Source organism: Scyliorhinus canicula, chromosome 4 (assembly GCF_902713615.1).
Source record: "Scyliorhinus canicula chromosome 4, sScyCan1.1, whole genome shotgun sequence".
Taxonomy (NCBI): Eukaryota; Metazoa; Chordata; class Chondrichthyes; order Carcharhiniformes; family Scyliorhinidae; genus Scyliorhinus; species Scyliorhinus canicula.
The window spans coordinates 95,989,549-96,566,264 of NC_052149.1; the positions used below are offsets into that span (position 1 = coordinate 95,989,549).

Consider the following 576,716-nt stretch of genomic DNA (forward strand, 5'->3'; position numbering starts at 1 on the left):
ATTCATCAAGCTGGATTTGCCAGAATCTTTTTGAGGCGTCGAGTTTGGTAAAGAGCTTGGCGTGAGCCATTTCACATGTGAGCTCTTCGTGCTTGGGAATTGGATAGTGCTCTCTCATAATATTGCAATTAAGATCTTTGGGATCGATGCTGTGTATCGGTAGAGGCTGGATTCTGTGCTTCGGGGACACCCTGTTTTTTGTTATGATGCCGACTTGAAAAGGCGCCTTCGGGTCCTCGGTGTCAAAATCAGGTGACAGGTCTGAATCGGGCTTGGTGACTGTGGGTTGAATGGCCTGGACATCCCTGCGAGGCTGGCTGGAGCGACAAAAGCTGGCAGGTTGCGTTGATCTGCATAAGGCAGCATAGTGGCCAAGTTTGCCACATTGCAGGCATCGTCGGGATTTGGCAGGACACTGCCGCTTTAAATGGGCGGAGCCACAGTTGCTGCACGCTGTTGCGTCAGTGCGTTCGTTGTGCCACCGTGTATGCGCGGTGCGATCATGCGTGGTGCGCACTTGCGCAGTACGTTTGTCGACGTTGCCGTCCCCTCGTTCAGTGCGCCCAAGCGCGGGAGTCCACGAAAACCGCAAAATGGCCGCCCTCATCCAGGCTGAGGCCCTGGAGTTGTTGGATTGCTTGGACCCGTTCTGCCTCGTGGGAAGCTTGCCGCGCCGTTTCAGCCGCTTGGATGTGGGAATACCGACTAGTGGCGTGTTCATGGAGCACGCAGGTCTCGATGGGAATCTCTAGGGTGAGCTGCTCTACCTTGAGGAGCTGCTGGCGAAGGGGGTCCGACTGAACACCGAAAACGATCTCGTCGCGTATCATGGAGTCGGAGGTGGACCCGTAGTTACAGGACTGCGCAAGGATGCGGAGGTGGGTGAGAAAGGACTGCAAAGGTTCATCCTTACCCTGCAAATGCTGTTGGTAGCGCTCGAAACTTTCATTCACCTCGATGTCGCAGTGACTGCCAAACTTGAGGAGGACCGTCTTGAATTTAGATTTATCTTCACCATTGGCAAAAGTGAGAGAATTGAAGATGTGGATGGCATGGTCCCTGGCTGTGGGGAGAAAGAGAGCAATCTTCTTGGCGTCTGAAGCAGCTTCCAGGTCTGTGGCTTCAAGGTAGAGCTGGCAGCGTTGTTTGAAGATCTTCCAGTTGGACCCTAGGTTACCGGTGATGCGGAGCGGCGGCGGCAGGCGGACGCTGTCCATGTTGCAGGATGGCTGTATGCTGGTGGAAGGCAGATCACTTGCAGGTAGGTCTAAGAAGTTCTAACATCCCTCAACTACTGGTACCATGATGTGTTGGGTGCTCTGGATCCGTGGAACACATACAGGCCACCAACACTTAAAATAGTACAACACTATTTTATTAAACTATAAACTGTTGAACATACTCTTACTGTGGGTTAACACGATGTTAGATTAACTAAAGACCTGTGCCTATCCTAACCAGTCTAATCACTCAGCACATGGTGAGGATCTGTGCTGTAAGCTGTAAGCTCTGTACTTCTGAAAGGCTGCATCCCGAATGAGCGGGAAAACTGATGCCCTCTGTCTTTATAGTGAGTGTGCTCTAACTGGTGATTGGCTGCGGTGTTATGTATGTTGATTGGTCCTACTGTATGTCCATCAGAGTGTGTGTCTGCACCATGATATACTGTGTATATTATGACAACTGGAACATGGATTGTCTGGCTCTGATGGTCCACTGGCTGATAAATTGTAAAGCCATGATTAAATCTAAATTAACTTAAACCATTGGCCCAACAAGTTTAAGCCAGCGTTTATACTCTGCTATCCTTCCAGATCTAGTTTTATCTGCATAGCCCTCTTCCCCTCTGCATGCTTTTCTGGCTTCCCATTGAATAATCCTCATTTATCCAAAAGTAGGTTCGGAAATTCAACTCCATATTTCACCTTGGAAAAGATAAATCCCTCCGTGCCCTGAATATCATGGTTAAGGTAGTAAAAGTTGGAATGGAAGCTTAACCAACAGCTGTAACATTGTTTCCATATAGTGCTTCAGAATACATCATTGGAATAATGGAGAATGGAGGGATTTGATGAAAGATATAGTAAAAGACACCCAATAAACAACCACAGAAATTAATGGAGCAGAAAGAATTTTGCTACCACTAGAATTTTGCTTTTCTTTAAACATGAGCTTGCACATACCATTTAATACTTTGCCCCAACTCAATGGTTTTTCATGGGGAAGCAATAACATGCATTCGCAGAAGAATATGGATGCAATTTTGAGCCCAAACTTGGTGTCGCGGGATCGATCGCGTGGGCAGGAAATCCCGTGAGAATTTAAAAATTAGAATCACACCGGGTAAATCGCATTTCCCGGTTTTCCCCGCCCCTCGCCAGCGACATCATGGGAAGGGCATGAACCTCATTTTAATGTATGTGCATTGATTAAAATATTATTTATGACCCATCCTGAGCTGCCAAATGATCCCACCCCTCCTCACTAAATACTCATACCTCGCCGACATGATGTCACTCCAGTGAAGTTTACAAGAGGTTTGGCCAGATGTGTGGCAGTCGAGAGGATCCCTCCAGGGGGCACAGAGACAGGTATAGCCCCGGAGGGCGGGAGAGGAACATGCCTGGACAGTGCCCTGGGCCAGCTTGGCACAGTGCTAACCTGAGCTTGGCAGTGCTGGGGTGGGTCCTAGTGGCAGCCCCCATGGAGGGAAGGTGTGTGTGGTGCAGGGGGAGTGCTGGCTACACTCCCACTGTCTTTGTTGGGGGATGGGTGTGAAATGCCAGTGATGTTGGCGGGGGAGGCCCTGTGATGGGGAATGGGGGCCATTAGGCAGTAGTGTTGATCGGGGTCCATTTAACGATGGCTGAGTAGCCGCCCCACCTGAGTGATGGCGTAAACCGCACCTTGTTCAAGTGGCTGGATAGTTACATGCCAGTTTTCTGTCCAAGTTTGACCTTTTGCCAAATTCTGTTAGGATTCCGCCCTTTGTTTAGCATAAAGTAAATACTAATTAAATAAAATAGTTTCACAATTTAAGGTTTTTCCTGAAAACTAAACTGCGATTTTGGCACTTATTCACTTGTAGCATGAAACTAATAACATGTGAACCAGTTAGTTCAATCAGTTCCTCTTTAAGATTATTGCAAGCATATCAATAAGCACTACAAGATCATTCACCAAATGAAGTTTATTTTGCTCCACGTTATATTTACATTGATATTAATTGTTCTAAACAAAGGTAGACTTGATTTCTAAAATCATGTACAAAGTTGAAAGATCATTCCATAATGTATAATATACAGACAATTTTTTGGCACAATTGTTACAGACACATTGCAAAATAGTGTGTTGAGAACTGGCACTCTTAAAAATCTGAGTACCCTTTTTGTGTCAGTTGTTCGCACTGTACATAAAGGTTTTCAATCAACTATCAATTCACTTTCATCATTTAGATATTTACAGGCTCCCCATTACAATAGCACAAAATAGTTGAAAACAACCGATCGATATACTTATTAATGTTTCAAGAACTGAAGAACGTTAAAATGCGAAAACAATTGATTTTTATTTTACTCTGGGAGTAATAAGATGTGTTTTAGTTGTACCCTGTCCATCTCATGTTACTTCATAATCATGTTGCAGAACATGCAGAATCAAGATTGGGAAGTGGGCAAATTGAAAGCTTCAATTCTTGTCCAGTTCATAGAGTTAGAATTGTACAATTATAGTTTTGACTATTATGTGACTCTTATTTCAGAACAGAAAGCGCGACTCCCAATTGTAAAATAATAAGGTTTATATTTAATGTGCGTGATGATCTAAATGTATTGTTAGATAAATTATTTATTCAGAAGTTCTTTTAAGTCACATTCTGAATTACTAGCAGAGTACAAGAAGGTATTTTATGAGGGAGAGGAATTGGAATGATGCATGCTTGAAGAAACATGTTGGGAAAAAATGTGATTCCCGATGTCAAGATTGTTTATTTCTGAATCCTCTCAGGCTATATTAAGAATTTACATTAGATGCTCAAGTTTCTTTTTTGGTAAAATTTTAAAATTAGTGTGTCGGCTCTGGAGAATACTTGTAATTTTGATGATCCGAAGTGAACTTTCACTTATATTAATAACAGCATTGATGTTTAAATTGAAACATTAAAGTTACATCATGAAAATCCTCCCTGGACTTTAATTTACGTTGTCAGTGAAATTTCTGATTTACGCATTTAGGCTACTAATGAGGAATGTTTAATCACAAACAAAATGAGTCCCAAAAGAAGATTTCCGACTAAAGACTAGAAAAAGATGAAATAATAGATTTATATCTCCTCTAAAATTGATTAAACCTACTTAACTAGTACATTAAACATTTATACACATGCATCCCAGTTTTATTTCAGTGCTTTTTTTTCCATCCAATGCATTTTTAAAAATCAGAGTGAAAATAAATGCTTTTCCATTCACAATCAGCTAACAAATAGAGTAATAGAGCTCTGCAACACAGGAAAAGCCCTTCAGCTCATCATGTCTGTGCCAGTTAAATATTAAGCTCACATGGTGCAATCATTAATCCAAATCGAGGTGATTTAGCTCATCTTTGGAACTGCTTCAATTCATTGCTTACACTACCTTGACCAGAACTAGTCACAGGCAACTGCTGACTTTCTCTGTAATACTAACAAGTAAAATGTAGGACAATTATGAAACATAGACTAAGCACAATCATCTACTTTTCTTTTTCACTTTAAATATTGCAAACTTTTGGCTCACAACATTAAACAAAAAAAAACTTTTAGTGACATTCCAGTAAGTCTGGTACATTTATTTAAACATTTAACACTTTGAACCAGAATCTAATCAGGTTTGCCATTTTTTAGTTTTATAATACACTTGGAAAGCTTCAGTAATGAGAATTGTGCCCTGGTGCTAGGATAGCGAATTAAACAACTTGGACATATTTTAAAGTAATTTGCAGCCCCTGATTATTTCTCTTCAATAAGTAAACCCGTTAATTTAATGAAACATTTTAACTGTTTAATCTTAAATAAAACTCAGAGATGTTTGTTGAAAAAATATCTGTCCACAGATGCTGCCTCACCTGTGAAGAATTTGAAACATTTTCTGTTTTTATTTAAACTATCTTTATTAAAGCATTTGCAAATATTTTTTCTTTCATAGAAGCTAAATGGTCAAAACGTTGTGTGCCATTTTCTCAGAATGTGACTCAAATGATGTGAAGGTGCATTTCAACACAATTTTGATACATAAGGTTTACCAAGCATTTTGCCAAGAGCATGTTCCCCTCCAAAAATCTGGTATAACCCTACAAATTTGTTCACAGGATTATATAAGATTATACAACTTTTTAATTTCACTCATTTATATCTGCAGAACAACGTCTTGTGACAAACTAGATAGGATCATTCCAGTTTGAGGTTATGGTCATTGCGAGTTCCCTCATCCAGAATGAAGACTTGTCCAATTGCTTACTTAATTTTCTTTTGGGCCCATGCAACATTTATTTTTGGAGCACACTAGATCATTTGTGTTCAGGTCAAAAAAATATTTCTATGATTTTTTTCAAATTCTGTTTGTTAAAAGTATTCCGATTTCCTAAGTTTTATCTCCTAATGTCCACTTCCAGCTCACATAGAGAAAGATTAGATGCTCTGCTCTGGCCCAAATTCTACCCCAACCTCATTCCCATTTACAAACCAGCAATGTGTGACATCTCTTTGAGTGTGATTATCAATTTATCTGAACGGCAATAACTATCAGAAAAGACTTGGCAGTCAGGGACTTCTCTGGAAAACAGAAGACTAAGAGATAACCTAATAGAAATCTTTAAAATTATGAAGGGATTAGATAGAGCAGACAAAGAAATGTTCTACTTGGTTTTTTTTGGGAGGGGGAGGGGGCGACATCCAAAAATGGGAGCCACTAATATACTGGATGGGAAATTCAGAAGTAACTCCTTTAGTTTGGAATTCACTGCCATATGGCATAGCTGAGATAGCTAGCCAAGACTCATTTAAGGAAAAGTTAATTAAGTAAAGGAGGGAGAAAGAATCAGAAGGATATGTTGATAGGGTGAGGTGAAGACTGGTGGGAGGTTTGTGTGAAGCATAAACTCTGACATCGACCTGTTGGGTTGAATGCCTAGTAAAATTCTATGTAATTTGCATGAATTGGATCAGTTTGGAGTAAATATAAATTTATTTGTGGTTAGCATTAAAGTGCATGTATATTCGACTGCAGTACATTGTAAAATTGGTTTTGCCCTGTTGTCTATTTTAATAGCTCCATAGGGCAGCATGGTAGCACTGCTGCCTCATGGCGCTAAGGACAAGGGTTTGATCCCACCCCCGGGTCACTGTCCGTGTGGAGTTTGCACATTCCCCCAGTATCTGTGTGGGTCTCACCCCACAACCCAAAGATGTGCAGTGTAGGTGAACTGGCCACGCTAACTTGCCCCTTAATTGGAAAAAGAAATTAATAGCTCTGTTATAACATTGGTCCTTCTCACTGAAGAATGGTAATCAATCTTTAACATATATGCACCTTAATTCTAAGTACCAATATATTTATGTGTACTCCAAATTGATCTGACATTGGTTCTCCAGGTACATTGGTTCTTTGCATTTACTATCACCTCTTGGGGCTGCTGAAAAGAATCTCTGTTAACCTACCCAGAGAGAACAATAATTACATTTGGTGTAACAGTAGAAAATAAGTATTTTAAAAATCAAAACTATAAAGTATTTGGAATTGATACTCTTCAGTTGATATTTTAACTTGTGTTATATAATGCCTTAATTGAGTATCAAAAGTTTTTTTTTGTTATACGATGAATATATGTTTAATTTGAAATGTGTAATCCCTACAGAAACTGATACAAATGGTGTGAGAATCTTTAGAAAATGCATGTTTAAAAGTTCAAAATTGCCCTCCCCCATTCTTAAGACATCCATGTCTCATCTTCCCGATTATCTTAAGATTTATACCAATAAATGCTGAAAGTTGTATCTGAAATAATTCAGAGGTATAAAGAATAAGTAATGACAAATCAGAAATGAATATACTGGAAATAAAAAGGATGTAAAATTAGAAAAAATACGGATCAACATCAGGACCTTTAATTGGACGAATGATTTCTCTCCAGACTCTTTACCCAGCGTTGATTTCTTTGAAGAATTAGTTTGAAACTGGCATATTAGTTTCCATAACTATAACATCAGTTTGTTTCACTTTGATGCAAAAATATTTTCTCTGGGTATAGTTATTTTGTAATATTGTTCATTAAAAAAAGTTAAACAAAAGTTTTCTCAATGCTTTTAAGAGATTGGTGATTTTAATGTAAGACGTCTAATCAGAAATGGGTGGGCTCTGGTTGGATGTGCGTTTGAAACTCTGCCCAAGTTGGATTTTTTCTTGTTGGATGGTTTGGATTAAATCTTCCCTGAGTTTCACCTCTGCCTAGAGTAGAAAAGGAAGAATTTGACTGTTGTTTTGGTGAGCAAAGTCTCCCAAAGAATGAAAGTGTGGGCACTCTAGTCCAGTGGCAGCCACAATTGTGTTAGAAACCTTGTAACCTTGTGACATAATTGAATAATTAGGAAATACATAACTGATATGTTCTCCATTTTGTCCAGTTAAAATATGTTGTTTAAGGCATGTTTTGTTCAGATAATGAGTTAAAAATGCTATTTGCTTAAATCTAGACTCAGCCATTTACAAAACCGAAAGTTAGAATTGTACTGAAATTAAAATGCTGGGATTGGGTAGGGGGTTGCATCTGTAGGGGTCAAATTCACAAGTTGGGGGAGGGAGCCATGTTGAGGAGGTGGTCAGGTCAGGGAGAGGCTGCGGGCCCATGAGGAATCCTTGGAGGTAGGGGTGTGTGGGTTGGAGGGGGGGGGGGGGGGGCGTGTCAGGGCAGTTCTGTAGGGATCAGCTGGGTGTTTACAGTAGTTACCCAAAAGTTAGAAGAAAATTCAATTCTTCTCACTTTTTCCGAGGAACTATTGACATGACATTTTCACAGCATAGGGAGATAGCACTTTTGGGCAGTTGCTATGCAAACGTTTACTTGTAAAATTCGGAGAATTCCCCAGCTCATCTTTGGTGTAACCCCCAAATCTGATGCTGGGAAACTTGGTAATTAAGGCCCAGTATTTGTTTAACTCAAAAGATTTTGGAAAGTGGAGTCCCTCAAGACAATGGCAAAATCTTCCATTCGGCGCCAGGACTCTTATTTCCAAACTCGATCAGACAGAAAAATACACTCTTGCTTTCCTCCAGTTTTTCAGGAATTCTTCAGATGGAGGATTCTGCCAAACTCAGTCAGTGCAGGAAACTTCAGAGGGCGCAGGAGAGGCGATCATGGGAACCATACCCACTTTTCATGACACTAGCTGCCATTTTCTGGTAAGCAAACACTTTAAATGTCTCAAAAGCTTATTTGAAAAACTACATGGAGAAGATAATTGGGTAAGGGGTGAGGGTGGATGACAGGGTAGTGTGGGTAAGGTAAAGTGGACAAAAGGGTAAGGTAAGTGGGAAAGGGGGTAGGCTGGTGAGGTTGAGACGGGGCAAGTCGGGGTTGAGATGGGATTCGGGTGGTCGGAGTTGGTCACATCGGGTCAGGGGAGTAGTTTGAAGGGTTAGGGTTGGTCAGGACAATCAGAGGGCCATGACGGGGGTTCGGGGAGTAATAGGGTATTGGGTAGAGTCAGGTGGGTAGGGGGTGTTTGTGGGTGTGTCGGGTAAAACCGAGGATGGGTTGGGGAAGTTGGGGGTCAGGGTCTGGAGTCCTGGAGGGATCAGTTTGAGTGATTAGGGTTCAATTCTGTAGTTACTCAGATGTTTAGACTAAGTTTTACCTGAGTAACCGGTAAATGAAAGGGAAAATGCTGGAAAATCTCAGCAAGTCTGGCAGCATCTGTAGGGAGAGAAAAGAACTAACGTTTTGAGTCCGATGAGCGGTAAATGTATTGGAACAGATCCAAAGTCTCTGAATCTAACTCGGAGTTGGAAACACTTTCGGAATTCAAACATCCAAAATTCCCACAGGGTCAATGGGCTGGGACCTCCAATGATCCCATAGTGCACGCAGGGCTGCGGGGGGGGGGGGGGGGGGGGGGGGGGGTGGAGGAGGAGGAGGAGGAAGAGTATAACAGGTCTCTGCTGATCCAGAGACTGGGAAATCTGAGTCTTTGAAATTTTGCAATTCTTTACTTTAGTTTGGGTGATTTTGGGTGAATTGCATTGAAAACAAAACCCCTCAGCCTCGCAGAGCCTCCAGGCCACTATCACAGACTGAAGGCTAAGAGTGACTGGCACCATTCCTATGTTTTATAAACCTTTTGTTTTATTCTCTTATGTCACAAGCAGGAGTTCAAAGCTCCATTTCCAAAGATTTTTTAAATGGATAAATCCTCCCTAAATAAAGAGGAGTTTGTTTTCCCATGGTCAATTTATCTTTTCTGAAGCATCCAAGCTAGGACGATCTAGATCATTACATTTTACTAGTTATCTTCTTTCACTATTTGTGTGTATTCAAGCACAGTGGGATAAACAACTGGCTTTTAATGCAGAACTAGGCCAGTAGCACGGTTCAATTCCCGTACCGGCCTCCCCGAACAGGCACCGAAATGTGGCGACCAGGGGCTTTTCACAGTAACTTAATTGAAGACTACTTGTGACAGTAAGTGATTATTATTATTATTTAACATGTCAATCACACACTTTCATTGTGAACCATTTTCCATTGGCAGTTATGTGGAAAGGGAGAATTAAACTTTAACAATGTTTAATGGTAGGTAGGAGTGTTCAAGCCAGGACTTGGCAACTCAGTTGGGTTAAACTGCACTTATAGGAACTTTGAATCACAGTTAAAGCATTCTTCCTGGCAAAGCTGAATTGGATGGCACCTTCAGCCTGTACATACAGCAATGATACATTGGAAACAATTTATCAAGCTCCACGTTTATTCAGATAAGCCTCTCTGCTTGCGGTGGGTGCACCATGTTCCACATCTCGACCCGCGAGCCTTCCTTCTCCTGTCGACTAGGGCTGTACGCCCCGTGCGTTGCTCTTTTATTCAAGGTCACAATGGTGGCAGTGAGAACTAGGAAGAAAATTAACAACAACACCACCGTGACCAATACAACATACAGGAGAATCTCTGAGGTCCAGGCTTCCGCATCCTGCTGACAAAGAGTCAAGAAAGGTTAAACGGTTTAAGGACAATCCTGTAGGGTGAGCTTTGAAACTGCCGTGGTTTCAGGAAAACACACACACTTTTTGCTGGACAGCTCTGTAACATTTCTCCTTTTCCTAACTCTTTGAGTAGCACGGGGAATACCTGGGATCTGTGGACTTCTCCTACTCCTTCCACCATAAAACCTCAAGTCTTGTGCATCACATAGCCTGAACATATCAGATAAGGCGCTCTTCTGGCGGTAGTTTAAGCGTATTGTTCATCTCCATCCGAGATCCCGTCTGCTCCTGGTTGCTCGGGCTGTAGTTCCCTTCAGTCTGACGTTTCTCGCGCAGTTTCACAATGAGAAAAGTCAGAATGATAGCTAGAACGATCACCCCACCAATGACACATGGAGCCACAATGGCTGCTATGTTTACTTTGTTAGGTGGCGGAGTTGTCTGCAAAAATAATTCACATTTTTATTATTAGAAGGCTTCCCTCAAATGGGTCATAGTTCAATCTAACCAGTGCATGTGACTCAAAAGCCCAACTTGACTCATTATTTTAGTTTATCCTTACATCGTGAATTGTGATCTGAAATGCACTCTCCGAAAGCAGATACAATCATATCTTTCAAAATGGAATTGAATAAATGCTCAAAAAGAGAAGAAAATGCAGGGCCAGAGGAAAAGAGCAAGGGAGTGGAACTAATTGGACAGCTCTTTGTCAGCACAGCTACAATGGGCCGAATAGCCAGTTTCTGTGCAATATGATTCTCTGACTACAGTGGCACCAGGTCATCTATTCCCATTACCCTCACTGACATGTGTGGTCCTTTAAACCAAACCAATGGAGTCCACTATTTTATCACCAAAACTATTGGATTATTGCAACTCCGACTTTTACATTTACATTGTACTAGCCTCACTTCCCTTATCTGACACAGGCCTCTGTGGTTATGTAACACTGATCACACAATGGACTAGTTCTAGATGAAAGCCAAATGTAATATTTCATGCATAATGAATTATCAGATTTTCTATCAAATTTAATACTTATTATGAAAACTATGGCCTTCCATATCAAAAACATTTCCACAACAAAAGCACGAAAGGTTTTGAAACTGCAGTTGGGTTCTTTCAAGTGGTACTTCCGCGTGGATGCATTACCAGGATAATGCATTTAATTGCACTAATTTGTCTTCATTTTAATTGAAAAGGAATCTTAATAGCTGCAGCGTTGATCATGGTATTAATCTAACAGTGTCCTGTTAGTGATAATTGGAAGATCAATTGAGATTTCAAAGATAAACGTGTATGGTCTTACAGAAGCAGTTTTTTATTAATCCTTTGTGAATTGTACCTTAGAAGCTGAGTGAGACTGAAACCATAGTCTATCTTAACATTAGGTCAAGTTAAATCTATTAACTTACAGATGGTGTGCTAGCAGCATTTGTTGATTGTGTAGAATCTGTTATATTCTCCGCTGTAAAGGAACCAACACTAATATGAAGACGGTACTATAATGTTGAAAATGTGTAACTTGTTAAAAATCTATCAAATACTAAGCAGAAATGACCAATTATTCTGTCAAAATGACTGCAGCTTGTGTGTGTGTAATGTATTTTCATTGCAGTTTTTTATTTCAAGGTGAAGGATTGGCCAGTTAATAATTCAAAATGCTTGAGTCAGCGAACAGATGTTAAACCTGTTAAACAAATTTTACTAATGTTGCAGATAGCTGTATTTTCAATGGAAGTGTCTGAATCAGTAAGACAACCCGACTGAACCCTGCCTTCCATTCACACAAAGCTGCCCTCTATGCATTTGTACCAAACACACAGCTCTCTTCATTGATAACCGGCTGCTGCTGAGATTCCAATAAAGAAATAAAGTCTGCCGACTTTTCACCAATATTAGAAACCTGAATATGGTCTCGTGGGCTAAGTGGTAACATTTCAAACGTGGTAACGTCGGATCCCAGCTGAAGCATCGAAGGAGCAGTGCAGCCTCATAGGGGAAGATGGTCGGTCGTCAGAAGAGACAGAAGAACACAGGACACACACCCTTTTCAAAGTAGCTACCCATTTCAGATAAGTTTTGACAGGATTGTGTGTTTCAGTAAAAAAAATTTAAATAATCTTTATTGGCACAAGTAGGCTTACATTAACACTGCAATGAAGTTACTGTGAAAAGCCCACCATCGCCACATTCCGCCGCCTGTTCGGGTAAACTAAGGGAGAATTCAGAATGTCCAAATTACCTAACAGCACGTCTTTCAGGACTTGAGGGAGGAAACCGGAACATCCGGAGGAAACCCACACAGACACTGGGAGAACGTGCAGACTCCACACAAGCAGTAACCCAAGCCGGGAATCGAACCTGGGACCCTGGAGCTGTGAAGCAACAGCGCTACCCACTGTGCTACTGTGCTGCCCATAAGTGAGTGAGTTAGTGAGTGATGAGAAAGTAACCACAAAGTTAGATTAAATATCAAATCCTGAGTAAGTAAATATGCAACTAGGTCCCGCACATCTGGTTCAAGTCTCTGCCTTGAACTCGGTGTCAGAGACCTTTGTGGAGGGCCTTGGTCAGCAGAAATCCACCCATCTAAGGTTTAGGCTTCCCAGGCAATTTCCACGTTAGTCTAGGAAGGACTTCCATGGGGTCCTGATGCACATCTCTCAGCATAAGTCCCATCTCTCAGCGCAAGTCCCACCACTCAATGCAAGTCCCACCTCTCAGCGCAAGTCCCACCACTCAATGCAAGTCCCACCTCTCAGCGCAAGTCCCACCACTCAATGCAAGTCCCACCTCTCAGCGCAAGTCCCACCACTCAATGCAAGTCCCACCTCTCAGCGCAAGTCCCACCACTCAATGCAAGTCCCACCTCTCAGCGCAAGTCCCACCACTCAATGCAAGTCCCACCTCTCAGCGCATGTCCCACCACTCAATGCAAGTCCCACCTCTCAGCGCAAGTCCCACCACTCAATGCAAGTCCCACCTCTCAGCGTAAGTCCCACCACTCAATGCAAGTCCCACCTCTCAGCGCAAGTCCCACCACTCAATGCAAGTCCTATATCTGACAATCTGAAGACAGGAAGGTTTGGGTCATGGTTTATCATGCTGGGCTGACATCACTCACAGGATAACCACAGCCAATGAGAAAGTCAATAGATGTGAACATTGCGCCAGTTGGTCTAACAGCTGTGACAAAAAGTTGAATTGGCACTATTCTTGTCATTGTGAGAGCACAAGCAGAACTGGCATACAGTTAGGGTATAACAGCTCTCAGACAGCAGAGGTTGAGATGCAGAACAAAGATCTATGTCTGTATGAAGTAAAGTAACCAATACTTATAAGTATATTAATGATGCCTTTAATACAAAACAGTTGAGTGTAGACATAGTTTAAACTTTAAAGTTAATCAGATCAATGCCACGATCTAATCCTGAATCACGATCTACAGAAACCAGCTACCACCTTTCTGAACCCGTCAAGGAATATAATTTTTGCATTTAAAAAAACTGGCAAATGTGTTCAGTTTTTTGATTGAAAACACACGATGCAAGAATGACAGAATATGTCATTGCATTAGGTACACACAACAGTAGCGGAATGATACATGGTTCTTTTGGCTTGTCTTTTCCAATAAAAAAGGGGAAAAGCTTTCCAAACACTCTTTCCTTTTAAAGACAGTATACCTTAAAATTAATTGCATCCCACTGTAGACAGATGTATTGGCCCTCTCTGCCTGCCTGAGTGAAGGTGCAGCCAAAGGCTGCCCTGTAGAGGGATCTTCATCTCTCATCCCTGCCCCCTACTCTCCCACAGTAGTGGCCTGCTGTCTTTTTCTGTTTCTTTTATTTAAAGATTTTAGAGTTGGTGGGAGGGCACTTACACGTTAAAGTGCCCTCTTAGTTACTTGCCCTCTAATGCAGGCTTCTGTTCTTCTCAAACTGAAAGGCCTCTGATTGGTTATCCAGCTTTGAGAATCTGCCTGCTGTCCTTAATTGGACAGGGAACTTGTCTGCTTTTAAATACGGTGGGGGTTGGGAAGGGCACTGCCTCCGTGAGGATCACAATGAGTGAGTGTTTCTCCTTGGGCTGGGTTCAGGAGCCAGAAACAGTCCTAGCTCCTGTTTCTGCATCGGCCCCACAAAGAGGGAAAATTCAGCTCGGGGGTGTCTGTCAGAATACCAATTAGACAACGTACTACCCTAATAATCAATGAAAATTAAATCCTCTTTGCAAATATTTTAGGTCTGCAAAGTAATTTTCTTTTTTAAGCATATATCACCAAAGTGGCGGCTGATTGTGTAAATCCAGGTTAAGTGGGACAAATAAATTGTGAAGATTTTATTTCCTGAAATTTTTTTTGATTTGTTTAATCACAAAGGAATTTCATTTAATTATTTTGCCTGTTTCCACATATTGCTTGGGTGGATGTTGCACAACATTGAGATGAATGAATGATTAATTTCCTTCTAACTTGCAGTGAATTCTCCCACTTGGCACTCCTTTTTCCTAGATTTGCTTTGATATGAAATGATATTAATGTTTTAAATCTCTATTATAACTTACTTAAGGGCCTTTTTCATACATTTTTACTCATGGTGGGTAAAGGGGCTGGTTTAGCTCACTCAGCTAAATCGCTGGATTTTAAAGCAGACCAAGCAGGCCAGCAGCACGGTTCGATTCCCGTACCAGCCTCCCCGGACAGGCGCCGGAATGTGGCGACTAGGGGCTTTTCACAGTAACTTCATTGAAGTCTACTTGTGACAATAAGCGATTTTCATTTCATTTTTTCATTTCATCCTTTACATTGGGTGACCAATCTCCCTCATGTCAATGGGAGATCAGTAAGTAACACAGAGCCTTGTCTTTCTGTTTCCTGAAAGCTTCAATGGGTGCATAGAAGTGCCTCAGAATAGTGTTGGTCCTTTATGAAGAAAATATATTAGAAACTGATGGCTAGATCGCTTGTGAGTTTTGTTGTTGCAAGTGAGTGACTTACTTTCAATTAACCACCAGTTCCCAATGTGTTGATATTCGTATAATAATCTAGCAGTATTTAATGTATTTTCGTTCTTCGGCCCATCATTTAGTTTTTTTATTACATTATTTTAATAATTGTTGATGCATTTAATAAACATGGCAGTTTTAAAGATGATTTTGTCATCCATTATATTTAAAAAGGTAGGCTATTCTAAAGTTTGACAAAGTAAGAATAGCTTAGCAATGGAAAGCATTGATATGTTGTTTTAAGCTTGTAAGAAGGAGCAAAACAGTAGAGAGCATAACATAAGGACATAAGGAAAGCATTATAGCCCTGGATACAGAAATGGCAAACCCTAAAGCTAAATGGAATGTTGGACATTACATTATGTAATGTCCAACATGAATGGTGTAATCCACCTTTGATTTGGAATAGTGCACACGAAATTCATGCCTCGTTCTAGCTCAAAAATGCTGAGCTCAAAGGCTGGCTTGTTAGAATCTGCAGCATAGGATAATTGGAGTGAGGTGTTAGACATTCCGCCAAGTGCTATTGATGGAAGGGGCCGTCCATTTAATCATGATGACTGGTCATCATGAATTATATATTCCTTCCTGGGATCCAAGGCAGGGAAAGCTCCACAAAAATGGGGAGAAAAAAGTCCAGAAAATTAGAGAAAACAACTGGAAATCAAATTTTATATTGCAGTCAGAGGAGAGAGGATGAGATTCTTGAAGGTGAACTCGAGGAGTGAAGTACAATATTTAAGGCAGAGACATCAAGGGTAATAATCTCAGAAGTACTGCTGAAATTATGCCCAGAGTGAAAAAAGATGAGATATTGTGACTTGAAATGGGGTAGAAGGGAGGGTTTCAAGTGCAGAGGGCACAAAGCCAAGTTCCGGAGCAAGGGAAGCCTGTTCAAAGGAGTATGAGACTGGTATTGATGACCTTGCAGCAAGAGTCCATTGGGAGTGAGGAGGAGTACTGTGATGGGAGGGACATGGTGGTTAACAGGCCAAAGAAAAATGTATCACTGTGAATGTTGCAACTCAAAAAAAGACAGCTAAACCAGAATTTGTGAGAGGATGAGTACATGGTGATACGAGAAGATTATAAAGGAAATTATTGCAGGGGGAAGTATGGAATTACTAGGCTACATGGAAATGAATTGCAAAAATACAAACTCCAAAGAGATAGAAAAGATAAGTTGATGGGAGGTGGGTGTTTTTTTTATATATGAGAAAGAAGACAATAATTAATAGAGATGGATAAATCTTGACCGGGTTCAATTAAAGTTAAATGACTGTGGATTGATGCAAGTATCATAAAATAAAAAATATTCACTCATAGTATAATCCATCATACCAAGTAGAAATACTAGACTGGGAACTTAATATTCAGATATGAGGAGTTCATGTGCAAATGTAAATGTTTAATATTTGAATTCGAACAAGTATCGATAATGAGTATGAAATTATATTCCTGTACGTCTTAAATGATATGGAACCAGATGTTTATGGCTGAAATTCTACTTGATTTAAGAGCGTGAGCTTTTTAGAAACAGCAGTGTTGCGCATAGAGTGATGTTTGCAATTGACTAGAGAAAGGTGAGAGTATATCTGAGAGCCTCCAGTTTAAGGAGTGCATTTTGCAGGTGAGGTGAGCACTATAACCACACACGTGGAGGTACACAGAGGATACATCCGTACAAAATACATTGCAGAGACGACAAAAGAATAATATCCAAATGGGAAATTGAAGTGAAGCAACTAGTGACATAAATTAGGAAGTGATGGGAAAATGAACCTTTCCTCAAGCATAATTCCACAAGTGGATTAGAGTGTAGTGAGTGGAAGGGGTGAGGATAAACAAAAGTATGATAAATCAATTGGTATGACCACAAGTTCATTAAAGGAGCAAAGGATGGGAGGTAAATGGGCAAGTTAGAATTTAATACTTTACTTGGGTGGCATTGGGAGAGCATTGCCAGCCTCAGGGTGATAATACAGGCAGATTCCACAGGGAGATGCACAGATATTTTTGTGAATGATGCAATGGTATTTCTTTCAACATTGGTTCTGGCCAATATCTCTTCTGATCCTGTATGTTCCTATATTTCTGTGTTTTCTGGACATATTTGGTGGCTACATCTTGTAACTGGAATGAGCAGACCTTCTGATGGCTCCTATAGTGTATAAGCAACCAGTAAATGCAAATCAGTGCCCTAGTGACATATTATTGCGACAATTGTCTTTAGAATTCTATTTGGCATAGTTAGACCATTAATTTTTTCGTGAGTGTGTTTGTGCAAACAATGCAGCAGCACCCATAATTGAAATCAATTCTGGATTAGTTCATTCTTCAACTACATTGTTCTATCTGCAGACACATTTGGTGCAGCACCAAACAACATTCTTAACAGATGTAAGACCCAGTATAATTTTAATTCTTGCGTGTCTTACAATGGTCTGACAGCTGTGATGCAGTCAGCTTTCTACACTCCACTGCCACAGCAATTAATTTCAACAGCTTTATAGGAAAAAGGGTGCTTGCACATATCTGACATGTTTTTAAATATATCCAAATCATTATTTTCCCATAGGAATTTCCACTTGCAATTATTATGGTACTTCACATTTTCTCTTATTCATCCCGGTTTTATTCTTATAGTTTTTACATTTTCTTTTGAACAACATTGGCATTTTAAACATAAAATCAATACTTTTTTGCCTCAGTAATTGACTGATAAGTTTATGATTTAGTGCAAGTTTCTCTTCAGAAAATGACAGTAATTTAATTTGAACAATGAAATAACACTGACTGTTCCCTCTTGCAAATGTCGACCAGTACAACTACTGATCTTTTCCTATTTTTCTGCTCTTCTTTAATTTTAATCCCGTTGACTATTACATTTTGCACCAATATAGCCACGTCCATTTACAGTAAATGCATCACCTCAGTCCAACCTTTAAGCATATAAAACACTTCCGTCATAAAAACAAACTGTCCTTGTTCCAAATCTTGTCTCATTGTGTCATTGTATATTTAGATTTGTGAGATTTCACATATCATTATCCATTCTAAAAATAGCAAAAACATTAGATGTGGGCTAGCTTTATCCAGCACATTCCGAAAAGGTACACTTCTACTTCTGACCCTTTCTTACAGTTTTAGCAAGCGTATGGTTTACCTTGTGCGAACAAAGATCCTCCTTTTAGTGAAAGTACTGTAATCCATAGGCGGCATAAGCTGAGGAGCGGTCGTTTTTCCATTCTAACAGTGCATTGCTGTACAACTTGAAAAGCAACTCCAAAATTTCAAGAGATATCCTTGAAGAAATCGGCCCTGGGAACTTAACAGCCTTTAACCATGAACCACTCAGTACTGCACAATTAGTTGCCTGTACTTGGGGCTAATGTAAAAAGCTGCTTCACCTTGGAACTCCATGATACTAGGTATCTCTTTTCTAACTAATTATCCTGGATGCCTTTGCTGTTAATACACAAATTTTAAAAAGCGTGAGATAAGTTGCAAAGAGATCCACCTTCCTTGCAGTTAGCCTGATTTCCTGTTTCACTGGTCGTTTCTGTCTGAAGCTTTGAAAAAACTAGCAATTTCTGTAAGGCGCTGTGCGATACCTGGCTCGAGTGTCAGGTTACAGCCACACCTGAACCCTGCAGCTAATACCTTAACCCGTGATGTGATCGACAGTTAGGCCCCCATTGCTGTCTTTGGCTGGCCTTAAAAAGTTGTTTTAATATTTTAATTAAAAATATCATCGTGTTTTTTTCCCCAGAATAGCAGTGTTGTTGTATATTAAAAATACTCTCTGTCTATATATTATTGAATTATATATGTCAAAGTGACAATAAACGGATTCTAAATAAAAGTTCATTGCTCTGCCTTTAGTGGCTTTTTCAATCCATACATTATGGTACCCTGGGATGGAATTTGTAGCTCTGTAATTCCATAAAGGTGTTGCTAAATATACAAATTGTTATAAATAGATAAACCCATCTGAAAGCACGATAGCAGCTCCCACAAAGCAGGAGCAATGGAAAAATAATAGAACATAGAACAGTACAGCACAGAACAGGCCCTTCGGCCCTCGATGTTGTGCCGAGCAATGATAACCCTACTCAAACCCACGTATCCACCCGTAACCCAACAACCCCCCCCTTAACCTTACTTTTTAGGACACTACGGGCAATTTAGCATGGCCAATCCACCTAACCCGCACATCTTTGGACTGTGGGAGGAAACCGGAGCACCCGGAGGAAACCCACGCACACACGGGGAGGATGTGCAGACTCCGCACAGACAGTGACCCAGCCGGGAACCGAACCTAGGACCCTGGAGCTGTGAAGCATTTATGCTAACCACCATGCTACCGTGCTGAATAAGAGATGATCAAATAGGTTTTGGAATTCCAGCTATTTTCCCTAATTTTGTCCAGCTATATTAGAGAAAACCAAATATGTTCTTTATTCATCATTTGTGTGAATGCCAGTGCTATTCATCCACAATTTCTATATGCTGAAATCTCACTTTTTAAAATTTTAATATTGACAAATTGAGCAACTGACAATCTTGTTGCCAATCACACAATTTCCCAGGGCATTTTTAATCTGTTTTTCCACAAACCGGTTCAGATCCATTGTGACATAATTTGTTATTTCAATGGTGGTAAAACAGAAAATTGATGAAATATTGTTAACATTTTGAGTACAGATAATTGACACAACTTTAACTTTGTTCAAGTGAATTGTTTTGAATGGGTTAAAATTGGGTGCAATATTTATTGAAATTAATATATACACACTTTAACAATATTCTCTTTTCCCATGTACATTTTAGTACCATTTTTCATGCTGCCCATATTTGCACACACACATTAAAGAGGTTACCAAACTAATAGCCTCTGACCTTGCCACAGTAAATATACAGCTGGTCCAATTCAATTTCTGGTCAATGGTAAACCCTAGCATGTTGATAGCTTGCACCAAGTCAAATGGCACACCGTGGTTGCACAGATAGGTCAGCCTATGAAGGCAGAAAGGAAACTGAATTGAGGCTGTGGTGTAGAGTTTTAGTTGGGATCTGAGGAGAAGGGCCAATGTTAATTCAGATAAATTTCTACCTAATCTAGGATTTGAAGTCGGGCCAGCAGCCAAAGAGAGCAGTGGTCATGAAGTTCATGAGATTTGTCAAGAGGTCAAGCTGGGGCTCAAGCTTGATGTTCATAATGTACTTCAGTCCTGCGCTGTAATGTTCTATGTTCTATATTACAATTGTTCTCTGATCAGTTGATAATAAAGCTCTCTCACTATGCAAATACAACAGCAACTACTTCATTGAAGCACACAGCACAAATGGGAGTTATTCAGTCTATCATTCCCATGTCAACACTTTGAAGGAACCACCTATTAATCTCACTTTCCTGTTTACACTCGTCAAAGAATCTCAGAGCTAGTGCAGTGTAGAACAGGGTTTTTCAAAGTCAGGGTCACAACCTGCTGGAGACTCACGGAGCAATCAGTCCCGCCATTCATGCGGTGGTACCGATTGCGGGAGAAGCGCCAAACAGCCGCCACCCCGGCTTTTACATTTAGAATTGCAGCCGCTGCAGCCTTCAAAATGGAGATACAGAATCTGCAGGAGAGAGCTGCTCAGGAAAGTCCAGGGCAGGACAAGAGCCATGGTAGTGTTAAGAGCTTCAGGTGTCCGGTTAATGGCCCTAGAAAAAGAAACTTAACTCGGAACAAAGAAGTTTAAAGATGATTTCTTGATGTATGGTTTTCTCGGTTGTGACAATGCAAATAAGGAAGCAAAGCCTATGGGCGGAATTCTCCGCTCCCGGGAAAAATCGGGAAGGCCGTCATGAACTCGGCCGAGTTTCACGACGGCCTCGGAGGCCGCTCCTCTCACCTTATTCACCCCCACCCGGGGGGCGATGAGCGGCGCTCCGTTATTCTCGGCCGCCGGGCCTTGATGCTTGCGTGAAGGCGGCGCGCCGAGAATGACGCGGCCGGCGCGCCTAAGTGACGTCAGCCGCGCATGTGCAGGTTGGCCGGCTCCAACCCACGCATGTGTGGCTGACGTCACAACGGCTGACGGCTCAAACCCGCGCATGCACGGTGGCCGTCTTCCCCTCCGCTGCCCCGCAAGACGTGGCGGCTTGATCTTGCAGGGCGGCAGAGGGGAAAGAGTGCATCGCTTTGAGATGCCGGCCCGACGATCGGTGGGCACCGATCACGGGACAATCCCCTCCTGAGCACGGCCGTGGTGCTCACTCCCCTCTCCGCCCCCCCACAAGCTTCAAACGGGCCTTTGGCACCCATGTTCACGATGGCAGCGACCAGGTGTGGTTGCCGATGTTGTGACCCGGTCGTGAATGGCAGGCACTCGGCCCATCCGAGCCAAGAATTGCCGGTCGCCGTGAAAAACGGCAAACGGCGATTCTTCCGGAGCGGGGGGTGGGAGAATCGCAGGGGGGTGCCAGGTGTGTGTGAAATGAGTCACCCAGCCCTCCCACAATTCTCCCACCCGGCGTGGGGAGCGGAGAATTGCGCCCTATGTGTGTAACATGCAGGGAAGTACTGGCAAATGAGAGAAGTTTCAGAATTTGAAACAGGAGTGGTGTGTGAAAAATTCCTTTGAGGTTGAGACCCAGAGTCAGTTATTAACTTAGAGCTGATTCGAAATTAAAAGAATGCGCTGCTGCAGCTTCCTTGTGATGCCACATTAAAAAACTGCCAAAGGCCCATGAGGCTGAGAGCATTCTGGTGTGGCATCTCCCAGGAATATTCAACGTTGAGTAAAACATGCATTTTGTTGCAATTGCCCTTCATGATGACCTACATGTGGTTGGATTTCCCATTTTCATGAAGATGAAGCAGCAAAAAGAAATTGGCTGAAATCTGCACCTGATATTCTCATTGCCTTCTGCTCCTTATCTCCAGCAATGACTAATCAGACTACAGGAGGGAGATAAATCACTTGGTTGCATGGTGTACCGAAAACAACCTCTCTCTAAATGTCAGAAAGACCAAGGAACTGATCATCGACTTCAGGAAGGGTAACACGACACACACACTCGCCTGCATCAATGGCTCCGAAGTGGAGATGGTCGATAGCTTTAAGTTCCTGGGGGTCACCATCACCAACAGACTGTCCTGGTCCACTCATGTTGATGCAACAGTCAAGAAAGCCCAACAACGTCTCTACTTCCTACGAAAGCTAAAGAAATTTGGCATTTCTGCATCGACTCTCACAAACTTCTACAGATGTGCAATAGGGAGCATCCTATCCGGCTGCATCACAGCCTGGTATGGCAAATGCTCGGTCCGAGATCGCAAGAAACTGCAGGGAGTGATGAACTCAGCCCAACGTATCACACAAGCTTGCCACCCCCACATTGATTCAGTATACACTCCCGCTGCCTCGGGAAGGCTGACAGCATTATCAGGACCCCTCCCACCCAGACATTGTCTACTTCCAAAGCCTTCCCTGAGGCAGAAGGTACAGAAGTCTGAAGACTTGCACATCCAGACATAGGAAAAGCTTCTTCTCCACAGTTACAAGACTCCTTAACGACTCCCCCTCGGACTGATCTGTTCCCTATAAGGACACTATTTAAGACACCCTATGTTGCTCTTGCTCATGCATTTGCTTTGTTTGGCCCCTTCTTCCGCACTGCAACCAATCACTGTTTGTCAATGTACCATTTGTCAATGTTCTCTGTTGATTATTCTGTTGTCTACTATGTACGTATTGTGTACGTTCTTTTGGCCGCAGAAAAATGCTTTTCACAGTACTTCGGTGCATGTGACAATAAATTAAATCAAATCAGATCCTTTGAACCAGATGCAAGTGAGATTGTGAGGACAAAGCAGTATCTTGAAGAACATGGGAGTACTTCCCAGTGACCTAACCAATGTTTATCCCTTTTTAGTGCTGCTTACAGCACTAAAACTGGTTATCAGGTCCTGGCTGTTTATGTTGTGAAAGGTGCAAGAGAAAAGCTGCTTTCTTCTATGACTGAATTGTATTATGTGTGAGGTGACCGAGCTGCAGAACTTATATAAAAAAACACACGCTGGCCTTACTATTACCTTGCTGGAGGAAAATAATCACTGATGACACTGGACACAGCAGTTCACACAGTTGAAGCATGGGGACTACCCTACTAATGATTGTTCTCTGGTCACTCTGGATGATGTTCTTAAGAGCTAATCTTCCGTTAATACAATTAATATATTGTCAGCCTACACTGTATTTTGGCAAATCAAGCAACATCGTCTTGTGGCAGTCTCAGGCATTCCATACTGACAACGCTGGTTTATTGATAATTATATGTGAAAGAAGAACTGATTCTGGTTTCACAAGTATCTTTGGACATTACATGGAATCATCCAATCACAACTACAGAAAGTAACAGCATTTCATTTTCAAACTTTGCAACTATTCCCAATTATAAACTTCCTGTAACGAAAATTGACTTCTCCTTTGTTAAATTTCACCTCCTCACTCATGCATCTGCCAGGGATTTCTGGACTAATCAACATTCTGGGGTTTACTATTGATCAGAAACTGAACTGGACGAATCATTAATCTTTAATAATCTTTATTGTCACAAGTAGGCTTACATTAACACTGCAATGAAGTTACCGTGAAAAGCCCCCAGGTGCCACATTTCGGCGTTTGTTCGGGTACACTGAGGGAGAATTCAGAATGTCTAAATTACCTAACAGCACGTCTTTCAGGACTTGTGGGAAGGAACCGGAGGACCCAGAGGAAAGCCACACAGCCATGGGGAGAATGTGCAGACTCCACACAGTGACCCAAGGTGGGAATCGAACCTGGGGCCCTGGCGCTGTGAAGCCATAGTGCCAACCACTGTGCTATTGTGCTGCCCACATTAATACTGTGGCTACCAGGGCAGGTCAAAGGCTAGGAATCCTACAGAGTAACTCACCTCTTGACCCCCAAAGCATGTCCACCATCTACAAGGTGCAAGTCAGAAGTGCAATGGAATACTCTCCACTTGCCTGGTTGAGTGCAGCTCCAACAGCACTCAAGAAGCTCAACACCATCCAGGACAAAGCAGCCACTTGATTGCTCCCCTTCCACAAACATTCAAACCTTCCACCACCGATGAACAGTGGCAGCCGTGTGCACCATTTACAAGATGCACTGCAGTAACTCAACAAAGTTCCTTAGACAACACCTTCCACTTCCATCTAGAAGGACAAGAGCAGCAGATACCTGGGAACCCCATCACCTGGCGGTTCCCCTCCAAGTCATTCACCATCCTGACTTGGAAATGTATTGCCGCTCCCTCACTATCGCAGGGGCACCATCCTAGGTCTCCCTTCCTCACAGCATAGTGAGTGTGCCTACACATGAAGGACTGCAACGGTTCAAGAAGGCAACTCGCCACAACCTTCTGAAGGGCAACTAGGGATGGGCAATAAATGCTGGCCTAACCAGTGAGGCCCACATGTCGTAAATGAATTTCAAAAAACTAAAGTGCATCAGTGGAAGGAAAAACTAAATGGAGCTAACATTGGCCTGTGATCTTGCTCTAATGTGAGAATGGATAGGTTTTTGGAGGTGTGAATATCTTGAGTGCATACACAGTACAAAAAAGGGGAACTAATTCCAAACACGTTCAGGAATGCTCACCTATACTTTACATTTTCTGAAAGCATTTGTGTGTTAAGAAACTCAACAGAAGAATCATAACAAATTCAGTGACTGCCTACTGATATTGCTGCTGCTCAAATGTGATTCACTGCATGTTGTTTTACTGAGAGCTATTGGGATCGCTTGGTGGCATAATGAGCCACTTTTGAAGTGGTTAACCCATATCACTATCATCAAATTTGTTTCTAACCAGATACAAGTCTCTACGATAAAACACCCTCTGAAATGTGTATTCACCCGCTTCAAGATTTGTTTGTGGTCACAAACTGTGTGGATGTTAATTAGTTGCATTCCTTTATCTTACATGCCATAGAATATTCCACATATTGGTGAACAGTGGGTTTACTCAATGCATTCTTGTAACTCGAGAATGCACTTCTTTTGGAACAGCCTGTTGGTCTCTCCTCCCCTGCTGCTGCTGTTGTTGCTGCTGGTTACTGATGCTAATGTTAATATCTTCATCAGCTGATCATATATCAGCTGGGTGCACCTGGAAAGAGCCTATTTTTACTTGTTGATGATAGTACTCTGCAGGTTTTGATTTAATCCAGCTCCAGGATATAGAACAATACATCTACACCCTGCTTGCTGAAGCACAGCCCCTTCATCTATTGTTTCACTGTGAAATTGAGGTTGATCTGTTGAACAGTAGACATTTTGCCTGGAATAACATTGAATCCTGGAGGTCCTCAAATAGCCATTGGTCTCCCTAGTTATCATCTTCCTCTTGCTCCCGAACATATTCAGTGAAGTCCAGCCCGCTGTAATACACCATTGTTGCTGTCTGAATTGAAACTGTTGAGCCCCTCTTAAAATGATCTCCCCCACTTTTCCATGCTAGACCTATGTTGACCATCCCATTGCCGTAACAACATATTTATGGTGGCTGTTATAAGTGAGATATAAGATGAAAGGCATGCATGAATAATACTGTTGCATCCCCTTTAATCAGTATCCACAAACCTCTTCCTGAGCCAAAAAATAACAATGGTCCTGGATTTCTGAATTATGGAGTCACAGAAATTTAGTGTGAGATAGGCCTTGTTGCTGTTTTCCTTGTACCCTAAACAATCATAGAAATAGTGGAATGAGTTAAAGCAGTTAGGTCCATTAAGACGTTTTGAAAGTGTGGGAAAAGAAATATACTGATGCTTCAATGACACAACCACAATAAACACAATATGTGTGCACAGAGTAACTTTGTATGCTTTTTTTACATATACACATTTACCATTAAACAAAAGCAGAAGGACAGAGACAGAAATGCAGCAATGATGATTGTGTTTATTAAGTCTTCTTATGATAGCAGTGGGCATATGCCCCAAAGGTATGGATTCTAGTACATACAGAAAAAAGCAGAACACAATCATGTGTATTAGGAACGCGGGGAGTTGTTAATCTTATGGAATCATGTCAAATGATAATGTGGTTTAGTCAAGAAAACACAGACAGAGAAATAAAGTAATGAGATATGGAATGTTAGAAAGGATTGATAAAAGTTAACAATAAACAATAAATGGTAAGCTACAAGAAATCAAGTCAGTGCACACTCTTACTTTCTAGATTTTGTGGCTATGAAGGAATGTTATAGTTTCGGGTTGCTGAAAATATATTAAGTAAATCTCTGTACAAACTGTGGGATAAGGACAAGCGCAACTTGAGTGACCCAGGTATTCCCGTGTCTTTTATTCTGTTTCAGTAAACCAGTGATCATAGTTAATTTTGTGTGGGACTTCATAATTTCCTTGGTCTGTGTTTTCTGACCAGGGCAGCTCCATTACATATAGGAACATAAGAAGTAGGTACAGGAGCCATGCTGTAGAACCCATTGAACTTGCTCCAGCATTACATGAAAATCATGCTTTCTTTATTTTGCCTTTTTATAATTCACCTTTAGTCAAAAATATAACGTACAAAACAGGAAAAAATATAAAATATTTCTAGCACAAGCATATATAAAATGCATCTATGAAATAAACATTGGTCAGAACATTTCAAACCTTAAATATAAATAGTTAACGAGGTAGTGCTTAACATAACCACTGTGCTTAGATTTATAAAATTGTTCAAATCTTGTTCAAAAACAAAGCAGCAACAAGAACTGGTATATAATTTACAAGAATTGTAAATCACTTATTGATCAGTTTTAACCCACTGGCAAAATAGTGAAGTGGAAATCAAGAAGGTTTTGGTAAGTTAGATGGACATTTTAGATACTTTGCGGACTTATTGCAACCACCATCAAAGGAATGCATGCTCTTACTCGTAGATGATTATTGCAAATTGTAGGCAGTGTTTCCATATTTCATAGGACTGAGATACTTATGGTGTGCTTAGTTAACAATGATTGTATCTTTTGCCTGTAAATGCAGTCTGAATGTGACATCAGTGCTCGACCTGAGACCATAATCAAATGGAGTGGGACTCCTTCAAGGAGATAGTTTCATTCCATTTAATCTTGGAGTGAGTTTGATAATCCCGATTTACAGTGAAACCACTTTGCACCAATGCTAGGCTTATTCTCTGAATGAATACTGAAAGCAAAATCGTTTCAGCCTACTTTGAGAATAAAATGTAGCCTTGTACAAACTCTCCTGAAAGCATTAAAATGTTCTGCAGCAGTCACTATTTGTGATGCAGTTGAAACTTGATAAAATATTTTGGTGTGAGTCAGCATTCCCTATGTATAATTTAATTTTCTGTATTCCTCGAGTTAGTTCCCCTTTGTTAGCTACCATCTGTACTTAAAGCACAAATCATACCACAATGCAACAGAGAAGGAGGCCATTCATTCCATTGTGCTTGTGCTGGCATTTTGAAAGAGTTACCCAATTAGTCTTACGACCCTGTACTTCTCACAGCCCTGCCTGCTTTGGGCATCCAGCAATTCTGAAAAATATCCATATCCCAAAGTCCTGTACCTGAGTACAGGTACAAGCAGATATTGGGAGATCACTTCATGACGTTTGAGCACGCTGCACCACCACACTACCTTTTGTAATTCAATGTATTCTTATTAAACATCAGAAAAAGATTGAACAATCTGGGACTCTCTTCCCTTGAAAAAAGAAGACAGAGATTATCATAGAATTTACATTGCTGAAGGAGGCCATTTGACCCATCGAGTCTGCACCGGCTCTTGGAAAAAGCATCCTATTTAAGCCCACACCTCCACCCTATCCCCGTAACCCAGCAACCCCATCTAACTTGAGGGCAATTTAGCATGGCCAATCCACTTAACCTGCACATCTTTGGACTGTGGTTGGAAACCAGATCACCCGGAGGAAACCCACGCAGACATGGGGAGAACATGCAGACTCCGCACAGACAATGACCCAAGCGGGAATCAAACCTGAACCCTGGCGCTGTGAAGCCATAGTGCTAACCACTATGCTACCGTGTTGTCCCAGATGACCTGGCTGTTAAAATTATGCAGGCACTGGTCCAAAACTGGGGATCATAAACATAAAATAGTCACAAATACATCAAATTCAGGGGAAACTATTTAAACTTGAGAGGCAGTGAGAATAAAGGAATAGGATAGTCTGAATGGGTGAGGTGAAGTAAAGTGGGAGAGGGTTACTGTGGAGCATTAACATTGACCAATTAGGGTAAGTGGCCTATTTCTATGCTGCAATATTTTATTGTAATTTTATTTGTTCTAATAAACAAAAAGATGCCTTTATATATAAGCATCAAATCTTTGGAAATGTCACAAAAACAGCTTGAGCTCTACTCCACATTTTACAAGCTTGCAAAATCTGATCAGCTTGGAGTTAATTCTGCACCATTAAATTTAAAAAATTTTTTTTTCTTAAAGTGGACCTAAATAGATCCAAGAAAAATGGGTTTTGTGTACTCAAGATCTGAACCTTTTTAAAAATTTAGAGTACCCTATTCATTTTTTTCCAATTAAGGGGCAATTTAGCGTGGCCAATCCACCTACTCTGCACATCTTTGGGTTGTGGGGGCGAAACCCACGCAGACACGGGCAGAACGTGCAAACTCCATGTGGACAGTGACCCAGAGCCGGGATCGAACCTGGGACCTCGGCGCCATGAGGCAGCAGGGCTAACCTACTGTGCTGCCCTCTCAAGATATTAACCTGCTAAAACAGGATTGCACCATAGTGTTCAACTACGGAGTAAAAGTGCATTTTTTAAATTGAACCATAATACATAAGTTTTAATGAGCTAATTCATCCATTTTTAATTGTTAATCAGTTTTAGCTGAAAGAGAACTGTTGAACCTAATAATTAAAACTGTTAAACATGAAGAAAAGATAAATAGTTGATCATTCCATGCAGTGATGTGTATCATGGGAATGCCAAGAATTTTAAACTTCCTGTAATTCTTCCTTTTTCTTAAACCTGCAGCGGAAACTAAATTTTAATCAAGTAATCCCTATATTTATGTATTTCTAAACTGCAGCAAGGTAAGCAATCTTTTAGTTTAAAACCATCAAATGCTGGATATACTCAACAGGGTCGGTAGCATCTCTGGAGAGAGGAACAGAGTTAATGGGCGGAATTTAAAAGCCACAGTGAAGGCCCCATCCACCAGCCAGAAAGCCAGAGGCAACCATGCCGCAGCCATTCCCGGGAACCTCAGTGGCCAGTTACCAGCATGCTTTAGGGCTCGGGAGGCCTCCAAGAGAAGGATTTCACCTCCGAAAGCTACCAGCTAATTGGAGGTCTGATAGCTCTTCTTTCTCTCCAGCGGCACTAGGGCATGGCCACTGCTGGGGCTGCAGTACATCAGGACAAGAAATAGCAATGGAGTCCATGGAGGACAGGTAAGTGGGGTGGCCTGGTTTGGGTGAGCCATACAGCTTGCGGTGAGGCATTGGTATGGAAGACAAGGGGCGTCTTGCTGTGGCGATGACCCTTGCCATTGATGGGCCTTCTGTGGCCCACAGGTCACCAGAGTATAACTGGTATGAGGCTCTTGATTAGATACCGAAGGATAGGGAGGTTAGCATCAACCATCCCCACCCCCAACTTAAGCAGGGTTCGTGGGGAAGGCGATGGACTCTCCATGTTGCCAAGCCCTACCTGATTAAATGGTCCTCCAGCTCCCAGCTTATTTTGGGCAATGGGGTGTAACTTAAATTCTGCTCCATTTTTTCAGATGGTGATCTTTCATCAGAACCGGAAAAAGCTTTTAAGCAAATAAAACCGGGGAGGGTGGGAACAGGAACACAGTAAAAGGTCTGCCCGAGGGAGAGAAAACAGCAGAGATTAAATGACCAGAGCCTTGGTGGTTCAAGGACAAAGGGAGGGTATTGAAGATGCGTCTATGGAGGAGGCTATGAATGGCAGATTTTTGAACAGCTGCCATTCAAAAGCATAAACAACAAAAAACAAGATTGTAAAACTAAAACCTGCAAAGAGGAAAGAAAAATAATGGCGTGGGGGTGGTGGAGGGGCGGGGGGGGGGGGGGGGGGGAGGGGGGGGGGGGGGTGGAGGATACAGTGGTTACAGCTTGCAGACCGTTATCTGAGACATGTACACTCTTCACAAATGCTACCTAACCGGCTGAGTGTTTTCAGCATTTTTCAATTTTAATTTCAGATTTCCAATATCTGCAGTATTTTGTTTCATTCTTTTCTGTTTTAAAATATCTAATGCAAAATGTTCACAAAAAAAAACTTCCCCCAGATAATCTGGAGGAAATACATGTTATGTATTTTGAAAGCCAAAAGGGACTTTGCGTTTTCCCGAGGTAAATAAAAACTTTCTTCACAAGTTGTTTCTAAACAGTGTGAAATATCAAGAGCAATACTGGCATATCATAACTGTGCCATCCTTTTTTTAGATTAACTGAACCATTGATTTGGTTATTCAAAAGCTTCAACCCCACTCCATTGCTGGTTCGTCATCCATTCGTATAATGAGGTAGGAAAGAAGCTGAAAAAGATGCTGCCAGAGTAATAAAGAGATGAAAAAGGAGAGATCGCTTACATCAAATTCACAACGGTCACCAGCAAAGCTTATGTCGCAAATGCAATGGAATGCGTTGGGTAGGTTTTGGCAGTAACCTCCATTAAGACAAGGGCCCGATTCACATTCATTAATGTCGACTTCACACCTGCAGGATGTTCAGAAGGAGATTTGAAATAAAACATTAATAAAAACCAAGAAACGTTGGAAATACATAATCGGTCAGACAGCATCTGAGGAGAGAGAAAGTGTTGGTGTTTCAGGTTGATGACCTTGCATCAGGACGTAGACTCTGTTTTTCCACAGATGTTGTCTGACCTGCTGATTGTTTCTAACATTTTATTCATTTATTTCAAATAAAACATTTGAAGTGGATTTGTTTATTCTGGTGTTTATGGAATACTGCCCTTTTGGGTTTTATTCAGTCAGCACTCTGAGCCAAAAGTAACCTAAATGAAAGTGATCTCTAAAATAGAACATAGAGTGTAGAAGGAGGCCATTCGGCCCATCAAGTCTGCACCGACCCACATAAGCCCTCACTTCCACCCTATCCCTGTAACTCAATAACCCAGCCTACCCTTTTTGGACACTAAGGGCAATTTAGCATGGCCAATCCACCTACCTTGCATGCTTTTGGACTGTGGGAGGAAACCGGAGCACCCGAAGGAAACCCACACAGATACGGGGGGAACGTGCAAACTCCACACACACAGTGACCCAGCAGGGAATCGAACCTGGGACCCTGGCGCTGTGAAGCCACAGTGCCATCCATTTTTGCTACCGTGCTGCAGTTGGCAGGGATAGGTAACTCTGGCTACCCTAAGTTTTTGCTTGAATAAGATCTCTATGGATTGGCACTGAGTACATAAGGCTAGATGATCAGATAAACATAGTTACTTCTTAACAGAATGAACTGGTGAAATTCGACCTAAAGATCTAATACTCTTCTATTTGTTGCTTTTTATTTAATTCTCAAACCATTGTCTACCAATGTATTATGGAGTGTTACAAATTAGAATCTTTAGAGTACAGGAGTGCTGGTCATTTCTCTATGTGCTTTCAGTATCTTATAATTTGGGGTCTCAGTATCTTTGGGGTATGCCCACATTATCTATCTAACTGTAAAACTACTTTGGTATCCGTTTGGAGATTCATGCCTTTCATGTGTACCAGTGAGCGTTTTCTTAATTCTTTCAAAGATTGACTGAGAAAACACTTGTTAAGAAAAAGCTTGATATGAATCATGTGGCTGCTTCATTTCACAGCAAGTGAATGTACAGAGTAAGTTATCATCAGACTCACTTGGATCTGTACAATTTGTCTTCATGCTATAATATAAATAATGAACACATTATGCTTCCTCCACATCAGCGAGTCATCTGGCTTGAGTTGAACAAAATAACCTTTAACCACCTCCTGCACCTTGACCTTCAGAGTCAGGTGGAAGCTTGTTCCTGCAGCTTTCCCTTTCAAAACCTGACTGCCAGTGAGCGTTTCTGGCTCGACTGTTGTCCCTCAGTGTTCACAACCTGAACGGAGAGTTCGATGGCAGAGAACTCCTGCTGACGGGAGAAAGGCCAACAAATTCCTTATTGTTTGCAGTCTCTTGAGAAGCAACTTGAGCACCTAGCTAGTAGCTAGTTAACAGGTTTTGCCTCAATGTTTTAAAACGGAACTTGTGTGAATACACTTTGCTTTAAATGTAACTATCTGTTACATTCCTTTCTATGGCAAAATGGTCAGAAGTCCTGAAAGATGACTTTGAGATTGTCCAGAGCTGTACCCATTCAGCAGTGGAAAATGGTAACAATCGCAAAACATGATGTGAATTGAAACCTGCGTCCTAACAATGCTGCACATGCCTCCTCCACATATGCAGCATGTTAATACTGAGAAAGCTATTATTTAAAAGGATTAGCTGCCAAAATTCGAGAAACAAAATCAAACTTTTGATCAAATATATTGTTCTGTGTATTTTTTTAAAATTAGAACATTAAGAAGATTCTAGATTTTCCTCTAAAAATAGTCATCAGAAAATATATAGAATATAGAGAAGTCATGAATATGTGCACATTATCATATTCTTTTAATATTCCTATTTTAACGTTAATTTTAAAGGATTATTCCTTTGAAAACTATTCATAATTCGGTGAACACTTTACTCCCTGTTCATGACTACTGAACATATGAGCATTCGTGAACAGCGGGTTCACCAATTTACAGGACTAGACAGGGTAGATGCAGGAAGAGTTTTCCCGATGGCAGGGGGCGTCCAGAACCAGAGGTTACAGTCTAAGGGATACAGAGTAAATCATTTAGGACTGAGATGAGGAGAAATTTCTTCACCCAGAGAGTGGTGAGCCTGTGGAATTCGCTACCACAGAATGTAGTTGAGGCCAAAACATTATGGGCTGGATTCTCCATCAGCAGGATTCTCCGTTTCGCCGGCACTACACTCATGCCCGTGGATTTCCCGATGGCGTGGGGGTTTCCACAATGGGAAACCCCATTGGCCGGCTGCCGGGATGGAGAATCCAGTCGCCCGTAGGGGGCGCACCGGAAATTGGGGCCGGCGAGACGGAGAATCCCACCCTGTATGTTTTCAAGAAGGAGTTAGATATAGCCCTTGGGGCTAACTGGGCTAAAGGATATGGGGGAAAATGGGAACAGGTTACTGAGTTGGATGATTAGCCATGATCATAATGAATGGCACAGGTTCAAAGATTGAAAGGCCTGATCCTCCTATTTTCTCTGATGCACACATTAATGAATAAATTGAGATTTACTAGGCTTTGTGTCTCCCCCAGATGACAGATATTTCTCTTTAATTGTATTACTCAGATGTGATTTACCTGTCTTTGTGTCCAGTACTGAATGGCTGTGTAGGTGAGCTACATTCAGTGAATGGCTGTGCAGGTGAGCTACATTCAGGTTCCTGCCTATACTAATTTCGATTTAGTTGCTAGGAGCTACCTGCAACAAGAGCAGCTCCAGAGACTCATGCTCTGTAGGTTTGTTTTCCTCCTTCCCCAATCTGCCTTTCAGAAAGTGATTCAGCTACAAATATCACTTTCCCTTTAGTGCTGACTGGCCCTGAGCACTTTCAACTTGTGTTTCACTTACTGGCTTCCAGTGATTCCTATTGGACAGATACACCTTGTATTCTTCCCATCAGTGCAATTTCCCCTGTTATAACAGGTCCAATTTTTCTTCTCATCAATACAGAATGCAGTAGATAATCTAGGATATCTATGACAAAAGAAAATTTGAATGAATTAATTCCATTTTGATTACTAATTATAATTACACAATCCAAACATCTCGGTGTAGTCACGTGTTTAACTGTTTTATTTCTGTGTTTGTGTTCACAAAGGCTAGGAATGTTGGTATCACAGAATTCAACATAATTTTTTCTATCTTTTCAGTAATGATCATCGCAAAGCACCCTGATATTAGATATAATAATCAGCATGTGAGAGGGAGATGCATCACTTTTGCATTTCATTCTTGGTAGTTGTGCAAGAAATGGATATTATTTTTAAGATGGTTAAATCTATTTTGATTACTTGTCCAACTAGCAAGCTTTATGTGAATTGGTTCAACTTCATGCATTGCTATTCCAATCTCCATTTCTCAAACTCTGAGAAATTAGTAAGATATTCCACTTTGGATGTCTGCCTTCTGTTCGTATAACGTAAAGTCAGAGAATGTAGGACAAAGAAGCAGAGCATTTTCTGTATTTAGTACCCAGTCTCAACACTGACTATTCCTCAACTAGACACTTCATGAGTAATTGACAAGCCAAATGTTCTTCTGTGGCGTATGATTCTATGATTCACAGATATATACCCTTGGCTCTGTCGCTCAGTAATGTGCTTTAACCCCAACAAAATTCAAAAATCTTCTTTACTGAACCCTTGTTGGATTCTATTTTTCAGTCCTTTACTGAGTTATTTTTACTTTATTCGTTCATGGGATGTGGGTGTCACTGGCTGTGCCAGCATTTATTGCCCATCCCTGAGGGCATTTAAGAGTCAACCACATTGCTGTGGGTCTGGAGTCACATGTAGGCCAGACCAGGTAAGGATGACAGAGTTTAGAACATAAAACATAGAACATACAGTGCAGAAGGAGGCCTTTCGGCCCATCGAGTCTGCACTGACCCACTTATGCCCTCACTTCCACCCTATCCCCGTAACTCTATAACCCCTCCTAAACTTTTTGGTCACTAAGGGCAATTTATCATGGCCAATCCACCTAACCTTGCATGCCTTTGGACTGTGGGAGGAAACCGGAGCACCCGGAGGAAACCCACGCAAACACGGGGAGAATGTGCAGACTCCCCACAGACAGTGACCCAGCAGGGAATCAAACCTGGGACCCTGATGCTGTGAAGCCACAGTGATAGCCACTTGTGCTACCATGCTTCCCTGAAGCACATCAGTTCAACCAGATGGATATTTATGACAATTGGCAATGGTTTCATGGCTGTCGTTAGACTTTTTTTTAAATTCCAGATTATATAGAGCTCTGTCTGTCTTAGATTTGCATCCAACCATTTGATGTGAGATTCGGTTTGGTAATTCACTGTGCCACTCAGTATTAAGATATGTATGTTTTTTAAAAAACGCATAACATTTATTTTCTCAAAGCAGTTTTTGCAGCTGAAAAGTTAATTTGGTTCTGTGTGCAGTATTTTTCTGAAGGTGCTTTAATGCAATGCACCCGACCACAGTTTATTATTAGTCACAATGTTCCACTGACAGAGCATTACTGAAGCTATTTTTCAAACCATCTCCATCACATGAATTGTAACCAGAAGTCAATTATAATTTTAAATTAAAAAACTGTCAACAAACATTACGGGGGAATTATTTACTAGTGGAATTTTTTTGACCTTGGCCTGGATTCTCTGCCACCTGCCGCCAGTAGCAGAGTTCCCGGTAGTAGGACAATTGGCCGAAAGACAATTGGCCGAAAGACAATTAGCCGACAGACAATTGACAGGCAGGACAATTCACAGACAGGACAATTCACAGACAGGACAATTGGCCGATAGGACAATTAGTCGACAGGGAACCCGCTTAAAATAGTTATACTAAATTACGTACTTCAACAATTGTTATATTTAATTACTTATTTCTAAAATTGTTATACTAAACTATTTATTGTTAGGGTCGTTTTACTAAACTACTTAGGCTATTTGTAAATGAATTTCAAGACCAAATTCTCAAACTGCTTTTTTTATTCAAAGCCCTTCAGTATCTATCATGGAGTTTGTCAAAACGGAGCGAGGAGGCAAAAAGCTTCTGTTCGAGGGATACGCCTATATTATTGACAAAACCAGGGAATCAAAGACTTATTGGAGATCGCAAATCGTAAAGTCTGCAACGCAAGAATGACAACGATCGATGACGTAATTAGCAGAACGTCTTCTGAACACTCGCATCCGCCAACACCTATTGAAAATCGATAGCTTTCGTACCACCTGATGATGTTGCTGTTTTGTTTGAACAATTTCTTCATTCTTTAGATGCACAAACAGATGAAATTTTGGAGCAGTTCCTGTCTTATTTCGAGTGTACATGGGTAGGAATCATGCAACGCGGTAGACGTCGACGCCCAATATTTGACATTTATTTATGGTTGTGTCACTCCAGAGTTCTCAGTGATCTCCCAAAAACTAACAACTCGCTAGAAGGGTGGCACCACGCCTTCAGTAGAAGAGTCAATGTCCATCACTCTAATTTATCCAAATTAATTCAGAAGCTTAGGATTGAACAGTCAAGCACTGAAATTATAATAGAACAGGCATTATCAGGGGCTGATGCGGCAAGGGAAAACAAAAAATACATTCGCCTCAAGGAAAGACTCCAAAAACTTGTACTCAACTATAATGCTGAAGATGGGTTGCAATTTTTACGTGCATGTGCACATAATTGTATGTAAGAGTTTTTAATAGACTGTTCCTGTCTTTTTTTATATAAATGAGTAGTTTTTTTAATAATCCTTAATAAATAATATTTTTTATTCTTTTATTTTTAATAAGTGTCGGCCAATTGTCCTGTCTGTGAATTGTCCTGTCTGTGAATTGTCCTGTCTGTCAATTGTCTGTCGGCCAACTGTCTGTCGGCTAACTGTCTTTCGGCGAATTGTCCGCACACGGAGTTCCCGATGCAGCGGAGATTCCGGCATCATCCAAAAACTGGGATCGGCGCCCGTGCTCCGGTCTCTCACTCGAGGTGACATTGAGGATGACGCCCCGCACCTGTGGGGGGATGCAAATCGATCGGATTTACCCATTTGCATCCGATTAACGGGCTGGGCACCGGATTCTCCAAACCTACATGAATCTCCGGTCCTCTGGGCAAGAATTGGTGAAGGTATTTCCCAGCGTGGCTCTGGCATGGTGGACCTTGTGGTGGGCGAAGGGGGTAACTCTTTTAGGAAACTGCCCCCATTGTCCATCAGAGGGCCCCCTCCTCCCACAATGCAAATCCTCTCTGCCCCACCCCAAGACCCCTCCACCAGAACCCCCCTTAAAAAGAGACCCCCACCAGAAACCCCTCCCCATAAGAGAGACCCAAGCCTGCAAGCTAGATAGCAGTCCAGACAGAAAAGGTGAAAAGAAATCTGGAAAATCCCGTGGTGAGGGGGGGGGGACAGAATTGCATTGTGAGGGGAGGGTCCCAGCTGCCGGATCTCACTCTTGGGCCGCTTGCTCAAATTGGTGGCCCAGTAGCGGGATTTGAAGGGGAATCCCTTTCAATCATTGCCATGCATACATTTATATGGCAAGGGATAGTGAATCACCTCATGATTTCCACTCCCAGCATGAAGGTTATCCAGCCTAATCCCACTTTCCAACTCCTGGTCTGTAGCTCTGTAGGTTACAGCACTGAAGTGCATATCCAAACACTTGTTAAACATAATGACAGGGTTTCTGCCTCTGCCACTATTTCAGGCAATGAATTCCAGACCCCCCACCATTCTCTTTTTGAAACAAATTCTTCTCAACTCCTCTTTGATTCTGCTATCAATTACTTTCAATCTATATTCATTTGATAACCATTTGCAAATGGACATATGTCCTTCCTTTCCATTCTATCTACATGACATTATATGCCTCAATTAAATCTCCCTTCAGCCTCCACTGTTCCAAAGAAAACAAACAGCTAACATTTAGGGCAGCACGGTAGCACAAGTGGATAGCACCTTGGCTTCACAGCGCCAGGGTCCCAGGTTCAATTCCCTACTGGGTTACTGTCTGTGTGGAGTCTGCACGTTCTCCCAATGTCTGCGTGGGTTTCCTCCAGGCTCTCCGGTTTCCTCCCACAGTCCAAAGACGTGCAGGTTAGGTGGATTGGCCATGTTAAATTGCCCTTAGTGACCAAAAAGGTTAGGAGGGGTTATTGGGTTACGGGGATAGGGTGGAAGTGGGGGCTTAAGTGGATCGATGCAGACTCGAATTGCCGAATGGCTTCCTTCTGCACTGTATGTTCTATGTATTTTCGACTTATGGCAACATCCTGGGAAATCTCTGTTCACATGATTCCTGTAATGTAGTGATGTTGCTGCTCTTTTGAAAGTTTAGAATGAAAGGATGGTAAAGATGAAACTTTGTTGCTTTTGGCTAAATATTATCAATATGTTGTGTTGCTTTCAAAACCAAGTAGTAAGAACATGTGAAGGGGAACAAAAAGAACTTTCCATCGCAAAAGGCCTTGGTCAATATAATATTGTCAAAATAAATTCATTGCCCTGTGGGTTTGGACATGGAAACTACAGCTCACAACAGCTGGTTAAGTTAGGAAAAATAGTTTGACACATTTACTAGAATTTTTTGAGGATGTAACCAGCAGTGGAGTTAAAGGGGATCCAGTGGATGTAATATATTTGGGATTTTATAAAGTCATTCAATAAGTTTCCATACAAAAGGTCAATAAGGTGGTTAGCACTATTGCTTCACAGTGCCAGGGTCCCAGGTTCAATTCCCGACTTGGGTCACTGTGCGGAGTCTGCACTTTCTCCCCGTGTCTGCGTGGGTTTCCTCCAGTTTCTTCCCACAAGTCCCAAAAGACGTGCTTGTTTGGTGAATTGGACATTCTGAATTCTCCTTCGGTGTCCCAAACAGGCGCCGGAGTGTTGCGACTAGGGGATTTTCACAGTAACTTCATTGCAGTGCTAATATAATCCTACTTCTTACACTAATAAAGATTACTAAAGGCTCATTGAGTATGGGGTTAAAAGAATTTGCATAAATGGAAGATGGTGGAGAAACAGGAAGCAGAGGTGATGGGTAAATGGGTACTTTCAAGTTGGCAGACGAGACCAAGCGTAATCTCCCTAAGTTTGCAGATGAAATGAAGTTAGTTGGGAACGTGAGCTGTGAGGACACAAAGAGGTTGTAAAAAGATAGAAACAGATCAGATGAGTGAGCTACAAGATGGCAGATGGCGCATACAATGTGAGATTTGGTCGTAAAATAAAAAAAATGAATATTTTTTAAAAGGAAGAGTGCTTTCAAATGTTGATATCAAAGAGACTCTAGTGTACTCATATAGGAACACAAAAAGTTAGCATGTAGGTATAGCAAACAATTAGAAAGGCAAAAGGAATTTTGACTTTATTGCAAGGGGTGGGTCAACGGAGTCTTTAAGGAGTTCTTTAGTAAGCTATACAAGTCGGAGCCCCCGACGGGAGCAGAAGGGATGAGGCAATTTTTGGACCAGTTGAGGTTTCCAATGGTGGAAGAGGACCTGGTGGAGGGGCTGGGGGCCCCGATTGAATTGGAGGAGATTGTCAAGGATATAGAGGGCATGCAATCGGGTAAAGCCCCGGGGCCGGATGGTTGCCAGGTAGAATTCTATAAGAAATTTTCGGAAATATGATGAGGACCTTCAATGAGGCATAAGTAAACGTGGATGCCAAATCGCTAGCTAAGATTCTGGACACAAGAATTGAGGATTGCGTCCTGGGGTGATAGAGGAAGACCAGACTGGGTTTCTTAAAGGCAAACTACTCAATACCAATGTCCGGATACTTTTGAATATTATTATGATGCCCTCAGAGGGAGGGGAGGTAGAGGTGGTAACAGCATTGGACGCAGAGAAAGCTTTTGACCGGGTGGAGTGGGAGTACCTATGGGAAACGCTGGGGAGGTCCGGGTTTGGTGAGGGCTTTATTGGCTGGGTGAAATTGCTGTACCAGGCACCTGTAGCAAGTGTATGTACAAACCGGCTGAGGTCGGGGTACTTTGAGCTTCACCGGGGAATGAGGTAGGGATGTCCCCTGTCCCCGTTACTATTTGCCCTAGCTATAGAACCACTAGCTATGGTGCTGAGAGCCTCGAGGAACTGGCGGGGACTGGCTCCGGGGGGGGGGGGGGGGGGGGGGGGGGGGGGGGGGGGGGGTGGAACATCGGGTCTCGCTATACGCGGATGATTTGCTCCTGTACATTTCGGACCCTGTGGAGGGGATGGGGGAGGTTCTGCGGATCCTGAGGGATTTTGGTAGTTTTTCAGGGTACAAACTGAACATGGGAGAGAGCGAGTTGTTTGTGATCCAGGCCTAGGGGCAGGAGGAGAGACTGAAAGAGCTGCTGCTCAGGATGGTAGAGAAAAGTTTTCGTTACCTGGGTATACAGGTGGCAAGGAAATGGGATGCCCTGCATAAGCTCAACCTGACCCGGTTGGTGCAGCAAATGGAAGGGGACTTTAAAAGGTGGGACATGCTCCCGCTGTCACTGGCAGGGAGGGTGCAGACCATGAAAATGACTGTTCTCCCCAGATTTTTGTTTGTCTTTCAGTGCCTCCCCATCTTCATCCCGAAGGCCTTTTATAAGCGGATGAGTAGGATCATTACGGGATTTGTGTGGGCGAATAAGACCCCACGAGTAAGGAGATCGCTGTTGGAGCGCAGTCGGGGGGAGTTGGTGCTGCCAAACGTTCGCAACTACTACTGGGCGGCCAATATAGCTATGATTGGGAAGTGGGCGATTGGGGGGGGGGGGAGCAGCTGGAGGCAGCGTCATGTAAAGGTACTAGTCTAGGAGCTTTGATAACGGCTCCTTTGCTGTTCTCGCCGACTCGTTACTCCACAGGTCCGGTGGTGGTGGCGACACTGCGGATCTGGGGACAGTGGAGGAGGTACAAGAAGGTGGAGGGAGCGTCGGTCTGGACCCCGATATGCAACAACCACAGGTTTGTCCCGGGTAAGATGGATGGTGGGTTCCAGAGCTGGCAGAGGGCAGGCATCAGAATGAGCAAGTTTTTTTGGGGTAGAAGACAGTTGTATGAGGTGCAAGCGCAGCTCTGCAAACCATGTCCACATCTTTTAGGAGCTTAGAGAGTTCTGGCAAGGGTTCGCGAGGGCAATGTCCAAGGTGCTTAACACACGGGTGGTGCCAAGTCCAGAGATAGCTATCTTTGGAGTGTCAGAAGACCCAGGAGTTCAGGGGGCGAAAGAGGCCGATGTCTTGGCCTTTGCCTCCCTAGTAGCCCGGAGACGGATTTTATTAATGTGGAGGGACTCGAAGCCCCCGAGTGTAGAGACTTGGGTTAACGATATGGCTGGGTTTCTCAGCCTCGAGAAAATAAAATTTGCCTTAAGAGGGTCTACGCTAGGGTTCTCTCGGAGGTGGTAGCAGTTCGTCGACTTTCTTGGGGAAAATTAAAATGTCAGCAGCAATCCGTGGGGGGGGGGGGGGGGGGGGGGGGGGGGCGGCGGGTGAGCGCTTCATTGTGATGGTGTAGGAAGACTGGGTCGCGTGGGGTAATGTCTATTTAATTGTTATTGTATATTCTCTTTTTGCACTATGTTAATGTTCACTCTAGTTTGTTTTGTTATTATTGTTACTACTGATTTATTAGGAATAATTCTGCAAAACCTTAATAAAAATACTTTTTTTAAAAATGAGGATAGGTGGGATGAGGCTCGAGTAGAGCAGTAATGCAGCATGCATTTGGGTCAAACGGCCTGTTTCTTTGTCACATATCGTATGTAATCTTATGTAATAATGGCGCCATGGTGGCACAGTGATTAGCACTGCTACCTCACAGCGCCAGGGACCCGGGTTCAATTCCAGCCTCAGGCGACTGTGTGCAGTTTGTACATTAATCACAGCAGTTACAGTGCAGAAGGAGGCCATTCGGCCCATCAAGTCTGCACCGGCTCTTGGAAAGAGCACCCTACCCAAGCCCACACCTCCACCCTATCCCTATAACCCCATAACCCAGTAACCACACCCAACACTAAGGGCAGTTTTGGACACTATGGGCAATTTAGCATGGCCAATTCACCTAACCTGCACATCTTTGGACTGTGGGAGGAAACCGGAGCACCCGGAGGAAACCCATGCACACACGGGGAGAATGTTCAGACTCCGCACAGACAGTGACCCAAGCCGGGAATCGAACATGGGACCCTGGAGCTGTGAAGCAATCGTGCTAACCACTATTCTACCGTGCTGTCTGTAATAATAATCACTTATTGTCACAAGTAGGCTTCAATGAAGTTACTGTGAAAAGCCCCTATTTGCCACATTCCGGCGCCTGTTCGGGTAGGCCGGGACGGGAATTGAACCCGTGCTGCTGCCTTGTTCTGCATTACAAGCCAGCTATTTAGCTCACTGATTTCCTACAGCACGTTCTCGCCCTGTCTGTGTGGATTTCCTCCGGGTGCTCCGGTTTCCTCCCACAATCCAAAGATGTGCAAGATATGTGGATTGGCCAAGTTAAATTGACCATAGTGTCCAAAAGATTAGGTGGGGCTTTGGGATTACAGGGATAGGGTGGTAAAGTGGGCCTTGGTAGGGTGCTCGTTCAGAGGGTCAGTGTAAATTTGATGAGGCGAATGGCCTCCTTCTGCACCTTAGGAATTCTATGATTCAATGAATATTGCGAAGTGAGTGAGACTAGCTGGATTAACCTTCAAGGGAATCAGCCTGGACACGAGTATTAGAAATGCCCTCCATTTATGTTATATTAACCCAATTATTGGATGTTTGTAACTGCAAATTCATTTTGACAAAGTGAATCAAGCACTTACTACTTTTCACTCTCCAGTCTAAATTCAATGGGAGACCAGTATAAACATCACCCCATTACTACCTGATGGGACAATTATTAGGATTAGAGCTGGGCCATATGAACAATGGCTGCCACGGCTATGACAACTCAGAAGGAGACACAGTGAGAGGTACAGATTTCAAGTTACGGCGTGGTCATTGTCAGGCTGTTTACACAGGAAAACATTCTTGGAAAAAGCTTGAATTGAAAAAGAATATTCATCAAATATCTGAGACAAAACTAACTGAAATTTAATCCCTTGCAAAGAATTGTGAGGAATTCTGAAACAGCGTCTTATACCAATGGTATTACAGCAATATTATTTTTTCACTTTCCAATCTGATTACCATCAATTCTATTTCAGATGGGAGTTTAAAAACAAGAGTAAACCTTCTGAAATAGGTCACAAATATTTCCTGCATGCGTGGGGGAAGATTCTTCAGGGGTTTTAAACTGGTCAAATCTGTAACATTTTATAGCAGCAGCTAAGATTATTTAATGATCTCCGAGCTTATCAATATCATGACAACAAATTACCAAATAAAAATATTAGAATCCAAATATTAACCTGTTATAACCTGGCCGGATCCTATTGGCTGGGGACTATTGGTTACCCCATGTTCCTTGGGAACTGTGAGCTCCCCCAATGAGGGGGATGGGCAATCATTAGCAGTGCAACTGTATAAATAGAGCTGGACAGTGTGGGATCGGCTGGAGAGGGAACCAGTAGTGAATTTCTGGTACTGTGCACATATTGTTGTAAGTAAAGTTACTTTCTGTTTGACTCTACATACTCCTGCTGGATTCTTTATGGCCCTCACAAAAGTAGTTTTTTGAAATATAGCTTCAGTCCAAATGGTCATTCTTAAAGCTTGAGATGAGTGACTGCAATGAAAAGGTAGAACTGATTTCAGGGGCATGTGAATTCAGTTTATATGGACGCCTTTTACTTTCACATTTTCTTTTACTGTGAGTGAAATAGAACTGATGGTAGTTATCGGCACAAAAATCTTTCAGTACTTGTTCTGTCAGGAAGCCCATTGTTCACCTGGCCCAGCTCCAAGAACAACTTGGTTTCCCAGGAGAGGGTTTGCACTTAAATGTATGAGTACAACTCCCAGCAGTTAAACTGTATTGAGAACATAGGGTGGGGCAGGGGGAAATGAGATGAGGGTGTGTGGGGTGGGAAGAGGATTATGTGAGTGAATCTGCTCTTTCTAAACATTTACATCAACCCTGGGTAGACTGTGAAACTTGTTAATCCAGGTTTGCTCACCCAAAACTCTGCTGCTTGCATCCTAACTCACACCAATAAATGTGAGGTAGTACATTTTGGTAAGAAGAATAGGGAGGTCACTTGGAAGGTGCAAGTCTAGGTGGGGTAGAGGAGCAAAATGTTCTCAGGAGTACAGATCCATCAATCATTAAGTGTTGCACCACAGGATAGCAATGCCAAGAAGGAAGTAAACCAAGTACCATCCCAATATGAGATAGAATTGAAAATAAGAGCAGTTGTGCTAAACCTATCTACATAAAACATACAGTGCAGAATCATAGAATTTACAGTGCAGAAGGAGGCCATTCGGCCCATCGACTCTGCACCGACCCACTTAAGCCCTCACTTCCACCCTATCCCCGTAACTCAATAGGCCCTCCCACCCTTTTTGGACACTAAGGGCAAGTTAGCATGGCCAATCCACCTAACCTGCACGTCTTTAGACTGTGGGAGGAAACCGGAGCACCCGGAGGAAACTCACGCAGACACGGGGAGAACGTGCAGACTCCGTACAGACAGTGGCCCAGCGGGGAATCGAACCTGGGACCGTGGCGCTGTGAAGCCACAGTGCTATCCACTGGTGCTACCGTGCTGCCCAACCTGTATCAGACTTTGGTTAGACCACACGACTGCATGCTGTTCTGGTGTCATATTATAAAAAAGGATGTAGAGGCACTGGAGAGGGTGAAAAGAATTACAAGGATGATAGTGGAACTGTGTGGGAAAAGATTGACAGACTGGATATCTTTTCCCTTGAGAAAAGATGGCCAAGGAGTCACCTGATAAGGTTTTAAAAATTATTAAAGTTTTTTTTTAAAAGTCCTCTTATTGGAGCTTTCAAGTTTTTACAGGAATCATATCAAGCAAAACAAAATAAAAATGATAGCTATAGGTAACAATGTACAACCGGTACAGTGCACAACAATAGCCATTGCAGGAGTGGGAACAAGTAAGACCAGATAAATCGGGGACGAAATCCCCGACATATTCCCTTCAGGGATATAGGGCCTGCCTGCACCAGAACAGAAGCAACATCACAGACCTACATCGTACGCAGAGCTACAAAACAAAATGACAGAAGGAACAAAACAATGTCCCGACAACCCAGAGCTAAAGGGGAAATTGATGAACACTCACAGCATAAATTGCAATCTTCTCCAGATCCAGGCCAAAACAGGCAGCAATGATATAAGCACAGCCTCAAATCTCAGCCCATGTCTTCCATAGGAAAAAAAGAGTGCACCCATCCAAGGAGCAGCAGGATACTGATCCCAGAGCCGAGCTTGGCCAAATCCAGCACCGTGACCTCAGGAAAACTAAGCCCCAAGGATTACCATCATGTTCCGCAGTCAAAGAGGAAGACCCATATCAGGAGAAATTACTGACTCATCGCTAAATGAGAGCCACAAAAGTCCCAGTCCTCAACAGGATAACACCTTCTGCTTGGGTCTGAAATAGGAAAGGCATTGAACAAAAATAGGATGCTAACTCACACTGGCGGGGGGGAGGGGGGGAGGGGGGGGGGGGGGGGACCTTCCTCGAACACAGTGAGGACAGGACTAAACCCACCAATACCTCCCCTTCACCCCTCATCCAGCTCCAGCTCTGCTCATCCTCCCACCAAGGATATATGAGGATAAAGAAACTGCACACATTCTGAACTCAACATTCAGCATAACATGATATAAACTTATTAGGGTAACCAACGGTGCAGGATATCACACTCAAATTATTCATTTCCCTGAAAGAAAATATATTAACAGCATCAACAGACAATCACATAATTATCAGGAAACAAAGTCCAGGATAACAACTGAGATGCAAGGTCATTATCAGGATAAAGGCTTCTCCATCGGCCCACAAAGAAAGTAGAATCAACAATAAGCAGGATCATAAATGGTGAGCAATCTTCAGGACCTTCCATAGATTCCAACAACCGAGGCATGAAATCTCATTGATTCCAACATGCCGGCTCAAACAGCCAACAACCCAGGCTCCGGAGATGGGGGGGGGGGGGAGATATGGCCCAGCCATCTCAGCCACCTCCAACCCCTCTCAACCGACATCAGGAAGAGGACCACACAGGACCAGAGGTCAGGAGGCCAATCCTACCCTTGGATATGAAGACAGGATTAAAGGTGCTCCATCGACAGTGTTCTCTCTACAAAAAGGACCACCTTGTGCGCTTCCAACGCCTCCATAAATACACTTTGCAACTCATGAAATTCGCTTTGACAACCTGCACCGCAGAGCTGAGACATTCAGATAGATTAATATAATCATAAGCAGCCATCAGCTGTCGGTATACACCATACCATCAGGGTGGGAGGCCTTCCAAAAGTAGCTGCGCCACTAAACACCAGGCCCCACTACAACTCCTTCCAGCCACCACAGATCAACGAGGATTTAAACGTTTCGTCCTGGCTCAATAGTGCTGAGCCACTGACTGAATCTTGGAACATAGTAAAAACGTTGTTAACCAAGAAAAGACAAAAGGAATGTGTACCCAAATAAAATAAAAGGCTAAAAGATGAGTAGAGCCACCCGAGCTAGCTAACTAAAGTCAGCTAGTGAACGGAGGTGAGGTGAGAGGAGGGCTGCGGACGTTGGAGCCTGGTTAGCAGGCTTCAATGGGCCTACAAGGTGAGCGAGAGGGGGGGAAGGGATTGATGCTGGGAGATGTTTTTTCAAGGGGAAACGTAGGAGGGGGTTCTTGCGAGGGGGGGAAGGGGTTTGATGCTAACAATGGACAGGGGCGGGTCAGGCTTATGGGGCAGGGCCCGGTGGTATGATGATGGTGGATAAGAAGGGGGGGGGGGGTGAGAGACCCCCAGTTAGGATAGTCACATGGAACGTGAGAGGGCTAGTAGATCCGGTCAAGAGGTCAAGGGTGCTTGCGCATCTTAAAAGTTTAAAAGCTAATGTGGCAATGCTGCAGGAGACTCACTTGAGGGTGAAGGACCAGGTGAGACTTAAAAAGGGCTGGGTTAGTCAAGTATTTCACTCTGGATTTAACGGAAGGGCTCGAGGGGTAGCGGTTCTAGTCAGCAAAAGGGTACGCTTCCAGATGGAGAAGGTGGTGGCAGATCAGGGGGGTAGATATGTGATTGTGACAGGGGTGTTGGAGGGGAGATTAGTGGCGCTGTTAAGTGTATTCTGTCCCAATTGGGACGATGTGGGATTCGTGAAGAAGGTGTTTGGGGCCATTCCCGACTTGGACACACACGAGCTGATTGTGGGGGGGGACAGGAACCTGGTGCCGGAGCCAAGGTTCGACAGATCACGGCCGCGCTCGCTGGTCCCATCGGGGGGGTGAAGGCATTGGCTGGGCTAATGGTGGAAATGGGAGGAGTGGACCCTTGGGGGTTCCTGCACCCAAGGGAACAGGAGTACTCATTTTTCTCAGCCGTCCATAAGGTATACTCGAGGATCGACTTCTTTGTGGTGGGGAAGGCTTTGCTGGATGGGGTTAAGGAGCCGGAATACTCGGCAATTGCAGTGTCAGACCATGCTCCGCATTGAGTGGATATGGTACTGGAGAAGGGGGTAGCGCAGAGTCTGGGGTGGAAACTGGATGTGGGGCTTTTGGGGAACCAAGTGTTCTGTCAGAAAATTGAAAAGGTAATTAAGGAATATGGAGGTTTCAACTGTACAGGTGAGGTGTCGAAGGCAGTGGTCTGGGAGGCTCTAAAGGCGGTGGTGAGGGGGGAGGTAATTTTTTTTAAGGCCAGGGTGGACAAAGAGGAGAGGTTGAAGCGGCAGAGGATAATAGACGAGATTTTGTAGGTAGATAGGAGTTATGCAGAAGATGCGGACCCAGCGAAGCTGGAAAAGAGGAAAGAACTACAGACGAGCTTCAACCGACTGTCTACCAGGAAGGCGGTGCGCCAACTGAGACGAGCAAGGGGTGCAGTTTATGAACATGGAGATAAGGCTGTTATGTAAGGTATGTTAGCAGGTCAGCTCCAAAGGGAAATAGCGACAAGGGAAATTCTTCAGGTGAGGGATAGGGCAGGGAAGTTAGTGATTGCTCCAGAGCTGATTAACAAGGTTTTTGAGGAGTTTTATGAGAGGTTGTACATTTCAGAGCCACCCGGGGGAGACCATGAGATGCAGGAATTTCTCGATGGATTGGAGTACCCGAGGCTAGGGGAGGGGGACAGGGCTACATCAGAAGGAGTAATAGTGGAGCAGGAGATAAAGGATGCGATTGGGAGGATGCAGTCGGGGAAGGTGGCAGGGCCGGATGGGTTTCCGGTGGAATATTATAAAAAATTCAAGGATCAGCTGGCGATGGTGGGGATGTTTGAAGAGGTGATAGGGAAGGGGGTATTGCCACAAACCTTGGGGCATGCATCGATTTCACTGTTGCTAAAAAAAGATAAGGATCCGGCGGAATGTGGGTCGTATAGGCCCATATCACTTCTGAATTTGTGATGCAAAAGTATTGCCGAAGGTACTGGCGGGTAGGCTGGAGGAGTGCCTCCCGAAGGGGATTGGTGAGGATCAGATGGGGTTCGTGAGAGGGAGGCAGCTGTTTTCGAGCATTAGGAGGGTTTTGAACGTCATTATGGCACCGGCGGAAGGGAAGGAAACAGGGGTGGTTGTGGCATTGGACGCCGAGAAGGTGTTTGACTGGGTAGAATGGAGGTACTTGATGGCAATTCTGGAGCAGTTTGGGATTGGACCAAGATTTGTGAACTGGGTAAAGCTATAATATAAGGAGCCGAAGGCGAGTGTCCGCACAAACAACATCAGCTCGAGATACTTTTCTCTCCACCGTGGGACGAGGCAGGGATGTCCTATGTCCCCCCTGCTGTTTGCACTTGTGATTGAGCCTTTGGCCATCGCATTAAGAAGTTCGGGAGGATGGAAAGGAATAATGCGGGGGGGGGGGGGGGGGGGGGGGGTGGTGGATAGAGCATAGGGTGTCCTTATATGCCGACGACTTGCTGCTGTATGTGTCGGAACCAAGTGCGTCGATAGCGGGAATATTGGAGCTCCTGAGAGTATTTGGGTCGTTCTCGGGGTACAAGCTGAACCTGGATAAGAGTGAGTATTTTGTGGTGTCTCGGCCGGGGGTGGGGGCAGGGGTGGGGGGAGCTGCCATTCCGTAGGGCAGGGACTCACTTTAGGTATCTGGGGGTGCAGGTTGCCCGGGAGTGGGGGAGGCTTCACAGGTACAACATCACGAGTTTGGTAGGGAGAGTGAAAGCCGATCTGGCAAGGTGGGATGGTCTCCCTCTGTCACAAGCGGGTCAGGTACAGGCAGTTAAAATGAATTTGTTGCCGCGATTTCTGTTTATTTTTCAATGCCTACCAATTTACCTGCCAAATGCTTTTTTCAGGGAGATTGAGGGAAGGATTACCTCATTCATATGGGGAGGGAAGGTGGCCAGAGTGAGGAAGGTGCTGCTACAGAGAGGAAGGCAGGCAGGGGGTTTGGGTCTCCCGAACCTGATGTACTACTACTGGACGGCGAATGTGGAGAAGGTGCGGAGCTGGATCAGAGGGGTTGATTCCCAGTGGGTCAGAATGGAGGAGAGTTTGTACAGGGGGTCGGGACTGAAAGCACGAGCAACAGTGCCGCTCCCGATAGCTCCGGGGAAATACTCAGGGAGTCCGGTAATAATAGCTTCATTGAAAATCTGGAGGCAGTTTCGCCAACACTTCGGGTTGGGGGCAGGGTCAAGGGAAATGCCGATTCGGGGGAACCACAGATTTGAGCCAGGGAAGTGGAATGGAAATTTTCGGAAATGGGAAGAGAAGGGGATTAAGACGCTAAAAGATTTGTTTCTTAGGGGTCGGTGTGCAGGATTGAGGGAGCTGGAAGCGAAGTATGGGTTGGAGCAGGGAGAAATGTTTCGATACATGCAGGTTCGCGATTTTGCCAGGAAGGAGATACAGAGCTTCCCAGAGGAACCGGCCTCCACATTGCTGGAGGAGGTGCTGACGACAAGGGGACTGGAGAAGGAGGTAGTGCCAGCAGTGTACGGAGCTATTTTGGAAGAGGATAAGGCACCACTGGAAGGGATCAAAGCAAAGTGGGAGGAAGAGTTGGGAGAGGTTATAGAGGAGGGGGTCTGGTGTGAAGTACTCCGGAGAGTAAATGCCTCCACCTCATGTGCGAGGTTGGGGCTTATTCAGCTGAAGGTGATATACAGAGCACACCTCACGAGGGCGAGGATGTGCCGATTCTTTGAAGGAGAAGAAGATGTGTGTGAGCGTTGCGGGGGGGAGGGGGGGGGGGGGGCGTTAATCACATTTCATATGTTTTGGTCCTGTCCAAAGCTAGAGGATTACTGGAAGGAGGTTTTTCGGGTAATTTCCAAGGTGGTGCATGTGGAACTGGACCCGGGTCCCCGGGAGACCATATTCGGGGTGTCGGACCAGCCAGGGTTGGAAACGGGTGCGGAGGCAGATATCATAGCCTTCGCCTCGTTGATCGCCCGAAGGCGGTGTGGTGATATAACCACTGTAGTTATGCGTACTTGCAGTAGGGGGATGTATGCCTGTACCTGTAATACAGGTTCCTCCGGTAGGCCCCTGCCGGCTAGCTCCGCCCACAGGGAGCTTGTGTATAAATATGCGTGTGAGTCACTCAGACCTTTAGTCTACAGTTGCAGATGGAGGGACAGCATCGTACAACAATAAAGCCTCTATTGTACTAGTCTCTCGGCTTTGAGTATAATTGTTAGCGCTACAATTGCTGGAGGAGGTGCTGACGACAAGGGGACTGGAGAAGGAGGTAGTGCCAGCAGTGTACGGAGCTATTTTGGAAGAGGATAAGGCACCACTGGAAGGGATCAAAGCAAAGTGGGAGGATCCCCACCTTGTGCCCTGGCGTGGCGAGGGGACCTGTTGGAATACTTGACCCTTGAGAAGGTTAAGTTTGAACTGAGGGGAAGGACAGAGGGGTTCTACAAGTCATGGGCATTATTCATTATGCACTTTCAAGAACTGGATACCATCGAACATTAGTTGGGGGTGATGGTGGGAGGGTTGGGGAGGAGGGGGGCTGTGAGTATTAAGGGTTACTATGGGTAATCCCGGATTCCTTTTTGTCATTTGTTTATGTAAACATGCGGGCTAATGTTTGGGGGTTGGTGGGAGGATAGGATCGTTGTCATTGGGATTGACATATTTGTTGCTGATTATTGTTTATTGTTGGTGGGTGTAAATTTGGGAGAAAATGAAAAAGGAGAATAAAAATATTTTAAAAAAAAGATGAGTACAGCCAGAGCTCGTGAAAATGCAACTGCTTCCACGCTCACATCAGGTGATGCCTCTGATCAAAGGTTTTTGATGGAATGGAGACAGAGAACGGATTTTGTGCCCACGTTCACCACCAACACAGGCTCAAAACCTGTTGAGAACTGGAAGACTCACCAAGATTTCATTTTCAGATTTTCCGTGTGAATCCCCCCCCCCCCAACCTCCACCAGAGGTGTAAAGAGGTTCCCACCGAGGAAAGTTGGGAACCTTCTTTCCATACGTTCAAATCTAATTAGCAGGCGTCCCCGCCGTATTGTCCCCCGACATTAGAAATTCCCCCTTGTCGACGTGACGTATCCTGGTGAGGTTTACAACTTTATTTTTAAAAACATGAATCAGGCGCTGGGTACCCGCCAGGGTGCACAGAAGTGTAGTCCCTGGAGGGAGAGGAACATGGCAGGGTAGTACCCTGGCACTGCCCTTTGGCACTACACCCAGCACCTTGGCATTACAAAGGAGCAGTGTCGAGGCCCTTATGGGGAGCTCCATGGGGAGGTGGTTTCCCTTTATTCATTGGAGAGGTGTTCCCCATATCTGTCGGGAAGGGGGCCCCCGTGTTTGGGAGAGAGGGGCCGCCCTTGGGGGAATGAGTTGCCTGTGAACGTTTGGGCGTGGCGGCGGGGGGGGGGGGGGGGGGGGTGGTTCTGTGTGCATGTGGGGGAGTTTCTTGTTGTTATTAATCAGAGCTTTTTCCAGCCCAGCCCTGCCAGCCTGACAGCATAGGCCATGCTTCCATTTCTTGTTGCACAGAAAGCTGCACAATGTGGCAGAGAAAAGCTGGCTGTGCAACTGGCGAGCTGCATGCCTGTTTCCACACCTCAGTCAGCACCCCGTGCAAAAAAGAAAACATTCCGCCCAAAGAGAATGTTTCCTCTTATGGAGAGGAGTCAACAATATCAGATAGGCATCAGGAAATCCAGTAAGTAAGTCAGAAGAAACGCCTTTCCCAAACAGTAGTGATAATGAGAACGATGCTGTCACAAGGAATGGTTGAAACAGACAACGTATATGCATTTAAAGGGAAAGCAAGAGGTGTTCATGAGGGAGAAGGGAATAGAGCGCTTTCAAAGGGTCGGTGCAGACCCAAAGGGCTGAATTGCCTCCTCCTGCACTGTAGTAATTCTATGATTCTATGGTTACAAAGATGAGGAGGTTAGATGGAGCATTAACACTGGCAGGGACTGTTAGACCAAATGGCCTGTTTCTGTGCCATAAATCCCATGTAATTCTCTTGCCAGATCCAATTCACCCATCATGCTACATTGGTTCTGGGTCCAATAATGGAATATTTTTTATTCTTATTTATGCTAACCAATCTCTCCAGAGGTCCACTGCTCCCTATTCTCTGTAACCTCCTCCAGCCCTATAACTCTCATAGATCCCTGTTCCTCCAGCTGTGGCTTCTTGTGCAACTCTTACCTCCCTGTGGGTAACATCCCTACACCTCAGTGTGGTGATATGAGTGGGATCACTGCCATTGGTGCAGAGCATTGGTTTCCCATTGGCTCTGGCTGGTCATGTTCCTCTCGTCTGATTGGCTTGATTAGTCATGTGACTACTCACCAATTGGTCGAGAGGCAAGTAGACCCCGCCTCCGAGGCGAGGTATAAGTACCCAGGTCTCCCGGTGGTCGGCCTTTCTCTGTAGTCGACCACCGGGCTAACAACTAGCTGATTAAAGCCACAGTTTGGATCTTCATCGTGTCTTGTGTTCATCAATTTAATCAGCTAGAATTTTGGAATGGAGCTACGCATCAAGCCTGACTGCCTCCGTACCAGCCCGCATGCCTCAAATGCGCCTGCAATCTTTAAACATTGGCAGGCGTGTTTCAACAGTTACCTGACAACTGCAGCCAGCAAGCCCACCAAGGAGCAGAAACTCCACATCCTCCACTCGTGTGTGGGCACGGTGGTATATTCAATGATTGAGGACGAAAGTGATTATGACGCGGCCATGGATATCCTGAAAGGACACTTTTCTCCGGCCGGTCAACGAAGTAAATGCACGGCATCTCCTGACGACTAGACAGCAGTTCCCTGGTGAGTCGCTCGACGAATTCTATCAGGCCCTCACAGCTCTAGGGAGAATGTGCGCCTGTCCCCACGTTTCTGCGACTGAGCACATGGAACTTTTAATTAGAGACGCTGATGTTGCCGGCATGCAACCCTCCTCTATCCGCCAACGATTGCTGGAGAAGAACACCCTCAGCCTAGCTGAGGCATGGACCCTTGCAACCTCCCTGGAGGTCGCCGACATAAACGCCCGCGCATACGCTCCTGGCTGCGCAGCAACCCCCTGGACCTCGTGGCACGCGCCACCCCGTCCTCCGCTAACCCCGACCCCCCCCCAGGCCTGCGCTGCGGGACGCTCCGACAAGCTATCGGGGCCCCGCTGCTATTTTTGTGGCCTCTCTAAACACCCCCTCCCGCGCTGACTGCTCCGCTCTGTGTAAGAGCTGCGGGAAGAAGGGCCACTACGCGGTGGTCTGCCAGACCAAGTCGGTCGCTGTGCTCCGCGCAGCGACCGCGGATTGCCCCCCCCCCCCCCCCCCCCCCCCCAGGGCCCTGCGCCGCGCACCGACCTCTCCGGCCCGCCTCCCGGCCCCCGCAACAGGCCCACGGTCCTCCCGACCCCCGCTCCCGGCTGCCCTGACCAGCCCGCAGATGCCACTGACACTGCCCCCAGCTGCCACGAGGTTCCCACGGGCGCCACCATCTTGGGGCCCCGGCTCCACATGCGGGTCCTGGGCGCCGCCAACTTGGGACCCCGATTCCACATGCGGGTCCTGGGCGGCGCCATCTTGAGCCAACACGGAAGGCCCTGCCAGCGATTACTCTACCACCGAGGATGACCTGGAACTCTCGCCACGACTTGCTTCCATCACACTCGACCAGTCGCGACCACGCTCGCTCGCCAAGACTACGACAACGATCCAGCTCAACGGACACAAGACGAAATGCCTACTGGACTCCGGGAGCACGGAAAGTTTGTCCACCCCGACACGGTAAGACGCTGCGCGCTCCCCATCCACCCAGTTAAGCATAAAATCGAATTGGCCTCGGGTTCGCACTCCGTCCAAATCACCGGCTGCTGCATAGCGGACCTCACGGTCCAGGGGAGGGTTTTCAAAAACTTCAAACTCCTCATTCTCCCCCGTCTATGCGCTCCGGCACTCTTGGGCCTGGATTTCCAGTGCAACCTGCAGAGCTTAACCTTCCTATTCCCCCCCTTACTGTCTGCAGCCTCGCATCCCTCAAAGTGGACCCCCCTTCCTTGTTTGCTAATCTCACCCCAGATTGTAAACCTGTCGCCACTCGGAGCAGATGATACAGTGCCCAGGACCAGACCTTCATCGGGTCCGAGGTCCAGAGGCTCCTTAAGGAAGGAGTTATCGAGGCCAGCAACAGTCCCTGGTGAGCCCAAGTGCTGGTAGTTCGGACTGGGGAGAAATACTGAATGGTCATTTATTACAGTCAGACCATCAACAGGTTTACGCAGCTGGACGCATACCCTCTCCCCCGTATTTCTGACCTGGTTAACAGGATCGCAAAATACAAAGCCTTTTCCACGGCGGATCTTAGGTCCGCCTACCACCAGCTCCCCATCCGCGCGAGTGACCACAAGTACACCGCGTTTGAGGCAGATGGGCGCCTCTACCACTTCCTCAGGGTTCCATTCGGTGTCACAAATGGGGTCTCGGTCTTCCAACGGGAGATGGACTGAATGGTCGACAAGCATGGGTTACAGGCTACCTTCCTGTAACCTCGATAACGTCACCATCTGCGGCCACAAACAGCAGGACCATGACATCAACCTTCAAAAATTCCTCCGAACCGCGAAACTCCTTAATTTAACCTACAATAAGGATAAGTGCGTGTTTAGCACCGACCGTCTCGCCATCTTCGGCTACGTAGTGCGTAACGGAGTGATAGGCCCCGATCCCGAACGCATGCGCCCCCTGATGGAACTCCCTCTCCCCAACTCCCTCAAAGCCCTCAAACGCTGCCTGGGCTTCTTCTCCTATTACACCCAGTGAGTCCCCAACTACGCCGACAAAGCCCGCCCCCTCATCCAGTCCACCTCCTTTCCCCTGTCAATGGAGGCCCGCCAGGCCTTTAGCCGCATCAAAGCGGATATCGCAAAGGCCACGATGCATGCTATCGACGAGTCCCTCCCATTCCAGGTCGAGAGCGACGCGTCTGACGTAGCTCTGGCAGCCACCCTGAACCAAGCGGGCAGCCCCGTGGCCTTCTTCTCACGAACCCTCCACGCTTCCGAAATCTGCCACTCCTCGGTGGAAAAGGAGGCACAGACCATAGTCGAAGCTGTGCGATATTAGAGGTACTATCTGGCCGGCAGGAGGTTTACCCTCCTCACAGACCAACGGTCAGTGGCTTTCATGTTCGATAATTCACAGAGGGGCAAGATTAAGAACGACAAGATCTTGCGGTGGCAGATCGAGTTATCCACGTACAACTACGATATCTTGTATCGTCCTGGTAAGCTCACGAGCCTCCCGATTCCCTATCCCTCGGTACCTGCGCCAGCGCGCAGATTTACCACCTCCGCTCCCTCCACACGGACCTCTGCCATCCAGGGGTCACCCATTTTTACCACTTTATTAAGACCCACAACCTGCCCTACTCCGTTGAGGAAGTCATGACCGTCACCAGGGACTGCCACGTCTGCGCCGAGTGCAAACCGCACTTCTACCGCCCCGAACGAGCGCATCTGATCAAGGCATCCCGCCCCTTTGAACGTCTCAGTGTAGACTTCAAGGGTCCCCTCCCCTCCAACAACCGTAACACATATTTCTTGAGTGTTATTGACGAATACTCCCGCTTCCCTTTCGCCATTCCCTGTCCCGACATGACCACAACAACCATCATAAAGGCCCTCCTATCCATCTTCTCCCTCTTCGGTTACTCCGCGTACATGCACAGCGACCGGGGATCCTCCTTTATGAGTGACGAACTGCGTCAGTTCCTGCTCAGCAGGGTCATAGCCTCTAGCAGGACGACCAGTTATAACCCCTGGGGCAACGGTGAGGTCAAGCGGGAGAATGGCACCATTTGGAAGACCATCCTGCTGGCCCTATGGTCCAGAGATCTCCCTATCCCCCGTTGGCAAGAGGTCATCCCCGACGCCCTGCATTCAATCCAGTCTCTCCTCTGTACTACCACTAATCAAACACCCCATGAACGTTTTCTTGTTTTCCCTAGGAAGTCGTCCTCAGGATCCCCTCTCCCGACCTGGCTGGCCACTCCCGGGCCCATCCTGCTCCGGAAGCATGTGCGGGTACACAAGTCCGGCCTGTTGGTTGAGCGCGTCCAGTTACTCAACGCCAACCCGCAGTATGCGTACGTGGAATATCCCGACCGTCGGCAGGATACGGTCTCGCTTCGGGACCTGGCACCCGCCGGCGTGCGGCCTTCTCCTCTTCCATCAACACCCCCCCAACCCCAATTCCCCCCAGCACCCCCGTGCCCCCACGACCCCGCGCATATACCCCCGCTTCCCCGATTACAGTGTCTCCGCCACCGGCCCGGGGTACGGAGACACATCTATGACCGACGCTCCCGGAGGCAAGGACGACCATCGGCCTGACGTCACCGGCTCCACTACGAAGGTCCACCAGAACACCATGGGCACCTGACAGGCTGAATGTGTCCATCTGATGCAACCATGGGACTTTATTGGACTCTATTGTAATTTTTTGCATCCTAATGTAGTATGTAGTATTGTTTATTTTACCATGAGCCAGTGGGGAGCCCATATCCTCTCGATTATCTCGACTCATACCACCTGTCCTCGGACCCCCCCCCCTCTCTTCCCCTCACAGTCCCCCCCCCGCCTTCTTTCTCCACAAGGGGTGAATGTGGTGATATAAGTGGGAGCACTGCCATTGGTGCAGAGCATTGGTTTCCCATTGACTCTGGCTGGTCATGTGCCTCTCGTCTGATTGGCTTGACTAGTCATGTGACTGCTCACCAATTGGTCGAGAGGCAAGTAGACCCCGCCTCCGAAGCAGGGTATAAGTACCCAGGTTTCCCGGCGGTCGGCCTTTCTCTGTAGTCGACCACCAGGCTAACAGCTAGCTGATTAAAGCCACAGTTTGGATCTTCATCATGTCTCGCGTCCAATTGATGGTTCATCACTCAGCAAGTAGCTCCAGGTTTGAGGCCCACCCCAGGGAAGGTGCATTCATAATGTGGCCAACAGGTTGGGCAACAACCTGCAAAATCCTTCCTCCATACTAATGTCAGGCAGTAAGAGCGGTAAAGACTCCTGGTCACCTATGCTTGATGTGGAGTGGTGCCCCTCAAGCTATAAGCCTCTGGCAACTGTCTAGGAGTGTCTTAAAGGAAGGAAGTGTGTTTGAGAAGCTTTTGTAGGGAATTCCAGAGCTTGGAACCAGGCAATTGAAGGCATGGCCAATAGTGGTGGAGAAAATAAAATTGGAGGTTCAGAAGAGACTAGAATTAGAGGAGCACAGATACCTCAGAGGTTTGTTGGACTCAAGGTTACAGAGATGGGGAGGGGCAAGGCCATGGAGACTTTGAAAACAGGGATGAAAATAAAGACATTGCTTGAGGTCAATGAGCATAGGGATGATAGAAAAATGGAACTTGTGGTGAGGTAAGACACAAGTAGCAGACTTCTGAATAACCTCCAATTTAGAGATGGTAAGCAAATCAATTGCCAGTACTATTTCAGTACTATCTTGCGAGTACTTTCCTGAATAAGAAATAGCACTTATTTTTTTTTAACGAAGTATGCCAAAACAACAGTATAGCTATGGATAAAACAATATCAGTATCACAGCAGTAATCCTTGCCTGAAGCAAAGTTGATGGAAGCACTGTGCATGCTTAATGTCACTTGTTTCCCTACTGCGTTACAGTGGATCATGTGACATACATCATGCCTGCAATTGCCCCAAAATACTACATAGGTACAAATGTGTTCATAAAGTCAAAACATCTTGCAAGAAGGCCAACAGTCAGATTGAATAGAATGTTTTTGTGAATCCTTACATCGATGCAAACCGATAAGAAACTAGATAGTTCTGAACAAAACTGGGACAGTTGTTTTTTCACTGGACTAGTAATCCAGAGACCCAGGGTAATGATTTGGGGACGGACCATTCAAATCCCCCCCGCGGCAAATGGTGAAATATGAATTCAATAAAAGAATCTGGAATTAGAAGGTGAATGGTAACCATGAAACCATTTTTGATTGTCATAAAAACCCATCTGGTTCACTGATGTCCTTTAGGGAAGAAAATCTGATGTCCTTACCTGCTCTGGCCCACATGTGACTCCAGATCCACAGAAATGTGGTTGACTCTTTAGTCCACATCCCATGAACGAAAAAAAATGTTTATTTTTATACTAGTTCATAGACATGTGCTGCAAAGTAAAGAAAAGGTTAGCTTCAACATTGTTAATTTTTACAATTGATTTCTACTTACTCACAAAATCTTCCAGTGAAGTTATTAGGACAACGACATGAATAACTGTTAATGGCATCAGTGCACGTAGCTCCATTTCTACACTTGTGCTTTTTACAGTTGTCTATGTTCACTTCGCAATTAGTGCCCTTGAAGCCAGATGTACATGTACATTTGTATGCTGCCACTTTGTCAGTGCAGTTGCCGTGAATACAAGGACTTGACTGACACTCATTGATGTTTTCCTCACAGTTGAGGCCTGTCCAACCTGAAGGACAGCTACATTGATAGTAACTAACCATGTCCTCACAGCTCCCATTGTTTTTGCAAGGATTGGATACGCAGATATTCTTCATCGGGCATCCCAATAGTACAGGATTGGAAGATACTTTGATAAATTGATCTCGTTGTGGCTTGATAATGTACATATTATCATTTGCAAAGTATGGTAAGGAGATGCCACCAAGTTTCATTGTGTCCAGGCATCCTGTGAGGCTTCCTCCTTTTCTAGGACCTCCAGTCCCGAGATAAATGTTTGTTCCTTCTGACAGGAAGTTCAGGTTTCCACTGACAACTGTACTTGTCACCATCTCTGCTTTCTTGTCTATCACCATCTGCCACTTGGAATACTGAAGCCAGGGATCCATCATGTAAAAGGTAACTTCATGCCAGAGACCATCGCTAATTGCTCTTGAACTGAGTATACTCAGGTTGCCCAGGCTGTTTCCACTTTGTATCATAAATATTAAATGACACTGCTGGATAGCAACTGTGATGAAGTCTTGCTCCTTTTCAGCATGAAGTACAACAGCATTGGAGTCCCTCGTTCGAAGACTGAATGTAACGTTCGTGAGCTCTCGCTTGATCTTGCCATTGCCTCTGAAAGACAGGTCGCTTTTCTGTCCTTTGAAAGTTGCATTAGCTAGACCTGCATTTAAAACAAGAGGAAACAAAGTCAGAAGGCCAGTACTGAATGTCTCAGCTGTGGTTCAAATTCCACATGAATCCCTGTGCATTATTGGCCAATGGTAACATTGGCCCTTACAGCCAATAATAAAGCAATTTCACAAATTGAAGACTTTCATTGTTTTGGTTTGAATAATTAGCAAGTAGTGTAATTAGTACTTCTGATTTTCACACTCAAATTCATTTTCTAAATCCCAGAATCGGAGGAGGCACTTTTGTCATTCCAACAAACTGAAATAATAACAACTGGTAAAGACTGAACCAGACTCATTAGTACTGTGCATATGTTGAAATGTGTGAGTACAGGAGCAGCCAATGCTGAGAAAAGTCATTTAGACCAGCAGAGTAGACTTGACTAATTGCAGAAAGTACGAGCCCAAGGAAAGTCAAGAAAAGTCAACCACTTTTTGGGCCAATTCTCGCCACAACTCCTATTCCCATGCAAGTTCAAGTAATATTTGGCCCAAGTCCAATTTAGAAATTTATGAAGGATCCCACCTTCAGAGGTCCTCATCTTGCCTGCTCAAGAAAGCAAGGTCGCAGCTGATGATTCACACTGGCAATTGTATTTGCCTGTCCTGTCTGATTTCCTTTTGCCAGCAGACAGATTGATGTAAATTTCCCTTGAGTTGCAGTTTAGTGAAATACAGATATGTTTTTGTTTAATTAGGTTTGTAAAAAATTTCCTTCCTGAAAATATTAACTGCAAATGACTGTGATGGTTGGAATTGTTTGAACACAAAATTGGAAAATCTCCTGTAGCATTGCACATGGGGAATGAAGATCAAGCAGGATCCTCAGATACACTGGGATTAGAGGCCTGTAGATAATTGAACCTCAGCATGCAAGTGTAATTCAGTCTATGTATTAAAGTCTTTCCAGTTATATTTGCATTATGAATTCCTATGGTCACGTTATGGTAGCTTGTCACATTGTAATTATATCCTCCTGACAGTACAATGCCACGATTATACAGAATCGCAGCTTGACGGGTTAAAAAAGAACTTTCCCTTATAATAATATAATAATAAACTTTATTGTCACAAATAGGCTTACAATAGCACTGCAATGAAGTTACTGTAAAAAGCCCCTAGTCACCACACTCCAGCGCTTGTTCGGGTACACAGAAGGAGAATTCAGAATGTCTAAATTACCTAACAGCACGTCTTTTGGGACTTGTGGGAAGAAACCAGAGCACCCAGAGGAAACCCATGCAGACACGGGAGAACAAGTCAGGAATCAAAACTGGGACCCTGGTGCTGTGAAGCAACGGTGCTAACCACTGTGCTACTCTGGATGGTGGCAATTTATAACAGAAAAATTGACAGGAAGTGCATGCAGATGCAAATATTTTCAATACGTAAATACTTGTGAACATTTTGTCAATATTCAGTTGATCAAGTTGAATTAATCAAATGGCAAGCAGAATCAAGGAAAAAGTGTTCATGGGCACAAAAAGGACGTAAGAAGGAACTGGATTCATAGTTCGAAGATGAACTGCCATTAGATGTACTAACTATTGCTGGTGCAACAAATCAATATTGAGTCACTGCATTATTGGGCAGTCAGCCGGTAAAGATGAAGGTGGACACTGGGGCAGCCAACTCGGTGCCAGAGCCTGTTTATCAAGACATATTGCTCTGTAACCCTTGAACATAAGTGTTAAAAACCTACATTGGCGAAGTAGTTCCGTTGAGGGACCGTATTAATGTAACAGTGCAATTAAATGGACAAACAGATTTGACCTTGCACATCGTCATGGAAATTATTCGGCACTAATGGGAAGAATTTGCCACCAACGATCTGGGGCGAGATTCTCCGCCCCACCGTGCCACATTTCTGTTTCACCCCGCCAGCGGGATGCTCCGTTTCGCAGGCTGGTCATTGGGGGTTTCCCATTGTGGGGCAGCCCCACGACGTCGGGAAACCTCGGGCTGCTGGCAAAATGGAGCATCCCGCCGGTGGAGAGTCCAGCCCCAGATTAAATTGGGCCAAGGTCAATCTCATGACAGAGTTCGAATCAAACCTACCAAAATCTTTACGAAACATGCTATTGTCTTCAATGGTGAATTGGAAAGCATGAAGGATATCTCAAGGATATCTTCAAGGAAGATGAGAGTCGAGTGCTTAAAGTCTAGGTCAGTGCCCTACGCAATCAGACCTAAGGTAGAAGCAGAATTAGAATGGCTGGTCAGAACAGAAGTCCTTGAACCTATGAACGTGAGTGATTGGGCTACACCGGTTGTACCCGTGATGAAAAAAGATGGACTGTACCTATTATTGGTGATTTTAAAGTGACTATTAATCCTGTACAATGTGCAGGACAGCATGTCTATCGCTGATTGATGACCTATTCGCTGGCTTGGCTGGAGGCCAACACTTCAGCAAAATCAGCCTCGGTCAACCATATCTTTTTGACGATTGTGACACACAGAGGATTATTTCAGTACAAAAGATTACAATTTGGCATCACTCTTTGTTCCAACGAGCTATGGACCAAATCTTAAACAGATTAGACAGAGTCCAGTGTTACCTGGATGGTGTCTTGGTTACTGGGAAGAATGAGGAAGAACAGCTCCACAATTTAGATGCCAGACTCCAGAGATTAGAATATTAAGGATTAAGAGTCCGAAAAGACAAATGTGAATTTTTCCAGTCTTGAACTGAATATCTGGGTCATGTCATCGACGCCAAAGGACTGCATCAGTCACCTTCATAACTCAAAGGCAACAGCACCTCAAAATGACATCCAACTTTGATCGACCTTAGATTTACTGAATTACTACAGAAGACTTGTTTCTAATCTGTTGAGTATTCAAAAATGCTTGCACAATCTACTGTGTCAAAATAAAAAGTGATAATGGGGGGGATTAATGTGAGAAAGCATTCATGCAAGCCAAAGAGGTGCCAAGTCAGAAATCCTGACACATTTTGATCCAAATTTACTCCTGCAACTGCCATGTAATGCATCACCAGGTGGAGTTGGGGCAGTGGCTTCCCACATAATGTCTGCAGGTGAAGAGAAGCCGATAGCTTTCACGTCGAGGACCTTGAATTAAATCAAAAGCAATTATGTGTAGATAGAGAGAAAAGCCAGAGGAATCATTTTGGAATAAAATGCATCTATCAATTCCTGTACAGGACGAAATCCATGTTATTGACAGACCATCATCCACTTACAGCAATATTTGGACCTCATACCAGCATTCCATCACTGGCGGCGAGCAGAAAGCAGAGGTGGGTATTTCTCTTGTAAGCACACACACACAACTGGTGAGCGATAATTGACTGCAGATCGTATCTCAAGAGTTCATAAGCTACTTGAAAGAGAGCGGAATTCACCACATGTACGATCAAGTATCGTCAGTCAATCCTTCATGGGAATGCAGATGGAATCCCCCGACGACCCTTACAAATAGTTAATCGATAAGCAGTTTGTGTGGAAATATTTACTATTTCGAGCACGTAGATAATACTTCTGTAACAGCAGAAGAAGCAAAAGCATACCAGAAGTGATCCAGTACTGTCAGAGATTATGGACATGGTGCTTCGAGGCTAGACTTCAGGAGCAATCCTTGAGTAAAAGCCATATTCCATCCGAAGACTTGAGCATCCATACAGGCAGGTTGTCTCTCCTGGGCAATGAGAGTCATCATTCCACCATTATTAAGAAAATGTGTATTAAACCAATTGAATGAAGACCATTGTGGCATTGTGAGGATGCAGTAGGTAGCCAGGAGCTATTTCAGCTGGACGGGCTAGATGTGAAAATCAAGGAGAAGGCAGGAATATGTTTATTTTGTGCAACAATGTGGAACCTGCTGCCATTAGCCCTATTGCACTCATGGGAATGGGCTGAAGAGACCTGCCACTGGGTAGATGGCAGTGAAGGATGCATTTTCTTATTCGAGCCGCTGCTCACTCAAAATGGACTGGAGTTGCCACCATGAAGTTAAAGTCATCAAAGAAAACAATTGAGCGAGTGGGTGAAATCTTAGCTATATTTGGTTACCCTAAACAACTGGTGAGCAATAATTGACTGCAGATCATATCTCAAAAATTCATAAACCACTTGACGGAGAACAGAATTCAACACATCCGATCTGCCCCTGATTACCCTGCCACAAATGGCTGGCAGAACATTTTGTACAGACGATTAAACATTTGTCAAAGGTAACCAGAGAACAAGTTTCATTGTCTAAATGTTTGAGTCAATTCTGTTCATGTACAGCAATACTGCACACTCAACAACCCAAGTTCCTCGGGCATTGCCAATGTTAAATGCCAACTATGCACAGCATTTGATTTGCTAAAATCACTTAACGAAAGAAATTGTGGAGGAAAAGCAGCAGGATCGGGTCATATGGCAGGATAACAAGGTGAAATGTCATGCTTTTCATGAGGGGCATTACGTTCTGGCAAGAAATTCAACCATAAATGTAAAGTGGATTCCTGCCACCACCATAGTGTAGACAGGGCCGGTCTCCTGTACCGTACAATCCCGAGACAATGTAATATGGTGAAGGCATACAGATCATCTTTGGCGACAAGAACTCTAAATCCAGTTGTGCCAATGGACAACCTGAACTTCCCGAGAACCTGACACTAACCAAACCAACTGGTGACAGCCCCTCAACTCCGAATCAAATACTGAGTCAACCTGAGGTCACTACATTGATTCTAGTTCAGATAACTACTGATGATGCTCGCACCAAGTTAAACACTTGAGTTGCTGCAAGTACGATGAAGCAGATGCCTTCGATTCGCTGACAACCACACAGGGAACGACGACCTCTGAATTGTCTGATGTATTGACTGTTGTTGATTTATTGATTGATTGTTCATGTTGCTAATTGATTGTTAAAGTTATACTGCTTATTGTGTCAGGAACCCTTGATTTAAAGGGGAGGAAATGATGTGCATTCATTGAGGGTAACACTGCTGCTTCACAGCGGCAGGGTTCGATTCCAGCCTAGGGTGACTGTGGAGTTTGCATGTTCTCCCCGTATCGGTGTGGGTTTCCTCTGAGAGCTCTCGTTTCCTCCCACAGTCCAAAGATGTGCAGATTAGGTGGATTAGCATGCTAAATTTCCCTCAAGTGTCTAGGGATGTGCAGGTTAGGTTACGGAGTTATAGGGAGAGGGCAGGGTGGGTGGGGTAGTGGACCTGCGTAGAACGCATTTCGGAGGGTTGGTGCAGACTCGATGGGCTGAATGGTCTCCTGCACTTTAGAGATTACATGATTCTATTGATTCATAGTGTTTATACTGTTTCCTCACAAATAGCTTTGTTGCTGAACAGGGGCACTTTAAGGGAACGATTGTGCGATGCTGGGGACTCAGGAGGAGACAGATGGATCATCCACTCGGCACTGCCGGCTGAAGATTCTTGCAAATGCCTCACCCTTGCCTTTTGCACGTATTTGCTGGGTTCCTCCATCACTGAGGATGGGAATTTTGTGGAACCTCCTCCTCCAGTGAGTTGTTTAATTGTCCACCATGTTATGGGCCAGGGTTTAAAGAACCCCAAAGTGTATCATGCAGTTCACCTGACCCACAACATTTACCAGATTGTGGTATGGGGAGCACACGGCCCACTCTACAGGTGTGGTACAGCAGAAATGGAAAACTATTTTTAAAGCGCAACAATGTTTATTCTATGAACTCAAGTTAACCATTTTAAAACATACAGTGAACATCTTAGCAACCATCTACTCAAATACAACCCGCAAAGAATATAATACTAAGTATCCTTTAAGCTTTTATTTTAACATCCATACGACTTAAAACATCTTTTACCAGTGTAGCCACCTGGGGTGGCCACTGCCCAACACAAAATGGAAGATTGCAAGGAATGCAGGGAAAATGGACATGTTGGAAAGCAAGCAGCTTGAAGGCGATTGTATACTGGGACGACTGCAGAAACCAGTTTTGACTGTTGCAGAAACCAGACAGCACTGTGAAAAGAAACCAGTTAACATACTAATGAGGCAATACCGGGCGAGTCCCGGATACAATGGACACAAGTTAAGCACAAATCGATACATTCTATGGAAGGCCAGACCCTGTGGCGCCAGAGAAGCCCAAAACAATAGGTCCCAAGAACCGCCCCAGTGACCGAGGAACTGCCCTATGATTGGAGGGTTCAGACATATCGATTGGGAAGAGACCCAATCGATTCCAAGCAGGTAAGGGAGTCCGCCCAAAGGGGTGCGGACCCCCTGGGACCTATAAAAGAAAGGTCCCACACATGGTTCAGTCTCCTGTCTCCTGTCTCCTACTCCAGCCGTCGAGCAGCAGCCACCAACAAGTAAATGCCTAACGATGACCGCTACCAGAAATAGGCACTCCTGACCCCCTTTTCAATTGATAACAATCTGAAGTCTGCAGACCAGAGCAGAGCAAGAGGCCTTGTTCCCTGACCCAGCAGTTCCTTCGAGATAAGTGTTAGTTGTTTAGCGGTAGGAGTAAGTTTAATCCTTTAGTGTGTGCATGGGTAGTTATTATAATTGTATTATAATAAACTCTAGTTGTTTGGACTGACTAATTGGTGTACGGTTTTATTGCTTTGAACTTCACCTTGAAGCTTGTGGCGGTGTCTTAACGGCACCTGGCGACTCCAGAGCTTAGAACAAGAAACAGAGTCAAATTGAGTGTTAAGCACACTCACCCAGAACGAGCAACACCAGAAGCACACCAGGTTAAAGTCACGACTGTTATTAGTTTTAAATCATCAGGATTGATTTACAGTCTTTAGATTACAGAGAGAGGTTCATACACCTTCTGGCTGTGACTGCAACTATTCAGCTCTGAAAACGAAACTAAAACACACAGTGCAGCCTGCTCAAAAACAAAAGTAGAAAGCTGACAGACAGCCCAGCTCCACCCACTCTCTGACATCACTGCAGTAGTAAACACCCATTTCTAAAAGGTACTCTCACTACAGATATTTATATACACACCCATTTATAGACACTAATTTCTTAAAGGTACTCTCACATGACACCCCTCCCGAAGAAACAGAAATAAACCATCAACTTCAAGATGGTTTCATTTTTCACCTTTTCACTATCCTTTAAGAAATGCACACAGTAAATGCACTTTTTCGTTTCAAAAACACACGCAAACAGGTATAATAATATAGTTCATTTTCTTTTTGTTTTCTTCCTCCAACTGAAATCCTTCTTGATTGATAGTCTCTTTGAACAAGAGCATTCGTTATCACAGTTTTCAGGCAGTCAAATGCCTGTTGAAAGTCCACTGTCCATTGACATTTTCAACGTTTCTTCAGCAAGTCCATCAGTGGAGCAATCACACGACACAACTTTTGCACAAATGTTCGATCAAATCCACTCATGCCAAGAAATCGCATTATTTCCCTTTGTCTCGAGGGTATCAAAAACTCCTCAAGGAAAGTGACTTAGGCTTTTCCGAATTCACTTTTGGCTAGGTTTATCACCAAACCTGCCTCCTGAAGTTGATCAAATAACTCCATCAGATGTTTCACATGTTCTTTCCATGTTTGGCTGAAAATTACCAGATCGTCGATGCATTCCACACAATTGGGTAATCCTGAAACGACTTTGTTACTTAACCGTTGAAATGTGGCTGGTGCGTTTTTCATGCCAAATGGCATAACTTTGAATTAGTATGTACCATTTGGAGTCACAAAAGCTGAAATCTCCTTCGCTCTTTCGGATAAAGGTATCTGTCAGTAACCTTTAAGTAAGTCCAGTTTGGAAATAAAAGCTGACAGTCCCACTTTCTCAACGCAATCCTCCAAACGTTGGATAGGATAAGAGTCCGTTGTTGTAACTGCATTAACCTTTCTATAGTCCACACACAACCGTTGGGTTCCGTCTGGTTTTGGTACCATCACTATGGGTGAGCTCCATTGGCTGCAACCCACTTCAATTGTGCCATTTTGAAGCATTCTCTCAATCTCTTTGTTAACCTGTGCCAATTTTAAACGGTTAAGTCTGTATGGATGTTGTTTGATTGGAACAGCATTTCCAACATCTACATCATGTATAGCCATTTTAGTACTTCCCAATTTATCTCCACAAACTTGCCCATGTAATATCAATAACTCTTTCAGGTCAGTCCATTTTTCCTCTGGAAGGTAACTCAACAATTTTTCCCAATTTTTATGAACATCCTCGTTTTACAATTTAATTTGAGATATACCAAATTCACAGTCACCTAGATTTGGTTCATCACTCTGAGTTAGAATCATTAAAACCTCCTCCTTTTTCTCTCCTTCCCTTTCAAAGTACCTTTTAAGCATATTCACATGACGCACTCGGTGACTCTTCCTTCTATCTGGTGTTTTTGCCACATAATTCACTTCACTTAATTTCCTTTCAATCTTATAAGGTCCACAAAACCAAGCATTTAAAGGCTCACCTACCACTGGTAACAACATTAAAATTTTGGGGGCGATTCTCCAAGCCCCGCACCCGGCTGGAGAATCGCCGCAACCGTGCCATGACGCTCTGACCCAGCACGCGATTCTCCGTGGTGCTGAGAATCGGCACCATTTGCGCTGGCGCGATGCCACTGGAATCGGTGGGGCCCCGGATGGTCCGAGCAGCCGCACGTATACGACAGGGTCCCGCCGGCGCCATTCATCCCTGGTCACTGCCGGCGGGAACTCTGCGCGAACGGTCGGGGGGGCGGCCTGTTGGAGGGGGGGAGGGGGGCTTCTCCGATAGAGTCTGGCCCGCAATCGGGGCCCACCAATCGGAGGGCCGGCCTCTCCCCCCCAGCGGGTCTACTTTCCTGCGCAACCGGCCCCTGAACACCAACGCCATGTTGAGTAGGGGCCGGCGCGCTAAAGAAGTCCCCCGGGCATGTGCAAATTGGCGCGGCCCAACTGCTCACGCGCAGGTCGGTGCGGCGCCCTTTTGGCGCCGGGAAAGGAGGCTGGAGTGGCGTGAACCTGGGTCCGGTTCGCGCCGTCGTGAAATGCGACGGCGTTCACGACGGCGCGAACACTTGGGCTCCATTTGGGAGAATCGCCCCCTTTATCTCCACTGGCAAAACTACGAACTTTGGATTTCTTGTCCGCTACCCGTTTCATCACATTTTGTGCAACTTTTAAATGTTGTCAAGCCTATTCACCTGCTCTATTTAATCGTTTCCTAAAATTTTGCACGTAATCCAATGATGTAATTTCAGATTTCTCACTCACCAATTTTTCCTTAATCAATTTAAGTGGTCCTCTTACCTCATGACCAAAAATTAGTTCAAAAGGACTAAATTTGGTTGACTCATTAGGTGCACCCCTAATTGCAAACAGTACGAATGGAATTCCTTTGTCCCAATCCTCTGGATAATCGTGACAACAAGCCCTCAACTTTGTCTTTCATGTCTGATGCCACCTTTCTAACACTCCCTGCGATTCTGGATGGTACGCAGTTGATTTAAATTGTTTTATTCCCACGCTATCCATAACTTTTTTGAATAACCTTGAGGTAAAATTTGATCCTTGATCCGATTGTATTTCTGTGGGTAGTCCATATCTAGTAAAGAATTTAAGTAACTCCTCAACAATCTTTTTAGCTGTAATATTACGTACTGGAATGGCCTCTGGAAACCAAGTAGACACATTCATTATAGTCAAAAGATAGTGATTCCCACTTTTCGTTTTAGGAAGCGGTCCTACTCAATCAATTAGGACCCTTGTAAAAGGTTCCTCAAATGCTCGAATGGGTATTAAGGGCGCTGGTTTTACCACTGCTTGAGGTTTCCCTATCACTTGACATGTCTGACATGATTGACAAAATTTAACTACATCTTTATGTAGTCCAGGCCAATAAAAATGTTTCTGGATTTTAGCTTGAGTTTTCCTTATTCCCAAATGGCCTCCCACTGGTACCTCATGGGCAACTCGCAACACCTCCTTTCTATACCCTACTGGCAATACCACTTGATGAACTTCTGCCCACTTTTCATCCGCCTGCATATGTAAAGGTCTCCATTTTCTCACCAAGACATCACTTTTACGGTAATAACACTCTGATATACACTCAGATTCTGATACATCTGTTTTATTTCTACATCTTTTTGTTGTTACTCTGCCAATTTTCCTGAACTAATAATATCTGCCTCATCCTCCACCTGTTCTTGTTCTTCTTCAACCATCTGATCAAAAATCGTTTCTGATAATTGCACTTCAACTTCATCTTCACCCTTTGATTTCTCCTCTTGTCTTAACCTGTGACTTTGCGACCTTGTTACTACACAATCCGGAAAATTCCCAGGATATTCGTCCTTCAACACTTCAGTTGCCTGATTTTACCATCGATTTTCCTGCACAGTTTACAAATCATGACATGTACATACGAATGACAAGGCTGAGGGATAGTTGCTAGTCAGTATAACAATAAGAAGGATATAAATCCTAAGGGTAACACGGTAGCATTGAGGATGGCTATCTATCTAGTCGGATTCAGCTCAGGGTTATCTCTCATAGCTTGGTCATGGGGTTTTACCTGATGCATGGATTGATAATACTTGTGATTATAATTGTATACTGCATAATCATTGGATGCCTTAAAATGTGTTGTACGCTGGCTAGGGCTCGGATGCTGCCGATAGGCTTGGCCCATCATTATTCACCAAAGATGACATCTCGTTACTGGTGACCATCACACCAGACGGACGAGGACGGAGAGCCAGAGGCTGTAAAAATGTGATGAGGTGTTTATGTACGGAATACCGGCTCAGTTAAGTTCTGATAACGGGCCTCATTTTATTGGACAGATTAACAAGGAGTTCTGCTCCCAGTTGGGCATACGCCAGCAGTTACACTGTGCGTACAGCGTAGGCGGCCGGGTTGGTTGAGAGACACAATCAGACCCTCAAAACTAAATTGGCTAAATTAAGAACGGACACGGGACTGACATGGCTTAAGTTGCTCCCCGTTGCCCTCATTCAGCTGTAGGTCACACCTGCAGGATCGGCCTGGCTCTCTCCTGCCGAGATCTTTTATGGCAGGCCCATTAGAACACCTTGCAACCTGCCTGTTCCCAGATTGGTCCAGTTTCACCATCTGACTAAAGAAAGGACTAACTATGTTCTAGCCCTCACTAACGCCCTCAAGGAGCTCCACGGCCAGGTCCGCGCAGCTCACTCGTCACCGTCCCTATCACATAGCTTGCTCTCAGTGCAGCCTGGTAGTTATGTCATGGTCAAAAATTGGACTCGGAAAGGGTCAGAGCCACGATGGGAGGGGCCCTTCCAAGTTCTCCTTACCACCCCCACTGCAGTTAAAGTGGAGGGGCGGAGTGCTTGGGTCCACCTCCACCACTGTAAAAAGGTCGGTCACTAACCTGCCTCCCTTCCCCAGCGCTATTTTACAGGTGTGAAGCATGATGGGGTGGCTACACACCACCTGTGTGATCTTCGGCATCGCCTCGCTTGGAGTGACATCGGCGGCGGAAATGGAACAGGGGAATATCATCTACATCTGTAACCCCAACCGAAGTACCTCTGCAGAGGTGACGTTCTTCGCTGCCCCCATATACGTGGACGTGGCATGGACTCATGGAAGGTCATCCGGCTAACGGACCGTGCAAGACTTATGAAGCAATTGCACCGGTCCCAACGTTGGGAAGGGAAGACTGCATGGACATTGACTTGCTTTTGGAGTATATGTAAATTTGATTTTGGATGTGTTAACCTTGGTGCCTTACAGGTAAAAGCAGACTGTGAGGAGGGGGTAGGAAGAGGTTGTGAGAGAGAGAGAGAGGGACTAGACAGAGGAAGGGCTGTGTAAGGAGGGAGGTACAACTAGAACGTAGGTTATCAGGAGATGTACTTAATTCATTTAGGACCCGGAATGAGGGAAACCTGGGCAGCATGAATCTCTTCTACTAGATCTACCACCGCTTGTATGGCCAGGGACGGGTTGTCTGCTACCCAAACCCCGCATCGGTGTCTAGGTTATTTTCTGTTTCACCGCTTTGGGGCACTCCCCAAACTGTGGTCATTGTCATAGTTCCGAGCCACTGCCCGAGCAAGTTACTCTTCCTTACGATCCGGGTTCGGCCCCACCAGCTATTATTCCCACTCACAGTATGATAAGCTTCGACGGTGGAGGGCGTATGTACCTAGCCCCTTCACTCCCAATAGTGACTCCCGGTCGTGCGAGAATAGTTTCAGCAGTGAGGGGTACGGCTGTTTGCTGGTAGAGATGAAAATGAATATAACATGTCTGTTCTCCACTTGTACTGATCCAAAGTGTTGCATAACCCTGACATCAGGTCAATGCGCTCGGTTACAATGACCATTGTGTCCCGCTGACGCCAGCATCCAGCTCCTTGTGGCTGGGCGGAATGTCTCTCATATCACGGTTGGAACTAGGAGCTTCCGCATTGCTAGGAGGCTGAATGGGCGTTCCGAAGCTGGATGAACTGGGCTACTGGGAATTCCTACTTCACCAATATAATGATTGTGATGCTAGCCTGCACAACAAGAGCGGGACCAATGTTTTGTCAGCCCCATTTCCCCACCAACTTGCTATCGGGACTCTAGTCCCTATTACAGTCCCCTTGCCCCTCTGCGTGGATACTGCACCACCAGTTTGGCACGCTGGGCAGGTTCAGTTATTTGTGGCCTTACCATCCTGGGCAACGAAACCTTGCGGGCCCTCGGGGCAATAACCAAGGAATTATCTCAACTCGGGTTGTTTGCCATGCAGAACCGGTATGCTCTTGACTATCTCGCCTGCATCTTTGTGGGCCTGGCAATCCTCAAATGCGTGATGGGTAAAATGCAGGGTGCGCTGGAACGGATAACCACCCTAGAGTCTTGACTGTAGGGTCCACGAGGGTGCAGCGGCCGATGGGTGCTGCAATAGGATTTAGAAATGCAGCAACGAGTTTTCTTAGCTGAGGGGCCATAACTACAGCTAGGAATGATGGGTTATCATGAAATTGATAAAGGAGGGAATGAGGAACTGAGCAAACGAATCTGATGGACAGTAGGACCCTGAGGGTAATGTGTTCACAGACAGAGAACAAAGGGATGAGCACAGCATGGCTAGGAAGGAGGAGGGGAGCTTTGCCTCGTGGCGAGAATAGTGAAAAGGATGCTGGGTAAAAAAGAGGCCAAGGATAAGTGAGCCAATTAGGATATATGACCAGGTCAGGAGGTGTGTAAAATGACCAATGGGAAGTTTGTATGCGAATCTTGATGTAATTTGAAGTATATCTCCAGTGTTCCTTTGTCCTGAGGTTCTCTTTATCCTGGGCTCTCAGAAGACAGTGTGTGTGTCCTGAGGTCCTATGGATTGAGTCAGCCTTGCAAGTTAGTTATTATTAAATGATATGATACCTGCAAATCCATCTCAGATTTTATTGAATCTAGACTGACAGCAAAATAATCAGGGATTAACATCATTACCCAAGATAAACTGTATTCCTGGACAAGATAGTTTATCTATTACTCCTACTACCACTTCACCACTCTTCACTGGATTTTCCAACCTTACCTTATATAACTGAACACTGCTCCTCTAGCCCTGAATTTCACATATTACCACCTTTTCTGGCAATATTCTTCCCAAACTCCTCCTCTCTTACCATTAAAGATTGACTAGCTCCCGTATCTCTTAAAATTGTGACTTCTTTACCTGCTCCTCCTGATACACATGAGTAAACTTTACCCACACAAGTAAACTCTTTAAAGAGATCTGGCATCTTCTTATCAATCACCTCTTGATCAGGCTGTGCAATATTTTACACCTCCTTCGCTTCACTTGGGCTTTCCTTTACCCTTTAACAAACCCCACTGTCTTATCCTGTTTTACCACATCAGCCTTCCCAGTGCTTTTCTTCAACCACCAACACTGTGACTTTACATGGCCTAGTTTATTACAGTGAAAACATTTAAAATTTTTCATTTCTTTTCCACCCTCCTGGATTTCTTTTTTAATCTGAGGTACACTCTCCTTATTATCTTCCAGCAGATCACTTTTACCTTTATCACTTGAGTATTTCTCATGTCCTCAGTTTCTATTCCTCACGGGCTGAAACTGATGTCGGAACCAAACTTTGATTTATGAACTAATTCATAATCATCTGCCATTTCTGCTGCTAATCTCACAGTTTTAACCCTCTGTTCTTCCACATGAGTTCTCACTACATCAGGAATTGAATTTTTTAACTCCTCCAAAAGTATAATTTCTCTGAGAAATTCATACGTTTGGTCTATTTTCAAAGCCCTTATCCACCTATCAAAATTACTCTGTTTGAGCCTTTCAAACTCCATGTATGTTTGACCAAATGCTTTCCTTAAATTTCTAAACCTTTGTCTGTAGGCTACAGGCACTGGTTCATATGCAGCTAAGATGGATTTTTTTCACCTCCTCATATATCTCAGATACCTCCTCCAGTGGTGATGCAAACACTTCACTAGCCCTACCTACCAGCTTTGTTTGAATCAGTAATACACACATGTCCTGTGGCCATTTCATTTGTTTAGCTACCTTCTCAAATGAAATGAAAAAGGCTTCTACCTCCTTCTCGTCAAACCTTGGCAATGCTTGGACATATTTAAATAGATTCCCACCAAGCCTTCGACTTTGACGCTCTTTCTCATTATCCTCATCACTAACACTCAACTGTACGTTTCCCTTTACGTCTGCCAATTTTAACTGACTGTCATGTTTCATGGCCATTTCCTGAAGATCATACTCTCTCTCTTTATCCTTTTTCCCTGATCTGTATCTCCCTTTCTCTTTCTTTTTGTTCTGGTAGGGCTATTCTTTCTTTTTTCCTTTCTTCTCTCTACTTTTTCTTTTTTTTCTCTCTCTCTCTTTCTCTTTCTATTACCGCTCTATCTCTTTCTCTTTCTTTTTTCGCCCTCTCTCTCTCTCTCTTTCTTTTTCCTCTCTTTCGTATTCAAGCTGCTTTAATTCTTTCTCATGTTCCATTTGTTTAATTTGCAACTGAATTTTCGCCATTTCCAATAAGTCAAACTGGATCTCAGGCAACTTTAAATGCTTAGCCACCACCATAATTACCTCATCTTTTCTCATTTTGTCAGGTAATGCTTTTTCATGCCCCCTTCTAGCTCTCCTCAGTCCATTTTTGAGTTCCTTCCTGGATACCTTGCAACCCTCTAGAGCCATGCCAGATCTTTGCTTCCTCAACCTTACGTAAGCTTCCTTCTTCCTCTTGACGAGAAGCTCCACTTCTCTTGTAATCTAAGGCTCCTTCACCTTACTGTTCCTTTCTTGGCTCTATGGGACAAAACTATCCAGCACTCGCAGCAAGTGCTGCTTAAACAATCCCCACATTACTCCTGTCTAATAGCAGTATAATTTCCCCTCCCCCAATTAAATACCTTCCATACTATCTGTTCCTGTCCCTCTCCATGATTATGGTAAAGGTCAAGGAGTTGTGGTCACTGTTACTGAAATGGTCTCCAACCAAGACATCTAACACCTGGCCTGATTCATTGCCAAGCACCAAGTCCAATATTGCCTTCCCCCCAGTCGGCCTATCTATATATTGAGTCAGGAATCCTTCCTGGAAATACCTGACAAAATCTGCTCCATCCAAACCATTTGCACTGAGGAGATTCCAGTCACTATTAGGGAAGTTGAAGTCACCTATGACAACAACTCTGTAACTTCTGCACCTTTCCAAGATCTGCCACCCAATCTGTTGCTCCATCTCTCTGCTGCTATTGGGGGATCTATTGAAAACTCCCAATAAAGTGACTGCTCTTTTCTTGTTTCTGACCTCTACCCATACTGACTCAGTAGACAAACCCTCTTCGAGTACCACTTCTTCTGCAGCTGTGATGAACTTCCTAATTAACAGTACCACTCCCCCTCCACTTTTACCTCCCTCCCTATTCTTCTTAAAACATCTAAACCCCAGAACATCTAACAACCATTCCTGCACCTGTGAAATCTATGTCTCCGTAATGGCCACAATATCGTAGTTACAAGTACTGATCCATGCTCTAAGTTCATCTCCCTTATTCCTGACACTCCTTGCATCGAAACAGACACACTTTGACCCATCCCACTGAGTACAACTTTGCAACTGTTTATCCTTCCTCACAGACTCGCTGCATACCATTTCTGCCTGTTCAACAGCTACCCTATCCTCTGATCCGTAGCTCTGGTTCCCATCCCCCTGCCAAACTCGTTTAAACCCTCCCGAAGATCTCTAGCAAACCTCCCGCCCAGAATATTGGGGCCCCCCAGTTTAGGTGCAACCCATCCTTCATGTACAGATCCCACCTTTCCCAGAAAGTATCCCAATGATCCACATATCTGAAAAACAAATACAAATCTCAGGAGAATGTTCATCTTCATGGTCTGCACCCACCCGCTAAGGGCAGTGGTAGGGCATCTCACCTCTTCAAATCCCTTTTACCCACTCTATCAAGTGACCCATGACTGGCCCATCATGGGTCACCTGAATTCCCAGACACCGAAACCTTTTTTTTGGCCAGCTTAAATGGCATGCCTCCCAAAGTACCACTTCTTCCGTGGACATTCACCTGGGAATACCTCACTCTTTGCCACATTCAATTAATACCCAGAAAAGGTGCTAAACTTCCCTAATAGCTCCATTATTTTCCCCATACGCTCCAGCAGATTTGAAACATACAATAACAGATCATCGGCATACAATGATACCCTATGCTCCCTACCTCCCCTTTCTCTCTCTCAATGCCTAGAGTGCAATAGCCAAAGGCTCAATAACAACACAAACAACAGCGGAGACAAGCAGTGGACATTCCCGACTCCGCCATGCTCTCAGTTACTGTGCCACTTGCATCCTCCACCTCTTGAGCCAAGGCTTTACTTTACTTTTGCCAAGGCTTTACTTCACCTGCCGACATGAATGAATGGCTTGCAGTTAACGGATCAAAGGGGTTCAAACACAGGTTACTGCTTTTCTTTTTCCAGAAATGAACCCCAAGGTGCTATGGGCACTGACCGGGAGGAGGGGGAGCTGGGTGCCAACCAGACCTGTCCAATGGTGTGGCCACGAGCTCCGCCTCTGACGACGCCACGCCTTGCAGCCAGCTCAAGGGACAGGGCGGCACGGCTGTGCGTGCCACCAACAAGTGCACCGGGGCCTTCCGGCCCCAGAGGACACCCACCAAGTGGCACTGAAGGCCACAAGACTTGGTAAGCAGCTGGCCGTCTCCATCTCTGATGTGCCCAGACGTAACAGTAGAACAAGGAAGGCTAAGCACATTGAGGATCACTGAGGGCACTGGGTGGGGGGGGGGGGGGGGGGGGGGGGGGGGGGCATAGTTGAGTAGATAGGGGGTTGGGTGGGCTGAGGGGTGGTGGGGAGAGTGGGGTGGCATCATCGGGTGAGTAGGGGCATTGTTGAACACTTGTGAAATATTAAAAACCCTTCTCCATTACCAATATGATGCTTCTGTCACTTTCTGATGGGTGTGAGCCAGCACTCAGCAGACAGGCAGGAATCAGACTATGGCATAGATTGAGGAGCACCAGCGCTGAGCTCTCTGCGGGTTATCATCATCTCCATGCCCGCAACAGTGACCCGCTGATAGTGTCGCCACAGTCCCAGCACCCTGGAGTGACGTAACAACTGGGTGGGTGGAAAATGGGGCGATGGGGAAGGGGGGTGAAGGCAGCAATAACAGACCAGGCCACATCCTATGTGAATCAGGCGAGTATGAGGGCCTTCCTGGCCCTCCGGGCTTGCCTTACCCTTGCCACTACCGCCTGCCATGCACCTCTGACTGGTACTCCGGTTCCTCCTTGGGACCGTCCTCCAGCCTTGCTGGTCCAGTGCCTCCTTATCATCCTTGTACTCTTCCTCGGAGGTGGTCACATGTTCCTCATTCCCCACCTCCAGCACGTCACCCTGCTGCTGTGCCATGTTGTGGAGGACACAGCAGGCCACCACAATGCAGGCGACCCTCAGGGGGGTGTACTGCAGGCACTACCGGAGTGATCGAGGCATCAAAATGGCATTTTGAGGAGCCCGATGCACTGCTCAATGCCAGCTCAGGTGGCCACATTGGTCTCGTTGTAACGAGTCTCTGCATTGGTCTCCAGCCTTCGTACAAGCGTCATTAGCCAGATCCTCAGTGGCTACAACAAGAGCCAACCGGCCATTCTAGGCAGGGCCGGCTCAAGGCACCGGCAACTCGGGCAGTCGCCCGGGGCAACATATGCTAGGGGGCGCCAGAGACTCAGGTCCCGCGCATGCGCAGTTGGGCCGGTGCCAACCAGCGCATGCGCGGTGGCCGCCCTCCCCCGCGGTCCACCCCCTCGGTCCGCCCCCCCCCTCGGTCCGCCCCCCCCCTCGGTCCGCCCCCCCCCTTCGGTCCGCCCCCCCCCCTCGTTCCGCCCCGCCACCCTCGGTCCGCCCCCCCCCCCTCGGTCCGCCCCCCTCCCCCCTCGGTCCCCCCCCCCTCGGTCCCGCCCCCCCTCGGTCCGCCCCCCCCCCTCGGTCTGCTCCCCCCCGCCCCCCCCTCGGTTCCCCCCCGCGGGTCCGCCCCCCCCCCCCGCGGTCCCCCGCCACCCCCCCTCGGGTCCGCCCCCCTCGGGTCCCCCGCCCCCCCCTCTCGGGTCCGCCCCCCCGCACCCCCCTCGGATCCGCCCCCCCGCCTCGGCCCCCGCCCCCCCCCGTCGCCCCCCCCCCCCCCCCCCCCCCCCCCAAGGGCGCCGAAGTTCAGCTTGCCCGGGGCGCCAGCAACCCTAGGGCCGGCGCTGATCCTAGGGTGGTCCTCGAAGAGGCGGGGTTGTCTGACTGCCCAAGGATCTAGCTGTCGTGTATACTCTGGGTGTGGTGGTCGCACACGAGCTGGATATTCAGAGAGTGGAACCCCTTCCTGTTAATGTAAAGCACTCTCAGCTGGTCTGGTGCACGCAAGCTGACATGCGTGCAGTTTATCAGCCCCTGCACCTGGGTCTCACTCTGGCCAGATGGGCGGCCAGGTCCTTGGGGGGAAGGGTGTTGCACATGGCATTCTGCCTCGAGCCTCTGTAGACACTGCTGCTGCCACCGTATCCAGCATCTGGCCACTCGGCCTACCAGCAGCACCACTAGGGCCTGTTTTGTGGAGTACAAAATACCGTCCAGCCCGTTCAATGACTGTAAGGAATTGGGAGAGGGGTTTAGACTGACAAACAGTGGTAGCTCCCACCCCGGTACCTTCCATTCTTCCATTGATTTTTCCCCCCCTCCCGGAATGCCCTGTTTACACACTCCAGGCTGCAGGGGCTCCTCCCCAACCATATCCTTGCACATTATGTTACCTGGACCGGCGCTGGTCCCTTCCCCATTGCACTCACCCACCATCCAGCCCCGGTGCTGAGGCCCATCACCTAAGTGTTATGATTTTGACTGTTACGTGTGTGGTGTTGTCTCCTGCAGTGTCCAGACACCATGGTCTGATTGAGATGCTGAGAAATGACTACCACATGCTGCATGGCTCGCCCACCCATGGGAATGCACTCAGGATATGTGAAGTGCTCACTTAACGATGTTTGCCAATTCAGCAACTGCCTTCAGCTGCATGACCAGAGGCATTGGCAGTCAATGGGGTTGACGGGTGGTCGATGGGGTAGATGGGCAAGGACTGGAATGGGCACACATGATCCAGGGGTTGCCATGGTGGACGATTGCCCCCCCCCCAGCGGCTCTCACCACCCTCAATGGCCGCCCACCCAACCAAGGTTGCAGTACCAGCAGCTCCCCTCTTCTTATGGTGGCCCGCCCCAGCTGAGGGAGCCCCGCCCCCGCCCCCAGCCAAGAGTGTCCCTCCTACCCACGCCAAGCACTGGGGCAGAAAGCCCAGTGCCCCGGGCTCTTTGCCTGTGAGCAAAGATGACGACTCACCTCCTTGGCTCCTCACAGAAGCCCTTCCGCAAGTTTCACGCTTTTAAAAAGGAGTATTGATCGACCAGCATGACCACTTGTTGGAGAGGCCGATGAATCATGGGAGCCCGTTGGATGTGGGATGGCTCCGTTAATTGTATGGAAATTCACATCGAGTCAGCACCAACCCTCTGAATGAGCATCCTACCTTGGCACACTACCCCGCCCTATCCTCATAACCCAGTAACCCTACCTAACCTGCACATTTTTGGACTGTGGGAAGAAACCGGAGCACCCAGAGGAAACCCACGCAGACACGGGGAGAACGTGCAAACTCTACCTAGAAAGTCACCCAAGGCCAGATTTGAAACCAGGTCCCTGGCGCTGTGAGGCAGCAGTGCTAACAACTGCCACCTTGCCGCCCAAATGAAATGCTTCTTGATGGCACTGTGCATATATATTTAAAATAAATTGAGGTATTTTTAAAGAACAGAAAATAAATTTTATCTACATTATAATGGACAGCAAACACTTAAGGGTCATGGCTTTTACAAAGGGTGCTTTTATGACAGACTGAATCACCAGCATCTAATTATGAGACTAATTAGCTGGTGGCAAAGTGGCAAAGGACATTTCACATGAAAGCACATCAGAAGGCTCAAGGGTTTCGCTGTTAATGTAAACAGCATAACACTGTCCATGTGCAGTGCATTTAGAGGGCACAAGAAAACGGAGGTCGATATTTTAGAAGCCGAGCACTAAGTGTGACAAATGGTGATATATTAAAGTAAATGCTGATTATTTTAAACCTTAGTCGTTTTGAATGAAAATACTGAAAAAAAATGAAACTAATAGTGTATCTATATACGTACACACACACACACTCAACTTTTCCTTGAACATCTGGAGAGATAACCTGAATCTGTTTCCATATTTTGATGTGATATAATGGACGCAATTTTCCGGCCATTCCCGCCGGTAGGATCCTCCAGTCCCGCTGACGGCAACACCCTGCTGCGGGTTCCCCGACGAACGACGGGAAACCCCATTAACAGTGGTGGGACCGGACGATCCCGCCATCAGCCAATGGCACACCGCCTCTGCTGCCACAAAACACATTTGCAGAGGGGGGGAGGAAGAGAGGAAATTCCCAGCCAATACAGATTCCTAAAATAGTCCAGTGTAGAATGAAGCTATTCAGTGCACCCACTCTGTTTGGGCTCTTTCAAAGAGTATTCAATAAGCTCTACCCACCATGTCTGCATTTCTTTCTCCTTGGAAAGTACATAGGAACATGCAAATTAGGAGCAGGAATAGGCCACTTGCCCCTTGAGCTTGCTAAGCGATTCAATAGGATCATAGCCAATCTTATTGTAACCTCACTTCCACATTTCATTTCTGGAGACGGATCTTTTAGATCCAAAATGTTAACTCTGTTTCTCTCCACAGATGCTGCCAGACCTGCTGCGTTCATCCAGCATTTTCTGTTTTTATTCCATACTTCTGCCTACCCTTATGTCCTTGCATTTCCTGGTTATTCAAGAATCTATCTATCTCTGCCTTAAAAATATTTTTAAAATCTGTTTCCATTGCCTTTTCAGGAAGAGCATTCCAAAGACTTTCAACCCTCCTCATTTCTGTCTTAAACGCGGGGGCAGCACGGTGGCGCAGTGGGATGGCACTGCGGCCTCACAGTGCCGAGGTCCCAGGTTTGATCCCAGCTCTGGGTCACTGTCCGTGTGTAGTTTGCACATTCTCCCTGTGTTTGCGTGGGTTTTGCCCCCACAACCCAAAGATGTGCAGAGTAGTTGAATTGGCCATGCTAAATTGCCCCTTAATTGGAAAAAATGAATTGGGTACTCGAAAAAAAAATTTTTTTAAAAATCTGTCTTAAATGCAACCCTTTATTTTTAAACAGTCACCACTAGTTCTAAATTCTTCATCAAGAGGAAACATCCTTTCTACATCCACCCTGTCACGACCCCTCAGGATCTCAATTGTTTCAATCAAGTTGCCTCTTACTCGTCTAAACACCTAGCCTGTCCAACCTTTCATCATAAAACAACTTGCCCATTCCAGGTATTTGTCTCGTAAACCTTTTCTGAAAAGCTTCCAATGCATTTACACCTTTCCTTAAATAAGGAGGCCAGTACTGCACACAGTACTCCAAATGTGGTATAACTGACACACAACCTCCCTAATTTTGTATTCAAAAGCATTTGTCTAATTCCCTCTTGAAGGCTACTGTTGAATTTGTATTCACCCTGCTATCAGGTGGTGTATTCCAAGTCTTAACCACTTAATCCCTAAGAAGCTTTTTCCTCACATTGTCCCTGCTTCTTTTGCCAATCACATTAAATATTGTGTCCTTTAGTTATCAACCCTTTAGCTATTGGAAACAACTTTATTTTGCACAAATACTCAGTCTCACCCTCTTCTTGCACCTTCATTTAAAATAACAGAATACGTGATACTTCAATGTCAGAAAAGGGCACAACATTCAAATGTGGAAAGCACTCTGAATGGGAGTAAATTAGGATTTTATAAATTGGACAATATTTGATAAAGGAATGTCAGGCTTATTCTCATGCATATTTTGAGAGAATGGCAATAAGACGAGTATTGGAGGGGGTTGATGAAATGAAAATCGCTTATTGTCACGAGTAGGCTTCAATGAAGCTACTGTGAAAAGCCCCTAGTCTCCACATTCCAGAGCCTGTCTGGGGAGGCTGGTACGGGAATCGAACCGTGCTGATGGCCTGCTTGGTCTGCTTTAAAAGCCAGCGATTTAGCTCAGTGAGCTAAACCAGCTCCTAGGAGCAGACTAGGAGTATGCCAAGCTGATTTGGGACGAGACGTAGTTCCGCTTGATTGGGCCTTTTGCCCCATCGTCAAAAATTCAATATGCTGGGGGATAGATACTTCTTGCACTCATACGGAATAGAGTATTGCAGAATGGGTGTGGTCATGATGACTTTTCCTAACCACCAATGCTGCCATTTCTTTTTTTACTGCATTACAAATCTGGATCTGCCATAGATCTCTCCTCTGCTTTAGTCCAATCAGTTGCTCCTATAAGCAGTTTATGGCAGTTGACATTTGGAATTAGAATTGAAACCCTCCCCTTTGCCAAACTAGACAGTCATGTCCATTGACGTTTGTATGTACATCTCCTGAATATCTCCTATGGTGGACTGAGCTACCACTAGTGGAAGGAAAGTTTAGTTCAATTTGGAAACTGTTTTATTCCATGGTCAGGCGAAACATATAGAATAACAATTATGCTCAAAATATCTTATTTCAACTGGTAAGATTTGCATCTGCTTGGCGATGCAATATGCAAAAAAAACACAATGCTATTCCATTTAGGTGAGCTATCTCACTTAAATTAAGCAAATATCTTTTCTGCGTTCTGTTCTGCAGTCCCAGGATAGAACCGCTCTCACTTTGCAGCCCCTTGCTGTCTAACTTCCTCTGCAGCCTTGTTACCAAAAAAAAACAGACTGAAATGGTAATGTCTTTGTTCTGATTATTAAAAACCTTTCTCAAAGGATTTTCCAATACCCTGATGTGAGGTGTCCTTCTGAATACCCAGACACGCTAATGAATCAACTATTATTCAGCCTCTGGGAAAAGCATCTTCCTATTTAGCATATTAACCACCACTCATCTGATGGCTGCTTTGTTGTTAAAAATGGCATGAATGTGCTTTGCTTTTGAAACTGCCAGCATTAGGAATAAATCAATTTCCAAACTCTTTCTTTGGGGAACAAAAATGGCCCAACAAAATTCAGAAACATGTCAAGCTGGAATGAACAACTAGTGAATAAGTCTTTCCCACTATCTGCACCCTACTCTCTCCCCATTCCCAATATAATCCTGCCGAGAAGCAAAATGCCACTCCGACATTCTTAGTCTTCCACGGCGATGAGGATTAGCCCCAGGAGCTGGCGTAAAGGATTTGAGCAACCACCTCCTTTATGCAAATGACCTCTAACCCTGACATTTGGGATCAGGCCAACAACCAGGCAGACTAGCAGCTGCAGGTCCTGTATTGGCTCCCTTCGGGTGTTGGAAAGAGCTCAAGAGATCTCAGGTCCAATGAGTTTCAGCTGATGATATGCTCAATATAAACAGCTTATTCGACTTGTCCTTTTTGTTCAGAATTCTTTGTTAAGAAGAGAGAGCAGGATGTACGATTCATAAAATTGCTCATGAGCATGTTATTTTTGCAATTGACAAACCTTGTGTAAACACAGAATTTCGATGACTTTCGTCCGTATTTTGTGCACTTGTTGCTTTTGCTTCACCGAGGTAAATGTTTTCCAAGAAATAGCTGTTGAAATACAAAAATGTTTGACAACTGTCCACTTACAATCAAATCCGTCGCTGAGCAGTTGGCATTCAGAATACGGCGGGCATGGGTTGAGCTGGCACCACTTGACTTGATTGCAAGTTTTTCCTGAAGTACTTGGAGGGCACGTGCACAGAAAGTCGTCCCAGATGGAGGAACAGGTTCCACCATTCAGACATGGGTTTGACTAGATTTTAAAAAAACACAAAGAGGCTAAGTATTGTAGAATGGAAAATAATGTTTGACAGACTAAATCTTAGACATTGAATCTAAGAGTTTTTAAAAAATGTATCATGTACTTTGTACCTTGTTCTTTGTCCAATTTTATTCCATGCAAGTGCATGGTTTTTGTGCAAGTTAAAATCTTGCTGGTAATGTCTACTCCTGCACAAAAATATGTCTGTATTTTGTGGATTTGATGAACAGGGTGATCACAGAAAACACTAGATGCAATAATTTGCGTTTAAATTTATATTATTTTTTGGATTCAATTAGCTAACACGTCTTGAAAACTGAATATATAATGAGGCAATGATAATCCATATCCCATTGATAGAATGAACCATACCTTACAGTCAGCCCAGTTGTACAATGTGAATTTGTACCATACTGTTACATATCATCTATCGCTATTTGGATATATAGGAATAGCATATCGTAAGCAGAATAATAATTATAGGAACATATGAAGTGAGCAAAGGTCTACAATTAATTGTTTACCTGTCCTGAGAGCTAACAACACAGCAGTAACTACTGCTCATCCATAATTAAGCAACTCTCTTACTAGCATTTCACCCCATCACATCAGCTAGACCACTCTTCTGCAACTGCCTTTTGTTACAGCTATGAGGGAGCTCAGCCATGTGTAGTTTTTGGAGTTCAACCAGTGTTGCCTTGCTGCTACAACAAAAGCAGCAACTTAAATGGTGGTGTTGTCATTCCTTGATAATATCATAGGGTGCATCATGTTGAAACTTGCAAAGTTTCCCTGTATGAAGCAGACTGCAATTTCTCTCCAGCAAGTCCACAATGCAACAAAAATGAACACGGCAGAGGTATTCAAATGCAGTGATTCCCAATATAATTTTCATTTTTCACCAATATTTCTGCCCTCCTTTCCTGAGTAATGACCCTTTGATGATTTAATGTCAATGTGTAGGTTTACTTTTCATTCTTTCCACTGCTAGATTGATCATGAACCCTACATGACATTTTGCTCCTTAATTTGAAGCAGTGGAAGGCAGCGTCATAAATGTTGCCTGAACACTGGGCTGGTTTAGCACACTGGGCTAAATCGCTGGCTTTTAAAGCAGACCAAGGCAGGCCAGCAGCACGGTTCAATTCCCGTACCAGCCTCCCCGAACAGGCGCCGGAATGTGGCGACTCGGGGCTTTTCACAGTAACTTCATTGAAGCCTACTCGTGACAATAAGCGATTTTCATTTTCATTTCATTTTCACAGGTAAGGTCATAAAGGCCAGATTGGAAATTGTCCAGGACATGGTATTTTTAAAATTGATTCAACTCTCCTGAGCTACCAAGGAGTGTGTTGTTTTAATAAAAGTGCACTCTACTGTGTACAGTTTTAGTCTCCTTATTTGAAAAAGGATATAATTGCATTAATAGTATGTTCACAGAAGGTTTGTTCAATTTATTCCTGGGATGAAGGGCTTCTCTTATGAAGAAAGTTTGAACAGGTTGGGTCTATACCCATTGAAGTTTAGAAGAATGAGAGGTGATCTTTTTATAACATATAAGATCCTGAAGGGATTTAATTGGATGTACAGCAGGACGCTGTTTCCTCTTGTAGGGGAGACCAGAACGAGGGGACACAGTTGAAAAATAAGAGGTCTCCCTTTAAGATGGAAATTAGGAAAATTTCTTTCTCTCAGAGTGTCCTTAGTCTGTGGAATTCAGTTCCCTAGAAAATAGCGGAGGCGGGGTCATTGACATTCAAGACTGAATTAGATAGATTTTTGAGAGACAAGGAGATCAAGGATTACGGGTGCCAGACAAGAAAGTGGAATTGAGATCACAATCGGAGCAACCATGACTTTATTAAATGGTAGAGCAGGTTTTGAAGTGCCGAATTGCCTACTCCTGCTCCTAAGTTCTGTGTTCCTTTTTTTGCCCGTTTTTCCCTATCATGGTCCCAAATAAAAGTTTGGATAATGCATTCTTTTCAAAAGTACCCGGATGATGTAAAATTGCATAACTTTGTTGGAAGACTGTTTCGCAGTCGGGAAAGTTATAAAATAATATAATAATAGCTTATTGTCACAAGTAGGCTTCAATGAAGTTACTGTGGAAAGCCCCTACTCGCCACATTCCGGCGCCGGTTCGGGGAGGCTGGAACTCGAATTGCACCCACACTGCTGGCCTTGTTTTGCAGTACAAGCCAGCTGTTTATCCCACTGTGCTAAACCAGCCCCTTATAATAATTGTTTATTGTCACAAGTAGGCTTCAATGAAGTTAATGTGAAAAGCCTCTCGTCGCTACATTCCGGCGCCTGTTCGGCGAGGCTGGAACAGGAATTGAACCCGCGCTGCTGGTCTTGTTCTGCAATACAAGACAGCTGTCATAGCCCACTGTGCTAAACCAGACCCCTCGCCATTCAACCTTTCTGCTGTTCCCCCTAATGAGCCATTTTTTGCAGCTAAAATATGGATTTGCCTGTAAACATAGACCTGAGTATGACTCTTAAACAAGACTTAATTCAAACTGGAGCCTCAAAATTGAGGGTGCGATTCTCCGATCGGGGGACAGTGTGTCCGTGCCGTCGTGAACGCCGTCGCGTTTCACGACGGCGTGAAATGGGCGCGGGCACTAGCAAACGGGCTGGAGTGGTTCACGCTGCTCCAGCCTCACTTCCTGGCACACACTGGGGGCGGCACCAACACGCGCATGCGCAGTGCCTGCACATGCGCGGTGGCTTTATGGAACGCACCGGCCTCGACGCAACATGGCGTGGGGGTTCTGGGGCTGGATGTACAATAAAGTAGGCCCGGGGGGGAGAGGCCGGCCCGCTGATCAGTTGGCCCCGATCGTGGGCCAGTCCCCATTGGAGGCCCCACCTGGGGAAGGAGCCCCCCCCCCCCCCCCAATCCTTCGCGCAGAGTTCCCGCCGGCAACGACCAGGTGTGGACGGCACCGGAGGGACTTAGATTTTTCCGTGCGGCCGCTCGGCCCATCTGGAGAATCGGTGGCCTGGCCTCATAGAGTGGCCTGCGACCGACACCGCGCCTAACGCGCCGGCGCAAATGGTACCAATTCTCCGCACCTCGGAGAATCGCATGCTAGCGTCGGGGTGGCGTGGTGCGGTTGAGGCGATTCTCCGGCCCCGCGCAGGGCTGGGAGAATCGCGCCCTGAGTGTCCAGCACTTCTTGCAAGGTATTATGTCAGTATTTAACACAGGTTGTCACCACAACATTTTAGAAAAATAAGCATCTAGGGGCATGATCCAATGGTCACGCTGCGCCTGAAAAGTAGCTTGCAGGTGTCAGCATGGCCAATAGACGCCTGGAGATCCCACTCCCGGGATCTACCCAGCTCGCAATGCCGTACGAGATCCGCGATCTCGCGAGACGTTCAATGCAAATCCCGCCCATTATGAACCAGGTGTGGCGGCTGCGGACTCAGTCCAGCACCGTCACAGTCGGAGGAGGAGGGCCGATCCGTGGGCGGAGGGGACATTATTTGGGGCTGGGGGCACTGTGGGGGGATGGTCCGGGGTGCGCGAGCCGGTAAAAGTGGGTGGCACTATTTCGCGGTCCGGGTTCACGAGCACCTCCGCCATGCAGCATGCGCGACCGTTGAAGGCCGCCGCCATGCGCATGCGTGGCAACAGACTCGGCAATTTTCTAGGGCAGCTAGAACCGGGTGCACTACGCTGCCGGCATGCGAGCCCCCAGCAAAACGGGGAATCGGTGGCCATTTTACGCCATCTTTTCTGGTGTAAAACGCCACCATTCCCAAGCCAGCGTGGGGACATAGCCCCGGAATGGGAGAATCCAGCCCAAGGAAACTAACTTCTTAAAAAACATTGTGATTATTTTACAAAACTCCAAGCATCCCATTCACAAACCCCTTGTATTCCCATGGTTTTACTTGCATAAAGAGCTTTGCTTGGAAGCAATTAAATAAAACAATGGGAGGGATTCTCCATCCCCAGATGCCCAGAATATGTTCCCAATGGGACGGAGAATCGGGCGTCTGGGCATAACCGGGATCGGTGCCGGGCGTCAAACCGAACGCCATGCTCAGACCCCTCCCCGCCAGGGTGAACAGGTTCCACACCGCATGCCAGCGGAAACATGTAAATAAATCCAAATGGGTCGTAATGACCTTTGGCATCTATTTAGTGGGCCCGGCGCCCTATGCTCCGCCGTCTGGTGATTCTCCAGTCTTGGGAAGCAAGTGATTCTTCCAGCTGAGAAGCACGTGGGCGAGGTTCACTTCTGGTTTCTACAACATGAACCTGATGTGGTGGACCTCACGGTCGGCCAAGGGGACAACCTTTGACCCACCATGCCAGGGCCACATGGTACAGACCACCCGAGCCACCCTCCCTACCCCCAGGACCAGGGATGTACTTCTGAGGCTGTATAAAGCTCTGGTCAGACCCCATTTGGAGTATTGTTCCCTTATTCAGGGAGTTCCTGAGGGCCCCCCAAACGTCAGTGGTCCCTGTGGGGGGTCTCCCCATTACAGGGGTCCCTGTAGGATTACCCCTATCACAGGGGTCCCTGTGGGGGATCTCCCTATCACAGGGGTCCTGTGGAGGATTTCCTTATTACAGTGGTCACGGGGCAGAGGGCGTGGGGCACGGGTCAATGGGTGGTTTGGGTCACCTCCATGCTTGGGTGCGGTGGGGGAAGGGGGCACCCAGAGAATCTGAGGGTTGGGGGCTGTGTGTAATGTGGTGGGGCGGAGGGGTTGCGGCCGATCTGCAGTGAAGGGGGTCGGGGCTAATTTGTGGTGCAGGGTGTGAGGGATACCTGCTACTCTATTGGACCGCCTGCTCAAGATGACAGCCAGACATCGGGATTCCCCTCGTACTCCACACCATGCATAAATTTGCATGGCCTCGAACACTGAATTGCATCCTGCTTTATGACTGCAAGCTCCAGTGGGACAACATAGTCTCCCAAACTGAGGATCCAGCCCAATAATATTGCAGGTAGATCAGAAGAACTTTCTGGTGAATCTTTAGGTTTACTGATGAAAAGAAAAAATCTGAAACATTTCCCAAGTGATAAATGCATCAAACATTGAAGATCAAAGGCAACCAAAGGCTATTTTTGACTTGAGATTAATTTCTGATTTATGGCATTTAGGTGGCACGCTCAGAGTGTTTCGGGTAAATAAATGTAACCTGGAGGTCCCAGAGAATGCTCTGGGGGACCTCTTAGAAGTCCCAATGCGAGGACTCAGCGGGAATTATCTGGGAAGTTTCAATTTCATTTGTGTAGTTACCCTGCCTCTGGAACCCTCAAAAACTCTGATTATGAGCCCGATTCGACAGATATTTCCAAGTCACTTACCAGAATAGTTATCAAGGAAAAAGGATTAAGACCAGTTTAACTCCTGTGCAACCAAACTACTGGCTCTCTGATTGCTCATTGGACCTCCACTTTAGCTTCCCCACACAACACAACCCCCGATTACCCTCACGGCCCCGACTATCCTCCGCCCCACTCCCCCGACTTCTCCACCATTCCCCCAACTAACCCCCCCTCCCCCATCACCAACTAACCCCCCTACCCCCAACCACCTACACATCTGCACCCCACCTCCGACTACCTCCCTAACCACCCGACCATGCTTGCGACCCCTCCTCCACCCCCCTCAATCTCAACATCCCCATCCTACCTTCTCACCCACCTACCTTTCTTCTGCATCTTCTCAAAGTGGCTGAGACATTTAAACTTACTGGTATACAGCAGCTACTTCTGTAAAAAGAAGGCTGCGTTTCCCAGGAGGCTTGGCTTGGAAGTCTCAGCGAGAAGTGCAGAGCTCTGGTGCAAGATAAGCAAATATGAGCGGAGTTGGCAATCCACTGGTGATTGCCACTCCATGAAAGATTCGGCCCAGTATGTTTTAATATCGAAGAAATTCCTCTATTTGCAATCAATCCACTTTTCCTCTTTATTTTGTGTCCCCCTGTCTGCTTCCTTTTGGAGGAGAGAGCAGTCTGAATGGTGGATTCAGTCAGTTCCACCTTCATGACAACTGCCTGTTTTGTATATGAGGTTATGGCATTTTACTGATTTCCATTACGATCCTTTGTCCTCTTACTGAACACACGTGTGATCACACAAATGAAGTGTGTTGAAAACCGTATACTGTACCTGACATGCATTGTCATCAATGCAGCCACTTGTTACATTTACAAGTGTTCGGTTGCTGTAGGAATCCTCAGAGACACCGTTGGGATAAAACTCCAGTCTTTTATTGTTGATTTTTAAATCCTGGATACACCCTTTAAAATGTCTTCCACCATTAGCTGGTTCTTGCTGATCTGGCAGGCCTCCGATATACGCTCTGTCACCAGCTTGAACACGAATTGGATGAATATGAGTTTGACCAACCACCTCTCCAGAATGAACAAGTTCCAATTTATTTTTCTTTATCTTCACTGCTATCAATTGAAAAGGACTGTCAGTGGTGTAGTGACCACCCACGAGGGGTTTGGACAAGTGAGATTGGACAACGATTCTGCCAGTGTCCAATCTTATCTGAAGATACTGTGCATGACTGTTCCTCAGGACAAATAACAGACCATCTGGCTCTTGTGTGCGAATGAACATTGAAACTTCCACCTCTTCACCTGGATCATCATCAATGATAAACATAGCATAGCCTTTAGAATTTTCATGGCCAAACCTGCCTGGTGTTAATTCTATAAAAGGCAAAGAAATGTGATTAGTAGCCTTGTTAAAAAAAACATTACTTCTAAAGTAGTATAAGAACTATTGAAACATCTCAATATATTGAAGAAATGTTTAGTTCATTTAACAGTATGATTAATTTGCCTGATTATTGTAACTGGTTTTGTATAAACAAACTTTCAAGTCATTTTTGAAAATCTCTCAATAATTCCCACAAAATGGAAGTGAAGATTTTGATAGCCTATCAAAATGAATTTAGCTATCTCTACATTACCTCATACCTCAGTATGTATTTTAAGAAAACTGGTTCACCCACCAGCTGAACCGGTAATTCCCTCAAAACAACTCCTGCTCCACTATCATAACCTTGCTGAAAGAGTGATGGGAAATGAAAAGAACACAAAGAAAAGTACAGCACAGGAACAGGCCCTTCGTCCTTCAAGCCTGTCCCGATCATGATGCCCTAACTAAAAAAAAACCTTCTGCTCTTACTCGTATCCCTCTATTCCTTCACTATTCATGTTGCTAATGTGCCTGCTTCCGCCACATCCTCTGGCAACGCGTTCCAGGCACCGACCACTCTCTGTGTGAAAACCTTACCCTGCACATCTCTCTTAAACTTTCCCTCTCACCTTGAACCTGTGCCCCCTTCTAATTGACACTTCCACCCTGTCTATGCCTCTCATAATTTTATAGACCTCTATCAGGTCCCAACTCAGCCTCTGTCTTTCCAGTGAAAACAATCCTATTTTATTCAACCTCTCCTCATAGCCAACACCCTCAAGACCAGGCAACATCCTGATGAACCTTCTTTGCACTCTCTCCAAAGCTTCCACGTCCTTCTGATGATGTGGTCACTAGAACTGCACGCAATACTCCAAATGCAGCCTAACCAAGGTTTTATACAGCTGCAACATGATTTCCCAACTCTTGTACTCAATGCCCCGGCTGATGAATACAAGCATGCCATATGCCTTCTTAATCACTTGGCCACCTGTGTTGCCACTGTTCGGGAATTGTGGATGGAACTGTGGACCTGCACACCCATATCCTTCTGTATGTTAATGTTCCTAAGGGTTCTGCCATTTACAGTACAATTCATACCTAGATTTGATCCTCCAAAATGTATCATCTCGCATTTGTCTGAATTAAACGTCACTTGCCATTTCTTTGCGCAAGTCTCCAACCTATCTATATCCTGTTGTATCCTCTGACAATCCTTGACATTATCAGCAACTCCGCCAATCTTCATGTCATCCGCAAACTTACTAATCAGACCACCCACATTTTCCTCCAGATCATTTATGTGTACAAACAACAGTGGTCCCAACACTGATCCCTGCAGAACACCACTAGCTAAGGATCTCCATTCAGAAAAACACCCTTCCACCGCTACTCTCTATCTTCTATAACCAATCAGGTCTGTATCCATCTAGCCAGCCCACCCAAATCACATGTGATTTTAGTTTTTGTACCAGTCTGCCATGTGAGACCTTGTCAAACACCTTACTAAAGTCCATGTAAAATACATCCACAGCCCTTCCCTCATTAAGTTTCTTTGTCATCTCTTCAAAAACCTCAATCAAGTTGGTGAGACATGACCTTCCCCGTACAAAACCATGCTGCCTGTCACTAACTAGTCCATTTTCCTCCAAATGTGCGTACACCCTATCCCTCAGTATCTTTTCCAAAAGCTTTCCCACCACTGATGTCAGGCTCACCGACCTATAAATTGCTGGATTGTCCCTCCTTCCTTTCTTAAACAAGGGAATAACATTGGCTATTCTCCAGTCCTCTAGAACCTCGCCTGTGGTCAAAGAGGATGTTAAAATATCAGTTAAGGCACCAGCTATTTCTCCTTTTGCCTCCCGCAGTGACCTGGGATAGATCCCATCCAGCCCCGGGGACTTGTCTACCTTAATGCAATTTAGGATACTCAACACTTCCTCTTTTGATATATTGACATTCTCAAGAGATTTCACACACCTATCCCTGGCCTCAACATCCGTCATGTCCTTTGCCCTGGTGAATACCGATACAAAGTACTCATTAAGTATCCCAGTAGGAGTTTAACTCTGAGATGATAGTGGGTGGGTGCAAGTGGCATCAAAACCACCAATGTCATCAGTTTGAGGCCTGGGCTGTTTTAACCCCCGTGCCTTATTTGCAATCAGTTATCCAGCTGCCTGTCCAAAATGGGTGGAAAGAGATAGCCGCAGCTTTGAGCAAATCAAAAATGGTGATGATGGTGGTGGGGTGGACGTAATGGTTATTTAAGCAGGGATTGGTGCGGGTGGAAATTGGGCCTCTGGTGATAGGAGTAGCCTAGAGAATCAAGGACCTAGACTTTCGTTTTAGAGCCCAGAAGAACATTCCTGCAACCAAGATAAGGTACTGGCTTTTTTGAAGGATGTTATCTTTGATTTCCCAACAGAATTCACTTAGTGGAACATCCACAAAACGTTCCTACTCAGTAATTCCTTAAAATGTCACCGGGTCCCAGTGATGTTTCTGTTCACAGTGCCTATCAATGGTTTGGACACAGCTCTAGAAGATGTGGTGTCAAAATTTGTCTGCAAAACCAAAATAGGTGGCATATTTAATATTTCAAAGACCGAAGGAAACTATAATGGGATATTGATAAGATGGGAATGAGCTAAGGAGTGGCAGATGAAATTTCATATAAGCATGATATGTTACATTTTGGTTAAGACAGTAGCAATTATCCATTGAATGGAAGTAGCTCAATGCTGTGGAAGCACAAGGGGACTTAGGCATATAGGACCACAGAATATTATCAGGTTGCTAATGCTGTAAAGAAGCTAATAAATTCACGGATTCATCTCAAGAGGTTTAGAATATAAAAACCAATAGCTAATGATGAGCCATATAAAAGCTAAATAAGGCTTCAGTTGCAGTACTTCATGCAGTATAGGGCTCCACAATATAGGAAGAATATTAAGGTTTTGATGAGGTTACAATACAGATTTCCATGGACACCCCCCATGAGGAAGTACAAATAAAAACTTAAAAATGTATCTTTAATTAGAAAAAATAGGGTGATGTAATAGAATCTTTTAAAGGATGGGACAGGTTGGATAACATAACTGTTGCCATAGTTGGGAAGTCATAAAAACCAAACCATAGGTACAAGATTAAATGAAATAGATTTAGAAGAAAGCAATGGAAACATCTTTACACAGAGTTATGGGACCTGGAAGTAACTTCCACTGTTAATGATTGAAGCTGAACTTGACAACATTTGAGGTTAGAAAGGGGGTTGTAGGAACATATGGAACATGATGAATAAACAGAAGTGTAGTGGGTAGCATCTACATGAGCTCATTTGGCCAAATGTCTTCTATCCCTGAATAATCTCTATGTATTTCCTAGCAGAGCCCCCAATTTACATCTGTTGATGAGGCCCCTGCTTGAATTCCATGGGCACCTCGCCTTCAAAAAGAAAGGCAAATTAAAATGATGGCAGGAGGAAGTTGAATTAGATTAGAATATTAAGTCTTTGCACAGGTATTTTAACTGTGCACTTGTCCCATTCCCGCAATGGATGGTAGGTTAAAACCCCCATTCATATTCAGCAAAGGAGCAGGAGCAGGTCTGAGAAATTTCTCAGCCAGCTGGTCTGATAGCATCTGTGGTGACAGGAACACTTTGAGTCCATATGACTCTTTTTTTCTCACATTTCCTGTTTTTATTTCAGATGTCCAGCATCCATGGTATTTTGCTTTTATCATAAATGTTTGGATCTTCTTCACACCTTTAAAATCTATCCACAATTTATTTAAATATTTAGACAGCTCTGCTGGTATTACCAGCGCTCACTGACTATTTACATTTTAATTGCTGGGAGCAGTGCTGTGTAATGAATGGTTACACACACGTGCAGAGCCCACGCCGGCAGGAGAATGGCAGTATAAACCTGGGTACCGAGCTGCAGATCAGGTGAATCAACAAAGGCCTCAAGTGTGGAAGCACTGTGCAGGGATATGAACACAGTAAGAAGTCTGACAACACCAGGTTAACATCCAACAGGTTTCTTTCAAATCACTAGCTTTCGGAGCACTGCTCCTTCCTCAGGTGAATGAAGAGGTAGATTCCAGAAACATACATATAGACAAAGTCAAAAATGCAAGACAATGCTTTGAATGCGAGCATTTGCAGGTAATTAAGTCTTTACAGATCCAAAGAGAGGGGTAATCCCAGGTTAAAGAGGTGTGAATTGTCTCAAGACAGGACAGTTGGTAGGATTTCGCAAGCCCAGGCCAGATGGTGGGGGGTGAATGTAATGCGACATTAATCCAAGGTCCCGATTGAGGCCATATTCATGTGTGCGGAACTTGGCTATAAGTTTCTGTTCGCCGATTCTGCGTTATCGCGCGTCCTGAAAGCTGCCTTGGAGAACGCTTACCCGGAGGTCAGAGGCTGAATGCCCTTGACTGCTCGCATTCAAAGCATTGTCTTGCTTGTAACAGTAAATACAATTACTGCAAAGGTGGTAAAGAGAAGGGGCCTGATTCTGCAGATCAGGTTAATACAGTGTCAATCCAGCCAAGGCTTAGTGTGGAAGCACTATGTAGGGATATGGAGAACGCTTTATATTTCTCTCATGAATGGAGCAGAGCAGGGATGTTCTCACTAACCTAATTCTTAGAAGCCAGCCTACGTACACTAGACGGGTGAATCAAGCACCAAGCCCAAATTGGGCTCCGAGCTGGCCGTTGGGCTGATCACGAATCACCTAGTTTGCTCCGCCCAGTGCAATTTGGATTCTTGCCCTCGTTGGGCGAGATCCAGATCTGAATATTTAAATAACCTCACCAGGGAGGCGTTCAGTGCTGGTCCACTTAACTGCAAGAACCTGGCGGGTTCTCCCAGGCCATTGGAGACTCCAGAGTCGTGGGGGACAGGGCAGGGTGGCGGCCTGGGTGGCACTGCCAGGGGCCAGTGGCAGTGCCATGGTGCACAGGTGCTGGGTTGACACTGCCAACTGGTCGGGCCCGGGGGTGAGGAGCCTTGCCATGTAGAGGGTGTTCCTGGGGGCCTCCGGGGGGGGGGGGGGGGGGGGGGGGGGGGGTGAAGTCAAAAGACCATGTGGGGGCCTGAAAGGGTGGGGGGGAGTGGAAGAGATCAGGGCTGCCAGACAAAATGGTGCCCTGATCTGCGAAGAGCCTTTCCTGCTGCCGATCTTCACTTTATCAGCAGGAAATCCCTCAAAGAGCAGCATCCGTGGGGAGAATCCTCCTGAGGCCAAACAAAAAATAGCAAAGTGCTGTTGGATAGCGGGGTGTTTCTCAGCGCTGCAGCCCCTGGAAAAACACCCCGTTAAACGCGGCATTCAGTGAACGTTAACTTGAGTCACTGAATCTTGCCCAAGATTTTATAACCCAAACTCTACATTCAGTCGCAATTCATTCAGATGCAATATTTAAATATAAATTTGAAACATTCTTAGTCATGACTTTGTGAGCCAATTTATTGCTGGTATTGTGCAGTTTTGCAATAGTTTTAACCTAAAACGATCAAGGAAATATTAAAATATTATGTTGAAATGAGAATGTTTAATGTTGCTTTATGATTTTTTTTTAGTATTTCCAATTTTCTTTCCATACCTAGTGATGCACTAAGGCAGACTGTCTGTTTCCAAAGCGAGTAATTCCCAGAACAGGTTGCAACTCTGTCGTGTGGGCTTAGCTTGAGGGGCACCACTCCACATCAAGCATGGTTGACCAGGCATCTCTCTCCCGCACTTACCTCCAGCCATTGATCTGTTTGGAAGGATTTGCAGGTTGACATTCAACCTGTTTGTCCGTATTATGAACGCACCTTCCTTGGCCATCAAGTCATGGTGTGGAACTAGAACCCAGAGCTTGTGGCTCAGGGGCAGGGACGCTACCCACTGCTCGTCAATACCTTCATTTCCGTAATTACTGAACATGAAACCATACAATTAAATCTCAGTATTTAAATAACAGTTAAACAACATTTCCAGTGAAAACGTTTCACATCAAAACAACCAGAAAGGAGTGATTGCAAATCGCGAAATATTATTTGGACTAATTACCTTCTGAACAGTTAAATCCTGTATATGGTCTGAAACATTTACATTGGTAGCTTAGCCACAAGTCAATGCATTGCCCCTTGCTCTGACATGGGTTCCTCTGGCACCATTCATTCTTGCTGCACCCTGGTTTGACGTTCAGTGCTGAGTCAACTGAAAGATTTTCTACATCAATTCTTTGAGAATCCACCTCCACATCCTGGAGGCAACCAATAAAATAAGGCCGAGGCTGGAGGACATTGGTGCCTTCCGAAAAGTGTCCGTACTCCTTTTCTGTGCTGCCAAAGAATGTGTTTACAAATGCAGAAGCAAATTGGCCAATCTCCAGCCCAACAAACTTTTTCAGCTCACATTCTCCTGTGCACGAATTGTCCAGGAGTTTGACAGAAAAGTCACTGCTTAGTATCACTTCCACAGTGTGCCAGTGACTATCATTCACATTCTTAAAAATCTCAAGACCTGCAGCTAGCTGGTTTCTCAGCTGCAGAGAGGCAAATAAATTCCCATTGAACACTTCCAATTTCATAAATGTATCTTTGTTCCCTCTGTGAAATATAATTGCACCAGACAGTACAGTTCTGCACCTTAGGAATACACGGTAGACAGGTTTCTCCATTGATTCTTCATGCTTCCTGGCACTTGCTGTTTTAATGCGAAGATATCCACCAATTGGAAAAGAGAAGGTTGTTGATAATTGGCAGTTCAATTTAGTGTAACCATTAGCACAGAGGCAATAGTGCCTATGTTGTGCATCCTTTAGGTATGGGATACATGTCGCTCCGTTCTGGCATTCATGGTTCTCACAGCCAGTCAGGATATCTGTACAGTTCTTGCCTCCATAAAAGATTTCTTGTTCGTTTCGTGCTGGGCAGTGACAGATGTAACTCTCCATGGTATTCTGACACGTTCCACCATTTTGACAAGGAGTTGAGTCACACTCGTTAACGTCCATCTCACAGCGCAAACCTTGAAAAGAAAGCACATTTTTTCCCCATCTATTATTTAGTAAAACTTTTGTACATTGTGTGCACTTCCTGCAGGTACCTTTCTTATTCTTCCATGGGATGTGGCAAGGCCAGTATTTGTTTCCCATCACTAATTCCCTTGAACTGAGAGGCTTGCTAGGCCGCATCAGAGGGCAGTTAAGAGTCAATCATATTGTTGTGGGTCTGGAGTTATATATAGGTTAGGCCAGGTGAGGATGGCAAATTTCCTTCCCTAAAGGACATAAGTAAAGAGATGGGTTTTTACCAAAAGCAATAATAGCTGGCATGGTCACCATTACTAATGCAAGCTTTATATTCCATATTTATGGTTGAATTAAAATTCCACCAGCTGCCATGGTGGGATTTGAACCCATGTCCCCCAGCAGGGACTTGTGGATTATTAGGCCAGTAACATTACCAGCCTGCCACCATCTTCCCTTTTCTCTCAGTTGTTTCTTTTCACACTTTAATTGTCACGTGTGCAATGTCACAGTTCAGCACATCTCTGACTCTTGTATTGTTCTATTGTATATGTTCGAAATGCACATTTTGTAACAATAATACGACTCAGTATACGTTTCATAACATCTATAGAGGCTGTACAATGTTTTCTCCTTGTAGGATTTTACATTTCTCTGTGCACAATATAAAACATTGGAGTAAGAATAGTTCCTCTGTAATGAGGAAAAACAGGCTGCTCACTTTATTTAAAGAATATATTCAGAAAAAGGCAAGCTATTCTGCAAACACAAAATGATTGAACTATTTTTTCCCCTGCAGTCAAAATTTTACATTTTATCATCACCTGAATTGAAGTGCTGAAGTGTATTTTTTTTTAATCTTCTGCAGTGCATGCACCAGCTCTGTAAAATCTTTAATGGCTTTTCCAAAAAAATGATCAACATGAGATTAACACAAGATGTATCTAAAGTGTCTAATATTTATGCAATAACAGGTCCCTGATCTATATTTACCTCCTGATTGGCAGGAAGTTTATTGCTGGAGTAAATCGGCCCATTTGCTGTGATAATTCATTTCCTCCGTAATTTCCTTAGCTGTAGCATAGTTCCTTCAAGCACACATAGAAGATTGCATATTCCAGGGATATCTTGTTTACTGCAGCCTGGAATTTGTGTCAATATTTTTGACCTTGTGTGGCTACCAGTGCTAGGAGGGCCCAATTTCTTTCTCTGAGCAGGTGGGTGGGTTTTGAAAGAGTTAAAGTCTCCCATGGTGTCGTTATCTTTAAATGCGATTACATCACAGATTAAAATACTCTCTTTGAAATGATTATCCCGTAAGTCTATGGAAAACCAGTTGGGGATATGTGCACAAGGTAATTTATTTACAATTTATTTTCCTATTCTCTGTGTAAAAGTGATGTTTTAAAGAAATAGGAATAGTTTTAATGAACAAAAGTGAATAAATGACATTTTGCAGGGGAAATCTGCACATAGGAAGTGACGCATTTGATAGATTCTACTCTAAAGAAGTAGCAGCTCAGTGGATAATGGCGATTAGTCTATTATTAGTTACAGTGCATAAAACACAAATATCTTGGTGACTCTTGATTATGAACTGAACATAGTTGTTTGAAAAACTAACTGAAGCTAATGTCAAGCAAAATAGTTCCAGTTCAAACAAACAGCACAATAATTAACATCAGCCATCTGCAAAATTTCTATAACTGGTAAATATTTTTTGAGACTCGAACTGTACCAACCGGCTGTGATTAAGAATTGTGTAGATCCAAAGAATACTAACCAGAGTCAAAAGATGGTTTTCCAGCAAGTATAAATGGTGTCTCATTTCTTTAACACAATGCATTAAAATTTAATATCGACAGAAGTAACCTACAATAGGCATGTATAATGCAACAACTCTTAAAAGGTCATCTTTCTATATATGATGGTATCAGCTATGCTCCCACCCCCCCCCCCCCCCCCCCCCCCCGCCCTCCTCCCAAGTTTTAAAATCCCACCACTGGTCTCCACTCCTGTGCTTTTAAATGAATGGAATATTTTTAGCAAAATTTACCTGCGATGACAATCATAAAAATGAAGGAAGCCGTAAGCACTGATGAGACCATTGCTCTCAGCGTGATTAAAATACAAATATCTGCATCCAAACTCTTTGAAAACAAGATGCAAAAAATCCCCAGTCCTGCGTCGATTCAACACCCGTCGATCGTAGTTCATTTCTCATTGTTAACTTGTATCTTAACTGCTCATACTGTTCCTTTGTCTGCCATGCCTGCTGACTCAGCTCAGTGTGAAATGTTCTGAAAGCCAGATCAGCAAGGCTTAGTTTAAGAATCAGTAAATTCCTTGCTTACACAATAGTTTGCGCAGTCAATCTCTGTGACCCATATAGGTTGCTCCCCTCAATTACAACAAAACTCACAGTATTTGAAAAATAGCGCATAAAAACACTTTAAACAGCCAAATGATGATTCAGTATTGTCTCGCATATACCTTTCATAGAAATAAACTGCAATGAGCAATCCAAATAAAATCTGACTCCTTCAGCCCGATTTCTCTTCAGGCTCGAAGCATATGTCGCTGAGAAAAGATCAGGAATAAAGAGTTTTACAAAGCATTTCGATCATTAGATGGATTGGCCATGCTAAATTGGCCCTTAGTGCCATAAAATGTGCAGTTTAGGTGGATTAGTCTTGACCAATGACTAATCCTACGGGGTTAGGGTGGGGGATTGGGCCGAGGTAGAGTGCTCTTTCAGAGGGTTGGTGCATTCCCGATGGGCCAAACGGTCTCCTTTTGTACTGTAGGGATCATGGATTAGCACAGGCCATTCTGCCCAAGTCAATGGGATGTTTATGTTCCATACAAACCTCTTCCAACCTATCCTCATCTATCCCCAACATATCCTTCTACTCTCATGTTTGTTTAGCTTTCCCTTCAATAATATTTGTTGCAAATCCTCTTGGGGGGAGATTGTTCCACATTCTAACCAATCTGGGTAATCAAATTACTTCTGAATTCCATGTTTGATTTTTAGTGACTATCTTATATTAATGGTTCTGTTGTCTGCAAGTGGAAACATTTTGTTTATATCTACTCTATTCAGATGCATCACAGCCTGATATGGCAACTGCTCGGTCCAAGATCGCAAGAAACTGCAGACTGTTGTAAACTCAGCCCAGTGCATCACACAAACTTGCCACCCCCACATAAGATTCTGTATACACTTCTCGCTGCCTCAGGAAGGAAGACAGCATTATCAGAGACCCCTCCCACCCAGGCATTGCCTTCTTCCAGACCCTCCCATCAGGCAGAAGGTACAGAAGTCTGAAGACTAGTACATCCAGACACAGGAACAGCTTCTTCCCCACAGCTACAAGACTCCTCAACGACTCCCCCTCGGACTGATCTGTTCCCTGGAAGAACACTATTCACGACGCCCTATGCTGCTCTTGCTCATGTATTTGCTTTGTTTGCTTTGTTTGGCCCCTTGTTCCGCACTGTAATCAATCACTGTTTTGTCGATGTACCATTTGTCAATGTTCCCTGTTGATTATTCTTGTGTCTACTATGTACATACTGTGTATGTTCCTCGGCCGCAGAAAAATACTTTTCACTGTACTTGGGTACATGTGACAATAAATCAAATCAAAATCAAAATCCATCAAACCCTTTCACAATCTTGAAAACCTCCATCAGGTCATCCCTTAGTCTTCTCTCTTTTAGATATAAGATCCTCAATATATTTAATCTTTACTGATGGATAGTCTTGGCATCACTCTACATTGGCAGTAATAGAAATAAATTATGATATGCTGTCTTTAACAACACACTGTGCATATGGATATAACTTGACAATTCACCAACCTGATATTTTTATATACGCAAGCTTGAAAGTTCACATTTATTACTGTAAATATTGTAAACCATTCTCCACATATCGGAGTGCTGCATTTCTTCTGGTCGTACACTGCTAATGTGCTTGCACGCACAAAATTACTTTGTGTGCAATTTGAATTCAGTCACTGCCTTTTTTAATAAATGAGTGAATCATTTCATTAAAACAGCAAACTACCAAGTGTCTGCCTCAAAATGAACTTCCAACTGCATATCCGTGGCGTCAGTAAAATGCATATTTCCACCCCGGTAATATTACCCAGTACCCCACCCATCCCCCCCACTTCAATGCATTTGTTGACACCCTAATCCAACCCTTTGATACTTCTACAGTTGTTTATTCCTACTTGATCTCCTGCTTTCATCCCTCTGTGATCTTGTGGTAAAGTAAAGCTCAGCTGCCATTTCCCGAATTCACACCAAGTCCTGTTCACCCATCATCCCCGTGCACACTGACCTGCTTTGGCTTCTGGTTGAGCAATAAAATTGTGACTGTTGTTTTCAAATCTCTCCATGGCTTCATGCCTCCCTATCTCTTTAAACTCCGCCAACTCCACAGCCCTCGAGATATCTCTGTCCGCCAATTAATCTGGAGCATCCCCAATTAAATGACTCTGCCATTGATTTTTTATTTTAAATAATTTTTATTGTTCTCCTTTTTCACATTTTCTCCCAAATTTACACCCAACAGTAAACAATAATCAGTAACGAATGTAATGTCAATCCCCATATCAATAACAACGATCCCATCCTCCCACCAAATCCCAGACATTAGCCCGCATGTTAACATAAACAAATGACAAAAAGGAATCAGGAATCACCCACAGTCACCATTAACACATACAGTCCCTCTCCCCCCAACCCTCCCAGTGCCCCCCCCCCCCCAATGTTCGATGTGATCCAATTCTCGAAAGTGCATAATGAATAACACCCATGAATTGTAGAACCCCTCCATCCTTCCCCTCAGTTCAAATTTGACCTTTTCAACCGCCAAGAATTCCAACAGGTCCCCCACGCACAGGGCACAGGGTGGAGAGGTTGATTTCCACCCTATCAGGATCCGCCTTCGGGCGATCAACGAGGCGAAGGCTGCAACATCTGCCTCCATGCCCGTTTCCAACCCCAGCTGGTCTGACACCCCGAATATGACCTCCCGAGGGCCCGGGTCCAGTTTCACGTGCACCACTTTAGAGATTACCCAAAAAACCTCCTTCCAGTAATCCTCCAGCTTTGTACAAGACCAAAACATGGGAACGTGGTTTGCGGGGCCCCTGCCCACAACGTTCACACACATCTTCTACCCCTCAAAGAGCAGGCTCATCCTCGCCCTTGTAAGGTGCGCTCTATACACCACCTTCAGCTATATCAGCTCTAACCTCGCACACAAGGTGGAGGCATTCACCCTCCGGAGCACCTCACATCAGAACCTCTCCTCTATACCCTATCCCAGCTCTTCCTCCCACTTTGCCTTGATCTCTTCTAGCGGCACTTTCTCCTCCAAAATAGCCTCGTAAACTGCCAATACTACCCCTTTCTCCAATCTCATTGTCGTCAGCACCTTCTCCACCAATGTGGAAGCCGGCTCTACTGGGAAGCTCTGTATCTCCTTTCTGGCAAAATCTCGAACCTGCACGTATCTAAATATTTCCCCTTGCTCCAGCCCATACTTCGCTCCCAGCAACTTCAATTCCACAAAACAACCCCCAAGAAACATATCTTTTAGTGTCCTAATTCCTTTCTCCTCCCATCTCCGAAAATGTCCATCCCACTTCCCTGGCTCAAATCTATGGTTCCCCTGAATTGGCATTTCCCTTGACCTTGCCCCCAACCCGAAGTGTTGTCGAAACTGCCTCCAAATTCTCAACAAAGCTATTACTACGGACTCCCTGAGTATCTCCCTGTGGCAGTCGGGAGCGGTGCTGTCGCTAGCGCCTTCAATCCCGACCCCCTACCCAAACTCTCCTCCATTCTGTCTCATTGGGAGTCAACCCCTTTGACCCAGCTCAGTACCTTCTCCACATTCGCCGCTCAGTAATAATACATCAGGGTCGGAAGACCCATCCCCCTGCCTGCCTTCCTCTCTGGAGTAGCACCTTTTTAATTCTGGCCACCTTCCCTCCCCATATGGAATGAGGTAATCATCCCTTCAATCTCTCTAAAAAATGCTTTTTGCAGGAAAATCGGCAGGCATTGAAAGATGAACAGGAATCACGGCAGCACATTCATTTTAACTGCCTGTACCCAACCCACTAGTGACAGAGGGAGACCATCCCACCTTGCCAGATCAGCTTTCACCCACCCCACGAAACTAGAGATGTTGTACCTATGGAGCCCCCTCCAATTTTGAGCAACCTGCACCCCCAGTTATCTAAAGTGAGTCCCTGCATTACGGAATGGCAGCCCCCCCCCCCCCCCCCACCCTTTCCCCCCCACCCCTGGCCGAGACCCGAGACACCACAAAATATTCACTCTTGTCTCGATTTATTTTGTACCCCGAGAAAGACCCAAACACCCACGCAGCTCCAATATTCCCCTTATAGACACACTCGTCGACTAAGCCATTGATAACCTAACCTTTAGTTGACAAGCCCCTAAGCTCTGGAATTATCTATCTAAATCGCTCAGCTCTCTACCTCTCTTTGTTTTACTTTTATTTGCTCCTTGAAATGATCCTTAAAACCTATCTCTTGGCCAAGTTTTAGGTCAACTGTTTTAATATCTCTTTATGTGCTGCAGTGTCATGTTTTGTTTGATTACCCTCATATGTAGCACCTTGGGGTATATGTACCTCTTTTAACATAGTAATCAGTGCCAGTCATTGTTGTTGTGCACTGTTTAACATGTTTGCAGATATCAAAAGAATCTTGGAAATGACTTGAGAAGAAAATGTATTTTTGTTTGAAAAATTATTGTGAGGATGCGGTGGAAAGAGTGCAAAATGCAGGTTTGATCCACTGCTCTGTTGAGCTGCTTGTCTCAAATCAAAGGTGTAAAGAGAATCTGGCCTCCGGGAGGATGCAAAGTTAGAGAATGGTTTTGTGGCTGTTCTTGTATACCTTTTCGGAGCTGATTCAAAGTTACATTGCCAAAGGCTTACCCCCAGGCTATATGTTTTAATCTATATTGGGTGCAGATGCCCATTGCTTAGGGTTGGTGGGACACTGAAGCAAAAAAATAGGCCAAAAGTTCAAAACTCATTTGGCCTTAAAGGATTTGAGCTACAGATTTTGAGTACTTCATCTTTCGCGAAAGACATTTGTCAAATTAAAGATTTTGGCTCCACCCTCCTCTACAATTTTCTTTCCCTCAGAAGTAAAATGTCTTAAACTCAGTGTTTAATTTAACTGCAAATCTGACTTCCACAATGTTGGCCATGCTGTTCTTCAAAGGTTGTTATACATATTGCTGTTAGGTATCAGCTGGGGTTCAATGACCAGCACTCCTACCTCTGAGTCAGAAGTAGTGGGTTCAGGTTCCAGGTCTCACTCCAGGGACCTGAGCAATTATCTAGCCTCAGTGTAGTAGTAAGAGTATTGTCATTTGGATGAAATGTTAAACCCAGGCCGTCATAAGTCCTTGCAAATACTTATCTCTCAACAGATATTTGAAAAAGAGATTACCTGGTCATTATCACATTGCTATTTGCAGGTCCTTGCCATGGACAGACTGATTGCCAGTGACTACTGGTTGAATTTTCCAGTCCTTCCTACCGGTGGGATCTTCTGGTCCTGTCGAATGCAACTGCCCCCCTGCAGGGATTCCCCAGCTGTGGGAAAGACGAGCCACGCAAAACGGCATAGATAGCGGCGGGAGTGGAAGATCTCATTGACGGTCATTGGCGGGCCACCTCCAGTGCCGGAAAACACCACCATGGAAGGAAGGGGGGGGGGGCTGGAAAATGTCACCCTGAACTTCAAATTTGCTTCATTGGCTCTAAAGTGCTTTGGGACAGTTTGAAATGGTGAACGGTGTGAGATAAATGTATTTCTTCCTTTATGGGTGAAATAGGTGCAAGAAAAATCCAAACTGAATAAGGGCCTCATTTGTCAATTTGAAGGCACTACGGCTGGGGTTTTCCAGTGGACTCTCCCACCCCTCTCCCCCCTCCCTCTTCCAGCAATAGGAATTGTCGTGGGCAGGAAGGAACATTCAATAGGCCAGTTCTGCTGACTTTGGGCAGGAATTTCCGGGACTGGTAAATCTATACCTTTTTAAGCCGAGTAATTTTTCAAAGAATTTTATAATATATAATATATATATACACATAGTAAAATGGAACCTTGCCCTTTAATACAAAGGTGCTATTTATTAAATCACCAGATTGAATGTTCAGGATATATTGGCATTGATGCTTTGAAAGTATTAGAACTGCATTTTGTGACTGGAGAAATTAATTGCATACAAGTTTGCACACTTGAACTTCAGAGAGCCATTTATTATTGACCGAAAATATCTATTTCTCTTTGTAACAACAATGTATATGCAATAATATTTGCATTAAAAAATAAAGCATTTATACCCACTCAATTTCAAACTTTGGCCTTAGATATTGGAAAATTATTGAGGTGAGCACTAGAAAAGACTGCACCCAAACAATTTAAATAAAAAAATATTCAGGCAGCTCACTGCACTGTCAGTGCTACGATTTGCCTGAAGCTTTATAACGAAACGAAGATGATGGCTTTCTGACTTCCCTTTCAGCTTCTCCACTTTGTACAAAGATCATCATAAGATTCAGCTTGCTTGTTACATGCCCTTTCAAAAGTGTCACGATCTTCAAATTTAATACTGTGATTTTTCTGTACAAGCAGATAACACGCCTGAATTTAATAATATACATTCAGTCCCCTTCCACTCAATACGAAACCCATCCCAGTGCTCTGCTTGTGTAACCAAGTCTTTGAAAAATTCAGTTTCTTACAAAAGTAATTTGTTGTTCATCTGTCAAAACCACAAGATAATTATGCATGATTACAGCCATTCAGCCCCTTTAGTTCATTCATCCAGAATTTGGTTCCAGTGTTTTCACCTTTCGCCCTTCATTCATTATTTGACCTGGAGGTCTATTCCATTTTTTAACCATTCTTTTAAATCCTTTTGACGTCAGATCTAAACATGCCTTTCACTAATTTGAATCCGTGCCCCATTATATTTGTCTTGCAAAGCAAATTAACATACTCTTCTGGATTTCCCTTTTCAGTACTCTTTTTTTTAATATACATTTTATTGAGGTATTTTTGGTATTACAACAACAACACAATAAACAATATACATGAAACTAAAAACATAGTGCAAAAGCCGTCTCCCTCCCTTACAGGTCCCACCTTTATTAACCCCCTACTCTAAACTAAACTAACCCCCCCCCCCCATTCTGCTGACGATTAATTTTCCGCAAAGAAGTCGACGAACCGTTGCCACCTCCAGGCGAACGCTAACATTGACCCTCTCAAGGCGAACTTAATTTTCTCCAGACAGAGAAAGCTAGCCATGTCAGGTAGCTAGGCCTCCGGCTTCGGGGGCTTTGAGTCCCTCCAAGCTAATAGTATCCGTCTCTGGGCTACCAGGGAAGCAAAGGCCAGAACGTCTGCCTCTTTCTCTTCCTGGATTCCCGGGTCTTCCGACACCCCAAAAATCGCCACCTCTGGACGCAGCGCCACCCTTGTTTTTAACACCATGGACATGACATCTGCAAACCCGTGCCAAAATCCCCTAAGCTTCGGACATGCCCAGAACATGTGGACATGGTTCGCTGGTCCTCCCGCACACTTTGCACACCTGTCTTCCACCCCAAAGAATCTGCTCATCCAGGCCACTGTCATGTGAGCCCGGTGAACAACCTTAAATCGTATCAGGCTGAGCCTGGCACATGTTGTGGACGAGTTGACCATCCGCCCAGAGGCCATCCTCTATCTCTCCTCCCAGCTCCTCCTCCCACTTGCGCTTCAGCTCCTCAGTCTCCTCTGACCCCGTAAGTTCTTTGTAAATGTCAGAGACACTCCCCTCTCCTACCCAACCTCTGGAAACTACCCAGTCCTGAATCCCCCTTGGTGGCAGCAGCCGGAAGGTTGAAACCTGGCTACGTAGGAGGTCCCGCATCTGCAGGTACCTGAATTTGTTTCCCCTCGCCAACCCAAACTTCTCCTCCAGCGCCCTCATACTCAGAATGCTCCCCTCTATAAACATATCCCCCATCCTCTCAATCCCTGCTTTCCTCCACCTCTGGAACCCCCCATCCATAATTCCCGGGGCAAACTGGTGATTATTACAGATTGGAGACCAGACCAATGCTCCCTCTGCTCCCACATGTCTCCTCCATTGCACCCAGACTCTCAGGGCTGCCACCACCATGGGGCTGGTGGAGTACTGTGCCGGCAGGAACAGCAGAGGCGCAGTTACCAACGCCCCCAGACTGGTGCCCTTGCATGAAGCCGCCTCCATACGCTCCCATGTCGACCCTCCCCCCACCACCCACCTCCTGATCATGGCTATATTTGCCGCCCAGTAATAGTTACTAAAATTTGGCAGCGCCAGCCCGCCCTCTCCCCGACTCCGCTCAAGCATTACCTTCCTTACTCGCGGGGTCTTGCCCGTCCAAATGAATCCAGTGATCACTTTGTTGACCCATTTAAAATAGGACCGCGGAATAAAGATGGGAAGACACTGAAATACAAACAGGAATCTTGGAAGGACCGTCATCTTAACCGTCTGCACCGTCCTAGCTAGTGACAACGGAAGCGCGTCCCATCTCCGAAAATCGGCCTTCATTTGGTCTACTAGTCGGCCAGATTTAATTTATCCAGCCGGTCCCATTCCCGTGCTACTAGGAGCCTGATACAGCAACCTGATCCAGTCAATAAAGCCCCGCCCAAATCCAAACCATCCCAATACCTCCCACAGATATTCCCATTCTACCCGTTCTCTGCGTCCATTGCGACCACCACCACCACCTCCCTACCTTCATGATCACGTTTAATAGCCTTCTTATATTGGCCACCAACTGCCTACCCTTAACAAACCCCGTCTGGTTCTCCCCAATAACGTCCAGAATACATTCCTCAATCCTGGAGGACAAAGTTTTAGCCAGCAGTTTGGCGTCCACATTCAAAAAGGATATCAGCCTGTAGGACCCACACAGCTCCTGTCAGTAAAGCCCTGCTCAGAATAAAGAAATCGATCCGGGAGTACACTTTATGCATGTGTGAGTAGAAGGAGAACTCCTTCACCGTCGGCTGCCCAAACCTCCATGGGTCTGCCCCCCGTCTGCCCCATGAACCCTTTAAGTTCCTTTGCCATTGCTGGCACCGTTTCTGAGCTTGACTGGTCTAGGCCAGGGTCAATAACTGTGTTAAAGTCCCCTCCCATGGCCAACTTGTGCGAGTCCAGGCTCGGTATCTTCCCCAGCATCCTCTTTATGAACTCCACATCATCCCAATTTGGCGCATACACATTTACACATACCACCTGCACCCCCTCCAGTTTCCCTTTCCTGTGCTCTTTTATGTCCTTGCGTACCTTTATAATGTGTAGAAGGAAAGGGCACATCAGATCAGTCACAAAAAAAAATGTTTGTACTCATTACGTTCTGACTATCTAGAGCTTCTGGGCAATGACTCATGTCAAACTCAGCAGATGTACAAAATAATCTGCTGGTGGTCCCTTCATAATCTAACAGAAAGTAGGCGCCGCTCTTCAGCTCCCTCTGCCATTTACTGAGAGAACTGCAATACATTGCCAGGCCACCGAGCTGGGAGCTCCTTCACCTTCAGTGTTTATGATCAGCTTTGTGACATCAGTGACTATCACACTGTTTAACTGACTTGGATATCGTTCTAAAACTTGTCGAATAATACCTAAAAATGTTTATGAGGCGAGATTGTATAAACTCAGCTTGCATTAACTTGAATATAAAAGAATAATTGAAGTTTTTAAGATGGTTCAATGAATGTACAGGGTAGACAGAGAGAAGCTGTTCCATCTGGTGAGGCAATTCAGGAGACGAGTACATCAATCCTAAAATTCAAGTTAGGGCTTTCAGGGCGATCATTCCCAATTAGGATAGGGGAAATCTGGAATTCCCTCCCCCCCCCCCCCCCCACAACTGCTGAGGCCAGGTCAATGAGAATTTCAAAACTGAGATTGAAAGATTTTTGTTGCGAAGTGAATTGAAGGTTCTGAGAACCAAGGTGGTTGTTGGGAGTTAAGATACAAACGTACCACAATCTAATTGAACGATACCATATTTTAAGAGGCTGGATGGCCCACTCCCGTTCTTGTAGTTTTTCAAGTCGAAAAATTGATGCACGCTTGTGGGGATGAAAAGAAAAGTGAATGTAAATGTTAGCGATATTGCTTCACTCTCACAGCAGCCTTTCCAAGGAAAACTATAACTTTTAAAATGTTCTCTTTCATGAGATGTGGGCATCACTGGCTAGGCCAGTATATAGTGCCCATTCCTAGTTTCCCTTGCGAACGTGGTGCCAGCTGCTTCCTTGAACTGCTGCAGCCCATGTGGTGGGGGCACTATCTGACAGGCCTGGTCCACACGTGGCCGGTGCCATGTTTTACGGACCTGGCTGTTCTGCGTCCGTATTTGCAGATACAGCCGGGGGCTTTACATGGCGCGGCTGCTAACCCCCTACTGGGTGGAGCATTGGTACGGGAGCAGCACCGACGTTTTGGTCATAAGACCAGATGCTTCCTCCTAACATAGCGGCAAAATCAGAGAATCAGCCCCATGCCTCTTGACTGCCTCAAGAACATTGGATGGGATTCTCCGTTTCTGAGACTAAGTGTTGACACCAGTGCAGAATTCATGGACTTTCATGGCAGCAAAACTTCCGTCACACCGGGACGATTCTCATACTGTTAAGGGGCTAGCACTGGCGCCATGTGGAACACAATTGATTCCAATGAGAAACGGTGCTGGATTCGTGAATGGCACTCAGGAGGCTAACAAGCTACAGCCGCGAATACACATTTCACTCCCACACACACCATCCCAGCCAACAAGATGGTAGTCAGATGCGCGGCCCCACGTTTCACGGACACAGAGCTTTAGACCCTCCTGGACGCCATGGAAGAGAGGAGGATAACCTTGTGCCCTGGCCCAGGAAGAAGGCTGCCCGCCACCGCCGTTCGGCGTTCCTGTGCACATATGGCAGAGGCAGTCAGCGCCTTGGGTAATGTGGTCTGCACCGACCAGCACTTCCATAACAAAACTGCACGACCACCTCAGGGCAGCCAGGGTGAGAAGGTAACACTGTGCCCATAAGTCCATAAGACATAGGAGCAGAATTAGGCCATTCGGCCCATCGGGTCTTCTACATCATTCAATCATGGCTGATATTTTCCTGCATTCTCCTGCCTTCTCCCCATAACCTCTGATCCCTTTATTAGTCAAGAACCTATCTGTCTCTGTCTTAAGACAAAGAGCACTCAAGGGAAACTAGGAATGGGCACTCAGTGCTTTGGACTCCACAGCCTTCTGCGGCAAAGAGTTCCACAGATTCACCACCCTCTGGCTGAAGAAATTCCTCCACATCTCTGTTTTAAAGGATCGTCCCTTTGTGTCTTCTGCTTCTAGATTTGCCCACAAGTGGAAATATCTTCTCCATGTTCACTCTATCCAGGCCTTGCAGTATCTTGTAAGTTTCAATAAGATCCCCTCTCATCCCTCTAAACTCCGAGTACAGATCCCAAGTCCTCAACCGCTCCTCATACGATAAGCTCTTCATTCCAGGGATCATTCTTGTGAACCTCCTCTGGACCCTTTCCAAGGCCAGCACATCCTTCCTTAGTGCCCAAAACTGCTCACAATACTCCAAATGTGGTCTGACCAGAACCTTATATAGCTTCAAAAGTACATCACTGCTTTTGTATTCTTGCCCTCTTGACATGAATGCTAACATTGCATTTGCCTTCCTAACTGCCGACTGAAACTGTAAGTTAACCTTAAAAGAATCTTGAACAAGGACTCCCAAGTCCCTTTGTGCTTCTGATTTCCTAAGCATTTCCCCATTTAGAAAATAGTCTATGCCTCCATTCATTTCTCCTTCCAAAGTGCATAACCTCACACTTTTCCACATTGTATTCCATCTGCCATTTCTTTGCCCACTCTCCTAGCTATCATATGCATCATTAATGTATATTGTGAAAAGTTGTGACCTCACCACTGACCCCTGAGGCACACCACTAGTCACCGGCTGCCATCCTGAAAAAGACCCCTTTATCTCCACTCTCTGCCTTCTGCCAGTCAGCCAGTCCTCTATCCATGCCAGGCTCTTAACTTATTTAACAGTCTCCTATGCGGCACCTTGTCAAATGCCTTCTGGAAATCTAAATAAATCACGTCCACTGGTTCTCCTTTGTCTAACTTCCTTGTTACCTCCTCAAAGAACTCTAACAGATTTGTCAGACATGGCCCACCTTGATGAAGTCGTGCTGACTCAGTCCTATTTTATTGTACACTTCCAAGTACTCTGCGATCTCATCTTTAATAATGAAGTCTAAAATCTTACCAATGACCAAAGTCAGGCTAACCGGCCTGATAATTTCCTGCCTTCTGCCTCCGTCCCTTCTTAAACAGCGGTGTGACATTAGCCACTTTTCAGTCTACTGGGACCCTCCCTGCCTCCAGTGATTCCTGAAAGATTACCACCAGTTCCACAGCTATCTCCTTTAGAATCCTGGGGTGTAGTCCATCTAGTCCAGGTGAACTATCACCTTCAGACCTTTCAGTTTCCCCAGAACCTTCTCCTTTGTAATGGGCACTACACTCACCTCTGCCCCCTGATTCTCCTGGAACTCTGGCATCCAACTGGTGTCTTCCACCGTGAAGACTGATGCAAAGTAACTATTCAGTTCCTCTGACATCATGCCATTGAGGGGATGGGCCAATGGGAATCCCCCTACGTGGGAGGGGATGATATAGTGGGGAAGGCCGCTGAGTAGATGTAAATGTATGCTAATCAGATTTCTGACCTTTCATGGCGAAACCACATTGTGTCATTGGCAGGGTCAGGAACAATCTCAACAGGAAATCCTACTTGCATATAAGCTTTTTGGGACTCACAATGGATTCTCCATCACTCCGCAATTATTGCCTGTCTAAAAAGTAGCGCAAAATCTCCCCCTTAGTATCTCAGTAGTAATGGACTGGATTATATATCAAGGACAGACTCCCAACACCCCAGAATAAATGTTGGGAGCAAGCCTGCTTTCAGTTCGCTACCTGCTCCACTTCAATTCTGTGTCTGAAAAATTAATTATGAGGTGAAACCTCCATGGCTCTGCAGGTGGAAGCCCTGCCTCATAGAGTTTCCAGCCACTTGCTGGCTGGTAGCTTTGCAGGATCAGCTATGCCAGCACTCCAAGAGGCTCAAGAGGAAAAGTAACCATAATGCCGAGCAACCCAGGTTCAGTCCAGCATCTAGCCAGAGCCAGGTTGGCAGGCCCTGGCGAGTGGAGTGGGGTATGGCGAGATATATTGGACAGGGCAGGGGCGGGGGTTAGGCATGTGGAGGATAAACTCTGGTGGGGGCCTCTGATTGACACTAGGGTAACAGAAAGGATGGAAAACCCACCTCAGCTTTCATTGGCCGGCAGCCTGCAGAAACAAATCTATTGGGCTGCGCGTTGGGGGATAGGTCTCTCCAGATGACCATTAAATCTGAGTGATGAATGGATTAAGATACTAATTGCCCACTTAAGGGCCTCAATTGATTCACAGGTGGGCTGCCCACCTGACTCCTTCCCCACTGCTCATACAAATGTGGCAGAGGGGTGGGTTTCATTGCTATGGCACAGTGCATTGTTTTACAGGTCCATATGTAGCCATTTCCTTTCTTGCCCATGGGTGGCCCACAAAATGCATCCCAACAATTTATTGTTTCATTCTGTAACACTTTTCCATTAGAATTAGTGCACAACTTGAAATATTTCCGCTAAATGGCTCAGTATTACTTTATTGAAGTATATTTTAGTGAAATTTACATTAATAACTAAGTGCCCTGTGACTATAAAAGCTTCCAGCAGTCATCATAAAATGATACCATTTGTATTTGCTTAACATTTCACTTTTAGTCTTTATGGGTTATTTGACATTGGACGTGTATTGGGCGAGATTCTGTATCCAGTGACGTTGGAATCACGATTCGTGATCAGGCGGAGAATACGACATCAGCCGAAAATCAAGGTCAGCACCAGGCACCCTACGGAATGTTGTGCTCCGGTGCCTCAATAGCAGCGTGAATGCGATCCACATTGCGCACCCGTGTGGGCATGCAAAATGTACAGTAGCGTGCATTAACACCTCATTAATGCGTAGTCCCCAGCCTCCCGCAATACTCCATTCCCGTCAGGTGGACGTGATGATGACGTGGTTCACTTGTGGTATTACAAATCAGGAACTAGGCGCCATGGCTGCTGAGCGAGGAAGTAGATAATGACCCCAAAAGTACAATGGTGGACTGACAGTTGTGCGGCTGGTTTGGGGGGGGGTGTCTGTCAGGGACGGAGGTAGTAGCAGCACTCCCCCCCCCCTCCCCCCACTGACTGCCCACTGTGCCCCTGCACAAGTAGATACAACTTGTGCGTCACACAAAGGTCCATAGCGCACCCCAGCTACAGTCCCAACAGGTACTCATCGCCCTGGCTGAGAACCACCCATGGGCCTGCCTGCACACATGCCATCAAGCCTGGCATCTGTCAGTGACACATTGGGTCCACCACCAGCTCCCCACAACCTGGTGCCACCCAGCTGGCGAAGTATTACATGGCCCACTAAAGGAGGACCCCCCCCTGGTAAAACCCACAGGAACGTGCAGGACAGGGGCCGTAGAGTGTACTGATGGCATAAGTAGCGCTAGCCGCTGGTACCCCTGGTGGCGGGGTTAGAGGACCCCTGCTGCCAGGCACCAATGGGACCAGGACTGCGGAGAGCAAAGAGTCGGAGGGAATGGCTGGGGGATGGCAATAGTGGTGGTGGTGGTGGGGGGGGGGGGGGGGGGGGGGGGGGGGGGACTTGTGGGGGGTAAGGGCTACAGTGCAATCTGAGGCCACCAGGCAGGCCCTTTTACCTGCCGGTCACAGGAGTACTCACCATGCTAACATGTCTGCACTTCACCTTCTGCAGATAATGGAGTTCATTATCCAACCAGGAGTTGTTGGCATCTGCCTGGCTGCCGGACCCATGATGGACGCAATGTGGCTTCACAAGCAGGAGCTACTCAGGGAGGGCCCAGAGGAGCAGGAGCCAGCCAGTGAGGATGGAGAGTTGGCCCTCCAACAGGCCGGGGAGGAGGTGGGACGGAACCTTGTGTATACCAGCAGCACCTGTCATTCGAGGACCTGCCGGACCGAGCGTATTGCCAGAGTCTGGCTGCCCAGGTAGACCGTATGGCATATCTGCTGGATCATGGCACATCTGGAGCTGCGGGGGTATGAGGGAAGACACCCGCTCCTGGTGGCCGTCAATATGACGGTCAACCTGAACTTTTATGTCACGGGATCCTTCCAGACACAGAGTAGGGACTGTTGTATTCTCTATTCTGCTTTACCTGAATGGCTCGGATGTGTAGTGTTGAATAAAGAATACAGAGCTTTGTTAACAAACAAATTATAAATTTATTACACTACTAAGATCTGTTCACATTCGTAAAGTAGAAGGTTATTATATAAAACTGTGCTACCTCCAATTTACAGAACTCTCAAGTATACAACTGCTCGCTATGCCTGACATTCTTCCAACTCTCTCCTAACTCTCAATCATCTAATCATCTTCTAATCCCAGAATTCTCTTGTCAGATGATATAAAATGACTGTTCTATGGTTCCCTCTAGTGGTAAGAAGCATTATCATTAACTTGTTAACTCTTTACATCCCAGTTAATACACATATCATTCCAGGGACCTGTCGTAACGCAGGCCCTGTATGCCAGGGCAGCACAATACATCCAGCTGAACATGGACCAGGCCTACTTGGTTTCCCAGGCAGCAAGATTCGCTGGCAACACTGGGATGCCCTAGATCCAGGGGTTGATCGATGGGACACATATCCCCTACATATCCGTCACATATCCCTCCCACCCAGCGACAACCCAAGGTCCCACCAAAAAATTCATGACTTACTTGCTCCAGGTTAACTGCATCCTACCCCAGTGTAGGCCTGACTAGGCCCTCACCGGAGTCCGACCATGTGGCTGCTTCCTCCAGTCTCCGACCACGTGACCTGGCCCGACCACGTGGTTTTCAGCCTGTTCATCATCCTGAAGTACCACCACCATCAAGGCCAATTGCGTGATTAGACGGCGGAGGGCGCGAGGCCTCGCCAGCAAAACGGGAATGCCCGAGCCAACCCCGAAGTGACAGGTACCCGCCTGACCACACCGAAAGGTAAACCCGACCTCGCCGCCCCATGTGACCAGACCAACCCACGTACAACCCCTTCCAGTGAGCCTGCTACCGCCACCATTATCCACGACCCCTCTGAATGTAACCACCTACCTTACAGAAATCCAGCCCTCCCATCTAAGGGCAGCCGCCGACCCAGGAAGCGGGGAAAGGGCGCTAGTCTGAAGGTGAGACTTAAATTAGGTGGCTTCAAGGCCCCTCTCCCCAGCATACTCCTGGCAAATGTTCAAGCGATTGAGAACAAGCTGGATGACCTCAACGCTAGACTTACCTCCCAGTGGGAAGTGAGGAACTGCTATGTGCTCTGCTTCATTGAAACATGGCTCACTCCAGCCACACCAGATTGCGCCATCTAATCCGAAGGCTTCTCGGGCAAGTCGAAAGGCAGGGATGTTTGCCTCCTCATCAACACCTTCTGGTGCTCGGATGTGATGTCCCTGGCGTGCCACTGCTCCCAGATCTAGAATACCTGACTGTGAAGTGTCGCCCTTTCTAGCTTCCATGGGATTTCATCACAGCAGTCTACATCCCACACCAGGCGGAAGCGAAGAAAGCACTTGACGAACTACACCACCATCAACAACCAAGAAACAAATCTCCCTGAAGCCCTGACAATCGTGGCTGGAAACGTCAACCAGGCCAACCTCAGGAAGGTTCTACCCAAACTCCATCAACATACCTCCTGCCCACCAGATGTGCAAACACTCTGGACCACTGCTACAAGAGCATCAAAGGTGCCTACCGCTCCATTCCTTGACCACACTTTGGCAAATCCGACCACAAGTCGGTACTCCTACTTCCGGCCTACAAACAGCAACTCAAGCGTGCTGAACCAGTCAAGACAACCGTGCAGTTCTGGTCCAAGGCATCAGAGGACACTCACCGCGATTGCTTGGAGTCTGTAGACTGGTCTATATTCAAGGCCCTGACAGCTAACCTGGACAAGTACGCAGCCATCGTCACAGATTTGATCAGTAAGTCGAGTACTGTGTACCAAAGAAGACAATATGGGTGTTTCCCAATCGGAAACCCTGGCTCAACCAAAAGGTCCACTCCCTGCTAAAGTCCCGGATGGAGGCGTTCAAGTCTGACGACCCTGACCTATATAAGAAATCCAAGTACGATGTACGGAAAGCCATCAGGGATGCCAAAAGACAATACCGCATCAAACTAGAGTCCCAGTCCAACGACACTAACCCAAGACGTCTATGGCAGGGCTTATATGAGATCACAGGCTACAAAGCAAGGCCAGGCGGAATCTCTGGAGCTGGAGCATCCCTCCCTGATGAACTGGACAAGTTCTATGCCCGCTTTGAATAATCAGCCAATACATCAGTGCTACCCACCACAACAGCCTTGGACACACCCTTACCCACTATTACAGCCTCAGAGGTAAGAGCTGCCTCTTGAAAGTAAACCCGCGGAAAGCAACGGGCCCCGACGGAGTCCCTAGGCGAGCACTCAGAGCCTGCGCTGACCAGCTGGCGAGTGTATTCGCAGATATCTTCAACACCTCCCGCCTCCGCTCCGGGGTCCCTACCAGTACCAAAGAGGAACATGGTAGCATGACTCAATGACCAACGACCTGTGGCCCTGACATATGGTATCATGAAATGCTTCGAGCGGCTAGTCATGAGACAGATCAACGCCAGCCTCCCAGATCCATTGCAGCTCGCCTACTGCGGCAACCGATCCACAGCAGATTCTATCTCTCTGGCTCTCGAACATCTTGACAACAAGGACACCTACCTCAGGCTGCTGATCATAGACTACAGCTCGTCCTTCAACACCATTATCCCAACAAGACCAATAACCAAGCTTTGCAACCTTGGAATTGACCCCTTCCTGTACAGCTGGATCCTGGACTTCCTCACCAACTGACCGCAATCTGTCAGGGTAGGCAACAGCACCTCCACCACAATAGTCCTCAACACCGGGGCCCTGCAAGGTTGTGTGCTCAGCCCTCTACTGTACTCCCTATACACACATGACTGTGTGGCGAGATTCAACTCCAATTCAATCTTTGAGTTTACGACTGTGGTATCTCAAACAATGACGAATTAGACTACAGAAGGGGGATAGATCATTTGGTTGCATGGTGTACCGAAAACAACCTCTCTCTAAATGCTGGAAAGACCAAGGAACTGATCATCGACTTCAGGAAGCGTAGCACAACACACACCCCTGTCTACATCAATGGCTCCGAAGTAGAGATGGTCGATAGCTTTAAGTTCCTGGGGGGTCACCATCACCAACAGTCTGTCCTGGTCCACTCACGTTGATGCAACAGTCAAGAAAGCCCAACAACATCCCTACTTCCTACGGAAGCTAAAGAAATTCGGCATGTCTGCATCGCCTCCCACAAACTTCTACAGGTGTGCCATGGAGAGCACCCTATCCAGCTGCATTACAGCCTGGTATGGCAACTGCTCGGCCCAAGATCGCAAGAAACTGCAGAGTGTGGTGAACTCAGCCCGACGCATCGCACAAGCTTGCCACCCTCACATTCATTCTGTATGCACCTCTCGCTGCCTCAGGGAGGCAGACAGCATTATCAGAGACCCCTCACACCCAGGGTTTTCCCTATTCTAGACCCTTCCATCAGGCAAATATACAGAAGTCTGAAGACCCGCACATCCAAACATAGGAACATCTTCCCCACGGTTACTTGACTCCTCAACGACTCGCTCTCGGATTGATCAGTTCCCTGTAAGAACACTATTCATGACGCCCTATGCTGCTCTTGTTTGGCCTTGTTCCACACTGTAACCAATCACTATTTGTTGATGCACCACTGTCAATGTATTCTGTTGATTATTCTTTTGTCTACCATGTACGTACTGTGTACGTTTCCTTGGCCGCAGAAACATACTTTTCACTGTACTTCAGTACATGTGACAATAAATATCAATCAATCAATCAATCAATACATGAGGGGGTGCCCTTCACAAACTGGAAGGGATTCCACTCCATCAATGTGCAGTTGGTTTGTGACCACCAGCTGCACATCATGCACACCTGCACCCGATACCCAGGCAGCGTGCAGACCCCTTCATGTTGACACACTCGATGATGCCCGACATCTTCGAGGCCCTCCCTCGGATGAGGGAATGGCTCTTGGGCGATGAGCTATCTACTGCTGTTGTGGCTGATGATGCCTACCCGGAGACCTCAGACGGACTTGGAGAACCGTGAGAACAATGCCCATGCAGTGACCAGGAGCGCTAGCGAGCAATGCGCTGGCATCCTGAAGAAGCGGTTCAGGTGCCTGTAACACTCTGGAGGGACCCTCCAATACTGCCCATGGAGGGTTTCCCATATCATGGTGGCCTGTTGCATCATCCACAACATCCCGCAGAAGAGGAGCGACATGCTGGAGGAGGAGGTTGAATGGCAGGCTTTGTCCGATGAGAAGGATGCAGAGGAGGGCCAGGATGGGCAGGGCATGAGGCCTGGGCAGCCTCAACAGGCCGCAATACACATGCTCAGGGCCGCCACACACAGGACAATCTAATCACCTCCAGGTTCACCAACTAGGCGGCCGGACCACCGGCAGGCCGAACTCCTGCCCCTCCCCCCCTCCCATACTTCCCACCAGCTTCACTTCAGCCTGGCACTGTGTTGCCAGTAGCAGTGGGTCTGGTGCATGGGATGGAGGATGATGACCATTATAATTGATAATATGGAAAGATGTGACATTTGAAACATGGAAGTCTAGCAATACCTGATTTAAGAAAATGAGAGGATACAGGGAAAGATCCCACGAAGGGTTAACAGCAGCTGCAAAGAGCAGAATTATAAAATGCAGATTCTTTCTCCCAAACATGTCTGCATCGACTCTCACAAACTTCTACAGGTGTGCCATGGAGAGCATCCTATCCAGCTGCATTACAGCCTGGTATGGCAATTGCTCGGCCCAAACAGGCTTAGCAAACAAACAGGATTCTTGCATGAAGCTAAAAACAATGGTTCACACGTTCATTGAAATTAACCATCTTAGTAAGCATCTGGAAACACATGGATGAGGGTTTCAGTTGAGCTAGGTGATAAATGTAAACCTTTCAAGTTATAACCAAGTGGATTTTAGTATACAGCTAAAAGCAATGTTTCACACCTTCATTGAAGTAAAATCAGCAGATAGAAAAGAATGACTAGGGAGACAAATATATAGATGTGAAATTCTGCTAACACCAGGTAAATTAAAGAAAATTGGAGACTATCAGTCTGCGAGAAATATAATTTAAAGCTGAAATCAAAGTCAAAATTACGAGCTGGGGACACAATTGGAAAATAAAACTATATCCGTGACAGGAACCAAAATTCATGCCCCTATTGAAACCAAAGCATTTTTGAATATCACAAAGAAACTTTGAACATCACAAAGGAAACAATGTAATCAGATCTATGAGCTGAAGTCATGTCAAAATGAATACTTAGTTGTATTAGAATGTTTAGATCAAAGATACATTTTATAATCCAAGTGAAATAAAAGTTACTTTACAATAAAGTCATAAAAATGTAATAACTGTTAGAAGGAGAATATAAACACAGAGACCAGATCAGGAACTACCAGAACCAGAGGGGGATAGAGAGAGAGAAGGAACAAGAGAAGCAGCTCAGAGTCAGCTTACAGTTAGCTCGGTCATGGGAAAGGGACAGAGCCAAGTAGCCGAGCTAAAACAGCAAATACATCTAAGGAAGACCAGAATTTAAAGAGGAGGCAGAGTCAGATCAGAGTCAGCTCTCACAGCTCGGTACATGGGATTGACAGGCCATAGCAACCAAGCTAACCAGCGAATACATCTAAAGAAGACCAGCCTTCAAAGAAGATTGATTGTCAAGGTGGGCCTGAAGGTCCCTTCAACCAACCAGAAGGATCCAGAAGCAAGATATTTTTACTTTTCTGTAAAGACAGTGATTGCAGCTTTTAAAAGAAAAAATATAATAATAAAGTAACTGAAAAGTTTTAACCTGAAACAGTGGTTATTCCAAAGTCTACTTTACTTACTTAGCAATGCGGGACCCAGGATCGATGCTACTAAGTGGTAAGTAGATGAAATCTTCTGTGAAGGTATAGGTTATACCGGGGGATAACCTGAAAACATAGTTTGACCTGAATAGCACCCACCGAAGCCTGCATAGGAGTCGGGGAATGAGAATCCCTGTTCATCATTTAGAATGTCGGCCCTTTTTGGTATAGGGGGAATTCTGAGAATAATGGTGCGTTTTCAACAACACCATCTGCTCTGCAATGAGCTCTGGTGCTCCACATCGTTTTACGAAGCCCTCAGAAGCACATTCCACTGTCCGCCCAGGGGATCCCTGCATGCATGGAGCTGGTGACTCACCCTGGTCGCCCTGAGGAGTTTGTGCAACTTCTTCCTGCACTGCTGTCGGTCCTGGCAGTGGGGCTCATGGCCTCTGCCACCTGCGCCCAGGCCCGGTTGAGGTTGGCAGGTGGTGGCCTCCTTCCCACCCCAGGGAGCAGGGTGCCCTGCCTCTCCTCCGCAGCATCCAGCAGTGTCTCCAGTTCTGCGCCAACGAACCTCGGGGCCTGTCTTCCGGGTGGCACCTTGGTGGCTGGAATGAGACTGTGTAGGGAGTGGAGTGCTTACATGCGGCTGGAGCTTGTCAGGCCCTCGAGTGCCAATCTATCTCGGCGAATCACATGCTGGTGTGTGTTGGATCACAGTCGTTCCACGTGGCACTGTTGCTGGACCATTTGCATGTCCTGAATGGCTCTGGGACCAGTGCTCCCATTGGGACTGTAGAACACCCACAATTCAGTCCCAGCATCAGCACTTAGTCTATGAAATATCCAGAGTCTGGCTGTTATAAGCTGCCCGGATCCTATCGGCTGGGGATAATTGGTTATCCATGTTCCTTGAGGAATATGAGCTTCCCCAATTTGTGTGTATGTGTGTGTGTGTGTGTGTGTGTGGGGGGGGGGGGGGGGGGGGGTCAGTTGTTTGACTCCACAAACTTGTGCTGGATTCTTTGTGACCCTCACAAAACTTGCCATTATCTTTTAAACTGAATGTGAACCTCTTTAATATAATTAACAATAATAATGCCAAATTACTATTTCACACACACAAACTATTCCAGTCTTCAAGGGTTATTTTGGGTTACTGGACCATCTCAGGAGGCAATGGCTTGGATTTTATGGTTGTCATAATGGCGAAACACCCCCATGAAAATTGGCAGCAGCTTCTGCTGTCCACATACGGGCACTGCCACATGGACATTCAGAAGCAAATTTCAGTGATTCCCTGCACCTCCATGAGGTGCGTTATTGAATTCCCTGCAAATGGCAGTCTTTGGAAACCACTGACCTGCCATGGATCTGCCATTATATTGTTGCAATATCACTTCTAAAAACTTCCAAAAAGCATTGTGCATTGTTAACAAAATATAACTAGGTTTTTAACTAATCATAACTATAGATGAGCAACTGCTTTGGGTTAGGAAAACAATATAATATTTGAGGGCTGTCATTATTTTATATTTTGATAATTCCATAGTTTATTTATATATCATAAACATCTAAAATTATTCTTCTGATCGTTCAGCTTCTAATTTGTATGTCCCGATCCTTTATTTTGCTCTCTAAAATTCGTAAGTGAAGGATTATCAGTGCATTTCAACTTCCTTGTTCACTGTCATTGGGAATTCTTCAATGTGATTTGTTGCTTATCTAGCTTGATGACATCACTGCTGGGAGTCCTGAGAAAGCCTTGGCTTGGTGTCAGATTCAAGCTGACACTGGAAAGGGTGAAAACCACACAAAGAGCTCACTGGAAGATCTAGTTCTTTAAATGCACTGTCTCTTCCAAACATCCACCTGTAGGTAACATTGAGGAAAGTTCAATGTCAGCAAACTGTTGCAAATGAATCCCATAATTGATCCAAATGCCCCCGATATTTATTTATATCAACAGAGTTTGAAGCCAATCAGTTTAGTGATGTCTGTTGAGATTGATTTGTGGGCAGGCACCATGGCACAGAGGTTAGCACTGCTGCCTCACAGTGTTTGGGACTTGGGTTCAATTCTAGCCTTGGGTGCCTGTCTGTGCGGAGTTTGCACTTTCTCCCTGTGTCTGCGCAGGATCCTCTAAGTGCTCCCGTTTCCTCCCACAGTCCAAAGATGTGCAGGTTAGGTGGACAGACATGCTAAATTGCCCTTTAGGTTGAGGTTACAGGACAGGGGATTGGGCCTAGATAGGGTGGCCTTTCAAAGGGTCAGTGCAGAGTCGATGGGCCAAAAAGCTTCTTTCTGCACTATAGGAATTCTATGATTACTTCTGAATCAGCCCTTCAGGTGTGTCAGCATATCATCCCAGGAGTAAATGACGAATAAATTTTACTGCGCACGTTGAGTGGTTTTGTCTTGGCTCAGTTTGTTGCTCCTCTGCCTGTGGTGAGGGTTTTAAAAAAATCAACTTGGGGGTAAGTAACTTGTTCCAACATCATGTGCGGGCAGCACGGTAGCACAGTGATTAGCACTGTGGCTTCACAGCGGTAGGGTCCCAGGTTCGATTCCTGGCTGGATCACGGTGTGTGTGGAGTCTGCACGTTCTCCCGTGTCTGCGTGGGTTTCCTCCGGGTTCTCCGGTTTCCTCCCACTGGTGCCGAAAGACGAGCTGTTAGGTAATTTGCACATTCTGAATTCTCGTTCTGTGACCGGAATGTGGCAACTAGGGTCTTTTCACAGTAACTTCATTGCAATGTAAGCATGCTTGTGACAATAAAGATTATTATTATGTGCTACAAACTGCTTCTCTGGAAGATCATTGGAGAAAACTTGAGCTTTTGATAGCTTTTTCACAGGTGAAAATGCTTTTGGCTGTTTTCAGTGACATAAATGGGATTCTGTTTCCTCATAATATTGACACATTCTAAAAAAGGCTTTACTTTGTTATAGAACCTATTGCGTGTATTGCACTGATTTAAATCTATTGAAACAGCACAATGCACATGGATATAGAGACTTTCTGATAGTTAACGATCCTAAAGTGATCGGCACCAGACAATTCCTGTAACCGTAGGGATTCCCAATGTATTTGTTTCTCATCCAGTTTCTACTTTGGGATCATTTTCTCACGTAAAAAACTCTATGCAAATATTTACTGTAAATCTAATCTGACTGCTGATATAACAATTGAATGCTAGTTTTCATCAGGCAGATAAGCAAATGAATTATTGTGTTTGCATGTAGGATAGGCCAACATGGTTAGTTTCTCTGTGGCTGCAGGCTTTAGGTTTGTTAGACTGTCTATTGAAGGGATTGTTGTCACATTTTGCACCTGCCTTTGGCTCTAAATGTCATTGCAAAATTGTAAGAGCTGTATGCATGTCCATTTGTTTATATATCCAAGACAGATTATGGCAGCAGTGCTTTGGAAAATGATGAGTCACAATCCATTGTGTAATTAATATGTGAATAAATAAACCCTGATGATTCCTATACATTATAAAATCAACAGGAGAGGATTCTTTGTCTGGAAATAACGTTAATAGTACAATTTTGTAATGCAAACCTACCTGTAAATCCGTGCTGACATTTACAAATGTAGCCAGCAGCATGCTCGTAGCTGAACACTGCAGGCAGTTCTGATATGTTTCCAAACATATTCGTCCAGGAGAGCTCAACACACTCCCCTCCGTGTAGACAGGGATTACTGAAGCATTCGCGGATATCGATTTCACAGTAAGTCCCCGTGAAACCTGCATAAATCACAAAATTCATATCTATAACAAATATTCCCACTGATGGACCAATCGGTACCACAGGGGCAGGGAATAGTTCTCATCTTGTAACAGTGGAATGCAACACAGCGGGTGAGGGGCCAAGCAATTTAACTGAATTCTAACTTCTTTAAAACGCTTGACTGTTAATTGCAGAAATAAAAGGATGAAGTGGAGAAAGAAATATTGTGGTTGCTCTTCTAATATTTTTTACCACCTCTTCTTCTGACCCGTACTTTGCTTTTTTTGGAGTGCCCTGTTTTTCTTTCATTCATATTGCCCTCATTTCCTTTCTACAACCATGCTTCCTCCTTTCAAACTCCCTTTCTTGTGGTTGTCCCTGTCTCTCTTGCGTCTCCATTTTCAGGATTGACGCCAACGGGATGCGCAGAACCCCAGCTTATGGCATGACCGAGCTCCATGATGCACACTGGCGAGGAGGTTGTAAATAAATGCAAATGGGTCTTAACTATCCTCCCTAAGGTGTAAAGGTGTGGTACCCAGAACTTCTCGCGATAGGACGGATGGAGTCTAACCAGGGTTTTGTATAGCTGCAAAGAGTCCTTGTGTCTTTATACTCCAATCCTCTGGATATAAAGACTAGCATTCCATTAGTCTTTTTAATCATTTTCTGCAATGTCTACAGTGCCAGCTAATTTTGTATCATCAGCAAATTTGGATATTTGGCGTTCTTTGCCATCATCCAAGTCATGAATGAATAATGTAAATAATTGAGGTCCCAACACTGATCCCTGTGGTACATCACTGGTCACATAAGACCATAAGATATAGGAACATAATTAGGCCATTCAGCCCATCGAGTCTGCTCCGCCATTCAATCATGGCTCATGTAAGTTCCTCATCCCTATTCTCCTGCCTTTTCCTATAACCCCTGACCCCCTTATTAATCAACGATACCCTTATTAATCAAGAACACCAGATTTGTGATTGAGGTGCTATTACCTACAGAGCAAGAGGTGGAAGGTGAAATTAGACAGAACAGTTCTTTCGCAGAACATAAAAACATAGGAACTAGGAGCAGAAGTAGGCAACTAGGCCTCTCGAGCCTGCTCCACCGTTCAATACGATAGTGGCTGATTTCAACATGGCCTCAACTCCACCATCCTGCCCATTCTCCCTAGCCTTTCAACCTATTATTAATTAAAAATCTGTCTAACTCCTCCTTCACTGCCCCTGCATTCACCGCACTCAGAGGTAGCAAATTCCATAGATTCATGACCCTTTGGGGAGAAATTTCTTCTCCTCTGTTTTAAATGTGCGACCCCTTATCCTGAGATTATGACCTCTCGTTCCAGAATGCCCCATAAGCGGAAGCATCGACTCCACGGCTACTTTATCCATAACGTTTATCATGTTATATACCTCAATCTCTCTCCATAAGACAAACCCCTCATCTCTGGAATCAACCTAATGAATCTCCTCTGAACTGCCTCCAATTGCCACAACATCGTTTCTCACTTCTGCATGTCCATATAAATAACATCCATAGACATTCCCTTGTCCCCTCCTTGGTCACCTCTTCAAAATTTTCAAAAAGATTAGTCAGGCATGACTTCCCTTCACAAATCCACTCTGGCTCTCCCTGATTGAAATTTTTCGAGGTGTTCAGTGTTTTGAGATTGTTATTACGGTGACTATGGACTTTATTCGCCAGCTTGGGTTGTCGGACTGTGCAGGGCCCCAAGTTAATTTAAATGAGGAATTACAAAGCCTACATTATTGTAGTGGAAATTTATTGCAAAATGATACAATGAAGATTGTAAGAAGTTGCTGAAAAGAAGCAAGACTGCACATACTATGCACTTTCCCTTCCATCTTGACCGCCTTTCTGTTTTGGGGTTCCCTTGGTTTGTCCCAACACAATCCCACCCCTCCCCCACAGGGCCACCTGTCACTTGTTCACTTTTGCATTCACTGAACACTGATCTTTGTTCTCCTATTAACAAATTTTGGTTTCTTACCTTGTTGCCATCATTAGCACTTGTTCAGTCCTTAATGCCACCATTAACTTCCTCTGTCTTATATATTTGACAATCTTTCCCTAGCTCCGACCTTTCCCTGACCTTCCATTGTGCCCCAGCCCCTCTCCAATTATATAATTGATTACATTTCTATCCCTCTTCAATTCTGTAGAATGTTCATATGGACTCAAAACCTTAATTATGTTTCACTGTCCACAGATGCAGCATGGCCTGCTGAGTTTATGCAGTATATTCTGTTTCTATTTCAGATTTTCAGCATTTGCAGTACTTTGCTTTTATTTAATTGCAAGTAACTTGGTTGTCACACTGATGTCAATTCTAACACCAAGGCACACTTAAATTACTTCATTCCAGCCAAGTGCCACTGAAAGTAATTGTGTCCCCCTGACCTCCCCTCAGCAGTCAATTCAACATAGGCCAAGGATCAAACTGTCCCAGTCTGTGCGGCTGAGCTAATCACTGTGATGTTGTGATCTCTGTTTTGCTTTACCTGGATGGCTCGGATGCGTAGTGTTGAATAAAGAACACAAAGCTTTGTTAACAAACCAAACTATAAATTTATTACACTACTAACTAAGATTCGATCACATCCGTAAAGTAGAAGGTTTCTCTATTAAACTATGCTATCTCTAACTAGCAGACTTTCTCAAGTACAACTGCTCTCTAGTTCATGCCTCGCCATCATATCTAACTCTCTCCTAATTCGTGACTCCCTGAATCCCCAAAGTCACATGATATATATATGAATGTTCTGTGGTTCCCTCCAGTGGCAAGAAGCATTATCATTAACTTGTTGACTCTTTACATCCTAGTCAATATACATATCATTACATGTGGGAGCCGTAATATAGGTGTGGTCACTTTGTGTGGGTCAGATACATTCGACTTGCCATTCCCTCTGACAGCGCATCGACAAATGGTACATGGAGCTCCCATATGTTTGCATGCGGAGAGTTGTGTGTGTGATTAGAACAATCTGGTCTGCATGAGGGAAGTAAAACATTTACACCATATGTAAATCTGCACAAAGGTAATCCAAGACATAAGTCACATATATTTTCAGAGATTGCAAAAATATCATCATCGACTTTTGGCTTCTCCCATTTATTTGGAGTCTCCACAGTGCTGGTGGATCACCCTTCTTCATCTCTTCCTGTCAGCTACCCATTCCTCTTCCAATAATGCTGCAATTAAAGTATTTTGCCATCGAATCCTTCCATCTGATTTTAGACTTTCCTCGTCTCCTTATTCCTGGCAGACCCATGCCTATCACTCACCTAAACACATTTCCTCTCTCCCTGTTACTTTTCCCGGGATAGATGACTGTGACATAGCATGCAAAAATATAAGACTATAATTTCCACAAATCAGCTTATTTTATATTCATATTTATAATATGCATGTAACAAGTGTTTCCGTTATAAATATAATGGTGCTGAAATATTTAATCACAACATTAGAAGTTTCATATATAAAAATACATACCAGGCCAACAGTGGCAAGTGTAATTTCCAATATTCTCCTGGCAGGTGGCGCCATTGAGGCAGGGATGTGAAAGGCAAGCTGGGACATAGTTTTCACAGTGTGGACCTGCGAATCTGATGTTTGCGCAGTCACAGCTATATCTGCAATATGAACATAAAAATTGGTCTGTTCAGATGTTGCAAAGAATCAGTACCCAGGGCGTAAAGCGACCAGGCCAGAAGTGTTATTAATAGTTATTAGTTTCTTTGATTTAATAAGTGCACAACCAAGACGGAAACATTTTCAATCTTTTCTCATTAATTCTTCAATCGTTCTTCTCAAGTTTTGACTTAAAACCCATTTGAATTCCATGACCAGATAGTGAAATCAACCACTTTTCCATTACTCACGTAATTACTTGTGGAATTACACATGCTTTATTTACCAAATTAAACAATGCACAGCTTGAGGAATGAACGTTTAGATGTAAAGACATGCAGGAAAGTCAAAAGGTGCGCTGCTGTAATTCCGTATTCCTAGTCACTCAAGAGTTAATCTGAGATGAGATAGGTAATTTTTAAAGACAAGTTTTGTAATCGATGATAACCTGGTACGTGACAGCCAAACGGTAAGTAAAATGATCATTTATTGACTTCCTAATTATTCTTTTCCCTCTGCTCATGCCAAACTGTCCCTGACTGGCAGTCATCCCGTTCATTCTCTGTTCTCTTTCAGAAGCTTATCGCATTAGACAGGCACCTTTTGAAAGGGGACAAATGTACAGCAACCCAAAGGGTTGCTATCATCATGGACAAGGTGCTTGCCAACCTCCTTCAGTCTGATTGCACGCCCATGATGCAACAATATAAATCAAATACAGACATTGCTGTGTCACTTGCAGTTGGCATTGTGAACATTCTGATGAATGGCTTTCATTTGTCTTTAATATAAAAAGCAGTTTGCCAAATACGGTGTGGCACGATGGCACAGTGGTTAGCACAGTTGCCTCGCGACACCGAGGGCCCGGGTTCGATCACGGCCCCGGGTCACTGTACGTGTGGAGTTTGCACATTCTCCCTGTGTCTAATCATAAATCATAGAATTTACAGTGCAGAAGGAGGCCATTCGGCCCATCGAGTCTGCACCGTCTGTGTGGGTCTCGCCCCCAAAACTCAATGATGTGCAGGGTAGGTGGATTTGCCATGCTAAATTGCTCCTTAATTGGAAACAAAAATGAACTGGGTACATTAAATTTGGAAAAAAAGTTTGCCAAATACATTCTACTTGCCACTTTAAATGTTTGACATTTTTGAGTTCATGCAACTGTATGTATTTAAAGTATCACAACTTCACCCTCAAAGAACCAAGATGTTTTTCATACAATCTTTGTGTGACTACAAAATCAGCATTACAGTCTCTTCCCAATACTTCAACTCCGTAAGGTAGTTGAAACTGAAGTTTAGAAAAGGATATATTCCAAACATCCACGTTTTTGGTCTTGGAGCAGTTTATCCCCTTAAATTTTGCATTTTGGAAATACAAGATGATCACAGAAGTTCTGAAATTTTTGCTTTCATAGAAACATACAAAGAAAATAGAAGCAGGAGGAGGCCATTTCGCCCTTCGAGTCTGGTCCGCCATTCATTATCATCCTGGCTGATCATCAAATTCAATACCCTGATCCTGCCTTCCCCCACCCCACCCTCCCACCCCCCCTCCCCCCATATCCATTGATCCCTTTAGCCCCCAAGAGCTATACCTAATTCCTTTTTGAAATTACACAACATTTTGGCCTCAACCACTTTCTGTGGTGGTGAATTCCACAGATTCACCAATCTCTGGGTGAAAAAAGTTCTCCTCACCTCAGTTCTAAAAGATTGAGCTCTTATCCTCAACCTATGACCCCGAGTTCTGGACTCCCCCACCATCGGGAACATTCTTTTTTAATCTACCCTGACTAATCCTGTTAGAATCCTGGTACCCGACTAGTCACAGCCTGTCAATCGGAAAAAGACCCATTTATTCCAACTTTGTACGTCCTGTCTACTAACCAGCTTTCTATCCATCTCAAGACACTACCCACGATCCCATGTTCTTCAACTTTACATAGTAATTTGCTATGTGAGACCTTGTCAAAAGCCTTCTGAAAGTCTAAATAAACCATATCCACCAGTTCTCCCTGGTCAACTCTACTAGTTACATCAAAGAATTCTGGTAGATTTGTCAAGCATGATTTTCCTTTTCGTACATCCATGCTGACTTTGTCTGATTATACCACTGCTTTCCAATTCCTTGATAATGGACCCCCAACAACTTCCCTACTACCGACGTTAGGCTCATTGGTCTACAGTTCCCTGTTTTCTCTCTCCCTCCCTTTTTGAAAGCAGGAATATAGGGTTGGAACCATTCCAGAGTCCAAAGAAGAGCGTATTGAACTTGGCACCCTTTTATTTATTTCTGTCTGTACCACTCTCTCTCCATAAATTCCCAACAGAATTCTCCTTTGGCGGGATGCCCCGCTTCACCAGCAGCACACCCACACCCACGTGTTTCCTCACGACATGTGGGTGGCCACAATGGGAAATCTCATTGGCTGGCTGCGGGAATCCTGATGCCGGCGGGAGCGTGCCGCATCAGAAAATAGGGCTGTCTTTATTTTGCTTTCTCTACGTGATTTGCATTGAATTAAATATTATACCTTACACTAGCTGTTTTAGATGGATGCCTTAGTTAGGATTGTTCAAACTGGTTGAGAAGATACACAGTTGCTTGCCCTGTTCACACAGGCCCAGATACCCTTCATGTCGTTTTTCTTTTTGATGCCCAGCAAATTCCAGCGCAAATGCCCATAGAAAGTCTGTGGGAAAGTGTAAATATATTGCCTTTGTTGGCTGCTGACTGCAAGATCCAGGTCAACGTATACCTAATGTTGCCTTTATTATATAGCTTACCCATTTGCTTTGTCTATGCACTGCCCTCCATTGTGACACGGTTGACTAGCACATTCATCAAGGTTTATTTCGCAGTTGGTGCCTTTGAACCCTGATGCACATCTGCATGAGTAAGTGGCAAGGTGGTCCTGGCAGGTTGCACCATTCAGGCATGGCTGTGACAAGCATTCATTGATTTCCAGTTCGCAATGAGTTCCTACAACACATAATCCAATAAATTGATCCACTGTTGCAACATAAAGAAAAATCAACAATTTAAACGTCCTTTTTTAATTTAACTGAGGTTGATACTTGTCAGCAATCTAGAAGCTACACGATCAACAGATCATCCAAGATGGTTTAAATCCCACTTGGGATTCACTTTTACTGAGTTTTTCTCAACTGTCTAAAAAGGGAAGGAAAACTGCAGGAACATGGAGGAAGTCATTCTTCCATCAATAATGTATGTTAAAGATGTGAAGAGCTGCACTATTGGCTGATTTCACTGAGAATACAATCCAGGAAATCAATGAACATTAAGATCAGGAGAGGTGCATAACGAGAGGCTGATCCAATATCATCTATTTTATGCTCCTACCCAAACTTAAAATTACTCCCAATAAACTGATGCTTGACAGGACAGAGTTAGAGATACTGGGATGATAATCTTGATACATCACAGAAAAATATTAGCGTCATGTTAAAATAATCTAGTCTATTCCTGAAAACTCTGTATAATCCCCTCCCTTCCTTTTTTTTTCAGTCTTTTTATTTATTTATTTATTTATTAAATTTAGAGTACCCAATTATTTTTTCCAATTAAGGGGCAATTTAAAGTTGCCAATCCACCTATCCTGCACATCTTTGGGTTGTGGGGGTGAAACCCACGCAGACACGGGGAGAATGTGCAAACTCCACACGGAAAGTGACCCAGGGCCGGGATTCGAACCCAGGTCCTCAGCGCCGTAGGCAGCAATGCTAACCACTGTGCCACCGTGCTGCCCTATTCAACCTTTTTATTGGCATTTCTCACATTTATAAACAGTTGTGTATATACAATATTTTTCTTGCCCGCGCTAATTTGCTTTATTGTACAGAGAGGTTTATTTTGTTCTTCATTTAACTGACTCTGTGTACATTTCATTGCCCTCCGGATCAGTCTATAGTTCCCCCCCTTCCCTGTCGCCCCCCCCCCCCCCCACCCTCCCCTCCCCCCCACCCCCCTCACCCCCATTTGGCTTTAGCACTCCTCCTCTTCTCTTGTGGTTTTCCCACCTTCGTTCCCTTCCTGTGTTTTATGGAAAGGTAGATATGTGTGTTTGTTTCTATGCCCTCTTTAACATGTGGCCACTTTTAAAAAAAACTACAGCTGCCTTTTGTGGGTTTAAATAAAGACCGTTATTTATTCACACAATCACCCCAGAAGTCTCATCACGACATCATTCACTCTCACACTAACACTTGACAAAGATACTGTTCGTAAGAGCAGTGCTCTTTTACAAATGGTAAATGAAAGAATAATGCATAGTCACAAATCTGGCTCGATGTAGGAGAATTGTTGCTGTGGGTCCGGTAAAGAAAGGTGTCTTTTGCACTCTTGAATTGTAATTAGGATTATTGCAGCATTCCCTCGAAGAGTTGGCCATTCACAGATCATGAAGCCGGTTCCTTGTAGCTGCCTTACCAGAATTTAAGTTCTGTATGGGTGGACCTTTGAGAGAAAGGAATCAGGCTGGGAGACTTTTATGGAGCCTCCTGTGCGTAAAGGTAAAGATGACACCGCGCCTTTCTGCAGTTACTGTTTTTCTTGTTTTCTGCAGACTGTCAGTTTGAACGAAAAGGGACAGCCCAAAAACATGGCTGCCTTGCCATGTAGCTGCTTATAGCTCCCTTCCAAATATAGTATTGCCTTATTTTGATTTGCCACATCCTGGACTTTTGCTTTCATCCGTTCCTCCTCGGGGCTTGCGGCCATTACCGTCTTTGTTTCTGAAATGACACATTCAAACCAGGGATGCAGTTTTGGATGGTTTCAAGGAATGAGTGTTGGCACGTTATAATTTGAAATTGGTCCCATTATCTTTCCAAGACACTGTGGACTGGATTCTCCAAACCTTCGCGCCGAAATCGCGATCAGTCCGCGGAGAATCACTCGGGGGGTCTCTTGCGCGCAAACCATTGACAGAGGCCCCCCCCCGCGCGCGATTCTCCGAGGAAAACTGGACAAGTTCCCGGCGGCGTGGTTCTAACCACCTATCGGCGGTCGGGAATGGCCGCCCTGGTGGGGGGGGGGGGGGGGCGGAATCGATCACAGGGGAGGGACTCATGGACGGCCAGGGGGGACGATCAGGCATCACGGACCCGCAGGCGCGCGCGAGGGGGGTCCTACATTTCTGGTGCCGCTCCGCAGTCCAAGTCCGCCATGTCCCATGGGGTGGCCGCTGCAGTGTGCATGCGCGGACTCCCGACCGGAACTGTGGGGCCCCGTATCCACAGCCAGAGCTGCGAGAAGCACTCCTACACCCTGCAGGTAGGAGAATCACTCAGGACCTTCTTAAGGAAAGTCCAGAATGATTCGCCAGCATTTTTACGCTGGCATGGGGTCATAGCCACATTATTGGAGAATCCCACCCTGTGATTTTCACAGAGGTGTGCTGCCCGGGCAGATCCAGTAAAGTGTGTGTGTGTGGAGGTGGGGGTCAGGTGGTGGGGGAGAGGTCGGCGGGGTGGGGGGGGGGGGGGCTCGGGAGAGGCCCCTCTCCCCAGGGCCTTTTAATTAGGACATTTCTGGAAGCTTGAAATAGTCTACTGAAGTTGCAAATGTCATCTGACACTTGGTGGTCACTTTCACAGGTCATCACTGGCCATTTCAAACAAAAGACAGGTTCAGACACCTCTGTATGAATAGAGTCCATATTTGAAGTTAGACACATGACATGCTTTTACTGACCATAACAACATGCTTAAAAATTGGTTTAGCAAATAATTTACATTAAAAAAAGTCTAAATGAAGAGATCCTGCATTTTCATGTTTCAATCCATTAAGACCCATGGTTAGGTGCAACCATGGTAATAGCTGCAATTTATTTTTGTGCTTGTTTAAAATTATTACAATATAAGGGGAAAAGATCAGTCACAGCTTCCTGGACATAACCATGTCCAATAAACACCAGGGGCAGAATTTTATGCTTCCCCCTAGGTGGAAGATGGGGGGTACAATTGGATGGATGAGATTCCCTCAGGCACCTGCCACCTACCCGCTCAAACCCCAGATGCAATTTCACGCTTGGGCAGGCAGGAAACCCACCTATTCACCTAATAAGGCACTTATGTGGCCACTAAATGTCCACTTAAGAATCTTATCCTGCACAGCCTCAATGTTTAGGCTGGCGGGAGCGGGTAGGGTGGGAAAGTGACAAAGAAAATCTTTTCTCCATCTTGGGCGGGAAGGAGGACGGGTGACACCTCAATCTGAAGGCCCCCATCAAGGGTTGGGACGCTCTCTTCCCCCCCCCCCCCCCCCCCCCCCCCCCCCCACAACCCAGACATTGGAACTCCAGGTCTGACCCCCCCCCCCCAACACTGCGATCGCCCATCCTGACCCTTGGGTATCTCCTACATCCTGCCCCTGGGACTTACCTTTTCAAAAGTCCTGGGATTTAGTTCAATTCAAAATGCTGCAGCTCCCACCACCAAGCATTCCCCACCGCCACAACTGCTCCATGCCACCATATCCGACCCCATTCAGACAAATGTTGATTAATGCACGTATGCGTTATTTATAATCTCAATAGATTTTATATTATTTTTCTGATTTGTAAAATAAAATAACCTTTTCAGAGTTTCACAAGTTTAATTTGTACCTTATGCAAACGTATATGTAACCACAGTGGAGGTATAAAGCATGCCAAAAGAGGGACAGCAGTATTTCACAGTTCACAAATATAGCCATTGTATATTGAAAATAACAAGTGATCTCTGGATTCCAACGGTAAATTTACTAACAGTTAGTATTGCAAATCCAATCCTGATAAATTTAAAGTAATGATGCTATTATACCAGGATGCGTAAATGCAAAACTTAAAATAAAAATTGAGTTATGTTATTTTCATTTTTGGAAACAGTTGTAACATGAACAGGGTCACATTAATGAAAATATTCAGAAGTTGCAAGTGACTTCCGCCATTTAATAGGAGGATCATGACTGATCTGATAGCCTCAAATTTGCATCCTGCCTACCCCCAATAACTTGTGCTGATAACCTTGATAATCTGATAACCTTGTTTACCAAGAATCTATCCACCTCTGCCTTAAAACCCCTGCTCCACCGCCTTCTCGGGAAGAGAGTTCCAACGACTCATGACTCCCTTGAGAAAGAAATGTAAACTCACCTCAGTTTTAACTGGGCAACCCTTTATTTTTAAACAGTGACCCCTAGCTCTAGATTTTCACACCAGATGAAACATCCTTGGCGGGATTATCCATGAGCCGTCGCCCCAATCACGATACGCGATTGGGCGGAGAACCGGTTCCGATGCCAAAATCGTGGCAGGCGGCGATTTGATGCCAAATCGCAATTCTCCATCACCTCGGCAGCGGCGTCAGTGCGTTCCGGAATGCATCTACAGTAGACACCGTTTGCGTATCATTAGTGGGCCTGACCCGGTATTCTCCTGGGCCTTCGCTATTCTCTGCCTCCGATGTGTCGAGTTCCCGACAGCGTGGTTCACTTGGGCTTTTAAAAATCGGGAAACCGACGTGGCGGCTGGTGAGGGAGAGAGTGGGGGTACAGAAAGTGTCCAACATCGCCACAATGTGCTGACAGATGTGCCGCTGGCCAGGGGGGCTTCTGCCAGGGCCGGGGGGAATAGTAGGGGGTGGCCAGGAGGTGGGCTGTGGGGTCGGGGTGGCCAGGCACAGAACACCATTGCCACTGCCGGCAAGGTAGCCATGCAGCTGCACACATCGCTAGCAGCCCACTTTGAACTTAGTGCCACGGGTCATACAGTTGTTCCCCCAAGGCACCCCTCCTGGATGCCCTCTGGCCCCAGCCGACCTATCAGCTGTATGGGGGTGCTCCAGCACAACCTCAGTGCCGTCTTGTTGGCTGGGATAAGTGTGTGTGGGGAGTGTAATGTGTATGTGCGACTGCAGCTTGAGAGCCTCGCAAATGTCAATCACAGACCCGGTGAATCCCGCATCATTTTTCATTGGAATCGATTGTGTTCCATGCGGCACCAGTGCTAGCCCCTTAATAGTAGCAGAATCGGTCCAGCTGTGGCGCTAGTTTTTCTATCGTGAAAGTCCACGAATTCTGCATTGGCGTCAACACTTTGTCTAAGAAACGGAGAATCCCGCCCACTATCTAATTCCAGTCACCTCTTGCTGTTCTGAACCCAGTGGACACAAACCTAACCTCTCCAACCGGTTCTCATAAGACACCTCGCCCTTTCCAGCTATTAGTCTTGCAAACCTTCTCTGAACTGCTTCCAACACATTTAAATAAGGTGGCCTTTTTGTGATTCATGCACTAAGACACCCAGGTCCCTCTGCATCTCAGGGCTCTGCAATATCTCACAATTTAGATAATATGCTTCTCTTTTATTCTTCCTGACAAAACGGACATTATATTCCATATACTGACAATGTCCACTTCGCCTGCTTTCCTATCAATTTTTAGGGTAGTGGATGGGGTACCAATTGAGTGGGTCGCTTTGTCCTGAATGATGTTGAACTTCTTGAGTGCTGTAGTTGCACTCATCCAGGCAAGTGGAGATGTTTCCATCACACTCCTGAATTGTGCCTTGTGGACTGGCTTTGGGGGGTTAGGAATTCCCAGCCTCTGACCTTCTCTTATAGCCATTGTATTTATATGGCTGGTCCAGTTTAGTTTCTGGTCAGTGATAACCCCCAGGATGTTGATAGTGGGGAAATTAATTGATGGTAATGCCATTGAATGTCAAGGAGAGATGTTAGATTTTCTCTTATTGGAGGTGGTTATTGGCTGCAATTTGTGTGGTGTGAATGTCACATGCCGCTTATCAGCCCAAGATGAATGTTGTCCAGGTCTTGCTTCATTTAGAAAAAGACTTTAAGATGTGATGACTCATGAAAGGTGCTGAACATTGTGTAATTATCAGCACACATCACACCTCTGACCTTAGGATGAAAGGAAGGTCATTGATGAAGCAGCTGAAGATGGTTGGGCCAGGGAGTGAGATGACTGACCTTCAACAACCAAATTCATCTTCCTTTGTGCGAGGTATGACCCCAACCAGTTTTCCCCCTGATTCTTAAAGACTCCAGTTTTGCTCGGGTTCCTTGATGCCACACTCAGTCAAATTCTGCCTTGAAGTCAGGGGCAGTCACTCTCACTTCACCTCTTGAGTTGAACTCTTTTGTCCATGTTTGGGTTAAGGCTGTAATGAGATCTGGAACCGAATGGCCCTGGTGGAACTCAAACTGAGCATTGGTGAGCTGGTTGTTGCTGACTAGGCGCTGCGTGATGGTGCTGTCGATGACCCTTGCCATCACTTTCCTGATGACCAAGAGTAGACTGTTGGGGTGGTAATTCTCTGGGTTGCATTTATCCTGCCTTTTATGGATAGGATATATCATTATCTGATCCAGTTTCTGGGTTTGTAAAGTGCCAGAATGCCGACTGACCAAATTGTCCATATCGACAACAACTTGCATTTGTGTAGCACCTTTTACAATAGGAAAAAAATGTATTTTAACAAGTTTGTAGATTCTAATTAATTTTTCCTGGATATTTCCTCAGATTTTGTAATATTTATTGGTAAGACCGTGCTGGAAAAGTTATCCTTCGGTCTCGGTGCAGAAACTATGAAACTAAGGGTGGGAGTTGTCCTACAAGATCGTAGCCACACTTACAGTCTCAGAGCCATAGTGGAAAAAGGAGGCCATTTAATCCACTGGGTTCATGTCAGTTTTCTGTGCAGAGCATTCTGGTCAGTCCCACTCCCCTACTCTATCCCCATAGCCCTGCAAATATGATTATATTAAAACATGTTTATTTCCCTCAAGTTGTGGTCAATTTCCTTTTGAAATCATTCATTGGCTCCACTATCGTCACCCTCATAAGCAGAACGTTCCAGGTCATTAACACTTACTGTGTTAAAAAAAATCAAATCTCGTACCCAAAACCTGCAATCTGTGTTCCTTACTCCCTGTACCATCAGCTAATGGGGATCATTTTTTTTGCCGTGTTTTTGGTCGAATCATGCCCCTTTTGAATGTGGCTCCTCACCAAGAATGCTGACAACAAAAAAAGACAAAAATAATGACGTATGTTGTGGGAACGATCAAGAACAGGTAATGGCCATCGTGAATTATTGAGTGAGTTTAAATGTCAAGGCATTTTGGTTCCTGCGCATCAATTATCATTAATTTATGCCTTTAAGTTTCTCCCTGTGCATGTTTATGCCTCTAGTTCCTAAAGTGTGAGAAGCAGAATGACGGACAATGCCCTTCGTTCTGTCGATACGCCCATTTGAAAAGTGCAACAGAATTGTGCCATCAAAAAAGAGTTCAAAACCGAGCCAGTAATTAACTTGCACAAATTGGAACAATATTGTCCATCGGACCTTGGCATTCTTCATTAAGAAAAATTGGCACCCACATTTCAAAATATTAACTAATAAAAAGTGGTATTTTTGGAATAAACGTACTGACTTTTATAATTTTTTATATTTAATATATGATGTAATACACCATTTATAGACGCTGTGCTCTATCTGGAATATGATCTGGAATGCACTGTCCCAAAGGAAGGTGGAAAACAGATTCGCCAGTTACTTTGAAAAGGTGATTGGGTGTATACTTAAGACAGACAAAATGGTCGGGCTACGAGGGAGGTGCATGGTAATGCATCTAGCTGGGTAGCTTTTTCGAAGAGCCAGCAATGGCTTGTTGGGCCGAATGGTCTCTTTCTCTGCCATATGATTCTACAAAAACAAAATCTACAACTTAAGAAGCATGAAATAAAAATGAACGTTTTTGTTTCTGATTTGAATTTTTGGACTGATAATTACAGAATTTCTTGGAGAAAGTTTACCAACTAGTAGTGACACTGCCTGGAAAGTACTTTTTACCTGTTAGACCAGGTGGACAGGCACAAATATACTTGTCAATTTCATTCATGCATCTAGCTTCGTTCTTGCAGGGTTCCGATGCACATTCATCCACTTCAATCTCGCATCGTCTGCCTTGGTAGCCAGGCACACAGAAGCATGAAAATCCATCAACCTTATCCTTGCACACAGCTCCATTTTGACATGGATTTGATGCGCATTCATTCATGTTGATTTCACAGTTGGCACCGGTGTAACCTGGTGGGCAAACACAGCTGGAGCCAGCAGCATACTCTAAACAGCTGGCACCATTCATGCAGGAGATGTTGGCACACTTGTCGATATAAATTTCGCAACTGATGCCAGTGTGACCAGGAGGGCAGTCACAAGAGAAGTCGACTGTGCCTAAAACACTGTTGCACGTCGCATTGTGCAGACAGGGATATGAAGCGCAAACGTCATATAGGTCCTCACAATTCTTCCCTGTATACGCCACCGGTGCCTCTGGACAATGGCAAACATAGGTTTCAGAATGTTGTTCGCAGGTTGCATTGTTTTTGCATGGACTGGAGAGGCACTTGCTCAGATTTACAGCACAATATGAACCTAAAGGTAACAAGAAAAAGACCCAAGTTAGACTCAAAAATCATGACACTATGTTATGATAAAGCAAGCATATACGTGGTTTTTAACCATGATCGGTATTTTCAGAATTAATTTCAATTATGTACAATCTAAACTCTATCTTTTTAAAAACTGGTTTATCCATGGCATTTATTAGTAATGAAGTTCATGTGATCTAAGTTGGTTGATGTGATTATCAGTCTGGGTGTTGTACCTCACCCTGAGTCAGAAAGACGTCACATAATGTGAGAAGACCCTTCAACAGTACTTGGGGTGCAGCAATGCTGGAGGCATGGTGTTCTGTTTCTTGTTGAAGCCCTGTTTCCCTGCAGGGTAGATACAAAATATCCCATGGAATTTTTTGAAGTAAAGCTGGGAATCACTCATGGTGGCACAGTGGTTAGCACTGCTGCCTCTCAGCGCTAGGGACACAAGTTCAATTCCAGCCTTGGGTGACCGTGTGAAGTTTACACTTTCTGCCCGTGACTGTGTGGGTTTTCTCCGGGTGCTCCGGTTTCCTCCCAGTCCAAAGATGTGCAGGTTAAGTGGACTGGTCATGTTAAATTGTCTCTTAGTGTTCAGGGAAAGGCAAGTTAGGTGGAGTTATGGCGTTGCAGGGGAGTGGGCCTAGATAGGCTGCCCTTTCATACTCAGGTCGGTGCAGGCTCAATGGGCCAAATGGCCTCATTCTGCACAGTAGGAATTCTGAGATTCAATGATTCTTTTATGAATGATGGAAAATCGCATATCCACCTAGCAAGAACAATTGGAGTAATTTTAGCCTAACCCGACCATTGTGTAATGAATGGGTTTGAGTGCAATGCCACATTTACCACATTACCATATTTTAATCTTGACTGATGATTGTGAAAGGCTATATTGGGCGGGCTGTATAGCCAGCATCCACCCGATCCTCTGGGCTTCCAACCCAGTGAGACTGGTTGAAATTATTCCCAACGTTGCTATAATGGGAAATTTTAATTTTCACATAGAATAGGTAAAGCAGAAAGTTCAAGAAGTCAATGCATTTGGGCAAATTTTGTGAATAATGGTGATCCCAGCTGTGTTCATAATTTTTCTTTCAAAATTGCAAAGCAACTTTTAGTGATCACACAGGGAGTGTTAAATGCATTAGACAATTAGCTGCTGTTTGAGATGCCCTGTTCCTCTGGAAACGGTGCAAAAATGGTACCTCGCCCAAATTGGATGTTAGGTTGTTCCACTTACGTCATATTTACAAACTAAACTCAACAAAAAATAAATAGGACTTGTCCATTCCAGTATGTTTATATTTTTCTAGTGGTGTGACAAATATAAAGTACTGCCCTGCAACTTCCCGGGTGCCGAAAATTAACTTTTAATTTCTCACTCTTTCGGGTTTTTAATTATCAATTTTAAACTAGAAATAATTAAAATATTTTTTAAAATATTTTTGTTTGTCTAATTTTCTCTGATATCGTTTTCTTTCCTGTCTTTATTTCTCTTTCTGTACCTAATTTAACATAAAATGGCAGTTCCTGGTTTCGAATTTCCACTGCTCAATAACAATTCTTCAATCAAATTGACCAAGCAGATTTAGATTTAGATTTATTGTCATGTGTACTGAGTGGAAAGTATTGCTCTGCACACAGTCGAGGAAGGTCGCTCCATACATGAAAAACATAGGACATACGATAGATACACAGGGCTGGATTCTTCTGTCCCGCCCACTGCAAGATCGCCACGGGTGGGAGGCAGACCATGTAAAGTTCCATTGACTTCGGGTGGGAATTTCTGGTTGCCGGGCGGGGCTGGAGAATCCCACCCACAATGTAAATACGTAGACGTGAAGCATATAGAATATAGTGCTATACCAGTAGAGAAGCTGCATAGAGAGATCAGTTCAGTCCATAAGAGGGCCATTCAGGAGTCTGGTAACAGCAGGAAAGAAGCTGTTTTTGATTCTGTTGGTGCGTGTTTTCAAACATTTGTATCTTCTGCCTGATGGAAGTACCACAGTTAAGGGAGGTTGAAGGGGCTGGTTTAGCTCACTGGGCTAAATCGCTGGCTTTTAAAGCAGGGCAGCAGCACGGTTCGATTCCCGTACCAGCCTCCCCGAACAGGCACCGGAATGTGGCGACTAGGGTTTTTTCACAGTAACTTCATTGAAACCTACTCGTGACAATAAGCGATTTTCATTTCATTACAGGCAGGTAAACTTGAGATAGAACTCAGCAGTGATTGAATATCATTGTGGGACAAACTTAAGGAGCTGAATGGCTTACTCTTGTTCCTATGCTCCTGCAATGCCTAGAGGACTTTTCTACTTTCTATATTGTAACAAGAAATAACCACATTTTACATTTACAGTTTTATTTAATTGCTTCCCTTTTTTCCTCATCCAGTACTCACATCATTCTCCCTCTCTCAGATGGATACAGAACAAAGGTGTTTTCTTATTCAAAAGAGTTGAAGTTTAGATTAACCATGATCTAACTACATGGCTGAGCAGACTAAAGGGACTGAATGGCCTAGCCCTGTTCGTATCTTGCATTGTTCCTTTAATCAAGTCTGCCAAAAGCACCAAAATTATTGCCTGCAAACTCTTGCTGCGCTGAAATGGACTGCAGTATCTGTCAAAATAAAACTTCATTGGCTATAAAGTGCTTGGGGCAATCAGTCACCATCCTGTGTCAGCTCATCTGCTGCTGAAACTCTCATCCATGTCTTTATTGCCACTTGTATCCCAATGGCCCTGGCTCTCTCCCACTTGGGACGCTCCATAAACGTGAGCTCATCCAAAATGCCACATCCTAACTTGCAACAAGTCCTATTTGCCCGTCACTCTGTTCTCACTGATCTACACAGTCACTGTTATAGTGCGAGCTGCTGATTTACATGTCTGTGGCCCAGCACACACTATTGAGAGGAATCACTGAAATCATGCCAGATACGTTACACATTTGAATCAATCCTTAGAATACCACCCGTCTCATACATAAGATAGGAGACGAAAGGGACAATGCTGGAAAATCTCAGCAGGTCTGGCAGCATCTGTAGGGAGAAAAAAGAGCTAACGTTTCAAGTCCGAAGAGTCATCGGACTCGAAACGTTAGCTCTTTTCTCTCCCTACAGATGCTGCCAGACCTGCTGAGATTTTCCAGCATTGTCCCTTTTGTTTCAGATTCCAGCATCCGCAGTAATTTGCTTTTATAAGATAGGAGAAGTAGGTCTTTTGACCCTGCTAGGCTGCTTTGCCATTCAGTAAGATCATGGGTGAGCATCTACCACAGCAAAGATTCCAGCACTGAACCCACGTCCATTGATTCCCGGAGTATCTAACAATCAGTTAATCTCTCGAGTTGAATATGCTCAGAGACTGAGCATTCGCAGTTCTCCATGGTGGAGAATTCCAAGGATTCACAATTCTGTGTGAGGCAATTGCTCTTCTTTTCAGTTCTAAATGTCTGACTTCTTATTCTGAGACTGGGACCATGAGTACCAGCCTCCTTGGTCAGGGAAACATTTCAGCATCTGCCCTGTCAAGCCCCTTTAGAATTTTATGTCAAGAACAAAGTTCCCAAATGAAGCCCTAACATAATTAAGCACACGTCTGTAACCAGTCTTGGGAACAACTTCCAGAACAATGACTGCTTGGTTAGTCACTCTGAAACTAACTTGTGTTAAACTTTTCTGTGTCAAGCAAACACAGAAGATCTCTGTCATATTTTGCAGCCTTCAGAGCACATTTGTATCAGGCACGCCACTGCTGCATCAATGAGCAAGACCAAACAATGCATTCATTACCTCTTGGAAAACAGCCAGCAACATACAAGAATATTCTACTATGCGACAGGGGGCCCTGGATTGCAGGTGTGTTTGACTGATTGTGTGCACTAATATCCCATTGTTACTTGATCCCCGAACAGAAACGGCTATCACCCATGAATGTGAAGTTGCTTCTATGACAACAGAATTATATACATGAATGCTCACAACCTGGCAGCTTCCCTAATTCATTTTGTCCTGACAGCAGTGTTTGTTGAAGGGCCGTTAAGACTGCAGGAGTGGTTGCTGGGAGCTGATGACACTGTTCCCTAACCTAAGGGTAAAGTTTGAAGGCAGTACGATGCAGTTCATACTCCCATCACGGTTTTAGACAAGCAAACCACAGAAAGGAGATGAACCCTATTAAGAGACAGTTGATTATCTGATAGGACAAACAACTCAATCAACAGTGTTTAACCAAACAAGCATTTTGTTAATTGCCTCATAGGTTCAATGCACAACAGCGAACACCACATGTGCCACTGCCCTTGCTAAATAAAGGGTCACCTTCTTGGTATTTAAAGATCTGTCAGGACATTTTCCAGTATCAAACACCACTTTTATTTGAATGCAGGAGGGTTCATTGCTTACTGTCATATGTGGTGTGTGTCCTCTATTCTGTCATTATGTGCTCTTTCTAAGGGGTTATCCAGTGACAGGGTGAAGTGATGTAGTTAGCTGCTGCATCTGAGTATTTGCCTCACGAGGTATAAACAATCCCGCACCACCTTGCTCTGGGCTAGAGAAAGTCCATATTGGGCAGGATTTCAGATTCCAGGGTCGGAACCCCTTCACTTTCAGATGAGTTACTTTAGGTCACGCTGGAGGCTGTCACAGCTTGTAGAAGCTTTCTCTTCCCTGGTAATGGTCACTGGAGGCCACAAGGACAGATCAAGAGGACATTGCTGGAGGTTGCCAATGAGGTCAGCAGCAATGTGGAGGACCTGGGTGCACTATCGGAAACGTTTCAATGACCTGATTAGGTCTGGCAGGGTGGGTGACAAGAGAGACGCAAGTGACATGTGTGGTGATATGATTTGCATAGCTGTTTGCCATTGGTGCAGAACACCGGCTTACCATTGGCCCTGGTCGGTCATGTGCCTCTCGACCGATTGGTTGAGACCGGTCACGTGACAGCTCTCCGATTGGTCGAGAGGCTGAGTTAACCACGCCTCCATTCCGAGGTATAAATAGTCGGAACGCCCGGCGGTTGTCCATTTTATTGTGGACAACCGCAGGGCTAAGTTCTAGCTTATTAAAGCCTAACTTTTGTATAGCAACTCGTCTCTCATGCAATTGAAGACTCATCAATTTAATAAGCTAGACTTTTGAAGATGGAGTTCCGGATCAAGCCCGAATGCCTCCGCATGAGCCCGCAACATTTCAACATTGGCTGGCATGTCTCGAAGGATACTTGGAGTCTGCAACCAGCCCCCCCACCATGGCACAGAAGCTTCACATCCTCCACTCCAGCGTGGGTATAGCAGCCTACGCGATAATCAAGGAGGAGAAAGATTACGATGCCGCCATGCTAAAGCTGAATGGACAATTCCTTAAACCAGTCAACAGAGTATTCGCCCGACATCTGCTGGCTACCAGACAACAGCTCCCCGGTGAGTCATTAGACCAATTTTACCAGGCCCTCGCCATCCTGCCTCGCAGTTTCAGCTACGGAGCACATGGAACTGCTGATCAGAGACGCTTACGTGGCTGGGATGCAGTCCCCCGCTATCCGCCAGCGGATGCTGGAGAAAGACGACCTCAGCTTAACTGAGGCACGGACTCTCTCCACCTCCCTGGAGGTCGCCGATCTAAACGCCTGCGCCTATGTCCCCAGCCAGGCCTCCTGGTACGCTTCCCCTCCACCATCCGCCGCTCCCGACCTCCCTCAGGCCTGCGCCGCGGGACGCCCCGACAAGTCCACGGGGCCCCGCTGCTACTTTTGCGGGTTCGCGAAACACCCTCGCCCGCGCTGCCCAGCCCGCTCCACCCTCTGTAAGAGCTGCGGAAGAAGGGCCACTTCTCCACTGTCTGCCAGGCCAAAACGGTCGCTGCGGTTCCGCGCAGCGAACAGGGATCCCCACCTCCAGGCCCTTGCTGGCCCCTCCTGGACGCCGCGTAACACTCTCTCCCCCCCCCCCCCCCCCCCCCCCCCGGGCCCCTGCGCCCGGCCTGCGCGCCTCTCTCTCCCCTCCGGGCCCTCCCGGTCCCCTCCTGGGCGCCGTGCAACTCTCTCCCCCCCGGACCCCTGCACCCGGCCTGCGTGCCTCTCTCCCTCCTCTGTGCCTCCCGGTCCCCTCCTGGATGGCGCACAACTCTCTCTCCTCTCTCTTCCCCCCCCCCCCCCCCCCCCCGGGCTCCCGCGCCTGGCCTGCACGCCTCTCTCTCTCCCCCGGGCCCTTCCGGGCCCCTCCAGCGCACCGCGCTACTCTCCGCTCGCCGCCCCCGGGCCCCCGCGCCTGGCCTGCGCGCCTCTATGGCCCCGCTCCTGGCCACTCTGATCAGCCCGCCGGCACCGCTAACCCCGTCCCCATAAACCACGAGTGCCCCACGGGTGCCACCCGTGCTGGGGCCTCTGTGGTTTGTAGTATACATAAACGATTTGGAGGAAAATGTAGCCGGTCTGATTAGTAAGTTCGCAGATGACACCAAGGTTGGTGGAGTGGCAGATAGTGTTGAGGATTATCAGAAGATAGAGCAGGACACAGATAGGTTGGAGACTTGGGAAGAGAAATGGCAAATGGCGTTTAATCCGGACAAATGTGAGATAATGCATTTTGGTAGGTCTAACATAAATATACCGTAAATGGCAAAACTCTTAGGAATGTAGAAAGAGATCTGGGCATGCAGGTCCACAGGTCTTTGAAGGTGGCAACGCAAGTGGACAAGATAGCATACGGAACGCTTGCCTTCATTGGATGGGGCATCGTGTATAAAAACTGGCAAGCCATTCTACAGTTGTATAGAACCTTGGTAAGGCCGCACTTGTAATATTGCGCATAATTCTGGCCGCCACACAACCAGAAGGATATGGACGCTTTGGAGAGAGTGCAGAGGAGGTTTACCAGGATGTTACCTGTTCTGGAGGGTGTTAGCTACGTGGAGAGGCTGAATAGACTTGGACTGTTTTCATTAGAAAGACAGAGGTTGAGGGGTGACCTGCTTGAGGTCTGCAGGATTATGTGAGGCATGGATAGAACGGATGGGCAGGCACTCTTTCCCAGAGTGTAGGGGTCAATCACCGGGGGCCAAAGGTCCATGGGGCAGAGTTTAGAGGAGACATGCGAGGCAGGTTTTTTACTCAGAAGGTGGTGAGTGCCTGGAACACGTTGCCAGGCGAGGTTGTGGAAGCAGATACATTAACTGCGTTCAAAAGGCATCTTGACAAACACATGGACAGGACGGGCATAGAGGGATACGGCACAAGGAAGTGCTGAGGGTTTTGGCAAAGATTGGTATCATGACCGGTACAGGCTTGGAGGGCCGAATGGCCTGTTCATGTGCTGTACTGTTCTTTGAATTGTCCCTCAGTATACCTGAACAGACGGCGTAGTGTGACAACTCGGGGGTTTTCACAGTAAGTTAATTGAAGTGTTGAAGTAAGCCGACTTGTGACAATAATAAAGATTATTATGATTATGGCAGCTCAACCGTGAAGGTTTTGGGGGAGGCGGATTCAGCTATGGTCGCTCCCCCTCGGAGGACAAGCGTAGCCCTGGTCAGCAAGGTGCCAATGCTGAGCCTTGCACACCACAAACCAGGCAGCTTTTCTTGAGAAGGGGTGTGAGAAGTGAAATGCACAAGTTATCCAAAACACTGCAGAGTTATGGGATGAGAATCGAGCTCTCCATTCATCGCTTGCTCTACAATGACTCCGTGCTTTGAGCATATAAGCTCCACTGCGAGAGTGGCTACTCGTGGAAAGCCATTTGTGGCACCATTTAGAGTGGGTGTATAAGCAGCATACAGATGTGCAGAGGATGCATGGCACATTCAGCAACATTGACAGTCAGTGGCTGAATGGCACAGCCATGAAGCGAATGCCAACTGCCACCCCAGCTGGTCACCTCCTCTAGCCCACCATGAGAGTGTTGAGGTGGTGAGAAATGATGTTGAGGGGGTCACTCCTCAGGTGCTTCAGTCATCATCATCTGCGCTTGTAGCCCCTTCGATGGGCAAAGCATCAGTGGTGTCAAGCCCCGATGTAGCCATTGTCTATATTAGAGTTCAGTGGTTATCTTTTCCATGTGCTTGTGAATACATCATTTTTATAGTTAAACAACTATATTTTCAGTGTACATCATTACAATGGTTATATCACAGAACACAACACTCAGAATCCTGCCTTTGCTTCTGCAAATGCAACTCAGCGACACTGATCAAGACAAAATTTGGGAGTTTTCAAATCTTTTCATCAAGTGCCCCTCTCTGGTTGACAGTCGACTGTTCATCACAGACAACTACATAGGAAGGCAGTGGCGTAGTGGAATTGTCACTAGATTAGTAATCCAGAGTCCCAGGGTAATGCTCTGGGGACCCAGATTCGAATCCCATCAGGGCAGTTGGTGGAATTTGAATTCAATAAAACTCTGCAATTAAAAGTCTAAAGACAAAGGCAGCAGGGTAGCATGGTGGTTAGCATAAATGCTTCACAGCTCCAGGGTCCCAGGTTCGATTCCCGGCTGGGTCACTGTCTGTGTGGAGTCTGCACGTCCTCCCTCTGTGTGCGTGGGTTTCCTCTGGGTGCTCCGGTTTCCTCCCACAGTCCAAAGATGTGCGGGTTAGGTGGATTGGCCATGCTAAATTGCCCGTAGTGTCCTAATAAAAGTAAGGTTAAGGGGAGTTGTTGGGTTACGGGTATAGGGTGGATACGTGGGTTTGAGTAGGGTGATCATGGCTCGGCACAACATTGAGGGCCGAAGGGCCTGTTCTGTACTGTTCTATGTTCTATGTTCTACAACCATTGTTGATTGTCGTAAAAACCCATCTGGTTCACTAATGTCCTTTCAGGAAGGAAATCTGTCGTCCCTACCTGGTCTGGCCAACATGTGACTCCAGACCCTCAGCAATGTGGTTGACTCCTAAGTGCCCTCACGGATGGACAATAAATACTGACCCAGCCAGCAGCACCCACATCCCATGAACGAACAAAAAAAAAAATCCAAAGAATTTCCAATGTCCTGATACTGTTGAGCAGGGACCATGTAATCCTCCTGATAACATTGCTCTGTATTTATAGCAACATTACCCGTGTAAAAGATTGAGTAGTCTGAACAAATCACTGTTGCTTCACAGCTCCAGGATCCCAGATTCGATTCCCAATGGGGTCATGTCTGTGTGGAGTCTGCACGTTTTCCCAGTGCCTGCGTGGGTTTCCTCCGGGTGCTCCGGTTTACCTGTCACAAGCCCCGAAAGACGTGCTGTTAGGTGAATTGGACATTCTAAATTCTCCCTCTCTGTAACCGAACAGACACCGTAGTGTGGCGACTAGGGGCTTTTCACATTAACCTCATTTGCAGTGTTAATGTAACAATAAAGATTATTATTATTAAATTGTGGAAAACATTCACTTAAAAGTTTGTTTTTTGCATGTAGATGATAAGTAATTAGTGCCAGAAAAGGCAGATATTAAAGTACGAAACAGAAGTTGGATATCGCTTAGTTTCCTTTTGAAGTTTACACAAAATGGAATGAAGTATTGTTGCAAATAGAGGTTTAAACAAACTTTCAACTTATTCAATTCGCTCAACACAGTGAAAGAATATTGTCTTTTAACTGATTTGAAAGAAATAGATCTTGCAGGCCGTGATAAATAAACTGTCTAATGCCGATTTTCACTATGCTGACGTGATGGTTAAAATAAATGACCCCATGATGAGAACTGAAGATTGGAGGAGTGCTCTGTGTATTGCATTTAACTTGAATTGGAGATTGAAATCTCTCTTGAAACTCAAAAATAATGAGCTGGACCAGTGCCAGATCACAGCAAGCCCTTTGTGAAGTGACTGTGCCCTTGTGTTATCGTGGGATATTCAGCTTCTACACTGTTCACACTCTTGCTCTGCATATATCTTGTTTTCTTTAGTTCTGATCACAGAATAAAATTTACCGTCATTCTGCTGTACCATTTTGTATAATCCATGTTAGAGTTTGAGTTGCAGGGCCGCATTCAGGTTGCCGCACTTGTTATTCTGAATTTGATTAATCCTCTTATTGTACTAACAAAGGGGAAGAAAATCCCGGTTGCTTGTCGGGCTGAATTTTTCTCAGATGGATTATTTCACGTTGAATTAAATAAAACTAATCTGACATGTCAGATAATCCTGGAGAAAAACACAATTAAATGTTGAATTTGGGACTTTGTCAAATTATTCTTGACAAAAATCTAGCATAGGGAAATAATTAGTAGATGCTCAAATCATTTCCAAGTGTCACTTCCATGATGGATTTATTTGTTGGCTTTCTTTGAAAACCAGAAGACTGTCAGCTGAGATAACTGTCCATCCACAGGCATTACATCGAAACAAAAATCCCAGTTACTTGACGTCAAGCAAGGAGGATGGGAGAGGATGTTTCTCTGAATGTTAAATCGAAAGTCTATTGCTAAAGATTGCAGGAAAGCTATCAGAATGCCTGGGTGCTTTTAAAATAGGGCTTTGTACCTGTTGGAAATTATCCTGCATCGGATGCTGATTCTGTGCATTGTTGCACAAAGTACCATGATCTCACAAACCTTGTTCAACAGTGTATTCTTAATATCAAATTTAGCTATGGTGCAGAGCAGTTTGAGCTTACATTAACACTGAACTTCTTGGCGGTCAATTGATGTTGGAGAGATGGAACTGTCTGAAACAAAGGGCAGTGAGACTACTACCTAGAAGGAATCTAATTTCTCTTCACCCCAAAATCGACATCTGGCTTCTATGTATTTCGACAACCCAGGACTTAGATTGCATTTTTTAAAAAACTTGCATTCATATAGCGCCTTTCACTACCTTGGGATACTGCAAAAGCGCTTTTCGACTCATGAAATACTTTTGCCATGCAGTCAACATTGTAATGCAGGAAGTGTGGCAGCTGGTTTAAGAACAGTAAATTCCCATAGCAATGAGATAATGACTAGTCAATCTATTTTAGTGTTATTAATTGAAGGAGGGATATTGGCCAGGTCACCAAGGAGCATTCCAATCTTATTATTTAAAATAATACAATGGGATCTTTTACATCCACCTGAGTGTGTAGACAGGGTCTGTCCAAAATATAACTCCTCTGACAGTGCAACACTCCTTTAGTACTGCACTGGAGAGTTAGCTTAGGTTTTGTGGTCACGTCTCTGGAATGGGACATGAATCATTTGGTTTGGTTTATTGTCACATGTACCAAGGTACACTGAAAGGTACTGTTCTGCGTGCAGCTCAGGCAGATCATTCCGTTCATGAAAAGAAAATACATAATAGGGCAAACATAAAATACACAATGAAAATAACTTTGTAACACTGAGTCATGAGGGGTATTAGCCAATCACAGCCAGCACCTTATAATATAATTGCAGTGTCCATTCAACCGTGCTACAAGTAGTGTGACTGGGAGTCATTGAATCATAGAATTTACAGTGCAGGAGGCCATTCGGCCCATCGAGTCTGCACCAGCCCTTAGAAAGAGCAACCTACTCAAGCCCACACCTCCACTCTATCCCCGTAACTCAGTAACCCCACCTAACCTTTTTGGTCATGGCCAATCCACCTCACCTGCACCTCTTTGGACTGTGGGAAGAAACCAGAGCACCCGGAGGAAACCCACGCAGACATTGGGAGAGCGTGCAGGCTCCGCACAGATAGTGACCCAAGCCGGGAAACGAACCTTGGACCCTGGAGCTGTGATGCCACAGTGCTAACCAGTGTGCTATCATGCCACTTGTCAAGGTCAATACTTCCTAATATTCTGACAGATTTTTGCAACAAACAGCATTCAGACTATTTTAATGTTAGCTTTACTTATCAAGACATCCATAACACTTTTATCCCAAAGTTTTTAAAAAAGCTATGAATTTTAATCATAAAAAAGTTATGAAATTCAATTATTAATAAAATAGCTAGCAAGTAGAAGCATTGGAGCAGCAAGAAATATGATACAAGTACAAGTCTGGATTTTAAGAACTCAGAAGAAAATGTAGCCTGCTGCATTTAAGCTTTGCTCTATCTCTTGTTTATGCATGCAAGTAAGGTTAAAAAATGGCAAACGTTTATTCTAATTTTGGTGCAATGCTTATTTAAGTTTTATACAGGATACTTTCAATTATTCTTATGTACCCTAACTTTATTAGGCCAATTGCTATTCTGAGCCCACTCAGATAGATGTACAAAGCCCAAACATATTCAGTTACTTCATCAATGACCTTTCCTTCACCATAAGATCAGAACTGGGGATGTTTGCGGATGACTGCACAATGTTCAGTACCATTCGTCACTCCTCAGATACTGAAACAGTCCATGTCCAAATGTAGCAAGACCTGGACAATATTCAGGCTTGGGATGACAAGTTACATTCATGCCAGACAAGTGACAGGCAATGACCATCTCCAACAAGAGAAAATCTAACCATCGTCCTTGATATTCAAGGGCATTATCATCGCTGAATCCCCCACAATCAACGTCCAATGGGGTTTACCATTGATCGGAAATTAAACTGGACTAGCCATATAACTACTATAGCTACAGGAGCAGGTCAGAGGCTAGGAATCCTGCAGTAAATAATTCACCTCCTGACTCCCCAAAGCCTTCCCCAGTCTACAAGGTACAAGTCAGGAGTGTGATGGAATGCTCTCCACTTGCCTGGATGAGTACAGCTCCAACAACACTCAAGAAGCTTGATTTCATTCAGGGTAAGGCTACCCATTTGATTGATACCCCATCCACAAATATCCACTCCCTCCTACCTCCACCACCAATGAATAGTGGCAGCCGTGTGTACCATCTACTATGTGCGCACTGCAGGAACTCACCAGATTTCCTTAGACAGCACCATCTAAACCCATGACCACTACCAGCTAGATGGACAAGAGCAGCAGATATATGGGAATGCCACCACCTGCAAGTTCCCCTCCAATCTACATCCTGACTTGGAAATATATCACCGTTCCTTCACTGTCGCTGAGTCAAAAGCCTGGAACCCCTTCCCTAACAGCACTATAGGTTTTACCTAAACCTCAAGGACTGCAGCAGTTGAAGAAGGCAGCTCACCACCACCTTCTCAAGAGAAATTAGAGATGGGCAATAAATGCTGGCCAAGCCAGCATTGCACAGGTCCAATGCATTAACAAAAAACATACAGCACAGGCTCAGCCACCAGAGAGGAGGAAGAAATAAAGAGGGTGTGTACTCTCCCCTGTTAACTTGTTTGGAACACTGTGGGTATAGAAATCAGGGAGAAGGACTGTAATAAAATTAATAAGTTTAAGAGGAGGTTCTGAGTGGTCTGGCAGGCTTAAAAGTATACTGATCTCCAGGGCCAGATGAAATGTATCCCAGGATGTTGAGTGAAGAAAGGGGGGAGTAGCAGGGACGCTGGCAATTATTTTCAATCCCTCTGTGGCCACGGGAAATCTGCAAGAGAACTGGACGATAGCCAATGTGGTGCCATTATTCAAGAAGGATGGAAGGGATGAACCAGGAAACTACACGCCAGACAGTCTAACCTCAGTGGTGGGGAAACTATTGGAAGCAATTCTGAGGCAGAATTAATCTGCATTTGGAGAGGCACGGATTAATCAAGAACAGTCAACATGTTGTTAAGGGGAGGTCATATCTGAGCAACTTGATTGAATTTTTCGAAGAGGCGACCAGGTGTGTAGATGAAGGAAATGCATTTGATGTAGTCTACTTGGACTTCAGCAAGACTTTTGATAAGGTTCCACATGGGAGATGGATAGCGAAGGTAAGACCCCATGTGATTCAAGGAAATTTGGCAAATTGGATCCAAAAATGGCTAAGTGGCAAGAAGCAGAGGGTAATGGTAGAGGGGTCTTTTTCTGACTGCAAGTCTGTGTTCAGTGGGGTCCTGCAGGGATCAGTGTTGGAGCCCTTGCTGTTTGTGATTTATATAAATGATTTAGATATAATGTAGGAGGGTTAATCAGTAAGTTTGCAGATGATACGAAAATTGGTGGGGTGGTAAATAGCGAGGATAGCCTTCAATTACAGGAGGATATAGACAAGCTGGTCAGATGGACTGATCAGTGGCAAATGGAATTCAATCCGGATAAGCGTGAGGTGATGCATTTGACCAGAACAACCAAGACAAGGAATGCATGATAAACAGCAGGATCCTGGGAAGCACCGAGGATCAGAGGGACCTTGGTCTGCATGTACACCAGTCCCTTAAGGCAGAAGAGCAGGTTAAGCATTGTTAAGAAGGCATATGGTATACTTGCCATTGTTAGCCAAGGCATAGAGTTTAAGAGCAGGGAGGTTATGCTGGAACTGTATAAAATGTTGATTAGGTTACAGCTAGAGTATTGTGTGCAGTTCTGGAATCCACATTCTATGAGGGATGTGAGAGCACGGTAAAGGGTGAAGGGAAGATTTATCAGGATGTTACCAGGATTGAAGAGTTTTAGTTATGAAGAGAGATTGGAAAGACAGGGGTTGTTTTCCTTCGAGAGGAAACTGAGGGGGGAAGGTTTCAGATATACAATTATGAGGGGCATAGATAGAGCAGACAGGAAGAAATGTATTCCCTTGGTGGAGGGACCAATGACCAGGGGGCATAGATTTACGGTAAGGGGTAAGAGGTTTAGAGGGGATGTGATGAAAAACTTTGTTACCCAGAGGGTGATGGAAGCTTGGAACCCGTTACCTTACAAGGGTGGTGGAGCCAGAGATCCTCACAACATTTAAGAAGCATTTAGATGAGCACTTTAAAGGCCATAGCATAGATGGCTATGGGCCGAGTGCTGGAAAGTGGGAGTCTCATTTTTTGTTAAGAATATTCTGCATTTATTTTCCCTGGATTTCAGTCTGCAACTTTCTGGATTTTCCCCACTTTCTCCTGTCATTAGTGAAAGTCTATTTTTCTTGAACTGTTCTTTGATTTTAGTTCTTGGATAGTCAGGAAAAGATAGCATGCATAGTTAAACTGAGAGAAGAGGGAGCACAGGTGCAAACATGCCTGGTTAAATGAAAGGAAAGCAGAACAAAGCCATTGAGAAATTGGAGGAAAAGGACAGGCATAAATTAAAATGGACAGTACTAAAAAGGGACAAAAAGGAAAAAGAAGCTGAAGTGATGAGATAATAGATCATTTGTTTCTTTCTGTTTTAATATCGTCCCTGCCACAATGCACAATATATTTTTACATAACAAGTGATATATTAGCCATCAAGCAGAATAACAATGGCAAGAGACCTTAAAAATAATGGTGTGCCAACCATCTGACCATAGAACTCAGATTTTCCTAAAAGGTTTCTTTGGGTGATTAATGTGGGCTAAGGAGCTTCTAAAATGGTATCACATAGCCCAGCTGACAGCTGGAATCAGTTGTGCAGGCCTGGTATGATAAGCATAACTGTTGTTTTGGGCTTTCCTTCCCTTACTCTCAAGTTCTTCACCTGAGCAACAACTCAGACCTAGTATTTTTCATTTTTTTTTTAAAATATAGAGTACCCAATTCATTTTTTCCAATTAAGGGGCAATTTAGCATGGCCAATCCACCTACCTTGCACATCTTTGGGTTGTGGGGGTGAAACCCACACAAACACGGGGAGAATGTGCAAACTCCACACGGACAGTGACCCAGAGCTGGGATCGAACCCGGGTCCTCAGCACCGTGAGGCTGCAGGGCTAACCCACTGCACCACCGTGCTGCCCTGTATTTTTCATTTATAATATGAAACTTTTTTTCATATTTGAAATGCCAAAAATATTAAATACACAAGCAAGTAATTGGCCTGATTTATATAATAGCTGTACTGTATGTAGAAAGTCTTTCAACGAGGTTCTTGAGTACTCAAATTATTATCCATTACTAAGCTAGTCTTTCCAAGGAAACTGTTTTTCCACATTGTATTTCTTTCCTAAAAATAAACAGTGGCTAGTCCACTTTATCTTATCCTTGCTTCAACCACCTGCTGATAACTCAGTTCAATGATCAGATTCACCCACTTAAATTTCACCAGTTATTCTGATTTATGTGTGTAGTGTAGGTGTATCTGGCACAGCAAGGGTTAACGTGGGACTGGGAAACTGTACCACCCACAGTGTGGTTTAAAGAGATACATGACCTGAGATGCGAGTCAGTGGAGGACTGAACAGAAACCTGTGTAGTAGCAAGCATGGAGTTAGCTCGGAGCTTGGGCTATATCCTATATATGTCTTCATACTTGCATGTTATCAGTGAACATTTTGGCTGGAATTTTCCAACCCACCCACTGGGGGCTCCCCTGCAGCACGGTTGGTGAACCACTGAATTCCCCGTTCATAACGGCAGGACCAGATGATTCTGCCAGCGTGAGGGGCTGGAAAATTTCAGCTTTAATGTCCAACCACACAGGACTCAGAACCTCTTTGTGAGATCTATTGAGCATACAATACAAATGTTTTTGAAACACCAGTTGCATTCAAACTGACTTGCTGTTTGTATTTATCTGGATAGATCACCCAGGTATTTTTCTCGAAGCTAATTTAGCACCTCTTCTAAATTAAAACAGATCCTGCTGGAAGTACTCAGTAGTGGGCTGCATCTGTGGAGAGGGAGACAGGGTTAACGTTTTCAGCCAAACCTGCCTCTTCTTCAGGTCATGTTAGGTCAGGTCTTTGCAGAGCCACGGAGGCTCTATGAACCTCTAAAATAGCAGATAGGACTTGGATCTGCCCCCCACTTCCAAAATACCCCTATAATGTTATAAGTAGGGGAATGGGGACAGGGTGTGGCTCAAACATGGGGAAACCCAAACTTAGCAGGCTATGTGAACTCAGTGCTAAGTTCACACCAAACCCATTTTCACTGTAACAAGGGTCTAAACCTGCAGTGTTGGAACCACAAATTTATGGAGATGTAAAAATGTTCATAAAGGGGGCATAACATCTGTGTCGAGGGTGGGGAGGTCTCTGGTACAGAGGTAGATGCAGCAGGGGAGGTTGGCATTGCTGAACTTGCTTCATTATTATTGGGCGGCGAATGTGGTGGGAAGGAGAAGGGGTAGAGTGGGTTAGGATGGAGGAGGAATCTTATAAGTGGTTTGGTTTGAGGGCTATGGTGACGGCAGCTCCGGGTAGGTATTCAGATGGCCTGGTGGTGCAGTCCACGGTGAACATACGGGGCTGGATTCTCCGCCCCGCCGTGCCACATTTCTGTTTTACCCCGCCGGTGGGATGCTCTGTTACGTCGGCTAGTCAATGGGGTTTCCCATTGTGGGGCAGCCCCATGCCGTCGGGAAAGCCCCAGGCTTCCGGCAAAATGGATCATCCCGCCAGCAGGGAATCCAGCCCATGGAATTAGTTGAGGGGGAATTTTAGGGTTGAATGGACTCGGGCAAGAATGAGTGGGTTCTTTCGGGGGGTAGCAGATGAGTGTGAGAGGCGTGGGAGGGGGCCAGCAAATCACACGCACATGTTTTGGGGTTGCAAAAAATTGGGAAGATTCTGGGCGGGAGTGTTCGCGGTCTTAGGCAGGATAGTGGAGGAGAAGGTGGGCCCGGACCCTTTAGTGCCGATATTTGGGGGTTTCAGAGAAGCCGGAGCACATGGGGATGAAGAAGATCGATGTCATGGGCTTTGCCTCTCTGATTGCACGGCAGTGAATTTTGCTGGAGTGACGGTCGGCACTGCCACTGGGGGTAGCAGCTAGGTTGGGTAATCTGTACAACCTACTGCGGTTAGAGAAGAAAAAGTATGAGTTAAGGGGTTCTTCAATGGGGTTTGAGGAAAGGTGGTGGATAGTTGTGGCCATGTTTGAGGGGCTGTTCATCGCATGGGAAGGGAGGGGGGATAGGGTGAAAATGGGGAAAAATCTGTGCAGACTGTATAGTTGATTATTGGGAAGTATGTTTCCCAGGGCGTTTATTCACTGTAACCTGTTTTGATACATGTTTATAATAAAATACATTTATAAAAAAAAAACAAATATTGTTAGTTGACAAACTTCAAAAGCTATTAAAATATCATTATTGATGGTTGACTGCTTTCCACAACCTACAATTATCACTGCAGGTGTTCCCAAGTTCACAGTTTGATTTACAGCTCAAAAAGGTTATTAAAAGATTTGTTGGTTTTGATAAGTGGTTATGAATACAAGTCCATTTGTTTTTTGTTAAAGAGATTAACTATTTGAGGAATTTTTTAAAGTTTGAATGGACATTCATGAATAGAAGTGTTTTTTAATATAGTGAAGGCTTTAACAGACATTTAGATGTCTACTTTATTTAACGTCAGGCTACTCAGTTCCACCCATTTTGGAAATTGGGTGAGTTGGCATAGAGGATGTAAGGGCAAAGGAGGGCAGATTGTCATGAGTTGGTATGGGGGTATAAGAGGGTGGGGAGCATGGGTTGGCATTAAGGTGGCACAGGATTAAGGTGGCACAATGAATGAATAGGGAATGATGGTGTTTGAGGGATGGAGGGTATAAAATTTAAGGAAACGAGTGAAGTGACCAAATAGGAACTGATGGGACAGTTGTTCTATGAGGTGGGTGTGGTGAGCCAGAAAATTCCCAACTCACGCTCCCCACCCTGGGAGCAAATCTCCAACCCATTACTCTGTTTCTCACTCAAATGCTACCAGGCCTGCTAAGTATTTCAGGCACGTTCTTTTTTATTTCATATTTCCCGTATCTGCAACATTTTTCTTTTACTTTTTTAGCTTTCCTCACCTTTATGCGTTGAAGGTCAGATTGAACCAGAGTAAATATATTGAAACAAAAATTGGTACAATGAGTTCGACTATGGTTTGAAACATTTTTTATTCGCTTATGTACACAGTGGTTTAAAGAGGTGGGCACTAGACACTAATACACCTTGAGCACAGGATTCAAGACGATTCATTGATAGATTGAATGACCATTTTTAATCATTGACATTTCATACGATAACTCATGTTGGGTTAATTCACCAAAGAAATTACCAGAAACAAATGTATTTACCAAAATAAGCCCTGTATGCTACACCATCTGTTTACCTTAAATTTGACTTGTACCATGCATCTTGAACTTGAATTGTGTAGTGTGAATGAGACAAAAGTTTAATCTATGGATGTATATGGTGCTTCAGTATGATAGACTGCAAAGCTAATACATGGATTCCCAAAAACAAAATAATTGATCACTTGAACAGAAAGGACCTTTAAAATTACAATTTACCTCCAGAGACATGGGGCGGGATTCCCGGTCCACCAGCCACATTTTCCTGGGTGGTGTGCCCTCGCCGGCAGCAGGATGCCCCGTTCCCGCCACCTACCAATGGGATTTATCACTATGGCCACCCCACGCCGACTGGAAACCCGAAGGTGTGCGCCCCATGGTGCCTGGTGCAGATCCAGGCACTTGGGGTGAAACGCTACAGGAGCGAAACCTCATATGAGTCATAGAAGCATTGATAGAAGGTCGAAGAGGAGGAGGTCATTTGGCCTATCAAGGCTGCTCTGCAATTCATTATGATCATGGCTGATCATTAAGTTCAATACACTGATCCTATCTTCCCCCCATATCCCTTGATCCTTTTAGCCCCAAGAGCTCATTTTGCCCAATTGCTCATTTGATTACCTAGATGCCGGTGTGGGCGGTTGAAGCAGAGCAGGCTGCCATCCTGGTACTCCCTGGCACCTTGACATTACTAGCCTGGAACCCTGACTGTGCCACCCTGGGGGCCTCCCAAAGGTTTGGTGGGGGTGGGGGTGTCAGAAACGTGGAGGCTTCAGCTCGCCAGCAGGAAATCCCTCCAAATGTGGCCTCGACAGAAGAAACTCCCCGAATCCAAAATAACAGCAAAGTCCCGTTGGATAGAGGGATGTTTCATGGCACTACGGCCACTGAGAAACACTCCACTCTACACACGTTCAGCAGACTTTAATGACTGTCTGCTGAATCGCATCCATGGAGTGCATGTAACCTGTATCGTTCTAGTGACAGACTTTAACCTGAACCTTAGAACAGGTCATTCACTCCTGAAGTGTGTCAATCGTACATTCTGCCACTCAATTGTTATTATGGCTAAAAATTCCCCCTCCTGTCACAAATCGCCAACAGATCCACCCCCCCAAATGGAAACTGTCCCACATAATGATCTGCTTCACATTTTGCTGAATTTGTCCTGTTTTATTCTTTCTGGAAGAGGAAATGGAATTCATTCAGAGCACCACTGTCAGACCAATTAGGAAGAAATTTATGCTTATGTAGTAGTTTTTACTGCATTCAGATTTCATAAAACCGATATCCAAATGCTACCTTAAATACCATGTCGAGTCAGTTAAATATTCTTGGCTGGTGAACCACTTGTGTCATGCTTTGCGATGGGAAACAATATCTGATTTCTTAGTAGTCGCAAAGCTGCATGATAGGCTCAAGTAATTCTCATACTGCTTAAGCTATAAAAAGCCATCTTCTATACAGAAGAACATTTCTAAGGACCTACATGAATACAGTCCGCAGGGAGAATGAGTAAAACAATTCATCCTATGAATTAAAATCACTCATACTGAAGGTACATGATGAAACAACATAAATTGTGAGAAAATAAACGTTGATGTATTCTTTCTGCAGGTTAGTGTTTTTTTTTAAACAATAATCTTGAAGTTAGTCTGAAGCCACTCATGAAATGTATTAAATTTAGAATATATATGAAAAGATGAGACAGAACAGTAACGCTGAGGACTTGTTCAAATTAATTAAAGAGAAACTTATGAAAATATTCCGCAGAATTTTAACTATTAAAGATACTATCTACTTATTATTAAAACAGTATTTTAATATCATCTCAAGGAACATTAACTAATGATTAACAGCATATAAAAGGTTATTTTTAATAAATTAGCTAAAGTGGTGATAGAAGATAACTACTATACTTATAAGTTTCTTAGTTATATTACATATATTTATCTGGTGTGCAAATCTATATGACCATGTTGAAACACAAATATCCTTCATTGAAAAGTAAGATCAAACTGCGCACAATATTCCACTTGTAGCCTCACCAAAGCTCTTCACAATTATAGAAGGATTTATATTCCTGCGCTCTAATCCCCTTGCAGTAAACACTTAAGTTAATTAAAGAGAAATTTATGAAAATATTCCACGAAACTTTGTGTTCACAGATTGGATATGCAAATACATGGTGTAGATAATGATGTATCACTCGCATTAGACGAGAGAAAGAGGTTGGAGCAGCATGTTCAGATGCAACATGAATATTCTGTAACCTGTTTAGATGTAGTATTAATAAACAAGTGCTTAGCACATACCAGAATATGTCTACAGTTTGGCCAGTAACCAGGAACCACACCTAGAGTCCACAGATATGAAGGACCATCTCAGAACATGGTGGCAGCAATCATTGATGTAAAGAAGTACATTGGTGTTATCGATCAAACCATGCCAGAGAGTCAGGAAGAACTTGCCAGAAGCTCGTACTTACAACTTGATGGAAAGAGGATTAAAATTGGAACATGGTGGCCATGCCACTACGTGAGCAATCCTATCGTTCCCTCAGCCGCTCAGAAAATTTGAAGATCCATGGAAAGGCCAGAGCTGGAAAGTTTGGATGTAACACTTCCTCAGCTATCGGATGGTGTCGGGATCGTATAATAAAGAGCAGCAGCATCAGGTCAATTTATTTCTTTATGCTGTGGGTCCAGTGGCAGATGTTTTCCTCAGGCAGGAGGTCAAAGAGTCCACTGCAGACTTTGTCATTGTTCCCAAGGCCTTCGACTACGGAAACTTGTTATTGAGCAAGCAGTACAGGACGTGAGATAGGCTGAGCTTTGAGAAAGAAACCGGGCTATGATTAGGAGCAACTTCAAGACTACAAATGACTCAGTTAACGAGACGGACCCACAGGCAGCGCTTCATTCACACAAAAGCCCACCAAATCAGATAAAAGGGTGTGAAACTGCACTGGGCATCCATTTTGAGATGCTTACATTGTGGAATGAAGAAATGAAAAAAAAATTAAATGAAATGAAAATCGCTTATTGTCACAAGTAGGCTTCAAATGAAGTTACTGTGAAAAGCCCTGATGAACCATCAATCTAACGCGAGATGAGTTGCTGTACAAAAGTTAGGCTTTAATAAGCTAGAAGTTAGCGCTGCGGTCGACTACAGTAAATGGCCGACCGCCGGGCGTTCTGGGTATTTATACCTCGCTCTGAGGCGGGGTTAACTCAGCCTCTCGAACAATCGGGGAGCCGTCACATGACTGGTCTCAACCAATCGGTCGAGAGGCACATGACCGACCAGGGCCAATTTGTAAGCCAGTGTTCTGCACCAATGGCAGACAGCTATGCAAATCATACCATCACATTCACCCCTTGTGGAGAAAGAAGCCGGGGGGGGGGGGGGGGGGGTGGTATCAACGAGAGCTGGGGGGGGGGGGGGAGGGGGGTGGAGGAATGATGGTATGAGTAGCAGCCAGAGAAGGGAGAAACAAATTTGGCTTCCCACTGGCCCAGACAATTAACAAGAGTACATATTGTCCATACAAGGTCCATGGAGTTGTTAGAAATTAAATAGACTCGCTCAGTCTTTTCGTGGCCCGTGACGTCCTGGCAGACCGCCGCAGTGGAGTTGGTGACATTGGTTCCGCCGATGGTGGTGGTTCCGCTGATGTCCTGGAGTCCGGGAGCGATGGTCCTTGAACAGTCTCCGTCACCTGGGCTGCTGGTGGAGACGCCATGGATGGGGAAGGGGTGGCCAGGGTGGGGCGCTGGGGGGAAAAAAACAGGGGGGGGGTCTGTGGTGAAAGGGGGGAGGCCGCACGCCGGCGGGTGCCAGGTCACGGAGGGAGACCGTGTCCTGCCGACCGTCGGGGTACTCCACGTACGCATACTGCAGGTTAGCGTGGAGTAACTGGACTTGTTCCACCAACAGGTCGGACTTGTGCACCCGCACATGCTTCCAGAGCAAGATGAGTCCGGGGGCGGCCAGCCACATCGGGAGAGGGGATCCGGAGGACGACTTCAGGGGGAAAACAAGAAGACGTTCATGAGGTGTCTGATTAGTTGCGGTACAGAGGAGTGAGCGGATAGAATATAGGGCATCGGGGATAACCTCTTGCCATCGGGAAATCGGGAGATCCCTGGACCGGAGGGCCAGTAGTATGGTCTTCCAGATGGTACCATTCTCCCGCTCGACCTGTCCGTTACCCCGAGGGTTATAGCTGGTCGTCCTGCTAGAGGCAATGCCCCTGTTGAGCAGGAATTGACGCAGCTCGTCGCTCATAAATGAGGACCCCCGATCGCTATGTATGTATGCCGGGTAGCCGAACAGGGAGAAGATGGATAGGAGGGCCTTAATGATGGTCGATGTGGTCATGTCGGGGCAGGGAATGGCAAAGGGGAAGCGGGAGTATTCGTCGATTACCGCCAGGAAGTAGATGTTGCGGTTGCTAGAGGGAAGGGGCCCCTTGAAGTCAATGCTGAGACGTTCGAAGGGGCGGGATGCTTTGATCAGATGTGCGCGCTCGGGGCGGTAGAAGTGCGGTTTGCACTCTGCGCAGATGTGGCAGTCCCTAGTGACAGTCCTGACTTCCTCGATGGAGAAAGGCAGGTTGCGGGCCTTTATGAAGTGGTAGAAACGGGTCACACCCTGGATGGCAGAGGTCCGTGTGGAGGGAGCGGAGGCGGTCTATCTGTGCGCTGGCACAGGTACCGCGAGACAGGGCATCAGGCGGCTCATTGAGCTTCCCAGGACGATACAAGATATCGTAGTTGTACGTGGACAACTCCATCCGCCACCGTAAGATCTTGTCATTCTTAATCTTGCCCCTCTGTGCATTATCGAACATGAAGGCTACTGACCATTTGTCTGTGAGGAGGGTAAACTTCCTGCCGGCCAAATAGTGCCTCCAATGTCGCACAGCTTTGACTATGGCCTGGGCTTCCTTTTTCACCGAGGGGTGGCGGAGTTCGGAAGCCTGGAGGGTTCTGGAGAAGAAGGCCACGGGTCTGCCCGCTTGGTTCAGGGTGGCCGCCAGAGCTACTTCTGATGCGTCGCTCTCGACCTGGAAGGGGAGGGACTCGTCGATGGCGCGCATCGTGGCCTTTGCCACAAAGGCAGGCCAACGACAACCTAGGGCCCGTCCAACGATCAGGGAACAACTCCGGTATTGGAGAAAATCGATAGGAACGATTGGGACATGGTCCAATTAATTGGGACCAAGTCCGGGGTCCGCCCAGAAGGGCGCGAAACCCCTGGGGACTATAAGATAGCGCCCCCAAGTTCAGTTCGCTCTCTTGGCCTTGGCTCTCAGCGAGGAGAGACCTGCCTAGCAGCTGCATCAACCAAGTAAGTATCAAGTCAACGCATGCTACGAGATAGATGCTCCTAGCTACTATTCCGTACCAGTTCGAAGCCAGCAGAATCAGAACCGGAATTGTTCCTCTGACCTGGTGGGCCACTCAAAGCTAAGTATAGGCTTTTAGTAGCAGTTGTAGTTTAGTAAATAGAGTTTATGCATGAGTAGTGATTGACTGTGTGTATAATAAATGTGTATTGATTTCAAACTTACTAACTGGTGTATTGAGTTATTGATCAGTACTTGGCTTTGAACCTCGTGGTGGTATCAGAAAGATACCTGGCGACTCTAGAGCAAAGGTTATTAAAACAGAGCAAATTAAGGGAAAGCATAACGAGCAACATTAACTTGCGACTTCGCCGGGACTCGACTTAGAAATTCCCCCCCCCCCCCCCCCCCCCACTCCGAGAGAACCCAGAATTTGAATTAGAAATCCAATTGGAAACAGAAAGAACCACAAGAGTTCAAGCAGTACTGATCAATCCTCCAGAATTCGGAAGTGTGTTAATACATGAGTACTAACAGGGATATAAGTTAAACCTGAGAGATTTTGTTGCGTAAAACCGTCGGGAGTTTTGTAGTCCAGAAATTAGCGTAAGCCGTACCCGTGTTTACATCACCGCTTTATTACCCCCTGTTCCAAATTTAAAGAGAACCCACAGAAATAGGAAAAATGGCAATGAAGGCAATGGAACGCCTTATGAACCCGTAGGAATTTGTGGTCGCAGCGACCAGCAGAGTAGGACAGTGTCCCGTTTGGGAAGAAGAAATTAGGAAGTACCTCAAAGGGAAAGGATGGCCCTTTTGGAGCGAACAGGTCCCGGGAATATAGGACATACTTGGTGGGAGAACCTGACAGAGATTCACAAGAAGAGCTTGGGAAAAGCTCGCAAGCCGATGGCAATCATGTCCTGTCTGGCACAATTGCGAGGCACAGAGGAGGTCGTTAGGACGCTCCGTAGAGAGATAGAGGAGAGAGATAGAACGAGTAAAATAGATGTGAGCGAGATAGAGATGGAGAACAGAGAGTTAAAAGGGAAGTTGGCAGCAAAAGACAGAGAGGTGGATGATGCCAAGAGGGCACACCAGTCTTGTCTGGCGCACTTAAGCAGCTTCCAGACCCAGTACGACAAGGCCTACCAGGACACACAACGTGCGGTCCTGGTAAGACAAGAAACAGAACAGCAGGTAAAGGCATTGCAGAAGCAGTGCAGTGATTTAAAGGCAGCCCTACGAGCACTCCATGCTTCCACAACGGAACAAAGGCAGAGCTCGGTAGACCACGCAAAGTGCCGGAAGCAAATTGCAGAATTGCAATCCCTACTTTCAGTCCAGAATGGCTTTCAGAACACATTCGGATCCCAACTAGATGAGGAAAACGTCCCCGATTGGCAGGAATTAAATGAAACAGCCCATAGGTACGTACATGGAGCATGTGCGCAGGAGAAGCCCCAGAAAAGAGCACCCCAACCCCCCACAGAACAGGTAGAACACACCCCCATGAATCCGGTAACCACACACCGCAGAGCCGCAGCAGAAGGAGACACGGATTTCCTTTACACAACCCCCTTAACCGTGACCCAATTACGGGACGCGTGCGAGAAAATCATACCGTTCCTCCCCACTTCAGACCCACACCAGTTCTTTGCAAAAGTTAAACAGCAGGCCACTATGTACGGCCTGGACGAGTGAGAGCAGGTGAAGCTCACAGTTTTGAGCCTAGATCCTTCAGTAGTAGCAGCCCTTCCCGACCCACAGAATGTAGGAGGAGGCACCCTAGCAGAGATACACACAGCGATCCTTGATGCGATCAGCTATAACAGAGGAGACCCGGTGGAAGGCCTGAATAGATGCAGGCAAAAGAAGACAGAGCACCCCACAGCGTTTGCTGGACGCTTGTAGATTCATTTCACTGCAGTTTTTGGAGAGTTAGCCCGCGCCCATTTATCCTCAGATAACATGGCAAAATGGACTTGAATCCTGATCTCTCATGCCACAGAGGCAGGACAGAGAGCTTGCGCAAATTATGACCCCTCAGATGAGGCCCACAACGAGAAATGGGTTTTACAAAGGTTGTCCCGCGCTTGGGAGCAATCTGTACACAATAAAACCGCATTTAGGAAACCCGATGAAGAGCAGGCAGATGCAGATATGCATGCAATTAAAGCGCACCAGAACCCCGCATGGATAAATGAGGGTAGGAACAGCCCACCCCAGAAATCGCAAGAGTATTAAAACTGCGGTCAATTAGGACACTTTGCACGAGAGTGCAATGTCCCACGGAAAGCACAGAGAGCCCAACAGACAGGCACCCTAAATAGGAATAGGACGAAGCCTATTCACAGTGTTAGCGCCCGTTCAGACCAGGGAGACATGAACGGCACAGACTGACGGTGTTCGGGCTTCCCAACTTGGGTCTGCGACACCCTTTGGGATACGTCCGGCCGACCGGTCGTTGCAGCAAAAGTACGGGGTCAGCCCGTTGAATTTCTTTGGGGCACAGGAGGGTCCCACACCACACTCAATTCCTCCACCATGTTTCAGAAGGACACGTGGCCCCCTACAGACACCATCGCCCTCAGCGGCTTTACAGGCCACTCACAGCAGGGACACATTACAGCCCCTGTATCCATACAAATCGGCAATATAACAACCAAACACCCCATAGTGTTAGTTGATCTACCCCACACAGCAGAACACATTTTAGGAATCGGCTTTATGAGCTCCCACAACCTTTCATTCGATCCAGTAAACAAATGTGTCTGGAGAATGGCAAAAACAGCAAGAGCCCCTTCCACGCTCACAGTATGAGATTATGCTAATAGGATCAGCACAGTAGGCGAATACTGGTTTGATACAAGGACAATTAGTTCAGACAAACAGGTTAGGGCGGTCCTGCAAGACCACAAAGCAGCATTCGCACAGCACAAGCACGACTGTGGCAGCATGGCTGGCTCAGTGCAGATTACAGATCCTGACCGCAGACCCCAGAAACAGTACGGATTTCCCCAGGAAGCAGAGGGATAAATCTCAAAGGTAATAGACAGCTTATTAGAACAGGGTGTACTAAGATCAGTAGCCTCCACTAATAATGCTCCGATTTGGCCAGTCAGAAAACCCGATGGACCATGGCGACTGACCATTGATTACCGGGGAATCAACAAAGTAACCCCAGCCGCAGCCCCCACTGTTGCCATAAGTCCCGAGACCATGCTCAAGCAGGGACTCCATTCACGATTCTTCACGGTTTTGGACATTAGCAACGGCTTCTGGTCCATTCCATTGGCTAAAGCGTGCCAGTATAAATTTGCCTTCACTTTTAAAGGACAGCAGTATACGTGGACATGCCTTCCACAAGGATTCCACAACTCCCCCTCCATTTTCCACAGACAGATGGCAAATGGATTAGCTAAATTTCCCCCCCCCCCCGAATTCTGGTGCAGTATGTAGACGACCTACTACTGCAGACAGACACAAAGGCAGAGCACATTTCACTTCTAGCAGAACTCCTGGGACTCTTGAAAGAAATTGGATGTAAGATTAACCCCAAAAAGGCCCAGATTTTGGAAGAAAAGGTGATATATTTGGGAACAATTATCACGCATGGTAAACGCGAGATCGAGCACAAAAGTATTGACTAGATTGTCAAATTGCCCCTTCCCCACAATGTCTCAGCCCTCCGGTCATTTTTAGGACTGGTTGGCTACTGCCGAAACCACATTGACGGTTTCGCCACTAAAGCAGCGCCCCTATCTGACCTTCTGAAGGAAAAGGCACCTTAGGAATGGCTTCCACAGCATACAGATGCCGTGGATGCTTTAAAAAGAGCACTCAGCACTACAAGTTCCAGAAACACTTTCCCCGTACGCTATAGAAGTAGCAAGCACCGACCGAACCCTTTTGGCCGTGCTCCTCCTGGAACGGCATGAACAGTTAAGACCCGTGGCATACGCCTCAAGAGTTTTAGACCCTGTCGAGCAAGGATTTTCTGCCTGTGAAAGGCGCCTGCTCGCAGTCTTTTGGGCAGTTCAGTATTTTTCGTACATTACAGGACTCAACCCCATCACAATCCTCACAGAACACACCCCGACACAGCTATTGTTAGACGGACGACTTAAAGATGGCACAGTCAGCCAAATCCGAGCAGCCCGTTGGACCCTTCTTTTACAGGGACGGGACATCACCGTTAAAAGAACAAAGACACACACTTTCCTTGCAGACAATTTACAGTACCCAGGCACCCCTCATGAATGTGAAATTATCTCCACACAACACAACACGGGCCCCTTCATTTCAAAAACACCTCCCAGGAAGATAGGTAGTTCACCCCAGAGACCCCAGCCCACAGGCATGTGCGCACCCCTGAAGATATATGTGGATGGCTTCTCCACAGTTATAGACGGAAAACACATAACAGGATGCGGTATTTATGTAGAGGACGCGCAGGGGCACGCCTTAGAGGAAATTTCACTAAAGTTGCCAGGACACCTCGGGTCGCAGAACTGGCAGCAATAGCGTACATAGTTGATCACCCCGATTCGTTCCCCAGCCCAGCAGACATCTATTCAGACAGCCTGTATGTCTGTAACAGCTTAACAGAATTCTTACCGCTGTGGGAAGCAAGAGGATTTGTTTCTGCAGACAGTAAACCCCTACCATCAGCCCCATTACCCCGCCATATTTTAAAGCAGGCAAAGGACAGGAAATATGGTATTATAAAAGTTTGTAGTCACCACCGTTCTTCCCCACCTGGAAATGTAAAAGCAGACGCCCTAGGTAAAGCAGGCATGGTTATTTTTGAGAACCCCCCCCCCCCCCGAGAGCGCCCCAGTCCATGCAGTTCAGGTCTCACAGACCAACATACAAGATCTAACCCAGGCGCAGAGACAAGATGAGAAGCTCAGGGAAGTTTTAAAGCGAACCTTCCCAGCCCCTTATGACAAATTTAAGAATTCAATAACCACACATGACGGTGTGATCCTTAAAGATGGCCTTTATGTAGTTCCTGAGCAGGACAGGAACCAACTCATTTGTTTGTTCCATGACAATCATGGACACCAGGGAATTAAACCCACTTTATCCCACCTCAGACAGCTCTGCTGGTGGCCAATTTTAAAAGCAGACATCACTCACTACGTTGAGAATTGCTTGATCTGTGCCAAGAACAATCCGGACAGATATGCAAAGAAGGCTCAACTTAGCCACACCCGCCCCGTTAATGGCCCATGGACTAACCTCCAGATCGACTTTATAGGACCCTTACCCCCTTGCAGAAATGGATATAAGTATGTGTTGGTGGTCATCGACACATTCACAAAATGGGTGGAAGCATTTCCATCGCGAACTAATACGGCAAAGACCACAGCCAAAATACTGATCCACCACATCTTTGCAAGATGGGGACTCCCCCGTAGCATAGAGTCCAATCAAGGCTCCCATTTTACAGGACGGGTTATGAAAACCGTCCTGACAATATTTGGAATCACTCAAAAGTTTCACATCGCGTACCACCCCCAGTCAAGTGGTATTGTTGAGAGAATGAATCGGACACAAAAAGCCACCCTTAGGAAAATGATTCAGCAGAACAATAGCACATGGGACTCAGTTCTCCCATTTGCATTGATGTTTTTACGAAACACGGTTTCCACGTCCACAGGATACACCCCCCACACTCTCTTGACCGGACGCCCCATGAAAGGCACAGAATATTTATTGGGATTAGACATGACCAGACCTGAGGTGAAGGCCCTCACCCATGAGAACGCTGTGCAACAGCTGATAGAAAATGTTAAAACGCACAACTAGCAGCCGCAGTAAGAATGGGCACAAGAAAGAAACAGAGCAAGGCTTGTTTCGACAAGACAGTGCATGCGACTGAGTTTGCAGTAGGGCAGCAGGTTATGCTTTCCCTTTACAACCCCAGCACATTCCTGTCACCTAAGTACTCAGGCCCGTACTCCATTTCGGACAAAGCAAGCCCCTCTGTCTACAAAATAAAATACCCCAATGGAAAGATTGCGTGATTTCATATTAACCAGCTCAAGGCTTATGGCTCGCAGTCCAACCTCGCACACCACATCCTGCTCGCCGCAGCAGACGACCTCGCCACGCCCACAGGAAATGCATTCCTACCCTCCCCCAGCCACTCCAGCCCATCCACGGACTCACCTTCAACTCCGCCCCCTGACACACGACTCCGCCTCTCCCGCCCACAGACAGCAGTGACAGCAACAGTGACTGCGAAAACACTGACGACAGCCACAGCACACCACGATACTATCCCCCTGAAACAGGCCCCATTCCCAGCGACTCTGAGAACAATTCGAGTGATCCCTTCGAGATCACATACATTAAAGCCCCAGACCCAGAACCACCGCCCGACGATTATGGACTGAACTCCAGTACCTCCCAACTAGACTCACGCATATGGCACTGCGACAATTCATTCAGGCTCATCAGGAACGATGAGATGAACCCCAAGTCACCCCACGCAGCTTTGGCAAAACTTAAACAGTCAAGAGTATGGCAGCCGGGAGAAGATGATGACATTGAGTCTGACTCCCACCACGCGAATCCCTTTGCGACCCTGTTCGCATTTGAAAACTGAGGTATCCAGATGATGTTTTAAAAAGGAACCGCTAGAGAGAAATAGGGGCGATTCTCCGCACTCGCGACGGTGCGGAGAATAGCGGGGGTGGTAAATTTTTACGGCCACGCTAGTCTGACGCCCTCCCGCTATTCCCCACTCCCGCCTCCCGACACAAATCGCTGCCCGCCGTTTTTTTACGGCGAGCAGCGATTCTCAGCTGGCCGATGGGCCGAAGTCCAAGCCCTTTACGACCGTTTTTAGGAACGTCAAACACACCTGGTCTGACCGTTCGTAAAAATGGCCGTAAAGTTCGGATCTTGGGAACCATGGCACCGATTGGCACGGCAGTACCACGGCCGTGCCAATGGTGCCATGGGCCCGCGATCGGTGCCCACCGATCGCGGGCAGCGGGTACTTACCCCACGCACTCTTTGTCCTTCTGCCGCTCCGCTGTATCCATTCGCGGGGCGGCTGAGGGGCATCCCGGCCCATGCGGGTTTCGCGCAAATACGCGATGCCGTCATCCGCGCATGCGCGGGTTGGAGTCATCCAATCCGCGCATGCGCGGCTGACGTCATGTGACGCGTCAGCCGTCGCAAACTCTGGCAAGCGGGCTTAACGAAATTCGTTAAGCCCGCGATGCCGGAGTTCACGGCCGTGGCATGCTAGCCCCGACCGGGGACCAGAATCGGTTCCCGGTCGGGGGGGGGGGGGGGGGGGGGCGGAGGCTGGCATCAAACCCGCCCGTTTCTGACGCCAGCCTCACGATTTCTCCCGGATTGGGAGAATCTCGCCCATGGTGTCCTTTCTGATGGAACCCGCACGATGTTCGTTGCATGTTTGTTTGTTTGTGTTTGTCTCATGTTCAGTGTTTGAAATTTAAACAGGTTTTCACAGCCCCACGCCTAGTTTGTCCGCAGATACCTCAGAAAACTTGCCAGTAAGCTCCGAAGCCGAAGCCGCTGAGATCTTGCCAGACAGCATTTCATAATTGCTCTTCCGAATTGACGGTAGAGGCAGTACTGCAACCCCCACGATGACTACATTCTTGCCCGCTCTTGCCGGTTACTCAGACAGTGGAGAAACGGCACTAACCCCTGCCGTGTCTGAGGAGCCCCCCCCTCTGGTCAGCTAAGCTCGGGTAGCGCACGGCTCGTCCTACCCAGAGACTCCATCCAATTCTTACCCGCCGCGGCCCATACGTACCTCATTTTGGCTCTTTCGTTTCAAACGTTTTTGTTCTGTTTTATAGTAACCCTTCGGTTGCTTCCCCCCATGCTATTTACATCCTCAAACATTGGGATGGTAAATCGCACAGGCTGCGAGAAGGCTCGCACTGTTTCAGTACTTTTCAAGGATGTCTTGTCCAGAAATTCGTTTTGTTTTTTTTAAATGAGGGAGTCACAAATGGTGACCAATTATAAAGGGAAATTGGCACTAAACGACAGACGGACTAACACACGAGATCTTAAGCAAGATAATAACAGATGTTATGCTTGTATTCAAGCTTAACAGTCAACAATACCCCGATATGGTGTGATAAGTTGGTACATGGTATTCCCTCTCGTATGTTGTTGAAACACTTCTAGCACTGGCGATGTTCTGTAGTATCGTGCAGACCATTCGCATGAAGAAATGGCAAAGGAGAGCCTACCGCTCTCGCACCCCGGTATACAGAATAGGATCCCCTATTTTTGGTTTCCACCAGGCCCCCGAACCCCTTGACATGTAATAAAGTGCATTTGTTTTTTGTTTATGTGTCTTCATTGTTGAATAAAGGACGTGAACTCTGCGTTTGACTGCCAAACCAGAGGAAATTTTAATGCTGCTATTTGTACAGTTAAGAAGTTAGTATATGTTTGAATGGTTTAAGTGAGAGTAGTTTATTGAGGATAGTTAGAGGTTCCAGTTTTTATTTTGTAATGCATGTCCTTAATGACATAACGCCCCCATAGAGGTTTGATGATGTGTATGTAAAATTGTTTAGTTAAAAATTTATTGCCTATTTTGGGTCAGAGTAGAGCCTAATCATGAGTGCCGGCTTGGTCAGAGGACGAAGACATCGCAGTAATGTGATCCTTCACGCTTCGCGTTGAGGATCACAAGGAGGGAGTGTAGCCACCTGGGGTGGCCATGTCCCAATTTCAAAATGGACACTCGCAAGGAGTGCAGGGAAAAATGGACAACACCAGAGAAAACAAGCAGGTGCAAGATTTCCTGTGTATTAAGATTTGCGGAACCCAGACAGAACTGAAACCAATAGCCATTAACGTATTAATGAGCTATCTCCAGGGACAAAACGAAACATTGAAACAATCGAGACCAAGACAGACTCCCCGACACCAGTGGGAGCTAAAACAAAGGCAGGCCAACGACCACCTAGGGCCCATCCAACGATCAGGGAACAACTCCGGTATTGGAGAAAATCGATAGGAATAATTGGGACATGGTCCAATTAATTGGGACCAAGTCCGGGGTCCGCCCAGAAGGGCTCGAAACCCCTGGGGACTATAAGATAGCGTCCCAAGTTCAGTTCGCTCTCTTGGCCTTGGCTCTCAGTGAGGAGAGACCTGCCTAGCAGCTGCATCAACCAAGTAAGTCTCAAGTCAACGCACGCTACGAGATTGACGTTCCTAGCTACTATTCTGTACCAGATCGAAGCCTGCAGAATCAGAACCGGACAAAGACCATTGTTCCTCTGACCTGGTGGGCCACTCAAAGCTAAGTATAGGCTTTTAGTAGCAGTTGTAGTTTAGTAAATAGAGTTTATGCATGAGTAGTGATTGACTGTGTGTATAATGAAATGAAAAATGAAAATCGCTTATTCTTACGAGTAGGCTTCAATGAAGTTACTGTGAAAAGCCCCTAGTCGCCACATTCCGGCGCCTGTCCGGGGAGGCTGGTACGGGAATCGAAACGTGCTGCTGGCCTGCTCGGTCTGCTTTAAAAGCCAGCGATTTAGCTGAGTGAACTAAACCAGCCCCTAAGTTACTGTGAAAAGCCCCTAGTCGCCACATTCCAGCGCCTGTCCGAGGAGGCTGGTACGGGAATCGAACCGTGCTGCTGGCCTGCTTGGTCTGCTTTAAAAGCCAGCGAATTAGCCCAGTGAGCTAAACCAGCTAAACCAATATCAATGTATATTGATTTCAAACTTACTAACTGGTGTATTGAGTTATTGATCAGTACTTGGCTTTGAACATCGTGGTGGTATCAGAAAGATACCTGGCGACTCTAAAGCAAAGGTTATTAAAACAAAGCACATTAAGGGAAAGCATAACGAGCAACAGTGGAGAAGGCGTTTGATCGGGTGGAGTGGAATTACCTGTGGGAGGCGCTAGGAAGGTTTGGGTTTGGTGAGGGCTTCATTGACTGGGTGTGGTTGCTCTATCAGGCACCAGTAGCGAGTGTGCGTACGAACCAGCTGAGGTCGGGTTATTTTGAACTACACCGAGGGACGAGGCAAGGGTGCCCCCTCTCCCCGTTATTGTTTGCTCTGGCCATAGAGCCATTGGCCATGGCATTAACAGCCTCTAGGAACTGGAAAGGCCTGGTTCGAGGGGTGGGTGGAGCACCGGGTTTCGCTCTATGCAGATGACCTGCTCTTATATATTTCGGACCCGTTGGAACCTTGGGGGAATTTGGCAATTTTTCGGAATATAAATTGAACATGGGGAAAAGTGAGATGTTTGCAATCCAGGCAAGAGGGCAGGAGAAGAGACTGGGAGAGCTGCTACTTAGAATGGTAGGGAAGAGCTTTCGATATCTGGGAATCCAGGTGGCTGGAAATGGGAGCTACTATATGAGTTAAACCTATCCCGGTTGGGAGAACAAATGGAAGGGGACTTTATGAGATGGGACATGCTCCCGCTATCACTGGCAGGGAGGGTACAGACTGTGAAAATGACTGTCCTCCGCAGATTTCTGTTTGTCTTTCAGTGCCTCCCCATCTTCATCCCAAAGGCCTTTTTCAAGCGGGTGAATAAGATTATTTTGGGCTTTGTGTGGGCGAGTAAAACCCCACGAGTTTTACTGGAGCGCAGTCGGGGGAGGGTGGGTTGGCGCTGCCAAACTTCTGCAACTACTACTGGGCGTCTAATATAGCCATGATCAGGAAGTGGGGGAGGGGTCGGCATGGGAGCAGATGGAAGCGGCGTCATGTAAAGACACCAGTCTAGGAGCATTGGTAATGGCATCTCTACCGTTCTCGCTGGCCCGATACTCCACAAATCCAGTGGTAGTGGCGGCTCTGAGGATCTGGGGGCAGTGGAGGAGATGTAAAAGAGTGGAGGGAGCATCGATTTGGACCCCGATTTATAACAACCACAGGTTTGTCCCGGGTAGGCGAGATGGCGGGTTCCAGAGCTGGCAGATGGCAGAAATTAGAAGGATGGGGGTCCATTTATAGATGGGAGCTTTCCCAGCTTGAAAGCTTTGGAGGGTAAATTTAAATTGCCAGCGGGGAATGGTTTTAGGTATTTGCAGGTGCGCGACTTCCTGAGAAAACAGGTGCCGGCCTTTCCGCTGCTGCCGCCACGGGGACACAGGATAGAGTAGTTTCCAGTACCTAGGTGGGGAAGGGGAAGGTATCGGATATTTAGCAGGAGCTTTCGGAGACGGAGGGCAAGTGGGAGGACGAGCTAGTAGGAGAGATAGAGGCGGATCTATGGGCGGATTCCCTAAGCGGGGTTAATACCTCCTTGTCATGCGCTAGGCTTAGCCTGATACAATTTAAGGTAGTCCCCTGGGCACACATGACAGCGGCTAGGTGAGCAGGTTTTTTGGGGTAGAGGACATGTGTGCAAGGTGCGCGGGAAGCCCAGCAAATCATGTCCACATGTTTTGGGCATGCCCGAAGCTTAGAGGGTTTTGGCAGGGTTTTGCTAAGGCACGGTCCACGGTGCTAAAAACATGGGTCATGCCGAGTCCGGAGGTAGCGATCCTTAGAGTGTCGGAAGATTTGGGAGTTCAGGGGCTGAAAGAGGCCGACGTTCTGGCCTTTGCCTCCCTGGTAGCCTGGAGACAGATCTTATTAATGTGGAGGGACTCAAAGCCCCCGAGTGTAGAGACCTGGGTTAGTGACATGGCTGGGTTTCTCAGTCTTGACAAAATAAAGTTTGCCTCAAGAGGGTCAACGTTAGGGTTCTCCTGGAGGTGGCAGCCGTTCGATGACTTTCTCAGGGAAAATTAAAAATGTTAGCAGATGCAGTATTCCAAGGGGCGGGGAGCGGATTGTTGATATATGGTTGAGGTGTGTTAAGATTGGGCGGGGGGGGGGAAATATTTATTTTACCATGTTGATGGCATTGTTTTTGTTACTGTTATAAAAATTTTCAAATACCTTAATAAAATATTTTTAAAAAAATCAATACACATCTTTATTGAGCAGTGATGTTTCCCTGCTTCTAGAAAACCCATAAAACCCATTAGGGGGATTCCTAACTGGGGCATGAAAAAAAAAGAGTGCCTTTAGTTCTGAGCGACAGCCCGACTAATCCCAGCCAAAACGGACTCTATTTTCTTTTTAGCTAGATTGCGCCTAAAGTTTCAAGTTGTTGAAAATTGGATGGTAAACTTTGGCGGAGGTGTGGTTGTAAAGGCTTAGCAGATGGATATGCTAATGTGTGACATAGATGATGATGTATCACTGACATAAGTCAGTCATGTGTTGGACTCTGAGGGAGAGAGGTTGGAACACAATGCTCAGGAGCAACATGCTCACTCTGTGAACTCTTTAGATGTAATACTAATAACCAAGCATTGAGCTTATGTCCACAGTAACCGGGGATCACATCTGGAGTCCACAAATAAGAAAACCACCCCAGAACACCCCAGTCCCTCTAAACAAAAACAATTACAAGTGTCATGTGAAGAGTACCTTTAAGAAAAGGATGTTAAAGAAATGTACCTTTAAGAAATAAGTGTTTATCAGTGATGTCAGAGTGTGGGTGGAGCTGGGCTGTCTGTCAGCTTTTTACTTTTGTTTTTGGCTGTTTGCTGCAGGGTGTGTTTTAGTTTTGTTTTCAGTGTTGGAGCTGAAGTCAGACAGACCAGTTGTACTGTTGATCTCTCTGCCATGAAAAGACTATCTCTTGATCATTTGGTGAATTTAAAATTACAAAAGGTTTTCAGTAGTGAATGTAAACCTGATGTGCTTCTGTGAAAATGTATTTCTTCTATCTTCTGGATGTTGTTTGGGAAGTTATTAAGGATTACTTAGTGTTATATTCTTTGGGGGTTGTATTTTAATTGATGGTTGCTAAGAAGTTCACTGTATGTTTCAAAAAGGTTAACTTGAGTTCATGGAATAAACATTGTTTTGCTTTAAAAAATACTTTTCCATTTCTGCTGTACTACTACTGTAGAGTGGGCCGTGTGCTCCCCATACCACAACCTATTAAAAGTTGTGGGTCAGGTGAACTCCATGATACACTTTGGGGTTCTCTAAACCCAGGCCCATATCACAAGTTTCACACCTTTTACAAATATTCTGCTTTTCTATTATTGCCAAACGAATAACCTCAAAATTTCCCGTATTATAATCTATTGTAAATTTATTGCCCACTCATTTAAGCCATCTATGGGGGACAATTGTGAGCCCATGTTGGCCAACAGTGAGAGCAGCGATGCAGGCTCAAAATCCAAAGAGAATCGGAAAACACACTTCTCGCTGGTGAGACCGCAATTTCCAACTTCCAATTTCCTCCTCGCCAGTGAAGTAGTGCAAAACAAATCACGGGAGTCAAGGAACCAAATTTTAATATGTTAGGATATCATTAGCGAGCCCTCACTCCAGAACATTCCCTGCCCCCCGCACTGAATATTCAGTAGGCACCGGCGTGATGTCACGTTGCCGCCATTTACAACAGGTTTCTATAACGTGAACCTGGCAGCTTCACCTCCGAGAAGGATTTCCAGACTCCTAAACGACCCTCGTATGGACTGATGGCCTTATGGACTGATCGGATCACTTCACACATCTTCTCTGCTATGTAGTGCTATTCTCCTGTACTCTTCGCCGATGCCTGTGACTATGTATTTACATTGTGTATTTTATATTTCCCTATTATGTATTTTCTTTTCATGTACAGAATCATCTGTTTGAGCTGCACACAGAACAATACTTTTCACTGTACCTCGGTACATGTGACAATAAGCCAATCTAATCCAATATCCACCTGGGTGTTAAGTTCTCAGGGTCACTGGAGAGGATATGGGGATCACTGGGGGCACCAGTGCGGTACCTGGGTGGGATTCCTCGAGAGATCAGGCTGTAAGGACAGAATGGGGAGGGATTCAAGAATCAGTTGCATTCCTGGCTCATGAGGCCTGAAGATCCTTTCACTGGGGGGTACAGGTGGAGGGGGAGTTGGGGGGTTAGGAATTAGTGTACGGGCGGATGGATGTGGCTGTTGGAAGGTTGGTTAACTCTTGCAAAACTTGTGACATGGGAGAATGAAGGTGCATGCCCTCTGGGGATGTGCTTGACGTGTAATAGCAATCTTCACACAAATCAGCTGTGCGTTATCTGCCACAAAAAGCAGCCAGGTACTTGATCAGCTCCCTCACCTTTCCTTGTCTCGTCAATTGTGCCAATTAAATCAAGAGAGCTAAACATAAATGCCATTGATTGGAGCCAAATTCATTTGTAATTTGCTTTTGTTTGAGGCAGGACTCTGTTCCTTTGATTTGTCCCTCAGTTTGTTGGATTTAGTTTCCTTGGTTATTTGATTTGCAATAATATACTGTAATAAACAAAATTTTTAAAAATATTGTCTAACCACTATATATGAGGAAATTTATACTCCGGTTTCCTCCCACTGTCCAGAGGTGTGAAGGTTAGATGGATTGGCCTACATTGCCCCTTAGCGTCCAAGGATGTGCAGGTCAGATGAGGTTATGGGGTTACAGGGATAAGGTGGGAGTGGGCATAGAGTAGGTAGCATGCCCTTTCAGAGGATAAGTGCAGATGTGATAGGCCGAATGGCCTCCTACTACACTGTAGGAATTCTATGGTTGTAAAGAATTCTAAAAAGCAGCCCCTACTTCTCCCTCTGTAGCCAATCCCTGTCTGCCAAGTCTCACTGCTAGAACTGAAAGTTGGAGGTGACCCTGCTTTGGCCGGTTGTGTGTGTGTGTGTGTGTGTGTGTGTGTGTGTGTGTGGGGGGGGGGGGGGGGGGGGGGGGTTTGTGTGTGTGGGGGGGGGGGGGCTGTTTAATTGAACATCAGCCCACTACTGAGAGCTACACATCCAATCAAAAGGTCCAGCAGCACAACAGCTTCAACAGTGTCATTGCTAGCAGTGGTCATTGAGATTGGAGCTCCAGGGAGAGGGTGCCTCAATGGCTGGACACCCTTGAAGACAGGTAAGCTGGGGCCAAGCAAACAGTCTCCAACAACATGTGGGGGATGGGGAGAGGCGGCTCATGAAGAACCGGCTGATGAAGAACCGGCTGCGCCATTGCCACGAAGATTATCATTATTGCCAGGGGGCCCCTCTGTGCATTACAAAGTATCCAAAAAGGAAGCCCTCACCCTGGAATCTGCTGGAAGGTCGGAATGTTTCACCTTGCGTGGTAGTGGGATACCTCACTACCCATCCATACCCCCACCATCAATCTCTGCCCCTCCCCACCCAAACACACACACACACACACACACAAACACACAGAGCCCCCTTGCCACAGGCAAAATGCCTGCAGAGTGGGATACTGGTGTCTAATTTCCTTTCAGGCTCCCATTGACAAAACGTCTGGAAAATTCTTTCAGAAGGAACATTTCAAGACAGCTGATGAACTCAGCACAAACGTTGATGTGGTTCCTTTGAGGAGATTTTCACCCCTTGGATTACATTGCAAAAATTGGAAGATATTTTTAAAATATATTAGCCGATGTAAAAAAAACACGGCTCGTCCATCTGTTTCAAAGGTAATGAGACCCAAGTGAGAAGGTTCACAGAATCTCAATACTGTCAGAAATGGGTAAAAAACAAACACAATAATCATCGCTATCATTGTTAAGTGGTATTGAATGCAACAGGGGAAAAATAAGTAGCAGTCTATTAAAATGTGACTGGCTGGATTTATTGTCTTATTCTTAAAGGCTTTTATATTTATGGGAACCTGTTATTTTTTTCTAAGGTAATATAATGTGAATAGTATATTGCAGAAAATGTGAACGACGTTGAGTGCATTTATAGTCTATAACATTTGCGACCGTAAAATTTAAGTGCCAGGTTTCCAATTATAGAACTGCAAGAATTGAACAGTCTTCAATCGATCATTTACTTCTGACTCCATGTAAAAAGAACTTTAAAAGCTCTCACTCTTACAAACTACAGTCAATATTGCCTTTATTTTAAAAAAACGTTAAACTGATATTAACACTTGCAATGGATCCTTCTATTTCACTTCAATAACCTGTTCACAGGGGTAGCCTGAAATTCATAATTTGTTGAGTGTAAGTCTGCTGACAGTCAGCAAGTTAATATTTCCAATTAACTTTTATTGCAGCCAAATACTTGATGCAAATTTTTTTTTTTTAAATAGAAATTGTTTTTGTATAACGTTTACATCATAAGCTATTCAACTGAGAATATTTTACTGCAGTTTTTATTTTGACTAACCTTGATGTAATTGCAGTTTCCTCTGTCCCTTTGTTTTCGTATAGTGTGACTTTATCATCAGAGAAGGCGAAGATCATAAAGGTGTGGCAATTGATAGCTCAATTTGTGTTTCAGCAGCTTGCCTGGGATTAAACCCAGCCAGCTTTCTTTCTGTTTGCTAAGCGGTCTATGGCATTCTTGAGTTTAAGTGATGAGGGTTCTTAATCTAACTCATCCATGGCAGGAAACTATGGGGGAGCTTCAACCACAAACTGGGAGATGTCTGCTTCCAGGCATACAGCTCACAGTAATATTCAATGACGCCGGGGCAGGATTCATGAACTTCCATGACAGCAAAACTGGCGCTGCACCTGGACCGATTCAATGGTTCGTGAGCGGCTAGTTACCGTCGCCATGTGGAACACAATCAATTCCAATGAGAAATGGTGCTGAATTTGTCGGGTTCGCGATTGACACTCAGGAGGCTGACAAGCTACAGCCGCAGATACACACTTCACTCCTCACATACACCATCCTGACTAACGAAATGGCAGCAAGACGTGCAACCCCACGCTTAACCGATGTTGAGTTGAGACCTTCCTGAACACCGTGGAGGAGAGGTGGGCTGCCCTGTACCCCGGCCCGGGAAGGGGGCTGCCAGCCGCCGTATTTCGCCCTGATCATACTAAATTACATTCCATTTGAAGTAGTTAGTAAATTCTTCTATCTCTGGTCCATAGCGAGAGACAATCTGCCCCTGATGCAGAACTTGCTACACGCATAGGGGAAAGCAGCTATCACCTTTTGCCAGCTCATAAATACTCATGGAATAACATCAAGCAGATGCTTAGGAAAACGTTGGTGGCTTAGAGGCCTGTGTTCACAGCGCCGTACTGTATGGCTGTGAAACATGGAAGACTGACAGCCTTCAAGAAAAGAGGCACAATAATGTCCATCTTCACTGTCTGTGGCACATTATGGATATATCCAAGCATGACCAAATCACAAATGCCACAGTCCTCTGATCACAGAGCTCCCTAGTTTGTTGGCACTCATCAAACAGAGGTAGCTTCTTTGTCTCAGGTACGTCTGTAGGATGGAAGGTGCCGGCAAACCCAAGGACCTTCTGTATGGTGAGGTAGCCAGTAGACCACCCAAGGCGCTGCCTCATCGATACTTAAAAGTATGACAGAAAGGTCCTAAACATCAATGGTCACATTTGGGAGTCACTAACTGATGACTGAGGATATCATCAATGGCCCCTGTGGCCTGACATGCACCAGCATGATGACCACTGGCTACAGCAGCTTGGAAATAGACTGCATCACCAAAATCAATAGCCCGCAAACGTCACTTTGGAGTTCCATGCGTCGCACTTATGCCAAAACCTGTCTCTCAAGGATTGACCTCTTCAGCCATCAGCAAACAAAAGTGCGCCATCTGAAGACACCCCATCTGAAATTGATTTGTTTCCTTTGTGTCGATTGTCAAGAAGCGTGCATAAAATAAAGATTAAAGAATTGGATAAAAGGGAATTGATAAGGGCTCAGCTGCTCTGAGCAATTTTTGATAAACAAATTAACATAGCAGCAGGGTAAACATATATTTCCTTAAGTGAAATGGAAAACAATAGAATATATAATGGTAGGTGTTAAAACAACAGAAGGTGGGAGTTCAAAGTGGCGACATAAGAATGCATGGTATATTTACATGCTAAAAGCATGACTTCTGAATTGAGTTGCTTATATAAGTTACGATTAGAAAGATAAGGTGAGGGACGCCGTCAGTGTTCCTGCTGATTTCACCTGTGGGAAGTGTATCCATCTCCAGCTCCTCAGAAACTGCGTTAGGGAACTGGAGCTGGATGAACTTCGGATCATTCGGGAGGCAGAGGTGGTCATAGATAGTAGCTTCAGGGATGTAGTTACTCCAAAGAATCAAGATAGATGGGTGACGGTGAGAGGGGCTGGGAGGAAGCAGTCAGTGCAGGGATCCTCAGTGGTCGTTCCCCTCAGTAACAAGTATACCGCTTTGGATGCTGTTGAGGGGGACGACCTACCAGGGGTAAGCCACGGTGAACAGATCTCCAGCACTGAGTCCGTCCCTGTGGCTCAGAAAGGAAGGAGGGAGAGCAGGAGAGCAATAGTTATTGGGGACTCGATAGTTAGAGGGACAGATAGACGGTTCTGTGACAATGAAAGAGACTCATGGATTATATGTTGCCTCCCGGGTGCTAGGGTACGTGACGTCTCGGACCGTGTTTTCAGAATCCTTAAGGGGGAGGGGGAACAGTCACAAGTCGTGGTAAACATCGGTACCAACGACATAGGTAAGAGAAGGGACGGGGACTTAAAACAGGAATTTAGGGAGCTAGGGTGGAAGCTGAGAGCCAGGACAAACCATGTTGTCACCTCTGGTTTGTTGCCGGTTCCACGAGCTAGCGAGGTGAGGAACAGGGAGAGAGTGCAGATAAACACGTGGCTGCAGGGATGGTGTAGGAGGGAGGGTTTCAGGTACTGAGGAGGGTATCAAGGTCGCAGGAGTGTATTGGCAGACAGAAAGGTGGGTTGAAGTGTGTCTACTTCAATGCAAGAGGCATCCGGAATAAGGTAGGTGAACTTGGAGCGTGGATTGGTACATGGGACTACAATGTTGTGGCCATTACGGAGACATGGTTAGAACAGGGATAGGAATGGTTGTTGGAAGTTCCGGGGCATAGATGTTTCAGTAAGAGTAGGGAAGGTGGTAAAATAGGTGGAGGAGTAGCATTGTTAATCAAGGATAGTTTAATGGCTGCAGAAAGGCAGTTCGAAGGTGATCTATGGGCCGAGGTAATATGGGCCGGAGTTAGAAATAGGAAAGGAGCGGTCACGTTGTTAGGAGTTTTCTATAGGCCCCCAAATAGTAATAGAGATGTGGAGGAAGAAATTGCAAAACAGATTATGGATAGGTGTGGAGGTCTCAGGGTAGTTGTCATGGTGGACTTTAACTTTCCAAATACTGATTGGAACCTCTATAGGTCGAACAGTTCGGATGGGGCAGTTTTTGTACAGTGTGTACAGGAGGGTTTCCTGACACCGTATGTGGATAGGCCGACAAGAAGGGGGGCCACATTGGATTTGGTACTGGGTAATGAACCGGGCCAAGTGTTAGATTTGTTTGTGGGACAGCACTTTGGAGATAGTGACCACAATTCAGTGTCTTTCACTATTGCAATGGAGAGGGATATGGCCGTACGGCAGGGTAAGATTTATAATTGGGGGAGGGGTAATTATGATGCGATTAGGCAAGAATTAGAGAGCATACAATGGGAACAGAAACTGTCAGGAAAAGGCACAAATGAAAAGTGAAGCTTGTTCAAGGAACAAATACTGCATGTCCTTGATAGGTATGTCCCTGTCAGGCAGGGAGGAAATGGCCGTGTGAGGGCACCATGGTTCACAAAAGAGGTTGAATGTCTTGTCAAGAGGAAAAAGGAAGCGTATGTAAGGATGAGAAAACAAGATTTAGTTGGGGCGCATGAGGGTTACAAGGTAGCAAGGAATGAGCTAATAAAAGGGCTTATGAGAGCTAGGAGGGGGCATGAGAAGTCCTTGGCGGGTTGGATCAAGGAAAACCCCAAGGCTTTTTGTTCTTATGTGAGAAATAAAAGAATGACCAAGGTGAGGTAGGGCCGGTCAAGGACAGTAATGGGAACTTGTGCATGGAGTCAGAAGAAATAGGAGGCGTTGAATGAATACTTTTCTTCAGTGTTCACCAAGGAGAGGGGCCATGTTTTTGAGGATGAGAGTGTGATACAGGCGGGTAGGCTGGAGGAGGTAGATGTTCTGAGGAAGGATGTATTAGCAATTTTGAAATACCTTAGGGTCGACAAGTCCCCTGGGCCAGATGGGATATATCCAAGAATTCTTTGGGAGGCAAGAGATTGCAGAGCCTTTGGCTTATATCTTTGGGTCCTCACTGTCCACAGGGATAGTGTCAGAGGACTGGAGAGTGGCGAATGTTGTTCCTCTGTTCAAGAAAGCGAATAGGAATGACCCTGGTAATTATAGGCCGGTTAGTCTTACTTCAGTGGTCGGTAGGTTAATGGAAAAGGTCCAGAAGGATAGGATGTCTGACCATTTGGAAAGATGCACCTTAATCCGGGATAGTCAACACGGATTCATGAAGGGTAAGTCTTGCCTCACAAATTTGATTGAATTCTTTGAGGAGGTAACTAAGTGTGTAGATGAAGGTAGAGCAGTTGATGTCGTATACATGGATTTTAGTAAGGCATTTGATAAGGTTCCCCGTGGTCAGCTTATGAAGAAAGTAAGGAGGTGTGGGATAGAGGGAAATTTGGCCAATTAGATAAGTAACTGGCTATCACATAGAAGTCAGAGGGTGGTGGTGGATGGAAAATTTTCAGACTGGAGACCAGTTACTAGCGGTGTCCCACAGGGATCAGTGCTGGGTCCTCTGCTATTTGTGATTTTTATCAGTGACTTGGAGGAGGGGGCTTAAGGGTGGGTCAGTAAATTTGCTGATGACACCAAGATTGGTGGAGTAGTGGATGAGGTGGAGGGCTGTTGTCTCAAAGAGACATTGATAGGATGCAGAGCTGGGCCGAAAAATGGCAGATGGAGTTTAACACTGTTAAGTGCGAGGTGATTCATTTCGGTAGAAAAAATTTGAATATGGATTACAGGGTCAACGGCAGGGTTATGAGGAATGTGAAGGAACAGAGAAATCTTGGGGTTCATGTCCACAGATCTCTGAAGGTTGCCACTCAAGTGGATAGAGCAGTGAAGAAGGCCTATAGTGTGTTCACATTTATTAACAGGGGGCTTGAGTTTAAGAGCTGTGGGGTTATGCTGCAACTGTACATGGCCCTGGTGAGACCACATTTGGAGTATTGTTTGCAGTTCTGGTCACCTCACTATGGGAAGGATGTGGAAGCATTGGAAAGGGTGCAAAGGAGATTTCCCAGGATGCTGCCTGGTTTGCAGGATAGGTCTTATGAGGAAAGGTGAGGGAGCTAGGGCTTTTCTCTTTGGAGCAGAGGAGGATGAGAGGTGACTTATTAGAGGTTTATAAGATGATGAGGATAGAGTGGATGTTCAGAGACTATTTCCTCGGGTGGATGTAGCTGTTACAAGGGGGCATAACTATAATGTTCAGGGTGGGAGATATAAGAGGGATGTCCGAGATAAGTTCTTTACTCAGAGAGTGGTTAGGGTGTGGAATGGACTGCCTGTTGTGATAGTCGGACACTTTAGGAATTTTCAAGCGGTTATTGGATGGGCACATGGAGCACACCAGAATGACAAGGAGTGGGATAGCTTGATCTTGGTTTCGGACAATGCTCGGCACAACATCGAGGGTTGAAGGGCCTGTTCTGTGCTGTACTGTTCTATGTTCTCTCACTGATATATCAGTGGGAGGGGTAGTTCTGTACTGTTGAGAGAAGCATAATTGATATGCAACCAAGACCATAACCACAGCCATCTGGAGTTAGAAGTTCTTCCAAAGGCAGGCTTCTAGGCTGAGAAGCTGCTAATTTGAAAATCTCAAAGATTCTATGTCGAACCTAAAATAAAGATATAAATCCTGTGTAGTAATTAAATGCTGGATTTGGCTCCTTAAGTTAAACCTTATGGGAGGTTGTTTTAGGTAAAGGGACGTTTTTGGAGTTTAGCAATGTAGATAGCTGTGAAACTGGGTTAATTCAATATACGGTATATAGTCATTACTGTCATTGAGTTTTGTATTGTGACCTTTCTTCAGTGTTTTAACAAGTCAATAGACATTATTTTATTTGAATGATTACAAGAAGACTGGACCGTTCCTCACGGGTTTGCACATCTGTGACAATCTGTGCCTACTTGTGACAATAAGCGATTTTCATTTCATTTAATTTCATCTGTCCTCACATTATACCAAACTGCAAAATAAACAATTAATAACCGATGTTCCAAGTTACCCTTCTGGGTTTTGGGATACCCTCGCAACTAACATCATCTTTCATAGATGGAAGAATGCCAGAACAGTAATCTTAATGTTCACATTTCTTTGAGAACAATGCAGCCAAGATTTAAAGCGTTGACATTGATGTTGTTCACAATAAGTTTAGTTTCACTTTCTTTCTATTCACGTTGATAACGTGTGAAGGGTAGTATGAAAATCATCATGCTGCATCACATGCATTGTCACATGGTCCGTGTACAAAGAAGATTACAGTTGATGATCATTGCCGGCAAGAAATGTTTTTCTGCCCTTGATGTTCTTCGCAGCTTCAAAGTAAATGTTTTCTGTAGCACTGGCTTCTGAAAATTAATCCACAATTGAAAAAAGTTGATTGGCAGTCACACCTGCCGCATGTATATTATTACTGTCTGGGTCTGAAGAAAATAAGCTCTTATTTTCCACTTGAAGTTGAATTGTTTTACTTGTATTACCAAAGCAATCACCAACAGGTCAATTTATACAATTTCAATATATATTCCTTGAAGCGTGCACAAAAACCCAGACAGGCGTTGCCTTGATCATTTTGTTTTGGGAGGGGGAGGGGTTCTTCCAAGAGTAGTTTTTATTTGGATTTTACTTTCACTTGGATTTCTTGAACATATTCAGAACACACCTCTTTTGGCAGCCTTCCATCTCATGAAATGGCGGTTTGTATCCACATCGCCTAGTGTGGATACAAACATCGCCTTTAGACAGTCAGCCTGAGAGGTTACAACCACCAGCAACTGTCTCCCAGTTGTCTGTGTGAATGTCTGCCATCTTCATATCTGACCCCAAGGGTTCTTGTTGTGGAGGTGTGGACGTCCAACAAGCTATGGTCCAGTGGACAGTTCACCAGACAGATATCTTTGGGTAAAAGGCTTTCAAACATCTGACGAGGGAATGCAAGATCCAGCCCTTAGCAACTAAATAAGTCACTCCGGCATCTTATCCAGCACTTCACAAAACATGGACCTCTACCACTTAGAAGGACAAGATCAACAAACATAAGAACATCATCACCTACATGTATAACTTCGATATATAGATATAGAATTTACAGTGCAGAAGTAGGCCATTCGGCCCATCGAGTCTGCACCGGCTCTTTGAAAGAGCACCCCATCCAAAGTCCACACCTCCACCCTATCCCCATAATCCAGAAACCCCACCCAACACTACGGGCAATTTTGGACACTAAGGGCAATTTAGCATGACCAATCCACCTAACCTGCACATCTTTGGACTGTGGGAGGAAACCGGAGCACCCGGAGGAAACCTACGCACACACGGGGAGACTGTGCAGACTCCGCACAGACAGTGACCCAAGCCGGGAATCGAACCTGGGACCCTGGAGCTGTGAAGCAATTGTGCTAACCACAATGCTACTGTGCTGCATGATATATGGTGCCATTTATTCTGCATCAAAATCCTGGAACTTCCTACCTAATGATACTATGGATTTCAACATTTCAGGAAGAATGTCCACCAAAAGCACACATAATGAGGAATGGGTAATAACACCAGCCTTGCCAGTGAAGCCCATGAATGAACATGAAAAAAGTCAATCAGATTGTCTTCTTGGAAAGGAGTTTTGGAAATGTCTTCATACAATTATAAGATGGTATTCACCAAAATGTGTCTGTAAATAAAAACTGTCCATTATTTTATTCCAGGTTAATTGAAAACTATCAAACATTTAACCATTTCTCACAGCAGATAGCAAAGAGTGCCTCAAGTTCGCTCCATTGATAATGGATGCCCAGAACCTGCTGTCAGTTGGGGAAAGTGTGCATACAGAATATCTATGTCTACTGCACAGCAGGTAAGTAACTTCATTTTTATTATGGTTTGAGTAATTTGTACAGAAGCAAATAGAGATGTGTTCGCATCCCGGATGAGAACCCAACTGTTTGTAATTTGTAAAACTGTGAAAAAAGGTGACTGTATCACAGGAGTGATAACACTGACCAATAGGTATATTTTATGTTCAAACAAACTTTAATTTAAACATAAGAATTAACCACATTTGCAACAAAGAAATAACTTTACAGATGATAGTTACAGTTGTCTGTGTCTTAAGTAAAAGGAAAAACTTTATCTTACTCCTTACACCTAACACTAGATATTCCAAAATATTGTAAATACCACTTATAAATAAAGTTATCAGGTGTTACTTGATCTTCTCTGTGTAGAGACCTTGGAGACAACCTTTCAGGAGAAAACAGAAAGAGACTTCTTGGCAGACTAATATCCGATGGCAAACTGCAAATGCAGACAAATCTGGCTCCTCTTCTTAATTACATCATCTGCGCAAAGCATTCTTCTGTCTCCTCCCACAAGATGTTGCATGACCTGGTTAGCCAGGACCAAATATCGCTCATAAATTATCTATATCTTAGGGACCGCCAAGCCAAAGCAATATTCCATTAACCACCTATCTGCAAACAAGTAAATGCTTCTCAAACCTATTAGCAGCATATTCCTCAGCAAAATCAAGGATAACCTCACTTCCATGCTTAATCACAGCTGATTTACAATCACTTAATCACAGCTTTAGCAGACAACTGGCTGCATGCATCTTAAACACATTTTTAATAACATTACTGTAACAAATATAAAATATAACAATTTCTTACATTCGTCACAAATAAGATGTTGTAATTTGGTCATTTCTGCAGTTATTTTCCTGATTTTTTGCAGGGCATTCTTACATGGAGCATATCTTTAAATCATTTAGGCCATGATTGTGATTTTCTATGTTAGGTTTGTATATGTATCCATATGGTGTAATAGAATTGCTGAAAAGCTTCCACTTCATTACTCTTCTACCAATGCTAGTAATAATCCTACCTCTGTGTCAGAATTTTTAAATTTCAAGTACACAGCAGAGGTTTGACACAAAATCTGGATGGGCCCGCCACAAAAAGCAATACAAATCCAATCTACACAATTGCTCTCATATCAGCCTGTTCTCAATTATCGACAAAGTGATGGACCTTCAGGCAGCATTTACTCATCAATGGCCTTCAGGCAGCATTTACTCATCAATGGCCTTCAGGCAGCATTTACTCATCAATGGCCTCCTCAGTGTTGCACAGTTGGGTACTGTCAGGACCACTAACCTCCAGATCACATCACCGCAGTCCAAATATGGACAAAAGAGCTGAATTTCTGAATAAGTTGAAAGCAACTGCCCTTGATGTACAAGCAGCATGTGACCAAGTGTGGCATCAAAGAACCCTAGTAAAAGTGAAGTCAATGGAAATCAAGGGCAAAACTGTATTAGTTGGAAGCATACCAACCTCAGAGGAGAATGATTGTGGCTGTTGCATGCCAGTTATCGTAGCCCCAGGACATCTTTGAAGGTGTTCCTCAGTGCAGTGTGCTAGGTCTAACGATCTTCAGCTGCTTCATCAACCAGCTTTCCTCCATTGTAAGGTCAAAAGTGAGGATGTTCACTGATGGTTAGTGCTCAGTAGCATTCACAACTCCTCAGATAACTATGCAGCTGTTTCCACATGCAGCAAGACTTGGACAATAGCCAGGCTTATGCTGATAAGTGGTAAGCAACATCAAAGTACATAAGGGCCAAGCTATAGGTATATCAAACAAAAGACAGTCCAATCTCCTCCTCTGGGAATTCAATGGTCTTATCACCACCAACTTTCCCACCATCAACATTCTGGGTGTCACCATCGACCAGATACTTAACTGGACCAGCTACTGTGCAGGTTGGAGACTGGGCATTCTGTGGTGAGTGACTCACCTCTTGACTCTCCAAATTCTTTCTGCTATCCAATCTCCACTTGCCTGGATGAGATCAGCTCCAACTACACCCAAGAAACTCAACATCATCTAGGAGAAAATAGCTCACTTGATTGTCCACTTTAAACATTTACTCCCTCCATCACCAATTCACTTAGCTGCACTGAGTGCAATCTATAAAATGCATTGTAGCAACTCACCAAGGCTTCCTCAACAGAACCTTCCAAATCTGTGATCTCTATCTCCTAGAAGGGTACACAACAGCCAGATGGGAAAACTATTATCTGCACATTCCTCTTTAGGCTCTACGCCATTCTGGCTTGGAAAGATAACGCTATTCATAGCTAGCTCCAACCCCTGGAACTCCCTAACTAACAGTACCGTGGTTGTATATTTATCACACAGACTGCAGGGCTTCAGTGGTTCCCAAGAAGGCTACATATCCCAACTTCTCAAAGGCAATTAGGGATTGGCAACACTAGCTGGCCTTGCCGGTGATGTCATATCCTGTGAATTAACTATGCTACAATATCTCAAAAGTACTTTATTGGCTGGAGAAACATTGAGGGCTGCCTCACTTTGTGGGACATGTTATATAAACGCAAGTTATTTTTCTTTTCAGAGTGCTCGTGCAGGCATTTTGATATGCTGGCTTCCTCCTGTCCCACAAACCAAAGATGTGCAGGGTAGGTGAACTGGGCACGCTAAATTGATCCTTAATTGGAAAAAACATTTTAAAATCCAGATATCCAGGTTTTTATAAAATCAGGTTCGTGACCATTAGCATTTTGTTAATATTGTCAAAGTTTAAGATTCAAGACACTTGCTCAGTGAAGAAAGCCACAAGAACATGTGTTTTGGACAAACTTAAATAGACTTTATTGTACAAGGCCAGAGAGGTCTACAGGACATAAAAGGCCCTTCGGACATCTAATCTGGTCAAAAACAACCACTTAAGTATTCTAATCCCATTTTCCATTAGAGTCATAAAGGTCCACAAGGTCAAAAGATAGAGCTGTTTACAATATCTTACATTAACCCAAAGCATTAGAGTATGAGGTAAATGTGAATTAACAGGCAAATTGTGATAGAAAACACCACACAGCACAATAAATGACAGATACGACCAAAGCAGAGCCCATGGATTTTAAAACAACCAACCCAGATGTCAATAAACTCTGTGAGTCAACCAATCTCAATGCAACTCTGGACGCGATTTAACGGTCTCGTCACGCCCGATTTGGTGTCAAGACGAGGCCATTGAATATCGAGATTTGCAATGCTCAAAACGCCTCGTGGAATTTAAGGGAACCTCGTGAGACATCGCGTTCTGAATCTTATCCTCAGTAGGCATGATCCAGATCTGTATATTTAAATGGGCCATTAGGTTCATTTAAGTATGCATTTGCAAGATCTTCCAGTCACCTGGCATCTAACCGCCACCCCTGGAATATCTTGCCAGGGTGCCGTTTAGTACTGGTTTCCACAAATGTCGACCAGTAGTATTGGCACCTGGGGGGAGGGGGAGTGTGCGGAGCTGCTCCTTTGACAGAAACTTCCAAATCCATCACTACTGCCTTTGAGAAGGACAAGGGCAGCAGACACATGGGATCACCACCATAGAGTCAGAGCTTTACAGCACAGAAAGACACCCCTTGGTCCATCATGTCTGCACTGGCCATCAAGTGCCTATCTATTCTAATCCCATTTCTAGCATTTGGTCCATAGCCTTTATGCTAAGGTGTTTAATGTGGTCATTTAAATGCTTCTTAAATGTTGTGAGGGTTCCTGCCTCTCCCGTCCTTTCAGGCAGTGAGTTCCACGTTCCCACCATCCTCTGGGTGAACATGTTTTTCCTCAAATACCCTGTAAATCTCCTGCCCATGACCTTAAACCTATGCCCCTTGGTTATTGACCTCCTGTCTAAGAGGAAAGGTTTCTTCCTATCTATCCTATCTGTGTCCTTCATAATTTTGTACACCACAATCAGGACTCCCCCGAGCCTTCTCTTCTCTAAGAAGAACAACTCCAGCCTAACCAGCCTCTCTTCATTGCTGAAATGCTCCAGCCCAGGCAACATCCTGATGAATCTCCTCTGCACCCTCTCTAGCACAACCACATCCTTCCAATTCTGGTGATCAGAACTGCACACAGTACTCTAGCTGTGGCCCAACCCACATTTTATACAGCTCCATAATAATCTCTCTGCTCTTATATTCTGTGCCTCGGCTAATAAAGGCACTTATGTCATCTTGACCATCTTATCTCCCTGACCTACTGCCTTCAGGGACCTATGGACAAGCACCCCAAGATCTCTCCGGTCCTCTGTGCTTCCTCACGTCCTACATGACATTGTGTATTCCCTTGCCTTGTTAATCCCCCCAAAATGCATCATCTCACACTTTTCAAGGTTAAATTCCATTTGCCACTGTTCTGCCCATCTAACCAGCGGCGTCTATATCACCCTGAAATCCATGGCTTTCTTCTTCACCATTTAGCACACCACCAATTTTTGTGCCACCTACAAAGTTACTGATCATACCATCCACATCCCTGTCTATATCACTAATGTACACCTCAAATAGCAGGGGAACGAGCACCGATCCCTATGGCACACCACTGGTCACAGGTTCCAGTCACAAAAGCAACCTTTGGCCAACACCTCTGCCTCCTGCCACAAGGTTAATTTTGGATCCAATTTGACAAATTGCTCAGGATCCCATGGGCTCTTACCTTTTTGATCAGTCTCCCATGCGAGATCTTGTCAAAAGCCTTACTGAAGTCCATGTAGACTACATCAATTGCACTGCCTTCATCTAGAGACGTCCTCAGAAAATTCAAGCAACTTTGTTAGAAACTATCTCCCCTTGACAATGCCATGCTGACTATTTTTGATTTATCCAGTTGTTAGACTTACTGGCCTGTAATCACCTAGGGCTGGATTCTCTGTTTCAGGGACTATGACCCCACGCCATTGTGAAAACTGTGGCCTTTTACTCCAGAAAAACTGGCATCAAATGGCTACATATTCACAGCCCTGCAGGGGTATAGCAGGGACCCATCGTGAAACTCGCAGCTTCAGCTGCAGATATGGGCCCCTGCACTTCTGGGACATGACATGTGCATGACAACGGCCTCCAGCGGCCACGCCGTGCTCCATGGCGGACTCAGACCGCGGAGCTGGACCCCGTAAAATGTGCCCCTGATCGGCCGCCAGCCGGACACGGACTGCCTGCACAATAAAGGTCCATCCCCTATGAGGGGCCTCTGTCCTCCAATCGGACTGAGTCCACAACCACTACGTGAGTATCCCAAACCGCTGGGACCATGTTAGATCCACGCCGTCGGGGCTTTGGCCGGTCGGGAGCGGAGAACAGCGGAGCAAGCCTTAGGCAATGGCCGCAGGTGGGGGATACGCGGCACGGTGAACTCAGAGGCCAGAGAATCGAAGAACCCGCGCCGATCCTGATTCCATGCACGAAAATGGATTCTTCACCCCAGCGCCGGATGCGATTATGGCGTCGGGGTGCAGAGAATCCAGCCCCTGGTTCTTCCCTACTCTTTTAAAAATGTTTTGAAAATGTATTTTGTTCCAAACATATTCAAAGGTTCTAAAACATAAATTAAATCAAAGAGCATTCTCCACACCTCACAGTATGTGCAAGTTGTTCCACCTTTTCACACACACACCCCCCCCCCCCCTCCCCCCGCAACGAACAATTCCTCAAACATGGTCACGAACAGTTCCCACCGTGTCTCAAAGCCCTCTGCTGACCCCTCAATTTAAACGTAATCTTTTTCAGCCGGATAAAGTCATACAGGTCCCCCAGCCAGGTCGCCACCCCCGGTGGTGTTGTCAACCACCACTCAAACAGGATCCTTCACTGGGCAACTAGAGAGGCGAAGACCACAATGTCAGCCTTCCTCCCCTCTATGAACTCCGGCATTTCTGATGCTCCAAAAATTGCCACTATATGGTCCGACCCGGCCTCTACCTGCATTATCTTCGGTAACATCTCAAATCTCTCCAAATTCTCACAGCTCCAGAACATATGCGCATCATTTGGTTGTTCTTGCACACACGTCTCGCACTCGTCCACCACTACCTGGAAGAATCCACGCATCCTGGCCCGAATCATATGCACCCTATGCACCACCTTAAACTGAAACAAATTCATCCTCACACGAGGTCAAATTCACCCTTTGCATAGCCTAACTCCACACTCCCCATCCTATCTTCCCCCACCAGCTGCTCCTCCCATTTCTCCTTAATCTTCACCACCTGTACTCCCCTCTTCTCCCCAAGCCACCCATATATATCCCCGATCCTACCTTCTCCTTCAACATCTGGGAGCAGCAACCACTCCAATGAGGTATACTCCGGCAGCTTGGCAAACCCTTTCCATTCCTTCCACGCAAAGTCTCCCACTTGCATATACCTGAATTTGCTTCCCTTCGGAAGCTCCACCCTCTCCCGCAGTTCTTCCAGACTTGCAAACCTCTCCTCCAGATATAAATCCCTTGCCCTCACCCGTCCCACCTCTCTCCGTCTCCCCCGGCTTGAACCCATGGTTCGAACACAGCAGTGTTAGCACTGACATCCCCTCCATCCCAAAGTGTCTCCTCGACTGATTCCACACCCTAATCATGAACTTTACGACCATACTCCCCATGTACCTCCTCGGTGCCAGCGTAAGCGCCGCCGTCATCATAGCCCTCAGGCTAGCCCCCCTACAGGACTCCTCCCGCACCCTAACTGATTCTAACTTCTCTCCTTCCCACCACCGCCTCACCTTCTCCGCATTTGCCGCCCAATAGTAGTGCAACAGATTTGGTAACACCAACCCCCTTTTCTGCCTCTGCCTCTGTAGTAGGGCCCTCTCCACCGTCCATATAAACTCTGAAATCGCTGCATCCAGATTCCGGAAAAAAGGCCTTCAGAATGAAGATCGGGAGGTCTGGATTACAAACAGGAACCTTGGCAGAACGTTGACTTTTACCACCTGGGACCTCCCCGCCAGTGTCAGGTGTGATGTTTCCCATCTCCGAAAATCCTCCCTAACCTCCTCCACTAACTTTGTTAAGTTCCATATGTGCATTGTCACCCACTCCCCCATCATCTGAACCCGTAAATACCTAAACCTGTCCCTGGCAAACCTAAACGGCAACACCCCAAGTTTGGCTCCCTGACCTGCCGAATTCACCGGAAACACCAAGGGTCATCGCAAGGGCTCTATCGCCAGCATGAACAGAAATGTTGACAGCCGGCACCGCAGCCTCATTCCCCTATGAAACCCAAAGCTCCGTGAACTCATCCAGCTTGTCCGTACACTCGCCACGGAGGCCACAAACAATAAACCCACCCATGCCACAAACCTCAGCCCAAACCCAAACATTCTCGAAACCTCAAACAGGTGCCACCACTGCCCACTGATCGGCGGGCGGGCCAGTGCCGTGGGGGCACTCTTTTTCTTCCGCTGCTGCTTCCGCTTGCTGAGTAGGCAGACCAACTCTGCCTTCAAGCTCTTCAGGTGTCCAATGGCCCGGGACCTCTTCACCGGCCTGTTCAGTCCCTGTAGGTTCTGTGGTATGAACCTTACCGGAGGTTTCACCTCCACTGCCCTCTACTGTCTGTCATCCCTCGTGGCCACCTCCCCCACCTCACTTCCAATCACCAGCATCACCTGCCAGCGTGCCCGAAGGCTCCTCGTAAATACTCCTCCACCCTTCCCCCTACCCTTCCCTCCTTGGTCTGTGCAAATGGCTCCCTGTGAACCACACCCTCCCTCACACAAACAAAGACAGATCCAAAACCACAGGTCATCCCTTCCTGCATAATGATACCACATTAGCTATCTTCCTATCCTCTGGACCTCCCATGTGGCCAGAGAGGATTTTAAAATTAACGCCAGAGCCCCAGAAATCTTCTCTTTTGCCTCACACAGCAGCCTAGGGTACATCTCCTCTGGGCCACTAAAACCTCTAACAATGTTAATCTGTGTGGTGAATGTAATTCACACTGTATTGTATTGTATGTCCTCGTGGGCTCTGTCTGTGAGCCGTTGCGCGGCTCTGCCCATAGGGGGAGACGAGGAGCTTGTACAGGGCTCCACCCTTGGCTCCACCCATGGCCCCTCCCACTACCGGAAGTATAACGTGCTGCAGCCGTGTGAGCCCGCCCTCAGTTCTTCTGGTCGCAGGCAGGCTCAGTTGTAAGACTATTAAAACCCCAGTCTACTTCCAATCGTGTCCAGAGTGAATTGATGATCACATCAATCTGTTCAATTATATCACAGTCTCCCTACTTGCTTTCCATACCTACATCATCCTTGTCCACAGTGAATACAGATGCAAAATATTAATTGAATACTTCACCTATTTCTTTTGGCTCTGCACTCAGGTTGCCACTTTTGGTCCCGAACGGCCCTATTCTCTCCCTGGTTACCCTCTTGCCATTAAGTATCGACAAAACACCTTGGATTTTCTTTCATTTTCCCCACGTGTGTTTTTTCGTGTCCCCCCTTTGCTCTCCTTATTTTTTTATTACCCCGCTGCGCTTTCTATACTTCTCTAAGGCATCCACTGTTTTCATGTCCTCTGCATCTCCCTTTTATTTCCTGAGCCAATTTGGTATTTCTCTTGACGTCCAGTGTTGTCTGGGCTTTTTGGTCCCACCCTTTACCTTTACAGAAACATGATGGCTTTGAACTCTCTCTTTATCCTTTTTGAATTACTCTCAGTTCTCGGGTGTGGAATTTTGCACAAGTTGCTGCTTCCAGTCTACTTTGGCCAGATCCTAACTTCTTCTATTAAAATCGGCCTTCACCTAATTCAGAACCTTTTTTCCCAGTCTATCTTTGTCCTTTTCCATAACTATCTTAAATCTTAATCAGTTATGGTCACTATAATCAAAATGCTGCCCACTGACTCTTCTACCACCTGCTTGGCTTCATTCCCTAAAACTGAGACAAGTACCACCCCCTCTCTTGTAGGACTTTTTACATGCTGACTCAAAAGCTCTCCAAGATACACTTTAAGAATTCCGCCCCCTCTATACCTTTCACATTCTGGCTATCCCAATTAATATTGGGGTAGTTGAAATCACCTACTATTATGTCCCTATTGTTTTTCTGCTTCTCTGAGATTTGCCGACATATTTGATCTTATGTCTCTCCTTCTTTCTCTCTAGACTGTTTGGAGGCCTATAGTACACTCCCAGCAACGGGCTTGCCCCCCTTTTACGTTTCACCCATGTGGCCTCAATTGAGGAGCCTGCTAAGATATTGGCGGGATTCTCCGCCGTCGGGATTCTCCGTTTTGCCGGTGCCCGGGTGGTTGCCCGACGGCGTGGGGCTGCCCCACAATGGGAAACTTCATTGACCGACCAGCGTAACGGAGAATCCTGCCGGCGGGTCGAGGCTGAAAAGTGGCATGTCGGAGAATCCAGCCCATTATCCCTCCTCACTGCAGTAATTGACTCCTTGATCAACATTGCAACACTACCTCCTCTTTTACAACCCCCACCCCTCTTCGTCTCGCCTGAAAATTCTGTGCCTCGGCATATTGAACTGCCTGTCTTGCCCCTCCCTCAACCATGTCTCTGTGAGAGCAATGATATCATACTCCTATGTTTTAATTAACGCCCTCAGTTCATCGGCCTTACCCGTAAAACTCCTTGCATTAAAATAAATTACATCCAGCCTTGTAATATTCCCTTGTGCCTTTGCTCTGCCTTCCAGGCTGACTTGATGTTTCTTCTATATATAGCTGTTCATGTCCCCTGACTATATCTCCACACTGTGACCCACACCCCTGCCAAATTAGTTTAAACACCCCCACCCCCAACAGTACTAGCAAACCTCCCCACAAGGATATTGTGCAGGTTCCATCTTCCCCAGAAACAGACACAGTGATCCAGGACGTCAAAGACCTCCCTCCTGCACCATCTCTTCAGCCATATATTCATCCGCTCTATCCTCCTATTCCTATAGTCACTAGCATGTTGCACTAGGAGTAATCAGAGATTGCAAACTTTGAGGTCCTGCTTTTCAATCTGCTACCTAATTCCCTAAATTCGTGTTGCAGGATCTCATCCCCCTTTCTGCCTATGTCATTGGTACCAATGTGACTGTTGACCCCCTCCCCACTTTCAGAATGCCCTTCAGCCGTTCAGTGGCATCCTGGACCCTGGCACCAGGGAAACAACATACTTTCCTGGAGTCACAGCTGCGGCCGCAGAAATGCCTACCTGCACCCTCGCTACTGAGTCTCCTACCATTATTGCTCTTCCACTCATACTCTCCCCCCTTGTGCAGCTGAGCCATCCACAGTGCCATGAACTTGGCACTGGCTGCACTCCCCAGAGAAAACTTCACTCTCACCGTTTTCCAACATTGAAGAACGATTCTTGACTGAGACGCAGTCTGGGACTTTCCTGACTACCTGCCTGCACCCCCCTTTTTCTGATTGGTGGGCACGTATTTCCTCTCTGACTGCATTTTCTTAAGCTGCATGGTGGCCACATCTAAAAATGTGCTATCCACAACGCTCTCAACCTCACTAATGTACCACTATGCCTCCAGCAAACGATCAGGCTCTTATACCAGGCTCTCAAGCTGGTCAAACCGATGGCACTTACTGGAAACGTAGTCATCCAGGTTGCACAGAGCGTCGAGGAATTCCCACATATTGCAGATCATGCAAAACATGGGACTGAGCTCTCAGTCATAACTTAAGTTTAAAATGCTTATGTTAAGTAATCTTCTACTTGAAATACATTTATACATTATTTTTCAAAAATAAGACTCTTACAGTTTCATAATGTAGCTTTAAATAGGAGAAAACAGCTTCCCACTAGTTACCAATTAATGCTCTCCCTTGTAGCCTCTACTCCAGCTCAAGATGCTGCTGAATATCTGCCTTGGTGTTCTCCTCTTGCACTCTCCTCTAGATACTGCCCATCATTACTCGCTCTCTCCGTGCTCTTTATTGAAGTCTTGGCTCGCTCTCTCCGTGCTCTTTATTGAAGACCCGGCTCTCTCTCCCTGCTCTTTATTGAAGACCGGTGTCTCTTTCCATGCTCTTTATTGAAGTCTCATCTCTCTCTTTCCTTGCTCTTTAACTGAAGTCTCACCCACCTCTCTTTCCGTGCGCTTTATCAAAGACCGGCCTCTCTCTCCACACTCTTTATTGAGAATCATAGCATTTACAGTGCAGAAGGAGGCCATTTGGCACATCGAGCCTGCACCGGTTCTTTGAAATAGCACCCTACCCAAACCCAAACCTCCACCCTATCCCTTTAATCCAGTAATCCCACCCACTGTTTTTGGAAACTAGGGTAATTTACCATGGCCAATCCACCTAACCTGCACATCTTTGGACTGTGGGAGGAAACCGGAGCACCCGGAGGAACCCCACGCAGACACTGGGCGAACGTGCAGACTCCACACAGACAGTGAACCAAGCTGGGAATCAAAACTGGGACCCTGGAGCTGTGAAGCAATTGTTCGAACCACCATGCTACCGTGTCTCCCCTCTCTCTTTCCGTGCTCTATAACTGAAATCTCGCCTCTCTCCAAATAGAGGAATCTAAATTATCCTTCTACAGAACTGTGAACTTGGCCCCACGCTACTTGGCCTTGCCCAGGTCAGGTCCCCAGTTCTCTTGCTGGTCTCTTGGCATTCTTACTCCTCTCATTGCTCCTTCTGGGCCTGTTGTAGGGTAGTGCTGCCTGGCTTCGCCCAGATTAGGTCCTGACCCAAAGCTTCATTGCAATGCTGACGGAGGACACATTTCCTCGACGACTTCACCTTGATGCTAACTACAGAACATTCTTCCCAGATTGCTTCACTGCAATGCTGACTGCTGGACACACTTCCCACCTAGAAGTTTCCTTCCAATCCATTCACTATTCTGACTTGGAACTATCCTTTCACTGTCACTGGGTCAAAATCCTGGAAATCCTTCCCTAACAGCACTGTGGGTGTAACTACACCACTTGGACTTTAAAGGTTCAAGAAGACAGCTTCCGAAGGGCAATTAAGGATGAGCAATAACTGCTAGCCCAGCCAACAATGCCAAAATCCCATGAAATTAATTTTTAAAAACTAGGGCAACCATTAACTGTTTTCCTATTTAAAAGAACAAAGAAAATTACAGCACACGAACAGGCCCTTCGGCCCTCCCAGCCTGCGCCGATCCAGATCCTTTATCTAAACCTGTCTCCTATTTTCCAAGGTCTACTTCCCCCTGTTCCTGCCCGTTCATATACCTGTCTAGATGTCTCTTAAATGATGCTATCGTGACCGCCTCTACCACCTCCGCTGGTAAAGCGTTCCAGGCACCCACCACCCTCTGCGTAAAAAACTTTCCACGCACATCTCCCTTAAACTTTCCCCCTCTCACCTTGAAATCGTGACCCCTTGTAGACACCCCCACTCTTGGGAAAAGCTTGTTGCTATCCATCCTGTCCATACCTCTCATAATTTTGTAGACCTCAATCAGGTCCCCCCTCAACCTCCATCTTTCCAACGAAAACAATCCTAATCTACTCAACCTTACTTCATAGCTAGCACCCTCCATACCAAGCAACATCCTGGTGAACCTCCTCTGCACCCTCTCCAAAGCATCCACATCCTTCTGGTAATGTGGCAACCAGAACTGCACGCAGTATTCCAAATGTGGCCGAACCAAAGTCCTGTACAACTGTAACATGGCCTGCCAACTCTTGTACTCAATACCCCATCCGATGAAGGCAAGCATGCTGTATGCCTTCTTGACCACTCTATCAACCTGCGTTGCCACCTTCAGGGTACAATGGACCTGAACTCCCTGATCTCTCTGTACATCAATTTTCCACAAGACCCTTCCATTGACCATATAGTCTGCTCTTGAATTTGATCTTCCAAAATGCATCACCTCGCATTTGCCTGGATTGAACTCCATTTGCCATTTCTCTGCCCAACTCTCCAATCTATCTATATTTTGTTGTATTCTCTGACAGTCCTCCTCGCTATCTGCAACTCCACCAATCTTAGTATCATCTGCAAACTTGCTAATCAGACCACCTATACCTTCCTCCAGGTCATTTATGTAGATCACAAACAGCAGTGGTCCGAGCACGGATCCCTGTGGAACACCACCAGTCACCCTTCTCCATTTTGAGACACTCCCTTCCACCACTACTCTCTGTCTCCTGTTGCCCAGCCAGTTCTTTATCCATCTAGCTAGTACACCCTGAACCCCATACGACTTCACTTTTGCCATCAACCTGCCATGGGAAACCTTATCAAATGCCTTACTAAAGTCCATGTATATGACATCTACAGCCCTTTCCTCATCAATTAACTTTGTCACTTCCTCAAAGAATTCTATTAGGTTTGTAAGACATGACCTTCCCTGCACAAAACCATGCTGCCTATCACTGATAAGTCTATTTTCTTCCAGATGTGAATATATCCTATCCCTCAGTATCTTCTCCAACAGTTTGCCTACCACTGACGTCAAGCTCACAGGTCTATAATTCCCTGGATTATCCCTGCTACCCTTCTTAAACAAAGGGACAACATTAGCAATTCTCCAGTCCTCCGGGACCTCACCCGTGCTCAAGGATGCTGCAAAGATGTCTGTTAAGGCCCCAGCTATTTCAACCCTCGCTTCCCTCAGTAACCTGGGATAGATCCCATCCGGTCCTGGGGACTTGTCCACCTTAATGTCTTTTAGAATACCCAAAACTTCCCCCTTCCGTATGACAACTTGACCTAGAGTATTTAAACATCCATCCCTAGCCTCAACATCCGTCTTGTCCCTCTCCTTTGTGAATACCGATGCAAAGTACTCATTAAGAATCGCACCCATTTCCTCTGAGTCCACGCATAAATTCCCTCTTTTGTCTTTGAGTGGGCCAATCCTTTCTCTAGTTATCCTCTTGCTCCTTACATACGAATAAAAGGCTTTGGGATTTTCCTTAACCCTGTTAGCCAAAGATATTTCATGACCCCTTTTAGCCCTCTTTATTGCGCGTTTGAGATTCGTCCTACTTTCCCGATATTCCTCCAAAGCTTCATCAGTTTTGAGTTGCCTCGATCCTCTGTATGCTTCCTTTTTCATTTTAGCTAGTCTCACAATTTCACCCGTCATCCATGGTTCCCTAATCTTGCCATTTCTATCTTTCATTTTCACAGGAACATGTCTGTCCTGCACTCTAATCAACCTTTCCTTAAAAGACTCCCACATTTCAAATGTGGATTTACCCTTAAACAGCTGCTCCCAATCCACATTCCCTAGCTCCTGCCGAATTTTGTTATACTCTGCCTTTCCCCAATTTAGTACTCTTCCTTTCGGACCACTCTTGTCCTTGTCCATGAGTATTCTAAAACTTACGGAATTGTAATCGCTATTCCCAAAGTAATCACCGACTGAAACATCAACCACCTGGCCGGGATCATTCCCCAATACCAGGTCCAGTATGGCCCCTTCCCGAGATGGACTATTTACATACTGCTCTAAAAAACTCTCCTGGATGCTCCTTACAAACTCTGCTCCATCTACGCCTCCAACACTACACGAATCCCATTCAATGTTGGGGAAGTTAAAATCTCCCATCACAACCACCCTATTGCTCCTACATTTTTCTATAATCTGTCTGCATATTTGTACCTCTACTTCATGCTCGCTTTTGGGAGGTCTGTAGTAAAGTCCCATCAATGTTACTGCACCCTTCCTATTTCTCAGCTCCACCCATATTGCCTCAGTGCTCGAATCCTCCATCGTGCCCTCCTTAATCACAGCTGTGATATCATCTCTGACGTGTAATGTAACTCCTCCACCCCTTCTACCTCCCTCTCTATCCCTCCTGAAGCATCTATACCCTGGGATATTCAGTTGCCAGTCCTTTCTTTCCCTCAACCAAGTCTCAGTAATACCAATAACGTTATATTCCCAGGTACTGATCCAAGCCCTAAGTTCATCGGCCTTACCTGCTACACTTCCCGCATTAAAACAAATGCACCTCAGACCACCTATTTCTCTGCCTCTCTTTTTTTATGAAATGGAGATGCCAGCGTTGGACTGGGGTGAGCACAGTAAGAAGTCTTACAACACCAGGTTAAAGTCCAACAGGTTTGTTTCAAACATTAGCTTTTGGAGCACTGCTCCTTCCTCAGGTGAACCTCTTTTTTTACCTTAACTGAATAGGGATTGCCTCTGTCCCCTACGTGGAACTTCATATTGGGACTTATCCTTGTTTGCTTTCTCCTCTATCCCTTGCCTGGGGTACTAGTTTTCATGGTACTCTGCTCCTGGTCATACGACCTGGGATTCTGGGCCCGTTTTTTCTTACGCACATGTGCATTAGGCCCAAAACAAATGCAGAACTGCACATGTGCAGCATGCTAGCAATCTGTGCATGCACGTAAACTCCAACAATACTTTGTTTATTAAACAAGCAGCAGTAACAAAGATTTGAAATTCAACTACGTAACATTCCACGCAGCACAATAACTATGAAACAACAAAGAAACATCACCCCTCCATGCTGGTGCCAACAGAAAGCCATATCAGCTCATTTTCACAAAAGAAAACCACACGGTATTACCCCTCACAGGTTCTCAACAGAAACGGAGGATAAGCCTGAGAACTTTGTCATAGAAATGATCCGCCCATCAATGTGTTACTTGTTCCACATATCAGCGCCATTCTCTGCCCAGGAATCACAACTGTGCAGGCCCTCCTACATGGCCCAATCTCACCGGAACCAAATCCTGGCATCCACATGTTCCACTGGCACTCAAGGTGCAGTTGAACATCCTTGACGTCCAGCGTGTTTAACCCATGGTGACATACCAGTTACATGCAGCACTCACCACACCAGCAACAAAAGCATCAGCAATCTACAAAAGTCATCAGGTGACCCATTTGGATCAATGTCGCGTACCATGTCCTGCAGCGTCTTCTTGCTTTAAAGTGCGTTGCCTTCTGGACTCACGCATTCTCTCTGGGACATGGAGTTCCTGACTTCCTACTCCCAAACGAGGTCGGTATAGATTTCACAACACAAGCAGTATATACATATACTATCAGGCACAGATAAACTGAGTGATTATTTGCACACTGATTGCAAAGATTGTATTGTGTCCATTCTCAGCATGCAGTTTATTACCGCATTCAATGCTGTGCCAATAATTTATTCTTTTGACTAATGTTGCCAGAACAGTATAATATTTTTCTTAAACATAAAAAACACAGAATTAATTTAGTCTTCTGAGGAGCACATAATAAAACTACAATTCAGCTTTTGGTGTGCTTCTAAATTGATCCATTAAAAGCATTACCACGACAACCAACTACTGTGGTTATTAAAAGTGAACAGTTGATTCAATGTAGAACTAATTGCAGATCTAACAAACCAGTTCCATTATATTGCACTAGGAAGTTGCTTCGAAACATTCAATGCCACAAAGTAATTAATGTTCCATGCCGTTACCTTTTGTTTGTCATACTTTGTAATATTGAATATTAAAACTTTACAATGGATAATTTCCAAACTGCATGCACAATACAGGATGGTAAGATGTCTTACAATACCAGGTTAAAGTCCAAGTTTGTTTCAAATCACTAGCTTTCAGAGCACTGTTCCTTCCTCAGGCGAATGAAGAGGTATGTTCCAGAAACATATATATAGACAAAGTCAAAGATGCAACACAATGCTTTGAATGCGAGCATTTGCAGGTAATTAAGTCTTTACAGATCCAGAGAGAGGGGTAATCCCAGGTTAAAGAGGTGTGAATTGTCTCAAGGCAGGACAGTTGGTAGGATTTTGCAAGCCCAGGTGCTTGCGAAATCCTGCCAACTGTCCTGCCTTGAGACAATTCACACCTCTTTAACCTGGGATTACCTCTCTCTCTGGATCTGTAAAGACTTAACTACCTGCAAATGCTCGCATTCAAAGCATTTTCTTGCATCTTTGGCTTTATCTATTTATATATTTCTGGAACCTACCTCTTTATTCACCTGAGGAAGGAGCAGTGCTCCAAAAGCTAGTGATTTGAAACAAACCTGTTGAACTTCAACCTGGTGTTGTAAGACTTCTTACTCTGCTCACCCCAGTCCAGCGCCGGCATCTCCACATCATGGCCACCATAAAGTATTTATACTTTAAAAGCCACAAGCTTCCGAGAGTAGTAAGAAGATTAAACAAACGTGAAGCTCCCAACACCTTCAGATGAACTCTGTTGATGGAAATCTTGAACTGACACATTTTCAAAGCTCATCTGCAGGATTATCCATCAGCGGGATCCTCCGCTCCCGGGTTTCCTGACAGCGCGGGCTGGCCACAATGGGAAACCCCATTGGCCGGCCACCAGAACGGAGGATCCCGCTGGCAGCAGGGATGCGCTGCGCTAGAAAACGGGGCTGGTGGGACGGAGAATCACGACCCATATTTTTTTAAAATAATGATGAAGTGGCATATATACTATAATCCTCTCCCTGTATCAATATTGTTGTGCTGCATCTGAACCACATCAATCGCATAACATATCAGGCCAGAATTGTCCCACTGTTGCGATTCAGCTTGCTGGCAGCGCATCCCCGCCCGCATGCGGGTTCCCAGCGGCGTGCAGTAGCTTCAATGGGAAATCCCATTGACAAGTGGCAGGAGTAGTGAATCCCACTGCCCGGGAATGACGTGCTGTTGAGAAACAAAGGGCTGAGGGCTTGGAGAATCCAGCCCCAGATGTACTGGGGGTTTGCAACTACTTGGTCTCCAATTTAATTGACTTGAATTTCTACCTTAAATCTGACCAGTTTTAACTCTTGATATGATCTTTCAGTGGATGGAGGGTGTATCACACCACCTAAGAAAATGTGAAATTGAAAGGAAAAAGTATGATAAAATACCATGGTTAATAAATTCTCATAGTTCACCACACATCTGTAGAGATACCTGTTTTTCTCACATTAATAGAGGTTAAAAACTTTTGTTACACATTTTGCAAAGATGAAAAGTGTTAACTGTTGAGCATGTGCTGTATTAAAGATTATCATTCAGACATGATGGAGAGTTAAGAGATATCAAAGAATAATCTTGAATGTTACAGCAGGAAGCAGTCTGAAGAATTCCTACTTACCTAGCATTACTAACATAGCAGAACAAATTGGAACATGAGGCATGGTCACAAAACCAGAGCACAAGCATCCCAATAGTGCTCAGAGTTCCAGATAGCCACTGAAATTCCCAATACCAGTTCTTATAGTGTCAGATTAATAATTGAAATCAGCACTTCAATATAATGTTGCATATTTCAGCAATATTTAATAAGGGTTAAATACTTCAGTTATACATTTTGCAAAGATGCAAAGTGTTAAAATATTGAGCATGCGCTGTGTTAAGGATTATTATTCAGACATAATGGAGAGTTAAGAGACATCAAAGAAAAACTTGAATGTTTCTGCAATATTTAGCTTTGACATATTCTAATATATTCTCAGCATGACATTGTGCATGCTCTTATAAAGCTTTTTCTGAAGACCTTTCCTGTGATTAAGAGCCTGAAAAGTACCAGCTAAGCAGTGTTGCACTGGATGTGCAAACCTACAGAATTCAATTAATTTTAAATGATCTTTTGCCATTAAGTTGTGCTTTGAACCTTAAATTCAACTGGACAAGTATTAATACTGCCAGTTTTAGATCGGCCTTCTGCACTGAGGTAGTCAAACTCAATATGATTAATCTTTTTTCAGGATGAAGTTGAAGACTTAAAACAGCAGAATTATTTAATGATTCACGTCATACATTTCTTTGCATAGAAATGTTTACTACTTTGTTGAGATATGTTAATCTATTGACCCAATAAAAATTACAATGAAAGCTTGATCAATGCAATTGATAACTTGGAGGAAAGATTAGAGCAATGCCAGTTCACATGTAGTTTGCACAAATAAGCTTGAGCCTTTCGGTATTTATTAGTTTTCACAAAGGCTGAATACAGGGCAACCAATCACAGGGCACATTAAGCAGCCTCTAGCAAAGTAGTTACTGTGTCTGCTGCTAATCTATAATCTACAGATTCAAGTGATCAAAACTATCTATGTGGGACTCTATATTTTTGGATTTTTACCTGTGATTCGGTGTGGAGCCATTGTGAGTTGGAATCTGTGGGAGTGACCTTCAGCTGACTGGAGACTGTAGCATTTAAGGTACAGAACGTACTAGGGGTTGATCTATTAGACCCAGCTTCAGTACAGTGGTTTGACCCTGTTGTAAGATTTAACAACACACAGATCAGTTCAAGCTGCTGTGGGGAGCAGTATCAGCTCAGGGAAGCTGAAGGAGTGTCGGCTCAGTGAGGCTGAAGAGGTGTCTGCTCTGTGCCAGTAAGTAGCAGTTGTCAGCTGAAGGAAGCTGAAATGCAATTGTCTGCTCTGTGAAGATGGAAGTTAAGGCAAAGGAACGTCAATGAACGTCACTGACATCTGAGGGGGTTGCTGAGTAAATTCATAGAACCTGTCTTGCTGTCTGCCATTCAATGTGCAGTTTGTGGTCTGCTCGACCTTGTTTGCCTGTTCGTGTTTACCTCATGTTTATTCTGTATGTTAGTGTATAAGGGAGATGGTATCGACTGTTTGCTATGTTAACTCTTGTTGAGTAAAAATGTTTTGGTTTGGTGAAAACCATGGAATATTGTGGTTTTATTCCCTTAGTAAATTACCTGGGATTTAACATTTTGTCCACTTTGCTAGAAACAATGTTGGTTCCTAACCAGAAGTAACTGAACCGTGGGTCTCATTCGGGACTGTAACAACATTGGTGGGTTATTCAGGGTTGCAACAATCTTACTTATCCCCAAAAACGATGTTAGAGTTTATTCACCTTTGACTTATTTGTAACATTTGTCCTACTGAATTGTTGCAAACAAAATAATTTACTTAAACACAATTATCAAGCTCCATTTTAACTTTCTTGTTATCACTTCAAAGACTGAGGTATAGATATCAAAAGTTGAATATCAACATATATAATACTGTTAATTGAAACAGGATGTTTAAAACTAAAAACTAAAGATGATCAATTTATCCTGGATCAGGGCAGCACGGTGGCACAGTGGTTAGCATTGCTGCCTACAACGCTGAGGACCCAGGTTCGAATCCCGGCCTTGGATCACTGTCCGTGTGGAGTTTGCAAGTTCTCCCCGTGTCTGCGTGGGTTTCACTCCCACAACCCAAAGATGTGCAAGATAGGTGGATTGGCCACGCTAAATTGCCCCTTAATTGGAAAAAATAATTGGGTACTCTAAATTTTTTTTTTTAATTATCCTGTGAAGAGGAAATATGCAATGAATAATAAAATTAATTCTGTCCTTTGATTTCAAGAAAATGGTCTACTCCGGGTTATGAGTTTGTCCCATGGGCCTTCATATGACTGAATAGGCCGATTCTCAGGTACATGGGGAAGGATGCCCCATGAGGTAGTGGAATCTGGAGTTCAGGATTTTCAAGACGATGATCCTGCAGGATGTGGTTCCCAGGCCAGAAGAAAGTGGGACCGTTTCTTCTTAGGTTACCTTTTCTGGCCTCCTCCCCATTTGGCGTGAGCAAATGGCAACCTTAACTGAATGGCTCAGTCACAGCTGACAGTAATAGAAGGAAGCAAGGTGAAACAGGAGAACAGAAGATGGCAATATTTGAAAAATGAGAGAAAATGTAATAACAGTGAAAAGCAAGAAAGGAACGAAAATTAAAATGGGAAATGAAAGTTATTCATCAGAAATAAAAAAAAGTGGACCTGGCAGAACTTTTGCACCTGGAAAAAGTTACGTTCGCCATACATGGAGTGGAAGAGGGGTTCACCCTGAGGTGGAAGGTGTTCATTGACTTCTTTAAAGTGAATTGAGTCATCAGTGGGATGGGAAGAGGGAGCTGTGGGTGTTTTGTTTTATTTGGGGGAGTATGAGGGAAAGGCTTGGGGAATCTGGGGCGTGGAGGGTTGGAAGGTGGGGTGGGGTGGGGGGGGGGATGAGGAGTAGGGGTTGTTAGTTTTGTTACCTGTTGCCAAGGTTTGATTTTTGTGTTTTTGTATATATGAAAAATGCCTTCAATAAAAATATTTCCGGAAAAGAAAAGGTAAAGTGATTTTGGTTTCAGAAATTTGTATATGGCAAATGGAAAGAATGTCTTCGAGGCTTCTCTAATTCCACTGCCATGTCTCTGGTGAATGTTCATGGGAATACTGTTGTTTCCTGATGTCAAATGTGGCTCAGCAGTAGCACTTTCTCGCTGCTGGGACACAAGCCCAATTCCAAAGACTTGAACACAATTTAATCTAACACTTCAGGGCAGCACTGGGGGAGTACTGTACTGTAAGAGGAGACATGTCCTAAATGTTAAACTGCAAGTCCTGATGTAAAATATGCTATTGTTTCAAAGAAGAACCAGGGAGATCTCTTGGGTATCCTAACCAATATTTATTCCTCCAATAACATCTCTGAAACAGAATTTCTTGTTATTATCACATTGATGTTTGTGAGATCTTGCTGTTCACAATTTGGCTGCCTCGTTTCTGCATTATATCATTGACTGTACTTTTAAAAAGCATTGAATTGGAAAAGTACCTTTGGATCTGCCTAAGATTGTGCATGGCATTATAGAAATTGAAGTCATTTGTTTGGTTTCAGCCTAACTTCTGCCAAAGTTATGATGGTGTCAAAGTGGGAGGAGTCCAGATACAGTGAAATGGTAAATAAAGAGAACTAGGGTGTGATCTACCCAAAATGGAATAGAGTCCTATAGCAGGGTGTTTCCCTGCGCTCGGAGTGTCAAGAAATACACCGCTATCTAACGCCCATCCAGGTAGGTCAGGGAAGTCCCCTATGAGGCCACACTTATCCCATTTTCTGCACTGAGGAGTTCTGGCGAATGGAGCTCCTTAGTAAGATTTTAAAATGGCGCCCAAATCTCTCGAGTCCCCGACTTAACCCCCGAACAACCCCACAGCCCCAACTGATTATAAGGGTGTCCCCAGGCAAACCTCAACATGTGCACAAGGCACCCCCCCAGCCTGATCACCGATGTGCAAAAAATGCCAGCTTGGCATCTTGGCAGTGCCAGGCTGGCACCCAAGTGGTACTGTGAATGCCAGGCTGGCAGTGCCCAGGTGGTAGCAGCAGTGCCAGAGGGCATGGACCTGGTGGCCTCCAATCCCCACGAGTGCCATTCCATCTGGACCCCATGTGAGGAGACCAGTACTGAATAGTCCTCACCCGAGGACTCCAAGCAAAGAAGGGGTTTCATCCCACGCCTTGGGTAGATCTCAGGAACACATATTTGAGTGGCTTAGCTGTCTCACTCTAATATGCAGATTTGCCAGAAAATGACCCCCCCCCCCCCCCCCCCCGGTAATGGACGGGATTCACATTGCGATGTGGCATCTCCCAGAATCTACTGGTTACATTGTGCCGCACTGCTTTTCAGATGCAACATGACCAGTGGATCCGTCGCTAGTTTCTAGTGATGGACAAGTTATTAACCATAGGACACATATTTTAAAAATTGGTAAAAGAACCTGCAGTAACATGAGGAAAGGTTTTATGCAATGGTGGCAGTGCCTAGGGCAGTTCCGTGGGGTGTTTTTTAAATTCTTATTTATTTAAATCAAGGCACCCTTTAAAAAGCCAATCTAAGGCTGGATTTGCCATTCTGGAGATTTTGTGGCTAGGGCAAGACTCGTGGACTTTCACGACAGCAAAACTGGGACCGAACCTGGACGGATTCAGCTAATGTTAAGGGGCTAGCACCGGCACCAGGTGGAACACAATCAATTCCAATGTAAAATGGTGTGAGATTTGCCAGGTCCGTGATTGATACTCGGGACAAACTGCAGAGAGCACTGACACGTATGCTGGTGTCCACACTTTGGGTGCAAAATCATGTAGGAGAGATTCCTTCATTTTGTAGCTGCCAACTCGCAAGGCTGTAAAGGATTAAAAATGGACCATTTCATAATAAGGAAGAGAGGGGCTGAGGCACAAGCAGAACTGGACCTCACAACTGAATCTGCTGGAGGGAGCTGTTTAGGAGAGTCCACGGCAGGACATTGGCGAGGAAATTAGGATGCAAAGCCCATGTGTGTTATATGCAGGTATGTTCTGGCAAATAATTTTAAAACCCTCTAAACTTCCCGTACCAGCCTCCCCGGACAGGCGCCGGAATGTGGCGACTAGGGGCTTTTCATAGTAACTTCATTGAAGCCTACTCGTGACAATAAGCGATTTTCATTTTCAAAGGCATTTGAAGACTAAACATGGTGAGTTTGAGGACAAATCTCAAGATCCTGAGGAGTATTGACAGGGTGAATGTGGAGAGGATGTTTCCTCTTATGTTGGAAAATCTAGAACTCCAGGTTACTGTTTAAAAATAAAGGGTCGCTAGTTTAAGGCAGAAATAGGGAGAATTATTTTCTCTCAGAGGATCATGAGTCTCTGTATGTCTCTTCCTCAAAAGGCAATGAGTGGATTGGAAGCAGAACCTTGGAATATTTAAGGCTGAGCTGGATAGATTCTTGATAACCAAGGTTATCCAGTTATCAAGGTTATTGGGTACCCTGCTCCTATATTAAGTAGATTCACCCGAGGAAGGAGCAGTGCTCCTAAAGCTCGTGTTTGAAACAAACATGTTGGACTTCAACCTGGTGTTGTAAGACTTCTTACTGTGCTCACCCCAGTCCAACGCCGGCATCTCCACATCATGCCTGTATTAAAGGGATTGCACATTGTCAAATTATATCCGCTCGACCCTGATGGATCAAACTATTGGACAAGTATTGCACTGGACTCCAGAATAAGCGTTGAAGAGCTAGTCAAACACTCCATAAGATACTAACTTCTTAAACCTAGTGCAGAGAAGAAATGCTATACGCCACAACTTCGTTCTGTGTTATTACTAGAAAATTGACTCCTGCAGAACGATTCAGCGTGGAATCAACTTTTTTTTATATAAGGCAGGGTGCGTGCCAGCCAGATCTCCTTCAATATCTGGACCTGCTTGCACACGCTTCCCTGCAAAAGTCGCAACCTTCGTCTCGTTTAGAATTGAATATAGACGACACAAGAATCTATTTAAAATTAAAACACTGGCTGACGCCTCAAACGTCTAAATGCAGCGAGTTTCGTTCAAGCAACCTGATCGCGCTGGAATATAAATGATGCAAACTAACGGTACCAAGTTATCTGTTAAGTCTGCAGGTTGGCTATTTTCTTTTGGACGATGAGTGTACTCTGGCTGGAAAGGACGGGGGACACAACCCATTCTATTCTGTTCTGTTTGGTCTGCACAACACAAGGCTGACCCAGATTAATCAGACACTGCCGGCTCTAACTGCACTAAATCCACCACCCCGTCTGACAGCAGCTGCTCCGTAAACTGGCTCCAATTGATATATTCAGATGAGTTTTGAATTCAGACTCCCTCTTGTCCGGGCTCTTCATTTTGACCAACCCTCTGGGGTTCAGAATTCAAACCATTCTCCGCACGCGCGAAATCGGTCTAAAAGCAACAACAACAAAATGTCTCTCCGGTCTTTCGTCGTCTCCTGTTATTCATATTCATCCAGCCAGGCTCAGGGGCATTTCCAACCCGTCCTGGCTCAGATTTAAAGCCCAATCTTCACCCCGCGCAAAGTCACTTCACAGAGCATCCCTCCCTTCCTCTCTCTGTCTATCTCTCCTGCTATCAGAAGTTCAGTTGTTTCATGTAAACTATTTGGTGTTGTGCTAGTCGAGGAATAGGAGTTGACCCAGGGTAACTGGACGAACGGTTTAAAATAAACAAATGCAAATGATGTTTTGGTCGGAAATCAGCTCAGAATCTGTTTTGATGTCCACCAGCGATGGATCGGTCGTGCAACAATTAATTGTAAAAATTAAAATACATGTTAGCAACCCCAGTCGTGAAAACATTAACGGCGGCGGTACTTACACTGGGCAGTGATGAAGAGCAGCAGCAGCAAAGGCAGGGGGCGGGCGGGCTCGGGAGCCAGGCTCGCTGTGTTACAGAGAGCCATGGTTTTGGTAGGAAACCATCCTGGAGCTTTGCTGGGCAGGCGAGATTTCAGCCCCTCCGGCGTTCTCCAAGGCACTGACTGGAGTTGCTGAACGTCATTCCCGCCTCGCCAGCCACGCGTGCTGCTTACGGAGCTGCCACTCCAGAGGCGCCAGCCACCACCCCCTTCCCCGCACACAAGGGACTCGGTGACTTTCCAAACCCGCTACAGATCCCAATGTCCGTCGGACTGGAGTTTGCTCAACTTTGCCCTTTCTTTCCGTCAAATGTGACCTAGAAAGCATCCCTTCCCGACACTGTTTCTCCCTTGGCGCTATATAAACGTGGCCAGTCACAGAAATAGTCCATTTGGCAGACAACGCGCGATGCTCCCCGCAAAGGTGCATGATCTGTTGCTTCCCTCTTCAACCCCCCCAAAATGCTGATCTGTTTTCGTGGATCGAAAGCTTAACATTTGGGGACATTGCCTGTTTAAAACATCATCTATTTTAACTAGTACCAACTGGAGAGATGGAACCATGAATTTTTCTCTGATATATCGTCAAATATATGAAAACCTACCTGCGCTAATTATTTGTGAATTTGGAATGGAACATTGTCAATGATGATGTTTAATAGATGTAGAATTCCTGACTAATTAATTGCCTCAGCGAAACTAATTTATGATGAAAGCACTGAATCTATAGGTAACTCAGACCTTATGAAATGGAAGTTGTCATAGTCCCTGAGGACCATAAGCTGTTCTTCCCTTTTCAGGGGAGAGCTGACTGGTGGTGATTTAACCTGAAGGCCACCACACCTCAGGCGAGGAGCAAAGGTTGAGAAGGTGAGGCCTTCATGAATAACCACAACCCATACGGGAATTGGACCAGTACGGTTGGAGTGCATCATGAACCAGCCATCCAGACACATGAGCTAACCAGCACCCTACCTTATAGCCACCCGTCATGAGGACCACCTACAAGGCAATGGAGAGCGACTTTCTTCAGCGCTGATCCAATCGTGAAGTTCAGATAGTGGTTATAGATTTCAGACTGTTTCTTCTAATTACAGAAGGGCATTCCACCCATCCAACAAAATCCTAATATGTCCTCAAAGTCATTTCCAAGGTGGATTACAACAACTTTGTCTCCATTACTCTGGGTAGAATTTAATTGGTACATTGGTCGCCCTCTTTCTGAAGATAGGTTTCCTGATATCAATTGTAAAATGAAATTTTTCTTTCGTAGTTTGAATCTGTGTTTCAGTCCTCACAACGTCTTTGTAATCTGTAATTCTTGTAATCTGACCCAGTCTGGTTGTGATTGAAATATATAACAATGATCTGTTCTGAAGCTGTGGTCTTCAAACTTTGCAGAGCACCTCCATTCTGTCTGTAATTGTTATCCTGAGCTTCTGCTCACCTGTTGTTTTAACTCTGGCCCTTTTCCCTCTTTGACCATTCAGTTCTCAGACTCCAAGACTATTCCAATGTGTTCAACACAAACTCAAGGAACAAACAGAATGTTATCCTTCCATTTGGCACTTTACAACCTTTCAGACTTGACAATGTGTTTGGCTCAGGTGAGGAAGAAGCAGTGCTCCGAAAGCTAGTGTTTGAAACAAACATGTTGGACTTTAACCTGGTGTTGTAAGACTTCTTATTGAATGTTAATTAAATATAAAGAGTATTTGTGGAAACATATGAGCACACAATACATTGTTTGTGTTCTCATATTTGACGATTTATGATTAAATGGATATATGTTCTTGATTACTGTTTCACCAATCATCTATTTAATGCCCGCCATGCTTAATTTCTATAGAATTGCATTGATTTCCTCTGGCCTTCCACAAAGCTGCCACTGTGGGTGGCCTCCTTCAAGCTCCAACATGTCCGTTCTTACACGACAACACATATTACTGAGTAAACAATCTGAAGCGCAAAAGGACTCAGAAACAACCGGCCCTCAACTGCTTTGAGGGAAGCTATTCTAGATGGGTTATTTTAATAAGAAATGGTGTAAGACCTGGTGAAGCCATAACACTCCCCCCAACTTTATGTTTTTAGTCCACTTTCTCTTTCACTCATATACCAATGTAAACTAATACACAAAAGACATAGGCAGTTTACAGTATGATTTCTTTGAAAGGTGTCACATAGAGATAGCAATTTATATTCGGAACTTTAGTGTCATTTTACATTTGGAACAGCATTCTGCCAGAGGGACAAGATAGCATGTCAGGACAGGTTTCTCCCTTCTTAGCAATCTTCAAAGCAGCAGACTCCAATTGGTGCACTAGAGGAGATAACGTTGGGTGATTGACAAGCTACAGTAAGGAAGAACAAGTATTGGTACCAGAAGAAGGTCAGGATCCCGTGGTTGCCTTCAAAATGTCAAGTGGCCTTGGAAATAAAGTAGTGCAAGGGTAGCATTCCACACTCTTGCTGTTTGTCCATAGGAATATAGACAATATCGCTGGCTAACCCAGACAAAGGACCAGTCACCCATTCCAGACTGCTATGGGCTACATAGTGACTGAGAGTACAGATGGTTCCTAAGTTAGATGGGAGGAACACATAAAAGAAGAGTTATGTGCCCTGGTAGTCTTTCAAGCTGCTGTAGTAATAGTACTAAATCTACTAGAATGTAGCCCTTCAGCAGGTGTCAGAACTCTATCACAGTAAATCTTAACCTATGCAGGTACTGTTCCTCAGACAAGTCCAGATAAAGCTGATTCTTCTCATGTATATTTCTTGCAGGGCGACAGCAAATAGGTGCTGTTCTTATTTGGTGCAGCCTCATTTGTCTTGTTTCGTTTCACTTTTCCTGCGATGTTTGCATTTTATATTATTTAATTATTTTATCACATTATGAACATAAGGTCATTAACATTCACGTGTAAATAATCTTTGTCTCAGAGAAAAGACACACATAAAATTAGAAAAAAAATTAAAGGTTGGAAACCCTGAAAGGGCTTAGCCTATTGCTTAAATAAGGAACTGAGACCTTGACGACAGATATTTGTGAAGAGCAGAAATGTCCTCTTGTGTCCTGGGCAACATTTACCTGTCAATCATTACTATTGGAAAAAAAAGTTTATCCTGCCGTTTATCTTATTGTTGCTTGTGGAAATTACAGATTGCAAGTTGGCAGTGAAACATTTTGGGACGCCCTGAGGACGTGAATGGTGAACATGTTTAGCTGTGTGTTTCCCAGTGCTTGCAGTGCGGGGAAACACAACGCAATTGAATGGCACTCGGGGCCGAGATGGCACAAAGCCCCATTTTCTGCACTGAGAAGCTCTGCTCACCGGAACGCCTCAGTGTAACGAGAAATTGGGACGCCATTTTTAAAAGGTGAAACCTGGTACACTGGCAGTGCCCCTGCCAGCTGGGCAATGTCAGGCTGGCACCCAGGTGGCACTGCCATGGTGCCAGGCTGGCAGTGCCAGGGTACCAGCAAGTGCAAAGGGCATACACCTGGGGTCCTCCAAGCTCCTGGGAGACCCCCACGACTGCTGTTCCACCTGACACTGTTTGTGGAGACCAGTATTGGATGCCGCTCGCCAGAGGTCTCTGAGGCAAAGGGGATAGATCCCAAAACCTCAGGTGCCTTGGGAAACTTCATATTAGAGTGCGACTAGCTGTCTCACTCTAACATATAGATTTGCTATTAACATTGCAATGTCTCGCGAGATCGCTTTAGAGCTCACAAGGCGTTGTGAGCCAGGTAAATCCCAGGGAGGGATCTCCCGGCTTCTATCGGCCATTTTTCGGTATGGAGCGCTGCTTTTCGGGGGCAACGCGGCCATTTGACCGCGCCCAATATTTCTTTAATGTCAATAAACCCTGCTTCAGAACATGTTGGTGAAGGATAGAAGTTGTTATTTTCATATTTGGTTTTCTCTGGGTTCTTGGATAAAACTCTACCCAATGGTTCAGTCCGATTGGTCAATCCATTTAAATAGGTTTGAGTGAGATGAATCTCTTTGCGGAAGGCATTCTACTTTGTATCAATTGTGTTCAGAGCATTATTGAAGTAAAATTTAATTTCAGAGGGAGTGCAGAAATGATGGTAATGGTTTGGTCACCTTTTTACAACCTTTCTTCTTTTCGTTCTTCTTTCAATGGACTTTAGAAATAGGAGTATCTGTAACTTGCCCCCTTTAACTTGACACTTGCTCCCACCCATCTAATCCAGGTTGTTTGCTTCTGCTATTGCTGCCAATGGCCTTCTAATTCAGGAACACATTTGATCTTTTGCTGCACCGGGTCTCAGCCTATCTTCCACTATTTTCTGGCTCTCATTCTTCTTTTCCCAATCCAACAAAGATTCAGGATGTTACCCATGGACCAACTCCTGCCTCTTTCCCCTTCTGTTCCTGCATGACAAAGATTAGAATGAGAAGCAAGGATCATGGGGGACGTATACCTTGTGCACATCCTGGGGTTACTGAGGCTGATTGTAGAATTCCCAATAGCCATTCTGTGAAACTAGATCTACTGATAAATTGGACAGGGTTCCTGGGGGGGCAGGGAGGGGGTGGAGCACAATTTTAAGATTTAAAATCATTTCTAAAACCTGCAGCCGTTATACATATCGCTGCACATTTTATTGTTTGAAAAGACTGATAGTAGCAGTGATATGATGTTTCAGTATCTACGCTACACCATTTCAATTGAATGTTGCTACATTATGTGCTAAAATCATCCTCTCCACAGCTTTGAATACTTTCTTGGTACAAATAGTAATTTCATTGAAAACATTAGAATACCGTTTCTCACTTTTTCGTATTTTAATTTACTGCTGACAGCAAGACACCAATAGAACATGAGCAATAACACAAATTGCGCACCTTAGAAATGAGCCACTTGACCTTTGCTAATAAGTGTGACTTATTTTGTACAGGAATGAAATAACTTTCCAAACTGCACTAAGGCAAAAGCCAGCTTTCAGAGAGCAAGCATCAGATTATAAGTTCAATAAGTAATTTAGCTACAGAGGGTACGTGTCAAACTTCTTACTAATTCTTTTCTTTAGTAATGGACAATTATCTGCAAAGATTAGACCAGGGTTGGGAAAAGTTTAGAAACCAGCAAAGGATGACTGCAAAATAACAAAGGGGGTGAAATTTGAGTTTGAGAGTCAACTCGCAATAAATATAAAAACAGGACAATGGAAGTTACTACAAGTATATAAAAAGGAAAAGGTTGCTAAAGTGAGCATTTGTCCCTCAGCGGATGTGAGTAAGGAATTAATAATGTGAAATAGGAAAATGGCAGAAAGTTTGGACATGTATTTGTGCAATAACAAGTATTGCATCTGTCTTGTTATGGACAGAAACAGGAGAGAACAGAAACCCTTGTACCCTTCCATTTACTGTCTGTAATCAGGGTGATGTTTTTGGACATGAAGATGAGTAGTTTCTTCGACCCCTGAATTCTTGGTCAATATTTAAACTATCAGCACAAACTTTTGTGGATTTTTTAAAGAGGATTATTTATTCACACATTCAACTCAAAAGTATAAACGCTACAGGTGGGATTTTCCACACCCTCTGTGATGTATTTAGTGGCACCGAAGGTTTCCCGCCATTGGCTGGCAGCTGGATCTTCTAGTGCTGCCCTTGTGAATGGAATTTCCCGTTGTATGCACCCCCTGCCACCAGGAAACTAGGGTGACTAGGGGCTTTTCACAGTAACTTCATTGCAGTGTAAGCCTACTTGTAACAATAGAGATTATTACTAAGATTATTATTATATGGCTAGTTCAGTTCAGTTTCTGGTCAATGGTAACATGTTGATGGCAGGAGATTCAGTGATGGTAATTCCACTGCATGTCAAGTGGCGATGTTTAGGTCTTTTCTTGTTGGCAATTGTCATTGCCTGAAACTTACACTATGCGAATGTTCGTTGCCACTTGTCAGCCCAAGCATGGATATTGTTTCGGTCTTGCTGCATTTGGACATGGACTGCTTCAGTATATGAGGAGTTGTGAATGGTGCTGAACCTTGGTCAACAACAGCGAACATCCCATTTCTGACCTTTGATGGAAGGAGGGTCATTGCTGAAGCTGCTGAAGGTGGTTGGGCCGAGAACACATCTCTTGCAGTGATGTCTTAGAATTGAGATGATTGACCTCCAACCACCACAGCCACATTTGTGCCATGAATCACTCCAACCAGTGGAGGGTTTTCCCCCTGATTCCCATTAACTCCAGTTTTACTCAGGCTCCTTGATGCTACACTCGGTTAAATGCTGTGTTGATGTCAAGTGCAGTCACAAGGAGTACAGGAGTAGAGCGATCTTGCTGTGCAGCTACATGTGTCAGAAAGAGCAGCATAAGTAGGTAAGGCTATAAAAGGAATAAACGCCTTCATTTTACAAATAGACAAATGGATCTCTATGTAAAATTTAAGTTGAATTTGTTCAGGATCTTAATTTGATTGTAATCACGGTACTAGTTAGAATTTTAGTAAAAGGTGCAGTGTGATTTAATAACAGGGATAATGGATTAGGAGAAACTTGAGAAGTTATTTCTTTTCTCACTGGAGTTGAGAGTTGGGTGATCTTCGAAAAGTTGCCAAGATTGTGATGGACCATGCTAAGGTAAACAGTGACAGATGGTTTCCACTGGTGAGCCGGATAGTACTGAGGAGGGCACACATTTGAGATAATCACAAAAACACTCAAAATGGACAATAAAATTATATAGTGGAGGAAAAATTATCTGGTGTAAGCTGGTTCAAACCAAGCTCATTAGTTCTTCTAAAATTAAATTAGATAGTTGGTTGAGCGTAGAGAGTATAAATTAAAGTTACATTAGGTTAGAACAGGCTGGATGGTTTTGAGGGTGTTTTCTTGTCTGCCATTGTTTGTATGGCTTAAGTTTGCAGATTGCTCATCTGTATGGAAATACAAATACAGATTTAATATAAAGATGTTCGGCATAGAAAGGAATTGGAGAACCGTATCCTCCACAGTATGATGTAAAGAGACATATGACAGGAGACAGAGATGTATGAAGAGACTCGAGTAGGAAACAACAAAAGGTTAGCTCCTAGTCTGGGTCATATTTAAACATATGTAATTAGTTACATTTTATCAATAAGCACAACTGTTCATCATTACAAGCTTCTGACCTCTTAGTGAGACTGACTGAACAAGCTCTTACAAAAACAGATTTATAGATTGGTTGAGTTTTCCTTTACCGCTGCAACACTATGATTCAAAAATATATTTACCACTGCAATAGCTTTGGTTCAGCAGGAGACAGCAGGAAAAAGATCAAACCCGGTCCTCCCCTCTATGCTAGCTGGTGTTAGAGGTGACGAGTGTAACAAATTGCTTATTGATTTGTTTCCAACTTTACAGGAAAATTTTAAAGATTATATTCTATGCTGCAATTTCAACTCATTGCTTTTACTTTCTTCATTCCCTTTGTGACTGGAACTTAAATGAAGTCAAGTCGCAGAATTACTCAGGAGCAAATAAAAGCTTTTGGAAATGGTAGTAATCCATCAGAATTAAATCTAATTCCACAGACCTCATTTAATCCTTTTTTTATTTTCTGCAACAAGATTTGGAGCTGAGAAGGTTGGAGGTTAATAGAGCATTGACATATCAGACATACAAAAATAACCACCGGATAATTCAGAGCTATTGCAAAAAATGTATTTTTTTCTCAAGGATGTATCAAATGACAATGAAGAAGGTGGAAGAAACACCAATGACCTAGACAAGCAACACATGTTACTAAATTGATTTTGAAGATCGTGTTTATAGTTGTGGTAAAGTCTTTGGTAAATACAATTGATTGTATATGCTGTACTTTGTGAAATGATTTGTAATTAAAATGATTTTAGATCAAATATATACTCAGTCGTTTGATAGTACAGAACTTGAGTATTGCTGAAAAAGGAGAAATTTTTGGCGAAGTTTTTCATCTTGCACCCAACAGGACAATTCACAGGAAAATAACAATGTCAGGGGAAACAGCAAATTTATACACTGCGAAAAGAGAGTGCTTGCCACCCAATCAGCATGTTCTTCCCATGCAGTATAAAGTTATTTTTCTTCCGACTTTGGTATTTCCTTCTGAATTGTCCTGATGGTTGCAAGATGAAAAACTTTGACACAAAGTGCCTATTTTTCAGCAAAAATATATTTAGTGACACTGTTCATCATTCAGCCATGCAATTACCTGAGCATCTATTGTCATGGAACTAAAAACACTTTCTATATCACAAATGGAGCTAATGTTTGTCTTAAATGTATCTTAAGTATTGCATTTACAAGCCTGGTTCATATTAGCCTGTGGGTTGAGATTCACAGCACACTATTCATTTATTCTTTCTAAATATTGATATTTTAAAACTAGTATTTATTTCTTAGAATGCAAACACATTGGTAGATATATTTTGAAACAATAAAAAGGAAGTATGTGGTTCATTTAGCGTAAAGTTAAAATAATCAACTTTAACTTTACTTGACAATGGATGCTTAGATCAGTGACATAATCTGAATTCTAAGCAAAACAAAGAGCCTTCAAAAATAATTTACATTCTGAATGTTGATAAATCTAATTTGATATAATTTTGCTGTTTACATCCTGCACTCTCACATAACCAAAGAATCTCTGCTCCACCACCTGGATTTTGGACCTTCTCCTCGTGTCTGCGTGAGTTTCCTCCGGTTTTCTCCCATAAGGCCTGAAATATGTGCTGTTAGGTAATTTGGACATTCTGAATTTTCCCTCAATGTACTCAACAGGCAGCCTAGTGTGGCGACTAGGGGATTTTCACAGTAACTTAATTGCAGTGTAAGCCTCTTTGTGACAATAAAGATTATTATTAAACTCCCGGAAGGACAAGATGTTGCTGGTGGGGGTGGCTGACTTGGAGTATTCGGCAATTGTGGTTTTTGACCATGCGCCGCACGGGGTAGATTTGCGGGTGGCCCATGGGGGTAGCGGGGAGGGGGGAGGGGGGCAGGGGGGGAGCGGTGGTGGCAGCGGCGTGCAGAGGTCTGGTGATGCCCGGGGCAAATCTTGATTATATGCCCCAAAGACTCAAGTATAAGGCCTAATATACTGAGAAATATTATCAGAAAGGAAAACATTTTGAATATATAAACACAGATGAAACATGAAATAAACGCTTTATTCGATTTTAATATTAATCAATCAAATTTATTAAGTTCTTTTCCCCAAATGATACCTCCTGTCACAAAACACATGAACTACTTCACTTTTACATCAGCTGTGAGAAATTATTTTTCAATGCTTATTAAAGCCAGGTTGGTCAGTCGCTCCTGTGACATAGAAGACCTCAGATATGTTTTTATTAATTTCAGTTTTGAAAATGACCTTTCACAGCTTGCGACTGAAAATGCAATTGTAAGCAGTAATCTGTATGAAACACACAGCGTCGGAAAGACATCCCTCCCATACTGCAGTAAAGACTCCAGAGCATCTTTAGGATCAGGGGGAACTCTATTCCCTCCAGCTCGAAGGAGCATCACAAAATCAATAATTTCGTCATATAACTGAATTGCAACCACATCATTGTCATAATAATTTGCAAAGTCTGAACATTCCTTTTTTAATTTCTCTCTTTCTTGTTCATCTTCAATCACTATTGAACTCAAGTTCAGAAGAAAAGAAAATCGGTCACTGAGTCTTTGAAGACGGACACTGCGGTCTTCAATTTCAGTTTTTAATCTGTTCACAATCTCTACCATTACTCTATTCATTACTTCTTGTGCCGTCAGTCCACTATCTCTTGCTGACTCTCAAGGCATTCTTCTTCTTCTCCTTGTTCGTGCAATTGGTATTCCCCAATTTTCACAATATTCATTGGCTAAATCTATTGCATTGTGGATAATTTCGTCATTCTTCAAATTCAAGATATGAATAAGTCCTCTCAGATCACAAGAAGCTTCATGGAACCCCATTTTCGGATCCTGCAAACGTTTTGAGACTTTCTCCACTGATGATAAAACTGAGTACCAAAAATTTAATAAAGCTATAAACGGGAACTGTTGAATAGAGTTAAGTAGCGATCCTGCATAAGATTTAGTTTCCCTTGAAAATTCTCCTTCCAGCAGGTGTTGAAGGCTTGCAATAACGTTGTCACACTCTTCGTGGATTACTTGCACAGCATCATGGCTGGAACTCCATCTTGTGTCACACTGTCTTTTCACAGTCCGAGTGACAAATTATTTTAACACTTCCCAACGAGAAGTAGATGAAGAAAAAAAAGTAAAGAGTTTTTCTAGAATGCCAAAAAATGTAACAACAACAGGTTGCACCTCACTTGCATGGACACAGGCCAAATTGAGGCTGTGGTTCTCGCAGTTCACAATAACAGCTTTTGGGTTAACTTCAAGAATTTTTTGTTGAACACCTCCTCTCACTCCAGCCATAACTGCTGCATTATCATATGCTTGACCACGACAGTCATTCATGGAAATTTTGTCTTCTTCCAAGTTTTCCTGAATTTTATTTACCAGGCTGACTGCATCTTTCTTGTTGACTTGAAAAAAATCCCAGAAATGTCTCCTTTATTTCTACTTTTCTGTTTTCATCAATATGAACGTAACACAGAATTTCAGAAACCTGATCTTCATGGGCAATATCTGGAGTTGAATCCAGCATTATGCTAAAATATTTTGTGTCCTTAATTTCGGAAATTATATTTTTCTTGACAGTTTCACCAAGAAGATTGATTATTTCGTTTTGAATTCTGTTGGACAAGTAGGTGACACTTTTTGGTTTCTCTTTCCCGCTCTGCAAGTGTTTTGCTAAGATGTCATCATATTTGGCCAAAAGTCTGATTGTTGCTAGAAAGTTTCCTGTATTTTCACTGACTGTCTCCTCTGGCTCTGATAACCCAGATATTCCTTCTCCTCGATGTCCACGATAGGCCAGATTCTGTTTTGCCAGAAAGGATATAACCTCGACAATCCGTTCAGTTATAGCTTTCCACCTTTTCTTTTCAGCAGACATTTGCTGTTGAAGTTCAGCATCTATCGTAGTTGAATGATGGAGTCGAACTACGAGGTTCAGGTATTCCCTCATGTGAGCTCTATGAGAAGGGCTTTTCTCATGATCAGGTATTCTTGGATTTAATTTTCTCCAAGTGGAGAAACCGTCTTCCTTTCCAAAGTTTGACACAGACGACAAATGCTCCTTTGAAAACAAAAAGCAAACAAAACAGTAGCATGCTTTCCGATATGGAGAGTATAACAACCATTTTCTCTCCACAATTTCTCCGTTTGTGGAAACTTTATCAAACCACTGTTTGGAAAATGATCTCCCATCCTTCTCAGCAAATGGACCACTTTTATTCTGATATCTTTCAGGGCCATGTTGTAATATTGTCATCTTCAAATGATCTGGAATCGGTTTCTTCAAACAGCCAAAATCGCTTCTTTGCAAAAATATGCTAAAATCTTCTTTATTTTCTTCACATGGATCATCATCCTGACAACGAGACTGAGGAGAGAGAGCATTATGTTCTGACATAGCTGAATCCGTAGCAGAAAAATCCTTCTCTGCACCCACATCATCTTTTACCTCTCCAGGTTCTCCTACTTCTTCTTTACTTCTTTTTATCCATGCATCTAATGCCCCTCTTTGATGGGGCTCTTCTCCGACTCTGGCCCTCTTTTTTTCCTGTTCTGTGCTCCACTCGGTTGTACACGAAATGCTCTTAACATTTCATTTTCTATCTCAAAAAAATGGGAAGAAAATGGTAAACAATCGGTCAGTTGCAGACGGATAAACCATATGTCATTTCTTTGTTCCTTCGTATCAAATTATTTCACACTGATTCTCCACTGATAATTTTGTGCAATTTATATCATAGACTTGCAAATTAGTGGTATCTGTATTCGAATATTAGCATGTTAAGGAATAAATGTCTCCTATTCCGAGATTAAATGCCACAGCAATCCTCAGATCATCCAGGCTTCACTCTTACTACATCCCACGTAAATATTTCATTAAATATCACCAAAAAACCTATAAAAAACGTAGTTGCACCCGTTCTAGAGCTATCCACTGACCTCTTTATATTTGCCATCTCTAAGGTATAGGACGGCTGCCTGAGGTTAAATTGCGCTGTAAGTTAGTCAATTTCCCCTTAGCGCTGGGATTCTAGGGATATTGTTCTCTTCTTCAGTCATTTTGCTTTGCAGCAATGGGTGAGATGTTATGTCTCAAAAGTTGTGCTTCCCTCCTCTGCAACCCCCATGGAGAAGGATAAGAGCAGCAACGTCATGGAAATACTGTTATGACCCTTATGGAAACAACTACAAACAACCCAACTAAGACCAATATACAATACTTCACTTTTATATTAGCAATCACACCAAAATCAACGTAAATTAAACATGAATTAACAGGAAAATTGCAATAATATGACCAATAAATTACACATAGCAGATACAAAGACATATCTCACACATTTCGGTCAGCTCATTCAGCACGTATCGCTTTCATTTCAGCCACAATATCCTTCAAAACGTTGAACTTCTTCAAATCAAATTCCATCTTCATTTCTCTAAAGCTTTAGCACCAAGTCTCATCAAACACCGGCATTACTTCACCCAATTTCCACAAATATAATTTTCACAGTCAACACATTTCCAGATCCCTTCTTCTTCACAAAACCCTGGTCATGTGGGGCCTGTTTTTGCACTATGCCAGTGCATAAAGTGTCTCCAAATCCCGATATAAAAGCTCCGTTCAAGATTGTAGCCATCTAAGATGGACACTGGGCTACAAAATGGAGAACTGCTAAGGCTGCAGGGAAAAACAGTCTTAGCAAGGACAAGCAGTTTGCAGAAGACTAATTTGCATTCTGCACGCACAGAAACCAGTTTTTGGCCAGGTGCAGAGTTTCAGCCAAAGGTGTAAATGGCAACAGATCTACATAGTAATGAGGTGATCCAGATCCAGACCCCGCACAATAGAAACATTTAAGTATCAATGGATACTTTTGAGTAGACGCCCAGACAGAATGGCACAACAGTAACCAACACAAAGAACCGTAGGGACCGCCCCACCCATCGAGGAACGACCCTCAGATTGGGGGGTTTAGAAGATATCGATTGGGAAAGGCCCAATCGATACATGGCAGGTAAAAGGACCGCCCCAAGGGGGCACGGACTTCTAGGAACTATAAGAATAGTTGGGTAATCTAAATTTATAAAAAAAAAAGAATCTGAGAGTTGCAGACCAAGAACGGGAAGAAGGCCTCGTCCCCTGACCTTGCCTGTTCCTGTCTAGATAAGTATTTTAGTTGTTTAGTATTAGAAGTAAGTTAGTCTCTTTAGCGTATGCATGTGTATTTATTATATTTGTTATAATAAATATCAATCGTTTGGACTTACTAATCGGTGTACAGATTTATTACTTTGAACCTGACCTTGATATACTTGTGACGGTGTCTAAATACGGCACCTGGCAACTCCTGAGCATAATTACATACACAGAGCCATAGTAGTGTTAAGCACACGGCCTTTAAACGGAGGCGTGTTAATACACTCCAGTAAAACGAGCAACAGGGTCCGAGCTCCAGCAGCTTGCAGTCAAGTCTCTGAGAATCTCCCATTTATAGGATCCTGGGCTTTAAGTATAAAGGGTAAGAGGGCAAAAGTTAAGAGGCCATGATGAATCTTTATAAAATACTGGTTCTGTCCCAAATGGGTGCCCCTGGCCCAAATGTCAAATTCTGGGCACGACAGTTTAATAAGTTGACAGCTACAGAGAGGGTGCAGAGAAGAGATTTAAAATAGATCAAAGATAAAGATAAAGAATAAATAAAACTCACCCATGGTGGCATTGCAGTCGATTCTGGAGAATTCGCGCCCTTTCTGTTCCCTCTCCAGCCGCCGAGTGCAAAGCCGCCTCTTCACCAGCAGCGACTGCGGTGCGCAGGCGCGCTCCACCCGACTGCGGTGCGCAGGCGCGCTCCACCCGACCGCGGTGCGCAGGCGCGCTCCACCCAACCGCGGTGCGCAGGCGCGCTCCGGCCGACCGCGGTGCGCAGGCGCGCTCCGGCCGACCGCGGTGCGCAGGCTCGCTCCGGCCGACCGCGGTGCGCAGGCGCGATCCATGCTCTGCACACCACTGCCCCCATCCAATGGCTGCCCGGGGCCAGCGCACCGTCGGCCCCCCCCCTCTGCACGCCGCTGGGTGGTGGGGGAAGGAGGGCAGGGGGTGACAGTGCCTTGAGTGGAGGCTAGATGTGACGTTGCTGGTTGATGAGGAGGTGTGTGAGCGGAAGCGGGCTGCCATCCAGGGCTACATGGAGCTGAACGGCACGGGGGAGGTCACAGCCGCCAGTCTGAGGGGGGCAAGGCTGTAGTCAGAGGGAAGTTCATATCAATTGAGGCGCATTGGTGGAAAACGGAGTTGGAGGAGAGGGCAAGACTGGTGGATAGGATTCTGAGGGGTGACAGGAGATATTCAGAAGCGCTGGAGCAGGGTTGTTGAAAAAGAGGCAGAGGCTCCAAGTGGAGTTTGGGCTAGTTTCTCGGGAGAGGTGGTGGGCAGCTGCGGAGGGCCAGGGGGCAGTGTATGAGGATGGGGAAAATACGAGCAGTATGTTGGCCTATCAGTTGAGAAAGCAAGAGGCGGTGAGGGAGAATGGCAGAGTTGGAGATGATAAGGGTAAGGCAGTGATTGACCCAAGTGGGTGAATGGGGTGTTCGAGGCGTTTTTCAGGATGCTTTACAAGTCAGAGCCCCCAGCATGGGAGGAGAGGATGCGACGGCTCCTGGATGGGTTAGAGATTCCCAAAGTGGAGGAGGAGTAGGTTCAGGGACTGGGGGCCCCAATCGGCTGAGGGAGATGATAGATAGAATGTGACGATGCAGACAGGGAAGGCTTTTGGGCTGGCTGGGTTACTGGTAGAGTTTTAGAAAACGTTTGGGGCAGAGCTGGGGCCACTGCCTGTGAGGGCGTATAATGAAGAAACGGAGAGGGGGAAACCCCCCCCCCCCCCCCCACATTGTTGCAGGCTTCCATCTCTCTGATTTTAAAGAAGGATAAGGATCCGGAGCAGTGTGGTCATACCGCCTGATATCACTATTGAACATGGAGGGCAAGTTATTGGCGAAGGTATGGGCATCGCGAATTGAGGACCGAGCCCTGGGGGTGAGAAACGAGGATCAGATGGGCTTTGTGAAGGGGAGTTGGTTGTCGTCGAATGCAATTATGATGCCTTCCGAGGGGCAGGAGATGGAGGTAGTCGTGGCAATGGACACGGAGAAGGTGTTTGATAGGGTAAAGTAGGCATATTTGCTGGCGGTGCTGGGGTCATTCGGGCAGAGGTTTGTGGATAGGGCCCGGATGTTGTATAAGGTAACGGTCACAAGCGTGTGGACGAATTGAGTGAGTTCAGATTATTTTGGACTGCATCGTGGGATGAGGCAGGGGTGCCCGCACTCTCTGTTGCTTTTTGCCTCGACGATAGAGCCATTGGCAATGACGCTTAGGGCATCGAGGGACTGGAGAGGGATTGAGCAGGGGGCATCGAGCAAAGAGTCTCATTGTATGCGGACGATCTGTTATTATATATTCCAAACCCGGTGGGCAATATTGAGGCATCATGGAGATTCTTGGTGAATTTGGCTAGTTTTCGTGATACAAATTGAATATGGGAAAGTGCGAGGTGTTCCAATTTGAGGCCGGAGGGCAGGAAAGTGTGTTACAACATAGAACATAGAACAGTATAGCTGTTCTCTGTTTCATTTTACCTGGATGGCTTGAATATGTAGTGTTGAACAAAGAACAACATGCTTTGTTAACTAACAAAACTAATTTATTAACACAACTATTATAAGATTGGTGCGTATTACTGAAGTATAAGGTTACTAAATTAAACTATGCTATCTCTAACTACAGAACTCACAAATACACAACTGATCTCTCTTATGCCTAAATACCTTCTACCTAGAATCCCAGAAGTCACATGATATATATGAATGTTCTGCAGTTCCCTCTAGTGTAAGAAGCATGATCATTAACTTGTTAACTCTTTACATCCCAGTCAATATACATATCATGACAGAAAGGAAATTAGGGGAGTAGCTGTTTGGCCTGGTGGGGGCGAGTTTCAGATATTTGAGTATCCAGGTGGCGTGGAGTTGGGCGCTGTTGCAAAAATGTAAAGAGCTGGTCATTGACTTCAGAAAGCAAAGTATTGTACACACCCCTGTCAGCATCAACGGGGCCGAGGTGAAGATTTAGCAGTTTCAAATTCCGAGGGGTACATATCTCCAAAAATCTATCCTGGTCCACCCACATCGACGCTACCACCAAGAAAGCAAACAGGGCCTATACTTTCTCAGGAAACTAAGGAAATTCGGCATGTCCACATTTTTTAAATAAATGTTTTATTGGGCTTTTGAACAAAGTATATTTACCATTATGTACACAAAATAGAATACATATATATGTACATAGAAGAGAAGGGAACACGCACAAAAACAAAACAAACAACAACAAAAAAGTTAGAATAAAGTAACTGGTAGGGTATTATGCGCTAGCTCAACAACAGCAGCTCTGTACAATTGGCAATTTTGGTTCAGCACATAAGTAGGCATCTGTTTGTGTGGTGGGGGGGGGGACTGGGGAGGTACATATACATTTGGGTGCTGGAGAAACAAATACAGAACAATTACAGAGGGCAATACGCGAATGGATCTGGTGTTGGTGTTGTCTGATGATGATGGTTGATGGTTTTCGCTGCCGTTGTCATCTCACGAACACCTCCACTTCAGCCGTTCGTCCCGTCTTTCGTCTGGATTTTCCTTGTTCTCTGCACCTGTAGATGCCAAGTTTGGCATGTCCACATTAACTCTTACCAACTTTCATAGAAAGCAGCCTATCAGGCTGCATCACAGCCTGGTATGGCAACTGGTCGGCCCAAGACTGCAAGAAACTTCAGAGAGTCGTGAACACAGCCCAATCCATCACACAAACCTGCCTCCCAACCATTGACTAAATCTACACCTTCCACCCGGCTTACTCACTCTTCCAACTTCTTCCATCGGGCAGGAAATACAAAAGTCATAGAACACAGACGAACAGACTCAAAAACAGTTTCTTCCCCGCTGTTACCAGACTCCTAAACGACCCTCTTATGGACTGACCCCTCATTAACACTACACCCCTGCAATGCTTCATCCGATGCCGGTGTTATGTAGTTACATTGTATACCTTGTGCTGCCCAATTATGTATTTTCTTTTATTTCCTTTTCTTTTCATGTACTTAATGATCTGCTGAGCTCCTCACAGAAAAATACTTTTCACTGTACCTTGGTAAACGTAACAATAAACAAAATCCAAATCCAAATTGAACTTGGCTGATGGAACAGATGAAGGTGGACTTTAAGAGGTGGGATGCGCTGCCATTGTCGTTGGGAGGGCGAGTGCAGACAGCAAAAATGGCAGTGCTGCCGAGGGGGGTCGAGGGAGGAGAGGGACTGGCGTTGCCGAACATGATGAACTATTATTGGGTGGCATACATTGCTATGGTATGATAAGGAAATGGGCTGTGAGGGAGGGATCGGTGTGTGAGCGGGTAGAGGTCCAGGGGTATGTGTTTGAGGGCTTATTTCTTGATGCCTTTATATTTTTCCCTGGCCACGAGCCCAATGGTGGTGTCGACCCTAAGGTTGTGGGGCAGTGAAATGAAAATGAAAATCGCTTATTGTCACGAGTAGGCTTCAATGAAGTTACTGTGAAAAGCCCCTAGTTGCCACATTCCGGCGCCTGTCCGGGGAGGCTGGTACGGGAATCGAACCGTGCTGCTGGCCTGCTTGGTCTGCTTTATAAGCCAGCGATTTAGCCTTGTGAGCTAAACCAGCCCCTTAATGAAAATCGCTTATTGTCACGAGTAGGCTTCAATGAAGTTACTGTGAAAAGCCCCTAGTCGCCACATTCCGGCGCCTGTCCGGGGAGGCTGGTACGGGCTGGTACGGTGGAGGCAGCATCTGGGTCTGGAGGATGCCTTGGTGTGGGCACCGATCTGTAATAACCATAGGTTTGCATCGGCGGGGCTGAATGTGAGGCTTAGGGGGTGGGGGAGGCAGAGTTGGAGCACTTTGGTGGCTTATTTATAGGGGCAAATTTGCGGGACTGGAGGAGGTGTATGAATTGCCCTGGGGCTTTATGTACCTGCAGATTCAGAACTTTGTAAGGAGAGAGGTGCCATCCATTCCTGTGCTGTCGCCCTAGGGTTGCACATCAAGGTGTTGTCAAAGGACGATATAGGGGAGGGGAAGGTGCTGGATGTTTATAAGGAGTTGATGGAGTGGGAGGATATTAAGAGGAAATGGGAGGAGGAGCTAGGAGGGGATGTGGCAGCCGAGAAATGACAGAGCCCTTGTGGAGGGTGAACGTGTCCTCGTCATGTGCAAGGTTAAGCCTCATCTAGGTTAAGATGGGGCATAGAGCGCATATGATGGTGGCAAGGATGAGTAGGTTCTTTGAGCAGTAGAGGATAGGTGTGGGCAGTGAGCAGGGGAGCCAGCGAATCATGTCCACATGTTCTGGGTGTGTCCGAGACTGAGGGGGTTCTCAGGCGTGATGTGCTTCCCTGATAGATAGCCCGGACACCGGGGGGGGGGGGGGGGGGGGGGGGGGGGGGGGAAGCAGGATGTGAGGTGAGATTGGAGATTGGTGTCAGTGGAGCAGGTGGGGTGCAGTTCTGTACTGAATTGTTTTGTTGTTCTTCTGATTATTTTTGCATATGTTAAAATGCCTTGAATAAAAGTTTTTTTTTAAACTAATCAGGGCCAGGTAATGCACCGTACGAGCCAATCAGGAACCAGTAACATCACTGATTGTACACATGGGCTGTGGCTTGGAAAAAGTTCAAAAGCACCAGTTTTGAGCTCCCAAGCACAAGCTGAATTTGAATCTCCAGAGTGGGAGAGGGAGGCTGAATCGGAAGCACGACCAAAGTATAGTCGCCGTCTAGCTTTGTGAAGTATAACTTCTGTTTTTTAATACCTGTTTCCTGAATTACATCCCTTATTTTTTCCTATTGCCTAGATGTTTAAAGCCTCAAAAGAATAAATTAATATTGAATATATGAATTTTGAGGTTCAATACTCCCAAAAACTAACACTGCTTATCTTACTGGATGTTCACTGTTTTGGGGTGCTTGGCGATCCCACTGAGTTGGCAACTGATTCAAACTAGAATGCGGAAAGGGGAAATCCATGTCACTGAGATCATAAGACCATAAGACCATAAGACATAGGAGTGGAAGTAAGGCCATTCAGCCCATCGAGTCCACTCCGCCATTCAATCATGGCTGATGGGCATTTCAACTCCACCTACCAGCATTCTCCCCGTAGCCCTTAATTCCTCGCGACATCAATAATTTATCCATCTCTGCCTTGAAGCCATTTAGCGTCCTGGCCTCCACTGCACTCTGCGGCAATGAATTCCACAAGCCCACCACTCTCTGGCTGAAGAAATGTCTCCGCATTTCTGTTCTGAATTTACCCCCTCTAATTCTAAGGCTGTGCCCACGGGTCCTCGTCTCCTCGCCTAACGGAAACAGTTTCTTTGCGTCCACCCTTTCTAAGCCATGTATTATCTTGTAAGTTTCTATTAGATCTCCCCTTAACCTTCTAAACTCCAATGAATACAATCCCAGGATCCTCAGCCGTTCATCATATGTTAGACCCGCCATTCCAGGGATCATCCGTGTGAATCTCCGCTGGACACGCTCCAGTGCCAATATGTCCTTCCTGAGATGTGGGGCCCAAAACTGGACACAGTACTCCAAATGGGGCCTAACCAGAGCCTTATAAAGGCTCAGTAGCACATCGCTGCTTTTATATTCCAACCCTCTTGAGATAAATGACAACATTGCATTCGCTTTCTTAATCACAGATTCAACCTGCATGTTTACCTTTAGGGAATCCTCGACTAGCACTCCCAGATCCCTTTGTACTTTGGCATTATGAATTTTCTCACCGTTTAGAAAGTAGTCTATGCTTGGATTCTTTTTTCCAAAGTGCAAGACCTCACATTTTCTCACGTTGAATTGCATCAGCCATTTCCTGCACCACTCTCCCAAACTGTCTAGATCCTTCTGCAGCCTCCCCACTTCCTCAGCACTACCTGCCTGACCACCTAACTTCATATCATCGGCAAACTTCGCTAGAATGCCCCCAGTCCCTTCATCCAGATCATTAATATATATGGTGAACAGCTGTGGCCCCAACACTGAACCCTGTGGGACACTGCTGGTCACCGGCTGCCATTCCGAAAAAGAACCTTTTATCCCAACTCTCTGCCTTCTGTCAGACAGCCAATCCTCAACCCATGCCAGTAGCTCACCTCGAACACCATGGGCCCTCACCTTACTCAGCAGCCTCCTGTGTGGCACCTTATCAAAGGCCTTTTGGAAATCCAGATAGACCACATCCACTGGGTTTCCCTGGTCTAACCTACTTGTCACCTCCTCAAAGAATTCTAACAGGTTCGTCAGGCACGATCTCCCCTTACTAAATCCATGTTGACTTGTTCTAATCCGACCCTGCTCTTCCAAGAATTTAGAAATCTCATCCTTAACGATCGATTCTAGAATTTTACCAACAACCGAGGTTAGGCTAATTGGCCTATAATTTTCCATCTTTTGTCTTGATCCTTTCTTGAACAAGGGGGTTACAACAGCGATCTTCCAATCGTCCGGGACTTTCCCTGACTCCAGTGATTTTTGAAAGATCTCAACCAACGCTTCCGCTATTTCTTCAGCCACCTCTCTCAGAATTCTAGGTGTAGCCCATCGGGGCCAGGAGATTTGTCAATTTTAAGACCTTTTAGCTTTTTTAGCACCATCTCTTTTGTAATGGCAACCATACTCAACTCAGCCCCCTGACCCTCTATAATTTTTGGGATATTACTCATGTCTTCCACTGTGAAGACAGACGCAAAGTACTTATTAAGTTCTCCAGCCATTTCCTCGTCTCCCATCACTAGCCTTCCGGAATCAGTTTGAATTGGCCCAATGTCTACTTTGGCCTGTCGTTTGTTTCTTACGTATTGAAAGAAACTTTTACTATCATTTCTTATATTACTGGCTAGCCTGCCTTCATATTTGATCCTCTCCTTCCTTATTTGTCTCTTTGTTAACCTCTGTTTGTTTTTGTAGCCTTCCCAATCTTCTGATTTCCCAGTGCTTTTGGCCACTTTATAGGATCTCTCTTTTTCTTTGATACATTTCCTGACCTCCTTTGTCAGCCATGGCTGTCTAATCCCTCCCCGGATAATCTTTCTTTTCTTGGGGATGAACCTCTGTACAGTGTCCTCAATTATGCATACAAACTCCTGCCATTTTTGCTCTGCTGTCTTCCCCACTAGGGTCTGCTTCCAGTCGATTTTCGCCAGTTCCTCTCTCATGCCCTCGTAATTACCTTTATTTAACTGTAACACCATTACATCCGATTTTGCCTTCTCTCTTTCAAACTGCAGACTGAACTCAACCATATTATGATCGCTGCTTCCTAAGTGTTCCCTTACTTTAAGATCTTTTATAAAGTCTGGTTCATTACATAGCACTAGGTCCAGAATAGCCTGCTCCCTTGCGGGCTCCATGACAAGCTGTTCCAAAAAGCCATCTTGTAAGCATTCCATGAATTCCTTTTCTTTGGATCCACTGGCTACGTTATTTACCCAATCCACCTGCATATTGAAGTCCCCCATGATCACCGTGACCTTGCCTTTCTGACATGCCTTTTCTATTTCCCGGTACATGTTGCGCCCCTGGTCCTGACCACTGTTAGGAGGTCTGTACATAACTCCCATTATGGTTTTTTTGCCTTTGTGGTTCCTCAATTCTACCCACACAGACTCCACATCATCCGACCCTATGTCGTTTAGTGCCATAGATTTAATTTTGTTCTTAACTAACAAGGCAACCCCACCCCCTCGGCCCACCTCCCTGTCTTTTCGATAGGTTGTATATCCTTGGATGTTTAACTGCCAGTCCTGAACCCCCTGCAGCCATGTCTCTGTGATGCCTACCACATCATAATCATCAGGGTTTTGTGTGTAATTTTCTGAGGTCAGCAGTGAGTGCTATTGAATCACCGCTGAACACCAAATCTGGGAAATGGCATGAATCCCACTGTGCCCCTACATGATTTTAGAGACTTGTGTTCCCGAACAAAAGAGTCTCTTCTGGTAACAGAAAATTCAAACACTTGTCTGTCGGATCAAATAACAGAATACTTTTTTACCATTTCACAAATCATTTGAACAGACAAATGAACTGCTTGAATTAATTTGCGGAAATTTTCAAATGACAGTAAACCCCTTTCGGTAACTTAGCAGCACACTAATCCCCAACAGTAATTGCATTCAGAGATACATCAGGGTTTTTTTTAATGGAATTCTCACATAACCGCCATGCTCTTAATCGTCAATATAATAACTTTTTTTAAATTATTCATTCATGGGATCTCGGCATTGCTGGCTATTGCCCAGGCCTAGCTGATGCTGATGATGTGCAGCTTACTTGAACTGCTGTAGTCCATGTGTTATAAGAACACCCAGACTGGCGTTAGGAAGGGAGTTCCAGGATTTTAACCCAGCAACAGGGAAGGAACAGTGATATAGTTCCAAGTCAGGATGGTGTATGACTTAGAGGAGATCTTGCAGGTGGTGGTGCTACAATAAGTCTGCTGTCCTTAACTTTCTAAGTGGTTTGCAAAGTGGTACACGCTGCTGCCACTGTGCGTCGGTGGTAGAGAAATTGAATTTTTAAGGTGATGGATGGAGTGCCAATCCGGGCTGCTTTATCCCAGATGGTGTCAAGCTTCTTTAGTGTTGTTGGAGCTGCACCCATCCAGGCAACTAAAGAGAACAGAAGTAATGTCTCACCTTATATCAGTACTTTTTGACATTCAACCCCTCTACTAAGTTGCCAATCTGAACCTAAAACAATTACTTGCACAATGGATGGTTGGCAATATAGAACATAGAACAGTACAGCACAGAACAGGCCCTTCGGCCCTCGATGTTGTGCCGAGCCATGATCACCCTACTGAAACCCACGTATCCACCCTATACCCGTAACCCAACAACCACCCCCTTAACCTTACTTTTTAGGACACTACGGGCAATTTAGCATGGCCAATCCACCTAACCCGCACATCTTTGGACTGTGGGAGGAAACCGGAGCACCCGGAGGAAACCCACGCACACACGGGGAGGACGTGCAGACTCCGCACAGACAGTGACCCAGCCGGGAATCGAACCTGGGACCCTGGAGCTGTGAAGCATTTATGCTAACCACCATGCTACCGTGCTGCCCTAAACATATGAACATAGATATAGAGATAACCTCAAGGATGATGAAGGCTATCTAAGCTGAGGTGGTCCTGAGAAGATTCTGGTATTTTTCAGTGATGCATGTTAAATACTTAAGGGGTTTGTCACAGATTTTCCTTAAACACCATTAGGAAGAGGTAGCACTGAGGCGTAAAATCCTATGCTCATTCTTTCTGAAGTGGTTCAGGAGGATCAGAAAAACAACAAATTTAAAAGTGTGCAGTGGCGAAAGCTGTTTTGAATGCTGTACCTCTCAGGAAAAAAAATAGTTTTCTTGAGCTCCGTGATGTAGTTCATAAGTCTTCTCTGTGGAAGATGTAAAAAAAGTTTTGAATTAAGGCAGCCACAAAGAAGTTACTTAGCAAGAGACATTTCTGTCTGAATCTACGTTTAGTGTGATCCATATTAGCTGTCCCTTGATGGATTTGTTTGGTTTGTAATTAAATTACTCACCCCCTTGCTAACTATGCGACAACTGCATATGCTCAGATTACTCATAATCTAAAAACGCTGTCAAAATTTGAGTCCTATCCATTTAACACAAAAAGAGACGGATTATCTAAGTTCCTAAAGTTTTTCCAGGCAACAAGATTGAAAAAAAAACCTGTACAAGCAACTTTCCACCAAAATCCTGTGCAGCCTCTTTAACAAGTGAAATCAGGCATTTTATGTAGCTATGATGTTCCAGTCAGTGCTAACGTGTGCTTCAACTTCTTTACCAAGAGGCGCCTTGCTCTCAATGCAAGTTAAACTGGTATCTCAGCTCAAGATTCTGTGTTTGCCACTTTGGAATTTATTTGTGCATCTAAAAAGTTATCTTTCCTCAAATAGTCTGGCAAATATATTTTTTGACTATTGTTACTCAATTACACTTTATGTCTTCATTGTCAGATTTAAACTTTATCATACCATAGAATCATAGAATTTACAGTGCATAAGGAGGCCATTTGGCCCATTGAGTCTGCACCGGTCCTTGGAAAGAGCACCCCACTTAAACCCACACCTCCACCCTATTCCCGTAACCCAGTAACCCCACCTAACCATTTTGGACACTAAGGGGCAATTTAGCACGGCCAATCCACCTAATCTGCACATCTTTGGACTGTGGGAGGATACTGGAGCACCCGGAGGAAACCCACGCAGACATGGGGAGAACGTGCAGACTCCGCACAGACAGTGACCCAAGCCGGGAATCGAACCTGGGACCCTGGAGCAACAGTGCACACCATTGTGTTGTTACACATCACATTTTCACCTGTGTCAAATCAACTTTTTAACCCTTCAACTTTTACTAAACCTTTCTCCTGGTTCAAAAGAACCGCTTGTATTTTGCTTAAACTTACGTAACCTCAAACCCACAAGAACAGCAACAGAAATAATAAAGGGAAGGGGGAGGGAGGGGGAAAGGGAAGAATAGGAGCTAGGGACAGGGACAGAAACCCTGAACGAAAGAGGGGCATACCAAGGAGGGGCTTGGGGAGGGGGGGAAGGAGGGGCTTGGGGAGGGGGGGGAAGGAGGGGGAGAAGGGAGGAGGGGGAGAAGGGAGGAGGGGGGGAGGAAGACATGCCAAGGCAGACAATATCAATCAATATGTATATAAGAATCACACGTGATGTAAATATTAAACGTAAAGTGCTACTGTGTATAAATTGAAAATACCAATAAAAGTATTTTTTTCAAAACTTCCATAACCTTCTGTTGACCCATGAAAACTGTCTGGTTTTGGTATCGTTGGCATTTTTAAACATCTATATACTTCATTTTACAAAACATGATCCCTGTTCCACCTAATTCAAAACAACGCTAAATCAAGGAAATCCGCTCTGTCATATGATCTCATGTTCAGGTGTCAGCCACTTTAAACAGACACATGTCTGGATTTATAATGATCACATTTTAATTAATTGGCAAAGACCAGGCTGCTTCTTGATTCTAATTTCCCTTCATTCCTCAGCCTTGTATTACAATAAAGGTACTTGTTGCTGTTCCTTATATATCTAGACAGTGTGAGCTTACTCGTGCTGGTGACCTTGACAACCTGGCACGCAACCACAGATGGAACTCAGACACCCAAAACAACCAAGATGTTAAGCTAGGCCTTGGAAAATCGGACAATGTAGTGTAGATATGGGTGAGCTCAAATCTGAACTCTGAAACAGTTACAGTGCAAAGTGAACTATGAATAATGCATTTGCACATTTTAACATGCAGTGGAAAGTCTGTTTACCAGAATTTAATGGCTGTTTAGCATGATTGCTGTAGGCATTGTACTCTATCTGTAGCTGTTTTTTGTTGTTTGATTGCTGTTATTTGAATCTCATTTCCACAGTCTGAGAGCTCTGACAGCTTTCATCTGGAAGACACCACTTTCCTGATTTTCTTTTCCACTCAGCCTGCTGCACTCACTGAACCTTAACCAAAATATTCAAATAGATCCTATATCCTGGAATATTGAACTGCCAATCCTGCCCTCTCGCAACCACGTCACAGTGACAGCAATGACATCACACCTATGTTTTAATTTGTGCCCTCAACTCATCTGCCTTGTTCTACTTGTATTAACATAAATACCATCCAATCTTGCCAAACTCCCTTGTGTCTTAATTGACCTTTAACCTCTGTGCCCTCCTGACTCACTTGCTGTCTCTTCTAATTTTGGCTGTGCATCTCCCCCTGCTGAACTTTCACTCAGGATCTCACCCTCCTGCCAAGTTAGCTTCTGAGTGGCTTCAAGTTCTCTTTAAATACAAAGACTAATAAATCAAAATACCCAAAAGAAGTGCAGAAACAACTAGAGTAAGATGATATCTGTCTTTTCAACACGCAACTGCAGATCGGAGAGGCAAGATGCATTTTTTTCAAGAAGAAATGGGGGTTCTCCAAATCCAATGTCCTGGCCAATACTTATTCCTCAACCAACATCATTAAAACAGATTATAAATTCTTCGGAGTGGCAATTAGCGATGCATTGCCACTCCGTAGCAAGTTACCTGTGCTTGAAACGGAAAGTGCCTGTCTCGCCCGACTTGCCTGACTCAAGCTGCGTGAGACTGAAGAAGATAAGCACGTTCATCGTTCCACCCACAAAGTGTAAAAGGAGCAGAGTGAAGGAAGACAGGTCCCTTTTTACGGCACTAGCTGTTACAGGGGATACAGACATTGGTGGCTGGGGGATTTGCACATTGGCGTGGCGGGGGGTGGGGGGGAGGGGAACCGGACATTGGAAGGGGGATCCAGGCATGGAGAAGGGGGGATATGGACATTGGTGGGGGAGGGTTCAGGCATGGGGGAATCTGGATATTGCATTGGAAGGGTCCAGTCATCAGGGGGCAGGGGTATTGCAGGCGGGGGCGTAGGACAGGTCAGATAGGTTGGGTCGGCGGGGGTTAGTCTGATCGGGGGTTGTCACCTGGGTTGGAGGCGAGGGTTGGATTGAGGGCATGGGATGCTTAGCTGGGGAGGGCGGGTCACCCTGGAGGGTTAGGGATGTGTGGGGCTCAGTCTGGGAGCATAAAATAGTTTTTCTGTAGTTAAACCATTTTTTCCCCTTGTAACTATGATTATAAATCTGGCAAAACCATCCGAAGTTAGTGATGTAAATAGGGCAGCACAATATCACAGTGGTTAGCACTATTGCTCCACTGTGCCAGAGTTATAGGTTCGATTCCCGGCTTGGGTCACTGTCTGTGCGGAGTCTGCACGTTCTCCCTGTGTCTGCGTGGGTTTCCTCCGGGTGCTTAGGTTCCTTCCCACAGGTCCCGAAAGACGTGCTGTTAGATAATGAGGACATTCTGAATTCTCCGTCCGTGTACCCGAACAGGCGCCGGAATGTGGTGACTAGGGGCTTTTCACAGTAACTTCATTGCAGTGCTAATGTAAGCCTACATGTGACAATAAAGATTATTATTATAACTTTGTCAGATGGTTTCCAGCCCAGCGCAATTGTCTAGGGGACGTTGGCGCTTCTGTTCAGGGCAGCACGGTAGCATAGTGGTTAGCATCAATGCTTCACAGCTCCAGGGTCCCAGGTTCGGTTCCCGGCTGGGTCACTGTCTGTGCGGAGTCTGCACGTCCTCCCCGTGTGTGCGTGGGTTTCCTCCGGGTGCTCCGGTTTCCTCCCACAGTCCAAAGATGTGCGGGTTAGGTGGATTGGCCATGCTAAATTGCCCGTAGTGTCCTAAAAGGTAAGGTTAAGGGGGAAGTTGTTGGGTTGCGGGTATAGGTGAGTTTGAGTAGGGTGATCATTGCTCGGCACAACATCGAGGGCCGAAGGGCCTGTTCTGTGCTGTACTGTTCTAAACTGGTCAATTGCCGACTAATCCCTTGCATGGAAACTTCCAAGAGGGATTCCCTAGCACATCACTGGGATATCCGTTCAAATGTGATGGTGGGGAGCCAGGAAATGGTGGTCCACTGTTGCGTATGGAAGATTAATATGTGCAAAATGGCTGCTGCATTTCTACAATACAACCGTGATTGCAAGTTCTTCATTACCTGCAAAGTACTTTGGGACATCCTGAGGTGGAGAAAAGTGCTAAACAAATACAATTCTTTTTTCTCCTTTCTCCTGTCTTGATCGATTAGTTTCCCTAGCAAATAAAATTGGACATCCTGTTGTTTGTCTGTAGAATCTGTGCTGATCATTAGAAACCTTGCATGCTGTCACTCCATGCATGAGGATTTGGGCGTGAAAGAACATGGGGGATTCTCCGTTCCCTGACACAGGAATCGGGAACGCGATTGGGTGCAGAATCATTTCGGACGCCAAAATTGTGGCGGCCGCTGGTTTCATGCCAAATTGCAATTCTCCAGTCCCTCGACAGTGCCTTCAATGCGTTCCACTCCGCATGTACAGTAAACGCCATTGGCATATCATTAGCGGGCCTGATCCAGTATTCTCCACGGCCTTCGCGATTCTCTGCCTCCACTGGGAAAATTCCTGATGGCGAGGTTCGCTTGTGCTTTTAAAAATCAAGAAACAGGACTGGCAGCCCACGAGAAACATGACCACCAGCCCATTGCCGCTCCTCTACATGTCCTACCACCATAGCTGATGAGGGAAAGAGAGGGGGTAGGACATGCAGAGGAGCGACCGTGGGCTGCCGGTCCTGCATTGGCCGGGCCATTGCCGAGAACTGCCAAGCATCCATTTTGCTGCGCATCTCACTGCCCACCCACCTTGGCCCCTGGTTCTGCAGAGTAACACTGGCCGTATGGGTGCCCCCAACACACCATCCCCGCACCCCAGCCCCCACCATCCTCCCGCACCCCAGCCCCCACCCTCCACCGCAACACCACACCCCACCACACCACCCCCTCAAAACACTGTCCCGAACCCACAGGCAGGGCATTACCTGGCCCACCCAACGGCAACGGCCACACAAGCCCCTGCAGGATAGCAGTAGATGGGGGGCGCAGAGCGTACCTCTAGCATGGGCAGCACCAGACAACGGTACCCTGGTACCAGGGCCAGAGGCCGCCATGGTGCCAGGCACCGAAGGGCCTGGAGTGCAGAGAGGAGGGGGGATGGGGAACATGCGGGGGCAGAGTCAGCCAGAGTCGGCAGTGCCAACCGGGGCCATGTGTAGCCCGGTGGACCTGGTTGGGCACGGAGGGTTCGCACCATGCTAATCTGTCGACCTTTCACCCCTGCAGACAATGGATATTGGAATTCAATCATCAATGGTGGCCTTCTTCCTAGTCACCACAGCCCTGGCGGATGCACTAAGGCTGTACGAGTTAGAGTTGTTCGAGGAGGAGGAAGCTGCAGCAGCGGAGCATGCCCCAGAATAACAGGAGGCAACTGCTGAGGATGGAGAGCCATCCGCCCAATATGCCGAGGAGGAGGAGGTGCCACATGAGGCCTCACATGTCCCGGCAGCGCCTGTCATCCGAGGACCTTCCGGAAAAGGCTTGCTGTTGAAAACTCCGGCTGAGCAGGGGGAAAGTGCGACATATCTGCCAGATCATGGCGCACCTGGCACATTGGGGGAATGGGGGAGGACCCCTGCTCCTGTGGCTGTAAAGGTGATGGTCACCTGAACGTTTACGGCATAAGGTCCTTCCAGATGCCATGTGGGGACCTGCGCCATCATGAAGGCCCTATATGCCCAGTCGGCACAAGTCATCTACTTGAATGTAGATTGAGCCCACCGGGATTTTTTATAGAATTATAGAATTTACAGTGCAGACGGAGGCCATTCGGCCCATCGAGTCTTGGAAAGAGCACCCTACCCAAGGTCAATACCTCCAGCCTATACCCATAACCCAGTAACCCCATCCAACACTAAGGTCAATTTTGGACACTAAGGTCAATTTTGGACACTAAGGGCAATAATCATGGCCAATCCACCTAACCTGCGCATCTTTGGACTGTGGGAGGAAACCGGAGCACCCGAAGGAAACCCACGCACACATGGGGAGGATGTGCAGACTCCGCACAGACAGTGGCCCAAGGCGGATACCCGGGTAGCAAGGTTCGCGGCCATCGCTCAGATGCCCCGGCTCCAGTGGGTGATTTTTCAGGATTCATGTTGCCCTACGAACACCTGTAGATGACAAGCCAATCTACACAAACTGAAAGGGATTCCACTCGATGAACGTGCAGCTGCTGTGTGACCATCAGCTGTGCATCATACACGTCTGCACCCGATACCTGGGCAGTGTGTACGACATCTTCATCCTGACACACTCAACGATTCCCGGCCTCTTCGAAGTGCAGCCGCTGCTGGCGGGTTGGCTCCTGGGCAACGGGTTATCCACTGCTGTCGTGGCTGATGTCGTCTATCCGGAGGCCACAGACCGATATGGAGACCCGCTACAAGGAATCTAATGCAGCGACCAGGGGCGTGATTGAGTGGTGTTTCGACATCCTGAAGATGCGGTTCAAGTTCCTGGACCACTCTGGAGGGGGCTCTCCAGTATGGCGCTGGGAGGATCGTCCACATCATGGCAGCCTGCTGCGTCCTCCACAACATCACGCAGCAGAGGAAGATGTGGGGAGGGCGAGGATGAGCATGACATGGGGAACGGGCACGTGCGGGAGGCCTCACAATGTGTGCGGCAAGGCCAGGTGCATGGGACGCACTTATCAACTCCAGATTCACCGACTAGGTGTGAGGGGGACTGGTCAGGGGCACAGACACCGCAGCCCACCCCCAACCCTCCGGTCCCTGAGTCAAGCCCACACACAACGTCCGACCATCCACCCCTCCCCACACCCCCTCTGCGGCCAGCCCACCCTTGACACCTTTCTGACAGAGCACTGCGGCAGGTTGTAACATTGTGCACAGTTGCTTAGTTTGAAAACATATATACAGACACATGCCCTAGCCCCTATCTCTAAACTGTGCCTTGCACCCATGCCAACTTAACTGGTGTCTACTTTTCTGGCCTTACGAGCCCTAATGCTATGCCTAAATGGATCCCCAGATGGTACATCAGGCATGGGGGTGGCCTGCTGCGATTCCCGCCCTGCAACCTGGGTTCCCTTTGGCGAGCGTCTTCCGGGGTGACCGGGCCTGGATGGGTCCAGCTGCTGCTCGGGTGTCCCAGATGACATGGTGCCACCCTGTTCTATCTTCTGCCCACCTGTGCTAGGGATGTGCTAGGGATGGGGGGTTGGAGGCCGAGGTGCTGCCATGTTCCGGCATCTCCCCTTTGGGAGTCACATGCACCGGCCCCATCACACCTCCTCCCTTGGGGTGCCCGATGGCCCATGGGCCACTCCACCCCCAGGGGGGTGTGAATGGAGCTATCCTCTGAGGCTCCCCCACCACTTGGTCCTGCCAGTTTTTGACGCCCACTGTCATCTCGATTAGGGTCTGCATTGTCACAGCGATGGAGCACAGGGAGTGGACTTCCCCCGTTTAGGACTGCGCCACATCATGCTGTGACTGTACCACCACCTTCTGCGCCTGTGCCACATCAGCCAGTGACTGCACCATCTCCCTCTGGGACTGGGCCACCTCCATCTGTGTCTGTGTCACGTCGGCCAATGCTGCCAATGCTCTCAGCCATGGCCCGCTGTGAGTGGGCACCGCTGCAATGTCCAGGTGACTCTGGCACATGGCTGCGTGTGAGAGGGCAACTTTGTCCTAGGCCTCGAACATCACCTGCTCAGATTGCCCCAGTCCTTGGACATGCTGATCCATAGCCAAAACATTCTCTCCCAAGGCCTCCACTGTGTTTGCCACCCATGCGGTGTTGTACTGGGTGGCATGCGTGGCCGGCACCACCTCCGGTTGGACTTCTCCACCTGCACCTGCAGGTACTGGATGCTCACCGACAACCCCTAATGTAGTCCCTGGTTCTGTGCCTGCATCTCCACGATGGATGGGACTGTCCGCTCCAGAAGCCCGAAACCTGCCTGGACGGCAGTTGGTCCCGCACCAGATAGCGTCTGAGGAGCCTCTTCACTAAAGTGCCCAACCAATGTAAGTGTCTCTGGGATGGTGGAGGATGTTGGAGACAGCTGTGATGGGAAATCTGTGTCATCCTTGGACTCGAACTCCTGGATGCCCTGGGTCTTGGGTTCATGGCTCCCATCCATGTCAGTGTCCTTGTCGCTGCTCAGTACCTGGAACTCTGGCTCTGGATGTGCCTGGGGCCGAGGTACAGGGTCACCCACCTCTCCTCCACGGCGTCCAGCAGGCCCTCATGCTCAGCCTCCGTAAAACAGGGTAACCGCTCTCGTTGCTGCTATCTTGTTGGCTGGGATGGTGTGTGTGGGCAGTGAAGGGTGCATGGCTGCAGCTTGTCAGCTTCCTGAGTATCAATCACGAACCCCGCACCGTTTCTCATTGGAATCGATTGTGTTCCACGTGGCACCAGTGCTGGCCCCTCAACAATCGCTGATTTGGTCCGGGTGCGGCACCAGTTTAGCAACTCCACAGATCCTGACCTGACGTCGATGTTTAGTCTCAGGAATGGAGAATTCCGCTGCATATATCTTCAAAAATTGTAAAAGCAAGCCTTCAGTCAGTTAAATTGTTTATAAAAGATTAGTTTCTAAATATGCCTAAGTTACTACGGTCACTTTTTTCAGAGGACTAATCTCAGTTTCTAGATTGAATACTATGCGGCGTGTAGAATTTTGAGATTGCTCTGCAGTTTCCTCCTCTTCCTTGGGATATGTTTACTGACCATCCTTGCAATTTGTGCAGAGCTAATGAACTGAACAGTTCATGGGAGGAATATCCATATGGAAATATGCAAGGTAAATCGGAAAACAGGAAAGCCATCAGTAATGGCCAGCTCAAAACTGATGAAAGCGTTGATGTGTTGGGTAGGCTGGGTCTATGTGGACTGCGTTTGATGCAGTGTAGAGAGAGACAGGCTTCCAACACTTGATGAGATGCAACACGATTTTATTTAACATCTAACTATATTACATGCTTAACTGTGGGTTGACATTATGCTGACTTGACTGGACACCTGAGGCTAGCCTGACCAGACTAACTGACTACCACATGGTGTTTGTACTAGCTGCTGCTCACGAGCTCTGACTGTCTCAGAGGCTGGATCCCGAGAGAGCGGGAAAACTGGTGCCCTCTGGCTTTATAGTGGTTGTGTCCTGTCTGGTGATTGGCTGCTGTGTTCTGTGTGTTCACTGGTCATCCTGTGTGTCAATCACTGCCTGTCTGCACTCCATCATATACATGGATGTATATTATGACAAGTGTGACAACATTTCCTTTCTCATTGGAACTGGACCTTTTTGCTCATTGAGAAATCAGTTGCAAATGCCTGATTGATTAAATATGACCTCTTATTTGTTTAGATATGTATATTAATTGCTTGCTTTAGATCTACTTGACAGCTTCATTAAATAAACCAGCAAAAGATTACTTGTATTAGGTGATACCAACAGCCTTTTTGTTCTTCATGACATATGTTCTGCGAAATGGGAATAATATTATCAGCAGATGTTACCAGATTTGGAGAGAAACTGAAACAGCCGGTGAAATGCTTTAATTTGTCTTGATCATGCCATTTATTCTAACAGTTTTCAACAAATTTAATGACCTGGGGAGTGCAATTACTCTGCATAGAGAATGCCTGAATATTTTTCTGCTCACTTTTTGTCTGAGATCAGGTGCAGTATTGAAGAGACAATCAAGTTGTGTCTTGGATAATACTGAAGCACTTGAAGCAGGTAAGGGTGTTAAGATTTGGATCTGCATTGCCAGTCATGGAATCCCTGGATATTCTAATGTAACAGACCAGAAGGACAGGACTGGAGCCTCACCTTTGTATACTTTATTAGCTTTTATTTTCAGAGATACAAATTACAAACATACATCTCTTTAGCAACATCCAGCTTCAGTCTGTCCCTATATATACCTTTTTATGCTCACCTTTCTTTTTATCCAGGACAAGTGAATACCCAGTTAATGCTTAGCACCTAAAGATGATTGAATACATATTTTGAGACTTCCAGTGGCGGCCATGGAATGAAAGGTCGCACAGATGGTGGCTCTCGCTCAAGGTGGATTTTGTTGGTCAGAAGACCTGAGAGTACAGGCGGGAGGGAGGTCGATGTATTGGCCTATGCCTCCCTTATAGCCGTAGACAGATTTTATGTTGGCGGGACACGGTGCCGCTGAAGACAGGGATGCAGGTGAGCAACCTGGCAGAATTCCTGCGGTTAGAGACGATCAGGCTCGCTCTGTGGGGGTCGGTGGAAGGGTTCACTCGGAGGTGGAAGCCGTTCACCGATTTCTTCAAGGAGGATTGAGAGGTCAGTGAAGAGGGGGCCTTTGGGGTGGGGGTTAAAAAGGGGGAAGGTGGGATGTGGTGGGGGTCAATGTCAGAGGGGTTGGAAGGTTGGGGTTGTTAGGTTGGCTGATGTGATGTTATGTTGTTGCGTTTTGATTGTCCTTTTGAATTTTTATGTATTCATAGTTTGTTGAAAAGCCTTGAATCAAAATATATATATTTTTAAATACTCAATTTCTTTACGATTAACAGCCGAACCTAAAATAGTGCAGCCACACTCTGCCCACTTCCAACATGGTCCTTGGGACACTGGTATGCCCTGCATCCACTGCCAGGCTGGGTGTAGGTCTATAATGACACAAAACAGCCATTTCCACTGATTTGATGCTTCAGTCCATAACATGATCAGCAGGTGTTCACTGGACATCTATGATAATCTCTCCCAGCTGGACAGATATTTAACGCTATGAGGGACCCTCCCTAACCAAAGGGTCAGGCACCAGCTTTGACATACAATCCCTACAGTGCAGAAGGAGGCTATTCGGCCCCTCGAGTCTCCACCAATCATCTGAAAGAGCACCCTATCTAGACCCACTACCCTGCCCTTTCCCCGTACCCCATCTAACCTGCATGTTTTGGGCACTAAGGGGCAATTTACCATGGCCAATTCACCAAACCTTTTGGACTGGGGGAGGAAACTGGAGCACCTGGAGGAAACCCACGCAGATAAGGGGAGAAGGTGCAAACTCCACACAGATAATTACCCAAGGCCGGAATTGAACCTGGGTACCTGGTGCGGTGAGGCAGCAATCCACTGTGCCACCGGACGCCTGGCAGGTGAAATTATTTTCACTTACTTCTGCGGAGGAAATCTTCACTATGGATCTGGTTGGAGGTGTTTTAGAGAACTGCTGCGTTTAGCAAGGAAGGCAATGGGATTTGGTGACCAGGGACTCGAGGCACTGTCCCATAACCAGGAAGTGAAGCAAAGACTGTAGAGAAGGGAAGCTCTTTGGAGAGAGAGTAGGTGCAGAATTGGGGGAGGGGGAGGGTGGTGTTGGGTCTGCACAGAAGGCCATAATCAAAGAGTAATGGGTCATTTATTTAAGACAGAGATGAGGAGGAATTTATTCTCTGAGAGGAAGTGAATCTGTGGAATTCTTTACCGCAAAGAACTATAGAGACTGGATCGTTAAGCATGTTCAAGGCTGAGATAGATAGATTTTTAATCAGTAAAGGAAGCTATGGTTATGGAGATAAGGCAGGAAAGTGGAGTTGAGGATAATATCAGATCAGTTGTGATCTCATTGAATAGCAGAGCAGACTCGATGGGCTGAGTGGCCTACTTCTGCGCCTGCGTCTTATGGCTTTATGGGTGGAAGCACTGGGCCACCTTCTTCAATGGGACCTGGAGCCTGACACCAGAGCAAGGATAGCACTACTGGTGGTTGTCAAAGGGGCATTGAACTTTTATGCATTGTTGTTGAAAATACAGAAAAATGTGTCATTTGAAACATGGAAGTCTGGCAATATCTGGTCTGACAGAAACATGAGGGGATAGGGAAAGATCCCGCGGAGGGTCAATAGCAGCTGCAAAGAGCAGGATTATAAAATGCAGATTCTTTCTCACAAGCAGGCTTAGCAAACACACAGGATTCTTGTATTAATCTAAAACAATTGCTCACACCTTCATTGAATGTAACTATCTTAGGAAGCATCTGGAAAAGCATGGATGAGAGTTTCAATTGAATTAATTGACGAATGTTTAAAACAGGTAGGTCTTTCAAGTTATAACTAAGTGGATTTTTAGCATACAGCTAAAAGCAAAGGTTTCTCACCTTCATTGAAATTAACTCTTTTAGTAAACAGCTGGAAAGGAAAGGATGATGTTCAGTTGAATTTGCTATCAATTCTAAGTGTGAAATTCTGCTAATATCAAGTAAATTAAAGAAAATTGGAGACAACCTGTCTACGAGAAACAGAATTTAAAGTGAAAATCAAAGGCAAAGTTATGAGCTGGGGACAATTGGAAAATTAAACTATTGAAATTACAGGTATTAAAAGTAACACCTCTATTGAAACCAAAGCATTTTTGAACATCACAAAGGACAATGCAATCAGATCTGAGAGGTGAGGTTATGCCCAAAATGAATACTTAGTTGTATTAGAATGTTTAGATCAAAGATACATTTTACAATCAAAGTGAAATAAGCTAATTTACAATAAAGTCGTTAAAACTTAATAACTGTTTGAAAGAGAATATAAACCCGAAGAAAGGGGACAGCCAGCAGAGCCAGCTCTCACAGCTTGGTACATGGGAAGGATAGGACACAGCGACCGAGCTCACCAGCGAATACACCGAAAGAAGACCAGATTTTAAAAAGAAGATTGATTGTCAAGTTGGGCCTGAAGGTCCCTTCAACCAACCAGAAGGATCCAGAAGCAAGATCTTTATACCCTTCTGTAAAAGTGTTTGCAGCTTTTAAAAGAAAAATTATAATAATAAAATAACTTAAAGGTTTCAACCTGAAACAGTGGTTATTAGCCTACTTTACTTACTTAGCAATGCAGGACCCAGGATATCAATGCTACTAAGGGGTAAGTAGGTAAAATTCTTCGGTGAAGGTATGGGTTATACCGGGGGATAATTTGAAAATATAGTTTGACCTGAATAGCATCCACCGAAGCCTGCATCGGAGTCAGGGAGTGAGAATCCCTGTTCACCATTTAGAATATCGACCCTTTTTGGTGTAGGGGGAATTCTAAGAATAGTGGTGAGTTTTAAAATCAGCATCCTGATTCATGCATCCTGATTTTTCCAGCCAGGAAAGGATGACACTTCCCCAGTGCACCATTCTGGATATATCCGGGAGATAATGGAGGCCATCTAAGCCAGAAGAATCAAGTCCATCCCTCAGAATGGGGAAGCAAGATCAGAGGGCTCATGGTTTTACCAGGGCAGTGAGATTACCGATGGCACAGGAAAACATCAACTGCACAAAAGTGACTCTGCAGTTCCCCACTATCCATGTCAACAGGGAGAAGTACAGGAACTGCAAGAACTACCATTTGATCAATGTGCAATTGTTTACGTCATGTCACTGAATGCTGGTTATTCTGGCAGCAGCCATGATGCCTTTATTCTGAGGCAGTCGTGCTACCTTCACACCCCACTTAACCCCGGGTCTGTCTTCTCAGGCTCAAAAGGTATCCACTGTACATGTGCCTTATAATGTTGTATGCACCCCCCCCCCCCCCCCCATAACCTCACTAACATTGCAAACACTTTCAATTTCAGTAGGGAACATAAAATTGTTAGTGTAGTGTTAGTAGTCCATTACACACTGCTTCCCCATCCTCCCTTTACTGTTGATTGATTGATTTGATTTATTGTCACATGTATTAGTATACAGTGAAAAGTATTGTTTCTTGCATGCTGTACAAACAATGCATACCATACATAGGGGCGGAAGGAGAGACTGCAGAATTTAATGTTACAGTTATAGCGAGGGGTAGAGAAAAGATCAACTTAATACAAGATAGGTCCATTCAAAAGTCTGATGGCAGTAGGGAAGAAGCTGTTCTTGAGTCGGTTGGTACGTGACCTCTAACATTGGTATCTTTTTCCTGACGGAAGAAGGTGGAAGAGAGTATGTCCGTGATGCGTGGGGTCCTAAATTATGCCGGCTGCCTTTCCGAGGCAACGGGAATTGTAGACAGAGTCAATGGATGGGTGGCTGGTTTGCGTGATGGATTGGGCAACATTCACAAACTTTTGTAGTTTGCTGCGGTCTTGGGCAGAGCAGGCTCCATACCAAGCTGTGATACAACCAGAAATAATGCTTTCTATGGTGCATCTGTAGAAGTTGGTGAGAGTCGTAGGTGGCATGCCAAATTTCCTGAGTCTTCTGAGAAAGTAGAGTCATTGGTGGGCTTCCTTAACTATAGTGTTGGCATGGGGGGATCAGGACAGGTTGTTTGTGATCTGGACACCTGAAGACTTGAAGCTCTCGACCCTTTCTACTTCGTTCTCATTGATGTAGACACGGGCATTGTCCCCACTACGCTTCCTGAAGTCGATGACAATCTCTTTCGTTTTGTTGACATTGAGGGAGAGATTATTGTCGTCGCATCAGTTCACCAGATTCTCTATCTCATTCCTGTACTCAGTCTCATCATTGTTTGAAATCCAACCCACTAGTCTGGTGTCATCAGCAAATTTGAAAATCGAGTTGGAGGAGAATTTGGCCACACAGTCATATGTGTACAAAGAGTATAGTAGGGATCTGAGGACACAGCCTTGTGAGGCTCCGGTGTTGAGGATTATCGTGGAGGAGGTGTTGTTGCCTATCCTTACTGATTGTGGCCAGTGGGTTAGAAAGTTCAGGATCCGGATGCAGAGGGAGGAGCCGAGGCCAAGGCCACGGAGTTTGAAGATGAGTTTCGTAGGAATGATGGTGTTGAAGGCTGAGCTGTAGTCGATAAATAGGAGCCTGACATAGGTGTCTTTGTTATCTAGGTGTTCCAGGGTAGAGTGCAGGGCCATGGAGATGGCGTCTGCTGTGGACCTGTTGCAGCAGTAGGCGAACTGTAGTGGATCAAGGCAATCTGGGAGGTTGGAGTCGATTCGTGCCATGACTAACCTTTCGAAGCACTTCATGATGATGGTGTCAGAGCCACTGGACGATAGTTATTAAGGCATACTGCTTGGATTTGTTTTGGTACAGGGATGATGGTCGTCTTGAAGCAGATAGGGACCTCAGATTGTTGTAAAGAGAGGTTGAAGATGTCTGCGAATACCCCCACCAGCTGATCTGCACCACACCTGAGTGCCTGTACCCCGGACTCCGCCTTAAGAACAAAGAAATTCAAGTATAAAGAACAAAGAAAAGCAAACGGCTTTGCATAGCCAGATACAAGAGCTTACTGGATATATCCCATTATGTCACATGATCTCTTTCAACTTGGGAAATGACAGCAGTTCAGCCTTCAAATTAGCAAGTTCATTCAACATTAAGCATGGAGCAACACAAGCAGTGTACATAAAGTAATCAAAAGGTCTGGCAGATGGAATGAAATGTTGACAAATGTAAGGTTATCCGTTTTGGTAAGAATAACAGCAAAGGGATTAATATTTAAGTGATAAAATATTAAACCAAGCTGCTGTGCAGAGGGACCTGGGTGTCCTAGTGCATGAGTCGCAAAAAGTTGGTTTACAGGTGCAATAGGTGATTAAGAAGGCAAATGGAGTTTTGTCCTTCATTGCTAGAGTAATGGAATTTAAGACTAGGGAGGTTATGCTGCAACTATATCAGGTGTTATTGAGACTGCACCTGGAGTATTGTGTTCAGTTTTGGCCTCCTTGCCTGAGGAAGGACGTACTGTCGCTGGAGGGTGTGCAGAGGACTAGATTAATCCCAGAGTTGAGGGGGTTGGATTACGAGGAGAGGTTGAGTAGACTGGGACTGTACTCGTTGGAATTTAGAAAGATGCGGGGGTATTTTACAGAAACATATAAAATTATGAAGGGAATAGGTAGGATAGACGCGGGCAGGTTGTTTCCACTGGCGGGTGAAAGCAGAACTAGGGGGCATAGCCTCAAAATAAGGGGAAGTAGAGGTAGGACTGAGTTTAGGAGGAACTTCTTCACCCAAAGGATTGTGAATCTATGGAACTCCCTGACCAGTGAAGCAGTTGAGGCTCTTTCATTAACTGTTTTCAAGATAAAGATAGATAGTTTTTTGAAGAATAAAGGTTTATGGTGTTCAGGCGGGAAAGTGAAGCTGAGCCCACAAAAGATCAGCCATGATCTCATTGAATGGTGGTGAACGCTCGAAGGACCAGATGGCCTACTCCTGCTCTTAGTTCTTATGTTCTTATGTTCTTACATTCAAATTTGTAACATTGAAATGTAAAACTACTTCTCCCCTCACCCTTAACATAAAACTGATCTGAGAAATGCTTGCTCGCTTCTGATGTGACAAATGTTGACATGGAATATCTGAGGAACTTTGTTCACCTGAGAACATCAGACAGACCGTACACTTCACTTCAGGGGGGTGCCAATTTGGGGGAATGATGGGTTCGAGCCGGGAGGATGGATGTGAGGTTTTGGGGATGGGAAGAGAGGAATTAAAGAAATGAAGAATCTGTTCCTGGGGGGGCAGTTTGAGGAGTTGGCCGAGATGTTTGGGCTGGCGCAGGGTGAAATATTCAGGTATATGCAGCTGCGGGACTTTGCGAGGAAGGTCTTCCAAACCGTCCCGATAGTGCCTGCCTCCTCGTTGCTGGAGACAGTGCTCAGGGGAGGGGTTGGAGAGAGGGTAGTCTCGGCAATTTACGGGAAGATTTTAGAGGAAGACTGGGTGGCCTTAGAGGGGGTTAAGGCGAAGTGGGAGGAAAAGTTGGGGTAGTGCTGGAGGAGGGTCTGTGGTGTGAGGTTTTGCGTGAGGCTGGAGTTGATACAGCTGAAGGTGATGTACAGGGCACAACGTATAGAATCTAGGATGAGCCGACTGTTTGAAGGGGTGGAGGATGTCAGTGAGCGATGTGGGAGGGGCTCAGCGAATCATGTGTATATGTTGTGGTCCTGCCTGAACCTGGAAACATTTTGGAGCCCCTTGTTCAGCGCCATTTCGGGGGTTTTTCATGTGGACCTGGAGCCCGGTCCCCTCGCAGCTATATTCAGGGTGTCGGACCGGTCGGAGTTGCAGGCGGCTGCGACAGCAGATGTTTTAGTCTTCGCCTCCCTGATTACTCATAGGTCGTCTTGTTGGGGTGGAGGTCAGTCTCTCCACTCTGTGCCTCGGCGTGACGGAGGAACCTACAGGAGTTCCTGGAACTGAAAAAGGTGCAGTTTTCTCTGAGGGGGGGTCGAGTGATGGGTTCTACAATTGTTGGGGTTTGTTCATCGTGCATTTTCATAAATTGATTACCGTCGACTGTTGAGGAGGTGGGGTTTGGGGGGACTGGGGGAGGGGTTTGCGGTGTTGTTTTGCATTGTAAAAGCATTGAAAATTTGTTGAATAAAAATGCATTAAAAAAAAGAATTACATGGAACCTACACCACATTTGGTCTAACTCGTCTATGTTAGTGTTTATACCCCACTCTAACGACAACTTCAGCGAGCCAAGAAGAACATAAGAGCATAAGAACTAGGAGCAGGAGTAGGCCATCTGGCCCTTCTATCCTGCTCCGCCATTCAATGGGATCATGGCTGATCTTTTGTGGACTCAGCTCCACTTTGCCGCAATAAAAGCGGACTTGAGAGGACAGTCATCTCTGCCATGGAGAATCACTATGGAAACTGGTATGCTGGTGGATAATACGCAATTATGTCCATTTCGTTCTGTGTGGGCTGAATAGAAATTAATGTCACAATCATTTTGAGTGTGATCTCAATCACTGATTAAATCAAAATTTTAAATCCACTGTAGAAAATACAGCATTCTTTTGAGTTCATTTAATCAGTTAGGTCAAGGTTTACATGTCTGATTGCTTATTTATTAAATTTATGCCTTTCTGGTTCTACCTATTTATAATTTGCGGCATTAGGTGCTGTCCTTCACTTAAATACAGTAAGTGCATTCTGTCTCTAAAGAAACTCTGATCCAAATATATATTTAAATATACAGACTTTAATTGTATATATTTGTAACATCAGCATTACATTACACGATGAAATTGCTGAGGAATCCATGAACAGGGAACAAATGCTGAATCATATAATCATGAATAGCTGCCTCGGTGGCACTTGTCACTAACCTTGAAGTAATGCATGAACATGCCTAATATAATGGCGGGGAGGTGGGGAGAATGTCACTTGCAAGGGGAGGGGGGATTCCCTCATACTGTGAGCATCAGTGTGGGCTCTGCAATGTTCTCTATTGCTGGCAAACAGGACAGATCAGGTGGTGCTGTGAATAGGAGAAGCCATACTCACATGAGCTTTCGAAAGTGACCTGCTGCAGTATCTGCCTTCATGGTAAATTTATAAATGCTGCAGTATCTGCCTCATCGATTCATGTTAAAAATGCCATTGGAACAGAAGATTAAGTTGGATAAATTTGAGCAGAGTAACTTGTTAAGAAATCATGTAATTTACTTGACTCTTAAAAGATATTTACCAATGTATCAGGATAATGTTTAAAAAGTCTTTAAATTAATTCATTAAGAAAGTCAGTTCCTTTCCACAGCCACATTGAAAGTTGAAATGTCTTCTAGTACTGATATGCTCCAGAGCTTGGATTTTAAATTATTTGCAAAGTGACTCTGGAGGAACCTTCCACCTGGAAACACTAACCCTCTAATGTTGTATAAAACATATTGTGTTATTACTGGGCACTCTGCCCAAATTCTCAGCAGTACCATTTATTTTCTTTCAATCTTGAGGCCAATCTTGATTGCAATAGTGAAGCCTCTGGAGAAGGGGAGGATTTACCTATTTAGCACACCTGAAGCGACTGGGTTCCTCACTGTAGCGATATCATGGTTGTGTTGTAATTCACCGACTGACCACTATGAGTCTCATTAGTATATAAGTGAATTTGATTTGATTTGATTTGATTTATTGTTGTCACATGTATTAGTATACAGTGAAAAGTGTTGTTTCTTGCATGCTGTACAAACAATGCATACCGTACATAGGGAAGGAAGGAGAGGCTGCAAAATATAATGTTACAGTTATAGCAAGGTGTAGAGAAAAGATCAACTTAATACGAGGTAGGTCCATTCAAAAGTTTGATGGCAGTAGGGAAAAAGTTGTTCTTGAGTCGGTTGGTGTGTGACCTCAAACTTTGGTATCTTTTTCCTTACGGAAGAAGGTGGAAGAGAGTATGTCCGGGGTGCGTGGGGTCCTTAATTATGCTGGCTGCTTTTCTGAGGCAGAGGGAAATATAGATAGAGTCAATGGATAGGAGGCTGGTTTGCGTGATGGACTGGGCTAGGGGAGGGGGAGAGGGACGGAGAGAGAGACAGAGACAGAGAGTGTGAGCAATTACCTTGGTTGAGGTCGCTGGTGAATATCATTCCTTGGACATGGTCCAACTCGCTCTCTCTCTCTCTCAATCTCTCTCCCTCTCTCTCTCTGTTCTCTCTCTCTCTGTCTCTCTCTCTGACTCTGTCTCGCGCTCTCTCTATCTCTCTCTCTTTCTGTTTCTCTCTCTGTCTCTGTCTCTCTCTCTGTCTCTGTCTTGCGCTCTCTCTAACTCTCTCTCTGTTTCTCTCTCTGTCTCTCTCCCTCCCTCTCTCTCTCCCCCCTCTCTCTGTCCCTCTCTCTGTCTCCCTCTCTCCCTCCCTTTCTCTGTCTTGCTCTCTCTCGCTCTGTCTCTGTCTTTCTCTCTCTCTGTCTTTCACCTTCTCTCTGTCTTTCTCCTTCTCGCTGCCTCTTCCTCTATCTTTCACCATCTCAACTCTCTCACTCTCTGTGTCTGCCTCGCCCTCTCTCTATCTGTCTCTTTCTTTCAATCTCCCTCTCACCTTGGCTCTGTCTCTCTCCCTCTCTCTCTGTCTGTCTCATTCTCTTTCTCCCTCTTTATCTCTACCTCTATCTCTCTCACTCCCTCTCTCCCTGTCTCTCTCCTTGTTTCTGTCTCTCTTTCTTCCTCTCGCCTCTATCTCTCTCTAAGCGTTTAATAATAATAACAATAATAATAATCTTTATTGTCACAAGTAGGCTTACATTAACACTGCAATGAAGTTACCATGAAAATCCCCTAGTCGCCACACTCAGGCGCCTGTTCGGGTACACAGAGAGAGAATTCAGAATGTCCAAATTATCTAACTAGCATGGCCGGGATTCTCCAACACCGCGGTGTTATGACACCGGCGTGAAAAGCGGCGTGAACTACTCCGCCGTCAACGGTCCCCGATATTGAGAAATGCTCCCCTTACTAGGGGGCTAGGTTGCCGCCGGAGTGGTCCCCGCAGCTCCAGCCAGCGCGGAATGGCAGGCGCGAGTTCGCGCATGCGTGTGGGTTTCCGTATCCGTGCCGGTCCCCCAGGCAATATGGCGGAGCCCTACAGGGGCCCAGCGCGGAGGAACATAGGCCCCCTTGGAACCAACCCGCCCACCGATGGGAAAGCCCAGATCGCGGGCCAGGCCCCACCCCCCCCCCCCCCTTCCAGGGTCGGATCGCCACGACCCCCTCCAGGACGGCCCTCGCACACTCACCTTCCAGGTCCCCTGTCGTGGGGGTCAGAGAATCCCGGCCCATGTGTTTCGGGACTTCTGGGAGGAAATCGGAGCACCCGGAGGAAATCCACGCCGAGACAGGGAGAACGTGCAGACCCCGCACAGACAGTGACCCAAGGCAGGGAATCAAACGTGTGTGAAAGTGTGCTAGAGAGTGTGTGTGAGAGAATGTGTGTGAGAGAGAGAGTGTGTGAGAGTGTGTGTGAGAGAGAGACTGAGAGAGCGTGAGAGTGTGTGAGAGAGAGTGTGTGAGAGAGAGTGTGAGAGAGAGAGTGTGTGAGAGAGAGTGTGAGAGAGAGAGTGGGCGAGGGAGTGTGAGAGAGAGTGTGTGAGAGAGAGTGTGTTAGAGAGAGTGGGCGAGAAAGTGTGAGAGAGAGTGTGTGAGAGAGAGTGTGTGAGAGAGAGTGTGAGAGAGAGACTGAGAGAGCGTGAGAGTGTGTGAGAGAGAGTGTGTGAGAGAGAGTGTGTGAGAGAAAGTGTGAGAGAGAGTGTGTGAGAGAGAGTGTGTAGAGAGAGTGGGCGAGATTCTCCGATAACCTTCCGGGTAGGAGAAACGCCGGGGGACGGCGTAAATCCCGTCCCCGCCAACAGCCGAATTCTCAACAGCCGGGGGCGGGAGTCGCACTACGCTGGTCGTCGACAACTGGCAGCCCCGCCCCCCCGGCGATTCTCCGGCCCACGAGGGGCCGAGCGGCCGCCCATTTTCGGCCGGTCCCGCTGGCGTAAATCAAAGCAGTTCCTTACCGTCGGGACCTGAATACACAGTCGCACTGCAGAGTCCTCGGGGGGGAGCACCGTGGGGACCTGTCCCCGGGGCCTGCCCCCGCATTGGCCTGGCACGCGAGCGGGGCACACATAACCGCGGGCGGGCCTCTGCCGTGGGGGCACTCTTTCCCTTTGCACCAACTGCTGTGAACTACCGCGATGGCCGGTGTGGAGAAGAACCCACCTGCGTGTGCGCTGGGATGAGGCCAGCACATGCTGGCGCTCCCGCGCATGCGCGGAATTGTGCCGGCCGGCGAGGGCCCTCGGCCGCCGGGGGGCGTGGCGCCAAGCCCTTCCGCGGCTGCCGGTCTAGCCCCTGAAGGTGCGGAGGATTCTGCATCTTCGGGGCAGCCAGATGCCGGAGCGGTTCCCGGCACTCCTCGGCGCCAGAGTGCCCCGCCCCGCCAATTCGCGGAAATTCTCGCCCAGTGTGAGAGAGAGTGTGAGAGTGGAGAGTGTGTGAGAGAGAGAGAGTGTGAGAGAGGGGGCACAATTTTCCCCTACCCGGTGGGGCGGGGTGTCCCGGCGTAGCGGAGTGGCGCCACCTACTCCGGCGTCGGGCCTCGCCGCACCTTTAGGTCTAGGCCCGCGCCAGAGTGGTTTCCGCTCTGGTCTAGCCCCTGAAGGTGCGGAGTGGTTTCCGCTCCGCTGGGCGGCGCCAAAACTGGCGCCAATGGCCTTTGGCGTGTCGGGGCTGGCCGAAAGGCCTTCACCGGTCCACGCATGCGCCGCTGGTCAGCGGCCAATGACGTCACCACCAGCGCATGCACGGTGGAGGGGGTCTCTTCCGCCTCTGCCATGGTGGAGGCCGTTGCGGCGGTGGAAGAAAAAGAGTGCCCCCATGGCACTGGCCCGCCCGCCGATCGGTGGGCTCCGATCGTGGGCCAGGCCACCGTGGGGCACCCCCCGAGGTCCGATCACCCCGTGCCCCCCCAGGACCCCGGGGGCCCACTCGCGCCACCAATCCCGCCGGCACAGAGGTGATTTAAACCACACCGGCAGGATTGGCCTGTCAGCGGCAGGACTTCGGCCCATCGCGTGCCGGAGAATCGCCGCGGAGTCACGCCGATCGGTGGGGCGTGATTCCCGCTCCTGCCGATTCCCGGTGGTGGAGAATTCCGGCCACAGCGCGGGCAGGATTCACGCCAGCCCCGGGCAATTCCCCGACACTGCGGGGGGGGGGGGGGGGGGGGCGGAGAATTCTGCCCAGGGTGTGTGAGAGAGTGTGTGCGAGAGTGTGAGACATGGAGTGTGACAAAGAGTGTGTGTGAGAAAGTGTGTGTGGTGAATGTAACATGATAATTCACACTATGTCTTTGTAAGCGCAGTAGCATTATCTGACCACTAGGGGGAGTAGCTCTGGGAATGCTCAGGAGCTTGTACAGGGCTCCACCCTTGGCTCCGCCCACGACTCCTCCCCCTAGTGCTGCTGTATAAACACCCTTGTCCAGAGTCAGCCTGCAGTTCACTGAGAGTTCATCAACGGGTAACAGGCTGGCTCTGTAGTAAGTCGATTAAAGCCTAGATTCATATCGGAAATACGTGTCTGGTGAATTGATGGTTCCATCAATTTAATCGACTTAAGAACAGTCAAGATCGATCATGGAATCAGCCCTCAAGCCTGGACGCCTGGAACTCGACCCGCAGGATGCAGAGGCTAAAGAAATCTTCTCCCACTAGCTGCGGTGTTTCAAGGCCTACCTGGCAGAAGCGAGCACAGCTGAAACGACAGAAGATCAGAAGTTGAGTCTACTGCATGCGAGGGTGAGCCACAGAATCTCTACACAACTAAACTCGGCCGGTTCATATACTGCAGCGCTAGCAGTACTTGATAAGATATATGTGAGGCCCATTAACAAAGTTTACGCATGCCATGTGTTCACGACTCGCCGCCAGCGGCCTGCAGCATCACTCGCCGAATTTCTAAGGGGACTCAATAATTTGTCCAATGACTGTAATTATCAAGCGGTTACCGCGGCTGAACACAGAGAACTTGCTGTACGCGATGTTTTTGTAGCGGGCCTCAGGTCTAATTATGTGCGCCAACGATTGCTGGAAAAGGGGCCCAAGACTTAGAAACGACTGTGGAAGCTGCTACCACTATGGAGGTCTCCTTCCGCAGCCTCACCTCGTTCCCCGCGGACTCCGCGACCCAATCATGGGCCCCCGACCAGCGACTCCCCCAGGCCTGTGCTGCGCGGCCGCCCAGCCACCATGCTGCCCCAGGCAGCCACTATGCTGCCCCAGCCTGCCACTATGCTGCTCCAGCCTGCCATTTCTGCGGCCAGAATCAGCACCCGCGGCAGCACTGCACGGCCCGCAATGCGACCTGCAGCAGCTGCGAACGGAAAGGCCATTACGCAAGAGTGTGCCTCGCTAAAAGGGCCCCTGCTTCCAGCCCCCCAGCGGCACAAAGTAATTGCTCCCCTCACCCGCAGGCCCGCGGGGCCCGAAACGCTGCGACCTATGCCCCGACTCCGCCCCCTCCAGCCACGTGCGATCCATGGGGGCCGCCATCTTGGCAAACCTCCACCACGCGGCCGGCCACATGCGACTCATGGGGGCCGCCATCTTGGACGCCATCTTCCTCGCCGCCCGCCACGTGCGATCCACGATCCAGTTCTGATGCCCTATCCCGCGGGACATGCGCCAGCGCGCAGATTGACCGATTGAAAGTCATCCACAATGACCTCTGCCACCCGGGGGTCACCCGGTTCGTCCACTACATCAGGGCCCGAAACCTGCCTTTGTCCAACGAGGAGATAAAAGCGGTCACCAGGGACTGCCCAATCTGTGCGGAGTGCAAACCGCACTTCTATAGACCAGACAGGGCCCACCTGGTCAAGGCTTCTAGGCCCTTTGAACACCTCGCAATTGATTTCAAAGGGCCACTCCCCTCAACTAACAAGAACGTTTACTTTTTAAACGTCGTAGATGAGTTCTCCCGTTTCCCATTCGCTATCCCGTGCCCCGACATGACCTCCCACACAGTCATTAGGGCCTTGCATAGCATCTTCACCCTGTTTGGTTTCCCCAGCTACGTACACAGCGACCGGGGTTCGTCCTTCATGAGCGACGAGCTGCATCAGTACCTGCTCGACAAGGGCATTGCCTCGAGCAGGACTACCAGCTACAACCCCAGGGGGAACAGGCAGGTGGAGAGGGAGAACGCGACGGTCTAGAAGACCGTCCTACTGACCCTCCGGCCTAGAAAACCCCAAGTCTCCCAGTGGCAGGAAGTCCTCCCAGACGTGCTTCACGCTATTAGGTCCCTTTTGTGCACAGCGACCAATCAGACCCCTCACGAGAGGCTCTTCATTTTTTCCAGGGGCACTACCACGGGGGTCTCACTTCCGGCATGGCTGAGGACACCGGGCCCCGTACGTCTGAGGAAACACGTCAGGGCGCACAAAACCGACCCCCTTGTTGAAACGGTGCGCCTGCTCCACTCTACCCCCCAGTACGCATTTGTTGAGTTCCCTGACGTCCGTCAGGACACGGTATCCCTCCGGGATCTGGCACCCGCCGGATCCAGCGCCCCCTCTACCCCCACAGAAGGACCTTTCACCCTACACCCCATGCTGCCGCCCCCTCGCGCTCCCGAGCCCGCGAGCTCGCTCCACCAGTTCCGCGCACCCGCGCCGGCCAGCTCCCAGCGCCCCCAGTCCCCGATCGAACCAGGAGAGTATGAAGCTCGGATACAACCCTCCCTGGAGTCCACCATCGTACCCCAGCACACACCCATCCAGCCACCGGAAGAGGCTGCAACCTCGGTGCTCTGCAGATCACAGCGGACAATTACCACCAGACAGACTGACGTTGTACACCACCACCCCCGCCGGACTTGACTTTTTGCAGGGGGTGAATGTAATATGATAATTCACACTATGTCTTTGTAAGCGCAGTAGCGTTATCCGACCACTAGGGGGAGTAGCACTGGGAATGCTCAGGAGCTTGTCCAGGGCTCCACCCTTGGCTCCGCCCACGACTCCTCCCCCTAGTGCTGCTGTATAAATACCCTTGTCCAGAGTCAGCCTGCAGTTCACTGAGAGTTTATCAACGGGCAACAGGCTGGTTCTATAGTAAGTCGATTAAAGCCTAGATTCATATCGGAAACACGTGTCTGGTGAATTGATGGTTCCATCAGTGTGTGACAGTGTGTGAGAGGGAGAGTCTGTGTTTGAGAGAGTGTGTGTGTGAGAGAGAGTGCGTGTGTGAAAGAGAGTGTGAGAGAGAGAGAGTGTATGAGAGAGTGTGCCTGTGTGAGAGAGTGTGTGTGAGAGAGAATGTCTGAGAGAGAGAGTGTGTGAGAGAGAGAGTGTGAGAGAGAGTGAGAGTGTGTATGAGAGTGAGAGAGAGTGTGTGTGAGAGAGTGTGAGAGAGAGTCTGAGAAAGTTTGTGTGAGAGAGAGTGTGTGAAAGAGTGTGAGAGAGAGCGTGGGAGAGAGAGAGGGCGCGATTCTCCGCTCCCCACGCCGGGTGGGAGAATCGCGGGAGGGCCCCCGACTAATTTGACGACCCCCTGGCGCCCCCCCCATGATTCTCCCACCCCCCCGCTCGGAAGAATCGTCGCACGCCTTTTTTCCACGCAGGCACCAGGGATTCTGGAGCGGTTCACGTTGCTCCAGCCTCACTTCCTGGCGCGCACTGGGGGCGGCGCCAACCTGCGCATGCGCAGTGGTGACGCGCCAATCCACGCATGTGCGGTGGCTTTACGGAACGTGCCGGCCCTGACGCAACATGGCACCTGGGTTCTGGGGCCGGACGCGCAACAAAGTAGGCTCGGTGGGGGGTGGGGAGAGGCCGGCCCGCCGATTTGTGGGCGCCAATCATGGGCCAGACCCCATCGGAGGCCCCCCCCCCCCCCCATAGGCCACCCCCCGACCCTTCGCGCAGATTTCCTGCCAGCAGCGACCAGGTGTGGATGGTGCCGGTGGGACACTGCTTTTTCCGCGCGGCCCATCTGGGTCGGAGAATCGCGGCCCGGCCTCACACAGCGGCCTGCGACCGGCACCGCGCCAAAAGCACCGGCGCAAATGCCGCAGATTCTCTGCGCCTCAGAGAATTGCGCGCCGGCGTCGGGGCGGCGTGGCGTGGTTGCGGCGATTCTCTGGCCCAGCGCAGGGATGCCCCACGTGTCACGGCGCTGCATGTCCTTTGAGGAACTCCTGGACTGGGCATGCAGGAGGAGACTGAGGATGAGCCAGGAAACTGTCGGACCCATCTGCCACATGATGGCACACCTGGCACTGCATGGGAGTGGGGGAGGACACCTGCAAACGGTGGCCGTCAAGGTGACAGTCATCCTGAACCTTTGTGCCACAGGATCGTTCTAGTCGCCGAGTAGGGGCCTGCCCGACATCTCACAGGCATGGGCGCATAGGTGCGTCCGCGCCGTCACCGACATCCTGTATGCCCTGGCGGATCGGTACATCCAGTTCCCTGTAGACCGCGCCCACCAAGACGCCTGGGCAACGTTGTTCGCTGCTTTTGCCAGGATGCCCTGGGTCCAGGAGGTCATCGATGGGGTGCATGTCACCCTGCGGCCACCAGTAGATAACAGGCCGCTGTTCACCAATCGCAAGGGGTAACACTCCATGAACGTTCAGGTGGTCTATGACCACCAGGTGAGGTTCCTGCACGTCTGTGCTGGAGGAGGATGAGGGGCAAGGGCAAGCCTCATCTGATGAGGGGGAGGGGGCAATGGGTGGGACATGGGGACTGGCCATGCACGGGAGGCCGCGCTACGCCATTGGCAGGGCCAGCGCTCACGGGACGCATTAGCCGACACTCGGTTCACCAACTGCGGGGGGGAACGTTGCTTGGCAGGGGCACAGACACCATAATACCACACCCCTTCACCACCGAACACACTCACCTCCCACACCACTGACCACCATCATCTCCCACACCACCGAACCACTCGCATGCACACCCCACTCCATTATATATACCTGCAGCACCACGGGCTGGGGGCACTGGGTTGACAGTGACAGCGAGTTAAGTCCATGGGATGGAGGATGATGAGAGCCTGCTCTGTGATGAGCTCCATGCTCCACATCGTTAGATAATGTCTGACTCGTGCCCACAGTACCACCTTCCACCTGGATGATCCTTGCATGCGAGCTGGCCAGTCCGTCACATGGCCCTGTCAAATAGATGGGGATGGAGTGATGGGGACGGTCGGAGGAGGGGGGCGTGGTGCGTTGCATGGTCCACCCACTGGGCCTCATTCGTCCATTACCTGTCACTCACAGTGGCCATCACTGACCGCCTCACCCCCACACTCATCAGAGCACAGAGGCAGCTTTCAACGGTGTCAGCAGGTGTTTAATGTGAAGAGGTATATACAGTCTGTGCCTTAGCCCCTATAACTCAACTGTGCCATGCACCCGTGCCAACTTAACTGGTGTCTAGCTTTCTGGCGTTAAGGGCTCTAACACTACGCCAAGGTGGTTCCCCAGACAGTACAGCAGGAGTGGAGGCGGACTGCTGTGACTCCTGCCCTGCAACAAGGGTCCCTGTTGGAGCATGTCTCCTGGGGCGGCCCAGCCTGGATGGGCCCGCCAACTCCTCGGATCTCCCAGGTGGCGTGGTACCATCCTGTTCTACCCCCTGCCCACCAGATGCACCAGGGACAGATGGAGGGGAGTCCGAGTTACTGCGCTGTTCCGGCACCTCCCCTGAGGGAGTCGCCGGCATGGACCCCAACACCTCCTCCTCCCTCGGTGCCCAATGGCCCCTTGGCATCTCAATGGGACAGAGGTGCGAGCGGAGCCAATCCCCGAGCCCCCCCTGACATCTGGCACTGCCAGTCCTGGATGCCCACTCTGGTATTGACAAGGGTCTGTATATTAGTGGCCATGGAGCACAGGGAGTGGGTCATCTCAGTCTGGGACTGCGCCACCTCCCTCTGGGACTGTGCCACCTCCCTCTGCGACTGTGCCACCTCCCACTGTGACTGTGCCACCTCCTTATGGGACTGGACCATCTCCCTCTGGGTCTGTCCGATGCTGGCCAGCACCTGGGCAATGCCGCCGATGCTCTCAGCAATGGCCAGCAATGGGTGGCAGCTGGTTGCTGGGGCCTGGCTGCCCTCCGACCGGCTGGCCCATCAACTGCTTCTATCTGCACCTGCTGCACTGGAACAGCTGTGTGGTGCGCGCCAATGAGTGTCCCAGAAGCCTCCTCACTAAATTGCCCAACCGAGGTGATAGTCTCTGAGATGGTGGAGGGTTTTGGATATAGCAGTGACGGGAAGTCAATGTTCTCATCCGACCCAAAGTCCGGAGTCTCCTGGTTCGTGGTCACCTGCGCGTTTGTCCCGTGTGTCTGTCCCCTATCTGTTTGTCCCCTGTGAGTCTGAGCCTTTTGTGCCAGTCCCCTGGGTCGTGGTTTTCTGTGTGTTTGTCCCCTGTGTGTCTGTCCCCTGTGTGTTTGGCCCTTGTGTGTTTGTCCCCTGTGTGGCTGTCCCCTGTGTGTTTGTCCCCTGTGTGTTTGTCCCCTGTGTGGCTGTCCCCTGTGTGTTTGTCCCCTGTGTGTCTGTCCCCTGCGTGTTTGGCCCCTGTGTGTTTTTCCCCTGTGTGACTGTCCCCTGTGTGTCTGTCCCCTGCGTGTTTGGCCCCTGTGTGTTTGTCCCCTGTGTTTCTGTACCCTGTGTGTCTGTCCCCTGTGTTTCTGTACCCTGTGTGTCTGTCCCCTGTGCGTTTGTCCCCTGTGTGGCTGTCCCCTGTGTGACTGTCCCCTGTGTGTTTGTCCCCTGTGTGGCTGTCCCATGTGTGTCTATCCCCTGTGTGTTTGTCCCCTGTGTGGCTGTCCCCTGTGTGTCTGTCCCCTGTGTGTTTGTCCCTTGTGTGGCTGTCCCCTGTGTGTTTGCCCCCTGCGTTTCTATACCCTGGGTCGTTGTCTCCTGGCTTGTCTCGGGCAGAGGGCTGGTGTTCCGGCTGCTCTCCCCGTCGGTGCTTGGGTTCCTGGAGGGCACCGGCATTGGTACTGGCTGGGGGCAGGGGGCCCTGGATGGGCCGGACCCATCGCTGGCTGGTTCTGTAAGACACAAGACAGCATGTATGGTTACAGCCGGACGGGGGTGAAGCATATGTTAGTGAGGGCGGATGGGGTGTGGGGTGAGGGGGTGGTTGGGGTGTGGGGTGGGGGTTGGGGTGTGGGGTGAGGGGGGGGGTGATGGAACCATCAATTCACCAGACACGTGTTTCCGATATGAATCTAGGCTTTAATGGACTTACTACAGAGCCAGCCTGTTACCCGTTGATGAACTCTCAGTGAATTGCAGGCTGACTCTGGACAAGGGTATTTATGCAGCAGCACTAGGGGGAGGAGTCGTGGGTGGAGCCAAGGGTGGAGCCCTGGACAAGCTCCTGAGCATTCCCAGAGCTACTCCCCCTAGTGGTCGGATAACGCTACTGCGCTTACAAAGACATAGTGTGAATTATCATATTACATTCACCACATTCACCCCCTGCAAAAACATCAAGTCTGGCGGGCGTGGTGGTCTACAACGTCAGTCTGTTCGGTGGTCGAATAGTCCGCTGTGATCTGCGGAGCACCGGGGTTGCAGCCACTTGCGGTGGCTGGATGGGTGTTGTGTGCTGGGGTACGATGGCGGACTCCAGGGAGGGTTGTATCCGAGCTTCATACTCCCCTGGTTCGACCGGGGACTGGGGGCTGGCCGGCGCGGGGGCGCGGAACTGGTGGAGCAAGCTCGTGAGCTCGGGAGTGCGAGGGGGCGGCAGCATGGGGTGTCGGGTGAGAGGTCCTTCTGTGGGGGTAGAGGGTGCGCTGGATCCGGCGGGTGCCAGATCCCGGAGGGATACCGTGTCCTGACGGCCGTCAGGGAACTCGACGAATGTGTACTGGGGGTTGGAGTGGAGCAGGTGCACCTTTTCAACAAGGGGGTCGGTTCTGTGCGCCCTGACGTGTTTCCTCAGGAGTACGGGGCCCGGTGTCCTCAGCCATGCCAGAGGTGAGACCCCTGTGGTAGTGCCCCTGGAAAAAATGAAGAGCCTCTCGCGAGGGGTCTAATTGGTCGCTGTGCACAAAAGAGACCTAATAGCGTGAAGCGCGTCTGGGAGGACTTCGCTGCCACTGGGAGACTTGGAGCTTTCTAGACCGGAGGGTCAGTAGGACGGTCTTCCAGACCGTCGCGTTCTCCCTCTCCACCTGCTCATTCCCCCTGGGGTTGTAGCTGGTAGTCCTGCTCGAGGCAATGCCCTTGTCGAGCAGGTACTGACGCAGCTCGTCGCTCATGAAGGACGAACACCGGTCGCTGTGTACGTAGCTGGGGAAACCAAACAGGGTGAAGATGCTATGCAGGGCCCTAATGTCTGTGTGGGAGGTCATGTCGGGGCACGGGATAGCGAATGGGAAACGGGAGAACTCGTCTACGAAGTTTAAAAAGTAAATGTTCTTGTTAGTTGAGGGGAGTGACCCTTTGAAATCAATCGCAAGGCGTTCAAAGGGCCTAGAAGCCTTGACCAGGTGGGCCCTGGAAGGTCTATAGAAGTGCGGTTTGCACTCCGGACAGATCGGGCTGTCCCTGGTGACCGCTTTTACCTTCTCGTTGGAGAAAGGCAGGTTTCGGGCCCTGATGTAGTGGGCGAACCGGGTGACCCCCGGGTGGCAGAGGTCATTGTGGATGACTTTCAATCGGTCAATCTGCGCGCTGGCACATGTCCCGCGGGATAGGGCATCCGGCGGCTCGTTGAGTTTCCCGGGTCGATACTTAATGTCGTAATTGTAGGTGGAGAGTTCGATCCACCACCTCAGAATTTTGTCGTTTTTAATTTTGCCCCTTTGCGAGTTGTCGAACATGAAGGCAACCGATCTTTGGTCGGTGATGAGGGTGAACGTCCTACCTGCGAGGTAGTGCCTCCAGTAACGGATAGCCTCCACAATGGCTTGTGCTTCTTTCTCGACTGAGGAGTGTTGGAGTTCTGAAGCGGAGAGGGTATGGGAGAAAAATGCGACTGGTATCGCTCCCTGATTTAAAGTGGCTGCAAGAGCAACCTCTGAGGCTTCGCTCTCAACCTGGAATGGAGTGGATTCATCCACCGCCCGCATGACTGCTTTGGCAATGTCCTCCTTGATGCCGTCGAAGGCCTGGCGTGCCTCGGCTGACAGGGGAAATCGTGTGGCCCTAAAGAGTGGGCGGGCTTTGTCCGCATATTGAGGGACCCACTGGGCGTAGTAGGAAAAGAAACCCAAGCACCGTTTGAGGGCCTTGGGGCAATGGGGGAGGGGGAGTTCTGGGCCCAGGACTCCGTTTTCCACGACATAGCCGAGGATGGCTAGGCTGGTTGTACGGAAAACGCATTTCTCCTTGTTATACGTGAGATTCAGTTTCTGTGCCGTCTGGAGGAAACGGTGGAGGTTGGCGTCATGGTCCTGCTGGTCAAGCCGCAGATGGTGACATTGTCCAAGTACGGAAACGTGGCCCGCAGCCCGTACTGGTCCGCCATTCGGTCCATTGCTCGTTGGAACACCGAGACCCCATTAGTGATGCCGAAAGGGACCCAGAGGAAATGGAAGAGGCGGCCATCGGCCTCGAATGCCGTGTAGTGGCGGTCCTCCGGGCGGATTGGGAGCTGGTGGTATGCAGACTTCAGATCCACCGTGGAAAAGAGCCGGTCTGGTTTACCATGTCTTCAATCCTGGGGAGGGGATACACGTCAAGGAGCGTAAATCTATTTATGGTCTGACTATAGTCGATAACCATGCGGAACTTTTCCCCGGTTTAACGACCACCACCTGAGCTCTCCAGGGACTATTGCTGGCCTCTGTAACCCCCTCACTAAGAAGCCTTCGGACCTCTGCTCTGATAAATACCCTATCCTGCAGGCTATACCGCCTGCTGCGAGTGGCTACAGGTTTACAGTCCTTTGTGAGATTGGCGAAGAGAGGAGGGGGGGGATTTGCAGCGTAGCGAGGCTGCAGATAGTGAGTGGGGGCAGGGGCCTGCCGAAGCTGAGAGTGAGGCTCTTGAGGTTACATTGGAAGTCTAGGCCTAATAAGAGTGGCGGGCAGAGTTCGGGCAAAACGTAGAGTTTGAATTTAAAGTAGCTAAAGGTGCGCCCCTGGATCTGGATGGAATGGGAGCCTGAAGCGAACGAGATAGTTTGCTGCATGGAGAAAACGGGGAGCGAACAGCGTCTTACCAGTTCTGGATGTATGAAGCTCTCAGTGCTCCCAGAGTCGAAGACGCATGGCGTTTTGTACCCATTGATATGGACCTCTGCCATCGAATTTCGCAGATGCTTCGGGCGTGATTGGTCCAGAGTGACGGCGCTGAGTTGCGGGTAGTCGGCGGCTCGATCAACTGTGCTGGAGTGGCCGGTGTACTGGTGAGGGGAGCGATTACTTTGTGCCGCTGGGGAGCTGGAAGCCGGGGCCTTTTTAGCGAGGCACACTCTTGCGTAATGGCCTTTCCGCCCGCAGCTGCTGCAGGTCGCGTTGCCGGCCGGGCAGTGCTGCTGCGGGTGCTGGTTCTGGCCGCAGAAATGGCAGGCTGGAGCAGCATAGTGTTTGCTGGGGCAGCATGGTGGCTGGGCGGCCGCGTAGCACAGGCCTGGGGGAGTCGCTGGTCGGGGGCCCATGATTGGGTCGCGGGATCCGCGGGGAACGAGTTAAGGCTGCGGAAGGAGACCTCCATCGTGGTAGCAGCTTCCACAGTCGTTTCTAAGTCTTGGGCCCCCTTTTCCAGCAATCGTTGGCGCACATAATTATACCTGAGCCCGCTACAAAAACATCGCGTACAGCAAGTTCTCTGTGTTCAGCCGCGGTAACCGCTTGATAATTACAGTCATTGGACAAATTATTGAGTTCCGTTAGAAATTCGGCGAGTGATTCGGTAGGCCGCTGGCGGCGAGTCGTGAACACATGGCGTGCGTAAACTTTGTTAATGGGCCTCACATATATCTTATCGAGTACTGCTGGCGCTGCAGTATATGAACCAGCCGAGTTTAGTTGTGTAGAGATTCTGTGGCTCAGCCTCGCATGCAGTAGACTCAACTTCTGTTCCTCTGTCATTTCGGCTGTGCTTGCTTCTGCCAGGTAGGCCTTGAAGCACCGCAGCCAGTGGGAGAAGACTTCTTTAGCCTCTGCATCCTGCGGGTCAAGTTCCAGGCGTCCAGGCTTGAGGGCTGATTCCATGATCGATCTTGAATGTTCTTAAGTCGATTAAATTGATGGAACCATCAATTCACCAGACACGTGTTTCCGATATGAATCTAGGCTTTAATCGACTTACTACAGAGCCAGCCTGTTACCCATTGATGAACTCTCAGTGAACTGCAGGCTGACTCTGGACAAGGGTATTTATACAGCAGCACTAGGGGGAGGAGTCATGGGTGGAGCAAAGGGTGGAGCCCTGTACAAGCTCCTGAGAATTCCCAGAGCTACTCCCCCTAGTGGTCGGATAACGCTACTGCGTTTACAAAGACATAGTGTGAATTATCATATTACATTCACCACAGGGGGTTGTGGTGTGGGGTGAGGGCGGGTGGGGTATGGAGTGAGGAGGTTGGACTGTGGGGTGAGGGGGATTGGGGTGGGCACACATGTGTCGTGAGGAGCCGCAACCAGGCAGGGGGGTCTCACTTGGACGCGGGCCTCCGACCTCCGCATCGGCGACCTCCCTCTCCTCCGGCCCGCCAACAATGTTGAGTGTCCTCTACTCGGGCACGGTGAGGGGACGCAGTTCTGCTGGTCCCCCTCCGATCTTTTCCTGCTCCCAGTGGTTATGCGTAGACTTGTCCTGGTGGGGGGGCAAACACAGACAGCAACAGTGTTAGACAGTCCGTCGCATGCAGCCCAGGGGTTGGGGCTCTGATGGCATTGGTGCACAGGGCAAACGGCCATTGCAGCTGGCATGGGTGGGTGCAGCCATGTGGGTCAGGGGGGGTGAGACCGTCCTCCTGGGAGAGGGGGGGCGGATCACATGTGCGTGGTGGGTAGGGTGTGCCAGGGCCACAAGCGCTGGGTACTCACCCTGGCTGCCCTGAGGAGGCCGTGCAGTTTCTTTTCTGCACTGGTCTGCAGCCTGCGCCACCACCTCGACGGTGCTAACGGAGCCTGCCACCTCCGCCCGGGGATGGCCAACAATGGCACCTGCTGACCTCCGCCCCGGCCCGAGGTACAACACCAGCTTCCTCGCCTCCACGGAGTCAAGGGGGGTCTACAATTTGGCATCCCAAAATCGTGGTGCTGCTCTCCTGGTGGCATTCTTGCCTGCAACGCTGTGTGTGTGTGTGTGTGTGTTGGGGGGGGGGGGGGGGGCGGCGTCGCGACAAAGACGGAACCGGCAAATTGGCGGCCAGTCCCTCGGGCGTTTCACGATGCGCCCGTGCTAGCCCCTTGTGGGCCGTTGAATTGCTCCACCTGGAGGCCCGATGACGCCGTCGCGAAACTCTGCGGTTTTCACGACGACGTCAACACTTAACCTCATTTTGGGAGAATCCAGCCCAACAATCTGAGTGTCTTTAAACCCAGCTGACTATTTTTCCCGTTCAAGGAATTTACAGGTGCTGCTTCTTCTGCCTGAGCCAGCAGGTGTACTACACAGGTGAATTTTAAAGCAGTGATTTTCTTTTCACTGCCTCTGTCTGGACTGTTCTCTATCTTCCAAATAGGGGTCTTTCTTCTGGGGGCTTCCAGACAGTGGTCTCTATCCTTGGGGATCTCTGGGGGTGTCTCCTGATTGGCGGGTCTCTGGGGGGGTCTCTTTAATTAGGTGGTCTCTGAGGGGTCTTTTTAATTCAGGGGTCTTGGGCGGCTCTCTTTAATTAAAGAATTTCTGGAGGGTCTGTTTAGTTAAGGGGTTGCGATGGGGAGGTGGTGTAAAGGGGTCGGGTGACCCCCAGTACTGCAGGGGGAGGGGGGGTCGAGCCAGAAAATCCCTGGGGGTGGGGGTGTTGAATTGCGCTGTGATGGAGGGCTGAATTGCATTGTGGGGAGGGGGCCCAGACATCCGCAGGACCTCGCTATCGGGCTGCCTGCTAAAAATGGCAGCTCGATGGCCCAATTCTCCTCGCAATCCTCATCATGCAAAAAGGATTGGGGGCAGGATTCTTCGATTTTGAGATGGTGGGAACCATGCTGTTTAACGACAGAAACAAATGGTGCAACAGCTGCACCGCTTAAGCTACTTTAAATGGGCTGCAGCTTGGCCACATGGAATGCAATTAATTGCATGGAAAACTGCCGGATTCGCCGGGTCCGTGATTGCTGCACATCAGCAGCTGGACACCCTCGTGGACGCCGTGGAGGAGAGAAGGATGACCCCGTAGCCCGGCTCAGGAGGAAGGCCGGCAGGAGCTGCCATTCGCCGTGTCTGGGCGCAGGTGGCAGAGGCGGTCAGCACCATGGGCAACGTCGTCTGGACTGGCATGCAGTACCGGAAGAAACTTCACAACCTCCTCAGGGCAACCAAGGTGAGTTGGCTGCTCCGTGCCCCTGGCACTAACCCCCCCCCCCCCCCCCATACACACACTCGTATCCCAGCCCCTCACCCCAGGGGAATGGACAAACCCCCACCTTGCCCCACATGCCAGCACCCATGGCTGGGTGCCCTGGCCACTGAGGCCACCATCTACCCAACCCTTGGGCTGCATGGGTTGGACGGTCTTATGGTGTCATTGTTTGTGTCCCCCCCCCCACCACCCAGGAGAAGGCACTAGTTGTGCTCGGCAGCCCAGAGGAAAGGGAAGTCGCCAAAGCAGAGTTTTGCGGCGGGTGAGCAAGTGAGACCCCGCTTAGTTGCGCATCCCCATGACACATGTGGGGACCACCACCCTCACCCCCCTCTACCCACACACCCTCACCTCTTACCCCCCTCAACCCGCACCCTCCTCACCGCACTCAACCCGCACCCCCTCCCCCCTCCCCCTCACCCCCCTTACCCCCTCACCCGACTCAACCCCCTCCCACTTACCCCCCCCCAGCCCACTGTTGCAGCATACATGTCATCTTGTGTCTTACAGGGTTGGGGCAGGTCCATCCGGAGCCCCCCCGCCCCCAGTCAGTGCCAAAGCCGGTGCCCCCAAGCCGGCCGTGCACAGACGTGGAGAGCAGCCCAAACACCAGCCCTCCGCCCGAGACTGAGGACACCCCGGAGCTCGGATCAGAGGATGACACGGACCTTTCATCTCAGCTGTCTCCTACACCCTCCACCTCCCAGAGACTATCACCTCGGTTGGGCACATTAGTGAAGAGGCTCCTGGGACACTATCTGGTGCGCATCACACTTTGCATCCGGTACAACAGGTGGAGGTAGGAGCAGCCGAGGGGCCGGATGGTCGGTGGGCAGGCCGGCCCAGGAACCAGCTGCCATCCAGATGGGACCCGGGCGTCTGGAACATCCAGTCCCAGTCACAGTGCAGATACAGTCAGAGAGCCAGGAACCACAAGAGGGGATGACGACAGGCATCCAGCACCTGCAGGCGCAGGTGGAGGAGCCCATCCGCATGCAGGAGGAGGAGGTGATGCCGGTCATGTGTGCCACCCAGGCCGACATTGCATGGTGGCATCCGCAGTGGAGGCATTGGGGCGACGGTTTTGGATATGGATCAGTGTGCCCAAGGCCTGGGGCATTCTATGCAGGCGGTGGCCAAGGCTCAGGACAGGGCAGCCCTCTCACAGGAAACCACCTTTGCTGCGGCGCTCCTCAGCATGGCCCAGTCACAGCAGGCCATGGGTGAGAACGTTGGCGGCATTGCCCAGATGCTGGCTGGTGTTGCGCAGAGGGAGGTGGCCCAGTCAATGGCTGATGTGGCACAGTCGCAGAGTAATATGGTGCAGTACCTGGTCGAGACCAGAGAGGGCTTCCAGGACTGGCAGCGCCAGGTGGCAGGGGAGCTTCAGGGGATGGCAACCCCCCCCTCCCCCCATGGAATAGCTCCAGGGCCATTGGGCACTCCGAGGGAGGAGGAGGTGATGGGGCACCTGCAGGTAACTCCTGCATGGGGAGGTGCCGGAACACCGCAGCACCTCGGACTCCCTCCCCCCTCCTGTCCCTGGTGCTTCTGTTGGGTAGCGGGCAGAATAGCATGGATCCATGCCACCTGGGACACCCGAGCAGCGGCCGGGCACATCCAAGCCGGGTCGCCCCAGGACATGTGCGCCAACGGGGACCCTTGTCGCAGGGCAGGGGTCACAGCAGGCCGCTTCCACTCCTGCTGTACCATCTGGGAAGCCACCTAGGCGTGGGTGGTGTTAGGCCCGTAAGGCCAGGAAGTTAGACACCAGTTAGGTTGGCATGAGTGCAGGGCACAGTTTAGTTATAGGGGCTAGGGCACAGACTGTGTATACATTTCTGCACAATAAACACCTGTTAACACAGTTGAAACCTGCCTCGGTGCTCTGTCTGATCGGTGTGGGGATGGGCTGGTCCGGGCGGGGGTGTGGTGACCACAAGACCCTGTGGGAGGGCTGTGCTCCCCAGCTTCTGTTCTGCCACCCCCACCCCCTCCCCCCCCGGTGCCCCGACCGTCTCCAGCAGCCAGGGATTTGACAAGGCCATATGATGGACTAGCCAGCTCACTTGTAGGGATCACCCAGGTGGAAGGTGCTACTGTGGGCATGTGTCAGTCGTTGTCATACGATGTGGAGCACCAGAGCTCATCGCAGAGCAGGTTGTCATCATCTTCCATCTCATGGACCAGACCCGCTGCCAACCCAGGGCCCCCAGCTCATGGCGCCGCAGGTATGTATAACGGAGGGGTATGTAGGTGGGCGGTTTGGCAATGTGGACAGTGAGGGGGTGTGGGTCTGGGTGAGGCCCCAGAGAATAGGGTGTCAGGCCCGCTAATGACCCAATATCCGAGCCTATCCATATCTGTCTGTAAAATCTTTATCTCCTCCTCACTGCCTGCTTTCTAACATTTTTTAGTATCATCCGCAAATTTTGCTACATTCTGGACATTCTGCTCCCACAAGGACATTCTGTCCTTGCTTACATTTATACAGATTGTAAACAGTTGAGGTCTGAGGACTGAACCCTGCGGCACCCTGCTAGTTACAGTTCGCATGCCATAGAAGGACCCATTTATCCCAACCCTCTGGTTTCTGTCAGTCTGCCAATCTTTAATCCAATCTAGTACTCTGCCCCCAATCCCCTGCGATCTCACCTTCTGGATCAATCCTTTATGCAGCACCTTATCAAAGACCTTCTGGAAGTCTAGATATATCACATCCACAGGTTTCCCATTATCCACCTTGCTGGCGACTTCCTCAAAGAACTCAAACAAGCTTGTCAACCCTTCATAAAAGCATGCTGACAATGGTGGATTGAGCTTTGCCTTTCCAAATGTCCAGTCATAGATCATAGAACATAACAGCTCTCCTCCTTAATGATTGATTCCAGCAACTTTCCCACCACAGCGGTCAAGATAACTGGTCTATAGATTCCTACTTTTGCCTCTCTCCCTTTTTGAACGTGTTTCCAATCCACTGAGACCCTTCCAGAATCCAGGGAATTCTGAAATATCATAACCAATGCATCCACTATCTCTTCTGCAACCTCCCTTGATACACTAGGGTACAGACTATCAGGTCCCAGAGATCTATCTGCCCTTAATCCCATCAGTTTATTCAATACTGTCTCCCTAGTGATGGTGATTGCTCCAAGTTCCTTTGCAATTTGGAAATGTTTTATTGTCTTCTACCATGAAGACAGAGACAAAACATTGGTTCAGTGCCTCCGCCATCTCTGTGGACCTAGCACACAGAGCGCTGAGGAGGAGGCCGCAGGCGGACTAACCGCTGAGGGCGATGGTGGTGCAGTTGCACCACTTTCTGGACAAGTAGAAGATCCTTCGACTGGCGAGGCAGACCAAGAAATATACCCGGGAAGGTAGTGAGTTGCAGGTCTACCAGGACCTTGATGCAGAACTGGCAAAGAGGAGGGCGGGTTTAATTGGATTCAGTATGCCCCCTTTCAAAAGGGGGTGAAGTTTGGGGTATTGTATCCAGCCCACTTGTTTATCACTTCCCAGAAACAAGATTTTAATTTTGACATGCCAGAGGAGGCAATGGAATTTTTGAGAGACAGTGGACTGGGAGGAGTATGACGGCATTGAACTTTGGAGGAGTTTTGTGTGCTTTTTAAAACATTTGGTGTGGGCTTTCTGGGGTAGGTTCTCATGGGGGAGCAACGATGGTGAATGTGCCTTATGTAATTCTTTTGAGTTTGACGGTTGGGTTGGTCGGTGGAGGGCGGGGGGAAGTGGAGAAAGGAAGAGTGGTTGGAGGCCTACTGCATGGGCCACCATGCTAGCTTGGCAGACTTGTTAATGGGACTGAAGTCAGGTGTGCCAAGAGGAAGGCATGGGTGGGGGGATGGGTTGGTTCTTTGTTTGAGGGTGGGCAGGAGGGTTGCTGACATGGGTGTGGCTGGTGTGGCGCAGTTGGGAAAGGATCGATGACTGTGGACAACCGGAAGCAGACCTGGAGCGTCGAGTGACGTGGGCCGAGGGCTGGCCCAGAAAGGGATGCGCCTGATTGGCAGGGAAGGGCGCGAGTAGTTCCCCAACCAGGCTGGAGGGCATGAGGGGCTTAAATGGGTCAGTTAAATGGTTGCGTGTGTTCAGTATCTGAGGAGTTTGAAGGCAGGCGTGGCTTTTTTGCAGAAGACGCACCAGAAGCTGGGGGGGGGGGGGGGGGGGGGGGGCGGCAGACAAGGTTGAGGAAGGGATGGATGGGGCAGGTGTTTCATTCAGGGCTGGATATAAAGATGAGGGGGTGAGGGGGGGGGGGGTGGTGGGCGTGGGGAGGAGGAGGGGGGGTGGGTGGTGGTGGTGGTTATTAAGCGCGTTGCGTTTGAGGTGGGAAGTGCAGTGGCCGATCCGGGAGGAAATCTGTGATGATGAGTGGGAAGTTGGAGGGGATGCCAGTGTGGGCCGATGGGATGCCCTGAATTGGGATGATGTGCACTTTATGAGGCGGGTATTTGGGAAGATTCCATACATGGACTCGCATCGGTTGATTATGGATGGGGGGCGGATTTTAACATCGTCATAGATCCGCGCTTGGACCGGTCGAGTCCCAAATCATTGAGGGTGTTGGCAGTGGCAAGGGAGTTGAGTATGATAAAAGGCGAGCAGGATGTTCGCTCATCAGTTGAGAAAGAAAATGGCAGCAAGGGAGATTTGTAGAGTTAGGGATGATAAGGGCAAGGTGGTGATGAACCTGGAGGGGGGTGAATGGGGTGTTTAAGATGTTTTATTGGAGGCTTTAGGAATCGGATCCCCCAACAGAGAAGAGGGAAAGTAGCGGTTCCTGGATGGGTTAGAGATTCCCAAATTGGAGGACGAGTAGGTTCAGGGACTGGGGGTCCCATTTGGGCTGTGGGAGGTGATGGATAGTATGGGGACGATGCAGGCAGGGAAGGTTCCGGGGTTGGAAGGGTACCTGGTAGTTTGGGTAAGACCTGGAGCCACTGCTTGTGAGGGCATATATCGAAGCAAGGGAGAGGGGGGAATCTCACCCCTACATTGTCACAGCCTTCCATCTCTTTAATTTTAAAGAAGGATAAGGACCTGGAGCAGTGTGGGTCGTACCGCCTGATATCACCATTGAATGTGGATGACAAGTTATTGGCCAAGGTGTTGGCATCACAAATTGAGCTCCGAGTCCCAAGGGTGATAGGCGAAGATCAGACGAGTTTTGTGAAGGGATGTCAGTTGTTGGCGAATGTGAGGAGGCTACTCAATGTAATAATTATGCCTTTGGAGGGGCAGGAGGTGGAGGTAGTGGTGGCGATGGATGCGGAGAAGGCATTTGATCGGGTGGAGTGGATGTTTTTGTTGGAGGTACTGAGGCGTTTCGGGTTCGGACAGGCATTTGTGGATTGGGTCCGGCTGTTATATAAGGCGGCGGGCATGAGTGTGCGGATGGACCGAGTGAGTTTGGGGTACTTCGGTATGCATTGTGGGACAAGGCAGGGGTGCCCCCTGTTGCTTTACACCTTGGTGATACAGCTGCTGGCAATGGTGCTTAGGGCATCGAGGGATTGGAGTGGGATTGAGCGAGGTGGCATTGAGCATAGCATCTCATTGTATGCGGATGACCTGTTATTGTATATTTCAGACCCAGTGGACAGCATTGGAGGCATCATGGAGATTCTGGGGGATTTTAGTTGGTTTCCGGGATACAAATTGAATATGGGAAAGAGCGACGTGTAGGAGGCAGAGGGTGGTGGGGTTGAGTTTTGGTATTTGGGTATCCAGGTGGCGCGGAGTTGGGCACAGTTGCATAAACTGAACTTTGCTTGGCTGGTGGAGCAGATAAAGGTGGACTTTAAGAGGTGGGATGTGTTGCCGCTGTCACTGGCAGGCGGGTGCAGACAGTGAATATGACGGTGCTGCAGAGGTTTTTGTTTGTGTTTCAGAACCGCCCAATCTATGTTCCCAAGTCATGTTTTAGGAAGGTTAATGGGTTGCTCTCTGGGTTTGTGTGGGCGGGGAAGACCCCCCCCCAGGTCAGACGGGCTTTCTCGGAGCGGGATCAAGGTGGGGGAGGGGGGCTGACATTGCCAAATGTCATGACTATCATGGGGCAGAAAACATTGCTATGGTAAGGAAATGGGCCATGGGTGAGGGGTCGGAGAGGAGGCGGGTAGTGGTAGCATCGTGTAGGAGTCCTGTTTGACGGTTATGTTGTTGGCGCCTTTACTGTTTCACCGGCCAGTGGTGGTGTCGGCACTAACGATGTGGGGGCAGTGGAGGCAGCATTTGGGGCTGGACGGGGCCCTCAGTGTGGATGTTGCTCTATATTAACCATAGGTTTGCGTCGCTGGGGTTTGGATGTGATGTTTAGGGGGTGGCGCAGGCAGGGCTTGAGGGCTTTGCCGACTTGTTCATAGGGGGAAAATTTGGGGGACTAGCGGACTCGGAGGAAGTGCATGAACTGCCATGGGGTAATGGCTTTTGGTACTTGCAGGTTCCGGACTTGGTAAGGAGAGAGGTGCTGTCCTTTCCTTGCCTGCCTCCCCTGGGGTTGCAGGACAAGGTGCTGTCAAAGGACAAAATAGGTTTAGGGAAGGTGCCAGATGTCTAAAGGAGTTAATGGAGTGGGAGGGAGCTCTGGTGGGGGATATGAAGAGGAAATGGGAAGAGGCGCTGGGAGGGGAGGTGGGGGCCGAGACATGGGCGAAGGCCTTGCGAATGGTAAACGCATCCTTGTCATGTGCGAGGTTAACCCTCATCCAGGTTAAGATGGTGCATAGGGCTCAAATGACAGTGGCGAGGATGAGTAGGTTCTTTGAGGAGGTAGAGGGTAGGTGTGGGCAGTGCGCGAAGCATGTCCACATGTTCTGGGCGTGTCCGAGACTAAAGGGGTTCTGGCAGGGATTCTCAGATGTGATATCCGAGGTGTTGGGTGTGGAGATGGTGCCGAGTCCAGAGGTGGAGATATTTGGGGTATCGGAAGATCAGGCATTCCAAGGGGTGAGAGAGGCCGATGTTTTGGCCTTTGCTTCTCTGATAGCCTGGATTTTGCTTGGGTGGCGGGACTCTGAACCACTTAAAGCAGGAGTGTGGGTGAGCTACCTGGCACAATTCCTGAGGTTGGAGACGGTCAAGTTCGCTTTGAGGGGGTTGGCAGACGTGTTCAGCCAGAAGTGTAAGCCATTCTTTAAGGAGGTTTGAGGGGTCAGCGGTGTGAGGCAAGGGGGTTAAAATGGGGAAGGCAGGATGTGAGGTGGGGTTGGCGCAGGGGAGCAGATGGGGTATGGATGTTGGTTGTTTACTGAATTGTTTTGTTCTTCTTTTGATCCTTTTGTATATGTGAAAATGCCTTGAATAAAAACATTTAAAAAAAAATGTTTCTGCTTGTTTCCTTTCATAGTTTCTCCTAGCTTTTTTTAGTAGGCTTTTGCTGAACCTTAAATTCTCCCAATCCTCCAGCCTATCACTCGCATTTGCAGTATGGTATGCGCTACATTTTCTCTTTATGCTTTCCTTGACTTCTTTGTTCAGTCATGGACCGTTTTTCTCCCTTTTAAAATTTCACTTCCTCTCGGAAATAGACAAAGCTAACAGGCACCCTTCTTTGTCCGGCTTCATCATTCCGATATCTCATTGATGTCATGGACAGCTACTCCAGAAGCTATGTCACCCTTCCTGGGCTTGTACCTGATTGCGTCATTAGAGAGGGCCTCTTGCCGACGCAAATCCTGCTTTTGGCCTCTTGTAAGATCCAGTGGCCATGTTGGGATTTGCGCCCAAGGCTAACATGACTGCTAAATCCCGCCCATTTTCTCCTAAAACTCCACCCACGCCGCACTGGCATCCACCTACTTGGATCTGCATTACTGGCATCCACAAATGAATTTGGAAAATGGTCAGTTCCAGTGTGTGAGTTATCCTTGCTTTGCAACACGTGGCCCTCCACTCTACCCCTGTCACCTTCAACTTTGTCCCCATCACCTTTGTTGCTCCCAGCATCACTGTGCGCCTTCTCTCTGTAACCCTTGAACCTCCCCATCATCCTGTCATTGTGGAAATGTTCATGCCATTTCATCCCCCTCCAAAGCCTACCTCCATTCCTGCCTGTTATATTATTTGCTCCTTTCATATATGACTGATATAGGATTCACAGGTTTCCTTCTTGTGACTTGAAATTGAATGTATATACACATCAGAAGTACAGGAGAACATTTATACACTTCTTACTCTGGTCTACAACCACAGCTTGGGCTGGATTCTCCGCAACCCGACGCCGCAATTGCATTCGGCGACGGAGCGGAGAATCCAGTTTTGCACACGAAATTGGGTCTGGAGCCGGTTTCGCAATTCTCCACCCCCCGAAAATCGGCGTGCTCGCGAAGTACGCCGCGCTGAGTATCCACCACCTCAGGCCTGAGGCCAGCCCGCGATTCCCCATAACCAACCGGCTGATTTCCCAACGGCATGGTTCTAACAAGGTCCCACTATCCGTGATACTCGCGTGGCGGCTGCGAACTTGGTCTGGGGCTGCCAAAGTCAGGGAAGGGCGATTGGAGGGCAAGGGGGGTTCATTCGAGACTGGGGGCTATGTGTGCGGGTGGTCCGTGGTGGGCGAGCGGCTAATGCAGGGCACTATTTCTGCGGTCCAGGTCCATGGGCTGAGTCCGCCATGGAGCACGGCTGGAGGCTGCCACCGTGCGCATGCACGACCTCTGACCGGAGGTGCGGTGGGCTGTATCGGCAGCTGGAGCTGCGAGCTCTATGACAGCTGTCCACTAGCCCCCCGCAAGATGTTGAATCTGTGGTCTTTTGATGCCAGTTTTACTGGTGTAAAAGACCACAGTTTTCACGACGGTGTGGGGACATAGTCCCAAAAACAGAGAATCCAGCCCATGGACTCCCAGAATTTGACTGGGCAGCTGGGAAAGCTAGGGGAAAGAATTGGACGGGTATGGATGGTGCAACCAAGAATATTTCTGCCGCTTTCTTAGTGACTAACCGCAGAGGTTTGCCATATGTCTCGGAGGAAATCACCCATCAACATTATGGTTAGGCAAGGTAAATAGCACAGGAAGACCAGAACATGATATACATTTTTTTAACGCAAGGATAAAATAGTATAAAATAGACCAATGGTTAATATTATTGTACATATATCAGATTTAAAATATACAATTTTTTGTTGGATTGAGAAGAATTCCAATACAAAAAAAATTATGTTAACTGGAAATTGAGAAGTTATATTTAATGGTAACTTTTCTGTCTGTCAGTCTGGGAAAGCAGAGCATTGTACTACTGATATTTCATTTATAGAAATTGTGTACAGATAATCAGGGCCCAGAATCATGTCCCAGAAGGACAGGGTCAGCAGATACATGGGAACACCACCAACTGCAAGTTACCTCCCCGAACCACACCCCATTCTGGCATGGAACTGCTTCGCTGATCCTTCATTGTTGTTGGGTCAAAATCCTGGAACTCTCTTCCTAACAATTCTATGGGTGTATGTACCTACAGCACATCGACTGCAACAGTTCAAGATGTCACAATTCCCTAGTCTAATGCGCAGTTAATTCCAATTCGACTTGACCCAGAGTCGCAACACAAAATAAAGTTAATGTTATTTTAAAATACCCGAGGATCTTGGCTGAGCCCAATAAACTGCAGTCACCAGTTTTGTAAATTTAACACATATAACATTTTATTATTTAACACTAATATAACTAAACTGAAAAAAATGTAACTGACTACCTAATGCCCCTTACCCAACCCCCCACTTTCCATCATGCCTCACTCTATATACACACAAACACACACATGTCTTAGAGGGCAAGGTGGCGGAGAGAGAAGAAAAACTGATGATAAAGTCAAAAGGATGAAAGATCTCTGATGCACTATGATTGTCATCAGTTAAAGTCTTTCAGGAGTTCAAGCTTTCGCTTTGATGCTTCTTTCTTCTAAGCTTGAGATGGTTTTCACTGGCAAGGCTGTCTGGTTTCTTTGTAGATTCAAGATCAATTCAATTATATAGTCAGGATGAGTCAGGTACTCTGGTTTTGGAACAGTAAAGCAGTCCTTTACTTCAGCAGAGAGAGAGCTCCTTCTTCATTCAAAGTCCAATCATTTCTCCCCCGCTCGTACAGAAGCAGCTCACAGGAACTAATCACTGACTGTTGTCAGCCAGAACACTGCTCCTGGCCAACCCACAGGTTGCCAGTCAGCCAATCGACCGACTTCCTCTAAAGCTGGTTCTTAAGATTCCCTCAGCGCTGACGAGTCTGTTTTTACCTCGAGAAAAAAACAAATCCTGTAACATACTGTCCTGACTAGCAGGCTACCTCAACTTAAATCCACTGCTTAGAGGCGTAGTCTGCTACCTGGGGATCCAAATCGCCCACGACTGGATAGGGATCCACAAATAGAACCTCACTAGTCTGACAGAGGACGTTAAAAAGGACCTGCACAGACGGAACACACTCCCACTCTCCCTGGTAGGGAGGGTGCAGATCAAGGTACCTGCAGCTTAAAAACTTCCTGCGAAAAGAAACAAAGGCTTACCCACGACCGCCACAACAGTCACTACTAGAGGAATTGCTGGATGTATTTTAGGCAAAGGGAACTGTAACGACATGTACGGACAACTGATAGGGAGGCCTGACACCCAACTGACAAGACAAAGGAGAAGTGGGAGCAGGACTTGGGGTTTGAAAGAGGGTGGGGATTCTGGAAGGAAGCACTGCACAGGGTCAACTCATTCTCCACATGTGCGTAACACAACTGAAAGTGGTACATAGAGCCCACGTGACCAGAACCCGAATGAGCAGTTTCTTCCCGGAGGTGGAGGACAGTTGTGAACGGTGCCAAGGAGGTCGGCCAACCACGCCCACATGTTCTGGTCTTGCCCAGACTCACTGGGTACTGGACAGCCTTCTTCGAGGCAATGTCCAAAGTGGTGTGGTTGAGGGTGGAGCCATGCCCGAGAGTGGCAGACTTTGGGGTATGAGAACACCCAGATCTCTTCATGGGGAGGAAGACCGACGCCCCCGCCTTTGCCTCCCTGATCGCCCGCCGAGGAATCCTGCGGTAAGCAGCACCACCTAAAGTTGCAGACTGGCTGTCTGACCTGTCGGATTTCTCCAAATGGAGAAAATCAAATTCGCCATCCATGGGTCGGAAGAGAGCCTCCACAGAACATCAGAGCCATTCACTCAGTTGTTCCAAGACATGTTTGTGGCCAATAACTAAGTAGCCAAGGATAAAGGGAGACTTGTCACAACACAGAAGGGAAGAAAGGTGGTGATTGGGGGGTGTGGGGGGGTGGGGGGGACCAGGGAAATAGGAAAGTGCAACCAAACCCAACAGGAGAGCCAGGAGTCACGGGGAGGGCTGGGGAGGGAAGGAGAAACAACAATCGGAACCAGGCGGGAGAAAAGCGAGGGGAAAACCAGCGGGGAGTGATACACAGGGGACCACAACGGCCACAGCAAACACTGCAAGGAAAGGACGAAGGGCGAAAGAACGGAAAGAAGAGGCTGTGTGAAAATTCCATGTAAATAGTTAAAACCGATCTTGATGTAAATCATTTTAACTTAAAGGGTACTGCCTAGGAGCTCCCTTGCAAAATTCTCATTGTTCTGTTTGTATTTATATTTCTCATGTATACCAGTAACCCCAATAAAAACATTTTTAAAAGAAGAAATGGGAACAAAGGGAAATCAGAAGGAAGGACTCTAACAATGAAAACAGCTCACCATCACTTTCTTCTCAAGGGCAATTAGGGATGGATAATAAATGCTGGTCTAGCTAGCGGTGCTCAAATCCCATTCAAGAATACATATTATAAAGGCATGTTGTCCATGCCTGATGCCTCACCTTGCATTTAATGTGGGTTAGGGATCACAATATGTTCACAAGATTATACTTCCCCCCCACCCTCCCCCAAAAAAAAAATCTTTTGAGGCTATGGAACTTTGAAACTTTTGATGCTGAATGATAAATAGACAGCTGTTTGAGGTTTTTAACTGACTTACTGACCATATTAAAGAACGTTAATATCGGAAATCTATACATTGATGAAATAGGCATATAATTTAATTAGTTAAATCTTTCGGCCACAATAGATAAATATTACACAAACAAGATGCTAATTCTTATTGTGGGTTTATTTCATATAAGATGGTTGCATATAAAACACTAGAATGTTTGAACAAAACAACACTGTGCTTTCATTCAACTAATTTAAATTATTAGCAAGACGTCCTGAAATTACCATGAGTCTGAAAATACGATATAGATTTTGTTTTTGTTGAACATAGAAACCTTGAGACCCTTGACAAAGCTGGAAAGAGCCTTGTTCTGATTGCCTTGACAACTGTTACTATGGGAAACATTCTGCAGTGCAGGTTATGTCATGAACTGTGTAGAGTAAAAAAGCACCTAGTCCAGCAACGCACAGAATATAATTGCCTATATTCATAGGGAAAATACAGATTTGTCCCATGGTTGTAAATCATTAAAAAAAAAATATTTAGAAAAATAGAGGCATTATGAAGAGAAGTTACAGTTTCTTCATTTTAAATCCTCAACTAAAATCAAGAATTTTGTCAATGTATTTTTGCTGCTGTTAGCCTCATTTTCATCATGCATTAAATTAATTGAATTAATTCAAGTAATTTAAACTCAGTTGAGATGTTGGATTGCTCAGTGAGCAAATAAAGTACAGGTTGATGAACCTTCGCTTACATTAAATTGTATTTACAGTCAAGTTACAATTTGTGAAATAAAATATATTCTGCTCTTTGACCTTGTTAAAAATGTATTTGCTTTGAATGTAATGGAAGTTCTCTTTGCAGTCAGTACTGCTGCACAATGATCTGATTAATTTATGTTAGTGGTGCAAATTAATTTGAATTATGATAAACAAACATAAGAACACGGAGCTGGAGTAGGCCATTTGGGCCCTCGGGCCTGCTCTGCCATTTAATAAAATCATACCTGATCTGATAGTAACCTCAAATCTGATCCTGCTTACCCTCAATAATCGATCAGCCCTTGCCTACCTAGAATCTATACACCCCAGCCTTAACAATATTCAAAGAATTTTCTTCCACTGCCTTTTCGGTAAGAGAGTTCAAAGTCTCACGACCCTCTGAGAGAAAAATATTCTTCTTATGTCCATTGTAAATGAGTAACCCCTTACTTTTAAACAGTGATGCCCTAGTTCTAAATTTTCCCACAAGAGGATCTATCCTCTCCACAACCACCACGACAACATGTTTCAATCAAGTCATCTCTTACTCTTCTAAACTCCGGAGGATACAAACCTAGCCTGCTCAATCTTTCCTCATAAGGCAACCTGTGCATCTGGTACTCCACCTCTGAATGTTTCAAACACATTTACATCCTTCCTTAAATAAGGTGACCAATACTGTACACAATGGAGTCAGAGTGACTGCACTTGACATCAAGGCAGCATTTGACCGAGTATGCCATCAAGCAGCCCTAGCTAAACTCGAGTCAATGGGAATCGGAGGGAAAACTCTCCACTAGTTGGAGTCATACCTGCCACAAAGGAAAATGGTTGTGGTGATTGAAGGTCAATCATCTCAGCCCCAGGACATCACTGCAGGAGTACCTCAGGGTAGTGTCCTTGGCCCAACCATCTTCAGTTGCTTCATCAATGACCTCCCTTCCATCATAAGGTCAGAAGTGGGGATGTTTGCGGATGACTGAACAATGTTCAGCTCCATTCGCGACTCCTCAGATAATGAAGCAGTCCATGTCCAAATGCAGCAAGACCTAGACAATATCAAGGCTTGGGCTGACAAGTAACAAGTTATATTTGTGCCACACAAGTGACCATCTCCTACAAGAGAGGATCTAACCATCGCCCCTTGACATTCAATGGCATTACCATTGCTGAACCCCCCGTTATCAACTTCCTGGGGGTTACCATTGATCAGAAACTGAACAGAACTAGCCATATTAATTCTGTGGTTACTAGGGCAGGTCAAAGGCTAGGAATCCTATGGTGAGTAACTTACCTCCCAAAGCCTGTCCACCATCTACAAGGCACAAGTCAGGAGTGTAATGGAATACTCTCCACTTGCCTGGATGAATGCAGTTCCAAATACATCAAGAAGCTGGACACCATCCAAAACAAAGCAGCCCGCTTGAATGCTCCTCTTCCCACAATCATTCAGACCTCCACCACCGACAAACAATGGCAGCTATGTGTACCATCTACAAGATATACTGCAGTAACTCACCAAGGTTCTTTAGACAGCACGTTCCAAACCTACAACCACTACCATCTAGAAGGACAAGAGCAGCAGATACCTAGGAACCACTCCACGTGGAGGTTGCTCCCCAAGTCACTCACCACCCTGACTTGGATATATATCAACATTCCTTCAATGTCGCTGGATTCAGTGTCGAAAATTCTGGAACTCCCTCCTTAACAGCACTGTGGGTGTACCTACACCTCAAGGCCTGCAGAGGTTCAAGAAGGCAGCTCACCACCACCTTCTGAAGGGCAACTAGAGATGGGCAATAAATGCTGGCCTCACGAGTGACGCCCACATCACGTAAATTAATAAAACAAAGTACTCCAGATGTGGTCTCACACATGCCTTTTCGTAGCCTCCTTATGTCCTCATCACAACTCACTTTCCTACCTTTGTGTCATCAACAAATTTGGCAACCCTCTCTTTAATCCCTTCATCCAACTCATTTATAAAAATTGTAATTATATAAACTGTGGCACACTACCCGTTACACTGTGCCAACCAGAAAAATACACATTAATGCCTACTCTCTGCTTCTTGTTAAATTGAAGGCTTTGTTTTCATTAAAGAGTCAGTTTGTTATTTCAGAATGTTTTTAGCTGCCCACTGAGTTTCAGAAAAATTGAAATGACAATTGCAATGTTTTTGAGCTATGAATTTTGAAAATGAATCCTGAAACTCTAACTAATAATGGAAAGCATAAACAGTTTCCCCCCTGGACTAAAAGAGCTAAATAAAATTTGGGAAAACAAGGTTTTCTTATCATGGCAACTAAATTTCTTTAAGAAAAAAAACTAAAAACTTTTTAAAATAAATTTAGAATATCCAATTTTTCTTTTTCCAATTAAGGGACAATTTAGTGTGGCCAATCCACCTCCCCTGCACATCTTTGGGTTGTGGGGGTGAGGCCCAAGCAGACAGGGGGAGAATGTTCTAACCATAGCGTCACCCTGCCACCCCCCAAAAAAAACTAAAACCAAATGTTTTTTGTACTCAAGTAATAGTGGACTCTGTTTCATGCACTTAATTTTGAACCCTGCATTATTTTGCACATTGCCATTTAGAAATACCACGCTCGTTGGAATGTTCTATACTGTGGTAATAGTGCTCTCTCATGGCAAGACTTGCTACTGCAATCATTTTGAACAATTTGATTTATCTCCATTGAAACAATATGTTTTCTAACATCTTTGTGAAAATGTCCAAGTTAAACGTTTCTTTCCTTTTCCTGAAGTTTGTAAAGCAACTTTGTTAGCAGAAAAAATATAAATTTTATAGTGTGCTTGTCTTTTATTTATTGAACTTCAGGTAATATATATGAGAGTGGATGCTACTATTGGTAAGCTTCTGGAATTTGGTTATGAAAGAAACTATTGAGGCTATTTTGAGCAATGTCTCTGTCGTGAGAAACTTGGCGCAGGCTCAAAATTCGGAGAGAATCGAAAACGATCCGGCACGATTGTGTCCTGGAATTTATACCCCATCTTTCCAACGTAGCATTGCGAGTCGTGCCACGGCAACCCGGCAACCTCATTTTTATACATTAGCACCTCATTAGGGAACACTCAGTCCAGATCATCCCCCTTTACAGAATATTTATCCAGTGTCAGGATGATATCACACCAGTGTCATTTACAACAGGTTTGGCCAAACATGAGGCAGTCGAGGGTGTCACTCTGGGATTGCAGAGATAAGTATAGCCCTGGAGGTACAGAAAGGGCAGAGGGACATGCAGGGCATTGGGACCAGTGCCAGGGCTGGGCACTAGTGGGAGTTCATGTGGGGAGGAACATGTACATGTGTGGTGGGTGGGTTGGGGGGGAAGGGGGAGAGTAAACATTGGGGTGGGTGGGGGGATGAAGAATGCTGGCGATGAATGTCAGTCAAGGGAGGAGGTGGCATTGAAGGTTGGAGGGGGTGGGGAGGGTCACAGAGACCTCCTTGATGTGGGCTGGGTGTCATTAGACTGCAGCACTGGCCAGGACATCCTTTAAAGATGGCGCCCAGATCTGTTTGAAGCCGGTTTCTGGCTCTAAGAGGCCCTGCCCCACCAGGGTGACGATGTGAACCACACCCACTCACTTTACTTTGGCAAAGATGCTCAAAAGGCCGTGAGAAATTCCGCCGGCACCGTTTTTAACACCAGAACTGACACATTGCCATTTTTTGGTGAGATTCCACCCTCTGTGTTAAACTTCATCTGTGATTTTTGGAACTTCTACTCTATGGGAGCGTTTCTCCGGCTTCGTTGCACTCTCGCACAAGCGAAACAAGGCCGGTAAATAGCGGAGGAGGCAAAAAACGAGAACCGCTCAAGGCTTCAAACAGGTTGCGATGCAAATGGTCAAATCCCTTAGGCAAAATTGGGATCCCGCCCTAGCAAGGCAAGAAACCAATTATCACCACTTAAGCCCCATTTCCATACAATTAACGGGAGCCACCCCATATCCAACAGCCTCCCATGATTCAGCAGCCTCTCCTGCAAGTGATTACACTGGCGCCGATTAGTATTCCTTTTTTAAAACGTGAACCTGGCAGAAGGGCTTCTGCGGGGAGCCAAGAGGGTGAATAGCCACAGTTGCTCACAGTCAAAGAGCCCGGGGGCGCTGGGCTTGCCACCCCAGTGCTTGGTGGGGGATGGGGGACCCTCGGCTGGTGGGAAGGTTACTCTCCGTAGGGGGAGGCCGCCATGCAAAGGCGGGGTGGGGGGATGCGCTGGGGAGGGCAAACGCTTGTGGCACTATCATACCAATCCCTGGATCATGTGTGCCCGTTCCGCGGGCAACCCTTGTCCCTACTCGTTTGCTCCACTGACCACCCGCAACCCCCATCGATGCTGAAGCAATCTCCCTCCCCAACACCACCCCACCACGCTCACACCCACTCCCCTCACCCCCACCCTCACACCACCCTCACCCCCACACCACCCTCACTCTTACCACCCCCACCCTCCCCCGGCCCACGGTCTAATCATGCGTCTTGACTTGTGTCTTGCAGGACCTGCTGGTGATGGGTCGGTACCCTACCCCAGCCAGTGCCACAACCTGAGCACCCCCCGCCCCCCTCCGTGTGCCGACCAGCAACGATGTGACCCAGGACACCCTGGAGGTCGAGTCTGAGGATGACACTGATTTCCCATCACAGCTGTCAACACCTTCCACCATCCCAGAGACAACTCATCTTCGTTGGGCACTTTCGTAAAGAGGCTGCTGGGAAACCCTTTGGGTCCACACCATACTGCTGATCCGGTATATCAGGCGGAGGTAGGAACTTCCAAAGGGCGAACGGTTGGGGAGCGGGGCCGACCTCAGGGACTAGCTGCCGTCTGGATAGTTTTCGGGCTCCTCGGGTTGGAAAATATCAAGTTCGCCTTGAGAGGAATCGGGAAGGGGTTTGCCCGGAGATGGCAATCGCTTATCGACTACTTTGAAAGTAGTTAAAGAAAAATTGAGGTAGGGGAGATGAAGAGCCGGAGGTGGGATGGTGGGGTGTTAAATATTTATTTTCTTTGGTTATTTGTATTCTGTTTGATTGTTTTTTGATATGGTTGTGTTTAATGTATATATACATATAAATGCCTCAATAAAAATATTTTAAAAACTTTCATGCCATGGGATCGTTCCAGGGCTCAATGGGTGATCTTTGTGCCATTTCACAGACATCTGCCCACAAATGTATCTGTGATGTCATAGATGCACTCTATGCCAGGGCCTCGGACTACATGAATTTCGATTTGGACCAGGCCCATCAGGAAGAGAGGGATTCATTGCCATTGCAGGTATGTCACAGATGGAGGGTGCCATTAATAGCAGTCATGTAGCTCTATCAGCTCACTGGCATCAGGGAGTGATGAGTATTAACAAAAAGGGCTTTCATTCCTGTAGTGTGCAGCTGGTTCGTGACCACCAAATGAAGATCATGCACATATGTGCACGGTTTCCAGGGAGTGTGCATGATAGTTTCCTCCTTGGGCAGTCTCAAATTCCTGGGATACTCGAGGGTCACCCCAGGCTGCAGGAATGGCTCACTGAGAACAAGGGTTACCTGCTGAGGTCTTGGCTGATGATGCCTGTGCGGAGGTTTGAGACCAAAGTAGAGACCCGGACAGTGAGGCTGACAGTGCCACTTGGACTGTGAGAGGTGCATCAGGCTGCTGAAAATATGCTTCCGTTACCGTGACAAGTCTGGGGGGGGGTCCTTCAATACAGTCGGTAGAGGGTCTCCACATCTTCGTCCCTCCTTTTTCCACATGCTCGTGGGCCCCTGGGCTACTCCACGGGATGGAAGGGCAGCAGGATTGAGCTCCAGAAACCACAATGTCATCTGGCACTTCAAGTCCTGGAGACCCACCAGTGTCTGCACCATGGTTTCAAAGCCCGCAGTCATGATCCTCAAGGACTGAACCAGGCTTTGGAGTTTGCAAGCCAAATATCTTGATATCTTGCCCTGGACTTCCCTCTGCAGATGTCACTCTGGCAGCGATGGACTGAGTGCCATGCAATGCAGGCAACATCGCCTGTGACTGAAAGCTTTGGGGCTCCTCCATTTGGCTTTGCAGTCACAGGAATGTTGCAGATAACCCATCATGGTATTCCCAGCTCTGCCTCTGCATCTCCAGCAGCTGAGGGATGGACGTGTCCAGAAACAGGAGACCTGGTTGAATCCTGGGATGCAGCAGACCTCCTACTGTCTGATCCCTGAGATGGTCCTGTCTCCACCTGATGTGCATCAGAAGTTGTGTGGTGCTCACCAGAGAGTGACCTGGAAGCCTGTCTGCTTTCACCCACCGAGATGTGTCTCAGCACTGGTGGATGGCAAAGTTGTTGGCTGCAATGCATCGTTCGTGTCCACCTCAAATATTTCCTCCGAGATGCTGTCAAGGGTGGAAGGAGAGGCTCTGCTTGTTGATGGCCATGGCTCATTGTTTGATGTTCCTGCAAGGCAAGGGATATTATTTTAGTAAATGGCCTGGTCAAGGATTTGGACATCAAAGACCTCACTTTGGACTGGTCATCTGGTTGAAGGTGCACTGGCTCCTCACTTTTCTGTCACAGGCCAACCTCTCTCTCTGTGCAAACCTGCTTCTGCTCCTCCCCTGTGAGCTTCATGGCCCACTTTTCGAAAGGAGTCATGATCCTTAGTTCGAGCATATCTCCGCTGTCTTAGCCCTCTCTCTGCGATTTTGGGCAATCCATCTCCTGCAGGGACAGAAAAGGGATAATATGAGGCAGACAATGGTTAACTAGAGGCCATTGTAGGTCATAAGCATAGGTCATAAGTGATGAGTCAATGGGACTTGGTACAAGTTGGGATATGGGCAGCTGTGTTTTAGATGAATTTAGGATTATGGAAAGTGGACGATGTTGCTTCATAGCTCCAGCGTCCCAGGTTTGATTCCCGGCTTCAGTCACTGTCTGTGTGGAGTCTGCACGTTCTCCCTGTGTCAGCGTGGGTTTCCTCCAGGTGCTCCGGTTTCCTCCCACAAGTCCCGAAAGACGTGCTGTTCGGTAATTTGAACATTCTGAATTCTCCCTCTGTGTACCTGAACAGGCACCGGAATGTGGCGACTAGGGGCTTTTCATAGTAACTTCATTGCAGTGTTAATGTCAGCCTACATGTGACAATAAAGATTATTATTATGGCAGGCTAGCAGGAGTGTATTGGAGTAATTTTGCGTCTAGAAATCACAAATACATGGATAAGAGTTTCAGCAGCAAATTAATTGATTCAGTTTGCTCTGCAAGCAGTTCCTTGACTATAAAATCAGGTGTTTAGTATCAATATCACAGAAGAAAGATTATTCACGGGACCGTATTCTATTTGCCATGTAAAGTGCCTGATAACTGCACAGGGATGTTTACATAGAACATTGGACATAGAACATTACAGCGCAGTATAGGCCCTACGGCCCTCGATGTTGCACAGACCTGTGAAACCAATCTAAAGCCCATCTACACTATTCCATTATCATCCATATGTTTATCCAATGACCCTTTAAATGCCCTTGATGTTGGCGAGTCTACGACTGTTGCAGACAGGGCATTCCACACCCTTACTACTCTCTGAGTAAAGAACCTACCTCTGACGTCTGTCCTATATCTATCTCCCCTCAATTTAAAGCTATGTCCCCTTGTGCTCGCCATCACCATCCGAGGAAAAAGGCTCTCACTGTCCACCCTATCTAATCCTCTGATTGTCTTGTATGCCTCTATTAAGTCACCTCTTAACCTTCTTCTCTCTAATGAAAACTGCCTCAAGTCCCTCAGTCTTTCCTCGTAAAATCTTCCCTCCATACCAGGCAACATCCTGGTAAATCTCCTCTGCACCTTTTCCAATGCTTCCACATCCTTCCTATAATGCGGCGACCAGAACTGTACACAATACTCCAAATGCGGCTGCACCATTGTTTTGTACAGCTGCAATGTGACCTCATGGCTCCGAAACTCAATCCCTCTACCAATAAAAGTTAAGATGTGGAGATGCCGGCGTTGGACTGGGGTGAGCACAGTAAGAAGTCTTACAACACCAGGTTAAAGTCCAACAGGTTTGTTTCAAACACGAGCTTTCGGAGCACGGCTCCTTCTTCAGGTGAATGGAAAGGCTTGTTCCAGAAATGTTTATATAGACACAGTCAGAGTCTGACTGTGTCTATATAAACATTTCTGGAACAAGCCTTTCCATTCACCTGAAGAAGGAGCCGTGCTCCGAAAGCTCGTGTTTGAAACAAACCTGTTGGACTTTAACCTGGTGTTGTAAGACTTCTTACAATAAAAGTTAACACACAGTACACCTTCTTAACAACCCTATCAACCTGGGTGGTGTGGTAAACCACTGTATTATATTGTACTTACTGTTCTTACTTATTGTACTTACTGTTCTTACTGTTTGTTACATGTCTGGGTTTGTCCCTGCTGGCTCTTCCCCGTGGGTTGAAGTATAAAGGTGGCTAACCTCCAGCCCTGCCCTCACCCTGGGACCGGCTGCCAGCAGGTATCTTTAGCTGATTAAAAGCCACAGTTTACTCTTCCGACTCTCTTCTGTCATCATTGATAGTACATCAATTTAATCAGCTGAAATTTTAAGATGGTCCATCGCTCAAGCCTGATCGCCTGGAGCTGCCCCCCCAGGCAGCCGACGTCACTGCCACGTTTGAACACTGGCTAAGCTGCTTTGAATCTTACATTGATTCCTCCGTGCCGCCGTCGCTGAGACTCACAACTTCAGGGTGAGCCCGCAGGTTTTCCTTCTTATCAGGGATGCTGCCTCGTACGAGGAGGTGATGGCTCACTAGGCTAAATCACTGGCTTTTAAAGCAGACCAAGCAGGCCAGCAGCACGGTTCAATTCCCGTACCAGCCTCCCCGGACAGGCGCCGGAATGTGGCGACTAGGGGCTTTTCACAGTAACTTCATTGAAGGCTACTCGTGACAATAAGCGATTTTGATTTCATTTTTCATTTCATAACACTGTTGAAGGGCCAGTATGTTAAGGAAGTCAACGAGGCATCTCCTTGCCATGAGGCGACAACGCCCGGGAGCATCGCAAGCGGAATTTCTGCGCGCCTTGCGGGTACTCGGCTGGAACTGCAGTTGTAAGGCAGTATCGGCTGTCAAGCACAATGAATTGCCAATCCGGGACGTCAATGTCGCAGGCATAAAATCGAATTACATCCGCTAGAGCCTACTAGAAGGGGGTTCACTCGACCTCCAAGACACAGTACAGCTCTCGGACTCTTTGGAAGTGGCCTTCCATGACATGGATGCCTACTCCTCCGACCACGCGGCACCCTCGTGGACGTCGTGGGCACCGCCATCACCCGACCCAGGGGCGCCGCAAGCCTGTGCTGCGCAGCGACCCGCCCACTCCGGAGGCCCGAAATGTTACTTCTGTGGCCAGGGTAAGCCCCCCAGACAACGCTACCCAGCGAGGAGCACGATTTGCAACGGGTGCGGAAAGAAGGGCCACTTCTCTAAATTCTTCTCTAAAGGCCCGACCTGTTTCTAAACCCAGCAGTGCTGCGTGTAGCCCGTGGGGACCGCCCCCATCTTCCACATCATCCGCCACGTGCGACCCGTGGGGGCGGCCATCTTCGACGCCAACTGCCACGTGCGATCCGTGGGGGCCGTCATCTGAGCCCCCATCTTCCACACCACCCGCCACGTGCGACCTGTGGGGGCCACCATCTTGGAACCACCCTGCTGCCTCCCAGAACCCCTGCTCACCAGATCGTATGCTGGCCTCCGCTACCCTCAATCAGCCCACCCACCTCCCGAAGCTCGCCTCCATCACCCTCGACCAATCTCGACCTCATCACCTCACTAAATCCATGATGGCTGTCCGGAGCAATGGCCACGAGACGACCTGCCTCTTCGACTCAGGGAGCACAGAGAGTTTCATCACCCAGATACGGAACGGCGCTGCTCCCTCCCAATTTTACCCGCGACCCAGAAAATCTCCCTGGCTTCCGAATCACATTCCGTGGAAGTCCGTGCGTACTGTGTCGCAACCCTTACAGTACGGGGCATCAAGTACAAAAATTTCAAGCTCTATGTCCTCCCCAACTCTGCGCTGCCCTACTATTAGGTCAAGATTTCCAATGCCACCTCAAAAGTCTTACCTTGGAGTTCAATGAACCCCTGCCCCCTCTCACCATCTGTAGCCTCTCGACCCTTAAGGTCGCCCCACCCCCGCTCGAGGAGCAGACGATACAGTTCTCGGAGCAAGGCCTTTATCAGGTTGGAGGGCCAGCGACTCCTGCGGGAAGGGATCATAGAGGCCAGTACTAGCCCATGGAGAGCCCAAGCGGTGGTCGTCAAAACTGGGGAGAAGCACTGGATGGTCATTGACTACAGTCAGACCATTAACCGGTACACGCAGCTCGATGCGTACCCTCTTCCCCGCATATCTGACATGGTCAATCAGATTGCGCAGTATCGCGTCTTCTCCACTATTGACTTGAAGTCCACGTACCACCGGCTCCCTATCTGCCCGGAGGACCGCCAATACACTGCCTTCGAGGCAGATGGCCACCTCTACCACTTCCTCAGGGTCCCCTTCGGCGTCACTAATGGGGTCTCGGTCTTCCAACGGGAGATGGACCGAATGGTTGACCAGTACGGGCTGTGGGCCACGTTCCCATATCTGGATAATGTCACCATCTGCGGCCATGACCAGCAGGACCATGACGCTAACCTCCAACATTTCCCCCACACCTCCAAGCTCCTTAACCTCACATACAATAAAGAGAAATGCGTTTTCCATACAACCCTCCTAGCCATCCTTGGCTACGTTGTGGAAAACGGAGTCCTCGGGCCCGATCCTGCCAACATGCGCCACCTCCTGGAACTTCCACTCCCCCACTGCCCCATGACCCTGAAGAGATGCCTGGGGTTCTTTTCCTATTATGCCCAGTGGGTCCCCAATTATGCGGACAAGGCCCGCCCACTCATTAAATCCCCCATTCTTCCCCTGACAGCTGAGGTCCGCCTGGCCTTCAACCGCATCAAAACGATGCACGCAGTAGACAAGTCCATCCCGTTCCAGGTGGAGAGCAATGCGTCTGATTTTGCTCTGGCCGCTACCTTCAACCAGGCGGGCAGGCCCGTGTCTTTCTTCTCCCGTACTCTTCAGGGCTCCGAAATTCGACACTCATCCATCGAAAAGGAAGCCCAGGCCATTGTGGAAGCTATACGACATTGGAGGCATTACCTGGCCGGCAGGCGATTCACTCTCCTCACTGACCAAAGGTCGGTTGCCTTCATGTTCAATAACACACAGCGAGGCAAGATCAAGAATAACAAGATCCTAAGGTGGAGGATTGAATTATGATATCTTGTATCGACCTGGGAAGCGCAATTAGCCCCCAGATGTGCTATCCCACAGTACATGTGCCAGCGTACAAGTGGACCGACTTCGGGCCCTCCACAGTGACCTCTGTCACCCGGGGGTCATCTGTTTTTTTTCATTTTATCAAGGCCCGCAACCTGCCTTACTCCATCGAGGAGGTCAGGACCATGACCAGGGACTGCCAGGTCTGCGCGGAGTGCAAACCGCACTTCTATCGGCCGGACAGAGCACACCTGGTGAAGGCCTCCCGCCTCTTTGAGCGCCTCAGCATCGATTTCAAAGGGCCCCTCCCCTCCACCGACCGCAACGTGTACTTTCTCAACATCATTGATGAGTACTCACGTTTCCCTTTCGCCATCCCATGTCCTGACATGACCTTTGCCAAAGTCATCAAGGCCCTGCATGGCCTCATCGCCTGGTTCAGTTTCCCCACTTACATCCATAGCGATCAGGGTTCCTCCTTCATGAATGATGAGCTGCGACAGTTCCTGCTTAGCAAGGGCATCGCCTCAAGCAGGACTCCAGCTACAACCCCCCCGTGTGTGCGCGGGTTTCCTCCGGGTGCTCTGGTTTCCTCCCACTGTCCAAAGATGTGCAGGTTAGGTGGATTGGCCATGATAAATTGCCCTTAGTGTTGGGTGGGGTTACTGGGTTATTGGGATAGGGGGAGGTGTTGACCTTGGGTAGGGTGCTCTTTCCAAGAGCCGGTGCAGACTCGATGGGCCGAATGGCCTCCTTGTGCACTGTAAATTCTATGAAACCCCTGGGAAATGGACAGGCGGCGAGGGAGAACGCGATGGTCTGGAAGGCCGTCCTTCTTGCCCTACGGTCTAGAAGTCTCCCTGTCTCCCGCTGGCAGGAGGCCTTTCACGATGCGCTCCACTCCATCCGGTCGCTCCTGTGTACCTCCACCAATGCGACACCTCACAAGAGAATGTTTGTCTTCCCCAGGAAGTCCAGCTCAGGGGTCTCTCTCCCATCCTGGCTGATGGTTCCAGGGCCTGTCCTCCTCTGGAAGCATGTGAGGAGTCACACGTCAGATCCCCTGGTCAAACTGGTCCTTCTCCTCCATGCTAACCCCCAATATGCCTACGTGGCACACCGTGACGGGCGGGAGGACACAGTGTCCCTTCGGGACTTGGCACCCATAGGTTCCCCAGCGACCATCACCATGACCCCCGACTCTGCAATGTCTCCCTCCGTTGCGACTCACAACTCTACACCGTCACCCTCCGTTGCCACTTTTCTGGAAGACGACACGCTCCTGGATACGCAGGCCTCAACATTTCATCCGACACCAGTGTCCTCACCACAGCCGGCACTGAGGCGATCACAGCGGAAGGTCAAAGCCCCTGACAGAGTCGATCTCTAATTCAATCCGTTCACTTCACCCCCGCCGGACTCTTTTTTAACGGGGGTGAATGTGGTACACCACTGTATTATATTGTACCTACTGTTTTTACTTATTGTACTTACTGTTCTTACTGTTTGTTACATGTCTGGGTTTGTCCCTGCTGGCTCCACTCCTTGGGTTGAAGTATAAAGGTGGCTAACCTCCAGCCCTGCCCTCATTCTGGGACCGGCTGCCAGCAGGTATCTTTTGGGTGATTAAAGCCACAGTTTACTCTTCCGACTCTTGTCTGTCGTCATTGATGGTACATCAGGTGGCAACTTTCAGGGAACTATGTACATGGACACTGAGCTCTCTGCTCATCCAAGAATCTTACCATTAGCCCAGTGTCATAATATCCACTCATGTATATAATGGAGTGCAGACAGGCAGTGATTAACACACAGGATGACCAGTAAGCACAAACATAGTGCAGCCAATCACCAGACAGGACACTACCACTATAAAGCCAGAGGGCACTAGGTTTCACTCTCTCTCTGGACCCAGCCACTGAGACAGTCAGAGTCCACAAGCTAGCAAGTGCAAACACCAGACGGTAGCTAGTAAGGTCTGGTCAGGCTACTACTAGGTCTCCAGTCAGTTCAGTATAGTGTCGACCCACAGCTGAATATGTTTATCAGTTCTATTGTTAAATAAAACAGTGTTGGATCTTCTCCAGTGTTAGACGTCTGTTTCTAGCTTCCCTGCATCGAGTGCAGTCCACATCAAACCAACATGCCTAACACATCACCCAGTACTCTGTATTCCTGGTACTCCTTCCAAAATGATTCACCTCAAACTTTTCTGCATTAAACTCCATTTGCCACCTCTCAGCCCAGCTCTGCAGCTTATCTATGTCCCTCTTAACCTGCAACATCCTTCCGCACTGTCCACAACTCCACCGACTTTAGTGTCATCCGCAAATTTACTCACCCATCTTTCTACACCCTCCTCCAGGTCATTTAGAAAAATGACAAACAGCAGTGGCCCCAAAACAGATCCTTGTGGTACACCATAATAACTGAACTCCAAGCTGAACACTTCCCATCAACCACCGCCCTCTATCTTTTTACAGCTAGCCAATTTCTGATCCAAACCGCTAAATCACCCTCAATCCCATGTCTCCGTATTTTCTGCTACCGTGGGGAACCTTATCAAACGCTTTACTGAAATCTATATACACCATATCAACTGCTTTACCGTCGTCCACCTGTTTGGTCACCTTCTCAAAGAACTCAATAAGGTTTGTGAGGCACAACCTACCCTTCACAAAACCGTGTTGACTATCCCTAATCAAATTATTCCTTTCTAGATGATTATAAATCCTGTCTCTTATAAACCTTTCCAACAAAAGTAAGGCTCACTGGTCTATAGTTACCAGGGTTGTCTCTACTCCCCTTCTTGAACAAGGGGACAACATTTGCTATCCTCCAGTCCTCTGGCACTATTCCTGTAGACAATGACAACATAAAGATCAAAGCCAAAGACTCTGCAATCTCCTCCTAGCTTCCCAGAAAATCCTAGGATAAATGCCATCCAGCCCAGGGGACTTATCTATTTTCACACTTTCCAGAATTGCTGACACCTCCTCCTTATGAACCTCAACCTGTCCAGTCTAGTAGTCTGTATCTCAGTATTCTCCTTGACAACACTGTCTTTTCCTATGTGCATACTGACTAAAAATATTCATTTAGCGCCTCTCCTATCTCCTCTGACTCCACGCACAACTTCCCACTACTGTCCTTGGCTGGCCCTACTCTTACTCTAGTCATTCTTTTATTCCTGACATACCTATCGAAAGCTTTAGGATTTTCCTTGATCCTACCTGCCAATGACTTATCATGCCCCGCCTCGCTCTTCTTAGCTCTCTCTTTAGGTCCTTCCTGGCTAACTTGTAACTCTCAAGCGCCCTAACTGAACCTTCACGTCTCATCTTTACATAAGCTTCCTTCTTCCTCTTGACAAGTGATTCAACTACTTTAGTAAACCACGGTTCCCTCGCTCGATCTCTTCCTCCCTGCCTGACAGGTACATACTTGTCAAGCACACGCGGTAGCTGTTCCTTGAACCAGCTCCACATTTCAATTGTGCCCATCCCCTGCAGTTTCCTTCCCCATCCTATGCATCCTAAGTCTTGCCTAATCGCATCATAATTTCCCCCAGCTCTAACAGTTGCCCATGCAGTATATACCTATCCCTTTCCATCGCTAAAGTAAACATAACCGAATTGTGGTCACTATCACCAAAATGCTCACCTACCTCCAAATTTTACACCTGGCCTGGTTCATTACCTAGTACCAAATCCAATGTGGCTTCACCTCTTGTTAGCCTATCTACATACTGTGTCAGGAAACCCTCCTGCACACATTGGACCAAAACTGACCCATCTAAAGTACTCGAACTATCACGTTTCCAGTCAATATTTGGAAAGTTAAAGTCCCCCATAACAACTACCCTGTTACTTTCGCTTCTATCCAGAATCATCTTTGCAATCCCTTCCTCTACATCTCTGGAACTTTTCGGAGGCCTATAGAAAACTACCAACAGGGTGACCTCTCCTTTCCTGTTTCTAACCTCAGCCCATACTACCTCAGTAGATGAGTCCTCATCAAACATCCTTTCTGCCGTGCTAGTTAATTATTATTGATAATTAGAGATTAACTTTTGGGGCCCCTGAAAATGAAACTGTGCAAAGCCCCCACCAACTCAAAATCTGCCACAGTCCTGCTGGTTCATCCAAAGTAAGGCCAGACATGGGAACGTTTGTCTAACGATTTCAGTTTTCAGTTGTATTCACGAATCCTCAGATCATGAAGGAATCCATATCCATAAGTGGACAACAATCACGCCAGACAAGTGCCAGGCAATGACCATCCTGAACAGCAGAGAATCTAACCATCTAACATTGAAATTCAATGACATTATCTTCGCTGAATCCCGCACCAGCAATCTCCTGGGAATTACCATTGACTTAACTCGATCAGCGATTATAAATGCTGTGGCCTCAAGGGCAGATCAGCGGCTGGGAATTCTGCAGTTATTACCACACCTCCTAACGCCCCGAAGCCTATCCACTGATTACAAGACACAAGCGGGGGCATGATGCAATATTCTGCACTTGCCTGGATGACTGCAGTTCCAACAACACTCAAGAAGCTCAAGACCATCCAGGACAAAGCAGCCCACTTGATTGGTTCCCCACTTTCATTTTCATCCGTGGCACATTGCGGCAGCAGCTACGTACCAATTACGAGATGCATTGTCGCACTTGCCAAGGTGCCTTTAACTGCACCTTCCAAACCCCTGATCTCAGACTCATGGCAACACCGCCATCTGCAAGTTCTCCTTCAACAAAGAACAAAGAACAAAGAAAATTACAGCACAGGAACAGGCCCTTCGGCCCTCCCAGCCTGCGCCGATCCAGATCCTTTATCTGAACCTGTCTCCTAATTTGGAATTATATTGCTGTTTTTTCACTGTCACCGGGTGAAAATCCTGAAACTCCTTTCCAAACAGCACTGTGTGGACATACCTACAACAGATGGACTGCAGCGGTCCATGAACTCTATTAACTACCACATCCCATTAATTAATTTTTAAGAAATTAGGCAAAAGCAAAATAATGCAGTTATTAGGAATCCGAAACTTCAGGTCAAGCACCATTCGTTATTCACTGACGTGACATTAAAAAAAATAAATGTGTGTTTATCTGTAACATTTTCCAATTCCGTCAAAAGGCCATTGACCTGAAACGCTGCCTGATTTTTAACTTTCTACACGTGGGTGTTTTGAAGGAGTTAAAACCATGCCTTTGTTTCTTCTCACAACAGATGTTGCCTTGACCTGCACAGTAGTTTCCAACATTTTCTTTTTTTTAATTTTCCACTTTGATTTTGGGCTGCAAATATATTTTAATTTCTGGCACCCTCAACTCTCGATCCTACGGTTGGATGCTGCATACAGAAAGAAGGGGACAATGGTAAACCAGGGCAAGTTCCCCTCAAATGCTCAAAGCCTTTGACATTTCTCACAGGTAGAATGCATTTGCTTTCTTACTGCCCGTGATCAGTATGTTTTCTGTGGAAAGGGTTATGTCTTTCCTTACTCTTGGAATTTGTAGTTCAATTAAATAATTCTGCAGTAAGCTTTTGTGTGCTTAAAATAATAAAGGTTACTCTCAATTAACAGAGTCACACACTGAATCTCACTAATGCACACACTAAGATTGAATACAGTAAAAATAGTGCCCTTTTACAGATTTCTGTAAATTGAGTCTCTGATTTATGATTTACAGTCTCCTACGAGGCAAGCCTGTGGGTTCTTTTTTTAAAAATATTTTTATTCTCCTCCTTTTTCACAATTTTTCTCCCGAATTTACACCCAACAACAATCAATAACCAACAACAAATATCTCAAACCCCATAACAGTAACAACAATCCCATCCTCCCACCATAACCAGACATCAGCCTGCATGTTAACATAAACAAATGACAAAGAAAAAAAAAAGGAATCAGGGGTTACCCATAGCCATCTTCAATATACATAGCCCCCCTCCCCCCGCACCCCACCCACCCTTCCCCCCCCAACTAATGTTCAATGTTATCCAGTTCTTGAAAGTGCATAATAAATAGTGCCCATGAATTGTAGAACCCCTCCGAGCTTCCCCTCAGTTCGAACTTAACCTTCTCAAGGGTCAAGTATTCCAACAGGTCCCCTTGCCATGCCAGGGTACAGGGTGGAGAGGCTGCTCTCCATCCCAGCAGGATCCGCCTTCGGGCGATCAACGAGGCGAAGGCTATGATATCTGCCTCTGCACCCGTTTCCAACCCTGGCTGATCCGACACCCCGAATATGGCTTCCCGGGGACCCGGGTCCAGCTTCACATGCACCACCTTGGAAATTACCCTAAACACCTCCTTCCAGTACTCCCCAAGCTTTGGACAGGACCAAAACATATGAACATGATTAGCGTGCCCCCCCCCCCCCCCCCACTGCAATGTTCACACACATCTTCTACCCCGTCAAAGAATCGGTTCATCCTTGCCCTTGTGAGGTGTGCCCTGTACACCACCTTCAGCTGTATCAGCCCCAACCTCGCACACGAGGTGGAGGCATTCACTCTCCGGTGCACCTCACACCAGACCCCCTCCTCTATAACCTCTCCCAATTCTTCCTCCCACTTCGCTTTGATCCCCTCCAGTGGTGCCTTATCCTCTTCCAACATAGCTCCGTATACCGCTGACACCGTCCCCTCCTCCAGTCCACTTGCCACCAGCACCTCCTCCAAGAACGTGGAGGCCGGTTCCTCCGGGAAGCTCTGTATCTCCTTCCTGGCAAAGTCCCGAACCCAGGGCCGGCTCAAGGCACCGGCAACTCGGGCTGTCGCCCGGGGCGCTATGTGCTCGGGGGCGCCAGAGACTCGGGTCCCGCGCATGCGCAGTTGGGCCGGTGCCAACCAGCGCATGCGCGGTGGCCGCCCGCCCCCAGGGCGGCCCCCCAGCTCGGTCCACCCCCCCCCCTCAGTCCCCCCCGCCCCGCCCTCGGGTCTGCCCCCCGCCCCGCCCTCGGGTCCGCCCCCCCCCGCCCCGCCCTCGGGTCCGCCCCCCCGCCCCGCCCTCGGGTCCGCCCCCCCTTCGGGTCCGCGGGGTTGGAGCCGGTGAGATCAGACAGTGTGTAACCCGGGGAGGATGGAGCCAGTGAGATCAGACAGTGTGTAACCCGGGGAGGATGGAGCCAGTGAGGTCAGACAGTGTGTAACCCGGGGAGGATGGAGCCAGTGAGGTCAGATAATGTGTAACCCACATTAAATGTGCCGAAAGCATGCAGTAATAATAACATTTTGATGTGTACTGTGGATATTTCCTGGAGTCAGGCAGTTGCAGGCATGAAGTAAAAGAAAGTAACCTAATTTATCCTGTCAATATTTGTCTCCTTTTCACTGCTACGATGATCAGATCAGTGAATGATGGAGTGCGGAGGAATCACATGGTGGTTCGTAAACAGGAATGATAGACCGTAGAACAACAGGATTGTGAGAATGTGACGACATGGAGAATGCAACAGGGAACAATTAACTGCAATGGTTTTGTGCTAATTCAAACCACATTGGTTGTCTCTTGGATTTGTGCACGACCCAGTTCACTGAGGAAAGAAGTCCTGTTTATTCTCTCTTTCACATCTCTCTTCCCACCCCCCTCCCATCTGAAGGTATTTGCTCTTACCCTTGACTGCGTGCTTCTCCACCCTGTGCTTACTTTGCCTTGAGCCTTTTCAATTCCGTCCCATTATAAACTGTGTTCACCATTTGCAATTTAACCTTGAGATCTAGTGGGAGTGGAATTCCCGTGAATGGTGGGAGTTGACTATTTCCATTTGCAGTTATTTACTCTCAGTAATTTCCTTCATTGCCAGGGGAACAACCTGTGAGATCTTAGTCCAAGAGTTGGTTGTTATAATTTATACGTGAAAGACAGTGAAACATTCAGTGTCAACTCCTGTCTATGTATTCTCTGGTCTGGGAGTGGGACCATCATCTGGAATCCTGGAATTTCCATACCTGTGAAACAGGGTTAGAACTAGATGGTTCAAAGAAGGGTAGTTTGCTGTTTTCTCCCCCCACAATAGCAGATTATTTGGATGACCCCCCTCGGGTCCGCCACCCCCGCCCCTCCTCGGCCTCGCCCCCCCCGCCCCTCCTCGGCCTCGCCCCCCCGCCCCTCCTCGGCCTCGCCCCCCCGCCCCTCCTCGGCCTCGCCCCCCCCCCCCCCCCCCCCCCCCCGCGCCCCCCCCCTCGGCCCCGGCCCCCTCGGCCCCGGCCCCCTCGGCCCCGCCCCTGCCCCGCCCCCCCGCTCGCCCCGCCCCCCCGCTCGCCCCGCCCCCCCGCTCGCCCCCCCCCCCCCCGGCCCCAGCCCCGCCCCCCCCTCGGCCCCGGCCCCGCCCCCCCCCCCCGGCCCCGCCCCCCCCGGCCCCGGCCCCCCCCCCCCCGGCCCCGGCCCCGCCCCCCCCCGGCCCCGGCCCCGCCCCCCCCAAGGGCGCCGAAGTTCAGCTTGCCCGGGGCGCCAGCAACCCTAGAGCCGGCGCTGCCCGAACCTGCATATACCTAAACACTTCTCCCTGCTCCAGCCCATACTTCGCTTCCAGCTCCCTCAATCCTGCAAATCGACCCTGAGGAAACAAATCTTTTAGAGTCTTAATCCCCTTCTCTTCCCATTTCTGAAAGCTTCTGTCCCACCTCCCAGGCTCAAATCTGTGGTTCTCCCGGATCGGCATTTCCCTCGACCCTGACCCCAACCTGCCTCCAGATTTTCAATGAAGCTATTATTACCGGACTCCTTGAGTATTGCCCCGGAGCTATCGGGAGCGGGGCCGTTGCTAGTGCCTTCAGCCCCGACCCCCTGCACGAACTCTCCTCCATTCTGACCCACTGGGAATCAACCCCTCTGACCCAGGTCCGCACCTTCTCCACATTCGCCGCCCAGTAGTAGTACATCAGGTTCGGTTGACCCAAACCCCCTGCCTGCCTTCCCCTCTGTAGCAGTACCTTTCTCACTCTGGCCACCTTCCGTCCCCATATAAACGAGGTAATCCTTCCCTCAATCTCCCTGAAAAAAGTCTTTGGCAGGAAAATCGGTAGGCATTGAAAAATAAACAGAAATCGCGGCAACACGTTCATTTTAACCGCCTGCACCTGACCCGCCAGTGACAGAGGGAGACCATCCCACCTCGCCAGGTCAGCTTTCACGCTCCCCACCAAGCTAGTGATGTTGTATCTGCGAAGCCTTCCCCACTCCCGCGAAACCTGCACCCCCAAATACCTAAAGTGAGTCCCTGCCCTACGGAATGGCAGCCCCACCACCCCTGCCCCCACCCCCAGTTGAGACACCACGAAATACTCACTCTTGTCCAAGTTCAGCTTGTACCCAGAGAAACACCCAAATACCTGCAGCAACTCCAATATTCCTCCTATCGACGCACTCGGCTCCGACACATACAGCAGCAAGTCATCGGCATACAAGGACACCCTATGCTCTATCCCCCCCCCCCCCTCACTATTCCTTTCCATGCTCCCGAACTTCTTAATGCGATGGCCAACGGCTCAATCGCAAGCGCAAACAGCAGGGGGGACATAGGACATTCCTGCCTCGTCCCACGGTGGAGAGAGAAGTATCTCGAACTGATATTGTTCGTGCAGACACTCGCCTTCGGCTCCTTATATAACTTTACCCAGTTCTCAAATCTTGGTCCAATCCCAAACCGTTCCAGCACTTCCATCAGGTGCCCCCATTCCATCCAGTCAAAAGCCTTCTTGGCGTCCAGTGCCACCACCACCTCTGTTTCCTTCCCTTCCGCTGGTGCCATAACGACATTCAAGACCCTCCTAATATTCGAAAACAGCTCCCTCCCTTTCACGAACCCTGTCTGATCCTCAGCTATCATCTTCGGGAGGCAACCCTCCAGCCTACCCGCCAGTACCTTTGCCAATACCTTTGCGTCCACGATAAGAAGTGAAATGGGCTTGTACGACCCACACTCCGTCGGATCCTTATCCTTTTTAAGCAACAGTGAAATCAATGCCTGCCCCAAGGTTTGTGGCAGCACTCCCTTCCCTATCACCTCTTCAAACATCTCTACCATCGGGGGTGCCAACTTATCTTTAAATTTTATAGAATATTCCACCGGAAACCCATCCGGCCCTGCCACCTTCCTCGACTGCATCCTCCCAATCGCGTCTTTTATCCTCCTGCTCCAGTATTGCTCCTTCTAATGTAGCCTTGTCTCCCTCCCCTAGCCTCGGGTACTCCAACTCATCCAGAAATTCCCGCATCTCACGGTCTCCCCCGGGTGGCTCTGACCTGTACAACCTCTCGTAGAATTCCTCAAAAACCTTGTTAATCAGCTCCGGAGCCACCACCAACTTCCCAGCCCTATCCCTTACCTGAAGAATTTCCCTTGCTGCTGCTTCCCTCCGGAGCTGACCTGCTAACATACGCCTCGCCTTGTCTCCATGCTCGCTCGCCTCAGTTGACGCACCGTCTTCCTGGTGGATAGTCGGCCGAAGCTCGCCTGTAGTTCCTTCCTCTTTCCCAGCATCGCTGGGTCCCCATCCTTTGCATAACTCCTATCTGCCTCCAACATCTCATCTATTAACCTCTGCTGCTCCAACCTCTCCTCTTTGTCCACCCTGGCCTTAAACAAAATTACCTCACCCCTCACTACCGCCTTTAGAGCCTCCAAGACGACTGCCATTGATACCTCACCCGTACAGTTGAATCTTACATATTCCTTAATTACCTTTTCAATTTTTTCACAGAATACTTGGTTCCCCAAAAGCCCCACATCCAGTTTCCACCCCGGCCTCTGCACTACCCCCTTCTCCAGCATCATATCCATCCAATGTGGCGCGCGATCTGACACGGCAATTGCAGAGTATTCCGACCCCTTGACTCTAGCCAGCAAAGCCTTTCCCACCACAAAAAAGTCAATCCGCGAGTATACCCTATGGACTGCTGAGAAAAACGAGTACTCCCGTTCCCCTGGGTGCAGGAACCTCCAAGGGTTCACCCCTCCCATTTCCACCATTAGCCCAGCTAGCGCCTTTGCCCCCCCTGATGGGACCCGCGGCAGTGATCTGTCCAACCTTGGCTCCTGCACCAGGTTCCAGTCCCCCCTACAATCAGCTCGTGTGTGTCAAAGTCAGGAATGGCTCCAAACACCTTCCTCGCAAATCCCGCATCGTCCCAGTTGGGACCGTATACACTTTCCAGCGCCACTAATCTCCCATCCAGCGCCCCGGCCACAATCACATATCTACCCCCCTGATCTGCCACTACCTTCTCAATCTGGAAGCGTACCCTTTTGCTGACCAACACTGCTACCTCTCGAGCCCTTCCATCAAATCCAGAGTGAAACACTTGGCTAACCCAACCCTTTTTAAGTCTTACCTGGTCCTTCACCCTCAAGTGAGTCTCCTTCAGCATTGCCACATCGGTTTTCAGACTTTTAAGATGCACAAGCACCCTTGACCTCTTGACCGAACCTCCTAGCCCTCTCACGTTCCACGTAACTATCCTTACTGGGGGTCTCTCACCCCCCCACCTTTCTTATCCACCATCAACATACCGCCGGGCCCTGCCTCATAAGCCTGACCCGCTCCTGTACATTGTTAACATCAAACCCCTTCCCCCACTCCCGAAAACCCCCCCTACCTTTCCCCCAGAAACAACATCCCCCAGCATCCAACCCTTCCTCTCCCCCTCTCGCTCGCCTCGTAGGCCCATTGATGCCTGCTATCCAGGCTCCAATGTCCGTAGCCCTCCTCTCCTCTCGCCTCCATTCACTAGCTGACTGACTTTAGCTAGCTAGTGCGGGTGGCTCCCCGCCCCCCCCCCCCCCCCCCCCCCGCCTCCCCCCCCCCTCCCGCCAAGACATATCATCCCCTTCCACCAAGTCACAGAGAAAAAAAAACAAACCCAACAATCCAACCCATACAATTCACTAACATAACATTTAACCGTCGCAACACGGAGCGCCCATCAACCCACCATTAACTTACACTCTATAACAATACAAAGAGAAGTAGATTACAATACAAATCCGTAAAAAGAAAGTTATAACATTTATACATTTTCCGGCTGTTCAAACACAGTCCACAGTCTCTTTTCCAGCTCCGCTCTTCATGTCTATCCCAAGCCTTCTGCCTTTACGAACGCCTCAGCCGCATCCGCTGTCCCAAAATAAAAGTCTTTGCCGTTACCCTCAACCTCGCTGGGTACACCATACCAAACCGTACCCCCTTCTTGTACAACGTCGCCTTCACTCGCCCAAACGCCGCTCATCTTTTTGCCAACTCCACCGTCAAGTCCTGGTAGATCCAGACCGTAGTACCATCCCATAGTTTCTCCCGCTTCTGCTTTGCCCAGTTTAACACCTTCTCCTTCATGCAAAACTTATGGAAGCAGATAATTACTGCCCTTGGCGGCTCGTTCACTTTGGGCTTCGGCCTTAATGACCGATGGGCTCGGTCTAGCACGTACTGGGAGGGGCTCTCACCCTCCCCCATCAGCTCCGCCAACTTCTTAGCGAAGTATTGTGTTGGCCTTGGGCCCTCTTTCCCTTCGGGAAAGCCCACAATTCTCAAATTATGCCACCTTGAGCGGTTTTCCAAGTCTTCCCGCTTTGCTCGGAGACCTCTATTAATCTCCACCGCTCTCCGCAACTCATCTCCCATCGAGGTGACCTGATCGCTGTGTCGTGACATGGCTTCCTCCTCTTCTTTCATCTTCTCGCCTTGCTCTCTCACCTCGGCCAATGCCTTTGCCACCGCCACCTTCAACGGGGCAATTATCGGGGCGATTGTCTCCTCCACCAGTAACTTCAATGTGGCCGCTGTCTCCTTTTTCCAGGCCTCCATGTGACTCACAAACTGTTTTTCCAGCTTCCCCGCCATCACCTCGGTCACCTTCTCCACCGTAAATAGTGTGGCCCCGCTTTGCAGTTCGGCTTCCGCCATCCTATCACCACTTTTATTCGTCTTCTCCTTCAACGGCAACCCCGCGTTTCCTCCTTTCTTCGACGCTGCTTTTCGCATCCTCTAGCAGCTTATTGTTTTTCACTTTCTTTCTCTTCTCCTCTCTCTCCATCCACCCTTCTGTCCTTCATCAATCTGAATTATTCTTTTTTTTAAAGACAAAGGGGAGGAAAAAAAAACTTCACCAAACTTCTTTAAATCTTCCAGCTCTCTTCCTTTCCCCTCTGTACTCATCCAGAACTCCTCTGGGACCAGGTTCCAGCCTTCTTTCTTCCTCATAGGTGGGAGCCATCCGTTGTGGGACACCGCTCTTACATGGTGTCCTGGACTTGGGCCTGCCTCCTCGGCCTCCTCGTAGCTCCGCCCCCGCTGCTCTGGCCCCGACGCCGTGCTGGGCCCAGGACCCCAGCCCCCGCCGCCCCAACACCCGCGCGGGGTTCTTCATCAGTTTTTAAACCGGCCCCGCTGGCTGCTCGCGACGGCCCCAAAGGCCGACGGTAGTCGGGGGCTGCGTCGAAACTCGGGTATTTCCCCGAAATCGCCGTGACTCATGGCCACCGGCGGGGGCTCTTCGCGTTGCGGCCGCCCTGCGCGTCCACGCCACTGGAAGTCCAGCCTGTGGTTTCTTGAATGGATTTGATAATTTAACTTTTAAGTAAGGGTCTTATAAATTTAAGGGTTCACAATTGCTTGTGAAGTTTCTTATAGCCTAATATCTAGGAGGTTGGTTCTCAGGTGAACTTTGAAACTGGAGTACTTTGACTTCTTGATGATGGGTGGCTAGTATTGGAGTCTGGTTCTCAGACTGGTTGATAACCGATGGTTCTGAAAAGGCAAAGATGGCACTGTCTCTTTCTGCAGCAGTTGTCTTGTTAGTGTTCCTTGCAGTCTGACTGGGCCTCTTCTGGGTCTTGGGAAAATAAAGGATCTCGGTATCAAAAGGCCATATCGTCAATGGCCATAGACTACTCGGAATGGCTTGAAGCTGAAAGACCATCAATATACGATAGGAGATAGATGGTGGTCTTGCACACTTAACTGGTGGATAACTGGTCTCGTGACCTTTTCTTTGTCGAACTACAAACCCAAACACAGAGTTAAGGAGTCCATTGACTCTGTGTTTGGAGTAACCTTCAAATAATGGCAGGTAGGAATTCCACAGATAACATTTGTCTTGGCATGATTAGCCAGGGGTAGCTCCTCCACGTCCCCACACACCCCTACTACCAACCTGATTTATTTCTTCAGTGTTCATTTTTAAACAGATAAAGCACAATTTGAGAAGCTCCCATATGAACTCAATCCATGTGTAAAGTTAAGAATATGGCATGCCTTCACTGGACATGATACATGATGAATTTTTCAGTTTTGATGAAAGATCACGGGTTTGAAATGTTAACTTTGTTTCTCTCTCCATATATGTTACCTGGCCTGCTGAGCATTTCCAGCATTTATATTTGGGCTGGAATTCTCCGGCCGTTGGGACTCTCTTTTCCCGCTGGCAGTGCAACCCCACCCGTGGGTTTCCCGGCAGTGAGGTGGCTTCAATGAGAGTTGACAAGTGGTGGGGAGAGAGAATCCCGCTGCCAGCGAATGGCCAGCCACCGAGATACATGTGGCTGGGGGACCGAAGAATCCCACCCCTGGGGTGAAATTCTCCGACCCCACGCAGGGTCGGAGAATCGCCCGGGGCCGCCGAAAATCCCGCCCCCGCCGTGGCAGAAATTCTCTGCCACTTGGGAATTGGCGGGGGAGGGAATCGCGCCACATCGAGCGGCGAGCCCCCTGCGGCGATTCTCCGGCCCGCGATGGGCCGAAGTCCCGCCGCTGGGAGTCCTCTCCCGCCGCCGAGGTTTGAACCACCTCTGGGGGCGGCGGGATCGGCGGCGCGAGCGGGCCTCCGGTGTCCTGGGGGGGCGGCCGATCGGACCCTGGGGGGTGCCCCCACGGTGGCCAGGCCCGCGATCGGGGCCCACCGATTGGCGGGTGGGCCAGTGCCGTGGGGGCACTCTTTCTCTTCCGCTGCCGCCACGGCCTACACCATGGCGGAGGCGGAAGAGAATCCCCCAGCGCGCATGCACCGCTGCTGCCGCTGACGTCACCACCGGCGCATGCGCGAACCAGCGAAGGCCTTTTGGCCAGCCCCGGGCGGCGGCCGTCAAAGGCCGTTGGTGCCGGTTTTGGCGCCAGTCGGAGTGGTGCCAACCGCTCCGGCGTGGGCCTAGCCACCAAAGGTGCGGTGAAATCTGCACCTTTGGGGAGGGCCGACGCCGGAGTGGTTGGCGCCACTCCGCTATGCCGGGACCCCCCGCCCCGCCGGGTAGGGGAGAATCCCGCCCGATTTCCATCAGCAGCAGTATTTTGCATTTGTGTCTCCTCAAGCACATTGGCTTCCGAGCACCAACTGTTCATTGTATTTAAAATCACAAAGAGGTCCTGACAGAGGTGATTTGAAGAAACAATTCACATTTCCCGAATTGTTGAGAACCTAAGGACATTGATTTAAGATGATTGGCAAAAGAACCAAAGGCGACATGAGGAAATACTATTATTTCAGTCATTTATGCAGTGAGAGGTTAGGATCTAAAATGAACAGGTTGAAAGTGTGGTAGAGGCAGATTAGATGGTGGATTTCAAAAAGGAATTGGATCAGAAGGGTAAAATATATGCAAGGTTGGGTTGGGTGGGTGTATGGTTCATGGTAGGAGAGGGAGGTCATGTCAGTTGCTCTTGCAAACAGCCGGCACGGACACAATGGCGTGAGTGGTCTCCCTTTGTGATGCAACCATTATATAGGTGTTGCCAATGTACGAATTGAGGAGTTTCTGCGACTTCAGCAATAGCATCGTTACGATGCTGGTTTGACTACCTGAGGCTCTTTCCTAGGTACATTCTACGCATGTGCGGACACTGGGCCGCGGACGACGCATGTGCGGATACCGGGCCGTCAGTCGCGCATGTGCGGGTACCCGACGTTATCATGGTTTTGGCCGCGAGCGGAAACAAAGGTTTGAAAATAAAAACCAGTAAAAGGGGAGCGCGAGCGGCGGGGCTCGGGCTTGGCGGAGCAGCCAATGGGATCGGGTCTTGTGGCAGGTGGTGGGAAAAGGAGTGCGTGCCGCAGGGGGTCCGGGACCGGGGAGGCAGGGCCCTGTTGGGCCGCCTCTACTGATTCCGGGATTCTGATCCGGGAGGCAGATGAAAGGCGGGGCTCGCACCTGCACTGCATCCCCGTCGCTATTTGGGGATCCCCGGCGCCACCTCGGCGTTGTGCACCCTGCACCACCTCCAAAGCAGAGCTGGCTCAGGGAGACTGTCTCCTTGTATTGGTGTGACCAGTTGCACAACAATCTCTGTCCATCTTTGGGCTGGATCTTTCTGAGACAAGGGCTTGACAAGACGGAGCTTTCACATCAGCAGAAGTTTATGGTGCCATATATTCTGCTGTTTCCTTCGTGGGAGGGGAATTGGAAAGTATTGAGCTAGGACTTGTCTCTGGGTTAGCCACTCACACATCTTCTCTGACCTTGGTCATGAATCCAACACAAACTGATGGGATGCAAGTTCTGAACTCTGGTGGCTGGGATGAATGTGGAATGTCATGATGCAGTTCTGAGCTGCATGTGGGTTTACAGTGCTAATCTAAGATTGTAAGAGAGCTACTTATTCCATCCCTCTCCCTGGCAATTGTTTGAGACTGAACCAAGTTGTTTGCAATCTTAGTGCTGTGTTTGACCTGTGAGATGAGTTCCTGACACACCTGCACCATCACCACTATTTTCACTTCCATCTACTACTGACACCCACTTCCGTGCCTTGACTATTCTAATTCACATCTGGCTTAACTTGCACTTTCGGTTCCCTGTAAAAGCCCTGTTCACCCATCATCTTTCTGCTGGCCTACAATGGCGTCTCGTTGAGCATCACCTCTTTTTACAAACTGCACATTTGCACAGCCCTCATTTTATTTGCTCCACAATTGATGTTTGTGGCCTCAGCTGCTCCGGCCCTAACCCATGGAATTCCTTTCTTAAACCTCTGCCTCAAAGTATTGATTCCCTCAAATGCTCCTTAAAACTTATCTCTTTGGATAAGCTTTTGATCATATCTATATTTTCCTTTTGTGGCTTAGAGTCAAATTTTGATTTATAATGTTCCTGTGAAATGCCTTGGGACATTTAATTATTTTAAGAGCAATGAATTAAGGATAGCTTGAAATGGAGCTCTGCTGCTATACAACATACTTTTAACTGAAAGTTGCATAATTTGAATTATTAGATATTTTAATTGCAAAAAGCATTGTGGTTGAAACACGTTGTGTGGGAATTCAGCCTTGTAGATACATGACCTGGCCATTGGAGTGCTTGATGCTGACATTAAGTGGAAAATGTTCTTCAGTTATTTACATTGCTTTTGTTTGAGTGCAAGAAAATAAAGCTTTGAACAACTGAGTTCCTGAAAAAGTGGCTACATTCCCAAGCATTAAGACATGGCAGGCATTCTTTTCCTTTAGCAACCTATCAATCTGCCTGAAGATCTTTCGGCTATTTGGAAAGGTCACTTTTTTTCAGCACTTTGCAATCGCCAATTGCATACTGAATAAGCGACTAAGGCCACTTCTGTGTTTCTGTGTCCTCATTTAAATCCCAAGTTTTGAATTCAGCCCTCTATTAATGTATATGGTCTTGGAAACAGGAGTTTGAATTTTGGGATTTAAATCACTGGTGAAATAGCAGCTAAGCTGAACCTGTTACTACTTCTACTTTCTAACCACATCTTTTCTCTTATGGTGCCATTTTCTTTTTCTGATGTATAATATTCCCCGATGCAAGATGTCTTTTATACCTCAAGTTCATTACTGCGCACCACTTGCCTGCTCTGTTTGCCTGCATTAAGTAGTCCTATTACTTCTTGCTCTTAATACGAGATGTTTAGTGTTCCAAAACTGCCAATCGCAATTAATTTTGGGGATGCATTTATGAAGTAATGTTTCTGTTACGTCTGTGCTTTTTGAATTTAGTATGGATTGCTCTGGCCAGTTCCTGATTCCTAGCTTCTATATTTTAGTTAATTTCTGGAATAATTGCACAAGTCTGATTTCAATGTGTCAGTGTATATGTGTGTTGGTCTGTAATGAGGAATATCTAAATATATATTCGGAGAGCTAAAAAGAAAAGATGATAATTTAACAGTATTTGTACTTAAATTATTAGAATCTGACATTCAAAATCAAGCAACTTAAATGAAAGATATACAAGTCATTTTTTCTTTCACTTGAAACAGTTATTCCTCCCCCCCCCCCCCCCCCCCCCCCCCCCCCCCGCAAAAAAAATGTGAAATGCACACTAGTGTTGGGTGAGGGCAGAAGTGGATTTGACTGTGACGTTCAGTATGATTGAATTGTCTGTTCTGCATGTTGTCAAAGTTTTTAATGTGAAGAATTGGGCAAGGTACAGACCTGATTGGCATCTGTAGATCAGAAACTTGCTGCCAACACCAGACGAGCTATAAGGCCTTTGTTGTCGTTTCAATAATGAGAAGACTATAATTCCCACTAAGTTGGACTAATGCAGCCTTCAGTGAGAATTCATTACTTTTTTTGACTACTTGCAGTTTGTTTCAATATGCTTTAATTTTCTTTGAGCATAGTCTTGTGCTTGGCCTTCATTTGTTCCTATAAATTTTACACAAAAGCAAAACCCTGCCGATGCGGGGAATCCAAAATGAAAACAGAAAATGCTGGAAATACTCAACAGGTCTGGCTGCACCTGAAAGAAACCAAGTCTTCAGAATTGGTTTTGATGAATGGTCATAGTCTTGTAACATTAAGTCTTGGGGCTAGTTTAGCACAGTTGGCTAATCAGCTGGTTTGTAATGCAGAACAAGGCCAGCTGCGCAGGTTCAATTCCCATACCAGCCTCCCCGAACAGGTGCCGGAATGTGGCGACTAGGGGCTTTTCACAGTAACTTCATTGAAGCCTACTTGTGACAATAAATGATGATTATTATTATTATTTTGCCTCTACATTTTCTGCCAGACCTAATGATTTCCAGTATTTCCGTCTTATATATTTTAGATACTTTTTGAGCACAGACTGGGTGCACAATAATCCAACTTCTCTCATCATTTTAGTGTTACTGATGCTGATATCTATTGTGGAAATTTCAAACTTTAGTTTACTTTCACCTTATTTTGAAGCACTTACCATTGGGCAGGCCATATTTAAAAGCTAGAACTTTCCTGAATTCTACATTTCAACCAGATTTTATGTGGAGGACTAATTCTTGTCAGATAGCCATTGTAATAAATAGATTTGAAAAACAACAAATCTTTGAAATAATATGGCATTTATGGAATGTAACTTGGATTTAAAACCCAATTGGAGCTAGGGTTTTGGTGTCCAACATAAGGTTATTTGTCAATGAAAAAATGCATTTTCTACTTTTACCCCAACTTGAGTACTGTCCACAGTTTTGGGCTCCTTAGACAAGGAAGGATATGGTTCATTGGATTCATTCTTGGGATGAGAGGGCAGTCCTGTGAAGAGGGATTGTGTAAAATGGACCTATATTTTCTGGAGTTTAGAATAAATGAGAGGAGGTTTCATTGAAACATGTCCGATTATTGTTGGGGTAGCAACTTAACAGGGTACGTGCTGAAATGTTGACTCTCCTCGTTGGGGAATTAGAAGACATAGTCTTAGATGATCGATCCTTATCCTGAAACTGAGATGAGGAACAGTTTTCACTAGCTGTGAATGTTGGAGATTCTCTGCTTCAGAGGGCTGTGGATGCTCAGGGCGGAGATTGAAAATGTTTTGGGCTCGATGTGAATTGGGAGCTGGAGGGATCAAACTAAGGTCAAAATTCAGCTATGATCTTATTGAATGTCAGAGCAGGCCTGAGGGGCCTTATATGTAGACGCAAACATAGAAAATTGAAGCGGGGGAAGCCATTCGGTCCTTTGAGTCTGCTCCGCCATTCATTATGATCATGGCTGATCATAAAGAGTTCAATACCCTGAACCTACCCCTCCCCCCCACAATATCCCTTGATCCTTTTAGCCCCAAGAGCGATATCAAATTCATTCTTTAAATTACACAACATTTTGGCCTCAACTACTTTTTGTGATAGTGAATTCCACAGATTCATCATGCTGGGTGAAGAAATTTCTCCTCACCTCTGTCCTAAAAGATTTACCCCTTATTCTCAAACTATGACCCCTAGTTTTGGACAACCCACCATCGGGAACATTCTTTCTGAATCTATTCTGTCAGAATTTTATAAGTTTCTATGAGATCTCTTCCACAGCCCCCCCCCCCCCCCCAAACTCTTCTGAACTCCAATGAATATAATCCTTACTGATTTAGTCTGTCCTCGTATGACAGCCCGCCATCCCAGGAATCAGCTTGGTAAATCTTTGCTGCACTCCCTCCAGTGCAAGAACATTCTTCCTCAGATAAGGACACCAAAACTGCACACACAACTCTAGTTGTGACCTCACCAATGCTCTTTAGAATTGTAGCAAAACATCACTATTCCTGTACTCAAATCCTCTCGCTATGAAGGCCCCAACATACCATTTGCCTTCTTTATTGATTGCTGGTCACCACACTACCAGAAGGACATGGAGGCTTTGGAGACAGTACAGAAAAGGTTTGCCAGGATGTTGCCTGGTATGGAGGCGATTAGCTATGAGGAGAGGTTGAATAAACTGGGATTGTTCTCCCTGGAAAGATGGAGGCTGAGAGGTGACCTAAAGTTTATAAAATGATCAGGGGTATAGATGAGGTGAACAGTTGGAGACTTTTTCCCACGGCGGAAATGACAATTACAAGTGGGCACAAGTTCAAGGTGAAGGGGGGATAGGTTTGGTGGAGATGTGCGGAGGAAGTATTTTACACAGAGGTAGTGGTGACCTGCAGTGCACTGCGAAGTGAGGTGGTTGAGGCAGATACGGTAGTGACCTTCAAGACTTATCTAGATAGACACATGAACAGATGGGTATCGAAGGATACAGGCGGTTGGTCTAGATAGGACACGTGATTGTCGCAGGTTTGGAGGGCCGAAGGGCCTGTTCCTGTGCTGTACTATTCTTTGTTCTTTGTATACCTGCGCGCTTACATTCAATGACTGATGCACGAGGACACCAAGGTTTTGTTGAGTATCCATCTTTCTCAATTTCACCCATTCAAATAATAATCTGCCATCCATGGGACTTCCGGTAATGGCCGTGGAGTGAGTGGTTGCACATTTGGCAGCTCCCGCTGCATGCGGTTTTTTTGGACCTTTCCCCCCCTTGTAGGGTGGATATTTTGGTGATAAAAGGTGCAGGAGTGACTGGAGAAAGATAAACTGCACTGGTAGGGTTGGTGGATGGATCCACGGACCACAAGTGGGGCGAAAAGAAGGGAGCAATTGGAGCAAGAGAATCTTTGTGCGCCACAGGTCAAGATGGCGGAAGGTAAAGGGCCTGTCCTGCCTGTCCAGTGGTCGACAGAGCGACTGGTGGACTTCTTGAACGAGAATCGCGGCAGGAGACAATTTGTGAATCGTGGGGGTGCCTGAAGGCATCGAGGGTGCGGACGCGGGTACATATGTAGCCAAGATGCTGGAGACGTTGACGGGGCAGGGGGCCTTTGACTGGCCCCTGGAAGTCAACCAAGCGCACAGGGTGCTGATGAAGCCGCAGGCGAAAAAACCACTGAGGGCAGTGGTGGTGTGTCTCCACCACTTCCTGTATAAGGAAAAGATATTGAGATGGGTGAGGCAGACAAGGAGGTGCACCTAGGAAGGGAACGAGCTGCGGGTGTACCAGGACCTTGATGCGGACCTGGTGAAGAGGAGGGCCGGGCTCAGTCGGGTGATGGCTGCCCTCTTTAAGAAGGGGGTGAAGTTTGGGGTGCTGTATCCGGCCCGCCTCTGTGAGACTTTTAACAGCCAAGAACACTATTTCAGAGCATCAGAGGAGGCGATGGAATTTTTAAGAGACAATGGACTTGCAGGAGAAGGGGGGTCACTGAACTTTAGAGGAGGTGTGAGGAGATGTTTGCTTTTTCTGCCTTTTCGTTTGATGGTTGTTGGAGAACCTTTCTCCTATGAGATGTTTTGTTGGGTTTGGTGGCGGAATGCTTGGAGTGTCAAGCCTGAGTGCACCTTTTTCCTGTTTCTTTGTTTGTTCTATGAGGTGTGTGGGAGAGTCAGTGGGGGGCAGGAAGCTCAGTAGACTTGGGTGGGGGCTGCCAGGCTAGCTGGGTGGGTTAGCAAAGGGAGCACAGTGGAGGGTGGCCAGGTGGTTAGCGTAGAGGAGGGGGGGGGGGGGGGTGTTGTTTTTGTTCAGGGGAGGGGGAGCTGCTGACAAAGGTGTGGCTGCTGTGGTGCAGCAAGAAAATAATTGATGACAGTGGCCATCTGAGGGTGGGCCTGGGGGTCACGAGACACGGGTGCTGGCCCAAGAAAGGATAAGGTTGATCAGAGGTGGAGGGAGCGGGGTGACCCCCCGACCAGGCTGGTCACATTGAATGTGAGAGGGCTGAATGGGCCAGTCAAACGGTCGTGTGTGTTGGTGCACTTGAGGAGCTTGAAGGCGGACATGGCTTTTTTACAAGAAACACATTTGAAGATCGGAGAGCAGACAAGGTTAAGGAAAGGGTGGCAGTGCTGCTAAACAAACGGGTGGCGTTCGAGGTGTGGAACATTGTGGCAGACATGCCAGACGGGAGATTTGTAATAGCAAGTGGGAAGCTGGAAGGGATGCCGGCGGTTTTGGTGGCACGGTTGCACAGTGGTTAGCACTGTTGCTTCACAGCACCAGGGTCCCAGGTTCAATTCCCGGCTTGGGTCACTGTCTGTGCGGTGTCTGCATGTTCTCCCCATGTCTTCGTTTGTTTCCTCTGGGTGCTCCGGTTTCCTCCCACAAGTTCAGAAAGACGTGCTGTTAGGTAATTTGGACATTCTGAACTCTCCCTCGGTGTACCCAAACAGGCGCCGAGTGTGACGACTAGGGGATTTTCACAGTAACTTCATTGCGGTGTATCGTAAGCCTACTTCGACAATAATAAAGATTATTATTATGCTTATGCCCTAAACTGGGATGATGTGGAGTTTGAGGCGGGTATTGAGGAAGATCCCGGACCATGACTCACAACTCTCAACCAGTTGATCATTGGTGGGGGGGAGAGAGAGAACGGGACTTTAACTTGGTCATTGAACCAGGTCTAGACCGGTCGGGCCTGAGGTCGGGGTGGGTGTTGGCGGTGGCGAAGGAGCTGAAGGGTTCATGGAGCACATAGTGGGGTGGGTTGGACCCGAGGAGGTTTCGGAGTCCGAGGGCGAAGGAATTCTCGTTCTTCTCCCACTTGCACCGGGTGTATTCCCGGATGTTTTTTTTCGCGGTGGACAAGATGCTGCTGGTGGGGGTCACCGACTTGGGGTACTCTGCGATCATGGTTTCTACCATGGGTAGATTTGCGAGTGGACCAGGGGTCGGGGGCTGGGGGAGAGGGCATAGTGCCCGTAGTGGAAGTTGGATGTGGGGTTACTGGCAGATGAGGAGGTGGGCGAGTGGGTGAGGGCTGCCATCTGGGGGTATGTGGAACTGGAACCCTATTATACTCCTTATACACTTATGACTGTGTGGCCAAATTCCCATCCAACTTTATTTTCAAATTTGCTGATACCACCGTAGTGGGTCGGATTTCAAACAATGACGAGACAGAGTATAGGAATGAGATAGAGAATCTGGTGAACTGGAGCGATGACAATAACCTCTCCCTTAATGTCAACAAAAAGAAGGAGATTATCATCTATTTCAGGAAGCATAGTGGAGAACATGCCCCTGTCTACAACAATGGGAACAAAGTAGAAAGGGTCGAGAGCTTCAAGTTTTTAGGTGTACAGATCACCAACAGCCTGTCCTGGACCCCCGTGCCGACACTATAGTTAAGAAAGCCCACCAACGACTCTACTTTCTCAGAAGACTAAGGAAATTTGGCATGTCAGCTACGACCATCGCCAACTTCTACAGATGCACCAGACAAAGCATTCTTTCTGGTTGTATCACAGCTTGGTATGGAGACTACTCTGCCCAAGACCGCAGGAGACTACAAAAGGTCATGAATGTAGCCCAGTCCATCACGCAAACCAGCCTCCTATCCATTGACTCTATCTATATTTCCCGCTGCCTCAGAAAGGCAGCCAGCATAATTAAGGACCCCACGCACCCCGGACATACTCTCTTCCACCTTCTTCCGTCAGGAAAAAGATACCAAAGTTTGAGGTCAAATACCAACTGACTCAAGAACAACTTTTTCCCTACTGCCATCAGACTTTTGAATGGACCTACCTCGTATTAAGTTGATCTTTTCTCTACACCTTGATATAACTAACATTATATTCTGCAGTCTCTCCTTCCTTCCCTATGTACGGTATGCATTGTTTGTACAGCATGCAAGAAACAATACTTTTCACTGTATACTAATACATGTGACAATAAATCAAATCAAATGATACAGGGGAGGTCTCGGCCACCACGCTTTGGGTGGCGCTCAAGGAAGTGGTTGGGGGGGGGGGATTCATTTCAATCTAGGCTCATGGGAAAATGGAGGAATCAGCAGCGATGGCACAGCTGGTCGACGAGATTTTGCGGCTGGACAGAAGGTACTTGGAGGCCCAGGAGGCAGGGATGCTGAAGGAGAGGTAGAAGCTCCAGATGGAGTTTGGGCTGGTGTCCACGGGGAAGGCGGTAGGGCAGCTGCGGAGAGACAGTGTATGAGTACACGGAGAAGGCTAGTCGGATGCTGGCCCACCAACTTAGGAAGCAGAAGGGGGCGAGGGAGATTGGAAAGGTGAAGGAAGGGATGGGTAGAGGTGGTACTGGACCCGATGGGGGTGAACTGGGTATTTGAGGAATTTTTATGAATCTGAGTCGACGGTCAGGGAGGGAGGAAATGCAGCGTTTCCCGGATGGGTTGGAGTTCCTCAAGGTGGAGGAGGAACTGGTGGAGGAGCTGAGGGCCCCCATTGGACTGGTGGTGATGGAGAGTATGGCGTCAATGCAGGCAGGGAAGGCCCAGTGGAATTTTATAAGTAGGTTGGGGGGAACCTGGGGCCTCTGCTGGTGAGGGCATATAATGTGGCAAGGGAAAAGGGGGAACTCGGCCCTACATTATCGCCGCCGTGCATATCCCTAACACTGAAGTAAGATAGAGATTCAGAGCAGTGTGGGTCCTACCACCTGATATTGTTATTAAATGTGGACGCTACGTTACTGGTGAAGATCCTGACTTTGCGTATCAAAGACTGTGTGCCGGGGTTATGGGGGAAGACCAGATGGGGTTTGTAAAGAGGAGGTAATTGTTGGTGAATGTTAGGAGGTTATTGAATGTGATAATGATGCCCCCGGAGGGACAGGACGTGGAGGCGGCAGTGGCAATGGACGCAGAGAAGGCTTTCGACCGGAGGGAGTGCCGGCAATCGAGTCACTGGCAATGACGCTTAGAGCATTAAGGAGTTGGAGAGCGATTGTGCGGAGGGGTGGAGGAGGAGGGCGTTGAGCACAGGGTCTCGCTGCATGTAGATGACCTGCTGCTCTATATGTCGGACCCATTGTGGAGCATTGGGGGAAGCATGAGTATCCTGGAGGAGTTTGGCCGGTTTTCTGGATACAAGTTAAATATGGGGAAGACTGAGGTGTTCCCGATCAAGGCCAGGGGGCAGGAGATGAGGTTGGGAGAATTGCTGTTCAAGGTTGGGGGGGGGGGGAGCTTCAGATACATGGGCATTCAGGTGACATGGAGATGGGCGCAATGGACCTGAAACTGGCTCGGTTGGTGGAGCAGATGAAGGGAGATTTTAAGAGGTGGAATGTGCGGCTGCAGAGATTGAAAATTACGGTGCTGCAAAGCTCTTAATTGTCTTTCAGAGCCTCCCGATCTTTGTCCAAACTCATTTTTTAAGCAAGTTAACGCTTTAATTTGGGGGTTTGTGTGGGCAGGGAAAACACCGCAGGTTAAGAAGGTGTTGTTGGAGTGGAGGGGAAACTAGCCTTGCCAAATATATTATTCGGCAGCTAATAGAGCTACGGTTAGGAAGTGGGTAGTGGGGGAGGGGTCACCTTGGGAGCTGATGGAGGTGGTCTCTTGTAGGGGAACTGGTTTAGGAGCACTAATTCACAGGGCGCACATGACAGTGGCCAGGATGAATAGTTTTTTCAGTGGATAGAGGATAGGTGTGGGCGGTGCGCGGGAAGGCCTGTAAACCAAGATCACATGTTCTGGGCATGTTCGAAACTGAAGGGGTTCTGGCAGGGGTTCATGGACCTAATGTCTGAGGTTTTGAGGATAAAGGTGATCCCGCGTTCAGAAGTGGCGATACTTGGAGTGTCGGAAGACCCGGGAGTCCAGGGAGCGAGAGAGGCCAATGTCCTGGCCTTTGCCTCGCTGATAGCACGTAGATGGATTTTGTTTGGGTGGAGGGACACGGAGCCACTGAACCCAGGAATATGGATGAGTGACCTGGCGGAGTTCCTGAGGTTGGAAAAAAATTTAAGTTTGTCTTGAGAGGTTCGGTCGATGGATTTGCAAGGACCCTGGTGAAAGCCGTTCATCGACTTCTTCAAAGAGGATTGAGGTGTCAGGAGGGGGGAGTGGGAGATAAAAGGGTTAAAATGGGGAAGGTGGGGGGGGGAGGACAGGGGTGTTGGGTGTTGATTAGCTAGTTATTTATTATGATCCTGTTTGCGCTGCCTCTTGTTTATGTATTTACTGTTTATATAAATGCCTTAATAAAAATACAAAAAAAATCTGCCTTCCTATTTTTGCTACCAGAGTGGATGACCTCACATTTATCCATGTTCTGGAAGGCTAAATGAAAAATGTTTACTAAATCAATTATATCGTTTGAAGAAAGCTTTCGGTAATTTGTGACATTGAATTTGTACTAATGTCCAAAATATCAATTGGCTGGAATTTTCTGGTCGTTCACTCTGCTGTGATCTTCCGGTCCTACCGATGGCGCACCCTCACCACAGGTTTCCCGGCGGCAAGGGATGCATTCGCCAAAAAGCCCCATTGACAAGGGTGGGACCATTAGATCCTGCCGGTGGCCAATGGCAGGCCGCCTTCAATGTGGATTGTCCAATGACCATTTGAATGCGTTTAGTGTTGGCGAGTCCACTACTGTTGCAGGCAGGGCATTCCACGCCCTTACTACTCTCTGAGTAAAGAACCTACCTCTGACATCTGTCCTATATCTATCTCCCCTCAATTTAAAGCTATGTCCCCTCGTGCTGGACATCACCATCCGAGCAAAAAGGCTCTCGATGTCCACCCTATCTAATCCTCTGATCATCTTGTATGCCTCAATTAAGTCCCCTCTTAACCTTCTCTCTAATGAAAACAGCCTCAAGTCCTTCAGCCTTTCCTCATATGATCTTCCCTCCATACCAGGCAACATTCTTGTAAATCTCCTCTGTACCCTTTCCAATGCTTCCACATCCTTCCTATAATGTGGCGACCAGAACTGCACACAATACTCCAAATGCGGCCGCACCAGAGTTTTGTACAACTGCAACATGACCTCATGGCTCCGAAACTCAATTCCTCTACCAATAAAAGCTAACACACCGTACGCCTTCTTAACAACCCTCTCAACCTGGGTGGCAACTTTCAGGGATCTATGGACATGGACACCGAGATCTCTCTGCTCGTCCACACTACCAAGAATCTTACCATTAGCCCAGTACTCTGCCTTTCTGTTATTCCTTCCAAAATGAATCACCTCTCACTTTTCTGCATTAAACTCCATTTGCCACCTGTCAGCCCAGCTCTGCAGCTTATCTATGTCCCTCTGTAACTTGTAACATCCTTCTGCACTGTCCACAACTCCACCGACTTTAGTGTCATCTGCAAATTTACTCACCCATCCTTCTACGCCCTCCTCCTGGTCATTTATAAAAATGACAAACAGCAACGGCCCCAAAACAGATCCTTGTAACCACTAGTAACTGGACACCAGTCAGAGCATTTTCCATCAACCACCACTCTGTCTTCTATCAACTAGCCAATTTCTGATCCAAACTGCTAAATCACCCTGAATCCCATGCCTCTGTATTTTCTGCAATAGCCTACCGTGAGGAACCTTATCAAACGCTTTACTGAAATCCATATACACCACATCAACTGCTTTACCCTCATCCACCTGTTTGGTCACCTCGAAGAACCTAATGAGGTTTGTGAGGCACGACCTACCCTTCACAAAACCATGTTGACTATCTCTAATCAAATTATTCCTTTCCAGATGATTATACATCTTATCTCTTATAAACCTTTCCAAGACTTTTCCCACAACAGAAGTAAGGCTCACTGGTCTATAGTTACCGGGGTTATCTCTACTCCCCTTCTTGTACAAGGGGACAACATTTGCTATCCTCCAGTCCTCTGGCACTATTCCTGTAGACAAAGATGACTTAAAGATCAAAGCCAAAGGCTCAGCAATCTCCTCCCTAGCTTCCCAGAGAATCCTAGGATAAATCCCATCCGGCCCAGGAGACATCTATTTTCACACTTTCCAGAATCGCTAACGCCTCCTCCTTATGAACCTCAAACCCTTCTAGTCTAGTAGCCTGTATCTCAGTATTCTTCTCGACAACTTTGTCTTTTTCCTGTGTGAATACTGACGAAAAATACTCACTTAGCACCTCTCCTATCTCCTCGGACTCTGCGCACAACTTCCCACTACTGTCCTTGACTGGCCCTACTCTTACCTTAGTCATTCTTTTATTCCTGACATACCTATAGAAAGCTTTAGGGTTATCCTTGATCCTACCTGCCAAAGACTTCTCATGTCCTTGCTTGGCTCTTCTTAGCTCTCTCTTTAGAGCCTTCCTAGCTAACCTATAACTCTCAAGCGACCCAACTGAACCATCGCGTCTCATCTTCACATAAGCCTCCTCCTTCCTCTTGACAAGTGATTCAACTGCTTTAGTAACCCATGGTTCCCTCACTCGACCACTTCCTCCCTGCCTAACAGGTACATACTTATCAAGGACATGCAGTAGCTGTTCCTTGAACATGCTCCACATTTCCATTGTGTCCATCCCCTGCAGTTTTCCTCTCCAGGCGATGCATCCGAAGTCTTGCCTCATCGCATCATAATTGCCTTTCCCCCAGCAGTAACTCTTGCCCTGCGGTTTATACCTATCCCTTTCCATCGCTAAAGTAAACGTAATCGAATTGTGGTCACTATCACCAAAATGCTCACCTACCTCCAAATCTAACACCTGTCCTGGTTCATTACCCAGTACAAAATCCAATACGGCCTCGCCTCTTGTTGGCCTATCTACATACTGCATCAGGAAACCCTCCTGCACACATTGGACAAAAACGGATCCATCTAAAGTACTCGAACTATAGTGTTTCCAGTCAATATTTGGAAAGTTAAAGTCCTCCATAACAACTACCCTGTTATTTTCGCTCCTATCCAGAATCATCTTTGCAATCCTTTCCTCTACATCTCTGGAACTTTTCGGAGACCTATAGAAAAGCCCTAACAGGGTGACCTCTCCTTTCCTGTTTCTTAACTCAGCCCATACTACCTCAGTATTCGAGTCCTCATCAAATGTCCTCTCAGCCACCGTAATACTGTCCTTGACTAACAATGCCACCCCTCCCCCTCTCTTATCACCTTCCCTGAACTTACTGAAATATCTAAACCCCGGCACCTGCAACAACCATTCCTCGCCCTGCTCTATCCATGTCTCCGAAATAGCCACAACATCAAAGTCCCAGGTACTAACCCATGCCGCAAGCTCACCCACCTTATTCCGGATGCTCCTGGCATTGAAGTAGACGCACTTTAGACCACCTTCCTTCCTGCCGGTACACTCCTGCAACTTTGAAACCTTACTCATGACCTCACTACTCTCAGCTGCTTGTGTACTGGAGCTACAATTCAGGTTCCCAATCCCCTGCTGAACTAGTTTAAACCCTCCCGAAGAGCATTAGCAAACCTCCCCCCGAGGATATTAGTACCCCTCTGGTCCAGGTGTAGACCATCCCGTTTGTAGAGGTCCTACCTACCCCAGAATGAGCCCCAATTGTCCAGGAATCTGAAACCCTCCCTCCTGTACCATCCCTGCAGCCACGTGTTCAACTGCTCTCTCTCCCTATTCCTCGACTCGCTAGCACGTGGCACGGGTAACAACCCAGAGATAATAACTCTGTTTGTTCTAGCTCTAAGTTTCCACCCTTGCTCCCTGAATTCCTGCCTTACATCCCTATCCCTTTTCCTACCTATGTCGTTGGTACCGATGTGGACCACGACTTGGGGCTGCTCCCGCTCCCCCTTAAGGATCCCGAAAACACGATCTGAGACATCGCGGACCCTGGCACCTGGGAGGCAACACACCAACCGCGAGTCTCTCTCGTTCCCACAGAATCTCCTATCTATCCCCCTAACTATGGAGTCTCCAATGACCAATGTTCTACTCCTTTCCCCCCTTCCCTTCTGAGCAACAGGGACAGACTCTGTGCCAGAGACCTGTACCCCATGGCTGACCCCTGGTAAGTCGTCCCCCCCAACAGTATCCAAAGCGGTATACCTGTTACTAAGGGGAACGACCACAGGGGATCCCTGTACTGACTGCTTACCCCCAGCCCCTCTCACCGTCACCCATCTATCTTTATTCTTTGGCATAACTACCTCCCTGAAGCTTCTGTCTATGACCCCCTCTGCCTCCCGAATGATCCAAAGTTGCTCCAGCTCCAGTTCCCTAACACGGTTTTTGAGGAGCTGGAGTTGGGTGCACTTCCCACAGATGAAATCAGCAGGGACACTGACGGCGTCCCTCACCTCAAACATTCTGCAGGGGGAGCATTGTACTGCCTTCCCTGACATCACCTCTAGATTAAAAAAAACAAGAAAAAGAAAGGAAGAGCTTACGTAATATTCCCTCAAACCCTGCTCCCGCTGAAAGGTAAGCAAATTTAAAGGCACCCACTCACCTTCACGACAGGCCCCTGCTCCCGCTTCCCAACGACCGTGGGTTTTTTTTGGTTAGAGGAGGAGGTGGGGGAGAAACACTGACGAAGTGTTTCGGGTTTACCTGTCACTTGACAACAGCCCCTCCACAAACCACCTTCAAATCAGGCTTACCGCACTGCGAGTATGCAAATTTCCCCAGAACAGCCAATCAGTAGGTCTGCTCTGCTGCCCTCTGCTGGATGCTTTCCTTCACTCTAACTCCTAGGGTATCTTTCGCAGGTACACCTTCAAATTAGACTGACCGCACTGCGAGTATGCAAATTTCCCCGGAACAGCCAATCAGTAGATCTGCTCTGCTGCCCTCTGCTCATCTTGGTCACAGCTCCACCTCCCTGCCTGTTCCCCCAAATCCTTAACTCTCCTATGGTTTGAGATTGTCCATCTTGGCCTTGAATGTATTGGATGACTCCTCCTTTGCAGCTCTCTGGGTTAGAGCATTCCAAAGATTCAGCACCCTCTGACAGAAGAAAATCTTCCTCATCTCCCTCTTAAATGGGCGATCCTTTATTCTGAAACTATGCCCCTTAGTTTTGGATTCCCACACAAGGGGGAACATCTCAGTACCTACTTTTAAGCCATTTAGAATCTTCTGTTTGAACAAGATACCTCCCATTCTTCTAAACTCCAATCAGCACAGACCCAACCTGCTTGTCCTTTCCCCATAAGAAAACCCTGCCCTATTCTTCCCTCCTTTTATACTTCATCCCACTTACATTATTTTTGATTTTCTAATTATTTGGTGTACCTGCATACTGACATTTAGGGATCCTTGTACAAAGACACCCTGGTTCCTCTACTGCAGCATTCTGTAATCTCTCTCCGTTTAAATAATATGTTGTTTTTCTATTCTTTCTACCTATAGTGGTAACCTGAAATTTTCCCACATTTTGCTCCATCTGCCAAGTGCTGTTCACTCACTTAACCATTCTGTATTCTCTTTCAGATTTTCTGTGAATTTCTTCTCACGTGCTTTCCACCTGTCTTTGTATTGTCAACACAATTGAGTCCAATAGCTCAGCCTATTAATCCAAATCATTAGTACAGATTGTAAATAGTTGAGGCCCCAGCACTAATTTTTGTGGCATCCCATTAGTTACAGTTTGCCAACTTGAAAATGACTTATTTCACCCGGCTCCTTTTCTTGCAAGATAATCAATCCTCTACCAGTGTTAGTACTGTAAATATTTGTGTAAAAGTTGACTCCATCAATTTTACCCTAAAAAATTTAGTTTTACATATACTCATGCCAAAGTTGATCCTGCGGTTTCAGGGATAAAAACCTCAAAATTGCAGAACCAAACTATAATCTCTGCAATCACATCAAAACCCTCAATTCATTATTCCTTAAAACTCATCTAAGACATCTCAGACAACACCTTCGAAACCTATGACTGCTGCCATCTGGAAGGACAAGGGCAGAAGATGCATGGCACCACCATCATCTGGAGGTTCCTCTCCAAACCGCACCATTGTGACTTTGAAATATGTGGCTGTTCCTTCACTGTTGCTGGGTCATCTCTCTTCAACTCTTTAACCCCTCCCACCAAACAGCATTATGGGTGTACTGACACCACCCCCTGGACTGCAGCAGTTCAAGAAGGCAGCAGACCACCACCCTCTCAAGGGGCATTGAAGATGGACAGTAAATGCTGGTCTGGCTAACAACGCCCACATCCCATGAATTAATATATTAAAAAAGTTGCACATACCATAATCCTCCAGTTTGTATTTGTCAATCGAGGCAGGAAGAATGTAGATTGGTTTCGATTTTTGGGGGGAGGAACCTAACAATCGGAGAAGTGTAATAAATAGTGCACATGAAACAGGATGTAGCCTAGACTTCTGTCTCTCTCACAGCCCCTTTACTCCATTAGTACCCTCGGCAAGATGGGATGGACAAGGCACCTGCAAATACCTGCCCACCCTAGCCGAATATTGTAAGCGAGCATATGGAATAACGGTACCTTATTTTTGATGTTGAGTGTACCTTTGTAATCCAAGTAGATAAAACATTTTTATGTGAGTAAATAAAAATTGGAAACAGGATGTAGGGACCGATTTGCAGAGCAAACGTTAAACAAATTTCCTGGTCTTTTGTCCTCAATCAACCCTCTCAGCCTTGCTGTGTGGGGGAGGGTGGGGGGGGGGGGGTGAGCAGAATTTCAACCTTGCTAATTGTGCCCTTGTGAATGCTGACTTAAGGTCGGTGGTGGCGCAATGGTTAGCATTGCTGCCTCAGGGCAATGAGGACCTGGGTTCGATCCTGGCCCCGGATTATAGCCATGTGGAGTATGCACGTTCTCCCTGTGTCTGTGTGGGTCTCACCAGTTAACATTTTTCAGTTGTACAGCTGTCTCTTTCCTTGATCCCCAAACAACATTGAAAGTGTAGACCCAACCACTGATGCCGCTTCCTCATCTGGATTGTGGGTGTTGAGGAAGGCTTGTTAATAAAAGCCATGATGTGGAGATGCCGGCGTTGGACTGGGGTGAGCACAGTAAGAAGTCTTACAACACCAGGTTAAAGTCCAACAGGTTTGTTTCAAACACGAGCTTTCGGAGCACGGCTCCGTTCACCTGAAGAAGGAGCCGTGCTCCGAAAGCTCGTGTTTGAAACAAACCTGTTGGACTTTAACCTGGTGTTGTAAGACTTCTTACTGTTAATAAAAGCACAGGGAAAGAGAGAGAGAGACATCAAATGGCTGGTATAGTGTCACTTCTCCCACTACCTTATGGATTCTTTTGAGAGCCAGGGGCGGGATTCTCCGACCCCACGCAGGGTCGGAGAATCGGCGGGCAGCGGCGTTATTTCCGCTCCCGCAGGGTTTTTAAATCTCCCACCGGAGATGGGAGGGTGGCGTTGGAGGGGGGTAGGGGTGGTGGGGAGGGGTGTAGGGGCGTTGGAGGGACGTAGGGGTGGTGAGGGGGAGGGAGGTAGGGGTGGTGAGGGGGAGGGAGGTAGGGGTGGTGAGGGGGGGGTGGTTGGGGTAGGGGGTAGCGGCGTACAGAGGGGGGGGCGACGGTGCGTTGGCCCCGGGCATCCGTCGCCCCCCCTCTCTGCACGCCGCTGCCCCAAACCCCCCCCCCCCCGATGCCGGGTCTGTCTCTCTCCCCCCCCCCCCCCAAATGCCGGGTCTGTCTCTCTCATCCTCCCCCCCCCCCCCCAAATGCCGGGTCTGTCTCTCCTCCCCCCCCCCCCCCCCCAAATGCCGGGTCTGTCTCTCTCCTCCCCCCCCCCCCCCCCCCCCCAAATGCCGGGTCTGTCTCTCTCCTCCTCCCCCCCCCCCCCCCCCAAATGCCGGGTCTGTCTCTCTCCTCCTCCCCCTCCCCAAATGCCGGGTCTGTCTCTCTCCTCCTCCCCCCCCATGCCGGGTCGCTCTTCTCCCCCCCCCCCCCCCCCCCCCCCCAATGCCGGGTCGCTCTTCTCCTCCCCCCCCCCCCATGCCGGGTCGCTCTTCTCCTCCCCCCCCCCCATGCCGGGTCGCTCTTCTCCCCCCCCCCCCCCCCCCCCAATCATGCCGGGTCGCTCTTCTCCTCCCCCCCCCCCCCCAATCATGCCGGGTCGCTCTTCTCCCCCCAACCCACTGGGTCTCTCTCTCTCCCCACCACACAAACGCCGGGACTCGCCACTTCCGCAGCTGGAAAAACTGACGCCTATCGCGTCAGTCCGCTGCTGGCCCTTCCGGGAACGGAGATTGCCAGCTTAAAAGAAGGCCCGGACGCCGGAGTCATGCACACTGCTTTTTCCCGCCGGAAATGGGCGTCACGTCAGTCCGCGGAGATTTTCGCCCCATGTTAGGAGTGCCGGACAGATATGTTTGAGTTGAAAGTAAACCCCTTGAAAACATCTCTATAAACGTTAGCCCTCTTAATGTTTTGCCCAATGAATCTCAGAAATGTCACTTTTGCATGAGTATGTATGGTATATTACCCCAGCACTGAGCTCTTACCGTGTGCAGTAATTTTTATGGGGTACCATATTGAATGCCTTTTTGAATTGTCACGGAGGGGAGGGGCTTTAATTTAAAACTGATTTCTCGGCTCACCACCTTTCTTTACACTGCTGTTTTTGATTTTCCCCGTAAAAGTAGTGGTATATTTTCTCCAAACCCTTAAGTTTTGAAGTGATCCAATCGTCTATTAATAACCCCATAACAAAATTGAATTAGGGTAAAATCAGAGGGTTTGTTGATATAGCACACTCAAAACATGGGAAGACGGTTCACAGTGTGTTTTTTTGCATTCATACAATAAAAAAGGGATAAGCAGAAGAGATACAGGTCAAAGAACAGAGACCAAATAAAACTTCCGGTATCAAAGGTGTATACCTTAAGAGAGGTTAGTAAGCTGATGTGGGGTAATCCACTTTTCCAGTCGCACTAACTTCCACAACAGGAAGAACATTTACAGATGAATTAGTCTTGCAGTATGCACTAAGTTCAGACTTTCAAGTAGAAACAGTGCAGATGAGGGCCAGGCAATTTAAACCCAGACAAAGCTCTAGTTCTGCTGTTATTTGGTTTATGGAAGATGGCAGCATGGCTCCTTCAGCTTCACAAGGCAATATCTAACAACTTTTGGGGGGTGTTCAGTAAATTTGTCAATCATGATGTCCCTTTCATAAAACTCTATTAGCTCTGCTTGATTATACAGGTCGAGTGTCCTTTATCTGAAACCCTAGGGGCCAATAGTGTTTTGAAATTTAGATATTTTTGTATGTACCAAAAATATGGTAAAGTAAAGTTGCCAGAGTCCCAGATGACCATAGGGTACTTTCCGCTTTGAGGGGAAGAGGTGACTGGTGGTGATTTAACCTGAGGATCACAACACCTCAGGTGAGGGGCAAGGTAGAGAAGGCGGGCCTACATGAATAACCTCAACCAGTATGGGCATAAACCCTCGCCTTTGGCCTCGTGCATCACAAACAGATGTCCAGCCAACAGAACTAAGCCAACACTTTCACACCCTACTTTCTGACCAGTTAACAATGATTACACCTGCAATGTTATATTTCTTTGTTTTATTAATATACAAATGAACCGTATAGCTATCCAAAAAATAGTTTGGTTTTCATATTTACAGATAAAGGATATTCATACTGTCATCTAATTTTCTAAATGCCCTGCTACTACTTCCTTAATGGATTCCAAACATTTCTCAGTAACATGTTAACTAACTGGCTTTTCGTTTCTTTTTTTCTGTCTCCCTCCTTTTTTGAATATGGATGTCATATTTGTGGTTTTCCAGTCTGCTCAGACCTTTCCAGAATCTATGGAATTTTGGAAGATTACAACCAATGCATCCACTATCTCTGCAGCCACTTCGTTTAAGGTCCAGGGGACTTGTCAGCCATTAGTCCCATTAGTTTGTCTAATTCTTTTTCTGTTGTGATGATTTTAGCTCCCTCCCTTTTGCACACTGATGTTCTACTCTTATTCTGATGCTTTAATTATCTTCTGCCATGAAGTTAAATACAAATTATTTATTCAGTCTCTGCAATTTCCTTATTTCCCATTATTTATTCCCTAGACTCAGTCTCTCAGGGCATTACATTTACTTTAGCCACTGCCTTCCTTTTTATGTGATTGGAGAAACTCTTACCGTCCTTTTAAAAAAATGTCCGAGTTTGTTTTCATAATCTCCTTTCTCCCTATTTTTTAAGTCATCCTTTGCTGCTTTCTACAAAATTCCAAATCTTCTGGTCTACCACTAATCTTTACAACATTGTATGTGTTTTCTTACAATTTGCTACTTTCCTAAGATAGCCATATATGGTTTGCCCTACTCCTAGCCTTTCTTTCTCAATGGTATATATCTTTGAGAATTTCTCTGTAAATTGCTTATATACTGCCTTCACTTTTAATCTGTTTTCCTAGTCCACTTTAGCCAACTCTGTCCCCAAACCTTTTCAATTGCCTTTATTTTAGATTAAGACAGTAGTTTCAGAGCCACCCTCAAACCAAACCTGAACTTCTGTTGTGTTATGATCACTCTGCCCTAGAAGATCCTTTGCTATCAGATAATTAACTAACCCTGTCTCATCATTGCACCAGTTTACCAATTCTGCATAAGCACTTTAAAAAAAAAATTGAGTTAACTAGTATTCATTGCAACACTCAAAGGCATGGGCATTTTTATTGTAATAATCTGTTTGGGTGATTTTTTTGCAGGCTTGATGAATATCACAACCATACTAAGAAGATTGTGCAGTATGAGATCATCTTGTATCAGTCAGAATTACAAGCACATTTTATATTAAAAGAACGTATATTCTACAATGATATTCCACTATCTGTTAGCTGACTGAAAAGTCACAGCTGCTGCAATTTTCATGAACACCATGTCTCAGAATATTTCTCAGAAAACTAGTTCAAGTTTAACTGGAGCACCCTGTAAAGACGTTTTCTTAGATTTACAGACGTCAAAATTTGAAAATCTCTGCTGTGGTCCCAGATCAATACAAGGCCTTTCAAACGTTGCAGACAATCTAGAGATTCCTTTAGGACCATCCTCACCAATTGTACATCTGAGGTCCCTGTTGCATAACAAAAATCTATTGAAATATATGAACGATGATCGACTCACGCAGTCACCTTTCTGTGACCTCATTATCATGGTAGAAGGGAAGCATTTTTGTGCTCATAAGGTGGTTGTTGCGGTGGGTAGCAGTTATTTCCATGCTTGTTTAAGCAAAAACCCTAAAATGGGTAGTATCCAATTGGACCATATAAGTTACTACGTTTTTCATCATTTGTTGGAATTTCTGTATACGTCTGAATTCTTCATACAGGAGAATGACATCCCTTCAGTTTTGGAAGCGGCACAGTTTCTTGACATTATAGATGCAGTTAAATTGTTGACTGGTAATGAAAACATGTCCAGGTCAAGCCAAACAGACTTGCTCACTGTAAATGACCAGTGTTCGGAAGAAAATAATTCTTTTGAACCTACTGCCAAATCACAAAATGTGTGCACCTTCTGCAGTAAAAGTTTCTGTTATAAAAAATCCCTGGAAAACCATATAGTTAAAGCTCACGGTGCGAGTTCTGCCATGCGAGAAGAAAGTGCTGATGCCGCAAAGACCAAACTTTCTACAAGGAGGTGGTCGACTCGTTCTCGCAAGTGCCCAGCAAAGTTTGACAGTAAAAGTAATGATGACAACACGGATGTGTCTGAAGATGACTATTCCAGTAAAAATGGTAGTGCCACAGAGAAGCATGATGACTGTGAAGGAATAGAGAGTGAAGATGAAATAGAAGGAGTTGAAATCAAATTTGAGGAAGAATTGGAAAGGGAGGAAGAAATGGAAGTGGAGGAAGAAATGGAAAGGGGGGATGAGAATGATGAAGAAACTGATGAGGACGAGACTCTCGATGCAGAAGAAATTGAGCAAAATATTCCTAAGGAACTAGATCCAGTCATTTCACAGACTGGAAGCAAGAAAACACTCCAGTGTCCGAAATGTGATAAAAGTTTTGATCGAATAGGTTGGTAAGATAAACAATCCTTGTTCTTTTGGGGTTTTTGTGTTGCCTATTGCTGCCACTTAGTAGGATGTGACTCCCTTGTCGAAACAAACTCATGAATTTAAAATTATTTTAAATTTGACCTAAAAGAGATGATCTCAATTTAAATTTTCCACTTGTGTCTTAAAAACTAAAATTTGACATCTGTTTATTTGCACATAATTCCGATTTACAATACTTGATATGTGATATATAAATAATTTTTTCATTTTATTGTGAAGAAGTGCCTGAGTCCCCTTGTGATGGCATACCTAAGATTAAGAAGCTATGGTGGGGGCTATTGTGAATGAAAACTGTGCTGTCCGCTGTGTTGCATTGAATTGAATGCATGTGTTGACTATGCTCTGAAGAATCCAGTCGTTTACTGCAAACTTTCTACACCTTAATCTTATATTCTGACTTTCCTAATTACATATTGAATTTTATAGGAAAATATGAATGCCACACTCGTGTGCATACAGGGGAAAAGCCTTTTGAATGTGATATTTGTAATCAACGTTACTCCACCAAATCCAATTTAACTGCACACAGAAAGAAGCATAATGCACAAGCTGCTATTCAAAGGAAAGAACAAAAATGTCCATTCTGTAACAAGCTGCATGCAAGCAAAAAAACATTAGCAAAGCACGTGAGGAGGTAAGTGTAAACTGTTGATTATATCCTGTTTAAGTATTTGCATGTCCCTCTGCGTCCTGCACCTCATGGCAGCCAAATTGCATCTGGATTGTCCAAGGGGAACCAGTGTTTACCATTTTTTGATTTTTCTTGGGCTAGTACCAAATTTTGGCAATGTAGTTATTAAATTAAAACTGTTTTGTTCAAATTAACAAATGGGCTCAAATAACATTAAAATAGTTAATGAATATTGCGAGAAAATTGCCCTCTTCCTTTCAAAGAACAGTTTGCATTTATATACTGTAGTGTCTTTCACATATGCAGGTGTCTTTTTTGCTGTATAGTTAAGATTGTGACGTTAAAACGCGGCAGTCAATTTGCACAGAGCAAGCTTTCACAAACAGCAATGTTAAATGACCAGATAATCTGTTCCTGCAATGTTGCTTGAGGGATAAATATTGGCCTGGACACTGCAGATAACTCCCTGCTCTACCTATAACTGTTTCTATCAACCGGAGAAGGTAGGTGGTCCTCGCTTCATGTGGATTGTGTTTTTAGAAAACCGTACAAATGGGAAACATGTTTTATAATGGGAGCCAATTAGGTAAGTTCCAAACACAAATTTGGTACAAATAGGGAAGTAAAGACAATAAAAATAATGTTTTGAATAAATAAAGGGATGTCCCGCTGTTTAACAAAATAAATATTTATTCTTCACACTTAACTTCACTATAAGATTCTCCATTAGAATGTGATTGGCTTGGAGGCAAAGTTGGTGGAGATTTCCTTCAAGGGGGAGGTACAGCGTGTGGATGACGTGGCTGATGTAAATGCTGATGTGGCAGTAGATTTCAGTAAAGGGTATTTTTGGCTGCTTCGCCTTTTGCTTTTCAACCTTGTAAAGTTCTCAGTAAGGAACAGTACAAAATACAATACTACTTTCCATGTTTGTGTCGTAGCCTGTCGCCTGTTTTTTCAATTCTTCAGCTGACCTTATGAGGTATATCATCATCTTTCGCGTAAATTGAACCTTCTTCCACCACCTCTTTACATTCGTTTAATTTCATCAGTTCCACCAATTCTTCTTAATTAGACTAAAGCAAGTCTTCTACTTCATTTGTGGCCAGAATCTTCAAATCCTTCTCCTCCAACTTCTTTTGCCAACTCACTAATCTTGGTTACTTCAGCATCCACATTGGGGAACCCTTTGAAATCATTCACAGTCTCAGACCAAATTTTTTTTCTGGCATGGTTAATTTTCTAATGTAACCTCCCCCACCAACTTCACATTATGAAGTCCAAATTCTTTTTAAGGCAATCAAACTTTCCTATGCTGGCGAAGAATCATGTGGAATGTGAAGGAGACATTCCTTCATCATTGCCACTCGTGGAACCAGCATTACTCTCTTTACTACTTTTTTCTGTGCTGGTACAATTCAAGTGCCTTCTTTCTAATAATTGAATTATTAACTGGGATTTTTTTAAGTGCTGGTGCTCGAACAACACATGAAGTAACTTCTCTCTTTCTTACAAGCTTGGATCTCTCCTACTTACAAAAGTTAACCTGGCAATATGACTAGCAGGAAAACTAATGCTGGCCCTATTTCTATCTTCAGACTGCCTAATGTACCTAATTGTAAATTGATTAACATGATTCCCTGGCCAGCATGGTATCACTGCCGCTGCTTTCCTGCTTATTTAATATTGTTGCTTTTTGGCAACTGCCATCACTTTTCTATGACATTTATTGTTTGGTTCATATACAATCATTTATCAATGATGATAACTTAAAGATTGTCTGGATACTGTATTGTACTGGAGACACAAATGAAATCATAATTAAAAAAAAATAAATTTAGAGTACCCAATTATTATTTTTTTCCAATTAAGGGGTAATTTAGCATGGCCAATCCACCTAACCTACACATCTTTGGGTTGTGGGGGTGAAACCCACGCAGACGCGGCAAGAATGTGCAAACTCCACATGGAGAGTGACCCAGAGCCGGGATTCGAACCCAGGTCCTCAGCACCGTAGGCTGCAGTGCTACCCACTGTACCACGTGTCACCCAAAACTCATAACAATTATGAACACCCATGCTCCAGTATACATATTAGCAGATGACACAGTGAGCATCTCCTAGTCCAGGAAATGCATGTGGACACCCTTTTTAAAAATCTTAATTTAGGCACTTTTTTCTACTTTTTGACATTTTCTCCAACTTTTCTTCCAGTTTCCTTTCTCTGGAAACGGCAGATAAGCAAACATTGGATCTGCAATCTGTGAAATGATATTCATTATGTTTCAGTCAGATAAAGCAGATTTGCATATGGTGAAGACACAAATGGCAGAACTTTACTGTGACAAAGAGATGTTGTATATAATTCAATGCAACACCATTATTTTATGGCAATGTTGAATAACACACCCCTACATTATGGTTTCACCAGCTTGCTATGTCAAGATGTGGAACAATGGCAAAAGAATTAGATGTTCTGTGCTGTAAGTGGTTAAATACTTTTTATTGTTCCCCAAGTGTACGCTCTATCATAAATGTAAAACTGTTTAGGTCTTAAGATATGTTAAAGCATCAAACACAACAATGAGGGGATGATGAAATATTCAGATGAACTATCTGTTGAGGATTTGCAGCTTAGAACAAGATTCCCTGTGAAATATTTGCCCAACAATTGTTGTCTTCTTAAGTGTGATATTATCCTGATCTTCATTTATAATGGCATAGGACTCTAATTTATCTGATTGGGAATGTTTCCAGATTCCATCCAGCTAACATACAAGAGTTCTTTGCTGCCAGAAAGAAGAAAAGTGAAGCCTGGAAGTGTGAAGTAAGTTTTATTTCTGTTCTACCCCCCTGCCACCTGCCATTCCAACCTCCAGAATTACATATATATGTGCTACCAGTTTCTGTGATGATTCTTCATTGCTTTTCTTTTGGTCATAGCAATGTAACAAAACCTTCACACGGAGGCCTCATCTTGAGGAGCACATGATCCTTCACACACAGGATAAACCATTCAAATGTAGTTACTGTGAGGAACATTTCAAATCAAGATTTGCAAGACTGAAACATCAGGAAAAGTTTCATCTGGGTATGGATAAGTCTGACAAATAAAACGTTAAATGAAAAAAATCGCCCAAGAACTTGGGTGCCATTTCATTCCAAAACTAGTTTTGATTATGTGTTCGTGTTTACCATTTAGTTTCATAATTTAGTCTGAAAGTAGTTCATTTCTGGCAATTGTTACAATTTAATTTTTTATAGAACATTTTTTGTCCATACGCCTGCATCCTGTCCTTACAATTCAGAGGTTTATTTGAAATTTAATGCAGAGAAGTATGAACTTATTCATTTTGGTAGGAGGAACACGGAGAGACAATATAATGGTACAATTCTAAAAGGTGTGCGAGAGTTGAGGGACCCTGAGGGTATATGTGCATAGGGAATAAAGCAGAGTATCCTCTGCTTTAGTAATGGGGACAGAGCACATAAAAGCAAGAAACTTATATTAAACTTGTATAGAATACTGGTTTGCTTTCAGCTGGAGTATTGCTTCCAGTTCTGGGCGCCACACTTTCGGAAAGATGTGACGGCATTAGAGAGTGCAAAAAAGATTCACAAGAATGGTTCCAGGAACTTTATTTCTATAGATAGGTTGGAGAAGTTGGGAGTTATTCTCCTTGGAGGAGAGAAAATTGAGAGGAGATTTGATAGAGGTATTCAAAATGATGAGGGGTCTGGATGAAGTAGATATGGGAGGATCGAGAACAAGGGGGCATGTAATTAAGATATTTGGCAAAAGAAGCAATGACAACATGAAAAGCTTTCTCAAGCAACGAGTGGGTAGGATCTGGAATGCCTGAGTGAGTGGTGGAGGCAGATTCAACTGAGGCATTTGAGAAGGAATTAATTGTTATCTGAAAGGGAAGATTGTCCAGGGCTACGAGGAGAATGTGGGGAAGTGACACTAGGTAAATTGTTTCTGTGGAGAGCCGGCACAGATACAATGAGTTGAATGGCCTCCTCCTATGCTTTAATAATTCTGTAATTTTAAGTGACCTTCTCTTCAGCATCATCAGACCTGTGGGTTAACAACTGTCCTACACGCAATAAACCGTTGATTAGATTAAATGTAGTCTTGTACTGCATTACTACTTTCAATTGTTGCTCATTAAATGCAGGCAGAAGAGATAGAATAATCAATACTTGTGGTCGTATTAATAGTACAGCAACATGAAACATACATATCCTTGTCTGATTTTTGCGATCTAAAGAATATACAACAAATCCTAGCAGAAATAAATGTAGTTTCCAACTAATTCTGTTGTGAATATAATTGTGTCTGCTGAGATTAGTTGGTGGCACTTTTGCTTATAATTCAGATGATTGTGTTCGATTCTACAATGGATTTGAACAAGTAATCTAAGCTTAACGTCAGTGAATACTTGAGTGTGCTGCATTGTTTAGGTAAATATCAGATGAGATGTTCAGGCAAGGACTTGTTTTATTGCCTGCTGAGGTGGACTTAAAAGATCCCATGATGCTACTTGAGAAAGAATGAAGTAACTGTACTTTAAAAACAATCCATTGGTTGCAAAGTTCATAAGATATAGGAGCAGAATTAGGCCATTTGGCCCATCGAGCCTGCTCCGCTATTCTATCATGGCTGATATGTTCCTCATTTGCTACCTACAATATTACAGGCCAAGAGCTGGATTGTGAAATCAACGAGAGCTGATTTCTCCTCCCTAGAACACATGACCTAGGTGCGGGAGTAAGCAATTTAGCCTCCGGGCCTAATGCCTTCAATGTGATCATGGCTGATCCTATCCTGGCCTCAAATCTATCGTCCTGCCCGTTCTCCATAATCCTTCAACCCATTGCCAATTAAAAATCTGTCTAACTCCTCCTTAAATTTACTCACTGTCTCTGCATCCACCGCACTCTGAGATAGCGAATTCCACAGATTCACAACTCTTTGGGAGAAGTAATTTTTCCTCCAATCTGTTTTAAATTTGCTACCTGTTATTCTAAGATTATGATCTCTCGTTTTAGAATGCCCCACAAGAGGAAGCATCAGCTTCACGTCAACTGTATCCATACCGTATAGCATCTTGTGTACCTCAATTATATTTCCCCTCATTCTTCTAAACTCTAGAGAGTATCGGCTTAAACTGTTCAATCTCTCCTCGTCTCTGGAATCAATCTAGTGAACCTCCTGGGAACTGCCTCCAATGTTACTGCATCTTTCCTCAAATAAGGGGACCAAAACTGTGCACAGTACTCCAGGTGCGGTCTTACCAATACCTTGTACAGTTGCAACAACACTTCCTTACCTTTATACTCTATTCCTTTTGCTATAAATGCCAACATTCTGTTTGCTTTCCTTATTATTTGCTGCACCTGCATGCTCATTTTCTGCGACTCATGAACGAGGACACTCAGATCCCTCTGCACTGGAGCACCCCAAAGTCTCTCCCCATTTAGATAATAAGTTGCCTTTCCATTTTTTCGACCAAAATGTATGACGTCCCACTTATCCATGTTAAACACCATCTGCCACATTTTGGCCCACACTCCTAACCTAGCTATATCCATTTGTAAGGTTCTTATTTCCTTATTGCAACTTGTGTCACCTGCAAATTTGGCTATAGAACCTTCTATCCCTGTATCTAAGTTGTTAATATAGATTGTAAATAGCTGGGCCCCAAGGACCAAACCCTATGACACCCCACTAGTTACATCTTGCCATCCAGAAAGAAACCCATTTATCACGACTCTCAGTCTCCTGTCTGTCAGCCAGTTTGCTATCCAAGTTAATTAAGTTACCCCCTAATCCCATGTGATCTCACCTTGTGAATTAACCTTCTGTGCAGGAGCTTTTCAACCGCCTTCCGGAAGTCCAGATATACTACATCTACAGGATCCCCATTATCCACTTTGCTTGTTACATCTTTGAAGAACTCAAGCAAATTAGTCAAACATAATTTGCCCTCCTTAAAACCATGCTGACTCTGATGGATAGTGCTTTGGCTTTCAAAATGTCCTGATATTACATCCTTGATAATTGACTCTTAACAATTTTCCAACAACAGATGTCTAACTGGTCTGTAATTTCCAACATTCTGCCTCCCTCCCTTTTTGAATAAGGGTGTTATGTTAGCATTTTTCCAATCCGCTAGAATCTTTCCCGTGTCCATGGAATTTTGGAATATCATAAACAATGGATCCACTATCTCTGCTTTAACAGGATGTAGGCCATCAAGCCCTGGGGACTTGTCTGCCCTCAATCCCAAGAGTTTGTTGAGTATCGTTTCCCTATTGATGTGGATTGTTCCAGGTTCCACCCTTTCTATGGCCTTTGAATTGCCCGTTCCTATAGGAATGGTACCAGTGTCCTCCACTGTGAAAACTGAGGCAAAGTATTGATTTTTGTTTTTTAATTTTAGAGTACCCAATTCATTTTTTCCAATTAAGGGGCAATTTAGTGTGGCCAATCCACCTAGCCTGCACATCTTTGGGTTGTGGGGGGGAAACCCATGCAAACACGGGGAGAATGTGCAAAATCCACACGGACAGCAAAGTATTGATTTAGCATCTCTGCCATTTCTGTGTTCCACACCATTAACTCGCCAGTTTCATCTTCCAAGGAGCCAATATTCATTCACCTTAGCAACTCCCTTACCTTTTATGTACCTGCAGAAGCTTTTGCAATCTTTTTTGATATTTTGTGCTAGTTTTTTGGGGGTAATTTGTCTTTGCTTTTTTATTACTTTTTTAGTCTCCCTTTGTTTATGTTTGAAAGTTTCCCAATCTTCCAGTCTGCCACTGGCCTTTGCAATATGATATAACTTAGTTTTTGTCTTTATAATGTCCTTGAGCTCCTTATTTAGCCATGGATGTTTTGTACCCCTCTTCCTATCTTTCTTCCTCACTGAGATATGTTGTGAGGAATTGAGTATCTCCTTAAACAACTGCCACTGCTCATCAGCTGTCCTTCCTTTCAGCCTTCCTACCCTGTCTATACGGGCCAAATCTGTCCCTGAGCCAATGTAATTTCCTTTGTTTAATTCCAGAACACTAGTGTGGGACTCCACTTTCTCACCCCTAAACTGAATCTTGAATTCTACCATACAATGGTCACTTCTCCCTAGTACCTCAACTATGAGGTCATTAATTCATCCCTCCTCATTACAAAATACCAAATCGGGAGTAACCTCCTTCCTGGTTAGATCCTCAACATATTGTTCCAGGAAACAATCTCTAATGCATTCAATGAACTCTGCCTCCAGGCTATCCTTGCCTTTAGGTGATTTGTGGACATCCTGGAGAAGTGTAAAAGGCATTTTTAAATTCAAGTTCGTCCTGATCAATGAAATAAATTCAATAATTAGGATCTCTTGGAAAATCTTTCAGTTTTTGAAAAGCAAAATTAAATTTCTCCCTCAAGAAAAGAATTAAATGTATTGGCTTTCTGAATAGTCAAGTAGTAGGTGGTATCTTTATTTAATGTGTGATGGGTGATGGAATATTCTGCACTTTGATGAGTGGGTGATTGCAGCTCTAACAACATTCAAGAAGCTTGATACTATCCAGGGCAAAGCAGCCTGCTTGATTGGTACCCCATCCACAAACATTCACTCCGTCCGCCACCAACGTACAGTGGCAGCAGTGAGTTGCATCTACAAGTTATACAGCAGGAGCTCACCAAGGCTCCTTAAACAACACCTTCTGAACCCACGACATGTAATCTAGAAGGACAAGGGCAGCAACACATGGGAACACCACTACCTGGACGTTCCCAGCTAACCCACTTAACATCCTGACTTGGAACTATATCATCATTCTTTCACTAACATAGGATCAAAACAGCTTCTTCCCCGCTGTTACCAGACTCCTAAATGACCCTCTTATGGACTGACCAGGTGCTCCTGTATGCTTCACTCGATGCCGGTGTCTATGTATAATTGTGGACCTTGTGTTGCCCTATTATATATTTTCTTTTTAGTTTATTTTCTTCTCTTTTGTAAAAATGATCTGTTTGAGCTGCTCGCAGAAAGACACTTTTCACTGTACCTCTGTACACGTGATAATAAACAAATTCAAATCCTGGAACTCCTTCCCTAACAGCAAGAGTGTACCTACACCACATGGCTGCACTGGTTCAAGAAGGTAGCTCATCATTTACCTTCTTGAGGATAATTAGGGAAAGGGAATAAATGCTGGCCGAGCGCACATTCCATGAATGAATTTTAAAAACTGACTTTACTCACCTTCCCTTCACAAAAAAAAATCAGAAAAACTTTTGATGAACACTTAGATGAACAAAGTAACATTATGGACAGTCTTATGAACTGAGATGAAGTGGACTGTGGGCACCAATCCACATTAATGTGCAGAGAATAAAAATGTGTTATTGGAGAAGATATTCTATACAAAATATTTGGTTGTTCTCAAGGTAGCCTTGGATAGCAGCTTTAGATTAGAACAGAACAAAGGATGACTGAGTTATCAATGAGTGTTTAAAATATTTAAGCACAACACTCAACAATTGCAATTAATAGACTTCTGTTTTTAATCACCTTTTCTCTCACCCACACCAAAATACAGAGTTAACTGTTGGCCCCTATTCTTTCAAAAAAAAAGCACAGGCATTGTGTGAAGAGTGTAAACTAGATCATAGTGTTCGGATCAATTGTGTTTTGTTATTTGAATGGAGTTAAATGTAATGTACAATTTTGACAATTTGGTCCTACAGAACTTCAGACTAATGACCCAAGATTGGTAACTTAAAGCTAACATTGTTAATTTTATTTCTCACATTTTAGGGCCCTTTCCATGTGATATTTGCGGTCGCCAGTTTAATGACACTGGGAACCTTAAGCGTCATATTGAATGCACTCATGGAGGAAAAAGAAAGTGGACATGTTTTATTTGTGGGAAATCTGTAAGGGAAAGGTAAAACTAGATGTGATTATTTAAATTAAATACAAAAAATGGTTGCACTTTTTAGACTCTGTTCAAAACGGCACAGATATATTTTGTTTATTTCTGGTATTTAATTTTTTTTAAATTTGTATTTCTAAATCTACTTTACCCAACAGGGTATTTGATCAATGCTACATGATGAAACAGAAACTATAGTAATGTCTAAAAGGCGATATTCCTATACAGTGCGTGCTGTTATTGTATTCTTCCTTCGCTTTGAGTTGAACTGAGTCTAATATCAATGCCTATAATTTTGCTGTAAGGGCCCTTCCTGATGATTCCCGTATTTCCCCTTTCTTTAATTTTTGCTGTTATCATTTTGATCCATGGATGCTTAATGGACATGTATTTTTAAGTCAAGCAGAATAGAAAATGAGGACTCCAAAAAGTTGCAACATAGTATATGGTGCTAGTATTCAAACAACAACTCAGACTTTGTGGCACGTGAGAGATGAGGTGGGACTCAGTTCCATTGGTTGGCTGGTGGTCAATGAATTGGCCACTCCTGAGGGGTGTTTGGATCCTGACTGAGTGAGATCATTTTCAAAGACCTAAGGAAAGCAGTGTTGGGTCCCTGGCACTCTGGGTCAAGGTGCTCTGGAATTGACTGTCATTGGCCTCACGGTAGCATGGTGGTTAGCATCAATGCTTCACAGCTCCAGGGTCCCAGGTTCGATTCCCGGCTGGGTCACTGTCTGTGTGGAGTCTGCACGTCCTCCCCGTGTGTGCGTGGGTTTCCTCCGGGTGCTCCGGTTTCCTCCCACAGTCCAAAGATGTGCGGGTTAGGTGGATTGGCCACGCTAAATTGCCCGTAGTGTAAGGTTAATGGGGGGATTGTTGGGTTACGGGTTACGTGGGTTTAAGTAGGGTGATCATTGCTCGGCACAACATCGAGGGCCGAAGGGCCTGTTCTGTGCTGTACTGTTCTATAAAGTCTAGGGTTGAAGTAACAACATAAAATGAAAAAAGTGAAGAAGGCATTCAATAGAGTGCATGCCTTTGCCACATTGTGTTAACTCAATGTTATTATCATGACTTAGCTCTTGAGGCTTTTCCCTTCGTAGGTGCACCTCGGCTATAACTTGAAAAAATAAATATTTTTATTACTAAGTTCCATCTCTATGACTCTAATTCACTGAGGAGGCTTCAAGTCGATCCTTATCCAACAACCTGCTCTGAGAATTCTGCTCAAATTTTGTCGGCTGTGAAAAATGCCACTACAGAGGTTAAACAATCAACAATATTCTCCAGCAATCAATAATGTTCTAAATCAAACAGCCCACAACATTCTATTAAAAAAAGTCAATACATCCCATCTCCTGATATTAATGGATTTTTAAAAATATTCCGTGATCCAGATCCGCATCTTTCCCAAAAACTATTCAGTTCTCCCCTTTCTGTATGCAAAATTGAATTTTTTTTAGATATATTGGGCGCGATTCTCCACTCCCCACGCCGGGTGGGAGAATCGCGGGAGGGCTGGGCGAATCACGCCACGCCGCCCTGACACCCCCCGCAACTCTCCCACCCCCCCCCCCCCCCAAATGGCGTGTCGCGTTTTGCGACACCCCGCTTGGAAAATCGCCACCCGCCGTTTTTCCCGAAGATTCTCCGGCCTGGATGGGCCGAGCGGCCTGACGATCCCGGCGGTGGCAACCACATCTGGTCGCTGCCAGCGTGAACAGCGCGCGACAGGTAAGTGTGGGGATTGTGGGGGGCGGAGAGAGGATCGAGCACCACGGGCGTGCTCGTGAGGGGACTGGCCCATGATCGGTGCCCACCGATCGTTGGGCCGGCGTCTCTAAGAGACGCACTCTTTCCCCTCCGCCGCTCCGCAAGATCAAGCCGCCACGTCTTGCGGGGCAGCGGAGGGGAAGACGGCAACCGCGCATGCGTGGGTTGGAGCCGGCCAACCTGCACATGCATGGCTGACGTTACTTAGGCGCCGCCGGCTGCGTCATTCTCGGCGCGTCGCTTTGACGCAAGCGTCAAGGCCCGGCGGGCGTGTTCGCCGCAACGCCGCTCCTAGCCCCCCCCCGGGGGGGGGGAAGAGAAGAGAGAGAGAATAGGGGGCAAGGAGCGGCCTCCGACGCCGGAGTGAAACACTCGGGTTTCACTCCGGCGTCGGCACTCAGTCTCCCTTTGGGAGAATTCCGCCCATTGTTTACAGACTAGCGGGAGTCGTAATGTTTAGCTCTGCCCATCTTCGAAAGTCAAGAAAGTACATGTCTTGAGCAATCTTCAATTTTGTTTCCTATTTTATTTCTACAATATACAGAACCACATTAAAAGAACATCTTCGAATCCATAGTGGGGAAAAGCCACATTTATGCAGCATTTGTGGACAGAGCTTCCGGCATGGTAGCTCGTACAGGTAAGAACTTGCTGAAATAAGAAAAGGCCCTTTCTCAGACTCTATGCAATATAATTTCCTGATTTCTAAATGTAATCCAATAGAACTCCAGAATATTTATTCCTTATGCATTTCTTCTATTCTACCCTGTCTTGCTTCCCACTAAATATAATATATTCTGGTTCCTGGAACACAAAAAAGGCACCAATTTTCCAATCAGCAATATTTTAACATGGGTGACAATTAATTTTATTTTAAATGTGTCCTGTGGGATACTCTATGTCAAAGCTAGGAAATGTAACTATCATTTTAAGGTAATTTTTCATGTTACTATTTTTTTCTCCTCTTCCTCTTTCATTGCTCACAAGCAATGCAAACAGTCTCCAGCCAAGAAAGTAGTAATAAGAATAATTTTACAAGTAGGTTTACATTAACAATGCAATGAAGTTACTGTGAAATGTCCCTAGTCACTGTCGCTTCACAGCTCCAGGGTCCCAAGTTCAATTCCCGGCTTGGGTCACTGTCTATGTGTAGTTTGCACATTCTCCCTGTGTCTGTGTGGGTTTCCTCCGAGTGCTCCGGTTTCCTCCCACAAGTCCTGAAAGACGTACTGTTAGGTAATTTGGACATTCTGAATTCTCCCTCTGTGTACCCGAAAAGCCGATGAGGGCTTTTCACAGTAACTTCATTGCAGTGCTAATGTAAGCCTAGGCTTACTTGTGACAATAAAGATTATTTTAAAAATTAGTTGCCACACTCCGGCGTTTGTTCGGGCACAGACAGTGACCCAAGCAGGAATCGAACCTGGGACCCTGGCGCTGTAAAGCAACAGTGCTAACTACTGTGTTACCGTGCTGCCCAACAGATAAAGCACAGTTCCAGAAGCTCCCATATGAACTCAGTCCATGTGTAAAGTTAAGAATATGGCATGCCTTCACTGGACATGGACTAAATTGACAGCTATACCAGGCTGGAGGCAGCAAACAGGTCAGGGTAAGGAATTTAATATTGCAGGATCCTTATCCAGGAGGTCCTCCTGTGCCCTGCAGGGACCTTTGATTTCTGAAACCCCAGATTTGCCTCTCCCTTCTGCCAAATCCTTTCCTCAGTATTAACATCATGCTGGGGACTGTTCCCTGGGTCCCTGTAAATCCTTTGGCTCCAGATAATTTTTACTCCCACCAGTCTTGACAGCGAAAACCCCATTTCAGAAGGGCAATGGGGACATCACTTATTTGTTTCAATGAGGCCTGGATTTCACAATAAACTCTCTATTTTCCTCTTGCCGAATGTAAGAAAAAGATCTGCATCAATTGTAGTTGGAGCTGAGTGTGGATCTTTGACTGATAGGAATCATCTGAAATGTCTGCTCTTTGACAGATTATGTATTTTTCCCACAAAATATATTGCATACTTATATTGATTGTGTTTTACATATTAGGGATCATTTTGGGTATGACCGGATAGCTTTCTTTTTATTACAAGCTGTTGTTTGACTGGGTTGGCTTGTTAACATACTGGTATGTGCTTGAGAGCTCTGATCAGCTATGGATGTCGTTGCTTGGATGTTGGTGCATTAAATCGTTAAACTATTAATATCTATTTATTCAGTGTTGAAAAAGGAAATGCGTGGTAGATGATAGTAAATTTTCTGTTCTGCTCTTGTAAGGGCAGGACCATTGCTATACTGCTTAAAATGGAATTTAAACTTGTGCGCGTTGAAGAACGGATTGTACATATGGGAGTGGAGCGAGTGTCGGTGTGAGCTCCAATTTGTGGTAATCACCGGTTTGTCCCAGGGAGGCTAGATTGGGGGGGTTCGGGGGTGGCAGAGAGCAGGGATTGAGAGGCTGGAGGATTTATTTATTGATGGGAGCTTTGCATGTTTAGAGGATTTGGAGGAGGAGTTTGAATTGCCGGAAGGGAATAGGTTTCGATATCTACAGATAAGGGATTTTGTGCGAAGGCAGGTTGCGACCTTTCCGCTTCTACCACCATAGGGGATACAGGACAAGGTAGTTTCTAAAACGGGGGTGGGGGAGAGGAACGTTTTGGATATCTATAAAGAACTCATGGAATGGGAGCAAGTTTTTTTACACAGAGGGTAGTGGGTGCCTGGAACTCGCTGCTGGATGAGATGGTGGGAGCAGGGACGATAGTGACTTTTAAGGGGCATCTTGACAAGTACATGAATAGGATGGGAATAGAGGGATACGGACCCCGGAAGTGTAGAAGATTTTAGTTTAGAAGGGCAGCATGGTCGGCGCAAGCTCGGATGGCCGAAGGGCCTGGTCCTGTGTTGGACGTTTTCTTTGTTCTTTGAAACTCAGATAGGTGAGCTAAAGCGTAAATGGGAAGTTGAGTTGGGAATGGAGTTATAGGCGGGTCTGTGGGAGGATGCTCTGAGCAGAGTCAACACGTCCTCATCATGTGACGGGTTCAGCCTGATATAATTCAAGGTGGTGCACTGGGCACACATGACGATGGCCTGGATGAGCAAGTTTTTCGGGATAGAGGACAAATGTGCGAGATGTGTGGGAGGGCCAGCAAACCATGTCCATATGTTTTGGGCATGCCTGAAGCTTAGGGGATATTGGCAGAGATTTGCCGATGTCATGTCCAGTGTAATAAAAACTAGGGTGCCGCTGAGTCTAGAGGTGGTGATTTTCGGAGTGTTGGAAGATACGGGAGTCCAGGGGGGCGAAAGAGGCTGTCGTTTTGGCCTTTGCCTCCTTGGTAGCCCAGAGATGGATCTTATTAGCGTGGAGGAACTCGAAGCCCTCAAAGTCAGGGGTTTGTGTTAGTGACATGACTGGGTTTCTCAGACTTGAGAAAATTAAGTTCACCCTGAGAGGTTCAATGTTAGTGTTCGACTGGAGGTGGCACCTTTTATCGACTTCCTTGGCGAAAAGTAAACTGTCAACGGATTCAATGAGGGGGGTGGGGTTAGGGGGTAGGGGGGAGTTAGGTTATTTTGTGTTTAGAGTAGGCGGGAACAATGGGAGATGGAGGGATGTGTTATGCACTGAACTTTGTGTACATTTATATTTGTATTGTTTATTGTTATAAAATCATAAATGCCTTAAAATGTTTTTTAAAAAAAGAGAAGATTGGATTGTAAAATTGTTTTGGGTTCTTCATATGAATGCTAGTTCACGTTCTGGAGGAGAATCCAGGCCAATTAACAAGGTGGGAGGCACTGAAATTAGAATGATGACAGGGAGATTGTTTTTCATTTGTGAAAAAGAGCTGAGCATGAATATGCCATGCTAAAAGTAGTAGTTACTGTTGAAAATTTTAAAACTGCATATACCTAGTTTTTTAAAATTCTTTTGTATTTTAACTTCTCAGTCATCTTAAAGTGGAAGTTAGGAAATCAGCAATAGAAGTAGAATGAATAAGATTGCTAGTGTAAATGTTCCTCAATTAAGAATAAAAGTGTAGTCAGAAGTGATAATTCTCTCATGCTTAAATATGTATTGAGCCATTTTGTTCTGTGTATGCAGGTGATTTGCATCGATCTTTTGTAGTGACATTAGAGTGCTTTCAATGAACGTTTAGTGGTATAGGCAAAAATCTTACTTTTACTACAAGAAAGAATAATTTTATTACAAGAAAGAATAAGAGCTTTGTTGAAACCTTTCAGAATAAAATGAATTTAACTTACAATGATGATAAATGCAATTGTATTCGCAGTTCTTTTTATTTTAATTATTTTCATTATATATTTGTGACATGCTGTTCAGATTCATGAAGTCAATGGTGTGGCAAGAAATGTTATTTGAATTTTTTCATAAATTTGCATTTTATTACTAGACTACATCTCCGGGTACACCATGATGACAAGCGCTATGAATGTGAAGAATGTGGAAAAACCTTTATTCGTCATGACCATCTCACGAAACACCGAAAAACCCATTCAGGTAAAGTATTTGAATTGCTCAGGCACACTCTCCAAAGAGGAAATGGATGTCTTGATGGGTTCCAGTCAACACCTGACTAGTTATTCAGTGGCTGATTGGAGGAGTGGTTGTCCTTAATTTTCTGCCCCTGCCTACTAATCACCTGTTGTGTTTCAACTTTTGATTTTCTGCATTGGATATTAAATTCACATAAGGGTCACCCTTTAATTTTCTGGATTCATTGGCTGCTCTGCGTCTTCATCCATTTTGATTTCCCACAAGAATATTTTGCTGTCTACAATTTGTTTACCTGGGGCATGCAATGTTTAGGATAGAGGAAGTACAATTGTTTTAACAGCAGTACAGTTCACATATTGATATCCAACTTTTTGTTTCCTTCCCAAAGGAGAAAAAGCTCACCAATGTGAAGAATGTGGGAAGTGTTTTGGTCGTCGGGATCATCTCAGTGTTCACTATAGAAGTGTCCATTTGGGTGAAAAAGTCTGGCAGAAGTAAGTTAAGTACTGTTCTTTTTTGGAGTTAATTAATTTAAATTACTAGATAACTTTGATAACTATGGGGAAATAAACTTCTTGTGATATTTAAATTGCGTAATTCAAATTACTAGATAGTTAGATTTATTTTTCCTGGCAAAATCCACCTTTTCCGTCCCTTTCCGTCCCGTCCCCTTCCCACTTGCCCCATTTTCCTCCGACTTGCACATTTCTTCTGACAATTTGTCCCAAACCCACCACCCAACACCCATTTTTCTAATTCTGTCTTTGACTATTTTAATTTTCCAACTTCCCAAGAAAAATTATCTGCCTTCTGTGATGCAACACGGGCTTAGCATGCCGAATGACCTACTACCGTTCCGATACCATACATGCCCCACAACATGCCATCTTCAGTTTTCCTGCATACTTAAAAGTAAAGAAGCATCTGATTTTTGTGTGTCCAGGGTTTCAATTTCCTCTGGCATTATCCAAAATTCCTCAAACAACTGCTAAACCATCCAATCCCCCTCCTCCAATAATCCACCTTAAAACGCACCTTTTCGTAATCCTTCTCTATCTGCAGTGTTTCCTTCTGCCAAAATCTTGCAATGCATTTTTGCTTCACAGTCATATGCCACCACTCCTACCACTGCCTGAAACTCTGAAATCTAGGACAGGATTCTTCAAAACGGCGGCTATGTGTTGACGCCGGCGTAAACACCGGAGTGTTTCACACCGGCGCCAACGGGCCTCTTGGCCCAGCGATTCCGTGGCCCACAGGGGGCCAGCCGGCTGCTTCCGCGCAGCCCTGCGGAACATGGCGGACCCACACTTCAGGCCGGCGCGGAAGAAGGTAGGCTCCAGATCATGCACGCCCGCCGATCGGTGGCCCCCGACGCGGGCCTGGCCGTCTAATCCCACCCCCCATCAGGAGTTGCAGCCGTGACGCTGCGCTCCCACCAGGTGGAATCATACGTGAACCACGCCAGCGGGAACTCAGCTGGTCGACCAGGGAGAATCACCACGGGGGGGCCTATTTCAACAGCTCCCGACCGGCGGCGCGTCAACCGCGCAAATGCGACTGCCGCCGATTCTCCGGTCAGACCCAAACGCGGGTCTGACACCTCATTCTCCACACCCGCGCAGAGCGTGATTTCGGCACGGAAACTCAGAGAATCCCGGCCCTAATTTCTGCCCCATCACAGCAGACAGACTGTTCTTGCAAAAGTCACAAATAGCATTCTTTGTGTTGGGGGGTTGGGGAAAGCAGAGGATCCCAAATTAGGTTGGTTTGAAAGATCAGGAGAGGGTGGAGATGGTGGTTAGGAAGAAGGACTGATTAGTGAGGGACTGTTTGGGGGAGGGGTGTTGGGAAGAGAGGCATATATAGGGGCGGGTTGTCAGTGGTGCAGAGGGACTTTACTCTTCAGTCAGCAGGGAATATGAAGATCTTGGCTGAAACCTACATAAGTATATAAATCTTTTAAAGATTACTTTAAAAAACACAGATTTTCATATGTATCAGACATAATTTCCAAGCTCCAGGCAGTGCATTTGGGGTATCCCAATGATACCTCGGGAACAGCCCGCCCTTGGAGGTTCCCAAGTATGGATTGCATGTCAGTTGTCCGGGAGGTTCAAACTTATTGGGAAAATTGCCCTGCCCTGCCGAAAATGGAATTTAAATTGCAAACTTTGAACGTGTTTGACTGTTACAGAACCCAGAAAAAATACACGTACTAGTTTCTGGCTATCTATAGCACTGACTCACATTGACCCTCCACTGGACAGTATTTTTGATTCAGCTTAAGACAGTGGCTAGGGAGGGAAATAGAATCAGTGGAGATTGTAATGAGTCTTGGATCGAGCCAAAGACAGTGGCATCCTTAGCTGAAAGACGGCATGGCTAATCTAACATAAGATATCAGACTAACGCTGAGGAAATTAAGAGTTAGAAAGCTGTCTCATCAGCATACATTGCAAGTTAGATCCAATCTAACATGGATGGACCGTGAGCAAACCAATGATGAAGAAACATTTAGTGCATGAAATTTCATATTGTAATTGGAGAATTTGATGATGTCCAAGAGGGCTGAATTGCTGTCTTGTATTCTTAATAAGCTAAGAAATCTGTTGATGCAAATCCTTGAAGGTTGCTATGGCAATGTTCACAGCGTTTGAAAAAGAATATTGACTTTTCAGGATGGTTACTGTTCATACAAGCAAGCTAGATATGTCTTCCATCACCTCTATTAAAGCAGGTGTATAATATGTAAAATTGATGCAAATTATAATTGATCTGGATAAAACTTTTGTTGACAACTGAGTTTAAAGAAAATATGTTTTAAGAAGGTAGAAAAAATACCTCTAATGCTTTTATTTACTGATCACAGGTACAAAGCTACTCTTCACCAATGTGAAGTATGCAAAAAAGAATTCAAAGGGAAATCAAGCTTGGATATGCATTTTAGAACACATTCAGGTATCCTGTCAGATGTTCTTTTGTAACGTATAATGATCAAAAAATGTTCTGCAGCACAAGTTCCAGGTTGTACAACATGATTTCCTTTGCTAAATTCATATATGGTACTGTCTGAAGGACTGCTATTCCCAAAAGTCCCAGTGGAGATGTTTTGTAGTGGGTGGCCCGCATCTGTGGGCCATTTTCCACTGGCAAGTATGAAATGCGTGGGTTGTCCTTGCAGATGGAGTGGCAATGGAAGTAAATGAGCATTGATGAAGGTGCCCAGCACCGTTTAGTACTATGTACTAACTGAATCCAAATTCAACATGCACCTTGATATATCTGCAAGGCAACCTAATAAGTACTATTGTTAGAATTTGAATGATCAGGTCAGAAATTTGTGCCCGATATTTGTAATTGCTTTGCAATTTGTGACACAAATCCATTCTGTAATGCATCATGGTCTGAGAAAGCATGTGATTACTTTTATTTTTTGTTTTGCATTACAATTACAAATTTCGCTGTACAGTCTTATGATCCCAGCTGCTGTCAATACTGGACATGTCAGAGTGCAACCTAGATTGATAGATGTTAACTTTTGTTTAGAAACCGTAGAGGAAAGTTACTGAACAAATTCACAGGAGTCTGCTGATGAACTTTTAATACAAAGAATAAAATATTTATTCCACCAGACTAAAAGATTGGAAAGATCTCAATAAAAATACAAGAAGTTGATTCAAATTCCTACTATTCCGTTACCCAGCAAGATCTTTACAAACATATAAACTTGTGCAGAGTTACCACTAGCTTGACACAAAGGCTTCTTGCTCGAGACTGGCACAATTGCACTCACTCAATTTGTATTTCTGAACCCAATCTTCCTGTCGCACATCTGCTAAACTGATGACTTTATTGAGTCTTGCAACTGATTATTCAGTTAACTGCTCAGTTAACTTACTCAATTATTCAGTTCATTAATTAACTATTGTCCCTGGATCACTAGGCAACAACAAAGCTTTTCCACTTTTTTCCCCAGAGTCGCTGAATTTTCAACTCCTTTTAACACATCTCTTCAACTCCAGGGTTTACAAGACCTTATTAAAAATGTAAATATACAAACAAACCCAAAAGACCGAAGCCTTGTCGATACAAGTCTATCCAGACTCCCAGGCATGAAGGTTCATAAACAAAACCTAAATGAAACTGAAACCATGTTTACCTTCCTTAACACAAAAATATCTATATAAACTTGGCTTAAGATTATACGTTGTTCATAACAACAGTGTTTTTACAAGCAGAAATATGATTTATGTATCTGCCAATTACTGATTGTGGAAAAACTGATGTTGGTATTTTTCCGGTCTTGCGGGTACAGTGTCCCATTTTAGTTTGAAACTCAAGGTCTCACAATATGGAAGAATTGGCACTCTCATGCAAAAGTGTTGCCATCACTTCTGAGAAATCTTTGAACCTGTTTTCAACAATTTGAATCCTTAGAGATTTTAGTGGAAGTCCTGAGAATTTACATTGAGTTCTGCTAATTCTGCACAATTGTTTTGATTTGATTTGAGCTTGATGGCATACATTGCCCCAGATAATCTCTGTAATGCTAACAATTACTTCCTTGTTGGAAAACAGTTGTGCTGAATAGATTAGTGATGGCAAATTGATCAATCAGAAACCTTTTAATGTTCACTCAAAACATAGCCAAGGTGTTTTCTTTATTACAGGTGAAAAGCCCTACAAATGCCAAGTTTGTAATCAAACATTTCGAATTAAGAAGACTTTAACAAAACACATGGTGATTCATTCTGATGCCCGTCCCTTCAACTGTCACCATTGCAATGCAACATTCAAACGGAAAGACAAGCTAAAATATCATATGGATCATATTCATGGTGGTAACTCTCCAGAACAGTCAATTGTGGCTGCTTCTGAAATGAAAATGGTATCCCAGCAGTTGCTGTATGGACAAGATGACAAAATGTATCAAACAGATGCAAAATCATATTTGGATCAAAATAAGGTTTATCAAGGCGAAGGCAAAACAGCAATTCAGAACGCTCATGGAGATGTAACACTTGTACCAGTAGGGATTGCTGACAGTACTGTTCAATCTGATGCGGCCCAACATGTTGCAACTTTGGCTTCACAATCTCATGCTCTCCTTCACTCTCAACAGCCTCATCAGCAGACAGATTATCAAAGAACTACAGACCTTGCATTTCTGGAGAAGTATACACTTACACCACAACCAGCTAATATTGTGCATCCGGTTCGTGCTGATCAAATGTTAGATCCAAGAGAGCAATCATATCTCGGAACTTTACTTGGACTTGACACGGGTACACCAGTACAAAGTATTTCCAATGCAGACCGTTAATTGCAATCAGCCGTTCCCCCTCTAGAGAGTCATTATCTTATCCAGAAAAGTAAAAAATGAACTTTTAAGTCAAAACTATTCTGATATTGGTTACAAATTATGCTGCAAATTGGGATGATTTTCCTCAATTATCCATGTTTTGGTATTGGGTATGTCATAATAATGTATTTTAAAAAGGAGGTATTTGCCATGTTTCTATTTACCTCCGTCCTTCCAGTCTGATTTCCGAGTGATAGTCGAAGACATATCTATTGCATTCAACTGAAATTATGCTCCAGCACTGGTTAAAAGAGGACTTGAATGATTTTAGATATTAACCTATTCCAAAGATTAGTATTGAAGATTAATATTAAGCTAATCATATTTATTGTTTGACCATAATTCTTAGAGGATGAAAAGATGTCTCAGTTTTGGGTCGAGTCATCCTTACTTAATGAAGGTTACATTTTACATAATAAGTTAAAAATGCAGCTTGAAAAGTCTGAAGGATGCCTGATTATTTAAGAAACATTTTAATAAGAACCTAGGTTTTCCAAATTTGACTTGTGGAAATATCCTGTCATCAGACTTGCTAACAGCAAGATCAATTCCCTTCAGTCTCATTGAAAAGAAAGTATAAACCTTCTTTTACACTGAAAATAAATTGATAGGGAATTTTTATGGGAAACATACCAACAGAAATGCCATTTTTACGGCTATGAAAAACTCTTGAGGTAGCAAAATAACTTGAAAATCGGGGATAAGAAATCTTAATATTAAACCAGCTGGTAAATGAAAATAAAATGGTCCATATGCTGATCCTTTTAAAGACAAGCTTTCATTTTCCACAAGGAAAAGCAACCTGGAGTGTAACAATCTGGGTAGCACAGTGGTTAGCACTGCTGCCTCACAGCGCCAGGGACTTGGGTTTAATTCCAGCCTTGAGTGACTGTCTGTGTGGAGTTTGCTCTTTCTCTCTGCGTCTGCATGGGTTTTTCCTCCGGGTGCCCTGTTATTTCCTCACGCAGTCCAAAGATAAGCAGGTTAGGTGGATTGACCATGCAAAATTGTTCCTTCGTGGACAAAGATATGTAAATTAGATTAAGGGATTATTGGGATAAGGTGGGTGAGTGGGCTTGGGTGGGGTGCTCTTTCAGAAGGCCAGTGCTAACTTGATGGCCTCCTCTTGTGCATTAGGGATTCTATGATCTATATCCGCTGAAAAAGAAAATGTGACATTCAAGAAAACCTGCAGATGAATCCTTAGAGGCATGAAGTGTAGTATTGATACACTTTAATTTGAAGAATTACAACAGTCGCACAAAAATCGTAGAAAATCCACCCTTTTTACTTTACTTCACACATCATGGGCACAACGTCCTTCACCCTACGGAATTTAGGGTAGCTCTACAAAATGGATATGCTTATCTTGGTTAACTGCTCAATCTGATGTCAGTTATAAGAGCACTCAGCAAACAGCTGCATGAGAAACCATCTGTCCTTTCATTGATGGTCAAAGTTGCTCATATATTCAGATGGCACTGAAGTTTCTCACTGAAATCCTTACTAAATAGCTTCAAGGTTCTGAAAGAGCCACTGCCCAATACAAATTGCTTGCATTATACAGGTCAAATGGGCGGTACGGTAGCACAGGGTTCGATTCCCGCTTGGGTCACTGTCTGTGCGGAGTCTACACGTTCTCCCCGTGTCTGCATGGGTTTCCTCCGGATACTCCGGTTTCCACCCACACGTCCCGAAAGACATGCTGTTAGGTGATTTGAACATTCTGAATTCTCTGAACAGGCGCCGGAATGTGGCGACCAGGGGCTTTTCACAGTAACTTCATTGCAGTGTAATGTAAGCCTACATGTGACAATAATAAAGATTATTATAAATAGATGAGTTCTAAAAATGACAGGAGGAATGGAAAATATATTCCAGGTATATCCTACAAAATAAGCATTTTAAAACATTTTTCTTTTCTATTTACATTCTTTGAGACAACATAATTGTCCTGCGAATGCTGTATATTTAACCTGAGAGAACTTTTCTTTGCAACTAATTTTGAAGGATATTTTCCCGGGTTTATTTACCGCACCTAATCCTCTACATCTCTACATTGAAATCATTTAGGTAGAACATTGATTAAGTCAGCTGAAGATATTGCCCCAGAGAATGTTTGCTCCTTGGTTTTAGGTATTTATTTCAGAATTATTCCCTCTTCCTGATCTATTCTGAATTTCAATATTTCAGGAGACTGAGGATGAACAGTTACTTTTAAAAATTTTAAGCTGTCATTTATAGCACTGTGTTCTTTACTTCCTTTCTCAAACCTCAAGAGAGGTTCAGAGGGGTGACACCACAGCCACCTGCTGCCTGAATAGCTTGCTAATGTTATCTGCGATTATGTAGAGAATTCAAAGGTAGAGGCTGATGCATGTTTAACACATTTTCAAAAGACTTGTTAACAATTTAACATTTTCAGGAAAAACATTAGATTTTCTTCTGATCCAATACCTAATTTGCCAATAGCCAAACAGAAACTCGACTGATGCATAGAAACAATGCATTTAAACACAAGTGAAGGAAAATCAAGGATGTTAATATCTAAAATGTCTTAAAAAATACAGACATCCTGAGTTTACCAAACAAGATTTTTTTATATATAATAAATAGAGATTGTAAGTCATAGCTTATTGTCAAATTGAACTGAATCTAACAGACCTCTGAAGTATGAAACCAATGCAATGTTTTAAATTTCCTTGCTAAATAAAGGTTTTTTAAAGTCGTATGAGGGAATAAAGTGAAAACTATTGTGGGAGCAAAAGTGTCATAATAAAGCATATGCGCATGCACTGTGCACTTTAGTAAAATACCAAAAGTTTGAAACTATCTGAATAAAAGCAAATGTGTGTATAAAATATCCTTTGTGAAAAATTAATAGCCCAGATTCTGCAGTCAGCAGCAGCGCTCACTATTGATATTGAACAACTCTCCGCATGAACCTACCACGGTCCTGGTGGCAAGAATTTCCGTTGTCTTGAATAAGGATTCCCACATGGCGTGGGTTGCAATGGGGCCCAGCAGTGCAGGCTATTTTGGCTGAAAGCAGTAGGCACTTGTAGGCATAGTTTACAATCCCCGCACCACAAAAACTGAAGGAAGGTCTGATAAATCATGCTTAAAAAGCCGAGGTTTTAATTTTTAAAATGGTTTATCAGATTTTTATATGGTTTAATGTTCAGAAATGTTTCCATTTTAGTTTATTAAGTATTTGCGTATTGAGGCCACTCACCCCTGAAAGTACAATAGTAAAATTTTAATGTGTAATTAATAATTAGATATGAGCGGGCAATTAGACCAATTCACTCTGGTTTCTTGCTTGGTGTTTGAAGTAACCAACCCTTAAGAGTAGTCTAGTTTGCATGTGCACTTGAGATTAGCGGTCTCTCCAATGTCCAGTAATGATGAAGCTAAATGCTTGGTCGCTACTGACACTGCTAAACCCCACCTAAATGTTAATTACATTACTTTTTACAAGTAAATGTAATTTCCAAGTCATTTTTACAAGTTAGAATTTACAAGTACCCTGAGTTCAATCATGACGTTTGTTAGGAATATTAGCAGGAAAGATTTTATAACTAGTCCATTTTAGGTTGAGCACTCTATTTTATGTACTTATAGAGCTTTTACAGTGAGACCTACTAGCTGTCTGGTGTGCTGAACTAATGTAAGTTGGTATGAAACCAAGAGTGAAGTTCATGGATGAGGTTTGGCATAATGGTCTTTTAGCTGTATCTAAAAAGCCAGGATCATTGTAAAGAAGAGAAGACACGGAGCTTTAATTGCCATGATCAAACTCAGCAACTGTAATGTGAGGTGTTATGCAAAATTTGCATCATTGTGCGTATTCGCTGTGGATATTGTTCCCTCTAATAAATTCTATCAACAAAGACTTGCATTTTGATCCTTAATTGCTGGCCTAGAGACAATAGTTCCAAGCTAGTCTCTTGCATTCATTTTTTTTTGTAAAATATTTTATTATGGCATTTGTGATTTTATAACAGTAGCAGTAAACCATTTACAAACAACTATAAACATAGTGCAATGACCCTCTACCTCCCTCACAGGTCCCACCTTCCTTGAACAGTAATCTAGACTAACCCCCCCCACGACAAACGGTTGCCACCTCCGGAAGAACCCTAGCGTTGATCCTCTTAAGGCGAACTTGATTTTATCAAGACTGAGAAACCCAGCCATATCATTGACCCAGGTCTCTGATTTTGGGGGCTTGGAGTCCCTCCATGCTAACAGAGCATGTCTCCGGGCTACCAGGGAGGCAAAGGCCAAGACGTCGACCTCTCTCGCCCCTGGACTTCCGGGTCCTCCAACACTCCGAAAATCTGGACTTGGTGCTACCCTTAAACCCCTGCCAGAATTCCCTAAGCTTCAAACATGCCCAAAACATGTGGACATGGATCGTTGGCCCTACCGCGCCACTTGCACCTTCTATCCCAAAAAACTTGCTCAACCGGGTCACCGTCATATGTGCCCGGTGAACGACCTTAAGTTGTATCAGGCTGAGCCTGGCGCATGATGTGGACGTGTTGACCCTGCTTAACTCATCTGCCCAGAGACCTGCGTCTCTCCCCCTAACTCATCCTCCCATTTGTACTTTAGCTCCTCTGTCTGTTTCCTCTGACTCCATGAGTTCTTTATAGATATCTGAGACCTTCCCCTCTCCCACTCATATTCTAGAAATTATCCTATCTTGTATATCCCCCGTGGCGGTAGGAATGGGAAGGTTGGAAGCTGCCTTCACAAGAAGTCCTGAATCTGCAGATACCTAAACCCATTCTCTCCTGTCAACTCAAACTTCTCTAACTCCCTCAAACCGGGGAAGCTCCCATCTATAAACGAATCTCCCAGCCTCCCGATCCCTGCTCTCTGCCATCCCCGAAACCCTCCATCGAGTCTCGCTGAGGCAAACCGATGGTTACTACAGATTGGAGCCCAAACCAATTCTGCCTCCGCTCTCACATGTTTCCTCCACGGCTCCCAGACTCTCAGGGCCGCCACTACCAGGCTTGTGGAGTACTGGGTCGGAGAGAACAGCAGAGGTGCCGTGATCAATGCCCCTAAACTTGTGTCCTTACAAGATGCTGCCTCTACTTGCTCCCACACCGACCCTTCCTCCACTACCCACTTTATAATCGCCCAGTAATAGTTGCTAAAGTTCGGCAGCGCCAGCTCAGCCTCCCCCTGGCCAAGCTCCAGCATTACTTTCTTCATTCGCGGGGTTTTACCCGCCCAAACAAAACTGAAGATCACCTTATTTACCGGCTTGAAAAAGGCCTTTGGAATAAAGATGGGGTGGCACTGAAAAACAAACAGGAATCTCGGGAGGACTGTCATTTTCACTGTCTGTACCCTCCCCGCCAGTGATAATGGGAGTATATCCCACCTTCAGAAGCCCTTTTTCATTTGTTCCACTAACCGAGTCAAGTTTAGTTTATTTAACAGCCCCCAGTCTCGTGCCACCTGGATCCCTAAATAACGGAAGCTACCTCCCACCACTCTGAACAGCAGCTCTCCCAGTCTCCTCTCCTGCCCCCTTGCCTGGATCGCAAACATCTCGCTTTTCCCCCATGTTCAATATATACCCCGAAAAACGGCCAAATTCCCCAAAAGTCCTCATGATCTTACCAATCCCCCCTAACAGGTCGGAAACATACAGGAGTAGGTCGTCGGTGTACAGCGAGACCCTGTGTTCCACCCGGAGCAGCCCCTGGAAACTCTTAACGCCATAGCCAGTGGCTCAATGACCAGAGCGAACAGCAATGGAGAGAGGGGGCATCCCTGCCTAGTCCCCCGGTGCAGTCTAAAATAGCCCGAAGTCAGCCGGTTCGTTCGAACATTCGCCTCGGGTGCCTGGTACAGCAGCCTGACCCAGTCGATGAAACCCCGACCAAACCCAAACTGCCCCAACACCTCCCACAGATGGTTCCATTCCACCTAGTCAAAGGCCTTCTCTGCATCCATTGCGACCATTACCTCCACCTCATTTCCCTCTGGGGGCATCATGATTACATTCAAGAGCCTTCTAACGTTGGCCATTAGCTGCCTACCCTTAACGAACCCCGTCTGAGTCTCTTGTATTAATAATCAATAGTGTGGTCTTATTTGTTTGTAAGCTTCTACTTGTTTTTCATTCATTGATGAGCTTTATGAGATTATAACTAAGCTATTGCATTATTGACTTGGTCTACAGTAACTGACTTTTGAAAAGTTAGTATTAATTAGTTTGGGGGGGAATGGTGCCACAGGGGAAACATAGTGGCACAGTGGTTAACACTGCTGCCTCGGGCAGCACGGTGGCCTGTGGTTAGCACAGCTGCCTCACGGCGCTGAGGTCCCAGGTTCGATCCCGGCTCTGGTTCACTGTCCGTGTGGAGTTTGCACATTCTCCCCGTGTCTGCATGGGTTTCGCCCCCACAACCCAAAAATGTGCAGAGTAGGTGGATTGGCCACACTAAGTTGCCCCTTAATTGGAAAAAATAATTGGATAATCTAAATTTAAAAAAAAACACTGCTGCCTCACAGCGTTGCGACCCCGGTTCAATTCCGGCCTTGGGTGACTCTGTGGAGTTTGCACATTCTCTCAATGCCTTTGTGGGTTTGTTCCGGTTTCGTCCCACAGTCCAAAGATGTGCAGGTTTGGTGAATTGTCCATGCTAAATTTCCTCTTAAGTGCCCAGGAATGTGCAGGTTAGTTGGGGTTGCAGGGAGTCTGGTTAGGATGCTCTTTCAGAGGGTTGGTGCAGAATCGATGGGCTTAATAGCCTCCCTTCTGCACTGTAGGGTTTCTATGATAATCATATGCTGTGTTACTTTCTCTAAGTGACACCACCTCAGTATCCTTAAAGGTGTTTCAGATTAACCAATGATGATTTTAACTGTAATTTGCAACTATAGTGTACGCTTAAAGTAAACATACCCCAACTCACTTTACAGGAGCAATGTCAAAAAGGTAAGTTTTAAGCTACGTCTTAAAGGGGAAAGGAAGGTGGAGGGGTTTAGGGAAGGAGTTCCAGAGCTTAGGACCTTGCCTGCTGAAGGCACAATTGAAGGCCAATGATAGAACAATTAAAATTGGAATAAAATTGGCTGAATGTAGAAATGTCAGAGCTGGAGAAGATTAGAGATAGGGAGGGATCAGGCCATAGAGAGGTCCAGCAACGAGGATAGCAATTTTAATACAGGGGCGTTCCTAAACGATGTACAAAAGCAAACACAGATGAGAGAGGCGAATGGGACTTGGTGTGAGTTGGGACGTGAGTAGCAGAGTTTTAGATCACATCAAATTTCTGGAGCATAGGCCTCGGGAGCTGACCAAAGGTGTGTAGAGTCTAGAAGTATTAAAGGTGTAGTTTAGGATTTCCGTATGTAAACGGAAGCAAGGTGGGGAAGTAACCACGAGGTGAAAGTATGCACCCCCCTCCCGCCCAGACAAACTGTCAAAACTAATTATAGTCAAATCTTGACCAAATATAGTTAAGTTGATATTTTCATAGGAAAATACACTCCCAAGACATCAATGTTTAATCAGTAACTGATTCAAATTTAAACTGATAACTTTCAATGGTTTCCGAAAAATCTGATTTTATGTGATTATGATGGTGCAGATCTGTTCTCGGAAGCTCACCTTGGAATTAAATGTAGCACCAAGTTTACGAAAATTCTGGTTCAGCCTCAGCGTTGTTCTGTGCCAACAGAATTAGAACTAGAGACAGACGATGTTTCCCAGGATGAACTTGGACTTGACTGTATTGTTAAGAAAACATTAGGGAAATCCAAGAAATTGGAAGATTTTCTGTGGATAATGTTCTTGTGTATATTTTTAGTTTAAACGATTGATATTTTAAATTTCTGGAATATCTGAGTAAGATCATTAAGGCAGGGTCAGAGTGACTTGTGAATGGAACGAGTGTATTTGATATGTCAATGAGCCTAGCAACAACACTGCAAATTGATGTTTGCCTGTGGCCATTTAGTAACAATGGGTACAGCACAAGAATAGATTTATACAGTTTGTTGAGGATTCACAGGGAGAAAAGCAAAGTGTGAAGTAAAGTGTTGTAGGAATACTGGATAAAATGAGTTTACTTTGCTTTTAAACTTTGGGTTGAAGTAAAGAGATTAAGCCTCGGACATTGCAATTCTAAAAAATTAGATCAGATAAGGGAGAGACCAAAGAGAAAACAATTATTTAAGGAAATACTGAAACCAATGCAGGAGAGCTGGTTTTAGATCACAAATAACAGCGGAAACAGCTGTTTAACTCCCAGCAGCAGTGGGTGAAGGAAGCCTGATTTGAAAAGTAAACTGCTGGTTTACCTCAGAAGCAACTCCAGGAGACAAAAAAACACTGGTAAAAATTACTAGATTTTTATAGATCTTAAAATCTATACGGTGCTGTGGAACAGAGCTGTTCAATGGAGTGATACAGTATAAAGTCATTGTCTTAGTTAAATGTACTTCTAGCTTACTTTATTGTTTTTTCTTCTATTTCTTAAAGAACATTTACTTTACTAAAGTCATCACAAAGAGTCTGGGACACCATTTCCTGGATTTCAAACTTTGTTTCAAACTATACAAATTATAATATAGTTCAGGGTAGTTGTATCAAGTTTCCCATCTGGGATTTGAACAACTCGGCATTTACCATTAGCCATACTTTAACGGTACGGAGTGTGAAATATTTAGAGCTATAAAAGAATGGAAGCTAGCAAACGCAGAAGGATTCGATGGAATCCCTGCAGAAATTATAAAAGAACTTGAAAAGAAGGCGGCAAGAGAATTGATTAACTTGTGTTGGGAGAGGTAAACTAAGGGAGAATCGCTGGTAAATTTATAGAGATGGGAGGAGAAAGGAATTAGGACACAAAAAGATTTATTTCTTGGGGGTCATTTTGCGGGATTGAAGGAGATCAGAGCGAAGTATGGGCTGGAGGAGGGGGAAATATTTAGATACATGCAGGTTCGAGACTTTGCCAGAAAGGAGATACAGACAGAGCTTCCCAGTAGCGCCGGCTTCCACATTGCTGGGGGAGGTGCTGATGACGGGGACTGGAGAAGGGAGTAGTGTTGGCAGTTTACGGGGCTATTTTGGAGGAGGATAAGGTGCCGCTAGAAGGGATCAAGGCAAAGTGGGAGGAAGAATTGGGAGAGGGTAAGGAGGAGGGGTTCTGGTGTGAGGTGCTCCGGAGGGTGAACGCCTCCACCTCATGTGTTAGGTTGGGGCTGATACAGCTGAAGGTGGTGTATAGAGCGCACCTTATAAGGGCGAGGATGAGCCGGCTCTTTGAGGGGTAAAGAATCTACCTTTTAGTATATAACAAATGGTCATGGCTAGATTCAGGTACTGAGGAGTATGATGATGATATCTGGAGACAAGTTCATACTGATAAACCAGTGGCACCACAGGCACTGATGCTATTCCTGGCACAATCGATCTATTCATGGGGACATCTAGCCCCTCAACAGATGATGCATTGATTCCACAGAAGTTGGTGTGGCAAAGGATTCAAAAAACATGCACAATTGGTATCGGATCGTTGTGTGACATGTCAAAAGAACAACTTAGGACCTATCACGAAAATGCCCCAAGGGGCAGCACGGTAGCATGGTGGTTAGCATAAATGCTTCACAGCTCCAGGGTCCCAGGTTCGGTTCCCGGCTGGGTCACTCTGTGCGGAGTCTGCACGTCCTCCCTGTGTGTGCGTGGGTTTCCTCCGGGTGCTCCGGTTTCCTCCCACAGTCCAACGATGTGCGGGTTAGGTGGATTGGCCATGCTAAATTGTCCGTAGTGTCCTAAAAAGTAAGGTTGGGGGGGGGGGGGGGGGGGGGTTTGTTGGGTTACGGGTATAGGGTGGATACGTGGGTTTGAGTAGGGTGATCATTGCTCGGCACAAGATCGAGGGCCGAAGGGCCTGTTCTGTGCTGTACTGTTCTATGTACTATGTAAGAGCAACTGCCCCTGCAGAACCATTTCAGAATATTCAGGTCGATTATATCACCCTTCTTCCATGCCAAAGATACACTGAGGCCCTTGTGATAGTAGATACATTTTCTAGATGGATAGAAGCTACTCCAGTCAGAAAAACTACAGCCTAAATCCTATGCAAAGACTATGTTCCCAGATGGGGAGTACCAGCTAGCATTAATTCAAATAATGGAACCCACTTTATGGGTGCAGTATGTCAGGAAGTGTGCAGATTACTGAACATTGATTGGAATTTGCATTGTCCTTATCATCCTGAATCATCAGGACTAGTGGAACGCATGAACCGGACCTTAAAAGAAAGACTGTCCAAATATACCCAAGAAGGCATGGACTGGATTCAAGCTTTGCCCCTAGTACTGTGCAGTATCAGAGCAACCCCAAACAGAACAACAGGCCTAAGCCCATTTGAGGTCATTACAGGCAGACCCATGTCCCTGACAGGAACTATTGACTTACGAAAAGCAGACTGTCATTTAATGAGGGATGTATTACTTAGCTATTGCCAAAATCTAACAAATGCTGTTAGTTCTGCTTCTCAACAGGTTTCCACAGCCTGGGGTGAACCCCCTGGAGGAGGTCACTACCTCATTCCCGTCGAGGCAGTGTATGTGAAGAGGTTACAGAAAGAACCTCTCGGGGCCAAGTGGGAAGGCCCTTATCAGATTCTGCTGACTACACAGTCCGCTGTGAAACTCCAAGGAAAGAAACACTGGATTCACTCATCACATGTGAAGTGTGTGCATCAGAATAATAATAATCTGTTATAATGTTTGCAACATTATTAATTTTAAGTTGCCTGGTCTGCTTAGCAGGGTTTACTAAACAGTTACATGACAATACCTTCAAATGTTTCACTGTTATGCTCAAAAATGTAATATCTCCGGGTGCTGGGTGTGTACTGCAATTCCTACCCACTCAGAGGGAGGTATCCCTTTTATACCCATTCCTTTTAATATTTCAGAAACCGCTGAATGGTATATTTTTCCAAATAACTCAGACCAAGTCAAGAACTTGGCAATACACATCCAAAATGAAGTTAAGAAACTTGAACACCCCTCTGATTCCACTACTTGGGGTTGGCTCTTTGGATGGTCAGGTAGCACTGGAAAGTCCGTTATCCAGGGAATTTTCTTTTTTTGAGTTATTGGATTTTTCCTCTACGTAATCATCATGCTCATCAGATGTGCAAGCCAATGCATGGCAGCCCATACCGTCCAAAGGATTCAAGTGGTTCAGTCCACACCCAGTGCACCACCACCCAATAACTTTGAAGTGGAAAGTTTCTGTTGAACTAATATTCACTGCATTTTAATCATTTATTAATCAATTATTATTCATAATTTCATTACTGCATTACATAATCAATTTTGAATCATACCAATTATTACTAAATCCTATACTCAACTTCAGTTATTTTACTGTATAATCATTTTATTTGTAAACATGAAATAATAATTATTAAACTTTTATTACTGAATTATGTAATCAATTTTTAATCAGTATATCAATGTTTTAAGTAATTTTTACTAAATCCTTTAATCAATGTATTATCAACTTCAATTATTAATGTATTCATATTTTGAGACTTCCGGTGGCAGTGATGCAGCAATAAGCCACACATGTGGGAGCTCCCGTTTTAAAGAGATTTTTCGGCTCTTTTGAGAGCCCAAAACGGAAATTTTTCGACGTCTCCCGGTGGGGGAAGGTGTGCTGAACGACTTTCCCTGCAGTCCATGCCTCGAACTCGGAGTGGAAAGGTGGAAAAAACAGCAGCAGCTCCTCAGAAAAAACGGGGGAAGGGATCCAAGATGGCCACCGACAGAGCTCCAGAGGAGTGGAGACTCTGGGCCCAGAAACAACAAACTGATCTCCTGCGCTGCTTTAAAGAATTCAAGGATGAAGTACTGAGCTCTCTGCAGGAAACAAACAGAAGGCTGTCAGAGATTCAGTCCACCCAGGGTGCTGCCATCAAGAAGTTGCAGACGCAGGCCATTGAACGGGAGGAGGAGGCCGTGGTCCTTGTGAGTAAGGTGGAGGGGCACGAAGCACTCCACAAGAAGTGGCAGGAACGCTTCGAGGAGCTGGATCACCGCATGAGGCGGAAAAACCTGCGGATCTTGGGCCTTGCGGAGGGGCTGGAGGGATCGGACCTGACAGCCTATGTGGCTGTAATGCTGGGTTCGCTAGTGGGGGCCGGGTCTCTCCATCTGCCCCTGGAGCTGGAGGGAGCACACAGAGTACTGGCCAGGAGGCCTAAGGAGAATGAACCCCCGCGTGCGGTGCTGGTGAGGTTCCACCGGTTCAGTGATCGGGACTGCGTGCTGCGCTGGGCCAAGAAGGTGAAGAGCAGCAATTGGGAGAATGGGGTAGTGCGGATCTACCAGGCCTGGAGTGCGGAGGTGGCTAAGCGGCGGTCCGGATTTAATCGGACGAAAGAGGTGCTTTTTTAGAAAAAAGATAAAGTTCGGAATGTTGCAGCCCGCGCGCCTGTGGGTAACTTATTTGGACCGGCACCATTATTTCGATTCCCCGGAGGAGGCGTGGGCCTTCGTGCGGACGGAGAAACTGGACTTGAACTAGGGGTTGGGGGTTGCGAGGTCGGCTGTAAGATATTAGTGCTGGATTCGGCTGTTGCTGTGTTCTCTTTTTCTTCTGTTTTTTTCTTCTTGTTTTAGTACTTTTGCAATTTTGATATGGTTATTTACGGGGGGGTTGTTCTGCTATGTTTTTGTTTTTGTGCTTGGGGCATTGTTTGGGCTGTGTATCTTGCGGGGAGGGTCGGGGGGGTATGTTGTATTCTATGTCGGAGTGGGGGTATGGAGGGGGGCTGATATTTGGGAGCTGCGTCAGAAGAGTGTGGTGGGGCAGGGCGAAAGCGCGAGCTTTCCTCTGGTTTCCCGCGCTGCGGGGCTGGGGGGCGGAGATGGTGACGGGGGAGGTGGGGCCTTAACTGGTTCTTCCCCGCGCTGGAGCGGTGCCAGGAGGAGGGATAGATTGGGGGATGATCCCACTTCGGGAGGGGTCGGGCTATTGGCGGGAGTTTCCGGGGTCAGCAGAAGTTAGCTGACCCACGGAAGTACAATGGAGGACGGTTCGCGGCTGGGAGGGTTCCTAGCCTGGGGGGGAAGGGAGGGGGGGAAAGGGGAATACCAGGTTGCTGCTGGTAGGGTCAAGAAGGAGCTGGTGGGGGCTGGGGGGACAGAGGTGAGGGGTTGTCGCTATGGGGACGGGGTCGAGCAGGGGATGCTGGCCTGGGGCGGGCAGTCGACGGGCTATGGCTAGCCGACGGGGGAGGGGGGCGGGACGCCCTCTGATCCTGTTGGTCACCTGGAATGTGAGAGGGTTGAATGGGCCGGTGAAGCGGTCAAGGGTACTGGCTCACCTGAAGGGTCTAAAGGCGGATGTGGCAATGCTTCAGGAGACCCACCTGAGGGTGGCGGACCAGGTCCGCCTGAGGAAGGGATGGGTGGGGCAGGTTTTCCACTCGGGGTTGGATGTGAGGAACCGGGGAGTGGCGATTCTGGTGGGGAAAAATGTGTTGTTTGAGGCATCGGAGGTGGTGGCGGATAAGGGGGGTAGGTATGTGATGGTTAGGGGCAGGCTACAAGGAGAGAAGGTGGTACTGGCTAGTGTGTATGCCCCAAATTGGGACGATGCGGGCTTTATGAGGCGTATGTTGGGACGGATCCCGGATCTGGAGGCGGGAGGTCTGATCATAGGGGGGGACTTTAATACGGGGGTGGATCCTTCACTGGATCGGTCCAGCTCTAGGACGGGTAGGAGGCCGGCGGCGGCCAAGGTACTGAGAGGGTTTATGGATCAGATGGGTGGAGTGGATCCATGGAGGTTTGTGAGGCCGAGGGCACGTGAGTACTCTTTCTTCTCCCACGTACATAGGGTCTACTCTCGGATAGATTTCTTCGTGGTGAGTAGGGGACTGATTCCGAGAGTGGAGGAGGCCGAGTATTCGGCCATTGCAATCTCTGACCACGCTCCGCATTGGATAAAGTTGGAAATGGGGGAGGTGCGAGACCAACGTCCATTGTGGCGGTTGGATGTGGGGTTGTTGGCGGAGGAGGAGGTGTGTAGGAGGGTCCGGGCAAGTATTGAGGGGTACCTTGAGGTGAATGATACGGGGGAGGTTCAGGTGGGGATGGTCTGGGAAGCCCTGAAGGCAGTAATTCGTGGGGAGCTGATATCCATCCGGGCACACAGGGAGAGGAGCGAGAGGAGTGAGAGGGATAGACTGGTGGGGAAGATGCTGGAGGTGGACAGGAGGTATGCAGAGGCACCAGAGGAGGGACTGTTGGGGGAGAGGCGCAGCCTGCAGGCTAAATTTGATTTGCTGACCACTAGAAAGGCTGAGGCACAGTGGAGGAAGGCACAAGGGGCAGTGTATGAACATGGTGAAAAGGCGAGTAGGATGCTGGCTCATCAGCTCCGTAAGCGGGATGCGGCTAAGGAGATTGCTGGAGTGAGAGACAAGAGTGGGAATGTGGTGCGGAAGGGGGTAGAGGTGAATGAGGTCTTCAAGGACTTTTACGGGGAACTGTACCAGTCGGAGCCAACGGGGGGGAGGAGGGGAATGGAGAGGTTCCTTGACAGGCTTTCTTTCCTGAAGGTGCAGGAGGAGAAGGTGGAGGGGCTGGGTGCGCCGATTGAGCTGGAGGAGCTAGTTAAGGGGATCGGGCAGGTGCAGTCAGGGAAGGCACCGGGGCCGGATGGGTTCCCGGTGGAATTTTATAAAAAGTTCGTGGACCTAGTGGGCCCCTTGCTGGTGCGGACACTCAACGAAGCGTGGGAAGGGGGGACTTTGCCCCCGACGATGTCACGGGCGCTGATCTCGTTAATTTTAAAGAAGGACAAGGACCCCCAGCAGTGTGGGTCATACAGGCCCATATCTTTTCTCAACGTGGATGCTAAGGTGCTGGCAAAAATCCTGGCCACCAGGATAGAGGACTGTGTGCCAGGGGTTGTGCATGAGGACCAGACAGGTTTTGTGAAGGGAAGGCAGCTGAACACGAATGTGCGGAGATTGCTGAATGTCATTATAATGCCGGCGATTGAGGGGGAGGCAGAGATAGTGGTGGCGCTGGATGCGGAGAAGGCCTTCGATAGAGTGGAGTGGGGGTACCTATGGGAGGTATTGGGGAGGTTTGGATTTGGTGAAGGGTTCATTAGATGGGTAAGGCTGCTATATGAGGCCCCGATGGCGTGCGTGGCCACGAATAGGAGGAGGTCGGAGTACTTCCGGCTTTACCGAGGGACCAGGCAGGGTTGCCCCTTGTCCCCCTTGTTGTTTGCACTGGCAATCGAGCCGCTGGTGATGGCATTGAGAGATTCAGAGAGGTGGAGAGGCTTGGTGCGAGGTGGAGAGGAACATAGGGTGTCGTTGTATGCCGACGACCTGTTACTGTATGTGGCGGACCCGGTGGGAGGGATGCCGGGAGTGATGGAGTTACTAGCCGAGTTTGGGACCTTCTAAGGTTATAAATTAAACTTGGGCAAGAGCGAGGTGTTTGTGGTGCACCCTGGAGACCAGGAGGAAGGAATTGGTAGGCTCCCGCTTAGGCGGGCAGGGGAGAGCTTTAGGTACCTGGGGGTGCAAGTGGCCAGGGACTGGGGGACTCTCCACAAGCATAACTTTACCAGACTGGTAGATCAGATGGAGGAGGAGTTCAGGAAGTGGGACATGCTGCCATTGTCGTTGGCGGGGAGGGTGCAGTCCGTCAAAATGACAGCGCTTCCGAGGTTCTTGTTCCTTTTTCAGTGCCTGCCCATATTTATCCCCAGGGCCTTCTTTAGGAGAGTGACCGGCAGTATTCTGAGCTTTGTGTGGGCACATGGGACTCCGAGAGTGAGGAGGGTATTCCTGGAGCGAGGAAGGGATAGAGGCGGGCTGGCGCTGCCCAACCTTCTGGGGTACTATTGGGCAGCCAATGTGTCAATGGTGCGTAAATGGGTGATGGAGGGGGGAGGGGCGGCGTGGAAAAGAATGGAGATGGCGTCATGTAGAGGTACGAGCCTGGGTGCCATGGCAACGGCACCGTTGCCGCTCTCCCCTAAGAGGTTTACCACGAGCCCGGTGGTGGCGGCGACCCTAAGAATCTGGGGACAGTGGAGATGGCATCGGGGGGAAACAGGGGACTCGATGGAGGCTCCACTTGGTGGCAACCATCGGTTCATCCCGGGGAACATGGATGGGGGATTCAGGGGATGGCAAAGGGCGGGCATCAGCAAATTGAGGGACCTGTTTATTGGCGGGAGGTTTGCGGGCCTGGGGGAACTGGAAGATAAATTTGGCCTTCCCCAGGGGAACATGTTCAGATACCTGCAGGTAAAGGCGTTTGCTAGGCGACAGGTAGAGGGATTCCCTTTGCTGCCCTCGCAGGGGACGATGGACAGAGTGCTTTCGGGGGTGTGGGTAGGAGAGGGGAAGGTGTCTGACATCTATAAGGTAATGCAGGAGGTGGAGGAGTCGTCAGTGGAGGAGCTGAAGGCTAAATGGGAGGAGGAACTCGGGGAGCAGATAGAGGACGGGACTTGGGCGGAGGCCTTGGAGAGAGTCAACTCCTCCTCCTCATGTGCGAGGCTTAGTCTCATCCAATTTAAGGTGCTGCACCGGGCCCATATGTCCGGGACTAGGATGAGTAGGTTCTTCGGGGGTGAGGACAGGTGCACCAGATGTTCGGGGAGTCCTGCGAACCACGCCCATATGTTCTGGGCATGCCCAGCACTGGAAGAATTCTGGAAGGGGGTGGCGGGGACGGTGTCGAGGGTGGTTGGATCCAGGGTCAAACCAGGGTGGGGACTCGCGATTTTTGGGGTTGGGGTGGAGCCGGGAGTGCAGGAGGCGAAAGAGGCCGGTGTCCTGGCCTTTGCGTCCCTAGTAGCCCGTCGAAGGATTCTGTTACAATGGAAGGATGCAAGGCCCCCAAGCGTGGAGACCTGGATCAGTGACATGGCGGGATTTATAAAATTGGAAAAGGTCAAATTTGCCCTGAGAGGGTCAATACAAGGGTTCTATAAACGGGTCAATAGCAGCAGCAACCCGGGGGGGGGGGGGGGTGGGGGGGGGGGGGGGGGGGGGGTGGGGGGGGGGGGGGGGGGGGGGGGGGGGGGGGGGGGGGGGGGGGGGGGTGCATTATTGTAGCGTTTATTCTGTAACTTTATAGTGTGTTAATTTGCGTTGTTGTTAAAATGCTGGGTTGTTCATGGGGATGGGGCGAATGTATATGATTGTTAATATTATTGTTATTTTCAGTATTTTACTAAGGTGCGTTATTGTTGTATAAAATCAAAATTTCTCAATAAAAATTATTTTAAAAAAAATGTATTCATATTTTGTGATATTATCATTTGACTTTTTAAAATTGAATTATTACGATGTTTGTAACGCTTGCAAGGCTTTTCCCACTCTGTTGTTGAAGGCTGTTCTCAAATAAGTGAACCATTAAAGGCAATGTGAATGAGTCTCTCTCGCTCTATGCCTATCACTGTCCTATTGCATTTATTCCTTTCCTTCTTTGATTCTATTTCATTTTTGATTCATCTTATTCGCCTTTTGAATAATCAAAAAGAGGGGACTGATAGAATCTACCTGTTTAGTAAAGAATCTACCTTTTAGTACATAACAAATTAAAGGAATAAATGGCCCAAGATTTTAAATGGCTTCTTGTTAAATACCAGACAGCAGGAGATGTTGTTTCCCATGCGAATAATCAAGATAATAAACCTAGACAGACCAAGGATACATTTGACTAAGTCAAAGATTTTGGGCAACACTCCCAGAAACTGTTTTCATGGCAACCGATAAGGTCCATAAGGAAGACATATTTCAAATCACCTCATACTCAAAATTTGATGGACAAATACATATTGAATTGAATTAACTATGAAAGAACTTTAACCCAATCACAACCAGAAAGGGGAGAGACATTAGCGACAGCAATAATCTTTACGGTTTGAACAATCCATTCTGGAATCACTTACTTTAATCTCTGAAGCTACTTTCCTGCACTTTCGCTTTGATTAGCTATTTTGTTTATTTTCAACTTTCTGTATTCAATTAGAAGAACCATTTAGAGCTGTGATTTGTATTAAATTCAACTCAGTACTCTATATTTGCATGGACAAAACAAACTTTAAAGATACTCTGCATTGCAAGTAAAAATACAGATCAAATGATATCTGAAATTCAAACTGAATAAAAGCAATTTACTTCATACACAAGTCTTTGTTTCATAATCTGACGAGTAGTGTATATCGTTCGGTGACATGTAAGATACACTAACCAAAGTTCAGATCTAAAAAGGGAGTAGAAGATGTGTGAGAACGTTACCGGGGGCGGTTGGGGGGGGGGGGGGCGGTGCTGGTGGGACCACGTTCATATGATTTGATCCTGTCCAAAACTGGAGGATTACTGGAAGGAGGTGTATGTGTTTAGGGTAATCTCTAAAGTGGTGCACGTGAAACTGGACCCAGGCCCTTGGGAGGCCATATTCGGGGTGTCAGACCAGCCGGGGTTGGAAACGGGCACGGAGGCAGCTGTTGTAGCCTTCGCCTCATTGATCGCCCGAAAGCGGATCCTGTAAGGGTGGAGATCAACCTCTCCACCCTGTGCCCTGGCGTGGCAGGGGGACCAGCTAGAATTCTTAATGCTTGAAAAGGTCAAATTTGAACTGAGGGGAAGGATGAAGTGGTTCTACAATTCATGAGCGTTATTCCTTTTGCACTTTCAAGAATTGGATCGCATCGAACATTAGGGGAGTTGGGGGCTGGGAGGGTTGGGGGGAGAAGGACTGTATGTGTTAATGGTGACTATGGGTGATTCCTGATTCCTTTTTGTCATTTGTTTATGTTAACATGCGGGCCAATGTCTGGGGTTTGGTAGGAGGACGGGATGGTTGTTATTGATATGGGGATTGACATTACATTCGTTACTGATTATTGTTTATTGTTGGGTGTAAATTTGGGAGAAAATGTGATGAAGGAGGAGAATTTAAAAAATATACTTTTTTAAATGGAGAATTGCTGGGAGATGTTCTAAGGAGCATGACAGTTCCATTGAAGAAGGTAAGTACCATGTTAAGAAGGTGTACGGTGTGTTAGCTTTTATTGGTAGAGAAATTGAGTTTCAGAGCCATGAGATCATGTTGCAGTTGTACAAAACTCTGGTGCGGCCGCATTTGGAGTATTGCGTGCAGTCCTGGTCGCCACATTATAGGAAGGATGTGGAAGCATAGGAAAGGGTACAGAGGAGATTTACAAGGATGTTGCCTGGTATGGAGGGAAGACCTTACGAGGAAAGGCTGAAGGCCTTGAGGCTGTTTTCGTTAGAGAGAAGAAGATTAAGAGGTGACTTAATTGAGGCATACAAGATGATCAGAGGATTAGATAGGGTGGACATTGAGAACCTTTTTCCTCGGATGGTGATGCCCAGCATGAGGGGACATAGCTTTAAATTGAGGGGAGATAGATATAGGACAGATGTCAGAGGTAGGTTTTTTACTCAGAGAGTAGTAAGGGCGTAGAATGCCCTGCCTGCAGCAGTAGTGGACTCGCCAACACTAAATGCATTCAAATGGTCATTGGATAGACATATGAACGATAAGGGAATAGTGTAGATGGGCTTTGAAGGGGTTTCACAGGTCGGCACAACATCGATGGCCGAAGGGCCTGTACTGTGCTGTAATGTTCTATGAAATGTGAAGAGCATTGCAAATTTGTTTACATTCACCAAAGGAAATGTTAAATATACTAGCAAATGGATTGGAAGCCATATTAAGCCATGATATCAGTGTTAATTAATTTGGTTACAGGAAGGTTTGTGGAGCTAGAAAGGCTGTAACAGTGATGAGTGTTCAATGAAAGAAGCATAGGAAACCAGCAAAAATTGTACACCTGTGGATCATAAATAGCTTTTTACTCGACTGAGTGAACTGGTAAAAGCTGTTGAATGTACTGGAGGTGAGCAAAGTTGACTGGAAAGATAAAAGAATGACTGTAATGGTAGATGGGACAGACTGCTACAATCAGTTCAGTATTTGATCAAACTAACCTTGATATAATCGGACATAGGTTAAGACAAGGCTCTCTGATATCATCATTGCTCTTTAACATCTACAAAAGCCAAGATAAAATAATTAGGTGTAATACAGAAAGGTGTCCAAAGTAGGAGATCAATTGGTGAAAGTAAAAGATTTGCAAATGACCAGGCCCTTGTGGTTTGCACAGAAGATCGACAGCAAATAATGGAAAGAATGAATGAAGTGGTAAAAGATTACAAAATGAAAAGGTGAAAGAAAAATTACAAAGGTTGGAAGAAATAACTGCGGGAAAGCAGAGGCCAAGATAATTCATCAATAGCTGGAATAGGTGTCACAATTTAAGTATTTGGGAAGTAACTTGTCAGAAGATCATAGCTGTCATAAAGAAATCAGAACGAGAATAGCAACAACAAAGAATGTATTAAACATAAAGAATTCCTGAGCATAAGAGTGAGTGAGATCTTAAGAAAAGTATTATCAAGACGATGACAAGACACATAGATTATTGCTTGACAAATGGACTTTAAGAAAAGTGGATATCCAAAGGTAAGAAAGTTGTGAAATGTGATTTTGGAGAAGGATAGAACATGGACATGATGAAGTTTTCAGGGTGGTGGAGGAGGAAAGATCATGAAGGAATAACATCAAGAAGAAGTAACAAGATTAGATTGGTCATATTCTAAGGCATGACAACTTGCTGAAAGATTTGATTGAAGGAATGCTAGAGAGATGTAGACCAAGAGGTAGAAAGAAAATGATGTTAGACAACTTGATATTGAAAATATAAGCAACTTAAGAGGAAAGTGCAAGAGCCCAAGACTAGAGAGATGGGCAGAGAACCTGTTCTTCGGTAGGCCACTAATACATGCCTTGGACTTGGCAGGAGATTAGGAAAGGTAAGTGCTGAAGGGTAGGGAACATAAGAACAAGAGTAGGAGTAGGCCATTTAGCCTTGAGTTAATTCAATCATTCAATGAGATAATAGCTGATTTGTGGCTTAACTCTATATTACTGCCTTAGCCCCCATCCCGAAAGACATGCTGTTAGGGGAATTGGACATTCTGAATTCTCCCTCTGTGTACCTGAACAGGCACTGGAATGTGGTGACTAGGGGCTTTTCATTGTAACTTCATTGCATTGTTAATGTAAACCTACTTGTGACAATAAAGATTATTAATATTATTATATCCTCAAACAAAAATCTATTCATCTCAGTTGAATATTTAAAATTAATCCAGCTCTAATTTCCATTTGCATAAGAGAGTACCAATCTTCGACCTCCCTGTGTAGAAAGGTTTATAATTAATTTCCTACATATTAAATTGACCTAGTGGTTTATGAAATAATAGTTTTCAAAAGGCAATTAAATTCTCACCTATTGAGCAGTTGAGCAGATCTGCACAGGGCTGCGTAGTGGCCAAGCTTGCCACACTGGAGACAGCGTCGAGATTTCGCAGGACATTGCCGCTTTAAGTGGGCGGAACAGTTGTTGCACGTCATGGCGCCGACGTCAGGACATTCCGTGTGCCACCGCGCATGTGCGGTGCAGTCAAACGGTGTGCGCACCTGCGCAGTTCGGTCATCGGCCTCGCCGTCCCCTTGGTCATTGCGCACTTGCGCAGGGGCCCTGGAAAAGTGCGCAAAATGGCCGCCCTCATCCAGACTCAGGCCCTGGAGCTGTTTTACGGCCTGCACCCGCTCCGCATCGTGGGGGCCTTGATATGGGAGTATCAGTTATTAGCGTGCGCATGTAGGATGCAGGTCTCGATGGCGATGGTAAGGGTGAGCTGCTTAACTTTAAGGAGCTGCTGGCAAAGGGGGTCTGAGTGGACCCCAAAAACGATCTGGTCGGGGATCATGGAGTCGGAAGTGGAGTCGTAGTTGCAGGACTGCCCTAGGATACGGAGATGGGTTAAGAAGGACTGAAAAGGTCCATCCTTACCCTGAAGCTTCTGCTGGAAAACATAGTGTTCAAAGCTCTCGTTGACTTCGATGTCACAGTGGCTGTCAAACTTCAGAAGGACTGTTTTAAACTTTGTCTTGTCCTCGCCTTCAGCAAAGGTGAGGTAGTTCATGATGTGGATAGCGTGGTCCCTGGCTGTAGAGAGGAAGAGAGCAATCTTCCTGGCATCCGATGCGGCTTCTAGGTCGATGGCTTCAAGATACAGCTGACCTTCTGCTTGAAAATCTTCCAGTTAGCACCAAGGTTGCCGGCGATGTGGAGCGGCGGGGGAGGGCGGACGCTGTCCATGTTACCGGATGACTAATCGCTGGTCAAAGGCAGACTATCTCAAGGTAGGTCCGTCAAACTCGAACATGGCTCACTGGTACCATGATGTGTTGGGTAAGCTGTGCCTGAGAGGACTGTGTTTGCTGTACCAGCGAGAGAGACAAGCTTCCAACACTTGGAGAAATGCAACTCTATTTTATTGAACACTTAACTATCATACATACTTAAACTGTGGGTTAACACTATGCTGAGTTGACTGGAGACCTGAGGCTAACCTGACCAGACTATCTTACTACCACATGGTGTATGTTCTAGCTGTTGCTCACTGGCTCTGACTGTCTCAGAGGCTGGATCCCAAGAGAGCGGGAAAACTAGTGCCCTCTGGCTTTATAGTGGTTGTGTCCTGTCTGGTGATTAGCTGTTTTGTTCTGTGTGTTCATTGGTCATCCTGTGTGTCAATCAATGCCTGTCTGTGCACCATCATATACTTGTATGTATATTATGACAGTCGGTATTAGAGGTATTACGGTACCTTGAATAATGCTATAAGACCATTGGTGTGGGAGGTACCTGAGACTGCTGTTTCATTGGTTAAGCCTGCCTGCTGTTTCCGCCCAGTAAGGCAGACTATAAGAGCACATGTCTCCCCAGCAGCTGCATTCTGTACCTGCGCTGCTGGGGGAAACATCTAGTGCAATAAAGCCTTCAATTGTCTCCAATCTCGCTTCTGGAGTTATTGATCATGCATCAATTATTGCACTAGATTTTAAAGAATGGAGCTCCGAATGAAGCCGGAGTGTCTGCAACTCAGCCCCCACACGGCAAACACAGCAGCAACTTTCAAACACTGGCTGCCGTGTTTCAATGAATATCTCAGGACGGCCACAACTAGACCAACAGAGGACCAGAAATTCCAAGTTCTGCACCCAAGGATGAGCTCAGAGATCCACAGTCTCATCAAGGACGCGGACGATTTCGAGGCTGCAGTGACTGCTAAAAGGACACTATATTCGCCCTGTAAGCCAGGTCTACACCCGACATCTACTAGCGACGAGGCGACAAATCCCTGGGGAATCGCTGGAGGTGTTCTACCGTGCGCTCCTGGTGTTAGGGAGGAACTATAACTGCCCGCAAGTTTCAGCCAACGACCACACAGAACTTTTGATCCGGGACGCATTTGTTGCAGGTATGCTGTCCTTCCAAATGCGCCAGCGATTGCTCGAGAGACACTAGGCCTCAAGGAGGCATAGGCCCTTGCTAGCTCTCTAGATGTGGCCTCCCAAAACACCCGCGCTTACGTCCCCAACGGCGTGGCACCCCCTTGGGCAGCGTGGAACCCCCCCCCCCTGCGGCCGACTCCGAGCCATCCCTCCACAAGCTTGTGCTGCAAGACTGCCAGGCAACCCTGGGGGGCCCCGCTGTTACTTTTGCGGGCAAGCCAAGCACCACCGACGCGCTGCCCGGCCCGCTCATCCATCTGCAAAGGGTGCGGCAAAAAGGGCCATTTCGTGGCAGTATGCCAGGTCCGTGGGCGGTCTCCGGAGGCGAATCGGGACCGCCATTACAACCCTCTCCACGACCCACGTGCGGCCAGCGGGCGCCGCCATCTTCCTTCTCCCGAGCCACGTGCGGCCTCCGGGCGCCGCCATCTTATCCCTCGGACACCATGTGCGATGGATGGGTGGCGCCATCTTGTGCACCCCCAGCCATGTGCGACCAGTGGGCGTCGCCATCTTGGCTGGACTCTCAGGACCCTGACTCGGATGACTGCACACCGCCCGAGGAACTTCTGCCATGACTCGCCTCGTTGACCCTGGACCAGTCTTGGCCCCGAACACTCTCGACTGCAACGACGACTGTGCTGATCAACGGGCATGAAACATCCTGTCTGATTGACTTCGTGAGCACAGAGAGCTTCATACACCCCAACACAGTAAGGCGCTGTTCTCTTCCCATCCACCCAGTTAACCAAAAAACCTCCCTGGCCTCCGGGTCTCATTCAGTGAGATCAAAGGGTTCTGCATAGCGAACCTCACGGTCCAGGGAAGGGAGTTTAAAAATTACCGACTCTACGTCCTTCCCCACCTCTGCGCTGCCACGCTCCTAGGGTTAGATTTTCAATGCAACCTCCAAAGCTTAACTTTTAAATTGGGCAGCCCTATACCCCCCCCCCCCCCCCTTCACTGTCTGCAGCCTCGCGACCCTCAAAGTCGATCCGCCTTCCTTGTTTGCGAACATCACCCCGGATTGCAAACCCGTTGGCACCAGGAGCAGACGGTACAGTGCCCAGGACTGGACCTTTATTAGGTCGGAGGTCCAGCGATTACTGAGGGAAGGTGTCATTGAGGCTAGCAACAGTCCCTGGAGTGCTCAAGTCGTGGTTGTAAAGACCAGAGAGAAGCATAGGATGGTCATCGATTATAGTCAGGCCATCAACAGGTAAACGCAGCTCGATGCGTACCCTCTCCCCAGCATATCCGATCTGGTCAACAAGATCGCACAATACAAGGTCTTTTCCACGGTGGATTTCAAGTCCGCCTACCACCAGCTCCCCATCCGTCCTAGCGACCGCAAATACACTGCTTTTGAAGCAGATGGGCGGCTCTACCACTTCCTAAGGGTTCCTTTTGGTGTCACAAATGGAGTCTCGGTCTTCCAACGAGAGATGGACCGAATAATTGACCGGTGTGGTTGCGGGTCACGTTTCCGTACCTTGATAATGTCACCATCTGTGGCCACGACCAGCAGGACCACGACACCAACCTCCGAAAATTCCTCACTTTCGCAAAAATCCTTAATCTCACATATAACAAGGATAAAGGCGTGTTCAGCACCGATAGTCTAGCCATTCTCGGCTATGTAGTGCATGATGGAGTTATAGGCCCAGACCCTGAACGCATGCACCCCCTCATGGAGTTTCCCCTCCCCCACTGCTCCAAGGCCCTGAAACTCTGCCTGGGATTTTTTTAGTATTATGCCTAGTGGGTCCCCAACTATGCAGACAAGGCCCGCCCACTAATCCAATCCACGGTTTTTCCCCTGTCGGCAGAGGCCCGCCAGGCCTTCAGCCGCATCAAAGCGGACATTGCAAAGGCTACGATGCACGCCATTGACAAATCCCTCCCTTTCCAAGTCGAGAGCGACGCGTCTGACGTAGCTCTGGTGGCCACCCTCAACCAAGCGGGCAGACCCGTGGCCTTCTTCTCACGCACCCACCATGCTTCAGAAATCCGCCATTCCTCAGTTGAAAAGGAGGCCCAGGCCATAGTAGAAGCTGTGCGGCACAGGAGGCATTACCTGGTCGGCAGGAGATTCACTCTCAATGACCAACGGTCGGTGGCTTTCATGTTCGATAATGCACAGCGAGGCAAGATAAAGAATGACAAGATCATACAGTGGAGGATCGAACTCTCCACCTACAACTATGAGATCTTGTATCGTCCCGGGAAGCTAAACGAGCCTCCTGATGCCCTATCCCGCGGCACATGTGCCAACGTACAAGTGGACCGCCTCCGGGCACTCCACGAGGACCTCTGCCACCCGGGGGTCACTTGATTTTTCCATTTAATTAAAACCCGCAACCTGCCGTACTCCATCGAGGTCAGGACAGCCACCAGGAATTGCCAAATCTGCGCGGAGTGCAAGCCGCACTTCTACAGGCGAGAGAAAGCGCACCTGATAAAGGCTTCCCGTCCCTTTGAACGCCTCAGGTCCTTCAAAGGGCCCCTCCCCTCCACCAACCGCAACACGTATTTCCTGAACGTGATTGGCGAGTACTCCCAGTTCCTATTCACCATCCCCTGCCCCGACATGACCGTGGCCACCATCATAAAAGCCCTCCACAGTATCTTTACGCTGTTCGGTTTCCCCGCCTACATACTCAGCGATAGGTGGTCCTCCTTTATGAGCGACGAACTGCGTCAATTCCTGTTCAGCAAGGGCATCACCTCGAGCAGGACGACCAGTTATAACCCCCAGGGAAACGGACAGGTAGAGAGGGAGAACGGAAGTCTGGAAGACCGTCCTACTGGCCCTCCGGTCCAGGAATCTCCCAGTCTTTCGCTGGCAGGAGGTCCTCCCGGATGCTCTCCACTCCATCCGGTCACTGCTGTGTACCACGACCAACCAAACACCTCACAAACATCTCCTTGTCTTCCCTAGGAAGTCCTCCTCCGGGACCTCACTCCCAACCTGGCTGGCAGCTTGTGGACCCATCCTGCTCCGCAAACACGTGCGGGCGTACAAGTTGAACCCATTGGTCGAGAGGGCCCATCTCTTTCATGCTAACCCTCAGTACTCCTACGTGGCGCACCCCGATGGCAGACAGGACACGGTCTGTGGACACCGTGGAACTGTTTTAAAGTATTGTGTGCTGTGTGAAGCCATTTTTGTGTTTAAGTGTCTTTTTCCCCCTTTCTTTCTTAACAAACATTTGCTGAACTATAAAATCACCACAAGTAGTTGGGGACATTATTTCCGGATTACAGAACTTCTCCTCATATTAGACAAATTGCAGCAACAAAAAATGTTTTAGTAGCTAATTCAAGTTTCCCTTCTGGGATTTGGGGCAGCTCAGCATTCACCATCAGTCATGCCATAACTTGGGACTGAGATTCGTACCTTTCTTGTCACCATGAGAAAGATCTGGGAAAGTCTGTCAGGGGCAGCAGGCCATTGCCTAGTTGGTAGTTGGACAAATAGATACAACACTAGTAAATGACAGTTTCCTGGCCATATGGACTTTGGATAAGAAGAGCTAAGGACAGGAGCAGATTGGGAGTTGAATTGTAACTCTAATTTAATTGGATAAGGGGCTGGTTTAGCACAGGGCTAAATAGCTGGCTTTTAAAGCAGACCAAGGCAGGCTAGCAGCATGGTTCAATTCCCGTACCAGCCTCCCCGAACAGGCGCCAGAATATGGCAACTAGGGGCTTTTCACAGTAACTTCATTTGAAGACTACTTGTGACAAGAAGCGATTTTCATTTCATTTCGATAGACTGGAAATTATAGGTAAAGTACGTGATCCTGGCAATTGAAGGTAGTGATCCTTAACTACCTTCAGAGCTAACCCTTTTCTCTTCAGCAGCTCACGGTAGATTTAAAAGTCCATAAAATTCCAATTATTTTTTACAACACATTGCCATTATTTTCTCTTGGGTGTCCTCTGAGGCTAATAGCAGCTGGGTTTTCAGGTCTAGCTTTTTGCACACTACTTTCTGGCAGTTCTGACCATCTATTTATGCTGTCTGTTGTGGGATCTACACAGCTACGCCATCTTGTAGGTATCAGTATCTCCTTAAAAATGTTCTTTTCCTTTGATCTGTCCATCATCTCACCAAGTGGCTGGAATTTTACGGCCGTTGCTGCCAACGGGATCTTCTGGTCCCGGTAATGGCGAACCCCCACCACGGGTTTCCCGGCAGCGTAGGGTGCATATGATAGGAAACCCTGTTGACAGCGGCGGTGGGATCGTAAGGTCCTGCCACTGGCCAATGGCAGGCTGCCTCCACCGTCACGAAACATGCCACTGGCACATAGGAAAATCCCAACCAGTCCGCTCAGAAATGCTATCTCCCAGAATGTTTTTAATTCAATTTCATTATTTTAGCTCGTTGGGTGTGTTTACTTTTCTTTTAAATTCTATCTTTATTTCCTTGCCCCTTTTTTTTTAACAACCTGTTCTACTTTGAACCAAAACAACCCATTCAAATCTACTCCTGCTATTTGAAGTCCGTCTAGGTTTATTACCATATCAACCACTTCTTATTGTTGGTTTAGATTCTCACAGTCACCCAGCCTCTTACGCTAGTAACTATACTCACAAGTCCTCAACAGCTTGCCTTCCAGTATATAAGAAATATGACAATGATATTACCTTTCTTTGCTTTCTTGATACTGGGCACAACCCGAAACACCCTTAAAGCTGGAAAAAACAAAGACTAGGAAGGATGTCAAGACTGTGGAGTAATGTCCAGGAATTTATTGCAATGGTAAAAGGAATGAGAGACTTTGGTTATGCATTGAGACTACAATAGGGAAGGTTAAGAGGAGATTTAACGAAGGTGTTCAAAATCATGTAGCATTTTGCTAGAATAAACAAAGAGATGCTTGCACCAGCAGATAATTAGAGGACACATTTAAGTTAATCATAGAATTTACAGTGCAGCAGGATGCCATTCGGCCCATTGAGTCTGCACCATCCCTTGGAAAGAGCACACTACCCAAGCCCCACACCATTACTCTACCCCAGTAACCCCACCCGACTTTGTTTGGATATTAAGGGCAATTTAGCATAGCCAATCCACCTAACCTGCACATCTTTGGACTGTGGAAGGAAACCGGAGCACCCGGAGGAAACCCACGCAGACATGGGGAGACCGTGCAGACTCTGCACAGAAGGTGAATCGAACCTGGAACCCTAAAACTGTGAAGCAACTGTGATAACCACTATGCTACCATGCTGCCCTAATGGGCAAAAGAAATGGGGAAGGGAGGGGGCAGAGCAGTGGTGAAGAATGACATTTTTCTTTTTACATTGCAAGTTATGATCTGAATGAGAGGGTGAGAGCGAAGCAGATGCAACAGCAACTTTCAAATGGGAACTGATTATGCTTGAAAAAGAGAAAAAAATTCAAGCATGTGAAAAATAATATGTGAGAGACTAATTGGGTAACTCTTTCCAAGAATTAGCACAGAGTGAAAGGAAAAATGGCCTCCCTCTGTACTGTATTTTCTTTCTGATATCTGGCAGTGATGCACAGATTCTGGTTGTTTGTAGGAGAATACTAAAAGTTATGATTTTGCTATGGACAGGCCCACCCAGCGGAAAGGATTCCTTAATCTGACCTTAAATGACTTTGATCATAAGATAAAATGAAAGTGCGCATTGAAATTTCTGAAACAACTTCAGATTGGAAAACATGCCTTCCCTTCAGAAAATGAATGCTTTGTTTTAGCAAATGTAGATTTGTGAAATGGGACACATAGAACAGTACAGCACAGAACAGGCCCTTCGGCCCTCGATGTTGTGCCGAGCCATGATCACCCTACTCAAACCCACGTATCCACCCTATACCCGTAACCCAACAACCCCCCCCCCCCCCCCCCCCCCATTACCTTACTCTCTCCCCACATGCTGCCAGATCTGCTGTGCATTTCCAGCAATGTTTGCTTTTATTATAGATTTGTTTGGGCATATTGATCAAAGAAATAACTACTCATTGGTCTTGTTTGAAGCTGCGTTCTTGTGTCCTCTGTGCAGATATTGATCTACCCTCGCACATATGCCAGGGCACCAGGGCACTTACTAGCAGGCATTTTGTGATGCTGTCCAATCCCTTCCACAACTGGAGTACTGTAACCACCGTCAGAAAAAGCTGCACAAGAGTCAAATCACTGACTGCACAACCAAATACCACCTAAGGGTATACAGGAGGTGAAGAATTGTTTTCCAATACAATCTGTAACCTCATGGCATGGCATACCCGCACTCTGCCATTACCATTAAGCCAGGTGATCGAACCGTTTCAGTCAGGAACGTTGGAAAGTATGCCAAGAGCATCACAAGCAGTACATAAAAATGAGGTGCCAACATAGTGAAGCTGCAACACAGGAAGTACTGCATACAGAAGCAGCATGCTATCCAGAGCTGAGTGATTTCATCCCTAATTGTCATTGAGTTACTCAACTTTTCACTCGCCAAAGGCTTTCCACAACGTACAAAGTACAAGTAAGACCTGTAATAGTAAACTCTTCATTTGCCTGTAGTTTCAACAATACAAATAGCTCAACATCATCCAGGACAAAGCAACCTGCTTGATCGGTAACCCATCCACCACTTATAGAAAGACTTAACATTCATATAGTACCTTTCACACCCTCAGAGATTCCCAAAGTGCCCTAACACTAAAGTATGTGTATGAAATGTAGTCTCTGCTGTATTGTAGAAAACAATAAACATTCACTTCCTCTACCACCAATGCAACATGGCTGTACTACCAACTAACTGATGAACTGCAGCAATTCACCAAGGCTTCTTCAACAGCATCTCCCAAACTTCCAGATTTTATCATAGAAAGGCATTGGGCATGTTCGGAACACCACCAATTGCAAGTTCTCCTCAAAGTCATACTCCTCGTTCCTTCATCATTACCAGATCAACATCTGGAACTCTCTGTTTAAATGCCATGGGAGTAACTTAACCACACAGGCTGCTGTGTTTGAAGAAGGTGGCTCACCAGCAACTCCACAAGAGCAACTGGGGATGGGCAATAAATGCTGGCTTTGCAGGCAACAATATCCTGGGAATGAATAAATGAAAAGACCACAGCACACTTGCAGTGGTCAGTGTATTACATTGAACTACAAAACGGACCATTCCATCCAACTAGTCCATGTTAGATTTAACAAGAACTGTCATCCTAATCCCATGTGGCCATACAATAACGCATAGGCAGTGCACCCATATCCCAGTGTGACTAAGTCCTACAGTATGATGATCCACCAATATGACCATTCCCTCAACCTGCTTGCTGGGACCAGTCTGGCGAGATCCCGGAAAATGTGGAACATTCTTCATTTCTTGGGAACTTTCTCTCAGCGAAAGCAGACAAAGACAGTAAATTTAATTGTTGCTTCCCATGTGCCAGGTCAGCCTTCAGCCATCTGAGGAAAAGGTGTGATGAACTGAGGAGTTTAGGAATATTGGATTCTAAGTATTGGGCAAATTAAGGGTTAAAAGCCTGGGGGTTAGAGTGTGTTTAACTGCAGTGGTCCCATTGTTTTTTTAAAGAATTCTGTTTTGTAGGTCCTAGGAGCTTTTAGCAGCCAGAAGGTGAAATTGACAGAGGGATGTGTTTTTCAGTCTGGACTACTGTACTGTGGTTTGATTAGGGACAGTCCCTGGAGAGTTAATGAGCTTTCAGTCCCTGGAAAGTTAATTTGTTTTTCAGCTTGGGGAGATAATGTCAGTATTGGGTGGAGCTAAGGGATAGAGAGACCTTTTGAAAAAACATTTGGAGAGAAGAGTTGAAGTCTGATCAGGTGACCCAGGTTTTTTTAACCCACAAGTAAAGGCAGTTTTCTTTCCCAGTAGGATAGTTGAAAAAATATTTTAAAGCAGAAATCTTGTCTGACGACAAGGAAGAGGCGGAAACAACCTAGTTGAAGCAGCTATTTGAAGATATTCAGCCTGAGTCTGCAGGGTTCGAACCTGAGCCCAAATCGTTTCTGTAAAGCAAGTTTTACTTTACATCATGCTGGTTTTAAGCTGGATTCAGAGTTATATGATTATTTTCTTGTTGTTTAATGGGAAATTGAGTAGTAGTGAAGAGGTAATTGTGAGCTGTGCTTTTCGGGTGTGAAGTTAAAGAGTTTAATATTGTATTCATAGTAATGTTTTGTTTTAGAAAACCAAAGCCCTATTTTTTCAAGCAATCACTTCTGGAGTGAAACATTCTTTCTGCAGTCTTACAAATAAAATAAAATATTGGTGGTTCAGTCAGTATCCCAGCCACTGTTGGGGTCTGGTTGGGATCATAATTAAGGAAACCAGCATTTATTGCCCATCCTGAGGGCGTAACATCCCTGGAGTAACATGTAAGCTAGACCAGGATAACTGTTTTTCCTTCCCTGAAGGACATTAGTGAACCAGCTTTTATGATCAACAATGGTTTCGTGGTCGCCTTTAGACTTTTAATTCCAGTTTTTAATTAAATTCATATTTCACCATGGCTGGATTCAAACCCGGATCTGGGTCACTAGTCCAGTGATAATACCACAAAGCCACTGCCTCCAACTGCTGAAGCAACTGCTCTTCTCGGACCTTAATTGGACTAAGAGAGGAAGCATCCCCCCTGACTCACCAGAGACCTTGTGGCTGACCAAAATGGAGCAGGTTTATTTGAGAAGGCCCCAAAAAGGATATCTCGCTGCAGCTATATACAGCCTTGGTGAGATCTCACCTGGTATATTGTGCACAGTTTTGGTCCCCTTATCTAAGGAAGGATATAGGGTTGGACGCTTCCGCCCTGCCCACTGCAAGAATGCCATGGGCAAGACGCGGACAATGGAGAAGTTAATTGATCTCGTGCAGGGTTCTCTGGCTGCCGGGTGGAAGTGGCCGGAGAATCCCACCCATACTTATGGAGTTCAACGGAGATTCATCAGATTAATCACTGGGATGGTGGGGTTATTTTACGAGGAGAGATTAAGGAGACTAGCTCAGCATCCCCTAGAGTTTTGAAGAATGAGGGCTGACCTCATTGAGACTTACAAAACTTTTACAGGGTGGGACATGTTGGATGTAGATGTTTCCCCTGGCTGGTGAGCCTAAAACCAGGGGACATAATTTTAGGATAAGGGAAAGGCCATTTAAGACTGACATGGGGAGGAATTTCTTCACTCAGAGGGCTGTGAAACTGAAATCATTGAGCATGTTGAAGATAGAAATTAATACGATGAAGATATTGTGGGAAAATGGCATTGATGTATATGATCAGCCATAAAACAGAGATGAGGAAGAATCTCTTGAGCCAGAGGGTGGTGAGTCTGTGGAACTCTTTGTCGCAGAGGCTGTGGAGGCCAAATCACCAAATGTCTGTAAAACAGAAATAGATTCTTGATTAATAAGGGGATCAGGGGTTATGGTGCGAAGGAAGGGGCATAGGGATGAGAAACATATCAGCAATGATTGAATAGTGGAGCAGATTCGATGGGCCGATAGGCCAAATACTGCTCCTATGCCTTATGGTCTTATAATTTAACTGAATAGTGGAATGGGCTTGATGGGCCAAATGGTCTACTGCTGGGCCTATGTTTAAAAACACACAACCTTTATTTTTTTAAATATAAATTTAGATTACCCAATTATTTTTTCCAATTAAGGGGCAATTTAGCGTGGCCAATCCACCTACTCTGCACATTTTTGGGTTGTGGGGGCGAAACCCACGCAGACACGGGGAGAATGTGCAAACTCCACACGGACAGTGACCCAGAGCCGGGATCGAACCTGGGACCTCAGCGCCGTGAGGCGGTTGTGCTAACCACTAGGCCACCGTGCTGCCCTACACAGAACCTTTATGACACAGGAGGCCATTCAGTCCATCATGTCTGCATCAGCTCTCCAGATGAACATAGAAATGTAGAAAATAGGAGAAGGCCATTCAGCCTTTCGAGCCTGCTCTGCCATTCATTATGATCATGGCTGATCATCAAATTCAATACCCTGATTCCGCCTTTCCCCCCCTTATCCCTTGATCCCTTTAGCCCCAAGATCTATATATAATTCCTTCTTGAAATTGCACAATGTTCTGCCCTCAACTACTTTTTGTGGTAACGAATTCCACAGATTCACCACTCTCTGGCTAAAGACATTTCTCCTCACCTCGGCCCTAAAATGTTTATCCCTTATCCTCAAACTATGACCCCTAGTTCTGGACTCCCCCACCATCGGGAACATTCTTTCTGAATCTATCCTGTCTAATCCTGTTAGAATTTTATAAGTTTCTATGAGGTTCTCCCTCACTCTTCTAATCTTTAATGAATATAATCCTAACCAATTTAGTCACTCCTCATTTGACAGTCCCACCATCCCAGGAATCAGCCTGGTAAATCTTTGCTGCACTTTCGCCATAGCAAGAACATTCTTCCTCAGATAAGGACACCAAAACTGTACACAATACTTCACCAATGCCCTGTACAATTGCAGTAAAACATCCCTATTCCTATACTCAAATCCTCTTGCTATGAAGGCCAACATACCATTTGCTTTCTTTACTGCCTGCTGTACCTGCAATTTTACTTTCAGCGATTGATGCACAAGGACACCAAGGTCTCGCTGAGTATCCATCTCTCTCAATTTACACCCATTCAAATAATAATCTGCTTTCCTATTTTTGCCAACAAAGTGGATAACCTCCTATTTATCCACATCTGCCATGCATATGCCCACTCATTCAGCCTGTCCAAGTCCTGCTGAAGCATTTCGGCATCCTCCTCATAGCTCATCCTTCGACCCAACTTTGTACCTGTAAATTTGGAGATACTACATTTAGTTCCCTCATCCAAATCATTAATATATGTGAACAGTTGGGGCCCAGCACAGATCCCTGTGGTACCCCACTAGTCACTGTTTGCCTACCAGAAAAAGACCCATTTATTCCAACTTTTTGCTTGCTGTCTGCTCGCCAGCTTTCTATCCGTCTCAAGACACTACCTGTAATCCCATGCGGTTTAACTGCTATGTGAGACCTTGTCAAAAGCCTTCTGAAAGTCTCAATAAACCACATCACATCCACGGGTTCTCCCCGGTCAACTCTAATAGTTACCAATGTGGTCTCCTCTATATCAGAGAGACCAAACGTAGTCTGAGTGATCAATTTGCTGAGCACCTTCGATCTCTGTGCATTCAGGATCCTGACCTTCCCGTTACTTGCCATTTTAACAAAAGATCCTGCTCCCATGCCGGTCCTTGGCCAGCTGCAATGTTTCAGTGAAGCTCAATGCAAACTCGAGGAACAGCATCTCATCTTCTGATTTGGTACTCTACAGCCTTCGGGTCTCAACATCGAATTCAACAACTCCAGATGATTTACCCCACCTCAACCCCTTTGTTTTCATTCCATTTCATTTCTTTCTTTATATCCTCCCCATCTTATCCCCCTCCCTCCATATCTTTTTCTCCCCTTTGCTTCTCTCTATCCCCCCCCTACATTTGTCACAATTTACCCTCTGGTTTTAGTTTCTCTGCTGTTTGGCATTTCACACCTTTTATTCCCTCTGGGGACTGCCATTAGCACTCTTTCCCCTTGGTTTCTGTGGCTATTAGCATTCTTTTCCCATGGTTTCTGTGGCTATGACACAACTTTTATTCCCACACCCCACAGTATAAATATCTCCCATTTTCTATGTCTTTTAGCTTTGATAAAGGGTCATCTGGACTCGAAACATTAGCTCTTTTCTCTCCCTACTAATGTTGCCAGACCTGCTGAGATTTGCCAGCATTTTCTCTTTTGGTTTCAGATTCTAGGATCTGCCATAATTTGCTTATATTTTTGTTGCAGAGCACACGGATTCCCAGATAACTCACATCCACCCGATCATAGATACATACATAGAACATACAGTACAGAAGGCCATTTGGCCCATCGAGTCTGCACCGACCCACTTAAACCCTCACTTCCACCCTATCCCCATAACCCCACCTTAATTTTTTGGGCACTAAGGGCAATTTAGCAAGGCCAATCCACCTAAGTTGCACAGCTTTGGACTGTGGGAGGAACCCGGAGGAAACCCAGGCAGACAGGGGGAGAATGTGCGGACTCCACACGGGGAATGGAACCTGGGACCCTGTCGCTATGAAGTCACAATGCTAGCCACGTGAGCTACCGTGCTGCCTACTAAGTCTGGGGGGTCCACAATCCTCTGAATAGTATCTGCCTTGCAGGCGGCAAAGCCTGCAGATGAGGGACCGGAATCGAGAACCATTTCAAAACCACAGAGACACAAGTGGATGCGAACCACACTGATCCACAGGCCTTTCAGGGCCGGCCTCAAGCTCCGCAACCCAGGCTTACCCCCGCCCCCCATGCTGAGCCCCGCTCCCCAGACTCAGGTCCGTCCCCAGACTCAGCCCCGCCCTCAGACTAAGCCCCGCTCCCAATACGTCACCACCAACCGCCAGCCGCAGTTCCAGGTTGGGAGATGTGGGAGGTTTTGCGCGCGATTGGGCGAGGTGTTTTGAGCAGCCGGTCCCTGATTGGGCGGGTGGCGTTTGAAAGTTGGCCCACGAGCGGCTCTCGCCCATTGGCTGCGATCTCAGAGGGCTCCGATTGGTGAGCGAAATGCCGGTGGCTGGTTGGCTGGAGCTGGCAGTTTGAATGGAGGGCGGGCGGTGATCGTTGTGTTTTCTCGCTGGGGAGAGAGGCGTGTGTGTTAACGGCCGCGCGCGGAACAGCGGCCAAGCGACCGAACTCTGCACCAGGCAGGTACCTCATAAACAGGGTCAAGATGGAGGTGGGCTCAGCCCCGAGGCCGCAGCTTGGCATCGCGGCTGCTGGAGGAGGAGGCGGCGAGAATGTCCCCGTCCTCCTCCTCACTCACTTCGCCCGCACCCCCTTCGTCTGCTTCAACACTGTGCGGACCGGCTGCTCGAAAAGCAAGGCCTTGGCCATCGAAAACCCCGAGAGTGTCCCGGTCCTGGTGGTGATCGACAAGTTTCCCAGCTCCAAGGGGTTTGCAGTCAGCGAACGGGAATTTCTGGTCGAGGTAAGACCAAACTGTCGTGCTGTCCAAAATTCTCTCTGCCCCCCCCCCCCCCCCCTTCATTCCCCGATTTTAAATTGTAAATGTCGCTGAGTTAAACAGTTAGAGTGTGCTGGTAACACTTGGGTGGCACAGCGCAAGGGATCCGGATTCAATTCCGACCTCGGATGACTGGAGTTTGCACATCCACCCAGTGTCTCTGTGGGTTCCCTTCCAAAGTCCAAAGATGTGCAGGTTTGGTGGTGCTATGTGATTACGGTGGGGGAGTGTGTCTAGATAGGGTGCTCTTTCAGAGGTCGGTGCAGACTCGATGGACCAAATAGCCTCCTGCACTGTAGGGCTTCGATGGTTCTATGTGCAGTGCATCTGGGACACTTGCTCCACTGCAGTCTTAGAAAATTGCCCACTTGAGTAATATCACCAAGTAATGGTAAAATATCTTTTGCGTGTTTGGTGGAGCATGGAAAATCAAACTGGAGCAACAAATTGCAGATTAGCTCAAACCTTGACTACTGTAGCAGTAATAATATTTTCAATTTTCTTTTTAAACGAATGCAAAGTCTCTAAGCTAAGTAGTTTCTTCTGGTCCTACTGTGTAGAGTGTGGATACGCCTCCGCTGAGTCTGAGGATTGAACGTTCTTCTATTATGAGGTGCATAGCTCTCTCCCACAGTCACAAAGGTGGCTGACACTTAATAATGTCCCATTTGTGGAGTTTGCCAAGCAGGGGCCGTGGTCGGTCCTGAACCTGTTCAGGCTGATACACTCTTTGGAAGGTTAAAATTAGACAGTGGTGGTGTTGGGTTTACACCAGTACTTGTTTGTCATGTCCAATGATTCCCATTCATTTGTCCAAGTGGAATTTGCATTGAAGCCCTGTGTGGGAGGTTTTTTTCCAGATTGGCCTTCTGGATGGGAGTTGTACCTTGGGTGGGTTGAATAAATCAGTGGAGTGGCAGGTGGGGGTATTGAAAACTTTTCCTATCATTTTATGGATTATTGCAAGATATTCTTGGCAGATGTGTGCGTATGTGTAGCAGCAGAAGCACCCCACGTTGAGCCTGCTAGTTTGCTAATCAAGTTGTTTCAGGACTTGCAATTGGCTGCGGATATTGTCACAGAATCACAAGAGCTGTTTTATTTGAAAGCCATGTGCGCTTGCATCTCAGTTTAAAAAAATTAAAGTATCCAATTTTTTGTTCCAATTAAGAGGCAATTTAGTGTAGCCAATTCATCTACCCTGGTTTTGGGAGTGAGACCTGCGCAGACACTGGGAGAATGTGCAAACTCCACTTGGACAGTGTCCTGGGGCCGGGATCAAACCCAGGTCCTCAGCACCGTGAGGCAACAGTACTAATCACTGCCCCACCGTGCTGCCCGCTTACATATCATTTTAAGGGTGTTTTGATGTTCATATCATTCACTCAACTTTTCCCTTATTTGTCTTTGGTTGTAATCGCGTATTATTTTTAGTTTGATAGATTGGAGCTTTGTTTTAGAACATAGAACAGTACAGCACAGAACAGGCCCTTCGGCTCTCGATGTTGTGCCGAGCAATGATCACCCTACCCACATATCCACCCTATACCCGTAACCCAACAACCCCCCCCCCCCCCCCCCCATTACCTTACTTTTTAGGACACTACGGGCAATTTAGCATGGCCAATCCACCTAACCCTAATTTTATTGCAGACTTGCGCACATTTCTGATACTAACATCTTTGACTTAAATCAAATTTCTTATCTGGAATATTTATAATTATTCCATTATGAAATGATTTTTATATACTGAGAAAAATCTTCTAAAGCTGTTAATTTCTTGAACAAAAGCTGGTGTCATTGACCTCTTCCAACCAACACCTTCATGGTTTGCATTTTAATGGCGCACTTTGCGGCTGGAACAATTTGTAGAACGGCTGGTCTTCCCAGTGGTGGGGAGGGGACAGGAGTTCGAGGTGCCATTGGAGTGTATCAGTTCCATGCAATTGGGGAAGGCACCATGGCTAGAAGCAGTTTGCAACGTCACTGACGCCGCATTTCCTGGTGTTGTACAATGACCCTCTCTCATCGGGGGAATTGCCGACCACACTGATGAAGCGTCAATCTCCCTGATCCTGAAGAAGGACAAGGATCCGGTTGAGTGTAGGTCTTGTAGGCTTATTTTTTTACTGGACATTTACTGGACAACAATGTAAATGTGTTAGTTAAAGTCTTGGTGAAGCGACTGGAGGATAATTTGCCAGAAGTGGTCTCGGAGGATCAGACTGGCTTACTAAGTGGTGACAGTTGTTGGCCAATATCAGGCGTCTCTTAAATGTGGTCATGTCCCTTTCTGGAGTGAAAGTGACTGAAGTAATATCTCCTTGGATGCATAGAAGGCTTTTGAACAGGTGGAGTGGGGTACCTCTTTGAGGTTCTGGGAGGATTTGGGTTTGGGCCAACTTTTATCTCCCGGGTGAGACTGTTATATACTGCTCCCATGGCAAGTGTCAGGTCTAAAATAGTGAGCTCAGGATATTTTAGGCTGCATAGGGGCACAAGACAAGGATGTCATTGTCCCCATTGTTGTTTGCGCTCACAATTGACTCTTGGCCACTTAAGCCATCGAAAGAATGGAGGGATTGAGAGAAGGGGTAAGGAGCATAGGGTGTCTCTTTATGTGGATGACCTGTTGTACATCTGGACCTTCTATCATGTATGGGGAAGATAATGGGGCTGTTAAGGAAATTTGGATCCTTCTCTGGGTACAAACCTAACGTGAGCAAGAGCAAAATATTTCCGAGTAGGATAGCAGAATCAGCCTGTTAAATCGTTGCTGCACTTCCCCATAGCAAGAACATTCTTCCTCCGATAAGGACACCAAAACTGCATACAGTACTGCGGGTGTGGCTTCACCAATGCCCTATACAATTGCAGTAAAACATCCCTATTCCTACACTCAAATCCTCTTGCTATGAAGGCCAACATACCATTTGCTTTACAATATTAGGAAAAACTAAAACCTGAGGGCACAGCCTCAGGCTGAAGCGACTATCCTCTAAACCTGAGATGAGGAGGAATTTTTTCAACCAGATAGAGGTGAATCTGTGGAACACTTTCCTGAAAAAGGCTGTGGAGGCCAGATCACTGAGTGTCAAACTCTTACTGGGAGGGCTCCTCTCCCTCCTCATCAGCTTGTCCAACATATCGGTGAAGTATTCTGTAGGCCTCAGGCGTTCCACCCCTTCGGGCATGCCCATGATCCTCTGGTTATGTCGTGACGATCTGTTCTCCAGGTCTTCCACCGTGGCTCTCAGCCCTCTGCAGCTCCTCACCCGAGGTATGGTCACTATGCCGAGACAAGGCCTCCTCCATCCCTTTCATTTCCTGCCCCTCCCGCCCAAGTGAGGCTATCATCACCATCTGATGCTTCGGGAACAGCCATTCGAACTCCTCTGCCATCACCGTTGTCATCTTCAGCATGATGGGCGTGGCCCCACCCGAAAGGCTCTCTCCCGCCATCTTTCCTCCTGCATCCCTCACCAAGGTAGGCGGTAGATCTTCGCTCATTGCCTTCTTCCTTGATTTTACTTGCCAGTTTTTGATATTCTATAAATGCCCCAAACCTTCCCACAACTTCTCACGAATGAATCTTCACCAGAAACTGGACGAAAAACCATCAAAGACAGCTCTGACAGGAGTCACCAAACATGCGACCTCCAACTACGTGCCTCAATTGAAAGTCCCCAGTGTCATTTTGTTTAACATTAGATTGATGTTACTTCCCCCACCAGCAAAATAGTCTCAGATATTTAAATTCTTGTCATCATTTTAAAAAGTCACTATTATAATGTAGTGAACGTCGGTGACCGGAAAATAATTAAATATGCCATGGTGGTATTTGACAGAATTAACCTCGTTAGTGGGAATACACAATGTCCAGGTTCAGCAGGACGATCCACTCAAGATCCTTTGTCATTTGGGACAAATTTGTTTGACTAGCAACCAGCCCATCACAGAGTCTGATGACCTGTTTGTTCATCAATGGAAGGTTAGATACATATAAGTGGCATTGCTCTGTTCTTTTGTATAAATGGGAGTGGGTAATCAGCCAAGATAACGAGAATAGATTCAAGTCTGGCCACCTCAAGGGAGAACCTTAGAGATACTGAGCCAAAGAGAGACAGAAAATGCTGATTTGAAACTGTGCAAGGAAGTCATGAAAGTTGCCACCGGGACAAAGGATTCTGAACCAATGTCCCTAACAAAAGAAAAATTGCTTTGTAAATGCAGCATAGTGCTTAGTAAGTTGTTTCACAGCTCCAGGGTCTCAGGTTCGATTCCCGGCTTGGGTCGCTGTCTGTGTGGAGTTTGCACCTTCTCCCCGTGTTTGCGTGGGTTTCCACCGGCGCTCCGGTTTCCTCCCACAGTCCAAAGATGTGCAGGTCAGGTGGATTGGCTATGCTAATTTGTCCTTGGTGTCCAAAAACTGTTAGGTGGGGTTATGGGGATAGAGTGGAGGTTTGGGCTTGGGTAGGGTGCTCTTTCCAAGGTCTGTTGCAGACTCGATGGGCTGAATGGCCACCTTCTGCACTGTAAATTCTATGATTCTATGCTTTCCTTTGTCTGTCTGTTACAGTTCAACAAGAGCTCCATTTTCATGTTGTGTGGTTGAATCGGATCTTGTGTGTTTAAGTTTAAGAAACTGCATGTAATCTGTTAAGAGTTAGCCAAAGTAAAAGTTTAAATATTGTTTTCTTTTGTTTTAATTAAGTTTGTTTATAAAATAACCAAACTATTTCTTATAATATCACTCCTGGAGGGATTTGATCTTTCTGCACCGCATTAAAATGTAAAAACGTTATAAGCGTCTCGTTCAGCATCTTGGCAATTATTGAGAGCTGACCAGGTTTCTGTAACAATGGCTTGAACAGGACCATATGGCACTTCAGCAAGGTGGTTGTGTTCTGTCATTTTTTCTTAAGTGTGGTAAGGAAAAGTGCTGATGATTTGCTGTGTTGGCTGCATCCTGATACAGAATATGTATTTTGAATTCTTGAACAAATCCTAAAGTTTCAGTTCATATTTTGGCCCATAATTTACATTCCTTGAGGTGTTGTACCCAGGGGGCATTCCAAAGATGTGCTGGGGAACCATTCCAGTGCCACCTCACCTTGTACTTGGAACCATCCGATACTCCAATTTCAATTGCAGTCTTTGGATGGTTCCAACGGTCTTATGGGAAAAGTTAGAAGAATTAAAAGCATTTGTAACTCCTGGTTGACTATGTTACTGGTCCTTCTCGTCATCTTCCTCCCCTCCTGACCACCTGATTCACCCGCACCCAACCCAATGTCCCCACCATCCTGCTCACTTACCGTGAGCCTACCTCCTCCCAAGCTTCTTAGATGGCCAGACCTTTAAATCTACCTGCTTTATAGCAAATAGTGCCGTAAAAAGAGGAGTGGCAAGGCCTTGAGAACCCACTGCACTGCAGATTGCTCACTCAGCTTGAGTTGATAGATTGGGTGAGAAAGAAGTGGCTGGACTATTGTGTAAATTAATCGGAGCGGAGTGGCAATCCTATTGTGATGGAAGTTATGACGTCTCATTTATAACTGCTATTTTTAACTGTGTGAGAATAACTAAAACCTTTTGCTGTAATTCTAGTCATTTAAAGTATGTGCTTCATCCCACAGCCAGCAGAAAAGTATTACCTTTCCATAACCTGGAAACCAGTAGATGCTGGAAGGGTCCGAGAAACAGTGACATTTAATGTTGGCTGTGTGAAAGTTCTCTGTATTCTTCTGGGCCAGGCAGAGGATCCACCAAAAAAGAAAGTGAGAATTGGTTTCTTTTTCACAGTTAACATTGTATATGATATATTATTGAAACATTACATTGTCTGTTTGGCATTTTATTCATCATCCTTATTTTCTCCCGAACTTTAGTATCTCACTGTTCTCTGTATTAAATCACATTTTTTCCTCTCTCACCATTTCATTAAATTGTGTTGCGACCCCTTTGGAACCATAAACCAAATTTATCAAATGAGCTGCAAACGAAAAGAATTGCCTTTTTGTGAATTTTTCTTCAACATGACTTAGAATCTCGATAAATTTAAAATAAATTAAGTGGTAAATCATGGTTGGTACAAACTATAAATTACACATGGACTAGCAGGCACAGTAGCAGATCCACCTGTATGGCACCAATTTCAGTCTCTGTTCTTTCTTGGGCAGAATTGCAGTCTCTTTTCCTCCAAGGACTTAGCGGATTCTCCACAGACAGCAGCATCTATATAAACAGGGGTCCACCCAGGCATAATCTGTGCAATGCTGCACTTCTTTCTGGAACCTTCTTTTACTGTTTGCTGCTGTTGGTCATAGTGGCATGGATCTATCAGAACTGCCTTTACCGTTACATGATCTGGTCAATTCTTGGTATACAATACTCATGCTTCACAACTGGCTCTGGCTGTTGCTGTTTGCCGAACTGTCCACTGTTGTTTAAGTGATATTCTTCAAAGTTGTATTCCCTGACCCAAAATCCAAATCATTTATCACAACAGAAATGCTGTAAATAGGCAGAATCTGACAACAATGGTCATCGGCCCGAAACATTAACGCCGCTTCGCTCTCCATAAATGTCGCCTGATTGCAGCATGCTACAGCGCAGAGGGACATGTTTATCCTGTGCCTGAATCACACAAAGTTGGTTTGCAGGTGCAGCAGGTGTTTAAAGCGGCAAATGGAATTTGGCCCTTCATTGCGAGAGATGCAGTTTAAGAGCAGGGAGGTTTGGTTGCAGCTGTATAGGGTGTTTTTGAGGCCACACCTGGAGTGCTGTGAACGGTTTTGGTCTCCTTGAGAAAGGATGTATTGGCACTGGAGGGGGTGCAGAGGAGATTCTCTAGGTTGATTTCGGAGTTGAGAGGATTGGCCTATGAGGAAAGACTGAGTAGACTGGGACTATACTTAATGGAATTTGGGACAATGAGGGGGATCTTGTAGAAACACAAAAATTATGAAGGGAATAGTTAAGATACAAGCAAGGAGTTTGATTCCACTGGCGGGTGACACTAGAGTTAGGTGTCACAGCCTCAAAATAAGGGGGAGCAGAGTTAGGACCGAGTTGAGGAGGAACTTCTACACCCAAAGGGTTGTAAATTGTGGAATTCCCTGCCCAGTGAAACAGTTGACGCTACCTCGTTGAATGTTTTTAAGGCAAAGATAGATAGATTTTTGAACAGTAAAACAATTGAGTGTTGTGGTGAAGGGGTGGGTACGTGAAGCTGAGTCCACAAAAATATCAGCCATGATATGACACAAGGGGCCCGATGGCCTGCTCTTAGTTCTTATAATAGTTAATGGGAACCAGAACAGCAGGTCAGCAAGACTACAGAGGGATAAGCTAAAGTAACAAATGAAAATGTAAGGTGACTGGGGGAGTGAAAGTTGGGGATGCGGCTAAGTGTTATCAGAGATTAATGGAGGAGGTCAGAATGTGTGAAAAGTGTAGTGCTCAAAAATCCTGCAAGGGAAAGACAAATCAGTAGGACATATTTAAAAAGCTTATACCTAAATGCAAGCAGTATTCTGAATAAGGTCATGAGCTGACGGCACAAATAGAGATGAACGGGTATGATTTGGTGGGGTCACGGAAATATGGGTGCAGGTGGACCGGGACTGGGAGTTAAATGTCATGGGATACTGTAGAAGCCAGGTTCCTAAGATCCTTCAGGTACTCAGTATTCCGAAAGAATAGACAGGATGGAACAGGAGGTGGAGTTGCTTTATTGGTTAAAGATGGCACCAAGGCTGCAAGAAATGGTATAGGCGCTAAGGGCCAAGATATTGAATAAATATGGGTGGAAATTAAAAAAATAAGGGAAAAAGACCCTTGGTAGGAATAATTTACAGGCCCCCGAACAATACTTCCAAAGTGGGGCATAGTATAACCCAAGAAATAATTGGGGCTTGTAAGAATGGCACAATGGTAATAATGGGTGATCTTGACATTCATATCGACTGGATTAATCAAATAATTGAGGGTAGGACAGTTGAGGAACAATGGCGGATGTTCAGGGAGATATTAAACACCTCTCAATTAAAGTATGTTCTGGAGTGCAAGAGGAATTGCAAAAGGAAGAAAAATGTTCCATGGCTAAACAAGGAAAGTGAGGAGGGCATAAAGGCAAAAACTTGGGCATACTGTACTCCAAAAGCTAGTGGAGGATTGGGAGAACTTTAGGGGTCAGCAAAAAACTACTAAAAATAGAATCAAAAAAGCTAAGATGAACTACGAAAGGAAGCTAGCAGAAAACATAAACACCGATGCCAAGACCTTTTCTAAGTGGATAAAGAGGAAGAGAATAGCTAAAGTAAATGTTGGCCTTGGAGGTTGATACTGGGGAGGTATTAATAGGGATCACAGAAGGCTGAGACACTGAACCAATATTTTGCCTGTCTTCACGGCGGCAGTTAATGCAGAGGAACTTCGTACAATAGCCAACACTAGGGAGAAGGTACTGAATAAACTAATGGAACTAAAGGCAGAGAAGTTTCCTGATGGCCTGCTCCCTAGGGTATTAAAGGAGGTGACAGCAGAGATAGTGGATGCATTGGTTAGGATATTTCAAAATGTCCTGGATTGTGGAAAGGTCCCAATGGATTGGCAACGTGCTGAGTGAGGCAAAAAGTAGGAAACTATAGACTGGTTAGCTTGACCTCTGTGGTGGGGAAGTTGGTATGTTTTGTTGATCCTTGTAGACGGCACTTGCACTCAACCCCACCACATGTAACAAATGTTTGTACTTTACTTTCTGATAAACGTCACTAAAAAAGATGGCCATGATTTTTAGCAAATGCAGTACAATAATCTACAGTATCTGCAAAGCAGTCTGAACTTTAATATTAACTGTTCCCTGCTATGTAAAAATAAATTCAAAAGACACTTGGTTTGTTTTGTTGCTTCAATGACCATGGTGAATTAGATTAGTCGATTGTATGCATGATCTAAAAAAAAAAAAAAATTTAATGTCCATTGCGTCTGCTTTCTACTGTCCTGGAAGTCAAATGATTGAGTGATTATGGAGCAAATAACTAATCATGGTAATTTCTATCAATTAGTCCACAACTGACCCAGAAATGATAAGACAAAACAACATTGCAGTGTATTGGGAAGCATACATGTATTGGGCTCAAAGGTCACCTTTTTCTCTAATCTTAGTACACTTGCTTCGTGTTGTGTCTCAATTGATCATGTACAGCATTTGAAAAATAATTTTCTATATCTATTTTGCAATAGTCACTAGATCATTTCGAAAACACAATGGGAAATTGTTTCTTTGAAAAGTATGATAATGTAAAACTATCACTGGGAGAAATAAAACTATCACTAGGGGAAAAAAAAGTATGTAAGTTAATGGGAATGAAGGCTGAGAAGTCTCTTGGACCTGGTGCCTAATCGCCTGCATCCTTTGGTTTTAAAGTTAGTGATTGCAGAGATTCTGGATGGATTGGTTGTAATCTTCCAAATTTCCCGAGATTACAGACAGGAGCAAGTTGTTGGGTAAACTGCAAATCAAATGTCTATTTGAGAAAGCGTGGCCCAGTTGGACTATCGCCCGTCAGTGGAAAGAATCACAATTAAATAATGTTGACCCTGGCTCAATTGTGTAATAGAGAAGAGTTGTTTGAGGATATAATGAACAGGGTAGATAAACGGGTAACCACTAAATGTAGTATCTTTGGATTTCCAAAAGTCATTCCGTTCCACATAATCTTTATTAGTGTTAAGAGTAGGCTAGCATTAACACTGCAATGAAGTTACTGTGAAAACCCCCTAGTCACCATATTCTGGTACTTGTTCGGGTACCCTGAGGGAGAATTCAGAATGCCCAATTCACCTAAGAAGCATGTCCTTCAGGACTTTTGTGGGAGGAAATCAGAACACCCGTAGGAAACCCACTTGGATACTAGGAGAATGTGCAGACTCTGTACAGACAGTGACCCTTGCCGGGAATCAGACCAGGGTCCCTGGTCCTGTGAAGCAACAGTGCTAACCACTGTTATCACGTCACCCTTTTTCAGAGAGACCACAGGATGGCAGGTATAAGAAATGGCGTACATACTAACAGCCGAATTAGAAGGAGACCACTCAGCCCCCCAAGCCCGCTCCACCAATCGACTAGATCATGGCTGATCCGCTAGTAACCTCGACTCCACATTCCTGCCTGCCTTCCGATAAACTTTCACCACGTTGCTCAATCATCTATCTATCTCTGCCTCAAAAATATTCAAAGACCCTGCTTCCACTGCCTGTTGAAGAAGAGAGTTACAGAGGCTCAGGACCCTCAGAGAGAAAAGCATTTTCTTCATCTCTGTCTTAAATGGGTGGCTCCCTTTATTGTAATTGCAGTCACTTCAGGAGGTGGCACTGAGGCACATAGTTAGAAAGGAAAGGAAACATCTACTCTGCTTGTGACCGCACTCTACCGTAGCAAGGACGTGATTGATTTTTAGCAGGTCATTAGGTGCCTGAAATAAATAGCATCCAGGATCTACATTTAGGTAATATGTTGGAATGAATAGAGTTGAGTTAAGTGGATCAGTTTGGCACCCTATAATTATTGGGGGCGATCTACCGGCTACATTGTGCCCGAATGGGTGGGACATCACTGGAAGAGGCCTCCTGCCGGCTTCCCAACAGCCGTTGCGTGAGGTATCGTGATCTGGGTCCTGCCCACAATGGGCAGGGCCCAGTCTCGCATGGCTAAGTGGGTTTATGAATCCACTTAACCGTGTTGATGCCGGATCCAACTGGCTGCCGGTATCTGCTGGCTCCCTGAGGGAAGCCCCAGCCGCGCGTCATTAGTATTGGTCCACACAAACGTGGACCAGGTGGAACATCACATTGGAAGTCCCTGGGTGGTCAGGGCAGGGTGGCACCTTTGCTCTCCCCCTGGCATCTGAGCACCTTGCCACTGCCATCCTGATACTACTAAGGTGCCTGGGTTGCACTGCCAGGCTGGCAGGAGCAGTCCCATGATAGGAGGGATGCGAGGGGGGCAAGATACGTGGCGTGAGGTGGCCGGGGGGAGGTTCAGCAACCCCACAACGGATGGTCCTCACTTGGGGGGCGGGGGGAGGGGGGGAAAGAGGAGGTACTGGTAATGCCCATGTGTGTGAGGGGGGTGACATTGCCAGGGGTTGTGGGTTACCCTCAAGCTCGCTTAGGGATCGGGGAATCCTTTCAAAGTGGTGATCCGATATCTCGGGAGCCGGTCTGGCCAGTGGGTTCAGATGGAAAAAATTCTAAATGTGGGCTCGCCCGGGGAAACTTCCCATGGCCCGACCTCAGTGTGGTTGGATAGCATGGGGAACCCGCTGACAGCCAGGGAGAAACTCCCAGACGAACCTGCCTGAAATATCACTTGGAAACCTTCAGTTAGATTATGTGCAGCAGATATCAGTGCTAGAGTCTCCAGTATTTACAATCTATGAAGAGTGTATTGTAGCCAAATGTAATAATGATACAAAGATAGGTGGGAAAGCAAATTGTGAGGACCAAGTCTGCCAAGAGATATCGATAGGTAAGTTGGTGGGGGGAGAAATAATACTTAATATGGGCAGATGTGAGTTTATCCATTTTGGTAGGAAGAGAGAAATCTTATTTAAATGGCGAGAGATTGCTGAATGGTACAGAGGAATCTGGACGTCCTTGTACATGAATAACAAAAATGTTAGCATGCAGGTACAGCATGTGGATTCTTGGGAGTAAACTTCAGAATTACAGTACTGTAAAATCTTTATTATCTGACGACTGCAGGTTAATTGAAAATTCTATCTCCTAACGGAATACAACAAAGTACTTTAGCATGAACTAATATGCAAGTATTCAGGAAGTAAATAATTATTTTTACTTCTAATCTTCAACAGCACATTAAAACATACAAAATACTCCAGTAATGAGGGTACCAGTTCTGGATAACCTAATTGCTTTTGGTTGTTAAAGTGATAATTTGTGTTCAGAGTATATTGTGTTCAATATTTTGAAGCTGTAGTCTAAATACTTAATTTACTTTCATAGCGAAGCCTGTGGGAATCCATTAAGAGGAAGAAAACATCAGAAGGTTCTGCTCTTTTAAAACCAAAAGGAAGTGCATCAATTGCCAGCAAAACCATCATCATATCACAAAAAGTGGAGCCTCGAAGTCCTCTTCAGTCATGTGAAAATGTCAGTGCAGTTGGCGATAGAGTTCTTCCTCTTTACAACCCTTCAGAGTGTGATGGTCAAAAAATAATGCAATTATCTCCTATTTTATCCCCAAGTCAAAAGAAGCAAGAACTTGAAAACTGTACTCCACTTTTGCTTAACTGTTATACTACTTACTCTGTTCTTGAAAATAATAGATTATCATTGCAAATTGAGGGGAGGCTGGATTGTGACAAAAAGTCTGATGAGCCATTCATAGCTGAGACTTTTCTGGAACCCAAATTGAACTTGGTATGTCAGCCAGTGAAAGAGTTTTCTATCAAAACACCCCAAAATTTTCCTTGTACATCTGCTTCTCATACTCCTCTTAATGTACGTCGGATCTTGAGCCCTGATTCTTTTGTAAATGACAGTTATATCCCTGATATAGACTGTGAACCAGTTGTTCAGTCATCAGTGCTGTCACCTGATCAGTTTCTGAAAGATACATGGCAAACCATGAACCAGCCTTTGTCAAGCTTAAGTCATTTACAAGCTCTTGAAACTGCCTCAGATAAAGATGCTTTGCAGTCTGGAAATTCTTCAAAACTAGAAAAGAACAATGAGCAGTTAGGCATTGTGGTAACAGTTGGATCACCTAGGTCAGCACAGGGTACTCCCACTGTTATCAATGTGGATGAACTGGAGCCAGCAAAGTCAAGGTTAACTTTTCTTGTAAAGTCCAAAACTTCTAATTACCATCAGAATGCAGGGCCATGTAGACTGAAAACACTTCAATCTACTGGTCAAGCCAAGCAGCTTCCTGTCTACACTATCACAGGAGCCAAAAGCAAATCTGTAGGACCCTACGAGCTGGAGAGAAATGTTAAATTGTCAAGGCGGCAAGTTATTGAAGTCCAAGCCAGTTTCAGTTCACAGTCTGTCCCAGCTGCGCACACTGAAGCTGAAAGCAGAAATCCAAGTTTTGTTAACCGCCAACCCTTTCCGAGCAGAAAGAGAAAAAGTTCAGAATTCTTGTCAACTGATGTGCATGAAAAAGATATTTATATTCTCAAAAGAAAGTCTGTACACCTGGAACAATCGTGTAAGAAATCGAGTGTTGGGAAAAATTACGCTTCATGTGGAGGAAGAAAGCAACTCCGGAAAAGAAAATCTGGTATGAATTGATGTGCTTAATTCTGTATCGAGAATAAGGTGGGTTTATAAAGAGTAAAAACCATAGCTAGATATAGTAAATGGATATAAAATGTAAGGCAGTGATTTTTGAAACTAAAGGAGAGACAGATCGGCATATTTGACTTTCATTCAGATGCATTTTTATGAATTGCACCATATCCCATGAGTCTATTACTGATGGGCCTCAAAAACTGAGCCATACTTCAATGCTGGAGGCTCATTGGCCATTAAGAAAGCAATTCAAATTCTTGTGGTCAGAAACTGTTAAAAATATAATTGTGCTGTTTAATAATAGGAATAATGCATCTGCAGTATAAATATATTGAAATTGAACTTCATGGTGCCATCAAAAAGCTCAGAACACTGAAGTTTTCAGAGTGCATGGCATTAGATTCATCAATTCACATTCCTGTGCTTTCCACAAACTCAATCTAACCATGGTAATGATATTACTACTGTTAGAAATTACAAAAGTGTTTCTAATTGCCTTTAAATGCAGTAATGTGAAGTTGGGCAGTTGCCCAACAGTTCTGTTCTGACATGAGTAGGCTATTCTTGGCTCCTCAAGATCTAATCCAAAACAGTATCGTATACATCACCACATAACCAAGCCACCTGTATTATATTCCAGGGTATCTGAAATAGACAGTAGCAATGAGTATATTATCCAATTTAAGATACAAATCTGGAATTCATTCTTGGTGACCTCTTTTGCCAATTTAAGCTGAGAAGGGGTTCTGCACAATTTTGCCTTTTTTTGAAAACTCTTCACGTGCATTGCGGTTGGGGTAATGTTTTCTCCAAAGTGGCATCATTTAGCAAAGTAAAACCTAACTGTCCAACTATTCTTGATGCAAATTGCCACCAGCTAGTAATTCCAAATCAAGGCTGCTTCTGCACATAAACATTGTCATGTATAATCAATTGCTCAACATGTTTGTGTAATGCAAATAGCATTCATCTTTCTGTGTTTGTAGTTTTGGGAACATCTATGGATGGTTACTGGTTGTTTTGAGGAATCATTAATGGAGGTTTTAATAGGTTATGGAATAAATTTATATTTTCGTTGAACTCCACAGTTTCTCATGTTAAGTCCTCCACTACTGCTCAAGTAAAACCTGGAAAGTTTATCCCCGGGGTTGCGCAGTCGCAGTTTGCTTTTAGAAAATTGACTAAGACAGGTAGGTAAAAGCATTTGCTGCATATTTTGTTTATTTATAAAAAGTAAACTGAACAAGTATACAAAGTTTTATTGTTTTCTGAAGATCATCTCTATTCAAATGGTATTTACTTTTTAAAAAAAAAAAATTTTATTGAAAAATTTTGTATTTATGTAACAACGAACCGCAATAAAATACCAACAATAATGATAACAGTCATAAACATTCGCCCATCCTTAATGAACACCAAAACATATTAACAACAACTTAAGTTAACACAATATTAAGTTAAATAACCATAGAAAAAAAAAGAAAAAATATAAACAGTAGAAACAATAAAGAACAAACCCCCCCCCCCCCCCCCCGCCCCCCCCCCGGGTTGCTGCTGCTATTGACCAAGATACCTATCTTTGAGCCAGAAAGTCCAGAAAAGGCTGCCACCGTTTATAGAACCCTTGTACTGATCCTCTCAGGGCAAATTTGACCCCCTCCAATTTTATAAATCCCGCCATGTCACTGATCCAGGTCTCTACACTTGGGGGCCTCGCATCTTTCCACTGCATCAAGATCCTCCGCCGGGCTACTAGGGATGCAAAGGCCAGAACACCGGCCTCTTTCGCCTCCTGCACTCCCGGCTCCGCCGCAACTCCAAAAATCGCGAGTCCCCCAACCTCGTTTGACCCTGGATCCAACCACCCTCGACACTACCCCTGCCACCCCCTTCCAGAATTCTTCCAGTGCCGGGCTCAAATGGTATTTACAGAAGTAACTTTTCAAAGTTTTGAAGATTACATTTGCTGTTTATTTGAAATATTTTTATCTTTTCCAAGTCATTTTGATATCTCAAGATTTAAAAAAAATGTTCATATATGTTTAATTTGGCTTGGCATAGTGCACGTCTACAGAAGTGTAGCCATAACCACTTTTTAAATATTGGCTAAGGCACTATACGGTGAAATTTGAACTTTTCTGAACTGGTGCACTGCAACTAGGCAAAAGGAAATTGGTGAATGGATTGAATTTACCGTGGCAATGCAGCAAAATGGTTGAACCAGATATAATTTCCATGTGCCAGGGAGTTTCTATCCAGTTGGTGCAAGTTGTCTTGCATGCAAAATCAAATGTGTAGATGGCACCCACTTTCACTGGTGCATCAGTAGATTTGGATTATTTAGCTGATCTTCAGGGGCCACTGGACTACGGTTACTAAGTGTTACGCACCACACATGTTCAGTGTTGTGTTGTGTTTACATGTTCTGAATGCTGGTATATTCTGAACAAGGCAGTTAACTCATGGCTGTGCCATTTTTGTTTTAAACTGCTGTTCAATTAGACATTTTGTGACTGCATTTGATTATTCTGATGAGTCGACAGCTTCAGGTTTCTATGTTATATACTTCTCGAGCTACCGTTTGATTTGGGAAACCTGAGCCAGAATTATATAACATCAATCCACTTTAATGCAAACTATTTAATAGAACTCATTGTAACAGAAATTGAAAATGTATTAATGAGAGGGCAGCTCTTTTGTAATCGAGGAAGTAGTATCAATTTATAATTGTGCAATCTTTGTTACATACCCTGTTTGTTGGGTAAAATAAATCGTTACTCTTTGATTTCCCCCTCCCCTTCTCTTCCTAGTCACTGTTCGCCTCGAACAGATCTTGGACAGGCTGATGAGTAGCCCCCACGCTTTGTGGAAGCCCTCGTCCGACCCTTGGGTGGTGTATTTAATCTTCGTTAAGTGGAGAAATTCCAACAGGTCTGTTAGCCAATGTGCAGCTGTGGGTGGTGCTGCTGATCGCCAGCTGAGCAGGATTCTCCGGCATGTGATTAAGGAAGCAAAAGCCAGGACGTCAGCCCTCTTTCCCCATATGTAGTTCTGGATGCCTTGAAGAAGGCTGTTCAGAACCCTACCAGTCTGGGGCAAGCACAGAACATGTGGCCAGGCCTTCCTGCACCATTCACATTTATCCTCTACCTCCGGGGAGAACTTACTCATTTGTGTTCTGGTTAAGTGAGCACTGTGTACCACTTTGAACTGCATGAGGCTTAGCCTTGCGCAAAAGGAGGTTGGGTTGACTCTATTCAGTGCTTCGCTCCAGAGTCCTCAACCCATGTCCTATTTTCGTCTGGCTTCGTCTAGTGGTAGTCTTGCCCTATCCAGTAACCATCCATAGATGTTCCCAAAGTACCCTGCACCCTTACTGTGCGTGTTTATTAGTCCCTCTCATAGTGTGTCTCTCAGGGCCCTGGGGTATCTTGCTGTCTCCTTGCGGCGAAAGTGTTTAATTTGAAGGTGCCCGAGTTCCTGTCCTATCGGTCGTTACAGGCCTTCCGTCAGTTCGTCCAAGGTCGCTAGTCTGCCCCTTATATAAAAGTCCCTGACTGCAAGTATCCCCCTGTAATCTACCCCCACCCCTCCCAGTCCTGTCTCCGTTTATTCAAGATGGCGTTGAGCATGGCTGGTGGGAAGTTGTGGTTGTCGCAGATAGGGACCATGGGGGACATCTCGGTTAAACCAAAATGCTGCCTCATTTGGTTCCATGTCTTCTGTGTGGCTACTGGGCAGGATGTATACTTTGTCGGCGTGGGGGGGGAGGGGGGGGGGGCGGGGAATGGGATGGGGTGGGAGGGGAGTGCTGCCATTGGGCCCTCGTATCCATCCTCTCTCCCTCTCGGCTGTGGCTGCCCAGTGGTGGTATTGTAAATTCGGCAAGGCCAGACCGCCAATAGTGTTCCTCCTTTGCAGTGTCGATTTGGGGATCCTTGAGTTCTTGCCCCCCAACACAAACGCCATGATCATTTGCCTATGTTGTGGAAGAAGGCCTTGGGGACGAAGAGTGGTATGGATCTGAACAGGAAGAGGAACCTCGGCAGTACGTTCATTTTGATCATGCCCTCTCCCTGCCAGGGAGAGTGAGAGTGCATCCCATCTCTGGAGGTCCTTTTTGACTTCCTACGCCAGACTGGTCAGATTCCACTTGTGAATCTGTGTCCAGTCATGGGCTATCTGGATCCCCAGGTAGTGGAATTTGTTTTGGGCTAGTTTGAATGGTAATCCCTCCTGCTCTGTCCCTCCCCCATTTGGGTTCACTGGAAATGCCTTGCACTTGCCAGGTTGGGTTTGTAGCCTAAGAAAGCTCCTAACTTTCCAGGAGCTGCATGATTGCTTTCAGGCTGTTCTGTGGAGCAGGTCATTTCCATAGAGCGATACACTGTGCTCTCTGCCTCCGCTTTGGATGCCCTTCCAGCTTTCTGCGTTTTGCAGAGGGATCGCCAGAGGTTCAATTGCCAGGGCGAACAGGAGCAGGGCACCTCTGCCTTGTGCCTCTGAAGGTGGAAATATTCAGAGCTGGTGGTGTTGGGCCGAACGCTCGCCTTGGGGGCCTTGTACAGGAGTTTCACCCACGCAGTGAACCCCGCTTCTAGCCCAAATTGCTCCAGTGCCTCAAATAAATAATTTTACTCAATTCTGTCGAAGGCCTTTTCTGCGTCCAGTGAGATGATCACCTCTGGTGTTCTCTCTCCAGATGGTGTCATTATTACATTCAGCAGCCGCCTGATGATCTCAGTTAGCTGTCTACCCTTAACAAAGCCCGCCTGGACCTCTGCGACTACCTCTGGTACGCAGTTCTCCAGTCTCTTGGCCAGGACCGTCGTGAGTATCTTGAGGAGTGAATGGGTCTGTCTTTCTCCCTTTTGGGTATTAGCGATATCGTGGTCTGTGCTCGCATAGGAGGCATGGTGCCCCTTGCTAGCGAGTCTGCGAACATATCCTGTAGGTGTGGGCCAAGGCGGGTGCAAATTTTTTCTAGAAGTCTGGTGGGAACCCATTGAGTCCTGTGCCTTCCCCACCTGCACGGAGCTGATGCTCTCCATGATCTCTGCCAGTCCTATGGTGCTTCCAGTTATCGTCCTCCACGACTGGCATGTCCAGTCCATCGAGGAATCATTGCCTCCCGTGCCCCCGTCGCGCTGGCTCGGAGGTGTACAGCCCTCGGTGGAAGGTTTCGGACGCTCTTTTTTTTTTTTTCCTCGATTACCAGCCTGCCTCTGCTATTGTTCACCTGGGCTATCTCTCTGGTGGCTGCATGCTTTCTCAGCTGGTGAGCCAGTAGACGGCCAGCCTTTTCTATGTGCTCGTGTAATGTCCCCCTTGTCTGGCGGAGTTGGTGCACTGCTTTCCTGGTGGATAGCAGGTTAACGGCTATTTGTAGCTTTTTCCTCTCTGCCAGCAGCTCTACGGTAGGGGTCTTGGAATACTTTCTGTTGATCTCCAGAATGGAGTTGATCAGTTGTTGCCTAGCCTCTTCCCTGTCTCTGCGCGGCTTGCAGGTGAAGTAAAAAAAACTCACCACTATTCTTAGAATTCCCCCTGCACCAAAAAGGGTCAATAAGACATTCTAAATGGTGAACAGGGATTCTCACTCCCTGACTCCTATGCAGACTTGGTGGGTGCTATTCGGGTCAATCTATATTTTCAAGTTATCCCCTGGTATAACCCACATCTTCAATGAATAATTTTATCTACTTACCACTTAGTAGCATTGATCCTGGGTCCTGCGATGCTAAGTAAGTAAAGTAGACTTTGTAATAACCACTGTTTCAGATTAAAACTTTAACTTTTTATTATTTTTTCTTTTAAAAGATACAATCACTGTCTTTACAGAAAAGTAAAAAGATCTTGTTTCTGGATTCTCCTGGTTGATTGAAAAGACCTTCAGGTCTCTCTTGACAATCTCTGTTCTTTAACTTTTGGTCTTCCTCAGATGGATTTACTGTTCCACTCGGTTTCTGTGCTCTATCCTTCCCATGACTGAGCAATGAGAGCTGACTCTGCTGGCTGTTCCCTATTTAGGGTTTATATTCCCCTTCTAGCAGTGATTAAGTTTATATGACATTATCGTAAAGTAACTTTATTTTAGTCTTGATTGTACAAGGTACCTTTTTAATCTGAATTATTTCTAACACAACTATGTATTCATGTTGAGCATGACTTTAGCTCATCGAACTCTGATTATATTGTTTCCCTTGTGATGTTCAAAAGTGTTTTGATCCTGGAGGTGTGTTACATCTGGTTCCTATCACTTCTGAAGTTGCTTTATTGCCAAGTAGTGCTCCAGCTCAGAACTCTGACTCCGATTTGGGGCTAACACGTGTTCCCGTGGACACGTTATCTTCAGCTTCCGATATTCACCTGGTGTCAGCAGAATTTCACACCTAAACATTTGTCACCCAATTCAACTGAAGATCCTAGCAATTCATTTTTAACTGCTTACTAAAATAATTAACTTCAAAGACGGTGTGAAATATTGCTTTTTTCCATATAACTAAAAGTTTAATCTGCTGTGACTTATAAGACATGCATCAGTTTTGCAGCTTGAACAGTCACAAGATGTTTTCTTAATGCCTGTTTGATAAAGGCTATCTGCTTTTCAAAATCATCTTTTGCAACTGTTGTTAACCCTTCGTGGGATTTTTCCCTACATTCTTGCATGTACGCTTTAGGTCAGGCATTGTCAGACTTCCATGTTTCAAATGACATATTTTTCCCATTTTTAATTTTACGTAGGCTATAATCTCTCCCCTAGTCCCAGACTCCCAAAACACGAAAGGTGAGACTTCCCCCGTTCTGGTTATTATTAATGTACTCGTCTAAGGCCTGCAATGTTTTCTGGCAGAAGGCCTCATTGACCAAGAGGTCCATGTCCAACCTCCATGTGAGGCGCTGGGCACCGCCCGTCTCCAACCTCTCATCTATGTAAATGGAGCATGGTCGGAGATTATTATCGCGGAGTATTCCGCCCTTACTTCCCTGGAAGTGCTGATTTCCCCCACTGCAAATAAGTCTATCCTTGAGAATGCTGAGTATTCCTTCATACCGTGGTGTAGAAACCGCCATGGGTCCACCGCCCCCACCTGCTCCGTGAATGCTCCCAGTTCCCTAGCCATGCCTGTCCTTTTCCCCGATCTGGAATTTGGTCAGTCCATCAGTGGGTCCTGTTCGCAGTTGAAGTCGTACCCCCCTTCATGATTCAGTATGTGTCAATGTCAGGGATTTCCACCATGGTCTTTTTTGTGAAACCTGTGCCGTTCCAGTTGGGAGCGTACATCTTTACCAGAACTGCTACTTGCCCTCAGTGGTTCTTCTCCTTCAGGTGTGTCTCCTGCAGGAAGACAGTCGGCGTTCAAACTTTTTTTTTCTTTTTTTTTCCTTTTTATAAATTTAGAGTACCCAATTCATTTTTTCCAATTAAAGGGCAATTCCAACGAACATTTCAAGGGGAAAGATTTCCAGAGAACAAAGACACATTCGCACCAACTCCTCCCAAGTTTCCATGTCTGCCTGGGTGCAGAACTGAAGAAGAGGAGAGCTGGGTTTAATTGGTTCAAGGCACCCCTCCTTTAAGAAGGGATGAAGTTTGGGGTGGTGTACCTGGCTTGCCAGAAGCGTGAATATTATTTTGGCATGCCAGAGGAGACTATGGAGTTTGAGGGACAATGGACTGTCAGGAGAAGGTGGACATGGAAACTTAGGAGGTGTTGGTGCGAATGTTTCTTTGTTCTCTGGAAACCTTTCCCCTTGAAATGTTCATTTTGTTTTGATGGCGGGATGTTTGGATCAGGCCCCTCCATGGGCGTGGTGTTTGGAAGGCAGGCCCTCTGCGGGGGAACATTTAAGGGTGAGTGCACCTTTTCTGTTCTGTGGGGGATCGTGGGGTGGGGTTTGGGGAATTGGCAGGGTAGGGGGGTTTGGAGTCCTTGGGCCATCATGCTAGCTGGGCGGGCTTTTTTAACGGGAGTGCAATGGGGGATTGTCAGGAGAGAGAAGTGTGGGAGGGGGGGGGCAGGTGCTGACCAGGGCAGTGGAGGTTGGATGTGGGGTTGTTGGCGAATGAGGAGGTGTGAGAGTGGGTGAGGGCTGTCATTCAGAGGTATGTGGAGCTCAGTGACACAGAGGAGGTCACGGTCGCCACTCAAGGCAGTGGTTCGGGGGGTATCTATTTCAACTCGGGCATAAAGGGAGAAGGAGGAACAGGCAGAGCTGGCAAGGCTGGTGGAGGAGATCCTGACGGTAGACAAGGGGATATTCGGAGGCGCCAGAGACCGGGTTGTTGGAGGGGAAGAGGCGTCAAATAGAGTTCGACTTAGTGTCCACAGGGAAGGTGGTAGAGTAGCTACGGTGGGCCAGAGGAGCAGTATTTGAGTATGGTGAGAAGGCGAGCAAGATGCTTGCCCATCAGCTTAGGAAGCAAGAGGCGACGAAGAAGATTGGCACTGTAAAGCATAAGATGAGAAAGGTGGTGTTGGGACGGTGGGTGAATGGGTGCCTGGAGTTTCCCCAAGGTGGACGGGGAATTGGTGCAGGGATTGGGGGGCCCTATTGGATTGGGGGAACTTATGGAGTGTATGGGGGGCAATGCAGGCAGGGAAGGCCCTGGGGCCTGACTGGTTCCCGGTGTAGTTTTATAAAATGTTTGGGGAGGACCTTGGACCACTGTTGGTGAGGGCATACAATGAGGTTAGGGAAAGGGGGTAACTCCCCCCATATACTATCGCAGGTATCCATCTCTTTGATACTGATAAAGGACAAGGATCCAACCAGCATGCGTTGTGCAGCCGATATTGCTATTGAATGTAGACGCCAAGTTGTTGCTGATGTTGGCTTCCCCAATTGAGGGCTGCGCCCCAGGGCTGATGGACAAGGACCAAACTGGGTTCGCGAAAGGCAGACAGCTGTCGTCGAATGTGAGTAGATTGCTCAATGTGATTGATTCCTTCTGTGTGCCAGGAGGTGGCGATGGACGCGGAGAAGGCCTTTGACCTGTGGTGTGGGAATATCTGTGGGAGGTGTTGGGGCTCTGGCAGGTGTTTGTGGACTGGGCATGGTTGCTGTACAAGGCACCAGTTTCAAGTGAGCGGACGAACTGGGTGTGTTCGGGATATTTTGGGCTGTATCGGAGGACGAGGCCGGGGTGCCTGCTCTCGTCGTTGCTCTTTGTCTTGACAATAGAGCCACTGGCAATGGCACTTAGAAAGAACATTGAGGGATTGGAAAGGGTATGTGCGGGGGTGAGGTCTTCTAGTACGCAGGCGACCTGTTATTCATTTCGGACGCATTGGGGGCATTGTAGGGATCTTGGAGGGCTTTGACTGGTTCTCCGGGTACAAGTTGAACATGGGAAAGAGCAAGGTGTTCCTGATTTGAGACCAGAGGGCAGGGAGGAGGTTAGGAGAGCTGCCGTTTAAGATAGTGTGGGCGAGTTTCAGATACCTGGGCATTCAGATGACGAGGGGTTAGGCGCAACTGCACAAGTTGAATTTGACTTGGCTGGTGGAAGACCCGGGAATCCAGGGGCCGAGGGCGGCCGATATCTTGGCCTTTGCCTCCCTGATAGCCCGGAGACGGATCTTAATTAGATGGAGGGACATGGAGCCACTGAAATCAGGGGTGTGGGTGAGCGTCCAAGCAGAATTCCTGAGGCTGGAGAAGGTAAAGTTCGCTTTGAGGGGGTCGGTTGATGGATTTGCTCGTAGGTGGAAGCCATTGATTGACTTCTCCTAAGGAGGATCGAGGAGTCGGCAAAGGGGGAGGGGTGAAAGGGTTAAAATGGGGAAGGCAGACAGGGAGAAGGGGGCGACAGTGGGGAAGCAGGGGTGGGAGGGGAGACTGGGTGTGGTTATTTATAACGTATAATTCTGCTTGGGTTTATTTTTAATAAAAATGCCTGAATAAGATATTTTAAAAAAAAATAATACGAGTATATACTGCAGAAGCAACATTGAGATCACTTTGGTGATGAATACTCTGTTTTTAAATTTACGAATCATAAATGCATTTATCCACATTTGGGATCCCAATTAGATGTGTGATAGATAGCTGATCTATTGGACTAGATAGCTTTAAAGACGTGTTGTGCAGCAAAGGCTGTTGTATTTGTTGGAATGGAGTTATTTTTGTTAACGGGTATTTTACCTATATATTTGTTTTTGCAGTTATTCCTCGACATCCAATGCCATTTGCTGCAAAAAATATGTTTTATGATGAACACTGGAAAGAGAAGCAGGAAAGGGGCTTTACATGGTGGTTAAATTTTATTCTTACTCCTGATGAGTTTACAGTGAACACGGAGTCCTCCAGAGGTGAGCTGAAATGTTTACCAGGTGTTTCTTTAAGTATTTACTATTCTCTCCTTAAAGTATATCATAAACAATTTAATTCTCAGACCCAAAATGTTCTGGTGCTGTCTGAATAGTTTGGGCGCTCAATTTTAAGCTGTTACATAATTAGTTCTATAAATCCTTTCCCGACACTTTGTCTAGGATAACGTTTCTCCAAACTTTTATTCCTGCAGTTTGGACAACAAATTATTTGAATTTGTTTTTCAGTGAATACTGCTACACTGTTTATGGGTTCTGAGACACAGCACCATAAAGTTAGTGTTCCTGCAGCACCAACTAATGAAGAAATGTCACTGAGAGCATATACCGCGAAATGTAGACTGAATCGCCTTCGCCGTGCAGCCTGCAGGCTATTTACATCTGAAGGGATTGTCAAAGTTATACAGAAGTTGGAAGTCGCCATTGAGGCTAAACATCTGGTTGTGCGGAAAGACCGATATCTCTGGAAAGACATTGGTAAACTTTCAAGCAGATAGTTCTTGTATTTTTGGTGTGCTTTTTGAACTCCTGCACGATTGATTGCAGTCAAATAGTATTATTGAGTCCGAGCTGCTGTGCCGTTTATTAACTGTTTCATAAAGAAAGTGCTTGATCAAGATTGCTGTGGAATTATGATCATTGCACACGGGAGACAGACCTATTCAACTGATTCACGTGAAGGCTAAAGCATCACATCCTGTCTGCACTAACTGTAAACAATAGGCCAGGGAAGGAAGGAAAACATGACTTGAGTTATTGAAAATTAAAAATCACAAGGTTGGCGGGGTTTTGAAACTACATTTTCGGGTATAATTTATTCTACTTTTTATTCTGACAAACAAATGGGTATGCCATTGGTCACCACAGACTTAATAAGCAGGGATGTTTCATTGTGTTGCAGGAGTGTTTAAGAATTTCTTTTTCTTTCTATGGACTAGGTCTCCTAATAATAACCATTATTTGTTGCACATTCTAATAGATTCTGTATCCTTGTCTATTGGCACTTCAGTTGACTGATGGAAGATGAAGATGAGAATTTCAGTTATTATTTGGCAATAAAATGCTATCTTCCTGCTTTGACCTTTCCTTGAACAGTGTGTCTGAAATCAGAAAAATTGCACACTTATGTCACTTTAATTCTATTAATGTCGAATGGTATTAGTGTCCAGATATGTGCTGTGCTCCATATTGGTACAACTAAGATGTACTGGAATATAAGGTGTTTTTATGATTTTAAAACATAACACCTAGCAGAAGAACTTTATGATTTAATTTCAATGAAATGAAAGCAGACTTTGTTGATGGTTGCTATTTTGCAACTTCTGCACCGTATCAAAACGTCTCTGATGACATTAACATTGACCCTCTTAAGGCCAATTTTATTTTCTCGAAACTGAGAAACCCAGCCATGTCACTAACCCAGGTCTCTACACTTGGGGGCTTCGGGTCCCTCCACATTAGCAAGATCTGTCTCCGGGCTACCAGGGAGGCAGAGGCCAAAACGTCGGCCTCTTTCGCCCCATGATCTTCCGACACTCCAAATATCGCTGCCTCCGGACTCGGCACCACCTGTGTTTTTAGTACCGTGGACATTGCCTTAGCAAAACCTTGCGATTCCCAGGCCACCTGGATTTCCAGATATCGAAAGCTCTTCCCTACCATTCTAAGCGGCAGCTCTCCCAGTCTCTTCTCCTGTCCTCTTGCCTGGATCGCAGAAATTTCGCTTTTTCCCCATGTTCAATTTCTACCCCGAGAAAATTGCCAAATTCTCGCAAGATTTGCATTACTTCCCCCATCCCCTCTAACGAGTCCGAAATGTACAAGAACAGGTCATCTGCGTAGAGCGAGACCCGGTGCTCCACACCAGCCCTTTCCAGTTCCTAGAGGCTCTTAACGCCATGGCCAATGGCTCTTAACGCCATGGCCAATGGCTCTTAACGCCATGGCCAATGGCTCTTAACGCCATGGCCAATGGCTCTATGGCCAGAGCAAACAGTAACGGGGAGAGGGGCACCCTTGCCTCGTCCCTCGGTATAGGTCAAAATAACCCGACCTCAGCCGGTTCGTATGCACACTCACTACTGGTGCCTGATAGAGCAACCGCACCCTGTCAATGAAGCCCTCACCAAACCCAAACCTTCCTAGCGCCTCCCACAGGTAATTCCACTCCACCTGATCAAAAGCCTTGTTCGCATCCATCACTACCACCACCTCCGCCTTCTCTCCTTCTGAGGGCATCATAATAACATTTAGAAGCTGTTGAACATTGGCCTTGAGTTGCCTGCCCTTAACAAATCCCGTCTGGTCTTCCCCTATCACCCCCGGGACACAGTCCTCTATCCTTGTGGCCAGTATCTTAGCCAGCAGTTTGGCATCCACATTCAGTAGAGAAGTCGGCCTGTATGACCCTCATTGCTCCAGATACTTCTCCTGTTTCAGGATCAATAAAATCGAGGCCTGCGACATTGTTGGAGGAATAACTCCCTTCTCTTTTGCTTCGTTAAATGTCCTCACCAGCAGTGGGCTCAATATCTCTGGAAACCTCTTATCCACCGGGTAGCCGTCAGGCCCCGGGGCCTTGCCCGACTACATGCCTTCCAGCCCCTTGATTATTTCCTCAATCTCAATTGGTACCTCCATCAGGTTCTCCTCCACCCTCGGGAACCTCCACTGATCCAGAAACTGCCTCATCCCCTCCACCCCAGCCAGGGGTTCCGACTCATAATTTACTATAAAAGTCCTTAAACACCTTGTTCACCCCTGCTGGGTCCAGGACAATATTACCGTCTCTACTCTTTAGCTATCTCCCTGGCCGCCTCTTTTCCTAAGCTGGTGCGCTAACATTCTGCTTGCCCTTTCCCAGTACTCATAGGTCACCTCCCCTTGCCTTCCTCAACTTTTCGACTGCTTTCCCTGTGGTCAACAGCCCTTACTCTACCTGTAACCTCCATCGCTCCCGCAGTAGCCCTGTGTCTGGGGTCTCTGAATATCTGCTGTCCACCTGGAGTATCTCCTCAACTAACCTGGCCCTCTCAGCCCGTTCCACCTTTTCTCTGTGGGCCTTTATTGAGATTAATTCCCCTCTGACTGCTGCCTTCAAAGCTTCCCAGACAATTGCTGCAGAAACCTTCCCAGTATCATTTGTTTCTAGGTAGTTCTGGGTGGACTTGTTAACCCACCCACAGATCGCTTTGTTTGCTAGCAACCCCACATCCACAGCGGGCATTGCCCTCTCTCCACACTAACCCGTAGATCCACCCAGTGCGGGGCATGATCCGACACTGCAATGGGCGAGTACACATATCCACCACCTTAGATATTAGTGCCCTGCTCAGAACAATAAAGTCGATGCGAGGGTAGACCTTGTGGACATGTGGAAAAAAGGAAAACTCCTTCGTCCTCGGCTGTGCAAAGCTCCATGGGTCCCCCCCCCCCCCCCAATCTGTTCCATAAAACCCTTCAATTGGGACTTCCGGTGGCTGTGATGGAGTAGGAAGCCACACATTTGGGTGCTCCCGTTTTAAAGAGACTTTTCGGCTCTTTTGAGAGCCCAAAACGGAAATTTTTCGACGTCTCCCGGTGGGGGAAGGTGTGCTGAACAACTTTCCCCGCAGTCCATGCCTCGAACACGGAGTGGAAAGGGGGAAAAAACGGCAGCAGCTCCTCAGAAAAAACGGGGGAAGGAATCCAAGATGGCCACCGGAGGAGCCCCAGAGGATTGGAGGCTGTGGGCCCAGGAGCAACAAGCTGATCTCCTGCGCTGCTTTAAAGAATTCAAGGATGAGGTGCTGAGCTCTCTGCAGGAAACGAACAGAAGGCTGTCAGAGATTCAGTCCACCCAGGGTGCTGCCATCAAGGAGTTGCAGACGCAGGCCACTGAACGAGAGGAGGAGGCTGTGGTCCTCGTGAATAGGGTGGAGGGGCACGAGGCACTCCACAAGAAGTGGCAGGAACGCTTCGAGGAGCTTGATCACTGCATGAGGTGAAAAAACCTGCGGATCCTGGGCCTTGCGGAGGGGCTAGAGGGGTCGGACCTGACAGCCTACGTGGCTGTAATGCTGAACTCGCTAGTGGGGGCCGGGTCTTTCCATCTGCCTTTGGAGCTGGAGGGAGCGCACAGGGTGCTGGCCAGGAGGCCTAAGGAAGATGAACCCCCGCGTGCGGTGCTGGTGAGGTTCCATCGGTTAAGTGATCGGGAGTGCGTGCTACGCTGGGCCAAGAAGGTGAAGAACAGCAAGTGGGAGAATGGGGTAGTACGGATCTACCAGGATTGGAGTGCGGAGGTGGCTAAGCGGCAGTCCGGATTTAATCGGACGAAAGAGGTGCTTTATAGAAAAAAGATAAAGTTCGGAATGTTGCCGCCCGCGCGCCTGTGGGTAACTTATTCGGACCGGCACCATTATTTTGATTCCCCGGAGGAGGCGTGGGCCTTCGTGCGGACGGAGAAACTGGACTTGAACTAGGGGTTGGGGGTTGCGCGGTCGGCTGTAATATATTAGTGCTGGATTCTGCTGTTGCTGTGTTCTTTTTCTTCTATTTTTCTCTTCTTGTCTTAGTACTTTTGCAATTTTGATATGGTTATTTACGGAGGGGTTGTTCTGCTATGTTTTTGTGCTGTGGGCGCATTGTTTGGGCTGTGTATCTTGTGGGGGGGGGTCTGTTGTATTCTATGTCGGAGTGGGGGTATGGAGTGGGGCTGATATTTGGGAGCTGCGTCAGAAGGGTGTGGTGGGGCAGTGCGAAAGCGCGGGCTTTCCTCTGGTTTCCCGCGCTGCGGGGCTGGGGGGTTGGTGACGGGGAAAGCGGGGCCTTAACTGGTTCTTCCCCGCGCTGGAGCGGTGCCTGGAGGAGGGATAGATTAGGGGATGATCCCACTTCGGGAGGGGTCGGGCTACTGGCGGGAGTTTCCGGGGTCAGCAGAAGTTAGCTGACCCACGGAAGTACAATGGAGGACGGTTCGCGGCTGGGAGGGTTCCTAGCCTGGGGGGGAAGGGAGGGGGAGAAATGGGAATACCGGGTTGCTGCTGGTAGGGTCAAGCAGGAGCTTGGGGGGGGGGGGCGACAGAGGTGAGGTGTTGTCGCTATGGGGACTGGGTCGGGCGGGGGGTGCTGGCCTGGGGCGGGCAGTCAACGGGCTATGGCTAGCCGACGGGGGAGGGGGGCGGGACGCCCTCTGATCCGGTTGGTCACTTAGAATGCGAGAGGGTTGAATGGGCCGGTGGAGCGGTCGAGGGTACTGGCTCACCTGAAGGGGCTAAAGGCAGATGTGGCAATGCTTCAGGAGACCCACCTGAGGGTGGCGGACCAGGTCCACCTGAGGAAGGGATGGGTGGGGCAGGTTTTCCACTCTGGGTTGGATGTGAAGAACCGGGGAGTGGCGATTCTGGTGGGGAAAAATGTGTTGTTTGAGGCATCGGAGGTGGTGGCGGATAAGGGGGGTAGGTATGTTATGGTTAGGGGCAGGCTACAAGGAGAGAAGGTGGTACTGGCTAGTGTGTATGCCCCAAATTGGGACGATGCGGGCTTTATGAGGCGTATGTTGGGACGGATCCCGGATCTGGAGGCAGGAGGTCTGATCATAGAGGTCTGACTTTAATACGGTGTTGGATCCTTCACTGGGTCGGTCCAGCTCTAGGACGGGTAGGAGGCCGGCGGCGGCCAAGGTACTGAGAGGGTTTATGGATCAGATGGGTGGAGTGGATCCATGGAGGTTTGTGAGGCTGAGGACACGCGAGTACTCTTTCTTCTCCCACGTACATAGGGTCTACTCTCGGATAGATTTCTTCGTGGAGAGTAGGGGACTGATTCCGAGAGTAGAGGAGGCCGAGTATTCGGCCATCGCAATCTCCGACCACGCTCCGCATTGGATAGAGTTGGAGATGGGAGAGGTGTGGGACCAACGTCCGTTGTGGCGGTTGGATGTGGGGTTGTTGGTGGAGGAGGAGGTGTGTAGGAGGGTCCGGGCAAGTATTGAGGGGTACCTTGTGGTGAATGATACGGGGGAGGTTCAGGTGGGGATGGTCTGGGAAGTCCTGAAGGCAGTAATTCGTGGGGAGCTGATATCCATCCGAGCACACAGGGAGAGGAGTGAGAGGGATAGACTGGTGGGGAAGATGCTGGAGGTGGACAGGAGGTATGCAGAGGCACCAGAGGAGGAACTGTTGAGGGAGAGGCGCAGCTTGCAGGCTAAATTTGATTTGCTGACCACTAGAAAGGCGGAGGCACAGTGGAGGAAGGCACAAGGGGCAGTGTACGAACATGTTGAATGACACTCAATGAAGCGTGGGAAGGGGGGACTTTGCCCCCGACGATGTCGCGGGCGCTGATCTCGTTAATTTTAAAGAAGGACAAGGACCCCCAGCAGTGTGGCTCATACAGGCCCATATCTCTCCTCAACGTGGATGCTAAGGTGCTGGCAAAAATCCTGGCCACCAGGATAGAGGACTGTGTGCCAGGGGTTGTGCACGAGCACCAGACAGGTTTTGTGAAGGGAAGGCAGCTGAACACGAATGTGCGGAGATTGCTGAATGTCGTCATGATGCCGGCGATTGAGGGGGAGGCAGAGATAGTGGTGGCGCTGGATGTGGAGAAGGCCTTCGATAGAGTGGAGTGGGGGTACCTATGGGAGGTGTTGGGGAGGTTTGGATTTGGTGAAGGGTTCATTAGATGGGTAAAGCTGCTATATGAGGCCCCGATGGCGTGCGTGGCCACGAATAGGAGGAGGTCGGAGTACTTCCGGCTTTACCGAGGGACCAGGCAGGGTTGCCCCCTGTCCCCCTTGTTGTTTGCACTGGCAATCGAGCCGCTGCCGATGGCGTTGAGAGATTCAGAGAGGTGGAGAGGCTTGGTGCGAGGTGGAGAGGAACATAGGGTGTCGTTGTATGCCGATGACCTGTTACTGTATGTGGCGGACCCGGTGGGAGGGATGCCGGGAGTGATGGAGTTGCTAGCTGAGTTTGGGACCTTTTCAGGTTATAAATTAAATTTAGGCAAGAGCGAGGTGTTTGTGGTGCACCCTGGAGACCAGGAGGAAGGAATTGGTAGGCTCCCGCTTAGGCGGGCAGGGGAGAGCTTTAGGTACCTGGGGGTGCAGGTGGCCAGGGACTGGGGGACTCTTCACAAGCATAACTTCACCAGACTTGTAGATCAGATGGAGGAGGAGTTCAAGAGGTGGGACATGCTGCCATTGTCGTTGGTGGGGAGGGTACAGTCCGTCAAAATGACGGTGCTTCCGAGGTTCTTGTTCCTCTTTCAGTGCCTGCCCATATTTATCCCCAGGGCTGCCTTTAGGAGAGTGACTAGCAGTATTTTGAGCTTTGTGTGGGCACATGGGACTCCGAGATTGAAGAGGGTGTTCCTGGAGCGAGGAAGGGATAGAGGCGGGCTGGCGCTGCCCAACCTTCTGGGGTACTATTGGGCAGCCAATGTGTCAATGGTGCGTAAATGGGTGCTGGAGGGGGGAGGGGCGGCGTGGAAAAGAATGGAGATGGCGTCATGTAGAGGTACGAGCCTGGGTGCCATGGCAACGGCACCGTTGCCGCTCTCCCCTAAGAGGTTTACCACGAGCCCGGTGGTGGCGGCGACCCGAAGAATCTGGGGACAGTGGAGATGGCATCGGGGGGAAACAGGGGGCTCGATGGAGGCTCCACTTGGTGGCAACCATCGGTTCATCCCGGGGAACACGGATGGGGGATTTAGGGGTGGCAAAGGGCGGGCATCAGCAAATTGAGGGACCTGTTTATTGGCGTGAGGTTTGCGGGCCTGGGGGAACTGGAAGATAAATTTGGCCTTCCCCAAGGGAACATGTTCAGATACCTGCAGGTAAAGGCGTTTGCTAGGCGACAGGTAGAGGGATTCCCTTTGCTGCCCTCGCAGGGGACGATGGACAGAGTGCTTTCGGGGGTGTGGGTTGGAGAGGAGAAGGTGTCTGACATCTATAAGGTAATGCAGGAGGTGGAGGAGCTGAAGGCTAAATGGGAGGAGGAACTCGGGGAGCAGATAGAGGACGGGACTTGGGCGGATGCCTTGGAGAGAGTTAATGAGCCTCATGTGCGAGGCTTAGTCTCATCCAATTTAAGGTGCTGCACCGGGCTCGCATGTCCGGGACCAGGATGAGTAAGCTCTTTGGGGGTGAGGATAGCTGCACCAGATGTTTGGGGAGTCCAGCGAACCACGCCCATATGTTCTGGGCATGCCCAGCACTGGAAGAATTCTGGAAGGGGGTGGCGGAGACGGTGTCGTGGGTGGTTGGATCCAGGGTCAAACCAGGGTGGGGACTCGCGATCTTTGGAGTTGCGGTAGAGCCGGGAGTGCAGGAGGCGAAAGAGGCCGGTGTCCTGGCCTTTGCGTCCCTAGTAGCCCGCCGAAGGATTCTGTTACAGTGGAAGGATGCAAGGCCCCCAAGCGTGGAGACCTGGATCAGTGACATGGCGGGATTTATAAAATTGGAAAAGGTCCAATTTGCCCTGAGAGGATCAATACAAGGGTTCTATAAACGATGGCAGTCTTTCTGGACCCTGGCTCAGAGATAGTTAACTTGGTCAGAGAGAGAGAGCGAGAGAGAGAGCTATTGTAGCGTCTATTCTGTAACTTTTTTATAGTGTGTTAAAATGCTGTGTTCATGGAGGTGGGGCGAATGTATATTATTGTTATTTTTGGTATTTCACTAAGAACACAGAACATAGAACAGTACAGCACAGAACAGGCCCTTCGGCCCTCAATGTTGTGCCGAGCCATGATCACCCTACTCAACCCACGTATCAACCCTATAACCGTAACCCAACAACCCCCCCCCCCCCCCCCCCCCCCCCCCCCAACCTTACTTTTATTAGGACACTACGGGCAATTTAGCATGGCCAATCCACCTAACCCGCACATCTTTGGACTGTGGGAGGAAACCGGAGCACCCGGAGGAAACCCACGCACACAGGGGGAGGACGTGCAGACTCCGCACAGACAGTGACCCAGCCGGGAATCGAACCTGGGACCCTGGAGCTGTGAAGCATTTATGCTAACCACCATGCTACCCTGCTGCCCAATGTTGTATAAAATCAAAATTTTTCAATAAAAATTATTTAAAAAAAAAAAACCCTTCAATTACTTTGCTGCAGCCGGCCTCCTCCCTGTCCTGAATTTTGACTGTAAGTCTGGGATCTTACCTAACACCGGCCTCATAAATTCCACATCGTCCCAATTCGGAGCAATTCGGAGTACCACTTGCACCCCCACCAGCTTCCTACTCGCCATTATGTACCTACACCCCTTGTCTGACCTGATTCTCACTGCCTCGAATGCCACTCGTTTGCTGATCAAGATTGTTACCCCCCCTGGTCTATTGAGCCCAGTCTTGAGTGGAACACTTGGCTAACCCACTCCTTCCTCAATCTCGTCTGGTCTGTAACCTTTAGGTGTGTCTCTTGTAGCATTGCCATGTCCGCCTTAGTTCCCTCAAATGCGCGAACAAATGAGCCCTCTCCTGAGATTCTGCTTTGTGGACCTATTCTCCATCTTCTCCTGCATTCTTTTCTGGCGGTCATTCATCATCCTCGCCTTGCTTTCCAGCACGGTTATATACTCCTCGTGCTCGGACAACTTTTGTTTGACCTCCTGGATCGCTCTCCCATGGGTTTCCTGATTCTGAACCACTTGATCAATCGAAGCCTTAATCCGGTCCAACATGTCCTTCAGCTTGGCGAAGCAATCCTTGAAAAACTTCACCAGCTGCTCCGTCGACCACTGTGCCGTCTCCCCACGGCCCTTGTTCTCCGCCATGCAGTCCCGTGTTACCAGCTCTACTTGCGTCTCCCTTATAGGACTTTGTCGTCTCACACGTTCACTTCTGGTCCAATTCTGAATACACCGGAGGGGGATTTCTCCTTAATGTCTCACTCTTCACCGATTTATCCCATAAAATCTGAGAAAAATCAGGAGAAACAGGTCCAAAAGTCCGTTCCAGACAGGAGCTATCAAATGTGCGAACCTACTTCTCCATGGCCGCCACTGGAAGTTTGAGATCTCAACATTCAATGGTTGTCAAAACCGAAGTCAGCAGGATTTGTGAATTTCTGAAAAGCTTCTCCATTGAAGGAATTTGGGAAGCCCTGAGAGCATAACATTTCTTGGATCGTTGGTATAGAATTGCCAACAGAGAGGGAGAAATCTTTCCTTAAGCCAGCAGTGAATATACATCACAGAAACTGGCCATTTTGTCAAATTGGCTGATGCTTCTCACAAGCCTCCTGCCACCCCACTTCTCCTAACCACATCATGGTAATGTGGAAAGGATGAGAACAGGGAATATACAAAGTATGAAAAAGTTAATCAACCATGAAACATCCCTTTACTGCACAACCATGTACTCTGTTTACCCACCAATGAACTATGCAATTCCCCACGAAATGGAAAGAAATAGATAATGCACTGAATTGATATAGCACTGAAGAGGGACATTTGGATCATCGTGACTGCACCAGCTCTCTAGGGGCAATTTGCAAAATGTCACTTCCTCACCATTTCCCCATAGCCCTGTGTATTCTTCCTTTTCCAATAACAATCCAATTCCCTCATTAATGCCTTGATTGAATCTGCACACTGCCACCGTTTCAGGTAGTGCATTGCAGATTCAAACCACTCGTGCAAACATTTATTTTCATGCTGTTGTTTCTTTTGCCAATTACTTCAAATCTGCACCCTCTTGTACTTGATCCTTCCAGCAATGGGACTGCCCCCCCCCCCCCCCACCTATCTTTGCTACCCAGACCCCTCATGACTTTGAATACCTCTATTAAATCTCCTCTTATTTTCTCTTCTCCAAAGAAAACAGTCCCAATGTCTCCCAATTGTAATTGAACTCCACATTACATCTTCACACTCTAATGCCTTCACACCTTTCCCAAAGCATGGTGCCCAGCATTAGACAAAATACTTCAGCTGAGGCTGAACCAGTGTTCTGTACAAGTTTAACATAATTTTCTTTCTTTTGTAGGGTCAATTTAACGTGGCCAATCCAGCTACCCTGCACATCTTTGGGTTGTGAGGATAAGACCCACATAGACACAGCGTGAATGTGCAAACTCCTCATGGGCAGTAACCTAGGGCCGGGATTGAACCCGGGTCTTCGGTGCAATGAGGCAGCAGTGCTAACCTTTGTGACACTCTGCCGCATACCATTGCTTTATTAACCACATTCTTAATCTGTCCCTGCAACCTTTTAATGATTAATGCACATTTCCAATCATGTTCCTCTGCTCCTGCACCTCCTTTTGAATTGTACCTTTTTTATATCGTGTCTCCACATTCTTCCTACCAAAATAAAGCACTTCACCCTTCTCTGCGTTAAACTTCATCTGTCACTTGTCCACTTATTGAACCAACTTATTTCTGTCCTTTTGAAGTTCTCCACCTCCTCACAGTTCACAATGCTTCCAAGTTTCTTATAATTTGCAATTGATACCCTGTACAGCAAGGCTTTGACCATTAATATATATCAGTGTAAGGGCTCCAACATTGACCCCGGAAAACTCCAAGGCAAGACTTTGTCCAGTTCAAAGAACATCTATTAACCACTATTTGTTTCCTGTCACTTGCCAAATTTAATATCAGTGTTCCTGCTGTCCCTTTTCTCCAATGAGCCGTAATGTACCCAAAAGGCTATTGGGCAACATTTTATCAAGTGCCTTTTGGAAGTCCATCAACAGCATTGCACTCCACAATCTTCTCTGTTACCTCATCAAAATAAAACCCCGAGTTAGGTAAACATAAATTGCCCATAACAAATCTGTGCTGGCTCCCTTAATCAACCTGCATTGCCAAGTTACTATTAATTTTGTCCTGAATTATTATTTCTAGAAGCTTCCACACCAACAAGTGTGATGGTTGTAGATATTTGAGCTATACTGTGTTATAGGTATTTGGTGCAGTAAGGGCTAAAAGCCTGAGTTAGTATTTGACTCCTGCAGTCATGTTAGAAAGTAATCTTAGTTTGAAAGAGAACAAAGGTTTTGGGAGCTAGGGGTGCAGCTAAGCTATCATAAAAAAAATTGGCCTAATACAGTTTTGTTTGGATTGAGGTTAATTAGATTTTAGCTTTGTTGATGACGTTGCTCAAAGGTATCAAGCATTTTGCAGAAAGCAAGTCAGGAGTTCGAGATGAAGTTGTGACCAGTAGTCAAGCAGATTGTTCTTGCTGCAGTTCAGTTAGAATAGATTTAGTAGTTTTTTCCCAAGCAGTGCAGACTTGTCTGAGAACAAGGGAAACTGAAACAAGCTGAGAAGCATCTTCTGAATACATGCATCCAAAGTTTCCTCATGGTTCTGACAGGATTCAGGTCCTTAAAGCAATGTCAAAAGATCTTTCTCAAAGAACATCTCTGTACGCCAGGCATCTCTATGTACTAATGGTATTTAAAGTGGATTGGGAGCTGAGATGGTTGTTCTTATTGTTGGAGTGCGAATAAAGGTAGCAGTTAAGGGCAATGTATTCACTAGATTGAGTAGCATTGTTTAATGGGTAACTAAGATATTTTCTTCTGTGATGTTAAAGATGTTTTAATACTATGTTAGTAATAAAGTTTGTTTTAATATACCATATCCCTATTTCTTCGTGAAGTCGGGCGACACGGTAGCACGGTGGTTAGTACTGTTGCATCACAGCTCTAGGGTCCTAGGTTCGATTCCTGGCTTGGGTCATTGTCTGAGTGGAGTCTACGTTCTCCCCGTGTCTGTGTGGGTTTCCTCTGGGTGTTCCGGTTTCCTCCCCCAGTCCAAAGATGTGCAGGTTGGGTGGATTGGCAATGCTAAATTGCCCTTCGTGTCCAAAGCGATTAGTTGGAGTTACTGGGTTACGGGCTAGGCTGGAGGTGTTAGTTTAAGTGGGGTGCTCTTTCCAAGATTCGGTGCAGACTTGATGGGCCGCATGGCATCCTGTAAATTCTATGATTCAATGAAGTCACTCCTGGAGCAGGGCATCTTTTCCTCACTGTCTTACAAAATTAAAATAGAATATTGGGGTTTCTGTTCAGTATCCTAGCCACTTTTGGTGTCTGGTCTGGGATCATAATACAAGGTTAAACCCATTGGCCTGTAGTTGCTGGGATTATCCTTTTTCGAACAAGGGTTCATAATTTGCAACTCTCTAGAAATTTGGCATCGCCTCTGAGTCTAAAGAAAACTGAAGAATTATGACCTGTGCCTCCACGTTCTTTATTCTTCCCAAAATATCATTGGATGCATTCCATCCCGTTATGGTGCCTAATTAACTCAAGTATAGATCCAATACCACCATATACATTTTTGCTTTTCAAATACCTGAATTACCTCCTCTGTCACCGTGACATACATTATTTATAATCTTTATTGTCACAAGTAGGCTTACATTAACACTGCAATGAAGTTACTGTGAAAAGCCCTAGTCGCCACATTCCGGCACCTGTTCGGAACCAACCTTTTGCTCTAACCCAGGCAATTGGAATAATTCTCACCCCATTCAAGTTAGTTTTCATTCTTTTTCTATAATCAACCTAAACCTGATGATACAATGATCTTTTTCTCCTAAATGTTTCCTTACTGACACTTGATCCACTTGACCCACCTTATTCTCAAGAACCAGTCCTAAGTGAACTCTTTGCTCCAATCCTTCATTTAAGTTATTGTACCTCACCGACAGTGACACATGTAGCTCTCAAATTCCTAATAATGGGGTTCCGACTGCAATCATGTTGAGAGCATTCACGGGGGTTGATGATAAATACAATGACATCTGAAGGTACTATCTGATGAGTTCACAATATGCTTTTTTTTATATGTCTTGCGACAGTGTAATAGCACCACAAATTGGTACGGTATAGGTTCAATTACTTGTATTATTCGTGGGCAACCAGAATGAGAGTAAAAATTATTGAAAAGAATAACTCACAGTTCAAGTAGACTTTTTATCAGAACGAAATTAGCCATACATAGTCAAAAATTCAATTTACACTGAAACCAACATTGCATTTGGTGATGTAGCTGTATGAAAGGCACTTCCCTCCATTTTGAAATGAATTGGTTTTTGTATTTGGCCATTAGGAAACTAGTTTGCCAGCTTAACTTTTATAATTTTTTCAGTGCTGTTATGTTGACATATTTTCTCCTTCACTAAAGGAGAACGCCAGAAGATCCTTAAATGGCTTTTGTCTTACAATCCTCTGTGGCTACGAATAGGACTGGAGGTGAGGTTTAATTGGTATAATTAGATATAATAATAATGGTTTATTGCATCTTTTGACCAGGTTTCAAACCATACAATTTTTCATTTCCTTGCATTGTATTTGAGATAAACAAATGTAACACCTCTGATGAATATGGTTCTGTTTTTATTTATGATGTGAAAGAAGACATTTTAGTACACTAGCTGAAATCTTTTTGTCACATTTTAGTGTGTTTTTGGTGAACTGATTCCGCTGGAAAGCAACAGTGATGTGATTGGCTTAGCTAGATTTATATTAAATCGTCTACTTTGGAATTCTGACATAACCGCAGCATATAGACATCCAACTGTGCCACATTTATATCGTGACGGTAAGAATATTTTGCTTCAAATACATGGATTGATTCTGTTTGTAATTGTAAGTTTGACATGTAGGATACAGAACCATCTGATTAACTTGAAGTGCCTTCACCAGCAAATAGTTTGTGAATCAGATTAATTCTAGATGAAACGGGTGCATAATTTTTCTGTTAACATTTTAATTATGCTAATTCAGATAGCCTAGACATGGATGAGAATCATTAGAATTTACAGCACAAAATTAGACTACAAAGCACAGTGGGCGTGAGTTAATCAAACATTTCTACGTGTCATTTTTGGCGGGGTGTTTCGCTGTTTTTTTGGATGAGATTCCACCAGAGACACCCACATTTTGGCCTTGGGGAGTTTCTCTTCAGTCTAGCCGCACTTAAAATATTTTCATCACCAGGAGAGCTGAACTCGCTGGCTAGACCGTCTACTCCGCGATCATGCCACCATTTTGAATGGGCCCCAATCTGTAAGTGAGCTTGAGGGTCCACCCAACCTACAGCATAACCTACACACACATGGGCATTAACCCCTCCACAAATGTGAGGACACCTTGCTATGGGGTCGTTGAGCCCCGCCATCTTTTCTAGCTTGCCTGGCACTTGGACTGGCAGTATCAAGGTTCCTTTGTGCAAGAGGGAGAGCCAGGATGTCACCATGTTGCCCCTGACCATTCAGGGGTCTCCACTGGCCTGGGAAAGCCTCCAGGTGCCATCAAGCCTGGTTCATATTTGTGTGGACCAGAAACAAAGGCGCCCAGTCAAGGCCTCCCTGAGGCCATTAGTTCCTGAGAGCCCAGATAATACGGCGTACGTATATTTAAATGAGCCTAATGAGTAAGTTAAATATGCAAAGTTCAGTTCTATTGCGCGACTCGCCTTGAGCGTTGCAAATCTCGTGAGAGGCCTCTTGTGAGATTCAAGGCCTTGTTGCGATATCAAGCCGTACGCAACAAGGCTGTTATGTTGCGTCCAGTATCTTTGATAAAGCTTTCCACATTTTCTATTTTTTTTCCCACAAAATGTTTATCCATTTTTTCTCAAAAGCTGTGTGGAGTCTGCTTCCACTATCACTTTCATAATTTTTTGTAACTGAGGCAGCTTACTCATCCACTTTAGAAAGCATTATATCTTGACCATAGTCACTGGAGTCGAATGCCAGATGAAGTAAGAGTGGCCTGTTTGACCTCTGATTGACATTAGTGAATAGTTGTACATTTGTGACCATTGTCAGCTTTAATTTCCTGGATCCCAGCCCACAAATGACCAGGTTTATTGAGTTCAATTTTACTGGTGTTTCTGTGGTTCCCCTCACTGGTCTCAATTGTTATAAACTACATTTACATTTAGATTAAAATATTCAGGGCATATACTAACCCACAATCAGTCCTGTTGTCTTTTGTGGAATGCTGTATCTTATTTTTTTTCTGTAATTGCTGATCCTGCCATACAAGTTATATCTTTACCCAGAAATGTGCAAGTTTAGTCATTTGCTCATCTGTGGATTGTACTGTTAACTTGTCAAAGAAATTCTTTGATAGTCCCAGTTGTTGAACTATGTTCTTTCAAAATTAATTTAAAGACCACCTTGTTAATATCTAGGATGAGGGTTTTTGTTATAAGCAACCTCTATTTCTGAGCTGTAAAATTCCTTCAAATTAATCATGTCTGCCATTTACACTATTAATCTATTTTAATTTGGAATTATGAAGCAATAACTCCTTTTAAAGCTGATTTTTCAGTCCTTTCCTTCCTTTTACACGTTAATAGCCAAGATTTGTCTGCATGCTTTGCTAGTGTTCAAGATTCTGGCCCAACTAGTGTTTCCTCAATAAATTCTTCAATAACCAGATTCCAATTAAGTGATTCTCATTGAATTAAACAAGATCCATTTTATTCTCCTAAAAGTATTTCTTCCTTGCTAACTGAAAGGAAAAAAGAAACTTATTTTTACTTTTGATGCCACTGTACACAGTTTAATCTGTACAGTTGAATTATTCATCTTGAGAAAATTATTCTGGATACCAGATCTTGCAAAGAACTGCCTTGAAATTTTCTATCAAGGCATTGCATCAGTCTCTAAGAGGATAGTAATGAATATGGTACAAGTGAAACAGGAGTGGCTGATTTCACGCTCAACCTTCTGACTGGGCAGGGAGGGGGAGGAGTGTAGTGCTACCAACTGAGCCATGGCTGATGATCAATAGAAAGATTATGATCAATGATGCATAATTTCATTATTGCAGAAAAGGAGAGGCATTTTGGTGAAGCTTTTCATCTTGTACTCATAAGGACAGATTAGCAAGAATATCAGTTGTAAAGGGAACAACAGTTTATACTGCATCACAAGAGAGTACTGATCGGTTGGCAATTGGACTCTGGTGGATGCTTTGTCATGGAGAATGCACCAGTGAACACAGGCAGGAGAGAAGTTACATACGTTCATACACAGAGCCTGCCCTTTGCAGACAGAAGGAGCATGTCCACGCATTGTGTCTTTTTTCAACTAAACAAAAGCTTGGGGGACAGCCATTTCCTGGTTCATTTCCCATGGCAATGCCTTGACCAATCAGTTGACCTGACTGGTTTGAATTGAGCTAAAGCTTGACAGTTAGGTGTTCCTTTGTGCATTTCCCATGGCAATGTCTCTACCAACCAGAACTCATTTATCACCAATCAGTACTCTCTTTTCATGCAGTATAAATTGTTGTTCCCATTACAATTGATATTCTTGAAGTTGTCCTGATGAGTGCAAGACAAAAATCTTTTTCCACACTACTCCTCTGTAATTAATAATTTTGTTCATTTAATCAATAGTATGTGAATGTACATTTAATGTTATCTTCCATTAGGGCTCAGCTGGACATTATATTTAAATAATGTTATAACTATTCATCTTGATATTCTAGAGCACAAAGAGGTTTTAGCACAATTCACACTGAAGAAGTTTCTGCTTCTGGTTTGGTTTCTTGATTGTGCTAAACAGTCTAGGTTGATAGACCACGATCCATGCCTTTTCTGCAAAGATGCTGAATTTAAGGTAAGATGTGTGCAAGTGTTTCCCTTGATGTCCTCATTAAGTTTTGTCGTAGATGTTATATTACATAGTTTTCTCTGGTTGTGTGAGTTTTTAAGTGCTTAAAGCATAACAATTTTATTTAGAAGTTCAATAACCCTTTTAAATGATAAAATTGTCAAAGAAACACCCATTATCTGACATTCTGTGCAATACTAACATGGAAGTGCAGGTCATTGCCACTGAAATTTCTCATTTCACTATTTTGGGGAAGTGTTGATCTTTAATAAATTTGTCAACAGTGCACCAAGATAGAAAGAATTTCAGGTTAACCTGTTCAGCATTTCTGCTTAGTATTACACATTCATTTATTTACTCGCGTACAATATGTACAACGGTGCCCACTGTACTCTGTGATAGAGAATTCTACAGATATAAGACCCTTTGAGTGAAGAAATTCATTCTCATTTCTGTTTTAAAGCTGCCACACCTTAGCCTAAAACTATTGCTCCCTCATTTCAGAATGTCCTGACAAGGGGAAACATCGCTCTACCGTTACACTGTCAAATTCCATTTAGCATCTTGTATACCTCAATTAGATCCCTCATTCTTCAAATTTGTAGTGAGTGTACGCCTAAACTGCTCAATCTCCCTTCATAGGACAAGTCCTTCATCCCTGGAATCAATCTAGTGAATCTTCCCTGAACTGCTTCTAATGCTTTTACATCCCTCAAGTACTGTTCAAGTGTATTTACGTCTTCCTCAGGTAAAGGTAGAGAGTTCCCCTGAGAGAGAACATTCCTCCCCATCTCATTCTTAAATGAGTGACCCTTTATTTTTAAAGTGACCCCCCTAGTTCTAGATTCTCCCGCAAGAGGAAGCATCCTCACCACCCCCATCCTGTCAAGACCCCTCAGGATCTTAAATGTTTTTTTATCAACTCTAAGTGCTAATGGATACAAGCCTAACTCATCCAATCTTTCCTTGTAAGACAACTTGCCCCTTCCTGGTATTAGCCCAGTAAACCTTCTCTGAACTGCTTCTACGTATTGACATTTTTCCTTAAATAAGGAGACCAAAACTACACCATACTAGAGATGTGGTCTCGACAATGCCCGTACAACTGGAAAGTACTTGACATGAGGAGGTGGGGACTATGGAGGGATTTGGAAACCAGTGTGAATTTTTGAAATTGTGTTAATTAACCAGGAGCCAATGTAGTTCAGCAGGCACAGGAATGTTGGGTAAATGGGAATGGGTGTTAGGAAACAGTCAGCAGAGTTTTAGTTAATAAGTTTACGGAAGGTTGAAGATAAGAGGCTGAACCATGAGTGGCTATAAAATAAAAGAGCTGGAGAGTGGAGGACCTGGATACACTCTGCAGCACCTTAGAGCTATCCAATCCATAGTTGGGAGCCGACCAACCGTGTGGTCCCCAGCTATTCACTATCTATATCTATGATTTGCATGTGAGGATGAAATGTAATATTTCCAAATTTGCTGATGCCACAAAACTAGTTTGGAATATGAGTTGTGAGGAGCATGCAAAGAGGCTTCAAAGCGATCTGGACAGATGAAGTGTGTTTGGGCATTGGAATGTGGATGGAATTTAATATGAAAAATGTGAAGATACCACTGGTAGAAAAAAAGAAACTCCGAATATGTCTTAAATGGTTATAGATTGCAGTTTGTTAATGCCAAATGGAGCTGTGCATCCTTGTTCATCAATTGCTGAAAGCTGTTACGATCCCAGTTGATACAACTGTACGGGAAGATCCTAGACTGGAACCCTGGCTCAAAAATCGTAATTTTTATTTTTTTAATAAAACGTGGAGGAACAGAGTCACAGGACAGCTAATTAGTTTTAACAACAGAGGAAAAAAATCATTTATTAAACATGAAAATATTGAATTATAATACAATATTCCTTTACTCTCTCCTTAGTTTGGCAATTACTCACCGTTTTTAGGATTAACATGGATTACAAAGTACATCTTAATATATAATGGTCCCTTTTAAACACAGATACCTGGGCAAATACATGTACTACGCTCTGAACTCGAGTTAGTGTCTGTGGATTTCTCTTCTGAATCTTTCCGGATGACTGTCACATGAGAGTTTCCAAACTCCACTCCCAAAAACAGTACTTGAAAACTTATTTTATAAGTAGGCTTTCCCTTAGCTGTTAACATTCTGAAATCCATACCACGTTTTCCAAATGACACTAAGCTTCCACTCCACTTTTAACAGGCGATCCAATCCAGGATTTCACACCAACCCTTTACGATTTCTTTATCTTGACTGCCATGCAAATTCAATTCCCAGAATATTAAAATGGTATCAAACATTTGTTTTATCCTTTGAAGGCTGCTGTCCCACTTTAATTCTGGTTACTGCACTTGCCTTTTTAACCCAAAACACTTTTTTGTTTACTCTTCCATGAATTCTTCTGAAGATTACCTTAGTCTCTGTTCTCTTAACTTCAGGTGTCTTAAATGTTCTTTCTGTCCCAATTCCCTGGTTATCTTGGTTATATCTTCTTCCTTTAGAAGCTTGTGTCTTTGCAACTTCATTGTCCTCTCCAGCTTCTCCTGGCAGAATCGAGTAATGTTCACTCCTCAGTGACGTGTCTCCAATTGCCCACATATTCAGTTGAAATTAAAACTTGAAAGCTCGTCTTCCCTACAAGGCCCCAGTTGCTAACCATCAACATATCCTTCTCTCAACTTTATTTACTCTTCACACTGCAATCCTCTACAAGCACAAAGGAATCACAGGCACAGAACCAACCCCCACACATACAAACACCTTTGTCCAGCATGAATCTAACTCTAGGTTTTGCCCTTCCAGACATAGAAACATTAAATTAAATTAAATTAAATTAAATATACTTAAAACTATGCCTTATTTCTAGTGTTTTCTAATATAAATCCCTTGAAATTACCTTTGTTTTCCTAACAAAGCTGACACTGAGGGAAGGCAAAATGGCATTTTAGCCTTTATTGCAAGATAATTTGAGTTCAAGAGTAAAGATGTCTTTCTGCAATTGTTGTGAGCCTTGGTGAGACTGCACCTGGAGTATTACGGATAGTTTTGGTCTCCTACTTAAGGAAGCATATACTTGCCATAGAGGGAATGCAATTGAGGTTCACTAGACTGATCTTGGGGATGGCTGGATTGTTCTATGAAAAGAGATCGGGGTGTTGGGGCCTATATTCTCAAGGATTTAGAAGAATGAGAAGTAATCTCATTGAGGCATACAAAATTCTTACAGGGCTCAAGGGGGTGGATGCAGGAAAGATGTTTCCTCTCACTGGGGAGGTGCTAGCATCCGGTGATGAGTTTACGAATAAGGAGCCGGCCATTTAGGACTAGGATGAGGAGGAATTGCTTCGCTCAGGGTGGTAAATCTTTGAGATTTTGTACCCAGTGGAGCTGTGGGGGCCCATTGATGTGTATATTCAAGACAATGATGATAGATTTCTAGATATAATAAATATCAAGAGATACGTGGATGGTGTTGACAATGATGTTGAAGTAGAAGGTTAGTCATGATCTTGTTGAACAGCAGAGGAGCCCCTTGGCCTACATTTGCTCCTACTTCTACTGTTCCTGTGTAATAGTTCAATCTAGTAGTAACAAGGGTATGGATAAGGGTTTCAATAGAAAATGAGCTAAAGAAGGCTTGGAGTTGAGTGATATTACAGAATTGGAAGTATGCAGTTTTAGTGATTACACAGATATGTGGTTGGAAACTCATCTCAGTCAAATATGAAGCTAACATTATAAACATTGGATAAAAGCAAATTACTGCGGATGCTGGAATCTGAAACGAAAGGGACAATGCTGGAAAACCTCAGCAAGTATGGCAGCATCTGTAGGGAGAGAAAAGAGCTAATATTTCGAGTCCAATGACTCTTTGTCACTCTTTGTCATTATAAACAGCCTGACTCAACCTCTGACATTTGCTAGGGATAGGGATGGTGTTGTTGGCTAGGGAATGGAATGGAGTTCATGGCAGGAAATGAAGACCAGTGCCTTCTGACTTCCCAATTTTTATTTGGAGGAGAATTCTACTCATCCAACACTGCCAGCAGTCTGGCAGTTGAAAGATGCTGGAGGGGTTGGGAGAGGTGGCAGTGAGGGAGAACTGAGTGCCATCAACATCCAACTGGACACTGATATTGGCTGGAATTCCGAGTGTTGCGCCGGCAGGATTCTCTAGTCCCACCGGCAGCACACCCCATCATGCATGTTTCTCGGCAGTGTGGGGTGGCTTCAATGGGAATTCCCATTGATAGCGGTGGGAGCAGAGAATCCAGCCACCAATGAACGGCTCGCCGCTGAGAAACATGAAGCTGGAGAATCCTGTCCATTGTGTTTTGGATAGTGTCGCCAAGTGATAAGTTGTAAAACGAATTGGGGGATGGCCAAGTATAGATCCTTGGGGAACACGAGTTAATGAAATGGGACTGAGTTGTCCATGTACGCTGGCATTCTGAAGAAGAAGAATTTATCAATTCCCCCAATATCAAGGTGAATCAAATGGGTGAGAAATTTGAGATTTACTTCAGATTGCCGAAATATGGGGTTATTGCAGAGAAGCCATTAATGTGAGCACACATAAGGACAAAGTGAGAACATGAATTCAGTGTTTTAACAGCCTGCATTGTGTGTTCAGGCTGACTGTGTATTGTGACACCTTCCAATTATAAATGATTACAGTACCTGAAATGATTTTGAAAGCAGATGCTTCTATTGAAGGATACTTACAATATGGCAAAACCTTTTGTTCTGTGAATAATGTTTGCAAGCTAAAATAGGGAGCTCCAAACCAAAAATCAAAGATCAGTGTGTAAAACAATATGACTTTTTTTCCGGGTAAACTGTGAACTTTCTGATTTTTAACTTGTCTTTCCTTTTTAGACGAGCAAAGATCTGTTACTTGCCTTCTCTAGAAATTTTCTCAGTGGCGAAGGAGACATTTGTCGTCACCTTGGTTACTTTGGGTTGACTGTTGGCCATTTTCAGACACCCCTTCATGAATTTAATTTTGCTATCACCAATATAGCTGTTGATCTTCGATGTGGTATTCGTTTGGTGTAAGTATGTTTTAATTATCCAATGGAACGATGGTGCTTTGCAATTTCTTCTAATCTGATGTGCATTCTAAATGATAAGACCGTAATAAAGTGACATATATGGTAAGGCTAATTTGTACAAAACAAATTCAAAGGTTCAAATATTTTGTTGGTCTGAGGGTTACGTGACGCCATGATGTTGCTTAGTAATTCTATTTCCTTTTTATGAAAATGTTCCATATTATATTTGTTCAACTTGCAAATCGTGTGACCGGTAGCAGCCACCTTTTCTTGTGCAGCAATGTCAAATTTTTAAATAAGCAGCCAGTGAGATTTGATTTTAAACGGTTTATGCTCTCTTATGGACATGACCCTTGTATTGCTTGCTATTTTTACCTAATTATCTTTTGTACTGTGACACCCAATTCCTTCTGAATGCCAGAATTTCATGTATTATTCACCACTGAAGAACATTCTGGGTTTTGTCTTTGCAGACGCTGTCTTCCTCGCCCCTTATTTTCCCACCTAGCTTTGTATAGTCAGAAAACTTGGGTACATTACATTCCGTCCTCTCATCTAAATTAGTAATATAGATTGTGATCAACTGAGCCCCACCCCCTCCCATGCTGTTCATGGTAATAGCTTGCTAACTGGAAATTACCCGTTTTAATTTTTTTCTTTCTGTTAACCAATCCTTATGTTAAAACATTAGCCACAGCCCCATGAGTCCCTACCTTGCACAAGAACCCCTTTCGTTCGAGCACCTTTCATGAAAACATATTGATTGTGCCAAGTCATATTATGATCTTCTAAAGTGATTGTTGGCATTTCCTTTATGAATCCCAGAGTTTTCCTCATGATTGACGTCAGGCTAATTGGCCTGTAGTTCCTTGTTTTCGCTCTTGGTGCTTTCTCGAATAGCAATGTTTGTTTGGTACCTACAAAACCACTGGGACGGTTCCACAACATGTGGAATTTTGGAAGATTAAATCTAACCAGGAACAGAGCCTGATCCACCTGACGCTGGGAAATCTTGCAATATACTCTACCATCAGAATCAATTTGACTGTGGATTGTAGACTTAAAATACAAATTATTAAAAATCTGACTGTTTGCAAAAGAGCAGCACTGATCACTGACTGTATTGACGTGGCATTGCTACAGGATGTTCAATCCCTGAACTAGAGATTGGGGGGGAAGGGAAAGTCAGAGAACCAAGAGGTGAAGGAATTAGTGGGAAGCGTAGCTGCTTAGGATTACAAAAAATCACGAAAAGACAGAGCTCAGGAGAGGTTACGATAGTCCCCATCTCACAAAATATGACACAGTGTATGGAAAGGCTCAGTAAACCAAGGTCCACCACACTAAGAAAACAAAAAGGGATAGTCAATAGGGAATTAAAGGTGCTATATTTAAATGCCCGCAGTGTACGGAACAAGGTAGATGAGCTTGTGGCCCAGATTGTGACTGGCAGGTATGATGTGGTAGGCATCACAGAGACATGGTTGCAGGGGGTTCAGGACTGGCAGTTAAACATCCAGGGATTTACAACCTATCGAAAAGACAGAGAGGTGGGTAGAGGGGGCGGGGTTGCCTTGTTAATTAGAAATGAAATTAAATCAATAGCACTAAACGACATAGGGTCAGACGATGTGGAGTCTGTGTGGGTAGAGTTGAGGAACCACAAAGGCAAAAAAACCATAATGGGAGTTATGTACAGGCCTCCTGACAGTGGTCAGGACCAGGGGCACAAAATGCACCACGAAATAAAAAGGGCATGTCAGAAAGGCAAGGTCACAGTGATCATGGGGGACTTCAATATGCAGGTGGACTGGGTAAATAATGTTGCCAGTGGACCCAAAGAAAGGGAATTCATTGAATGTTTACAGGATGGCTTTTTGGAACAGCTTGTGATGGAGCCCACGAGGGAACAGGCTATTCTGGACTTAGTGTTATGTAATGAGCCAGAATTGATAAAAGATCTTAAAGTAAGGGAACACTTAGGAAGCAGTGATCATAATATGGTAGAATTCAGTCTGCAATTTGAAAGAAGGAAGGTAGAATCAGATGTAAAGGTTTTACAGTTAAATAAAGGTAATTACAGGCGCATGAGGGAGGAACTGACGAAAATCGACTGGAAGCAGAGCCTAGTGGGAAAGACAGTAGAACAGCAATGGCAGGAGTTTCTGGGAGTAATTGAGGACACAGTGCAGATGTTCATCCCAAAGAAAAGAAAGGTTATCAGAGGGAGGATTAGGCAGCCATGGCTGACAAAGGAAGTCAGGGAATGCATCAAGGCAAAAGAGAGAGCCTATAATGTGGCAAAGAGTAGTGGGAAGTCAGAAGATTGGGAAGGCTACAAAAACAAACAGAGGATAACAAAGAGAGAAATAAGGAAGGAGAGGATCAAATATGAAGGTAGGCTAGCCAGTAACATTAGGAATGATAGTAAAAGTTTCTTTAAATACATTAAAAACAAACGGGAGGCAAAAGTAGACATTGGGCCGCTCCAAAATGACGCTGGTAATCTAGTGATGGGAGACAAGGAAATAGCTGAGGAACTTAATAAGTACTTTGCGTCAGTCTTCACCATAGAAGACATGAGTAATATCCCAACAATTCAGGAAAGTCAGGGGGCAGAGTTGAATATGGTTGCCATCACAAAGAGAAAGTGCTAGAGAAACTAAAAGGTCTGAAAATTGATAAATCTCCGGGCCCAGATGGGCTACATCCTAGAGTTCTAAAGGAGATAGCTGAAGAAATAGTGGAGGCGTTAGTTATGATCTTTCAAAAGTCACTGGAATCAGGGAAAGTCCCAGAGGATTGGAAAATCGCTGTTGTAACCCCCCTGTTCAAGAAGGGAACAAGAAAAAAGATGGAAAATTATAGGCCAATTAGCCTAACCTCGGTTGTTGGCAAAATTCTAGAATCCATCGTTAAGGATGAGATTTCTAAATTCTTGGAAGTGCAGGGTCGGATTAGGACAAGTCAGCATGGATTTAGTAAGGAGAGGTCGTGCCTGACAAACCTGTTAGAGTTCTTTGAAGAGATAACAAATAGGTTAGACCAAGGAGAGCCAATGCCTTCGACAGAGTCGAATGGATATACCTCATAGAGGTACTGGAGCGGTTCGGGCTTGGAACAGGGTTCACAGCTTGGGTAAAGCTCCTGTACAACGCTCCCATGGCGAGTGTACAGACCAACAATACCAACTCCCAATACTTCCAGCTGCACAGGGGCACCAGACAAGGATGCCCACTGTCCCCGCTGCTGTTCGCACTAGCAATCGAACCGCTAGCAATCGCGCTCAGGGCAGCAAAAAATTGGAGGGGGATCCGAAGGGGAGGTAGAGAGCACAGAGTCTCACTCTATGCGGATGATCTGCTCCTCTATATCTCGGACCCACAAAGCAGCATGGACGGAATCATCGCGCTCCTGAAAGAGTTTGGAGCCTTCTCGGGCTACAAACTCAACATGAGCAAAAGTGAGATCTTCCCATTACACCCGCAAGGGGGGGGGGGGGGGGGCAGCACTAAAGGGGCTGCCGTTCAAACAAGCCCGACATAAATTCCGCTACCTGGGGATCCAAATAGCCCATGACTGGAAAGGGATCCACAAATGGAACCTCACCAGCCTGACGGAGGAAGTTAAAAAGGACCTGCAAAGATGGAACACACTCCCGCTCTCCCTCGCGGGGAGAGTTCAGACGATCAAAATGAACGTACTGCCCAGGTTCCTCTTCCTGTTTAGATCCATTCCGATCTACATCCCCAAGGCCTTTTTCAAAGCGCTGGACAAACTCATCATGGCGTTCGTATGGGGGGGTAAAAATGCTAGGATCCCAAAGAAGGTCTTACAAAAAACAAAAACCAGGGGAGGGTTAGCCCTCCCGAATCTACAATTCTACCACTGGGCAGCAACAGCCGAGCGAGTAAGGGGATGGATCCAGGAGCCAGAAGCTGAGTGGGTGCGTGCGGAGGAGGCCTCCTGCATGGGAACCTCCCTCCGGGCCCTCGCCACGGCAGCACTCCCATCCCCACCCAAAAAACACTCCAGCAGCCCAGTGGTGACAGCCACCCTCCAATCCTGGAACCAACTGCGGCAGCAACTTGGCCTGACCAAAATGTCGAACAGGGCTCCCATCTGCAACAACCATAGGTTCAAACCAGCACTGACCGACGCCACCTTCAAAAGGTGGAGGCAGGACGGGGGGACACTGACAGTCAGGGACCTATACACGGACGACAGGATCGCAACACTGGACGAACTGACAGAGAAATTTCAGCTAGCTGGGGGGAACGAGCTACGGTACCTGCAGCTCAAAAACTTCCTACGAAAGGAGACAAGGACGTACCCACAACCGCCACGACAGACACTACTGGAAGACCTACTGGACGCAAGTATCCTAGAGAAAGGGAACTGTAGTGACATGTATGACCGACTGGTAGATAGGGACGACACCGTACTGGACGCAACAAGGAGGAAATGGGAGGACGACCTGGGGATGGAGATCGGGTGGGGACTCTGGAGCGAAGCACTGCATAGGGTCAACTCCACCTCCACGTGCGCAAGGCTCAGCCTGACGCAACTAAAAGTGGTACATAGAGCCCACTTAACAAGAACCCGTATGAGTAGGTTCTTCCCGGAGGTGGAAGACAGATGTGAACGGTGCCAAAGAGGCCCGGCCAACCACGCCCACATGTTCTGGTCCTGCCCCAGACTCGTGGAGTACTGGACAGCCTTCTTCGAGGTAATGTCCAAAGTGGTGGGAGTGAGGGTGGAGCCATGCCCGATAGTGGCGGTCTTCGGGGTTTCAGAACAGCCAGATCTATTCCTGGGGAGGAGGGCGGATGCCCTTGCCTTTGCCTCCCTGATCGCCCGCCGTAGAATCCTGTTTGGCTGGCGGTCAGCAGCACCGCCCAGAGCTGCGGACTGGCTGTCCGACCTCTCGGAATCTCTCCAAATGGAGAAAATCAAATTTGCCATCCGAGGGTCGGACGACGGCTTCCACAGAACGTGGGAGCCATTCATGCAACTGTTCCGGGACCTATTTGTGGCCAATGTACAAGAGGAAGAATAGTCGGGGGAAGGTAGCGGGAGGGGGGGGGGGGGGCTACAGGTTCGTTACGGGGGTTCGATGGCTAGCTAAGGCCCAAAACCAAGCTAAATAAACATGTTGAGGGGGGGGGCGCAGTTACTACTACGAAGATGCTTACCTGTAAATATGTATGTTAATTTTTGCATGTTTGTTTTTGTTTGTTTTTTTTTCTCTCTCCTAACAATTTGTAATTTGTTCAATATAAAATACGAAAACTGAATAAAAACATTTATAAAAAAAGAGAGCCAATGGATGTTATCTATCTTGACTTCCAAAAGGCCTTTGACAAGGTGCCTCACGGGAGACTGCTGAGCAAAATAAGGGCCCATGGTATTCGAGGCAAGGTACTAACATGGATTGACGATTGGCTGTCAGACAAAAGGCAGAGAGTTGGGATAAAAGGTTCTTTTTCGGAACGGCAACCGGTGACAAGTGGGGTCCCGCAGGGTTCAGTGTTGGGGCCACAGCTGTTCTCTTTATATATTAACGATCTAGATGACGGGACTGGGGGCATTCTGGCCAAGTTTGCCGATGATACAAAGATAGGTGGAGGGGCAGGTAGTATTGAGGAGGTGGGGAGGCTGCAGAAAGATTTAGACAGTTTAGGAGAATGGTCCAAGAAGTGGCTGATGAAATTCAACGTGGGCAAGTGCGAGGTCTTGCACTTTGGAAAAAAGAATAGAGGCATGGACTATTTTCTAAACGGTGACAAAATTCATAATGCTAAAGTGCAAAGGGACTTGGGAGTCCTAGTCCAGGATTCTCTAAAGGTAAACTTGCAGGTTGAGTCCGTAATTAAGAAAGCAAATGTAATGTTGTCATTTATCTCAAGAGGCTTGGAATATAAAAGCAGGGATGTACTTATGAGGCTTTATAAAGCACTAGTTAGGCCCCATTTAGAATACTGTGAGCAATTTTGGGCCCCACACCTCAGGAAGGACATACTGGCACTGGAGCGGGTCCAGCGGAGATTCACACGGATGATCCCAGGAATGGTAGGCCTAACATACGATGAATGTCTGAGGATCGTGGGATTATATTCATTGGAGTTTAGGAGGTTGAGGGGAGATCTAATAGAAACGTACAAGATAATGAATGGCTTGGATAGGATGGACGTAGGATAGTTGTTTCCATTAGCAGGGGAGACTAGGACGCGGGGGCACAGCCTTAGAATAAAAGGGAGTCACTTTAGAACAGAGATGAGGAGAAATTTCTTCAGCCAGAGAGTGGTAGGTCTGTGGAATTCATTGCCACAGAGGCCGGGACATTGAGTGTCTTTAAGACAGAAATTGATAAATTCTTGATTTCTCGAGGAATTAAGGGCTATGGGGAGAGAGCGGGTAAATGGAGTTGAAATCAACCATGATTGAATGGTGGAGTGGACTCGATGGGCCGAATGGCCTTACTTCCGCTCCTATGTCTTATGGTCTTATGGGTGATCATGGAACTTCAAGGGAGTCTAGTAAATATTTGAACATTTTTGTTGATTAGTTTCAGACGCAATGGAGTAAGCATTTGGCTATTCAAAATGATTGCTACAACATATCACTATCTAATCATGTGGCATTTGATGAACAAAATTCAGGAAATCATATAAATCACATGGACACATCATTTTGTAATTTTCCCAGCTGCCCATGGTATTTCACAGTAACTTCATTGCAGTGTTAATGTAAGCCTACTTCTGACAATAAAGGTTATTTATTTTTATTTATTTATTTTAAGGACAAGTATTTAGGAGAAGTTTGAAATAGTTTTCCTTTGACTTGATACAGCCGAAGAAAATCCTTGCAGTAACGTTTCTAGGTGGAAATCCGAATAATAAGAATTGCTAATGATGTGTATCTTTAATTTGCATGTGTCTTTTATTTGATTTTGACAACAGACGAGCAGTGGAACTTCTCACACGAAACTGGAAACTATCAAAACAACTAAGGACCCCAGCAATCAGCCGCCTTCAAAAGCTACACAATGTGGATGTTGCATTGAGTGTCCTTAAAACTCGTGGAGTTGATCTGAAGGATGAACAGGGTAAAACTGAAATTCTACAACTGTAACTTGAATAAGAAGTATTGTGTTTCATAACGTAATCACTTTTGAACACCGTTTTGCTTTTTGTTCACAAGGCAATCTAATAGATTCGAGAGATATTGTTGATGGACATCGGGAAAAAACTTTGGCATTGCTGTGGAGAATCATCTTTGCCTTTCAGGTATTGTATACATTAGATAAATGTAATTGTGTTTTTTGTAAACATACAGTTGTCAACCTTCAAAGATGATAGTGCTAATATTCTGTTGTTAAGGTAAAAGAGTTGTTTCGTTAGTATTGAACTTCTGAAGGATGCATATTGGGAAATGTGATGTGGCTTTTCCCATTTGTTTGCTTTCGCCATCATTTGAGATATTACTGTCTTCGGAAAGCCGAGAGTACTACCTGGCTCTGTCTCTTTTTGTGGCCATCTAGAAAATGATGCTGCTTTGGGAATAAATGAAACTACCTGCTGATAACCTGAAATTAATGAAGAATATAAAAAATAACATGATGATAAAAGCAAATTTCTCCCACCATCCCCACTTTTATCCTCAATTTGCAATTGTTTATTTGTTGTAGCAAACCCGCTGCTCAAAGCAATTTAGATTCCAGTAGAAATGTATACCTTTTGGGATAACTCATGGATTTGGCTGCTAACTTTGAATGCTAAAATGTTATCCTTATTGTGCTTTCAGAGTGTATGTGAGTCAATCTGTCTTCCCCACTACACACACAGACCCCGTACTCTTTTTGACATTTTCCTTGAGAGCGACCGTTTCATTTTCAGAGCTCCTTTTTTCAAATTCTCACTAGATTCTTTAAGTGATGCAGTCACATGGTAACATTACCGTCTGTATTTATGTTTAATTTTTTTCAAGAGTTTCCTCCTTTACGTGGATACGGTAGCACAAATGTCAAATATATATGTATCTATGTACATATGTCACTCACTATTCATATTTGTATCTTTTAACTTGGAATCTGTGAGCCAGGTCCTGGTATTCTGTTTCCAAAAACTCATATAAATAAGATGTTTTGTAATTTAATCTATATAAATCTTCTATATTTAATTTCCAAAATTAAAATTCTCACTACTTAGCATGAGAACTTATTAGGATGAGTCACACATCCGCAGAACCCTTTAAAAATTAAGTGCAAGCACTCTACAGTATTCTTTAGTTTTATTCCACCAATTTTGAATTTTTTTCCCCTCAATACTTTTGTTCAAGTAGACTGCTGAAGATCTTTCAAGTGTCTGACTGTGCAACAAAGGAATACACATTCTTATCAGGTTCTTGATTAATATGGGGATGAGAAAATATCAGCCACGATTGAATGGCGGAGCAGACTTGATGGGCCAAGTGGCCTAATTCTGCTCCAAAGTCTAGTGGTCTTGCATCAATTAATGCTGCAGCACCAAGCAAGTCATCAGATAATGAAAGGTTTAATTCACATTTCATTGTCTTTTCCAAGCTAATGCACCTCGTCGCATGATGATCCGTACTTTAATGTGGCATAGATTGGATGGATCAAAGGAACATTAATTGTGGCTCTTCGTATACTATTAAAAATAAAGTACAAGGGCGCGATTCTCTGCTCCCCATGCCGGGTGGGAGAATCATGAGTGGGCCCCCCGACTGATTTCACGACCCCCTAACCCCCCCCCCCCCCCCCCCCCCCCCCCCGGCGATTCTCCCACCCCCCCGCTCTGAAGAATCGGCGCTCGCCGTTTTTCATGCCGACCGGTGATTCTCCGACCCGGATGGGCCGAGCGGCCTGCCGTTCGCGACCGTTTCACGACAGTGGCAACCACACCTGGTCGCTGCCACCGTGAAATCGCCGTGAGATGCCCGTTTTGGGGCTTGTAGACGGCCTGGTGGGGAAGGAGCACCACGCCTGTGCTCGGGAGGGGACAGGCCCGCGATCGGTGCCCACCGATCGTCGGGCCGGCGTCTCAATTGGACGCACTATTTCCCCTCCGCCGCCCCGCAAGATCAAGCCGCCACGTCTTGCGGGGCGGCTGAGGGGAAAGACGGCCACCACGCATGCGCGGGTTCGAGCTGTCAGCCGGCGTGACGTCAGCCGCGCATGCACGGGTTGGAGCCGGCCAACCTGCGCATGCGCGGCTGACGTCACATAGGCGCCACTGGCGCGCCGCCCGGCGGCCGAGAGTTACGGAGCGCCGCTCCTAGCCCCGCCGGGAGGGGAGAATAGGGGGCGAGGAGCGGCCTCCGAGGCCGTCGTGAAACTCGGCCGAGTTCACGACAGCCCTCCCGATTTTTCCCGGTAGCGGAGAATTCCGCCCCAAGTGTTTTATTCTCAAGTGAAGCCGGCTGGGGAGATTCAATCTTTAATGAAATCAGGAACGAAAGGAACTCAAATAGAGCACGGCTTCTATTGGGGTGGGGGGGGGGGGGGGACGAAGGCACAATGGTTAGCACAGTTGCTTCACAGCTCCAGAGTCCCAGTTTCGATTCCCAGCTTGGGTCGCTGTCTGTGTGGAGTTTGCACTTTCTCCCCGTGTACTTTCTCCCCGTGGGTTTCTTCTGGATGCTCCGGTTTCCTCCCACAGTCCAAAGATGTGCAAATTAGGTGGCTTGGTCATGGTAAATTGCCCTTAGTGTCCAAAAAGGTTGGGTGGGGTTCCTGGGTTACGGGGATGGTGTGGAGGTGTGGTCATAGGTAGGGTGCTCTTTCCAAGGGCCGGTGCAGACTCGATGGGCGAATGGCCTCCTTCTGCACTGTAAATTCGATGATTCTATAAAGCTACCATTTGAATATTAACATATCGATGCCAACCTTTCCCAAAGACTTTACTGTTCAGATTGCAAACTGATTTTTTGTGGGATAAGTTTTATGCTACATAAGCAAATTTAAGCATTTGTTTATCAGCTGGCTGTTCCTTTTGAGAACCTGGACACCCTTCCATTACCTGGTGGCTCCTTTATGGATACTAGGCACAGACCCTCAATTCTCCCAATAATAGGCACTTCTACAAATTTTCTGCGTTTCCCACCTCCCTTCAAAATGCTATCCTGCAAACCCATTCGGGCCATCACTCAAAAGATGAGATCCAAAAAGAATGCTTGCCCCATCAGAGCAGATGGCAGATAGGTCCTGGCTAGTGCTAGACTTAATGATGGCCCTCCCAGGACCCTACTCCTGGCCTTGCTACTGGGTTTAAGGGTGTCTCCTCCCGCCCTCCCTCTTTAGCTGTCTGTTACTGAAAGGGCCATGAAGACATTTTTTTGGAGCAGGTGGTTCTCCCGGAGCCTGCTACTGGACCTCGTTATGGGATTTCTGACCATCGTCCTCTATTTTTGCTTTCACCTCTTCTTTGTGGCCTGCTTTCAATGGTGCAGCAAAAGGTGTCCTACATGGTGGCCGACAGCAGAGCCAACACTCTTTCAATCATGGGTTCTATCTCTCTCTCTCTCTCTAGAGAGAGAGAGAGAGAGAGGAGCAGTAAGGATGGAAGAGAGGGAACTTGTGATTGGAGGAGCTGGAACAGTAGTTACTTACGATTCTATCTCTTCTACAGTCACGACTCCACCAAACTCTGCATTATTTTCCAATCTCAGCCCCATTTGCACTACAAAGGAGCCATAATCTAAATGAATATGTATGGCGACGACCTTTCTCGAATCTTTCACCCATGTCTTTGATTTTTCACGAACTATTTGTAAGGTTTTGAGGGTGAATTTGCCTATTGCTCCTATATATTTTGAGCACTGATATGTGCACTACTTATTAAGGTCTGAATGCGTTGTTTATCCTCCTAGGTAGAGATTTTGCTAAATGAAGATCAGTTACAAGAAGAGATTGAATTCTTGCAAAAAACGTTATGCACGCGGCATAAGCTGGAAGCTCTGCGCTCGATATCTGTTCTGTCCCACCCAACAAAAGATCAAGACCTCAACATTATACCTGAAAGATATAGTTCACGAATCAAGTTGCTAATGAATTGGGTTAATGCTGTTTGTGGATATTATGATGTCAAAGTAAGTCAATTAATTCATTTACTGCATCCGCATAAAAGTTATCAAGTTATGCTCTTTGTCTTTGGAAGGTACTTGTACGTATAAGTGCCACCCTTCCATTTGTTTTAATGTGACCGTTTTTTAAGGGTGAGGGTGGGTGTCGGGTTCCTCTGGCAGTAGATACGGTCTCCCCAATGGCACTGCTGAGCACAAAAGCTGCCGGTCTTTGATCGACAAGTAATTCTCACCAGGTGCAACTACCGTCCCAGAGATGTTGACTTAAGGGGAAGGCTGCCGATGACCTTACCACTGCCTGATTGGCTTGCGGTTCAGCGGGTCCGCTGAAAAGAGGCAGAGCAGCTCGCACCTGCTCTGCAGCCCATCGATGAAACCTCAGATAGCTCTGCAAGATTCTATCCTTGATCTTATTGTGACCCATGGCATATGTTTGCAGCTGTGGCATTATACAAGGGCAGAATTAGAATTGGCTATAATGTTACCCTACTATTGAATACTCTGCTGAAAATCACCATTTTGACTCACTCATGAGGAGGAATAACTGGTGGAGTATGTGTGTTGTGCAGAAATTGGGTGGGGAGGTTAAGGGGAAGATTTTGAAGGGGAAAGAACTGAATAAGTTGAGATTTCTGCAATATCTAATACAATTAGAAAGAGCAAATATATTTCAAGAAACTGATGCTGGTGCAGTGAAGCTGAATTTTAAAAAAAACTACTGATGACCAAGGTTTATTTACATTGTTAAATTTCAAGAGGGAACATGTTGAAGTAAAGTGGCTATTGTTTCAATAAGCAATGTTTCACCAACAAGGATCCTAGCTTATATAAATGTTTAATTTGGAATTTTATTTAAGTCATGCGGAGCAGAATATTGTTGCCAGTTAAGTTGGGAACTGGGGAAGGTGAAGTAGTGAACACTTTTAAGAGGAGATTTGATAGGATTGTCGAAATGATGAAGGATTTAGATAGATTATCAACTCTTCAATCGGAACAATTCATCTAAGAGCGTAGATCTAATGTGATTGGTGAAAGAACCAGAGATAACATGCAGTGCCAAGAAAGACCCTGTTAGGGCAGCACGGTGGCGCAGTGGGTTAGCCCTGCTACCTCATGGCGCTGAGGTCCCAGATTCGATCCCGGCTCTGGGTCACTGTCCGTGTGGAGTTTGCACGTTCTCCCCGTGTCTGCGTGTGTTTCACCCCCACAACCCAAAGATGTGCAGGGTAGGCGGATTGGCCATGCTAAATTGGCCACGGGCATAAAGTGTACTCCTGAATCGATTTCTATATTCGAAGCAGGGCTTTACTGCTGGGGGTGGTGGACGCTGGGTACTCGGCGATCACAATCTCAGACCATGCTCTGCACTGGGTTAACCTACAGTAACCCGTGCTGAAGGTTAGACGTGGGACTTTTAGCTAATGAAGAGGTGTGCGGGCGGAGGAGACATGTGGGAACAGAGGGAGCATCGGTTTGGTCTCCAATCTAATAATTACCGGTTTGCCCCGGGAAGTATGGATGGGGTGTTCTGGAGATGGCAGGGATTGAGAGGGTGGGGGATATGTTTATAGAGGGGAGCTTTCTGAGTTTGAGGCCACTGGAGGAGAAGTTTGGATTGGTGAGGGAAACAAATGCAGGTGCGGGACTTCCTACGTAGACAGGTTTCAACCTCCCCGCTCCTAGCACCAAGTGGGATACAGGACAGGGTAGTTTCCAGAGTGTGGATGGGAGAAGGGAGCGTCTCTGACATTTACAAGGAACTTATGGGGTTAGAGGAAATCCAGACTGAGGAGCTGAAGCGCAAGTGGGAGTAGAGATAGAGGATGGTCTATGGGCGGATGCGTTGAGTAGAGTCAACGTGTCCACATGTGCCAAGCGCAGCCTTATACAATTCAGAGTTGTTCATCGGGCTCGCATGACAGTGGCCCGGATGAACAGATTCTTTGGGGTTGAAGACAGGGTGCAAAGTGTGCGGGAGGGCCAGCGGAACATGTCCACATGTTCTGGACATGTCTGAAGCTCGGGGGATTTTGGCAGGGGTCATGTCCATGGTGTTAAAAACAAGGGTGGCACCAAGTCCAGACGTGGCGATTTTTGGTTGTCGGAAGACCCGGGAATCCAGGAGGAGAAAGAGGCAGACATTCTGGCCTTTGCTTCCCTGGTAGCCCAGAGATGGATGCTATTAGCTTGGAGGGACTCGAAGCCCCCGAAGTCGAAGAACTAGCCATCTGACATGGCTAGCTTTCTCTGTTTCGAGAAAATTAAGTTCGCTATGAGAGGGTCAATGTTAGTGTTCGCCTGGAGGTGGCAACCGTTCGTCGACTTCTTTGTGGAAAATTAATCGGCAGCAGAAGGGGGGGGGGTGGGTTAGTTTAGGCTTCGAGTAGGGGGTTAATAAAGGTGGGACCTGTAAGGGAGGAAGACGGCTATGTTTATAGATTTATGTTTCATTGTTTATTTTGTTGTTGTTGTAAAACCAACAATACCTCAATAAAATGTTTATTTTTAAAAAAATCTCACGAGACATTTTGTGTAGTTAATCTCTCCTTTTGTGAGATTCAATGGCTTTGTCCTAACATCAAGTCGAGCGCGACGAGGCTGTTGAATCATGCCATAGATTCGATGGAGGCAATTTTGAGCCCACACTAGCCGTGCGCTGGATTGGCGTCACTGGCAGAAAATCCCGCGCGAATCGGAAAACTTTTTATTCTCTTCGGAAAGAGTGTTTCCTGATTTTTCCCGCCCTTGCTGGATACGTCACGAGGTTCATGCCTGCGCAAGGCATGATTTCCATTTATTTAAATATTAATGAGTCAAGATTCATCCTCCATCTCGCTAAATATTCATACTTTGCTGAGGTGACATGCCGCAGTAAGTATAGCCTCTGGGCAGACTAGCACAGGCTCGCACTGTCAGGATAGGCTCTGGAGGAAGCCCAATTTTGCCGGGGGTGGTGGAATGTCGGTGAGGATTGTCAGAGGGGGGAAGGGGGCACTGGCGGTCCTGATACCTCTGCTGGGGACAGTTAGTCTGACAGTCATTTGGTCAAATGGTTGCCTTTTCTGCACGATTGTATGACTCCATAGTTTAAAAACAATGGAAATGGCAATGAGATGCCAAGCAAAGCCTGATACGTCTTTCTGAAATTTGGTCAGCTAGGTTATTCAGAAATTGCTATTGTTTAAGTAGTGTCTAAGGAAAGCAGTATTAGATATTCAAAAACAATTGGATTGTATGCCATATAATTATTTTATTTCTTATTTCAGGTTGAGAACTTCACTGTAGCCTTTTCTGATGGCAGAGTTTTATGTTACCTTATCCATCATTATCACCCTGGCCTTCTGGCTGCAGATAACATCTGTTTGCGAACCATGCAGACGGTAGAATGTTCTCAACATGGTACATTGGCAATTGATACATCAACCAGTGATTCTGATGGAAGCTCTATTGAAATCATTCCAACAAACCTCAGTAATGATGGTTAGTGTTCTGAAGATTCTGATGGCATTTGTGCTCAAGTACTAAATTATCTATTACCTATGTATTTCTACAATCTAGTGTTACATTGGAAATATGTGTATTTTATTTCCAGTGATGTGTATCTTTAACTGGTCATATACAAAAGGTTTGTTCTTTGACATGGTGCAAAATTATTTTTTTAATTGTCTAGGGTACTCTTTTGTTAATTATGTTGCAGTGCAACCATAAGTGCAGGGTCATGTAACGCAAACTTTTGTATTTGAATGTGTCAGTCATTTGAGGCACTGCTGAAATGCAGTTGTACATGGCTTTCGCCTGTCAGTCAGCACTGACCTTCCCACAATCATAGAATCCTACAGTGCAGAAGGAGGCCATTCGGTCCATCTAGTCTGCACTGACCCTCCGAAAGTGCCCCCCCATCTAGGCACATGGCACTACCCTAAACCCCTTTACCCCCACCTAACCTTTTGGACGTTGTGTTCTCTCTTTAATTGGCTTTCTTTATGGCGGTTAATATGGTCGCTTTCCTTAATTCTAATTACGTTCGCTCAAGAGTCGCCAGGTATCTTTTGATAACGCCACAAGGTTCAAAACCGAATACTGATCAAAGACTCGATCCACCAGTTAGTAAGTTTGAAATCAATGGTCATTTATTTACACAGACAGTCAAATATACTGATGCACAAAACTTTACTAACTAAACTACAGTAGTCCCCCTTTATAATGTGGGTGTTGAGGTCCAAGACAGCCACCCGCGTTGCATCCGAGCCGCGGATATCCACGATGGGGGTTAATTTTAGAATACAGGGCTACAGAGGGGAGGGGCGGTGTGAGACCATGCTGGTCTTGCAGAGGCCCGTATGACCTCCTCCTGTGTTCTCTGCTCTCTCCCTCCAATCAGCCGGCAGTGTCAATTTCAGCGGCCGCTCACTTTGATCCGGAGAGGGAAGCTGCTCTCTCACTGAAACAATCAGCCGGCCGCTGAAGTTGACACTGCCGGCTGCGCTCTCCCTCCAATCAGAAACATTAAAACTTAAAAGTTGGATTGGAGGGAGAGAGCAGCCGGCAGTGTCAACTTCAGCGGCCGGCTGATTGTTTCAGTGAGAGAGCAGCTTCCCTCTCCGGATCAAAGTGAGCCGGCCGCTGAAATTGACACTGCTGGCTGATTGGAGGGAGAGAGCAGCCGGCAGTGTCAATTTCAGCGGCCGGCTCACTTTGATCCGGAGAGGGAAGCTGACAGTTGGGGTCCATAAGCCCCCCCGCTGTATATCGCGAACCGCGGTATTGCGGGGCGCGGTATAACGGGGGACTACTGTATCACTACTACTAAAGCCAATACTTGGCTTCAGTCAGAGGAACAATGGCTGTTGTCCGGTTCTGAGGCTGCTGGGGTTGAGCTGGTACGGAATAGTAGCTAGGAGCGTCTGTCTCGTAGCGTGCGTTGACTTTGGACTTGCTTGTTCTGGTGCAGCTGCTAGGCAGGTCTCTCCTCGCTGAGAGCCAAGGCCAAGAGAGCGAGTCTCTCTGCGGATCCTTCTTGTACCCAAAAGCGGCTTCGCGCGCTTTTGGGTGGGACTTGAACTTGGCCCCAATTAATTGGACTGCATCTTGATCATTTCTATCGATTTCCTCCAATAAAGGGGTGGGTGCCCTGATTGCTGGGCGTGTCCTAGGTGGCCGTTGGCCTGCTTTGTTCTAGTCTCCTATTGCACCGAGGTGTCTGCCTTGGTATTGTTTACCTAAATGTTACTCTTTTGCCCCCGGAGATGGCTCGTTAGTATGGTAATGGCTTTGCAGTATGGGTCGTGTCTGGGAGCTACAGCTCCAATCAACAGACAAACCTTGCACCTGCTTGCTTTCTCAGTATTGTCCATTTTCCCTGCATTCTTTGCAAAGTGTCCATTTTGTAATCGGGACGTGGCCAACCCAGATGGCTACAGGACACTAAGGGACAATTTAGCACGGCCAGTCCACCTAACCTGCACACCTTTGGACAGTGAGAGGAAACTGGAGCACCTGGAGGAAACCCATAGAAACTGGAAGAACATGCAAACTCCACACAGACCGTTGCCCTCGGCTGAAATTGAATCAGTGTTCCTGACCCCGTGAGGCAGCAGTGCTGATCACTCAGCCACCGCGCTGCCCATATTTTTTTTAAAAATTGCTCCCCATTCCATTTCTAATATCTGCCCCATGGGAAAATCTGGAGATTATTTCCAACCTATATTCATGATTTTGATAATTTACTCTATGGATGCAATTCTCCGGAAGCATTTGAAGTGTGCTAGCGAGTGGGAATTGCCGTGGGTTTACCGGCGCTCGGCCCAGCGAGGCCGGAAACGCTATTCAATGTTAATTGGTCCACTTAATGAGGCATCACTGGCTCCTCACCCCAAATAACAGCTCACCAGCTGATTCTCCGGCACCTTGCTCGCCAACCCCCCCCGGTAACAATGTTGAGCAGCACTTAAACTGTACTTGCTCAGCCAACCCCAGCCAGCTCGCAACAATAAGCGCCGAGAAGACCGGCCTCAACATTCGGTGATGCTGACCTGGGGAGACTCCTGGACGTGGTGGAGGCATAGATTGAGGAACACCAGTGCCCAGCTCTCTGCAGGTTATCATCACCACCCTGTCCTTGACAGTGCCGATACAGTCCCAACACCCTGGAGTGATGTGACACACACTCTGGGAGGGTGGGAAATGGGAGTGATGGTGGGTAAGATGCGACGATGGACCAGACTAATATCCAAGGTGAATCGGGCCAGCATGAGGGCCTTCCTGGCCCTCCGTGCATGTTGGACGCTCACCGTTGCCGCCTGTCCTGCAGCCTCCAACTGGGCCTCGGATTGATCCCTGGCCTCGTCCTCCAGCTCCTCATCATGCTCTTCCCCCTCCTCCTCTGAGGTGGCCACATGTTCCTTGTCATCAACCTCCAGCTTGTTGCCCCACTGCTGTGTGAGGTTGTGGAGGACACAGCAGAAGTCGATAAAGTGGGCGACCCTCTGGGCGGTGTGCTGGATTGCGCCTCCGGAGCGGCCAAGGCATCGGAATCACTTCTTGGGGAGTTCTCTGCACCACTCGATCGCAGCCCGAGTGGCCACGTGGGCATCGTTGTAACGGGTCTCTGCTTCAGTCTCTGGCCTCCATGAACCAGGGCCTCAGCTGATATCCATAATTCCCCAAGAGCCAGCTGCCCATCCTGGGATGCTCCTTGAAGAGGGTAGGGATGATCAATTGCCCCAGAATGTAGCTGTCATGAATGCTTCCTGGGAAACGGGCACATGTGCATTATCTTCATTTGATGGTCGCAGACGAATTGAATGTTGAGGAAATGGAACCTCTTCCATTTGTAGGGCACCGGCAGATGGTCCGGTGAGTGTAGGGCAACATGCGTGACATCCATCACCCCCTGGACCTGGGCATCCCAGCGATGGTGGAGAAGCCTTCCTGCCCGGCATCTTGCTGTGCTTGGTCCATGTCAAACATGATTTCGTCTTCCACGCGGGCATATTGGCCATTTGTGACCTGCTGGATGCCTCACAGGTCCCCGCTCAAGCCCTGGAATCAGCCCAAGGTGTAAACGTTCAGGGCTGCAGTGACCGGGAGCACGTGTCCTCCTCCACGCGGTGCCCAAGTCCTTAAGGATATGGCACAGGTGCTGCACCGTCTCCTTGTTAAGGTGGAGCCTCCTGCGGCATGCGCTATCCGTCATTTGTTCAAAGGAAAGCGGCATCTATATTCTGTGGGCCATTGCGGGACTCCCCCTCTGGGCCCCTCCCTAGCTTGATGGACGGCTGGGTCCTCTGGGTGTGGGGCAAGGTGTGGCATATGGGCTGCCGCCTCGAACATCTGCAGATGCTGCTGCCTTCTCTGGCGTCTGCCCGCATCATGTAGCACCAGCACCACTGGGGCAACCTCTGCAACATCCCTGCCAAAGTGTTCAATATTTCAGAAGTGGGAAAGAGTGTTAGGCTGACAAACAGCGGTAGCTCACACCCTCGGACCCTCCAATCCCCCACTGACCCCTCGCCCCTACCCTGAACAGCTGCCCGTGCAAACCCGGCCACAGTGGACCCTCTTCACCGGGCCCCAGACCCTTTACCCCAGACACCCACTCACAACGTTGTCTGGACCGGGTGCTGGTCCCCTCCGGCTGTGGACATGTCCCCCGGAGCTGTGTCCCATCCTCTGGGTTTTTGGATGTTGGCTGCTGCATCCGTGGTGTTGCCTCCCGCAGTGTTCTGGCACAATGTCCAGGCATTCAGGTGTAATTGGGATGCTAGGCAATGACTCTCATATTCTACATGGTCCACACACGCCCCCACACCCGCCTACACACACCCACACACGCGTACCCGCCCACACACACTCACACCCGCCCCCACACACACACGCCCACACCCGCGCCCCCACACCCGCGCCCCCACACCCGCGTGCACACCCGCCCCCCCCCCAACACACACACACACCGGGGGGGGGGGGGGTCGATGAAAAGAGTTGAAAGGGTTTTCATGATGTGAATTTTCTATTTCATGAATTAAGTTAAAATGGAGATAGAGAACCTTTATCCAGCGTTGGAGGATGAATTGGTTTGCTGCAGAGACTATGGTATGCTTTGAAGACGGGTCAAAAAATATTTTGAGGAAAATATGGGTGATCGGGCAATGGGACTAGTTTTTGATAGCTGTCTTCCAGAACAAACAGACCATACTCTATTGCAGGGGTGGGAAAACTACGGCCCGCGGGCCGCATGCGGCCCGCCAAAGGTATTTCTGCGGCCCACCAAGTCATTAAAAAAAAAAAAAAAAATTTTTTTTTAAGGTTAATGGGGGGGGGGGGGGCTGTTGGGTTACTTACTGGTATAGGGTGGATACGTTGACTTGAGTAGGGTGATCATTGCTCGGCACAACGTCGAGGGCCGAAGGGCCTGTTCTGTGCTGTACTGTTCTATGTTCTATATGAGGCGCCCAGAATCATAACCGGGTGAAGTAATTATTTTACTTAATATACTATGCGGCCCTTTGTGAATTGTGAATTTCTGAATGTGGCCCTTGCACGGAAAAGTTTGCCCACCCCTGCTCTATTGTGTAAACATTTATGATTCTATCTTTGTGTGGTATTAAAGTGAAATGCTGACTTTTGTTAGAAGTAAATGGTGAGCCACTAGTTTCAATATTGCTGTTCAAATGTTGTATAATATATTATTTTCACCTTTAAGCTTCTTCGTCAGCTAGACTCTGTGAAGAGCTTCTGGAGAATGAAAAGAAAAATTTTAATTTGGTGACTACTGCAGTTGCAGCTCTTGGAGGTATCCCAGCTATGATTCGCCATATAGATATGTCGAATACCATCCCGGAAGAGAAGGTAAATTTAACCCCCTTGCCTTCAGGTGAATAGCATACTATAATCTCTTGATTATGTAATGAACGATATCTGAAGATTTATCCGACTGCTCTTTTAATAAGTTGTACTGTGTTTCCGTTTTGATCTTGCCTTTTTTTAAATCAAGTCATTGCTGATTTACTCGTCACCTGTCCTTTGATTAGAAGATAATGTCTACTAAAGGTTGCAAGTTTCTGCCATGAATCTTCCATGTGACTAAACAAGCTAGCTTCAACCGTCAGATCTTTGAGCACATGGGACAGGATGCCCCTCAGTGCAGTTTGGAGTGCAGGATTGTCTTCCGTTTCTTTCCTTATCTGCTGCCATTCTGCCTCTAGTTGTTTGGACTTGTGCAAGTATCATGCATGTTGATGGGCAAGTTGTCTTTTACAACAATTTATAGCAAGCTTCTTCCAGCCTTTAATGTCAATGCTGCAGTGCTTTGAGGAAAGCATCTGAATGTCTTTGAGAGCAGAGAAAAAAGGAACTGTTGTGGAGATGCTTTCAACCATCTAAACATCGTGTCTGGTCCAAATAGTTGATTTTTCAGGGTTTTGCCTGAATACTTGTGGAGCTGGCTTCAAGAAGGACACCAACATTTGTGTGAAGGTCTCCAATTGAATCCGAAAGATGTGGTGGAACATCACTGATGGAATTTCTCCAGCGTTCTTATTAGGGGGATGCAGTGGTATTGTTGCTGGATTAGTAATCCAGAGGTCCAGGATAATGCTCTGGGTACCCAGGTTCAAATCCCGCCGTGGCAGATAGTGAAATTTGAATTCAATACAAATCTGGAATTAAAAATCTAATGATGACCATGAAACTATTGTTGATTGTTGGAAAAATCCATCTGGTTCACTAATGTCCTTTAGGAAAAGAAATCTGCCGTCCTTACCTGGTGTGACCTACATGTGACTCCAGATCCACAGCAATGTGGTTAACTCTGAAATGTCCTCAGGGCAATAAATGTTGGTCCAGCCAGCAACACCCATATCTTACGAACGAATAAAATGTATTGCTGATACACAGTCAAGTCTCATTGCAGTGTAGGACTGTGGTGACAACAACTGCTTTGTACACTAGGACGTTTGTTGACTTGTGGAGATCTCTTGTTGTCAGGCTGACGTGGTTTGTAGAAGATTGATGATGCAGGTGAACTGGAATTGGATTGTCTAGTCAGTAAGGCCTTTTAAGTGAGGTACCTGTCAAAGGATGGACAATGCTCAACATATTTCAGAATGTATTCTTTTGAAAAAAGAAAAGTGGAATATTGGCTGTCCAGGTTTGAGAGGAGTTTTGTTTTGTCAGTATTCAAGGCCAGACCAAGTCTCTTGGGTGCAGAATTAACTCAAAAGGGAGCCCTGATCTGCGTCAAGCCTTTCCTGCAATCGCCCTGAGTGCGTCCTCGGCAGAGAGAATTCCCGAGGCCAGAAAATGTGTCAATGTGCCTTTGAATAGTGAGATGTTTCTCAGCACTAAAGCTGTTGAGAAACACCCTGCCAATCGCACCCAAAGCTGGACATAGAAACTTTTCGGGTGAATCATGCCCTATGTATGTCTATGATCAGTTTAGTTTTGGCACAAAGATGACACAGGTTTAAGAGTTTTCTATTTAGGTATTTTTACTCTCCACTTGCATGGATGAAAAGTAACTCTAACATCAGTCAACAAGCTTGATACCATCCAGGAAAAAGCAGCCCACTTGATTGGCACCCTATCCACCATCTTTAACATTTAGTTTCTCTACTGTGTGGTATCATCCTCAAGATGCGCTGCAGGAACTCATCACGGCTCCTTTCAAACCCACCTCCTCTACCAGCTAGAAGAACAAGGGCAGTAGATGCATTGGAACATCACCACCTTCAGGTTCTTTAAGTAACACCCCATCCTGACTTGGAACTATATCTCTGTTCCTTCTCTGTTGCTGGATCAAAATGCTGGAAAGGCCGAACAGCACTGTGGGTGTGCATGCACCACAGGTACTGCAGTGGTTTAAGAAGGCAGCTTAGCAGCACCTTCTCGTGGGCAATTAGGAATAGACAATAAAGGCTGGCCTAGCCAGTGACATCCACATCCCATGAATGAATCAAAATAAGTTATTTTTTAAATACTCACACCGGAGGGCAATTGATCTTTGAGGTAACCAGCCACTGTCAGGTAGATTGTAAATAATATAGGGGTTATCGCACAGCCTTACTTGACACTGGTGTAGATTTTCAAGGTGTCTTCCAGTTCTCCTACTCAATGCAGTTGCAGTCGTATCATGAAGCAGTTGCAGGATTGTGATGAAGTTTCTTGGACATCCAAATCTTTGGAGCACAATCTCCAGAACAATCGATTCAAAAGCTTTGGTTATGTCAATGAAGAGTTCCTGGTTAAAAGCAAATTACTGACAGTATCTATGGAGCGAGAACGGAGCTAATGTTTCGAGTCTGGATGACTCTTTGTCAAGGGGTTCCTGGTGTTCTCAACATTTCTTGGAGTTGTCTGGCAACCAAGATCATTTCTGAGGTTCCTCGAGAAGGTCTGAAGTCACACGGTGCCTCTAGGAGGAGGCAATTCAGGAGAACGTATATCAAGATTTTCTCTGCTATCGACTGAGGGAAGGAAATACCTCCATAGTTTCCACAACATGGTTTATCGTGAAAATAGTTACAATTGTTGCATTTCTTTCCTGCAACCTGTGTGGGGAAAGGGGTCCTTCCAAATCTGTAGGATTAGTGCACGGAGTCTTGATTTTTGAGTAAATGCTCAACCAGCTTTGAAGACCTCAGCTGGAATACCATCTGGGCCTCGGGCTTTGTTTCTATTCTTCCTCCCATTTTATTGCTGTTGCAGCTCTCCCAACAATTGTGGGTCACCCATGGATTCTGCCTTGATGTGTTGGGAAAAGCCAGGAGAATAATACCACTGTTAATGGGCCGTGTACTCATTGTTGTTTTCACTAAATAGTTCACCACCCCAAAGTGAGCATATGTCTAATTGTCGCCTTGTCCAATTTGTTTCTCCACTGCATATTTAACTCTTTGCAGGTTGTTATTACCTACGTTTCGTTTCTTTGTGCTCGTCTTTTTGATCTTCGAAAAGAAGCAAGATCTGCCAGGGTTATACAGGCTGCTTGGAGGAAGTACAAGTTAAACTGTGAGCTTCAACTTTTACAGGTAGCGTTATTATCTTCCAGTTTAATCACTGCTGCCTACATTGTACATTCCTTAAAGGGTTTTGCAAAAACTAACCGACATGTATTGAGTGAAAGCTTTGCAATGCAATCCATGCACTTTATTATCCATGGGAAAGAGAAGGCCAAATAGTTAAATAAATCGTATGATCGGTTGGACCGTTCGTGTTAACATCTCATTACTTTAAGCACCAGAGTACACGAACACACAACATTGTGACAGTGCAGGGTCAGACTTTCATTGAGTCAGCACACTTCCAATTGATATGAGTGCTGCGATATAGTAATTCGCTCACACTTTTACACTTTTTCCTTTTTATTACGTTTCATGCATGAAGGTGATAGATGACCCAGTTAATTGTAGCAAAAGCAAAATGCATAGTATAGTTCATTGTTATAAACATAGATATAAATCTGCAACATTGATTCACTGACACCAAAGTATTATCAAATAACGCAAGTGGCGCCATTGCATCACCCTGTTACTGTGATAATGTGATGCCTGTACCCAGCTTTTCCTTGCATGTTACGTATTTTATAATCCCATATTCGACAGAAAACTATTGTAATTCAGTGTTGGGTCTTAATGGGGTTACCCAGGGATTTGAGGTATAATATGGCATGTCAGGTGCCAATTATTGAACTGGCAATCTTAGTGCTTATATTCCTTTTCTTCCCTTGTGTCAATATTAAATTTGCATATATAAATAAATGCATTTTTGCAAGAAGATTGTCAGTGCAACACAGAATGTCTTGCCTCCATGAGAAGTGCTACCTGAAATAAAAATAAATACTTCGAAATTTAACAACTGAATTGAAGGTGGCGCAGTTGTTAGCACTGTCTTCTCACGGTGCCAAGAACCCACGTTAGATCCCAACCTGGGTCACTATCCATGTGGAATTTCCACATTCTCCCCTGTTTACGCAGGCCTCACACCCACAAACCAAAGATGTGCAGGGTAGGTGGATTGGCCATGCTAAAATACCCTTTAATTGGAAAAAAATAAATTGGTACTTTGAATTTATTTTTAAAAAAATTAACCACTGAATTGTGATTTAGGTAAAAGATCTTGCTGCCAGTGTCATTCAAGCAGCTGTGCGTAGATTCCTCCATCAACAGCATGTCAAGAAGAAAAAAAATGCTGCTATTATTATACAAACTCTTTGGCGTGGTCATGTGGCAAGGATGAAAGCGAAAGCACTGATGGTGATTAAGATGCAAGAAGTGCAGAGTGAAGCAGCAACACTTATTCAGGTATTGTATTACAAGAACAATTTAAGGCTGAAATGCCACATCATGTACTGCATCGATTTTGGATTAAGCACTTCCTATGTCTGCTTTCTCTTTCTTTATAATAGTAAGCTCTGCATTTAGTTTTGAGTTTTAATCACTTGGGCTATATAAATTTCTACAAGATTTTCCTTTACTGGTTGTTATCCCGAACAAATTAATCAGTCATACAAACTTTCAACCGTGTAATAATTCGCGATATTGTGGAACTGCAGTGTGCAAGATAAAATGGTTTACATACAACTGTTCTGTTCCCAGGAACTGACTGGCACTCATTTTGAAAGTCTAAGGTTGGTTCATGTTGGTTAATAGAAACATTACATTTTTATTCATTGATGTATGGATGCTCTTATGAGGTTAAAATTCAATTACAAAGACTAATACTACACTTAAATACTGTCCTCTCAACCACACAAAGATAGACTTCCTTTGTGGAACACTTGATGGTTTTCAAACAGCAATGAATACTACTTTTACAACCATTAAATTTAATATTTTGGTTGAACATATGCATTTTCTTGCGGGAAATTAAATTTTATTCAACAGCCACATACTTTGGAACCATAGAATTCCTACAGTACTGAAGTAGGCCATTGGGCCCATTGAGTCTGTACCAACCCTCTGAAAGAGCACCTCACCTAGGCCCATTCTCCCGCCCTATCCCCGTAACCCCACAAGCCAACCTAACCTGCATATCGCTGGACACCTAAGGGGCAATTTTTCAACATGGCCAATACACCTAACCTACACATCTTTGTGACTGTGGGAAGAACCGGAGCACTGGAGGAAACCCGTGCAGACACAGACAGAAAGTGCAAACTCCACACAGACAGTCGCCCAAGGCTGGAATTGAACCCGGGTCTATGGAGCTGTGAGGTGGCAATACAACCACCATTCCACTTCGTCATTCCACCAGAATTGAATTCTGCTCCTTCAACACAAAAGCCTTTGGCGAAGAAGTGATCTCCCTTCTTTCTGTAGCACCCATCCCGTACATTGATATACTACAATTCTATTGTTTTTAGCAATCTTTCCTGCACCATTATTACCCTACGCTGGACTAATACGCACTCAATTCTCGCCCCACGTGCCCCAGAGTCACAACGCAAGTGAATTAACCAATAATACCTGAAGTCTTTGGCCCTTGGCTGCCCAATAATTACAGTCACCAGCTTTGTATGTTTAAACACAATTGCTGTTTATTTGTAACGAGAACTATAATATATGCAGTAAATACAACTAGTTAACTATCATTTTAGGATGGCACAGTGGTTAGCACTATTGCCTCACAGCTCCAGGGACCTGGGTTCAATTCCAGCCCCGGGTGCCTGTCTGTGTGAAGTTTGCACTTTCTCCCCATGTCTGCGCGGGGTTGGTCTTTGTTCTTTCTGTATGTAGATCTTCAGGCCACAGTTGGCCATGTTCTTCAATAACTTCAGAATTCGCACAGTGTGTTTCAATCTGCTTCCCATATCCTGAGAAAGGATATGCTTCACTGATTTCAAAGCAGTTGTTTCTCGTGAGATTAAGTTGGTAAACTGGTTGTGATTCTATTAAGTAAACACTGATTAAGGTAAGTTTGGGCTTTCCAAGCTTCTGAATTTGAATGTCAAATAATCATTTGGGAGGCAGTTTCAATCCAGTAATATTGGTATTCAGAGACTTGCTTAAGATAGTTTTCTGAAAACTGCTTTGTCAACCATGGTGTCCGAACAGTCAATGTGAAATAGTGGCTCAGATGTACCTGACAATGGAGGATTTTTTTTGGGGTGCTGGTCTAATTTCTAAGCATAGCATATTCCTCATTTGTTTTGATGCAATCTTCTGCATATTGTAATTTTATTCCCCTGTCTTTTATTTGACAGACATATTGGCGAGGCTATACTACTAGAAGACAGCTTCGACGAACACAGCACTATTGCATTCTCCTACAAAGCCACATAAGGATGAAAATCGCAGTCATCACTTATAAACGTACTGTATGGGCCACTCTTGTACTTCAGAGACATTTCAGAGCGCATCTGCTAGCTTTAGCTGAGCGAAGGAATTATTTGCAATTGAAACAATCAGCTGTTATAATACAATCTGCATTTAGAAGGTGGAAAGTCCGCAAACTGCAGAAACAAACCAAGGCATCAATAATCCTACAGAAATACATAAGGGGCTTTCTCTGTCGATACCAATACAAAAGGTTTCAACGGTCCATATCCTTGATACAAACATATGCTAAAGGATATCTTGTAAGAACTGAAATCAGCAAGAGGAAAAAAGCTACGGTTGCACTGCAGAAGCATATAAAGGCATATGTGAGAGGAAAGCGGTGAACATGTTCCTATCAGAGACTGAAATGGGCTGCAGTAGTCCTTCAGGCTGCTTATCGTGGCTCAAGAGTAAGGAAGTTCCACCGTCAAACTAAGTCAGCCATAGTAATCCAATCTACTTTTAGAATGTATCAGCAGCGAAAGAGGTTTACTGCTATTCGAGAAGTGGTTGTCGCCATTCAGACTTTAGTAAGAATGCAGTTGGCTCAAATAGATTTAAAAATACCGTCAAGCTGCCATTATCTTGCAGAGGCATATCAGAGCTAAACAACAGGGGCGGAAGGAGATGGAGCATTACCTAAAACTTAGACAGGCGACTGTAAAGGTACAAATAGCTTTTCGGAGATGGCGAGCTCAAAAAAGGATTAAAGAAAATCGAGCTGCAATTACAATACAGTCGTGGTTTCGAATGCATAAAGGAAAACAAAGATATTTACATGAAAAACAAAATTGTATTCGAATACAGTCATGGTATAGATGCTGTATTGCTCAGCATGCTTTTTTCACGATGAAAACAGTAGTGCTGGTCATCCAAAAATATTATCGGGCTTATAGAAAAGGGAAAGCTCAGCATGAGAAGTATGTATTGATGCTCACGGCAGCAATAGTTATACAGGCTCACTATCGAGGTATGAAGGCTCGCCAGTTAGCTAGAAAAGTGAAAGCTGCATGTATCATTCAGTCATATTGGCAAATGAAAAAAGAAAGATTTAAATTTTTGCATCATCGCCAATGTATCATTGTAATGCAGGCACATGTGAAAAGATGGCAAGCCCAGCGAAGATATTATTCAATGAAAGCTGCAGCTTGTGTATTACAAGCCCATTTCAGAGCAATTTCAGCTCAAAAGAAAGCTCAGTCTGAGTACAAAGCAATAATATCTGCAGTTATTGTCTTACAGTCTGCATACAGAGGGTTTCAAGCAAGAAGACAGTTTTGGCTTTTACGGTCAGTTGTAAAGATCCAGTCTGCTTTCCGTGCATATATTGCACGCAAAAGTTTCATGCAAGTGAAAAATGCTACCATCAAAATTCAGGCCTCTGTGAAAATGACCCAAGTACGGAAGTATTACAGGTCGCTTAAAAAGCCACACGTATGTCCAGAGACGTTATCGAGGCAAATAAGCTTTGTTTGGAAAAGCGAAAAGACTATCTGAAAAAAAGACAAGCTTGTATACGTCTTCAGTCTGCTGTTCGATTGTACTTAATGCAAAAGCAGTTGCATTTGTGGACGCAGGCTGCAATTAAAATTCAGTCTATGTTCAGAATGCATCGGGCTAAGGAGGCAGTATCTGAGATCCATTTTGCTGCAGTCATAATTCAAAGAGGATTTCCGTGCCTACAGAGAAGGGGTTTATCAAAGACAGAACTTCCTAAGGGGTCAAAGAAGCAGTAATATCTTTACAGGCTATGTACAAAGGTTATAGTGTGCGCAAAATGATAAGCTTCACCATAAAATAGCCACAAAATCCAGGCAGCTTTTAGAGTGGCACGCATCAAGGGTCAAGTACTTGCAATGCCAAAAAGCTGTCATTGCCATCCAGAGTGGTACAGGAGTTGCAAAGTTGGGCGGCAGGAGAGACTCAAATACCTTAAAATTAGGACAGCAGCGATTATTCTTCAAGCAGCAGTCCGTGGTTTATTTGCAAGGGAAAAATTAAAAATCCAACATAAGGCTGCAGTGACCGTTCAAACTGCTGTCCGAAGGTTCAGAGCACAACGCCAGTTTGAAATGTTAAAGGACGCTGCATTAACTGTTCAGCACCATTTTAAGGCCAAGTTGATGGGGAGAAAAGAACGCCAAATATATCTGAAAATGCGCCAATCAGCAATGACACTTCAAGCAGCTTATAAAGGTATGATTGCAAGAAAAGAATTTAGTAGAAAATTGCAAGCATGTATTATGATACAATCTTATTTCAGAATGCACAAAATACGTTCAAAATTTCAAACTATGAAACAAGCAGCACTAACAATACAGGATCGATTCAGGGCTCATGTGCAAAGAAATCATCAATGTCAAAAGTATCAAAACATTAGGACTGCTACCATAGTGTTGCAAGCTGCATTTCGTGCAATGAAAACCCGGAAAAAGTTGAAAGAAATTCACAAAGCTGCTACAGTTATCCAAGCAGTGGCTAAATCATTTCTGGTCAGGAAACATTACACCGCTCTTAGAGCTGCTTCGGTTCTAATGCAAAAGCGATTCAGAGCTTCAGTCCTGAGCAGAAAGCAGCGAGGAATCTATCTATCCATCTGCAGGGCAACTTTAGTAATACAAACTGCTTACAGAGGCATGAAAGTTAGACAAGAGATTCAATGCAAACACAAGGCAGCTACAGTAATACAAGCTGCATTTCGGATGCGCAGGTTTTGCCTCCCATACCAGGCACTGAGACTGGCGGCTACAATAATACAAACCCATTATCGAGCCTACATTCAAATGAAAACCGATCGTGAGAATTACATGAAGATTCGCAACAATGTTCTGCACATTCAGGCTGCGTACCGAGGAATGATTGTTCGAAAACACTTGAGGAGCATGAATGAATCAGCAGTAACGATACAGAGTTATTATCGAATGTACAAGCAGCGTCAATGCTACAAAAGGATCCGTTGGGCAACAACAGCTGTACAGCGAAGATACCGAGCTTGCAAAATGAGGGCTATCTGTGAAAAGCAGTACAATGATGTCAAGAAAGCAACTATTCATATTCAAGCTGTTTTCCGTGGCATGAAAACGAGGCAAGAACTTTGGAAAATTGGTCAAGCTGCAATAATTATCCAGAGAAGATTTAGGGCTTATGGCGATAGAAAAACATATCTGAATCTTAAAACTGCTGCTGCCATAATCCAACAACGATACCGTGCACTTCTGCTTACTCGGATTCAACAACAGAAATATTCCTCTGTCCGAAATGCAGCCGTAACCATACAAGCTGCTTTCAGGGGTATGAAAGTAAGGCAGGAGATTCAATGTAAACACAAGGCAGCTACAGTAATACAAGCTGCATTTCGGATGCACAGGGTTTGCGTCCCATACCAGGCACTGAGACTGGTGGCTACAATAATACAAACCCGTTATCGAGCCTACATTCATATGAAAACTGATCGTGAGAATTACATGAGGATTCGCAACAATGTTATGCATATTCAGGCTGCGTACCGAGGAATGATTGTTCGAAAACACTTGCGGAGCATGAATGAATCAGCAGTAATGATACAGAGTTATTATCGAATGTACAAGCAGCGTCAATGCTACAAAAGGCTTTGTTGGGCAACAACAGCTGTACAGCGAAGATACCGAGCTTGCAAAATGAGGGATATCTGTGAAAAGCAGTATAATAATGTCAAGAAAGCAACTATTCATATTCAAGCTGTTTTCCGTGGTATGAAAACAAGGCAAGAACTTTGGAAAATTGGTCAAGCTGCAATAATTATCCAGAGACGATTTAGGGCCTATGGCGATAGAAAAACATATCTGAATCTTAAAACTGCTGCTACCATAATCCAACAACGATACCGTGCACTTCTGCTTACTCGGATTCAACAACAGAAATATTCCTCAGTCCGTAATGCAGCCTTAACTATACAAGCTGCTTTTAGGGGTATGAAAGTAAGGCAGGATATTCAATGTAAACACAAGGCAGCTACAGTAATACAAGCTGCATTTCGGATGCACAGATTTTGCCTCCCGTACCAGGCCCTAAGACTGGCGGCTTCCATAATACAAACCCATTATCGAGCCTACCTTCAAATGAAAACAGATCGTGAGAATTACATGAAGATTCACAACAATATTCTGCACATTCAGGCTGCGTACCGAGGAATGATTGTTCGAAAACACTTGAGGGGCATGCATGAATCAGCAGTAATGATACAGAGTTATTATCGAATGTACAAGCAGCGTCAATGCTACAAAAGGCTTTGTTGGGCAACAACAGCTGTACAGCGCAGATACCGAGCTTGCAAAATGAGGGATACCTGTGTAAAGCAGTATAACAAACTCAAGAAAGCAACAGTTAGTTTCCAGGCATTTTATCGTGGGAAGAAAGGCCGAAGTTTGACTAAAAGAATTCGGGCAGTCCGCCGTATTAAATCATTCTTGCAAATGTGCATAACCAGAAAGTTATTCTTGATTCAGAGGTCAGCTGTAATAATGCTGCAAACAGCATTCCGTGGATATCGAGCAAGGATACGCTACAAAGCTATGCGATTTGCAGCCATTTCAATCCAAAGCTGGTACAGAGCTTGCAAACTGGGCCGCTCACAACTTGTGCAATATCAGTCCATGAGGCATGCAGCTGTCACAATTCAGGCTGCCTACAGAGGTATGGTTGTTCGTCACTGGTTTAAACAGAAGCGTGCGGCTGTAAAAGTTCAGTCAATACTTCGTATGATTCCGTGTAGGAGAACTTTCCTCAGAATGAAATGTGCAGCAATTGTAGTGCAGTCTCACTACCGTGCTCTTAAAGCCCAAAAACTATATACCAAATACAAAATATCAACTGTTTTATTGCAAAGGCATTACAGATCCTACCTCCTAATGAAGCAACAGAGATCGTCTTACTTGACACTTCGGCGGATAGCCATCAGCCTCCAAGCCAGAATGCGAGGAGTGATTGCCCAAAGAAGTTATAAAACGCTATTTCGGAGTACATTAAAAATTCAGGTAATAATTCAAATGGCAAGTTTAAGTTGGCTATAATATGGAAATTGATGCCCTATGGTCACAGTATTTTGGATTGAATATCGTTGAAAGTTAAATTTGTAAACCTAAATAAAAACTTGTTTCTTATTCTGTCATGGGAATGTCACTTTAAGCTCAAGTGGCTGCAGTGATGTCAGAGTGTGGGTGGAGCTGAGCTCTGGCTCTGCTTTTTAGTGTCTCTTTCAGGAAAGCTTGGGTGTGTCTGTGTTTTTTAGTTTTGTTTTAGTGTTGGAGCTGAAGCCAGCCAAAGAAGGTGTAATTTTGATCTCTCTGAATTCACCAAATGATCTAGAGATAGTCTTTAGATGACAGAGTAATACCTGCTCTCGGTAGAGAATTTAATCCTGATGTGCGTCTGTAAAAAGGATTTTTGTCTTATGGATGTTAAAAGGAAAGTTTAAGTATTACTTAGAATGTTGTTTTCTTTGGGGGGTGTATTTGAATTGATGGGTGCTAAGATGTTCACTATGTTTTAAAATGGTTAACTGAGTTCATAGAATAAACATTGTTTTATTTTAAAAATTACATTTAAATTTCTGCTGCACCACACCTGTAGAGTGGGCTGTGTGCTCCCCATAACCAGAATCTATTAAAAGTTTTGGGTTGGGTGAACTCCATGATACACTTTGGGTTCTCTAAACACTGGCCCATAACAATTCCTAAAAATGGTTGCTTAGTTGATTAGGGATGATTAAAAGAAGAAGCAGATTCCCGTTTGCTTTTGCTGTATCCAATATCTTCTAACCTCAACTATCTTTCCTTTTTAATTTTCTCTCTCTCACCTCTCTGTTTCTATTCACCTCTTGTGGAAGATTTTATGTTGCCAACTGGGGGACTGAGTTAACAAAGCCAGATAACTGGCTACATTTACAAGTAGCAAATGCTAAATAAGAGGGGATTAGATTAAGGGTTGGAGAACAACAAACAAATCGTTAGAATCATAGAATTTACAGTGCAGAAGGAGGCCAATTGGCCCATCAGGTTCGCACCGGCTCTCGGAATTAGCACCCCACTTAAGCCCACACTCGTAACCCCACCTAAGGTTTTGGACACTAATGGCAATTTAGCATGGCCAAACCACCTTGCGTGCACATCTTTGGACTGTGGGAGGAAACCGAAGCACCCAGATGATACCCACACAGTGGAATGTTTTCAAATATTGCTAATGTCTGTAGCCTCTTTTTCATTCCATCTTTAAGTACGTTAGCTTACTTCAGTTTTGTTTTTAAAAATCTTTGCAGGCTTGTTATCGTAGAAAGAAACAAAGGAAAATATTCCTTCTCAACAAGAAAGCTGCGTGTGTGATACAGCAACATTACAGAGCTTATTGTCAAAGAAAGATTGAGCAAGAGAAATACTTTCAAATGAAGCATGCTGCTGTCGTAATACAGGTATTTCTTTGACAAATTGCCAATATTGGTCATTTTCCACTCCCCATCAATGTTGATTCTACTTTTGGGGCCGTACAGCTCCAGATATTCCAGGGATAGATTCTTTAGAAGCTTACAAACTTGCCTATAACTTAATTTTGGAATCCTACTCTGTTTTTGAATGATACTTGCATTTCACACACAACATTTCAGAATTACATTGTGGAATTTTCCATTCCAGTCTTTTTTGAGGTCTGGTGAATATATATTGTCTGAACCAGGTGCCTTGCTTTATAAGTATCAGCACACTGCCAAGCTGCTTTTCTGATGCCTGAACTCCTGGGTCGGGATTCTCCCATTGGCCGGCGCCGAAATCAGGAAATGTGATTGGGCTGTGAATCTGTTTCGAAGCCGGAATTGTGGAGAACGCCGAATTCACGGCAAATCTTAATTCTCCGGTGCCTCGACAGAAGCGTCAATGTGTTCCACTCTGCATGTACATTAAGCACCATTGACATCTCATTAGATATGATCCGGTATTCTCTGGGGCCTGATCCGGTATTCTCTGGGGCCTCCCATTCTCCACTTCCACTGGGGGGGGGGAATTCCCGACAGCTAAGTTCACTTGTGCTTTTGTCATGGAAGTGTACATTTACGAAATGTGTGTTGATCAAATGGCTGCAGTGATGTCATTGTGTGGATGGAGCTGGGCTGTGGCTCTGTCCAGATCACTTGATACTTTAAAAGTTCTGGAAAGAACTCAGCCCACTGTTTTTAGTAAAAGGTTTTTTGTCTGGTTTATGGATGTTGTTACTTGAATGCGTAACGGTAACTTATTTATTAAGAATTATATATATATATATATATATGGTATTTATGTTTGTAGTTGATAAAAATGTTTACTGTGAGTGTTTATAGAAATGTTAACTGAATTCGTAGAATAAATTTTGTTTTTGATTAAAAGTGCTTAAGACCACTGTTGCAGAACACCTGAAAAGTAGGCCCTTGTGCTCCTCATAACCAAAATCTATAAACAGCTGTAGGTCAGGTGAATTCCATGATATGCTTTGGAGTTTTATAAACCCTGGCACATAAGAAATTGGGGGCTCGTGGGATAAGTCTATCACTCGGGATTGGATTGGTTTAGTGAACTTGATGACAGTGAGGGGTGACCTTAATTGTGTTTGCTTTTCAGGTGTGGTGCTCCAGTTTAGGTAGGGAGTGAGTTGTGGACAATGGCACTTTCAGAGGCTCTGGTGTTTTTGAGGGTGGAGAAGGTCACATGCAGTACCTAACAAACCGAGACTAAAACAAAGCTTTTGGATTTGGCATAAACATTGCAGTTAACATTACCTGATAAATTACGAAAAGAAGAGGTAATTTCAGCGGTAGCTGAGCATTTAAAATTGCTTGAGACACAGTCACCGATTCATTAGAAATGGCAAGAATTCAATTACAGATCAAGCAGCTTGAACATGAAAAAGAATTAAAGCAGCTTTAATACGAAATGAGGGAAAGAGAAAAAGAGAGAAGAAAGAGAAAAAGAGAGAAGAAAGGAAAAAAGAGAGATTTTGAACTTCGGAAAATGGCCATGAAACATGGCAGTCAGTTAAAATTGGCGGATGTAAGGAGAAACGTACGGTCTGAAGATAGTGATGAGGATAGTGAGCATGAGCGTCATAGTCAAAGGCTTGGTGGGGTTTTATTTAAATATGTCTGAGCATTGCCAAGATTTGATGAGTAGGATGTAGAGGCCTTTTTAATTTTATTTGAGAAGGTAGCTAAACAAATTAAATGGCCACAGAACATGTGGGTATTACTGATTCAAACAAACTTGGTCGGCAGAGATAGTGAAGTGTTTGCATCACTATCAGAGGAGTTATCTGGGACGTATGAGCAGGTGAATAAATCCATTTTGGGTGCATATGAACTAGTGCCTGAAGTCTACAGTCAAAGGTTTAGAAATTTAGGGAAAGAACTCGGTCTAACGTACATGGAGTTTGAAAGGATCCAACAGAGTAATTTTGATAGATGGATAAGGGCTTTGAAAATAGACCAAACGTATGAAGCTCTCGGAGAAATTATACTTTTGGAGGAGTTTAAAAATTCAATTCCTGATGTAGTGAGAACTCGTGTGGAAGAGCAGAGAGTTAAAACTGCGAGATTAGCAGCAAAAATGGCAGATGATTATGAATTAGTTCATAAATCAAAGCTTGGTTTCTGACATCAGTTTCAGCCTGCGAGATAGAAACTGGGGAAAAGAGAAATACTCAAGTGGTAAAGGGGATCTGATGGGAGATAAAAAGGAGAGTGTACCTCAGATTAAAAAAGAAATCCAGCAGGGTGGAAGAGAAAGAAAAGTTTCAGTTGCTTTCACTAGGCCATGTAAAGTGCGTGTTGGCAGTTGAAGAAAAGCACCTGGGAAGGCTGATGTGGTAAAAGAGGATAAGCCAGTGGGGTTTGTTAAAGTGGTAAAGGTAAGATAAAGATAAGTGGCAAAACATAAAGATGCGTGGCATTAAGGGTAAAGTAGTAGCATGGATAGAGGACTGGTTAATTAATAGAAAGCAAAGAGTGGGGATTAATGGGTGTTTCTCTCGTTGGCAATCAGTAGCTGGTGGTGTCCCTCAGGGATCAGTGTTGGGCCCACAATTGTTCACAATTTACATACATGATTTGGAGTTGGGGACCAAGGGCAATGTGTCCAAGTTTGCAGACGACACTAAGATGAGTGGTAAAGCAAAAAGTGCAGAGGATACTGGAAGTCTGCAGAGGAATTTGGATAGTTTAAGTGAATGGGCTGGGGTCTGGCAGATGGAATACAATGTTGACAAATGTGAGGTTATCCATTTTGTAGGAATACAGCAAAAGGGGTTATTAGTTAAATGATAAAATATTAAAACATGCTGCTGTGCAGAGAGACCTGGGTGTGCTAGTGCATGAATCGCAAAAAGTTGGTTTACAGGTGATTAAGAAGGCGAATGGAATTTAGTCCTTCATTGCTAGAGTTATGGAGTTTAAGACTAGGGAGGTTATGCTGCAATTGTATAAAGTGTTAGTGAGGCCACACCTGGAGTATTGTGTTCAGATTTGGTCTCCTTACCTGAGAAAGGACGTACTGGCGCTGGAGGGTGCGCAGAGGAGATTCACTAGGTTAATCCCAGAGCTGAAGGCCGTGGATTTCGAGGAGAGGTTGAGTAGACTGGGACTGTACTCGTTGGAATTTAGAAGAACGAGGTGGGATCTTATAGAAACATATAAATTATGAAGGGATAGATCGGATAGATGTGGGCAGTTGTTTCCATTGGCGTGCAAAGCAGAGAACTAGGGGACATAGCCTCAAAATAAGGGGAAGTAGATTTAGGACTGAGTTGAGGAGGAACTTCTTCACCCAAAGGGTTGTGAACCTATGGAATTCCTTGCCCAGTGAAGCAGTTGAAGCTCCTTCATTAAATGTTTTTAAGATAAAGATAGTTTTTTGAAGAATAAAGGGGTTAAGCATTATGATGTTCGGGCCGGAAAGTGGAGCTGAGTCCACAAAAGATAAGCCATGATCTCATTGAATAGCAGAGCAGGCACGAGGGGCCAGATATCCTACTCCTAGTTCTTGTGTAAAGGAAAGCCCAAGTGAAGCGAAGGAGCTGCAAAAGAGTGTACAGTACAGCCTGATCAAGATATGATTGCTAAGAAGGTGCCAGATCATTTAAAGAATGTACTTTGTGGGTAAAGTTTACTCTTGTACCAGGAGGAGCAGGTAAAGAGTCTATATTTTAAGAGATACGGGGGCCAGTCAACCGTTGATGGTAAGAGATGAGGAGTTCTGTAGCTTGGGAGGAATATTGCCAGAAAAGGTGGTAATATGTGGAATTTGGGGTGAGAAGAGTCGTGTTCCATTATATAAGGTAAAGGTTGGAAAGTCCAGTGAAGACTGATGAAGTGGTAGTAGGAGTAATAGAGGAACTCTCTTGTCCAGGAATACAGTTTATCTTGGGTAATGATATAGCTGGATCGCAGGTGGGAGTGATGCCTACTGTGGTTGATAAGCTAGTGGAAAATCAAACAACTGAATTGGTGAAGGACGAATATTGTGGGATTTTTCCTGATTGTGTAGTAACAAGGTCACAGGTTAAGACGAGGAGAAATCAGAGTGAAGATGAAATTGAAGGGCAATTATCAGTAACTATTGTTGATCTGATGGTTGGAAAAGAACAAGAACAGGTGGAAGATGAGGCGGATATTTTTAGTTCAGGAAAATTAGCGGAGTTACAACAGAAAGATGCAGAGATAAAACGGAAAGCATCCACGGAAGAGGAATCTAAGTACATACCAGAATGTTATTACCTTTAAAAACGATGTCTTAATGAGAAAATGGAGACCTTTACGTATGCAGGCGGATGAAAAGTGGCCTGAAGTTCCTCAAGTGGTTTTGCCGATCGGGTGTCGAAAGGAGGTGTTGTGAGTAGCACATGAGGTACCAGTGGGAGGTCATTTGTGAGTAAGGAAAACTCCAGCTAAACTACAAAAACATTTTTATTGGCCTGGACTACATAAAGATGTAGTTAAATTTTGTCGATCATGTCACATGTCAATGATATGGAAACCTGAAGCAGTGATAAAACCAGCGCCCTTAATACCCATTCCAGCATTTAAGGAACCTTTTTACAAGGGTCTTAATCGGTGGCTTTGGACCGCTTCCTTAAACGAAAAGTGGGAATCAATATCCTTTGACTATAATGGATGTGTCTACTAGGTTTCCAGAGGACATTCCAGTCTGCAGCATTACAGCTAAAACAATTGTGGGGGAGTTACTTAAGTTCTTTACTAGATATGGACTACCCACAGAAATACAATCGGATCAAGGATCAAATTTTACCTCTAGGTTATTCAAAGAAGTTATGGATAGCGTGGGAATAAAACAATTTTAAATGAACTGCGTAGCATCCAGAATCACAGGGAGCGTTAGAAACGTGCCATCAGACATTGAAGACAATGTTGAGGGCTTATTGTCCAGATTATCCAGAGGATTGGGATAAACAAATTCCATTCGTACTGTTTGCAATTAGGGATGCACCTAATTAATCAACCAAATTGAGGTCTCTTGAACTAATTTTTGGTCATGAAGTAAGAGGACCACTTAAATTGATGAAGGAAAAATTGGTGAGTGAGCAGTCTGAAATTACATTATTGGATTACGTGTCAAATTTTAGGGAATGATTAAATAGAGCAGGTGAATTGGCTAGACAACATTTAAAACTTCAACAACATGTGATGAAAAGGGTAGCGGATAAGAAAGCAAATGTTCGTTGTTTTGCCAGTGGAGATAAAGTTTTAGTACTGTTACCAGTGGGAGGTGAAGCTTTAAAAGCAAGGTTTTGTGGACCTTATCAGATTGAAAAGAAATTAAGTGGTAAGAACGCCAGATAGAAGGAAAACTCATCGAATGTGTCATGTGAATATGCTTAAAAGGTATTTTGAAAGGGAACGGGAGCAACAGGATGAGATTTTAGTGATTCTAACTCAAAGTGAAGAACCGTATCCAGATTACTCTGAATTTGACATTCCTCAAATTAAATTGGATAACGAGGATGTTCTTAAAAGTTGGGATAAATTGTTGAACTATCTTCCAGAGGAAAAATGAACTGACCAAAATGAGGTATTAATGTCACATGGGCAAGTTTGTGGAGATAAGTTGGGAAGTACTAAACTGGCTATGCATGATGTAGATGTGGGAATGCTGTTCCAATTAAACAACATCCCTATAGACTTAACCCTTTAAAATTGGTACAAGTTAACAAAGAAATTGAAAGTACGCTTAAAGATGGCATAATTGAAGTGAGTTGCAGCCAATGGAGCACACCCATAGTGATGGTACCGAAACTGGACGGGTACCCAACGATTGTGTGTGGACTATAGAAAGGTTAATGCAGTTACAAGAACAGGCTCTTATCCTATCCCCATCTTGGGAGGACTGCATATGAGAAGGTGGGACAATCCGCTTTTATTTCCAAACTGGATTTACTTAAAGGTTACTGGCAGGTACCTTTACACCCGAAAGGGCAAACGGCGATTTCAGCTTTTGTGACTCCACATGGTATACACCAATTCAAAGTTATGCCATTTGGCATGAAAACGCAACCAGCCAAATTTCAATGGTTAACTAACAAAGTCGTTTCAGGATTCCCAATTGTGCGGTACACAGCGACGATCTGGTGATTTTTAGTCAGACATGGAAAGAACACTTGAAGCATATCTGTATGGAGTAAACCGATTGACTTCAGGAGGCGGGTTTGTTGGTAAACCTAGCCAAAAGTGAATTTGGAAAAGCCCAAGTTACATTCCTTGACCATATAATTGGACAGGGTCGAATGGTTCCCATGGGATGTGAAATAGAAGTTATTGGGGAGTTTCCAGTACCCTCGACACAAAGGGAAATAACGCGATTTCTTGGCATGGATTTAACCGAAAATTTGTGCCGAATTTTAGCAGCGTGGTTGCTCCGCTGGCGGAGTCGCTGAAGAAGCGGAGCAAATTTCAGTGGACAGCAGAATGTCAACAGGCATTTGAAGGCCTGAAGGCTGTGTTAACTACTGCTCCTGTGTTTGCGAATTACAAGAGGCTCTGTGATCGGATTGAACTAAAGTACCTGACCTTCAGGAAAAATGCTGAGGCGTAGAGAAAATGGATGGATCGTTGCAGCGACCTTCTTGTTCAAAGAGACTGTCACGAGAGGGTTCCAGTTGCAGAAGAAGAGCTAAAATGGACTATGTTATATAAATGTTTGCATGTTTGTTTAGTTTACAAAATAGTATATTTACTGTCAATACTTCTTAAAGGAACGTGTAAAGGAGAAAAATGAAACCATCGTGGTTTCTTTTTGGGGGGGGGTGGGGGTATGATGTCATGGGAGTGTCCCTTCAGAAATGTGTTGCTTATAAAATGACTTCAGTGATGTCATTGTGTGGGTGGAGCTGGGCTGTGGCTCTGGCTTTTACTTTCGTTTTGAGCTGGGAGCTGGCTGTGGCTCTTTTTACTTTCGTTTCACAGTTGGAAGCTGGATTCAGACAAAGCAGGTTTCTCTTATCTCTCTGCCTGTTAAAAGGTGTCCAGATCACTTGACAATTCAGTTGTAGGTCAGATGAACTCTATGATCTACTTTGGAGTTGATGCTTTCAAAAGCCGAAAATATTGTGCAACGTCACAGTGAAACTACAAACTGACTGCATCACATTTTGGTATGATAAGACCACCATCCATAAGGTGTTCCTTTGCCCGAACCCCCACAACCCACTTTCTATCCACCCCAGTTACTCCCAGCTCTGGAAGAAGGCCCCCGGCCTGCAGCACAACTGTCAGAACAGTATGGCAACATTAGACACTCTCCGTACCCCATCTCTCTCCCTCAGCTATGGCGCTTATATGACAAGTGTGAGGTAATGCACTTTGGAAGGTCCAATGCATGTAGGCATTAGACAATAAATGGTGGGACACTTGCGAGTACTGACGGGCAGAGAGATCTGAGCGTGCATGTCCACCGATCACTGAAATTGGCATCGCGTGTGGATAAGGTAGTCAAGAAGACATACGGCATACTGGCCTTCATCGGTCGGGACATTGAATATAAAAATTGACAGTTGTGTTGCAGCTCTACAGGACCGTAGTTCAGCCTCATTTGGAATATTGTGTACAATTCTGGTCGCCACACTACCAGAAGGATGTGGATGCTTTGGAGAGGGTACAGAGCAGTTTACTAGATGTTGCCTGGATATGGAGGGGCATTGGCTATGGCGTGAGGTTAGATAACTCAGTTGTTCTCACTGGAGGTTGAGGGGCGATCTGATAGAGGTCTATAAGATTGAGTGGCACCCACAGAGTGGTATAGTCAGCTGCTCGTTCCTTGGTTAGGAGAGTCAAGTACTAGGGGCAAAAGGTTTAAAGTGCGTCGGGTAAAAGTTTAGAACAGATGTTCGAGTCAAGTTTTTTACAGAAGGGTGGTAAATATATGGACGCTCTGCCTGGGGAGGTGGTGGGAGCAGGTACGATAGCGGCATTTAGGGACATCTACACCAAATATATGAATAGGGTGAGACTAGAAGGTATGGACTCCATAAGTGCTGACGTTTTAGTTTAGGCAGGTACCATGGTCTGCACAGGCCGAAGGGCCTGTTCCTGTGTTGTATTCTTTGTTCTTAAATTACTCTTCCAGTGTTTCTTTTCCTTTTCATCCTGAATATTGGTCTTTTTTTCATTATTTTCATCAATGCTGTTGACAAGCTCTTATCTATACTGAAGCACCATTTTATGATTTGTTGTGCATTGCACTTTTCATAAATTATGCATTTTATTCTGACCGTTGTCTACAATTTTAATCAAATTTTAGAATATCTCCAGTAAATACGTTTTTAGCTGTGCAATTTTGATTGCTTCTGCTTTCATCATTGATATTCACTTGATTATTTAATCTTATTAGAGTTATTTTTGTGTTCCACCAAGTTTTCATTTGATGTTTTAGGCACAGGCAAACATACTTTGGACCCCCTAATTTAGTCTTATTTGCAGGAATATTGTGATCTCATTGTGCTGCTTTTTTTTTTTTTACTTAAAATACATCACTTTAGTTAAAATTGTTTTCTGATCATCTTGACCAACTTCGACATCCATTGTCAGCGAGCAGTCAATTCTGTATTTGCATTTGTTTTTCAGAATGCATTCCGTAGGCAGCAAGCGAGACAGCTAGCCAAAAAAGTGAGAGCTGCACAAAAAATCCAGGCATGGTTCAAGTCTCAATTTGTGCGTCGGCAGTATAAGTCCATAGTTAATTCAGTTATATTCATCAAACAGCGATTGAGAGGAAAACGCGAAAGATCCAGGTAACTCTCGAATGTAAAATAATTTTTACTTAATTACTGCCTGTATTTTTCAGTTTGCCCTGTAAAACTGACAGAAATTTCCAGTATGAACACTAATATTCCCGTAGAAATCGAGCTGTTTTGCGCTGCCAATTTATTTTTCTACACCACAGCCCTACAAATGTGTGGCTTCATAAGTACATGTTATTAAGAAACAAGGCTTGTGTGGGAGCTTTTAGGCTGATTTCTGAACTGTGCAGCTTAATGGAGACTTTGATTAGCACATAGGGGGATAAATGTGGAAATGGAGTTGTGACAGAAATGCCTTACCCTTTCATTGTTGCTGTTATTCAGATGTAATCAGAACGGAAATCAGGGAACTGACCTTAAGCTTTTTATGCATCATTCTCACTGCTAAGAACTTTTGCAGATGCAAGGTGTATTGGAGCTTTTAATAGTGTACTAAGTCACCATAATTGCTGAACACCTTCTCTGGTCCGGAAAATAAATGTGGATGTTTGGAATATGATTCATTCCATTTGATTTGTTCTTATTTCAGCATCAATCCCACTCCTTGTGAAATTAATGACACTTGATGCTTTTTTTAAACTACTGGTTTGCTGTCTTAAGAGAATTCATCAAACTGGCGATTTGGTTTAGTTATTGAGTTGGTGTTTCTGGGCACCTGACATCGCTTTGGATGACATCAGAATCAAATTGATGCCACAGAGGTTGCTAAATCTTTGTGGGCAACTTTCATCCAGGTCAATAGCAAATGCTGTCACTTTTGTTGCCACCACAAAACCTGAGCCAATGGCCTGGATTCCCTGTCGCAGGTAGCGGGGTTTTCAATGCAGCGGAAAATTGGGCATCCTGGGTAAAAAAGGGATTGGCGCCCAGGATTGGGGTTTGCGCCTGCTGCTCATGGGTGAATGAAAATGGGTCTTAATAGTCCCCCTATTTAGGGGGTCCTCTGTGGGGGTGTCCGCCTAATTCGCAGGTCTTCGGGAGGTTCCCCTATTTGGGGGTCTCTAGGTTGGGAACGGGGACCCAGAAAATCCAGGTTTGGGGGGATGATTTGTGATGAGAGGGGTGTGGCCAGCCACAAGGACCTCGCTATCTTGGCCGCCCACTCAAATGGCGGCCCAATAGCAGGATTCCCTAGGGAATTCTTCGTAATCCTCGGATAGTTGGAGCGCAAATCAGTTGCAATTCACCTCCGGCAGGAAAACATAGGGCGGGATTCTCCGTCGCCCAACGTTGATATCGGGAACGGCGATAGAGTAGTGGGAAAATGGCTCTCAAAAGGCGAAATTACGGCAGGCGTGGTTTGACACCGGGTTGCGATGCTCTGTCCCTTCAAATCGGTGTCACTGAGGCGCACGCAGTCGCAACCCCGTTGGAATGTCATTAGCAGGCCCAGCCATGATGCTCTGTTCTGGTGGGCCGCGTTCCTGATGACACGGGCCACGTGTGGTCTCAGCGGTCATGAGCCTGGCGTGACCGCTCGCTGCGGAAAGAAAGAGGGCGTGTGCACTTGGCCGGGATCTGTGCTGCTGACTGGGAGGCTTCTGCCAGGGCTGGGGGGAATGGCCAGGAGATGGGCTGTGGAGGTGGGTGGGAACGCGGTCCACCACATGTCTGTGTGTGTGTGTCCGTGACCGTGGATGTCTCACGGAGCCAGTGCTAGTTGTGTGCTGATTTTCATGTCGTCAAACACCACGGAGGGCAGCACGGTTGCACAATGGTTAGCACTGTCACTGTCTGTGGGAGTCTGCACGTTACTCTCCATGTCTGTGTGTGTTTCCTCCGGTTTCCTCCCACAGCTCCCAAAAGATGTGCTGTTAGGTGAATTGAACATTCTGAATGTGATGACTAGGGACTTTTCACAGTACCTTCATTGCAGTGTTAATGTCAGCCTACTTGTGACAATAAAGATTATTATTATCCTCCATTGGCATCAGCAATCAGCCTTGGGAACAGCAAATCCAGCCATAGTCTCCCAAATGGAGAATTGTGCCCATGTATTTTCCCATAAAATGTTAGTTAGAAATCACTGCAATATTTATCCTGCTTCCCAAAATACAATTCAAATTGAGTAAATGTCATTTGTTCACTCTGATGTAGCCAAAAAGAATAATATTTGCAGCGAAAAGGGGGTAGATTAATTTGTAGTTGGCTACAAGGAAGAAAGAAAAGTATGGACGCTGCACCAATGCTTTAAACACAGGGAATTTATAAACATTATTGACAACAAATCATCAGTCTTTTTTTAAAAATGAGTAATAACTCTTTCTGGATATTAGTTTGGATAATCACAATCCTAATGGCATCAGCTTTTTACCGCAGAAAGGCACACAAATCCCATTCCATTGAGCAATTTCACCTGAGTATATATTATGCTTGAGTGTTGGAAATTAAACAAGCATCACATTTGTGCAGCAGAGGGCGCTATTCAGAACTTGGGACAGAGCAGATGGTGTTAGCTGACAACAGTCCATGAAATGGAAAGTGTTCATCTGCCACATTTAAGTGCAAAGAATAAAATTCCAGGACCAAAAACAAATATTGTATTGCTGTAAACACCGTAGGTGACTGCTTATGCATCCTGATTTAAATTTGCCTTTTGTCATCCTAAAATTGACTGTTTATCATTTTTTAAATATTTCACAACTAGGTTCTTAAAGGTTCGGGCTGCCACAATCCTTATTCAGCAAAGTTGGAGAATGACTGTTGCAAAAAGACAATTACAGCAAGAAAACTTAAGAAAAATGATGGCAGCAATCAAAATCCAGGCCTTTTGGAAAGGATTTAAAACCAGAAAACAATTGACCAGGGTAGCCTATTTTGTGGAATAATCTGCTACATTTTCTTCAACCTTTTGGTTTAATTTGCAATTGGGTAATTAGTGTAAACATACTCCAGTGGGATTTCACTTTGTGTGCAATCTGCAACCCAGGCACAAATTGTGCAGGTTTTCCAAAGTTCAAGTTTAAGCACATTTCCATATCAATAAATCTAACATCATACTTGAACTAATAAGTCTGAGAGAAATTAAAAAGTAAATTCTTTCTCCCCACCTCGCTTTAAGAAGATTTCCTTGAAGTACTTGAGAAGAGTATTTAACCTGATGCATAATTAATCCAGCACAAAATGGGTTTATTTCAAAAAGTACACATTTACAATACGTTTCTAGTATAGCACTGTGAATACTTGATATTGAAAATTACTTAAAAACATATACCATATTAGTTACTAGTTTCTTTGGTGCTCAGTAGTTTGATAGTAAAATAAATCTATTTAATGTCCTTGTATCAAAACACCCATCATGATTTATGCATCTTCAAGTAAGCTCATCAACTAGCGAAAACTCCCAGACTCATTATTTTGATCTTGGGGTGTGGTCGGTTTTATGGGAGGGTCCAGCTCCTGACAAAATGGTGTTTTTAAATATGTCACGCTGGCTATAATTTGTGCCTAAATTCTATAATCTTTTAAGATTGGTAATTTCTATAAATTGTGCTGGGGTAGGGAACTCCTCGAGACTTACTTATTTTCAAGTTGGTCAAATGGCTTCTTGCTTGACATCTGGAAGTGCTTCGGTAAAGTGAGTTTGAACAGTTTTGACTGTTCTCTGAAACAAAAAACACTTTGACTAGGTGTCAACTCGGATGGGAAAAGCAGGGTGTGGCCCACCAGATCCACTGCCAGCTTTTCCGGCCATATTTTTTGACACTTTTAGTTTGGCAAAAGGAAATCTAGAGGCAGGTCCCACGACATCACGCTGATGGTGCTGACTCGGAACAAGAGCAGCCAACAACCTTGGCTCTTCACAGATGTCAGAAAGATAAAAATAGAATGAGGTAACCCCTCTTCCCACCACCACAGAATCCCAACCCACCAAGCACATGGTGGCGCTGGATGGCAGGTGTGGAGATTCCTAAGTGTGGGGGATGTTACAGTAGGGAGGCCTGCTAATTATATTACCATGCATTCAAATTGTTTTTTTTGTCACTGCATGATGCAAATCCTGTTAGATCACTGGCAGGGGTTAGATCACTGGCAGGGGCAGGGAGAATCGATCAGGAAAATCCCCCCCTGTCATTATGAAAGATATTTTTAAAACCCTCCCCCGATATGATGGCCTGCGCCTATCTGGTCTTCTATTGGCCTTTGGAGAAGGAAATCTGTCATCCTCACCTGGACTGGTCTACATGTGTCTCCAGACCTATAGCAATGTGGTTGACTCTTAACTGCCCTCTGAAATGGCCCCGCCACTCAATTCAGCGCGACGATTAAAAATGGCAATAAATGCTGGCCTTGCCAGCAAATCCATATCAATATGAAAGAATAAAAACAACTTTTAAAACTGGAAGCTATGCAAAACTTGTCCAAGGATGGTCAAGGCTCGGATAGAATGCCTCATTTTGGCCACAGCTTTTATGTTGAACATTAACTTTGTAAACTTCAGATTATGGCTCGTATCATCCAGATCATAACTAGTATCATCAGTAATCTTCCAACAAAGGGTGATGATAATTGGACTTGATCTTTTGTGTGGAGAGGGTAGAGACAGAATGACAAATTGGATGTGGATCCTTTGTCGGAGAATGTTTGGCCTGTATTTTCACCTTTTGTGAACGTAAGCCGTATTGCATTCCAGTGCTGCCTATGCAGATCATTCTGCCACCTTCCCCAATCTATGTAGTCCATCATGTTTATGTGCGATAAAATACATTTTGTTTTTCTGCATATCTGCATATTTTGTTAGTGTTTGTTGAGTTAAAGTGTCCTTTCTATTTCGTGCATCTCTACACGGCTTTACCATCAGCAACTGGCTGCCTTTCATTATTGTGAACCACAAGGCTTCCATGAAAGATTTCTGGAGCACAATTGGTTATTTCTTCTCGGATTGAGAACTTTGTTTCACATAAGAACTAGGAGCAGGAGTAGGCCATCTGGCATCTCGGGCCTGCTCCGCCATTCAATGAGATCATGGCTGAGCTTTTGTGGACTTAGCTCCACTTTCCGGCCCAAACACCATAGCCCTTAATCCGTTTATTCTTCAAAAAAGTATCTATCTCAATCTTAAAATTCATTTAATGAAGGAGCCTCAACTGCTTCACTGGGGAAGGAATTCCATAGATTCACAACCCTTAGGGTGAAGAAGTTCCTCCTCAACTCAGTCCTAAATCTACTTCCCCTTATTTTGAGGCTATGCCCCCTAGTTCTGCTTTCACCCGCCAGTGGAAACAACCTGCCCGCATCTATCCTATCTATTCCCTTCAAAATTTTATATGTTTCTATAAGATCCCCCCTCATCCTTCTAAATTTCAACGAGTACAGTCCCATTCTACTCGACCTCTCCTTGTAACCCAACTCCTTCAGCTCTGGGATTAACCTAGTGAATCTCCTCTGCACACCCTCCAGTGCGTCCTTTCTCAGGTAGGGAGACCAAAACTGAACACAATACTCCAGGTGTGGCCTCACTGACACCTTATACAATTGCAGCATAACCTCCCTAGTCTTAAACTCCATCCCTCTAGCAATGAAGGGCAAAATTCCATTTGCCGCCTTGATCACCTGTAAACCAACTTTTTGCGACTCATGCACTAGCACACCCAGGTGTCTCTGCAGAGCAGCATGTTTTAATATTTTAATTAAATAATAATCCCGTTTGCTGTTATTTGCTGTATATCCAAAATGGATAACCTCACATTTGTCAACATTGTATTCCATCTGCCAGACCCCAGCCCATTCACTTAACCTATCCAAATCCCTCTGCAGACTTCCGGTATCCTCTGCACTTTTTGCTTTACCACTCATCTTAGTGTCATCTGCAAACTTGGATCCTCATGATCCTCTGCACTCCACATTCAGTAATTTAATTAATTCAAAAAGTCCATAAGGCATGATCCATTTATCATAAATGTTCAAAATACTGATAAATTATTTGAACCTCTCCTATATCTCTGCTTTCAAATAATATTGGAAACTGAGTATCCAAAGTCAAGTTGCTGGGACGAATTATATATTGCCAGAATCATTATGCCACCAGAGTTCATTGCCTGTTATTGGAATTACAGAAACATGAAGCTGCCTGTCAAATTCAGCTTGCGTACAGAAATTATAATCAGCGAAAGAAATTTCTTAAGCAAAGAATGGCTGCAATGGTTATACAAAGATTTTACAGAACATGGCAACTTGCTAAAACTGAAAACATGAAATACAAAAAAATCAGAGAGGCTACAATTCTCTTGCAATCCAGATGGCGAAGGTGGCTTGTTCGCAAAAAGGTATGTTTTTCGTAGTAAGACATTTGAATGAGTTCTAAATGATCTAAACTTATTTTAAACCTAATTAGTACTCTATGAACCTCCCAAAATGCTTTGGCTCTCCATAGAAACATATCTTGTGGTTTCTACGTCGTGAGCAAAATGATGATTGACGATACATTTTTCTCTTGCTGAAGTTAGAATCATGGAATGGTCTAATTTATGCCATAATTGTTCAGCACATTGAGCCTATGCTGGCTCTCTGAAAGAGTAATTTAGCTAGTCCCACTACTCTGCACTATCTCTGTCACCCTCAAACTGTGTCTTTGTTGCTTATCTAGTTGCCTTTCGAAAATGAGGTTAATTCTGCCTCCGCCACCCTTTTCAGGCAATGCTTTCCTGGTTATAACGACTAATTGTGTAAAAACGTTATACCTTATTTCTGTCTTCAATCATTTTATATCCATTATCCACTCTTCTCTATCCAGCCTGTTCAGACTGCTCAAGATTTTGACCATCTATCAAATCGCTCCTCAATCTTTCCTCAGGTGAACAATGCCAGTTTCTCCAATCTATCCTGTTTCTCCAGTCTATCTTGTAACTGAAGTTTCTCATCCCTGGAACCATTCTTGTGAATCCTTTCTGTGCCCTCTCTAATGCCTTCACTTTCTTCCTGAAGTATCACAGCCAGATTGAATTCAACATTCTAGTTTCGGCCAAACCTGTGTTTTATAAAGGTTCACTGTAACTTCCTTGCTTTTGTACTCTATGCCTTTTATTTGTAAGGCTTAGGATCCCATATGCCTCATTAACCACTCTCTCAACTTGTCCTGTTAGCTTTGATATGTGATCCTGTACCCTCAGATTCCTCTACTCCTGAATTCCCTTTAGAATTGTATTCTTTATTTTACGTTGCCTCGTCTTATTCTTCAAAGTCTCACTTCACACTTCTCTGCCATTAAATTTTATCTGTCATGTATCTATCCACCCATCATCGATTCCACCAGACTCTTGAGGTCCATCATGATTCTCCTCATAATATTTTTGTGTTATTTGCAAATTTTGAAATTTTGCCCTGTTTTCCCTAGTCGAGGTCATTGATTTAGATCTAGATTTATTGTCACGTGTACCGAGGTACATCTGCGTACAATCCAGGCTGATCGCTTCATACATGAAAACATAGAACATAACAATAAATACATGACAATACATAATGAAAATACATAAATGTAGACAGCGGGTGAAGTATACGGTAGATAGTGCTACAACTGTAGAGAAGATTCGTAGAAAGATCAGTTCAGTCCATAAGATCAGTTCAGTCCCTAAGAGGGTCATTCAGGAGTCTGGTAACAGTGGGGAAGAAGCAGTTTTGAATTTATTGGTGCGTGTTCTCAAACCTTCTGCCAGATGAAAGAGAGAATAGCCCGGGTGGGAGGGGTCTTTGACCATGCTGCCTGCTTTCGCAAGGCAACTGGAGGTGTAGAGCGAGTCAATGGATGAGAGCCAGGCTCACATGATGGACTGGGCTGTGTTCATGACCCTGTAGTTTCTTATGGTTTTGAGCCGAGCTGTTGCCATACCAAGCTGTGATGCAGCCAGGATGATCAAATGTATTACTTCAAAAAGGAACAGTAAGGAATTACTTTCACTCCTCGCTGATCCTGATGGCGGTTGTTACACATGAGAACAGCAGCCATAATGATCGTTAGCATGGTTCTGCTTGTCTTCTGTCTCTTCAGATGTGGTGCATATATATATTGACTACACTCATCAGATTTATTTGTTTCAATGTCTTCTAATGAATTATCTTTATAAATTTTTTAAAATTAAAGTTACATATTGGTGTCTATCTTTGAAAACTAGAATAGAACATAAGAACTAGGAGCAGGAGTAGGCCATCTGGCCCCTAGAGCCTTCTCCGCCATTCAATGAGATCATGGCTGATCTTTTGTGGACTCTGCTCCACTTTCCGGCCTGAACACCATAACCCTTAATCCCTTTATTCTTCATAATTGAATCATCACAAAGAGAATATTGTTTTGGTGTGCATACAATGTCAGTTATGTCTGTTGTATGTATCCTGTCCTCCATCACTGACACACAGTAGCAGCAGTGTACACTATCTACATGATGCACTGTTAAGAACTTGCCAACGCTCCTTATACAGCATCTTCCAAATAAATACCCACTATCTAGTGGACAAGAGCAGCAAATACATGGGAATACCACCAGCTGAAAGTTTTTCCCCACCACCAAGCCACTCCCCATCCTGACTTGGAAATTTATTTCTGTTCCCTCAGTGTCACTGGGTCAAAATCCTGGAGCTCCCTCCCTAAGAGCACTGTGGGTCGACCTACACCACATGGACTGCAGCAGTTCAAAAAATGATAAAGCATTTCTTATCTTCTTTACTTTGTCATTCATACCTGGTTAATTACATTTCTCCATAATATTCAAACTGAACAAAAAACCAATGGTCCTTATACCAACCTTTAGGGAACACCACTATATACTGTCCTCCAGTCCGAAAAACAACTCTTCACCACTATTCTATTTCTGATCACTCAACCAACTTTGTATTCATGCTTCCACTGTTATTAAGCCAATTTCAGTTTTGTTGGCGAGCCTAAATTTATGGCACTTCATCAAATACCTTCTGAAAGTTCATATACATCACATCACCCACCTGTTACCTCATCTAAAAACTCAAGGAATTTCATTAAGCACGATTTGCATTCAACAAATCCATGATGACTTTCCTGCATTAATCCATACTTGTCTCAAAATTGATAGAAAAGAATTACACGGCATAAATTGGAGCACAGCAGGGGGAAATGGATAAGTGAATTAGTTCATGGAGGAAATCTGAGCAATGCAGTCATCTTAGTGTGTCAACAGTACGTTTTGATTCTAATTTTCAGTCAAATATTAGAACGATTTTATTAAGGCTAGAATTAGTAGATGGAAGAAGAGGAGATGGAGGCTCCAGTCAAATCTTGAGCTGAAAAAAGGAAAACATTCTACTATATTACCACTGTAATATAGGAAGTTGAGATGAATGTTTTGAACCTAACAGCAAAGGTGCAGCTACAATTGTTTACATTCAGGGCGCTGGGAATGGCGAGAGAGTACCTGTGAAAGTCACTACTGTCCTTAGCCCTTAAACCAATAGGCCCCTTGGGATAGTTGGTGCATAATTTATTTGATTTGCCTGTGTAAGAAGCTGAAATTATGAAGTGAAAAGATGGAATGAATTTCAAGGTTTTGTTTTTAACTTGAATGTAAATGTATATTTTGTTCCACAAGGAACATGGCTGTATCATAGGTGCAAATTGCTTATTCAATATGCAAATTCCTTTTCAATTGCAGCTTGTTGAGCAAACATTAGCACAAAAGAAGCTTCGTTTTACTGCCGCTGTGTATCATCACCTTTGTGCCTTAAAGATTCAAAGAATATACCGACAATACAGGGTTCTTAAACGTGCGAAAGAAGAGATTGATTCTGTCATATGTATCCAGGTAAAATAATAAATGAAAAAGGTGAAGATCAACTCGGGTGATCAGAATTTTGAAACCACATTTCCTAAAAAGCTGAAAGTTTAAAACATGTTGAAGAGGAGGATCTATCCTGATCATTATAAAAGTAATATAAATGTTTACAATATATATACTACCTTGTGTTGACTAGAGTAATTATTCCCATAGTGTTTTATTATTGCTCTGGTTTTTACAAGTCATTTCACCATTCACAAATTGTTGCAATTGCACAAGAATATTTAGTCTCCTGAAAAAATGAATTGTTTTCTACGGAATAATGCCTTCCAATCTCCCAAAGCACTTCATATCCATTGGAATCCTTCATGAGTAAAGTCACTATTGTGTGGTAAATGAGACGGCCTACTGTACACAGCAAAGTTCCAAAATGAATGGACAGCTCAAAGGTCTGTTTTCCAGGTCATGTCTGAGTAATAAATGTTGACCAGGATGTAGAATCCTTTTTATCTTAACTGATTAGACCTGAAGAAGCGAACCTCTTCTGAAATGTGGCACCTCCACCGATGAGGCATCAACTAAGTGTGAGCCTTGATTTTTGAACTCAAACCATAAGTTTTGACTTGAGCCCACAGCCTTCTGACTCGGTTTCTAGCCATCTCAAACCTATTGGTACTGCTCAGTTAAGTTGCTGCTACCAGTTTGTGGTTTGTAAGTAGTGAGCTTGTATACTCCTGTTACAACAATATTTCATTACCATGAATTATTATTTGTCCACCCATTCTGCTGAACCTATTTAGTTAACCCAAAGTTTATTTTACTATTTGTCGAGCTGTTTCCAAATCCATTTTTGGTTGAATGGTAGCAAAGGTTCCCCCTGATTGTTCTGTTGATTTGAGGTGGTTATTTGTTAACTTGTTACATATATTTCATTATAGAGATGGTTCAGAACTTGTCTTCAACGCAGCAGGTACCTTGATGATCATCGGAAGATCATTGTAGTACAGCGAACTGTGAGGGTCTGGCTCATGCGACGTTACAGAGCTGCTGTTGTGATTCAGAAAAACACAAGACGCTTTCTTTATAAAACTCGGAAACAAAGAGTTCATGTTGGAATTATCAAAATACAGGTACTTGAGCTTTAATTGTGGTTGGCTGTTGGTGGCAGTTAAGTCATTTGTTTTACCTGGGCACCTGAACAACGTATGAGACAGAAAATTCACCTTTATTGAATTTAGTTTCCTGGTTATTTTTAGAGATTGTAAAATATTATTTGACTTTAAAGTCTACATAGTGATTTGAAATCAATTGCCTAACAGTGTAATGCTGATTTGCAGTGCTGCACTTGAATTATTGGGCTTTATAAATGTACCACTGTATGATCTTGATCGAATTTCAGTTTATTGGAATTATTAACTTATTTGTCAAATAAAATATCAAAATTATGTTTCTAATTTTGTAGGCTTTGTGGAAGGGATATTGCTTGCGCAAGAAAAACAGCTATCACCAAATAATTACTATCAGGCGCCGCATTGAACGAGCTAATCAGAACAGCACTGAGGAGCAGAAATTGTGTAACAGAACAGCTGTAGCTCTGGATTACATTCTTAAGTTCAAACATTTTCCTCACATTCTTGCAGCTTTACAGCATTTAGGTTTGTATATTTCCATTTTCTTCATTTGTGCAATACAATAAAATTAGTCAACGATGCACTTTATTTATTAACATTGGTTTTAATTGAGCCTATCACTGGAGTGCTGAGAAAGGTTAACTCTATCTATTTTAATTTTAAACTTGGAGAGTGAAATTTGGACATTGGTCCTCCACCTTGAAGAAATCACTGAACAGTTTCCATCTCCAGGTCACCGCCTCCTCTGACCCCTGCAAAGCGAACTTAACCTTCTCCAACCGCAGGAACTCTGCCAGATCACTCGCCCATACCCCTGTCTTTGGTGGCTCCGAGTCCCACCGACACAAGATCCATCTCCGGGCTATCGGGGAGGCAAAGGCCAATATATCGGCCTCTCTCCCCACCTGGACTCCTGGATCTTCCAGCACACTGAATATCGCCACCTCTGGACTTTGGGAAACCCCCAGAATGTCGGACATTATTTCTCACCCGCACACAGTATCTACACCTATCCACCCCTGCAAGTCTCTCAGCGTAGTCTGTGTTGTAGGTCGACTTGAGTGAGTTTGTGATCTGTAGCCCTTTCGGGATCTTGTCTGCTTTCTTGCATCTTTGTAGAAACTTAATATAAGTGTCTATATGCGCAATCTTCCTGGAGACCCACTCCACTTTGAGCCGGCAGTTTACGGTGTTGATGGTAGCCATGATGTGGAGATGCCGGCGTTGGCCAATTTCCAGACGCAATTCTTCAACTCATCCGCTTCATTCTGGATCACAACGCATTCACCTTCGACAACAATTTCTTCATCCAGACCCACGGAACAGCCATGGGGACCAAATTCGCACCTCAATACGCCAACATCTTCATGCACAAGTTTCAACAAGACCTCCTCACCGCACAGGACCTGCAACTGACGTTATACACCAGATACATTGATAACATTTTTTTCTTTGGACCCACGGCGAAGAATCACTGAAACGACTACACGATGACATCAATAAGTTCCATCCCACCATCAGACTCGCCATGGACTACTGTCCAAAATCAGTTGCATTCTTGGACACACTCGTCTCCATCAAGGACGGTCACTTCAGCACTTTGCTTTACCGCAGGCCCACGGATAACCTCACGATGCTGCACTTCTCCAGCTTCCACCCTAAACACATTAAAGAAACCATCCCCTATGGACAAGCCGTCCGTATACACAGGATCTACTCAGACAAGGAGGAGGTAACAGACATGAAAATGAAAAAATGAAAATCGCTTATCGTCAAGAGTAGGCTTCAATGAAGTTACTGTGAAAAGCCCCGAGTCGCCACGTTCCGGTACCTGTTCGGGGAGGCTGTTACGGGAATATCTACAGAGATCTACAGACGTTGAAAGATGCCCTCGTACGAACGGGATATGGCGCTCGACTCATCGATCGACACTTCCAACACGCCAGACAGAAGACAAACACGGGAGACAACCGACAGAGTATCCTTCGTCGTCCAGTACTTTCCCGGAGTGGAGAAACTACGACATCTTCTTCGCAGCCTTCAACACGTCATCGATGAAGATGAACATCTTGCCAAGGTCATCCCCACACCCCCACTACCTGCCTTCAAACAACTGCGCAACCTCAAATAAACCATTGTTTGCAGCAAACTACCCAGCCTTCAGAACCGTGACCACAACACCACACAACCCTGCCATGGCAATCTCTGCAAGACGTGCCAGATCATCGACATGGATACCACCATTACATGTGAGAACACCACCCACCAGGTACGCGGTACATACTCGTGCGACTCGGCCAACGTTGTCTACCTCATACGCTGCAGGAAAGGATGTCCCAAAGCGTGGTACATTGGCGAGACCATGCAGACGCTGCGACAACGAATGAACGGACATCGCGCGACAATCACCAGGCAGGAATGTTCCCTTACAGTCGGGGAATACTTCGGCAGTCAAGGGCATTCAGCCTCTGATCTCCGGGTAAGCGTTCTCCAAGGCGGCCTCCAGGATGTGCGACAACACAGAATCACCGAGCAGAAACTTATACCCAAGTTCCGCACTATGAGTGCGGCCTCAACCGGGACCTGGGATTCATGTCTCATTACATTCAACCCCCACCATCTGGCCTGGGCCTTCGAAATCCTACCAACTGTCCTGGCTTGAGACAGTTCACACCTCTTTAACCTGGGGTTACCTCTCTCTCTCTGGATCTGTAAAGATTTAATCACCTGCTAATGCTTGCATTCTAAGCATTGTCTAGCATTTTTGAATTTGTCAATAAATATCTTTCTGGAACATACCTCTTCATTCACCTGAGGAAGGAGCAGTGCTCCGAAAACTAGTGTTTGAAACAAACATGTTGGACTTTAACCTGGTGTTGTAAGACTTCTTACTGTTCCATAAAAAGGACTGGGGAACAAAGATGGGGGGGATTCTGGAACACTAACAATAACCTGGGCAGCACCGTCATTTTAACCGTCTGCATGCGCCCAGCCAGTGACAGTGGCAACATATCCCACTCCTTGAAATCTGATTTCATTCCCTCCAAGTCGTGCTACGTTCAATTTGTGGAGCTGGGTCCAGCTCCTTGCTACCTGGATCCCTAGATACCGAAAACATGCCCCCCACTACCCAGAACGGCAACTCTCCATACCTCCTCTAGCATTGATCGGGAACACATCGCTCTTCCCCATGTTCAATTTGTACCCTGAAAACCGGCCAAATTCTCTCAAGGCTCCATGATCCATTGCAAAACTCTGTGCTCAGCACCCCTTTGCTGAATCCCTTTCCAACCACTCGAAACCCTGTGTGCCATTGCCAACAGCTCTATTGCTAAGGCAAAAAGCATTGAGGAGAGCAGGCACCTCTGCTTCGTATCCCAGTGTAGCCCGAAGTACCCCAACTCATCTTGTGCGCCTGATTGCTCGTCATTGGCGCCCTGTGCGGCAGCCGGACCGCAAACTCAAACACCTCCCAAAATTACATTCACTCCAACTCATCAAAGGCCTTCTCCGCATTCATTGCCACTACTACTTCTACCTCCTACCCCTATGAGCACACGATAATAGCATTAAGCAGCCTACGTGTATTTACCGACAATTGCCTTCCCTTCACAAATCCTGTCTGGTCTTCCTCTATCACCCGCAGAACACAGTCCTCTATCCACGAGGCTAACATTTTAGTCAACAACTTTGCATCACCATCCAGCAGCAATATCGGGCGGTACAACCCACACTGCTCCGGGTCTTTATTTTTCTTCAAAATCAGGGAGATGGATGCCTGCGACAACATGGGGTGGGGGGCCTCAAATACCCCATTTACCCCTCTGGGTCTGCCAGCATCTTACCCTTCTCATCCCTCACCCTACCAATCTCCCTCGCCACTGCCTGCTTCCTCAGCTGGTGGGCCAGCATCCTACTCGCCTTTTCCCAGACTCATTGCTCCCCCATGATCAGCCTCATAAAGTCCATTTCGTCCCATTTAGGGGCATGAACATTCACCAGGACTACTGGCAAACCAACCCCTCCAATTTCCCACTGGCCATCTCATGGCGCTCCAGATCGGTCACAATGCTCCCCACATCAAACACCACTTTCCTATTAGCCATCAGCGCCATCCCCCTCGGCTTCTTGTCTAACCCCTCGTGGAACACCTGCCCTACAGCCTCTATTGATCCCCCTTCAGGTGCGTCTCCTGCAAAAACGCAACGTCCGCCTTCAAACTCCTCAAATGTGCTAAAACATGCAATCTTTTAACCGGTCCATTAAACCCTTGTATATTCCATGTAATGAGCCGGGAGTCGGGGGGTCTTCTCCCCAACCCCTCCACCCGACACCCACATCATGCACCCCACCAGGCCTGCCCGCAGATATCCACCACCAGCTCTCCCTTTTCACCTGAGCCACACCAACTACACCCATGTCAGCAACCCTCCTTTCTTTCCCTTCCCTCCTTCCAACTCATCCACCCAAACGAAGAACTAACACGTTCCTCCCTCCCCAACACCTTCCTCCTGACGCCACCCCCCCCCCCCCAAACCAAGGCCTTTGACTCACCTTCACGGTCTACCCCCCAACCCTCCCAAAACCAAAGAAAAATGAAAGGCACATGCCCCAATCCACCCACCCAATGTGTCCCACAATTTTCACCGAACTCCTCCAAAGTTCAATGTCTTCACACCCCTCCCAGTCCATAGTCTCTCATAAAGTCTCTCATGGTCTCTCATCGCCTCCTTCCTGCTTTTATCCACAAGCAGGCAGGGTACAACATCTTGAACTTCACCCTCTTTAGCGGGTTTGGACTCGGCCCTCCACTTGGCCTGCTCCGCACCCAGATCTTGGTAAATCCGAAGCTCTTTTCCTCTCTCAGGTGCACTTCTTGGTTTGCCTCGCCCACCTCAAAATCTCTTTATCCAAGAACCAGTGCAGGCTCACCACCATCGATCTCGGTGGCTTCCCCCACTGCAGCCTCTTCCGCACCCTGTGCGCCCAATCCACCTCGAGGGGACGTTCAAAGGCCCCCTTCCCCAACATGCTTGCCACAAACGTGGCGGCCTCCGCACTTTCGATGCCTCTGATCATCCCCATGATCCTCATATTTTGCCTCCTGGAGCAGTTCTGAAGATCCTCCAACTTCTCTCTCCTGGCTGCATACCACCATCCCCATCTGCGCCTCCAGAAAGTTCAGCCGATCCTCATGCTCCACAACCGACTCCCCCACGTTTTGGATCGCCAGGCACTGAGACTTCTGTCTCCGTTCCACCTGCTCAATCACTGCCCTAAGCAGCTCCACGACCATGGCCAAATCCTCTCGGGCCTCCTTCCTCTGCTGTTGGAATTTCCAATTTAGGAACACTAGCAGCTGATCTGTCGATCACTGGGAGGTCAGCGCTGCCCCCTTGCTGTCCGCCATCTTCACCTGTGTTGCACATGAAAACTTTCCTGCTCCAACTGCTCTCTCCTCCTCGTGGCATTCCTTGTCCGATGAGCCATATGCCAACCCCATCAGAGTATTACATTCCCTGGGCATTTGTGCTCATTTTTCCCTCAAAACACCACACAGTTCGGGTGGGGAAGGACTGAATAAATCCACCAAATTTGTAACCATGGCCACCACCAGAAGTCCAAAAGTTGACACTGTATTGGTAGCAGTAATTTATATTTGGTATTGGTGAGGCTCAATACATCGCAGCATTTGAGCAACAATTTACTCCAGTCACTGAGTTTCCTCAGGATGGGTTTTTCACTCTCTCTCTGTTCTACCATTAGTCTTGTATCATATGACCGTATGGAATTTGTGTAACCTGTTCAACAACAGGTTATAGATGAACCAGGATTTCTCAAATTTTGCTAACCTGGAATCTTAACAGAGACTGTCAAATCAAGACCTGATATTAATTACTATGATTCTCTCACTGCACCTTGCTTGCTTTGACTTCTGCCTTTATCCCATTGATTCTAACATACTAATCTACATTTTGATCATCTCTGAACTTCTCTGATGCGATGTATGCCAACTTCCACCTTAACAAAAGATTCTTTGGTTACAACTGAAAAGGTAAGAGTAGAACCAGGTGAGGATTGTCCCATTCAACTGGGCAGCTAAAGAGCGGAAGTGGAGAAATAAGATGAGATCAACTATATCAGGTGACGAGTCAAAGATGAAGAGTGGCAGGTCATCCTGATCATCAAATTTTCAATTCGTGACTGATTAGTATTCTTTCACTGCTAGTGCAGAGATTAAAGCATATATAACATATATATATATATATATATATATATATATATATATATATATATATATATATATATATATATATATATTATATAACAGTACAGCACAGAACAGGCCCTTCGGCCCTCGATGTTGTGCCGAGCCATGATCACCCTACTCAAACCCACGTATCCACCCTATACCCGTAACCCAACAACCCCCCCCCCCTTAACCTTACTTTTTAGGACACTACGGGCAATTTAGCATGGCCAATCCACCTAACCCGCACATCTTTGGACTGTGGGAGGAAACCGGAGCACCCGGAGGAAACCCACGCACACACGGGGAGGATGTGCAGACTCCGCACAGACAGTGACCCAGCCAGGAATCGAACCTGGGACCCTGGAGCTGTGAAGCATTTATGCTAACCACCATGCTACCGTGCTGCACGTTTGAAGATGTTCACACACTTAGATGTTGGAAAGATGAGCACTGCGTTGGGAGGTGACAACACCTTCAAGCACTTGAAAGGGAGGTTGCAGATGAGGCATTAGTTTGTAATGGAACATATGCTCATTGTCTTCTTTGTCGAGTGCTTTCAAGATATTTTTTCATGTTTAACTGCAGTCACATCTTGCTGTCATGCTGTTCAAATGGGCATTGATCTTAGTTACTAATTTCATAAAGTATCTGTTAATCCTAGTTACAAAACATTTCCTAATTTTAACATGATTCATTTGTTAATTTATTTTCAGAGGTTGCAACTAGGTTATCTCCCATTTGCTGTGAAAATCTCGCCCGAAGTGGAGCAACACCTATTATCTTGATTTTGATCAGGAGTTGTAACCGCAGTGTGCCTTCTATGGATGTTATTAAGTGTGCTGTTCAAGTTCTGCTCAATCTTTCAAAGGTAATACCTGTTTTAAATGGCATTAACCCATTATAAAATTATTTTTGTGTTAAAAAGACAAGTGAGGATTTTCATGGAGGTTGGTGTGGTTCGTCTCCTTTTTCATAAAAGATGTAAAGAAAGAAATATATTCAATTTAAATTGGTACTCCGTATGTGAGTGTATAGTTGACTTTCTGCAAGTCAAAATTATATATGCTCTTCAACCCAAATACATTTTTAACTGCCTTGTGTAATTAAACACTATTTAACTGTTCTAATCAGGAGGCTAGCTTAGTTGTATAGATTTTATTTCCGATTGTTATCATTTGGTCTGCAGATGATCTACAATTGAGGCAAGGGAAACGTGAGTAGTGCAAATCTTTAAGAATAATAGGCTGGATTTTGCCTTCCTGACACTGGACAAGCCCACATCAAATGTGCAAAATGAATGTGTGTGGGTGTGTAGGGTCAGGGTGGAGGGACTGAATTGATGTAGGCCTTATTACCTGCCAGACTTTACATCAACTGCGTCCATTCCTTTCTCAGGATTTCTTTCAGAGTTGCAGCCCCAAATTCATGTGGTGAAAATGTGACAGGCATGCCGGGTGACTTAGGAGGTAGTAAGAGTGTAAGTGTAAAATCGCCATAGGCTGCTTTCCCCTTTTGAGGGGGAGAACTGACTGGTGGTGATTTAACCTGAGAATCACCACACCACAGGCAAGTGGCAAGGTTGACCAGGTGGGGTCTTCATGAATATTAGGAGGTGGTAACACATTGGGAATTGGCCTGAACTGGAATTTCCAACTCAAACTTAAAACTCTGCGTACCATCTCCTTACCCTTGTTGTTCCCAAGTACATTTACTACGCATTTACTACTACAGTTACTATGTCTAGTTACTCATACTGTATCCCAAAATGAAAGAAATCCATCTACTTGGTTTAACACTACGGATTCCGACAGGAGGATGGTCCTGCATGGCACGGGTGATTCGCCAGGCAGCTCCACACTCGTACATGGTGCTGACAGATGAAGGTTCAATCCTACGGAGGAATCGTAGAGCGCTTCTCAAAGTGAAGACAACTCCACCTGTATTTCCGAACATAGAGCTTAACACAGATCTAATCAAGGCAACTTCTACAGCACGACAGCGAGATGTCGTGACTGCAGTGAAGACAATGGCATATGTTGAACCACCACGATTGAGAAGGTACACACGTATCAAAAAGAAACCAGACAGGCTCAACTTGGGAACTTTAAAAAAAAAAAAAAGAATTGTTCACAAATGGACAGTAACCATTTAACCATCTATAGAACATACAATGCTCATACCATATATATATGTTTGCATATGTCTCCAAACATCTTCAAAGGAAGGGGGATGTAACAATATGGATATTGTACGGGAGATGAAGTGTTAACAATTTCATGTAAATACATTTAACCACCAGATGGTAATCAAGAGCAGTCACGTAGATCATGTGACTCCCTTGATTCTGGGGGAGATTCTGTTGAGGCGTGAGAGTAGTTGTGTATTCTGTAGTTCTGTAGATAAAGTTATAGCATAGTTTATTGAGGAACCTTTGTAATTGGGAAGATGTTGTATCTAGTTAAAAATAGTGTTAATAAATTACCTTTGTTAATCAACATAGCTTGATATTCCTTGAACACTATACGCCATCCTTACCAAGAGAATAGAGAACATCACATGGTACCAGGGGAACTTCCTAAGGTAGAATAGAAAGGTTTAGAGAGAAGGAAAAAAATTCTGTGCGAAAAAAGAAGAAAAAAACTCCAGCAGGCTGCGATCTCAACAACCTCGTGGAAGGCAGTAACGTCGGAAAAACTGCCCAGTCAAAGAGAAATAGAGGGTTTGCAGACTCCAAAGCAATTCCGGACATTGGATAAAGTTGCCGTTAACTGGAAAAATTCCAAACTACGGTTTGAATTATATATCTCAGCCGTAGACCTCAAAGCGACCACCGGAAAATTGCATTGTTTTTAACAATGGCTGGATCACAAGACCTCGAGATTTTCAACTCATTCCATTTTGAGAATGGCCATGACACAAATATATATAGTAAAGTAATCAAAATGTTCGACAAGCATTGCACGCTTCAGATAAATGAAACTTTTGAAAGATATGCCTTTAGGAAAAGAGTCCAGAAAGCAGGTGAATCGCTTGACTGCTTTATTAAGATCTCAGGCTTAAAGCGCAGACCTGTAGTTTTACCATATTATGAGACTCCCTTCTGCATGATCAGATTGTAGATGGAGTTAAAAGCGGAAAGCTGTGTGAGAGATTACTGAGACAATCAAAGTTAACGTTCAAAGACACCATTAGTATATGTCGGGCAAGGGAACTGGCGAAAAATCAATATTCTGAAATATTGATCTGTGAAAGTGCTGCGAAAAAGAACAACGTGGCCGATGCCGTTGATGCTGTGGTGCACTTGAAAAAGCAGCGCATTCCAGACTGTGGCCATTTTGAGCATGACGTCAGGAACATCATGACATGCCAACATTGTGGCCATGCCCACCAAGTAAAAAAAAAAAAAGGCCCATCGTTCAGTAAAACCTGTGCAAAGTTTCACAGACTTTAATCGCTTTTCTTCTCCGTGTCGAATGGGAACTACATCACAACAATTGAAGACGATAAGTACAGTTACTAAAGGAAGAGCTGTACAGGAAACAAGTTTAAACAAACATGAAATTTAAAGCGAGTAAACCTAGGACTGCGCAAGATTTAGAAGACTCTTTCTCTGTCGAAATAGTTGAAAGTGTAAATGAAGTCACACAGGCAATTTCCGATGCAGTCAATTTAAAACCAATCTCAGTTGTTCACGATCATGATGAATGGGCGATCGCATTAAAAATAAATGGAACCAGTATTCAAATTAAATCGGTGCGCTAGCTAATTTGGTAAATCAATCAGACATGGCCAAACTGAAAATAAAATCTCAAATTGACAAAAACGACTGTCAGTTGCGGGACTACAGTGGCAATGTTCTTGCCACGATGGGGACATGCTATCTCACGGTTCAGGTCAAAGACATGAAGATGCCTATCAAATTTGAGATTGTGGGACCAAAACGATGTTCATTGTCAGGTGTACAGGCGTGCGAGCTACTGCAGCTGGTGAAGCACATTCACAGCTCAGATGAGATCTCAGCCAATGGAAAAGACCAAATTGATGCCATTATTAACAAGTTTCCTAATGTTTTTCATGGAATCGGTACGTTATCATTCTACCATAAAATTCCGCTTCTAGGCAATGCCAAGCCAGTCATTAGCCTACCAAGGAAGGTACCAGCTCCCTTGAGGGAGTGCCTGAAACTGGATGCAGCAGCAGGGGATCTTCACCAAAGTGGCAGAACCAACTGACTGGGTTAGTTCGACGATGTGCATCAAGATTTAAATGGCGACCTAAGAATCTGCATCAATCCGAAGGATCTCGACCAAAATATAAAGAGGGAACACTATCCGATTCCCAAACGTGAAGCGATCACGAGGGAAGTGTCAGAATGTTCACAAAACTAGACTGCTGTAGAGGGTTTTGACCACTCGCGTTCGATTTAAGCCAGCAGAAAACTATGGGCGTGATTCTCTGATCACGGGACAGAGTGCCCGCGCCGGTGTGAACGTCGGCGCATTTCACGACGGCGCAAAACGGACGTGGGCAGTAGCCCCTGGTGCGCACTGGGGACGGCGCCAACCTGCGCATGCGCAGCAGCCTTGCTGAAAGCTCCGGCCGCAACGTGGCGCGGGGATTATGGGGCCGGGTGCGCAACAAAGGAGGGGGGAGAGGCCAACCTGCCTATCGGTGGGCCCTGATCGCGGGCCAGACACCATCAGAGGCCTGAGCCCGCGCTCCCCCAAACCTGATGCGCAGAGTTCCTGCCGGCAGCGACCAGGTGTGGACGGCGCAGGCGGGACTCTGCTTTTTACGCTCTGCCCATGCGGGCCGTACAATCGGTGGCCCTGCTGCATACAGCAACCGGCACCACGCCAATTGCGCCGGCGCAAATGGCACCGATTCTCAGCCCCTCGGTTGCGCCGATTCTCCGGCCTGGCGTGGGGCTGGGAGAATCACGCCCTATGTACTTTCAACACTCCATATGGAAGGTACTGCTTTAATCAAATGCCTTTTGGTATCGTATCAGCATCAGAAATATTTCATCGGGCGATGGAACAAATGATAGACGGTATTGCAGGCGTCAGAGTATGTGTTCATAGTATCATCATATGGCCAGCAACTCCAAGAACACAACTCACGACTTCTTTAAGTGATGCAGCGAATAGAGAAGTTTGCTTTAAACCTAAATGTCAATTTGGTATCTCCAAACTCACGTTTTAGGTGACCAGATTTCAGCTCAAGGTGTGCAGCCCAACACTGAAAAGGCTGCAGCTTTCAACAAAATGTCTGGATAAAGTGGTTCTTAGACTGCTAGGTGCAGTAAACTTCCTGGAAAAATTCATTCCGAATTTCTTTTTTTTTCTTCTAAATTTAGAGTACCCAATTATTTTTTCCAATTAAGGGGCAATTTAGCATGGCCAATCCACCTACCCAGCACATCTTTTGGGTTGTGGGGGTGAAACCCACGCAAACACTGGGAGAATGTGCAAACTCCACACAGACAGTGACCCAGGGCCGGGATTTGAACCCGGGTCCTCAGCGCCGTAGGCAGCGATGCTAACCACTGTGCCACCGTGCTGCCTGTTCATTCCGAATTTATTATCACTTACTACGGCTCTGAAACAGCTCATTCGAAAAAAAATTGTATTCGCATGGTTTGAAGAACACGAAAAGGAGTGGTCTGACTTAAAGACCGCACTCGCCACAGCACCAGTTCTATCTTTATTTCTAAGAGTACCAAAAAGATATCCACAGATGTAAGCAAGGACGGCATAGGAGCTGTGCTGCTGCAGCAAACGTCTGCCAGACAATGGTAACCAATTGCAAATGCCCCGAGAGCGATGACACTGACCAAACAGTGCTTTGCGCAAATTGAGAAAAAATGTTTTGGTCTCCTCACTGGAGTGAACAAATCCCATAATTATGTGTATGGGTTATCCATCTTTACACTGGAAACGGATTATCATCCTCTCATATCAATCATCAAGCAAAAACTTGAGACTCCAAGTATGATAATGAAACTTCAAAGGTATGACTTCGAGTTAGTCTACAGACTGGAAAAAGTGCAAACAAAGAGCTTGTCGATCAGTATATTAGCCAGGTATTAATGAAGGTATTGATAACCATGTCTCAGCATGCAAAACTTGTCAACGTAACCAGTCACACCAGCAGAAAGAAATACTCAAGACTCCATGGTCAAAGGTTGGCATCGATCTGTTTTACTTCAATGGAAATGATTATCTATTTAATGTGGAAATAAAAAGCCAGGTACTTTGAGTTTTGCTGAAGGTCCTTCAATTTAAGCACGAATCGTGGCAGGGCTGAGATGGTCAAAAGGCCATGAATACCCTTCAGTGGGCAACTAATCGCACACTAAATTCCCTTCTAGAATTAATCATGGACTACTTCTCGAATTACCTTGAGGTGATCAAATTGCCCAATTCCAGTTCGGCATAAAAGCTACAAAAGAGATTTGTGTAAGGCATGGAATCCTATTTACTGTCATGACTGACAACGGTCCATGTGTTGACAGGTGTGATTGGACAGAATTCTCAACGATGCGATTTTCAGCATGTCACCTCTAGCCCACTAGATCCAAAATCTAATGGGAAAGCTGAAAAAGGTATGCTCAAAAAAGCATTGGATTCCAGAAGTGATCTATTCTTAGCTTTACTCAGCTATAGATCTATGCAATTAGCTACTGGATTTTCACCAGCACACCTGCTGATGAATCGACAGCCAAGTACTACATTACCATATTTGCCTACTGCAGATCCTGATAATGACAATGCTGTACAGAAAATGAAGCGAAACAAGCAAAGTCAGCAGCATTTACGACAGCAGAATGGCGAGGGATCTAGCAACGCTAGAGCCAGGAGATAATGTGCAGGTTCAGAATCCGACAGGAGGATGGTCCTGCATGGCAAGGGTGATTCGGCAGGCAGCTCCACACTCGTACATCGTACTGACAGATGGAGGTTCAATCCTACGAAGGAGGATTCTCCTTCTCAGCGCTTCTCAAAGTGAAGACAACTCGACCTGTATTTCCACACAGCTTGACACAGATCTACTCGAGACAACTTCTACAGCACGACAGTGAGATGTTGTGACTGCAGTGAAGACAATGACATCTGTTGAACCACCACGATTGAGAAGGTCCACACGTATCAAAAAGAAACCAGACAGACTCAACTTGTGAACTTTTTTGTTTTTAAAAAAAAAAGAAAAATTGTTCACAAATGGACAGTAACCATTCAACCATGTATCGAACATACAATGCTTTTTAAAAAAAAAAAAATTTAGAGTACCCAATTATTTTATCCAATTAAGGGGCAATTTAGCGTGGCCAATCCACCTACCCTGCACATCTTTGGGTTGTGGGGGTGAAACACACGCAAACACGGGGAGAATGTGCAAACTCCACACGGACAGTGACCCAGGGCCGGGATTCGAACCCGGGTCCTCATCGCCGTAGGCAGCAATGCTAACCACTGCGCCACCGTGCTGCCCCTACATACAATGTTCATACCATATAAATATGTTTGTACAAGTCTCCAAACATCTTCAAAGAAGGGGATGTAACAAAATTGGTATTGTATGGGAGATGGAGAGTTAACAGTTTCATGTAAATACATCTAACCACTAGATGGTAATTAAAAGCAGTCAGGTAGATCACATGACTCCCTTGATTCTGGGGAGAAGCTGTTTAGGCGTGAGAGTAGTTGTGTATTCTGGAGTTCTGTAGATAAAGTTGTAGCATAATTTATTGAGCAACCTTTGTATTTGCGAAGACGTTCAAATCTAGTTAAAAGTAGTGTTAGTAAATTAGCTTTGTTAATCAACATAGCTTGATGTTCTTTGTTGAACACGATACATCAAAGCAATCCTGACCGAGAACGGATAACATCACACTTGGCATATGAATCAACCAATACTATTTGCTTCCAACACGTCCCTTTGGAACCTGGTCCGTAACATGGTCATTTGCTCACAGAAATAATGTGTCGAATTTTAAATGTGGCATGCCATTCCTGGTCGTGTAACCAGAATTATGGGCCATTTCCTCCCCCTTGCTCTTGTCCATTTCCTACTTGATTCTAATAAAAATCTGTGTAGTCGGTATGCATGGGCAAGGTGTGCGTTTTTGCAGCGGAGGAAGCTTTCCATTGGTGGAACCCACCATCTGCTGACAATTCTGCAGCTACTGACAGGCTACAAAAGAACTTCCCAGAAGAAAAAGTGAGGCTCTGCATCACGGTCAGAACTTTGCTGCCAAGTGCCAGTTTCATTCTTCAACAATGCCTTACCTAGATGGCTGCAACCTGAACTCTGGCGCTCCCTGCTGCTGGCATCACAGCCTTTGTCGTTGACTGGCAAGAGCTCTCCTTTATCACATCCCCATCTCCTGTTCCTGAGGTTGCAGGAATATTGGGTATCTGAGACCTATGGATATTTCAGTTGAACCATGTGAAGAAGGTAGACATTGTTATAATGTGCGTCCATACATTACATTTCTTCCGAGAACTGATGAGTAGTGAGACTTCCCTTCTGTGGTCTTCAACCAAAGTTCCACCCACTGTGCACTGTGCCCTCTCTCACTTTGATCGTCAATCTCTCCCCCCCCCCCCCCCCCCCCCCCCCCCGACATACACACACTTTTGTACTGCAGATTTTAGCAACGAAAACCACTGACCTTAGACACAAAGGTAACTTGCATGCTGCTTTTAAACAAATGTGAACCAGATGCTACAAGATTTTTGGGAATGGTGACTTTCATGGAGGCTTGGCATCAACATGGAAAAGTCATGGTTGCAATGTTCAGAGTGGTTCTGTATTTATCTTTAAGGCAGAATATAATTATAAAAGTTTTTTACACTAATGTATATTCATGGCCTGGCAAATCTATTACAAGTGAGGACCTGCCCTAGGTCAGCATGCGACTCAACATGCCACAACCATGCCACTGGCTTAATCTCTATCTCAATCCACGTCGGGGAAACACCGCTTCATCTCCCACCTAATCCACTTGCACCGCAATTCCTATTCATAAGATATGGGATATAAGAGCAGAATTAAGCCATTTGGCCCATCACGTCTGCTCCATCATTCAATCATGGCTGATCTCCTGCCTTTAGCTCCACTGTCCTGTAAGTTTTCCATTACCAATTAAAAATCTGTCTAACTCCTTAAATTTACTCACTGTCCCTGCATTCACCGCACTCCGGGGTAGCGAATTCCACAGATCCACAACCCTTTGGGAGAAGTAGTTTCTCCTCCGCTCTTATCCTAAGACTGACCTCTCATTCTAGAATACCCCACAAGAGGAAGCATCCGCTCCACGTCTACTTTATCCATACCTTTCATCATCTTGTATATTTAAATTTTATCTCCCCTCATTCTCCTAACCTCCAGAGCGTATAGGCCTAAACTGTTCAATCTCTCTTCATACAACAAACCCCTCATTTCTGGAATCAACCTTGTGAGCTTCCTCTGAACCTTTTAATTTACCCACTTGAAGTGCTGACAATGCCCTCTTTTTGTACCTGAAACAAGGTAAAAGAGCTTCATGCGTTATCCAATGGGCTTCCCTTTCCATAGGAACCTTGTGTGCTATTTGGAATGTCTTTAGCGTCTGCTGTTGACCCCTTGATTTAATTATGACCATTGGCACTAACTTGCAGTATTTAATTTGTGTGCTTAGAAATATGTTGGCCTGATGCATTGGCTTTTATTTTCTGGTTAATGATTCCTTTGAGTATCATGTTCGACTCCAAAAGATCCAAATACAGATCACAGTTAATATTTTCTGCCTTTAAAAAAAAAATCACATTGGGGAAAAAAAGGCTTAATCTGCACTTTTTAGTTAATTTATTTGACACCATGAGGACTTAAATGACAATTGTTCACTCATTCCACTGAAGTAATATTCAGGATTTTACCAAGCTGTATACATTCAAATGGTTTTAATGGTGAACCAGAGTGTGGCACTGCATCACACAATTATTCCACTACATTCCCTCACCTTCCTCATAAAATAATGGATGTTTTTCCTGTTTTGCAGCATATAATTATTTTTATCACTTGTAGAACATAATGTGGATACATGCTTGATCAAGTAATTGTAAACTGGCTGTTCCCTTTTTAGGTTTTCTTTCTGTATTCATAAAAAATTAGTTTAGTTTTAGCTATGAATGAATAAAATTGCATTTTGATTTCATGATCTCCAGTATCAGAAAACATCCGCAGTGGTATATGAAGTGGACAATTCCATTAATATGTTACTCGACCTGTTACACATGTACAGAGGAAAATCTGGTGATAAGACGTCGGACAAGTGTGGCAGCATTTTTACTAAGGTTTGCTGTTTACTGGCCCTTCTATCAAAGGATTCGCAGAGGGCATTGGTGAGTACATGCACCTTAAAGTATATGTTGTAAAACATTTTGACAATGTTGTACCCAGTTTAAAACCAGTTTTCCATTCAATTTGGCTGTTTTGCTTCTTGATGTTAAATACCAACCAATATATTGTAGAACAATTAATCTGAAGAATAGGCTGAAAAAGCATAGTTGTAAAACACACAATTTATGCGATAGGCTTCTATTTAAATTGGGTTTATTCCCATTTTTCTACCTCTGCTCTCAAATGCATTGATGCTTTGCCATGCAGCCAGCTGCTCTCTGGTCATTTACAAATTGGCTAAGCCTCATGTGTGGACTCCAACTTTGAACGAATGGCGGGCTATTTTGTGTAAAAGCATCATTTGAGCTGATGTCACATTATTCTTTTTTTTTTAAATAATTTTTATTGAAAGAGTTTTTCCATACAGACATTTACCCCTACTAATTTTTAAATTATTTACAACACAATCCCTCTAGGCAAATATCCCTCCCGCGCGCACCAGTCCTCTTTCTCCCCCCCCCCCCCCCCCCCCCCAGCAACAACTTAACAAACAAGGCAGCCTACAGTTTCAGACATGAGCAGCGAGCAGACTTGCCCGCGTTACAGTCGTGCCTGTCCCCCCACGACCATTGCTGCCTCCAACTCCCCCCCCCCCCCCCCCCCCGGGTTGCTGCTGCCACGACCCCGAACGCCTATCTCTGATCTAAAAAGTCAAGGAAAGGTTGCCACCGCCTGGAGAATCCCTGTACCGACCCTCTCAGGGCAAATTTGATCCTTTCTAGCTGAATATAGCTAGCCATATCGTTAATCCAAGTTTCAACGCTTGGAGGCCTCGCGTCCTTCCATTGAATTAATATCCTTCGTCGAGCCACTAGGGACGCAAAGGCCAGTATTCCGGCCTCCCTAGCCTCCTGTACCCCCGGTTCTACCCCGACCCCAAAGATCGCAAGCCCCCACCCTGGTTTGACCCTGGACCCCACCACCTTCAACACCGTCCTTACCACCCCCTTCCAGAACCCTTCCAGCACCGGACATGCCCAGAACATATGCACATGGTTCGCTGGGCTTCCCAGACATCTGACACACCTGTCCTCACCCCCAAAGAACCGGCTCATCCTTGTCCCCGTCATGTGAGCTCTATGCAGCACCTTAAATTGAATGAGGCTCAGCCTCGCACACGAGGAGGAAGAATTGACCTTCTCCAGTGCATCCGCCCACGTCCCGTCTTCTATCTGCTCTCCCAGCTCCCCTTCCCACTTGGCTTTCAGCTCCTCCCCTGATGCCTCCTCCGCCTCCTGCATTATCTTGTAGATGTCCGATATCCTCCCCCCTCCGACCCAGACCCCCGAGAGCACCCTATCACTCGCCCCCTTACTGGGGAGCAGGGGGAACCCTTCCACCTGCCGCCTAGCAAATGCCTTCACTTGTAAATATCTGAACATGTTTCCCGGGGGGAGCTCAAACTTCTCCTCCAGCCCTCCCAGGCTCGCAAACCTCCCCTCTATAAACAGGTCCTTCAGCTGCCGTATGCCCACCCTGTACCAGCTCTGAAATCCCCCGGGATGAATCTATGGTTCCCTCTTATTGGCGCCGCCAACAGACCTCCCATTTCCCCCCTGTGTCGCCTCCACTGCCCCCATATCTTGAGGGTGGCCGCCACCACCGGGCTCGTGGTGTACCTCGTGGGGGGGAGCGGCCATGGTGCCGTTACTAGGGCCCCCAGGCTTGTGTTGCCACAGGACGCCCTCTCCATTCATTTCCAAGCTGCCCCCTCCCCTTCCATCATCCACTTGCGCACCATCGACACATTTGCCGCCCAGTAATACCCCGAGAGATTGGGTAGTGCCAGCCCTCCACTGCCCCTACTCCGCTCCAAAAAGACCCTCCTCACCCTTGGGGTGCCGTGCGCCCACACGTAGCTCATGATGCTACTCGTCCCTTTTTGAAGAAGGCCCTAGGGAGGAAGATGGGCAAGCACTGAAATAAAAACAAGAACCTTGGGAGGACCGTCATTTTGATTGACTGCACCCTCCCCGCCAGCGACAGCGGTACCATGTCCCACCTCTTAAATTCCTCCTCCATCTGTTCCACCAGCCTGGAAAAGTTCAACTTGTGGAGGGTCCCCCAGTTCCTTGCCACCTGCACCCCTAAGTACCTAAAGCTCTTTCCTGCTCGCTTGAAGGGGAGTCTCCCAATTCCCTCTCCCTGGTCCCCCGGATGTATCACAAAAACCTCGCTTTTGCCCAAATTTAGTTTGTACCCCGAAAAGTCCCCAAACTCTGCTAATAGTTCCATTATCTCCGGCATTCCCCCTTCTGGGTCTGCCACGTACAGCAGTGGATCATCCGCATACAGCGATACCCGATGTTCCTCCCCTCCCCTAGTCAGTCCTCTCCACCCCCCTGAACCCCTCAGTGCCATCGCCAATGGTTCAATCGCCAGTGCGAAAAGTAAGGGGGATAGGGGACATCCCTGCCTGGTCCCTCGGTGGAGCCCGAAATACTCCGACCTCCTCCCGTTTGTCACTACACTCGCCGTCGGGGCCGAGTAGAGCAACTTCACCCACTTAATAAACCCTTCCCCAAACCCAAACCGTTCCAACGTCTCCCACAGGTACTCCCACTCCACCCTATCGAATGCCTTCTCCGCGTCCAGCGCTACCACTATCTCAGCCTCCCCCTCCACTGCCGGCATCATAATTACATTCAGCAATCTCCGCACGTTCGTGTTGAGCTGCCGCCCCTTCACGAACCCCGTCTGGTCCTCATGGATTACCCCTGGCACACAATCCTCTATTCTAGCTGCCAGGATCTTTGCCAGCAACTTGGCATCCACGTTCAGAAGCGAGATAGGCCTGTAGGACCCGCACTGCACGGGGTCTTTATCCCGCTTCAATATCAGGGAGATCAGAGCCTGCGACATTGTCGGGGGCAGAACCCCCCCCCCCCTCTCGCGCCTCATTAAAGGCTCGTACCAGTACCGGTCCCACCAAGTCCACATTTTTCTTATAGAATTCCACCGGGAACCCATCTGGCCCCGGCGCCTTCCCCGCTTGCATCTGACCTATTCCCTTGACTAGCTCCTCTAGCCCTATTGGCGCCCCCAGCCCTTCTACCAGCCCCTCCTGGACCCTTGGGAACCTCAATTTGTTTAGGAAGTCCTCCATTTCCCCTCTCCTCGTCGGCGGCTCAGACCGATACAACTCCTTGTAAAAATCCCTGAAGACCCCGTTCACTTCTTGCCCCTTCTGCACTACCTTCCCGCCCCTCTCCTTCACTCCCCCAATCTCCCTAGCCGCATCTCGTTTGCGAAGCTGGTGTGCCAGCATCCTGCTCGCCTTTTCCCCATACTCATAGACCGCGCCCTGCGCCCTTCTCCACTGCGTCTCTGCCTTCCTGGTGGTCAGCAGGTCGAACTTGGCCTGCAGGCTGCGCCGTTCTCCCAGCAGCCCCTCCTCTGGTGCCTCCGCATATCTCCTATCCACTTCCAATAGCTCCCCCACCAGCCTCTCCCTCTCCTGCCTCTCCTTTCTTTCTCTGTGTGCCCTTATGGAGATCAGCTCTCCCCTGATCACTGCCTCCAGGGCCTCCCAGACCATCCCCACCTGCACCTCACCCGTGTCATTCAAGTCCAGATAGCTCTCAATGCTCTTCCGGACCCTTTTACACACCTCGTCGTCCGCTAACAGCCCCACATCCAGCCGCCACAGCGGGCGCTGGTCCCGCGCCTCCCCAATTTCCACATCCACCCAATGTGGTGCATGATCAGAGATCGCAATGGCCGAGTACTCAGCTTCCCGTACCCTCGGGATCAGCCCCCTGCTCAACACGAAGAAATCGATTCTGGAGTACACTCTATGGACGTGGGAGAAAAAGGAATACTCCCTCGCCCTCGGCCTACCAAACCTCCATGGGTCTACTCCTCCCATCTGCTCCATGTACCCCCTCAGCACTTCTGCCGCTGCCGGCCTCCTATTGGTCCTTGAGCTCGATCTGTCTAGCCCGGGGTCCAGCACTGTGTTAAAGTCCCCCCCCATGATCAAGCCCCCTGCCTCCAGTCCCGGAATGAGGCCCAATAGGCGCCTCATAAAACCCGCGTCATCCCAGTTCGGGGCATATACGTTGACCATCACCACTTTCTCCCCCTGCAGCTTACCCTTCACCATCACATACCTACCCTCCTTATCCGCCACCACCTCCTCCGCCACGAACGACACCCTCTTTCCCACCAGAATCGCCACCCCCCGGTTCTTTGCGTCCAATCCAGAGTGGAACACCTGTCCCACCCACCCCCTTCTCAGGCGAACCTGGTCCACTACCTTCAAATGGGTCTCCTGTAACATTGCTACATCAGTCTTCAGTCCCTTCAGGTGTGAGAATACCCTTGATCTCTTGACCGGCCCATTCAGCCCCCACACGTTCCAAGTGATCAGCCGGGTCGCGGGACGACCCGCCCCCTTCCCCTGCCGATTAGCCATGTCCTGTTCCCTGCTCGCCCCGGGTCGACCCTCCCCTTCTGACCCGCTCCCCATGGCGATGGCCCCCTCCCCCCACCCCTCCAGTCCTCCACTTCCCGTTCCTGGCCTTTCCAGCAGCAACCCGGTGTCCCTCCCTAACCCCCTCCCCCCCCCCCAGGCTAGGACCCCTCCTAGCCGCGATGTACCCTCCATCGTACTCCCGTAAGTCAGCTGGTTATGTCACATTATTCTTGTTTGATGTCGCAGAGGGCAACTGGATTTAAATGAGTACCATTTTTAAAAAATGTCACTTTCCTCTCAACCAAACTTCCTACTGCATTCTCTTCTAAACCTTAGTCAATTGTAGTACCCTTGCTAGTGACCCAACTGTGATTGATGAAATCATCACATATTAGGGATCTATCTTGGAGATCTCCTAATCTGCACAGCCTCACATTTATTGGCTCTCGTAATTACCTTCACGAGATTGAAGGGGACACCCCGATTGATCGTTCCTTGGGGCTTGTGGAATACAAGCCCCCCCCCCCCCCCACGAGTGGGCAGAGGCCCATCAGCTGGGACTCTTGGAAATCAACCTATAAAAGCCGGACTGGGACTGGCTAAAACTGTAGTCCCGTTTGGGGCCGTGAAGCTGTAAGCTACATTGTGGCCTTTACTTTTGTTAAATTAAGCCTCTTTTGGATTTACCATCTTGGGACGCCTCCGCTTTTAACGCTCTGCTTAAAGAAGTTACGAGAGTTGGCATCTGCAAATATTACAGAAAAGGTGATGGCAGCTACACTAAATATTTACAGTGTTCCAGCCAATTAGGAAAAGCTATATTGCAAGCACTGAAAATATATAACCCACTGCACAAATTCCATCTTCTCTTTCCCTTTGTAATTCTGAGCTTTGTTCCTGTAACAAATTAATTACATCAAGTCTGAAACTGTCATTTAGCTCATTTGACCAAGTTTGACCCACAAAACGTTCTCCATGTGCTGAGAGGTAGATGTTCTTTAGCTTATAAATATTTAATTTGTGAATAACTCATTATGGGGTCAATAAACATTCCCATCATAAGTGACAAGATTCAGATTGACATGCAAATTCCAGTTCGAAGTAATGAAACCTAGGAAAAATTAATTTTAAAATACATAAACGCAAGTGATCAATGGACGTTAGACTCCAAGATTCAGCCACGTTAATACGCAAATAGCAAGATCTATCCCTCCATCTACCTCCTCCCCCCGAACAGGTGCCGGAATGTGGCAACTAGGGGCTTTTCACAGTAACTTCATTTGAAGCCTACTTATGAAAATAAGCGATTTTCATTTTTCATTTGAAATGAAATGAAAATCGCTTATTGTCACGAGTAGGCTTCAATGAAGTTACTGTGAAAAGCCCCTAGTCGCCACATTCCGGCGCCTGTCCGGGGAGGCTGGTACGGGAATCGAACCGTGCTGCTGGCCTGCTTGGTCTGCTTTAAAAGCCAGCGATTTAGCCTGGTGAGCTAAACCAGCCCCAGTGGGGCCCCAGCTCCGTGCATCGGTGACAGAGGATCATCTGAAATTTGGAACACTTTAAATAGATCCCAACCTAATCTTTCAGTGTCTACTGACCGTAAAGCACCTTTAGGTCATGAGAGTTATGGGCATTTGTAATGTTGTCCTTTCTTGAGGGAGCTTTGCGTATCCCTTGAGATCAAAGGTGACAACTTTGAATAAAATCAACCTATCTGTCTTTTGCATTTGAATGTCTCATTGTTGTACATTTAAGGATAATGATTACAAAACATGTAGCAATCAAATTACTGGAAAAATGTTTTTTATTTTCAACAAATACACAGATTATGTGTTTATGACATGCCGGCCTAAGTCTTCAAACTTCCCTGGCTCAATAAAGCATGCAGGAGAATATGCAAGGGGCAACACCAGTCTTGCACGAAAGTGAAGTGTTAACCTGGTTAAGCTAATAGAGGACCACTTTCATGTCAAATAGCATGCAATGGACAGAACAAAGCAAACCAACAAAGTTCTGCCATATCCAGTCGATAATTAAGCAACTCACTGGAAGAGGAGACGCCACAAATATCCCCATTCTCCATGATGGAGGATCGCAGCACATCAGTGCAAATGATGAGGCTGAAGCATTTGCAATAATATTCAGCCAGAGGTGCCGAGTGGATGATCCATCTTGGCATCCTTCGGGGATCCCCAGCATCACATGTGTCAATCTTCAGCCAATTCAATTCATTCCACGTAATATCAAGAAACGGCTGAAGGCACTTGTTAATGTAAGGCTATGGGACATTTGGATTTGTTTATTGTCACGTGTACCGAGGTACAGTGAAAAGTATTTTTCTGTGCAGCAGCTCAACAGATCATTAAGTACATGGGAAGAAAAGGGAATTAAAAAAATATATAATATGGCAACCAAAGGTATACAATGTAACTACATAAGCACTGGCATCGGATGAAGCATACAGGGTGTAGAGTTAATGAGGTCAGTCCATAAGAGGGTCATTTAGGAGTCTGGTGACAGTGGGGAAGAAGCTGTTTTTGAGTCTGTTTGTGCCTGTTCTCAGACTTCTGTATCTCCTGCCCGATGGAAGAAGTTGGAAGAGTGAGTAAGCCGGGTGGGAGGGGTCTTTGATTATGCTGCCTGCTTTCCCCAGGCAGCGGGAGGTGTAGATGGGAGTCAATGGATGGGAGGCAGGTTTGTGTGATGGACTGGGCGGTGTTCACAAATCTCTGAAGTTTCTTGCGGTCCTGGGCCGAGCAGTTGCCATACGAGGCTGTGATGCAGCCAGATGGGATGCTTTCTATGGTGCATCTGTAAAAGTTGGTAAGGGTTAATGTGGACATGACGAATTTCCATAGTTTCCTGAGGAAGTATAGGCGCTGTTGTGCTTTCTTGGTGGTAGCATCGACGTGGATGGACCAGGTCAGATCTTTGGAGATGTACACCCCTAAGAATTTGAAACTGCTAATCATCTCCACCTCGGCTCCGTTGATGCTGACAGGGGTGTGTACAATACTTTGCTTCCTGAAGTCAATGGCCAGCTCTTTAGTTTTGCTGGCATTGAGGGAGAGATTGTTGTCGCTACACCATTCCACTAGGTTCTCTATCACCCTCCTATATTCTGACTCGTCGTTATTTGAGATCCGGCCCACTATGGTCGTATCGTCAGCAAACTTGTAGATGGAGTTGGAACCAAGTTTTGCCACGCAGTCGTGTGTGTACAGGAAGTAGAGTAGGGGGCTAAGTATGCAGCCTTGCGAGGCCCCGGTATTGAGGACTACTGTGGAGGAGGTGGTGTTGTTCATTCTTACTGATTGTGGTCTATTGGTCAGAAAATCGAGGATCCAGTTGCAGAGTGGAGAGCCAAGTCCTAGGTTTTGGAGCTTTGATATGAGCTTGGCTGGGATTATGGTGTTGAAGGCGGAGCTGTAGTCAATAAATAGGAGTCTGATGTAGGAGTCCTTGTTTTTGAGATGCTCTAGGGATGAGTGTAGGGCCAGGGAAATGGTGTCTGATGTGGACCGGTTGCAACGGTATGCAAATTGCTGTGGATTAAGGCATTCTGGGAGTATGGAGGTGATGTGCTTTATGATCAACCTCTCGAAGCACTTCATTACGACTGAAGACAGGGCCACCGGACGGTGGCCATGGCGCACGTTGCCTGGTTCTTCTTTGGTACCGGTATGATTGTGATCTTCTTGAAGCAGGTGGGGACCTCTGAGTGGAGTAGGGAGAGGTTAAAGATGTCTGTGAATACCTCTGCCAGCTGGTCCGCACAGGCTCTGATTGCACGACCAGGGATCCCGTCCGGGCCCGTCGCCTTCCGAGGTTTCACTTTCAGGAAGGCCGATCTGACTTCGGAAGCTGTGATGGTGGGAATGGATGAATAATGGGCTGCTGGGGCACTGACAGCGGATTGTTGGTTACCTGCTCGAACCGAGCATAGAATGCATTGAGTTCATCGGGGAGGGGTGCGCTGCTGCCAGAGATACTGCTTGGCTTTGCTTTGTGGCCCGCTATGTTGATTAGTCCTTGCCACAACCGCTGACAGTCTGTCTGTGACTCTAGCTTGGTTTGATAATACTCCTGACAATACTCCGGCAATAGTACTGAAGACTTGCGCTCAAAAATAGCCACACTTCTCACCAAGCTTTTCCAGTACAGCTACAACACGTGCATCCACTCACCAATGCGGAAAATTGTCCATGTGTATGTTCTCTACACAAAACACCGGACAAATCCAGCCTGGCCAATTACCACCCCATAAGTCTCCTGTCTCTATTATCAACAAAGTGATGGAAGGGGTCATCAACAGTACTATCAAGCGGCACTTACTCAGCAGTAACCTGTTCAGAGAAGCTTAGTTTGTCTTCCTCAGGGCCACTTCACTCCTGACCTCATTACAACCGTGGTCCAAGCATGGGCAAAAGAGCTTAACTCAACAGGTAGGTAGGGTCAGAATAAGTGTCCTTGGCATCAAGGCAGCATTTATTTGATCAAGTGTGACAGTAACTGACCCTAACAAAACAGGAGTCAATGGGAATGAGGGGGGAACTCCCACTAGTCTGAGTCATATCTAGCACAAAGGAAGATCATAGAATTTACAGTGCAGAAGGAGGCGATTCGGCCCATCGAGTCTGCACCAGCCCATATAAAGAGCGGAACCCATTGACCCCGTACTTAACATTTTTTGGAGGGCAATTTATCATGGCCAATCCTCCTAACCCACACATCTTTGGACTGTGGGAGGAAACCGGAGGAAACGCACGCAGACACGGGGAGAACGGGCAGACTCTGCACAGACAGTGACCAGCCGGGAATCGAACCTGGGACCCTGGAGCTGTGAAGCAACTGTGCTAACCACTATGCTACCGTGCTGCCGTGATGTTGTGGTTTTTGGAGGTCAATCATCTCTCTACCAGGACATTGCAGCATGGTGGCCCCAGTATCCCATCTCATCTGCTTCATCAACAACCTTCCCTCCATCATAAAGCCAGTAGTGGGGATGACTGCACAGTCTTTGGCACTATTCATGACTCCTCAGATACTGAGCAGCCTGTATTCACATACACCAATACCTGGGCAACATTCAGGCTTGGGCTAATAAGTGGAAAGTTACATTTATGCCACACATGTACCAGGCAATGATCATCTCCTACAAGACAAAATCCAACCATCTCCCCATGACGTCAAACTGAATACCTCAACATCCTGAGGGTTACCAATGACCAGAAACCAAACTTGACTAGCCACATAAATACGGTGGCAAGGGGCAGCATGGTGGTGCAGTGCTTAACATTGCTACCTCACAGCATCAAGGTCCCAGGTTCGATCCCGGCTCTGGATCACTGTCTGTGTGGAGTTTGCACATTCTCCCCGTGTTTGAATGGGTTTCACCCCCACAACCCAAAGATGTGCAGGGAAGGTGGATTGGTCACGCTCAGTTGTCCCTTAATTGGAAAAAATGAATTGGGTGCACTAAATTTATTTTTTTAAATGGGAAGTCTGAGATTAACTCACATTCTGACTCTCCAAAGCCTGTTCACGTATACGGCATAAGTCCGGCATGTGAAGAAATACTGTCCACTTGCCTGAATCAGTGCAACTCCAATGATATGCTTGAATCTCGACACCGTCTAGGACAAAGCAGCCTGCTTAATTAGCACCCCATCCATCACCAATATCGCTCACCAACACCGCCGCATTGTGACAGTAAGTGGATACCATCTATGAGATGCACTTCAGGGCCCCTTGGACAACAGCTTTCAAGCCCATGCCCATTAACACTAAGAAGGGCAAGGGCAACCGATGCATGGGAACACCACTACATACAAGTTCCCCTACAAACGACACCCCATCCTGACTTAGAACTATATCATTGTTACTTCATTTTTGCCAAGTCAAAATCTTAGAACTCACTTCCTAAAAGCACCGTGTCTACTTACCCTGCAAGAACTGCAGCATTTCAAGAAAGTGGCTTGCCAACATTTTCTCGAGGGTAATTGGGATAGATGATAAATGCTGGCCTAGCCAGCAACACCTACATGAAAGAATTTTAAAAAGTGTTAGCTTCACATAGAAGACTGAGTTATTTATTGGTGTATATGGCAATCGAGATAATTGACTAATTATAATTCCAGTAGTTGTATGTGTTACCTGTGGCTTGTATAAGTTTAAGGATTGGGATCACATCCGATTATATCTATTAAAAGAGCATTGTTTTAAAATACAGGTCACAAGCAGGGGGAGCTCGCCTATCCCCCTCTCCTGGTCCCCTGGGTGAACCACGAACAACTCGCTCTTCCCATGTTGAGCTTGTACCCTGAGAAATCCCCAAACTCCCTGAGGATCCTCATTACCTCCGGCAACCCCCCACCGGGTCTGCCACATATAGCAGCAAGTCGTCCGCATAGAGCGACACCTTATGCTCCTCCCCACCCCGCACCAGCCCCCTCCATTTCCTCGACTCCCTCAATGCCATAGCCAGGGGTTCAATCGCCAATGCAAAGAGCAGGGGGGATAAGGGACACCCCTGCCTCGTCCCTCGATGCAGCCGAAAGTACTCAGACCTCCTCTTGGTTGTGACCACACTCTCCATCGGGGTCTCGTACAACAGCCTAACCCACCTGATGAACCACTCCCCAAACCCGAACCTCTTCAGCACCTCCCACAAGTATCCCCACTCTACCCTATCGAAGGCCTTCTCAGCGTCCATCGCCGCTACTATCTCAGCCTCCCCCTCCCTCGCCGGCATCATAAGCCTCTGCACATTCACGTTCAACTGCCTCCCCTTCACGAACCCCGTCTGGTCCTCATGGATGACTTGTGGCACACAATCCTCCATTCTCATGGCTAAGACCTTCGCCAGCACCTTGGCATCTACATTTAACAGCGAGGTCTGCCTATAAGACTCACATTGCAGGGGACCTTTGTCCCAGTTCAAGATCAAGGAGATCAGTGCCCGAGACATCGTCGGGGGCAAAAACCCCCCACCTTCCTTGCCTCATTGAAGGTCCTAACCAGCAACGGGCCCGACAGGTCCACATATGTTTTGTAAAACTCAACCGGGAAACCGTCCGGCCCCGGCGCCTTCCCCGCCTGCATGCTCCCTATCCATTTGACCAGTTCCTCCAGCACAATTGGGGCCCCTGATCCCACCACCAGTCCCTCCTCCACCTTCGGGAACCTCAGTTGGTCCAGAAAGCGGCCCATCCCTCCCTTCTCCTCCGGAGGCTCGGACCGATACAGTTCCTATACAGGTCACAAGTAGATTTACAAAAAAGACTGTACTGATACTAATGTCAACATTGTGCTTTTTTTTTTGTCTAAAAAAGCAGTTCTGTTGGCTAAATTCAATTTTGCAGAGATAAATTATATTTGCTGAGAATAAATTATTGGGCCATGATCAATTTCTTGCTGATTTTTTTTCCTTTATTCCCACCAAAATAGAGAATAGAAATGGGCATTTTGATGAATCTATTGCACTATCTAATTGTTTTCAGGAGGTCCGAAGCTTGCCCAGAGTAGCGGATCGTATCCGTAACCTTTACGAGCTAACTGTGAGGAAACACAAGATGGATATAGATAGAATAAGTGCGAAGCTGCGGATGTCTGCCCCTTGCAATGGTGTTTCATATATTCCAGCTACACCTGTGCGAACAAGATTAGTTTCGAAGTAAGAAGCCATTTTCTCACATTTGAATTAAGTCATCATCATCATTCTTTTACACTCACTTATTCCATTTTCCTTCTTTTATATTTCATTTTCTTGACCTTTTGTTCTTTCTGTTGCAGACTAAAACCAGACTGGGTATTAAGGAGAGACAATATGAAAGAAATTGTGGATCCCCTGAAAGCCATTCAGTTGGTTGTGGATACGCTTGGAATTTCTACTTAAACTGTCAACAATTGAAAATAATAGTTGATATTTGATCAATGTTCATGAGTAAAACAAATTCTTGAAACTTATCTGAATTGTACTCCTTGTATATATTGTTAATGTTGGTTAAGTTTGCTTTGGTTTCACATGCATCTTTTGTGTGTATATCAAATATCATGATGAAAGGTTATCCTCCATCTCTAATTTGAGAAACAATTATTTCCATGGACTATTTCTTACAACTCTTTTAAGATGAATTAAGTGTATTTGTTCATATTTTTGTACAATCTATAAAGCTTCGTTTTTAGTACAATTTAGAAATAAATCTTTACTGTATGCAATGAGCAATACAGAAATGTTTTATCATATCAATTGTTTTCTCTAGCTGAATTGAATTGAATTTGATTTATTGTCACGTGTACCGAGGTAGAGTCCAGACAGATCGTAAATACATAGGCACAGCACAATATAAATACATGAGCACAGACATTGGGTGAAGCATATGGATGTGTGAAGGTGGTCATTCAGGATGCTGGTAACAGTGGGGAAGAAGCTGCTTTTGAATCTGTTAGTGTGTGTTCTCAGACTTCTGTATTGCTGAATGATGTTGACAAACCAGCCAATTGCAGCCCTATCAGTCTCCTCCCTATCATCAGCAAAGTGATGGAAGAGGTTGTCAACAAGTTCTCAAGCTGTACTTCAACATAACCTCCTTGCTTAAACCACTTGGCTACAGACCTTATTGTAGCCATGATCCAAATATAGAACTGAGCTGAATTCTGGAGATTGAGGTGATAGTGACTGCCATTTACATCAGGAAGCATTTGAACAAGTGTGGCACATTCAAGGCTATTCAACTCCATGTGGCACATGCATGAATTCCTTCTGGCAGTGCCCTAGGCCCAATCACATTAGCTATTACATCAATGACCACTCCATAAGGAAATCTGAAGTGGGGATGTCACAAAATGTATCTCCACTTGTAATTCTTTAGATAATGGAGCAGCCATGCCTGGGCATATAAATAGCGAATAATATTCACATCATGACGGTCAACAAGAGGAGAGACGAACCACTGTATTTTGACATTCAATGCTAGTGTTTAATATGCAGTACAGCAAATTGCCAAAACTTGTTTGGCAGCTTCTCCCAAACCTGCAAATGCCGCCACCTAAAAGTACAAGGGCAGTAACATCATTAGATCCAACTCCCACCTCCCCAGATTGGAAATATATTGAAATTCCTTAATTGTTACTGGGTCAAAATCCTTGAGCTCCTTATCTACAAGTATTGTGGAAACATCTTAACCAAACGAACTGCAGTGGTTCAAGAAGGCATCTCACCAGCATTGTCTCAATAAGTTTGAACAGGAAATAAGTATTGGCCTTAGCAGTAATACTGTATTGATTCTTAATAAAACTTTAGAGTAGATAGGACTAGGCCAGGCATTGTCACACTCGGGCTCGTGGCGCTCCTGATTGCATAAATCCATGTGAAGCAGCTGGCTTTTAATAATGCTGGCTGCAAGCAGGCTTCAAAATGGCCAGGAACAGATTTTTAAAAATTCAGCTGCACTGTGCATGCGTGCCCGATCATCGGTGCGCATGTGCAAAACTATGCGCATGCGCAGTGTGGCTGCTTTTTTTCCCCCAAGTTCAGGGGGCCAAAGGGACCCAAAACCATTTCCTCCATTTTTGTCAGCAACTAACAAGGTAAGAGAAAATGGTGGGCCGCAAAGGGCGGCCGGGTTGGATCCCGAAGGTTGGCCAGTTGGTAAAAATAGGTTCCTGGAAAAAAAGTTTGAAAACATTGGACGAGGTCAATAGGACTTGGTGTGACCTGGATAAGAGACATTGTGATGTTAAAGAAAAAGGTGGGTTGAATTTTCTGTAAAGGTCCTGCTGCTGAGACCGGAAACAGGTATAAGGACCCTGAGCAGCATTTTACGGGTGACAGTCAGCGGGTCAGCTGCACCCCTGTTCAAGGTGGCTACTGTCACCAAGTGTAGGGGTATGCAAAGACATTGGGCTTCCAACCTGCTGTCTTCCTATGACATTCTCCCAGCCCTGGCCTTATCCCCATGCAATGCCTCCTGCTGGTGTTGCGCCTGCAGGCGCCTTTCCCTCTTTTATCAACACCGACTATGATATAAACTGCCATGGATCAAAGCTGTGGAAAAAAAATAATTCTGCCAAAATAATTTGCACATAGAAAATTATAATAGGTGGAAAATCACCTCTGAAAATATCAGTCTAAACTGAAAATGTTCAACTATGAGAAATCAGGAACTTTACTCAGCAAGCATCTATGGTCTTTGATAATTATAATTTTCCATGTTCATATAAAATATTAGCTGGCAAAATTGAATTCACATTGAATATGTCAGACATTTTTATTTGAAATAAAATGTACTTTATGGTGATATGACCAGCAATAGCTTTTCAATAGTTTATTTTAAAGAAACAAAGAAAACATACTCATCAAGTTGGATGATGGCAACTATGCCTTGACAAAGAATGAACATTGTGTTCAGGCAATGCCAAAGTAGGGGTATCCTCATTATCAACCACAGCTGGATGTACACATTTTTGTGACAACAAATATTTTCAAATCATTTTGGTTCCTTAACATTAGAAAAGGTGAAGGACAAGATAAAAGCAGTTTGGCCCATTGAAACGGTCCTACGGGAAGTTTAGCTGAATCAGTGAATGCTCCCACTGCATTCAATTTTCCCAACACCTTTAATTGTCAGGGTTTTTTAAAATCTTGATCAACTTTCAAACATTTTTAAAATCAAAATATGCTCTATATTTATATTTTGTTAAGTTTGTCTTCATTACACTGACCTGACTTGCCTTGAAATAATGTTTAACTTCTTATGAAAGATTAAACTTTATTCCTATACCACTACAGCTAGGTTTGCTCATTACTTTGCTCACACCTCCAATTACAATATCTCATTTAATCATTTTTATATTATTAATATAGATGGTGCCATTTGTCCCTCAACTGGTTAGTTAGTATAACTGATGCTACAAATGAAATATTTATTTGGTCCTAAACAAATCAGATCTCAGCCAATACATAATCGTATTTTCCCTTAGTCCCATTTTTCTAAAGTTTAAAGAAAATGTTTTCATCCTTAACCCCAGATTTCCATTTTTCAGGCCCTGAACATTTTTGTGAATTACTTATTTTGGGTTAATTTAACTTTGTCACCAAAAGAACATGATTTGAGTGGCAAGAACAACACAAGGCTAATAGTCACAGTCAAGTGCATTTTTCTTTAAATGTCATGCTATTCAAAATTCACAATTAAATTTAACCTTAAGTACTTGCTTTCTCGGCCACATAAGCATATCTCAACATATTAAGTTTGTGTTTTAGCTGAAATTTTCATGTTGCATTATCTTAAAAGAACATCATCATACCACCTTGACATTTTCAGTAAATGTAATGACTGAAGGTCATTGATGAAGCAACTGAAGATGGTTGGACATTGGAGACTACCCTGTGTGACTTGTGCATGTCCTGGAACTGAGATGACTGACCTCCAACAACTACAGCCATCTTCCTTTGTGCCAGGTATGACTCCAAACAGTGAAGAATTTTGCCCCTGATTCCAATTGACTCCAGTTTTGCTGGGGCTTCTTGATGCTTGATGTCAAGGGCAGTCACTCGCATCCCACCTCTGGAGTTGTTATTTTAGAATCATAGAATCCCTACAGTGCAGCAAGAGGTCACTCAGCCCATTGAATCTGCACTGACCCTCTGAAAGAACACCCAATCTAGATTCACTCCCATCCCTCCCCCCACCCTATCCCTGTAACCACCAACTTACCTTTGAACACCAAGGGCAATTCAGTATGATCAATCCACCTAAACTGTACAACTTTGGGCAGTGGGAGTAAACTGGAGCACCTGGTTTGAACCAAGGCTGTAATAAGGTCAGGAGCGGAGTGGGCCTGGTGGAACCCAAACTGAGCATCAGTAAGCAGATTATTACTGAGTAAATGCCATTTGATAGTAATGTTGATGACTCCTTCAATCACTTTACTGACGATCGAGAGTAGACTGCTGGAGCGGTAATTGGCCGGGTAGATTTGTTCTGCTTTTTATCCAGTGCCATTAGCTGTTTCTTAATATTACATGGAATTAATCAAATTGGTTGAAGACTGATATGGGTGTTGACATTTAATTCAGGATTGTAGTTCGCTTGCCCTCTGGGTGAGATGGGGGGTGTGGGTTACAGGTCTGTGGGATGGGGTTAGTGCTGCCTACTCACCCTGAGGAGGTCATGCAGTTTTGTACGGCACTGCTGGCCGATCCAGATGGTGTTGCTTGTGGCGCTGACCACATCTGCCATCTGTGCCCAAGCACGGCAAATGGCGGCTAGCAGCCTCCTTCCTGGGCCGGGATACAGAGTCACCCGCCTCTCTACCGCGTCCAGCAGAGTCTCGAGCTCCGCGTCCGTAAATCGTGGAGACGTGTGTCTTGCTTCCATCTTGTTGGCTGGGATGGCGTGTGTGGGGAGTGAAGTGTATCAGCCTCCTGAATCTCAATCACGAATCCAGCAAATCCCAAACCGTTTCTCATTGCAATTGATTGTGTTCCACGTGGTGCCCGTGCTATCCCCTCAAGTGTAGCATAATCGGTCAAGTGCTGTGCCCATTTTGCTGTCGTGGAAGTCCATGAATCCTGCGCTGACTTCAACACTTAGTCTCAGGAACGGAGAATCCCGCCTGTGATCTTTTTAAAGCTACAGCTTTCAAAGTAGCATTTGTTAAACACTGGATAATTGCATTGTAGTCGTCTGTGTACAGTTTACAAAAAAGATCCAGCCATTCATTTTCTGTGTTTGTATGTTTATTTGTTGTGTGTTGCAAAAAAATCAAATGTGTACAAAATTACACATGCAACACTATAATTTGAATCAGGAAAAAGGAACTGCAACATGGTTTCATTTCTATGACTACAGTATTGAAACTAATTTGACTGCTGTGAATGTTATCCTCACTAACATGCTCTTACATGTAATCGCAATTTATCTTTAGATAATCCTCTTCATTACTGGAGGTATGGAGAAATTATCTCACAAAGTACTAATTACTGACTCATAGAAGTAATAATACTGCAGGACACATATAAAGGAAACACGACTAAGAAAGAGGCTTGAACAATTTAAACATTTCCGATAACATTTTCCATATTACATTTATTTTAAAATGAAAGAAATTGTACATATTCTGAAGGTTATTCGAACTATCTTAACTATTTGTTTTTCTATTCCAAAAATACTCTGAAGATCTTGCAGTATAATTTGATTGGATTACCATGTTTACATTAATTCCAAAACCAAGGAAGTAATACTTAATTCATAGAATAACCTATCCTGTGAATGTAATTCATTCAGTAATTGAATCTTGAATTCTTTGCCATCGGTTAGTCGTTATTTCTCAGAATTTGTACCACCACATCTTGTGCCTGTGAGTGAAATAAATGATAAATGTACCACATATATTAATTTGTATTTTTAAAGGAGATGATATAATTAGAAACAAACAATAACATTTACCATAACTACTTCAATTAGTGTGAGCAGCACCATTTCAAATTTAAATTTACATTGAACTGCAAAAAAAAAATCAATATTTGAAATGACTGAAGTAGGGATGATAAGTTTGAGGATATACAAATGCATATCCCACTTGTTTTATGCTTAGCAAAACTTAATGGTTTTGTTACATAGCTAGATCCTCCTCTTGGATAAATTGTGAGGTGGCAGGGCTTCTTCCCACCATCTTGAGAATACCACAACTCCAACTTTTCCTAAGTCAGAGAATCATTTATTATGGGTGACCAGAAGAGGGAACCTAACAGTACATGAGCTGGAGGATGAAGTTGAGTCTCCTTGAAATGGATAGAAGAGTCTTTATATATAGAAACTACCTGGCTTTTGATAAGCTAGCTAAGAGTGTTGATGAGGTTAGTGCAGTTGATTTGATGTATATTGACTTCCGAAGGAATGTGTAAAGTGCCACATCATCGGCTTCTCAGCATGGATATGAAACAGCAGGAAACAGTACAGTGACTGCGTCATTTTCCTACTCGGGGAAAGAATACAGTGGTATTCCCTTGGGGGCCAGAACTAGAACCGCTACTTTCCTTGATCCAACTTGACTCCAACTTGGGTGTACAGGGTGCAATCTCAAAATTTGCAGGTGACACAGAACTTGGAATTATTGTAACAGCAGGAAGGATAGTGAAACAGTTCAATAGGGCATGAACAGTCTGGTGAAATGGGCAAAGGACAGATGAAACTTAAGGCATAGAATTGCAAGAGAAACATTTTGGTAGGAAAACAAAGCGAAGCAATAAAATGTATAATTCAGAATAAGGAGTGGGATGCTCCGACCCCCCGCCGGGTTGGAGAATCGCCGGGGGGGGGGGCTGTGTGAAACCCGCCCCCGCCGGCTGCCGAATTCTCTGGCGCCGGAGATTTGGCGGGGTCGGGAATCACGCCGCGCCAGTTGGCGGCAGCTGGCATCGCCCCCCCGGGCGATTCTACGGCCCACGATGGGCTGAGTGGCCGCCCGTTTTCGGCCAGTCCCACTGGCATATGTTACACCAGATATTTGCCGGCGGGACCTGGCTGTGTGAGCGGCCTCCAGGGTCCTCGGTGTGCCCCCACGGCGGTCTGGCCCACGATCGGGACCCACCGATCCACAGGCGGGCCTGTGCCGTGGGGGCACTCTATTGTTCCGCATCGTCCGCTGTGGTCCTCCGCGATGGCTGGCACGGAGATGAACACTCCCCCCCCCGTGCATGCACTGGGATGACGCCAGCACACACTGGTGCTCCCGCGCATGTGCCAACTCGCACCGGCCAGTGGAGGCCCTTCGGCGGCGGTTGGCATGGTGCCAAGCTCCTTCCCCGCCGGCCGGCGCGGCGCAAACCATTCCGGGGCTGGCCTAGCCCCTGAAGGTGCGGAGGATTCTGCACATTTGGGGCGGCCCGGCACCGGAGTGGTTCACTCCACTCCTCAGTGCTGGGACCCCCCGCCTCGCCCGGTAAGGGAGAATCCCACCCAAGGTGTAGGAGCAAAGAGGCTTGTGCACAAATTGTTGAAGGTGGCAGGACAGGTTCAGTAAACTGTTCAAAAGGCATATGGAATCTTGGGCTTTATAAATAGTACAAATGCAAGGAAGCTATGCTGAACCTTCATGAAACTCACCTTGGCCTCAGCTGGAATATTATGTACAATCTGGACATGGCACTTCAGGAAGTATGGAAGGCCTTAGAGAGGGTGCAGAAAAGATTTTAAAAAGAGTTCCAGACATTAGGTACTCCAGTTACACAAATAGAGACTGAGATTCTCCGAGGCTGCCCGTTAGACCTGGGATTTGCGATTGTCCGTTGAATCATATGTCGGGGTACAAATTGGGATTTGTGGCAGGCGGAAAACCGGTCATGAATTTTCATGCCTGCTGCACCAGCCATAGCGGGTTTCTTGGTGTCTCAGACAGGCTTCCTCATTTGAGATATTTTAAATCAGATTGATGAGCCAGTTAGGATGCTCTTGCCACCCCAATCAAACGTCCTGCTGGTGTGAATTGGTGCAAGTATTGAGGAACGTGGTCCTGGCGGCAGTCTGACGGGTGGCAATGCGATTAAGTACCCTCCCAACAATTGCCTCCAGGGTGATGTAGGGGTCTTTCATGGGAGGTGGGCTTCAGGGGCGCATGTGCTGGGCTGGAGGGGGTCAGATCGAGGGTCTTTTTGGGGTTGGGACTCCTTTGGCTGCTCTCCACATCCACAGCATTTAAACCCATTAAACAGTCAAATCAGTATGTAAAACTTTTCTCATAATAAAGTGGTCTCATCTGTACCCGTATACCATTTAAATAGTAACTCAGTATCTAAGAAATATACATTCCTCATAATAAAGTGAAACTTTTCTCATCCGTACCACTAAACTCTCTAAAACATCTGTTAGTATTTCAAGATTAAAGGTCTGTGAGATGAAGGCAAAAGTTGTCCCTCTAAAGTGGTGGGCTGAACTTCCTCGGAGGCACATAAAAATAAAGAGGCAGATTCAAAAAAAAAAACTGGTTGAGAAAACATCTGCTACTCTGAGTTAAAGTATCCCAGCAGAGTTATAGAAATAAACAATCTGATTCTCCCTTTGAAACTGCGCTGACCGGTAAATCAAAATGTTTTCAGCAGGCATTGGAGTGCAAAATTTAATGTAAACAATCCCAGTTCAAATCTTTCAGCCTTCTAGTCATACACACGGTGAGACTTTTAAACTTTAAAGGGCAATGAATTTGACTGTGTGAAAATCACTTCAAAGGTTTCCACCACTTTGAAAGGATATCTTATTTTCATCTCACAGACCTTTAAACATGGCATACTGACAGACCTTTCAAAAGGCGACGGATGAGAACCCTTTCATTTTATTATGAGGGATGTGTATTTCTGAGATACTGAGTGACTGTTTAAATGGATGGTGTGGGGGTACAGATAAGAACAATTTCATTTTATTGTGAGAAAACTTTATTTTGTACACAGAGTGACTGCTTAAAGAGTTTAATGGCTGCAGATGGAGAGAGCAGTAAAAGGAGTCCCATCCTAAAGAAGACCCCAGACCTGAGCCAATCCAGCCCAGCACAAGCCCTGACCCCCATCTCCCATGAACGAACTCCCCCTGGCACCCTGAAGGCAATTGATGGGAGGGTACTTACCTCTTTGCCACCCGTCGACTGTGAAGTGCCAGGTTGGCACTAGCAAGGGACAGGGCCTGAAAGGGGGCTACTGAGGGGGAGGCGAGGTGTCTTGGGGCACTATAGGGGGTCCTGATGGGGAGGACTTTCCAGTGATTATGATGGGAGGGATGCCCTGCTAGCTATCTGGGGGCATGCGTTCAGAGGTGCCGGACCTGTCAAAGATTAAGTCCCGTCCCTCTCAGTTGCAGCGCGAACCCCAGTGTGCCATGGAATGGCATGGAAAAACTGATTTAGGCGAAAAAAAATTTCCAAGTGCCATAGCATGGCACATCCGGGGCGCTCTTAGCATCAGCAGGAATCACTCTGGTTTTCCCACCAGTGGAAGCACTTAGCCGCAGCTCAGAAGAATCACGGCCAGAATGAAAGAAACTGACATTGTTATTCTTCAAAAATGTCAGCTGTGGAAAGATCATTTACCAGAAGATTTGAATAAACCAAAGGCGACATCAAGAAAAACATTTTTGCTGAAGGGAAAATAATTTCATGGCTACAGGGAAAGAGCAGAATAATGGAACTAGCAGAGAGTTAGCCAAGGCTTAGGTAAGAATAGTCTCCATCTGTATTGGATCCGTTCTATGATTCTGCAGTGAGTGGCGCAACGTTTGTATACCCAAAGACCCTCAACCACCTACAAGTCTGGAGTGTGATGGAATATTCTCCATTTGCCTCAATGTCTACAGCTTCAACTGCATTCAAGAAACCAAACGTTCTTCAGGACATGTGACTAGCACTCTATCCACTGGCTTAAATATCCACTCCCTCCTCCATTAACGCACTGTAGTGGTGATGTGTCTTATTTATAGAATGCACTGCAGCAACTTGCAGCATCATAAATCTTAAGAGTAATTCATACTCTGATCAATACTTGATTATGCTGTCACATTTTCATTCTTTTTATAAAACAATTTGTACATTATTATGTCATCACAATCACTTACCTTTACAGTTTTTCATTTTTATTCCACATTTTGCTTGAGCCTATCAAATCGAATGGTGAAAGTTTTGCTGAATGTGACATTAAAAGTGATCTATAAAGTAGCAAAAATAAATGAATGTATTTGGTACATATGCAAAATGTCCAAACAGGTATAAGGTAAATGAAAAGTATACACAAGCTGTAACAGAAAGCAGGAACTTGCATTTTAATCATGTGAGCACCACAGATGCTGAAAAATTTGAACCAAAAATGGAAAGTGCTGAAAATATTCAGAACATCACAAAGCACCTGTGGTGAGACACACAGTCTGATAGGAGGCCTTCAACCCAAAACAACTTCCCTCTACAGATGCTGCATCATCTGCTGGGTATTAATAATAAAAGTGTTTCTAAGACTGACCGCTAATCCTAACAACTAACCCTACCCATTAAACTGCGCAATATCAATAGTGTAATACAGTTTAGGCGGTAGTGTTGATTATCATTGGGATATCGGTTATTGTATCTTGGCCACGTTGTCAATAGCCACCCTCTTTCTTTTTCAATTTCCAGTATAAAAATGTAATGAATTGTTAATAGCAAGTAGTAAAAAGAGTTCAAAGTCAGAGGTTCAGAGTTTTTTTAGTTGTACAAAGCCACCCCCCCCCCCCCCCCCCCACACCCACCCACCCCACCCCAATCAGATCAATACCTGCTGACTTGCATTGCTTGACCAGGTGCCAATGTCTCAATATTAAAATTCTCTTCCATTTTTTCTACTCCAGCATCATAACCTTCCAAATATCTGTGCTCATCTTATTCTGGTCTCTTGAGCATCCCAGATATTAATTGATCCAGCATTGGTGGCCAAGCACAATTTAGGCCCCAAGATCTGGAATACCCTTGCTAAACATCTATGCTCCCCTCTCTCTCTTTGCTCTTTTAGGATGCTCCTTAAAACCTTTTTCCATAACTAAACTTTTGGCCACCTGGCCTAATAGCGCTTCATGTAGCTTGGTTCATATTTTGTTTCATAATACTTCTCTGTAGCACTTTGGCACATTTTATTATTTTAAAGCACCTTTTCAATGCAGATTGTTGCAGTTGCACACGGATACATATAACTAAATATGTTTAATATATTCCAGCTATATTCAAAATAGTTATTTCTGGCTTTTAATTCAATAACTTTCAACCTTCTCTAAAGTCCTTCTCTTATGTTTAACACTACATTTCACTCTGCTTATGGCAAAAAGGCATTTAGAATTTGACTGATCTGAAGTACATTGCCAAGGAATGGAAATGATCAAGTAATAACATTGTCATCTCTGTAAAACACAGCTTAACTATTTTCTGAACTTTCATGTTATTTTTCAAAGTCTATGATTCCATACAGAGAAATATGAATGATTATACTCACAGAATTATCTTTGGGAAATGTTAAACAATAATCCCCAATTGCAGGATTATTATATTGTATACCTCTTGGCTCTCTGTTGAATGCTACATTCACCACAGCATTGCTGGATTCTTTTATAGAAAACTTTAAATTGTTGCGACTACTTTTATGGGTATGTTGCACTGTAAATATTGCATTCCCACTTCCACTCTTAGCCATTAAGCTCAGTGTGCTGGCATCTAAGGATCAATGCAAAATGTTTACAGATTAATCACAGAATACAGAAGAAATAAGCAGAATTTAAAAAGTACTGCTTTATGTGCAGTGACCCAACAGTCAAAGAAAAACATTTGCATCATGAAGCAAAATCTATGAAATGAGAACTGCTGAACGTTTAGAATTAATAAGATAATTCGGGCAACGTTGGATGGTTGCTGTAAGGAACCCCTATCAAATTGCACTTCCTAAAACCTCATCTCTCACAGTCTTGGTCCACTTTGCAACTTACTCCTGCCGAAACTAAGTTAATTTATCAATAAGTGGAATAGGCATTTTCTGGGGAGTTTGGAAAAATTGAGAGACAATCTCGTTGAAATGTATAAAATTCTTAAGAGAGTTTCATAGGTAGATGCTGAAAGGCGGTTTCAGCTGGAAATAGGAGTTAAAGATTCAAGATAAAGGAGATGAAGAGAAATCACTTCACTCAACACCTTGTGAAGCTTTGGAATTCGGCACCCCAGAGCCATATGGATGCACAGCCAATGAGTATGCAGGACTGAAGAATCGATTTCTGAGCACAAAAATAATCAAGGAATATCAGAATACGGTGGGAATATAGAGTCTGTTTCATGTTCAAAGTTAGCAGTGCTTTCTCATTGTAACTCTTTATTGAACTGTTGTAAAATATCTGCTTTCAGACTGCCTCATGATAGAGTTCATATAACTATGGCAAGCCAGATAGGACATGTAGTGCTGTTGCATTTCAAAACTCAAACACATCCCTCTTTTCATAAGATACAAAAACCTCCCTTTTCCTAATAAACAAAAGACATGCATGATCATTGTGTAACTGTGAGTTCTCAAGTTACCCACAATACACACACTGTTCTCCTGTATTGGCAACTGTTTGTTCTCCTGGTCAGTTTCTGCAACAGGGTTGCATACATTGAGCAGGATTCTCCGTTGCCTGACGCCAAAATCGGGGAACACGATTGGGCGGAGAATAGATTCCAAAATCGTGGCAGGTGCCGATTTATACCAAAATCGCAATTCTCTGTCATCTCAACAGCGGCATCAATATATTCCGGAACATATGTACAGTAAACACCGTTTGCATATCATTACTGGGCCTGACCCAGTATTCCATGGGACCTCCGCGATTCTCCGACTCCGATGGGCTGAGTTCCCGGCGGCGTGGTTCACTTGTGCTTTTAAAAAGCGCAACCAGCGTGAAACCAGCGTCATGGCTGCTCAGGGAGAGAGAGGAGGTACGGAAGTTGTCCAACATTGCCATAGTTTGCCGACAGTTGTGCTGCTGGCCTGAGGGCTTCTGCCAGGGTGGGGTGGCCAGGAGCTGGGCTATGGGGTCGGGGTGGATGGCCATGGAACACCATTGCCGCAGCCGGAAAGGCAGCCTTGTAGCTGCACACGTTGCTGACAGCCCGCTGTGAACTTAGGGTCACGAGTCGTATAGGTTGCCCACCAGGGCACTCCCCTAGGTATTTCTGGCCCCAGCTGACCCATCAGTGGGATGGGCGTGCTCCAGCACAACCAGTGCCACCTTGTTGGTTGGGATGTGTGTGTGTTGTGATTGTAATATGTATATGTGGCTGCAGCTTGTCAGCCTCCTGAGTGTCAATCACGGACCAGGCGAATCCTGCACCGTTTTTCATTGAAATCGATCATGGTCCATGTGGTGCTGGTGTTAGCCCCTCGACAGTCGCTGCATCGGTCCAGTTTCGGTGCCAGTTTTGCTGTTGCGAAAGTCCACAAATCCTGCCCTGGCGTCAGCACTTAGCCTCAGAAGCGGAGAATCCAGCCTATTGTCGTTAAATCATTCAGGTGGTATGCTTGGATGTTGCCATTGGCTGTTCATCTGGATGATGACTCCTCTCTGGGGAGTGTAATTTCCATGGCACTTGTTGGCAGATAACTGTTGTTGTTCCATTTCCGTCGTTGGGGACATGGGGGCCTCTGGGATTTTTGGTAGTTCTGCATGCGGGACAGCTGGTGAGGTCCCTTCTCTCTGATTGCTGTGAAGGAACAGCTTTGCTAGTTGTGTCTATATGCCTGCTGTTGCTGCAGGGTGTTCGGTTGTTTACTTTCACCACATAAACCTCTACTCAAATCCAAAGTTTCCATGTGGGCTGACCACATACTACGGGGTGATAACATCTCATATCCCCAGGTTCCACGTGGGATGACCCTTATTGGAGGTGTTAAAGGTTTGTACCCTACCAGGCTCTCCAATGTTCAGCTCTGGCAATGGGTTGGCACTCTTGTTAAAATGAAATTTGGCTTTCTGCCATTTCACTTTGATATTTTTATTCACACCTGTTACTACTTCTGGCTTCAATAGATTTTTTGCCATAAGAAGACTAGTTTGAATGCAGTTAGTCTTTGTACTGGATTAATTTCCATGCTTTCAGTCTGTGTGTTTCGCCACCCGAAGATTGCCTCGAGTACATCTGTGCTATATTTGCTCACTTTCTTGATGATTCCTTTGGTGATTTTTAATGCCACGTCACCATTTTCATTCAACTGGAGATAATGTATAGACAATCTTGATGTGTTGAATTTCCCAATCCTTTGTGAAGTAGTTGAATTCTTCACTTGTGAACTGAGGGCCACTGTCACTCATCACATGTCTGGAATGCTACAATGACTGAAGAGGGCTCGCCGGCATTCTACTATTTCTCTTGTTATCATTGAATTCAGCTGATCACACTCCCAGTAGTCAGAATAGTAGCTGACAGTGACAAGAAAATCAGTCCCTGCTCGAGAGAAGAGGTTTACTTCCAACTTCATCCATGTTCTGTCTGGGCTGTCATTGATCATTAATAACTTTTAGCTTGTTTAGCTGCTCTGGCTGATGTGTTCTTTAATTCCATTAATCATGTTTGGCCAGTAGAGCACTTCTCTTGTCTTTCTCTGACTCAATAAAATTCCTTGATGGCTTGCATGGAAGCATTTCAGCATCTCTCCTCTCATCTCCTTGGGAATGATGACAAGTTTCCATCTTGGGCTGTCAATGTATCTCAATATGTCTGATATGTTCTTGTGGCCACAGGAGTGTCCTTGATATTTTCAGGCCATCCTTCATGACTTCTTGTAGCACCCAGAGAATTATATATTGTTGGATAGTTTGCTTGATTTGAATAAGGCTCTTGTCTATAAGATTCAATATCTCTGCTGAGTTGATGATTTCTAGGTCATGTTGAGCTGTTCCTTCATGTTGAATCTGAAAGATTTCACATTCTGTTGCAGCTTCCTCGACTTTCTTTAGGGGGAGCGCTGCTCTCAACCACACGTCTGCAAGATGCATCATTTTCTCTTGAATGTATGTCACATTCAGATGATATCTCTGTAAAGAAATTACATTAATTACAGACAATCTGGAGCAGATAGTAACAGCTTCAGAAAATGCTTTGAAGTATCCTACGGTCAGACTCCACTGTTGCTTTGTTTCTCCAAAGCAGATATTGATGAAAATACTCGCAAGAAAAAACAATAGCCAGACACTCTTTCTGAAGCCGAGCATAGCAATGTTCCTCTTACGTTAGTGCCTTGGATGCAAATACGATGAGTTGTCCATCAGATTTGCTGCATAACCTTGCTGATATCAGACTGCAAGATGACTTCTTCATTGACGATATAGTACTTCAGCACTGGGGTTGTCATCACTAGTTATTTGATTTTAGTGAACACTGCTTCTTTTCTGTTCCTCAATATTACTGCACATTCTAGACAGTGGGAACTTGCATAGACAGTGGCAACTCAAGATGTGTAATTAGATAAAAATGTTGCTAAATACTTCATGAATCTAACAAAATCATTGTACTGCTTTCACGTCCGCTGGTTGCTGCATCACTTCTACAGCTCTCACCTTGTAACGATCCGGGCAAAGACCTTTTTCTTTCAATATATGACCTGTGTTCTTGACTTCGGGCATCTTCAGTTGCAATTTTCTCTTATTCTGTCTCAGGTTCATCTGTTGAGCTCTCCCTAGCAGTCATATTAAATTCTGATCATGCCCCAAGGCATTTTTTAGGAAAATTAATGTGGCGATCACGAGTTTTATATGGGCCGGAAAGCCCCAAGGGTGAATAAGGTTCTTCTTGAGCGGGGGGGGGGGGGGGGGGGGGGGGGGGGCTGGAGGCTTGGCCCTTCCGACATTTGTTAATTACTGCTGGGCAGCTAATATTTCGATGGTTAGGAAGTGGTTAGTGGGGGAGGGGTCGGTGTGGGAGTAGAGGCAGTATCATGTGAGGGCACGAGTCTGGAGGCTCTGTCGTTCTTGCCAGCTCAGTACTCCACAAGCCCAGTGGTAGTGGCAGCCCTGTGGGGGCACTGGAGGCAGCTTATGAGACTGGAGGGGGCATCGGTGTGGTCACCGATCTGTGACAATCACCGATTTGCTCCGGTGGGGGGGGGGGGGGGGGGGGGGTAGCTGGATGGGGGCTTTAGGAGGTGGCAGCGGGCAGGGATTGAGAGATTTGTGGATCTTTTCATTGATGAGGGTTTCCCGAGCCTGGAGGAGCTGGAGGAGGAGTTTGAGTTACCAGGTGGGAACAGATTTTGGTACCTGCAGGCACAGGACTTTGTCTGGAGGCAGGTTCCAAGCTTCCCTCCCTCCCTCTAAAGGGACTACAGGATAAGGTGGTCAAAAACAGGGGTTGGGAAGGGGAGGGTCTCGGAAAAATATAAGGAATTGATGGAGTGGAAAGGGGTCCTAATCGGGGAGGTGAAGAGGCAGCGGGAAGACGAGTTGGGGGGGGAGTTGAAAGTTGGCTGAAGTTTGGGAGAAGGCCCTGAAAAGAATCAATGCATCCTCGTTGTGTGCCAGACTTAGCCTGACCCAGTACAAAGTGGTCCACAGGGCTCATATGATCATGGCCCGGATGAGTCGTTTCCTTGAGGAGGTGGAGGACAGGTAAGGGAGGTGCGGAGGAAGTTTGGCAAATGGTGTACATATGTTTTGGGTGTGTCTGAAACTGAGGGGATTTTGGCAGGGATCCGCAGATGTCATGTCAGAGGTGTCCTGGAAGGGAGGGTGATGATCAGATGATCAGAGGATTAGATAGGATGGACAGTGAGAGCCTTTTTCCTCAGATGGTGATGTCTAGCATGAGGGGACATAGCTTTAAATTGAGGGGAGATAGATATAAGACAGATGTCAGAGGTAGGTTCTTTACTCAGAGAGTAGTAAGGGCGTGGAACGCCCTGCCTGCAACAGTAGTGGATTCACCAATACTAAATGCATTCAAATGGTCATTGGATAGGCATATGGACAATAAGGGAATAGTGTAGATGGGCTTTAGAGGAGTTTCACAGGTCGGCGCAACATTGAGGGTCGAAGGGCCTGTACTCCGCTGTAATGTTCTATGTTCCGAGTCCAGAGGTGGCAATATTTGGAGTGTTGGAAGATCCGAGAGCCCAGGGGGGATAAAGGCTGACGCCTTGGCCTTTGCCTCCCTGGTGGCCCGGAGACGGATTTTTCTGGATTGGAGGGATTCGGAGCCTCCAAAGTCAGGGGTGTGGATCAGTGACATGGCAGGATTTCTCAGGCTAGAGAAGATTAAGTTCACCTTAGGTTCATTACAGGGGTTTGCTTGGAGGTGGCAACCGTTCATTGACTTCTTTAAGGAAAACTGACCGTCAGCAGGAGTGAGGGGGGGGGGGGGGGGATGAGGGGGGGGGTGGGGGGGGGGGGGGGGGGGAGGGGAGGCATGGAAGTGGAGAATAAGGGCAGGGAATCAAACATATATAAGAGTTAAGGTGGGGGGGAAGTTGGGTATGTTACTGAGTTTTTTGCGTGTGTCAGACCGTTCTTTTATTTAGAATATTAAGAAAATTATAAATGCGTCAATAAAACAAATTCTGATCATGGTCAGCAATGGCTTCATCCATTGTGTCTCCATATCCAGTCATCTACTATGGCTAAAAGCAAATTACTGTGGATGCTGGAATCTGAAACCAAAAAGAAAATGCTGGAAAATCTCAGCAGGTCTGGCAGCATCTGTAGGGAGAGAAAAGAGCTACTATTTTGAGTCCAGATAACCCTTTGTCAAAGCTACCAAGGCTTCCACTCCAGGAAGATCTTTTCTGGAGCCGTGAAAATGGCAAACAGCACATGCAACCATCTGTATTTCTTGAACAGCATTTAGAATGTCAATAGAAAACTGCTCTTTCATTCAGCCTAACTTCCAGTAACCATCCCTCACACCTGGGTAGTAAAGCTCTTCGCCTTGGCAAGTTGCAGGAAAAGTACTTTCATGATTTGCATATGGTAGTGAGATCTCTTTAGCAGTTTATTTATATCCTTTGTGTCTAAGCATACTCGCAACTCTACAGATCCTTTCACTGACACCATGCTGCTAATACAGTCTGTAGGAGTTGTCACTTTCTTGATTCCTTCCTTCTGTTCCAGCTCTTCTATCTTGTCTTTTAGGCATGAGGGCAGCTGGAATTCCTCTAGGCAGATCTCTCATCTTCTTCGAGACGGCATCTCTGACAAAGTCGGCATCTCTGACTTTGTCTATATAAATGTTTCTGGATCATACCTCTCCATTCACCTGAGGAAGGAGCTGCGCTCCGAAAGCTCGTGTTTGAAACAAACCTGTTGGACTTTAACCTGGTGTTGTAAGACTTCTTACATATGATGAGAACTTAGGTTGGACTGAGGATGAGTGGCATTGCCAGGTTGTCTGCAGCTGGATGAGCCCAGACTCAACTAGATGCCAGAGTTCTGTCATAGCATGAATCATGTATTTGTGTTGTACATCTTAATTATCCACAGGATCGCTTTCCAGGGAATACAGTGAGAATGATCTTACCTGATGGTAAAATTTCTACTTTTTTAATATGATATTGAACACATATTTCACTTCGTGTACATGCTGAGCATTCGGAATATTGCAATCCAGTGCATGTTTTGGACTCCTCTGCAGAAGAAAAGAGAAAACAAACAACTTTACAGATGCTATGTGAAAGAGTCTTGCACATACAACAAAAGTGATGCTAATTACTGCTGCACTCTTAAGATTCTCTCGACCTGATTCTGCTGCGAATTTCTTCCAGGATGTTCTAATCCTGACCATCAAAGGAATACATAGCGTCCCCCAAGAACTATACTAGTGTGGAGTAGCGCCTGGGGAAACAGGATAAACCGCCCCCTCCCTTTTATGGCACAATCTACATATGGTAAGTTTTAAGATGGTGTTTGAATGTTAGTGCATAGGTGAATGATTTATTGGACGAATGGGTGAAGTGGAGCCTGCTCTACCACCTTTCTATTCTTAGACAATAGTCAGTACACCTTAAAAGCACAATAAATTTCTTCTAATCTATTCCCGTAATCTGTATGCATCCTATGGTAGTGCATCCTCTAAGAGAATCCTGTTTTGAAATGAGGGTGATGTCCTTTTTGGACAGAGATAAGGAGAATATTTCTCCGGAAGGTTGTGCAATTTTGGAACTCTGCCTCAATGTGTGCTGGAGGCACAGAGTCATTGAATATTTTGAAGACAGAGGTAGATAGATTCTTGTTAGGCAAGGGAATCAAAAGTTATCGAGGAGAGATGGGGACGTGGAATTGAAAACACAAACAGATCAGCCATGATCTTATTGGATGGCTGAGCAGGCTCAGGGGCTGAATGGCCAACTTCTGTTTCTATTTTGTATGTTCTTAAATATCCTTTTTGCGGGTTAGTGAATGGGTGATTAGGTAAATGAGTCAGTAGGTGGTATGAGGGGTGAGTGGGCAAGGTGCCAGACAGGCATCTCCTGTGTAGTCAGGGGTAATTAGGTCGGGGGCATAGTCAGATCATGTTGGAGGGGGGGCGGGGGCGGTTGCAGTCTAGTTAGATTTGAATTGTGTCAAGATGGTAGTCAATTCCTGTGGGGTTGATTTGGTAGTGGTGAGGTGTGGGGAGGGGGGCAGTGTTGTGTAATTACCCAATCTGTCTAATACTACAATAAGTCCCACAGAACTGTGTAATCTCTGACTCTAGTCTGGATTTGGAAACATTCATGGAGGGTCCCAGTGAAATTGCCCATCAGAATTCTATCTTTTAGAATTAGTCCATGGGTAAGTGTCACGTTTGTCCATTGTCAGAGTTATTGGAACATGCATTGAATTTCCATAACAATTGAAAGGCTCTTGCTTCCCCGAATGGTTGGGTGTGGAGCAGATATTAAGTTTTGCCAAAACGTTTCGGTTTGTCTGTTGGCACTTGGGAATACTTTCTAATTACCAGGCCCAAATTCCATAGAAATCACAGCTCTAAATTGTAGGATTAGAAGGAGATGTTACCTATATACATAAAATTTTATCTTTTTTTTATAAATAAAGGAATCTTCTATAATTTCCTTCACTTTGGCAAATAGTATGAATTGAGTTCTTCTGATAAGATAGTTATGTATTTATGCATGTCCTATGTTTTTTCATGTATGGAATGATCTATCTGGACTGTACGCAGAACAATACTTTTCACTGTACCTTGGTACACATGACAAATCAAATAAATCAAATCAAATATTGCTAATAGTAGTAACAGGTCGAACAGTAACTCAGATCAATCATGATACTGGATCATTCATCAGTTTTACTTACCACTGAGACATTTGGGAAATTCCATGTGTCCATTGTTGCAAAATCGTTCTGCAGGAGGCTCAAGATAAAAGCCATCAGGACAGCTAAATATTAAACGCTCTCCATGTTTCATGTTTATTGGTTTTTGGAATGACCAAAGTAAGATGATTTCATTCTTTCTAAAATCTTCCTCTGAGATGAGACACGGTGCTAAATCAGGGAAACATATAATTCAATTAGCGATGCTTGGGGCTGGCATATTTAATTAATCAATAGACCAGAACAAATAAAGTTAAATTGGTTGTGTTCAGACAATTTCCACCTCGCCTTGCCCTGCAGTTGAGAATAGGGGTCGGATTGGATTCTCTGATTCTGCAGCTATGTCCAGAGAATGCGTCTGGTCTTATGACCAAAATGTCGGCGCCACCCCCTCACCGATGCTCTGCCCGATGGGGGCTAGTAGCCGTGCCATGTAAAGCCCCCGGCTTTACCTGCCGATACAGAATGGCCGGGTCCTTGGCCGGCACAGTGGCGGCCTGCAGCAGCCGCGCTGTACAACATGGCACCGGCTGCGCATGGGACCCAGCCTGCCAAAAATTGCCCCCCGTAACCCCCCCTTATCACCCCCAGACCACCCCCACCATTCCCCCTGCCAGCGGAATGCCTCCCCCCCCCCTTGACTGTGACGGTGCTGGACACAGTCCGCAGCCACCACGTCAGGTTTATGAAAGTTGAGAGGACATGTGTCCCATGCCGTAGTGAAGTCTATCCATTGGGGCGGAGCATCGGGGGAGGGCCTCAGGTGAGGGGAGGAGCATCCGAAAACACCGCCACCCCTGATTTTGGCATGAAAAGGGATTCTCCGGCCGATCGCTGAATGCGATTTTGGTGTCGGCAATCTGAGAATCCTGCCCAGGGAGTTTAAAGTAGACAGCAAGCTACTGAAAGAGGGAGGAGAAGAACTCTCAACAGATGATGATATCCATTCGGGTTTCAGAGAACAATTCTCTGTCAACCGAGCAAGGGAGAGTGTGAGTGACATTACAGCTTTGCTAATAAGGTGCTCACTGAAATCTATCACAAGTTGCAGGCAGATATGCAGCCTCAGAGTGGGTGAGAATGGCACTGCCGTTGGCTACAAAGATGATTCTGACTGTATTTTTTCATATCAGGCTTCTTGCAGGCTGGAGGAGAGTTCTCCGCTTACTGTTGTACAAAGGAGATGATTGGGGTACTGTCTGCAAGGGGAGTGCAAAGCCCTGCCTTCACTTTTTCCAGAGGGAAGTGAGCAGAGTGTGCGTGCAGGGATTCATCACAATAGAACTTCCCAACTAATTGCAACAAGCGAGCATGAACAAATCCATTGCTGACTGTTGAAGTCCCTGACAATACTACAATTGATGGGATGGAATCTCAAAGAAGGTAAGACTGCCCAGAGATATCCCTGGAGATCATGCTGCGGGCTATGAGACATTTAAGAGAAATTCTGTTCCCTGTGGATGAGAGAAAGAAGTCCGCCTCTGAAACCAATCAGAGGCGGACTGGAAGTGACGGAGAAGATCAGCTGGGGCTTCCAGGCTCCTGCTCGCAGGATACGGTGCTGCCACCAGGGCAGAAAAGACAAGCAACATGCCACAGTCCGCTGCCAACTCCCTCACCAGACCTGCCCAGCCACTCCTCAGACCAATGCACCTTGCAGGTCCTCCATCTCTCCTCACATTCCTATCTGAATAGCCACCACTGATGTATTCTCAACTTTATGCCATCTTACACCTTTCCTCACAGTTAACTTCCACATATGTATACAATTCATCCTCTCAAAACAGACCATTTCTCACACTGATAAGATCTTTACTCTTTCCCTGCAACAGAAAAGAACACTGAACAACAGGGAGGTTCTTCTGTCATATCCACCTTGACCACAGAGGATGGAAAAACACTGAATGTAAGAAGTGTCTCTTATGTGCAGTACATGCATCTCAGTAAGGCATTCAAGACAGGTGGATGGGATGTCACATGCTGAGCTACACCGCACATGTGAGCAGGAACAGATGTTGGAGGCTGACAGCAGGAAAGAGTACCTGTTGGAGGCTACAGGATCCTTTCAGCTCTGAGCATCAATGGTCATTGATGAGGGCTACTACAAAGCAGCAGAGTTGGGTTTTTCTTGGGATGCTGCACGCCACTGAATAAATATTAGAGGAGTCCATCTCCACAGAAGTGCCATAATATTACAGGCGTATGCATGGATATCCCATTCCAAGGAAAGAGTGGCACCTGCATGAAGCATCAGATGTGGCAATTAACTGAGTGCATACTTTCCTTAATTAATGACCTGCATATTCAATGTGTCAAAATGAAGGAAAGCCTCGCCTTGGCCATTCAGTGCCTCAGCTAAGTGCAACAAATCTATCCCTTGGTCAACAGTGAGGCATGGTTGGGCCACAAGAGGGAAAATGGAGACAGGGTCAAGGAAGTATATTCTTCTCATTCCTTCCTCAAACTTCCAAACTCAGTCAAAGCTCCACATGTTGCTTCCTGTCCCTATGTCCAGATTTGCCCCTGCACAGATACAGGTGACGCCATCTTTGACAGGATCCTTAAGAGCTCCAAAGCCCTGGTGGCCAAATTAACAGCTGCACACTGACTCACACTCTTCCTATGCAGAGAGTCCTCCCTGCTGTGCTATTTTGTGCAGACCATGGTAATTCTCCACATTCTCACTGGCACATGGTTAATGGTGACCCCAGATGCATTTTGCTACCTTTGCTTGATGAATACAGTTGGTTGTCTGGAGGAAACTTGCCTTGGAATGGATACACATCTTGGAGATGTTGCTGTTCATCAGAATACTGGTGTAAAGGAACCAGGCAAACCTTTCTTAAATGAGCTTGTCCTTAAATATAAGGACCATTTGTGTGCTGTCTACAGCTCCCTGTTGTGGTGAATGTAATTCACACTGTATTGTATTGTACGGTATTGTGTCCTTGTGGGCTCTGTCTGTGAGCCGTTGCGCGGCTCTGCCAATAGGGGGAGATGAGGAGCTTGTACAGGGCTCCACTCTCGGCTCTGCCCATGGCTCCGCCCATGGCCCCTCCCCTACTGGAAGTATAAAGTGCTGCAGCCATGTGAGCCTGCCCTCAGTTCTTCTGGTCGCAGGCAGGCTCAGTTGTAAGACTATTAAAACCAATTTTACTATTTGCTTCCGTGATCCGAGTGAATTGATGGTCTCATCACCTGTACCTCTAGGAATGGAGCCACTGCAGTACACCTGAGAGAGCTGTCATCCTGATTAATCTCATTAGAAACAAAATATGTATCATTGGCACCTTTGGCAAACACAACATCAGTTACTTACTGGATACACTTGTGGACAATAGGTAGCAATATTTTATAATTGTTACCAGGAGATTCCTGGAAGGAGATAGAGACAAAGAAATTCAGAACTACTATGATTTTGACTGCTTCTGGCAATGCATGCCCCCTTGTCTCCTTAACAGGAGACCTTCTTCCAGGAAGCTGCACAAGTCAATGTCAACCTTTGAAAATTTCCTCCTAAGGCATTGATGCTCAGACATATCTAGGAAGACCATTCTCCCCAGATATGCCCTGTGTTGAGGGTATCGCTTCTTCTGGGTTGGAGCTCTTTCTCACTCCCTCTGTCCTGTGGCATGATATGTAGCTGGAGAAACGATGTTACCCTCTGCTGTGGGTGCGGCACTTCTTGTTCCTCAGAGGTCCAAGGTAGAGATACATTGGTAGCTCCAATGCTTCCGTGAAGGCTCACAGCTTGGAAGATTTTATCTGCACCAACAAATGCCTCGGAGTTAAATGTGAAAGTCAGGGGTTCCTGTTGGGTTTCCCGATACACTGGCATGTTTTTATCCTTCCACACACAGTGAAACCTACCCACCTCAGAGTCTAAAAGACCATCCAGTATCTCTGGATGCTCCTCATAACTAGAATGTTGCCTGGTTTCTATTATTAGATTTTGGGCCTTCTCCATGGCATCAATATCCTCCTAAAGCCAGAAGAGAAAAGAGTTGAAGAGTAATCCTACTGTGCAGTTCACACCTCCTGGATCTGCTGGAAGCTGGGGTTGATACTTCAATGTACCTTGGGAAATGGGGTTGATATTTTTGACATGTGAAAGTACCTTTAGGAAATGGGTGTTTATAAATGGGTGTTTATAAACGGGTGTGTATATAAATATCTGTAGTGAGAGTACATTTAAGAAATTAATGTTTATAACTAATGGGGCCTCACGGTAGCATGGTGGTTAGCATCAATGCTTCACAGCTCCAGGGTCCCAGGTTTGATTCCCGGCTGGGTCACTGTCTGTGTGGAGTCTGCACGTCCTCCCCGTTTGTGCGTGGGTTTCCTCCGGGTGCTCCGGTTTCCTCCCACAGTCCAAAGATGTGCGGGTTAGGTGGATTGGCCATGCTAAATTGCCCGTAGTGTAAGGTTAATGGGGGGGATTGTTGGGTTACGGGTATACGGGTTGCGTGGGTTTGAGTAGGGTGATCATTGCTCGGCACAACATCGAGGGCCGAAGGGCCTGTTCTGTGCTGTACTGTTCTATGTTCTATGTTCTAACTGCAGTGATGTCAGAGAGTGGGTGGAGCTGGGCTGTCTGCCAGCTTTTTACTTTCGCTTTAGGCTTTTTGCTGCAGGGTGGGTTTGGTTTCATTTTAGTTTTGGAGAAGCTGCAATCACAGCAGGATGTGTGTGAATCTCTGCAAGCTTATGAATATCCATTTGCTGATTTCAACGTGATAACTGTTCTCAGGAGTGAAGTTAAACCTGAGGTGCTTCTGTTAAAGGTTATGTTTTTAAGTCTTATGGATGTTAAAAGGAAAGCTTAAAGGATTACTTCATGTTGTAGTCTTTGGGGGTTGTATTTGAATTAATGGTTGCTAAGATGTTCACTGTATGTTTTAAAAAGGTTAACTTGAGTTCATAGAATAAACATTGTTTTGTTTTAAAAAGTATTTTTCCATTTCAGCTGTACCACACCTGTAGAGTGGGCCGTGTGCTCCCCATACCACAATCTATTAAAAGTTGTGGGTCAGGTGAACTCCATGATACACTTAGGGATTCTCTCAACCCTGGCCCATAACACTTTAATGTATCCACATTATAAAAGGGCATATCTGGCTCCTGTGGCACAAGTCAAGATTGCCAACATTTGTTTTGCAATATTTTTGTTAAGTTTTTAACATTTTATATATAAAAAGAAAGCACACCCCACCCGAAGCAGAACTAGTACATAAGGAAACACCCACATCATCCCCTCAACCCCCCTCCCTAACAGCTGATGGTGACCAACTTTTGAAATACAGAATTAACAGATGTCATCTCCATAAGAACCCCTCGATTTTAAAGTGAACTTCACTTTGTCAATGTGTAGGAATTCCATTACATCCCACAGTCATATTGAGGCACAGGGCGGAGAAGCTGACCTCCACCCCAACAGTACCCATCTGCAAGCAATTAGTGAGGCAAAGGCTAAATCATCCATCCCCCCGTCTGCATCTTCAGCAGGTCCGACACCAAAATGGGGCCACTAGGGGATTGGGCTCCAAATCCATTTGCAAGATTGCTGACATGGTGCTGAAGAATGAGCCCCAAAACCTCCCCAGCTCACGGCAAGACCAAAACATATGAACATGATTGTCTGGGCCGCTCCTACACCGCTCTCACTTGTCCTTCGCTCCCTCAAACAACTGGTTCACCCTCAAACTTATTAAGTGTACCCTATGCACCACCTTTAATTGGATCAACCCTAATCTCGCACACAAAGTCGTGACATTCACCCTGTGCAACACTTCACACCACACCCCCTACTCCAGTGCCATTCCAAGTCCTCCTCCCACTTTGCCTTAAACTCTGCCAGCAGTACCATATCTTCCTCTGGAATCCTCACATAAATCTTTGAGGTATACCCTCCTCCATGCAAGGAGGGAGGGGAATGTCAGAAAGATCTTCCTCCCAAAATCCCTCACATGAATGTACCGGAAAGTTTCAGTCTGTGGGATCCCATATTTCTCCGTCAACTCCTCCAAATTCGCAAATTGCCCCCTAGGAACAAATCCTTAATTCCTACCACCCCCTTATCCTCCCAGCCCCGGTAATTTGCACAAATGAGTGCCATCTTCGACACCGCCCCCAAATTAAAATGCTGCTGAAATTGCATGCAAATCTTCAGAGTCGCTACCATCATTGGATTTCCCGAGTATTTCCCCGGGGAGAACGGGAGTGGCACCATCATCAGCACCCACAACCCTAACCCCTTGCACGAACCTGCGTCCATCTTAACCCAAATTTTCCCTTGGTCTCCTTACCATCCCACCATCTCCTTGGCATTTGCTGCTCAATCGCAGTGAATCAAATTCGGCAGAGACTAACCCAGCCCCCCCCCCCCCCCGCCCCCGCCCCCCCCACCCCCACACCCCCATCCCCCCCTACCCCCCCACCCCCTAACCCCACATACCCCCCACCCCCCCACCCCCCCCACCCACCCCCCACCCCCACCCACCCCCCCCCCCATCCCCCTACCCCCACCCCCGCCCCACCCCCCCACTCCCCCACCCACCCCCACCCACCCCCCACTCCCTGCTATCAAAGCCCGAGTGGTGGTTTCTAAATCTGGGGGCAAAGAGTACTCTTTCTTTTCCCCGGTCCACATGTGTATTCTTAGATTGATTTTTTTCATCATGGGTAGGTCTTTGTTGGCAGGGGCAAGGAGGGTGGGGTTTTCAGCAATCATCATTTTTGATCGTGCCCCACACCTGGTGGATGTGGCACTGGAGAGGGGGCCGGCACAGCAGCCAGCATTGAGTTTGGATGTGGAGTTGCTAGCAGACATGGGGCTCTGCGAGAAGATAGCAAGGGTGATACGTGCAATTTAATTTTTTTTAAAATTATTTTTAATGTTTTTTTTATTGTTTTTTTTATCAAATACCTGACCAATGAAGCCTTACCTTGTCTTTCATCTGCAAATGCGTCTCCTGCAGCAGGAGCACGTCGGCTCTCAAGCCCTTTCAAGTGGGCGAAAGCTCTTGCCCGCTTTACCGGCCCTCTCAATCCCCGCACATTTCACATTACTAACCAAACTGGGGGTCTCTCACTGCCCCCCTCCCCACCGCCCCTGTATATCAGCCATGTCCATTGTGAGGGATAGTCCGATCCCCCCAACTGATTCCTAAAACCAGAGCCCACCCTAGATGGCCCCGCCCCACGAATGGGATCAAGAACTACTCCCAATCACCGTCAGCCAGCTACCCCTCCCCCCATCCCAGAAACCCCCCAATCACTTTCTCTCTCGACAGCTCCTCTCCTTCATCCCCCTAACCCCCATTCACACATTCTAGGTAAGCCGAAACTTGCCTATCCAGATCCAGCAGACCACAGCCCCTCCGCCCACCACTCTCCTGTTCACTAGTCAACCCCAGTTTGCTTGAAATGAAATGAAAATCGCTTATTGTCATGATAGGCTTCAATGAAGTTACTGTGAAAAGCCCCTAGTCGCCACATTCCGGCGCCTGTCTGGGGAGGCTGGTACGGCAATCGAACCGTGCTGCTGGCCTGCTTGGTCTGCTTTAAAAACCAGCGATTTAGCGCAGTGAGCTAAACCAGCCCAGAGCCCCCACCTCCCCCATATTCATAACAAATGAACTAAAAACAAACACCTAACACCCAAATCACATACTGCACACACCAAAACTCCCCCACCCCTAACTCATCCCGAAACTGCCACTCTCTTCCCCTCCCCCTACCTGCGTGCCCTCTCCTGTGCCCAACAACCCATAAAGAGGAGAAAGGCATTCCACACCACCTAAAAACTCCAGACAACATTAAACTTTACTGGTAACTCACGTACAAAGAAATTAACGGGCCCCAACAACAAAACATGTCCACCTCATCCAAACCACAACACCAAAGTCCCAGTATCCATCTCAATTCAGTTCCAATCCTTCCACCTACACGAACGCCTCCACCACCTCAAAATAATGTCCCTGCAGTTGTGCATGACCCTCAGCCTTGCCGGGCACACCACCTTGAAGTGCAGTCCACTATTGAAAAGCGCTGTTCTCCTGTTAAAGGTTGCTCGCCTTCTCGCCAGCTCTACTGTGACATCCTGATCTATACAAATACCGCTGCCTTCCCACTTCATCTCTCAATTCTGCTCAGCCCACCTCAATACCTGTTCCTTCAACTGGTACCTATGAAAGCAGAGAATCAGCCCTCTTGGCAACTCATTTGCCCATGGCTTCAGTCGGAGTAACTGGTTGGCCCTATCCAGCTCCAAGGAGGGGGTATCCTCCTCCACCTCCAACAGCTTCGCAAAATACTCCATCGACCTTGGTCCCTCCACACTTTCAGGCAGCCGCACCACGATCTTGAGGTTCCGCCATTCTGACCTGTTCTCAATGTCCTCAACATTGGCCCTCAGGCCCTTATTTCTGTCCTCCAGCTTCAGAAACTCCTCTTCCAGCTAGGCGAGCTGGTCACTGTGTCAAGACAGTGCTCCCTCCACTCCCTTCAGCACCTCATAATGTTCCCACACCATATCTGACGTTTTCAAGACCTTCCTTTATTGGGGCCAACGACTCTTTCACCGATTTCTTAAGAGTGTCCATCATCTCCCTCAAAATTTTGCAAAATTGTCGCTCAAACTCCACCACCATCACCTCGGCCAATGTATCCACTTTAATGAGCGCAGACCCACCTGGCGAGCTTGCTCCCGCCATCTTTCCTCCAACTGCACTCCACACCATCATCGACTCTGCCGGCGGACTAGCATTCGCTCCCTTTCTCTCAGTATTATTCCGTTGGGATTTTGACATCCTCTAGTGCCCAGAACTCTATTTGGATAAGTTTATACACAAATACCCCCAAAATCTGGGTGAAAAGGTCAAAAAGCTGAGGACTCTATTGGAGCCATCTAATGTGCCACCTCCACCTACATGTCGCCACCGGAAATCCTTCACTACCAGCCAAAAATAACCTTGTTAAGGAAATGGTTTCTAGTTTATCCTGAAATTGCAAGTGTGCAAATAATTTACAAATCACTGAAAAATCCCATTACTGATGGAGTCTTAAAACAAATATAAAGAAGATGTTTACCAAGACAACGTGGAACTGTCGACCATTTCCCACGAAAACAAGTGACTTCAGCTTTTCCTTCCATAACACAGGAATCGTGACATTTATATATTACTCTGTGGTTATGCGCATACTCGAAACGAGTGAGAGAAGTTGTGCCTCCGTTGTCTATAACAGGTGGACGGTCACAGTACAAATTTGGACCTAATGAACAACAAGAAACAAAAACATACATTTAAATTTTATAAATACCTTAACCAGTGTTACAAATAAACAGAATAGTATTTTTTTCCCCAAAAGCATTTACCATTCACGGTTCTATTTAATAGCCACATGAGTGGTATTTCTCCAAATTGAATATAGTCAACATGAGGACCATTATGGGTTAGTTTAGAGCACTTGCTCCAAGTACATGAGAGGAAAGTGACCAGAAGACAGTAACTTTAGTTCGGGGTAGAACAACTCCCTGTTGTCAATTACAAAAAGATTGGAAAAGCAGAAAGGATGTTTAACGTCAGAGGGCTGGAAAAAGTGTCGACCAATGAAGAATTAAAATGAATGAATGACAGGAGAAAAAATATTAACCCAGCAGAGGAATGTAAAAATTTGAATCTAGAACTGAATAAAACAGGAGAAGACCAGTCTAGGTTGCAGGTATGAGTTAACATTGATGAGAATAATTTTAATGTCTGTATTCTCATAATAACTCCAAGCTTGGGAGAGCAAGGAGATAGGAATAACCCTAACCCTAACCCTAATCCTATTCCATTGAATCTAGCAGCTACGTACAAAGAGGGGTTCACAGGAGAGCATCATAGCCACCTGCAAGGCACAATTATTTCCCAAAGCTCTGATAGGAATCTATTTGATATTAAAAAAAAACATGCTTCAAGTCTTTTGCTACTGACCTTCTAATACAATGCAAATTGGAGACACTCAAGTTAGAGATACTCAGTGGCTGTGCTTTATGGGGAATTACACATTCCAATGGGGATAAAGTAAAATTCTTTGTTTAATACTCACAGGCAGTATTTATCTATTGTTAGTAGTTTTGTAATCTTGTTTTAGCTGCCTTCCTTCTAAAAAATGCAAATTGTTATCATAGAATTTACAGTACAGAAGGAGGCCATTCGGCCCATCGAGTCTGCACTGACTCTTTGAAAGAGCACCCTACCTAAGCCCACACCTCCACCCTATCCCCACGACCCAGCAACCCCACCCAACACTAAGGGCAATTTAGCATGCCCAATGCACCTAACCTGCACATCTTTGGACTGTGGGAGGAAACCGGAGCACTCGAAGGAAACCCACACACACACGGAGAGGATGTGCAGACTCCGCACAGACAGTGACCCAAGCTGGAATCGAACCTGGGACTGTGAAGCAATTATGCTACCCACTATGCTACCGTGCTGTTGTTGGGGTATAAACACATAGGGCCTGCAATTTGCTCAAGTCATGAGTTATCAGGGGAAATTTTAATTTACTCGGTTTGGTGACAATCCAACCAGATTGGACGAGTCATCTGCTTTACAGCCTGTGGGATTTTAACAAAAGAAAAATTGGGCAGGCTGTGTAACAGAAAGCTGACCTCATGTAGTGGTTTCCCCAGCAGGCAGATTAGGTTAAGAAGAACCATATTTCATGCATGACTCTACAAGGAGAGTTTTGACAATGGGGGAGCATCATCACCAACTCTGGTGCAGTCTGCCCCAACATACCCAAGTGTCAAAAAATTAACTTCTGAGCCGATGCCCCTAAATTCACAATGTTAAGAATCCAGCATCACACATTAACTTCTGTAAGTTTCTTTCCCATAGAATATATCACCAGTTCTCTTCATAGAACCTATAAAATAGGAATAAAACCTGCCGGGACTCTCCAAGCCCGTGCCAGGTCGGATAATCACCAGGGGCGTGGAAAATTCCCGCCACGCCGCTCCGACGCCGGTTTGCCAATTCTCCGGTGACCGGAGAACCAGCGACAATCAGCCCGCGCGGTCGCCGCGGCACTGGTTGGGTACCGCTGAAATAGGTCCCTGCGTGAATTCTCCGCATGACTGGCCGAACTCCCACCGACGTGGTTTACATCTGGCACCACCGGGTGGGTGCTTGGACCCACGGCCATGGTGGCAGTCCTGGTGGAAGTGGGGGAGGGGGGGGGAGTCTGACTCCGGAGAAGGCCTCAGTGTTGGTCAAGCCTGCGATCGGAGGCCACTGATTAGCGGGCCATTGCGATCTGGGAAGGGCCTCCCTTTCTCCACGCGGGCCCGGTGTGTGGCTCTGTCATGTCGCCCGCGCCGAGGTGGGCCGCCGTGCGCATGAGCAGATCCGCTTGCAGCTGTTGTGCACATGCCCGGCCACATGGTCTGGACAGCAGGGCCCCGCTTGTAGCCAGAGCTGGGGGACACACTCTGGGCCCTGCTAGTGCCCTGGAAAACAGAATCACCCCGGACTTTCGAGGAAAAAGTCTGGAGTGATTCTTGTCATTTTCGGCAGGCGTAGGGACTTAGTCCCCAAAAGGGAAAATCCCAGCCTACAGAGCCCTCAAAAGACAGAAACAAAGGATGCTAATCTTAAAAGATTGGTCAAAGAGATGAATTTTAAGGACAGTTTTAAAAAGAAACAACAGAAAGGGAAGGAATTCCAAAGCTTAAAGGCAAGGCTATCAAAGGTGGTATGAAGGGAAGGGAGGATGTGTAAGAGGCATCTCCAAATCAGGTCAATAGCTTGGCTTCAATTCCACAACCTTGATTTTTAGATGACAGTCTTTTTGTGCAGAACCTTATCAAATGCCTTCTGGAAGTCCATATAAACTACTTCCCCGTCTCCTAATTTATTGCCTCAAAAATGTAATTATGTTAATTATACATAAATTTCCAAAATCATGTTGGCTTACATGTTAGCTTAAATTTTTCTTGCTGTTCTTTATAATAGGTGCCAGTGTAACAGATCTGGAAGTTCCTGGTTTCTCTCTCCCACCATGCTTAAACAGGGGGTTGCATTAGCAATTTTCCAATATAAAGAAAATTCCTCCAGCACGGTAGCATTGTGGATAGCACAATTGCTTCACAGCTCCAGGGTCCCAGGTTCGATTCCAGCTTGGGTCACTGTCTGTGCGGAGTCTGCACATCCTCTCCGTGTGTGTGTGGGTTTCCTTCGAGTGCTCCGGTTTCCTCCCACTGACCAAAGATGTGCAGGTTAAGTGGATTGGCCATGATAAATTGCCCTTAGTGTCCAAAATTGCCCTTATTGTTGGGTGGGGATACTGGGTTATGGGGATAGGGTGGAGGTGTTGGCCTTGGGTAGGGTGCTCTTTCCAGGAGCCGGTGCAGACTCGATGGGCTGAATGGTCTCCTTCTGCACTGTAAATTCTATGATAATCTGCAATTTCCTCACCTATATCTTTTATAGCCCTGTAAACCATTAGGTCATTGGGATGTCAGTCTTTGGTAAGTTTATTTTTTTCAATATATATTGGGCTGGATTCTCCCCTTCAGTGGCTAAGTGCCGACACCAGGGTGGACCTGTGGTGCTTCACGACTGGCAAATCGGTGCGTACCCCTCATCGCTACCGGTACCGGTGAGGGACTAGCACAGGCGCCGGGTGATACACCTGGGGATCGCATTGAGATGGCCGGGTCGCGGGCTGCGTTTGTGCATGGCTGACGACCTGCACTGTCCACGCCGTACAACATGGCGCCAGCCATGCGTGACCCCCATCAGTCCCCACAGCCCTTGCAGAAGCCGACCCCCCCTGGCTAGCAGCAAGGATCCAGACAAGGTGTGGCGGCGCTGGACACTGTCCGCAGCATTCACGCCGGGTTCCCGTTTGACTGATACCACACGCGTCCTGCACCATAGGGAACTCGGCCCATCGGGGATGGGCGGGCTGATGATGTGCCAACGCCTTTGAAGTGGCGGCGTCATGATGACACCAGTTTGTAGGGGGCGGAACTTGGGGGACCGCAATAAAACCATTGCCGGCTCCGATCTTGGCGCGAAAATATTTTCTCTGTCTGATCGCTGAACATGATTTTGGCATTGGACTATGGAGAATACAGCCCATTAACTTTAGCAAGCTCTAGTCCTTAATTCATTAATTTTGGTGGAATGTCAGATGTATTGGGTTGGATTCTTCGCGCCCAATGCCAAAATCATGTGTGGCGCAGGGGTGGAGAATCCACTTTTGTGCATGGAATCGGGACCGGCGCCAGTTCCTCGATTCTCCGGCCCCCGAAAAGCGGTGTACCTGGGAAGTTCGCGCCACCGCTTATCCCCTACCTGTGCCCATTGCTGGAGACCCGTCCCACCATTCTCCACCTGCGACCGGCCGAAGTCCCGATGGCGTAGGCAACTCATGGTCCTGTCGTTCGGGATACTCGCATGGCAGCTGCGGACTCAGTCCACGGCCGCCATGGTCGGAGGCAGGCCGATTGGATGGCAGGGATGCCTCATACAGGTCCGGGCTATTTTTGGGCCGGCAGTCGGGTTGGGCATGCAGCCGACCGGGGGCACTATTTGGGAGTTTGAACTCCGCGGTCTGAGTCCACCATGGAGTACGGCGCGGATGCTGGAGACCGCCATCATGTGCATGCGCGGCCTCTGACCCGGAAGTGCGGGGGGGTCCGTATCTGCAGCTAAAGCTGCTAGATTTATGATGGGTTCCTGTTAGCCCCTGCAGGGCTTTGAATATGGGGCCTTTTGATGCCAGTTTTTCTGGCGTGAATGGCCACAGTGTTTACTACGGCGTGAGGTCATAGTCCCATAAACAGAGAATCCAGCCCATTGTTCTTTTACTCGGCTCTGGGGCGAAATTCTCCGACCCCCAGCAGGGTCGGAGAATCGCCCGGGGCCGCCGGAAAACCTGCCACCCTGGAATTGGCGGGGGCGGGAAACGCACTGCACTGAGCGGCGAGCCCCCTGTGGCAATTCTCCAGCCCGCGATGGGCCGAAGTCCCGCCGCTGGGAGGCCTCTCCCGCTGCCGAGGTTTGAACCACCTCTGGTGGCGGCGGGATCGGCGGCGCGAGCAGGCCCCCAGGGTCCTGGGGGGTGCCCCCACGGTGGCCAGGCCCATGATCGGGGCCCACCGATTGGTGGGCGAGTCAGTGCCGTGGGGGCACTCTTTCCCTTCCGCCGCCGCCACGGTCTCCACCATGGCGGACATGGAAGAGAATCCCCCAGCGCGCATGTGCCGGTGGTGACGTCAGCGGCGAAGGCCTTTCGGCCATCCCCAGCGCCGGGCGATGGGCATCAAAGGCCGCTGGTGCCGGTTTTGGCGCCAGTCGGCGTTGTGCCAAACGCTCCGGTGTGGGCCTTGCCCCTCAATGTGAGGCCTTGGCCCCCAAAGGTGCGGAGAATTCCGCACCTTTTGGGAGGCCCGACGCCGGAGTGGTTGGTGCCACTCCGCTAGGCCGGGACCCCCCGTCCCGCCGGGTAGGGGAGAATCCCGCCCCATAATGCTGAGAAGGTAATTATGCAACAGCTCCGTTATTCCTAAATCTGTAGGGTCCACATTACCCTGGACTACTCTTTGTCTTTAAATATAATTGTAAAAGCTTGCATTAATCTTGATACACCTCATAAATTTATTTTTGCATTTATTTTTTCATCTTGCTTTGCCATCCTTCACCCAGACCTTTGGAGCTTTCAGTATCTTTTGCCACTTTTTATGCTTTTTACTTTAGTTTTATCTTATTTCTCACCTCTTCTGTCAACTATTATTGTTTTATTTGGTACATAGAACTCTTTGGCTGCTGTATTAAGCTCAATTTGTTTTTGAATATCTCCCACTGTTGCATAGAATATATGGCACAGAAACAACCCATTTGGTCTGATATTCCACATGAACCTCCTTTCATTCCATTCTGGCAGTGGACCGGCAGTATTCGACTACCCCAGAGGAGGACTTGTTGAAGGAAAGGAAGAAGCTCCAGGTGGAATTCAAACTGACGTTGATGGGAAAAGCGGTTGGCCATTTGTGTCGGGTACAAGGGGTATTTTCTGAGCATGGGGGGTGGGGGTGGGGGGTGGGGGGGGGGGGGGGGGCAGGGGTTGGGGGGGGGCGTGGTTTGTGACCCAGGTTTTTACTGGGGAGGACTTGAACATAAAACAGTTCCTGGATGGTTTTGATTTCCCGGGGGTGGAGGATGAGAAAGTGCAGGGGCTGGAGGGTTTGAGGCTGGACGGATTCCCAGTTGAATTTTATTACACATTCGTGATGGAGCTGGGGCCTCATCGAAAGGAAATGTTCAATAACTTGTTAGCGCAAGGGGAACTGCCACCCGCAATGGCATAGGCTTTGATCTCTCTCTAACCTTGAAAACGGATAAGGATCCAGAGGAATGCGGGTCTCAATGGTCTATATCACTATTAAACGTCGATGCAAAGTTACTCGCTTAAGAGTTGTCAAAGCGCTGGGAGGATTGTTTGCTGAGTTATAGCTGAGGATCAGACTAGGTTTGTGAATGAATCACGCCCTCGCCGGCTGCCGAATTCTCTAGCGCCGGGGATTTGACGGGGAGGGGGAATCGCGCCGGTCGGCGGCTGCTGGCAGCGGCACCCCCGGCGATTCTCCTGCCCGTGATGGGCCGAGTGGCCGCCATTTTAGGCCGGTCCCACCAGCGTAAATTACAACAGGTACTTACCGGCGGGACCTGGCTGCGCGGGCCGCCTCCGGGGTCCACGGGAGGTGTGGGGGATCTGGCCCCGGGAGGTGCCCCCACGGTGGCCTGGCCCGCGATGGGGTCCCATCGATCCGCGGGCGGGCCTGTGCCGTGGGGGCACTGTATTCCTCTGCGTGGCTGCTGTGGACCTCCGCGATGGCCGATGCGGAGATGAACCCCCATGCATGTGCTGGGATGACTCCAGCACACGCTGGCGCTCCTGCGCATGCACCAACTCGTGCCAGCCGGCAGAGGCCCTTTGCCGCCGGTTGGCGTGGCGCCAAGCCCCTTCCACGCCGGCCGGCGCAGCGCAAACCACTCCGGCACCAGCCTAGCCCCTGAAGGTGCGGAGGATTCTGCACGTTCCGGGCGGCCTGACGCCGGAGTGGTTCACGCCACTCCTTTGCGCCGGAGTTTCCCGCCCCGCCGATTCCCACAGAATCCCACCCCAAATTTCTGGGAATATGGGTGGCTTAAAGCTGGGATTTGCTGCACATGTTGAATTTGGCCAAGCTGAAGGGGTGAAGTTTGTTTGAAGAGGTGGTATGTTCTCCCACTAGCGGTGACAGGCGGGTTCAAACTGTGAAAATGTCAGTCCTTCCGAAGTTTATATTTATTTTCCAGAATCTCCTAATTTTTTTGACCTAAATCCTTTTTTTGGGTGGGTTAATTTCGGCCTTTGTGTGGGCAAGAAAGATGCTTTGGATTAAGTGAGCCGTTTTTCAGGCAGTCAAGGGGGTTGGCGTGGCCGAATTTGATGAATTATTATTGGGCAGCAAATATTAAGAAGGTTTGGAAATGAGTTGCAGAGGGAGGGTCGGTTTGGGGCAGATGGAGGAAGCTTCCTGTATAGAGTTGAATCTGAGGGCATTGGTGATGGGCTCCGCTTCCGTTCTCACCAGCCAGGTATTCTACGAGTCTGGTAGTTGTAGCCTCGTTAAGAGTTTGGAACCAGTTTTTGCTGGAGTGAATGTCGCTGTGGTGTCAATATGTGGGAACCATAGATTTATTCCAGTAGGGTTGGATTTGACATACAGGGATTGGGAATGGGAAGGGAAGGGATAGAGATGTTTAGGGATTGGTTTGTGGAGGGTAGCTTTGAAGGCCTGGTGGAAAGGTTTCAGCTGCTAGGTGGAAATGGGTTCCTGTACTTACAGGATAGGAACTTTGTGAGGAAGGAACGGATGCCACCCCTTTTGTTGTTGGATGAGGTCATTTCAGAGAATGAGATGGGGAGGGTAAGATCTCCGATATATATGGGCAATTGATGGAGAGCACCTCATTGGAAGAGATACAAAGGAAGTTGGAGGAGAGGTTGGGTGGGGTGTTTGTAGGGGGGTGTGTGTGGAGTGAGCCCTCACATAGGATGAACTCTACATCATTGTGTGCGAGATTGGGCCTTATTCAATTTATAGTGAACAGAGTGCAGATGACAAAGACGCGCATGAATGTTTTTTCTCTCCCGGAAATGGAGGACAGATGTGAGCAGTGTTTAAGCAGGCCGGTGAACCACACACATATGATCTGGTCCTGTCCAAAAATGGCAACATTTTGGAATTCCTTTTCTGGGTCAATGTTGGAGATTTTAGGGGCAAAGGTGGCACCAAACAAATGGGTAGCGATATTTGGGGTATTGGATGGACTGGGAGTGCAAGAGGAGAAAGGCTGATGTGCTGTCAGATTTGCGAAGATGTTCCCGAAATTTCAGTTTCCATTTCAGTTTTCCTGCATCTGCTTTTTTTGTGGTGTTGTCTTTCTTGGTTAAGATTAGCCTTACCAAAATCTCCAGATCCTTATTAATTGTGTTAAGCCGCCCCATTTCAAACCTAGCATTGAATTTAATCCTATTATGACCACTGTTAGATAAATGTCATTTTACTGAGATTATGAACTAAATTGGTCTCCTTACTCATTAAGAATAGTATGCCATTCTGTCTGGTTGGTTCTAGAATATATTGCTCCAGAAAAAAAATCTGAATGCACATAAGAAATTAATGACCTTCTGACTTGAACTAATCTTTTCTCAATTTCTGAAAATCAATATATCCCATTAAAAATACCTTTGTCTTTACAGGCCCTCTAATCTCTGAAATAACACATTTGCCACTTCATTATTGTTGTCAGGAGGCCTATATGTAACACCCATTGTAAACAGTTGTAAAACTGTAATAAAATCTCAGCTAATAGCTTTCCCATAGCTGCATCCTCTCTTATTGATTCTGTAATCACACCTGTAATAAACAAATTAACCCCTTCTCCTCTAACAGCTTTCCAACCATGACCAGCTTGCAGCCATGTCTCATTAGTGATTACCTTATAATAATAACCTTTATTGTCACAAGTAGGCTTACATTAATACTGCAATGAAGTTTCTGTGAAAAGACCCTGGTCGCCACATTCCGGCACCTGTTCGGGAATTCAGAATGTCCTAACAGCATGTCTTTTGGGACTTGTGGGAGGAAACCGGAGCACTGGGAGGAAATCCACGCAGACACAAGGAGAACGTGCAGACTCCGCACAGACAGTGACTCAAGCCGGGAATCGAACCTGGGACTCTGGTGCTATGAAGCAACAGTGCGAACCACTGTGTAACCGTGCCGCCCATTGTAAGCTGTTACCTTTTATGTTGTCAGCTACATTTCAGCTTCTATTTCACTCAATGTATTTCTTATACTCTGGTGCGTCAGCTTATAAAGTTATTTTGGCAGGAGAACCTCCGCATGTCCTTCTTTCCTAATGCTCTCTTTCTCACGTAATTTCTGGGCTCACCACCACTTTCTCAAAGGCAATTGGAGATGGACAAAATCTACTGGTCCTGTCTGTGATATCCACATCCCATTAAAGAATAGAAAAAAATGTCACTCCGGTTGTTACTACTTAGTACTTTATTCACCTGGATGAGGATTGCATTTTGGTGCTTCCGACCACTTCCCATTGATGCATTGTATTTTTTCTGATCCTTCCATAATGTATCCACGGTCACAGTTATAATATGCATGGTCATGGTACGTGTTTTGTGTCCTAATTTTTCCATTGTCTACTTCTGGTAGATGTGGACACCGCAATTGCAGATCTAGAAAACATGACAACATCTTGAAATAGTCCTCCAAGATCATGCATTTATTTGTATTTGCTTTTAAAATAGTAGAGGGAAGTTCTTGAATTTTTTGGGAAATAACTAATCTGAATAGTTGCCTATTTTGATGAGAAATTTGGGTTTGCAAACCCAGTGCGTTAAAATAATATAATTAAATCCAAATCAAAATAAAATAATTCATTTGAACATGGTAGATTATACTTACAAATCTGAATGAAGAAATAGGCACACTGAAGATATACAAGTAAAATATACACAGCTGCACAAATTCAGATGATAAGATATGGGTAAGTAGAATGTGAAAGTAATGGGCGTAAAGGGAGTTTTTACAGTGTATAATTGTCACCTGGCTTGAAAAGAAAATATTAACCAAACAAAAAATAAATTATGATGTCGAACAGGTTTTAAAACCTTTGGCTTTGAAATAGTGTGAGGGCTCTCATTATAACTCTTGTTGAACATAACAAGCATACGAACTAAGCAGGAGTAGGCCACTTAGCCCCTCAAGCCTGATGCACCATTCACTAAGATCATAGCTGATCTGATTGTAACCTCAACTCCACATTCCCATCTATCCCTTTAACTATTTAGCACCTTGCTCAACAAGACTCTATCTACCCCTGCCTTGAAAATATTCAAAGACTCTGCTTCCACTGTCTTTTGAGCAAGACTGTTCCAAAGACTCACGAGTCTCCGAAAATGTCTTAAATGGATGACCCCTTATTTTAAACAGTGACATCTCTTTCCAGATTCTCCCACATCCACCCTGTCAAGACCCCCCAGGAGCTTATATATTTCAATCAAGTTGCCTCTTACTCTTCCAAACTCCAGCAGATACAAGCATAGCCTGTCCAACCCTAAAGGTGGTTGAACCTAGGTGGCTACCTGATGAATCAGAGTTGGTTGACCTCAACAACCACAATCAAGTGGCTTCAGGTATGACTCCAGCCAGTGGTGAGTCCACCACTCCGTTTTCAGTAGGGCACCTTTGTGCCACACTCAGCCAAATGTTCTTTTGAGGGTCACTTCATCTCTGGAATTGAGCTCTTATTTACATGTTGGGACGAAGGCTGTAAAAAATGTCTGGAGCCAAATGGTCTTGAGAGAACCCAAACTGAGCATCAATAAGCAGGTTATTGTTGAATAAGTACTGTCTGAACACCACTGTCGAACACTCCTTTCACCACTTTGCAAATAATTACATGGAGGCTGATGGAGTACTAGTTAATCAAGCTGGATTATTCCTGCTTTTTGTGGACAGGGTCTCATCTGGAAAACTACCACATTGTTAGGTAGATGTCTTCAATGCATTGGAACAGGTTGACTAAAGATGCTGTTTGTTCTGGAGTCTTTGAAGTTTGAAATGTTTTGAGAGCGTGACTGAGTTTAATGAACTTAATGTTTGGTGGATTGAATGGAATTAGCCGAAAAATGATAGTGTGGACTTCCGGATGAGGCAGAGAAGCATTATACACTTGGCACGTCTACCTGAAGATGGTTGCAAATGCTTCAGTCTTGTTTATTGCACTTGACTCTTAGATTCTGCCATTTCATAAATTGATCCTCAACTTCCTGTTGGTTGCACAATTGTCCACAAATGTTTGAGACTAGGTGTGGCAGGATTGAGGTTTGACCTCATCTGTTGGTTATGGACCACAGAGCTATGTCTACAGCATCCTACTATTCAACTAGAAAGGGGGCGTGGTTTTAAAATTAGGAGTCAGAGATGAGAAGAATGTTTTCTCTAGAGGGTTGTATGACTTTGGAACTCTGTCTCAAAACGCAGTGGAGATGGGGGGTCACTGAATATTTTTAGGGCAGCAGCGGATAGATTCTTGCTAGCCAAGGGAATGAAAGATTCTCAGGGGTAGATGTTGATGTAGGACTTGAAACACAAACAGATTAGCCATGATCTTACTGAATGGCAGAGGAGGGTAAAGGGGCCAAATTGCCTACTTCTGCTCCAATTTTGCTTTTGTGTATGCTTCTGTTGTTTAGCATGCATGTGATACTCTATTGTAGCTTCACTAAGTTGGTGGCTTATTTTCAAGTACACATAGGGCTGCTACCATCATGTTTTGCTGCACTTAGAATCCAACCATGGTTGGTTGACCTATTTTAACAATGAAGGAGTGAGGATATGCCAGGCCATGATATTCCAGATTGTAGTGATATACAATTCTGTTGCTGCTAGTGGCTCATATTGCCTCATTGCTAGCTGGTTTGGAGCTGCGAGGTCTGAGTCTGTCCAATTTAGCAAGGTAGCAAAGTCACATGACACAATGAAGGTTATCCTTCTTGTGAAGAGGCCACCTTTGTGGTAGTCACCCTAATTTTGCCAAGAACAGATATATGTACAACAGGTAGATTGATGAGGACACAGTCACGTAGGTCTTTTCCTCATGTTGGTTTTCTCAACACCTGCCAGCGGGTCCAGCCTCGATCAGTAGAGATGGAGATTTAAGCATCCCACTTGGAATACAGTCTATTGCCATGCTATCCTTAGTCCTTACTCCAAGTGGTGCTCAATATGGATGAGTACTGATTCATGAGCTAAGGGTGGAAGGTGGTACTAAGCAGGTGGGTTTCTTCTCAATGTTTGACCAGAAACTTTGGGCTGGATTCTCTGATCCTGCAGTTATACAACATAGAACAGTACAGTACAATGCAGGCCCTTCGGCCCATGATGTTGTGCCGACCATTTATCCTAATCTAAGATCAACCTAACCTACACCCGTTCAATGTACTGCTGTCCATGTGCCTGTCCAAGAGACGCTTAAATGTCCCTAATGACCCTGACACCACCACCTCCGCTGGCAGTGCATTCCACGCACCCACCACTCTCTGTGTAAAGAACCTACCTCCGACATCTCCCCGTTAGCTTCTTCCAATCACCTTAAAATTATGTCCGCTCGTGACAGCCATTTCCGCCCTGGGGAAAAGTCTCTGGCCATCCACTCTATCCATGCCTCTCATCACCTTGTACACCTCTACCAAATCACCTCTCTTCCTTCTTCGCTCCAGTGAGCAAAGCCCTAACTCCCTCAACCTTTCTTCAGAAGATATGCCCTTCAGTCCAGGTAGCATCCTGGTAAATTTCTTCTGCACCCTCTCCAAAGCATCCACATCCTTCCTAATGAGGCGACCAGAACTGGACATAATATTCCAAGTGTGGTCTAACCAGGATTTTATAAAGCTGCAACAAAACCTCACAGCTCTTAAACTCAATCCCCTTGTTAATGAAAGCTGACACATCATACGCTTTCTTAACAACCCTTTCAACCTAGGTGGCAACTTTGCGGGATCTATGTATCTGGATCCCAAGATCCCTCTGTTCCTCCACACTTCCAAGAATCCTACCTTGAACCCAGCACAGCATTCAAATTCAACCTTCCAAAATGAATCACTTCACATTTATCTAGGTTGAACTCCAAATGCCACTTCTCAGCCCAGTTCTGCATCCTGTCAATGTCCTGTTGTAACCTGCAACAGCCCTTGACACTATCTACAACTCCACCAACTTTTGTGTCATCGGCAAACTTACTAACCCACCCTTCCACTTCCTCATTCAAGTTATTTATAAAAACCACAAAAAGCAGACGTCCCAGAACAGATACATGTGGGACACCACTGGTCACCGACCTCCAGGCGGAATACTTTCCATCCACTACCACTTGCTGTCTTCTTTCGGCCAGCCAATTCTGTATCCAGAGAGCTAAATTTCCCTGCCCCCTAACTTTCCGAATGAGCCTACCATGGAGAACCTGATCAAATGCCTTACTGAAATCCATATACACCACATCCACTCCCTGACCTCCATCAATGTGTCTTGTCACATCCTCAAAGAATTCAATGAGGCTTGTGAGGCATGACCTGCCCCTCACAAAGCCACGTTGACTATCTTTAATCAAACTATGCTTTTCGAAATAATCTTAAATCCTATCTCTCAGAATCCTTTCCAATATTTTGCTCACCACAAGCATAAGACTGACTGGTCTGTAATTCCCAGGGATTTCCCTATTCCCTTTCTTGAACAAGGGAACAACATTCGCCTCCCTTCAATCATCCAGTACTACTCCAGTGGAGAGTGAGGACGCAAGGAGCATTGCGAACGGTGCAGCAATCTCCTCCCTCACTTCCCGTAGTAACCTTGGGTACATCCCGTCTGGCCCAGGGGACTTATCTATCCAGATGTTTTTCAAAATTTTCAGCACATCCTCCTTTTTAATATCAACCTGTTCGAACCTATTAACCTGGTTCACGCTGTTCTCACGAGCAACAAGGTCCCTCTCTCTAGTGAATACTGAAGCAAAATATTCATTTAGGGCCTCCCCTATCTCCTCAGACTCTAGACACAAGTTCCCTCCACTATCTCTGACTGCCCCTACTCTCGCTCTGATCATCCTCATATTTCTCACATAAGTGTAGAACGCCTGGGGTTTTCCCTAATCCTTCCCACCAGGGCTTTTTCATGCCCCCTTCTAACTCTCCTAAGTCCATTTTTGAGTTCCTTCCTGGCCACATTGTAATCCTCTAGAGCCATGTCAGATCCTTGCTTCCTCAACCTTACATAAACTTCCATCTTCCTATTGACTAGAAGCTCCACTTCTCTTGTCATCCAAAGCTCCTTCACCTTACCATTCCTTCCTCGTCTCAGTGGGAAAAACCACCAATCACTCGTATAAAGTGCTCCTTAAACATTACTGTTGTGCATTTCCCCAAGAACAACTGTTCCCACTTTATGCTCCTCAGCTCCTGTCTAATAGCAGTATAATTTCCCCTCCACCAATTAAATATCTTCCCATACTGTCTGATCCTATCCCACTCCATGACTATGGTAAAGGTCAGGGGGTTGTGGTCACTGTCACCGGAATGCTCTCCCACATAGACATCTGCCACCTGGCCTGGTTCGTTAATCACCAAATCCAATATGGCCTCCCTTCTATTCACTCTATTTACATATTGAGTCAGGAATCCTTCTTGTACAGACCTGACAAAATCTGCTCCATCCAAACCATTTGCAGTAAGGAGATTCCAGTCAATATTAGGGAAGTTGAAGTCACCCATGACAACAACTCTATTACGTCTGCAGGATCGGTCTAGTCTTACGACCAGAAAGTCGGCGCTGCCCCCCTACCAATCCTCCATCCAGTGGGGGACTAGCAGTTGTGCAGCATAAAGCCCCTGACTTTACCTGCGGATACGGCCGGTGAATGGCCGGATCCGTGGCCGCACACTGCGGTGTCATGCGGCGGCCGCAGTGCAACGTGGTGCCAGCCGTGCATTGACCCGGCCTGCCAAAAACTGCCCCCTGTAACCAGCCTCGTCACCCCAGGACCACCCCCTATCAGTCCCCCCAGCCCCTGCCGAAGCACCCTCTTCCAGCGGAACGGTCCCCCCCCTCCCCCCGACTATGGTGGCGCTGGACTCAGTCCGCAGCCGCCACGCGAGGTCCCCGAATGGTGTGAGCACTCATGTCCCATGCCGCCAGGGAATTGGCCCATCAGGGCAGAGCATCGAGGGAGGGCCTCAAGTGACGTCCCGAGGCCGGACATACGGCGTGCGGCGTACTACCCGAGTACACCGTTTTTGAGGGGGTGGAGCATTTCAAAAATGCTGCCGTCTCAATTCCAGCAGAAATGGGAATACTTCAGGTGATTGCCGAACTCAATTTTGGCCTTGGCAATTGGAGAATCCAGCCCAATGTCTTCATGGGAGTCAGGAGTCAATGTGAGAGATACCTTTTGACGGTAAGTGGTGCAATGATATTGTCTGCTTTCAAGCGGAGGAACAAAGAGTGCGCGGGTTTCGGACCCGCTGCCCGCGATCGGTGCCCACCGATCGCGGGCCCATGCCACCCTTGGCACGGCCGTGGTGTGGCCGTGCCAATCGGTGCCATGGTTCTCCAGAATGGCACTTTGTGGCCGTTTTCACGAACGGTGAGAGCAGGTGTGTTGGCATTCGTGAAAACGGCCGTAAAGGCCTGGGAACTCGGCCCATCGGATAGGGGAGAATCGCTGTTCACCGTAAAAAAAAACGGCGAGCAGCGATTCGTGTCGTGGGGCGGCTGTGGGGGGGGGGGGGAGAATAGCGGGAGGTCGGGAAAAATGTATGGAAGGCCCTCCCGCTATTCTCCGACCCGTCGTGGGGGGCGGAGAATCGCGCCCGAGGTCTTGCGACACAATGGGCTGCGCTCCTGCCTATTGCCAGAAACTCCAAATACAAGTCCTATTTCAGCACCTGTGAATGTGAATTCATAATGTGACCATCCAGTTAATAATAAACTTTACTACTGTCACAAGTAAGCTTACATTAACACTGCAATGAAGTTACCCTAGTCGTCGCACTCTGGCGCCTGTTCGGGTACACAGAGGGAGAATTCAGAATGTACAATTCAGCTAACAAGCATGTCTTTCGGGACTTGTGGGAGAACACCTGGAGGAAACCCACGCAGACACGGGAGAACGTGCAGACTCTGCACAGACGGTGACCAAAGCCGGAATCGAACCCGGGTCCCTGTCGCTGTAAAGCAACAGTGCTAACCACTGGGCTACAGTGCTGCCCGTCAAGTATCTGCTTGTAAATCGTACCAACTTATGCCAATGGCAGTTAGTAAAAGGAGAGATTCCTGGTCAGCTGTGTGATGGAAAGAAATTGGAGGTTGTACCATCACTACCCATTGCTCCAGGCCATAACATGCATGTAAATGTGTATATTGCCACAGCAACTCTGGCTCCATGCCCACAGAACAGGATTTGATATTGGTTTGGGCTGGGGTGGATTTGGTACCTCCTTGCTCTACCCTTGGTAGAGGTTGGGGTGTTGTAGGTCGATCCTGCCTGTGGGCAGAGAACTCATAAAGAAGAGGAGGTGTGCAATCTTTTTGCACCACAATCAGGTGTTAACACATTGAAAATGGTGGCCAAGAAAATAGCATATTAAAGATTGAAGTGTTGGCTAGTGTAGACAGATATGAACAGACACTTCCAACACTGATGAAGGTTCAACTCAATTTTATTAACTACTTCGAACTAACTAACACACGATGACTGTAGGTCTAAATGATGCTAACTTAAACTAGAGACCTAAGCCTTGTCCGAACCAGTTCATTCTCTCAGCACGTGTTGTGAGTCTGTGCTGGGCTGGATGAGTCCTTGTTACACTGAGAGGCAGCACCCAGAATGAGCGGGAACCGTGGTGCCCTCATCCTTTATAGTGTGTGTATTCTAACTGGTGATTGGCTGCAGTGTTTGTACATGTTGATTGGTCCCTGTGTGTGTCCATCAGTGTGTGTCGGCACCATGATATACTGGTGTATATTATGACAAAGGTGTTGAGATACAAGTGTTGCTCGTTCTGGGTGAGTGTGCTTAACACTCGATTTGGCTCTGTTTTGATACTTAGCTCTGGAGTCGCCAGGTATTGGTAAGATACCGTCACAAGTTTCAAGGTCAAGTTCAAAGCAATAAAACCATACACCAATTAGTAAGTTCAAACAAATGAGTTTATTATAATACAATTATAATCTACTCATGCACACGCTAAGATGACTAAACTATTCCTACCACTAAATAAACCAATACTTATCTTAAAGGGAACTGCCGGATCAGGAGACAAGGCCTCTTGCCCTGCACTGGTCCGCAGACTTCAGGTTGGTACAGGTTAAAAAGGGGTCAGGAGTGTCTATCTCTGGTAGCGATCGTTGTGAGACACTTACTTGCTGGCGGCTGCTGTCCCAAACCTCTCCTCTCTCTCGGTCAAGGTCTTCTTCGGTAAAAGGCTGGTCGAGAGGGCTCGTCAAGATAGGAGGGCTGATCAAGAAGAATTAACTAAGTTTGGGACCTGTCTTTTATAGGTCCCAGGGCTTCGCGCCCTTTTGGGCGGCCCCTCTACCTGCTGGGAATCGATTGGGTCACTTCCCAATCGATTTGTTTTGAATCCCCCCAATACGGAGGCTGTCTCTCGGCTACTGGGCGGGCCTTCAGGTGCTTTGTTTTCGAACCCCGCTGGTGCCGGGGTGTCTAGTATCCTATACAACGTTGCAATCACTTCCCTATTTGTGTCCATTGTCCCTGGGATCGTTCCGTTACCATGTTAACTGTCCCAGAGATTGCCTCATTAGTATGTGGAATGTTCGTTTCGGTGCTGTCTGCTCTCTTAGCAGACAGAATACACATTGGCTTGGTGCAACCTGCTTGTGCTGCAAACTTTGTCCATTTTAACCTGCACGCTTCGCGTTCCTCCATTTTGTATTGAGGGAATGGCCAACTTCGGTGGCTACACAAGCATTACTGAAAAGTCAGGATACAGGACTTTCTGTGGAACTATCGGCACTTGTAAGACTTTAATAACAAAACTGTTGGATGATAGCAATTGCAGGATATGATCTTGACATTGGTTGGTTGCTGCAGATTTGTTTATAAATATTCAACTGTATTTGTTGCCCTCTTAATAAATATCCTCAAGCAGACAGGATTTCTCAAAGCAAGGGCATGTGCAATTATTTGAATCCTATATTTTCATAAAATCACAGAATCCCTACAGTGCAGAAGAGGCCATTCGGTCCATCAAGTCAGCACTGACGTTCCGAAAGAGCACTTTACCTAGGTGTACTCCCCCACCGCATAACATAACCGACACAATCCTGCATACTAAGGGGCAATTTAGCATGGCCAATCCATCTAACCGATACATCATAGGACTGTGGGAGGAAACCAGAGCATCTGGAGGAAACAAACTCCATACGCAGTCTGTCAAGGTCAGAATCGAACATGGGTCCCTGGTGCTGTCAGGCAGCAGTGCTAACCACTGTGCCATCGTGCTAGTATTTTGATTAAATGGTTCAAATCTCCAGACACATCTGATAAAAGGGTCTGTTTGAGAGAGGTTGGTATCTAAAGAATTTTTTTAAAACTGTGCTTATCGGGAGGCATGGTGGTGCAGTGGTTAGCACTGCTGCCTCACGGTGTGGAGGACCCGGGTTCGATCCCAGCCCCGGGTCACTATTCGTGTGGAGTTTGCACATTCTCCCCATGTCTGCGTGGGTCTCACCCCCACAACCCAAAGATGTGCAGGGTAGGTGGATTTTCCAAAGTAAATCGCCCCTTAATTGGAATTATAATTTAAACTGTGCTTACCACTGCAAATAGGTGTCCCTGGCCAACTAGGACCACAATACACCGTAGATGATCCATGAAGTTGATAGCCATGATTACATCTGTAAACCAACGGCTGTCTTTGGCTATAAATCTCTTGCTCAGGTTCAAATCTCCCATTTAGTAATTGTGGTGGTTTTCTACATCCCGTTGCTGCAAAGTAAATGTTTGGATCAAGCTTTTCTTTAGTAAATTGGATTAGTTTTACAGAGTACAACTAAAACATATCAGCTGTTTGTGATAAGACCAAACTAATTTATTTAACTCTGCGTCCTTTTATATTTCCCTTCTTAAGTCATGCCCCATTTCTGTCAGGTCATCACCGATCATGCCTGCTCTCGCACACTGCTTTTAGCTGAGAAACTTGCAGGATTCCTTCACTACAACATTTGAAAAGCTTTACAGATAACAGCTCATTAACAGCCTTGAGGAGGTAGCACAGCAGCATTAAAGCAGCTATATACTGATTGTCTCATCAGTTAGGCATATATTATAATAATCTTTAATAATAATAATCTTTATTGTCACAAATAGGCTTACATTAAAACTGCAATGAAGTTACTGTGAAAAGCCCCTAGTCACCACATTCCGGCGCCTGTTCGGGTACATAGTGGGAGAATTCAGAATGTTCAATTCACCTAACAGCACGGGCAATTTTCACGGCCTCCCGCTATTCTCGCCCCCCTCCGGCCGCCCACCGACACGAATTGCTGCTCGCTGTTTTTTACGGCGAACAGCGATTCTCCGCAGGCCGATAGGCCGAATACCGCGGAGTTTATGGCCGTTTTCACGGCCGCGATCACACCTGCTTTCAGCGTTCATGAAAACGGCCGCAAAGTGCCCGTCCTGGACAACCATGGCACCGATTGGCACGGCCGCCCCACGGCCGTGCCAAAGGTGGCATGGGCCTCCGATCGGTGGGCACCGATCGCGGGCAGCGGGTCCGATACCCGCACACTATTTGTTCTTCCGCCGCCCTGCAGGATCAGTCCGCAGGGTGGCTGAGGGGCATGACGGCCCGCGCATGCGCGGGTTTGACGCGTCTGCGTGATGACGTCATCCGCGCATGCGCGGGTTAGAGCCGTCCAACCCGCGCATGCGCGGCTGACGTCATCGTGCGCGTCAGCCAGCGTGACGCTTGGCGCGCGGACTTAGCGACGGTCGCTAAGCCCGCTATGCCGTGCTTCACGGGGCCCCGCTGCTAGCCCCGCCGGGGGGGGGGAGAATCGGGTCCCGGGAGGGGGCGCGGAGGCTGCCGTGAAACACGGGCAGTTTCACGGCAGCCTTTACGACTCGACGCATTTGCGGAGAATCGCGCCCCACGTCTTTTGTGATTTGTGGGAGGAAACCGGAGGAAACCCATGCAGACACAGGGAGAACGTGCAGACTGCACACAGACAGTGACCCAAGCCAGGAATTGAACCTGGGACATTAGTGCTGTGAAGTAACAGTGCTAACTTGTGCTGCCATGCCACCCACAAATGGTTGCTTTGACCAGATATATGAAGGCATGGCTGAGACTCAAATTCAGGATCTTCTGTTTACAAGACAGGTGCTTTACCCAGCTAAGCCACAGTGCCAATTATGGTGGCTCTGATTTGACTTCAGTATTTCATTGGGTGCCAAGTGCTTATTTAGGCATGTCCTGAGATTATAAAAGAAACTTTTATAAATGCAAGTTCTTCTTTTCACAAAAATGGTATTGCTTAAAATAGTCCACTCTTGAAAGTCAAGTGCAAAAATGTAATCTACCTTTAACACATTTTCCATGTGTTGAGGAAATGTTTAGTTTTAGTTTAAGAACAAACCACGAAGGAATTGGCCTAACTTTGCCAACTCTTTATAATTGACATGTGGATATGAACATTATTGGTGAATTAAAAGAAGTACTTGAAGGAACAATCAGATTCTCAGATAGAAACATGGGCTGGAGGTTTTGATGTGGGCAAAACATTCCATGAGAGGACAATAAAGGGATTCTTGCCTGCGAGATGTCGCAGCAGATCGTCCCTGCCCCCCACCATTGAACCTCATCATCACAGCGCCTCGCTGGCATAATAATAATAATCATTATTAGTGTCACAAGTAGGCTTACATTAGCATGGCAATGAAGTTAATGGTAAAATCTCCTACTTGCCACAGAGTATACTGAGGGAGTATTCAGAATGTCCAATTCACCTAACAAGCACGTCTTTCGGGACTTGTGGGAGGAAACTGGAGCACCCGGAAGAAACCCTCGCAGGCACGGGGAGAACGTGCAGACTCCGCACAGACAGTGACCAAGCCGGGAAACTAACCCAGGTCCCTGTGCTGTGAAGCAACAGTGCTAACCACTGTGTTATAATGCTGCCCGCATATATTGGGATTTTCTCCCTCGTCCTCATGACATCACGTCGACGAGGTTTACAACAGGTCTGGAAGAAAGTGAATCAGTTGAAGAGACCATGCTGGAGGCCCACATGCAAGTAAGTACCTGGGTGGAGATAGACGTGACCTCAGCAGTACCCTGGCACTGCCCACATCTGGTGTTCATCTGGGGAGCCCCATATGGGATGGGGTCTTTGTGTCAGTGGGTTGTTTTATTTTAAGACCAGAGATTGGGGCATCCTTTAAAAAGGAAATATGATGTTGCCAGCTCCTTCAAGCCCCATCAGCCAGGGTGATTACATGGGATATGCCCCCGGGAATCTAAGTGCCAGACAATATGGCGAGAAAGGCCAGCTGTGCAGCCAGCCTGCTGCACACCACGTTTCTTACATGGTCCAGTACTTAGAAGAAAAACAGAAAATTCCATCCATGGGTTTGGTTCCAATGCAGCAAGCCAGAATCTGATCTTAATGGTTGCTTTAAGTTAATTGAAACAGTTGGACCATTTTGTGACAGTTACCATGGGCAAATCTGCAAGCATTTGTCAAATGACACATTCTGTTATAATTTACAGTCGATTATAGTAATTATGAAATAACTTACTGATGCAGACTGGAATAGAGTCCGTGATAAACCATTCAGCGTTGATGCATTTTATTTCGCCTTTGCCTTGTAATTTAAAATTATTGTTACATTGATAGGACGCTTTCCAATCACTGGGGAATGCATTTCTTGTATACGGAAAACGACCATTGGCAATACTTGGTGGAGCTGAGCACGGACCTATGGAAACAGTAATTGATTTTATTTCCATCAGACAGATGCATAGGCCATTCACTTCTTTAGCTGGAAATGGTTTAGTATTAATCAGCAAAATACTGGTTCGTAGTTGATTCTATGTTTATATGAACTGGAAGATCATATTTGTCTTCAAAATATACTTAGCTAAAATATACAAAACCTGTTGATTTTTGAAAAGTTTTGGTAACTTAATCACAAATTTTATCTAATATTAGGACCTGAATAAATTTGTGATAATACATTGGCATTATCTCAAGGAACATGATAATGATCAAAAATATATACAACCTGTGGAAATTTACAAAAACTATTTCAAATCCCAAATGGAATTTATCCCAGAATACTGAGGGAAGCAAGGGAGGAAATTGTTGGGGCCTTGACTGACATCTTTATATCCTCATTGGCTACAGGTGAGATCCCAGAGAACTAGAGAAGAGCTAATGTTATACCAATGTTTAAGAGAGGTAGCAAGGATAATCCTGGCAACTATAGGCCTTCATTGGACTGGGCATTGAGTATAAAAACTGGCAAGTCATACTACAGTTATATAGAACCGTGGTAAGGCTGCACTGTGAATATTGCGCACAATTCTGGTCGCCACACTACCAGAAGGATGTAGAAGCTTTGGAGATGGTGCAGAGAAGGTTTACCAGGATGTTGCCTGGTCTGGAGGGTGTTAGCTATGTGAAGAGGCTAACTAGACTCGGACTGTTTTCGCTAGAAAGATGGAGATTGCGAGGTGACCTGATAGAGGTCTACAAGATTATGAGGAGCATGGGTAGAGTGGATGGGCAGGCACTCTTTCCCAGGGTTGAGGGGTCAGTCACCAGGGGGCATAAGTTCAAGGTAGGTGGGACAAATTTTACAGGAGATGTGCGAGGCAGATTTTTTTATGCAGAGGGTGGTGAGTGCCTGGAACGCGTTGCCAGGAGAGGTTGTGGAAGCAGATACATTAACAGCATTCAAAAGACATCTTGACAAACACATGGATAGGATGGATATAGAGAGATATGGCACAAGGAAGTGCTGGGGGTTTTGGCAAAGGTTGGTATCATGAATGGTACAGGCTTGGAGAGCAGAAGAGCCTGTTCCTGTGCTGTATTTTTCTTTGTTTTTTGTGTAGTATATACTGTACTTGGACCAAATGATATCTCCTGTGTTATTCACGGACAATGAACAAAAATAAAAATATAAATGGTGGCTCTGTAGGTCTTGAATATTACTCAAAAAAAGGACAGAATCTGCAAATGCATAAGGTGATCGCAGAATGGAGTGCATCGTATACAGAATGCAAAAATTTGGAATTTAATGCCGAGTTAGGGGCAATGCTTTTTACTCCAATACCTGTAGTGGTTCATGAGAGCTTGAGACAGTAAGTACGGAAAAATATATGTTTAGTGCTTTGGTACTTGGTGTAAGTTAGTGTGCAGTAAAAGGAAAGAAATCTCACAAATTAAAAGTTAGGTATAAATAAAAGCCATATGGGGCGGGATTCTCCGATCCCCCAGCCATGTGTTTCTCGGAGGCACACCTTTCACTGGTGGCGGGATTCTCTCTTCCCACTGCTTGTCATCGAAGCCACCCATGCTGCCGGGAAACCCATAGTGGGGGTGCATTGCCGTCAGGAAAAGAGAATTCCAACTCCGGACAATTCCGGCCAAGATAGAGCAGAATGTGGGTCCAGACTGCAGTTTGTGGATAGTGAGACCATCTGAACTGAACACATTTGCAGTAGATGCCTCTGATTGAATCTCACTGGCTGAGTTATTTGAGCTGGAATTCAAGTAGGAGAGACTGTGACACAGAAGGGAAGGGGAGCAGTATTGAGACAATTTGTGCAGACTTCAATCACGTGTTGCAGAGAGGTGCAGGTCCAAAACAGGTTTAGTATAACTGATAGTTATGATAGAATGGGTAATAGGTAAGATAGAGAACAAGAATCCACAGAAACAAATCCTATTCATTAGGAACAAATGTGCTTGCTAAATATTAAGACTGTTCAGCAGGACTGGCTGACAAAATGGAGATCATGGCATCTTGAATCAGGATGCTGTCCAAAGTGAGGAGTGTTATGTGGTGGTTGTAATGGAGGTATTAATTAGGGGATCATAAAAGGTACTTTATAAATTCAAGTTCCTCTTCTCAGTAAGCAGGATTGAGTGGCCCACATCGCATGTTGCGTACCTGCTGCGTGAGGGCCCACTTGACAAGATTCGGAAAGATATTGGAGGGGGCTGGGGGGAGGGGGGGGGGGGGCAAGGGCAAACGGTCATTATGTCTATGTTGGGAACAATAACTTGGTAAGAGTAGGCAAGAGGTCCTATTTGGAGGCTACTAGGAAATAAGAGCAAAATTAAGAATAGGGGGTGGGATTCTCCCCTACCCGGCAGGGCGGGCGGTCCCGGCGGCATGGAATGGCGTGAACCACTCCGGCGTCGGGCCACCCCAAAGGTGCGAAGGTCTCCGCACCTTTATGATAAAATGAAAATCGCTTACTGTCACGAGTAGGCTTCAATTTAGGGGCCAAGCCCTAACCTTAAGGGGCTAGGCCTGCGCCGGAGTGGTTGGTGCCCCGCCGGCCGGCGAGAATGGCCTTTGGCTCCATGCCAGCTGAGGCCGAAGGGACGTCGCCGGCCGGCGGAAGTCTGCACATGCGCCGGAGCGTCAGCGGCTGCTGACGTCATCCCCTCGCATGCGCAGGGGAGGGGGTCACTTCTGCCTCCGCCATGGTGAAGACTATGGCGAACACGGAAGGAAAAGTGTGCCCCACGGCATAGGCCTGCCCACCGATCGGTGGGCCCCGATTGCAGGCCAGACCACCGTGGGGGCACACCCCAGGGCCAGATCGCCCCGCGACCCCCCCAGGACCCCGGAGCCCGCCCGCGCCGCCTGGTCCCGTCAGTAAGGTAGGTGATTTGATTCACGCCGGCGGGACCGGCATGCCAACGGCGGGACTTTGGCCCATCGCGGGTCGGAGAATCGCCGGGGGGGGTGGCCCTCCGACCAGCGCGGCGCGGTTCCCGCCCCCGCCGAATATCCGGTGCCAGTGAATTCGGGAGACGGCGGAGGCGAGATTCACGGCGGCCCCTGGCTATCCCGCCCAGGATCTCAAAATTTTTAATCCCTGGATTATTTCTCGAGCCCTATGAAAATTGGCACAGGGAAAAAAATTAGAGAGGTCAACATGTGGCTGAAGGACTAGGTGTGGGAAGCTGAGGTTCCAGGTCATGGGCCACTGGTACCAGTATTGGAACAGGAATGGACGTTGCTCTACCTGAACTGGGCTTTGACCATGGCCCCAGCTGAAAAAATAAATAGGAAAGTCACAAGGACATTTAAATTCAGGTGGCTCAGGTGGAACAGGTATTCATAATAGGCAAAAGCAAACAAAAGGAAGAGAGTAGAATCATCATCAGAATTTGTGCTTTAGAGCACGAGAGGAGCCGAAAGATTTAAAAGAGGGCGAGAGGAGCCTCAGATTTAAAACAGTGCGAGAGGAGCTGGAGATTCAAGGAGGGCGAAGCATCGAAGTGGATTCCCAGGCGCAGCTGGGAATTGCGGGAGCAGTGTCCGGCAGGGGTTTAAATTGAGCGCCAGGTGAGCCTTCTGCAGACGTCGGACATGCAAAAGAGAGAGCAGCTCCTGATTGGTTCTTTATAAATCAGATGACTCGTATCCTTAACCTTTTCACTCCTGGACTCACCGGAGTACATTCTGAGGTAAGTGATTTGTTTTTCTTTCCCTCACACTTACTTGAGGATAGCAAGCTGTCATAATATACACCAGTATATCATGGTGCAGACACATACTGATGGACATACACTAGGACCAATCATCATGCACAAACACCGCAGCCAATCACCAGTTAGAACACACACACTACAAAGACAGGGCATCACTTTTCCCGCTCATCCTGGATGCTGCCTCTCAGAAGCACAAGAGCTCATCAAGTACAGTAGAGACACACACCACGTGCTGAGAGATTCAACTGGTTTGGACAGGCACAGGTCTCTAGTTAAACTAGCATTGTGTAAACCCACAGTTATAGTATGTCTAGTATTTTATCAGAGTTAATAAAATAGTGTTAAACCTTGTTCAGTGTTGGTGGCATATGTCTGCTTCACAAGTCCACAGTGCCCACACTTCATGGTACCAGTAGTTGAGGGATGTTAGTACTTCTGAGACCTACCTACCAGTGATCAGCCTTCCACCAGTCTTCAGCCATCCTGCAGTATGGACACTGTTCGGCTGCCGCCGCCCCTCCGC

The 576,716-nt window shown here is 45.9% G+C and overlaps 4 protein-coding genes across 15 annotated transcripts in view; 2 read left to right on the forward strand and 2 right to left on the reverse strand.

The window, feature by feature from the left end:
• Positions 1-3,171: 3,171 nt before the first annotated feature.
• crb1 (crumbs cell polarity complex component 1) lies at positions 3,172-213,641 on the reverse strand. Of its 8 annotated transcripts, XM_038794867.1 has the most exons (13): positions 213,404-213,637; positions 139,587-140,171; positions 131,494-131,689; positions 128,564-128,703; positions 124,872-125,054; positions 97,059-98,021; positions 90,440-90,990; positions 84,110-84,275; positions 58,950-59,856; positions 33,981-34,106; positions 30,879-31,005; positions 11,639-11,691; positions 10,448-10,664 (listed from the first exon to the last, which is right to left on the reverse strand). In XM_038794867.1, exons 1-12 carry the CDS (start codon positions 213,486-213,488, stop codon positions 11,680-11,682), a joined length of 4,041 nt encoding a protein of 1,346 aa, XP_038650795.1. In that variant the 5' UTR covers positions 213,489-213,637; the 3' UTR covers positions 10,448-10,664; positions 11,639-11,679. The 8 variants fall into 8 exon arrangements, with proteins under 8 accessions (XP_038650791.1, XP_038650790.1, XP_038650793.1 ...); XM_038794863.1 differs by lacking the exons at positions 10,448-10,664; positions 11,639-11,691 and adding an exon at positions 3,172-10,210 and having other exon boundaries at positions 213,404-213,638; XM_038794862.1 differs by lacking the exon at positions 11,639-11,691 and having other exon boundaries at positions 10,016-10,664; positions 213,404-213,638.
• On the forward strand, positions 207,454-360,738 carry zbtb41 (zinc finger and BTB domain containing 41). Of its 5 annotated transcripts, none has more exons than XM_038794872.1 (14): positions 207,454-207,808; positions 214,934-215,050; positions 290,254-290,519; positions 290,915-291,034; positions 334,231-335,547; positions 336,015-336,222; positions 338,977-339,046; positions 339,163-339,310; positions 345,048-345,177; positions 347,486-347,581; positions 351,377-351,483; positions 351,869-351,974; positions 354,353-354,441; positions 356,154-360,738. In XM_038794872.1, exons 5-14 carry the CDS (start codon positions 334,392-334,394, stop codon positions 356,804-356,806), a joined length of 2,763 nt encoding a protein of 920 aa, XP_038650800.1. In that variant the 5' UTR covers positions 207,454-207,808; positions 214,934-215,050; positions 290,254-290,519; positions 290,915-291,034; positions 334,231-334,391; the 3' UTR covers positions 356,807-360,738. The 5 variants fall into 5 exon arrangements, with proteins under 5 accessions (XP_038650800.1, XP_038650798.1, XP_038650803.1 ...); XM_038794870.1 differs by having other exon boundaries at positions 207,454-207,631; XM_038794873.1 differs by lacking the exon at positions 207,454-207,808 and adding an exon at positions 211,290-211,568.
• A 32,150-nt stretch (positions 360,739-392,888) lies between these two features.
• Positions 392,889-521,715, forward strand: aspm (assembly factor for spindle microtubules). The gene is given in 35 exon segments (XM_038794876.1): positions 392,889-393,396; positions 399,072-399,212; positions 405,466-406,747; positions 407,847-407,948; positions 416,928-417,074; positions 417,321-417,569; positions 431,232-431,299; positions 431,507-431,648; positions 434,555-434,685; positions 439,588-439,763; positions 446,726-446,871; positions 446,967-447,052; positions 450,657-450,875; positions 454,136-454,349; positions 459,571-459,716; positions 462,767-462,895; positions 463,973-464,167; positions 466,069-466,742; positions 466,744-467,630; positions 467,633-467,850; positions 467,852-467,902; positions 467,904-467,964; positions 467,967-468,065; positions 468,068-471,195; positions 472,476-472,625; positions 481,305-481,471; positions 484,128-484,287; positions 487,537-487,746; positions 491,095-491,244; positions 492,156-492,347; positions 492,680-492,872; positions 499,314-499,468; positions 508,812-508,988; positions 520,969-521,141; positions 521,261-521,715. Coding segments are annotated over 35 exon segments (10,779 nt in total). The 5' UTR covers positions 392,889-393,138; the 3' UTR covers positions 521,364-521,715.
• Positions 521,716-526,193: 4,478 nt separating this feature from the next.
• Positions 526,194-576,716, reverse strand: part of LOC119964829 (complement factor H-like) — a 146,975-nt gene continuing 96,452 nt past the window's right edge. Inside the window, exons 9-17 of the mRNA XM_038794877.1 lie at positions 572,253-572,432; positions 569,265-569,435; positions 559,924-560,103; positions 550,387-550,569; positions 541,279-541,467; positions 539,501-539,608; positions 532,467-532,684; positions 531,070-531,159; positions 526,194-526,829 (exon numbers count right to left, since the gene is read on the reverse strand). Of these exons, the coding sequence (XP_038650805.1) occupies positions 531,088-531,159; positions 532,467-532,684; positions 539,501-539,608; positions 541,279-541,467; positions 550,387-550,569; positions 559,924-560,103; positions 569,265-569,435; positions 572,253-572,432 (1,301 nt within the window). The 3' untranslated portion in view covers positions 526,194-526,829; positions 531,070-531,087. The remainder of the gene's footprint in view (positions 526,830-531,069; positions 531,160-532,466; positions 532,685-539,500; positions 539,609-541,278; positions 541,468-550,386; positions 550,570-559,923; positions 560,104-569,264; positions 569,436-572,252; positions 572,433-576,716) is intronic.

Excerpts from the sequence above, each read along its gene's own strand:
- crb1 (XM_038794862.1), bottom strand. The coding sequence starts at position 213,488 with ATGGCTCTCTGTAACACAGCGAGCCTGGCTCCCGAGCCCGCCCGCCCC. Across the intron at positions 131,690-139,586 it reads CTGTCCACCTGGTCTAACAG|GAACTCATTGCGAACTGGAA; the intron begins GTAAAAAGTACT and ends TATGTGTTGTAG. Across the intron at positions 125,055-128,563 it reads CACTTGCCACTGTTGGCCTG|GTTTCACGGGGACTTACTGT; the intron begins GTATGTATTTTT and ends TGATTTATGCAG.
- zbtb41 (XM_038794872.1), top strand. The coding sequence starts at position 334,392 with ATGAACACCATGTCTCAGAATATTTCTCAGAAAACTAGTTCAAGTTTA. Across the intron at positions 339,047-339,162 it reads GTGAAGCCTGGAAGTGTGAA|CAATGTAACAAAACCTTCAC; the intron begins GTAAGTTTTATT and ends TTTTGGTCATAG. Across the intron at positions 351,484-351,868 it reads ACACCGAAAAACCCATTCAG|GAGAAAAAGCTCACCAATGT; the intron begins GTAAAGTATTTG and ends TCCTTCCCAAAG.